The sequence below is a fragment of the Dermacentor albipictus genome, chromosome 1, assembly GCF_038994185.2.
Source record: "Dermacentor albipictus isolate Rhodes 1998 colony chromosome 1, USDA_Dalb.pri_finalv2, whole genome shotgun sequence".
NCBI classification, from domain to species: Eukaryota; Metazoa; Arthropoda; class Arachnida; order Ixodida; family Ixodidae; genus Dermacentor; species Dermacentor albipictus.
In genome coordinates this window covers 380,789,054-381,229,884 of record NC_091821.1, presented here as the reverse complement: position 1 = coordinate 381,229,884, position 440,831 = coordinate 380,789,054, and the positions used below count along the sequence as shown (strand labels likewise).

At 49.9% G+C, this 440,831-nt stretch overlaps 1 protein-coding gene and 2 long non-coding RNA genes across 8 annotated transcripts; 2 read left to right on the top strand and 1 right to left on the bottom strand.

Annotated features, from left to right (window-relative positions):
- Window positions 1-1,371: 1,371 nt before the first annotated feature.
- Window positions 1,372-329,207, bottom strand: LOC135900300 (growth factor receptor-bound protein 14-like). 6 transcript variants are annotated; one of them, XM_070531952.1, is made up of 12 exons: window positions 329,169-329,207; window positions 143,399-143,499; window positions 105,733-105,913; window positions 25,905-26,064; window positions 12,487-12,615; window positions 11,907-12,016; window positions 10,558-10,695; window positions 10,080-10,187; window positions 9,773-9,874; window positions 9,141-9,335; window positions 7,455-7,742; window positions 1,372-6,583 (listed from the first exon to the last, which is right to left on the bottom strand). In XM_070531952.1, exons 1-12 carry the CDS (start codon window positions 329,190-329,192, stop codon window positions 6,386-6,388), a joined length of 1,734 nt encoding a protein of 577 aa, XP_070388053.1. In that variant the 5' UTR covers window positions 329,193-329,207; the 3' UTR covers window positions 1,372-6,385. The 6 variants fall into 6 exon arrangements, with proteins under 6 accessions (XP_070388053.1, XP_065285830.1, XP_065285832.1 ...); XM_065429758.1 differs by lacking the exon at window positions 329,169-329,207 and adding an exon at window positions 220,558-221,142; XM_065429760.1 differs by lacking the exon at window positions 329,169-329,207 and adding an exon at window positions 220,558-221,137 and having other exon boundaries at window positions 11,907-11,996; window positions 12,485-12,615.
- A 70,131-nt stretch (window positions 329,208-399,338) lies between these two features.
- On the top strand, window positions 399,339-401,385 carry LOC135900339 (uncharacterized). The gene is made up of 2 exons (XR_010563844.1): window positions 399,339-399,545; window positions 400,884-401,385. It is a non-coding gene; the product is annotated as an uncharacterized lncRNA (long non-coding RNA).
- Window positions 401,386-409,180: 7,795 nt separating this feature from the next.
- Window positions 409,181-439,741, top strand: LOC139054630 (uncharacterized). Its single transcript, XR_011511374.1, has 2 exons — window positions 409,181-409,263; window positions 439,576-439,741. It is a non-coding gene; the product is annotated as an uncharacterized lncRNA (long non-coding RNA).
- The last annotated feature ends 1,090 nt before the right edge of the window (window positions 439,742-440,831 follow it).

Below are 440,831 nucleotides of genomic sequence, written 5' to 3'. Positions count from 1 at the left end.
TAGAGTGTACTAAAATATGGTAGTGTGCACTATCGGCATATGGTAGTTTACACTAAGTATTGTTGAAGTTCTTGCAGGACACCAAGCTCGACGAGCGGCTCTAGCGAGGCAACTGTCTCATGTATACATAAGCACTCACCACTTCTCTTATCATCATCATCCATCCCAATACTTTCACTCCCCTTCCCTCTTCCCCAGTGCAGAGTAGCAGACTAGAGCGCACTAGCTCAGGTCGACCTCTCTGTCTTTCCAATCAATAAATTCTATTCAGTACACTATCGGCATATCGAGAAAAGTGATCTCTGGATAACACTGGTGCAATGACGTCACTCGCCTTCTCGGTACCTGGTGCGGCTGCTCAGCGTGCCACCCCCATCCCTTTTCTATTTCCACTCTCTACTACTTTTAACGCACATTTTAAAAGGTCAACGCTCCTATTTATTTCCTATAATTCCGCATTTATATCTGTAAAAGTAAGAAAATGACAATACGGTGGGTTCGACATGTGACATTTTAATTGCTAGCATTCTAGAATTTGTGCCGCTAGACACTCCGAATTCTGAGCCTACAGTTATCAGTTAAACTCTTTTGTATTAAAATGACAAACTAAACAATGCCGTGCATGATACAAAGAATTGCTTAACGTGAAATATAATTACTATTCCTTATGACCGCAAACAATTACTTAGTGGCGACCGAAGCGGTCCATCTCCCTCCCCCTGGTGACGTCACTGCACTGGTGGTCTCTGTGATATCACACATCCTCAAGTTGCACGATTTTAAAAGCGAAGTTTTTCTTTGCGAATCTCGCCAGGTTTCGTGACCGTGGCCTAGCTGTTCTCTTGCCGAACAAGCCAGCAATTGCAGCAGAGTATGCGCGCGCGGGATAGTGCCTTGAACCGCCACCAGATGCCGCTCGTCTCCATGGCAGCGCCAGCCACGCGGGGGACAGTGAAAAAAAAAGAACCAGAAAGCTCGCATTAGCCACCCGTGGCTGCATGGTAATAAGCAAACGCCTCTTGTGGATAGAATGGATTTGAATTGCGCTACGTATGCGCATGCTGCCTGATGTTTTCCATGATGTGCTCAAGGTGTCTGTCGTACTCTTTAACAGTCAGTAACGCCGCTTAACAAAAAGGCTCGGTATAACTTGTGTGTACATGTGCGTGCACTCGTTTTTGACTCTTTATGCATTTGCATTATATCGATTTTAACTCCTTATAACTGCTGCATTGTTTAATAAGGTTGTTTTCAACATACCTTCATCAGCGATTCGATTGACTTTATGTGGTAATAGTACCAAGAATGTCACTAAGTTGCACAATTTCTCATTCATGAGTAGCACCCTAAAATGAAATAGACAAATAGGAATGCTGTGAATACTCAAATTTTTTATTGCATAGACTCACAATTCGTTTTTTGGTTTACTGTATTTTTTCATCAAATAGTGACACAAAACGTAATACGAACGACACATGATAATCGCAATAAATAAACACTCGAGACAGTGGGCACATTCCGGAAGAGACACATATGACTCCCAACAGTTGCATATTTGCCTTGTTCTCGCAAAGACATCAGTTACCTGTCTCTATGATAAACCGCTTTGAGAGCAGATTATCTCCCAGCGCAAAGCACAGCATACTGTAGTTACCTGCTCATTCCTTGTAAAAATTATTCTTTAAAAGGTGTGCACGATTGTGCTAGGAAAAAAAAAAACGTAATTTCTTCTTCAAAACAGCAAATTGCGAGTGTGCCATGTTGCTGGCAAGCTACCTTTCTTTCGAGTTAAGCATGCTGGATGCATGTGTTGCTATTGGTAACATATTGTAACCCTGTGATGTCAAGTGAATGAAATTGCCCTGCTCTTCACACAAATCTGTGCACTTTCAGGCTTTCATTCTCCAGGTTTTCTTTGGAACTGTTATTTTTTCAGAGGCCACTGATGCTGGAGTTTTATTACAGTAGACAGTGAAAAGACACATAGTGCACTGTGCGAGGCCCAGCAGTTACAAGCAAACTGGCCTAAGCCACATGTTTTTCCCGACAGGTGTAAATCAAGCAGGCTGAACTGCTTGCATTTGGCATGCAGGTGAACGAGTGTGTCAAGCTGCAGCAGTCAAAGTACTTTTACGGCAGATGAAAAAAGAAAAGCAGCACAGCGGCATGACTTTTGTCAGAACTAGCCTGGTATATATATCATGCTCGCACCACTTATTTGCACGGGTGTAGCTGACATATATGCACCACATCGTGGGTGGCCATAAAATTTTGAATACACCAGGGCCAGTTGGACCTCCAACACCAGTGGAAGTTTCAGTTCAGCTGTAATTAATATGATCCGCTTCATAGATGACTGTCGGATTAAATGCCAGCAACAAGCTGCCTACCCAAAGCATGTGTGAGTACCGACAAAATTCATGTGGGAGCTGTATTTTGCAAGCGTTCTTTTCTTTCGATTCTATTCACTTATCATCCGTCATACAAAGTGATCAACCACGGAGTTAAAGAGGCTGTGGCATCTTGAGAATTGGCTAACGAAGTGGCACAACGAATCGAAAATGGAAAGAATTGCTACAAGATACACCCCCAGGATGCAGTTTGAGCGGAACACATTTTTCAATTCTAGAATTCAGAATCGTAAGCGCAGAGAAGAAACCAGGCAAAGTCAAAGGTACAAAGCAGCCTCATCTGCAGTAAAGAAAGTGCACGCCCGAAGCATAAGACAACCGAGGCTGAGAGTAAATGTGCGTCGAGAAGTTTTTGAGGAAGAGGAGTGTGGCATACGCGCCTGTGAGAACTCACACCAGATGGGAACAGCAAATGAGGCCAGCCTCAACGCTTGCTGAATGGCCACTAGCACACGTACCGCACACGTACCGCACCAGTGCCTCTCGTCAACCTGGTCAAATGGCTACAAACATGTTCCTAATCAAAATCCACAGTAAAGCTGCTGTCTTCATTGGAGCTGCTCAATATACGGATGCCGCACACACAGTGTGCACAATTTTGCCACAAAGGTTACCGAAAACTCACGTGTGAAAACACACTTCATGCAAATAGATTCAAGCAGACTGAAATTATGCACATTCCAGCAAACATACAACATATAGTATGCTACAAGACAGCATTCAACGATTAAACAAAGGAAATGACTGCAGTGATGCATGCTTTGAATATTTGCTTTCATCATGCTTTCATGCTTACAACTAGGGCTTGTGTGGTTTTTCATTCAGGAACGCATTTGAGCGGTGTGGGCAGTACGAGACAGTAGGGCATGAGTCAATTGAGTGTAACTGTACTCAAGAGTGTTACAAGAAAGGCCTCTTGACTTGACACTTTTCATAGTTTCTTTATGTCCAGTAAAGCAGTTAATAGTAACAGAACTGGATAGAACATGATACTATACACAACTAACCAGGTCTATCAAAAGGAAACGCTTTTCAGAAAAAAAAAAATTCGTGATGACCAAATATTCTCGCAAGGATAAATGATACTTTGAAGTGTTGTGACTATGCACATGTTGCCTCCATTCTCTACGCACACAACTTGAATGACAAAGAATGAGCTTGACTGGCAGCAGTGTGAGATCATTCAATCAAGCAATGCCTTTATAAATAAAAGTGCACAAGAATGGCTTGCTACCTGACAAGGTCTCTCTGTAAAAACTGAGGCAGTGCTGGACAGTGAAAAATGCTCCAGCTCCACACAAATCACAATATGTCTTACAATACCATCCTTGCATACCACCCATTATGAGAAAAGAAAGAATGCTACCACTCAAAGTTCAAGGCAGATCCCGGCATTTGCAGCTACCATCTTTGCTCAGTTTGAGTTGGGAAGACATCATGTACTGCTTGTTTCAAACCTTTAGAAGGTCAGCAACATATACCAGTACTTTTAAAATCAAAATTAGCCAAAGCAAGTTCCTGGAAGTGCTAATGATACACAGTGGTTTGCAAAACAGACTGAATTTTTGCAATATGTTAGGAACATTTCTTCAATATCCTGACTCAAGTGAATAGACTGAAATAACTTATCTTTCAACATAGTGAACAGACAGCAATACGAAAAACCAATACAGAAACAATTACTCGAAGGAAATTACAAAATCCTTGAGGGTATATACAACTGCCATTCGCACAATATGCTGTGTGAGCTGGATGTATCTCTGATCATGTGAGTCTTCGCAGCCTTTTACAGGAGTACACACAAAAGAGCGCAGAACCATACACAGACATGTTCGTTTGCGTGCAGACATCAGAGAAATCCAAATGCACGAGGAACAAAGGTTGCATTGGAAGTATTGTCCAACACTTCCTGGGTCACTCAGACAGCAAAGAGTTTTACTGAGGATTACAGAAATGCACATGTAAGCAAACCAAAGTAAAACTGTGCACTATGAGAAATCATAACTTAAGTACACACACACGCACACATACATACATGTTCTCTGGCATCTAGTTTAGTTAAATATTTCACAGTAAAACATGACATATGGGCACCAAATTTACAATGTGTATGTACAAACTTGCATGCCAGTGTGTGTGCACATGATAGGAACACCCAAAGAAGCATCGAAGACACCAGGAAAATGAAGAACCACAAATGGAAGCTAGCTCAAGGATCGCCTTTTACACAACGTAGTTATTTTTGTGCATAGTGAACACTCCTCCTTAGCACACACTAGCAGTAGAGAAGGTAGGGCTTCTGGGACAAAGTATTTTGTGAAAAGAATGACGCAGTACCTTCACTACATATCTGTATCTCTAATTTGGAGAAAAGGCCTTGAGAGAATTAAAAAAAAAAAATGTTTTAGGCACAACAAGACACATCTTTAATTGTAACTTTAGCACAGTTAAATGCATACAAAAAATATATCTACAACAACTATTCCTTAAATTTACTCAACTAGAAGGTGCTCCTAACAGAATTTAAAGAAAATATGTGTCAGCCACTAGCATCAATTACACTGCTGCTCCGTCCAACACCACCAACACATGGACGTCATCCTACAGCAGACGCAGATGTCACTCCAACAAGACCCTAGATAAGGGTTTTCTTCCCAAATGTCACACATGCAGCAGTATTTAGGCAATTCCTGAGAGAACAAATGATCAGTACAATGAGAGACAGCCTGTGTGAAAAGCAATTGTTCCCTGCACCTGCCAAAAGCAGTCTTACTGGTTTTGCACACCAATCTACAGGTGCACACCCGTTAACACAGAAGTTCAGCTACATTTGGGTTTCACTCTTCCCTGCCAGCCCATTTAGGACGCAAATGAAAAACTTTTTGACTGCCATTAAGCAAATAATTATAAAGCCTTTTCCTACGGTTCGATGGTTCTCATTTATTTTGTAAGAAAGTCAAGAAATAAGTATCGGGCACCACACCATGCAGTACTGAGACAACATGCATTGTAGGAGGTAGGATCAAGGATTAAGAGCACCCTACAGACACGTGTACAGTGTGCTGTTCCTAAGTGCCCTCTCACTATGTACACTGCTTAGCATGTAAGTATTACACATGCAAAAAACTGCACAGAATATTACAGTGAACACAACTGTTGTGACACATCTGACAATGAAAGCAGTTCAGGCTCCATTTGGTTTTCCAGTGTCAACTAATTATGAACATATAAAGGCTAGCATCACGCCAATGAAAAAAACAGGTCAGGCTTATTCTCAGGTGCGCAGCTCAAGATGAAGCATAATTAGGTGTACAATTAACAGCTCAAATAGCAAGGCTGAATATTCACATGGCTTCTGCGCAACGTGTGTAAGACACCTCAGACCTTTGTGCAAGCCCAGTGACTCTTTGGACATTGCTCTCATACTCTTCAATGGAGGAGGAGGAGAACAGTGCTGGATGACCAGAAACAAGATGATGAGCAAACAAAAAGTGAGGCGAGGGGAAGCATCAAACTGGCTCTACAGTTCTTTGACAGGGACCCAAGCCAGCCAGCCAGCCAGCAAAGACACAAATAAATAACTACAATACAAGATGAGGCAATAATGGGGCCTCACTTAACCACTGGGGGAAAAAAAAAGCAGAACGAGAGGAAGCATGTGCCACAAAGTCTGTCCTGTCCTGCTGCACACACAAGTACGATGGTTAGAGCGTCCCATGGCGCGCTCGTGAACAAACTTGGTCGGGGGGCGGGGGTTCTGTGCAAATGGCCGCTGCTCCAGTGCGGTTCCAGACACGCTCCGTTACCTTCTTCCACCTCGAGAAAACACGTTGCACAGCACAATGTTGTTGAGCTCACACAAACGTAAGTCACACCAATCCTGAACAGCGCACTACACTGTCCGCTGGGGACATCCATGTTTCAGATGGCAGGGTTGAAGCATATGATGGGCTTGCTAGTGACTGGGCACTTGGTTAATTGAAGGGACTGGGTGCCGACGGTGAGGAGGAAGGTGGCGTGCACTTGCGGCGTGGCTGATGTACCAGGAAGTGCGTTAGCTTGGTGGGAAGGTAGCTCAGGTTTAGCTGATAGAACTCGACCAGCTGCAGGAGGTCGTAGAACTTGGTGCGGCCATTGTCAAGTGAGTAGCACAGCTGGTCCTTCTCTTCCACCTGAGAGAGCAAAAGAGCACAGTACAGAGTATATTTGTTAAGACACTGATTCTGTTAATGCTGCAACTCGTTGCATGGTCAGTTTCTTGGTCAATTACTTTCGGGGACATTCCTTTCAGTGCACACTCATTAGATAAGATTAGATAAGCATTAGATAAGGATACTCATCACTGCAATGAGATGCCACACTGGACGTTACATCACACAAAAGCGATCGATCTAGAATACAGCAACAAATGTTGGTAACCACACATAAAAAAAAGAAAAAGAAACATGATAAGAGAACGAGATCATAATGTCACTTTATTGTCAATATTGCCATTCTTTTCTTGAAAGGATTGCACTGAAACAGCACTTAACCCTTTCAGTGTCGGGTTTCTCAGATATTATACAGCAAATACAATGCTTTATTTTTGGTTGTGCATAAATGAAAAAAAAAAAGACACAGATAATGGCAAACAGTCTCTTGGTGTACTCCTCACATTCTCATTTGACAACAGGAATGTCAAAAGGAACATGGCATGCAGTGACACGGAAACATACTGGTACGTCAGTGACGCTACAAGGGTTAACATCCATTAGAATCTATTAGGCATCAGCAGTAATGAGTTTTGATGAGAAAAAAATCAAGTAGTAATGGCGTGTCTTAGGCAATTGCAAGTATCCATTGTTACGATAGCAATTCTGCAAATACAACAAATGCAGACACACACAATGTGGTGTTGAAAAAGAAATTGTCCACAGTAAATGTACAAATTCAGAAGCCTAAATGCAGTGAGAAAATTAACTTTTGTAATATTTTCATGTTTGAAAAGCTTTACATATTGGGCATGCAATGCGCAGTCATGCTGAACACAGAAGTGAAACTCACGGAGATAATCTGCACATGGTGGACCTTCCCTCTGTACACATAGCAGAGCACGTAGGAGCCGGGCTTAGTGAGGCTTTGCCGGACAAGGAAAACGCCATCGACTGTGCCATGCTTGAGCAACAGCTGGCTGGCTTCCTCACGTGACATGCCACTGTAGAACCAGGGCTGCATATGCTGCAGCCCCAGCTCAGCTGTGGCTGCAGACCCTGCCCATTGGGGAGGAGGCCCGCTTGGCTGTGGCATTGCTGTTGGCGAAGCCTGACCTGACCGGCAGCAGGGCAGCTTCCTCTGCAAGTATTGTGAGAAAGTGAAGGCTCGGTTAAGACGAAGAGAGCAAAGTATCTGGCCTCAGCTCTTAAAACCATTCAGTAACAGGAAGTGTCAATAATGGATGTTCAAAGCAGTATGAACACCACTGAGCACACCGCTGCAGAGAAGACGCCAACTTCCCAAGTATCCTATCAATCAGGACCACATTCTACCAAAAGCTACAGGTGCTGAATGAATACTGGTTTGCAGAACCTTTATCTTGCTGATTTGCATTCAGTGGAACATAACTGATGAGAAGGGATCTAGGCTTTAACTAGCAGTCCCTACACTTTAGTCTTTCTCCCTCAACCTAAGTAAGGGCTAGATCACATTCACAATGAGGCCATCAGATTATTTTTTCCAGCAACAATGTTTGCTCTTCAAATGTATGCGACTCTTAAGCACATGCACACACTAAAACTCAAATATGCGAGTGCTTTAAACATTGCCTGTTGTCTGTGATAGCTTGTAATACCATGTAACTAACCTTTTCTAATCTTTGAGAAATCGCATATGACATCATGATGCTGTTTTAACAACCAGGCTGTGAGAGAAGTTGCAGTTAAGTACCATGAACTAATTCGGGCAGCCCTGTCCTTTTATTAAGACAGTAATTATATGGACACTCCATGTGCATTCCTGCCACCGGCGTTGGCGTTGTCATGAGGTTCCGTATACAGTTCAAGGGCGATGAAATCATCGCAGTGCGCCGTATGCTGTTTGTTCGAGTGAAAGAGTGCTAGGTTGAGCCGGCGATTGCGGCTCAATATTGCGCACGCAAGTAAGGAGAGTGGGGAGCAAGCGCGCCATCTTCTATCGAGTGCAAGGCTCCAGGATGAGGGTAGAGAAAAAGGGGGGCAGGGGTTGACCTGCTCCAGGCCACTGTATCTTGAAAGCCGTCTCTGACAGGGACAGAGTTCGCCCGTGCACTGCGTTTTCACGGCTTAGTTCGCGTTGATGCGGGACGCAGCATGAAGGTCAATTCACTTACTGCTGCTGCTGCGCTTCCTCACTCCAGCATTTTGATATCAAGTTTCCACGGTCATTGAGTGAGATGTGTTCATGTTTGCTTGTGTGCGTGTGACACTGTGCTTGTTAATTTAGTTAGTGTGCCTATGTTTACAAGTTTATACGAAAGATGAAACTACTAACCTCACTTCAAATAGCTGTCCACTATTTTGCTATCGCAATTGATGCTTCGACCTTCAGACGAAACAGGCTTTTCTACTGTGTTCAGCAACATCAAAACATTGAAACACTGCTGCTGAACCCGAGATCGGGCTTATGTTTTCTAACACAAAAGCATGGCATCTGTATACTGCTCTCCTACCGCTGCGAGCCTGAGATATCAGAATGGATCAACAATGGAGGCACTACCTTCCAGACTTGAGCCTCAGCTGCTGCTACAGCTTCTGCTTCCTGGGGGTCCTCGATGACTCGCCCCTTGCTTCCTGTGAAGTCCATTGCAACCCAGGGAGACGACATGGGGTCCCGGTCGGGCTCTGCGGCCCATGCGTGCTCAGAGTAGCGGGACCGTAGCTCTTTGTAGTTTTCACGCAGCTTCTTCCCAAACTGTAAACAGAATGAATTTGTGTGGTCGCATTCCAAGCACCTGGTCAACTGACAGTGCACTTAAGGATAGAAAAAAAGAAAAGGGGGAGGAGGTTTGGGAGCCCTCAGCCCTCAGCCCTGTCAACAGCATGCACCTCGGACTCTGTCACTGTCAACAAGGTATTGGTGCAGAGATTTATAGGAAGATGGAGAAAGAGCTATTAATAAAAATAAGAGCAGGCAAAGAAGTTCCAAAACGGAAAAGTGCACCTTACTGACAAAATAAATCATGCGAGAAAATAAAAGGTTACTCTTAAACAGGCTGTAATTTGTAACACACTGCAACAGTACTAGAACTCGCAAGTACAATGACTGCGACAGTGTAGGGAAGATAAGGCTGAAGTTGATACATAGTGAATTTTCGCAAAAGCCTTCCAAAAATAGCGTAATAAAATTACCTTTGCAAGTCTGAGTGCAATGATCCAGCACTGGCGCTGCTGTTCTGTGCTGCTGCAAAACCACATTAGATCGCTGCTTCCAGTGCTGTTGGATCTCGTGGGCTGCACGACATGCAAAAGAATATATAAGCAGGTAGCAGTATGGAGCAACCCAGTTCAACGAAACAGAAACTGGCTGCTAGTATTACACAAAAGAACTCAAAACGTAAATCGAGCTGCTCCTTGGAGCCACTTCATATTAGGCATATATGTGAGAGTTCAACAAACGCAACTGGTGAACCCTTGTACGCAAGTAGGGAACACTAACCTTCAGACAGAACTGGAACGCTGTTGGTCCGCTCAGGCCTTTGTCGTATGGCACAAAGATATTCCAGTCCTTCAAGCTGGCAATGTGTTGCAGCTGCCACGTTTCGTCCTGGGGAAGTAAGGTGGGAATCAAGCCAATGCCAAGGGAAGGTGCATGTTATCATGACGCCAAGCAAGGACACTGCCCTGCATCTCTTTATGCAATAGCTGGCACACACACACTTCAAAAATTTTTTGGTAGAGACAGGGCCACGTGGAAGTCTAATAGCTTATTCCACAATGCTTTCGTCAACGAGCTATAAACTGCAGGACTAGCACAATGACACATACATCACTGAATATAAAACTTTAATTGCCACCATTGGCACAACTCCACTGAACGAGGCGACCAGACGCACTGCATTCTCCAAATGCTGAGTAGCAGCAGTGAATGTGAATTGAATGTCTATACGGTCCAACAGCAAGCTGTCATGGTTCACCTTGTGTCCTGATGGGAGAACGGAGAGCTCTCCGTCTTCTACTCGGAAGTATGACTGCTTCCAGGACTGTTTCCCGGGCTCCCGGTACCACAGCAGGCTGTGCACCACGGGACAACGCTCGCCTTGGCTTAGGATGTTCTGGAAAAAAGGAAAAAGAAAAGTGAGATAACTTAACCAGCACCCTGAGGTTAGAAAAAGAAGAAAGAAAAAGATAAAAAGAGAAGAAAAGTCATTAAGCAAAATATACCTTAAAACTACAGGGTTAGTAAGATTTGCTAGAACTGCGAAAATACTCCATAGGTTTGTTGAGACGTTCATACCTCAATCTCAGCTTTGACATTAACAGTGTATGAAATAAGTACTAAATAATAAATATGCACTTGTGTACACAAGGGAAAGTGTGGCAGTGGTAATAAATCAAGCAAGTAATAGCAAACAATGTAAAAAGAAAGAGAGAAAGATTGTATGTACATGTATAGTCTACGCTCGTTACAATGGACCTGCGTACAACAGACATTAGGATATAACACACCATATTTCAACCTTGGTTTGGTCTGCCTATTTTATTAATGCAACGAAGTTCGCTTTCAAAAGCCCGCGCTGCAATGGACTATCGGCTACAGCGGACGAAATAGGCGGCAATTTTTGTGAAAATCGGGCGTATAAAACGGACTTTGCCGTGTCGACAGCCGCTGGCCACTGACTTGCGAGAGTCCGCACACGATCGCGGCTCAATATCTTGCGCGCACGCGAGGAAAGCCGGGCGGAAGCGCGCCGTCAATCCCGTGCGAGGCACCGCTTGGAGGGGGGGGGTCTACTCGGTGGCTGCTGACAACGGCGCGGCCACGCAGGCGCCGTTTCTTGAAAGCGATGGGAACAAAGAGCGCCCAGTGCAGTTAGCCTCGTATGTGCTGTGCTTTCAACGATTAGTTCGCGTTGAAGCGAGATACAGCGGTGGTCAATTCGCTCGCTGCTGCTGCTGCGCTTATCTTGCTTAAACTTTTTTTGTTTGTTTTTTACTTCGGACGTTCGTCACTCACTCTTCGCAATGAAGTTTAAGGTTTCGCAAGTGAAGCGTCTCGGAAATTACGGACTTCGGATAAAACGGACGTTTTTGGTCGGATTATCAGGGTCCGTTGTAACGAGGGTCGACTGTGCGTGTGTGTGTTAGTGAAGAAATCCATATCGTTATGAAAGTCTTTTAACATGAATTTCTTCAAATAATTAAAGTTTCCAGGCACCCTTATCTTTCAAGTATGTGCATAAAGCATGCCCATTTCTCTGCCAAACTCCTATGACTACTCTAAAGTTTGTTCAAGTGATGTTCTACAGTAATGTGGCTAGCATACCTGCAGGGTTATCAATTTTGCAAGATCGGTTGACTCTGCCAGGCAGTCAAGCTGAGGCCCTAGATCCACCATGTCCAGAGAGAAGAATTGCTGGGAATTGGAAGGGAGCAACAGAAAGAAAGTGGAAACAGAGATGAAGCAATGCCAGCAAATGCTTACTTAATTTCAGCAACCACAGTAACACATTCAAAGCTGGCACAGTGGTAATGACTGTAGACACCGAAGGGAGTGGAAAATGTTAGGCTGCAAAATAAATTGGCCAACGGAGCACAGCAGGCACCATATACTGAATGCAGAATCTGATTATCTACTGCACAGGTGCAAAGAAAGGTTAACACAAGAGTGGCAGAAACTTTTTTTTTTTTTTTGCTTACATTCCAAAAAGCTGACTGAATTTGTTCAAGTACTACGCGGGGTGCGAAATTAGTTGTCAAGCAGCCTTAGAAGATAACCATGCTTGATGTTGTGACAAAAGTTGCTAACATTATCAGTGGCGCAGTATGCAGTGAAAACGACAATGCAGTGTGTTGCGCAATGCATAGTGCTGAAATATCTGCAACGAGGAGAAAGCAACTCACCAGGGGAGAATTGAAGAACTCATATTTCCTGAAGTCTTGCCGGAAGAAGAAATTGTTCCCACAGTGCTCCTTGTTCTTTCCCCAGGATGCGTACACTTGGAGGACCTCTTCGTGGTCTTCGAGGCTGCGTTCTGTAAAATAAAGAATATGGTATAATAAGTATTAGCAGTCATATTCACGGTGATGGTGGTCAATTTGTGCACCCAAATATATATCTAAACAAACAAACAAAATGAAAGCTGCCGAGAAAATAATAACCAGAGGCAAGCAATTAACTTATTGCCACCATTGGAAAGTTGAACCCATGTGGCACTAACTTGGGAACAGTATGTCCAAATGTGGACCTTACATGTTGCCCCAATAACCAGTTTTACCGTGTTAGACATGTCTATAATGCGGCCATAAGTTGGACACCTATGTGTCGATACAAAAGCAAGACCAAAAATTTCCAATGACTGTTCTATCTTTTTTTCTAACTGTCAATTTCCCCTTCCTTTCCCTCGCATCTCCCGTTGGCTGTCCCGAAGGTCTCGATTCCAAATTCTGTTACGGCCTGCGGAAATGAAATCACGATTTTAATTTTATTTCCGGAGTTTCTAATATTGCGCCTGAACATACGCACAATTAAACAACGCAACTATATCAAAGCATCCATACGGAAAATGTTCAAAGAGGTGGGCATAGAGATAACTTTCCGTCCAAGCGGCGGAAGTTTGCGATTTCAGGCAAGATCGCCGCAGTGGTGTTGGAAGTGTTACACGTTTCGCCTAGATTACCCGAGCACCGATCGCATCAAGCGATGCAAGCTAACGGACAATCAAAAACGCACGTTCCCTTTTTCTCTTTTTTTTTTTTCTTTATCCTCGCTGAATCCCTCCAGACCAAATGAAGTAAATCTACTCACTGCTGCTCGTTAAAACGCCGACAGGAGAATTTCCTGCGAGCCGATAACGATACCGGGCGAAGCATGCGATGTGAGCGCTGAAACCGCTTCGCGCTCGACGGCAAGGTAGGTAGGTACACGCGCGCTCTCCTCCGCAACCAGCTGTCGCCAAGCGCCCGAGCAACGGCGGCGATGTATGCGAGTGAAGAGATGAGAGGTCCCACACGGCGCGCGCGACGCGCGAGATTTGTCGCCCGGTAAATGGCCGCTCGACGCCACCGGGGAAGCAGGAAGAGGGGGGGAGGGAGGGCACCTGGGCTGACGTAATGCGAGCGACACCCCTTCTTGCTCTCGGCCATCTTCGGCAGTCGCGAAGGCGGCAACGGCCGCGGACGCCGCCGCGCAGTCTGCAAGGCTGCGATGATCTTCCCAGCCTCCTTCACGGCGGCGTGCCCCCAGCGCCTCGACGTTGCAGCCTCTCCCCCACTGCTCGCGTTCCTTCGTTTTCGCAGATCTCTCTCTCTCTCTCTCTCTCCCCCCCCACTCCTCCACCGCAGAGCAAGCACACGTGCGTTTTGCTCTCCGCTCGCCACGTCGCAACCGACCGCAGGCGCGAGCCCCGCAGAACACGCCTACGAACGACACAGCGCTGCGCGTCTCGAGACCCGGCCCATGAAAACGCCCTGTGGCGGCGACGGCTGGAATGCGACGTCATTTGTGTGACTGCTGTGACGCAAACGCGGCCCTGGCCGGTGGATCGAGTAGGATGCTTGCCTCGATCTTTGCGCCGAAATATGGATGGGATGGTCCGCCAGTAGACTCAACTAGCCGCAAAAGTGAAAGGAAATCACCTAGGTGATGAAATCTTATGCTTGGCGGCACTCGTCTGGTAGAAGTCGCTATGTACATACCTGTTCGCCGTAAAACGTCGTTCTAAATAGGTGTCTTCTTAACAGAGGCACTCACAGCAGCCGGAATTTGGCATGAAGGCCTAGGCACTAATATAGCGTTAATTAACACGTCTGCTTAACACTACGTCTCGGCTGATCTCTTCCCAGGAAATAAAGGAAGTACTGGCTTTTCTCGGAGTGAATACCGATGAGGTACGCCCCTAACTGTGGACGGCTCTGTAGATATCAATTAAGAGAATGTATATATATATATATGGAAGCTAGCGCGGAAGAAAGCCGCGATCACTTCAAGCCGTGATCGAACAGAACGCCGTCGCATGGAATATTTGCAAGAATGCGATGATTTGCATCAGCTGCGCTGACTTCTCTCTCATGCGTCGCTCATACAGCCAACTTTTACCCCTGTCAGACGTTTACTATTAAATCGCTACTAAATCCTGTATGAAAGCCAGCTAGATACTATGGCCATGTTTTATGTAATAAACGACGAGAAAAAAAGAACGAAAAGTGGAATGGGACGGTGAGGGGGAGCTGCGTTAAAATCTGAAGCAGTGGCCCGGCGTCCCTTATTCGAACGTTAGTATACGGACATTTTGACGCTCCCTTAGATGTGGTAGCTCCGACATGGCATGAGTGAAACTAGTTGCGGCTCGTTACAGGAACAGCAAGGAAATAAACTAATCGCAGTATTGCCAGATTATACCAGTGTCGTTACAACCCGCAACTAATTACAGTGAATACGTGGGACTTTAGGGAGTGCGAGACACGCCGCACAGCGGATTAATTTCGACCACCCGGGGCTCTTTACCGTGCGCCCGAACACCGGTACACGGAAGTTCTTAAGTTTCACCCTGACCCTTGCAAATGCGGCCGTCGCAGCCGGGAGTCGAACTCTCGACCTGGAGCTCAGAAGCGGAGCGCCACAGCAGCCGAGTGTAGACAAGAAAGGAGTCGTTACCACGAAGCACCGAAAAAGGCGAGGGGGAAAGTATAATCGAAGGCGGCAAGGCCGCCAAAGAAAGCGGCGGAGCGCGAGTCAGCACCGTGCACCTCGATGAAGGTGGCCGGCGATAAACTTTTAATGAGTCACGCGTCCTCTGGAGCCTCTCAAGGCTAACTAGCATGCATGGCACCCACGCGCACGGCTATCGCCTTTGGAAAGACGAAGGGGGGGAGAGAGAGTCCCGTGCTCGCCACTTGAAAGGTGGTGTGTCGACACACCCGTGGTTTAGGATTGCCCGCAAAGAGCCACCCGCTCCTAGTAGTATACCACTAATGTCAGGTGGCTGAGTACACACAAAGACGCCTACGTGTAATGTGCATAGCATGACGTAACGTGCAAAAATTTAGACGCCGCGTATAGACAAATTGCATGTGCCACACCGACTACCGAGCCGCTTGGCGGTATCTTTAGCGACAACTGCTTCTTGCCATGAACGCGCTTCCTCGCTTATTTTCCTCGCTTTGTTAGACCGGTAAAAGCACGCCGCCGCTTTAAAATGATCGGAGTTGATATAACGTGGTTGTTAAAACGGTATTAACCTCTTAAAGCACGATTTCTTTCCCTAATGAAAGAAAAAAAGAAGCATTCGAATTTCAGTTGGAAATATCAGTATGCGAGGTAAGAGCATCAAAAATTATCCTCACACCATTTGCTACCCCGGGCTATATTTGTAGAATGGAAAAAAAAAAGAAAAACAAGAGAGGAAAGAAGACTCGCACAGGCATCTAGTACAAAACAATGTCTTTATTTTCAATGTCTTTTTCGCATTGAAAAAAGTCGAGACTTGGCATAATGAACCATCTTGCATCTCACGGCATACTGTAAAACAGCCGGTACTGCAGGGATGGCGACTTCAATTTTATGCGCCTGAATGGATGCATGTTTCTTGGAGTGCTGACCCTAATTGAAAGCACCATGTGCAAAGCGTTGTTTTCTGTTTCAGACATGGTGACATGCTGAAGCGACAGCAGGCTAGAAGAGGTTCAAAGAGAGCACAACGAAGCGCGAAGGACGCTATATGGTACGAGTGGCGCCGAATAACCGCATCCTATACCACGATGCCACGGGGCACTTTTCCGTGTTTTGCGGGCTTTCTTTCAGGCTTGGAGAATGATCTTTTATGTAACACATATTGCGCAACAGAAAGCTGGATCAGGAATTTTTCAGGATGGTCTACGATTTCGCTCTGAATATATTATTTGAGAAGTTGATTAATAATAACTGGCTATGTAATTAGGCGAAATAATAAAAAAAAATAATAGTCTGAATCGCTCCAAGCGACAGCACGCATTACCTTGGTTCTCTCCAGCTACGCAGTATGTACTCATATATATATATATACGTTTACATTTTGGCCCAAGTAACGTGGGACACTCCGTACAGAAACAATGCAGCCGCACGCGGCTATATTCCTGCACAGAACAATTACGTCATTACGACTTCTCCACAGCGCACCAGCTGCAAGCCTATATACGGCAACACACGCTCGATATATATAGAAAACGATTATAAGACAATGCTCCCGTGCAATCGCACAGCCGGGCAAAGAGACGACACAAAGCTTGGAGCAGATCGGCTCGAACAGGCACACCGATTACGTATATGGTTCCAACGGCGACGACGACGACGATAATTGGAGTTTATTGGCGCAAGGGCCAGAAGGGTTCCAGCGACGAACTTGCGTGGGCTTGCGGGTTTCGCGGTATGCGATGAGCCAAGGATAATACCGTACGGAGCTGCTTATAGAAAGAAGGAACGGTTTTGCAGATTGCACGATGAAATAGATTGTGCGGAGGACGCTGTGGATACATGGCTATAACAGCGACAGTGCCCTTGAAATACGGAAGGAACAAACGGGCACGTAACGCAAGTGCAATCGGACGACCGTGCGCAGGAAATCAGAACGCTAAAAAGTGACGTTACAAAATAAACGGAGGTCAGAGGAGCGAAAACAGGGGAACAGCAGGAAACCCGCTTATAACGAACTACTCGATATACAGGACAAGCAAGAATAAAGAGGAGGAGGAAACAGCGAGAGCATACTGTCGCCGCAGATGGCCGTATAAGGGAGTAAAAAATAATAATAATAAGATCACGCTACTACGCACGCCTATATAATCGACCGTGCCGCGGGAATAATTTATAACGCTTAATTCGCAGCTGCAATGCCCAGGCACCGGTAGGAGGCCGTCCTGCATGCAGAGGCGCACGCGGACGTGCCCGCTCGCAAGTGTTGGACCACGATTTTGTAGTGATGTCTTTTCCGATGCCATTCCTTCTATATAGCGCTTCGTCAGTGGTTACTGCAGTAACCACTGACGAAGCGCTATATAGAAGGAATCAACGGGATCAGACGACCGTCAACATGGGATTATAAGAGTGCCATGTAGAATCGATCTTGTGTGATGGGGGATATTATAAGCGCAGGTCAATATGCAAACAGCTTTTACGAACGAAAGTCTTCGTGGATTCAGCCCTGATTCCCCTGGTCACGAATTCGAGCGGAAGGCGTCGCTACATTACACCGACCGTGATTATTCCGTCGAAGGAGCCATTGCATATATCGTCGACATAAATAAATAATGGGAAATCCTCCTCCGATTTTGTCACACTCGGCATTCTGGATTGTCGAGGACCGACTTTATCCGGGAGCCGAATAAACGATATGTACCGAGCCACCATATTTGGCTGCTGTACATAGAGCGCACGTTGTAAGTCTGAACGAGTTGCTGAACGAGCGCGCTTACATATATCGAGCGTGTATAGATACACGGTCCCTAAATCCGGCATTCTGAAATCTCTCTAAAACGCGGCAGCCGCTGGTCGGGAATCGAACCCGCATGCACCGTTGTCAACAGAAGAAGGCCGCTTCTCGAAACGATTTTACTATGAAGACTGCATGTCGCTACAAAGCCCAAAACGTCTCAAGGCCAAAGAGATAACACATTGCACAAGCAGTGCCGCTCTGCGGGAACCGACGCGCAAGCTAGCGTCGACAAACCGGGAGGCCGCTGGTGCAGAAAGAAAGAAAGAGAGAAAGAAAGAAAGAAGAAAAAAGAAATAGCAAACAGGGCGGCGCCTGTCTGTCAAAAGCCTCGCAATCGCTGGCGCGGTGCCGGAAAAGAATTGCACGAGCGTACGCGGCGGAATCTCGGCGGCGCTGACCCACGCAAAGAAAGCCGCACGTCTTTGACCTCCTCGCGATGGATATTACGTGAGTCGGCGCTCGTAGCGCAGGTCTGCTCCCTGTGCGAGCGGCGTTTGTATGCAAGCTAGGCTGGGTCCACCGACAGCGGCATTCGAAGCAAGGCTTTAACTGCACGCAACGAACGGCGCATAACTAAATATGCTGCATATATATATATATATATATATATATATATATATATATATATATATATATATATATATAGAGAGAGAGAGAGAGAGAGAGAGAGAGCACCAATATGCACTGGCAGTCTGAACATTCCTTGCAGCCGTTAAAAAAAAAAGAAAAAGAAAACAGTCATGCGAGGGTGTCCCTTGTCATATACAAGAGACATGCGCGGACAATCCCGGTGTATAATACACGCTACTATAATAATAGCAGCACCTTCCTCAAATCACACGTAAGAAAAAAGCCAGCGTCAAGGCACGCATTTTCCGTATAGTGATGTTTCAGTCGAGGCACTCGCCATACGCATGCCTCGACTGACATGATTCGCTATGACGCCTGAACAGCAGGGTGGCTTTCTGGTGAATTATTCTATTGCGAAAAGGATCGTTACGTGCAAGGTAGATCGAAAGAAGCTCCGCCAGCGCTGCAGAGCACGCGTTGCGGCGCTCGGGCTTTCAATCAGAGTTCTCGCGAAGTATCCACAGGTCGCGGTGCGTCTTCGCTAGACGTGTAACAGATTGATCTTTCTTTATAAACAAACGCACAGGCGTAGGAATCTATATAAATGTCCTCACAGCGCTGCGTAAACCTAAGCAGCCAGAAATTCACCGCCACATGCCATCGACAAGAGCTGCAAAGATCGTTCTACTGACCAGCCCCCTCGACTACCCCTTCTGAAGCAGAAGAAGAACAACTAAAACAAGAAAGACCTTTCGTTGCCACCCTACAATACGTTGCCTAAAACATACCTGCAAATTTACGAAGCTCCGGGGAAAGAAAAAAACGCGCTATTTTGCCCGAACCTCACGCTTCACTCAACACGGAATAAGCACATGTCCTTCGCAAAGTTCAAGCTAACACTTTCCTCACCCCACTAATGCACTACAACTTCGTATGGCGTAGCGCAGCTCACTGCCCCAACTGTCCGGAGATAAGGGCAGGTATAGATCCCATTCTGTAATCATGTAACACTGCCATATCTCCTCATTTCCCTTCCCTTCCTTCCTGGAGTGCTTGGCTTCACTCGGGCTCGGCGGTTCAACAACGGGTCTTAGCGGAGGAAGCGCTCTTCTTTGCTGGGCCTTAGTGCTGGCCTTAAATTAAGGAAACAACAGCACACACTTATTTGCTTCTTTTTCTTTCTTTAGAGTTTTCCCTGGGGACACACATTCTAGGAGATGCACCCGCCTTTGTACGCAGCACTCGACCAGCAGCAACTATGGAATAGCACAAACTGACAAGTAATACACTGTTGTTCGATAACAGTGACTTTCCAGCGATTTTGCTGCTGTGGATTTCACCTCCTTCAGGAACTAGTCTGAATAAATTTGCACCATCCAGGCACCCCTCCGCGGCGTCCTTTAACGGTTATGGAATACTTCCAAAGATATCGCCGGAGACCGACGAGTGATACTTTATCGCGAATAGATTTTTTTTTTTCGGAAAGCTTGACGGAACATTTTTAAAGGGCATAGAACGAGCATGAATCCGTAAACATTAAGGTGAAATCGGAACAGTTAGCAGGTATGCTATAAAGCATACCCGATAGCTGCTTCTTTCGCCAAATGAAGAAAAAGCGAATCCCGTGACGTGGATGTTGTAAAGAAAGCCTTAGTAACAAGAAAGACATTGTGCAAGCTCCGAGTCGAAATAAAATGTCGGCGAAACAACACGAATCCATCCACGGCTCGCAAAGTTCGAGGCAGCCTCCTCGCGCTGCGATCGCGTCGCGCTGCTACACCTGCGGCCTCCTCCGTTCTTTCCAAACAAACTCGTACAAAAGCTGCAAAAGGAAAGAGCAAAATTTCACTACACTTTCGGAAGCTTATTGCCGACATGTTGCCCCTTTTAAAGCGCAGTAAACTTTTGTTAACCTTAAAATGCCGTTTCGCAAAATTTATTAACCTTTACACTACCCCCCCCCCCCCCCGGTCCTTCGCCCCAACTGTGCTTGTTTGCTCCACAAACAAACCTAGCAAGGAAAACAAAAGAAAAAAAAAGAAAGAAAGAGAAGCACGCAAGCAAGCAAGAAAAAACAAACAGAAAGCTCGTTTCGGTTCCGTTCGAGTTGTGTTGTCGCAACGCCCTATGCGGCAGCGAAAACCCATCTTCGGACCCCAATTTCAATGACAGCCTAACGCAGGCACTTTCTGTAAGGTCGTTTTAATTGCTTTACGTTTTCCTTCCACTACAGAGGAGCGTAGGGGGAAGAGGAAGCCAACTTCATCTGTCCACGGACGGCGAGCGCGCAAGAAAATCCTTGGCGTGTTTCCACCTCCCCCCCTTCTTTTCCAATCTCCTTCAAACTGTTTTCCCAACGTCCTTCCGCGTGAAGAAAGCCCTTCAAAGCTCCGACTTCCAAACTTCGACGCGAAGGAAGCTTATACGATGCATAAGCCGGGCTAAAGCATGCAGCATGCGGCACGCAGCAGCAGCAGCAGCTGCAAAGCGGAACGACGGAGCTCTGCGGCTACTGCTGATCGGGCATGTGACTTTGGGAGGAGACGGAACGGGAAGCCGCCGCAGCTGAGTGGCAGGTTCTTCTTCTTCTTTTTTTTTTTTTCGCTCTCTACATGGAAACGGGGAGGAGGACGAGGAGGGAGGGGAAAGTGCTTGCGTGAAGAGCGCGAGCCGCTTCGGCTAGCGTTTGCTGTTTTTAGTGGCAAAAGCAAACCGGGCGGCGCCTCCGCGGGCAGATTATAAACAGAGCGGCTTTTAAGAGGGAACAGACCGCCACCAGTGCAAAACGGAAGAGGCGTTTTCAAGGCTCGACGGCGCTGCAGGAGAGAGGAACGCGGGAAAGCGCGCAAAGCATGACGGATAACACTGCTCGGGCTTTTTTTACTGCTGCGCGTTGTTCTATGCCTATTTTCGCTCAGTGCCCGCGGCGAACGTGGAAGGCAGTCGGTATTCGAAGCTGCATCCTTGCATTGCTCTTTTCTTTTTTTTATTATTTACTTTCTACCCAGCTTCGACTTGTTGCTAAGCGAAAAGCTGGCTTCTTCGCCGGGGCAGTCTGGTGGGACGGCGAGGGAAACATCTGCGCTCATTGAGATCGCAAACACTTAACGACTGGAATAAAATTTTATGGAGGCTGAATGAATGCAACTCACGCGATAATTCAATGCAGAGAGAGAGAGAGAGAGAAGCAAACAAAAACGGTGACGATTGTATAAGATGACTAGTTTTCGAATTTTGCTCGGCGCAACGGTATTACAGAAAATAAAAAATAAAATAAAAAAAGAGGTAGAGTCGTACGCTTACACGAAGTAAAATTATAAATTTCGTCTAGCCAATGCATGCAATCACATGTTGGAGAACGAGATGCACAGACGCTGCAATGTTACACAACGAAGGAATTCGTTTCCCCCACCCCTACCCCATTTTGCTGCCAGTTATATATATTAGCATCCCATTCACTTGGTAAGCGTCGTAATAACTATCGATATGAATACTAAATTAAACGCAACATGCGACAATACACCAACTGTTTGACTCGAGGGACCTGCTCAACCTGGTCAACCGAGCGAGAAGGGCAGCTATATAATACCCCTGTCACACGGGCACCCGAAAACTCCTTTGAACTTCGTCCTTAGTATCTCGAAGGAGATGCACTCGGTGTCACACGGTCGCCCTTCCGCTGAGGCAGTTTAACGGAGATTTTGGCCAAGGGAGATCGGCGATCTCCCTCGGCAGCTGAATTAAGGGAGTAGTACTCTCGTGGCCCATACTTGTTGCTGGTTGCAAAACTGGTAGTTTAATTGTTGTTTGGATTAAAATTATAGTTACGTGTGTTTGGAACGTTTCTATTGAATTAAGTAAAGGTTAAGCCCAATTCGGCAACAGTTTGCTCGCTGCTGCACAGTACTCTCGACGGCCGCTTGTCGCCATGTTTTTCTCGTCTTTCAGGGCGTTTGCCTGAATGCGACAGCCGACTCGACCCGACTCGACCCGATAGTCGGGTCGACCCGACTCGTTGGGCTGGAATATGCCTGCCGAGTTCATGTACGTAAACGCTAGCCGGCCGGACTGAACAAGCGTCGAGTCGGGCTGTGTGTTAAGCCCGGACCACACGTACGCTTGCGGACGCGCGCAAGCTCGCGTTCACGCGCCCACGCATGCGCACACGGTGCGGCATGGCTCGTACGCGTCGAAACGCGGCGTGATCGCGGGGAACAGCTCCTCTCTGATATCACGCGCTTGGGTTGCCTCGCGTCGGCGCGCCTGGCTACGCAGCTACGGCGCGGAGCGTTCAACTCTCAGTGAAGCAGATTTATATCGTGCAAGAATGTGGTTCTTCCTTCCTTTTTGCACTGATCTAACAGCTATAAAAATATAACAATTACGTTTATAAATATCGAAGCATCTTGAAACGCTGTTAGTAACAAAGTACGAAGCGGCGCCTGCCGAGGCGTCCGTGAGTGAGCCCAGTGAGCGCGCGCTGTCGCGCGTCTGTGTGGATGCAAACCACCATTACTTGCGAGGCGCGGCAGGCGCTAGGCGCGCGAACGCGAGCTAGCGCGCGTCCGCAAGCGTACGTGTGGTCTCGGCTTTAGCCCGACTGCATGGGGCATATAGGTTGACCCAGCCCGACCCGTTTGCGGCGTGCACGTAAAAGCGGACGGGTCCGGTCCGCCAGCCCCGAGACTTGCGCGGGAACACTGGGACCTCGTGATTTACGCGCCGGCAGCGGGAATATAATATGGTATCTGGACAAGGGCAACACATGCCACTGTGCGTGCAGTGCAAACTCGTCGTAGCGACGAGACCCACGAAACAGAGCTGTTGCAGACCGCAGCGGGGACCGGAAGCACAGTTCGAACGCGTTCACGTCTCAGCTCGCGACGCTGTGTGCCGTCGTTGTCCAGACTCGTCAGAAGCGAGCTCGTGTAAACGCGGTCGCGTCGGGCTCGGTCAGCACGATTTCCGATTCGACCCGCCGGTCGCGTCGGGTTCATGCAAACGCGGCCTTTGTCGTGCTAATCGCGCAGTGGTCGGTGTGGTCTCCCCACGACTGACACCCGCACAAGAGACCAAACAAAAAGGAAAACTCAACAGACCGCCGCACACGATATGCTGCGTTTTAGTACAGCTTGCAGCAGTTCGGGGTGCAGAAAGCAGAGTCAACTCGGCAGAAAACAGAGATAAGCACCGGGTGGCTGGCGTCGCTGTCACCCCTGCAATGTTTAGCGAGCGCACTTTGACTTTTAACGAGGTGTACCTTTCTTTTTTTGCGTCAAATATATTGAATAATATTTTTATGGAAGGAGCGTTAAGTATAGTAGCTACGAGCGTAATTACAAGTTACATTCTTGTACAGAAAAACAAACACCGCTTAATACGCCTCTGGCGGCCACTTTTAAAAACCCTTTACTGGCGTCGTGGCACAACCACAACTGTGATATACCCGTGTGACGCGGGTATTATAAAGCCCCTGGAATCCTGGACTGAGGGGACCGTGCATCGATCCACTGCAGGGCGGAGGAACTAACTACGCTCGTGTGCTCTTTTGTGTAAAGTTTATTCTCTCTCTCTTTTTTTCTCCTAAAGAGAGTTTCGCAGCCAACACAATTCTAACTGCAAGACGTCCGCCTTCGTATACGTGAGATGCAAAGACACTAACACAAGCCCGCCGATCTTACAATACCTTCGGGCGCGCAGAAATGGACGTTCCAGCAAAAAGCGCCGCCTGTGCTTAAGTATAAGCGCACTTAATCACGATGAATAATGCCTTACGATACATTACGCGGATAAGTTTCAAGGTCACCGCATACGAAGACTTGACGATTTTTTTTTTTTTTTTGCCAGATATGCTGCGTGGCTAGAAGGACAATAATGGACGCACCACCGCAATGCACTTCGCGCCGGTATTCGTTTCGCAGTTAGATACGCCGAAAACTGCTCAAATTCCGCGCCAACGTTGAACCATTTGGAGAGAGGTGCGATTTTATGCAGCTAGAGTCCGTGGAAATGCCCCGCTAAACATGTGTGGTTTGACTTGTCCCTACGGCATTTCCTTGTGGACGTCAACATGCATATAATTAATTTGATTTGTTGATTTTTGTATTACTAGCTTGAGGTTTATCTTTTACAGCATTTGCGTGCGTGTGCATAGGTTTAGCTTTTATTGTGCATTGTGTATATCACTTAACGCGTGCGCATATGGTGGGTGCTTTTGGTCAGCTTTACTTCTTTTTTCTTTTCTTTTTCTTTCTTTTATAACATTTAGGTACAACGCGTCTTGGGAGGCAACGTTTAGTTGGAACGCGCAGCCCGGATCACGACATGCAGATGTCGTTTCGAGACCTCGACCGCACGCCTTTATTCACCGCTTCAAACGACCGGCGAGAAGCGTGACGCTTACGCGAAAGAAAGCAAGCAGACAAGCAAGCAAGCAAGCAAGCAAGCAAGAAAGAAAGAAAGAAAGAAAGAAAGAAAGAACAAGCACCCATGGAGACAGCGAACACATATGGGCGAAATACTGCTGTTGTCTGCTTTAGTTCGTTTATTTCGTTTTGCACGGGCAAGATAAATCGAATAATTGAATGAATGAATGAATGAATGAATGAATGAATGAATGAATGAATGAATGAATGAATGAATGAATGCTGGCGAAAATAAGCATGCTGATGGTCCTCAAGGTCAATTTTCAGAGTGCGTGCGACACGACAACGATGCGAAGGGTTTGCTAAGGCGGCTGCAGAAAGTGTCAGCTTCAAATTTGCCTGAATATTGGAGAGCGACATAGAAGCGAAATGAAGAAGCGGTGAATTTTTCGAGAGAGCAAGGCAGTTTGGAAGACGTAGAGGGGCACCAGAAACAAGGAATGACGCGTAATAAATGGAGCTCGGAGACAGACAATGCCGCAGATATAAGCGCATCTTCTCCATTACTGAGCGAAAGCGAGGACTCACGGTGAAAGGAAATCGTGCGGAAATAGTAGCCCGACGCAATAAAGCGCTGAGAAGCAATCTTCTGTACTCTTCGACACGCCTACACTGAATAAAAAAAAAAGTGAGTCCTCAATCTCAGTACGGAACTAACGGTCCGTGAAATATCGACCACGCTCCTCTCTCGCCCTGTCCAATGCGCGAGCTCTCCTGCGGCGCCCACGTCAACAAGAGTCGCGAGGACAACAACGCACTGATCTCAAGACTTGGACAACTTCTAATACTTCTAATACACGTTTACGAGTAACAGTAGGTTGACTAAGTTTGAGTGGAGCCAATAGAGAGAGTGCTACTCACCGATCCTCGGCTGCGCGATCCTCTCGACGAGCGTCCAGGTGGGCGATCGGGCCACGTTCAGCTTGAGCGTCAGCAGATGACACAGGTCGATGCAGCGGAGGTTCTCCTCGACCACCATGCGCTGGGTGCCCCCGTCCGGCAGGTGGAACGTCAGCGCCGCCTGCGCACAGCCACACGCGCACCGCAGGTAAAGAAAACGCGGTTGCTGCTGCTCTTGCTCTTCCCGCGGCCACCAGGCAACACACACGCACAGCTCACGCCGCGCCCCGTCACACCGCGCTCTCCTCTCTCCCCGAACGCAACAACGGCAACGCGACCAAACTTTCTCCGCAGGGTTTTCTTTTCTTTTTTTTGACCTCTCTCACTCACTCACTGCCCCTCGCCCACGCGCGTCTTTCGCACGGCGCGCTCTCTTTCGCTGCCTCCGGAGGAGAAGGAGCGAACGCAGCAGAGGCGCCCCGTTGGCTGAAGCGCCGGCTGGCTGCTCCTTCGTCGCTGTTGCCGAGGCCTCCCTTCTCCTGCCCTCCTCACTCGATAAGAGAGCGAGGAGAAGCAGGATCGCGCCACCGCCGCAGCGATCGCGCCGGAGTTCCAGTGCGCACCCCACTCGCCTCATCCGGCCTGCCGGCTATTCTTCGACAGGACCTTTCCCCGATTTCTTTACAAGCGTCTCTCACTTACGCCCGTCGATAGAAGCTCAACTGCCCGGTGTAAGTCATTCGAAGAACAATTCAACAACGCTCGAAGTCGCTCACGCACACTCGTTCGCGGAGCGTGCCTGAGCTCAGCCCGAGCGAAGTGCTTGGCTAGCAGACGACATTGCTTTCTCAGAGGGGCGCGCCGCGACTGGTCCAGCGCGAGCACGTGACCTGCCCGGCAGCAGCGTTCGACGAGGCGACGCTCGCGCGCCGCCTGCTGCCCGGCAGCGCGCGCACGCACGCACGCACTCGCACAAGCAACGCAGCACTGCCGCCGCTCGCACTGCGCTTCCCCTTCTCCACGCCTTGCACTCCTAGGGAGCAAGGCAGGGTGCAGGAGTCAATCCTTTGTGTGTGGCCCTCTCTCGCTGCATAGGCGCTCTTAAGATTTTATTGCTCCTCTTCCGACCTTGCAACTGGTTTGACAGTAAACGAACTTTAACCCTGACTGGTCGAACCGAGCGAACCGGCTGAGAGTCGTAAACCAGTGGTTTCTCTCTTTTCGCTCTTTCTCTCTCTCTCCAACTCCACCACGCCTTTCCGCTTTCTCTTTCTCGCTTTGGTTAAGAGACCCCCCCGACGGACGCTGCCATTGGACCGTGTCGTGCGATAGCAACGGCGTGAGCCAATCGTGAGGGGGCTGGCAATAACGACGCCAACGGTGAGAACAACGTCGCGAAAATATACGACTCAATTTAAGTATCCTCAACCACACCGCACAAGCTGAGGCCACACAACGTGCATTGAAAAAGTTGCGGCCAGAGAATAATAAAAATTTACATCTTTAACATACAAGTTTTCGAACGCCAGTATGGTATGGTATGAGGAACTTTATTTGGTCCTGAAGATCAACCATAGGTTGACGCGGGCCGCTCCCACGTTGGGACTGTCAGGCCGAGCCCTTCAGCCACATCGCGGGCCTTCTGGACTGCCCGTAATTGGTCAGAGAGTGATTCGCTGTGTAGCATTTGCCGCCACCATTCTTCTTCCTTGTCACAGTCTGTGAAGACCGCGGGGCACTGCCAAAGCATGTGGTCAAGAGTAATGATGCCATTGCACTTATTACAGTTGATTTGAGTTTCCCTCTCAGGATAGATCCTGTTAATAAAATATGGACTTGGGTATGTTCTAGTCTGTAGCAAACGTAATGTGACCGAACGCCAGTATGGAAAAAAAAAAAAAACGCTGACAGAAGCTAAATTATCGTTGAATTCGCGGCCGTCGTCTCGACAGCCAGGCGGTCAATTTTTTTTTTGTCTTTTTCCACTTAATTTTTTTCCTGTCATTAAGAAGCTGACTCGCGCACTTGCTCAACACACTGCTGACGGGAAGGCGAACGGCGCGTTTAAGTGGCAGAAAAAATTCACCGCAATTATCTTCCCGCTCACGATAGCAGTCTTCGCCGCGGAGCTAAAAAAAAAATCCCGCACATATTCATTAACTTGGACGGGCAGTCCTATTAAGACGAAACAAAGGTCGCCACGACACAAGAGACCGCCGCTTTCTGTGAATCTAAACCGACCGGGAATCGCCAGGCAGATGAAGGTAGACCAAGTCCAGAGACGAGAAGACCGCCACCACCACAAGGCCTACATAAAAGCTCTTTCATTCAAGAGGGGGGCAAACGCTTTTTTTTTACCGAGTTGTTTCAGTGTCTCACACTTCTCCTGCATGTTAGTACGCGCGCGGGCGCGCGTAATCTCGAAGTCTCTCGGTAACAAAAAAGAAAAAAAATGAAGCGAGCTCAGCAAGCAAGCATTCGCCATTCTGCCTTCCATGTTTATTATTCGTCAAGAACCCGCGCTCGGCGGTCATAACACGTCGAGCAGCTGGGTCTGGCAAGTTTCCAATCTAGACGCGAGACCTTTTATATCTCATTTCCTATAGCCGCGGTGCATGTTATATATACTATACACTGAGCACGCGGTTTGCCTCAACGGACGCGTAGGCAACACGATTGCACGTTCAAAGCAAGGGTGTAAGAAACGGGGGTGTAATCGTGCCGCAAGGTCTCCATTCGCAGCGCTCGCTTCCTCTAGTTGAGCTATTTTTGACTCGGGTACGAAAAGAAAAAAACGCAATTTCAGGTGGCCGCGTCCTTTAACGTATACTATAAGCGAGGCTAATGCAAAACGTGCCTGCCACTTCTTCGGAGTCGCGGGATAGTAACTGCTACTATATATGCTATATACTAGGGCGGTAGCTATACTTGGGAGGCCACAAAATAAACAGAATGAAAGCTTATGACAAGGCGATACCGACAGCCTTAGCCAAAAGGAACACGACAACCGCTCACTTCTAAACGAGCCGTAAACGGGGTAGCACGTATACGTGCAAACACAGAATAGTATGTATCGCTAGAGCAGAGGTCGCTGGCCGTAGCATAAAGGTCAGCCATACATAGTGACGAACTGTTCTTGACAAAGACACAAGAAAATTAAAAATAAGAAGAAAATCTCTTTAAACAGGGAAGCTGCCCCAACGGCGGGCTCTCGGGCGGCGACGTGGTTGACATCAAAGGTCAATAAATGAGCAGCCATGCAGCAGCGCAGCTTGCATCGTAGCCTCGAATTTGCTTCGAAACGTAATCATCAATAGTTATCAAATCAATTTTACCGTGTGAATTTATATCATAAATCCAAACTTTAAGGATATTGATCGCTCAAGAGCTCATTTGGCTAAGATGAATTTCAGCACCAGTTCTTATGAGTACGATAGTGCAGTACCGTTTGTTTGTTTGTTTCTTTCTTTCTTTATTAACATAATATTTAAGTAACATGTGAAAAGGCTTGGGTATAGCCAGAGCACCTTAAAAATGTATTAAGAGGCTCTGGTGCATATAGCGAATGAATTGCACCGTATATAGTTTCGCGTTTCCAAAGTCTTGGGTATTGGCAAAACAGAACCCTCGGACTACTGAAAGCTGGCGACAACTCCCTTATACAGCTTCGCTACGTCTCATGTATTAGTTGTTCGGAACAAGAGCCAAGGTTTATTTATTGATTTTTTTTACCATGCGTAAAAAATCCGGGAGATCGATATTTTGTTTCAAACAATATTTTGTTGAAGACAATAAAGAATGGAAGTTCTTATAGCCCATATTGCTAATGTGAAGTGTGCTCACGTGATCACATTCAGCGACACAACCAGCCTTTTCTGTTTACAGTAATGCACTGCAAAAAACACGTCTAATCACAGCACGTATAAAACGACAAACATGCATACGTTTTTACGCACTGTTATTAGATGATCACAAATAACTAGCCATGGCCCTTACAGATCTGTAGCGCAAACGACGTAAGTCGAAAAAAAAAAAGAACGTTGGATGATCAGGACACGCAGGCTGCAAGTACCAATCGCAACAACGGTTAGTGTGCGCATCTAATCGTGCAGCGAAGCCGGCTGGACGCGGTTCGATATAAGCTTCTTCACAGCAGAGTGAACACGGAAAGGCGACGAACGATATACGGTCGCAGGCGGTAAATCGAATGGCGCACTGCGAGGCCAGCTGCATCAGCTAAAATATTTCAACATACAACACGAGACTTGGAATAAAAAAAGATAGGTAGAATCACAGACCGACTTTCTGCGCGGACGTTGCACAAGCACAGCCACCGAGCTTTGAGTATTGAAATAAAGCGGACAGCTCAAACGCACGCGATCGCCTGTCACAGTTATCTCTCCCTCTATTTCTCCGTAACGCACACCTGATGGACGAGTTAGCGATGTCAAACGAAACGAACCAACGGCAACAGCACCCTCGGTTGCGCTAATATGAACGCGATAGATTCTTTATATATGTAACGGTGCACATGCATGGTTTTAAAATCAAACATAAGTTCCCCGAGCCGGGCTTTATACGATGATTAGAACAATCAGAGTCAGCATTAAACGGAACAACAATGAGTCGTATTGATAGACTGCCGTCCAGCACTAGCGCGTCGGCCGCTCCTATCTCGAAATTAGGAATTGGCAAGCCAGAAAAAAGGCTGTTTGATCCGCACCGATGGCACCGGCTGTTGGAATCTCAGCGCTGCCACCAGCTGTTGGAACCTCAGTGCTGACACCCGTTGTTGCAACCGGACCGTTGGCGCCCGTTGTTGCAAATGGGTCGCAAGCCCCAAGGGTAGCGTTGGCCTGGCGGCCTGGGGCACACTGGAAGCATCCGAAGGTCCCAGCAAAGCATGAGGCGACTGCTAACAGAACAACTTGTTTATTGTGGCATCGCAAAGAGCGGGCGGTCAGGTCGACCGAAGTAGAGAGACGGGAGAGCACGTTACTCAACAGAAGAAATCGGAGCCTCTCTCCTGGCGTCCGGGGGCAGCTGCTCTTATACTCTTGGCGTCGCGGGCAAGAAGGAAGGTCACGGGACGACACCACGTGACAGCGGCGACGGACGGACTGATAGACACGTTGGGACAAGGAGGTGACGCATCAGCCGGGCCGGCGCCGGTCAGACCTCCTCGCTTCACACTGGGGGAGCTCCTCTCCCCAGCTGCCGCGCTTTGACAAGCGTGGGCACACACGCACACACACACACGCGCACACACGAAGACACGTGGCACTGAAACATGCCGGGACGCGCTCGGCGGGGATGCGTCGCGGCCGCTCCGAACGGGCCGAAATGTCCGCCGCTTGGAACGAAGCCCCGGCGTCCGTTGAATCCGCGCCGGCTACAGCGCGCGTCATAGGCGAAACGTAACAAGGCGCAAGAAGCAATGACAGGTGGCGACACCGCTACGAAGTTCCCGCACTAGCTTACCGTGACGTCATGGATTTGAATAGCGCCTCTCCCGGTCCAGTCAGTTGATTGTGGATAAGGAAGGACTACATTGCATCCTTAAAGAACCAAATACTCGGCTCGGCAATTGTTTATACGGAACTTCTTTTATGAGCCATGTCGGCGAAAGCAGGAGAGGAAAAAAAAAAGTTTGAAATCCGTGACGTCCCACTGACGTATAACGCCGCCGAATTCAGTAGAAGCGAATTCGAATGGAAGTTCGGTCTTAATTTTCTGCCGCAGTAATAATTTTCTTCTCCCGTCTAGCGATGAAGACAGTTTTAACGGTATTACATACTTCAGCAGTCTAAAAGTGATTTAACGTTCCAATCAAAATTTACAGTGGAATACGCTGACATAGACAGCAGGGAATTGGAAAACACACCGTTCCCTGTACATATGTAAAGTGTTTCCTGCTGAAAACCTTGCTCGCAATGAGCATCCGACTATATACAACTCAGGCAGAAACCGTTCAGGTTTTTGCTCTTTAGCGCCCTTTTAACGAGCTGGCGTTAGCGATTGCAGGAGCCGTTCGGTAAACGGTAGCTCTCACGCGAGTCCGAATGAAAATGCAGGCTTGGCGGAGGAAATGGAGAAAGAGCGGAAGAAGGAGCGGGGGGGGGGGGTAGTTTTTATTAAGCTTGCGTGCGCGAGTCGCCGACAGGACTATCGCACGCGCTGCCCACCAACCGCTCGCACGTGTGCAGTCGGCGCCGATCCGAGGGCGTGTGGTCAGGGCACGTGACACGACTGCGCCAGATCGCAGGCACGACACAAAAGGACACCACGACAATAGAGAGAACAAAAATGATGTCGGCCTGCGCGTATTGCGCGTGAATGGGAAAAGAACAAAGAGGAAGAAGAACTCCGCGTGGCAAGCGGTATTTTATGTACTAGCGGTTGTCAGAGGCAAAAGGAAAAAAAAAAGAAAGATGAGAGAGAGAGAGAGAGAGAGAGATTTTGCCGGCCGCACTTTAACTGCCTCGCCGACGGCTGACACCTATACCTGAAAGATCGACGAGTGAAAATATGGGGTATAAAAATTATGAGACAAAACAGCAGAGAGGGAAAGAACGGCGAGGCTAAGAAACGAGGCGCTATCCACAGTATTTACAACATCTACAAAAGCAGCGGGAAGTTCTGCGCTGTGGGCATAGCGTTCGCTAATATATGTGCAGGTGCGGCAGGTGATCAACTCCTGACTGCTCCAGAAAGGTGCTCAGGCTAGTTTCGGGCGAGCCAGTTCAGAGAAAATGTGCGAGAGAGAGAGAGAGAGAGAGAGCTTACAACGGCACGCACCGTGAAGGCTGGAAAGAAAGAAAGAACGAACGAAAGAGGAGCAGCGCACCTGCGTGGCGAACAAGGTCCCGCAAGCTGGCTCCGCCGAAGAGACGCCAGCAATGATTAAAGAGAGTGAAGGAGAAAAACGCCAGAGCCGACAATTTCGCAAATGCGGAACACACCGAAAGAATATTACCTTCCCGTTTTCGCTGTCCTTTTAACTGTTTAGAACCTGTCTCTCCCTCCGATTCGAGTTGGCATGGGATTACTGGGTCACGATGGCAGGCGAACACGAACGCCTCTGATCGGCTCGTAACGTCGAAGCAAAGAAGAAAAAAGTTGCCTGAGAAACCGCGCAATCGTAGAGACTAAAAGAATAAAGAACAAAATGAAAGGTAGACAGGGACAAAGGGAGGCTATTCTCGAAGAGAAAACAATAATAGGACGATAACTCGGCAGGGAACTGCCCATAAAGTCAGTGAGTCATCGCAAGACACACTCTCCATCGCGGCGAAGTATATATCCAAAGAGAAAGAAAAAGAGGGAGGCGGACAAGGAGAACGAAGCGGGTCCTGTGTTCGCTCAGCTGCAGCGAGCCAGAGGAACAGAACAGCGGGCACGCCGTAACGGGAAACGGTTCCTCGAAAAAAAACAAAAAAAAAAAAAACGGATCGCGCTTTCGAAGTGGCGCGAAAGCACGCGAAAACTGAGCTGACCTCCTCCTCTCCCTCTGGCTGAGGGCTTCCACGCATCACATATACCTTCGATGATTGCCATTTCCGGGCGACACAGATCTCTCGGTCCCACTAGACCGGGCACGTCAGGCGCGACAGGACCCTCCCCCCTCCACGGGGGGAGGGGGGAGGGAAAAGGCCTCTGCCCCACTATATATGTATATATATATAAACAACAGTATAAACAACAATGTAGTAGTACAAGCTGCTGCGAAGATGCAAAACGCCATCTTTCAGCGCCCGTTCAGCACGCGGTATCCGTAGATTCTGATCGATGAATGAACACGTGTCGTACGAAGGAGTCGGAATGAACGACGCCGCGGCACAATCACTCCCGTACACGTGGCGCCTTCACGTACAGATGAGTCATTGCCTACACAGCAGTTAGCTCAACCTCTACAGCCACAAACGGCGTCCAACGTTGAAGGGAACTGCGCACAATAAAGTATCTCCGCGCATCCAAAATTAAAGAAACAGCCGGCGACTGATCCACGTCTATGCGCAGCGCAGGCCTGCGTGAATAACGCGAGGATTCTTTTCGACCGCCCATGGTCGACCGATCCCTTTGACAACGTGTGCGCAGCGGCACTCCAGACCTCTGACGAAGGGAAAAAAAAAAAAAAGGAATAGCATTAGAATACGGAACATTTTCATTTTCATTACCACGGCCTATACGGAACGAGAGATTAGTAATCAAACAACCAAAAAAATGTCAACAAAGCAGTCGCGGTGCGTTCTGGCAAACGGGCGCGATTTGACGCAGTACACGCCCGCGCGTCACTCACCCGGCCGCGGTTGATCGCCCGGAATCGTCGAAAGGCAGCGCACAAACCACCGCGCAGCTTGCGGAGGCAGGCGGGAGGCATGCAGAGTCGTCACGGCTGCCGTTGCAGTGTGTAACGCGCGCACTTGTTAGGAGCCAGGGCGCGATGACCGGCCGCGCATTACAATGCGGGGGAGCAGCGCATCGGCCTTTAACAATGTGCTGCGCGGATTACACGCAGCCGCAGGGTTCATCCGATGACAGGGAGGACGACGAATGAAATCGCGCTACAATGGGCGGCGCGCTCCCATGCAGGAACCTTTGCAAGACGTGTAGTAAGGTGCGGCGGAGACACGTTTATACAGGCACGTCGACCCCGCGCTCAACGCGATATATAGAGAGGGGAAGGGCCCGCGGGCGCCGGACGGCACTGGACGTGCAAGCCCAACTGCACGGCCAACACCTGCTGCAGAAACAGAAGGCCCCGCGGCGAATGGACACAAAGCGAACAATCGCAGTCGCTGCGAGACGACCTGTAACTACGAGTTCTCCAGACCAACGGGTATGTCCACAGGTATCGAGACTAAGAAAAATGAAAAGAAAAATGAAAATGAAAAGAAAGAAAGAACAAGGCTTTAAGCATACAATTCTGACTCGCCCCATTTTAAGGGCAATTTCGAAGCGCAAATCTAAGACAATTCAATCCGTTCGAAATTAGGAGAACTGTCACTCCAATTTCAACATAGAAGTCGTGTACGAAGCTTCAGCGCAGTAAAACAAAGCACGTTGCCGCCGCGAGGTCGACGATGACTTTGGTGCGGGGATAATATAACAATTATATTCCAATTACATTCCCTTTTTTTTTAGTTTTTACAGGGGCCCGAGCGGCGCACCACCTACGTTTACAGAGAGATCGGCCAGTCGTGTATGGTGGACGACGAGAAATACATAAAATCGAGCGAAAGGAATCCTCATATTATAAATTTGCTCACGAGAACATACATGACGATCAGGATACGCCGTAGAAGTCTGCCACGTGCCCGAAGCGCCGCCTCAATACCTCTCCGGCAGACACTGCCCCATGGGTTACATGGTCGAGTAAAAAGAGAAAAAAATGAAGGAAGGGCTGCGCCCACCGTAATTACGTCATCGTTCGAGTGGGCATTTAACCTGCTCCGCAGTGGCGAAGACGCCGAGGTCTCTTAATCGTATACGAGTATAAGATTAACCGACGAACTCACGACTGCCGTTGCTTTCGCCAAGGGCGGATAAGCAGCGGCGATGGCGCGTAGCCTCGAGATCCGCAACCATCCGTCTTTGTAAATGACGCAGGAAGGACGAAGGCTAGTTAGCGCAGCAGAGCTGGTCGATTTTACGTAATGATTACGGAACGGAACTCAGACACCATTGCGACCCATGATGGAATGGGTGATAAAGCTTGAAGGCTTATCAGGCTTGAAGGCCTGACGTGATCGAATTCCGCTAATGGCACGCAAATGCGGATTAATGTAAACTAGACACGCAGCAAGGACGAGTGCTTGTTCTCCTCATACAGCTATACAGCGTTTGGTAATAACGCAGGTCACACGGAACAAGCGTTCGACGGTCCACCTGTTGCCGGGAAGATCTGACGCTGGCCAGCTCAGTGTATAATGGGGAAACTGATCAGCTGCACACAGAATTAACGACAATACGCAGAAGGGGGCCGAAGAGCAGGGAAGAGCGAAAATTTTCCGTATTTCGAAACAACCGGCCATATCGAGAAGTCTCCTATGAGTTAAAAAAAAACGTTGCCACTTGGTTGCAGCACCCTACGCGCAAGCAGTTGGAATTCGACAGCATTCCGCTGCTGTCACATTATTAGGAAATTTCGCTTTGATCGAAAAGCGAAAGACTGAAGCAGGGCCACACCTCTGTACATTCAGTACGTTCAAATAGAAGCTAAATATTCAGCACAAGAAAGCCCCTTGCTCAACCAATTCTTCTTGCACAACTTTCCGGATTTCCCAAGCAATATACGTATAAAAAGCCATCTATCTAGCCCGCGCATTGTGTTATAAGCCGTTGCTGAGCAAGCACAATGGAGATTTTCTTTTCTTCCCTGGGCTCGTCTAGCAAAAGGTTTTTGTACACGCACTCAGTCCACGCGTCTTCTCGACTCTGCATGCACTTTGCATTGACCTATCGACTTTGCATATACTTGCACCTGATACGGTCACTCGTGGAGACGCGGTGACCTTAGTCGTAATCTTTCTACTTTTTCACCACACAAACGATTCCAGCGGCCTTGAACCAAATTCCGATTATAGTATCTCGCAACTCATTGTTGGCAATGCGAGCGCGATTCGATTCTTGAGGAGACTTGTAATTACGAACGATTACGGCAATGTAGAGCAGAGTATAAGTCACGTTAAATAGGGCTAGGTATACGGTTAAGTTGGATCCACGTGGGTATTATTGGAAGCACGCATGCTTTCCAGGGATGCTCTATATTTCACTTGTAGGAAACACACACACACACACACACACACACACACACACACACACACACACACACACACACACACACACACACACACACACACACACACACACACACACACACACACACACGGCAATCTTGACGTTTTCGACTGCCACGATATCGACGTGCCGTCGGAGTCCATCCACCTTTTCCCTCTTGCCGATACAGCGCCTGTTTATGCTTTAGTTGTATGTATACGTGTCCGTACCACCACAGTGTTCGCTCTCGAGCATTTGCCACGACGTCAGCGACAGTGACCGTTTGCCGGACGTTGTCGTTGCAAAATCAATGAGACTTCGGTTCACAGAACAGCCCAATTTATTTTGTTTGCCTGCACACATCATTATTCACTAAAAAAGCAGCCACGAAAGCCCGCTGACATTGGTGGTCTTTAATGAAACATACGGGCAGGCCGAATCAGATAAAGAAAGAAAGACGGAGTAAATGAGAACGCAGTGACTGTTGTTGCTGGTCAAGGGCATTACAACCGGTTTGCGCATGCACCAGGAGCACAATTATCCCGAGCTAAGGGAATAATAAAGACGGGAACCCGCAGAAGAGGTAAGGACCACTGCGTAAGAAAAACCAAAACGGAAACTAGCAGCAGCGCTCGCGAACTGCAGCTGCGGCCCCAATATTTCACCAGGCTTCAATTAGTCCAACTTTACGAACGGTTTAGACTTAACCAAGTCAACGTCATGGTCTTTGAAAAGAAAGAAAGAAAGAAAGAGGAAAAGAAAGAAAGAAAGAAAGAAAGAAAGAAAGAAAGAAAGAAAGAAAGAAAGAAAGAAAGAAAGAAAGAAAGAAAGAAAGAATTTTGCGGTTGACGTGGGCAAGTGAAAAAGGAAGCGCAAGAAAAAAAAAGAAAGGCGTTTCTACGATATGAGAACATTGGGGAGAAAAGGTTCGTGACATAGTGAAAGAGGATGACGCAGAATGGCGATTTTGCAGTAGTTGACGCAATTTGTGGCAGAGGAAAAACGCAAAGACTGCGTTAGCAAATAATTTTTCCCGCACTGAGGTTTCTTCAGGTGAGAAGAACGCACACAACATGTTGACGTTAGGCGGCGGATGTAGAAACAACGTGTGTGCGCGTGTGGAAGGGGGTGAAATCGGGGCAGAACAAGGACATGTAACGTAGAAGGGATGTATACATGGCTATCGTAGATTGCCGCATTGTATGAATACTTGCACACCTAAGTAATAAAAACTCAGTTGAAAGTCGGCGCTTGTCTTTGTCCCGTGCCTCCCGCCTTTTGCGCTGTTCGCTCACAATGAAAAACAAATTGAAGGAATATGTACAGCCTCGTGTTTTAACCACACCTGATTACATGCAGGGATTACATACACGTACGTGTTCGCCAGTTCATTAATCCCCGCTTATTCCTGATTTACTATGCTGGTCGACATTCACTCTGCTATACAGCGCAGAGAGGAAACTGTGGTCTGCGACATATAGGAAACCGTTCGCGTTTGTTGGGTAAGGACGATGACCTTGAAGGCGAAACGCCTGTCCATTTGACATATACGTTGTGTATAGGGTGCTCCGGCTAATGTTAGTCAAGCTGTTTTAATAAAACAAGGTAGAAAAGAATAACACTGTGCACGATAAGGTTAGAAGACGTACGGTGTTCGGTCAACACCGTGGGCTTCATAACTGTATCTTGCACTATGTATTTTTTAATGTTTTTTTTTTCTTTTAACAGCTTGGCTAACATTAGCTGGGACATACGGTATATGTTACGCTAAGCACAGATAATAGTTTTTCGTTGTACATGCCAAGGTTGCACATGTTATGCTATACACCAACCATGACTGCCCACGTTTCACTGCACACTACCTTGAGCTTCGCTATGAGCATCGTAGAGAGAGAGAGAGAGAGAGAGAGAGAGAAACTAAACGAAAAAAAGAAAACACGCTATTACTCTTCACACTATATCCGGGCATTTTGGACTGGTAAAGTTACGGCTCGAAGTGAGTACAGGACATATCGACGTATAAAACAGTACTGCAAGAATATGCACAGTTGTTATAGCGTCATCGTCGACCGCGAACTAAACAGTTTCTTCGACTTCCCAGTATTGCGTTTCCCGGCAGAACCAGATCACTCAGTCTAGGGAAACCATATCCCGCGAAACACAGTCGCTCAATTCGCATTGTCAACACGCGCAACATCCACTTTATAGAGTCAAGTGGATTTAAACTCCTGCCAGCGCGGGCTGTCCACCGCTACAAAGCAGGAAGTATATCGAAGTGCATCGCCAACAGCTGCGCCCGGGAGGCAACTAATTTCGGAGCCAGAGATGTGCACTCGAAAGCGAAAGGAACTGCAGTTGCCACATGCTGCGGTGATTTACGCGGGAGAAGGCAGAGTAAAGAAGAAGAAAGAAAAAAAAGTGAGCACACTACGGCGCAGACTGCATAGAAAGTGGTGCACACTATTTCTTACTCGGCACCGAGTCACAGCAGGCGGTGCAAGGAACGAAAGGAAAAGAAATGCTTCCAGGAAGAACAGAAACGGTAGCATTTCCGCGGCTTCGCTTTGCTCCTTTCATGACCCCGTCATCCCATTTTTTTTTTTAGCCAAATCTTTGGCGCTGCAAAAGCAAATGTAATATAAAAACTGCTAATACGAGTACACATGACGGCGAATGCTTGGGGTCTGGTACACATCGCCACGATTAGCGCTGCGATACGTGTTTGGCACTGGTGTTTCTCCGCGGCATTTCGTGGCAGTTTCATGTACGACACGCCAGCCTGGCTGACCAGATGTCACCGTTCTTACAGGGCTGCGAGACATAAAACCTCCGTATATTTCCTTGCCGCGGACATTAAAGCGCCAGAGTGTGTGCCATCTTCGATGGCTGAATGACTTCGCATCAGCTTTTTTTTTTCTTTTTTTTGTACCACGTGCGCGCATGCGACACAAGGCTCACATCATTCTGTGTTCCGCCAAGAACTTGCAACTAGTGGTCGCATACAGCTAGCGCACGAGAGGCAGCTCGTACTATATAGACACGTCGCGTATATATAGACAGGCAAATTATAGACCGCGAGAGCGCTTCAAAGTCAGAGAGAGAGAGAGAGAGAGAGAGAGAGAGAGAGACTAACCAGGATGTCACAGTTCCAGTAACCTACGTCGGCGAAAAAGGAAAGAAGGAGAACTGAAAAATGGGAAAGCGGATACGCGCGCAATACGTGACAGCGGTCGCTGCGCATTCAGGAGTTGGCGGCTCACTGAATGCATATATACGACTTTTTAATTCGCGACGTGCGCTGTACTAATAGACGAGCTCCAACAAGAAGTTGCTGCACTATGTACCACTTATAAGGCGTGGGCGTGATGATTCTTGCGAAAGGCGCAGTGCGGCTGAAAGAGCATAAGTGGGATTACGCGGATGTGCCTCATATGTGCGGATCCTGACCATGAGATACGAAATGCGCGAAGGAAAAAAAATAGAAAGAAAAGAGACAGAGAGAGAGAGAAAGGTAGGACGCCAAGAAAGGCCGGTCACGCTTGGCGCGGGATTGCGAACACTGAAGCACGAGAAATAACGCAACAACCTGCACGTATTCGGAAAGACGGATGTGAAAGCGCTAATCTCGCTGCAGGCACACAGCCCAAGATGAATTGATTGCCGCTGCGTTAATGACGGGAGCCCGGTATGGCTGACGCACAGCGGCGCTCGGATTTGACAGCGAAAACTTTTTCTTTCTTTCTTTTTTTCCCGCACCAGCGCGCAAGATGAATTACCGGCGGGAAGTGTGAATGAGTTTTGGACTTTCGCAAGACCATCCCTGTTAGAGCAAGTTTCCGAGATTTCATCCATTTGTTGCTGTCTCGCGAACTTGGAGGCAAACTGCGAAACTTACGTGTGCATCGCACTCGTTCCAAGTGTGCATAAGCGCGGTTGCACCAGCCATGGCTTTCGAAAAGAAAAAAAAAAAAGTTGCATGCATGCGATCCGCGGCCCTAATTCACGAAGCATCTTTCCGTTTACAAGCATACGTGGAAATGCATAACTCAAACAGAGCGAGAGAGAAAGAGACTGTCTTAATGACTGATTGCCAGTGAAGAGCGATTGCCAATGCAAATAACATCCGAAGATCAGTGAAAAGTAACTTTTCAAGGGACGCAAGATTTTAAAAAAAAGTAAAGCGGAAAAACTTTCTTGAGCTGCAGCCATGCAGTGTTTATGTAATACATCTAAAAAAACAAAAGGAAATAAAAAAAAGCAAGCACGAACGATCGCGAGCGCGTACTATGCGTCTTTAATTGTACCCCTCTGGCGTCCTTTCACGAGCAGAAAACTTCCAACGGAAGCTACAGACACCGACCAGCGAAAATTTCTCGCGAACATAATTCATTTTCTTCGTAGAACGAGCACGAATTCGTAAATTCGGGAGAGTTGGGCAAGTATGCGTTAAGTGTCCCTCTAACAAAGCTAAATTTAAGACATGTTCATCTGTAACAGAGCTTCGTCGTTGTTTCACACGACCACCAGGGCGCTCTGACCGCCCCACGCGAAGCGATCGATCGAGTACACCATTAGTTGGGAGAGACCATAACGGCGCGGGTTAAGTTATATAGCGTGACTCACAACTGCGCGGCCTCGGGAAAAGGATTAGTCACTGGGAGTAGGTCGCGCGAAGGAAGCGGCAAAACGCAGCGAGCGTTGCTTGCGCAATGTCACCCAGATACTGCGCGCAAGCAGCAACGACGGCGGAACAAAGCGGCTCGGCAGACGCGGCGACGACGACGACAGCCGACGACAGCGCCACCGCGGTGCAGCGCGCGGTGGGTCGCGGCCGAACGAAACGACAGGACGCCGCCGCGTTTCGACGCGGCGTGCCTGCGCGGTCACTTGGGCCGCGACCTTGAACTTCACGCTGTGCCGCGCACGCGGAGGTGTGTTGCTCAAGGCGCGCTGACGCACTGGAAATGAAAAAGGGTGGGGGGCGCGCTCCGTTCCGAGGCGTTGAAGTTCGATGCTCGAATTGTCGGCACTGTTTGATGATAGCATCAACTGTAGAGCAGCTTTTGCGCATGAGCGGATTAAAGGCGTCGTCAGCAATGCCCTTGAGCAGGTGCCCTACCGTCTCAGCTTCTGACATGGCGTGATCGGCTTTACGACAAAGAGCCAGAACGTCCTGGATATACGAAACATAGGACTCTGTGGGGGATTGGGCACGAGAGGGCCAGTTCCTGCTTTGCGGCAATTCTACGGCCGGCCGGTTTGCCAAGCTCTGTTAACTTCTTTTTGCATTGGTCCCAGCTGGTCAGCTCCTCTCCGTGGTTTTCGAACCACACCTTTGCCAGCCTCTTAGGTAGAACAATAGGTTAGCTAGCATACGCGTAGGGTCCGATCTGTTAATTCTACTCACGCGTTCGTACCTAGCCACCCACACTTCAACGTCGGAGCCATCAGTCCCGCAGAAAGTTCCGGGATCCTTGGGTTGCACAACCACAACCGGAGGGGACAGCGACGTAGTTGGCGACGGTGACGTTGGAGGCGGCAACGACGTTGATCTCGAGTGTTCACCGTCATTCATGGTGAGGACGGTGATGCGACGTCCACTGCGGAGCTCCGTTTCCAGCCGTGTTGCTGCTCTTCCCCTCCCCGAACCTCGACCAATATGTTACGGGGATGTTGGGAGTATAAGGCTCTATTTACAATGTGTATACAAGCAGAGTCAATGGGGTTAAAATGGCTGACTAGTAAGAACACGCAGCAGCCCAGCGTCTCGCCGATATTCTTTTTCCTCTCTCTCTCTCTTCTTTCATCCCTCCGTAACAATATTATACGCTGCAATGCATTACCCTATATTGTTTGACGTTGTTGTTGACATGCTACTTAAAGTGAATTAGACGCACGGCATCAGCTTGGCACCAGCTACCAGGTGGCTGTGCGTCTCATTCACTTCAAATGTACGCTGTATGAATACACATTTAATGTAAAAAGCAACGCTTTTTGTAAAAACCTGAGCCCATTTTCTTGTTCCTCTACTGTTTGTTTTCTTTCTTTCTTTCTTTTTGAGCGAGGGGAGGGGGGCGTATTGTTTATGGTTCTCCAGCATTTGTAGGTCGAAATAAATGCCACGTACCGTTGGACACGCGGAAGACCTTTTCGATCGACGACTCATCTTAACGACGTACATGAGAGCCCACAGCCTCAATATGCGCTTCTCGCGCACTTTATATAGCGCGAAAATTCACTTGCCTGGACTATAGTTATAATCCGTAGTCGTTGTAGAAGCACTAGAAGTACTTCAACTGGGAGCATTAAAAAAAGAAAGAAAGTTCACAATGGAAAAGCCTAAAGGGGGGAGAAGGCAGAAGAGGATCTCCCACCTCTTCCCCTTCCCTTGACCCCATACCGGGCGCACAATAAAGTTGCTCTCTCTCTCTCTCTCCTATCTGTTGTTACACTGTTCATTGATTAAAAGCGTTTATGTTATTTTTTTCTTATTCGAGATTAGAGATTGATCTGCTCAATGTCCGCCACTGTGGATCGTTGGACTTGGATGCGTGCGACGGTGCCAACTGAACCAGGCCGTTCGCATCGAGGAGTCGAAACCGAGGCAGCCCGCGATGCCGTCGTATATAGCGCACAAACCGAGATCTCCACCAAGATATTTCTTAACAGACATAAAAACTGCACATGAGAAGAAGACGACGACGAAGACTTCCAAAAAAAAGAAACTCGTTCTACTGGGCGCCGCCCATGCATTCAACCTACAACTCTTTCGCGCCACTGCAGGGGGACAGTGGAATCTTACTATGACCGCGCAAGGCAGTGTTCTCAGGAAAGCGTTATCTCAGCAGGTCGACCGGACGAAATGGCTTTTTACTGCTCGCTCCTGATATACAGCGGCCGGGGAAGTGAGCGTGCACCATAAATCCACGCCACAACGCCATCGCTCATGGACCCCTCCTATATACCCACGCCGCCCGACTTCATTTTCCCTCTCTCTTCTTTCTTGTCTCACCGTCACCTAAGCTTTGACCGCGCATAAAGTTTTATAACCCCTTTCTCACAGGGGGTCAAGTGACAAAGGTGACACATCTGCGCGGCTACGCTCAACAATGTAGCCGAACAATGCGGGCTAAAAAAGTTAACTCTTTCGTTACCTCGCCTATATTCACATCGATCACCACAGAACGACGCTTTAGGTTGCCGATTTCGAGATGTTAGAGCCGTTTTTCATCCACTTAAGGCCATCCAGTAGTTAGCACAGGCACTGCACTTTCAGAATCAGCTTAAATTTTCGCGTTCCGGCGATGTTGTGATTTTTGACGGACCTCTTTGCGAACCAATGTGCGCATGTGGTGGCGAAAAGAGGCGTGGCTGTCACCTTCTGCCGCGCTCGAGAAAGAAAAGCACGCCGCTGACGATTGCGCCGCACTGCAGCATCAAAATTTTGTAATGAGAAGACTCCCAACAAGTTACTAGTTAAATTGTATCGCCGGCGTTGCCGTCCGACAGTGCTGAGCGGTGATAGTTAACCGAAAATGACGCCACCTGTTCAGTTAGGGAGCTTTGGTTTGGAGTCAGAGTCGTTTTATTCTTCTTAAGCGTATATCTGAATATCCGCCGCATGTCCAACATGTGGACCTGGCTTTTGCAACCAGTTTCCAAGAGTTTCGGTAACGCTTCTCTCGTAAAATCCCGGCAAGGGGTGCTGCCGCTGTCACTGGGCAGTTATCGAAAGTCGCTTCCATGGCGTAGTCCCGCGCGGCTGCGTCGCGAGAAAAGCGTCCTGCTCGAAACCATGCTGCACCCGCACTTCAATTTAGTGATGCGAACTTGAGTTATGATTCCGAAGATGATAGCAAAGCAGATTCAAGCTCTGACCGCGACGATGTTTTGAGTCAGTATGGGACATCCGCAGCAGTTCACCGGCGAGTTTTCTTCACGGCATTGAACGGTCTCCTTCCTTGTGCGCGCTTATCTGCCGATCTTCTTGTACGACCTGAGAACTCTACTGATTATCTTCAGAGCGCACACTTCGCTTGGTTACGATGTGCTGCCCATCGGTAGCAAAGAAACTTCCGTTCACACCAAGAAGGCCGCCCGTAGCACATCTCGGCCCAGCACTATACGGATCAGCGCAAGACAGTTTTACAACGGCGTGAGATTTCTTTCTACTGTACTCTTGCTCTCTGTAGAGGTGATAAAGACAAGTTGCAAAAGCGCAAACAGATATGCTTGGATGCACAATCTTGTAGTTGCCCAGCTACGCTGAGAACGATCGGTCCTGGAAGAGGTGCATGGCTCTAGACTAACTGGTGAAGTACATTCCTAGGACTTCTCATCGGACCGTCCTAAGGAGATGCCGAAAAGGCGGAACTGCAAAATGTATTACGAGGACCGCAAAGTTGAAAAAAGAAAAGAAAAGAGAACCAGACGTTTTGTGGGAAAAATACGAAGTGCACCTATGCTTCACAAAATCCGCGAACTGCTTCACCGCACGGCATGAGCGATGAACTGGTCTTAGTTTCTTTCTTGTATCCGAAGAACGGCAGTGTACTGCGCATTTATTTTTTCAGACATTATTTCTGGGCTGTTCATCTTTCAAATGTATATTCTGAATTTCCTTTTATATTATTATTTTTGTAGCAAACATGTTTTTTATTGGTTTGATCAACTGACAGCAAGAATGGCGAATTCTAGAATTTTGATGTTATACCTAATAATTTTTTTTTTGGCAACGTATGTATTTGGAAAGAGAATTTCATTATGGACGATATGTTATGCTGGAATGTGTGCTAGAATATTATTTGTAGTGGTAAATGAGTGAGTGAGTGAGTGACGAAACTTTGTTCTGACCGCCTGCAGAACGGTTAGCCTTCCCCTGTTAGGGAGGCGTTACCGTGACGCGGCCATGACGTCTTCGCGGCGTGTGGCGCCTCTACTTCGGCCGCGGCCGCACTATTCCCTTTGGTCGACCGCGCCTGCCCCTCCTTTGGGGTGGCAGCCTCCCGCCGGTTTCGCTCGGTCGTTGCCTTTCGAGGGCCGCCGAGATCTGCTGGACGGCCTGGGTTTGAACATCTTGGTCATAGCATCTCGTTGCGGCCTCGAGCCGCGGCGGGATCGTTGTTAGTGTTGCAGCTTCATGGGGATTCTTAGCACAGTCCCAAAGGATGTGAGCTGCAGTGGCTCTTTCCTTTCGGCACACACAACACAGATCACTTTCATAAACACTTGGACACACGTGCCTCATCAGCACCGGGGTGAATAACGACCCCGTTTGAAGTTGTCGGTATAAAACCGCCTCCTTACGGGTCAAGCCCGGATGAGGTGGCGGCATAGTCCTTCGCTCTAGTCGGTACCATTTCACAATTTCATTGTACGAAGTCATTTTGTCCTTGGTTTCCCACCACCACGACGGGTCGGCTGTAGTAGCTAAATAATTTTTTTTCCGATACCTATAAAAAGCGACCATTTTCTCGCGGTAACGAAAGAGTTAACGCGGCAAATAACAGCCGAAGGTTAAGAACAGAGACAAAACATCGATCGGTTCCCACATCGAACAAGACCAATCTCGCTATTCACTGTCCCCGAATAGAAATACAACAAAGAGGACTGTCCTATAGGCGCATCCTCCAAGTAGAGCCAGCGGAATAGGGCAAGGAAGAAAAGAAGAAGAAAGAACTCAAGCAGTCCAAGGGGGTAATATACTCAAGTAAAACTCTTGCTTGGGCTAGTTGGTTCGTGCTTGAAATGTGTAAAGAGCAGGGCGCGAAGAACAGGACCGAAGAACAGAAACGACGGGACCGGCGACAGACCGGGAATACGGCAGGTGGACGGAGATTATGCTGCACAATAGACAACGAGCATCCGAAAGGGCGTTTGCACCAGGCCGTACATAGAGTTGTAAAGAAACGGCAAGAATTCACGTGATGCAATGCACTGCTCGTCAGAAGTGGGCCAATACTGCGGGAGAGACGTTCGGGACGCAGAAGGCGGCAGTGTGTTCTCAAACAATGAAAGAAAGACAGAGAAAAACAAAAAAAAAGAAAGTAAGGAAGAAGCTGCGGCAGCAGCAACTATAGTGTTATCGATCACGTGACTGCGCGGGCTTCGTTTCTTCACCGGGTAAAGTGTTTGCACCTGCAGCGCGTCCTTCACGAGCCTACCCTACCTCTTCGCACTCTATAAACCTACAGATGTCGTCGCGACAGGACAGACAAGACAGCTGTATAACACATTCGGAGACCTGCGACGAAACCCGACATCAGTGAAGAAACTAGAGCAAGAAATGTGATTCAGCACTGCCGACGAGAGAGAGAATCTTTTCAATACAGAGAGAAAAGAAGAAAGAAAAAGAAAACTAATGCTTGCTCAATAATGCGCCTTGCATCGAAAATCTGGCGTAATTTCTCTCCACGTCTCGCTCGCCCCACACGCTCTCTCGAATTCAAACTGAAGTGGCCAACTCGCGAAAGTTGCGAAACGGAACAACGGGCGACAAAGAAAATGTCGCCATTCCAACGAGCTGCACGCAAACCTGATTCCGTAATCGAGTTTGTGCATAGGGAGAGAACGACACAATACAGAGAAGGACATAAAAAAAAAATACTGACAATATTCCACTTTCTTTATTTCTTTTTACGGGAGGGTGGCGGAGGCTTCGCTACAGAGGCAAACGTGGAAAGCAGAATGCAACTCCTATTTGTGCTTGCGCTGAACAACCAAAAGCAACGCACGATGCCAAGTGCGAGCACAAATATAAGACAAAAAAAAATGACGAATGCAAGTGCTTGCAAGACATGCGTGCGTGGGTGCGTACCGTGGCACGCAGAGAAGGCCACCTGTTTCACGCACGAAGGCGTACTTATATTTCGGCACACCCGGACCTTGTATACAACGAAGTACAGGAAAAAAACGCACGTGCGATGCGATTTGAAACGCACGGACAGCTGACGATGTCGCAAAACAAGCGTCACGTGGGGGAACGAGGACGTTGCACGATACGCGAGAATGGAGAAATAAATGGTCAGCGAAAAAAGAAAGAAAGAAAAGAAAAGAATGAAGAAAAGAGGAAGGAGGAGAAAAGACACAGAAAAAAAAAGGAGATTGTCTCGAAAGGTGGGGGAGTCAAGTTTCATTAGGCTCCACCCGAAAAAAAAAAAAAAAAAAAACAGGGCCGCGGTGCTCGCGCGGAGAGAGATCCCGAAGATGGGCGGGAAAGGCGCAACGAAGCGTTTCCTGATTTGGCGACCGCATTATCGACTTTGCTTTGCGAAACCCACACGCCGTTTTGCGCCTCACACGAGCTCCGATCGATCCATCGCGCGCACGGTGCCGACCTGGTCTCACGCTCCCCCGCACGCGCGCAAGTTCGCTTCGCGACGTGACTCCGCTGAGCTGCGGTGAAGCCGTTGCACTGGGCACGTCGAAGCGAGTTTCGCCCCGGCAGTGCGTATGCAAAACAGCTGTCCCATATCAAACAACGGTTCTGCCACGGGGTTGTTTCACTTCTTATCTTTCCACGTGTCACGCGTTGCTCATTTGCGTTCTATCTAACGTTTGTCTCTTGCCTTGATCAAATCAAAGAGCGACAAATCCAATCTCGCAAACTGCCAGGTCTGTGAAATCAGAAGAGGAGAAAATGCCGGTCGTCTGTAGCTGAAAGAACCTGCCTGGGACTACGTATTTACAACCTCTGCGATCAAAATGACCCATCTTGTGTCCGTAACATGATATAGCATGAGGGAAAGACGAAACTCGAAAACTCGAATGTGTGTGCCATGCATTGCCTTTCTTTTCGTGCTGTACTTTATCAAGAGCACAATGTCTCGTTGTGTAACTGCACTCCCACTATGCTGTTTTTATATATGTAAGCTATTCCAAGACGGGCTGCAATTAATTACCGTGTCTGCTCCCGTTAACTCAACCATTTTCTTTACTCGAGCACCACAGTCACGCGTTAACGACGCCATCAAAAAAGCCAGTTATATTTCGGGTACGTCCTGCTTTCTCGGGCCCCTGTATAACGAACCGGCGGTGCGGCGCCAACTCATAAGCGCGTAAGAGCGATGCAATCCAGCAGAGATCCCGGCGTACCGCCGATCGTCTAACAAGGACCAACAAGTGTAAATACACACAGAGGGGTGTACTACTCGATGCAAGAACGCGTGGACACTATAAGAGAATGAAAGGGGGAGGGGGGGGGGGGGTCTAGTGTACTCTGGTTCCGGCAATCCAAAAGCGCGCCGCGGACAGTGGGCCGCTATAAACGGGACCCCGGGTCGTAAAAAGCAGACCGCCGCGCACTCGACGGCTATGGAGCTGCGACGTGGGCGCAGCGCGCCGTTCGCACATGCGCTCAGCGCGATTGCCGATGCAATGCTTCCCCCACAAGGCTCGCGAGCAAATATGCGTCGCTGTAGAAGGAGTGCGGTGAAGAAACGACGATGATCGAAGATGCACGCACGCATGCGCGCAATCACGCAAGGGGGAAATATCGCGGGCTTAGTGAGGCCTGTAGTCAAGTCAGACAGGCCAATTACGGCAGTCTCACGTGATGATCCGATTCTGCATGGTGTCATGAAATAGGCTTTAATGCGATGCTGGGAACATGTGAACGACTACCGCGCATATATATATATATATATATATATATATATATATATATATATATATATATATATATATATATATATAAATAAAGAACAAATTTTTATCTCTGGGTTCTTCGTGCGTGTGTGACTGTACAATGCTTGTAACTCTACAATGATCTTAAGTCAATACGCAAGCAGTAACGAGTCGTGCAAAAGCGCATCATTGCACTGCACTTCAGGTGTCCATTGTGACGTCAACGCATAAAGTAAGCTAGGGCATTAATGTCGACGGCAGCAACGATGACTCGGCGACTATGGAGTACTGAACGGGAGGGTAGTAATTTCTGTTTCAGGCGGTATTCCGCGGGGATGCGGAAAAGAGAAACCCTCGCATTGACCGAGATTTGGGCACACGCTGAGTTACGCAAGGTGACCAAAATTAATCCAGAGCTCTCTAACGTGACGTGTCCCTCTAAAGACACCAGACCTCAACGATTGTCGCCAATCGTTTATACTGAACAGGTTACGTTGGTCCGAAGAGCACCCGTGCTATTATTTCATCCATTCCTATGCGATAATGCACTCCGGCAGCTTTTAAGCAGATAAATATCGGATGTAAATAATGGCCACGTGTTGCAGTCTGGGAGTGAAGAAGAACCCGCCTCAATGCTCGTGTCCGAAGAATACAGGCATACCGGGAAAATCGCTAAAGCACGAAGAGAAAACAAGCGAGCAAAATGTGTAGAACCATTTGGCAGTGAACATTTTTACAGCAAGAAAGAGACGAAGCCATTCGTGGGCTTTAACGTCACGAAATCTATGCACAGTACTTCACGCATGAGGGTCACCGCAGTGCAGGCCTGCGAATTAAAAAGTTAGAATAGCGCACACAGAAGGACTGAAAGAACAGGAGACACGAGCGCTTCCTCTATAGCGCTCGTGCATGTGTCTCGTTCTGCTTTCTTTTTATTCAGTTCCAGCGTGAATCGCGCTACGTCAACTTTTCAAAGATGTACCAACTGGCCCAAGCATATTTATACCCTCTGGATTAAGTTTAATACACATTTGGTTCTTTGTAGCGCGCGGGCCTAAATCAAGTACGCAAGCGCCGATGGATTTCGCACCCCATCGAAAAAAAAAAAGGCCGAGAATTCCAACCCGCTCTATATTTATAGTCGACTGTGCTGCCACCACAATGGATAGATTAAATTATGCGAACGCAAAACGTATAGGGTACGATCAAGCAGTTGCGAGCACTTTCAGTGCCTGTATAACCTGAGGGAGCGTGAAAACTAGTTCAAACGTGTGCCAGCGGTGACGATGGTTCTTTTTTACCAATACGCTTAGGTTGTCTCCACTCTTTACGGAGCGGCGGGCGAGGAGGACAACGAAGCACCGCAGCAGCCGCCGGAGAAGAACGGCCCTCCTCCCTCCTCCCTCGCCTGACACCCATTGCCTCGCGCGCCACAGGAGAGGGTACGCATCCGGGCCGCGTTCCTCGCTCGCGCACGCGAGGTTGAACCGCGTTCGCCGGCTCACCCTCACACGCTGTCACTCATACGGAGCCTCACGGCGACGGCAGATATGCGCCCGGAGTGTCCGTATAATTGCTATCGCAATAAGACGCTTCTGCGCCGAGAAACGAAGGCGGTGCTGAGCCAGCCGCAGCGCGCACTCCAGAACCGCGATGTCAGGACAACTGGCACGCGGCCGGGGAGGTGCGCGCGCGCGCGCCTGCACTCGTCGCGGGGCTCTGAACTGTTGCGCCACGCGCCTCAACCTGCAACTCTATAAGCTGCGTCGCGTACGCCGTGTCACGCGGGTGGCACTTTGCTCGCGTTCACCACAGTGATGGAAGCGAAATCGGAGAACTGTGCGAAAAGGAGCCCCGGGCACGCTCGCACGCGCTCAGTGTTGTCTTATTTCTGCGGTCGCTGCTTGTCTAATGCGCGGGCGTTCGCCTGTCACGCGCAGGAGAAAAACAAGAACAACAGCAAGAGAACCGGGCGCTCGATGCAGCCAACTACGACGGCGAGTCAGAAAGCCTTTGCCCCTATTTCTTTTTTTAGCCAAATTACGGCTCTAAATGTGAAGTCAACATATCCATTCCCAGTGGTGGACCCTTCTTGGACAGGCCTGCGGCCTTATCCGCCGGTAGCTCCGCGGCACGGCGCTGCTGTCAGTTGTGGAAGATGGCGTTTGTACTTCACACGTCCACGGTGTACGTGCAACGGAGTGTGATTCGTTTTCTATGGAGAAAGGGACAACCACCCACCGAAATCCACAGGGAAATGCAGCCCACGTATGGGGAAAGGTGTCTCGCTTCGAGAAGTGTGAGGTGATGGTGTTGGCGAGTTCGTAAAAGGCCGTGAAGACTTGCATGACAATGAGCGTTCGGGGAGGCCGCGTGCGTCGCTGGCTGACGACAGTATTTCCCACGTGGATGCAATGGTGAAAGCGGATCACCGTGTGCACATTAAGGACATTACTCGGGAGCTTGACATTTCATATGGGAGTGTTAACGACATCGTTCGCGGGCCCTTAGGGTACAGGAATGTTTTGGGTGCCTAAGCAGTTGGATGACATGATGAAAGGCAAGCGAATGATTGCTTCACTGAATCATCTGCAACGGTATGCCAAGGAGGGTGAAAGTTTCCTGGGTCGCATTGTATCTGGCGATAAAACGTGGATACTGCTCTTCATGCCGGAATCGAAGCAGCAGATCATGGTGTGGAAACATCCGGGTTCGCTGGTGACAAAAAGGTTTCCGTTCAGTCTGGGATCGCCGAGGATCGCTCCTGTTGGATTTCATGCCACAAGGTGCAACCGTCAACGCCGACAGTTATTGTTCCACACTGTCACGTCTGCTGGCTGCCATCAGGCGAACACGCCGAAGGATTCTCGATGTGCACAACGAGGTTACCCTCCAAGACAATGCGAGGCCACAAGTGGCAGACAGAACCGCCGACAAACTCCGGTCTGGGAGAGTCTGGACCACCCACCCAGTTGGACCTTCGCCCTTAGTGATTTACACGCTTTCTGCCCGCTGAAGAAGTTCCTGGCAGGACAGCGTTTCACGTGCAACGATGAAGCCAAGACAGCATTCCGGCGGTGGTTCCACCGTCAGTCGGACCGATTCTACCACAGGGGCATCTGAAGTTTAGTGCTGCGATGGGAGAAATGGTCTGAACCGGTGTGGGGCTATGTGGAAAAATAGTGTAAGGTACGTAGAATAGTACGTTATATTTGTAACTACCTGTATGTACCTTAAGCTAATAAAAAATATGCGCAAAGATTTTCTGATCCGCTCTGATATATATGCTATATAACGGAGCCGCCTCCACGGTGCAAGATATGAGTCGGCGTGTCATCGTATAGTCTGTGCACTGTCAGGATCTCGGTGACATCGACCATTATTTGGTGAAGGTGTTATGAATCTGACAGAGAACGTAAAGTGCTAATAGAAGGGCTCAAGCGTGGAATGACCGCCGCGCATAAGCGCAAGTGACGCTTTGTTTCTACGACGACGATGGACATTATTAGGAGGGAGGTGCTTCGGCTCGCTCTCCTCAAAAAGAACTGCGAGTGTGAAGGGGGAGCCGCATATGTCGGCGCGCAGCACGTTGCGCCGCGCGCCCCCGTTTAACGTCGTCTTCGCAGTTAGGCCTTCTGCGGTGACAGGCCACTGGCTCTGTACCGGTTGGGGCGGCTTGCGCGAACATTTAATAATGAAAATAACATATTTAAGAGCGCGTTATCCTAAATGTTCCACAGACAACGCCTACAGCCCGCACAAGAACGCGTTCTTAAATTTGTTATTACTTTCGTTATTAAATGTTCACGCAAGCAGCCCCTGGAATGAACTGGCTCGGACGTAGCAACTGCCGGCCGCTTTCGTAAGACAACATAGGTCGCCTGGCAGCCAGCAACACACCTCTCCTACAACATCGGCGTGCCGTTTCTAGACATAAAGAATTAGGACGCGGTGCGCGAACTCGTCGTAACTTGCACGCTTTCGTCAATCATACTTAAGGAGCGCTACTTCGCGAAACGTCATCTGTACCTCAGGAGAGGCGTCGAAGAGCTCTGCAGCGTAGCAACGCTGCCAAAAGCTTCGACGAACTTGCGAGATTAGTTGTGCAACAACGTACGAAAGAGGACTCCTTTGTTCCGAGCACAAGCTACTCTGCTTTGCGAAAGAAAAGAGGGAGGCAGTGGGGGAAGTGATGGACAAGAGGCGATCAGTTTAGAGGGAGGCAGAACAAAGAGCTGAATCATAAGAGAAGCTGAAAGAAAAAAAAAATACAGGATCTCAATAGGAGCAATACTTTCACGAGCGCCCGCATTAACTCCTCGAACGCAATGCGCGCGCGACAAGCGTGAAGCGGCAGGCAATAATACCCCTGCCGACAAAAGAGTGTTGCGAAATCATAGACTCGGTCTAGAGAACTTAGCCGGACAATGACCACGCGTTATACGCACGTGGACATGCATAGCACGCTAGCCAAGTACTTCATGAAAACGAGTTTCCACGTCGGCGCGAGATGTTCTTTTTCTTTTCCCTTGCGTGTGAACAATAGGAGAAAGCAGTGCGTCAGCGTTCAACGCGACACAGGCTGTACTGCGTATCGCTGGACCGATTATATGACAGTACTGGTACGTTCCTCGGTGTTGACTGACTTAAGGAACGATATAGGACGAAGACACAGCTCGCAGTTCGCTGCCAGCTTCGTTTGAAAAGGAAACTGTAATGCGTGAACGGGGGAAGCCAGCTTCACAGTCTACGCTTCTAGTGTCGATCCCACGGGAGGCGTAACACGCCGGGCACGCTCGCTCGCATTTGCGCGCCCGCACACGCGCACACAAAGAAATGAGAGAGAGAGAGAGAGAGAGAGAGAGAGAGAGAGAGAGAGAGAGAGAGCAGATCTCATTGCGTAGATTGAAAGAAGCTTCACAAACCACGACACATCGCCCAGCAACAAGTTCTTTTCGACTACATCGACAAATCGCCTCGCCAGCCAGATTCGTGTACAATAGAGGCTAGCGTGAAGCGATCAAACTTGGCACCACAAAGCTCGGGCGTGCTCGCTCGGGAAAAGGCACCAAAAAAAGAACGTGCCTCTTTGGCTCGAAGGGCGGCGGGAAGAAGCAGTCGTCCGGCTCTCACAGTTCGCTTCTTCGTTTCCGTCGCAAAACCCTTTTCGTCGCGCGTGCCCAGTACCCGCAGCCAGGACAGGGCAAGACAGCCGCAGGGCAGGCGGCGCGCACTATAAGCGTGATGGAAGACCTCGGCAAATCCGACAGGCGCGGTGGGGGTCGCTTTGCCAATCGTTCACAATCAAGCTCGCCCAGTAGTTTTCCCTTCTGCGTTATTCGCTTCGTTCATTACCAACCGGTCGCTCTTCTCTTCGCCGGCTCCTTGCGCAGCCGCCTTTGCTCAACGCGGACTTTTCCGGCTGCTAGCCGAACTAAAACCACCGCGATGACACGACGGAGCACCTCACCCGGAAAGATCAGCCTGCGTCTGCAAGCAAGACGTCGATTTGTGCTTTTTTCGGCGTCCGATCCGACAGCCGCGGAAATCTAATCTCGGCGGTGAGGAGCGCTGTTATTGCGTCAGTGACATATATGAAGCCAGCTATAAAGGCCGTTCCAGATAAGGACGCCTTTCTTTTTTCTTTTTTTTTCTTTGTTCGTTCCTCTTTGAGGGTTGCTCAAACGACTGATTATATATCACCACGCTGTGGGCCCCGTCAACACTACTGAGCTTGTGCCGAGAGGCTTAGCGACCCACTAGGCATGAGTGACTTGCAGCGCTTGTCAGTGACTTAAGTGACGGCATATGGACGCCGGGTGCAATTCAGCGAGACTCGCTCTTGCGTCTAAGTCGAGTGCGCCAAACACTCCCTAAATGGCAGCTAAGAATAAATGGCACCATGAATAAACTGTAAGAAAAGAGAGAGAAAAAAAAAAGGAATGCGAGGAGATACAGGGTATTTGACGACAAGTTAGCTCCCGATTTGACATCCTGCACGAAAGGGAGGGCGGAGCCGAAAAGAGCGTGTAGTTTAAGCACAACAATGGTAAACGTCATACTTTATAGAGAGGTGCTTCTGCGTTCGTTAAGCTGATAAAAAAAAGTGGCTAATTAGCTAACGAGGCCAAACATGCAAAATTTTGCGTCCAGACCGCGGTGGTAACGACGTTACCGTGACGTCACGGTTTCAGGGGCATTTTCGCGCACCGGGGCATTCTGCGCGCGAAGAGCCTACAAACCTTGACACGTTGAGTTTGTACATTTTGGAATACTGTCTGCAGCCTCTCGTTAGTAAGAAAAAAAAAGAAAGAAACTATACTCTCGACCACAAGGTTTTAAAGCGTCACACAAGCCCTAAGCGAGAATTTCAAGGTGGTGTTAGGAGCAGTATTTCGCGTTAACAGCCTTTCGTCGGATACCAAACCTTCTCTACTTGCGAAAAGAATAATCTGCTCTATAAGTTTAAGTATGGTTTTCCAACTAGCCCCCACGCAAGCCTTAGTCAAGACTAATTGAGTGTGATCTCATAAGCTAGCAGAACTTGATACCCGCCTTAAATATCCAATTAGAATGATATGTTCTTTCTCTTCCTTTAAACCTGACTAAATGATTTTTTTCTTCGTTTGTTATGCAACCAAAAGAGTTAGTGAAAACAAGGCAGTGAGATTACAATAGCATTTCAGGGATATCGAGAAGAAAACTGTTACCACGTCGGCGATATCCTCAGTGAACTTTTTCTTCTTCACTCTAACCTTTCCCTCCCCTATTCCTTTCCCCCGGTGTAGGGTAGCCAACCGGGCTCAGCCTTGATTAACCTCCCTGCCTTTCATTTATAGTTTCTCTCTCTCTACCTCGCTCATCAAGCGGCGGTCCCAGCTGGGAAGCACGGCAACGCGGGCAATATTCGAAGTGAGATAATTTTCTTTAATAAAAGCGCTGACTCGTTCGATTTCGCTGCCGGGTGCAGCACCTATTGCTGATCCATTCCATGCACGAGCTGCGTCCCTGTAATCTACCAGTTCCCCGAGGAAAACAAGCCGGAACTCGATGCCGCTAATATAATGACCGTGGCTGTGAAAGACCGCCTCCAATTTCTTTGTCAGCGGTAGCTGTATTCCATTCCGATGGGGCCAGAACTCATGACGAACGGCTTCTAACAAAGCGGGTAGCAAATGAACCGGATCTATACATCGAACCGACTGCGAAGCTTCGCATGCGTGAACCATCCGCGACTCGCAATATCCGATTGAATTAATTAAAACGCCATACGGCGGGGGTTTATTGCACAGTACCCTCTCTCTCTCTCTCTCTCTCTCTCCTACGTACAGGGGTGCATTCAGAGGCCCAAATGCAGACGAGATTCGGAGCGCGCTTCGAATGAGGAGGCCCTAGCGACTCACGAGTAAAGCGGGCGCGATTTGCGTCCGTAGCGACATCGCGATTATAACGGATCAATAACTGGTCGACACCCGCCGTGGCGGCCTAGTGGCTTCGGCTTTGCGCTGCTAAGACCGAGGGCGCGGGATAAAATGCGGGCCACGGCGGCCGCATTTCGATGGGGGAGGGGCGAAATACAAGAAACAGCATGTACCGTGCATTTGGGCACATGTTCCCCATGGAATGAAAAAAGAGAATATATATATAATACAAAGAAAAGTTCTGTAGGTCCGGTGCATAGGTAGTGGAAGAACGAAGGAGCACACTTACGAAAATTGCATTTTTAATGGTTTAACGTTTCGGCCGTGGCACGGCCGTCAGAATAAACATTATAACGAAGGCCGTGTCACGGCCGACACGTTAAACCATTAAAATGCAATTTTCGTGGGTGTGCTCCTTCGTTCCTTCCACACACACACACACACACACACACACACACACACACACACACACACACACACACACACATATATATATATATATATATATATATATATATATATATATATATATATATATATATATATATATATATATATATATATATATCAGACAATACTGCGGCACTATGGAGGAAAACTCAACGCCGCGTTGACTTTAAAAAGCTGTTCTGCATTTGCAACAGGTACGGATCTGTACACGGATACCAGGTGCTCGAAGCAGTGGTTCTCGGCCTTAGAGTGAAAAAGTGAGAGAGAGCTTCCTTTAGCATGTGTACGTTCTCTCTCTCTCTCTCTCCTGGCGAGCTCCCGTGCTCGTTGTACAGCTGTTGCTTCATAAGTAGCCAGACGGGAGCTGTATGACGCAACATCGCAAGGCACAGCGCACAGCTATGGACGCACTAGGTGAGGACATATGAAGCGCGGATGCGGAGGGGGGGGGGGGGGGGGGGGACTGCAAAACCCGGGGAAGTGGGAGGGAAAGGTGCAGGCACCTGGGAAGCGACAAACCGGCACTCGACGGACAATCCGCTGAGGGATTCCGAGAATCGGCCTGCGCTCGCGCTCGAGCCCGGCACTCGGCGCATTGTGCTCGCGCCTGTGGCGCACTCCTCACGCGTCCGTTAAGTACGCATACGCGCGCCCAGCAACACAACCCACCAAACAGCCCACTGTTTTCCACACACGCACACATGCAGACACGGCAGTGCCTGCTTCGGGAGGGTCGTGCCGCGCGTGACAGCACGCAACGTGATCCGACGCCCATTTACTGTATACCCTTCCTTCCTTTTTTTTTTTTTCTTGCGACACGGCAGCTATATAGCAAGGCGTGCTCACGCTGCGCGAACGGACGGCCGAAGCAGCCTCTCCCTCCCTCTCTCTCTCCTCATCTCGTGTCGGCTCCCGAGCGTGCGCGTGAGTGCGCGCACGCACACACGCCGGCCTGCAGCTGTGCGTGCCCGCCTGGCAACGAGGCAGCTAGCACACAGCGCGACGTGTCGCGCCACCTGGCACGTTTGCGCGCGCGCGCGCGCGGCTAATTGTGCGAAAGAGGAATATATGCGCAAGCGGCGCACGATGGCTGCCGTCTTACGGGAATAAGTGGCCGAGATTTATTCGATACAGCGCGCGTCGGGGGAAGCCGGAAGGGAGCTTGAGTCACCAGACGGCACAGAACGGAGCTTCGTTGGAACGCAGGGAAACGGGTACCGTCTTGGGAATCGACTGATGCAGAAAAGCGGCGCAAAATGGCGAGGACTAATATGCAGAGAGAGAGAGAGACAGAGAGAGAGAGTTGTGTTGAGATACTTGAGAGAACATAACCGATGAGCCGCTCACTCCAAGACGATTTAACTAGTGTTAACATCTCTCTCTCCCTTCCTACTTAAGTCAATTAAAGTTCGTCAATCGAAGTATTACGCGGACTTCGCACAATGTTACGGGGCGCACGCAGGCAGCATGTGTATAGGTGTATACGCATACATGTGCCATTGGGAGCATTATGCGGTAACTTGCGCCTCGTTGACTGCGTTTGAGTTACTGCAACAGTCACTGTCATGTGGGACTTTCTAAGCGACATCGCGCATAAGGGATATCTTATCTTCAGCCGTACATGTGCATGGATATTCTGTGCAAATGTAATTCTCTCATTGATTCCCTGTGCAATCCCAATCATAATTTATTTGAATCCACAATTCCCTCCTGTAGAAAGCTACAGAATGACATAAAGTTCAAGCCGACGTCTGGCTCTGCCTTCCTGTCAACAAATTACCTATCTCCGTCTCCTTCCTGCCTCGTGACAGGCACCTCTGCATGCGCTTGCGGCTTCGTAGTCGGAACCGCCTCGGAAGACATTCAGCGTATTGATATTATATGATGAGATTCCGACAAGCTGCGCATGCATACCCAGTGTAAGCGAGACGAAATAAATCGTTAAAAATGAAACGAAAGAAAGGCAATCCCTATCGCTAGTACAGGTTGAAAACGACTACGGTGGCCGACTCAAGCGTACCTCCCGCTGCGAAGCCGTCAGTGCATGCACAGCGGCGAGCAGCTGCCGCAATCTTAAAAGATCGCTTTCCTGCCTCCCGCCGTAATTCCTGCGCCACTGCGGAAGGCGGCAGGGGAAGGGGGAACCGGCCCGCAGAACCCGCGTAAGGCACCCGACGATAGCGGGTATGCAAGATTATTTTATACGAGGACAAACTCCCGCGGTAACGAGCTGCATCGGACCGTTCGCAAATTGTCTCGGGACACGCCGCCGAAGAAAGGCCTAATGCAAATCGGCGCGGCGAAGGATACGTCCCACGGCGGTCGTAAATTAAAGGTAGATAAAAAGGACGACAACAGAAGAAAGAGAAAAGGAAACGAGAGCTGACGACGTGCGCGTATGTGTACAACGAACAAAGGGGCAGCCGCGTTATTCAAAAGGAGAGCCACGGCAAAATGGCCAAGCGGAGCACACGGCGAAATGGCCAAGCGCCTGTTATAACGGTCGTTCGGCGAATCCCTTTCCAGCGGCAGCTGCGGGTTTCCAGCCGCGGGACGCAGAGCGGCGAGCCCGCGCCGTGCTCCATTACGAAACTATATAAGCCTCGCTCGGTACACACGTACACGCAATACGGTCGAGACGACGACGGCGTCATCCACGTTGTGTGGGCAGCCGCCCGACAGGAAAGCACGCGCACACAGATCGCTCGGCAGCCAGAGGCGTACAAAAGAGCCAGCCCGCAGGGACACTACATGGGAGAGGAGAACAAAGAACGAAGAAAGAAAGGCGAGAGGAGGGAAAGTAAACGTCGCGCGCGAAAGTAGTCCAGAGCGCCACGCACTCGCGCGCAGACAAACTTGCCCAAGTCCGCCTTATATTGCCCCCTTTCATTGGGCTCATTTCACCGCCCACTTATATCCCGCTCCGTATACAACGTTTATCCCGCGGCTCTCCGCCAGAGCGGGGCACGAACGCACGCGAGCATGCACGAGCACATAAACAAAAGAAGGGGGGGGGGCGGAGAAGGGGGGGAGGGAAAGGGGCAGCACACACACGCAGCGGGCGGTCAACAATGTATTCTGCACTTACGCAACGCGTATGAGCGCACACAGCAGCAGCGGCAGCGCCGCGATGAAATGTGCGCCATCCACCACCGAGCAAAACTATACTCGCGAGGCTTTGTGGTCTTTCGTGCGGCTCGAATTAGGCGCTCGAACAACGAGCGCGCGCGCCACTGAGGGATCGGACGGCGAGCGATGGCTCGGAGCGACGCTTACGTAACGAAGCGCGCGCACAAAGACACACCCACAACGCAACGCGCGCGCACCCCATGTGGTTACGAACGTGCGGTATACCCGCGCGTGGCTGATAGCGAAAAGGTACTGCAGCGCGGAAAAGCGAACGTCGACGACGAGCCATTACGGCGCTGTCACGTTTCCTTATCGCGCTGCTCGCGAGCATGACGACAGCCCGCTGGCGCGGGATGACTATACTATATACACACACACGGGCCCGCGCTAACTACACCATATACCACCACTCCCCGCCGCTCAACTCTCTCAAAGGCATGCATCTCACTTTACTACTCCGTACGCTTAAACCATTGGGCAAGACACGGAACGTCAGGCCTGACGCAAAGGGCTCTCACGAGCTGCCGCCGAGGAGCTGTCCAGGTTAGTCAGCCAAGTGCGCGAAGAGCTTCGTTAGACGAGTAGGCGATGCGTTGAGCGACATATACCGGCGGTATGTACAACGCTCTTCGCACAAACTTCGCGCACGACTCCTATAAATGAGGTGACGTCATAATTTGTCATTCAAGTGAAGCGAGCGAGCTGGCAGAGGAGCGGAACTGCGTTGCCGCGGTGGCGCCGCTTGGAATGCATAAAACAGCTGTTCCCTTAAAAAAAAGAAAAAGTGATTGGAACGCCAATGCTATCGCGTTCCATTCTTAACCCTTTACTGCACAATTTTCTGCTTCCTCAAAATATTATTCATGGAGTTGTAGGGAAGCATAACAGTACCTGTACTCCCATGGAAACCTACTTTAGCGAATGTCTGTGGTTTCAATTTGAAGAAAAAGGGTATGTTGCATATTTGCAACAATGTGCAAATAAAGAAGAAGTTGAAAGTAAAAGATAGATTTAGTGTGATTCATACTCAGATGCTTATTTGCACGAGACAATCATTGGTGCACTTAGGATTTAGTGTGGAACAAAGAGAAGCACTTGTAGAGAGAGAGAGAGAGAAAGGCAAAGGAAAGACAGGGAGGTTAACCAGAGATTATCTCCGGTTGGCTACCCTGTACTGGGGGAGGGGAAGGGGAAGCGATAGGTGAGAAGGAGAAGGATTAAAAAAAAAAACTACACACACACGCACGTACACGCAAACTGTTTCTGTGGGCACTGTCACGCAGTCCGCAAAGGCGATCCTACTGTGATGCAGTGCACCGTACAATCCTGGTCAGTCACACAGTGAAGTCACAATCTGGCAGAAAGTCCAGTGTCTTTTAAATACCGCAGCAGCGCCTTCATAGCCGATCGCGCTGATGTTCGCGTAGGCCAGTGTCCAAGGATCTTGTTTTCTGACAGTGGGCGCTTGTCCAGTTTGTCTAGGGTGGCTGAGAGGACTGCTCTTTGCGGGTTGAAACGAGAGCACTCACAAAGAAGGTGCGCGATTGTTTCATTCCACCCGCAGAAGTCACAAAGTGGGTTGTCGGACATTCCGATAAGAAAAGAGTACGCATTTGAAAACGCTACTCCAAGCCATAGACGAACTAGAAGGGTACAGTCGCGTCGTGGAAGCTCGGGCGGAATACGGAGTTGTAAAGTAGGGTCCAGGGTATGAAGTCGTGCACTTGTGTACATGCCTGTGCAGCACAGGTGGTTCCCCCAATTCGTGCAGTACGTCACGCAGATTCCCGTGCAGCCAGGAAACAATGCAGTGTTTTCGGGTTATTGTCAAAATGTAGAACATCGAAGCACAGACGTAAAGCTGTGGCCGTGACGACGTGACACGGCAATGTGCGGAGGCACAGCGTACTTTTGAAAAGGAAGAAGGAAATTCGACAAGAGAACATCTTGTCCACGTGTTGGATCGAAACGGACTTACACTCGTGGCTGTCATGAGTAATTGAATAGTCACTGCCTTCACTATCAGAAGGAATTGCTGGGCCATACCAGCGTTTCGTAGTCATTTCACTTTTCCGAAGAAAATAAACCATGTACACGTTGTTGCATTTGTGCAACATAGCAACGTTCTGTCGCCAGGAACAAACTATTCTCAAATGACAATGTTTTTTTCAATCTACAGAGTCAGAAGGATGTTTAGCATAGCGTAAGAATTTTTTTTTGCGCTTTGTCTTATGGAGAAATACATTTACAATTTGTAAAACTTACCTATATCACTGCTCGCGGGCGCGCGCAGCCTCCACCACGTTTGTTTTGGTAGAAGATGCGAAGGATTAGCACAGATTGCAGCCCAAGGTGGTGCGTTTTACAGACAAATGTTGCGAATATGCAACAACGTGTACAGGCAGCTCCAAACTGACTTTGCTTCGGTTTTTAACGTCGTTCATCAGAATGTTGCGTAAATGCAACAAGGTGCAGTAAAGGGTTAAAGGCGAAGCTTAAGCGTCCTCCAGATTTTTATTTATTTTTTCTAAATTAAGGTTTTCTTGCTCACCAATATACGAGGTAGCGAAGCTGCATTCCTTTCATCCCGCGTTTCGCTTTCACCTGCCGGCGACCCTAAGACCCGTATGCGCGCATTTATGGGAGCATTTCAACATTTTTTTTTTTTCAATGTTTGTTCAGGGGACGCAATAGACCACGTGCCGAGAGGAGAGGGCCTCGCCTCATTCCATAACTAGCCACCGCGGAAACCATGTGAAGAAGCATGAAGGAAAGACCGGAAGTTTGCTTGCGCAAGGAAACTTCCGGTGGCAGGTTATATAACCGCGGGCATGTCATACTACCACAGCACGAAGCCGGAGGCAGGTCGCCGTTGGTATACGGAGCCGCTCATATATCACAGCGTCGTTTTTTCATCGACCACAGCGCCAGCACTGACGTCGGTGTTACCATGAAAGCCGTCTTTTTTTTTTCTTTTTTAACTGGCCACACCGAAACACATTTCCGGCGACCTGCCCTCAGCACCCTTGCTCCCGACCTACATCTCCGTTCTCCACTCTCACCTCATCGGAAATAACAAAGCAATCTTTCATCTTTCCTTGCCAACGCACGCACAGACGCCGTACAGTGCGCATGGAAAGTCAATGCCAGGTTGCCTCGGTTCTATGGGCCTGGCGGACGTATACGATGGGCCAAGCGAGGGCAAGCTCTTCATTTCCGGCATCTGTTCCACCGGCCCTGTCTCGCCCGTTTACGACTGCGTTGTTCGCAATATGTATACACCATCGCACGTACGTACAGCTCTCCGTCCCGAAAACAAAGGCGGCAAGGGACGCCAGACCACAATTCTGCCCCCTGCGTGCTTCGGCAGTGTCACGCAGGCCATGCGGAGCGGTCCGCACAGGCTTCAGTGAACAGCGCGCGTACGTTTGCCTAGAGACTGCGGCAACATCAGCAGCAACAAACTTTATTGCAAGATCATTGCGCTGAGAGAGAGAGAGAGAGAGAGAGAGAGGGGGGGGTACAGAGAGAAAAATAAGAAATATTAGCGAGCACAAATTTCGCACTTATGTGCGCTATGCGTAAAGATAGAACCCACTGAAGAACCCCTCCACATCTTGCTAATCTCCCAACAGTATATTAATGACTACAAAGTCCGCGTTTATATTTATACAAGCGTGCTCTGGTAAACTAAACCCGCTTAAATTTAATCGCCCGATATAATTGAAGGAAGATATACCGATTTCAGTTGGTGGCCCACACAAGAGATCAAAATATACTTCAAAAGAAAATTTATTCCAAGGTTGTTTCCAAAGTCACCGCCAGCGGGAATGAACGGCACAAAAGTAGCAAACACCCAAACAGCGACACCCCAATATCGAATAAAGGTTTTATCGTTTTCTATTTTTTGTCGGTAATACAATGCACAAATTCAGAGCCACAGAGCTGAATAAATATACAGAACAAGCGGCCGTCGTTAAAAGACGATGCAGTTGATATATGGAACGTGGTATGGAGATAAATGCTTTACAATGGCGACAGCGGAAAGAAAAGAAAAAAAGAAGCAGTATCTGGGACCTTGGTGCCAACTCGTCCTAGGTCGCCTGGAGTTCAGTTCAGCGCGATACAGAAAGACTGGATTAAAGAAGAAATAGAAGGAAAGAAAGAGAGACAGGAAAAAGAATACTAAAGAGAAAAGAAAATACCGCGCGGGTAGCTTAGTATCGAAAAACAAGCACATTCGCAGTAACTAGGTTTTGCTGGCGCCGAGAACCGAAAGCGCAATGTCGGAAATCTGCGACGACGGCAACACGCAATTTCATTTACAGGCGAGAAAAAAAAAGAGAGCAACAGAGTGAAGCACGACGGGAGGAATACGCGGGGAGCTTCGCGAGACGTTCTTCGATCTTTTCGACCGCGCGACATTTCGCTCTTTCTTCTCATCTTATCTCAGCGTCGCGCAAGTTTCCAAAAAGACGCGGCGGGCGACTAGGCGGCAAGCAGCGCATCATTTCGCAATCAGGCGCTCCCCTGTAGCGTGACGCCCATGGGGATGCCACGCGAGAATGCACGGTTGCGTGGACGAAAGAAGCGTGCGTGCGTGCGTGCGTGCGTACCCTCCTCGAGAAAGACAAGGACACACAAAAGAAAGAAGCAAAAAAAAAAGAAAGCCACTTTGGCGGAATGTCCGATCCACTCGTCGCTGTCTGCAGACCGTGAGGCGCCGAAGGGATGCAGTTAGAAGCGCGGGCGACTGGCATCGCAGCCTGCAATTCGCCCACGCCATGCGAAAGGACCGGAGAAGGAGGGAGGAGGTGCGAGCAGCGTGCAGGAGTGAGAGCCATGCGTTGCACCGTCTGTACAGTGCACAGCGATACTCCAGCGGATAGAAAGACCGCACAAGGAGAAAAGAAAAAAGGAAAGAAAAGAAGAGAGAGAGTGAGTGAGTGAGTGAGTAAGAGACAGAGAGAGAGTACGACGACGATGGCGCTCGCCACGGACATTTAGTAGGCCGAGGACAGACTTCCCCTGCGCGTTTACCGAAGCGGGGAAACCTCATCGCTGCCGCTCCCATTTATAGCGGCACTGCACCCCACGCTACAGAAGCGTTACGAGGGTGTGGAGCAGCTAAAGGCGGATCATAAAAGACGTGGGGCATCTGCTGCTGGGTCGGTGAGAGGAAGCTGGGAGAACGGGAGGGGGGGGGGGGGGGGGTCATTGCGAAAGAGCATCCTCTCCCGGTCCGTGGACAGAATTTCCTTTCCAGTCTCCTACCTCCTCCCCTTACCCCACCCATCCCTTCGCTTCTTCAGAGGCGCTGCTCTACCGCTGCATCGCCGAGAGACACCGTTACATAATTCAAGACGCCAGAGCAGATCCCCGCACACACTGGAACGCCGCAGGCTGTGGGCGGAGGGACAAGGGAGGGAAACCGCAATAGTTTTCTACCTCATCTTTTCTCCTCCTCCTCGTCCACATTCTGTTCCTCCCCTTAAGCGCCCACAACGCCAGCCTTTACGCCGCGCGCAGTGTCCTGCATCTCCGTTCTACTTCGATCATTTTTCTTTCCGTCGCCGCATTCCGTTCGTCTCGTGCGTCATCAACGAGAATTACGGTGACCATCGCCACAAGCTAAGGAACAGCATTTCTTCGTCGCTTCGTTAGGTTATCGCGCGATGGCGCAGAACAATCGACCGCTCACCCGTGCAGCCCCAACCCACAGGCGGTAAGCGTATACATGTGGAGGCTGTGGCTAAGACAATTTTTTTCCCAACGTGCGTATGCGTTTCCCAGCCACGCCAAACGTAAGCCTTGACCTCCGATTTTCTGTCCTTGTACTTTCGCCCTTCGCGACCCGCGGTGTGACAGTTGTGCGGACGCACCCCTGCAGCTCGTTTTCTTGGCTCATTTTTGTCCGGCGTCTTTTTTTTTTCTTTCACTCTTTCTTTTCCTGATTTTGTTTGTTCCGTGTTCGACCTTGAATGCAAGCTCGCCATATGTCAAGGAGGAGAAGTGGAGTTGTTGAGCGGACAGAACAAATCACCAAAGTATACCTGCGTCTGAAGTACGACGAACACAGTACCTGCATATCATCATCAAAATATACTCTGTAGGGTTACACATGCCATTCGAGGACAGTTCTCAGAAGAAGCGCATCCCACCCATTCAAGCTGCGTACTCGGCAAGGTCCGTTTATGCCTGCCGCAGTCGCTCTCCACAAAAAGCTGCAACGCTATATTTGCCGTGCACGAAGCAAAGTATGAAATACCTGGGAAACCTCTACGATGCAATTATAAATCCTGCGCGTAATTAAAAAAAAGGAAAAGAAAGAAATAGAAGGATAGACAGAGAGGAAAATTTATTTTGGAAGTAGCGGACCTAAAGTTTGGGTAGGCATGGGCCTTCAATACACAAAATAACGCAAAAAGAGTACACAAGAGCCCCAGCGGGGTTTTCGTACAGGGCTTGCGCATGCGCAATGGAAGCACGTTCGCAATATCCGCTTGGGTTACCAGCAAGGCACAGGCAGCTATATTTCGGGTTCTCAATCCGCGGCTCATGTACCCCAGCTTCGGGCAAGCTAAGGCACTTAAGTACACTATTTCTGAAGGCTCGCTAAATACTGGCAAGTCAAATGCTTTACTTGGCCGCATCCCGGTTAGCACAGAAGATGGCATCACTCCCGCGTTTAAATTCCAAATGTTGCAATTCGCGTCCCTCCTTGATTGATCGCCCGCTGAGCTAGAGGGACAGTCGACGAAATCTTAAGGCTACGCAGGCAAGGTTGGCAGATTGCGCTGCTGGAATTGCAAAAGGGCACCGGCCTCGCCATCACTGGAGGCTTGCGCTGTGCCGGAAAGTACATAAAACAGCAAGCGAAGGACGACTGGCGACGCCGAACTTCTGCGCGAGTTCCCCGTAATTTCATAAAATGCAGAAGCGATAACCGCAGCGTTCGGAAAAAGGACGCAAGAAAGGCGGCAAAACGAACGCTGTCGTCTTTCTGCAGCGTCCGTCAGTAGTTGCCCAAGAAATATACTGCTAAGCCATCATTTATGCTATACTGAATTGTTTAATAACGAGAGACAAAAACAATTACATTTCACTATAAAATACACGAATACTTAACCTGGCAACGCTTACGAACCTTTCCTGCGTTACAAGAAATCAAATATGTCAAAAAGAAAAGAAAAAGAGAACGCGACCGTTCTTATTTTTTTGGGGCACGGAGTTCGTGCGCGAAATTTAATAAGAACCCTATAGACCTCCATTTTTTTTATTTCTCTTTATGAGTAAATTGTTTCTGCGAAGAAACGATTGATATCGTGTTTCACTGTAGTGTAAATTTAATATAGGGTGGTGAAATGCCATAACACCTCTGCAGCTAAGGAGTAAAAGCGCACAGCGTCCTTACACAAAGAAAGAAAAAAAAAAGGAAGGAAAGAGAGAAATCTGAAGTCAACTCAAACTACATCTTTGCTTCTCGGCGATACGGTCAACTTGAGAAGACAGAATACCCACAGCCAGAGGATATTATATACGAGAAAGGAAAATGCGTGAGCCTATTTCGTTCACTCCATTTTCGACTGCCCAGAAAGAAAGAAAAGCAAGCGAAATTGAAGCTCCCGAACAGGAGGCCACCGTAATGGGGTCTTATCACACAGAAAATCTGACAGGCCTTACGAAAGACCACATATACCGTTCGACGGCGGCCATTGTTCTTTATCGAATCCACCCCCTTGCAGTACCTTCGAAGCACCGGCATTGTTCATGCACGGAAGGTAAATGCAAAGTAGTTTCAACAAGCCATGCTTTGTCATCGTGGGGCCTTAGCGAAAGTAACCTTGCACAACAACCCCGTACACCGCCAAAGGTATACTCTCTCTTTTGAAATCGTTCTCCCAGAAAATTAAGATAGATGCCAGAAAGAAAGAACGATATCATCTCCCTGACGTCATCTCCCCTCTTTACGTTTCGCCGCGTAAGTTCGGGTCTCTTGTAAAGCCCGGCATGCTCTTAGCGCGAAACCAGTCGAGCACCTGATCGGCTTTCCTTATTCATTCAGTTTCTTTTGTTCCACAGCACAAGCGGTGGGGTATGGCTATACCCATACCTGAAATAGAAAAGAAGACTGCCGAGTATACGCGAGGAGGTTAGCGACCCCTACTTTCAATTTTCCCGCGATCATTGCGAAAGAAGGAGATTTTTCGATCGACGTGGCAGATAACCGTACCTTCATTATACTTTCGATGCATCACATTAGCTGTACCGCCTTGCCGAACTACACCCTGCAGTCCCTCGACTCTCGTTCTTAGCTAGGAGTTTCTTTACAGCGCGGTCTCTAAATGCAGAAAGGTATCGATCGGGTTATTCCTTTTTCTTTGAATTTTTTCCTGCTATCCCCTTTCGCTCATGCATTAACGGCATACGTGACCGTCGATTACGGCGACCTCGGGAACCGTACACCTGCGGATCGAGCGATTCAGCGCGCGCGCGCGCGCGCGGACTACGCAACCGCAGTTTGACAAATGGATCTTCGACGAGCTTTGGCGTGCGATGTCTAGCAATCCCCCTCCCCCCCTTCCCTTCCTTCTCCCGGCTACAGAACACACCTTTCCCTCTGCACAGCCCTTCTTTACAGTCCTGTCAAGGCAGACAAACACGCTGTTGCCCCCTGAGGCAAGCAATAAGAAAGCGGTGTGCTTTTTTTTTTTTTTTCCAGCGAACGGATCGACGTGCCATTGTGAAAACGGTGACAACTCGTTCGCACTTCGCCGTGTTTGCTGCGACAGTTTGCTTCTCTTTGCTTTTTTGTTCCAACAAGGCACGGCACACATCGGCACGTCGACGGCGAGGCACCGCCAAGCTGGTGCCCCGCGGGGAAGCAGCCCGTTTCTGAGCGACGCCCTATGTGGGCTGTTTACACTCGCACGAGACAATTCCCGCGGTGAACGCAAGGTCGATTCAAATAGGTCGCGAAGCTTCGGGCGAAAAGCGGTTCAGTACAGATTGTCACCGACATCAGCATGGGGGGTTATGGGAGCAGCGATTGAAGCGCGACTATGTTTGGAGGGAACAAGCATTGGGAAAGAAAAACGCGTTTTTTAATTCAAACGAGACACAGTTAGATTCATTCAACAAAAATAAAATTCCTAGTCAATTTTATATATTCGTGATGACTTAAGAAAATACGCTTAATTTTATTATTATTAATAAATGCATTTATTTTCAGCGCCCATCGCTACAGGGGGTGTTGACGCGACTATCACTCGCAGTGCAATGCACGTCTTGAAATGGGCAGAAAGGCGCACTCGTATCACCTGTTGAAATACGCCCCCCTCACAATTTGTGCTTTCTTGCTTGTCGAAATTTGTCTGAATTTGGTGACGCGGGTAGCTTCATTGCTTCTTAATCTGTTCAATCAGACGTAGTGAGATGACGACCGCCAGATAATTGTGTAGTTGTTTTCGTGCGACTGCGCTGACCGACGGGCTTGGCATCCGACAATAGGATCAGCACTCTACACCTAAAGCTTTCGTCGGCCTCCAAAGAAAGTATGTTCTCTGCAGGGATGCGATTTCGACAACCGTACGGCTGGCCTTTTCCTGCATCGCTTTCCACGCTGAAAGCTCGAAACGCCCATCAAGTCGAATGGCGGGGCATTTGAATATATAGCTCCAAAGGAAGAACAACAAAACAAATTTCGCGCCCTCGAAAACAAGATGACGTCACTTCTGCTTTTAACGGACATGGCGTCACGTCATTTTTTCTTCCGCCGGAAGTGTTCCCACCACATACAGATGGCGCTAAGCCCCATGAACCGGCGATGGACCGCCATGTTTTGAACGTATGGGCTCCTATGGAAGCTTCGCTACCAGGTACATTTACCTTGGTGAACGTTTCTGGCGAAGCAGACACGTATAGTCCGCAGAGGCGGCGGTGGTTCGTCGAGCAGCGCCGTGACGCAACGATTCACGGCGCATTCTGTAGACGGCGCAAACGAAAAAAGCGAGTTGAGGCGACAAACGACTGCTGTGTATCTCAGCGACACTTCTTTCGGTGGTGTCGACATTTGGACAACATTTCGCACCGACGTGCGGGATGTTGCTCAGGTGCGCACGAATAAGCGCGATGCGGGTGCATACGCGCTGAGATTTCTTTTTCCTCTTCTAAAGAAGGATAGCGGCATAAAAAAAAATAGAACAAGCGAGGCGGATAGGATAAAGGAGCACCGCCAGATGTTACCCGCCCAACGGGGCCAATTATATAGGGCCGCCTAATCTGTATAAACGAGTGAAGAAGGAACACTGAAAACGTGTGGGTTTTAGGTTTGGAAAGCGACGAGAGTTAAGAACAACGAGAAAGAAAAAGGAGAATGGAGGCACCGTGAAATAGGAACGGGTGGCTGCTGCATGACTAAGGCCACTCTCGGCACTGATGCACGCTTTCTCCTTTACCGGCTTATATGACGTGCATGTTCGTGCCAAGCAAGTCGCTGACAGCGGCATTCGGAGCAGAATCTTCCGTGGAATGCACGTATTAGAAAAGGGATAGCAAATTCGCTTGCGCGAAGAAGAAAGCTTTTGTAAAACTGAACGCTACAGAACTCTACGACACAGCGTTTGAATGTGGCCGCCGCTGGTAAGGACACTCGTAAGGCCGCTCGGCCTTCCCTTACCCGAAAAAATATATTAGCAAAAAAAGGAGCTATGCAGTCAGGTTACAACGAAAGTCGGCACATATATACGCGGCCGCCGTTCATTCCCGCAACCGTGCGCGCCTCCTACTCGTCGAGATGCGGCGCGGCGGGGCGAAAACCTCCGAATGGATCCAATCTGTTTGAATCACGACGGGCGGACGCCTTCTCCGCGTACACCGTAAGGAATCGTGGAGGAGAGAGAGAGAGACGGTATGAAGTAGTGGCGCTGGTGTAAGGAGTGGGCCGCAAACGTCGGCACACATGCGCCACACAGGCTCGCTTGTCTCCCCGCCCATGCAACACCACGTTTATGCACCGCGCGGTTCGCCAGATGACGCTGCAAGCCGCGACAAATCTCCTGGAAACTTGCGGACCAGTCGAGCGCGGAGCCAGCGGCGACTCGGCAAGGCCGCCGCCGCCGACTCTTCGTAAGCCTACACAGATCACGGGACAACCGCATGTTGCAAAGCTAATTGGCGCCCGCCCGCCTTCGAAATATTAGACCTGCGCGTATTTCGAAAGAACGTCTGCGCGTCGCTGCAGCGGCGAGACCTTTCATCTCTCGGCACAGCGTTGCCGTGGTTACCGCCCCCCCCCCTTTTTTTTTTCTCCGGGAAACGCGGTGGCGACATCGAGACGCCAAAGCCACTGGTGCGACGCCAGTGGATTGCCTATCCGCGCACAGCCTCTGCCATATGCGTAATGCTCTTAGCCGTGGGCCGCACTAAACACATGGTACATGGAGGCCGCGCGTCTTATCGCTGCTGCACGCGTTCTCCCTTCCACGGAACTGCTTGGGAGGAGAAAGTGACTGCTGGTAAAAAAAAGGAGAAAGGGGGAGAAGAAAAATGATAGGAGCAAAAGAGAACTGAATGCAATAAAGAAAGGACGCCGAGGAACGGCCTGACTACATACGCCACATGTAGTCGCAAAGTAGGAAACCACAGACCTACGAGCCTTTCGATCTGATCGTCTTCCCATGTCAATGGGACGTGCGTGTCCACTATAGCGTTGCACTCTGTAGCATCAGTCGAAGAAGTTGAAATCACTGCTTTCGGAACGCAAGGTCACATGGACACACACACACACGCACGCACGCACGCACGCACCCACACAAATATATATATATATATATATATATATATATATATATATATATATATATATATATATATATATATATATATATATATATATATATATATATATATATATATCTGCACCCTAGTAGAAGTCTACGCCAGAACTTCTACGCAGAACGTTTCATACGTAGATCACAAAAGACAAATCCAGCGCTTCAGTATCGTACAGACCGTTACAATCATGGGTAGCCCTTTGATTCTACTGCGATTAAGCATGGCTTCTTCGTTGAACACGCGCGCGCATTGCGGCTTCTTCTGCGTCTCCTGGGTGCTTGCCTCATAGCAGTATGCGTTTTAATTTTTTTTTTTTAGATTTATAGCAGTCGAGCTCTTTGCGTTCATCACTTACTCATTTTATCAGATAATTTCCAGAAAATGAACTAACCGCGACACTTTAGCGTACGTGCATCGAGAGATCTTGATGGCATCTGACAGCAACACGGCACCGTGGATAAATAAATTATTATACGAAACTGCTCCTTCTCTGTTAGTGCTCGGAACACAGTAAGACGGTCGAAATCACACGGCCAGATGTCAAACATTGCCATATATGGAACTTTCGATGACATGTTAACTTTAATAATGTTACTACATAGCGAACCTAAAGGTAGTTAGTAGGCCGCAGTTTAGAAAAATCCATGTACCGTAATTCATGAAATGAATTTCCATACCGGCTATATAACAATAAACAACTTGAACCTGGCCTAGTTTGTATTTACTGCATCAGCGACACCTTTATCAAGTTGTTTGATACAAAGATTAGCTTCATTGAAGAGAGGTCGACTCGTCAGGTTTTATGATACGTGAACTCATCGCTGCGCTCTGCACGTGTGTAATCATTGTCTATATATTCCTGCTTATTTGTTGGGAACAACATCATGGCAAGTTAAAGCCTGTGCTGTTCGTGTTTCTTTTCGTTGTTCTCGTCTTTATTTAGCGGTAAATCTGTCTGTCTAGCGGCATTATATCCACCGCATAGTGGGGCCACGCGTAGATGTTAACGTCTACTTTTCCCTCTAGTGACGAACCTTTGCATTTAGGCTGTGCTAAAACGCCAAGTTACCTGCCTATTCGCAGCTTGCCCGACTGCCATGAATAGAGCTCAAACCTACTGTTGCCAACGTGACGGCAACGCTTACTGCATATACGCATGCAAAAGCCACAGGTTCTGTCAAATGGCCGAGTGACCAAGGGCTGACAGCTTGGCCAGCCGTTCTCTAGCCATTACGAGCAAGACGACTACGAAGAAAAAGTGACGAGCAGCGTCAGGTGGCAGATTAGTAGACACAAGATAAGAGAGGGAGAGAGAGAGAAAGAAAAATAAGAAAGAAACGGGACAGGTCCCCCCCCCCCCTTTTTCTCTTGCGCGCAGCGAAACACTGCTCTCTCTCTCTCTCTCTCTCTCTCTCTCTCGTTCTTTTTTTTTTTTTTTTGTCGGATCGCGAAGCCAACTAACCTCACGAAGCAGCTGAAGCATCTCGAGGCACGAAATTACTGAGAAGCTTCTCCTCTCGTGAATTCAGCTGCAAACGAGTTCAGGAACAAAAGAAAAACACAAAAAAATGAAATCCTCACAAATTTGGGAGCAACAAAATTGCCAAGAAGGAGCAGTACGAAAGGAAGCGCAGCCAAGCTGCTCGCGTTCTGAGTGCGCATTAAAAAAAGAAAAAGGAGAGAGCAAGAGGCAAGAAAGCAAGCAAGAAAGCAAGTAGAAGCGAAAACGGCGAACGAGAGGCGGGTGGCGCCGTTATGTGAGAAAAAGCAAAGAAAGAAGTAGAGGGGGAAGAGAAATTGCCCTCCAGTTACGCAACGGTGCGTTTCCCCGAGAGTGCGCGAGCCAGAGGAGAAGCTACCGGCGGCGGCGGCAGCGGACACGTGCACGAACAAGCGCGGGGAATAATTGCGCCCTCCAGCGGAGGAGAATGGAAGCCAAGGGGTTACGAGCGCCGCCGGATGTACTGCGCCCTCCCCCACCCTTTCGGTTCGGCCTCAGCAGCTTCGGCCAGTTGGGGCTCGCCTTCTTTCTCGCTGCTTACGCTATTATTACGCTGTCCCGGATGGCGCCGTGCCACCGAGTTGCCAGGCCAAAAGACGGATGGCTCCGCGCAGACGCGTCGTCCTCGTGCCAGGAATGCCTGCACAACTGATCAGTGAGCCGAGGGCCTTTGTTGCTTTCGCGCAAAGCGCGCCTCTTCGACGGGCGGGCGATGCGAAGGGCAAGAAAAGAGAAATCGCGGACGAGGAAAAGGAAAACGAGACGCTTCGGTTCGCGGCTAAAGTGGGCTCGACGCACGACACGGGAGCTGGAAGGCGAACGCTGGCATAGCTCTACACACAGGGACGAAGGGGTCGAACTGAGGCACCCGATCGGTGACGAGAAAGGACGCGCCTAGATTTAAGGCACGGTGCAATCATCGCAATGCGGGAGGTGTGGCGTCTCTTCACTGGGTGTTGACGGAAGGAGCGAGATAGAAAGAGAGGGGACGTAAAGAAGCGACACAACCGACAAACTATGTCTTAAAGTTGCGATTTGGGCTTGTTGATGTCAAAGTCACCCTTATTTCCAAAAGAACACACACACGACACTGATGTCGACGTGCATGGGCAAAAAGCCACAAAAGGCTTTACTGAAGCCTACACACCTTTGCAAAAACAAAGGCCGCTTGTTGTGGGTGGAAGTAACAGTTATTCACAGAAGCATATATTAACAACCATGCTGACAGAAAAAAAAGTGCACATTAGTACGTGTATTACCCCAACGTCACCATGAAGGCATTTGTGCGGCGCTGTGTGCGCGTGTGCGTCACGTTCTTTCCGTGCGTCGACGCACTGGCTGCGCTGCACCAAACGTCGTACTCACTTCTCCGCTGCTTAATAATCGCTCTCAGTTCTGTAGGACGTGCAGGATGACGCAAGTCCGATCAGTGGGCGATTTCTAGGCGGAGCGCCTCGGTAGTTCGTTTGTGCAGGATGCGATCGCAAGGTCGGTAGAACCGCGCATGCGCGCGTAGCACAGCTTAATCCTCGTAAACCATTAACGCACGCAACGGAAAATGTGCGCGCGCCGAAGGCTGAATGTGCGCTAAGCACGAAACCTACCGAATGAGAGGGGACGCCGCAAGTTGAGAAACAAATGATAGAGAAAGAAAGAGAGTGAGAGAGACAGCAATTGATATCATCAAGCTGGAAATCCTACAGTCCTTAATGCCACTGAAAGCTAAATAGAAAGAAAGAAGAAGCAAAGAGAAGAAGAGAAAACCGCTTTCCCAACTTCTCGAGATTTATTAGGTTAGTAAGGAGCGGTGGTACATTCGATCGGCGAAAGAATTGGTTTCTCATTCGTCGGTTTAGCTCCGGAAGCTTCCCTTGGGGAAATTATCGGACGGGTATCCCTCCCGGGTATCCCGAACCGCAGCGGAAAAATTGAACCGTTCCAGCAATTATTACCGTTTCTACCCACATACGACATCCTTATTCTTCGTGTTCTTCGCACACTCCTTATGGTGTGTGCACCCCGGAATCGAATGAGCCGCTGACTTGACCATACTTAGCATATGTGCGAGATGATGAAACGCCGCACAGAAGGCTCGAACGCACTTTAAAGTTTAGAGATACCATTAGGACAAGATTAAGAAAAAAAAATGGCTGTGGCTTAGGTAAGGTTAAGCCCAGGATGCGAAGCATACTAGCCTTTATTTTAGTTGTTGAACCACTGTTTAGCCTGGTGAACTGCTGTTGCTTGGCTATATTTGGTTCGGCTAGACGAAGAAACAACTCATGCATTACTTCTTCGCCTTCAAGAGTGGAACGCGACAGCGTTCCCGTCGACCCGCCAAGGGGTGTAAGACAATGGGCTACAGGGCAGCGACTACGCGCCCCGCATTGGACGCGGTGAGCGTCGAGCAAAGCAGCGTTCGGCGCGGCAACGAAATGTGCGCCTGAGCAAGAGACGCACGCCTTAGAAACAGCGCGTTTCTAAGGCAACACCGCATTCACTAGAGGCGCTTTTGTACCGCTTTGAAGCGTTGTACTCGTGGCTCAGTGGTAGCGTCTCCGTCCCACACTCCGGAGACCCTGGTTCGATTCCCACCCAGCCCGTCTTGCAAGAGTTGAGCCAAAGCCACTTCTCCTCTGTCGTGACGTCACGGTGTCACGTGATTTCATGGTCACCGCCGCGCCTGAGGAGCTGGGTTGAGCCCTCGTAATATGCTTCGCATAAAAAGAATTATACTGGATTCTCCTCGTCGCGAAGGCAGCCTGGTCGATTGGTGATCACATCATGGCCTGGATTCGCGTTTCCCTGGAAACGGAAAAGACACTGCAGAGGACAACTGAAATGAATCCTTAGGTGTCGCCTAAAACTGCGTCGGATGGCCTGTCGACGGAAACGACGAGTTCAGTGCTGAAGATTCCCTGAATCTACGGTTCCCGATGCCTTCTTTGCTCTCTCTATTTTACCGTTGCCGCGACAATCTTTTGACGCGGACTGTGGACGGACACATCTCGAGCCGAAAGAACTAGCAGCAACTAACGCTTAAAGAAGGAAAGAAAGAAAGCGACGGCAAGTAGCACATGCAACCGCAGATAACTTATCTCTTCCCGCAACAAGCAGACCCCCCCACCAGTGGACGCAACTAACCGGAAGTCAAGTGCCCGGAAGCGGACCGTAAATATTTCCGAGTCGGGAACCTGACGTCGGGCGAAGCACTGTAGCCTATCTGATAACCAAAAGGAGTGCGCTCGTCTAGGGCCATTCGGGGTCGGTATTACGTAAGGGTTATTCTCCTTCGGTTTCTATTAATTCATAGTCGCCCGTCCCAGAGAGCGCAAGGTCGATGCTGGCGATAGCGAAGACCTGGCTTCATGCCAGCCAATGGCCAAGGGTAAAAAAAAAAAAAAGGAACGTATGATAATGAAAAGAATCCTCGCATAATACGGCCCCGAGCTTAGCGCGATACGAGATGCAAAGCGTCAAAGGCTCACACGATCATCGTCAGCCCACGTCGCCTGCGCGGACGCGATAACCGCGAGTCGCCGGCACTGCACGACGGCACACAAAGCGGCGCGCGCTGCGAGCCGCCGCTGCAGAGGCCGCAGGGCAGGAGACGGAACGAGGAGGGGAGGAAAGACGTGGCGCCGCAGGGAAAGCGGCTAGCAGGAAGCGAAGCGTCGAGGTGGCACTCATCGATGGATGACGGTGACGTCAGGGAAAACACCGCCGCCCGCGTCCGACGAGGAAACCCCGCTACACCGAGAGACCCCGACGGGGACCGCACCCACGCTTGCGGCATCGTCGCCCGAGCGGGCAGGAGGAGCGCGCGTACCGAGAACGCGTAGGCTGCTGCCGCCGTCAACGCGATTGCGTCGCGCCGAGGAAAACTCCGGGCTGGCTGACGCACCGCGTGCAAGGCCAGCTAGCTCACTCGGGGCAACCGCCGCGCCGGTCGATGGCTGGCCCCGCGGCGCAGATGATTCCGCGGGACGCCTGGCGAACCTCGCGCGGTTATGCAACGCCACACTTTGGAGGCTGCCTGTCGATGCGTCTCTCGCTGCTCGGGAGACCCGAGAGGCTGCCCCGCAGCTGGCCATTTTTTTTGTAACGGCAGCAAAGGTAGTCGTAAAGTACCGTTGTAGAAAGGCCGTAGCGCAAGGGAGAGGGGCACGGAACGCCTGCCGAAAGCGCGTGTGTCCAGTGTGAACGGACAGTGTCGAACAGAAGCATATGCGGTATTCGCCGAAAGTGTCCAGGCCAGCCGTCGTCGTGCGGCGAGTAGGCCCGTTCGGGTCCTCGTGCTGTATGCCGAGAGTGGCAACACTCACTGACCACACTGATCGCCGGTACTGCTATGTAAGCCCTTCCCCAATATCGTACCCTACTTTTGACAAAGGCTGCATACGGAGAGATTAGTTGGCCGAGCGACTCGGCGATCGGTCTATGTAAATACACTTTACGCTTTATGGTAAATAAAACTGAATTGAAATGGAACTTAGTTGAACTGACTCACTGGACAGAATCGGACCAACTGTCGTTAAGTTTAACGTCCTAGATCAACAAACAAGCTACGACACACGCCGTAGTGGATGGCTCCGGGTAAATTCTGAAGGCCTAGGGCAACCTCTTTAACTTTCACACAAAATTGGATACACGAGCTTTATATTTGTTGTCTTCGTTTTTTTTTCATTATTTCATTGGAATGCGTCCGCCGAGGTGAGAAACGAACGTCCAGGCGACTTAATTCGTGCCAAGCAACAGCGTCCCACGTAGCTTCTCGGTTTCCCCACGACCGGTACAGTCTACATCATTCAAATTCAATGTGCCCCAGTTCAAGCTACATGTAACCGAGCAGGCGGCCGAATTCGTTACTCGGCTATAAATAACCAAAACCAAAACGTGTCACGTGTGTAACTGGGTAAGCAGTACATAAAAACTGCCCGCTGTCTTCAACTAAAGGGAGGTGCAAAGCCTACGTTCAATGCGCCGCTTCTACTTTTCCAGAGGTTTTTACGCTTACCACCTTACCAAGGGAGGGGAAATTGGAATAACGAAACGCAGAAACACCCGACGTGTTCGAGGTCACACGCTAACACCGCAAGGTTCGTAAAATAATAGCTTAGAAACAACCGTCAAGAGTCGGCTGCATTTTCTCCAAGTCGCCTGTCGTTTCTCAACCTCAAATAACCTCTCATCCCTCCGCACCCCCAGCTAGGTGGCATCGTAAATCTCCCTTTTTTTTTTCGCCGTTATTCATATTCTCCATTATCTGACGAGATCACCAAGTCTATAAGGGACACCCGCAGGCAAAGAAGGGCAGCCTAAAAAGGGCAGGTGTACAGCTTGGCGTATCGATCAATTCGCGGCTTCCTCACGCAAAAGATTTCTGCGAAATGGATCTATTCTGAAAAATGAAGAGGAAAAAGAAAGCAACGCTCGAAGTGATCGTCGCTGTAATTACGTCTTTTTTTTTTCGGAACTAAGAAAATGGGAGCTCATGATGATGCTACCGACCTCAAACTGTGGCGCATACCCACTAAGGGGAGGAACTTGTGAGAAATCGAGTGGCGTATAGGGAAGAGTACATTAATTTGAACAGAGATTTAAAGCTTTAAAAAAAATGGGACACAAGGCAGAAATTAAGCGTTATTTAAAAGAAACAGAATATCTTTCGAAAGATAACAGTGAAAAAAAAAAATTCCAGAGCAGCAGGCCAAGCTGGCACTGTGCAATTTCGAATGCCCTCCTCCTTGGGAAGCCGTTCACAGCAACCCATTTTTTTTTTCCCCACTTGGGTCGCGCTAGCAAAATGGCTTCTAGCTCAAGTAGTTAACGTTACGTCACAAGATGTCACACAACCAGCCCTAGCTGCCGCTGCCGTCCATATACTATACACTGAGCTTGAACGTTATAAACGTTAACTAAGCTAAACGTTGTAACGACGAAGTTAGGCGCTAACCTTCCACTGACAATTCTCGTGCGGCTCGCACAGTTTCGTAGGAAACGTTCCAGGAAAGGCAACGAGAAGAGAAGGAAAATTCCGCCAGCAGGCGCGCACGCGGGCTGCGACAATGTAAAACATTCCGCAGTTAGAGGCAATCGCGAGAACTTAATCACTAGTTTCGCAAGCGTAAAAACCTGCCTTTAAGCAAGAGACATTGCGAGAAGGCAAGCAGCCATTATACGGTCCGGCAATCGGTCGTCGCCTGTTACTACGAGCTCCCAATATCGTTTCTCACAGACTACATACAGTATGTGTGGAACGAGATTAAGAACGTAACCCGACCATACTGGTCGCTTTCGAGAGACAGTCAACGGCCTCCGAGATCGGATCGCGCTCGCTGTCATCTCGGAAGCCATGGACAGTTGGATCAGACTGTTCATCTGCCCTCCACAAGGCTCGCGTTTCGTGCAACGCCGTTGTCATTATATATATATATATATATATATATATATATATATATATATATATATATATATATATATATATATATATATATATATATATATATATATATATATGAAAGGTTCTTAGGAGCACGTGGAACACACTAAAGATATCAACTCAATCGAGAATCAACCATCGGCCCTAACGAGCGCTTATTTGAAATAGTTGACATTCGCAGCGTCGTGAGCATAGGCGTCCCGCGCTTGCCAACTCACACCGCCGTCATTTATTACAGGTGTCATGTTGTAAGCGAGCACATTAAGTGAGTAAAGGCATTCAACGACGACGGACTGGGGTGAAAAGGTGCGTGCAGCTGCGGCCACGCAAATGACCATTTTTCGCCTATAAATCTCGGGCGGGAACAGAGAAACGAGACGGCATGGAGGTTAGTCAGAGAAAATGTCGGTTAGCCATAGCTAGCAGGTCTTATTGATAATGCGTGAGAGCGTGAAAGAAAGAAGGAAAGGCCACTGTGCACAGTGGCCTTTCCACGTATGTGAAAACGCGCTACTCATCAGTCTACTGTGACAGCTAACAAGGTGCCGAAAAAGAACAAATAGAAAGCTTTAGCCTGTCCTCAAACGTATTTCAGTTTCTCAAACGCCGGAAACGCAGACGTGCGCAGCAGCGCTGGTAGCGCCATCTCGTGATGCTGAAGGCAACTAGAGTATACACGACCATAATTTAAGTCGAGAGTCTGACGAAATCTCGTCTGGTCGGGATAAAGTCGCAGTTCCATCTCTCCATGGTTTCATGGATGAATCAGGGATTCCTTGTTAAAAAAAAAAAAGGGGGGCTGTTCAGAGGCCGGAACGTCAAGTTCTAGATTAATTTCGAACTTGGTCGGCGTCTGTTTTGTTTTTCAATCACACGTTACAGCGACCATGTTCTCTATTCATATCTCCCAGTGCAATGGCTTTGGCGCAACAATCATTATGTGAAATCGAAATCACCCCCACACCCCTTTTTCTGCGAGGACAAAGACGCGCAACACGAAAACGTTTCTAACGCAGTGTGGTTGAAGAACGTCGCACGATGGCGCCACCAAAGCAGCTGCTGCCATCGAAGTCTCCAGAGTCGCCATATTCCGTAAAAGGTAATGCATTTACCGACAGCCTTTAAAAATTTCTCTAATATTAGTGCTAATGAAAAACTTTTTGTGAATCGGCCTTGACAGTCAGGGTCCCGACTGCAAGAGTTCAAGAAACAGGTTGCTCTCGAAAAAGAAGGAACAGCAGCAACTGATTCTCTGAGCAGGCAGCGCTTTACCAAACGGCGAACCTCTGAAAGTAGTACGCTTCCGAAACAAAAGACGACCGTCACTGCTGTCTCCTACCCGATCGCGTAGAAGTTCACAAGCAAAGGTGATAGGAAACGGGGAAAAAATAACACACACAGAAAAGTGACTCTGACACTAGGATAATCATGGCCAATCGGCACACGTGGAAACGAGCCGCCTAAGAAAACACACATCGGGAAGCAGAAAAGAAAAAGAGAAAAAAAAGAAAAAGGAAAAAAGAAGAAAAGGAAACGTAATCTGAAGGAGCTTTCCCCGGGGACAGGGACGTTCGGAAAGCGGATTTCCTACACAAGTTCAGAGAGAGAGAGAGAGAGAGAGAGAGAGAGAGAGAGGCAAAGCGCTGCAGATACTGCAAGAGGCAGTCCTCCCACAACAACCGAGAGAAGAGAGAGAGACACGTCCTTGGGTTTCAACAAGCATTCCACGCACCCATCTATTACTGTTACCAGGGGGAACGGAATGCGTTTAGGGAAAAGCAAAACCGCAGGGCCCATAGCATAACGAAAACAGAAAAACTAAAATAGAAAAGAACAAGACGCAGTTTCGGAACAAAACTTCTAAAACACCGTTAGAGAGAGAGAGAGAGAGCACACGTCGTGCCCTACGTAAGGCATCGAAGCGCGGGGCACGTCTGAAAAGGAAAACATCAGGTTCGAGATTTCGGAAGGGAGGCGACAGCGGGTCGCGTACAGGAGAAGCCGCTCTCCGCAGGGAAGTCCACTTTTCGAGCCAAGAGCAGAGTTTGCTTTGCTCTTCCGCGGCATGCAGAGGAGGCCTCGACGAAGTTCTCGCTAGCTTTGACTGTCGCAATTCAAGGCGTTCGTACTCTTCAGCATAGGTGTCGTCATGGTTCTTTTGCTTTTTCTCTTTCACTTCTCCAGTGTACACAAGAAAATGATGATGATGATGATGATGAATTGTGTTTTGTGGCACTAGAGCGAAACACAATAAAGAGGCGCGCGGCCGCAAGAGTGAAGAAAGAACATAAGGCGAGGGAGTTAAAATGACGTTCGCTGCTCGGTGGGGGAGTGCGAATGACAAATGTTCACCGCTATATTTGCCAATACCTGCGCCTCGTTGCACTATCGATGCTCCCGAAGGTTGGGGAATTAATTAGTGATTGCAGGATTGCGCGACAAGTGACAGCGCATTCGAAGCGCCGGAGTTGTACGCTTTATATATTTTTTTCCCACAGCCACTGCGGTGAAGCGCTTACACAGGACGGAATTCGTTCATCTAGAAGGCGAGGCCGCCTGCTTTTTGCGTGTTTATACACACGCAGCGTTTTATTTGCAATAGAGGTATCAGTTGCAAACTAACGTGCTTATCTCGTGGCTGCCACCGCGTTCCGCCGTCTATTACATTTAAAACGAACGAGAAATAATTCATTGCTCTTCATACACGACAACTGAGATAAGAGAAAAAATTCGGCAGAAACCCTTAAAGCTGCTTACATGTGGGAATGCGAAAACATAGTCGTTTTCGTAAGTGTTTTGGATTGATGCTTACGACATGCATTAAATTTTTTTTCTGCGTGATTAGGTGTGTCCATTCGTGTATACGTCGGTCACACACATGTTGGTGGTGGATTTAGCTGCATTGAACACCTGCTCTTTGCTCGTCGTGCGGCATTTTTCCGTTCCCTAGCTTCATCTGAGGCGTACTTCCGAGGGCGACACGTTTCACACCTGCTGCTGAGGTAGCCGCTTCGGAGTCCATTGCAGCATGGCGATCGCAGTACAGACATCACCGATAAAATCCGGAGAGCAAGTGACGCGCGGGAAGCAGCGCGCTCATTTTATATGCACTCATGACGCGGCGCCACCTCCTCCCCATTGGCTGCGCCGTCGCGTCTCCACCGACGCACGCACTAGGCCACGCCTTCAGTCATCCAGACGGCTGCGGCGTGACGTGTGCAATGACGCAAGCACTAGGCCACGCCTTTAGTCAGCCAAAACCGTGGAGCCGCCGCGGCGTTGGGGGAGCGTGCTCGTCTCGCACCCCGGAGAGTCTCGCGCCCGGGCTCGAAGCCATTGGCACTTTGTTTACAGGAGCCTCCCTGACAAATATGACGTTAATCCGAGCATTTATGACCGTGTTTTTACTCTTTGCGCCATCGGCCATTTCTTGTACCATCGCTCGGTCACGCTGCCGCCAGATTTACGCGTAATAGGGTATATGACGCTCTCGCTTCATATATATATATATATATATATATATATATATATATATATATATATATATATATATATATATATATATATGTCAAGAAAGAAACGAAACAAGGATAGGGTGGAGCTGCAGAACAGCTTCGAAAACAGAAAAAGAAAAAGCTCGGAGTCGGGATCGTTATGCGTGGTCACGTTCGCGACGATAGCATAGCGCTAATCCGATTACTGCTTCGCGGACAGGCGAGCCGCACCGCTTAGTAACCGTAATGACCCGAGCTCCACGGCGCGCGTTCATCGCGTGCGCGGCTTTAGAAATCTGCCGCTTCGGGGTGGCTTTCTCCAGAGTCGACGCGCATTCATTTCGCATGCTAAGCAGGCCCGCGCTCCCTCGACGGGAGGAATCGTCGGACAAACCAGACATAAGGCGGCCGGCCGGCCCGTCTTTGTCGGTTGCAAATTTCGAGCGAGCGGACTACGCGGGAATTTGCATAACAAAAGAAGGCGATGAACCGCAGTGGAGAAACGGCATCTGCGCACTCTCACTTGCGCATGTGTATGTACTTGCGTGTTCTCGTCAAGCTGGAGCGCGAGAGCTGAATCAATAACGAAAGATGAAGAGATATAAGCGCCGTGCTGAACATCATCGATGGAAAAGCGCCCTTGAATGTCTGATGATTCTACTTGATGGCCATGTAAGGCGACCGCAAGGCATATAGTATACGCATATAAGTACGCTATTCGGACTATGAACTCTTGTTCGAGGAGATTCGTTTAGGCTGAAAAAAAGAAAGCAGCTAGAGTAATCGAAGATTGATTTGTATGCGACAATGCCCGGAACCCGCTAACGACCTTAGAATATAAACATATATTTAACTTCTCCTTTGGTAGTTCCATTCGTGCACGATCCAACACGGACAGGGCTGAAGGGAAACATGAGGTTTTGTATGAGCAAAGTCTAATCAATGAAATGGACGGCATGCATTCCTTATATAAAGCCAGCAATGGCAATGGAGTGTCATTGTTCACCATTCGGCAGTATCGTCATTTTGTCTCACTAGCAGTTCAAGAGAAATTTAATGAGCCATTAAAGTATACCAACTGACGCACTCCCAATGTGAGTGCCACGCGTCGCGTTGATACAGGCAATTTTGGTACAAATTTCGAAACATTTAAAAGGGGAACCCTGCATTGACGCCAGCGCGAGAAGGTAACAAGCGCAGCTCAGGATGCATGAATGAATGAAAACAGGAAAGAGGAAGAATAAACAGGAGACGGGGAGGGGTGTTCGAAAAAGAAAACACGGAGAGGAAATGTCATGTCGTGGAATACCAACTTGCCTAATCCACCATCCTTGTGTCCTCATTTTACATCCTTCTCTCGAGTTCAAGGGCACGCACCGACTGCCCCTGAAGTGCAGTTGAGTGAACCGTTGCGAAAGCGAAGTCGTATGCGCGGCACAGACGCGCGCGGCGCACAGTTCGACGGCAGCGCCGCCACGCGGCGGGCAGCTCTTACGAATTCTGCGTGCTTCCCTTCCCGTCTCATGGGAACTCGGCGGGACGGCGATTCGTTGCAATCCAGAGTCTGATATACACGGCCTGATTTACCGGTTGCCAAGCTATCAAACATGGGCCAAAACTTTTACGCGTTTCGATTAAAAAAATAGATTAGGACCTCAATAAAGTTGTTTACTACTGCTATGGGGTTTTACGAGCCAAAACTACGATCTGATCATGATGCACGCCCTAGTTGGGGGGGGGGGGGGGGGCACTCCGGAAATTTGGACTACCCGAGGTTCTTTAACGTGCACCTAAATTCAAGTACACGGGTGTTTACGCATTTCACCGACATCGAAATTCGGCCGGCGTGGCCGGGATTCGATCCCGCGACCTCGTGCTCAGCAGCTCAACACCATACAGCCACTAAGCAACCATGGCGGGTGCCACGTTTCGATTTTACTATTGAACAGCGTACGTACACGACAGCTGCGTCCGTGTAGGTTGTTTGCACGAGTTCGCTACCGGTCTATGCGCACGGCAAACACTAAGTTTTGAATAATTCCCCCCCCCCCCCCAACTATTCAGGTACTCATTATCGTTGAGACAAAAGCGCAATAGAATGGCAAATGTGACCGGCAATAAACCTTGGTCGGCAACGAGGACTGCGGAGCGCACCTCGCGCCTCTGCTAGCACGGAACAGCCTATAGGAGTCGCCAATATAGCACGGGTCGGACGATTACTTGGGCCAGTAAAAGGACCGGAGAGAAGAGTGTAGCGTAATCCGAGAAGATGTCACACAAATCCTTAGCAGCTTTACGCTCCTTCTGCGACGTCGGTAGAACAAAGAGCAAGTGTTCCGTTGGGAAACCAAACACCACTGCCAGGCAAAGGCATCGGTAAGAAAAAAAAAAAAGAATGGAGACGCCCAAAGTAGCCAGGTCTAGTATAAGCCCCTTACGGTCCACTGTCCACCCAAGAAATCCCCGTGTTTCTCATTAGCCGCCCTTTGCCAGCTGAGCCCAACTGCTTCCAGGAAGGATAGCCAATTGGCACCGGAGCTGCGCGTAACAACTCGAATGCATCTGGAACAGAAGAACGGTCCGATGGAAATCTATAGCTGTGCGCCGTGTTCACCGTGTGGGCGGGCAAGCGACGTAGTATAAACGACGTTCGCGCGCGAGCCGAGTAATCGCCAAGCGCAAGCACATCACGCAGCCGCGCCCATATCACAACGGCCACCCCAACAGAGAAGTTTACGTTTAAAGCTAACAGCACATAACGGTAACAGCCACTCCGGTTTTGACGTGTATAGGCTGTTTATCGCCAGGCCCACGAACGTAACATCCAATGTACGCTAAGAGCTCAGCAAATCCAGAACTACAGTTGTCACACCTGTATCTAACGCACAAATGTGCGCATTTCGATTGTGCTCGCTTGCTAAGGTCATACATATAGACAGATGGGAAAAGAAACCCGCCACTCGCACTCCAAGAGTCTGCCGTCTTTCCTAGCGGACTTAAGTGTCTGGCGTACGCAGTTCGAGAAGACTATAACACAGCGTTTCTGCAGTGCTCAGGCTTCTTCGTCTGGTTGGGTGCAGTTGCACAGTCTCCAGAACAGCGCACGAATGCCGCAGTTCACATGCGACGCAGAGGCCAGCAAGGCGTTCCATCTCTGGCAGCGGCAGTTGGGCACACAACACGAACACGGGGGGAGCAGTCAAGCAGACCAACGCCCGCTTGAAATTGAGTGCACGCTGGTCCGGTGAGAAAAGGAAATGGCTGCCGGCGGACCCATAGCCCCTGGCAGCGAATCGTCGGCAGGCTATATAGCTCGCAAACCGGCGAGAAGCAATTATACGTGGTCAGCTCCCTCGAGGGCTCGTCCTTTACAGAGCACGGCGACAAGAAAGGGATTCCGAGACTGTGCAACGACTGCGAAGAAGCAAAGCCCGTAATGGGTGGGCGAGATAGTTTTTGTTTGTTTGTTTGTTTGTTTGCTTTTTGTTTGTTCTTTGTTTTCTTAGTGCCGACATTTGTGGTGGTTCCCTAATACTCCACAACAGAGGAAATGGGTGCCGGAAACTGGAACAAGGATATTAGAGAAGCGTATATGCACGGGCCTATCAGTGGCGCAAGAGCAGCACAATGAAAAACGCTTCCAAGGAGAACGTTCCGCGCCCTCTAAATTAGACCAACCCCCTTTGAGGCGCGACCGCAGAGGCGGTCATATTGTGCCTGGTGTTTGAGCAAACACTTAAAAAAATGTTTCTTTAAAGATTGCCTCTGGCAGATAGCACAATTGTAGTCCATAAGCTGGTCAACTCGAAGTGGACATTACTTGAAGTGCATTACTAAACGAAATGCACAACCGAGAGGCCGCTGCGAGCATATGCTCGTAGCGGCCTCTGGCGGGGCGGCCGAACGTACTGCTTACTATCTCATTTCAATGGCTCGGTATGGAACGGGCTGTATGTAGCAAAACGACGCCGGAGCATACGCAGACGGTTTTCTATGTAAGTATTCATATCAGATTACTGGATATTGAAGCGAGTGTGCAACTTCGGCAAACGCAGTGTAAGACCGTGCGAGTGCAAAGAGCCTCCACACGAAAGGCTTCGGCCATTCGTCCCGAGTGTGGGTACGTTATTTTTTACTCTTTCCTTTCTTTCATTTTTTTTTTGCGCAATATACTTCTCTATGACGAGCGCACAGCCGCCATGGTGGCTCAGTGAGCACAGAGTTCTGCTACAGAGCACAAGGTCGAGGGTTCGATTCCTGCCCGCGACGGTTACATTCCGGTGGCGGCGGAACGCAAAGATGGCGCACGTTAAGAACCCCGGATGGCCGAACCCGATTAGGATGCTCCACTATGGCGTCCCTATAACCTAATATTAAGTGTAATGACACTGACCTCCAAAAATTATATGCTTAGGAGGAGCGCAGCTAATCGGCATGTATACCACCAAATCACGTATACATTATACCGAGCTAAGTAGAATATAAGGGGCAATTTAGAAGTACCAAAAAATATATATATACAGTGAAGGTTTAGGCGCGCAATGCGGCAACTAAAGAAAACCTTGATATATATATTTTTTTTTCATGTAACCCACGCCCCGTCCAAAACTAGCAAGCAAACAAACAAACAATAAACGCCCCTAACACATTTGGTTAAGGAATGAGTTGGTTCTCGGAGTGGGCAGGGCGTCTGGGGCTCACAGGTGCGCAGGGCCCTTGCATGGCATCGCGGGCCATGCGGCGATCGCAAGCACACAAGAATCCTCCCGACGACGCTATTCTTGGCGCGCGCGCGGAGGGTAGCCACAGAACAAGCCAACGGTCGGCCACGCTGCATTGCGCAACGGATCATCTCGGGCGTGCGCGTATAGGGTATCATCGCGCGAGGGGCACTCGTCAAGGCTCGACGACGCTTCGATCGAGCAGCCTGGCGGCATGCACGGTGTGGGTTTCCGTTCCTCCTTGCGGTCGCGCTTCGCGTTGCGCAGCCTTCACGTGAAGTCGCCCTCAGAAGGCAACGGTAGCTATACTCTCTGGGATCTACGTCCACTGACACTGTTTTCTTTACTATTATTATTATGGCGATAGCAGTTATATGGACACTCCAGGTGCATTTTTGGCGCCGCCGCCGCCGTGATGTTCCGTATAAAGGCCAAGGACGATAACGCCGCCGCCGCGCGTCGTACGCTGTATGTGCGAGTGAAAGCACTTGATGCAAGCCGACGATCGGGCTCAATCTGGTGTGCGCGAGGAAAGCGGAGAGTAAACGCGCCGTGCTCCGTCGCGCGAGAGGTCGTATAGCGGTATGGGAGGAAGGGAGGGGGGGGGGGGGGCATTGTGCGCCGGCAGCAATTGCGCATTTCGCGACCGGGCGCAAGGGGAACTGACGATCGCGATGCAACCTCGCGCGCCATATTTGGTATGATGCACAGCGGGAGGGAGATGGGGGCGGCTTCGACTCCGCCAAGTGTGTACTTTGCAGGGTCGCGCGCGCCGAATCTTGAAAAGGATCTGCAAGCGGCTTATGCCTTTGAGCGCGGTGTGTTCTCGCCGCCCTTGCGTTGAAGGGATAGACCGCACAAAGGTCACTTCGCTCGCTGCTGCTGCCGCGCTTGCTCACACCAGCATTCTGGCAGCGAGTGTCCGCCCTCATCCAGTGCGATGTGTTCATGTTCGCTTGTGCGCGCTGACACCAATGTTTGTTAATTCAGAAGCGAATGTTTCCAAGTTTATAAGGCCGATAAAACAACTATCCTTACATCGTATGGCTGTCTACTAATTTGCTATCGCAATCGATGATTCGTCTTTCGGGCGAAACTGCTACTTTTCTTTCCTTTTCTTTTTATATACCTGCATCCTCACCTTCGCGGCTTGACGCGGCGCTAAAAGAGGTCGCTTATTTTAGGTATAGAATCATCCGTGTATGTCCTTTCTCATGTGTACGTGAACGTGTCAGCTTTAAGTGCGCTACTTCTGTATCATGGCTCACCAACTAGCCCATCAGTATCTATTAAGCTTACTTTAGGCCTAAAAGGAGGCGAGGGAGGACAGAACGAGCCTTTTGTTAACGACAGAGGAGTAATTATACTCTGTCCGCCCCCCCCCCCCTTCAATTACGTGCAGCATAGCGAAACCTATCGGCTCGCGTCAGCCAATCAGAAAAGATAACCCAGAAGAAGGAGCTCCTCCAGTGTCCCCCTCTGATCGCCGATCTGCGCGACACGGAGTCAAGGGATGCTTCGCGCGAGGACCAGCTGCACGCAATGGGCGAGCCCGCACACCAGATACACGCAGCCCCGGCTTTCGATCTTTACTATATACTATAGGGGTTACTTTACTATATACTATATACTCAGGCTCGCGCGTGCGCACCTGACCCTTCTCTGGATCGCACAGCGCCGGCGGAGCGGCAGTCGCTCCCTAGCACTTTCGCAGCAGCCCTAGCAGTCAGAGCTGTGACCCCTAACCCGCGGTTCGCAGTGAGTTGCGACCACGGCGGGTTCAGGCCAGGGGGGACAGGGTGAGTCTCAACCTAAGGTGTTTATTCACCTTAGAGTACAGTGATTCCAACAGACAACAACAGCCACAACACATACAAATACAACACAAAACACAAAACCTCAGCGGCGGAGCATTCCGCACGTCTGGGGCGAAACAAACCGCACAATGTGGGAACCACAAAAGAGGCTGATAAGAGTTCAGCTCACCCAAAAGTGGATCCGCGCTCGGGCCCTGGGGCGGTGAGTCGCACACAAAGGCCGGGCGCAGGGGACGGCGTGCGGCGGTCTCAGCGGCGGATTTGAGATGCGGCCTTTCGCAAGCTCTTCCACTCTGAGACCAAGATGCGTCGGGGGAATCGCGCTTCTGCCCGAGCAGCGGAGAGGAGTCTCCCCGGTTCCAAGAAAGGGAAAGGAGGGAACGGGGTGCCTTGGCTGCGGCGTCGCGGCCAGGCGCGAAGAGCAGCGGGAGCGGCAAAGGTGCCCTCTCCCCAGCTACCCTCCGCGGGCGAGCACGTGATTATCGCGTGGTAACCGCGTGACCGCTCCGGAGATATCGGGACGCGCGTGCAATCCCCACATCACCTACCTATTTTGAAAAAGGATGGATAGGTGGGCTAGTTGGTAACACATATTCACTAACGCATATTTTACTATATAATTCGCTACACTGCACGAAGCTTCTGATCCTGCGACACCAAACCTGGTCACGTCAAACACTTTACGAGCGCGATTACGTCAGCGTCCAATACACGAATGCTACATGCGCGCGCGCGGACGTGCCGCGCAAGCAGCGATTATACAGGTTCGCTCGCGCAGTGAATCGGTGCGCAGGTGCGCGCGTGACCGTTGGACGAACACGACACGGAACGCGTGGCCCGCGCCAAGCCCGTATACACGCGGTTGAGGGAGACCGCAGCCTTCCACGTCGCCGCGCGCGCAAGTATCCAGTGTCGTTGTCTGCGTGGTTTTGCCACGAGCGACACAAGGGCAGCCACGCACGCTAGCTGCTCCCTCACCAACAGCTACATTGCGTTCGCCGCCTGGGCAAGTCACAGACGGGATCACCTGCGACGCCGACGCCACCGAATAGCGCAGACTTTTTGGCTATAGCAGCGTCTTGCGTCACATTAGACAAGAGCTCGGCGAGAATGCCTATATCGCAGCAGCATATATGCGCAGTATAGATGAAGTATGGATACGCTTCCATAAGGCCTCGCTGGCCATGCGCCGAACCCCACCAAAGCTTCCTGTGACTGTTCATGACTTACGATGGCATAACTGCGTTTGCTTCAACGAACCGACCTACGCTACACTGGTAATGAGGGACTTGCGTGTATATAGGTCATCTGAGAACACGTAAATTGATCAACGGTGCAGACTATGGAAGTTTGGTGGCGCAAGGCCGCAAGACGCACGTTATAATTGTCGTGGTGCACAGAAGTTCTTAATGATTCGATGGCTATGTGTTAACATCAACCTCGCATCTAAAGGATCAGGCGACGATGTAGAGGAAAGATAAAGAAAGAAAGAACTTGGGGCAGCTTGCTATATACCACGCCTTTCCAAAGGGGATGCCGATGTCATCAATCCATCTATGCATGCATTACACGCAGTTCTAAAGTTAAAGTCTCCAGTCCTACGCGCAGCCCGCGATAATTTGCGAAGGACGACGCTCGCGCCGAGATTTCGCAACGGTAAAAAGTTCCACGAAAGCCAGCTGCATAATAAATAAATAAATAAATAAATAAATAAATAAATAAATAAATAAAGAAAGACCACGGGCGTCCGGGGGTCTTTCATCGCCTATAAACATAACACAATACCGGCTCGCCTATTATCGAGTGTCCGTTGATCCCTAGTGGGAACTTGCATTTCTCGGTGAAGTAATTCAGCGCACCTTTAAGGTGCCCGCAGACCAGGAGAGATATGGGTTCAGTTGTTGGAATAGTGTGAGCTCCGAAAGTGCGCATACCGGTTATCCCTGAGCTTGCATGCGAAAAACGGAGGGACTTCGATCACGACACGGAGCCGCCACCCACCAGAGAGCTGTGTCAAACAGCATCTTTTATAAAAAAAACTTAAGGACAATAAGCGGGCACTGCCGCTTCACGCGGAGACAGCGACACACCCCATTGAAACGCCATCGATTCGGAGGCCACAAAGGGGACGTGTAACAGAAATGGAAAGCGCCGCGGGTTGCCCATTGCGCGTATAGACGGGAACGAACGAATGTGCCCTCCCGGCAGTCACTGTGGCCCACGCATCATCGCTACGAAGAATCGAAGCTTATATATAGCTACAGCTCCTTGAGACAACACTTTGAAGTGCCCGCGTCGACGAAACTTTCGCGAACTTGGCACTCTGTCCGCGCTGCGCAGTGTGTCGCATATCGGTTCTACGGAGCCCACGTGGCGATAATCTAATCTGTACGAGTGTACCTTCCAATGAAAAAAAAAGAAAAAAAGAATGGAAGCTTTCCAGCGTCTCAAGAGAGTTTCGATGATTAAGATAGTGTAGTACAGCCGCGGCCACGCCTGTGTAGAGCGCGCGAGCAGACGGCTTTGCTCTGCAGGGCGACACCGTGCGGCAGTTGCGGGATCTGACGCACTGTGCCCAGGAGCATGCGCGGCCTAATAGACATGAAGGTCGGCGCACGCTGTTTTAAACCAGAAATTATGTTGGTAAGCGCACGTGTTTTGCCGGTTGTGCGCATTACCCGAGGGCGCCATCTTACTACGCGCGATGACAAGGGAATTGCGCAAGTGAGTGATAGCGTGTGCGATTCTGTCAGGGCACTTGATATGAAAAACTATGTCTTCACCAATCCCAGATAATGTTATCGGCCAGTGAAATGACAACATCGCATGCGTGCTGCCTATATTAGACATAGAAGTCAAACCTTTTCGCAGAATTTATTCGCAATGGCTCCCCGACTCACAGCGGATGAGCGACGCGCAATTGCTATTATGGGGCGCACAATGTCCCAAAGAGCGATAGAGTCGGGCGTGTGTTATCAGCTGAAACGCGGAATCTTTTGGCATGGCTATACCGAGAGCGCCCTGAGGAAGCGTAGACATTCGGTTAAACAACTGCCCGTTTCAACGTTGCCACTCGTGTAATGTAGTTCTGCATGTCTATTAGGCCGCGCATGCTCCTGGGCACAGTGCGTCAGATCCCGCAACTGCCGCACGGTGTCGCCCCGCAGAGCAAGGCCGTCTGCTCGCGCGCTCTACACAGGCGTGGCCGCGGCTGTACATTAGAAATACGTTCTTTTTTTTTTTTCAACCTTCAGCTGAGACATGGACTCGAGAGACCGCTGAAGAAGCGCGCTCTCTCAAGGGCGACATATATATATATGCGGATATATATATCCGCATACGGCAACGAAAGAAAGACTTCAAGACATAGTGAAGAACGTGAATGTTCCCAGTATACCTGCACATAACGCTTAATAAATACAGACGCCGCGATTTGCTGCAACTCTATCATACACTTCAGGCTCTCGATGTTCGCAAATGTGGGCGGACGGGCATCCGTTTTCTCTGCAGCGCACACTTACAGACTTGATTCGAACTGAGAGCTCGGGGACCTCGTTCGCGCATACAGACGCGCTCTTCTTCGCGCCAGTAATTGCAACGACGGGGCTACGTGCACTTTCAGACGTACAACGCGAAGAAAGAAGGACAGTGCAATCACGCGAATTCTGAGGGATCGATAATGCGTATGATGTGCGGACGACGTGCTCGCGGCGGGAGCTTTTCTTTTTCTTCTTCTTTTGCTATATTTTTTTTTAATGGCGAACACGACCAGACGCGTGGCTGGTGTCGTCCATCTAAATAGTTCTTCCGTTAGATCCTCACTTACGAAGCATACACGTCTCGTATCGCGCGCAAGTACCAAAGGCATCCGGAGAACCGCGGCGTCCGCATTGCACCAGCGATTGAAGCTTGCGCAACGTTCGTAATCATATTCCGCTGCGAAGAGTAGCGGTGTAGCTGTTGCGAAAAAAAAAGGAAAAGCAAGGAAAAGGAAATTAGAAAGAAATTAAAAAGAGCTTTGAACCCTGCGCTTCCGCTGTATACTTTTCTCGCAAGCTTCGATATTAAACTTATACAATGGCGTATATACGAGTGCGCGCTGTCGTGTGTGTTTGTGTGTGCGTGTGTGTGCGTGTGTGCATATATATACACACACGCAAAGAACTGCTTATAAAAAGCTGGAGGAGATTGCAAAAACATGCGTGCGACATTGCCAGGCAAACATCGCTCTCCAGCTATATACATGCGAGCGCGCGCATATATATATATATATATATATATATATATATACACGAGAAGAAAGCCGGCAAGGTCTGTGAGTGGGGGCGCTGGCTAACACTCCCAGGGTTCTACTAGTACACATAAATACCCAAGAAAGTGGATGGGGAAACGCCGCCGCGGTAGCTCAATTGGTAGAGCATCGCACGCGACATGCGAAGGTTGTGGGTTCGGTTCCCACCTGCGGCAAGTTGTTTTTTCATCCACTTTAATTTCCATTAATTTATCATTACTTTATTTCATTTATTAAAGCACATGCAATTTCCCCTATGTTATACTTGGTGTCAGTGTTTGTTGGCTTCTCATTATATGACTATATATATATATATATATATATATATATATATATATATATATATATATATATATATATATATATATATAAACGAGAAGAAAGGGGGTTAACCGAGGGGCCCGATCTTTATTAGCCATATCATAAGCCAACGAACACTGACACCAAGGACAACATAGGTGAAATTACTTGTGCTTAATAAATGAAATAAAGAAACGATAAATTAATGGAAATTAAAGTGGATGAAGAAACAGCTGGCCGCAAGTGGGAACCGAACCCACAACCTTGTGGGTTGGTTTGTGAGTGTGTTTGTGAGAGGCCTATAGTGACTCGCCAATATAGGGCCGCGGGGACAACTGTGTTCTGTGCGGGATCGTGTGCAATGCAAGAAATTCTGCTTTAACAATCCAAAATGGCACTGCATCTCTCATTAGTACCTTTATTTACTAAATGCACGCATAAAGGATCATTTACCACGGATGCTTTCGCTCTTCCTTTATCAGAACGCGCGTGCTCTTGCAAGCCATGATGTTCCGTGTCGGCCAGCGTATAGTTATCGAAGCGAAGCATACCTATAGAAAAATGAAAACGAAGGAAAATACAAATAACAAACAGAAAAAAAAGAAAATCTTATTTGTCAACGTCACTTGCGTCGATTTTAGTGTCTCTTCGCAACAGCGCTACTCCCCGCTAACTTCGCGAGACATGGAAGATCATCGCTCTTCACTTTTCCTCCGGCCTTCCGAATGGATTCTTTCTTTCCTTTTTTTCCCGACGGTCGACCTTGCCTGACGGGGACGATAGTTACGGACCGCTGCACGCTAAGTCGTCTCATTCCCCGAACGATAAAAAAAGAATGCTAATAACGCGAGTACAAGCGTGCAGCGTCTGCCAAGACGAGCAATCACCATGGCAACGAGCGATGCATGCGTGCTCTCCCAGTGAAGCAACGCTGCCGCAGGCACAGAGACTTAGCATGCGTCGCCGAAATATGAAGCCCCGCTTTTAGCCTAATCGGTGCACGTGCACAGCGCCAATAATGTGTGCTGAATATCTGCTTTGAACTGCATATACAGCAGAATGCGCGAGCCATAGAGCCGCGCGGCACGAAGTGAAAAGTTACGTAAATAATTAGCTAGGCGCAAGTGCGCAGAAGGGATGCGCTCGTGTGGTATACGCTCGCACGCGCGGTTGCGAGGCTTGCACAATGACAGTGCACACCTAATCCAGTAAAGCCAGAAAGAACTGCCTCAACACCCCCCCATCTCCCTATTCTTTCCCGAGACCGCCTTACTTTTAAATAATTCCCACCTGGCGTGACTCGAAAGCCCCGCTGCGAGGTTATCGCGACCTGTGTATACTATATATATCTGGACGCCATCGCACTTTCGACAGCGCCGCGGGCAACTGTGTCGAAATTCGGCCGCAAGGTTCAACAAGTGGGGTTGCTAACCGCTACATGGCTGTTGCTGCCACCAATGCACGTGCTCACTGGATAATGCCAGGCCCGAACTCTCTCTCTCTCTCTTCTTACACCGCACCTCTTACCCAATGTCGTGGATTCGGGGATAAACAGCGCCCATGGCGAAGCACGCCCAGTGCAAGCCACAGACGGTTTTGCCTCGCGGGAGACTCGAATCGATTGAACTGCCGCGGGAGTGGCTGTGTTCCCCCGCAAGAACACCCGTAATGCCGTAAAGAGCTCCTTTCTCGGGGAACAAAGGGAAGTTGCGTAATCATCGCGCGGCGAGGGAATCGGTTCGACCCCCGTGCCTTCTGTTCTACAGGAAACTTTCAATAAGGCCAGCGCTGGTGGCGAAACTGTTCATCAACGTAAGTACGGTGAACCGCGCAGAGAGCGTGCGAGCCCACAGGTAATGCTCGGCCACTTGCTCTTCTCTATTGCGGTCACGCCTATGCGGCCTTTCGTGAACGAATGAAAGAACGTCCGCTCAATCGAAGACGACGGTTGGCTCTGACGCTGGGTGTTATATACGATAAATATGCGCGGGAGCGGCGGGGTAAATGTTCAGAAGGTAGCCTACATAAGCCTGAAGGGCAGACCAGTCAATCTAAATGGAAAGCTATGTAAGGAGTCCCCGCTAACGATAGCCAAGCTATTCAACAACAACAACAACAACAAGAAAAGTAAATAACACGGTGAAAGATTTTAAGACCTACGGTGTTCGATTGTCAGATCGCTGACGACCGAACGCGCCACAGCGTGGCGGAACACGGAGCTGTGGGCCGTCGTTGCGGTCAACAGCTCCCTTGACAAGGCGCAATAATGTCGTCGCCGCGTTGCATCACACGACAGTTTATGCAGTATACACTGCGGCGACTGTACGGCGCCAAGTCGAGCTCACCGAAAAGCGGCGCGGGAAACGGCGCTGCAGGTCCCAACGCCAGCGACACCTGTTGCTCGAAGAAGAAAAAAAAAAATGTTGGCGGGCAGACGACGATTAACGTAACGGGGACAAAACGGATAATCCCTAATGCCCCCTTTGGGCCGCATCCATCCGGCAGCCACTCAAGCCTGAGAGGGAAAGATTGACAACAGAGAGAGAGAGAGAGAGAGAGCCTCGCTATTTTATTTAGAAAACTCGCTTTTCGACGGGAGGTTCGTCAGCCTACAGCCGGACTGGAGGGGTGACGCGAGCGCGCGTCTTCCCCCTACAGTCCGGCCGCGCCGGCTGGCTGTCTCCGGCACTGCAGCGGCAGGGGTTGCAAAACTCGCGCCGGCAAAGTCGTTACTAAACTATGTACCGCGCCATTATCCAGCGAGAGGAGGGCGCTCCCGCTACAGCCCCAAGTTTCCATAACGGAGAGATGAGCGAGTGGCTTCGGATTTCGCAACGAGAACAGCAGCAGCTCGAAAGCGAGACACACTCTATACGTTACGTACGGCACGCAGCGTTCGCTAAAAGCGCCCACTGCTGCGGGCGGCCACTGCGCGAATGTGAAAAACCGCTGTTGCGAGAAACCAGAGAAAAAAAGAAAAAACCGCACCCGCGGTCGGTTGCCTCGCCACGCATGGAGACTGCGCAAGCCGGAGAGTAAGTAGGGTGGCACCCTACGAGAGAGAGTCCATCGACGCCCCCTTCGAAGACGCATCGCCCCAAGGGAAGCGCGTCTGCTCGAGTGCAGCACTGGCCGCGCAGCAGGCTTGCAGCGCAATAAGGCTGTTCGTGCGCATGCGCGTGAGATGAAAAAAAAAAAGAAAAGCACGGCGAAAGCTTGTTGCGCACGCGCGAAAGATGGAAAGCCTGACGACAATGGCCAGCAAACGCTAATCCAAGAGCAAGATGTCTTTCGGTAATAAAAAAAAAAAGAAATGGAAAGGTAGCGAGACCGACAGGAGTGCAGGGATTGCCGGTAAGCAGAGGATGAGGAGGACGCGTGCGTCATCGGCTGGTAATTTCCACGGTGCTCCCACGCACAGTTGTACGGATCGTCGGTTTCGGTTTAAGGTTATACTCGTACTCCGTTTCACAATCATCTGGCGGTGGATTGAAGGTTCCAGTCGCGCCGTGGCGCTATAGACGAATGTTCGAGACTGAGCAGACGACGCCGCGGAGTGGCGCGCAAAGCGGATGCGCGTCACGCGAGTGCTCTACTCCCCGATTGGCTGACGCCAGTAGCGTGTCCTCCACTCCGGTAGCGCACGTCATGGCGAAACAAAGTGTAATCGTTGTTTGTAAGCTAAATGGGATGGCAACAGTTGCAGCTAATAGAAATGGCGCATAAGAAATGATCAGATAAGAAATGAAACACATATTAGGCGTGTACAAAATTTCTGGTTCCGTGGGTTACCTTAAACATTTTACTCGGATCAATTTCAGAACTTGAGGCAAGTCGCGACAAGCTGAATGCAATTAGACAGTAAATTAACGTTTTTGAAAAGTGACCCCACCAATTAGATGATCGAATCACGTTCGACGAATCGATCGCTCCTTTGACAAGGAACTTCTTCTAGAGACAGGATATAATATTGCTACAGTTGCGCCTCGCAAGATATATTGGGGTCCAGCCCAAACCTCTGGCCCATCGCACAGTTTGGGGGTCATAGTTTCTCTTTACGTTCGCCTGAACTGCGTCCTTATCTCACCCCCCCCCCCCCCCGCCCCACCTTTTTACCGGGGGACAAACGATCCGAACAGCCGAAAGCTTCGATTTAAAGTCGGCACACACCGCGGCCAAATCAACAACCAGAATAACCCGACCCGCAAGCGAAGAGCACGAGCAATTTTCTTACGAGCACACGATTTCAACAGCCTACACACAAAACGACGCGGTTACCAAACGAACTCCAGGTAGAAACGTAACCTGCAGCTGCAGCGAAGCTGCGCATCGATCTCATCTGACGCACAAGCAAAAATGCCGCGGCTTCGCAATACAGGAGAGATGGCAAAGCCTCCGTCGTCTAGGAATACCTCTCAAGTGTAATTGCTCTATCACTTTTTTTCTCTCAAGCGTTATTTCGTCACACAGCGCGCGCGCAGCGCGTCGGGTTGCTACGTAGCGATGTGCAGGACGGCGGATACAAGCCCGAACAAAGCGAGAACTGCGACTCCTCCCCCCCCCCCCCCCCCCCCACGCGCAGGTGTTGCGGCGTAATGTTTTTTTTTTCCCGAGCGCTCACGCGTACGGACAGCCAGCTCGGGAGCAGGTAATCCCCGCGGCACGCCGCCGACTGAAATGCAAGCTCGCGGACTGAGAACCACGACGCGTTGCGAAAAGCCAGCTGCTGCATGCGGCGCGAAGCGCGCCACGGTGAGCTGCTCCGTATACGAAGAGTGCACGCGCGACGACGACCGGCACACACGCGAGAGAAGCACGAGGGAGGAGGAGGAGGTTACCGTCTTGAATTTAGCCGCCCTGCCTTTCCTTTACCGGTGCCGCGATTAATAATCTTCGGCCGCGCGAAAGCGAGCGAGAGCGCGCGTGATCGCCAATCAAGCGACCCCCGCGCGCGATGCGTTCGCAGTTAGCAGCAGACGGTGGCCGAGCACGCGCGCGTATGTATACTATCCACGTGACCCCCTCGCCGCCTTCGAACATCTACCGCAGCGTTATTACGCGCGTATTATGTATACACAGCTCGCAACAGTTTACTCCCAACGAGCGCACGGCTGTTCCTAATGAACAGAAAGAAAGAAAGAAAGAAAGAAAGAAAGAAAGAAAGAAAGAAGCAGACAAAACGAAAGCACGCATCATCTGCATGCCCGACTGGGCTCTCAGGGCGCATGCGCTTAAAGCTGTCGCTGAAAACGTCGGCTATTTGTTGCGAGACCGCGCACGTATACACATGTGATGCTCGGCGCTCACACGCTCTGCTTTATAGTGCTTCACAGTACTGGGAAAGCAAATTGCCTTGTGCACTCTATATACTATGACATAAACCAGCGTAAGCTCTTCAATGACAACGGTGGGTATGCGCCCACGGACAAGCGCACGTGCAAGAAATACACGAGGACGAAGCGCGGGCCCGGATGGATATCCGAAAGAGACGCCGTCGGCGACACCACTTTGGAAGAGGCCCCCCTTCTCGACGACAGCTGTGCCTTACGTAAGACGGGCTCGCTCGAGGGTGCCAAGTTTCGCAAAAAAGGAGCCGCATGACGCTGGGTGTTGCGACACTCTTAATTCGCAACCAATTAACATCAACCGGGGACGACGTCCTCGATGACGGTTCTCGCCGTTCGCGAAGAAGGGCTGTCAAGTCGACGCGCACGACGCCTGCGCACCTTTTTTTTTAGGTTCTCGCACATCACGCCGCACACAGCCGCACATATGAGCAAGCATGTATATCTATCCCTGTACATATGCAACGGGCGCGAGTTCCTCGAGAACAACTTCAGATCGAGTCAACCTTTCGTCGTCGTCTTCGTCGTCTTGAAGTCGTTATTTCGGGGAATCGCGTTGCGATATGCGAGCCGCAAAATCGATGTAAGACTCGCGGCAATGATTCACCACGCGGCGTCGCGACCCGCGCGTCGGATGTCGTCGTGCATGGCGGCTCCTGTTGTGCCATTACCACAAGCCCGGATTCCGAATCTCCAGGATGCGGAATCTATCCTGCGAGCGCCCTAATTCTCCCTTCACAAGTCAAGATGCTGAGCCGTCAGGCAGCGGTGTCCTGCTGCGGGAGAAGCCTCGGCGAGCCGCATGTTTGGACGTGTCCGCGTGTGCCAGACAGCCCGGCGCCGCACCTCCATTTGCCTGGAGGTCACCGCGCGCGCGAACTTTGAACCGGGTGGCCAGCGCGGTCGCTGGTTGGACCCCTCGGACGACCGTCGTGTGCTGACTTTGTATTGGGCCGTTTGAGTGACAATGGTTCCTCGGGGATTATAAAAGCAGCAACGCGCCACCTGAAAAACAGGATCCGCCGACCCACCGGGAGAGAGTGTCGCTCCCGACTGGGGTGAGATGTGTCACGCGTTTTCGCCGGACGTCGTCGTGCGAGAACAGTCGCGTTTGTTGTGAGCACTCGGCCCCAGTGCCGACCCGTTCATGTCCTGTATGATAACCTGTATATAATGTATAAAGTCCCTTTTGTTATTCTCATCGACGCCAGGCTCGGAGTCTTCGCTACCAACGCTCTGTCACGAAACGGGTGACGAGCGCTACGGGACCACAAAGTCGTAATAGTGGTGCAGCGGTGCAAAGTCGTAATACTGGTGGCACCGGTTGGATGTCCGTAACACTGGATGGCAGCTACGGGATTGACCGGCATCAGCTACCTCGGCGCGGTGAGTGCCTGAAGTTTACCTCAAACACCAGACTTTCTCTGACACAGGTTATAGTAGCTTAGGGAAGGATTTGGTGTTGCATTGTGATAACCTTGTGTGTTTCAAGCCTAGTAAGAGTGTTTTGAAAACCAGGGGATGCTGAGGGGGTAAACAGGGCAGTGTGTGAAATACTTGCATATGTCTTACTAGTAGTGTTATAGTAGCGTACGGCAGGTATATTCAAAAAGGGTAAACAGCAGGAGGACAGTGTGAACGATGGAGAAGTACAAGGTGAAGGAACTTCTCGAAATTTGTGAGGAGTTGGGCATTGAGTTGGGCTCAACCAAAAGAAAGAATGCGATCCTTGAGGTCATGAGGACTGGGGACGTAACGGCTGAGGAAGCCGCTGAGGCCTGGGCGGGTATCAATGAACGTCGGGAAAGGGAGGAGAAGGAACGTTGCGAGCAGGAAAGGAGAGAACAGGAACGTCGCGAAGAGGAAAGGAGAGAACAGCAACGTCGCGAGGAGGAAAAGGAGGAAAGGAGAGAGATTCGTGAGCACGAGCTTAAAATGAAAGAGTTGGAGACCCGAAATAGCTCGCCAGCGCCTAGTCTCACTTCTAATGTTCCAAGAATACGCGATCAACTTCCACCCTTTGTCGTCGGAGAGGATATGGCCAAATACCTCGTGAAATTTGAGCACGTGTGCGAACGGAATAGCATTGAGCGATCCCTTTGGGCACAGAATCTGTTAGCCTTGCTTCCTGGGGAGGCATCAGACGTAATAACTTGCTTATCGAAAGAGGCGTTTGAGAGCTACAGTGATGTGAAGGAAGCGCTACTGCGGAAGTACAAATTGTCGCCCGAAGCTTTCCGGCAGAGGTTCCGGTATGCAAAAAAGGGTAAGGAGTCGAATGTGGACTTCGCGTTTCGTCTAAAAGCCGACTTGGTGGAATGGCTGAAGGGCGAAGAGGTTTTCGACGACCGCGACAAAATTGTCGAATGCATCGCGTTGGAGCAGTTCTACCGTTGCATTGATGAGGATGTCCGGCTCTGGCTGCAAGATAGGCTAAAGGAGGTTAAGCTAAACAAGGCAGCAGAGTTAGCGGAAGAGTATTACACACGCCGCAGCTTGCACAGCAAGGCAGTGCGCATAGAAAAAGCAGATAGAAGAGATGGGTTTTACGGGAAGCCCGACGAACGGAAGGAAATCACGCGTCGCGAGTTTCGGGAAGACGAGTCCCTTCCCAAAGAAACTGTAAGGGAAGGACAGAATGCATCTCAGAATGATGACGATGGTCCGAAACAGCGAAACGAAATGACGCGTTCTTTTGAAAAACGGAAACCGTTAACCTGCTACAATTGCAAAAAGCAAGGGCACATCGCTGCAAGCTGCCCAGAGAGAATTGCTTTTGCAACGATACAGGAAACTCACAAGAACATACGTCTATTGGAGCCCTATGTGCAGGAAATTAAGGTAAACGGCAAGAAGTGCCGAGCACTGCGGGACTCTGCAGCAACTATGGACGTTGTTCACCCGTCTTTCGTCTCCTCGAGTGATTTTACGGGAGAGTGCGTTAGGATACGGCAAGTGGCCGAGAAGGAGAGTGTCTGTTTACCGATCGCAACGGTTATCATTGAAGGAGAGTTTGGGAAACTTAACACCGAAGCCGCGGTGTCAGCCGCCCTCCCGGAGCAATTTTCCTACCTCTTCTCAAATAGCTCGGAGCAGCTGCTGAGGGATCAGGGCAAATCATTCTTTGCCGACGTGGCGTACATGGCCCCCACGCGATCCAAAGCGCGCCCGCTGTCGAGGGAACTTGACTTAGCGTCGGTGAGCGAAAGGCGGCGCGGCACACGGACTGATCCAGGTAACTTGAGTGGCGAGCAGTCACGGGAGAGGCAGAGCTCGGAGGCTGGCCTAGACGAGCGGGTCCTGGAAGTGAGTGGGAGTGACGCGTGCAGTGCTAGCCGCGATACAGACGCGACGCCGCAATTAGGCGACGCGGGCTCCACACTCGCTCCGGTTTCCGCCAGCTGGCAGGAGCAGGCTGCAGTTGAAAGGGAGACTCGGATTCGCGAGCAACAGGAAGATTGTTCACTAGCCGATCTGAGGTAATGCGTCAAACGGGGAGTGAAAAAAAAGAGGGTTTCATTTGGCAAGGAATCTGGCTTATTGTACCGCCGCTACACGGATAAGCAGGGTCGCAAATATAAGCAGCTTCGGATTCCGCGAAAATATCGCCGGGAAAAATGAATGACCTCATTTGCTTCCTCAGCAGTATGTTTTCGGTCCAAAGCGATTTCAAGGGGACCATTCTATTTGTCATTATTATTGCTGATTATTAATTGTTTCTATTTTGGTGCGTTGTTAATTTGAAAACTGGTTGTTTGAGCCTTGTGTACTGGATCGTACACCTGCCTCCTGTTGCAGCGGGAGCAAAAGGGGGATAGCTATTTAGTTAGGTTGATTTGGATTATGGCCTTGTCTGGTGTTTGACGGGAGACAGAGGGCACTTGTTCGTGTTGGGTGTTGCCTTTTGCCGGTCGGTTTTGCAAGCTGCAGAACGACCAAGCGGGACCAGTGGCGAGAAGCAAGGTCTTAGGAACGACCCGAGCGGAGCTGGTCAAGGTGCCTTGGCGACGACGCGGTGAGCAGAGCTCCTGTCCTGGCGAGTCGGACCTGGGCACGTGAAGTTACCTGGCATCCCGACACTGGACGTGAACTTGGACGAGCCTGACGAACGTGCGCGCCCGGCATCCGAGCCACGTGGAGGCAGCTCGTCTTCCCGGCGCCTTATCTGAGGGCGGGGATGCTGTTGTGCCATTACCACAAGCCCGGATTCCGAATCTCCAGGATGCGGAATCTATCCTGCGAGCGCCCTAATTCTCCCTTCACAAGTCAAGATGCTGAGCCGTCAGGCAGCGGTGTCCTGCTGCGGGAGAAGCCTCGGCGAGCCGCATGTTTGGACGTGTCCGCGTGTGCCAGACAGCCCGGCGCCGCACCTCCCTTTGCCTGGAGGTCACCGCGCGCGCGAACTTTGAACCGGGTGGCCAGCGCGGTCGCTGGTTGGACCCCTCGGACGACCGTCGTGTGCTGACTTTGTATTGGGCCGTTTGAGTGACAATGGTTCCTCGGGGATTATAAAAGCAGCAATGCGCCACCTGAAAAACAGGATCCGCCGACCCACCGGGAGAGAGTGTCGCTCCCGACTGGGGTGAGATGTGTCACGCGTTTTCGCCGGACGTCGTCGTGCGAGAACAGTCGCGTTTGTTGTGAGCACTCGGCCCCAGTGCCGACCCGTTCATGTCCTGTATGATAACCTGTATATAATGTATAAAGTCCCTTTTGTTATTCTCATCGACGCCAGGCTCGGAGTCTTCGCTACCAACGCTCTGTCACGAAACGGGTGACGAGCGCTACGGGACCACAAAGTCGTAATAGTGGTGCAGCGGTGCAAAGTCGTAACACTCCGTACACGGAGGAGAGGCTCGAACGTTGGGCAATGAGCGCGATTATACGGGCAGTGTCGTACTATGCGCAGACCCATTCGTCAGCCTCGATCGCTATACGGCGGACTGCTTCATTCTAGATCGCGGCATCTCTGCGGGGCGAGATTTTGAGCCCCGCTTTCCGTCACGGCAGCACGAAGGTGGCTCGCGCGAGTAACACTTCGTTGAGCAGAAAACGAGAATATCGATGAAACGACGCTATATATGTAGGTCGGCGTTACCTGCATTATGAAACAGTTGATCGAGTAATCGATTAACTGATCGATTACTCGATCCATTCAGTGAGTATGCTCCTCCATTCTAAAGTAGATATCCGTCGACCGTTTTCTTGCGCCATGCACGCAGGCCGCTCCTTAGACATGTTTTCAACATCAACATTTAGCGGATCTTGCAATCCAGTTCCCACCAACTTCCATTCTCGTTGCCTTCTTACCAATGCAAATTTTAATGATACTTATAACGTCGTCCAAAATGTTTGATTGATTAATTTTCACGTATTTATTTTTTTAATAACACAGAACAGGGCGCGCTTTTTTTTTTTCTATGGATACACTACACCGTCCTGTCCTTGCGCTTCAAAAACTTGCCCGAATCGCCAACTTGGTTCAATTGCTCAAGTGATCGATCGATTGGTTGATTGATTGATTGATTGATTGACTGATCGGCTCATTCGTTACAACGGTGGTTCCAGATTGACTGGACCGTCGGGCCCAGTGACTGCTCTATTTGCCGAGTTACTGACCGACTGATTCGTCGTACTGATGGATCGACCAACCGGTGGGATCGATCGCTCGATCGAAATCGCAGCGAACCAAAAACTGACCTCGGGCGGTGCGGCGGTCTCGGTCGCCTGGTCATCGTCCATGCAGAAGGGCAGCCCATAGCCGCTGTCCGGGGCCGACGACGAGCCGAGGCTGGACGACGACGAGCCGCCGCTCAGCAGCAGCTGGCGCACCGAGGACGCTTCGTCGGAGGCCGCCGACGACGAGCTCGCCTTGCCACACCTGCACGAGTGTAAGGGCGAGAGGGGGGGCCGTCAGCAGGGAGGAGAAACTATATACGCGCACACGGAGCGCTCACGTTACGCGTCGGTATACCGACGGTGTCAAACGCCCAAACGACACTACGGCGAGTGTCTCGACGTGTAATGTATAAGGGCGATACGCGATAGCCGCGGCACCCGTCGGCCGATAGGTACTGTGCCGGAGCCCTCGCGGAGAGGTTTCTTTTATTTATTTTTTAACATCTCTGTTGTCAACTGCGATCAATGCCAAAACGTAAAATACTCGTGAAAAAGGTCGTCTTATAAATTCGAAACAGGACGTCAAACCAAACACTCTTCGGTAATTTAAGCACGCGACCACAATTAGTCGGCATTGTACATATTTTTAAACAATTTCTTTACCGAACCGCAGCAAACGTGCGCGAACTGTTTATTTCCTTTCTTCTAATGCGGACCCATTTTAGCGAGAACAGTCACGCGCGTAAAATCGAATTCAGCGGCTAACTGAATTAACGAAAAAACAAAACGAAGAAAAAAATCGCGGTTTCGCCCGAGAGGCGAAGCATTGATTGCAATAGCAAATCGTTAGACAGCTTTAAGAAGTCAAGAGAGAAGAGAAAGCAAGGACAAGAAAGGCAGGGAGGTCAACCAGAGAAGAGCACCAGTGTAGGGTAGTTTGAGAAGTAAGGTTAATACATTAATGCATAAAGTGCTGTAAACTACCGCTTACTAACTAAATTACCAAGCGAGTTGTCGCGCGCGTACGGGAAAACACGGACACTTCTCGCTCGATGACCGCGGACACTCGCTGTCAGAACGCTAGCGTGATGAAGGACGGCACGCATCAGGGACGAGCGAACCCCCCCCCCCCCCCTCCCTTGGCGCTGTCTCTCGCTTCAACGCGAGTTAGGCGTGCGAGAGCGCAGCGCACACGAAGCCAACCCCGAATTACCTCCACCCTCACCGTCTGTCTATTCCGATTGTTATAACGTTATAAACCACTGTTTAACCTTCTGCAGCAATCAGTTTGTTTGAGGGCATAACTGCGCTTGTCACCGACGCGCACCACGTTGCTTTACAGCTGCTGCGAAACGTCTCAAAGCGAGTTACAGCCGGCACGCTAGCCCGACGCCATGACGACAGCGAGTCTCCGGCGCCTAGCAACTGGCTCCAGTGGAGATGGCTGCTCGGCTTACAATAGAGCATGAAATGGATGAAGGAAAAAGAAAAGGGGGAGGAGGGGGAGGGTGATGCGAAAGAAACACGACGCCCACCGAACGGCGAATAAGCTTGAGAGAGATATCGGGCGAAACAACACCTTCCCAGCGACCGAAAGCTAACGCTCCGATTCTCCTTTCGCAAATGCGCCAACACCGACCGGCGTCCGGCAAGGGAACACCGCAGGAGCAGAACGGGCGACGTCCGAATGGACATGCAGTCACTGCAGTAGTACGGCTATAGAAATGCGCTCGCTCGCTCGGTCTTCTTCTTCTTCTTTCTTATTATTATGTATGCGCTGTCCTCGAACGCTCGTTGGCCCCCGGCATTTATTTCAGCGCCGACATCCTCCTCCCGCACTGTGACCGCGCGTTTAGAAAACGCCGGTCCCCACGGCAGCGACGAATGGGACACTCAATCTGTCTGTCCCCGCTGCTTCAAGGTCCCCGACGTCTTCGTTCGCCTGCAGCGACCGCGAATAACGCGCGACTCGGCGAGGGACGCGCTTGCACACACACCGCGGGCGAGCGGTTTCCGCGTGCCGTTGTTTCCGCGTCAGCGCTGACGCATTTCGCGCATTCGTTCGCGAGACCCACTTCGTCATTTCAACGCGTTTTGACGTGAATAGGGCGGCGACGGCGCGCAACGACATGGCGTGTGCGGGTTACCAAAGGGTTGCGCGTGTGATGCCTTTACGGGGCCGATGGAAGGAGGGAGGGAGGGGGGACGTGCACGGCGACCGAAAGGCGATGACAGATGACGCGTTCCTGGCGTCATTCGCGTTCGTTCACACTCGGATGGAAGCGAAAAGAGCGAGCGAAAGAGACGGCGCCTCGCCCTCCCGATAGGCGCTCCGACTTGGAACGTAAAACGAAGAGGCGCGACGGCGCAAGGCATACAACGAGATCGCGTCGCAGGATCGTGCGACGAAACCCCGGTCACGTTCCATCGGCGATTCCTCTCCGTATGTCTGATTGAGCGTTGAAGTTAAACTCACGGATTGCCTCTTCTTTCTCCCAAGCATATAAGGAGGGCGAGTCTGGCGACCGAGAGGGCAGAGGTTACATCTCAAGATGTCATTAGGCAAGAAAAGCAACCGCTTCTCACCCTGAGTCACCGAACTGTTTCTTACGCGCCATTTAAAAGCTCTCGGTGCCCTTTGTATATTGCCGGTGCGCGTCTCGTATTTTTGCGTACCTTGCATAATATTTAAACGCTAAAGCGCAAAACTAATCAAGTTTAGACAGGCAAAGTATGGCTGCTAAAGTATATTTCAATTCAGCTAGCAGATGCGCGTTGACCGCTAGTGGAGAAAAGAAAGGCCGGGGTGAACCTTTTTCCTTTCTTTCTTTCCTTTTTTTTTTCAGGTCGAAAGATCGGCGCTGTTGCGTCATTGCGACGCCACGATCTTCAAAGTATTCCCTCGCATCCGGCCCATTTTGGCGCTAGAAAGGTTATGGAAACTTGCCAGGATGAATTCTTGGCTCCTTTATAGAGCGCAATACAGTTCTTTTTGGCCGATAACCAATTAATCAGATTAGAGCAGTGGCTGTCAAAGCGCATGACGTCAGGGCGACCTGATCCAACATTAGTTTTCTGCGGCTTTTTTGGATTGTAGCGGAACAGTTGTCGTTTTGCTATTGTACACAATTAGCCTAATATCCCTCTTTAGTGTCTGCCTTCAACCAATCACTATTATTATTTGTTTAATTGATGCGCGCGCCAGAGCTCAGACTCTAGGGTTGTTCCTGAGCAGGGTAAGTAAATAACTGATTGACTGACTGATTGATTGATCGAAATGAATATTAATTAGTATTATTTATTTATTTGTGCGGAATATGCATTGAATTGAACTTTATTGAGCTTACACAGTACAGAGCACGCAGATCCACTTTATGCGGAAGCTCTAGTATGCGCTGCCCGTATAACATCTCCTTGTAGAATAAGCTGACTTGGACAACGAAACGAAAGGCGAGGAAACGTCGTACGCTTGGCAATACGGCTATACACAGGCTCGAAAGTCTGTCGAAAACCGCGAGGGAAGGCAACTCGTCGCAGAGAGCTTACGCAGAGGGACACACGAGTACCGAGTCCAAGGCTGCTTAATAGAGGCGGTTGTGTGTGCGCGCCATCAAACGCAAAGCGGGCCGGGTTCCAATATAAACAAGGGGGACGCGTACGTAATTAATTGGTCGCGCGAGATCGCCCGTGTTTGAATATCACGCCCGCGCATTGCAATAAAAACACACAAACATTGCTCAGATAACAGCGGACATAATCTGTACGCATTCGTAGCAAGATGAGACGGGGAGTGGAGAGTTAAAAAAAACACGCACGTTGCCAGCAGCGCGTGAGGCACGAGATATACGCTGCTATCAGCTGGGTCGGTCCCACTCATCAACGCGCTGCAGATTCTCGCGGCACTTGAGGCACCACGTTTAATTAGCCGCACTGTCCGTCGTGCACACAAGCGTAGAGTTTCCTATACGATAATCATACTAGAGGAAACTCTGCTGGCGCTGCGTTTGTTCAACCGCCACGAGAATGATGGTTGGTATACATGTACTTGTCCGTTCTTCGTGCTTGTATATTCAGACGTTCGTGTGGCTTCGTTTATTACATTTTATCCGCTTTCGTTGGCCTAAACTTGAAAGCAATCCACACTTTTTTTTTTAATGCAGACGGCAATACGATTCTGCAAGCACGCATAATCGCTACTGATTGCAGCTGTTCACCTTGTCCACGGGTCTGTGGCGTAACGGTTTCGATGTCGGGCCTGCCTGTGCTGGAGGATCCCGTGTTCGAATCCTTCCGTCGGCCGACCTTCAATAACGGTTATTAAATTATCCATAACGCAGTGTTTTGTTCAAAATGATCAGTCTGCAATATCACGAAGCCGTTTATAAGGCCAGCAGGGCGAATTTTAGGCAAATACATGTGCTACCCATGATTCGCATGCTGGCCGAACCGCCCTGCTTGCAGCCCCCGTAGACACTATGGCGCCCGAATCTTTTGCATATAGTTAAGGGGCAATGAAAGCGTATCATTGCTCGCTCAAAAGGCACCAGAAGGCGATGGAAAGCCGATGCCGCGAGGCTGCGTTGACCTTTACTTGACTGGCATTGTTTCGCCAGCTATGTACACCGAGAAGGACGAAGAACAATGAGGCGGCATATATCCTGCCACGAATATGTAAACCGCGCGTGCGCGAAAAAATAAATAAATAAATAAACTGGACGCACGTTGTCGACGGAGCGAGCATCTGCGACCGACATCAAGTGCGTTCGCGTTCCTTAAAACTTACGGAGCAATGTTAAATGCGTACATCGGCATTATAGAGATATTGAGCTCGGACGAGCGCTTTCCGCGTGGCGGTAGGCGGCGGGGTGGGTCCCAAAGCGAGTGGTATGCTATATAGTCGTATACACTTCGGACGTCCCGGGATATGTAATGCGATCAAGCGGCTCGCGAGATGCACGGACAGGTTAACATTACGCGCATCATTAAAGCCGCGTTCGCTGCCCTATGCATAGTTTATGACTCAATTCGTTAGCAGCCTGATGAAGAACAGAAGGCCTTAATTAGTGACGCGCGAGCGAGCTATACATAAGATTGGAAGTGCAGGGGGCGCGACTATAACTGAATAACGCGAGCTGCACTTTGCCGTCGCCGACCGTACGTGCGTGCGAGCATCCATGTATAGGTTCGCCGCGCTGGTCGGATCGTCTCCGATTCTAATGAGGCAATCCAGAGCAAGGTTTCGGGTTGCGAAAGGTGCGTGCGTGCGTATACGCGCCAAAGCTATTAAGAAGGCGCGGCCGGGGCGCGCCACCGCTCTTAATTTGCCGACGGGCCGCTCGAAGCAATTAGCGAATAAGCACGTGGAGCAGGAAGAACATATGGAACTAAAAGTAACAGCAACGATTTAAAAAAGAACGTGAGAACGGAAACCGTTCACACGGCTCTGCGCTCACTGGAAGTGCATATTTTGCAGGCTTTTCCTATCACCCCCCTCCCCGTTTCCCTGGTCCACCCCCTAAGTGTCCCTCTTTTTTCCCTTTTTTCCCTCTCGTATATGTCCATCCAATATATCGCCATCCGCTTAAGGATTACGTAACGAACATAGCCGACCATGTCTGAAGCCTCTGGGGGAAAATGAAAAGGATAACTAAAAGGGCGTCTGCGGCGCTCTCCCGTATGGCAATGCATACCCAATCACAGCTCATGCTCTGCGGTGTAGCCCCTCCTCCTTCTTAGACGATGAAGACGAGGCGGGGAATAATGAACACACGAAGCAATTTTAAACCAGCGCTGCCGCCCACTTCATACTGGTTCACCGAAACCAAGCAATGTTGCTTGGAAGAAAGAGAGGAAGAGATCTTTCTACGTAGTTCCTTTTTACGAACCAACCCTTTCGTCATTCAAGCGTTCTGACGTTCCACGCGCGACGAAACGTCGTCGTCGTGAAACACGGGCCAGCTTGGGAAACAGCCTGATACAGTCCTCGTGTATACTCGCCTACACGCCGCCGCTATGGACGCCTACCGTCGTCCTTCTCCGCAGTTCGAGCCCTGCTTGCCGCGAGAGCTTTTACGTAAGCTGCCGAATCTACTCGGCAAGAAGAAGTCCGCAATTACCTGCAGCGAGCAGCTATCTGCAGCTCAAGCAAGCAAGCAAGCAAGCAGAATGACATCATCAGCGGGACACGAAAAGCCACCTAGCAACAGGTCGCCGAGGGAGGAACAAAAAGCAGTGTAAAAAAGAAACAAAGAAGAAGAGCCGAGTGGAAAGAATGGGTCGTGAATCTGCAGTCCTCCATCCAGGCCGAGCTTTATACGACCGCTATACACTACACGCACAGCCTCGCGTGTGCAAGCCATGGCGGCGCGGTGTGACGCAAGCGCGGAGAGCGATGAAAGGGGGCGCAGTGGAGTGAATCTCCGCCGCAGTCTGGGGGACGCCCCCTGAATGGACGCGGTCCGGTACGCGGACGAGACACGCCGCTCGTTTAGGGTGACGCCACGCGGGTGTACGCGACGAGTGCGGCGCCGTTCACCACCGACTGACTGTACATCGCGTCGTACACGCGGTCTGCACGCGCGGGGGCGTGTGTAACAAGCGCGTGATGCGAGCGCTTATTACCACTGTGTGCGTCGAGCGCCGTCACGTGCACGATCGTTATGCATGGAGTCGCGCGGTGCGTAACCAGCGGTGTTGACAAATCCTACAGAGTGTCGAGAACACGTGACGAGGAAGCAAATGAATTTAAAAAAGCGAGCGGAAGAGGGGAGGAGGAATAAACTTTTATTTTGGAAACAGTATTCCGGGGTAAGCCCTGGTTCAACTCTCGGTGGGAGGTCTCCTCATTCCAGGAACCCTCTGGCCTTCGCTGCTTCCTTGGCCCTGGCGACGAGACGTCGTTGTTGTTCCAGGTCCTCGGAGACGAGCTTGGCCTCCCACGTTTCTATGAGGTCCGGGAGTTGTCTAAGTATGCGTAAGCATTGTTCCACTTGCTCATCGCCACGCAGCCCGGCGTCATTATCATCGATGTCATGGAATTTGATCCGACCGGTATACGTACAACCGACAGAGCTGCGGCGACACGAACTGCTACGGGCGGCGGCGCAAGGTGAACTGGTGACGCAAGCAAACTACTGTAGGTGGCGGCGCCCTCCAGGTGCTATGATGACGTTACGATCATCAATGAGCCGTTATCGCTCTTTCAGCGCATTATTCATCCGCGTCGAACCGTTATCAATCGTGATCAGCCGTACTCCGGCGGAGGCTGCGTATATGGAGCGGCCGCACGGGCTCTTATCTTGAAAGTGACCTGCGATGGGGACAGTGTGCGATGGCTGCTGATAGCTTCGTGTGTGCTGTGTTCTTGTCGCTTATAGCGTTGGTACTATCGGTTAACAAATAATCGTTTGGATGTATCCCGTAAGAAGATTAATCTTCATCGATGTCTACGTTTCATTTCAAACACACACACACACACACACACATATATATATATATATATATATATAGATAGATAGATAGATAGATAGATAGATAGATAGATAGATAGATAGATAGATAGATAGATAGATAGATAGATAGATAGATAGATAGATAGATACTGCGCGCGTCCAAGTGCATTCACCACTTCTAATTGAATATAACGTATGCGACCTCTACGCTGGAATGGTCACTGCTCTATAAACGTACAGATGTACAGGGAACCAAAAGAATAATGTCAGCGCAGAGCAGTAACCTTAAAGAGATTCTACCCTGCCCTCAAATTCCTTATATCTTTATTCCAATTTAGAGTGAGTGAAGCCGCTGCAGTTGTTCGACAAATTGTCGCATCGAAAGAGCGAGAGACAGCGATGGAGCGGGGCGTACTACCCGTAATGTCACATCCCTTACTACGGAACAAGCCTTGTTAGCAAATTTCAGGAGAAGAAAGAAATACAGCGCCAAAAGAAAAGAAAAGAAAGAAAGAAAGAGAGAAAGAAAGAAAGAAAGAAAGAAAGAAAGAAAGAAAGAAAGAAAGAAAGAAAGAAAGAAAGAAAGAAAGAAAGAAAGAAAGAAAGAAGCACGGTGTCAAGTACTCTCAAGCACGGAGACATCCCGACCACGCGACAAGTGCCGACAAGAGTGACGAAGAAGATACGAGCCAGAAGTTGCGCCTGCAGACTGTTCAACGTCACCGCGCTCTTCTCCGATTCTTGGGCATGGTGGCGAAAGCAGAGACCTTTAAACAAGCGCAGAGCGCAGCATTTTCTACAATACGGCAACTAAAAGGTTACCCGGCACGAAAGGAATAAAAGAAGGGGGGGGGGGGGGGATCGGCAAGAGGTAGCGACACGTCTGAGGCGCGGCAGGCTAGCGTCTCGCACTGATGTACTAGACTGCAAATACTAGAAGAAAGAAAAAAAAAACGCGATCGCACTCACACAAACACAGACGGAGAATCAAGTGACGAACACGCAGTAAACGGGATACGAGAAATGAAAGGCCGAGTGCCAAGTTGAAAGAGCGCGCTGTCAGCAGAGAAAAAAAGGAAGAGGCACAGAGCCGGGAGAATATATATATAACAAGTGGCACACGTCTCGGATAAAGACGGCTCCGGGGGATTTCGTCGACTCGGCGACAGCTTCGCTCTTTATTTCGCTGGCATCGCAGGCAAGCGCGGGGATGTTCCTCTGACAGACGCAAGGGGCAAGGCTCCGACGACTCGCATTTCGCACGGCGCGGCTCCCCCACAGGGGAGGTGTCTGTCCCGAGAATGGCCGACGCGCGCCGACGGATTTTTTGGGTGCATTCCCACAAAGCTGCAAGCGTGCGCCTGCCACGGCATCGTGAGAGACGGCGTAACACGAATGGGAGCTTTACAACACGCGACGGATCAGAGGGACGTCGATCTCGCGTCAAGGACGCGGTGCTGACGTCGGGTTCACTTGAGCCTGGCTTGCCGAGCTATGCGGTTACAGAGAACGAGGAAACGTAAAAGAAAAAAACGCGTTTCTTACAGGACAGCACACGGGCGCACGTTTCCCGTACGGGGACCAGTTAGGCTTCCCTTCCTAAATTGAGACCATCCCGGCGTTCGCTTTTGCGTTTCTGCCAGCGGTTGAAAGTATAATAACGTTTCTGGGGTACGCCACGCGCGATATAAAAATCGGGTAAAGACGCAGTGGCGTTTAACCTGACGCCTTGTGGTCTCCTGTCCCGCCTCCTATAGCGCTGGTATCGCACAACGTGGCGCATTTTCCGGTGTGTCGTGGACTATGCGAAGAGTCAACAATGAGCACCCATCGTTCGACCACGGTTGATCTCTTCAAGTTTATCCACCTTCTTGCGAACCTCCGCGTCTTGATTGCACGATGCGAAGACTTTCTTGCGAGTCATGTGCGAGGAATTTCGGTTTTGTTCTGCGCTCTTAAGAAACCTCCGACAACCTCGTTCCAGCCTGAGTTTCCTCGTTTCAGTTTTGCGAAAGCTTATACGTGGAAGTGAGTAGTAGTCGCCACAAACGCGTAGAGGGCTTCTTTACTGTTATTTCTATACTCAACAAGTTTCTGCACGAAGTGTAAATGAGAAATTCGAGTGGCATAGACAGAGCTTCATTGCTCCCTTGAAAACAAAGCCTACACGTAAGTGTTCAGAAATTGAAATGTAAAAAAAAAATTCCAGCCTGGACAACACGACGACTGCGTAAATAGACAACTGAAATATGGCGTACGTGTTAAAATACGGTTTCAAATGATAGGAGTATCACGAATATTAGAGTGAATCAATTTATTACAGCATCAGACATCGTAAACTGATAACGTTAAAAAAGCAAGTTCTATTACACTATTTATTTACTATAATTTACTATGATATTACTATTACTATAACGCTAATCTATTGATGTTAGGGAATGTGCGATCCGTACGTTAGTGGCGCAACAGAAAGCTACCTAACTCTTCTCATATATCGCGATACACCAGTGCTTAAATATTACAAACCTATACTGGATAACGAAACTTGAGAAAAAAAATAAAAAAGAGAGCACCTCGACGCGTGAGCGCCACAAGCCTCGCGAGGCACATGTCAGTCGTTCTGTCACATCGTGCAATCGATCGGGCGATTCGCGCAACTCGAAAGTACGAAGTCTGAGAAGGCGGTGACCCGAAAAGAACGACACCCCACTCGGCGCAAGCGGGTAATTTACAAGGGAATCGTCGTAAGAACTTGGTCCCGCAGAAAAGAGGACATAAAAAAAAAAAGAAGAAAGCTGCACGAATAGCGGCACACAGCCCGAGAAAGCAATCGAGCGGCGATCGTTTTGGAGTTTGTCGCTAGCCAGCCTTAAAAAAAAAAAAAGAAATCGAGCCCAATTACATCACAGGCGCAACACGTCTCCGTGGCAATCACTATATAGGACGAATGCTCGAGCGTGCTACGAACCGCGCTGATCGACCGCGCGGCCGCGAGACTTATATCACTTAGGCCGCTTGGCCTCCCTCATTTGAAATTCAAAACTCGCGATGACTGAGATACGGAACGCACTTAAAGGCGCGCGCTCCCTCCCCTCTCTGGAGACTCGCTGAAAGCGAGAAGCACTAGCAGCCACGGTCACCACGTCAACGGGCAACGCGACGACGGTGGTGCTCCGCGCGCCAATATCAGTCACCAAGCAAGCGCGCTGCGGCGGTCCAAGAACCCTCACATGCCGTGGAACCAGTCTCTACTTCAGCTCGTATATCGGCCATTTTTCATTTTTCCGTATATCGAGGACCTCTACAACGAAATGACCTCTACAATGAAATGACCTGTATAACGAAATGACCTGTATAACGAATGAAACCGGGGGCCTCGAGCACTTCGTCATAAGTTCGTTCGACCGTAGGCGGCTGAAGATGGATAAATATGTTGGGTACAGACGACAGGCGAGTAAAATAAAACACGCTGACGACAGCGTCAGCAGTACAGCAGAAAAGGCACAGCAACACTTGTGGTGCGCGGCATTGACCTGCTACTGAGATAACGGCGAAAGAGAAGTATGGCCGCCCAAAAGGAGCTAAGACAATTTAGTTTCGAGATAAGTGAAAGAAAGGTTCAGCGCATGCATAGTAACAAGCTCCGAAGATCCAACTACACAAAGGAAGGCTATACGATGGGAAGCAAGCGTCTGCAATCTCGGGTTTTAAAGGACTCCGAGTAGCTCACTGGGGCCTCGTAGCATGCGAGAACTTGAAAACACGGCTTAGAGAAAATAAAGGTCAGATTTTCGAGAGCGGCGCACAGGGAGGACAACGGCTCGTCGAAATCCAGAAGCTATAGGAGCACTAGCTGCAGCTGCAATGAACGAAGGCCCTTCATGCAAGAAAAGTCGTATACAAGCAAGCACTAACTAGTCTTGCAACGATGTCCTTGTTTTATTTTTGTTGCTTTAAACGACACTCTCTTAAAGAGCGTCGTTCTGTAATGCCGTGTAACGACGCCGTAGCGCTTTTTGTCTTCCCAACTTCATCTCAAAACATACAAAGGAACCGACGTCATTGCAGTCACAAAGGCAGACCCAATAAAAAGACCACAACCGCTGCTATGTTGGAGGCTGAGGCAGACATTCGTCGGTTGCACAGAAATAATTTCAACCGAGCGCTTGCATGAAGGTCCAGAAAACAAATGCCACGCTGCAAAAAGCCAAGTGAGTCCGTCGTGAAAAAGGCCTGTAGAAACGTTTATCCATATCTACGACAACGAAGCGATGGTACAACGAAATACTACGTAAAAAAACAAGGAGGTAAAAGTCACATAAATGTGCGACTGAGAGAGCTTGCGATAGCAAATTCATGTCTCTGCGCCACACGGTGCCGCTGACGTCGCGCTAGCAAGGCGCACATACTGGTGACGTCTCTGTTTGTTACCGCCCGGTATTGCGACGCCATCTGGTATACACTCGGCGAATGACTCATGTCGCCTCCGAGATTTCAGTGTATTGACCTGTGTAATTTTCGCCCTGTTTGGCGTGATAATACATGACAAACAAAGCGGCTTCACAGAAGATTGTTCGGACCAGTGAATACACCAATTCGCTATAGTTTGCAAGTCCTGCGCCATCCTGGATTGCGCCATCCTGTATCTCGGAGGCACACATGACTCAAACGAGGCTACAGAGGTTTTCACGAAGCAGTACACACGTTAAGTATAACTTGTTATCGCGAAATAATAAATCGCAGTTGCGCCAGAAAGCCGAAGAATCGATTCCGAGAGCAAATTAGCAGACATCCATACGAAGTCAGGATTGTAGTTTTATCGGCTTTTAAAGCTTATAATCATTCGCTTAATAACTAAATTAACGAACACGCATATGTGAGAAGAGGGAGCGCAATGCGAAGGGAAGAATTTCAACAACAGAAAGCTGAGGTAGTTGGTAAGGATTCATAACGCAAAGAAGGGGTAAGGCGAGCAGACACGAACACAAGAGATGGGCAACACCGCGTTCGCGTTGTCCACTTCTCTTGATTGTTTCCGTGTCTGCACGCCTTACCCCTTCTTTGCCATTACGAATAATTTCAGTCTACGCGGAGGAAGTGCGAATCGGTCGGCGAACGGAGCGAACACGTGGTCGCACGCGAGCATCCATCAATAATAACGCCCGAAGCCCGTTGGGTGCTGCGGCACAAGGAAGGCGCATGCAATGCAAACGGTCGTGACAGCGAGGGAAGTTGGAAAAAAAAAAGAAAGCGAAAACAAATGTGGAAAGCAGTTCACCATACGCGAGCTGAGCGCCGCGCCTCGACCTGCTGTCAGTAGCACGCGCTATTTTCGCACATGCAGCAGGTTTCGCCGCAGAACGAGTCTGCGCAACGATTGCACCGCTCTCAACGAAGAGGAAGCTTTTCTTTTATTATTATTGTTACAGAGACTGCCGGGCGCAATCTGTGCGGTATAGAATATGCAGGAGCACTGATACAGCTCGCTAATGCATTCGGGGGAAGAAAAAGAAAAACAAAGGAAATGCGTTCGTGCCAGATGCTTTCTGTGTGTTTCGCGCAATTCCAACTGGTAGCGCCGCTGCCCCGCTTGGAGATTGCAAAATCTTACGCACGTTCCCGCACGCGTTGGAGAACTTCCTCCGCGGCCTGTACAACGCGCAGTGCCCTTCCGCTGCAGACCGCGCGCTCTCGTGCTCTGCCTCTGAATAAGACCGCCTGGAACTATGCTTGTAACGGGCGACGATATCTTGGTACACATCTGCGTGTCGAGTTTGGGTCGCATCGAAGTGCGTGCATGTATGTCTGTTGCGTCCGGAAACCGAAGCAGCATCACCGCGGCATCAGAACAACGGAATCGCTATGTTGAACTCCGTCGTAAGACGTTAGAGTCGTAAATATCTGTAATAAAACACGCCTAGCCCGATTAAATTCCAATCAAATAGTGTACCTACCGCCGCTCAAGAAAGCGTGCTTTCTGGAAGCTACCACTCCCCGTACTGGTATTGCAATCGCAAATAGCTGTTGTTGACTGCGCAAAGTGCTTTTAGTTTTTCCAACGGATCATCAATTATAGCCACATAGGCTATGTTTACAGAAGCTGTTTCCTTTTGTTTTTGTATACATGTTGTTGTTGTTGTGGTTTTGTTGTTGAATGTTTGTGTAGCTCCTTAGGGAAAGCCACAGTTTGTTGACCACATTATTTTCTTTACCGTGTTCCTTGTGACGCTTTATCCCATGTAATACTAATTAATTTTATTAACAGCTCATCGTCATACTGCATGGTTATCTAATTATTCGCGTTCTGTTATATACGCAGTAGGTACGTGCTGCATACATCTGCTATATTAAATTCCAATAATCTATAAGGTCTGGGTATAACTGTAATATGTGCAACCTGTGACAAATAAAAAAATATACAGTACACGTACAGAATTCTTTTCAACCAATCATACTAAGTGGCCGAGCTTGAAATGTGCTGCAGGCAAGCTATCCCACTGATTCCACAGTGCATGCCTAAGAAACGACACATATATATGGCACCGTTATCTGCACTGCTCGATCGAGCTCTATATATATACGCATGGGTTTCGTATGGAAATTCACACGAAAATGGAAGTCGCATGGAAATGAGTGGGGAAGCGCGAAATCCACATTTGGAATACCACGTAACACGAACCAACAACGAAAGTAAAACATCCAAGTCATAAATCATTGAAGTCGGGCACCACGCTCACATGCAGGTTTGCATTGCAACGCCTCACGCATTGCATGAGTGATTTTCTTTTGTACCCAGCTGTAGTGGAAGGGCAAGGATGTCTGAGCGGGCATGCTGCACGTGTAAAACAATACGCGGTTCTACAATACAACAATACAAGTAAAACACACGAACGGCCACACGGATACGCAAACACAGGAACAAGAACATGTAGTTCGGGTATATAGGCGACTGCGCGGAGGATACAAAGGCTATGTATTCTCCGACGTCCGATAAACGCCCCTCTTCGTATAGAAGCCAAAGCCCTACGGCGCCTCCGCTAGACGAAACATTCGCATTTTAGCGTATACGAACAGTCCCAATGCCAATTCGCATTTCGTTCGCGCTTTGCTCGCCGACGACAACATGACGGCGTCGGCCAATCGAGCGACTATCAATAATGCGCACCTATCACAGCAAATACAACATACGCATACAATGCGGTCCACTGCTACAGGGAACGGTCTACAGCGTGACCCCATGGTTAACGTGCGCGGCTCTCATTTTGCTGGGGCTCCATGGCAGCAAACGATGGCTGAAGCTACGCAAGTGCACTGCAATGTTGCTAGCGCCACCGACACCCAGCCACATGCTGCAAAGCCGGAAAGGGGGGGGGGGGGGATGCGCACTCGACAGAAGGGACATTCACGCTTGCTGTACACGCTTATGTTTTCCAGTGAAGAATGGACTGCACTGTGTACAGGGAGTCGAGCAAACAAGCTGAAATCGTCGCTACAAGCACGCGTGCACGCACGTATCAGTGCACAAGCACGCACGCATGCGTGAACCGCTCCTCTGGGAAACGAGCACCGCATACATCGCACACTAAGAGCGTCGCCGATCCAATCGCGGGAACTGAAACCGATAGACAAACGCTCCAACTGCAAATCCGCGGATCGCGACAGAGTGGTGACATTTCGAAAGCGCGCCTGCGCAAGACTGCGCGAGCCCGAGTGTTTACCCAACCTTTCTCGAAGTCAGAAAAGACAAACGCGACTTGCAACCAAAAGCAGCGCGCACGCAAACTGTCCCCCGCTTACGGGGAGAAAGCCCTCGCAAGGCGCGCGCATACGCCTACATCAGCCAAAGCGAGCGAAATCCTCGATCGCAACACCATTAATCTTTCGGCGGGCGCAGCGAGAAACTGAGCCACGCAAGCGCGCGATTCAGCGAAATTAGCGTTTGAAAAGACGCATCGCAAACACAAAGGAAAGCGCCCCAGCGCTCAAGTCTGCCTTCTCGAGCAACAAGCTGCGTGGCATGCGTATACATAAAAGAAGCTTAAAGGTACATTCCCCGTTGCGCATTAAATGTTTCGCAACGATGAAATAACAGGGGCCGCTATTTATAAGATAATACTCGTTTGTCTCGGCAAGGTGATTCTTTGAACTCCCGCGCGCCTGAATAGGCGCTGCTGAACGGTCGACGATTCAAGTTCGTTGCACGACTCATGACCCCACGGCTCTCCTGCAAAAGTCATTTCACGGACTTCTGCAGGAGAGAGAGACAGAGAAAGAAAAGAACTTGCGCGCAGCAACGGGATTATATATATACGTGAGGCTGTGCGTGGCATTTCTAGAAGTGAGAGTTCGATAGCCTCGTTAAAGAGATAAAATAAACTGCTCTCACGTTTTGTGACGCACATCATTTCGCAATACCTGCTTACTCGTGACGACGCAGTGGAGCATGTGTGACGGTTGTAACTGAAACAACCGTCAACAGTACTGATGGCATACTGACAATGCGGAGGAGCATCCTGAATGACGGCACATCCATCCATCCATCCATCCATCCATCCGTCCGTCCGTCCGTCCGTCCGTCCGTCCGTCCGTCCGTCCATCCATCCATCCATCCATCCATCCATCCATCCATCTATCTATCTGTTTTTATCTAGAAGAGAAGCGAAGACGCTGACGTGAACGATTTCATTTCGAAAACTTCGGAGACCAGCTTCTCTTATACTTTCAACCAGAAGCAAACCTCGTCCTCTTTTCTTTCCAGTAGATCTTGAATACTCGTGCCGCAAAAGCAAAGCATGACCTCCGGGATCTCCTCATGACCTCCGGGACGATCTCGGAGGAATCTTATGAAAGCTACGAAACGCAGTGGTTACTATAAGGGAGTCCGCAATGGAGGACTCGCGATTAATTTGCGACCACCTGGGGTTCTCCAAGAAGCAGAGAAACCTCGATGAATAAAAGTTTTCTTTCTTTTTTTTCTTCTTTCTGCGCCCAAATCGGAACGCGGGAGCGGCGGCCGCAAGGAGTCGCACCCGCGACTTCGCGCTCAGAGTGAGAGCGTCAACGGCACATGGGCCACGTCGGTGCGTATGTGGAGCTACGAACTCACTAGCCCGGTTAAGACAGACCACAATGAATTTTCATAACAACGAAATGTTATTCTTCGACCGCTAATTTTGACTGCGGCTTTGGCTACCGTATACTTATTCTAATATAGGTCGACTTGTTTTTCTTTTCTTTTTTTGAAACGTTCCGCAAAATGAACTATCGGCCTATATTCGTGAACACTAGGAGAAGTGCCAAGCTAACGGAGTTTCTCCGTCGTGCCCGCCGTAAAGCTAGTCTGGAGATGATCTTATAATTACGGTAGTTTAACGCAGATACATAACGTATAATTATAGCGCAAGACCAACTACCTCAACAGTCAGTCCTCCTGGAGGTTATCTGACTGGCTCTAAGAAGTGCTCAATATCCGACGCACTCGATGGCACCGATGACGACGTCGTTTCGGGTGCCGAGGACGCCTGCGAGGCATCCGACGAGGACAACTTCTCTGGCAGTTCCGACGAGGACGCAACTCGTGGCATTTTTTGACCAGCGAGATTTAGTAGCCGTGACCTAACGGCAAAACAAAGACGCGCTCTGTGTGTCATGTTCAAAGCCCCTCGTTATTTTTATTTCTTTTTCTAAAATGATATCGATCGACCTATATTCGCGTTACGCTATCCTATTTCTCAGAGAGTTGAGTAATATAGGGCGTGGGCCTATTCCGGAGTAAATACGGCAGGTCGTTTGCATCTTGCAGAGTGAGCCGAAATATATATATACGGTATATGGTATATGGTATATGTTTGCAGCCGGTTGTCGATAACGGGCCCCTTTGTGCGAACGTGCAGACTCAAGTCGTCGTGCGCAGCACCGTTCAGCCAGAAAAGGCCGGTCGCTCCCGATTTCCACTTGACGCTCTTTAGAGACTTCCCTTCGGGCTTTCTCACCGAAAGCAGAAGAACACGGCGCTGCATATCAATCAATCGATCGATTACCCTATTGATCGCGGCGGAAAGGTCAATCGAACGGAGACAGCTCGAGAGAGAGAGAGAGAGAGAGAGAGACGCAGTCGAAGTCCTTGAAATACGACCATTTGAGCACGGCCGCGCGTGATGGACTTCGGGTATATAAATATTCATGGCCCAAAAGGCACGGCGGCGCGATTCGCGCGAGCTTTAAGGGTGCGTGATTACGCAACCCACGCCTTTTTTTTTCTTTTTATTCGGAATATCTTGGCCTTCCGCTTTCGCACGCGTCCACGAGAGCGTTCGCTTCATTCCTTGCTGCTCAGCTGTGTCAGCCACATGCGTATTTTCTTTCCTTCTGGTTTTTTTTTTTTTCTCGTGCGCACTAATTGGATTGCGTTCTGTCGGGCTTTCCGCGCAGTCTTACACAACTCTCGCGTTTCACTGCATGCGCGAGCCAGTGACGCACGTACGATTCCAGAGGTCAGCAAATGCTCAGAAAATGATGCAACCTTTCTCGCGTATAGAATACGGAGCTCGCGGTGGCCCGGTTTCGTCCTGCGGCCCCAGATTACACCGGGCGTTATAACGCTGGTGGGATGGAGAATGCGCCGGTGGTTGGTCGAAAAACGTTATTTAGGTCCCTCAAGGTGCACGTAAGCGCGCAGCGGGCGACTCCCAAATAGGGACCGTAGGGCCAAGCCTGTCGGACGCTAGCTCCGCGGGCCTGCTGGACGGCCTGTGCCCACAATAGAAAAGCAGGATGGCAATAAAAGAAAGATACGGTACAACGGTGCGCGCACGCTAACGCGCGTCTGCATGTGACGGAAGCGCACCAGCCCGACCGTGGAAAACCTCGGTTGCCACGTTTCGCCTGGAGCCTCCCGCTCCCACGGTCACGCAGCTGCTTCGCATCGTGTGTACCTGGCCGCCCACTTCCTTCGCAGCGCAAACGGTATACGTCCCGGAACCGAATACGTAAGACGCACACGTAAGACACGCGCACAGAAAAGCGACAATGCGCCTGCTCTCGCCCACAGCGTGCAATCAGGAGCGGCGAATAAAGCTCGGTTGATCGACCAGGTGCACGTAACAAGTACGCTGGCGTACATACGACGCCATTCGCCGGCCGCGACTGACAGCACGCTCCGCGGAGCACCGCCGTATATGTACCGCCGCTGCTTGGAGAAACGTCACGTAACCAGCGTGCGATCTGAATATTGGCGATGCGCGTTATGTGGAAAGAGACACGGAGTAATATTTTCGCGCATGCAGGAGACCCTGACCGCCCGAGTCTGCTTCGGAACCAATCAGCGAAATAATTTCGGAGTTGTGTGCTTAGAGGTTTGCGAAATCGTTAAGGAAGATCCCTCCTCCTCGAGCTGCCTTGGTCAAGTCTTACCGCGCGCGGCATTTTGAAGTAGAACCATAACTCAACAGGGGGTTAAGGAAGCTATATATACACGCGTGCGGTAAAGACGGATAAAGAAAAAACAACGTTCCTTCTCTTTTTATAACACCTCTAGAAAACTACACAATCACCTTCGACCTCTTAGAAGCGCAGGCAAGCGAAGAAAATGACAGAAAGCTCTATCGAAGCATGTCCCCTAAATCGATGCTGAATTGGCACGTCTCCACAACGCTTTCGAGCGTCCCTTAGATATATGGCTAATTGACACGTCTCCGAAGCGCATTTGAGCAGTCTCCTATTACCGCGATGCGATCGTCAACACAACTGGTGTTAACGGTGCCAAAAGGACCCCGCGTCTTTTTATTATGCGAGACCAATGCCATACAGAGCCACCGTGAAGGGTGGCCGCCGCTGCTGCCGCTCACAACAGCGGAGACTCCATAGCCGTGAACGGCCACGGGCGGACATCACGACTCGAAGAGGAGGCGCCGAACGTGGGCGTACGAACGCGCAAGGTTCCGTTAGCTGGAGCCCTTTCCTCAGCCGTCCGACTATTAGCGCCGCAGTCCGCCTTTCCCTATGAAGAATCCACCCCCCCCCCACTTTTTTTTTTTCTTTCGTTATCCCTCGCTCTTTTTCTCGGTCCTCGTTGCAGGTACCGTCGCCACTAGGGTCGGCGCGCGCGGCAGACGGGGAGGAGGAGGAGAAAGCGGGCGCGCAGCAACCGCCGTCCGAGTGAGAAAGAACGAAGGACAAGAAAATAGGACTCGGCTGCACAGACACACGGCTGCAATTAGAAAACGTGCGCGACGACATTCCGCGGCATTAATGAGCGGCGTGCCCGCACCGACACCGGTGCCGTTTTAGCGGCGGCGACGGCGGCGGCCCCAAGGTCACCGTTGCCTACTTGTCCGCCGCACGAACTCGGGGACCGGGCACGAGCACGCCGCCGTTCCAGGAACGTCGGGACGCCCAGGGACGAAGGCACGAACGGGTCGGAGGGGGGAAGACACGCCCGGCACCAGTCAGGAGCGCAAGAGAAAGTTACACGCGCACGCGACCTCCGCCGCCAAGCCGCGTGATGTCTGTCCAAGACTTTTTCGTGTCGAGCACACGACGTCTTTCCGATAAAAAAAGAGGAGGAGGATAGGGAAAGAGGAAGTCGAGGAGCGCCCGTCAGGAGGCGTCCGAAACACTGTCGAGCTTGTCGAGTGCGTACCACGTACTGCGCAAGCACTCGGTGATGAACGACGAATGATTGTTTGGATCTCTCCCCATAGTGCAGACGGGCACGAATCTGCGCTGCCAGCCAGCTGTTGCTGTGGAGTGACCCCAAAAGCAGAAGAGAGAGAGAGAAAAAGAAAGTTAATGACGAGAGAGAAACGAAAGGAAAAACGACGCTACATCTGTATAACCCTTCCGCGCACACGAGCGAGGTCTGATATACACCTGTCAGCACGCGGATAGGGAGGAAAATGCGACATATATGACGCCAGAGCTGGCAGCTGCGACTTGCACAACAGGAGCCGCAAGCAGAGGCTTCCAACGAAGTCAACGGCCTCCGACTAGCAGCGAATCCGGCATGCGGAAAGTGGGAGGTTTCTTAACAGGAACTGGAGTGACGAAATTGCGACGTCATCGTAATAACCGTCAATTTACAGTTTAAACATATTTTTTCTATTAGTTTTCTTCTTTCTGCGTACCATGGACACAACAAACCTACAGCAGGGTCATGCTACTGCCACATACGAGCACGGCTGGCTCGCACCATATTCCGGCGGCACAAGCGATGTGGATGCAAGAAGCGAGAAAACCCTGAAAAATCGGAAACGCCGCAAAATTATCCTCAGTTAGTGCCGTATCCAGTCATAGCCTGCAGACGAGGAGCCACATTGGTGCTTTTCACTGTTCTGAAACCTGACAAAGAGCAAGCATGTGGTCACGCTGCATCATCACAACCCACAAACGTTTCAGCAGATGCATCAAGAGAAAATATAAAGAAAGTGACGCGTGAGAAACGTAAGAAACTGGACAAGTGCTTCGTTTCGTGGAAGTGGAAAGCATAAACCTTCAGTGGTGAAAGATGAATAGTTCTATCAGCATCAACTTTCACTAGCAGACAAAAAAAAAAAGACATTCAGACCTGTGATTCCTTGGGAAAAGAGAAAGCGCAAACGGTATTATTACCTGGCGAAAGAAAAGAATTTGCCCAGTCTCCCGCGATCTAAGAGCTGCATACTACACGCTGGAGAGCAGATCGCACGTTAATTTGGCGAGATAGGACTCGCCGGAAAGGAGTTCTCCAGGTCTCCAAATCCGCTCAGCCTTCCCTTCTCGCTGTCGAATTTTCTCTTTTTGGTTCACGTCGGGGTTCAGCCGCACGCACCCGTTCGCAGAAGCTACTCGCACACACATCCAATCACTCGCTGAGAACATAGAATAACGAAGAAAGAAAGCGAGAGAGAGAGAGAGAGAGAGAGAGAGAGAGAGTTGCGTAGCACTGCTTCGTGTTCAGCGGGCGGTCACGAAGCGCGTTGCTGCCGTCCGGTGACGCAAGGCGCACATTTGCCACGTGTCTTACAAGCGCTGCGGGAAAGCCGCCCTGCTGTCGACGAGGAGATTGTGCGGGGAGAGCGAGCAGCGGTTCTCCCGTCCGGTTCGTTTCTCGTGTACGCCAACCGTGCAGCATCCTTACCGCAGCTCTCTTCTCGGCAGAGACTGCGCAACGTCAGCTGCCATCGCGACTGAAATTGCGACGACCGAGAGACATGTGTGCACAGAGGAAAGGGCGGGGGGCAGAACGGCATCAACAGAGCAGCGCTAGCCTGCCCCACGAATGGAACGAAAATGAGAACGAATTCAGATGGAGCCTTGCCCTGTTTCAGTTTGACATTCTAACCCCCCTCCTAAACTTGCGCTCCAAAAAAAAAAAAAAAAACTCCTACGTTGAGGAATCAATGTTTGACATTCAAGCAGGCTGAATAAATGAAGAAACGCAGAAAGTGATTTCTAGCGCATAAGACACAGCAGTAGCTGAGAATAGAATAAATCGAAGTAGGAGCAGGCAGCTTTGGTCGGATGGGGGATGCGGAGTACGATGAAGGTGACAACGGCAGCTGACGTATGGAAAACCGCTTGTCTCTGAAGAAAACAAGCGTGCGCGCGGAGAATTTGGAGGAGTTTCGCAACCAACGCCGATCACTTGACCCAAGTATTGCAGGTCGCCGGCCCACGAACAAAAAGGGGTGCCTTCTATCGGCGCGCTATAATGTCACGCCGCACGCACGGTGGGGGCCATATAGGTTCGACGGAGGAACTGTCATTTTCGCCGGCGCGATGCTTCCAGCTGGCTGTAATCGATATTCTATCGCACTTATGGTTGCGCAAGAGCAGGGGGGATCGCTTTCTGATGCTTGTCCTGTACCACTACCGCCTTGCGCTTTCTTTTTCTCCACACGCCACGACGAGAAGTCCCGCCTTCCCGCATATAGACGCGCGCGTCATCTCGCCTCACGCGTCAGGTTAGCGAAGCGCTTTAGCAGCGCACAAGAAAAGTTTCGTTTATGCAGCTTGCGCATCTGTTTGTCTTGGGTGTGCTCTCACGCGTGTTCGTATGTTTCGGCCTTCAGTGCTGAGAGCACTGAAAGCCCTTCCATCCCCTCCCCCCCTCCCCTCCCCTCCCCTCCCCTCCCCTACCCTACCCCCCCCCCCCCCCCCCCCTCGAGAAGCGCGGCTGAACTGACAAATTAGCGAAGCCATTACCGGACGTACCATGCATGCGGTTCGCTGTTAAACGAAAACGCCCATGTGATTCCCACACTTTTCTGTAGTACTCTAGCTGCAAGTGGCAACTGACGCTTTGTGAATGTCCGGCAGACGTGCGTATAGAAAGGCGCTTGCGCCACCAACCACAAGTCATCTGCGGACTGCGGAGTTTATTGTACACTTGCCGGAGCTGGAAATACTCATATAGAGCGATATGCGGAACGGTGGGCGCGTGCACATCTAGTGCGCATGCGCCGAGGTTATCTAAGCATTCAAGATTAAATACCCGCTTCTACAATGCCGCACACACGCGCGCGCGCGCACACACACGCGCGCACACACACGCACGCGCGCGCACACACACACACGCACACACACACACACACACACACACACACACACACACACACGCACACACTAATCTCTGCGCACGCACACACACACACACACACACACACGCACACACACACACACGCACACGCACTATAAGAAAGAAAGGCTGGGCGAATCCTCAAGGTTAAATATTAAACTACATCACGTTTTTACGAAACTGCGCAAGACGAACGAGATTGGCCGTAACTAGGACAGGACGTCAAGCAGGCGCTTGTTTCGCAACGACGTGGATTCTGTTACTGCAGTACCGTCATTTTCGTTGATATGACGACGGCGTTTCCAATCGAGATAAAGCCATTACGTTGCGAAAAAGGAAAAAAAAAGTACAACGGATCCTCTCTTCAGAAACGACAACGACGAGACACGTGTCCGTCTACAGCTCGAGGACAATTATAGTGCACGCTGACGAAAGGTCACCGTGATACGCAAGGCGTTTCAGCGAACCGAATTCCGAAAGGTTTCTGACGCGCACGCTATAACGTTTCGAGTTACGTCGTCGGCACACATGCGTATATATTTCAACCGAGTTAATGGCGTAATAATCGAGAGTTAACCACTGGTACAAGCCTTGCTCACGGTTAAGGAGCAATGGTTGCGAGATTGGAGCGGGAATATGACCGTCTCGTCTCGCTGTCGAAACCATCTATCGATTTGTGCCGTTGTCAAGGGACGAACTGTCCAGCTGCAGACGTGTATCAGCGCGTACGAAGCCGCAAATTGCGCGGGGCAGAGGACAAGGTACAACAAAAGCTGATAAATTTTCAAGTCGTGCACACGCTAGAAGTACGTACAGTCGGCTGCAAAAATTTGCGGAGCAGGTGCTCATTGCAACGAAAGATGTGAACTCTAGCGCTATGGGAAACAGGGAGAGTTCAGATGGGAACGGCAGGGGAAATTAATCGGAAGGTGGGCTTCTGGTTCGCTACTCTACCCTGAGGGAAAACTGAGGGGGGGAAATAACGACGGAAAGAGTAGCCTAGCAAAGAAAGAAACGCTAGAAACGATAGAAACTTCAATAGCGCCAAGCACGGAAATAACCAACAAGCTTGGCTAACCATCATTTGAACAGCGCTTTGACCGACTTGCTGTGACGACCGTAAACGCCGACATTCCCGTATTGCCTGCTCCGAAAGCAGCCAGGCAATTTTGCGAAGCGTCGCCAACACCAACGTTGTCTCGCTTCGAGGTAGTCCAGATGGAGGACGGAGTCGGAAAAAAGCTGGGGGTCAATGCTACGTCGACGCATGCGCTGCAAACTAATTAAGCGTGAACGTCCTTGTACATTGACCTAACGGAAGAGCACTAAACGCTCACAGGTAGCTCAGTGGCACTTGCACCGGCATTGCAGAACATCGTACGCGTAATGCGGAAGGTGTGCACGGTTTCGGCTCCGGCCGCAGGCGAGTGCCCTTTGTTCCAAATTAATTGGTACCTTTAACGCGGTAGCTTTAAGGGACCCGTGCCGCAGAAAATACGGCGTCGGACGTCACTTCGGCAAAAAGAATTTCGAAGCAAATTTCGAATCGCGCGTACCCAACCACTCCTCTACCACCAAAGTTGCTCGTACCTTGTGTTTCATTCTTTACAAAGTTAATCCTCGGAATTCCGAGAAGGGCAGCCAAAAACAAATGTAATGTAAAGAAAAAAGAAAAACGCCAACGGTACATATCTTTTACGTCACCTCTTCTCAGATTGGGTTACAAGTCTGAAACAATAACAGGAGAACGACCCACGCAAGAGGCCGCGTTTCTACGAGAAAGCTTGCCTTCGTGAATAGCGTTCGCCGCCAGCGTTTTTTCCTCGTAAGTTCCACATTCCGTTCGAGAAAAAAAAAAACACAACCACTTTCATCTGTGCGTTCCTTGGCTTCATTTCCTGTTACCTCCGTGTAGTCGTTGCAAACAAAATCTAGCTTCTATAGGTTCCATTCATTCTTCTCGAGAAGTTGTGCAAACTGTGAACTTCTTTCTTCCTTCTCCACTCTCAATCCCCTTTCCCCTTTCCTCAGTGCAGGGCGAGAGAGAGAGAGAGATTCATTGCATACAGCGAAGGTCTCGAGTCTGGCAGCCTTGTTATCTGGGTCAGCGTACGAGCGTTAATGGGCCAGTCGCCTGCTCTTTGAGACCACGCACTAGACGTGACGCCAAGTGGTTTAAGCATGGGCTCAAAGGACGGGCCACATACGCCGCAATGACCGTGAGTGGGGCTGGATAACACTCCCAGCGCTGATTCAGCGACGAGGGTGATTAAGGAACTCTCGCTAATTGCATTTCGGTAGCACGACGATATATACAAGCGGAAAGGCAGAACGGATCATGCAATCGCACAAGGCATAGCAGGACCGGAAGACACCTCGACATAATATTCGATAAACCGGACAATGCGCGCCAAATTACACTGGCGTGAGCCCAGCGCTGATCGGTGATCATATACGCCGGGCTCCATAAAAAACAGAAGAGCGAGAGAGAGAGAGAGAGAGAGTTTAAAAAAGCAAACACAAATCGCTCTGTCTGTGTGATCAGTTGACAGTTTCTGAGAAAGAGCGCACACGCCGAGTAAGTGAGTTTCGCAATCGCTTCGATCTGTGGTAATTACGCTTCCATCAGGCACAAATGACAAAATCACAGCTGCTGTCGCGTGGATACAGGTGAACACGACAGCCGGGCGTTCACTCCTAACTGCGCAGAATAGCTGAGGATTCGTGGAGGAGGGGGAAGTCGCGTCGAGAGTACTACCCGCGCAACCCCACCTGATGTAGCGCGAGTGCTGTGACCTACTTCGAACGGACGTTGCGAAGCGGAAATTCTAAACCACGAAAAACGCAACAGGTGTGGGAACGACTGCCAATGATGGGGCTTTAAGCTGTTTCGAATTCACTATACCAAAAAGAGCAAACTATATGGCCTGCAGGACGCGGTTAAGTGTATGCGGCCGAATCATCTGAAGCCAGGCTACTTGCTAGACCGTTAGCAACAACATTTACCATCGCCTCTGAAGCCAGACTGCTCCCTAAACCATTAACAACATTTACGATCGCCCTGTTCGTCTATCATCATTATCCTCATCAATAGCAGCAGCAGCAGCAGCAGGAGCAGCCTATTTTATGTCCACTGCAGAACGAATACTTTTCCCAGTGATCTCTAATTGCCTCTGTCTTGCGTCACTGACGTCATCTTACGCCTGCAAATTTCCAAATTTCATCACACCATCTAGCGTCCTCGACTGCGCTTCTCTTGGCACCATTTCTAGCACCCATCGATTATCTGCCCTACGCAATACATGGCCTGCTCAACTTCATTTCTTCATCCTAATGTCAAACAGAATACCGGCTGCGTCCGTTTGCGCACTAATCCACACCGCTATGGACGCCTATATTTTATTTTCGTTTACAGTTTGCAGCTCCTTTCGTTTATATGGCCCATTAGCGCGCTCAGACAAGAGACTCCGTAATCGCGACGCCGGAATAAATCAAAAGTGCGGCCGTGCGACCGATAAGCGTCCACCAAACGCCTTTCCGCAACATTATAGGATTTAAGCTATACGCGCATTTCAGCAACACTAGGAAAAGGCGGCAAAACGTTATCTATATCTCTCGCTTCGTCCTCCAACGTCAGCCACAAAGCGCCAGCAACAGTGTCGAGCACGCGCTACTCACACCACATGTGGAAGTGAAACCACTACGGTATATAACTAATTATGTCACCCGCACAAGCGCCCGTCACTCGTTTGCCGATAAAGATATTCAAACCTATCCGCTGATCGTTAAAGCCCCTGCTCGTACACCAGCAACGCCACCTACACTGCAGTGTTAGAGCTTTGGCGGTGAAAGGGGAGCGCCAAGAAACTAGCACAGGAAGAATTGGAAACGGCCGATCGGGCGCAGCGCCACTTTTGGCAGATACCGTTACCACCGCCACCAGAGGCCACATGCACGCGCACGCTGCATGCGCCTGGCCCCAAGCTTGGTGTTAACGCTAGAATCACAAACGCTAGCTACATCCCAAGACTGATTCTGCAAGATTCAGGATTCATAGCCAGCTCATTCGGAGGACTCCCTTTCATTCCGTAGAAACTGCGCCACTAACATCGGGAGCACCCTCACGTCTGAAGTATGATTCCCGTACGTGGGCACCACTAAAAATATAGCGGGCGATAAAGGCGATGGAAGGCGCTCGATCGGCCTTATTTTCTCCCGATTTCCTCGTGAAGTGCGCGGATGTGACTTCACCTCCGGAAGTTGCTCGCGAAAGTGACAGTGAGTGCGTACGTGCAGGTCTTGGCGATAACGTGCGCAAGCAGTAAGTAACACTCCGTTGGCGCGTCGTCGCCAAAGCGTCACAGTACGAAAGCAGTAGGGCGACATATTTTTGGTTTTGGATCAAATGCTATTTTTGACCACACTTTCAAGCTTCAGTCTTAACCAGCGCACGCCCAAAAAGCGTCAATGACGTTACTAACATCGCGAAGCCCTATTCAACCAAACGACAACAGCAAAGTGTTAATAAAACACGAAATATGCTTCAAAACGGGTCGCTAATAGCGGAAAACGACAGCTCTTGCGCTTGCAGTTCAGCTAGGGAGGGCAGAGAGTTCGCATCGCGACAAAAAGCTAGCTAACGCAAAGGTACAGTAGCCGTTACACTGTACGTAACCACGTACTACGTACAAAGATCGACGTCATTCAAATGCAAGTCATTTAGCACCCGGGAACAGCCGGCCTGGTAACCGAACGGGTGACAACACTGAGTTGTTCGCTGTATTAACATATATTTCGGGACACTAGTGGGCCCTAACGGCTGCGATGGGGTAACGGGCACTTTCGTGGAACCGATCGCCTTCTGAATCAACCCAATAAAGAGCGATAAAACAAAAAAGATTTTCACACTCACAAATTGGCGAGAACTCGGCTGCAGACTGAATGGGCCCCCGCGTCCATAGCAGCCGAAGCCGCGCGGCGTTACCGGCGTTTCCACAGGTGCGCCCCGTTTGAGACAGATGGCAGCACCGACCAGACGTCGCACCACCGCGCCCTCCCAGTCGCGCGCGCGTCACTGGAATTCCCCGCGAGCGCAGTGATTCGACTCGCTACCAGATGGCTGGGGGAGTCCGGCGATAAAGGCATCGCAGTCGTGGCTTTGACAACGCGCGAAATTTGACGCGGGGCATGCGAGTTCTGAAGCAGCTGCCATCATCAGACGCTAGCAAAAGCTGTTATCAACGAAAGTTAAAGTTCGGTATCAAAGCGAATTGGTTCTGTCTCGTACGGCTTTCCGCGAACTGTTTTCGGGACAGCGCCGTCCGCTACGGCTCCGTTACGACAACAAAGCGCGAAAGTTTACACAACCGGCCGCGGTGACTCGGTGATTATAGCATCCTTCTGCCGAACACGAGGGTTCGACTACCAGTGATGGCGACCGCATTCCTATGGAGGAAGAATGCAATATCACATCTGCACCAGGGGGTTAGGTGGCGCATTAACATGAGTGTCACGTGGTCAAATTCTACTCAAGAGCTCGAAATGGCTAAACCCTTGAGACGACCAAATGTTTGTATGCTGCTGGAAGGAATGGAGCAGATCAACGAAATGTAATTCACGCCGCACTGACTACTACGGTGCTATGAGGAGCTCTATATCGTCATGACTGCTTCACAGGGCGTTATACATGGAGAAGATGGAGAACAAACAAACGGCGGGAATGAAATCAGTTCTTGTCACGATTATCTAATGTAATCGTGACGCCGTACCTTGGGTTACAAGTGATCCTCAGATACGGCTATATTCGGCTTTTCGTCTACCTTTTCGTCTACCGCAACTCTTCCTAAAACATAGCCATGCACCAAGTAGACCAGCAACAAAGTTCTAAATTATGGAATAATAATTACAGAAAAATATCGCTGCTCTCAGATTATGTGGGAAGGCCGTTACTGAATCCGCGCGTATAATTTCCTCTGAAGGACAATACTGGAACCAGAAAAAGAACCGCAAGGGGCATGGCGACGTTCCCCCCTAGCGGTCAGCGATAGTTAAAAAGATCTGGGTCACGCACAGCCGTCCCTTCTTCTGCGTTACACGAGCGTTACACTTGCAAACCCTAGACTATACACATGCGTTTTTCGTGGCTCTGTAAGATTACACGGTCTTTGTTTGTAAGTCAACCACATAGAGTACATAGGTCAAGTGGAAAACTCGCGAGCTAAAATTCGTGCGCTTCGCGGTGCGTTTTTACGCGTCACTTCTTTGACCTCGTGAATGTAAGCAGTATGTGGCATTTAGGTAGCCGATATTTTGGGAACAAGAAGGAAAATAAGATAAAACGCAGCCGACATGAAAACGCGCACACATGCCTGTCAGAACTCTCCTACAGAAAAAGTCGAAGACTCCCTCTCTATATGTATATATATATACGTTGCAACCAAACGACCCGGTAATCAAACCACGAGCACCATTAAGCTCGCCAAGCGCGCGTATACAGAGTCCGTGTGATTGTGGCTACACAATTTATTGATCGATTGGCCGATTGACTGGTCGGTAGTGACGTCTCATGCATATTGCGCTTTTCCAGTAGACGAACAGCCGTTTAGAGTGCCACTCTTCGATCACTAGAAAGCGCCATATAAGCTGCTTTTTCAAGCGTCAATCTTATATGTCTGCGGAAGGCGACCGCCGCACGCTTTGTAGCACTCGTCTGGAGAGAGAGAGAAAGGGAGAGGAGTGATAACGGAAACTGCAAAACACACAGTTAGATGCATGCGTACAGTTCAACAATCTTCCAGCAAAGGCGCGTCTGCGGTGTGCAGTAGAAAGCAAGAACATGGCATATGCGCCAAATTCGGCTCCGCACACTGCGTCCAAATCCACTCCCTCCTCCCTTTCCGATTGAGCCAATTACGCCAAGTGGGAATAAGACTCGTCCCTCTATATCCACCCGGTCCGGAGTATCAATCCACCAGGGCATCGCATAGAGCGCTATCGCCGCCGATATGCGGGCGGCGCGACGCTGTCGCGTCCACGTTTACATGCGGGCCATGTACTTCGCCTAATAAAATAACGCCACAGTGGAGTTGAAGCGCGTGCTCCAGCGCTTCCATACTGTGCGGACGACGGACACGGAAACGAGTGCAGCCACCATGCATAAGCATTCCACAGCCAGGTTACCGCCAGATTACTGTATAGGACCCCGTATAGGATTACGGTGTACACGCGGGCACGAGTTGTCCTCCAGAATGAGCACGACCGCGAGACAGAGCGAGAAAAGTGCGGGCCCGAGCAAACACGGCGCGCGCACGAACCGTGCCTCGGCAGTTCCGCGGCCGGGTGAGGGTGAGCGACGGGCGTGAGGGGAGTCACCCTGGCCCGAGCCCTACCCCGGCGGGTCGCCCTTGGACCTCATGCGGAGCAGGTGTCTAAATCGGAGCCAGCCAGCCAGCGAGCGAAAGAAAAGCTGCATGCTGTCGCGGCGGCGGCGCGACGCAGTATAGTCCCACCAAGGACGCCCGACTCGACGCGACCGGCTCCCGTGGCAGCACACTACAACACCGAGGAGGGAGAGGGATGTGCGGGACCGCAGGCGCGGGGTTGGAACGGGACGCCGGGACCGCGAGGCGGCGATAGCGGGGCTCGACGTCGTGCGCGGTCTCGCACGGTACCCGGAACGGCAATGGTTATCTCGCGCTCGCTTTATGTCACCAAGGTCAACTCGGCTTTAGACAGAAGGGCGCCACCGGCGCTGTGCCCCGTTTCCGCGTTCAGCAATCAGCGTACAGACACTGTGGAAGCGCCGCTGGTTGAAGAGCAGAGTGAAGAAGAAAAAAAAAAAAGAGGAAACAAAAGAGAGCACAAGAAAAGACACGCGCCTACGGCGATGTGTGTGCTTTGCATGTACGAAGTTCGCAGGAGGTCTCGTTATTCTTTGTGATGCAGCATCGGCCCTGGTGCGAACTGAATCTGTGGTGAGTCCACGTATATGTGTCCACAGTTTGACGTGTCCTTGTATGCATGCTGCAATGAGTGCGTTCGCTACCAGGAAAGCATTACGAGCACTGCAAACGTGGCAGCGTTGCGCTGTACCGCACAATCGGGTTCTATTTCCATAGCTGTCACCTATTTACTTTGGTATTGTTCAATAGCAATACGCCGAGTGTAGCTCCTGCTTCTTACTTTCGTTGGTTTGATTTGCTGTAAGTGGCTAACCCTTTCGCCGTCATCGCGGTTCGAACAATAACGCTTTCTTCCTGTCGAAAATACGAAAACACCACATGTCAGTGTGCACACTCACGAATCCAAACTTAAGCTCATATGGGAACTGACAGTGTTAGTTCTGTTGCCTGCGATCAACTGACAAGTGTAGTGAATCAGGAAGGATCACTTGACAGCGGCTAGTCCTCAAAACCGGTAGTTCACTAGGCATAGCCGCTTTGCCTCAAGGACACTGTGCTAGCGGTGAAGCACGCTGCCGCCGTGGGAAGCATAACTCCATAAACTGACTTTTAAAGGGCCCCTCTCCAGGTCTGGCCATTTTGAGCTGACAAGCACGGAGCATACAATGCGCGATGACGATCGTGTCTGCAGACACGATGCATTACGCGCCGTGGAAAGATCTGAAATTTCAAACCGAACGCATTTTCCCCTTCTCCTCGCGGCCGTCACGCTCCAAGCCTGAGGATGACGTACACGTGCTAGTGCCCTACGTACACGTGTACGCGCTGTGCCGTCGCTCGTGGTGAAACGTGACTTCGAGAATTATTCAAGGCAACATCTGTTATTTGTGTAATGTGCTGCTAGAATAGACGAATCAAAACTTACGAGAAATAATAAAACACACAAACCAAATGTCTGCATGCTTTTGTTTTATTTCGCACCGCAGCAAGAGGGATGTACTTCCGTTTTGACTGCTTGTTATCACGTCGTGCAGACGCACGCGCCGAAACCGAAACTATGTCATTTTCTACCGTGTTCTAGCGCGGGATCATGCTCTGTGATCCGCTGGTGTCTGCCTCAGTATTCGCGCAGCACTGACTTACACCGCTAGTCAGGTGTCCTCGTGCACAGCGCGCAAAAACCTGCGGTGCACGAAACGAGACAATCGCAACAGCTCGCGCGCTACGCCGTCAGCGGAAGTGCGCCGTGCCGCAAAAAAGTGAGGGGGAAAAATGAAGGCGGGGCCTGTGACGTATGCGCCAAACAATCCTCCAAGTCCTGTGTGGGAGAACGCAAGACAAGAATTTCGCTTGCGCCTAGACAGAGCAAGTGGAGAGAGCGTACACGTTTGCGGTGAAGCTCGCCTCCTGAAATCATGAGTTCGCGGAACTGAAATATTTCTATCTCGGCTGTTAATGAGCCGATTTGAACCATTTTTGCGGCAGAACGCTCCCCAGAGAACACGTAACAACTTCCAGTGCACAAACCGAAGTTTGCTGTGTGGACTGGTGAGGAGAGGGGCCCTTTGAGGCAAGAGCCTTAAAGGGACACAAAAGGCAAATACTAAGTCGAGGTGGACTGCTTAAATACCATTCCAGAAACCTCGAGACGCTTGTTTCGGGCCAAGAAAAGACTGAGTTTGCGAGAAAACTGAATCTGAAGGGTCCAAATGCCTTTGTCGCTATTCAAATCCGCCACCCAATCGGAGAGTGGTGACGTTTCATACGCCATCACCGCCTTTTGCAGCCGTCAGTAAATAAGCGGCGCCCGACAGACGGCGGTACGGTTTTTTGTTGAATATGCAACCGAGCGGCCATGGTGAAATCAAGCCAAGACAGAGCGGTGGATTCGCTGCTGCAACTGCTTTTGGTCAAGTGGCGTGGACCGTTCGGCCATCCCGCGACAACGCACAGAAGTGGACTTCTCTGCTACTTGCAGTTTGTGCGAGTTCCGCGAGCCAGCAAAACCAGCGCAGCACTACGAAAAAACGTAACTACTGAAACGTGAAAGCGCGGGCGGCGCGGAGTCGAGCGAAAACGAAACCGTCCGACCGCCCGCGTCGTTGTCAAGGGCAATGTCAATGAATTCTTTTTTCTCAGAATGAAATAAAGCTGGGAAAATTGCATTTTCTTTCGTCTTAGCGCAATACAGTTCAGCTCTTATAACGAGTGGTTGAGTACCAGTGACAGTTTAAATGAGGAGTGCCTTCGTCATCGGGCAAGTACATGAATGTCCTGCGGAAGTCTCTAATCGTGCCCCGCATTTACTTCAATTTCTCGATTACTAAGGCTCTGTGTGCGATAATATTGACGCCTACGAGATTCTCGAGCACTAATCTATCACTTTAGCTTTACTTAATAACTTGCCTTTAGTGTCCATTTAAGTGGCTCGTTCCGCGCTGACAATGAGCGAAACACGGCAGACGCAAAAAGTAGTACGAAACCCCACGTGACCTTCTCCGAGCGAGAGGCGGGCGGAGAGGGGAACGCACGCAGACAGAAAAACAGGCGTTACGTCGCTGACGTCATGCGGCGGCGGCAGCGGCAGCGGTTGCGGCAACAGTCGACAGCAAAGCAACAGAGACGGCGATGGAGGACGCTCGCCCGGGGACTAGCGGATTGCGCTTTAGGCCTCGGAAGCACGCTACCGCCGAGGATGTTCGACAGGCTAGAAACGAGCTGCGACGTGCGAAGCGGCGGAAGCAAGGCGTTCGACAGCGATTGCTGTTCTCCCCTGCTGAGAGGATGCAACATAATTGTGTTCGGCTTGTGTTAAACATTTGTAACACTTACTGGCGACAAGCATGCTGCACCTTTATTTAGGTAGTGCATTAAGCGCTCACATGTGTCGTTGAGGACGTCGACCTGAAAGCGTCAAACGTGTACTTCACACTGAGGCTAGCTATGTTTTGCAAGAAGTCTGGTCCCCGACTGTATAACTTAACGCATTACCATGTGTGCAGGAGGCTTCTACATTCAAGCATTACAGAGAGCGTAACATGCTGCCGAACATTTTTTTTTTATTGAACACACGAAAGAAGAAAGAAAACGAAAGCGTGCGCGATAAAAGGGCAAGAACAAGCGAATAATCAAATAGTTTGGCGTTACATTTCGGTTTGGGCTAGTTGGTACGTCATCAAAAAGAAAAAAAATCCGCAACAACATTTAAGAGTGCTTACGTGTGGGAATACAAAAGAATTGTAGTCCCTTTAGTTCAGTGTTTTCGAATGATTTTTTCGACATGCATTAAAGTTCTTTCTGCTAATTCGGCGTGTGTGTTTGCGTATACGTTGGCCACAGACCGGAAACGTTCGGACGACTTTCGTGGAGACGACCACGCGGGTGAAGCAGCGCTGCTCATTTCATACACTCATCACATGGCGCCGACACTTCGTCGCACTAGACACAGCACCGATGAAATCCGACGAGCAAGTGAGGCGCGAGAGGGTAGCGCGCTCATTTTATGTTGTTGACGTGGCGCCACCTCCTCGCTATTGGCTGCGCCGTCACGTGCGCAATGACGCACGCACTAGGCACACACCTTTAGTCTGCAATAACCACGGAGCAGCCGTGGTGCCAGGGAAGCGTGCTCGTTTCACACCCCGGAGGCCCGGGCTCGATTCCCACTCAGACCGCAATGTAGCAAATTTCATTATCAAAGCCATTAATTTACTTTGTTTACAGAAGCCTATCTAAAAATTATGACGTCAATCCGAGCATTTTTAACGTTTTTATTTCTCTTCGCGCCGTCGGCCAGTTTTGGTGCCATCGCTAGGCCACGCCGCCGCCGATGACGCCGTATTTTCGCGTAATGTGGAAAATAATGCTTTCACATTGAAGGAAAAAAACTAGCAGCGCGACGACAAGTGACAAAAAGCAAGCGTGTCAGCGCCAGAATTGTACAGCTGCGTATGTTTTATTTCAGACAGGTCAAACGACAGCTGGCAGCCCTGGTACATTCAATGAATGTTCCAAACACCTCCAAGGTGCTTTGAATGTCACCTGCTGTCGGCATCGTGATCAGTCACTGAACAATACACTCACGGTACCCAAGTGCCAGTCGCGGGCTAAATCGCCTTTGTCGAAACAGCAGGAACGCGCTGATCACGTCGCATCCCGTCGTTTTGACCCAAGTCGACGCGAATCAATCACGAGCGCAAGAGCATCCCCAGTCGCAATACAAGACCTACTGTTCGCGCGGAATGGGACAACTTCCGCTGCGAAGAAAGGAGCCAACGCGCCAACCAACCTACTCTTCGCTAAAAAAAATCGGCCGGCCAATTCCGGCCCGAGAAAGCCTACAAAGAGCGAGGAATTTCTGGCATTACGCGGCCAATATCTATCGGTCTCATCAACGCATACAGCCCCACGCACGAGCTTTTGGTGCCCACGCTAGGAGCGTAAACAACCGCGCGCGTCGGCGGAGGGGGGAATGAGCCGAGTATCGAAGCCGCTTGCTGCGTCCAGCGTATCATCGCCAAAGCGAAGGTGGGCGTTCGCGTTTCCAACCGCCCCTGGGGGCGAACCATAACTTCGGGCCACCGCAAATGACGACGACCTCGCGCACGGTCCGGGCTGAGCAAGCGAGCGCGCGCACGCGCAATTAGGAAAACGAATCAAGTAGAAAAAAGACAAAATATCCGCGCTCTCCCCCCCCATCCAAAAAAAGAAAAAACGCGCCGCAGAGTAACGAAGAGACGGCCATCGGCGGCTGGCTGTTCCAAACAACGTAAGAGTCGAGGGCACGCACACGCCGTCCGAGGATGATGCTCGGCGCGGGAGGCGTGCGTACGCGCGTCTCGCTAGGTCTCGCGCGTCCTCGCCGCCGCCGTTCACGCTCCGTCCATCTCGCCCTCTCCGCTTTTACGTTTTCCCGCGCTCCGCGGCCAGTCTCCTCCGCGGCGAGAGCTCGCCATATCGAATTCCCTTTCTCCCGCACCTCCTCCGTCGACGACGAACCATTTGGCCTCGGGAAGAGGAGGCGCGCGGCAGAGACACAAAAGGACCAGGCGCCAAGCGCCCGCGGGGCAGAGCGCAAAATAAAACCTGCGTCAACAGGAAATGCCAGACTGCACCCGAGACGCTGCTCGCCCGTGATGCCTCGACTGGCCTCTCTGCTGCCGAGTGTTTTACTTTGCGGTGTAATGCCACTCGGTCTGGTGGTGCCCGCCCGCCCGCGTTCGCCTCGGCCGGGCTTCGAGGGGGCAGCGCGGCTGCGACATAGAGAAAAAAAAAAATCTAAGGCTGCGAGTCAGCGGTGGGAGAGAGAATGGGTAGCAGCGAAGTGCGGTGTGGGCATCGCGCGCGCAGCGGGCCCAGCGGATTCGTGAGCCGCGCGAGGGACTTCGTCCTCCTCTTTCGACACGGCCTCGAAGCAGCGCTCGCTGGAACAGTTTGTTTTTGTTTCCCACCTCGTATAATCTTTGCCAGCCCGCCCGCCTTCTCACCTCGGTCGCGACGACCGCCGGTGTTCATCATCGGGGGCGCGGGCGGAACAGAGGGAGCGCGCGCGATGGCGAGTTTCGGTGGAAGCACGACTGCCGACGCCGACGAGGCTTTCGAAGCGCCGCATAAAAACGCGTGCCAAATCTTCCCCGGCCATAATGGTCCGGCCGGCCGACGAGAATCCGCGGCGGTAGCGCGCCGTACGGACGCGCCGAAAGTTTTGGAGGCGTTCGCTCGTGACCGCGGCGCGTCACGCGTTTTTTTGCCCGCGCGCGTCTGGGTCGAAGTGATGACCCGAAGGAAAGGCCCGGCAGCGTTGTTTACAGCTTTGTCCTTCTGGCTTTCGAACGCATTTGTGCACGGAAAAAAATGTACAACTTTTCAGCGATACTGCGTTATAAATGCAACTATTCTCGATGATTACGCATGCGCGCAGAAACTTATCGTCCTTTGAGAAAAACGTGACCTCCCGGAAATTTATAAAGTTGAAGCATAATCAACGAGGCCACAGGAACACATGAAACCACAAGCACCAAGATCAAGACAAATCCATGAGCCGACTGTCCGCGCTTAATATGGCATAGCTGAACGAGCTAGTAGTCGAATCAAGCGGCGATTCAGCCGCAGCGCAATGGGACGCCCACATCTGGCTCGAATGCGCGGCGCCAGCGCGTATGATAGTGATTTAAAGGAAGGAAAAACGCTTGATTCTGCAACCCGCGAGGGGGCACGACGAATTGCACCACGCCAGCTGCGCTGAAAACCACCGGCCGCCTTTATGGCAATGCACGCGACCTCTTGACGTCACGCGCTTTATGCGCGCCACAGCCATATATCGTCCTCCGTGGTCACCAGACTCGGGTGACGCGGCGATGGATGAGTTATAAGCACACAGTGCTTCCGCATATAGCTGGAATATTTCCTGAGGAGGTATGCGCATCTGCGCTATCGGCATATATGCCGATAGCGCTCACGATTGCACCGATGCCTCACGAAGGCTTGCCAAACACGTGGTGCCAGAGAACTCTACACATCATAAATTATGATTATATTGCAACTTGCATGTATATAGCGCCTGCCACAATGTGCGCCGACACGAAATGGAGCGCCAGATTTGCGATTAAAGCAGCAGCTGATTGTTCTTTCTTTCATTTCTTTTTTTTCTTTCGCAGCTTTATCACCTCCCTGAAAAGGGGGCATCGGAGCCTCTCAGGACCATCGATAAAGCTCCTTGGAATCCTAAAAACGAATACCGTACTACATCCAACTACATTACGCAGCAAAGAGGGAAACAGGAACGCTGGCAAAGAAATGCTGATGACACTGCAGAGTTTCATCGTGCGTTATGTACTCACGAGCTGGCGGTCATCTGGAGGATGGAGTTGGAGAGCTGCAGGCAACTCATGCTGTTGAACGCGGCACCCCAGCCCACACCTCGGGCGGCCAAGTAGTGTTCCTGCGAAAAAAGAGAGAAAGAAAATGATCACCACGCGTTCTTCCGTCTCGGACGCGTGCGCCGCTACCCACGCTGCCCTCGCTCCTATACATTTAACTCTCTCTCTCTCTCTCTCTCTCTCTCTCTCTCTCTCTCTCAGGGCGGATGCAATGAATGCCCTGCAAAGGAACAAGAAAGCAGAATCACGTCAGGCTGTGTTAAGCATGCGTCGAACACCCCGACCTTATACTACAGCGAGTGGGAAAATAGAACCGAGAGTCTTGGTTCTTCTCAGCGTGCCTTTGTGCGCGCGTACACTCGCCCTGTTGGTAAGCAAATGCTGCACGACCGAGTACAGTAATCTAATAAGATCTCATTACTTTCTTTCTTTCTCCTCCTAAATATTTTTTCCGTTTCTTTGTGCGTTACTTGGAGACTGGTGCCATAAGTAGAGACCAGGCGCGTAGAAACACGAGTAGAGCTTATTAAATAGTTCGCAGGTTGATGTAACACTCAACTAAAGGGTGCTCTAGTGTGCATCTCAAGCACCCTGACGTCAGGCTTCCCCATTGCAGATCACACGAAGAAACCAGCGCACGACCTGTGCAAAGCGCACTTCGTCAAACACATACAAGGCGTTCGCCCATTCCAGTAAACGCCGAGGCGTTTCGACCGTGTCACTACTGATTCGTATCCAGTTTCCTTATTTGCATCGTTCAGTTTTATTTGCGTAATGTCGCTCTTAAAACTTGCTCCTCGCAAAAGAGAGAGAGAGAAAACAAGGGTAGGAAAGGCAGGGAGGTCAACCAGAACAGCATCCGGTTTGCTACCCTACACTGGGGGAGGGGAAAGGGGAATAGAAAGCGGTAGAAAGGGAGAGAGTAAACACTGAGTTCGTGTGGGAGGGACACCAAACACAAGGACACTATAAACGGTCTGTTAAGCCCGTGCACTTCAAGTACTGCACTAGTGCACGAATCGCTTTTCGAGCCAGCGACGGGTGTGGCCACGGTCCGAGTATCTTTGACTCGGTGAAAGGTCTCGAGTCCAGTCTGCGTAAAGTTGCCCGCAGAGAGAGGCGTTGGACATCGTAGCGAGGGCAGGTACACAATAGGTGCTCGATGGTCTCCTCGCACCCACAGGAGTCGCACATCGGGCTCTCGGCCATTCCCATACGGTAGGAATATGCGTTCGTAAACGCGACTCCCAGCCACAAGCGACACAACAAGGTTGCTTCGCCGCGGGAAAGGCTAGATGGCAGTTGTAGCCGTAGCGTGGGGTCCAGTTTACGCAATCTGCAATTGAAGCCACTTGAAATCCAGAGATCTTGGGACTTCTTGCGCGCAAGTCGGCGAAGTTCTCTGGCAGCGTCTGACCTCGCCAAAGGTGTTGGACGCGTCTTGGTATCCTCGTGGGCACACCGGGCAGCCTTGTCAGCTAGGTTGTTGCCGACGATGCCACAGTGAGCAGGGATCCACTGAAATATAATCTGGTGTCCTCTTTCCAGAGCATGATGGTGCAGTTCCCTGATTTCAGATGTCATTTGCTCGTAAGTTCTGGGACGTAATGCGGACTTGATGCTGTGAAGGGCTGCCTTAGAGTCACAAAATACGACCCATTTCTCTGTTGGCTCTTCGGTGATGTACATCATAGCGGCATGGAGAGCTGCAAGTTCTGCCGATGTAGATGTAGTCGTGTGCGACAATTTGAATTTAGCTGTAACGTTCTTGGCTGGAACGACGAATGCGGCAGTTGAGCTGGTAGGTGAGGTCGAACCATCAGTATATATATGTATGCGGTCATCATACGTCTGGTGCATTAATAGGAGCGTAAGTTGCTTCAGAGCTGGCGATGGATGATTGGACTTTTTTGTAAGTCCAGGAATAGCAAAATTCACTTGAGGTGGTCGCAGGCACCACAGGGGAGAGGAAGGCTTCGCCGCCGGTGTAAAAGATACCGGTATGTACTCTTGATGAGCGCTAATCACTCGTGAAAAGGTCGCTTGACGTCTATCTGCTGGTAGGGAGGCCAAACGATGGTCGGGGATCCTTGACAGATGGCGAATGTGCGCTCTGAGAGAGTCGACAGCTACATGAGTCTGGATTGTATGGTCTCCTGCGATGGCGATTGTTGCTGCGGTTGAAGTGCACCGAGGCAGCCCTAAACACGTGCGTAGGGCTTGACCTTGTACGCTCTCCAAGGCGCGAAAGTTCGTCTTGCATGCACTTGACAATACTGGTAGGCTGTAACGTAGGAGTCCGAGAAACAAAACCCTGTACAGTTGCAACATAGAATGGACTGGTGTACCCCAGTTTTTCCCGCATAGAAATTTGAAGACCTGAGCAATGGCGACGAGCTTCTTCTTCAGATAGACGCAGTGAGGGCTCCACGAGAGGTTGCGGTCAATGATGACGCCCAGAAAGCGATGCGTCTTAACATAGGATACAGCTTGACCATCGATGGTAACAGGATACGATGACATTTGTTTCCGCGTAAAACCAAGTAATGCGCACTTTTCAGTAGACACACTGAGGCCTTGTTCTTGGAGGTAAGAAGCCGTCATGGTTGCCGCCCGCTGAAGCCTGGCTCTTAGCTGAGGGCGAGTCACCGCAGAGGCCCAGATGCAAATGTCGTCGGCGTATATTGAGAGATGTACTGTCTGCGGTAGGTAATCCGCTAGTCCTACCAGGACGAGGTTGAACAAAATAGGGTTCAACACTCCACCCTGCGACACACCACGGCAGATGTAATGGTCTGAAGTTGGGCCGTCTTCGGTCTGTAAGAAAAAACGCCTCTCAGTCAAATAGTCCCGAATCCATTGATACATCCGGCCACCAACTCCAACAGCCTCTAGTGAGTTTAGTATGGCCTCATGGGCGACGTTGTCGTATGGTGCTTTTATATCCAGAAAAAGTGCCGCAGAAAGGCGCTTGAGGCTTTTTTGATTTTGGACCCATGTTATGATGTCAATGACGTTGTCGATGGACGTGCGACCTCGACGAAAGCCTGTCATGGCGTCCGGATAGATGGTGAATCGTTCTAGGTACCATTCCAATCGAGCAAGAATCATTCTTTCCATCACTTTGCCGACGCAGCTCGAAAGCGCAATCGGACGATATGATGAGATCTCAAGCGGAGACTTTCCAGGTTTCAAAATGGGGATCAAGCGGCTCGATTTCCATTCTTTAGGAACGGCGCCATTCTGCCAAGACTGATTGTAGTATTTGAGCAGCTCATCACGTGCGTCATGTCCAAGGTGGCATAGGGCAGCATACGTACCATCAGGTCCTGGTGACGAAGAACGCCTGCAGGTCGCCAACGCAGCATCGAGCTCTTCGAGGGAAAATAGCACGTTTATTTCTGGTACACGTGCCTCAGGGATGTCATTCAATGCTGCGTCAGTAATGATGGCCATGGACCCAGCAACCCGTGCACAGAACTCTTCAGCCACTTGAAGTTCCGAGCGGAGTTGGTAGAGGGCCAGAGCAGCGAAGGGCTTCCTTTGATGCGGAGATGCATGAGCGAAGACCCCTAACCGTCCTCCATATGTGCGAGAGCGATTTTCGGGGATCAAGTGACTGACAGAATGTTTTCCATCGCTTATCTTCCAATTTATCCATGCGACGCTGGACTTTCTTTTGTATGCGTCGTGAAGCCCTCAGATCCAAGACGGACTTCGTGCGCCGATACCTCCTCTCCGCCTGTCGGCGTGCCGCACGCAGCCTCTCAAGTTCCACGTCCAAGTCTGTTCGCCTTGTTGACTTTGTAAGCGAGCAGATGGATGTTTTCAATGCCTCTGCGATTGCTTCTTCGATGGTGTGCGAGAGGCCTTCCCGACATGTGTCATCCATATCCCTCTTAAATTTTGACCAATCAACTGTACGCAAGACGGTAGAGGAGCGTTGCTCAACTCCTCTAATCTTTATGTATGTTGGAATATGGTCGCTTCCATGTGTTTCTATGTCCGTAAACCATTGGACGCTTGAGGCAAAGCGCCGTGACACCCAAGTTAAGTCCAAGCAGCTACTGTAGGTCGTGCCTCGCAGAAATGTAGGGCTGCCGTCATTCACACAGCACAAATCATGGTCAGCAGCAAAGGAGGCAAGGCGCCTGCCTTTGGAGTCAATTTTAGTGCTTCCCCATAGCTGGTGATGCGCGTTGAAGTCACCTGTGATAATCCAGGGGCCATTGTTCATTAGTAATATTTTCTTTAGTCGTTCGCCGTCAAAGTGACCCGCTGGGGATATGTAGGCTCCAATTAGTGTAAATGACACATTCTTCTTTTGGACATTTAGGCAGACATATTGGTTGTCGTCATGAGGCTCTATCGCGTTAGCGACGTATGTTAAGTCCGTGCGGATGTAGATGATCACCTTCGTGCTCGCACCGCATGTGGACGAGACGAAAGATTCATAACCGGACAGTCTGAGTGGAGTTGACGTATTTGGTTCGCAAATAACCAGTATGGGGAAGCGATGTGTAAAAATGAATTGGCGAAAGTCTGATATACGGGTCCTTAGACCCCTGGCATTCCACTGAAAGATCGACGCACTTTTGAGTTCAGTGCGGAAGGGGACTGTTGATCGAGCCATGATGCTTAAACGATGCTAGCAAGCACTGGATTTAGTGCATCCAGTATTTGCAGAGCGCTTCGAGCTGCTGGTGTTTGCAGCTTGTTCAGTATAATGCGCATTGTATTAATTAGCGATTGCAGCATATCAGCCACTTGCCTGTCTTGGTCGCACAAATCGCCGGCAGTAGATGTCGGGAGTTGTCCAGCGAAAGTTTGCTGTGTTTCTGTAGGTGAATGTTGTCGTTTCGGTAGAGCCGGCCAAGATTCGGCAGATGTGGTCTTCTCAGTAGACTGGCTCTTCGCGGTCCTTTCCACATTGTCTGGCCTAGGTGGTGGAAGAGGAGGTGGTGTTGTAGGAAGTGGCATGCGCCTTCCTTGAGGAGCCTTCCTTGAGGAGCGCCGGCGACGTGAACGTCGCTTCCTGATTTTATCGGCGGCTTCGCGATGAGATGAATGATCTCTCGCCATCTCTTTCAAGATCGCCATTTCCTTCTTAATATGTGGGCATGCCTTCGATGAAGCTTCATGTGATCCTCCGCAGTTTGCACACTTCACTACAGTCGCGCCACATTTATCTGCAGCGTGGGGCTCTCCGCAGCGGGGGCATGCTGCCTGATTTTCGCAGACGCTGCTCACGTGTCCCAGTTTCATGCATTTGCGGCACTGAAGAGGTTTCGCAATGAAAGGCCGCACTGCATGTCTGAAGTGTCCCACCTTAACATGCGAGGGTATATATTTGCCCTTGAATGCTATTTTCACGCAGCGTGAACTGCCTAGCCGCCTAACATCAACGATGACCTCATCATTGGCTGGCTTGATAAGAATCGGCAAGTCGTTGTTAAGGATGGCGACGTCTACGTCGTAGATAACGCCGGTGACTACGTCAGATCCCAGAGGGATGTAAGAGCGCACCTGAATGCCATCGAGGTCCGTTACGCTGCGTAGAGTGGTCAAAGCAGCCGCATGCTGGACATCAACCGCCAGAAGATTTTTTCGGGTGTTCACTCGAATGTCCGATATTTCATTTGGCACCAGGGCTTCCAGTGACATCGACACAGATTGCCTGTTAAGTAGCTTCATGTTGACGTTGGGAAGCAGGGGCACGAATATGATGGTATTGGCGTCCGGCCTCTGCGTCTGTCTCACTGTTTGCGTGCTTGACGATGAGGACGTCCTGGTGTTCCTTCTCTTCGCTCTGCGACTCTGCACAAGCTGGAAGTCGTCATCGGAAGTGTCCTCACTGCTGAGAGAGTAGACATGGGTGTCCTCGCTGTCGGTGTCGCTCTGCTGACCGATCCGCTTCCTGGAGGCGGCCGCCGCTGACGCCGTCGTCGCCGGCAGACGTACGGGGTCGTCCACTTCCATTACGACCGAGCAGGGAGCGAGGACCAGCGGATGAACTGAGGTTTTCACAGAAATAAACCGGAGCTAGAAAGAACAGCTCTGTATCAAAAGACACTTCGTCGTCTTCTTCTCCTCGCAAAATATATTCATTTATCCACTGCTGATAATGCAGGAATGCAGTTATTCAACGGCGCTGGCTTCCAAGGGAAAAAAAAGAAAATCGTTGCCGCCATGGCAGTGTAGTTAATTCTCAAGGGGCGTGCGAATAACGAATCGAATAGTGTTCTATTCGATTCGGCCATCGAATCGAATAGACACTATTCGTAAATGCGAATATCTTTCGAACACTTCTTCAAACATTCGTAAGCGTCAACTGCGCCCAAATAAATATAAAACTGTAGCAAAAGTATGGCAAATTTTCGCTCCCGTGGGCATAGTATAGACGTAAAACACGAGAGCTTGCATATGGTGGGGCCGGCTACGCGTCATATTGGTACAGCCATACTTCGCAGGTTGTACAGTGGTCATTCTCACTCTCCGACGATCCCTGTGCTCGCGAATGAACTACTCGTTTGCTCCTCCTAATGCTCCATTTATGTTGTTAACAAACAACGCTTCGTAACATGTAATGACAGAAACTTGATAACGTCAAGTATACTACAGGACGTGACGAACGTCTTATAGTTACTGGACAGCGGCTATTCACTATTCGAATATTATTCGATTAGTTTCTGGCACTGTTCAATTCGTATTCGATTCGGCCTCAAAATTAATATTCGCACACCCATATATAGTTAAATCCAAGCAGTACGACGTAGGGAGCAAAAGTACTGCGACGGGTTGTAACGCGAAACCCCTTCTCCACATTCACCTGCTGCAATCGCGCATTTTCTGCCAATGGCCCCTCATATTCTGGAATATATAGCATGCTATAGGCGTGTACGTGATCAGGCAAACATCTAAAGCTTTCATTAACGAATGCCCAAAAGTAATCTATTTAGCTCACGAGGGGAAGTGGTTTAGAAACCCCAAGAACACCTGATCTTTAAACGTCGAACCTAGGTCTTGCACGGTGAACTTGACTCGGCCCATTTCCGTTCCTCTGACGTACACCCTATAACAACAACAACAAAAAAAAGCAAAGGCAAGCCGGCCGTTGCACTCAACGGCCGGCAGGGCCTTTAGCTTATTCCTTTCTTTTGCGCCTCGCTCCTTCTCTCCCCAATTCTCTTCCCCACGCAGAGTAGCATGTCAGCGATGTCTATACGTCGGCTAAAATCACTGCCTTTCATGAAACGGTTCTCTCTTCTTTATGGCCTTTACTTTCCCCCTAAATGTAGTGCATTATAACTTTACTACTATACTTTCTTGGCGTATTTGACGTCAAATTCACGGCGTGTCGTCGTCGCCGAAAGGAAACGCGCACGCTCGATCGTCCAGATACCGCGAGCCTATTATTTATTGTTTTTTTTATTCGCGCGTGGGCTCCGCGCACGTTCCCACTCGCTGACGTCACGCGTGCATACGTCAACCCGCACCGACCAGATGCGCGAAGAATTATGCTTTCTGTATAGTTCCAAAGGGCAGTGTTCTAAAGAGTGCTTATTATATTTTTACTATTCACAGAATTGTACCTCACTCGGGTATTCCTTTTGCAGTTTCATTTATTCTTTTTTCGTGACCTTCTCTTCTTTTGCACACATTTTGACAAGTGTAATATCGCACCTTGCGTGTTTATTGACCTTGGCAAACAAGAACGCGTCTGTCGCCACGCACAATCGCTTTCGTTCTGCTACTGCATCGACTGGTTTGAAAATAGCGCTGGTTTGATTGATTGATTGATTGATTGATTGATTGATTGATTGATTGATTGATTGATTGATTGATTGATTGAAATGTCATAAAGCAACACAGCGATACAGCGATAATGAGACGCCGCGATAATGAGACGTCGTAGAGTGGAAGGCTCCAGATTTTCATTCTGACCACCTAGGGCTCTTAAACGTGAACCGAAAGTACGAATCGCGAACCATGTCCGTGTTAAGGGGACGGGATTTTTCGAATCTTCGACAGCGTGTGCTTAGAGCTCGAACCAGTCTGGTTGACCATCGGAGAGGTTCAGCAGGGAAGACGAAGTGAGGTAAAAACAAATAACAGAAGTATATCGTTACAGGTGAGCGGTGCGCTTTAAAGAACATATATATAACGTTCAGCGCGCGTTCACCTGCACGCGAGGGCAGAGGAAATGCGACCAGCGGCGGCTCGCTGGCTTTCCCTCCACCATCCGGGCATCCTCCGTCTCCGCTGTCCCCACTGCACAGGGCCTCCTTGTCAGGACGCATCGGTGCAACCCGGACGGGGTGGCGCGCGGGCGAGTGCGCCCCTGCGCGGAGAGGGGTTGAGCGTCCGAAGGAGGAGAGTGGGATTCGCGCATTCCGCGCATACTCCCCTCTATTAGAAGAGCAAGGAAATGGGCTAGTTGGTGCGTATTCCTTTTTTTGCTTGCGCTAAGTACCGTAAGACGCAACGGGGACGAAACGAACACTCGATATGCCCCTCGCACACACACACACACACACGACGACGGCCAAGTCTGTTCACGTCGATGAGCGTCACGGTCCGGCACACCGCGTCCTATGCGTTTGGCATTCACTGCCATTTGCGCGGCATTCATTGCCGCGCAAATGGCAACCATAAACGTCGGGAATCGAATCCGCGGCCTTGCGCCCGGCAGCGCAACGCTGCAGCCACCGCGAGAACGAAGAGTTAAAAGGCGCGCAAGGGCAAACGTGGCTAGCGGAGATCACATGGCGCCACGGTATATCACAGGTTTCTTCGACCGCAAGCCGATCAAAGTGAGCCAACGAACTAATGCCTCGATTTGCTTCCGTCCCCTTGGCGCTACCCCGTTGAGTCGCTTTATTACGACGTTTTCTTTTTTCTTTTTTTCCCGTACGCCTACGTATATAATAGCAGTTGCATGGTAGTGTGGTGCTAGTTGATCACAACGTACGCCTGTGTTATTTTTTTTGCGTCTATAATAAGGCACAGAGAAAAGCAACGTCTCCGCGCTTGCATTAGACGACCTCGCGCGGTGGTCCACAGACAGCTCTTCCGGGAGGAGACGTTAGACGTAGACGCTTGGGACTCGAAGGCAAAGGCTGCGCTACACGTTTGGTTACTCACGATACCGCCATAACAACGACGGCTCTGACGGCGTCACTCGCCATTGTTTGCCACTAATCGACCTTGCCGCCAAGGCCTACACGGAGAAGGTAAAGAGAGTAGGAGCTAGCCTAACCCGCGCGAACTAAACGGCTTCTGGCAACGGGCTGCAGGCGGAGGCAGAGAGACCGGAGGAGGACGCAACGAGAACGAACCCGATCATTAGTGGCTTTATAAGGCCGCGCGCTCTGTACACCGTGCTGCGAGCCAAGGTACACACACAGCTGCGCGAAAAAACTTACGCCTACCCCCGCGAAAGCCGAAAACAAGGTTGTTTTGAGGTTGAGGTTTTCCAACCATCAGAGACTGGTTAACAGGCGCGAAAAAAAGATTTGACGACAGTAAAATCGAGGTTAGCTCTACGCAGTCGCATACTGCGACATATAACGAAGAAAGCGAGCGAGAAACAGGTTAGGCTGACGTTTGATGTAAGTCGAAGGAAGGAAGGAAGGAAAACAAGAGATCAAAGGCAGAGAGGTTCACCAGATTAAGTGTCCGATTGGCTACTCTGCACAGGGGGACGGGGCAAGGGGTAGAGAAAAGATGAGTAAACAAGAGAAGATTTAAAAAAAAAAGAAGATGAAGGAACGCAGCATTTCGCACATTTTATAGTTTTTAAAGTAAGTGGATAAATGGATACGACTGCGTACTGTGCTGTCAATGCTCAAACGCGGACAAAATAACGTAACTACTTTTCGCGGTGAAACTAATCAGACGCATGGACGTAGCTTGTGTAAAATGATTGTGAAAAATATACGGGAATGTGCGCGCATGGTCCGCGCACACTTTTCGCAATTTCCTTTTAACGATCGTGATGAGTCATAGCGTCATCATTTAGCCTATTGTTCCTGCTCGCTGTTCCTATTCCCTTCTGGTTTCCTTTGGCACTTATCTAGCGCAATTTCTTCACGCTATAGTTCCATTACAGCGTTGTATCGGAGACCAGCTTACTTTTGGTACCACGCACTGATCACGTTGTTTGAACGTTACTATCGTATATATTCCTGTAAATTGTTTTTTGTACTTCTGTATGTCGTTCTTGCAATCGATGTTGTATTTTCTGGCATGAACTTTTTGTTTAATGCTACCTATATTAGTTTTTCTTTAGTCGCATGTCGCTCTTGCCTGTGGGCGCAATGTTTTTCGCACTCGCCGCCGAACTGTATGGGGCCGGATCTCTGTCAAGCTGCAATGTGCAGCTTTTATACTCCGCATTCCCCCGTTTCTCTTTGATAAATTCATTCATTCATTCATTCGAGAACACCCGGCGCAGTGGATAACATGCGAGTTCGACTCAAATGCGAAGGAATCGTCTTCAACGGTTCGAGCCGTACTTATCGTAGGCTCTTTTCAGTAACAACGCCAAAGCACTGTGTCTCTCGAAACGTATTCTGCAAATGCTTGTCAAGGAAAGAAAGAGACGCAATCGCTGTAAGGATAAGAGTGGGGTGGTGTCGGTCGACTACCTCAACGTGGATTGAGTGGGAAACTGTGACGGATAGGGAAAAAAATACAGTAAATTGGACATACAATAAATGATCACACTGTGCACGCACGTGAGATGACGTTACAGACTCGAGTGCAAGCCCACAGTCCCAAACACCGCCAGCTTCCACACCAACGCTATATATAGTCGGGTACTACTTCCCGTGCAATGTTTCGGAATATTCCGAGGCCCACTGACAACAGACAGAAGCGGAACACTTGGGGTCAACGCTAGTGAACAGCCAGTCACAATGCATACTCTTGAATGCGGATTCAATGCGCAATTTCACAACAGGAAACCTACACACAAACGCAAAAATTGCGTACGTCGCAGTGCGACTGAAAGAGAGCAATGAACGAAGGCCTGAAGAATGAGGGTCGAAGAGAGAGAGAGAGAGAGAGATCGGAGGAATACGAAGGACAACCCGAATCCCCACTGGCGCCACGAACGCGATAAAGCGAAACAGACGGCGGAAGCCATGCGATGGAACACCAGACGCACGCGCGCCATTCGCGTTTTCTGTCTCGTTTCATTCATTCCTTCGGCACTCTTCTTAGCGGTGTATCAACGCTTCATCCCCTGGAGCCCAGACGGAGCTCACTGGCCGCCAAGCAAACGAAAAGCGAAGACTGCGACTCCCCCCACTCTCTCTCTCTCTCTCTCTCTCTCTCTCCAGCATCGCACCACCTCAGCAGCCGCGACGGCGCTGAAAGCGAGAGGACGCGGTGCAAGGAAGGCTCACGCCCGGGCCTGCGACGGAGGAGTGTGGGGAACGTGTGGCGCGCGGTCGTAACTACGTCTCTGTCTGCTCCTTGAGCTCCCCCGGCCGGAAACAGACGATTCGGCCGCATTCCGGCCACCCACTCTGTGACAGCCGCCGCGGCACGGGGACGCCCTCGAGAACAGCCCCGGAAAGCAGCAGCAGCGGCTGCGGCATGGATATAAGTATACACACGCATAGAAAAGGCCGGCATAGAAAAGGCCGGCAACAGGGCGGATACGAGAAACAGACAGGCCTCGTCCTCTGCCTCTTCGGGGTGCGAAGAAGGCAATGCACCGAACTCTGCGAAAGAACACCGGCAAGAAGAAGCAAAACGGGGAGCGCGTGACAGCCGCCGAGAAACGACCCTTGACGCACCGACATCATTTCGGGTGTCAGCAAAGTTTGCTTTCTGGCGAAGCAACGCGTGCTGCTCTAAAGAGCTCCACGCGCGCGTTCCAAAAACGTCATCGCTCTACTTTCCTGTGCTCACGAGAGAAGCGGCAAACGGTCGCGTGTGCAGAAAATCCGCGACGTCCGTGTATCGTATTCCCGCAGGCCCCCCATTGCAGAACTATGTGCCCGTCGGCTCCGCCCAAGGCGCGCGCGTTGCATGCCTGCGCGACGACAAACAGCGCCTGAACATTCTGGGTGTACAGGGACATCCTCAGCGGAAACGCCACTTCGGTATTCATAACTGCCGGTGTAACCCAATGTCACTCGTAATTAATGGTAGGGCAATGGCGGTGTGGGGGTGAAGTGGCCATTCTCTAATGAGAAAAGATTAATCAGAGGGATTTCATTCAAATAAGTTTAAGACGCAGTGTATGCGCTTGAATACTAATGAAGGTGTCTCCCTCAAGAGTGGGCAGCCCTGCGTATTTGTTCTGGGCCAAGATAGCACAAAACGTATACACACAGAACCCCTGTACACTTGATACACGTAACCATGCTTAATAATCCTGTATGAGCTTATTCACTCATATACAATCATTAACTTGCAGGAATGGGTCGCGCCGCACCAGAAGCTCGTCGAACATACGATGACGTTTCCGGAAAGTACATCTGATACTCTCGCACCCGGAATGCTGGACCTGACGCTACGATGTTCGAATTGGCCATAACGCCATGGGACGGCTCGCGGAAAATATTTTACCCGTGAGTAACAGTACTAGTCGTTAATACGAACTTCGTGGCAGTTGTGCCGTGAGAAAGGACCGACACGTGCACGAAACGGCTCTTTCTTACTTTCCTGTTAGCAAGCACTGTCACCTGCGCACTGTCACAATGTACCGCCCCTTTCGAACTGCGAGCCACTTACGCGGGTACGGAAAAAAAAAAGAAAGAACACTAGCTGCAAGCTGCGCAAACATTTCGCAACGCCGGCATTTGCTCTCTCGCCGCAAATTCTGGCGAAGTACACCTGCCGTTTCTTGTAAACAAACCCACTCTATACCTGGGAACGTCGCATCAGAAGAATACACTGTCATCGCGCCTCACACATCGCCGCGCGCCAAGCTTTGTTTGCTTTCTTTCATGGCATGACGGCAACGCTCGACTTCGTCCCTCCGCTATCTCTCTCCCCGCCGGTCTAAGCCGTAACCGGAGAGACGTAGCCACTGGCTGACGCGACTTCGCGGGAGTTGAACGAGAAGGCCCGAAAGATCGGGGAGAAGGAGGGGGGGGGGGGGGGGGACGACGCTCGGAGACGTGATGAATGGAAGCATTCGCGTGGCGACTGTCATCGCGGCTCACACATCGCCGCGCGCGCGGCTTTGTTTGCTTTCTTTTTTGGCACGACGGCAACGCTGGACTTCGTCCCTCCTACACCGCGGTCCCTCCACTGTCTCTGTCGCCATACGTCTAAGCCGGAACCGGGGAGACCCGAGCCGCTTCACCGTTTAACCCCTTCCCAGAGCCAGCGAGAGCGACGAACCTCGCAGTACGAACAAGAAAAAAATATATATATACAACTGAAAAGAAGACAAAAAGAAAACGCGCGGATGAGAAATTGGCCGCAGCGTCTCTCTTCCGCGTGCCTGCGGCTCGGCGCGCAAATTGCGTCTAACTCCATGCAGTGCGGCGAAGGCTATAAGGGTCCCAAACGGCCAAACAGAAAGACGAGAATCGGCTCCGTATCCCCCAGAAATACCAAAGGGCTCGCCCCACTGTGCGCCGCTAATCCTTCTGTGAAGCCGCCGTATCAGCGGCGGATTACGGACAGGTCATTTGCGAACTTCACAGGGTCAGTCAGGGCAGGTTATAGATCCGAGAGAAGGGTCGTAGGACTCGAATTCCGTCGACGTCTTCATACCGGCGAGATCACGCGAAACCAACTCTCGCGCCAGTGTCGCGAAAACTACACGGGTGACGGCCCTGCAGCCACTCGGGAGCGAGAAACAAAAGAGCTGGCTCGCCTAGAGTCCGTCACTAATGATCCAAAATGAACACAGAACAGAATCATCTCGGCAGTATTAACGGCGCACTCTACGACGATGCCTTTCTGGTTTCCGACACAAGCGAAACGATGTCTCCCCCCCCCCCCCCCCCCCTCCGCAATAGCTTTTCGCGCACACTGCGCGGTAAGGTTGAGCGATACGGATAGTTGGGTGGACTATACGCACTCCATATGACCGACTCCGTGGAGGAGACGCCAGACATGGATCTCGCCAGACAAACACAAAAGAACTGTTGGACACTGATAGACCTGCGCGTGACGCCGACTGAATGAAAGCATCACGGAAGCATTAGTGGCACAAAAATGGGCGATGTAGGGAACACGATACCTGCTGCTCTAAGTTACTGATTGGATGACGCGAGCCGCAGGCTTCGCTGCACATCACTGAGTTGGTGAGGCAAAGTATCAAGATTCCAGCGCCACCTCCGCTCCGATCCTCGCGCACGCGCGCGCATTCTTACGACGACTCATCATGAGGCCACCGCCACGACGACGGCTCGAGAATTCAATCATCACCGGAAAGCTAGCGCCGCGGCTTTAAACAACGATTACGGGAGAGCGGAACAAAGCGGGAGGGGGGGGGGGGGGTGAGAAGAAGAAGACTGCGCGAGAGAAGAAGGGAAAGCCGCGTTCCAAGTCATTATTTTTCTCTCTCTCTCTGCTCCCTCGTTCTTATTTTTCCTCGGTTATTACTTTCATCTTTTTCTTCGCGCTATCTTCATGTACTCTTTACTCGACAATGACCAGGGCGGCTACGTCCATTGTACGTCTTATCGCGCCCATCTCTCTCCTCCACAGCCGTTTGATCTTCCAGTTTTTGGCAGTGCTTCCCCCCTCAAGCTCCCCCTTTTACAATCTTCTCCGTTTAACTTTGTGAATTTAGTTTCTCTTCCTTCCTAGTCACATCTTGTTTCTTTTCCAAAACCAAACGAACGCTGAGGCGTACCGTCATAGATTAATCTGGCGCTGGTTTGTGCAATATGCGTGTGTTTCAGCGGGCAGTGAAAACATCGCGTGGACGCACACACACATTGCCGATGATGTTCCACCCTCCTTTGCGGACAGGAACGGCGGAGGTGCGCGATTGGCAGGGATTTATCTCATTAGCGCGGGGCCTGGCGGCTTCAATAAATGGCCTCAGTTTTTTTTCGCTCCCCCTTTTGACGCTATAATGCGACCCGGAGACGAGCAATTTCCGACCGCGAGTGTGACGGTTCACGTAATAATTTGATTTGAACGCGCGACAGCGGTTTGTTCCCATGATTGCAACCTAAGAGCGGGAAGGAGATGGATGGATCGCGTTCGAAGGGCCGTTACCAGGACGAGCTCAAGTGACTGATCATCAATGCACGCTTGTATCCTCGATTCTCCAACATCGTCCCGGCGGTAAACGATCCCGCACCGTTTCTCAAGCGTCCTGCACCAAAACACAGCGAGCGCGCGTTGAGTTTCACCCTGCGCTGACGGCCTCGAGTCACCGTTTGTTTCCTCCGCTTGGTGTTCCTTTCGCCTCTCTTCCGCCTCTTCTTTCTCCCACCCGTGCACAGCGCCGGGCGTATAAAGTATACGGAAACACACTATATGAGCCGTTCCGAGCAGCAACAGGAGTAGCGAACAGAGATAGCAGGTCCTCCGCGCATCTGTGGATCACGCAAACAAACGGCCCAACCGCTGACGGCGGTTGCAGGGAGCCATGGCAGACGCCGGCCAATCCCACGCGGAACTCGTAAATCTCTCGAGAGATCAGCGTTGCGCGCCGCCGACGACAACCCGGCCCTTCCCCCGTAGCAGCCTCTGGAGTGCACCTTTTTACGGCTCATTCGCAACCCTCCGTGCGTGCACTTGTGTGTGTGTGTGTGTGTGTGTGTGTGTGTGTGTGTGTGTGTGTGTGTGTGTGTGTGTGTGTGTGTGTGTGTGTGTGCGTGTGCGTGTGTGTAAACGTGAGTGTGTGTAAACGTGAGTGTGTGTAAACGTGAGTGTGCGTGCGCGTTCTCGCCGCTCAAACGCCGCAACGTTCAGGGAACGTTTCCAGTCGGGCGGGTTTCAGTAAAAGTTGCGCATTAGACGACTTCTTTGAAGGCCATGGGTGCTAAGTCCAGCGCACACAGCACGTGCGGTAATACTTTCACTTCTTGCCGACCGGACTGTCTTCAATGATCCGAGTCCACGCCGCACCTTCTCAAACTTTTTTTTTATATCCACATTTAGGAGGAACGCAAACTTGCGCGCAATATAATAAGAAAGCAACCGTGAACTTCTACAATGCCTTTTATTTTTTTTAAGAAATATGCTACAAAAATGTAGTATAAAAAATCTGGGGGACGCTTAGGCTTCGCATGTAAGAGTGGAACGCGATAGCATTCAAAGATCCCCGACTGCTTCTCACGATTCCCGGCAACTGCAGCTTATGTAACCGTAACGTTTTCCTGGAAACGCTGGCGGCGAACGCTATACGCACGAAGGCGAGCTTTCTGGAAGAAACTAGACCTCCTGCGTGGGCCGATACCGGAAGCAATCCACAGCCGGGCAAAAGAAAAGAAAGAAAAGAAGACATTTTTAGGTCTCTTTTTGCTTCGCACTGTTTAAGTCTGAGAAGATTTAACATAAAAGACACGCGCTGTCGGTGTTCTGTTTCATGACATTTGTTTGTCAACTGTCATTCTCAATATTCCGAGAAATAACGATGTCAAGAATGTAAGACAAGGCACGATCACCTTTAGTGATAGAATGGTGTGGCAATATAACCCGGATATACCGCATGTAGCACAGCAAGGCGTGGCACACACATACCCCTTATAAATAAATACAAAAATTTTAGCTCACGGCCAACTCCGCCCACGCCGACACCGCGTTTTCTGCGACATCGGACCCTTAACGCTGTTGCGTATAACGCAAGCGGGTATACCTTTCGGAAATGCCCGCCATATGTTCCATACATAACGATTCGAAAACGTCTGACAACTGGCACTTCTCAATATATATATATATATATATATATATATATATATATATATATATATATATATATATATATATATATATATATATAGAACCCGTATACGTTTTAGCCGCACGATCAATTCGTGTGCCTATATTCAATGTATGGTGATGGTATATGTTATCGAGGAGGGGAAGCAATTATTAAGATGAAGTCAAAGCAGCGAGTGGTCTAGAAAAAGCGGGAAAGAGATGCAAGGAGTAAATCAGCGAGACAGCTGAACGATATCATTTCGCTGCAGCGCTTTTATCGGGAGCGTTTTTCTCACCATACAGTATACACGTGTCGCGACGTCTAAAACACGCGTACAATATACGCCACGCGCAATAAGGTATAAACATACGGTCGAGAAACGCGGAATCATGCACGCCGCGATATAACGTGTACTACTCGCAACGGAAAGCTATAGCATCAAAGTGCCTGATCGACTACGACGGCAGCGATACGAGGAGGAGATCTTTATTAATGCATTCTGGCGAGATGAAATGACGCATTAGTTTTTTTCACGCACGTCTGATAAAAGCGTGCACAGAGGATAAGAATCAGTACTTCGACGATTGCTTCCCCATTAGACATGTACACGAAATCACGTGCGCCTCTTACAACTGTCGATAAGAAAAACTTAGATAAGCTACGCGATGGAAGTCACGGGGCTCACCTCAATTGTGACGGCCGACGGACCCAGGGGGCGACAGCGAGCCTTATAGGAGTGGCAGACACACTCAAGCACTTCGCAAGGAGAGAAGGTTGGGAGAGGAGTTGGCCGATATCGGCAAACGATCGCGTGATTGGGGACGCCCGTCGGAATGCGTCAGTAGCACGTGTACTGCAATCATCGTCAGCTTTCGAGCTCTTTTGCGGCCACTGCCGCTGTCGTTGACGCACGAGAGAGCGTTGAGCGGAACAGGGGCAACTCCCGTCCGATAACGGTTTCCGCCTCACCCCTGCAAGGCGCGCGCACATTCCGGCCACACACAAGGCCACGCGCTACTGCGAAGGCGATGATGCCTCTATACAGTGCTATAGTACACACGCGCTCGCGTCGCAAGTAAGAACCGTACACGGCCCGCCCTATAAAACGTGGTCCTAGGTTCGATTACTGACCGCAATGGGCATATACCGTTGGAAGTGGAATGCGGAGACGCTATAGTGTACTTAAAGTGCGCATTAAGTAACACACTAGGCAAACTCATTAACCTGGAGCCTTCGGCTGCGGCGTCTCTCGCAAGCCTACAGGTGCTGCCTCTCGACGCAAATCAATCAATCAATCAATCAATCAATCAATCAATCAATCAATCAATCAAACGCTGCGTCCGAATTTCGGGCTCCTTTCTGTTTTCGCGTGAAGAACGGGAGAGCGCTAGGCAGCACTGAACGTTATATATGCGCAATTTGCGAGCATGCAGTACCCAGAAACTCACTGAGCCCGGACATAAGGTATACATACAAACATTGAAACCATACTGTGAATAGGAGAAACACCTGCAAGCTTACATTACCATATACCGCCAAACACCAGAAACTTGTATATAGGGGCAAATGGGCGCAGTATGGAGGCAACAACGCAAATACACGCTCCGTATGCAGGCACAACCGAAAGCAGCTACAAAACTTACGCATGAATAACAGACGCTCCACCCAGCGCACCAACGACCGAGGCGTATATACGGGGCCGTTCGGGTGAAGAGTGCTTTGCTGGGGCGATCGACCGCCGTGATGACCGTGCATGTATATACCGAATATAACGCGAAGCGAGCAAGGAAGGGGCGAAGGAAGGAAGCGCTTAGGCGCGAGGAGCTTTGGCGGCGCGCAGAAACAAGTTCGGAGCGCAGGGCTATCAGCGCCTTCTGTACACACAACGAGATCGCACGCACAATGGGCTTGCGTGATCCGAGCGGCCATACATTATTCGCGTGACAGCGTTGCGCAAGGGCAGCGCCTTACCGGCCGTAAATACGACAGACAAACGACCGCAGTCAATCATCGCTTCGAGAAAAGCCATTTCATCACTGCAGCCGCACGCACGAGAGCTGCGATGCATCGTCGTCGGTGCATAAGGATGCCCCGTATTGCCCCTGCGCGCGTAAAAGAGAGAAAGAGGGAAATGCGCGAGCTTAGCGATCAACCAGTGAACGACGCTGAAGTATACGCCTCGGACTGAACGATGTATATGCGAACGTATGTGCTCTTTCTCTCCTCCGATCGTAATCCAGGCCCGGCTCGACAAGGAGCACTGGCAAAGAACAAACAAGGCATACCAGCACAGAGGGAATGGGGGCGCGGGCACTGAGATGAAGAGATCACACCGCTGGACTACTATGGCCCGCGGCTACGTACGCGGTTGCAAAGAAAGTGTTTTAGCGGTGGTAGGTTAGAAACGAAAGAATACTCGCAATAGAAGTTTTGTTGCTATGCTTTCTTGCCTTTGTTGCTAACGTTTGGGGGAAAATTAAGACAGCCTATAAATTATTACGTCTCAACACCACAAGAGGCCACCCCAACCCACCATTACCTGACAGCCTGAACTAAGGATATGAACGGGGGGCCCCCGTCCAATGCTGCTGTGAATAACGAATGCGGCCTGGGATTCGCAGTTAATTAGAGGTTCGCCACGAGGCAAACCACTACCCAACCTGCAGCGCCTATCCAGAGGTGAACGCAGCGTGGACACCAACTTTTGATAGGTCCACCAGAAACCACCAACCCCAGCATTACCTGACAGCCTGAACTGAGGATGAAGGGCGGGGGGGGGGGGGGGGTTGCATGCTGGCATGCCCCCCCCCCCCCCGTACACCACAGAGTTCTGTGGTGTATGCTGGCATACACCACAGAACTCTAAGTGTCGTTTACACAACCTCGACCCATCACTGAAACTTACATTACCAGCGAACCTTCCACGACGTGACGCAACACTGCTGTGTCGGCTGTGGGTAGGAGTAGTATTCACCAACTCCTACAGCTATCGTATTGGAATGGCGGATTCACCAATGTGCGCTAAGTGCAAGTGTGAAGAGACCATCAGTCACCTTCTGTGCCACTGTTCTCGCTTCGATAATAAACGTGAGACTCTCCAGTGTGCCTTAAATAGACTGGATGACAGGCCATTTACGGAAGCGAAGATCTTGGGAGCCTGGCCTCACAGTTCATTGGCCCAGAAAGCAGTTCGAGCGCTTTTTCGCTACCTGAGGGCAACAGACTTGAGTGCCCGACTATAGACATCCTACACCTAAGTTCTCTCTCTTCCTCTTTCACTCCCCATTCCCCTCCCCACGTGTAGGGTAGCAAACTGGACTCAGTCTGGTTAACAACCCTGCCTTTCCGTCTTTTCTCTCTCTCTCTCTCTCTCTCTCTCTCTCTCTCTCTCTCTCTATGGCGACCTTGCATTCGCTGGTTGCTGCCACGGCCGCACATTCCATACCATCGGGCTTCGAAAGCGGGGTCACTGCGGAGTGTTGTGAGCATGGGCGTGGTATCGCAACGGAGTCGACGAGGGTGATTTGCTGCTGGACAGTTTTCAGACTCCCTAGTCGACTCGCCAAAGGAATACGACGGTACTAAATGCGGAGAGGAGACTTTTCGAGCAGTCGGGTAGATCTAGGGTCATGATATGATCTCGGACGTTCAACATGCTTCCGCATGGTGTGGGCTTCCTAGCTGGAGCCGCGTAACTAAGCTAAGAAACTCTTTTTGCTTCATTCCTACAACGTGACGTAGCAGTCAATCGGCTTGGTGGATTCCTCGCCATAATGCCAACCCTAGTCGCAACAACATGCAGGTAAACAATGGAATTACAGCGGAGTTTGTGTAATGCAGCTATAGTATTATGGGTTGGATGTACGCGTACTCATCAAGAGCTGAAACAACAAATAAGAACCGCAGTAAATTTTGCGTCCTGACTGGCATGCAGGCTCCTTACACGCGCAAGCTTTCAGTCACTGCGCGAGTGGGACACGGGGTCCGGCGGAAAAAAGCCACGCCGCATTGCATTCTTCCTGATGATCCCCCCCCCCCCCCCCCCCGATCCCTCCCGATTTATGTTGGGTGCGCCGCGCGGCTTCGAAAATAGATGCTGACGGGGAAACCGCACGTTTCACACTCATAGATATACTTCAGGCACATACGCAGCAATTTATTTATTTACTTATTTAGACCTCGACGAGCACGCGTTACCACTCGCATTCCGATATGCGCGTGGCAAAGACACGCGTACATCGGCGATCGTGCGAGACCGCGGGCGGCCGGCGACGCCCGCATTGCGGTGTGCCTATGTAGCTCGAGCGCGTGCCACGACCTTGACTTAATTATGATGGGGCGGCCGTCATTAGCCTCAGGCCACGACCTTCGCCGAGTCGTGTTTGTCGGCTCAGATCACTAATTGCGTGCGCCCCCCCCCCCCCCCCCTCCCGTCCCCTCTCACTTTTCACCGGGACGACCAACAACGACGAACCGCAAAAACCCCGAGCGGAAGTAAACCCGCCGGCAAAGCAAAGGCAGCTCCGCACGAAGTTTCGCGAGGGGAGGTTGACGCTGCTTCAGTGGTTGTGTATATATCCCGGCCAGAAGAAGAAACGCGCCCAATCAGCCCCGCCAACCCGCTGCCGCAGCTCCGTTATACTGTATCTATAGGAAATGTTGGGTGAGCGCCTGTTCTTTCTAGGGTCGTTCGCTCCTGTCATAAAAACGAAGCAACGCGCCACTTCACGCTCGCGGTGACAGAAAGCGCAAGACACCGAGCGGTGACAAATTAATTTCATTTCGTGGCCAGTTTGGTTGCCGACTGCTTTCGCTCATGCAGATGCATACGGTGTCTACACAGTCATCGCGTGTCTTCCTGTTTCAAAAAAAAGGTTAAGTCGAACATTCAGTAATGCCCGCTGATTGAATCTAGGCTACAGTACAGCGCCTTCCATTGAGAAAGAGGACGCCGTTTCCGAGCACATGAGACTGTCTCTGGCGACAGACCAGAGGGCAGTTCCTCTTCCGGGCACAAAAAACCGAAGGCATACTTGTATAACAGGGTGGCAGTTTGTAGTAATCACCGAGTCAACTCGTACGGCGCTCAACGCTTGGCAGGCATACAGCGATGCCAAACGAAACAAAGTGGCGTACACACACCATAACCAGATATGTGCGCACGCACGTCAAGGGCAAGGCCAGAAACGCGCATGGTCGCGTAACGTTTCATGCGACCGAACAAAGAAAAATGACTTCTACGAGGAAGCCAGAGAGAGAGAGAGAGAAGGCTCAATGTCGGAGCAGTGAGTCAAGTTATGCAACGCCAATTGTTCCGCCGGGTAGACAGGCCAGTCGGCAAGGTCCCTGTACCGGTTATGGTGCGTTGTAATAAATGTGCGTGTTCCTTATCCTGTGTCACGCCAAATCTCCCTACTGGTCAGGCCATGTAATAATATTTGCTAACTATCTCTGCGTCGTGTATCAGTGGCTGCCGAGTCACCACGGTATCTCCGGCAACGACCTCGCCAATGAAGGAAAGCACACGAAGGAGCAAGCCTTGTTTCTGTATACCTTTATCGAGGACTGGCGCAGCCCAACACTTAAGCAAGCTAGCGCACCGTATGACACTGGAGAAGTGCCACACACCTGAATTTATGCAGCATCGATTGCATTCTCCCTGCCCATCTATGCAACTGCGGCTGTTTACCTTGGGCTTCCGCGAAATAAGGAAACACTACTGTGGCGCTCGCGCTCGGGCGTCGAATTCACCAATACATATGTGTGTTTGATTGGAATGGCTGATAGCGCTGAGTACAACGCTTACGGTGTCGAGGAGATTACAGAACATCTACTGTGCTGCTTTCCATGTTTCGAAAATGAAAGACACGACCTCAGCTCTGGTCTAAATCAGTTAGACAAAAAAAAAACGTTCACCTTGAACAAGGTCTTAGGACCATGGCCTGATTGGCCTCGCACATCGCCGCTACAAAAGGCAACAAAAGCGCTGCTGCGATTTTTGAAAGCTACCGGATTGAGCGACCGCCAGTGACAAACAGCAGAAAACTGTTACCACGTCGGCGACATTCACAGTGGACTTTCTCGTCTTCTCTTAATACTTCCCTCCCCTTTACCCTTCCCCAAGTGTAGGGTAGCCAACCGGGCTCAGTCCTGGTTCACTTCTCTGCCTTTCATTTATCCTTCTCTCTCTCTGCCGGCTACGCCATGTCGTATGCTATATATTGTTAGATATGGAGCTGTTTCCTGCGATTACTTCAAGTTCCCCAGACCACATCGGATTGCAGCACAGCTAATTGAGGAATGCAGAAGCAGGAAAGCGCATTCCAGAGGAGCGGCCGAGCAAACAAGTTTAAGGCAACAAGTTCACGTGCCAACAAGTTCGTGCGCCGCCGGGATTAGCAGGTGGGCATCCGACAATGGAGCATGAGCAGCCCTCCCCTTCTCCTCGTTAGAAGTGTATTGCCAGTCTGCGAGGCAACACCACAGAGAGCCGCCAGGTGTGACACCGCGACACGGGCGCCTACCATTGGCAGAAAGTGGCGTCATCGGAGCGGACTCTCCCATTGGTCAAACATGACGTGACTTACTGTGCGCGAAGTGTTTATAAGAAGCCTTCCAGAGAGACCTGAGCATTCTGGGACATGCCCTGATTCCCTGATTCACCTCTCTCGAACTTCTTGCCGCGGGCCGCAGCGTTCGAGTTGCTGCCGGCCCGTAATGACTGTACGAATGTTCATTGACGTCTCACCTCCTGTACATAATGTAGAATAAATCCTCCCAAGTTTGTGGTTTTTCATCCCGAAGTCCGTTCCCCAACCCCTACAATATGCGCAACCCTTTACCGGCCGTCTTCGGCTCGGGAAGCGGATGCTGGTTGCTGTTCGCGACGCGAAGGCGCGGCCCGGCAGCGTGCCAGGAGCTGCAGGCTCGCGACAGTGACGAGCGAGTGAGGGACGGGCAGCCGCCGCCGCTGCTGCCAAGGCACGCGGGCGACGATGCGATGCATCTTTGATGTGCGCGCGTGGAGCGAGGCAGCCCAGACGCGCGCCGCCTCTTCCTCCGTCTGGCGGCCTCGGCGACCACCCGAATTCAACAGCCCGTGAACAAGTGCCATCCCCTGCCAGTCCGCGCGCGCGCCTGTGTCTGCACGCCGGCGTGTTTACCGGCGATATATATTCCGCCGGCGGAAAGGAGGCGACTTCGCCTGCGATTCACGGCTAAGCTGCCACGATGAATGGGCGCTACACGGGGGCTTCGCGAGTCTTTCGTGGATACGTGTTGCATTATACACGAGAAGGTGTACGCGGGCGCCGCGTGCCTTATCTGCGCGGGACGTACACGTACGGAATACACTCGTGGTGGTGGTGGGGGAGGAAATGTACCCTTCGAGAACCCAATGGGGCAGTGTATAGAAACTGGCTTTTACGAATCCGTCGTCGGAATCCATGTACTGTTTTCTCTTTCTCCGAGAAACAGACTTGTCTGAGGAACGCGAATGTTTATGGATAACAACGCGAAGCGGGATTATCCCAATTAAGATTTTTATGAAGGCCTCATTCAGACCTTTTGGCACAACGGGAAGTTATTTGTTATATATTTAACTTCGGTCTGACCTCACGCCACGTTGCAACTGCAAGCGAATAAAAAAATAATAGTAGTAATAATGCGCCGTCCGATTTCCCGACGGCCCACTACAAGAAGAACATACTGAAAACGTGCAATTGGAGAAGCATGCCCCCATAGTTTACTGTCGAATGAACTATCAAGGCCACAAGTATAGCTCAATGGCAGGAAGCCACTTGTTGGTCGCGTGCTGCACGTCGAAATCGCTGTGAGAGCGTTGAGGCCGCATACACAGTTGTGACGACGACATATTGGCGACAGCTTCCCTGCTGCGCCCGACGGTCAACACCGTTTCAAGCGGTAAGCGCGCGTATCAAACGTCTTATACCGGTGGAACGCGTCTCAAGCACGCCGAGCCTCGATCTAGAAAGACAAGCCGCGCATCAGACACAGCACTTGATTTGCTATAGAAGCAGCTGCGGCGCTACGGCACGATCGCGTCTTAGCAGGAAGAGCGAAGGCGCGCCGCGGCGCCGTAAACCGAGCAAACACACGCAGCGCCCTTCATGACGTCGTTCGGCGAGCGTCAGCTTAGCCAACACCACCTAGATAGCACAAGGCCTGTTCACTACGCTCCATGACGTCATGCTACTTGGCCCGAAATTTCCATTGCCAAGGCTGGCGTGACGAAAGCGGCGACGTCAAAGTCACTGTTGCTTACTCGGGAGCATCCCCATTAGATTCTATGGCAGTCGGGCCAGGTAGCATGACGTCATGGATAGGAGTGCACAGGCCTTGTGCTATCTAGGTGGTGTTGGCTTAGCACGGACGGGTAATAAAGTTCTACATAGGGGGCGAGGATTGGGGCTTCCCTCACATTCGTTTCGGCAGAGAAAAAAGATGGCACAAAGTGGCACCCAACTATCACAGAAAAGCAAAGACGACGCGTGTCGGCTTGCGGTGAGAAAGTGTGCGCATTGACCGGATAACGAATCCCCCAGTGGTTCGCGCATGGTCGACGGCCTATCATACAGATGATGCTACGGCATCACGATGTCATAGCATTATCGCACGATGCAGGGCTTTCCAGGATTGAACAGCAATTAACGGGCTATCGAACCACAACAGATGACCAGACTACAACAGAATACAGATGACCAACGCTCTTTGAGCCATGACGTCAAGCAAGGAGGTGGAAAGCCCGCATATCTCAATGGCGGACGTGCGCCCCGCAAAGGGAGCGTCGGCCTTCCGAGACAACGTCACAGTGAGAGGCGCAACTTGCCTAAACACGGCGCCACGATTGCAGTTCTAAGCTCCAATGCCGTATCTCGCTCGCTACCTCTGGACAGCGTAAGGATATCTTACAAAAGATATTCACCTTTCCGGTTTAGGCAAACTGACGCCGGTTACGGGTAAGCGAAACAATTACCGCGGTTATCCTAACCCATCGTCCCTCAAGAGCATTCGGCCCTAAAGACTAACGAAATACAGTGGCTACACCACTACATGCCGTCAGCCCTCGCAGATAGTAACCCAAAAGAAAGAGAAAGGTACCTACGTTTGCAGCCAGGCCTGTGGCGAGGCAAGAACTGCGCACTACGCGGCGTTGTTTTCCCGCCACCAGCGCGGGCCGCGCGGAGCGATGCCCGCATACACACTCGCAGCGCACTTCCCGGACGTCGCCGGCGCGCGCGCGAGCCCGGTAGAACCAAAACACCTCTTTCCACCGTCCTCCCCGCGCGGCGGCGCGGAAGCAGGGAGGCGGCGAGCGGGAGAAGACACCCAGCGAAGGAAGGGCGCGCTAGAGGACACTGACACGCCCGACGGCGCGGGCCCTTCCGCGTTTCCCCAATATCCCCAGCTTCCGGAAAGCCCCGAGTTCCTCCCCAGGTCCCCAGATCGAACCGCTGGCGCATTCCCTAGGACCCCGCACGTACGATGTTCCCCTCGAAATCCTCGCCGTCTGGCCCGAGTTCCTTCTTTCCCAGACGGGAGAAAGGAGAGAGAGAGAAAGCGCTGGCGCTCTTCCCGCCACTCCTGAAGGGCCGCTGTTACTCGCGCGCGTTGCACTTCCCAAAGCCGATTCCGCAAAGAGGAACATTCTTACGCGCTGAAACATAGTCCCGAACACCGGCGCTCAGCGACGCGCGCTGCCCCCGACGTCGAAACTGCACTGTAAACAAAAACAAAGCAGAGTCAGTCCCATGGAGACGTGGAATGCAGCATCGCAGCAGCAGCGTGTTCTAGCCCCGTCGCCTTCGGAGCGCGCGCTTGATAGCTAGCCACGCCAGCAGTGCAGGAACTAGGGCAATTCGTAACAAGGTCACGCAGCGACGGAGGCGTGCTACAATGTTTCAAGTCTTCGCGGCAGCCCAATTGGAGCACAACCGCGGGTTCCAACTCGCTGTTCGGAACTAAGGCGACGCTGCATCGAGTAGGGCGAGCGAGCAGCAGCCACGCACGGGTCGATAACGCTGGCGCACCGAGACGTGGTGGTCCCCTTGGCCCGTGAGGAAGGAGGGCGGGGGCGAGGGGGTGCAGGACGCGCCAGAAGGCCGGCTGCTGGCTGCCGGGGGTCGAGCGACGGGGACCACATTCGATCCTGGCGCCACACGCCCTCCAGCATCCGCCCCCCGAAAGCGTCCTGCGCTCCGCTCGACAGTTAGGTGCAGTGGAGCGGCAACGCCCTTGCAGCTCGACCGCTAGAAGAAAACCAACTCAGTCGATAAGGGCCCGATTTTTACCGTGCCACTGGCTATCAGCTGAGCTTATGGCAGCGTGAGCTGCCATAATTGTGTCCATAATTTACAAAAATACGCGTTCGGGGGCCGTCATGACCGCTGAAACGTGCCACTGCTCCGCCGCGCCAATGAAACGGCGTTTCTCCGTACGACTGCCTCACCCGCTGGTGCAAAGCTGCACAAAACTATGAGGTTTTGCGAGACGCACGAGATGGCACGGTTTGCAAACGGTAACACCAACGTCTAGAAGCCAAGCGTTACCTTGTTAGGTACTGACGTCATCCGGAGAAACACCATAAAGCTACAATTCACTAACCAAGATCGGACAAAAGAGGATAGACTGCAGATATAATATAAAGATATTCGCACGTGCACGAGCACCACTTATGAGTCGTCGTAACCGTCGAAACAATGTCGCAAAAGTTTGAATCTGGCTAATCCTGTTAAGCACGCTCTCATATTAACGTGATAGGTAGTACATTAGCCTGGTGTGTCATACAACTAAATAAAAACTTTTTTGTTTAATGCGAGGCAACTGCTCCTACAAAGAAAACAGTACTACATGGGCTTCGCTCTAACATTTTTTTTTTTGCTTGTCTCAAGCTTTTTACCAGTTCTACTGCTAATGAACTCATTTTTAACACAGAACCGTTATTGCTTTCCCTTATACGATAACGCGTACCGTTATCGAAAGGAAAGCAACACGTGGCTTCGCGTTAATGGAAGTACTTTCGCTCGGACACCAGAGTATCTTGGTTGAGCGTCTTTACGGTACGCTCCACTCCGAGTTGCCCCGCTAAGGCACAGCGGAGCGGCGAGCGATTTTCACGATTTAGTTATGCGTTTAGACCTTTCGTAGCAGCAGCGCCGTCTGGCTAAATTCAGGGCAATGAAAGAAAAGCACCCATTGATCACTATTATAAAATAAAACGATCACACACACACACACACACACACACACACACACAAATATATATATATATATATATATATATATATATATATATATATATATATATATAAAGCACCCCCCGGCTGCCCCGGAAGGGCGGTGGTCCCCGGGTTCGAGCCCCGGACAATGATGAATTTTTCAACTGTGAGGCTTTTCTTTCAAGGAACCCGTATGTGTTTTCTTTGTGGCAATTGCTACAATTGGGTGGGTGTCTGATTTTCCCTTTATTAATTACTTCGCTCCAACTTGCGGGTTCCCGCAAGACTATCACGCCGCATTCTCAGCAGCAGTGCGGCAGATTCACAACAGCAGCTTTTCCGTGTTACGTTCTGACATACGATTAAGAAGCGAACGACGCCCCACCCGAGCAAACGAGGTGATATCGAATGGAGTTCCACAAATTACGTGCTTATTCTGTCGAGCGCTGCTTTTCACCCGCGCGCGAGCTCCGCTAGGCATGGCTCTTCATCCTTCCCACGCTACACTGCCGCACGCGCGATAACATGGCGCCGCCCCCTTCGGAGAGGTAAATCCAGCTTCGGAGCTACCCTATAGCCAGTGCACAGAACCGGTATAAGGCGGATCTCACGGCGCGCTCACTGAACAAGAACAGTGCGGCGCTAATTAGCGACTCTGCGAAAATCGAGGAGGAAGCCGTGGCCGAGAGGTCGGAGGTGCGTGTATATACGTCGCGGCCACTGGATGTTAAAACAAAAAGGCGCTCGCTTCGCCTCTTAGCTGGGCTGAGAACGAAGCGGAAAGAGATGTGGACGAGCATTCGGCACGCAAGCAAGAGGAGTGAGTGACAAAGCCGGCGCCGGTCGGCGAGATGCAGTGATCGACGCGACGCCCACAGCGCGCTGAACGAGGTCGCGGCCGGGCTGCAGCGAGAACAACGACAACAGCGCATATACTTACAACGCGAGCTGGCAGGCGCCCCCCGTCTGCACTAAACGACAGCCACTCTCTCGAGCAGCGAAAGGCCGCGCGGCGAGAGGGCCCGAGCACTGAGCGCGCAAAACACGACAACAATATGCGCGCGGCTGCAGCAGCAGCAGCAGCAGCGAGATCGCGGCCTTCGTCGACAAGGTGATGTAAACAAGCCGGTAGGCAGGACGTAACTATAACGTCCTACTTAGGAGAGGGGTACGGGCGAGCTGGTTTCGAAACACGTTCTTTGCGGCGGGGCAACATCGCAGCGCAAATCGGAGCCCCCGTTACCGTCTATCTCTGTATGTTTAACTAGCTACGGAACCGCTAACTGACCCTGCTCTCCAAACGCTAAACGAGCTCAATAAGGGCGCTACGCCTGCCGTGTCTTGTGCATCGTGGCGCCAGGCTGTAATGCACCTCAAAATACCCACGAACGTTATTGCACCTCGCGTAAGGGGACGATTTTTCGTCAATGGCGCAGCACGTGCGTGCCTGCGCACATGTGGCATATCGCGCGCTCGAGTTGTCGCCGCGCGCGAGCGCAAAACCCGTGGCGCAATGCGAATAACGAAGTATAACGGCCCGCCCTTCCTTCCTCGTTCGCTGCTCATCCTTCGCCAGCGGCGGCGGCAGCTAGAGGCGCAGGGACAAGCGCGCCCAGAATAGCGAGTCGCCGCCGCAGCGAGACGCAGATTCCGCTCGTGGCCGTCCATCGTGCACGCTGCGACGGAGCGCTTCTCTTCCTCCGCTTCTTGCTTTCTCGCCGACGCCCTTCGCGCTTGACAGCGGCTGCAGAGTTCGGCGCGGGCAGGGGACGACGATGATAAGGCGAACCCGGATGGACGGGAGCGCTGAGAGTGCGCGCGCCTCTCGCGGCAAGCGCCGAAACTACCCGCGGGGTGAGGGCACCCGAGGTGGCAGCCGCGCGGTGGTGGTGGGCGGTTTGTCTTGCCGCAGCTTCCGTACAGTTTACGTACGCTCCGAAGGCCACCGTCTCCGCTGACCCGCGCGAAGTAACGTGAGAGTAAGGTTAATTGAAGAAAGTCGTTTTTTTTTTTTTTAAATCAGCCGACGCATGCATCGACGCCTTTGTGCGTACGGGGAGTTATGATGCACGGATATAGAGCGCAGTTCTGGCCATGTCGGCATAATACAACGCGCTAAAGGATAAAAGGACACCGCAGTTTGGATCAACGAATGCTTAAGATCGATGTTTGTTCTGTTGGAGAAGGAAGAGGAAATACAAAGGCTGTAAAGAAAAGAGCAGTATAACACACGAGTGAACAAGGAGGCGAAGAGCTAAGAGCGTTCACAGACACCGGTGGTCTGTTTAATTAAGGCAACGGTATGACGCCCTTACAAGGACGGGGACCGTAGTCGAAGGCGGCAGGGAACCACAGGGAACGATGGGATGAGATAAAGGTGGGGGGGGAGGGCAACTGTACACTTTCTCATCAAAAGTTCTCGTCAGGACATGGCCTGGATGACGCCCGCCAGAACAGTTGTGCGCACACATGGAGAACGGTGGTAGGTGCATCTTACGACAGCACGGGACAGCCAAAAGACATCCGCCGCGGTAGCTTAGTGGCCAAGGCGTTGCGCTGCTAATCTCGAGGTAGCGCGTTTGATACCGGTCGCGCGGTGGCCGCATTTCGATGTCTCGAAGGTTCCAATGTAATCGCTGGTGCCGCTTGGCTTCCAGAAAGCACCACACAATTCGCGTTGCGCACGCAATCAGATTACAAAACAATCGCAAGCCATGACCATCGAAACAAGCGCGAACCAGACCAAAACAAGCCATCCAAACAAGCGCGAGCGGCAGCTGACGCGGGCAGACGATAGCACGAAACGAGCGGTCCGGCGGAGACCTGATACGAGTACGCATCGTGCGATCGGGCGGGTCCGCACGCACGTCACTGAAGAGGCCACTCTCATTGGTCTCCGCCGTTCGCGGCTCCCATCTTTCATCTGCCGTTCCGCGTTCGCGCTTTCATTTTTCGCTGTTGCGCTCGTTAGCACGGTTACGCCGCCGCCGCCGCCACAGGAACGGGCCATTAAGAAAGAGGGAGAGGGCTTGACAGAGAAAATGGTTCTCGGCAGTAGGGCTCTGCTTTACGCAGAGCAAAAGCTTCCTGAAACCACAGCACCCTCTCGCCTTCCCTATGAACATGCAAATGGCAGCGCAGACGATGAAGAAGGATAACGGCGGAGAAGAAAGCGCTGACACCACGTCGCGGTCTTTTAGTCGGATTACTCGGAGTTGTCGTGAGGATAAAGCAAATTGCATAGCGGATGCACGCTCTTCAAAGTGGCTTGTTTACTTGGCACGAGTCAGTACGATAATAAAAAAGGCGTGCGACGTTCGACCATGCACAGGAGTAACGTCAAGCTTGGTTTTACATTACATAGTCCGTAAACACTGACTTGAAGTTGTCCGCGCGGGCTCTAATTCCACGTTGTGATTTACAGCGTCCACATATGTCTGCACACATTAAATTGTTTGAACTGAGAGAAAACCGCAACGTGCCATTGTTCCGCTTTGTGCGACGTCTAGTCAAGCCGCCGCCAAACGTTTACTTAGTAAATCAGTGAGACCAAAGGGGAAAATAGCATGAATGCTGCGATGAGCAGCAATGTTAAACCGGCGCCTTGGGACTCGCTTCAGTAGTATTTCGGTATACATACGAACGCGAACGTTACCAATACTAAGTGCGAAGCACAATCAAAATTCCAACCCGACAAGCAGATTTAGAATTGCTGCAGCAGCAGTCGGTCTCCTTGGTATGCCGGCGTTCTGTAGGCTCGCGCATGCCACCCCGAGCCGGCCTCCGAAGGAGCACGTGCGCAACACCGGGCACGCGCTGCGTGCAACGCGTGCTGCCCTCGAGGACCGAGATACACGTCTTGCGCAACCGGAGTATGGCAACGGCGGAGGGAAAGACACGGCGCAACAAAGCTCGCTGGCGGCGCGACGCATTCCATATCACGTCGTCCAGCGATAAGGCGCTCGCGCTACACGGCAGCAGCAGTGGCGGCACCCAGCACCACTGGGGGAAGGAAGCGGTCGAGCGAGGGGGGCGGTGGGGGGGGGGAGGGGGGGGGGGCAGCGCGTCGGGGCCGCGGCCTTGCCACAATTGGAGTCGCGCTGGGATCGCGCACACACGTCGCGCCGCCTCGGGGCCATTCCAGCGGCGGCGACCGTCTGCCAGTCCGTGCGCGCACGGGCGAGCGAAGCCGGCTGAACTTGGCACGCATACCCACGGGCTGTGGGCGACGGAGCTCGCGCAAATGGCGCGTACGAACGCGGAACGAGTTAAATACCACCCCCACGGGACGTGCACGCGCTTCCGGCGCATTTGCGGCGTCGACGACGCGTCCCTTATTCCGCACCGCGCCGTTGTGAAGCACGACCGAAATGCAATTCGCGGAGGTAACACGCCTTGATCAGCAACCGCGTGAAGGACCTTTTTCGGCCGCAGACATACAGCTCGATCCTATCGCTCAAGCAGCGCAAAAGTGACGCGTTGTCGCACGACACGTCGCAAGCGTGTTCTGTGTGGTTGCATATGCTTAACGGCACGAATGATGCCACGAAACGTGCGTGTACACAAAACGCCGTAATTCTGACAAAAATACATCAGAAGGTGGCTTCACAGTGCATGTACGTTATAGAGGGCTTACTCGTCAATGGCACAACCAAACCCGGAAGTCGAGCTGAAAATGTTCACGTCTTTGTTTACGTCCTCCCGCCCTATCTCTGTGCATAGCACATCGAAGGAAAGCGCGACAGCGCTAATGCAGACCAGCAATGGATGTTACGCGTACAGAGGGTAAAAAAAAGAAAATGTCAAAGGGCGTTTTGCGCATCCGATCGTGCACGGTCGTCAGCCAGCATGGTCGAACGAAACGCGTGCTTGCGCTGCCCGCAGCGACCGGTCCCAGGGCAACGCGCGGGCCTCGGCTGCTGGTCCGGCACGAAAATGACGTGACTCGAGGACGCGTCGGGATCGGTGTGTACGACGCATGCACGTTCGGGCACGGCCCAGACAGCCGTTGACGCACGTCCGTCGCGTGTCCGCGTGTGTGTGTCGTCCTCCCGATCAATTTGGCCGATTGGCCGCGGCGCCAAAGCGCAGCAGCCAGCTCCGATGGTGCGCGCTCGCTCCCGCGCCTGCCTCAACTGCAGGAAAGAGTGGCGCCGCACAGATGGTGGAGCGCCTCCGCGCGTACGGTTCAGCCAGTGGGTGCGCAGCGGTACCGCCAATTTAGGCACGCAGCCGTGTCACATACTAGGGGGCGGGCATACGTGCAGCTGCCACGGAAGTGCGAGAGTTGCTCCTCGGCCGATCAGTCATTGCAAATAGTCGACAGATTGATTCCCCACAAAGATATCTCGATAATCAAATGCTCTTTCGGAGGATTCCCGTGGAATTAGTATACACTGTGGCGTAGCAAATACCAATTACACTGGCGCGGTTAGCCAAAGTTACGAATTCTATCTGGAACGTGGGATGTGCGTCCGTGCGAGTGAGTGCATGAGTGAATGAATACGTGAGTGTACGTTTGATATCAAAACAAAATCACTCTCCCGAAACGATACACGGCCTGTGCACTTTCCTCTACAAACTTGCAGCGTTACCGCAAGGCGCCTGAACTTTGTGAAAACACCGCGCTGTTTACGCAGTAAAAGCGCTGAAGGAGCTGCGAAAGATGGACGATCGAGGTCACATCGCATAACTCGCAATACATTTTCGCCACCACCGTCGGCACAGGTAGTCGTGCTTTCATAAATCCGCGTATGGAGACGAGGGTCCGCCCGCATCATGGCGCCGCCAGAAGCGACGCGCACACGCCCGCGACCTTGTGGCTTTTTTGGGAAAGCGTTGCTTGCGGTCCAGGCGCTCTTTGAGGCGCGGGTACGCATCCAAGCAGTACAGCTAGGGTAACCACGCTGGTCCGGTGTTCTCGGCCATCGAGAAAACATACACTTTTTCACGACCTGGATAGCGCCAAGCGCGACGCCACAGTGAAGCAAATCAAGATGTTGTCAATGTCCTAGCCGTTCGACGCTCGAGTCAATAGTCGTGTCACGGTGAAACTGATCAATGAATGGAAAAATACGACTGTCACACTAGGTGCTGAACGACAAAGCCAAACCTAACACAGCCAAGAACTCCAAGCCAGCTTTCCCGCATAGCGAGCATTCCTTCCGAGGCAGCTGCAGTCGAAGTGTCTTTGCCGTGCGGAAAAGCTACCTGTAGGTGGTTCTGCAAGCCGACACTGGGAACGCGGACTTGCGGAAACACGTCTACGCTGTTCGCATAGACGTGTTTATATTGTCATCGTTTGGTTAATACAAGAGAGCTGTACAAGTACGTTTGCTTTCACTTTTTGTGCGTAGTTACGTAGCATTCCGAGCTTCCACGCAGGGGCGCCGGTTGTGGGCGGAGCTATACGGGCGCCGCGCGCTCATTCGTACCGCGTGTCCCCGCATCGTCGCATGCGGCAAGTCGCACACGACGCGTCGTGCGGCGGATCGCACGCAGAATCGCACCACGTGTCTCGCGCGCGCCGTCAATCCGCTCTTTCCACCGACACGGGCAAACTCTCACTCGCGAAGCGGTCGAGAGGGGTCGACGACAGTGGAAAACGGCGCCGAATGCGCAGGTGCTCCGAGCGAGAGCCAGTGACCCACAGAAGCGGCGCGGCCGGTGGGGGCGGCGTGAACGAAGGGACGGGTAGAGGGGGGGACTTAGATGGGGGCCAGCTGCAAGTATGGGCACGCGCCAGTCGCATGCAGCTGTTCTGTTTCTCGAAGCCACGCGAAGAAAAAGTGAAACGCGCCACGCGGCATCGCACACCTGTCCGGCCGGCCGGCGCACGCATTGTTGTTTCTTTGTCTCCGCCGACGCCGAAGGACGCGCGTCCCGCGCGGGCCAAGCGTTTGTGCGCGTCGTGCATTAGACAGTTTTAGTTTAGCGTACGCAACTATAACGTGCGCTATACGCTATATATAGCGTATGCTAAGCAGCGCATGTTTTCTACAATTTTAGTTGGCCGGCGACATCTTCCGATCTCAGAAGCCATATGCCGTCGTTGCAGCTATTTCGCGCCTGTAGCGATAGGTGGCGCTGACATCTCGAACGTTCGTTAGGCTTCGACTCGTTCGAAACGAGAAGCGTTATCGAAAACACCACGAGCTTATCCATAATACTCTGTCATCGAAGCGGCCTGAGACTAAGCGAAAGCCGTTTACACAGTCATTTGCTAGAACGAAGTGCATTTTACAAACGCAACGCCAAATTCAATTCGAAGCGGGCAGCCGGGACCGCCGCAATGTTTCCCGCAAACTCCGCAAACCCCGCAAAAACGCAAACGCTAAAGCTATGTTCACACTACGGTCGTAACGCGCGTAACAGCTCTTCCGGCGTATCGAACGTAACGGCTTTAAAAAGCGTTACGGCAGTTAAGCCGGCACCTTTGTTCACATTTACTGCTGCTTAAATTACGGCTTCTACAACAGGCCAATCAAATTTGGAGCTGCAGAATCGACGTCACCAGCGGTCCAATATGGCTCCTGTCAACATGCGAGCGCTGGCCGAGATCAAAGAAATTCACGCTCAAAACAAACTTATAGTCACGTATTCAATCGCCCAAAGACGACGAAGGCGACGCAGAAGGGTTTGGGTGCGGCAAGTATTTCTCAACAGGGCCGTGGACGGCGATTTTCATAACCTTTTCGCCATGCTCCGAGTTGGTGACGTTGCGATGTTTCATAACTTCATGCGCATGTCGCCCCAGCAGTTCCGCTTCCTTGAAAACCTAATGAGACCACTCATCGAAGTTCGGAGCACGCATCTGCGGCCATCGATTTCCTCGGCGGATAAACCGGATGAACTGAAAACAGTCTCGCAAGGCGCACTGCAAAAATTTTCACGAACACAGCCAATCGTGCGCACGGAATGGCGGAATGGCACTTCCCGCGCCCGGAGCTGTCTGCAGACGGGAGGACGGAAGTGTCGTCACCGGTTGTTGAAAACCGAAAGCTTATCGGTCATTGGCTGTGTCGCAACGGTCGTAATATCGCAGTCGTAAATGTTGCCGACCCTTTAACACTCTCACCCACGATTTTCCCGTGAATTGCGCACGTTGGTACCTTTACGTTCACAGTCTGAACTAGACGCATACGCTTGTTGCGCTTCCGCTTACGTATGTTACGAAAAATCGGCGCCTTACGAACGTAGTCTGAACATAGCATAACTCGTTTGCGTTTCGTACGGCCGCTATACCCGCTATTCCGTTTAGCGTTCAGCGCATGCGCAGTGACGACCCGCGATTTTTTAGCGTACGCTATACTTAAACTGTCTATTGTGATCTTTGCGCGGAGATTGGAAGCGCGAAACTTATTCCAGGTACGCGTGTGTGTTTACGCGTCTGATGGCATGAAAAGGCAACGGCGCCCCACTATATTCACCGTTGCTCCTATAATGAAAAAATAAAGCATAATAACAAAAGAAATCTGTCGTATATTGTCTCACTTATCCTTCGTGCCCTGTCCCCGTAAACTAAAGGCTGCACGCACAATAAAACACATGCACAATTCATTCGAAGACATGTCCACGCATTATTGCGCGGTAGTCTTGAGAGTGTATACATTAACAATGGTAGGAGGTAGAGAAGAAAACGATATATATATTGTAGTGGATCCGATTCCGCCGCCGCCGCCGCCATGAGCGTCTGCACAACGAGCGGATGTTTATGTTCGCGGCGCCGGCCTCCCCGGCGTGGAAGTCACGTACAATAAAGTTTCAGTTTTCACCGCCGCTCGGCTGCTCGCCGGTCGCTCTCAAAGTTCGTTCTCTTCTCTCTGCGCGCGTCTGTCTATAGCGGACGCATTTCGCGCCCCTATATATATATATATATATCACATGAACTTAACGGCGCACCATGAGAAAAGTGTTTTGAAACATTTCCATGGAAAACAATCATAGTGGCCTGCCGTTTCACCCGACATTAAACGGGCTCACGTATTGTAAAACCCTGATGGGTTTTGCAAGAGCGGCGCAATGGCCAAAACGTGAGCTAAACAGTAGCCTAAACACGCAAATTAGGCGGTCGAACGTTTTGAACGGCAGGGGGGGGAAATAATATTCTGAACACGCACTCGAACACATCGTATGAAGGAAGAGCAGGAATTAATGACCGTCTGAGCGGGCCCTGAATGTCTGCGCGACACTTTTCGCACACCTCGACACTCGTGGTCGGTATAGAAGTAAACTCCGCGTCTACCCACGGAGTGCTCGTGCGGTGCCGCTGAATCTCTCTCTTATGGTTCACATATAGCGAAACGCCGTATAACTACGTCCCGTTGGCGATTGCCCCGAACAAGCTTGAACAGACGGTCGAAATGTGGGCGCACTGTAGCTACTAAATGCGGCGCGATAGCCTTCGCGGTTACAATCCGCGGGGCAATATCGAGCCGCGCGTTTCTGTTCAAAGGCGATTACGCCTAGAAATAGCCAAGAAAAACCCCCCAGCCTGCTCTGCGCGCGTACACACGGAACTGTGCGCTCTGAAGCGGCGCTCCCGTCGTAGGAGGTAAAAATACAACGCGAGAGTCCCGTTACGGACGTGTGTTGACACACGGTGCAGACGGCCGCGTGTGCTGCGCGCGTGCGCGATCCCTTAGGACACGGAAGCGAGCGACCTTCCAGGTGCTCACGCCGTCAGGGCGGCCTTCCGAGCGCGAGGGCGAGGAGGGTAATGTGCCCGCGGTAGAGTGGGAAGAAGGGAGGGTGGGGGGGAGAGAGAGAGAGAGAGAGCAATAGAAAGGGACTTTACGAAGAGAGAAAAAACTAAAGGGTAGAGGAGACATCGATCTTAGGCGCGGAGGCGTGCACGACGCGTCCCTGACGAACGCTACGCTTACGCAACGCTTACACTTTCTCTCCCTCCCCCCCCCCCACATTACGTGGGGGGTGGGGGGGGGCGGGAACTGTTGCCTTCATCCTCCCGCTACGCGAAGATCGCCGCATTCCACTTTCCTCGCTAAACGCGCACCGTTTCTGTTTTCTTCTTGAAGAGGAATGAGGTCACGTATAGAGTGTGCGCTATAAAGCGTAACCTTGACACGCTGCACCGCTGCCAATACGAAACGCGAGTCATGCATGCAAGCTCGGGCCTACGACGTCACACGAGGGAGTCGAGGCATGGGATTCCAGCAGCCGAGTGAGCAAGAAAGAATGAAAGAAGGAAAGAACGCCTGCCCCGTTTGTGTGCGGTTGCCCACGGCCCGAGCTCGTCACTAGAAAACGGCGACCTTTTGCATGACGTCACTCCATGGAGTACACACGCTTCGATACGCGCGCCAAACGTAAAAGTGACGTCAGCCCGTCGCTGTCTTACGCAATTAACGCCTCCGTCAAAAAGAAAGAAAAGTCGCTCCACCGAAAAAAAAAAAAAAAACCTCATGCCATTCCAGTAATCGTGCCACTTCATGCGTTCTGCATCTTCCAGTTTCTGGCTGCAGGCCCTGCAACAAAGCGCTCAAGTCACAAATCCGAAAACTTTACTTCCCGAGCCCGCATATAGGCTATACGGGACGCAGCGTTACAGCTTGACAATATGTACGCTACACGGAAAAGCCCTTGACCCACATGAACAGTTCACTCTTTGCGCAGCGACATATAGACAAATACGCGACAGCGTTTTCCTCATTTCCTCTTCCTTCTCTTTTTTCGACTTTCGAACGGACTAAAGCTTCTCCACGCGTGCTCGACAGTCTATTCAATACCATCTTCGGCGCGAACAACAGAAGAGGCTACGAAGGCGCTCTTTCACGCGAGACACTGCATGCATGGTCTCAACAAGACACTATAATTTCTGCATGCCGCGTGTAGCCTATTTTATGTGTGTTCAGTGTCTGCCGTATCTGTGTGTGTCATTTTGTCTATGCTATAGTAGCATAGACACAAATAGCAAGTAGCATGCTATATCCACGGCGCCTGGCGAACCTCCACAGTTTTCACTAAACAGTCTCTCTCTCTCTCTCTCTCCAGCCCCAAAAGCACACATCTTTTATAGCCCCGTCGACCAAGAAAATGATAACCTCGATCACCCTTTGCCAACGATACATTAGCGCGCGCACCGCGGACTGCAATAACTAGTGAAAGCCACAGGCGAGGCTGAAAACGCGCGTCGTGGTCCGCGTAAGAAAGAAACGACGGAGAAGGAAACAGGGGGCCCGCGGTACGTATCCGTCCGCTCGCCGTAATAGCGGGTCGCCGAATACTCGGTCAGGGCCGCCCGCGCATGCCACGACGTCCGGCCCGCCGGGGGAAACCGAGCCTCGCTATACACGACTTCCCCGGACGACGCCGCGTGCCATGCCCGCGGTATCTGTGATACACCTGCGAGAAAGAGAGAAAACGTTCCGAACCAAGGCTTATACGGCCGTTCGTCTCCGAACCGAGCTGCCGAAATGGCGCGCATGCGTTTCTGCGTCACTCGCGATTGCGCGCGTGCAATCGATGCCGCGCGGCGATTAAAACGCGGGGAAAACAAGCCCACCTGCTGGCCTCTTAGCGAAAACAGGCTCCTCGGGAGTGGAATAACGCGGGCTTAACTCTAGATCGCTTCTGAGCGTTCAGCCGATGAGAACGGGATATGACCTTAGCCTCAACTGCTGCTCTTGCATGCATATTTTCCAACTCGCAGCGTATGGGCAGCCCTGTGCCATACACGGGGCTCTTATAGGTCGGACAGCGCGTGTTATATCATCGCTACAGAGCCCCCTCCCCCGCAATAAGGTATAATCACCAAGTGTGTGCTTGCGCGCGCGTGTGTGTGTGGGCGTGCGTGCGTATGGGCGCGCGCTGTTGCAATCGCAGCCTACGACTCATAATGCGAATCAGTTTCATAACGTGAAACTGACCCTGCTCTATGTTCGCTGTGTTGTGGGTGTCCTTACTGCTTTCTGTCAAATGATACGACTGTTTGTAGGGAGATGGGCCTCGTCAGGCATTTTTCCTTTTGCCCTTCTCTTAAAGTATTTACTGTACAAGTGCTACACTTTGAATAAATTTCACTTCAGAGATACGACGTGCGAGCCGCCGCCGAGACATATGAGATACGCATCTCGGAGACGCCAGTGCAAACCGATGCAAAAAGCATTAAATTGAAGTCCAATACGGCCGAGTTCAGGAAATGGAAAGCAAATGCGCTTAAGAGAGTAGCCTCCGTTTATAGCATGAATATTGAATCGGAGGAAAAGCGCCATTGAAGCTTTCTTCACGTACCACACCCCGATTCCAATATTTCCTCTGGCAAACGACGTAGTTCGAAGGTGAGGCGAACTCTTCTGGTCAGTCATACACCTTGCGGCAGCGTTACCGACGCAGGAGCATATTATATAGAGCTGTGATAGAAAAGAACCATGACATCAAAGGGATTAAGTATCTCAAAGTAGCATAGGGACTACGAGATGCTTGTCGCAGCGAAAGGTTCCGGATTCATTTTGACCACTTAGCGAGTCTGTCACCATGTCTTATACGGTACTCTCAGTTTGCCTGATATACAAGCACAGTGTACTTACTGCCTGTAAGGTTTTTTTGTTCCTCACATATCGCGTGATATGACCGAATAGCACGGTGTCACGGCGACCGTCTGTCTATTCTCGCTCGCGCTCATACCTGCATCGTTTCAGCGCATGGGTGGCGCGACGGACTAGCACAACGCGGTATATAACGAAATGTCCGAAACAGCGAAGCCGGGTCAGTATGTGCAGTGGAAGAGCCGGACATGCCCCGTATACATGCTACGGATACATACTACGCGCGCGAGCTTCGTCTCCTGAGCGAGGCGTGGGCTCGGGCGGTGCAGAAACCCTGCGGGCGAGACACGCTCGCGACCTCGGCGGGAAGAACACGAGCGCCGCGGACGATGGACCGCGTCCGATAAACAGGCAAGCGCGAGACAATGGGAGTGACAGACAGCGCGAGGCCAAGCTAGGTACACACAGCTGCGTGAGCTACGCACGAGCACAAAGTACACGACGAAGACATGCGCCGTGTGGCGTAATAATCCACGCGCCGCGAGTAAGGCTCGCGTGAACGCACACATTCACACGCCCCCCACCCCCTCAACACTGACGCGCGCACAGATACACGCGCATGCAAGTGCACGCACGCCGGTCCTCAAAACAGTGCCAGGCCAAACAAACACTGCATGTATACCTCTATACTCACTCTCTCTGCCGCGCTGGTGGCTTTCCCCGCGAGTCCTTGCCGACATCGATACGGCGCGATCGAAACGTTGTTTTCCTCTCCCGTTCCGCACTCTGTGGCCACGCAGTTTTTCTACGCACGCAGCGCACGCGGACAACGCGAGCGAAACCAAAACTCCGCCGTCGAAGGAAAAATGGCTGTGGCTTAGGTAAGGTTAAGCCCAGGATGCGAAGCATACTAGCCTTTATTTTAGTTGTTGAACCACTGTTTAGACTGGTGAACTGCTGTTGCTTGGCTATATTTGGTTCGGCTAGACGAAGAAACAACTCATGCATTACTGCTTGGCCTTCAAGAGTGGAACGCGACGGCGTTCCCGTCGACCCGCCAAGGGGTGTAAGACAATGGGCTACAGGGCAGCGACTACGCGCCCCGCATTGGACGCGGTGAGCGTCGAGCAAAGCAGCGTTCGGCGCGGCAACGAAATGTGCGCCTGAGCAAGAGACGCACGCCTTAGAAACAGCTCGTTTCTAAGGCAACACCGCATTCACTAGAGGCGCTTTTGTACCGCTTTGAAGCATCGTACTCGCGGCTCAGTGGTAGCGTCTCCGTCCCACACTCCGGAGACCCTGGTTCGATTCCCACCCAGCCCGTCTTGCAAGAGTTGAGCCAAAGCCACTTCTCCTCTGTCGTGACGTCACGGTGTCACGTGGTTTCATGGCGACACCGCCGCGCCTGAGGAGCTGGGTTGAGCTCTCGTAATATGCTTCGCATAAAAAATAAATGATGCAGAGAGCGCAGCACAGCGCGCACGACGCGAAACAAAACAACGCGTCGCGTGGCACGCAGCAGGCAAGGCACGAGGTCACCCGACGCTGCCGCCGCCGTTCCTGCGTCGGCGCTGCGGCCGAAGCGGAAAACCGAAACCTCGCGTGGCCGAAAGCCGCACGAGGGTTCTCCGCTTTCACGCCGCCGATCCCCCACTCGCCAGCAGCAAGCCTGCAGGCCCACGCTGTTTATCCCGCCGGCTCGCTCCAGTTGGGAAGGCCGATGCGCGTGTTGTGCTTTGATCTCGCGGCAGCATATCCACACCCCACCCCGCCCACATTTCCTCTTTGCAGCGGCGTCGTCCTCCTCCGAAGGCGAGCTGAAAAGCGAGACACCCAACTAAGTCCCCGGCATACACCGCAGGAATGAAAGACAGGCGGCGATTTCGTAAACAGCCCCCCGAAAAGGGCCTCCCGGCCCGCGTAGCCTCAGGCCGATCGACGCCTCTCTGCCCGGCAGCTCGCTCTATCATCGGCGACTCCTGGCTCTACTCAGAAATCGAGACGTAACACAGGCCACAGCGATCTCTGCTGTTCTTCCTTTCAGTCGTGCTATCCCGGTCACACTTCTTCGTCTATCCGTTCATTTCTGCTATGCGGTGCGTGTTTAACACCACGTGTGTGATACACCAATACGTTGGATGCTTAACTGCCGATAACCAACCTTAAAACACAACTACAGGGTAGATTGCTTCGTATGAATCAAATTGTCACTCTCTAATCAAAACATGGAGTGCGAATTTGGGCGGGAGGCAGTTTGGTGCGGATCGAAACAACAAAAGACAAGTGCTGAAAATGGTGAACAGCAGCAGTAGTCCTTACAAACAGTCGTATAATGATTGGAAGTTCAGCACAACCGTCCCTCCTTACCAGTGGCGTAGCCAGAAATTTTGTTCGGGGGGGGCTACGCCACTGGCCCCATATATATATATATATATATATATATATATATATATATATATATATATATATATATATATATATATATATGGGGCCAGTGGCGTAGCCAGAAATTTTGTTCGAGGAAGCTTTAGCTCCGGTGCTCCTATTTAAATACATGTAGAAGGGCAATTCGTTTTTCCCTGCAACCACTTCACCAAATTTGAGGAGGTTTGTTGCATTTAAAAGAAAAAGTTTAATTCGAGTGACTACTGGTTTCGAATTTTTCATTTAGGTGGTCAATCATTTATTAAAAATTGGCCAAATCGAAAATTTTCAGAAAACGAAACTATCAAGTTTAAAACTCCGTGACTCAACAATGAAAAATGATATCACAATTCTGTGAATTGCATCTAATAGTACATCTACAGCGGACAAAATGGATATGTTACACATGAATCTCAAAAAAATTTAGTATTGTGGAAATACGGCTTGTGCAGAACCCTTGTACACAACGTAACCAATTCACGTAAGATACAAATTGACATAGCAAACTTGTCCGCTTTGACTGTTATAACAGATGCCGTTTACAGAACCACAATGTCTGTTCTTCATGCATAGCTATTAGTTTGTAAACGTCGTGCTTCTATTTTTTCAAACTTTCGAATTTTTCAACATATTTTAAACAAAATTCAGGCCCTAAATCGAAGTTGTGTTTCCAACAGAACTAGGATTTAACTTTCTCTCTCAAATGCAACGAATTTCAACAAAAGCGATTACCAGGATTATCTAAGAAAAGCGTTTCTGCGTTTTACAAGTATTTGAATAGGCGGCGTCGGATTGGGCCCGAGCTAAAGTTTCCTCTTAAACAATTTGTCAAGGGGTCAAATCCATGAATAATAACTGCATTGTCATTGCCAAAGATGCTGCAAACGAATTCTTGAACGCTACGCACAGTCAAAACAATAAAATATGTATTTTTTCATAAAAGAATATACTCGTATGTGCCAAAAATTTTGCCCATAATCACTGATATCAATGCTTCCATATTTTTGTCTATTTAAGTAAAGAAAATATCACACGAACTTTAGCACTATATCAGTTCGAAACCAGGAAAGCAGTGCATGCCACTGATATGAAAAATTAAAAGGCAATGAACTGAACAAGTTGAGGACAAATATGATAACGAAACTTTGTCATTTAAGAACCGTGCTTACATTCTTGTATATATGCAATGGTCAGTGAAAAATCTCAATGACGCTGTAATTTGTTTTAATGTATTACGCAGGAGCAGCTGTCACCGGTCGTGTATCGTGAGTAATTGCACCGAAATCATAGTCGCAACAGAAGGCACGTATAAAAAGCAGGAATTCTGCAAGGTATACGAGGGCAAGTCAAATGAATGTGAGCCAACAACCGGGTACTATATTTAAAAGTAGTCTTCATGAGAATTTAGACATTTGTCCCATTGACTAACGAGTCACGTGATTCCCGTCTTATAAAACTCCTTGGGTTGCTGCTTCAAAAAGTCTGTATCTGGTTCCCTTGAGCTCTTTTTTCGGTTGCCCCAAAATGTAGAAGTCGCAAGGTGACAGGTCTGAGCTGTATGGCGGATGCTGCAGCGTTTCCCACTTGAACTTTGCCAGTTTTGTATTAACCACATAAGCGACGTGGGGACAGGCATTGTCGTGGAACAAGATGACCCCATTCGTCAATTTTCCACGTTAATTGTTCGTTCTTGATTGCGACACACTGCCGTTCTGGCATTTCACAATATCGGAAACAATTGATAGCCTCTCAAGATTTAGCAAATTCTATCAGTCATGGACCCTTACGACCGAAAAAAAAGTCAACAACACCATTCCAGCGGGAATGATGGCCTTTGCGTTCTTTGGGCGTGGTAAATTCGAATGTTTCCACTGTAAGCTTTGCCGTCGTGTTTCAGGCTCGTAGTAGTGGCACCAGGGTTCGTCCCCGATCACAAATGCAAACAAGAAGTCGTCATCCTCATTGTGATACCCGATCAGATGAGTCAAGGCAGCGCGAAACTTCTCCGTCTTCTCGCGATGGATCAAAATCATGGGAATCCATTGCGCACCAAAGAGCCGATAACCGAGAAGCTCATGAATTATGGCGTTCCGCTCAAGGAACGCGGTGCAATCCTTCGAGTCCCCACAGTGATGGCGGCGAGCGACCATTGTTTTTTTTTTTCTCGTCTACTAGCCAGAAAGCTTCCAAAACTCTGTCAGGTGAAAATCCACTCGGCCAGAGCAAACCGAACGCCCACCGAAGTGCACCGCGCGGTGGTCGGGGCCATACGAGAAAAACATATGCGCTCTGGCTTGCTCTGGCAGCCCGCGGGTAGGGTAGCGAGAACAAAAAAAAAATTGAAGGGGCTCAATGTGTCCTCGGCGAATAAAAGTCAAAGTAGAAAAAATAAATAAGAACGTAGTTACTTTGGCTGGCTTTAGTGTCTTGACATGGATGTTCTGGCGTAGGTTAAAAAAGAATGTTGATATTTTTTATGTGACATGACGGCACAAATGAACCACCCCAACGCATCGTCTCATTGGACCTCGCTGCGTGCTTTGTCAACTCGTCTGCTAGTGTGTTGATTTGGCTTGTCTCGTTGTATGTTCCGATGTAAGACTTTAGAAAAGTCAATGGACCTTTGGCGTCAAATGTTTAAAACAACATTAAACCCACAAAGTTCCGCAATTGAAAATTTAAAGCACAACTTTGGAAATGTCAATGCACGTTTCACATCAAGAGCTTATTAGATTTATACCCATAAAGTATCGCAATTGATATCCATGCGCTCCATAGATTCCGTGGCCTCAGTGAGATGCCGCGGCGAGCCCGCTCACAGTCAAAGCGCCCTTGAAACTTTGTGCTCGGATGGGACTGCTTGGCGTTATGTGACTGCCGGTGTATGGGCGTTGCCACGAAATCCAGCCCGAGTTCGCAATCTTTACTGTTAAATGTCTTTTCGAGCGTCAAAAAGACATTCTATAGACAAAATCCAGAGTGATTTCCGGCCCCGGCGGTCGCTTTGGTCGGCGGTGCGTGGACAGCACGAAAAAATTTCGGGGGGGGCTGAAGCCCCATAAGCCCCCCCCCTGGCTACGCCCCTGCTCCTTACCCCCTACTCCCCCCACCCCCGCAAAAAAAGAAGCGTTCAAGTTTTAAAGTACTAATTTTAGATGACGGAGACATGATTAATAGCCAACAAGACGATCAGCATTTAAAACAAGCACAATACACGCGCGCGGTCGCGCAGACACACACACACACACACACACACACACACACACACACACACACACACACACACACAACACACACACCTTTCCTCCATCGGCACGCACTAAAGTGAACTAAACGCAGCTGCTTTTCAGTCCATATAATGAAGACGTTGTTCTCCGCAGTCGTACGTCAGTTTTCCCGCGAGAGCACTCATCAACGACGCGCACATCTGACCAGGGCAGTTACAATGCGCGCGGTGTTGTCTCCGGCGAAGCATGATACATCGCGTTTCTCCATAGCTCTCGGCGGCGGTAGAAGTTGGCCAGAAATAACCTTTATTACGACTTGCTGAAGTCTCGCTGATGCGGCTGCGACGCGCCTGGCAAGACGCCACGCGGAAGAGGCGGAGCAGAGCACATAGCGACGACAGGAGTTTCGCGCATTCGATCGCAGCAACACGCTGGTCCGCTTGCTGATGCGTGTAACTCGCGGCCGACCATGAGCAGGATAAACTTAGGAAAGAGCGAATGAGCGAGAAGGAGGAGGAGGAGGAAACAGCTTCTTCTCCGACAGAAAAACAAAGACGCCGTCAGCACGTCACTACCGAGGCGCGATGATGAGATGCCTAAAGTGACGTGCATACATGGCTTACGATTTATACCTTGGATTAATCTGCCCGCAAAGAGATTACTCTCAAGAAAGCCGAGAACCTCGTGGCCATCGGCCATGATGTACAATCACGCTTGTGCAGTATTTCGGAGGTCACGAACCTATGCAAACACCACGGGCGATGGTGACTCGCTCTTCTAAAGCGGAATTGTTCAGGCGTCGGCCCTTCCCACCGCCTTTCTGTGGCGGTGCGTAAAACCACAAGTTTAATCAATGAAATGACACTGATTAAATTTGTGGTTTTACGAGCCAAAACCACTTTCTCATGTAAGGCACGCCGTAGTGGGGCACTCCGGAAATTCCGACCGCCTGGGGTTCTTTAACGTGCACCTAAATCTAAGTACACGCGTGTTTTTCGCCCCATCGAAATGCGACCGCCGTGGCCGGGATTCGATCCCGCAACCTCGTGCTTAGCAGCCTAACAGCACAGCCACTAAGCAACCACGGCGGGTGTTTCTGCGGCTTTAAGCATTGCGCCTTGCAACTTTCGACGTCTAGAGGCGCGTTTTTTTTTATCTTTCTTTTTTTTTGCGTGCACGCACTGCAAATCGCAAGAAAACTGTCGAGCGCTTATTACGAGCTACACTTAAGCGTGCGAAAGGAGAAAAAGAAGGAATGAAAGAAAGCGGCAGCTTTAATTGCCACACAATTCAGTGATATAGCGGGGCGCACCAAACAGGGACGCACGGCATGTATACCCGAAGTCTCTCGGGCGTCGCAATCACGTGATCATATCTCCCGATGGAGACAAGCGCTGTCAAGCGCTTTCAACAAATGACGTGGTGGTAATGCACTGCTTTCACTAACACGACCACCGTTTTGGTTAAGCACGAGCATAAGCATATACCGTGAACTTACGGAAGCATACGACACTGCGCGAGATGTGAAGACGGATGGCTGAGTAAAGCCATCGGCTGCTCTGACACTTTTTTTTTTTACAGCGAAGCTGTATATATGGCTAACAGGTTCGTCCGTCCGTCCGTCTGTTAGCCTATACGCCGACAACTCCTCTGGCGAACACCCATACGTATGCGCGAAAAAAAAAAAAGAGCGAGAGGTGCGCGATTGGCTGCGCCAGTAGTGACGCCGTTGCTCTCCGTCACAGCTGAGCCCGCGCGCAGCAGTTTCTCTCCGGCTCCGAAATGGGTAGGCCACGTGTCGTACGTACCCCCGAGGAGCAGGCAGCTTTCGATCAGCAACGCAGCGAACAGAACCGGGAACAAACTCGTCTACGCCGAGCTGATGCTGCAACCCGGGCGCAAGAACAGGCGCGTGCAGCCGAGCGCAAGCAGCAACTTTGCGCCGAGAATCCAGCAGCCTACCAAGCCGTCGTTTAATCAACCGTCGGGATTACCTCAGTGATAAACGCCGGCGCCGCAAGTTTCAGCTTCCCTGGGTAGCCATCTGTACGGAGTGCTTGAGCGGTATTTCTTTTAAGTGGTTGTCAGAGATTTCAATTGTGTCATCGTCGTCTGTGATTAACACCCAAGGAGGTTATAAAGAAAAAGAAATTATAACCTTCTTGTTATCAGCATCCTCTCTTGTATATGACCATGTATATCATCTACCCGAGTTTCCAGTAAACGCTCAGTTGTTCGACGGCGCTGGTCCGTGCTTTCCCTTTCTTCTACTCTATATACTTGCACGCTGGTCCTCACGAATACCTTACAGCCCAATTCGCAAATCTATTTTTTGCTATATATGACGACCATACCTACGACAAACGCCACATATGCTGACTTACGCATACACGCTCCACGGCAGTAACACAGCGAACGAGCGCAAGTATTAATCGCACGAGAAGTACAAACGACAACATGAAACGTTTACACGGAAGTATACGTGTCCGCATCGGTTGCGCAGACAGTCAGGAAAAAGAAAGGAAAAGGCAAGGAGATGCAAAGATGGGCCGACGTGCAAAAAGAAAGAAAAGAAAAAAGCCACTGGCGGCGGCGGTGTATGCAAGAACGCGTATTATACTTATATATATAACCGTGCACGCGTGTTTGCCGCACTGGCGTTAGCCACGCATACATATGCATGTCGGCGCACATTTATCCAAGCTCGTCGTGCACTGCAGGCACACAACCGCACTAGAGAGAGACTAATTGGCGTGCACGAGCAGTATACGTACGCCAGACGACTCGTTTTCGCCCCCCGTCTCCGTTTGCACACAGCGCTTGCACTCGTTGAATTACGAACAGCGCAGCACGCATATAGAAGACGTTTACTTGCCCCATCAGGAAGGAGAAACGTGCGCACTGCAATAGCTTACGCTTTTTTCTCCGTTCGTGGCTGCATGGTTCCAGAAGTGCTTCTTTCCTGATAAAATCAAAATTACAATTACACTAAACCCTGAAACTAAACTGCGCCGTCTCGCGCCGCGAAAATTAATGTCGCCGTTATCAAAAAAAGCCTGCTGTGACTGCAGAGAACTTTGGTTAGGGTCGATATCAAATGCAGACAGCCTAGCCTGTTTCAAAGAGCGTTAGGCTAGAGTAATCGGTACGAATTCTTTCTTATCGGAATTCCAAGCAAGACAGGCGTTTATATACGTACGTATATATATATAGACGTATCGGTGGATACTTGCGGTGATGAGCGCTGGTCGAACAAGAGACGTCGCCAGAGCTGCGACGTTTCGACAAGGAGAATCATCTTCCTCAGGCCAACGCTGGCTCCCAGCGATATTTTTCGGTCGACCATTCTTGACTGCATCTTATTGCAACGTATAAGGCGATCTCACACTCGAAGTACTAATGCTCTATCATGGTTAAGTCATGGTACTAAGTCTCTATCATGGCTAAGAATGTTTACACGTAAGGAATGCACGCCCGCGTGGTTATGAAGTCAATACGTTGACGGTTGAAAAAACAAAACAAAAAGTCGTTCCGCCATGAGCTGCTGCTCTTTTCTTTTTCTCCATAAAGGTCGAGTTGCCGCAAATACGCTATGTTTTCAGAGCGTAAAGAGTTCGCGTAATGAGTTCGCGTAAAGAGTTCGCGTAAAAGAGTTGCGTAAAGAGCTGCGTAAAGAGTTCGAAAAACGCGATGTTTTCAGAAAGTAGTGCGTAAAGAGTTCGAAAAACAAAAACAACCTGACCACAACAATTATTTCGATTTCGTTCTTTTTCGCTTTAACGAATATCCACGGCGCTTCGTTACATATGCAAGGAAATATAAGGTGGGTATCTTAAGTTATGGGGTTTTACATGCCGAAACCACGATCTGATTAAGAGGCACACGGGTGCTTTCGCATTTCGCCCCCAAAGCGGGTATACCTTAGCAAGTTCGATCGCGACGCTGACAGTGATATACTGCATGCAACTCGGGAAGGAATGCAACTGGTTCCCTCGTCGCCAGACACTGCTTCGCGCAGCCACATTTAATTAAGCAGGCGGCGCGGCGGGCAAAGGGGCCTCCTCCTTTCATTGCACGATTCTCAAACACGCCATGCACGTCGGGAGGGTACAGCAGCACCAGCAGCAACAGCGGATACACCCAGTACGCGGAAATCCTTTCACAGAAACACAAACACGGCAACCGCTACATCGAAGAGATTTATGGCTCGCGATATTTACTTTTCTCCCTTATTTCTCGACCGGCCTCTCGTTTTCAGCCGTGTATCTTTTCAATCGTGATCACCGAGTGGCGGACGGCTGGAAAGAAGAGAAAGAACCGAGGAAAGACGTCATGGCGGGAGCATACCAACAAAAAAACAAAAAAAAGAAAGAATTAAACGAAAGATTCCAGACGGGCCGTAACAGCGCGGCGAAACCAGAGGCAGCGACACGCAGATTACCGCGCATCGCACAAATATTTGAGGACGATGAAGGGTGTAACGAAAGGGATAATTCTGTAAGGAAAAAAATATTTCTGGAGGCTCGTTATACGAGCCGACAGAATTAGTCGGAAGAAGGAAATAAATCAAGAGGAGCTCGCGGCGTAAAAGCGGGCATTCGTTCCCGCGGGGCGAGCGGCAGTCACGTAACGGCGCAAATTTATGCGACATCACGAGGGTTGCCGCCCATCACGCCATCGAGGCCTCGTCTTTTGAGACGCGGGCTCCCGAACGGATGCACGACAGCCACGCACGTCACATGCACGCCGCTTTTTTTTTTTTTTTCCACGTCGGTAAGGTGAGCGACCGGTCTAGTTGGTGTTGATCCGTGACGTTTGATTAATGGCGCGAACTTCGGCAAAAGACGGCGAAAGGGAGAGAGTGTTACGATCGGCCAGAGGGGGTAGTGACCTTCTGGCCTCTACGTCCCCGCTGCGATGACGCTTCGTGAAGCCAACAATGCGCCCCTTCGCACAGCCCTACGGCACCAGAAAGGCCAGACACATTTAGCGCAAAGAGTATGGTTAGCTGGTTCGCTATTGCCTTCACGGACCATTTGGAGCATGCAAACTCCTGGGAAAGGGTGTTCTACGGCGTTCCCCCACGCACTCCGGTAATCGTGACGGTCGTCTGACAGACGCGGCGGCTAACTGCGGTGTCAGCTCAGGAACCAAGGCGTGCCAGCTTGAGTCAAGCGTGACAACTCCCTGTCCACTCCTTTCCGTGTGTTAAGTGAAACAAAACTGCGGGAGTGAGTGCGTGAACCCTCGCCCTCAAAGGCGGGTCCATCGACGACTTTGAATGCTGCCATTGGACGAAGGTTCGACGGCAGGCGGGACAGATCGACGGGGGTTTTAAAGGGACCCTGAAACGATTTTGGCGATTTTCTACAAACGTACTGAGTCGTTAGAGTAGGTTCTTCTGATCATTAATTGATGCATCTAAGTGCTCTGCGTAAAGCGTGTAATTTATTATAAGGTTTTAAAAATACACATCGCTGCCGATCGCAGCGCACTGCTCGGCGGAATTTTAAGCCGCCCCTACCCATATGATGCAAATAACCCATATTACGTCACATGGGCGAGCTATCTGATTGGCTGACCAGGGCGCGTGGTTGATAATTTTTCCAACTTTATGGTGAACAAATGATGCTCGTAATGGCTGGAATGTTAGTTACTTTGTTTTTGTAAAAAGAAAATAACTTAAAGAGAATACACAAGAATTGTTTTTTAGTACACTTCAGCACTTCCGGCACACAGCAAGTGTCGTCTGCTTGTGTTACAACGTACTCCATTTTGACGAGAGCTCCGCGGTCAGAGTCGGTCTCAGTCTTTTCGCGAGCACTATGATTCGACTTTGTTGCCTTGTGGACTGCAAACCTAGCGACCTGCAAACCGCGAGTCCAGTATTAGGGCAAACGCAAGCGCAAGGGGACAGGGTCTGGCCGTTGGACAGTGCCGGGATGAGCCACAAGATGAGCAGAAGGGCAAATGTGAACGGTCTGCACGGTGCAGCCACCTGGTGGCACAGAGCTCAACCATACACAGTAGCAGCAACGAAGTGTATTCTTTGCTGCTGGAGTGTATTTTTCGCAGGAGTGTAATCATCAACACGTTGATTTATAAATGTTTAAAATGCTTTACACTTGGTTAGAGCAATATTAGCGCTTTGTTTGACTGGTTAAGCGCTGCGCCAGCAAGTGTCTGGACCGTGCAGACCGATCAGGCTGCTCACGTACGTCTACGCTAAAGTTCCTTCATCAGCTTGAGTTTATGCCTCCAGTCATTTGCCGAAATGACCAGCTTGCCTGTTTTTAGCGGAGTACCGGACACGTTCGGCGCTACGACAGAATGCTCGCAACGCACGCTGCTTCGATAGCTATCGGTCGACGGCCAAGCGGCTAGCGGAGAGGTCTCGCGCGGGAGGGGGCGTGCTCATAAACAACCGGAAGTGAGCGATGTGACGTCGCATCGTGACGCTGAACCAGTGAAGGCGGAGCTTAGCGCCGCTCGCTCGGCGAGCGAGTTGAGGAGGAAAAGCATAGCTAGGGAGGAGGGTAACTTCTAATCGCTTGCAGCTCCATCAATACGTAACGCTTCACTTAAATTGTGGTGTGAATGTTCTACTTAAAGGGAAGCTGAAGAGTCTGTCGAATTCAATAAGACGTTCATATATGGATAAGGGGAACCTTATAAACCATGTAGGTCAAATTTAGGTTTTTTTTTTTTTCAAATAGGAGCGACGTAATCGTCGGTTGAAATTGCGCTGTAGCTCCGCCCCCCGTCGAATGCCGCGCGCTGCTGCTGACGCTGACGATGCGAGCGGAGACCGGAAACCGCGGTGTTGTGACGTCAACTTTAGTGTTTTGCTCCTTCGCAGCCTGCGCGACCGTGCCTGACCGTGCTTGTTTCTGCGTGCGTGCCGTCGTAATCTGCTTCGATCGACCCTGCATTTCTTTGTTGGTGCGTCTGCGTGTATGTAGAGTGGTGGCCAACGTGCGCAGCATCAACTGATGTGGTGGGCCGATCATGCCGTCTTTCTGTGCAGCCTACGGTTGCACGAACACCAGCGGCCGCGACGATGTTGTCTTCCATTGCTTCCCACAAGACAAGACGCTTTTAAGGAAGTGGTAGGCTGCTGTAAAGCGAAAGAATTTCAAGCCCTCAAGAACAACACTGCTGTGCTCCAACCACTTCCGTGACGACGATTATCACCAGAATTTCGACTAGCAGGCTTTCTAAACGCAGCGCGAAAAGATCGGAGCAACGAAAACAAAGACGGCACGTTGCGGACTGACTGATGATAACTGGTGTTGGAAGGCCTTATGAATACACGAACTCGCACAAACCTGGATTTTGATTTACTGCGAGCTCCTTCATGTTAGCACGCTGAACGGAAGGTGCATGTTTATTTCCCGCCCTCGACGCAGGTTTCGTCGCAAAGCGCCGCGAATTTTCCATTTGCACGTGTGGTGTAAAACAGCCTGCACGCAGCTACCATAACGCAGTGCAAATGTAGAGTTTGCATGTGCTGGAAAGCCGGCGCACGCCAGGACGCTACGCTCCCCCCGTCTCTCGCGCACAGCGAGAAACCGACCGTCTCACCTAGTCGACGGAATTCGCCGCCTTTACGACTTCGGTTACGAGTAGTGTGCGGATGGCGCACAGATGAAGGTCACTACACGTACTGCATGAACCGGGAAGCTTTTAACGTGTTTGAACCGTCTTTGTAGGTTGCCGACAGCTTTGGACAGCGCACAAATGCCGACGATCGCATCCCCGCTTACGTTCCACGAGGAGGCATGCAGGAACACAACACTGCAGTTGCTTGACCGGAAACGAGCTCACTAGATCGGCGAAAGATCGGCGAGATCACTAGATCGCTTTGCAAAAAACTTACTCACCAAAGAGCATTTCCAACACGAGGAGATCCCAAGACTTTCGTTCGCTTTCGCTTTCGTTCTCGTCGAAACCACTGCTCGCACCATCATCGTTTGCTTCTTCGAGAGGCCGGCTCTTTGCAATCGGCTCGTACATGTAGGGAGCAACGCCGAACTCTTCAGAAAAACGTAGTCTCTCTAAATTTTCTATTACCTCTTAATTTTCCATTACGGCACCAAACTACCTGGCACCGCGCTTCATGTGGAGCGGCAGCGGTCGGTCGCTAAAGTTGACGTCACGGGTCGCCCGACCAATCACAGGCGGAAACGAGACGCGCGAGCTGGGCGTGTCCGCTGCTGCACTTTTCGTCGAAATAAAATATATTTGCGCTTTCTTTCGCTCAATTTCGATACGATATTCAAATTCGGAGGGTCTAAAACCATTAAGTACACATGTTCACTCATTTTTTCTGGAAAACCTTTCAGCTTCCCTTTAAGCTGTACCCTACGCGCCTACAAAATTTGTCCGAACCGTTTCAGGGGCCCTTTAAGCAGCCGTTTTCGGCTCTTCGGTGTGCTTCGTTTCAGTCATGCTAGACTGATGAAATGTAACGTTCTCCACCCTTCGTGTAGATATTGTAAATAAATCCCGTACTCCTCGTTCTCGATGAGAAGAGGTTCCTTCAACAACGTCCTTGGCGTGGATGAGAAGACAGGGGGTTAACCGGGGGGGGGGGGGGCGGATTTTTTACTAATCATATCATGAGAAGCCAACAAACAAAGACGCCAAGGACAACATAGGGAAATTTACTTGTACTTACTAATTGAATTAAATAAATTATAAATTAATGGCAATGAAAGTGTATGAAAAAACAACTCGCCGCTGGTGGGGAACGATCCCACGTCTTCGCATTACGTGCGCGATGCTCGCAGTGAATCTGTGCGGCCAACCGGGGCTGCGAACGGTTTACCGTTAACCGTGCAACGATTGTGCCTTTTTCCGCGAACGAAGGCGGCACACGTACGCATGAATCAGCGCCGCCGCCGTACACTCGACAGGTTGAGGCCGCAGCAGTGGAAGCAAACGTAAACAGTCGCGGGTCGCGTATAATCGCTTCAGTCAGTGGCACGCAGCGGGTGTGTTATACGCGGCCGTGCGCAGGCGGCATTAGGGGGCGGCACGAGCCCAGGAAAGAAAGAAAAAAAAAGATATTGTAATAAAGACAGGAACGAACTGTGTCACGGAGACGTCCCGCATGCACGCATCCATGACACGGCAGCTGCGACCGCGGTTATGTGTGTCACGCGGTCGGTAAACAAAGACAGCCAGGCGGGCACGGAAAGCCTTGGGGAGGAGAAACTGGACGGAAGTATGTGCACGAGTGCAAACTGTCGCCCAAAGAACGAAAACAAGAACGAGCTCGCGCGCTAGGGCATATTGCAGCGGTGCTTCGCAAGGTGCGGTTAACCTGGCAGTGTGGGTACGGCTGTATACGGGTATAATACAGTAACGCATTAGAGCAACAAAAAGAAGAGAAAAGTCAGTTGAACTGTATCACTAACTGTTAGTTACTAGCTCGTCGTGACGGACTTTGGCAGCGTCCGCTTGGACCTCCTTAATTGTTTATCGCGGTAAAACTGAACTACACTGCATTGCGGAGAAGTCAGAGAATAAACTAAAAAAAAATTAGAGAACTTTCTCAGCGTCAAAACGGTCCCATATGCCAGAAAACGTATTGAAATAGGTGACGTCGCAGTGGCCCACCCGAACTTGGGTTTCGGTACCAAATTGAGGAAAAATAAAGAAGTTTTGCATCCGTTTTCTTCAATAGCTAGTAAGCAAAACTTTACCCACCAAACGATTGAAAATAATTTTGGGATAACGCCTTAGTGTACATTTAACATGGCTGTCAGGATGGGAAAATGAGGCTTGGCATATTTCATTCCACTATACGTGCGGTATATAATTCGGTCAGCAGCGAATTTGAGCCACTTATGCAAATGTCCCCTGAAACTATGTATACACTAGGTGGGCAACGTCTATGGGGGAAAATTTCCACAGCTTCTGCGGCGCTGACAAGCGCGGGACAAAAAGAAGGAAAAAAAAAAGAAACGTAATTGCGCAGCAGGCTAACGTTTGAAGTGAGACTCGCTCGAAAGTGGGAGCACATCTTTGTTCGAGCGCTAATGTCATTTTCCTCAATGACACGAGAAAAAGAGTGACCGTCGCCACCATAAGGTGACTAAAACCTTTCGCCGTCATTTTAAAACGAAAAAAAAAGAAGCGTACAAAATAAGCCAGCGTGTGTGTGTGTCTTCTATGTTCCGGCATAAGTCAACGCTGCCGTAAGGCGTAATGAAAGTAGACGTGATTTCCCACGTGCTCGTGACAGAGCTCCGGCGCGTGTGCTGCTCCTCTTCTGCTCTTCCTTCCCTCTTTCCCAAGAAGAGGAAAGAGGCACCGCCCTGAAGCCTATGCGCAGCCACCCCAAACATGTAATACTAGTCTCCCCGTGTACACATTGCACTACCTTTCCCGCGCAAGGCAAACGCTGCCCAGCCTGTGCAACCGTGACAGTACATACGACCATGTATAAGGTCCCTCTCATTGCAAGGCGCTCCACACCTCGTACGTCGCTGCCGCTCTACCTAAACCCGCCGGGTGCAGTCGCAGCCAACAATTACCTTCCCCGACTCAAATCCCGCGGGAGAACGCGGAGACCCCTTTGTTTATACGCCTGCAAACACATCAACGCAGGACCCGCGAATTCCGAAGCGCCCGGAACCTAACAAAAAGAAAAGGAGAGTGGGGGAGTTGGTTCCCTTATATAACGCCCGCGCGAGGAACGCGATTCGAATATGCCGCAGGATAGCAGCACTTTCCGAACGCAGTGGAAGAGAAGCCACGGGAACGACAAGAAATTCGCGCGCGCCACCATCCGCGCGGTCTTCTATCGCGGGTTCAGGCACGCCAGGCCGTTTCCAACTTTGGCGCGGAGGCGCCCGCGTCGCGACAGCGGCGATTTTTCACCGGCGATTTATTATTCGCTCCCCAGTGCTCGGCGAGAAAGCGCCACCACGACGGCTCGTCGTTTTCGGCAGCGCGCGCGTTTCGGGCGGCCGCTGTGCGGTGGTGGTGGGAACCTCGTGTGTATCGCGCAAAGGCGACGTGTGCCACGGCGAGTGCCGTTCACACTGTCTATGCTAGCAAGGCGAGTTGTGCGTGCCGGCATGTCTGGTATGAGTGTTTTCGTTGCTTGCTTTCTTTTGTGCGTGTGCGTGTGTGTGCGTGTTTTAAACCTATATATACGCAGACTTGCCGGACGTCAAGTACTACAGAAAACACTGTACCTGTGCGCGCGCGTATCCAGGTATTTACGTGATGGACACATCGGTAACAACATAAGAATTCCGTTCAAGCTCCTCCCACAAAACCGCACTGCAGCTGTTCTCTGTGCATCCGCACTTCGAAACATAGTTCTTACGAGACAGCAGTATCGAAAAAAAAAAAAAAATGTTCGTCTTCACGGTGACATCAACGAAGTGAACGCATCCATACGAATTGCCCTTTCGGTTGGACAGAGGTGTATAAGACACTGCATTTTTGTTGCCCGCGTCGGCTCTGTTTTATAGTAATAATTCCAATTATATCGGCAAACACGCAAAACGTGCAATTCGCCACATTCGTTGCACGAGCAGATGCCGCGGCGCTCCCCCACCGTGTACCGTGACAGGGCTAGAAATTGGCGCTGGTGTATATGCGGAGTATACACGTGTCTGCACCCTGCGGACTGATATTCAAATCGCGTTGTATTGACAGGACACATCCTTTATTTTGTCTAATCTCACTCTCCATAAAGTTCACTAAAAATGTGGGGATAAGTATCCAGAGACGTCTACGTAGACTTCCAGGCGTCGTGTGAAGGCCTCTTGGACCAAGCTGGGCAGGTCGCGATGGCCACTGGAGTCTTGGAATAGGGACCCACCCTGCACCGCTCCCTTCCGCCATTTTTTTTTTGCCTCATCAATAAATGTTTATTCCTCCTCCTCACATAAGACTAAAAGAAAAGCACGAATCCAGCTGCTCTATTAACAACCGCCGCCAGCTCATCTGGAACAAGAGCACAGGTACAGACATTGAAATGCTCCAGTGTTTCAAGCCTGTATTACGAGTTAGTGTTCCTTTTAGGAATGGGGACAATACTGGAGATGCGCTGCTGGAAAATAGCGAGGAAGAAAAGAAGTACTCAGTTAAGCCGCCTACTTCGCGAGCTTTCAGCCGTAAACCAGAAAGTTAGCTCACGGCCGGGGTATTTAGACTCCGCACGCGCGCGCCAGCTTAATACGGCCCGGCTGTGATTAGCTAGGATTAGGTTAAGGTACTCCGATGTCGTATTGGCGTTGCTGGAAGTCTGTATAAGTAGTCCCCGACATTGCTTTTTTCGTGCACTCTCATCGAATAAGCGCTGCGGATCGGTGCTGAAAAGCGGAGGAGTGAGTGAGCGGAAACTTTAGTGAGGATCTCCGGCGATTTGGGCGGGGTGGGGCCACCAGCATCTCAACCTAGATGGAGGAAAAAAAAAAGAAAGGGAATGATAAAGGGGCGAGAAGAATGTATACGACAGAGGTAGACGGCTTCCACTTGTAGCTGGCGCGCCGATTGATCATTTATGTAATACGACGACGAGATGGAGAACCTGGTCACTAATACTGAGTGGTTGACTGGACTGAATCGATTGATCCACACGGCCAATTAAAGGCGCCTCCAAGTGTCTCCTATATATAGGAGACGTTCACGCTCGATTTTCTTTGACAAACTGAGGTTCTTTGACATGCGCCCGAAATTGAGTGCCAGGAGTGTTTTCTTCTTATTCCGACCCCTTTCGGGATGCGGAGGCCCTGCAGAGGCAGAGGATTCGAACACACGACTTGCTCTCTAAGGCAGAACTGACAGAGCTACCGAGGCTGGTGTGAGGTCGTGCTAAGAGTCTTCCAAGCTAACGAAGCAACTATGTTTTTTTTTTTTTAAGAAGGAAGCGAGAGAAAAAAAAAAGGGAAGAAACGTGCGAGCACATCGCCTCTCCAGACTGCATATCGCAGACGCCGCAGCTTCAGCGTACGATACGGCCGGGTCGCGGCGCGGTCGGTCCTTCACATGCACAAATCGCGCGGCACCTCTCCCCGCAGACCCCACCGAACCCCTCTCCTCGCTTCTTCCGTTTTTCTTATACAGCGATAAAAATAACGGGAAACGAGAATCCATCTTTCTAACGCATGTCCTGCCTTTCCTCTCCCTCACCTCCTCGCATCTTCTTTTTTTTTTTTTTTCGTCATCCTGCAGTCTGCCAGCAAAGAAAGCAACGAGGAAACGTCGAGCGCGCACGCTTGCAAAACGCATTCCAGCCGGCGTTCGCGCTCTCTCGCTCGTTTCCCGAAAGGTCGACGGCACGCTCTTCAAAAACATCCTGGACAGCAGGATGTCCGAGCGACGAAAAACAACCGTAAACAGCGGCACGTTCGACGCCAGCGCTAATGAAGGAAGGAGCATACACTATATAGAAGCGCCAAAGCGCAGCGTATTTCCTGTACGTCCTCTTTTTTTTTTTTTTTTCTCCCCTGTGTGTTTCAACCCTTCCTTCCGGCAGTGGAATAGAGAGAGAAAAGAAAAAGTCACACGCTGAAATGCTATTCGTTTCTCTGGCGGTCAACAAGGTTTGTCCGGAAATAAAACGCATCACGTCGTATAATCACCGCTCACGCGCACTGCATGTCTGCGCTCGAGAGCTCGCCTTTCTCCAGTACACAAGGCCGTCCAGCAAGTTTCCGCTCGCCTATACGTTTTTTTGTTTTTTTTTTTCGTTCCCGCCCACTCCAGGCGAAGTAAACAGCCGGTTACAGATAACCCATCCTCTTGTCAAAGTGACAGTGCCGTTTGCCGACAAAAAAAAGAAATCCCTCTTCGTTCTGCTTCGGTTGCCATCAATATCTTTTTTGGCTTTCCTGCTATATCAGCTATATCGTGTTTCATGTTGTTCACAGAAAAAAAGAAACTCGTCTCAACGAACTTTCGTTCGGTGAACTTCGAATAGTGTGAGAGGAAATGCAGGTGTACGTTAACCATGCAGGGTCTCACTCGCGGTTGGCTATGCCACCTCCGACGCAGGGATTTATAACTAAAGTGTATACAAACATAAAAAGCAGAAACTTCGACTGTCCTTCCATATGAAATTCAGCGCAATCAAAACAGCGCACGCCTTCTTCGTTTATACACGTAGAGAAGAGTACACTTGCATCCTTAAGTCACCAGTTATATCGGAAGGAACACCACCAAGTCTCAGTGCTGTAGTACGGAACATTCGATAAGCCGTTATATAAAGGACAAGCGTCTCTGTGCGCGCTTTTCTATCGCCAACAGCTGCGCAATCCACACGAACAAGAAACGCGGTGAATCGCTTAAAGAACCACGCAGGCAGCGTGACCTTCTCAACAGTGTCACGGCAACTGCGGAAAATACCGCGAACACTCCCACGACAGTCGGTCAATCGCCCTGTGCGTTGGAAGAGACAGCGGGCTCGTAAAGGTTGCGCAAGCCCGCGCGGAAGGCCACGGGAGTTGCGTGCGCATGCGCCGATGCCGTTCCCGGTATTACGCGCCACTGCACAACAGACCGCGAGCTCGCATCGACCTGCGATGTCAGACGGGCGCCTTGGTCGTCTTTCTGCAGCAACACGTGTATAGGGCACAATGCATCTAGAAAGAAGCGAGGCGGGAGGAGTCGTCAATTACTTTACGCAACAGTGCCATCTAAATGGGGTTTCACGTCCCTTGAGGATACGCATATATAAAGCCGCGTCATGTTTTGTAACGGTTCTTTGTCCACTCTGTTTGCTGTTAGCCGTTGGCTATACACGAAAGTGCGCACCCACTATATCGTCGACGTCAATCACACGGCGCGGCGGATTAATAAAAGAAACAAACTCGGAAGGAGAAGAAAAACAGTTTCTTAGAAAATACGGTCCCTGCGGAATGCAAGAGGCATTGCAATATACGGGAGGCCCCGGGTAAATTTTGACTGCGCGGGCTTCTGCGTATAATATGTATGATGCGTGCCGACATATCGCATAGCACACGAGCGTCCATTTCAGACGCACACATGTTGACGTATAGTGAGCGGGGAGCGATTGAACCCGCGAAACCATGTGACCGCAGCAGGAAACCGCCACGGCCAATATCATCGCGTTTCCGCGCAGCCCATCCAGTGTGTAGCCGAACCGCCGACCGCATGCAGGCGTCCATCTGATTCCTACATCGCCTCCATTATTTTTTCCCGGGAGAACACGTGTAACGACTCGAGAATACGGGCCCCCACAAGAGGCGACACGTGGGTGTCGCGCTGAGACTGACAGAGCACGTCTCGTAGGAAGTGAAGCGACTGATGCACAGCGAGCACAATGCGTTGACGGCAGGTGCTGTCTACGCGCCCTTGCGACGATAACATCTTGTACGAGTGGGCGTTCAAGAACACAGCTCTCGGCACGCGATAGAGGAGAGCCACTCAGCAGCGACAACTAAGCTGCCGAATGGTTCCGCGATGACTCAACACCACGTGAGCAGAGAAGAAACTGCCTCTCCGCGTCAGTTACTGGAGCGTTAGCGAATCCCTCCACGTCACCTCTTCGTACACGAGTACACAATTGCCGCTACAAACAGACCGAAAGCTGCTAAATAACTCGGGGCGCCCTCTACTGCGTTAGAATTTTGGAATCCTAAGATTTTCCCTTGTTTCCCCGAACTGGGTCGTACGATAATTCCCTGGCAGTCTATAACTTGATCTCACTAGCAAAAACTTCCTAGCAAAAACTAAGGAGGGCTCTGAACGATTGTTTCTGAACCCCAAATGTTAAGCCAAATACTCCAATCGAGTTGTTCTTGAACACTCTTTGCAGTTGGATCTGATGGGCCGCGACCGACATAATTAACGCGCGGGCGTTGTTCTAGATGAGAAACGATAACATGTTCATGTGTTCTAGACGATAAACGATAACAGAAAGACGTTTATGGGCCGTTCGCGACTACAGCAACCACCTGAAGAACCGCTGCCAACTCGCCGCTGTAACAGGCGCAACAGAAACAAGAATGCGCACCTACGTCGAAAATAAAACAAATGGAGGTACAAAAGAACGAAAATAATACTAACGTAAAGGCAAGATTTGATGATCTCGACGCAGCGACTGCAGTTAAGTCATGCATTTGGTAATGTCTATACAGGCCGCAGAAGAAGCATCTTCCTCCCGGGCAGAGCTATCTCCCGCTAACGTCGTCCCGCACAGACCACTTGCGGCACGCAAAAACGCTTCTGGGCAACGCATGGCCTCGCAGAGGAATGTTAACGAAAGGCGACGGTTGTACGTACACGACAGACGGGAAAGTCTGAGAGCGCGCGTTGGCTCACAACAACGTCCTGCGCGAGCGGGTAAACAAGCCACTCGTCAAGGAAACGCGCTTCCTTCTCGTCGAAGGAGGCGAACTACACGCCGACAGCACGCATCGCCCCGAGGCGGCAGGCAGCAGCGATGAGGGACGACGGGCGGGCCGCGAATGGCACTAATGCATGCACGCGGAGATGGCGGCGCGATAGACGATAGCCGCCGGTGGGCTTGCAGGCGAGGCAGCTGCCGTGCGCCGAGCAGCTGTGCTACCCCTGCTCCGGCGGGCTTTGAGCACAAACAACAACACTGCCGCCACCATACGCCCGTTTGAAAAAGAAAGGAAAAAAATGAGGGGAAAAGAACAAAACAAGACAGTTGGCCGCGCGGCAGGCCCTTGAAACGGAGAAGCGCTGGCGGGAGGCGAGACTGCAACCGGATCGAGAAGTCGCGCGGGGGAGGCTTGCGGGGCGACTAGGAGGAGCGGACGTCCGAGACTTTTCACACCGTTCAAGTGGGGCGTGCCTTCTTGTGCGTGCGTGTGCAAGAGAACGAGATAGAGGGGGGGGGGAACAGGGGGATATGGGCTGTCTTGTGAGGGCGCAACTACAAAAATGGCGCGCCTCCCGCACGCAAAGCTTCAATGAGAGCTCAACCAGTGACACATCCTGTAGCAGGCGCATCCAGTGAGTCGTCGTTCAAGTGAGTCAGTCCAAGAACACACACAGGATATATATATGGAATGCAGGGATACGTGCAACACTTCCGAGGTGAACGTTCCAGCTAAACACCAGTTGCAAGGACAACAGGCAGTCATGTATGAGCAAGCCTCCTTTCGATATGCAGCTGTGGCGCCGAATGGTGTCCGCTCCTGACGCGTCTCCTATCCGCCAGCCATGTATCATTTTCCTCGAATTCAGCTCTTCTGTTTGCTGGGAAAATGCGTAGAACAATGAGTAACGTTAAAGAATCGCTGGTCTTTCGCTCGTAACAGCCCCCTTTATTTTTTTTTTCTTTGTCCGTCGCGCGTGGACGGCGCTTCCGTCTTTTGCGAACCGTTCGTGCGAACTAACGACTTCGAGAAATTTTAGCGCCGGATTCTACTATAACGGGAGGTTAAGAGGTACTCGACGCCGCCTTGCCGCGCTCGTAAAGAGGCGCAACCCCCCCAACGACGCAAAAACTGCATTTTTACAGCGCGTTCAATCGCCGCGGGCCGCTGACACAGCTGTCGCATATCCCGCAAGCGGGGTCAGGGCTGCGCCCCCCCCCTCCCCCACCACTGTAATCGGACAGCGTTTCAGTGCACGTATTCGGCGAGGTCCCGACGGGGCCACAGCACGCGCAACGCCACCCCGTGTGCGCCGGGGACGGCTGCGCGGGTCTCCGCCGGGCGACTGCATACCCTCCCTCTGAGCGCCCGCTCGCTGGCGCAAAGGCAGCGGAGAGGTTGTTGTTGCCGCGATGTGTGTGTTTGTGTGTGTGTGCTGTTTGGCCGGCCGATATTAGAGTGTTTTAGCAGAACGTTTTTGACGGTCCGGTCCGCTCTCGCGTACCCGCTCACAGTTAGCGGAGCGGCGGACGAAGAATCAATTTTAGCGGAGCGCCCGGCTGCGTCCGAAAGGCATGTGCTCGCCTGACGCGCCACCTTGCCGCAGAAGGTAAAACCGCTATGAACACAATATTCAAGTTGTAAGAATTGCCGCAATAAAATAATATATTTGGAATTGCTCAAGTGTCTGAAGGCATTTCACGCAATACATTGAATTTTCATTTCTTATATATATATATATATATATATATATATATATATATATATATATATATATATATATATATATATATATAATCCTTACATTAACAAAGCCGTTACGCTGTGTTGTAGCCAAGACAAGGTTTTTTGCTCTTTCAGTACACCTAAAACGTGGTCCGCATAAACAAACGTGCACACATGGCATGGTTCTGAAACGGGTTCATGGCCTAAACCTCCTCAATAGAAGAAGATCTTCGTGTCTCCTAAAGTGTACTCTAGGTTTGCGCTTTACAAATCCCGATTCAAACGACCTCGTGGACGGGCCATCAGCACTGGGGGCAGCCATTTTGCTTCGCTAGACCCGCTTGACGCGCTCGCCGCGCTCCGCTGAGAAAGCTTTCTAGCGGAGAGGGGGCTCCCGTCCGCTCGCCCGCTCACTGCTGAACGGGTCGCGCATGCGCACTTGCGCTTCCGCTAGCCCGCTGAGCGGAGCGGACCGTCAAAAACGCTCTGCTAAAACAGCCTATTAGCGAGGACGTCGGTGGCGCCCGGTCGTTGTTTACACGCTCCGCGAGGTCCGCCGCCGGCGCGCACGACAGCACAAAAGCAGCAGCCGCATCGCGAGCGCCTTCCCTTCTTTAAAGCTGCGAAGCACCCCAGCAGTGGCGGATTGTTGCCACTAAAATGCTGCCGCCGCCCCAGGCTTTTCCGGAGCAAGGGCGGCCGTCTCGCCGCCGGCGGGGTCAGACGCGCCGTCAAAACAGGGCCGCTTCGCGGAATGCCGCGGGAGCAGGACCTCGAGCACGGCGGCGTCGTCGTGCGGGCTAATCGCCGGCCTCGAGACGGCTGTACGGGCGCAGCACTGCAGCCACCTTCGTGCTAACCCTGTGCCCTGCCAATACGCGGCCGCTGCGCGGATTGAAGCACGCGATATCTCTCGACGTCAAGGAGAAAAGAGTATTAAGTTAGATCGGTCGATTACGGCAGAAAAACGAGATGGCAAAGATGGGGTGGTTAACCAGAAAAGACCGTCCGGTTGCCTGACCCGTACTTGGTGGAAATGGAAGGAGCCGAGAAAAGATGAACAGGACAGAAAGGGAGGTGAGGGCGCTGGAAGGCTTTCTTATCTGGGCTGCCTCGATGCGAAACTCGCGGCCTTCATTTAACACACGCACACACACACTGAACGCTAGAAAATGTCACGTAAGTACCGCTTCAAGACAGTGGAATGTAATGTACAGCCTTGTCTAAATTATACGGACTACACTGCGCACTTACGACATGTGCGTCGTTCGGCTGTGGGGTGCAGTTCCCGACACTGCCGGATGGTGAGTACATATGAGCGTGCTTCCCATTTCCGAGGCAGTTGGGACTTGTTGCGTGCCGCGGGAATTTCTTAAACAGCCTTACAAACATTCTTGCGGTCGCAAGCAACGTAGCCGGTATATTTTTGACGAATAGTGTGTATCCCTCTCCTCTGCATAGTTCCAAGGGCCCAAAAGACGTAGCGACATACTAGGCAGGTCGCTCCTAAGTTCGGATTGATAATGCTCAGAACAGGAGTTAACCGTGTCGCGTCGGAGATGCGGCGGCGCCCATTGGGAAAAGACTCTGAAAAGAAATAAACAGGGTGAAATACACGAAGGGCGAAATGTGCAGCAGCCTGGGGCGCTCATAATTCGTTTCTCGAGTGCCTGGCACGGGCAACGCGGTGCATCTAATCGGTGCCACAGAGTGTGTTGCCTGCATACGAGGAAATAAATAAAGAGAAAAGGTTTGAGGTAGGAAGGCGAGAGGGGGGGGGGGGGGGTGATGGCGCGCGCGTGTAGCGGTAAACAACACGCCCCGTGCAGCACGCAAGCACGTCAGTGCTGAAAAAGGGCTAAAGACGCGCATACTGCAGAAAAGAGAAGAACAGAGAAACACTCCCGAGAGAAATCGGAGCGAAAAACAACCTGCACGGAAGGAGGCGCTCGCAAACGTCCCGCGCAGAGTGATCGCTAAAGGCGGCGGAAAGACCCAAAGCGTCTGCAGCGAAACTCGGGCGCATACCGGAATACGAGCGGTGGCTGTGTACGCGGATGTCGCGCGACGTAACGGTGCTGGAGAGAGATTCGGCGTGACGTGGAAAACGAAAAAGCTTCGACCAAGCAGAGCACGCAAAATCGCGCTCAAATCATGCGCGAGAGGCAGTTAATTTTCCGCGGGTTTTTCCCGCCTAGCGAGGCAGGCGCCACGTCACACGGCGAGCGTCGAAAAAAAGTGCGTTTGAAACTTCATCTTTTATTTCCGGAATCTCGAACACTCTCCTCCGGAGACCACAGACGTGGCCGAAGAATGCAGTACACGTCATTGCGCGACGCGCGATGAAAGACGGGCGTTGCCAATGACGCGCAAAGTGGATGACGCTATTTGTGCACTCTGCTATAAACGCGTCGACTCTTCCAGGAATCCAGGACGCGTGCAAGCACGTAGAGCAAAGCCAAGCTCGCCAGCGCGCTTTGCGCGACGACGCCCGGCGTGTTGTTTTAGCGGGAGATTACTACCAAAGCGCGGCGACTTCCCGTTTCTCCTTCACGGTGTTTCACAGGGGGCAGGGAAAGCGACAAATGTAGGCTCTGTTCAGAAACAGGAACACTCACACACATAATGTGGGAATGCACCTCGCTCCCGTTCTCTCATCCCCCCGTCAGCAGCGAGACTGACTGGACAGCCTGGCTCAGTTCCGGGGACGTCGACCAACAATTGGAACTGGTGGACTGGGCGGAAAAGGCCAAGCAGGCCCAGGGCCTTACTTGAGCCCTAACGCTCAGTCACGTCCCTCTTTACCCTTCCCCCTTTCAATAAAGTTTATCACCACCACCTCACGGTGTTTCGCCGACGAGCCGCAGTTCAGCGGACACGGTCGGCTGGCGTCGCATTAGCGCAGCACCAGAGGGCGACGTTCTCGGAAAGGTAGCGAACGCGCGGAGAGATGTCGGACGCGTGTGTGTGTGGACACCGCGAACGGCGATCCCCGAAGTTCTCGGAGGGACACCTGCGTTGCCGTGGCTACGCTGTTCTGCTTTCTGAGCGCGGATTAATTAGGCGGAGGCGGGACGCGAAAACGGACCTGTACTTGCATTCGTGTGCTTCGAGTGGTCTAATTGGCCCTAATCCTCCCGCTCGCGCAAAGCACAGCGGCGCTTCTTCTGGATGACAAGGACAATCAATCGATCAATCCTAGGCAGCAAACTAGCGCTCTGCGCTCGAGGACACCTGAAAGGAAGCCATTCTCGAAACAACGGACACAAAAAAGTTCGGCAGAGACACTTACGACTGGTGGGAATGCGACAGCATTTGGGGAAATGTTTTCGCTTAGGTATTCATCGGTATGTCGTCGTTCACGTTGTAAATTTGCACGGCATTCCTTTTTGTGTTCCCTTGCTTCGTCTTCGTTCCCTTGACGACCACGTTACACAGACGTCGCGGAGGTACACACTTCGAAGTGCAACCCAGTAGACACAGCACTAATAAAATCCGAAGGGCCCTATAACGTAAAATTATTCCAATATGTTTTTATTCCAATCTCCTGGCGTCAGATTTTCGTAACCGCCGACGCAAGCATCGCGCGCTGGCCCGCAGGGTTGTCTAAACAGACCAATCAAACGCTCTCCTAGTTTATAGGAGGTCACTTTCGTTTGCTTTAAACACGAATATCATCATTGCCTACACTGAGCGGCTTGTCTTATCTAATTGGCTGATAAGAGCCGAGGAGCACGCTCAAGTGGAGAGGGATTCCATGGCGCCGAGCCAGTCCAATGAAAATTGATAACCGGATGAAGAGGGTGCTGCCGGCGTCTGCGATTGGTCCGTTTTAGCTTAGCTTAGCTTGCGTTTAGCTTAGCTTGAGGTGGCTGGTAGAAAATCGCGGCGGCATGCAATGTAAGGTGAAGAACGCCGCTAAAAAGGATCCCCAGCGATGAAAAGCTGGCTGCGCGAGGCCGTAAACGTGCTCGAAAACGTTGCACGGCCACGCAAAAAGTTTTATTGTACGCAAATAAGCGCATGCTCTCCGGCAGGTGCGAGTAGCCAGTGCCTCAGCGATCGGCGGCAGCCATCTTTTATTCCTTTCGGAACAGGGCAGCCTGCAGCTATAAAGAGAAAAATTCAGTCTGTTCGGCATATTAATGTGTCTTTAACGCGTACACGCCACTTTGACGCAGCTAGCTCTCGCGGTTTTGTGACGTCGCGTGACAGGCAGGTGAAGTGCGTGCAGCCCAAAAACTGTTGACCAAAAGCAGAGGGCTAATGGCGAAAAGGCGCCCAATCGGAAATAACATTTTTTTTTTCTCGGCCGGTCCACTGATGCATAATCAGTGTGTACGCGTCATATATCAGATGGTGAGCTGTCGCTGTTTGCGTGACGTCGTGTGACTGACAGGCGAAGTGGAGGGCGGCCCCAAAAAGTATTTGACCAATCGCGGAGGGCTGATCGCAGAATTGGAATAGAAAAGTTCGGAATAGCTTTACGTTATAGCGCCGCAAACGCGCCGCGCGGGAGGCAGCGACGTGACGTGTGGAATGACGCGCGCACTAGGCACACTTCACTTTATACACTCATGATTCGACATCGAGAGTGCATCGCAGTAGACAGAGCGGCCACGAAATCCGAAGAGCAAGTGACACGTGGGTGGCAGTGACGGAGGCAGGAGGGACGCGACGTGTGCTGTGACGCGCGCACTATAAGGTAAAGCTTAAATCAACCGTAACCGTGTAGAGCCACCGTGGCGTTATGGAAGCGTGCTCGCCGCGCACGCCAGAGGACCGGGCTCGATTCCTATCCAGACCGAAATGTACCAAACATTCTTTTCGATTCCATTAATGGATTCCGTTTACAGAAACCTGCCCGACGAATTTGACGTGAATCCGAGCCCTTTTGACGTGTTTTTACTCATCTCGCCGTCGGCCATTTTTCGGGTAGCATCTTTCGGTCGAGCCGCCGCCGACGACGACGCCGGATTTTCGCGTATTGGGTTATATAATACTTTCGCATTAGAACTAGCTAGGTTCTGTGGGGCCCAGTCGCGCGTGTAACCGTCCTCAAATAATTAACGTTCGAGAAGTGCCCGTACCTTTTACGTGCTCTGTTTCACACTAATGCAGCGTTATACACTGTGGAGGCTATTGCTGGTGCGCCAGGCTATCAGGGGCGCCATCACGTGAACACGTGCCCGCGTCCTCCTGCGCAGCGCGTACCATGTGACCAAATCATCGTCTGCCCAGCCTCGAGGACCTACAGTGTATATATTCGCCATGTATGGCTTCCAATTCAGTGCAACATTATTTTAAGGCAAAAGCCTTAAATCTTTGTTTCAAGGTTGCGTTGTGAGGTACAGAAAATATCGCGTCACCCAAGGAAGGCCAGAAGCAATCCAAAGTATGTGCAGCCGTGTATGATTACTAATAATAAGTAAAGTTAATTAATGATTTATTCATGATTGAATTAAGGTGGACTAGCGTTGATGAAGGTGAATTAAGGCCGGTTAAGGCGGATGAAGCAACATTAAGGAGGATTAATGTAGATTAAGGCGGAATTAGGAGAGTTAATGCGGATTAAGGTGAATTACAGCAGGCTTTACAAGGCCTTCGCCTTGGAGTTTCTTAGGCGACAGATGAGGACGCCTGGAAATTTTGGGGGGAAACTATACAAGGAACTGTAACAATACTTTAGTAACAAGACTGACCGGGACACGATTGCTTCCGAGTCGGCGCGTCCTCTTCCTGTTCCGCTTCCTTCGGTGCATGTTTTACACCAAGCCGCCCAATTTTTCGGTGCCTCTGATCGAACAGGTTGGGCTGACCCGGTTAAAACCGAAACGTGAGCAGCGCACGCAAAAAAGGCCGCCGACTGAATTACGAGTCTCGTCTTTCTACTCTGCACAAATAAAAAATAACGCAACTTTTTTATTATTATTATTGTTGCTATAAGACACATACGAGAGCAGTTCTAGACAGGACAGTGAGGTGCTCTACATAGATTACCAACGCACCGCGCATATACGCGCCACAGACCCGTCCTCTCGTGAGAACTCGTGCGCGCAGGCGCACACCGTGCACGCTCCAATAAGCACGGCTTACACACCGCGCACATACGTTTATTCTTAAACGATTACATATGCATCTGCAAACGCGCGTCGTTCGCCGCGGGCTGCGATGCGCTTTCGAGGGGAAAGACTGCGCGCCGATAATCTTTCGCGCCCTTATCTCTTCGTCGTCATCTCTAACGCAGTTCCTCGTTTGCATCCGAACCACGAGGATGCTATAATCGCTCCCAGATCGGCACACACCGCAACAGCAAGCGTGGCGTATAAGACAAAATGTGATGCAGGGTCGGTGGCGAGGAACGGGTTCAGCGAGGATGAAAAATGTGCCAAAATACTAAGCTGTGTGTGCGTGTTTGTGCGCGCTGGCAACTACGAGAGTGTGATGATTATTATGAGTGAATTGCCCTTCCAAACGGAGCGTAGGAACACGCCCACCACGTTTGTACTATTTAGGTTCATACGGTACTTTACCTATCGTTAAATACGTATTTTAATTACAACTTCTTTCTTCGGTAATTACACCATGATCATCTGTGACACAGAATTCTGAGGCTATGTGCAAATTCTTATTCCAATTCGGGCTGGTTCTTCCCTACATAAACCAAGCGTCTCTCGCTTATGTTTATTTCGCCAATACTTACACGTTCATGACTTGCCTTTGAAACTCAAGGCTTCACTGACCACATTTTTGACCACTCTTTTGTATGTTTTGACGTTCCTACAAGAGATGCGCAATTCCCTCCGCAGTATGTTTGCGTCCTAGACGTCATTCGAACAGCGGGCTCTACACGCCATGGCGCTATAGTGCAACTCTCGTCATGCAACGTTGATGTTATCAGCCTTGTATCGCAGTCAATAATTAAATCGTCCAGTCTGCCACAGAAGAAGACCCGAGGCCACCTGAACATTTCGTACCAGTTGTGAATGCGAAAGCCTTAAGGTCCAATTGAACGCCGCTGAGCGGTCCATCCAGTTAGCCAACTCCTCGCGGGCAATTGCGAGCGCGTTGAGACGCTAGGCGCAGTTTGATTCGGTCTTTCATTCAGAACGCAGATTCAGAACGCAGGCGATAGCTTGCGCGGACAAGGAACGCGCACGCAACACAGGCTTCCGAGAGCGACGGTGACGTGGCGTCGCGGTGACGTGGCGTCGCGGCGACGCCCTCTCCACTCACGCGAAACACTTGACGCGCTATAACGTGGCAATAGCATAGTTCCCTTTCCCCCGCTCTGCTCCTTCGGGGCGCGCTCGCGACGCGGCGTCGCAGCCAATGGCGAGTTTAATTACCTGCCATATCGCTAATACGGACGACAGGAGGCCTGCTTTCTTTCGCTCAATGAGCCATTTGACGCTTTCGCATCGAAAGGAACTCCGCGAGAAGGGGCCATCGGGCGTGCGGGGGACGCGGAGACGGCAGCAGCGGGGCAACGGCCGAGCAAAAAATTACCGACGATTACGTTACTTCCTAATGCGAAATTTGAGCGCAGCAAATAAGCTGTTTCACCTTTTCGATAGATTGAGGCAAAGAAATCGAGCAACACATGTATGCGCTATCACAGAATTTTTTTTTTATTTTTCACACGTATTCCTTTAACAAAGACTCCACTAACAGTTCTTGACAGTCATGAAGGAAGCTTTGTGGTCGGAGAAATAGACTGATATATGTTCGACTTGGTACACCAATGCTTGATTCTCAAAGACGAGATCTATACAAGTGCCTCGCGAGGTTGTCACAGCCGTGGGACGCGTTACGAGCGAGAGGAACGGGATGTTCTCCCGCATAAGTGTTAGGAAATTGCTGTTTGTCTTTATGTCAACATTAAAGTCCCCCACTACTAACATCGGTGTGGATCGATGGACGGTTAATGCGAGTTGCAGGAAGTGCACGACGTCTTTCGTGAGTGCGGTAGGGGCGAAGTAGGCAGCTACTACCAGCAAGCCGTTGGGCAACTTTGCGGCGCACAGTTCGCCAACTTCAAAGTTCGAGCCGGCGCTTTGACAACCGGAGACTCGCAGGAAGGGGTGGGAGGGGGGCGCGTGTACACCCAGCGGCAAACGATGGGGGCAGAAGCGCGTGCAGCAAGCGGACAACACGATAAAGGGAGGAGGGAAGAGATAGCAGCGACTGACTGATGCCGCTGACGCCGATAGTGAGTCAACCCCAGCTGCGGAGTTGGTTTCAGGGACAACGCCGCCGATGCCGACACAAACAATATGATACCCTCGCTTCCGCAGCGCTAAGAACCAGGGGGGGGGGGGGACCCTTTCCTCCTCTTTCTGCATGGCGGCGACGGTGTTCTATGCAGTCACGTTATCTTGACTCTCTAGCGGCGTCAGCGGCATCCAGCGGTATCAGTCGGTCGCTGCTAGCGCTGGGGGGATGAAAGGGGGGCGGAGCTGGTTACGAGGCCGACGACAACGCCGACGCGAAACCCAGGAACGGACGCCAAAGAGCTGCGCTCTAAAACGGGCGTCGCTGTATACGCGCAGTGCGCAAAACCCTTGCCTCCGGTCCGACGGGGAACGCGAGATACATGCGACGACGCGCGCACAAACGGCCCAGCGGGAGCAGTAAACGCCAGTTAACGGTCAATACGTGCCCCGCAGCCCGCGCACCGCAGCAGACATGGATACTACGTAGCACACGCGGATGGGCGAACGGCTATAAAGCGCCTTGATGCGACGGAGGGGGACGGCGCTCGGCCGTCCGTCGCTCCGAACATAACTATATACTATAAGCAGAAAGGCGGAGACGGAAAATGAGCTCGGGTTGGGCGAGGCGATGCGACGACGTCCGAAAAAGAAAGGGGTGCAGGCTTTTAGGATAGTCCAATGCGACAGCGTGTTGCACGTGCAAAGACTGCGGCGTTGCGATCCGAGGCCCCCGAGCGCGGACGCGACGCGGCGAGGCGGGGTTACACGGTCGAATGTGGCTAGGGAGCAACGGAATGCCTGGAGGCGCTGCAGTCGCGCGGGCACGGTATATATATATATATATATATATATATATATATATATATATATATATATATATATATATATATATATATATATATATATCACCGTGGCACGGCCACGACATACGCACTTCTCACTCGTTAAAAGAAAGAAGAAAAAGAAATGACGCTTAGCAAGAGGGAAGGTTGAGAAACACTGGATATTCTCACTTCATACTAACATCGGTCTCGAAATGGCTGCCGTGGCGTCATCGACACTCTTCGCGGATCATGCGAAAGCACGCGCTGCGGGGGGGCCTCAACGTCAGACCTTATTGGTTAAAGTTTGTAAAGCTTTTTTCGTTTCAATGCAGCTAGCGCACTTGTTAAGACGTGGACCAACGGTGGTAAATCGCACAAACACGAGAGCGCTGGATGAACCAAATATATATAGCGATTCTGCACGAGTCGGCACTGGCTCCGCACCCCGAACATAGTGGACCAGAATTTAAGACGCGCTTCACACGTTAGCTCGGTTCGAATTTCTCGCGGTACTAAGTGCGTGGTGGAGCCAGTGGTGACTCGTCCCATACTGCTGTCTTTGATTCAGTATCCATGTTTGAGCGATATAGTGTTCGTCCATGTCTTAACGGGCGCGTTGCCTCTTAAACGATAATGGCCAAGCAACTACACTCATCAATAGCTCCTGAGCAAGTTCGCTTCTAAAGCTACCTAGAGCGTCTAGATTTCACTTCGTACGCGCTCCCGCCCGATAATCTTACCATGTACACAGTTTTGACTCGGTGATAGGGTATCCAAAAAATTTCAACAGCCTAGCTCGCATGTGAGTAGCTTCCGGCAATCGAAATTCGCAGCCTTTCCGACACCGAGACAAAACTGCGTGCAATACTCCGAGACCCGAGCCTGGAAATTCAATTTCGGCCCATCGAAAGAGCCGAGGAGGTGCCTGTAATGCATTGCCTAGTAGCCACCCCTCCCTAAACCAAATTGACGAAATAAAGCTCTTTCCTCTTCCTCCTCTGTCAGAAGTTTTTGCGTAAGAGCGGTGTCTTCGTGATGTTCAAAAAAGAAAGAAAACAACGATGTATACTGAACGACAGACAGCTGAGGAGAAGGTGCAGGGCAGGTATGTTAACCAGCAATGCATATGGTTGGATACCCTACTGTGAGGATCGGGATAGAGGGAATAGGAAGATGAGATAGCAAGTTGCTATAGAGATTCATGGTATATAAGAAAGTGAAGGCGTACGAATCACGGAGAGGTTAGGAAAATGGACAACACCCTTTTTCGATAACTGTTCCTTCATTTGTGTCCTTCGTGTGTCCTTCATTTTGTACGCCTGCCCTTCCTTACCATCAGTATACTGTATAGCTTTCGTACAATCCTTACTTTCTGTGGTGCACAATCTATAGCGGCGCTGCGGCGAGGTCTTTCTGCCGCACATCTCCTTGCCTTCTTTTCTGAGTTTTCAATTTCTCTTGTCACCGAGAGTAGCATTTTTTTTAACCCGATCACGTACGCAAATGATTCATAAGGAAGTCCCCTACAGTCGGCGACTGAATTGGGAACCGCTTGGTGTCTCGTTCTTCATTCGGTAGTAGTTTGGAGGCCAGCCGTTACAGTTGCATGTGAGCTCGGTGACTGTATAGCCGCCCGTATACTATATAGTACTTCAACGCGGGGCAGTCGAGGGATGGAAACATGAAAGAGGACCGTGGACCTCTCTATAAGTGCCCACGCATTTATTTTGTAAGTTTTGCAAATTCCACCATGCGCGTTTCTATCCTTCATAGGCGCGAAGATAAGGGAGGCTCTCACGATAGGAAATCAAGCAGTGTTTATACGTTGCGTTCGATTAAGATTTAAAATTCGTTCTGTTCGTAGACATTTAAGCAAACTCCTATACACGCATTGTTGCGCACAGCTTATGAAAGAATAAAGGAACAACAAGAAAGCGTAAGACATGCTCGGTGCTATACTGTTCGGCACATCTGGATCTTTTTTTTCCCTTATATTTCTATATATTTTTCCCTATATTTTCAATATAACACCTTAAACACGACTGCTTACGAAGTTCAGCATCTGGAACAGATATTGGGAAATCATTCCACGGACCAGCGCAGTTTTTGAAACCATTCCCACTTGGACTTTCTTTACGAGCACCCAACAGGCAAGAACACTTCGCGTTGTGTCCCTGTTCGCACACTGTGAATAATTAGTGCCAATAATGCAAAAGTGCTACGAATAACTGCCGTATAAATGAAACGGCAGCTCAATGCCTAGCTGACATAGGTTTTTTTTTTTTTTTTCTCGTCGTACCGATGTCAGTTACCGGTGAAAATCGCATCAATGCCTCAAGCGTTCTTGCGGACATGCGCTGGTGCAATTCCAAGTTCGTACGAGAAGCGCACTGACAGTCAATATCGGCATCACTTACACTTCTTAAATACCAGAATTCAGACAGCGCGACACGGGATAAACACGAGAACCACAGGACACAGCGCTGTCCTGTGGTTCTTGTCTGTGTCGCGGTGTTTAAACTGTGTCATTTAACAAGATATAGCAACGAGCGCAATGGAACCCGCTGTAAATTTAGACTTTGTTTACGCCATACCGGCAGAAGATTCGCAAGTGATGCCGTATTCGTATCTTCTTTTTTTTTCGGTTACATTGGGATAAGTCCACAAGCGCGTGCTTCAGCAGCTGGTCGGATTATGATAAAATTGCCAGAGGCAAGCACGACAGACAGCGGCACAGACATCTGACGACAAAGCGGCGCACTGGCGTCGTTAAAAAAGAAAGCAAGAAATTCAAAGAAATAGCGAAAAAAACGTGGGTAAAGGCGGGAAATGACGACCTGGGAAATGCGTAGAAGACGCGAAAGAAATGAGAAAACAGAAACAGCGCGCGCTTGTCTCAAGACCCTCTGGCTTCGGGCGGGGACGCCGCAAGCGATGATGATGTAGCTTCCTCTTTGCGTTCAAGGATAATCACTACGAAATGAAAAGGCAAAAAAGGAAAAAGAAAAACGCTAATGCCTAAAATTTGTGATGCGGCGGCAAACTCCGACGGGGAGTCCTTGTTTTCTTCCAGTCCGTATACAGTATTTTTAACTGCAGCGCATCACTCCCTGGAGAAATAGAGAAAAGTGAATGGTGACGAGAGTTGCGGCTAATGAATTCTATTCCTTAATAACGTCCGTCTCAGTAATCGCGGAAAGAACACGTGTGTTAACGAATTTTCAGCGAAATTCGCAAATGATGCGGATTATTAAAATTTAAGACCATTTTCCACGGACTGCGCCAACATGATTACATACACAAATGCCGACAGTTAAATAAATTTAAGCGATCTCGCAACTAACTGCGGATATATTGCCAAACAGCGACTGAACGGTACTGCAAATCGTGTTGTATCTCCATAAAAACAGTCGTACGATTATCTTCGGCGAGAAGGCGGATGAACAGCCCAGCTCACTGTCCTTATGGGAGGTAACACGGTCAGGCCACGGTTCTCTATTCAGTCTTGCCCATGTACAACTACTTTTTCCCTCTCTTTTTCAGCGTCTACTCCCTGCTTACCAGACTGGCTGTGGATTGAGAGAACAGAGAGCTTCGCCGACGACCGCGGTAAACGGACCGAAGCAAACCGCCCGATCTCGTTCCTTTTTTCTCTCCTGTTTCCCACGCGTCTGCGCCGCCGCGGCCGACGGAGAGGGGCCAAGAGACGCGCGCGCGCGCGAAAACAAGTCCGCCAAAAGAAAGAGCCACCAAGAAGAAGGCTAACCTCCTCTAGCCAACGGTTATCGGGCGATGCCTGGTGCGGCGGCGCTTGCTCCGCTTGCTGCAGGGCGTTCAACGAGTCTTTCAAATCCTTGGTGAGGCTCAACGGGTACCCCTGAAGTTTGGGCGGCGGCGGAGGCTGCTGAATGGGGCAGCTACACAGGCGGCAGTTCGGGGGCACTGACGACGAACAGGGTGGGGCGATCCGAGCACGACGGGTGGTGGTGGGCCAGCAGCCGAACACCTCCATCTACGCGGCCACACGGCGGGTCGTTGTGGACGCTGCGACGGCGCAGCGGAGCCAACGCGCGGCATGCAGCGAGGGGCTGCTGCTGCTGCTGCTACCGGCGGCGGTCGGGCGTTGGTGCTGATGCTCACGGTCCGCCGTGCTTACGAGCGCCTAGGATAAACGCGCGCACACGGCAAGTAGTACGCACACCGTCACAACACACGGCACGGGTACGTTGCACAGCACAGCACACGGTGCGACGGCCGGGCGGCGAGCTCAATGCGCGTCTGCCAAAGCGGGCGTCCCACTAAACAACACAACGCGCGCGCCACGGCGTCGTACGGCAGGAGAGTACACTGGCCCGGCGGTGACGCTTGGCGCTTCGGGCTCCCGCCACCAGGGGTTTGTTTACGTCCTCGGGAAATGACCTTCTGCGTACTCGCGTCCCTAGGCGAGTCGCTAGCAGTCCCTAGCGAATTCCCCGACGGTACCTAGGCTTATCCCCAGGACGCTCTCCTCTCTACGGCGTCCTACGCCCGCCCGGACGGCCCCTCCGTCCGCGGCGCGACGCCGGCGATCGACGCGCCATTTTGGCCCCTCTCCGCTCTCCCGCTGCGGTGCCTCGCCCTCACCGTCATGGAGCGCGCCACCCTCAACCCGCTCGCGTACCAGGGCACCGTTTTCGCAGTGGCGAGCTCTTTCCGGAAGGGTACGCGCACAATAGCGTAGATGAGGCCCAGGTTATTTTTGTGCCCTGGCGACCTTCGTCACTGCGCTGCTCTTTTGCTTCTCGTGGGCCGCGCAGCATTGCAAAGCTCTCGAGTTTCCCAAGTCGCATTGCCGAGAAGCCGGGCAAGAACGTTGCTTCCTGTGCGAAAAATCAGCACATTCGTTTGAAAATCGTCATACGTTTACGTGACGGTTGTGCATCGTGCCATACCTCAAGCTTTCGACTTGGCTCTCTGAAGTTAAAAGCGATTCATGATCCTTATGGCGGGATTTCTTAGATCCGGTTCCGCCCACACGTGTAATGTATAATGTGTTGTGTGATGTGTAACATGTGCAACATGTGTAACGTACAGCATAAGTCAGGCCCAAAATTTCGGCTTGCAAGACAATGCAGACGCTAAGGTTTCTAAAACGCGCAGTTAACCTGCGCCCGCTTGCACAAACGCCAGCCTCTAAGTCTAGACTTAAATCCGAATCTTGTCTTATTGTAATCTAAAATAAGACTGGACTTTCCGGCCATCATGTTTCGCTTGCACGAACCGACGAGACTGAACTATAGTCCGGACTTATTGAAGACGGTAGGTACTTTTAGTACCTAGGTGGGAAATTTCGCCGTCGACAGGGAATGAGATGGGGAATGGGCCGGAAGTTCGTTGCGGCGGCGACAGGCGTTCCCGCTGTCCAATAGTTGACCGCGATTCGATGTCAACATCCGGCCGCACTCCCGCGCTTGTCACCCCTGCAGAAGCAGCCGAACCAGCTGCAAACGTTGACGGTACGCGCGTGTTTTCAAGCATGTCTTCGCAACCGCCCGCCAAGCGACTCAAGAGCCATCACTGGAGCGAAGACGAAAAAATAGATTTGGTCCATATCATAAGCGAGAAAACCACTGCTTTATTTAGTAAGTTCAACGTTTATGGAGTGATAAAAGTGGCGGTTGACGTAGGCTTCTTCATGCTCTCCAGGAGCCTGTATCCGCACATGCGTGCCGTCAATTGCACCCACGACGCGCGGAAAGCCAGCGACAGCGTAGAAGCAGCCTTGGACTCCCCGCACCTCTCTAGGCGACGACCAACTGGAAAGAAAACGAGGGGGGTCACCTTTAGATTCACGCCGATGTCATGCGCGGTCTTGCACACAATGACACACGCACATATTCAGGGAAGCACACGTATATAGTGTTAAGCTCGTGCTGACCATCACACAGCTACGCACGACGTCGGCTTGAAAGAACAAAATGACGAACTGCTCACTTGAGGCTGGAAACGTTATTCACGGAGAGCGACACCTTCGCGGTACGTGCAATCAGTTAGCTTCGTTGCAGTCGAGTAGGTGCAAACATTCGAGACATCGTCAGCTGATGTTCTGGCAGCGCAGCTTGTTCAAATTTAAAGTTCGACGAAGCGGGAACGCGGCCACACGTTACATCACATTAGCGAGATCAACAGAGCCTAGTTCCACCGATGACTCGACGTACTGCATGCCGGACGCGGCCAACGCGCTCCGACGCGCCCGGCGTCTAACGCTCGCCCTCTACGCACGTAGGCATTTCGCAGCACTAAATTCCTAACGCGACACGCGCTCCTACGTTCCGCAAAGCACTTGCGTGCGGCTTATTTATCGTTATGACGCAGTACTAAAGCTGTCTACTAAAACAGGCAGTAGAAAATAAATGGTTGGAGAGAGGCTTACCTGATGAGGCAACCCGGCGTACCGTGCGGCTTGCGGTCGATTCGTGGGCGCCGATCACATCTCCGGCAGTAATCAAGAAGCATCCGGAGGCAAAAAATTTCAGTGCCAGCATCACCTGCAGCTCGGCACTCAAAGCACCACTCCGACACGTCGGGTGCTCGATCTCGGAGCGAAGGAACTCGGCAAGAAATACTATGACGTCCCGCCCGAAGCGTACGCGCCGCTGCAGCTCCTCCTCGCTGAAGGCGTCCAACCGATTTGTCCTGTCGCGAAACACGCGTTCGCGGCACAGCAAGTGCTCGGCGAGCACCTCGAGGCGGGCCAACCGCAGGGCAGCCATGTTGGAAAATACTGAATAAGTTTTGGATAAGCCAGCTCGAAGGCAGGCTAGATTCCGGTCTCATTTCAGTCTTAATTTGGTGTCTTGTTTCCGTCTAGTCCCTTTCGTGCAAGCGACTTATCGGCTAGGGAAGATTAAGCCTCCAATAAGATTCGAATGAGCCTGAAGATCAGAATAAGACGGGACTAAAGAGTTTTGTGCAATATACTGTCGAATGATTACGGAGTCCGTTTGCGTAAGCAGAGAAACGTGATAAGCTAAAGAAACAGTGCAATCTCGGACAGAAATTTCCAGCAAGCAGTATACGAACTTTCGCGCGTTGGCATGGGAAAAAATAAAAGCAGGAACTGTAAACGTACTGGCGCACAATTGTCACGTTTCATCGCACCCCGCCTGCGGCCGGTTGTTTCTTCATCAATTTTCATTTTCCAATAATTTATGATTTATTTAATTCAATTATTAATAAGTAGAAGTAATTTCCCCTATGCTGTCCTCGTTGTCTTTGTTTGTTAGCTTCCCTACGATATGACTAAGGGCTCCTCTATTTCCTTCTCCTTCACACACACACACGAATACATAAACACCTTCTGGAAGTCCCAGGGGTCTGTTTTACCACTGCCTCAAACTACCCAAGACTTTGCATACGCGGCACATTTCATATGCTTTACTATACGCGAACTTCGGAAGTCCACGTTTTCCCGCATATATGCAACGCATGTTCCTGCGCCGGCCCTATACCGGCGCCGACGTCTAGCTGCGCGTTGCGACGGCCTGGTATGACTGCGTCACTGGCTGTTCTGGACGCCGTATCCTAGAACCTTCCGCCACTCAAGGTTGCAGCACCGCCTGCCGATGGACGTAATCACTGCGCTTGAATAACACATTCTCGGCAGTTCGTGAGAAGTGGAGCGCCTTCTTTGTCGAGGGGGCGGTGCTGTAGTGAAATCCGTTGGTCAAATCGATGGAGTGATCGCTCATCAACCGCCGCCCTCCGACTCCGCGTTCTGCCCACTGGCCTGGTCAGATGGCCGCCTCGGGACTCCGATTCGTGCAGCTCTGATGGCTGTTCTTTGATTAATGTCGAATTCCAATGACGGATCGAGTCGGAGTGGGCGACCGACTTCGAGAGCGGGCGACTGATTACGTCGTAGAGCGACGCCTCCAAATCCGCAATTGGCGACACGAGCCCTGTCGCAACCAGATACACAGGTATACACCGCGTCATTTGCGTGCCGGTTCGTTTGCACCACCGGCGCATTCTCGGTAATGCATGGTGTAGTGAGCCCGACGCTGCAGAGACGTAGGGAAAGGCGGCAATACAAGCACCGGCCGGCAATGGAAGATGTATTTCCTTTATTGGTCGTTATTATTGGCCTCATTGGCTTTGTCGGTCGTTTGACTGCTCCCAAGTGCACACTCCTATAGGGCTATACATCTAATGCACATACGTGCAAATGCTCAAGAAAACGGCCGGCAAGACAGCCGCTGCAGTAGCTGAGGCTCTCGCTTGCGGCAAGTGCACGATCTTTCAGTTCCCATTCGTGTCCCTTTTCCCTAGCGTATCCACAGTTCAATGAATAATGCTAAATTAGAAAACAGTTGTTTAGCCCCATGCTTCTACTCGCTTCATTGTCTGCGGGCGTAATCCGGCTGTAAGTAACAAAAAAAAAATCGAACCCCGCTCTGTTTTGCTTGCCTTCTCGTCGCTATCTCGACAAGCAAATTCGACCAAATCTGCATTCTCTCCAGCAATCCTAGCAGCCACCGCCTTGCGTTTCGCCAACACATTCCTGGGCAGCCGAAGCCACGAAATAGAGATGTGGTTCTTGAAGGGGGTAAGGAAAGGTTGACGCTGTTTTCTGCAGCCCTTGCGGGAGCACGGCTCAGCGTCAACGGGGGTGGGGGGGGGATAGTGGGAGCAAAGGAGATAGGAGAGTAGAAGCCGAGCACTAGGCATATTCCCCTCTCCCCCACCACAAAGCACGAGACAGGAATGCACCTTTCGCTGAGAAAATATTCGCCGGCCTTTCGAAGTACTTGGAGGCGGCGTTCTCGGCGCCCCCATCTTGAAAACCGAGGTGAAGGACAAAGACGCCGGCGGAGAGGTAAAGCGCGTGCCCCGTGACAGCGCAGTCGGGGCGAAGCTCAACCCTCGCCGACCAAGTGGCTTCCCGGACTCCTAGAGGTTGACCCACGCCTGACCACCCCGCCGAGTAAATGGACTTGGTTTTGGTTCACGGACCCGCCAAGTCGCTGTGAAGAGCATTGGGAATCGCTTTTTAAGGGGGCGCCGCGCAAAAGTGTTTTTAGGGGCTGTCGCTGATTTGCCGCTAGGCGTAAAAAGTGAAAACGAAAGCTAAACCGATTTGGATAGCCCAAAACCTCGTTCTCCGCGCTCCTCTAGGAAGTACGTCCCTAGAGTGTGCGGTGTGTTTGTATGAACGACCCGTTTATTCGACATCTGCGAAGGAGTAAAAGAAAAGCCAATTTTATCTTGTAATTCAACGTGAATTATATTATCATGTCGAGCGCTGTGCCTGGCATGCCAATTGCATTTCTCTGCATTGTCCGGAGTAGCACGTCAGGCGAACAACCAGGCTAACATCTCCAGCATATCATTAAAACTTGTTTTTCTATCTCTGAGCAGTCTTTGCAAGTTGTATTATTTTGTTTCCAATGCATTGTAAAACCATTGTAATCCCATTCTGTAAAACCGACTCCTGCTTAAGGCCTAAAATACAGACTAGCAGTACCAAATAAATAAATAAATCGAAGGAAGAAGACCTTCAGAAGAACGCTTCTCCACACTGCACATTTTTCTTTTTACATTGACTGATCGCTGACGTCGTTTGCACATCACGGCAGACATTCTCATTACAATTGCACACAGGTTGAGTACGGTAGCTCCTCTGAGGCTGCATCGGAATTTCGGGTTACGGACGGTCGTCGTAATGCAGCTGCAGTGCAAAGGAGTTTGCTTCTGAGCCTCCGTGAGCAAACACCCTGGGTTCCAGTTGCACTCGCGGAGCCGTCGCACGTCGCCAACAAAGGTCGCCGTTGTAGTGGGTCTCTGGTAATTGCTATCATCACGTCGTCATACCAACGGAAAAATAATATTGCTTCAGAACATTAACGAAAAAGAGGGACTTTCACAATTGTCACCGAGTCTGGATGTTGACGCTGCACCAAACTGAGCCACCACGGCACCGATGAAGTGTGACCGCTGAGGACATAACAAGTACAGGCGCTGTGCGCGTTGGTAGTATTTCTTCAAGAACTGGAACCCTGAGATCGTTATTTAACATTTAAAAATAATTTAGGTTACGTCGGACGCTCTCGTTCCTTCTTTCCTAACAGTCATTCAAACACACTCATCTATGTTTGCCCCACCTGTAGCATAGTATATCGTACTGTATAGCGTAGTATACACAAAGCCCATTGTCGCACATTATTGCAAGATGTGCTCCTGCGCATTCACTGCGCATACGGTATTTGGCATACTGAGAGCACGACGCGTGGCGTCATTGCGCACCTGTTTGTCGAACCAAGCTGGCTCCTTGCGTTGCTTTTTTCTTACAGTACATACGTTCGCAGCTGTGCGTCTATTCGTTTTGTGAACGTAAGAGTTTGTTCTCGCGCACTCTTAAGTGGTTTTTTCTTCTTCGTTAAGACGTAAAACGTCTTTCAAGGGACACTAAACCGAAATAATAAATCAGTTTATACTAATGAAGCATTGGTTAAGAACCCTGCAGGCAGCCATTTAAAAAAAAGTGGTGACGCCCGACCCTAGCCAGGTGGTGACGCCCGACCCTAGCCGGGGCCTCTAAATTCCAGAGCGGACCTCGCACAGTGGCCTCCGCCGCAGCCCTTCAAAGGCCCGTGAAAAGACACCCCAAGGCATCTCCTTCAAGGAAATCCCCCTGCTTCAGTCGAACCGTAAAGGCGTTGGCGATTTCACTAACAATAGCTGATCGCGTTTAGTCATGCGGCGCCGAGGGGTTGTTGACGCGGCACCTTGCGGCCCCTACGAAACGAGTCACCGCGGCAGGTGTTGAAGGCTTCCATGTTCTCTTCGGGGAAACTCGCAACGCTCGCAGGTGCAGCTGGCTGAGAAAATATTGCCACCTCGGCAGGCCATTCCTAACAGCGTTCTTTAACCCAAAGCGGACCAAGTATGCAACTACTTCGGCTTCCGCACGTATATTGAAAATTATTTTCCTGGTTTAGCCTTTGGAACATGGTACACAACATACTACTAACGCCTTTACACGAGTTATAATTCGTGTGTAAGGTTCACTCCTAACATGTTTCCGTCTGGCAGAGCCATCCCTGTACACATGACACCAGGCAAAAAGCAAGGATTAACTAGCAATCTGTCTTACGTACCAGTAACAAAGAAAAGCATAGCACCCATCCTCGAGGCTGAAATCACGCCAGTAATGTCGTTGTAAATGGTCGTGCGTGTGTCTCATGCGGACGCTTACATCACTGGACGGGACTCAGCTTGGGCAAGTTGGCAGCGCGAACGTAAACAATATATATCTCCGTTATTTTTTTTTTTATATGGACAATCCAAGCGCATTTCTGCCGTCGACATCGCTGCGAGGTTCCGTATGAGTGAAAGCTTGTGAGGGTGAGCCGGCGAACGCGGTTCAATCTCGCGTGCGTGAGCGAGGAACGCGGCCCGGATGCGTGCCCTGTCCTGTGGCGCGCTAGGCAAGGGGGTGAGGCGAGGGAAGAGGGGTGTTCTTCTCTGGCGGCGGCTGCTACGATGTTTAGTTGTCCTCCTCGCACACGGCTCCATACAGAGTGGAGACAACCGCGGCGTCTACTACGGCGTTGGCCACGCGAATCGCGGACGCCGTAGTAGACGGTTGTTTCACATGGCGCGATTTTCAGTCAGCAACACAGTGAATTCCGTCGCTAAGCGACCGCCGCGACGTTGTGAGCTCTCCGCGACTGGATTCGAACAAGTGGGTCGCGCCGTCGCCGAGTCGCAGCGATCGGCGCGACGTGGGAGGGGCAATGTGCGACGAAACAAAGCGCCGTCAAAATAGGCACTTTCCTGTTGTACCACGCGTTGGTAGCTCTATGTGGAGCAATGTCGCGCGCCAGTTTTAGCTATGTTTTAATAGGGCGTACCCACCAGCCCGTGCGGCTTAGGAGCTTCATAAACATTTTTCTTTTCTTCGGCTTACACAATTGGTTTAAAAGGAGAAGCTGCATGCTATCCAGGGGAGAAGGACGCCGTTTCAACATAAGGCACGTACCCACTCGATCGCCACCGTCGTCAGCCTCTTCATCGCTACAAATTGCGCCAGCTGCTTACACATGCACACTCAATAGTAGTTTGTTCTTCTGCAAAAGCAAACACTCATCCAGGCAAAAAAGTTGTGGCTTCCGTAGTAACAGCGAAACTATAGAGCGCTAAACGGAACCACCCAACCGACGCCGCACAAGCCGCACGCTCATACTTGCGGTTTTGTGCAGCGCCTCACTAACCGTATCTGCAAACTGTCGCAAAGACTCAAAGCTTTTATACGTTAAAAAATAGTGTACGTATTTTATTGTAGAATAACAATAGGAAAATTCTAATATTTCACTAGTTTCCATGTTGTTTTTATTTGCCGATGCAGGCATGGATACCTCGTGAGCAGGAGGCAACCTCGCGCATCGCTGCGATGGAAATCGCGCTGCCGCAAACGCATGTGAAAGCCGCCAGCGAAAATCGCCCTTTGACGTCCGCGGCAGAACGATTTTTTTTTTTTTTCGCCCCAATCGCGCCATGTGAAACATCCTTTTGGCGGACGGCGTAGGGACGCGTCGCCGGCGCTCGTTTATCTTGAAAGCGGTGGGTAAAGCGGTAAATTGTTTCAGGAAAGAAACAATTTATGATAACTCAAAGGGAAGCTCATTACTTTTCGAAGCGAGGTCGGGATGCCTTAGAACACGCACCTATAAAGCGAGGTAAAAGAAGGAAGAAGAAGCATGTGCTTGCTGCGGTAAAGCTAGGGAAAGTATGGGGCATGTTTTATTAGAATGTGAAGACGTCTGCCCAGCGGTCGATTTAGGCACCATGGTTTCAGCGAGAGCAGTGGAAAAGTATACGTGTCCGCAATAGGGATTAGTAAGAGGCGATTGGAGGATTGGTGGAAGAAAAGTAGCGAAATGACAAAAAAAACGGAGACGTACAACAGCAAAGTTCGCAATAGGGGACCAGAAAATTTGGTAGTGGGAGTCCATACAGTGTTTTTTTTTTTCTTGTTCAACCTAGGTAGGACATTAGGCAGTATAGTAGCAAGAGCTTGGTGGCGCAACCCATCGCCCCGTTCCGAAGGGGACGCTCATAACATCCATTCATCCAGCGGTCTGCGACGTGGTTAAAGTGCGCGCCCGCGCGGGCCTCATCTTCAAAGCGATCTGCGATGTTTGCAGAGTGCGCGTAGTGCCGGTAGCTTCGTATGCGCTGTGCTTTCGACGTTTCGTTCGCGCTGAAGCGAGATATGCATGAAGGTCAATTCGCTTGCTGCTGCCGCGATTCCTCACTCCAGAATTTTAACGGCCAGTTTCCGCGCTCATCGAGCGAGACGTGTTCATGTTTACCTGTGCGCGCGTGACACGGTGCTGGTTAATTTAGTTAAAACATGTTGACGGGCCAGTTGGTTTGAATCCATAATAGAATGTGCAAGCGCGACTGAACAAGGACGTATTTCTTTTCCACCACATCTTGAGACGCTTACAGGTCAAACGAAAATGTCCAAGGCCAGCTGCAGCCATATATGGAAGTGTCATCACGAGACTCAAGTGCACGCTGACACGACAACAAGAGCAAGGTTGTCCGAAAAGACGTCACCTGCTCTTTCGGCTTGCAGACGACAAGCGTCGAAAGCACTCGATGAGGCACGCACTTGCACTGTATACAGCGAGAACCGATATTTCTTGCTACGCTGTTGCTTCACCTGTGCTTCCGATCATCGCCGGGAGAATAGCGTTCGTTTGTTTCCCGCATACTTAATGTGGCCCCGCGCGCGTTTACACTATTGGATGGCTGACATACACTGCGTTGATAGCGTTGGAACAACGAGGGAATTAATGGGACGCTAAAGAGAAACACTCAATCAATTTAGGGCGATAAAGTATGCTTCCAAGAGTCTGATTTCGTCAACTTCCTGGTAACAGGTTGATCACTATAGAAGAAAAAAATGAAGGTCAAGGTTATTCTTGGAATTTCGTGCCGATACAACAGCTCCGGCACGTCAATAATGACGTCGCATTTCAGAGAGGGAGTGTGCGTGTTCAAATGTTCTTGAAACTTTCTAAGTATAATCCTCTGCTCTTTTAGAATACAATGGAGTCCGTCTTTACCGACAACTAATCAACTATGCCGTCAGAATCCACGACGTCATGGTGACCAACGTACCCTCTCTCCTTCCTTCCCTCTGTTCCACCACACCGGAGCTGGACGATCGCGTGACGCAAACGTCACGAGCTCGGCATTCTTTCTTTTGTTTTTTCTCGCTTTCTTTGCTGCGCGACGCACTTCTGTTGACAGCCTCGCGCATGAGCGGTTGCGTTTGTCTCGTTTGGTGCAGCGCATGATTTTGCGCGCTGTGCACGAAGACACCTCACTAGCGGTACAACTCGGTGCTACACTAACTAAGGCAGACGCAAGAGGACCATAGAGCATGATCGCGCGCAGTAACACGGTATAAAATGACATAGTTTCGCTCTCTCCGAGCGCGACTGCACGACGTGGGAACATGCAGACGAAACAGAAGTGCGTCTCTCTTACGAAGTAAAACAAGGACACGCAGACATTCGGTTTCTAGGTTTTATTATTTCTCTAAACTTAAAGGCGTCTATTGAAGCAACAGATCAAACAAATAAATTATTGTGACTTGAATAATTCTGAAGATCACGTGCCGCTGCGAGTGACGTCACAGCACGGTGACCTATGTAGGCACACTTGTGCGATTGACGTTGACCTTCCGGCTGGGAGAGCGGTGCCCACGAGGAGAAGGGTGCAGGGCGTTTGGTTTGAAATTTCAGCTGTTTTCGCGGCGCGTAGCGGCGTAATACCTTACAGGCACGATCGCGCGCTTTGTACAGTGTACGTTGCGCTTGTCAGTTCGAAATGGCCAGACCTGGGGAAGCACCCTTTAATGCCCCTTTTACAAACGACCACGATATTGCTGTACAACCATGGTTGCGGCTGGGTAAGAGCACCAGTAGGCCAGCTGGACCTGGCAAGCTAAGACGGCAACGGTCCTGCCCGACCGAAATTGGCACGGGGACACCGCTGCCCCTTTTCTCGGGCGCAATTCAGCGGATATCCGGCAGTTCAGTGTTACACAATTATGTCAGCATGCCGCCTTACGCTGACATTTTTGGCCCAGTAACACTATCTGCTGAGAGTTCGTTCGAGCCTCTCCTATATCTGAAAACTGCCTAGCATGACTTTTTTTTTTCTTTATTGTGAGAAAAATTGGTTGGGTCGGGAAAAACCGGTGGTCCATGGAGTAACAGCGTGAGGGTATCGGATTAGAGTGACACATTGACGCAGTAATGAGATCTAGAAATGTGCGAGTATAAGCTGTGTTTGTTTGACAAAGAAAAAAAAGAAAGAGGGAGACGGGGAAGAGTGACGCCTCTTCCCCGCAGTTAACTTGGTTAGTCTTTAACGATGATGAGAATGAGTTAACGGTAATGACGGCGGTGGTGGTGTTGATGCTGAATTATGCTTGCCCGCGGGTTCATCTCAGCATAGTGGCGATGATCCCGGCAGTCAGCGAGGCCAACATTTTCTGCGACCTCACCGCGTTCTTTCCTGCGAGTTACCAAACAGCAACCTTGCCAACAGTTGGACACACATAAGGCTGTTGCCCGCCACGCACTGAACCAACGCGGTGGTCCTAAACAGGCCGCCGTGGTGCAGTGCAGCCAAACTGGCGCTGAATGAAGGACCATAGCCTCGGGCGGAGGAGCTAACAGCGAGCTGTTTGTTGCTGTTACGCCTCGCGCGTTCTCAATGACACGTGCCCAAAAGGCCGCTACTCGCTGTGGAGGCAAAAATAGAGAACCCCTGCGCGCATCGTTCGCTTCAGCCGGCCATACTTCCTTGTTTCTCGCTGCGCTTGGCACACGGGCTCGAGTCATCGACCATCCCGTTTGCCCATTGTCAGACACTTTCTGCAGAAACACAAGGGCCTCTGAGAAAGATCCTTGTGAAGAAAAGACGAGTTGTGAAGCCGGCTATCAGCGGTAAATTCATTAAGCAAGGAGCAACACAAACACGAAATATAAAGAATTAATGATGCGAGCTATATGTCATTTGACCGGCGACTTTCTTGATTTTGTTCTGTACTTTAAGTAATTGCGCCATCGCTATATGAATGAATGAAGTTTTATTTTGTAAGGTGAAAGCCTTAAGTGGCTCGTTGCAATGGTTCATACACTCTTAAAAAGTTTGCGCCCTGTGGTAACCCGCCGTGGTTGCTCAGTGGCTATGGTGCCGGGCTACCGCGCACGAGGTCGCGGGATCGAATCCCGACCACGGCGGCCGCGTTTCGATGGGGGCGAAATGCGAAAACACCCACGTACTTAGATTTAGGTGCACGTTAAAGAACCCCAGGTGGTCTAAATTTCCGGAGTCCTCCACTACGGCCTGCCTCATAATCCGGAAGTGGTTTTGGCACGTAAAACCTCAATATCATCACCCTGTGGTGCGTATCTTGCCCCACAACAATAATCAACATCTAGCTGTCTTGCCCGCATTTCCTTAACGCTGCGAGCCCGGCACTTCCAAGTCACGAATGGCATGCTCTTTATCAGCGTGACATAATGTTCTCGACAGGAAAGTAGCGATCACAAGTTTTTTAATAAAGAAACCGAAGCAAGGCAGACGACGAATATTGTTCTGGGAGAAATGCACGCTCCAATGGGTGCAAATGTTTTAAGAGTGTACACTCTTAAGCAAAATTACAGCCTTTGGATCGTATCTTGCCACACAACGATAATCGTCATCTATCTTGTCCGCGTATCCTTTCTTTAACGCTACGATCCCAGTACATCTAAGTCACGAACGGCATGCGCGTTATCAGCTTGACACAGCCTTCTCGACAGGAAAGTAGCGAGCGCCGAGTTTTCAAGAGAGGAAACGCAAGCAAGGAAGATGACGATTATTGTTTGGGGACAAGATAGGCCGCAAAGGGTGTAAACATTTTTTAGAGTGTAGTCCAGTGGTGCAAAAAAATCAGTGAGCTTAAAATAGCATCATCAGGAATGGCTCATACCCACGTAAGCAAGCAAAGATGCAATGGCTGAATATGAATGAAAATAGGAAATAAAGAAGGAACAAAAGAAAGAAAGAACAAACAAAAGAACAAAGAAAACAGTACAAACAAAGAAAGAACCAAAACAAGATGGAAAGAATGAGAGAACGAAAGAAAGAATGAAATAACATTTAGCTAGCGCATCAGAAGCTCGCATGTGTTGTTGAAAAGATCGACCTACAGCGCCATAGGTTTACTTCGCACTGTGGCTCATTATGTCTTGCAAGAGGAATGACCCTTCCGATCGTATAACTTAATGCATTACCACGTGTGCAGCTGGGCTTTTGCCTTCATGTGTTGCATGAGTGTAACATGCTGCCGAAGTCATCAGAACAGAAGCGGCTCACTTGACGTAGTCGGCAAGAGAGACAGCGGGAGAGAGAGAGAGAGAGAGAAATAAAAGATAGGAAAGTCTGGGAGCAGGTAAAGCCTGAGTAATTAACCTGGCTAATTGACATTTAGTCTCCCGTCTGGTCTGTTCCTGCCTTTTTCCTACCCTTTGCACAATTTTAGACAAACGATGGCATGGTTTCGCTCTCGGCCGCCCAACTGATAGCACAAAACAACCGTTGTGTCCGCGCCTGTTTGAGGTGGTCGGGACATCTGCTTGACACGCACACACACACGGACGCACGGACGCACGCACTAGATGCGCACTCGGTGCTTCAAATGACAAAATTCATCTATCTGCCATGAATACAAATCCATACCATATCTACCATGAATACAATAGTGCACTTTATCATTACGAACGCACTATATGCCGCCGGTCGAATAGCATCACGGGCACCACCGAAGCGCTGACACACGTGCGTTTTACAGTCTTCTCATGCTTTCTCGATAAGCGAGCATTAAAAGTTGCCATATAAGAGGGTCTGCGCACATGGAAAAGCCAGCGCAGCGGCACGCAATTGAGGCTAAATGCGCGCGAGAGCCTACGCTTCTGGTAACGTACTCATACATATGACTAGCCTTCCGTCGACCAGCTCGTTCTATAGCCACTCACGCACGAGGCCATTGTGCCGGTCCACGGCTGCGGAAAATGTTCCGGTATATAGAATTCAAGCGATAACAGCCTCTTAACGGCGTCATGAAAGTCTACAAGTTATAACCTTTCATTAGCAGAAAATTGCTTTGGGCATCATATATACTATACGCCGTCCGTCCGTCCGTCCGTTCATCCATCCGAAACGTCATCCCATTGTCGCCATGCCTTCGTCTACCGCCATCTTTCTTCCATCGACGTCATTCTTTCTTCGTCTGTTGACCGTAATCGCGCTTTCATCATTAAATCGTGATTATGCCGCCACTGTGACGTCAACGTCGTCTTTTCAACGTCGTCAGACAATCGCTGTCGTCGGCATCCATTTTCATGTGGTCAACGTGCATGCCGTCGTGCTCGCGCGGTCGTCGCCATTCCAGCTTCGGTATTCGCTTTTCGTCGTGCCGTCGTCATACGCTCGTCGTACTCTCGTTGACCTCATGGCGTCGTCGTAAGCTCACCATAGTTTCAGAATCGTCGTCTGATTAAATGTCGCCATGCCGTCGCCGTAATACCGCCTTTGTCGTTTCGTCGACGTCACTCCTCCTTGGCCATTCTATCGTTGTCACCGCGTCGTTATCGTGCCGCCGTGCCCATGGCCGGGAAACCCTGGTAAACGAGTACCGTAGCAAATTAGGCGGGTATCTTCGGTAGCAGTATATTCCGCATATTGCCGAAGCATCGGCATTCTCAGAATGATCACTACAGAGGTTTTAAGTAAATGTGACTTCCACAATACGTTGTGTCGCTACAGTGCTTGAATGCTAAGCGCATTATACCGTCGACAGTCATCGGGAGATGGGTTCTGCCAAAATTTTTTTTCAACACATGCACACAACAGGGTAGCAGTGCTAAAGGTGAAGCACATGAAGGCCTTTCGGCATGTGCGCCTTGATTTCCACAATTTTCGCAGCAACACAAATTGACGTCCTGTTTACAGCCTGCATCACACTTCAAAACTGACGAAATAACACTAAGAAGCGCACAACAAATTACATATTAGACACTGTGGACATGCATAAAAGAAAGAAATGAAAGCAACAACAGTATAAACAGGAACAAAGCGAGGTATTATACATTACTCATGTCAGCAACAGTCCGTGCCTTGTAGGCCCATCCTCGTCTCTCTGCTGAGTCACCCGTCTGCCAGACAGGCTGATTTCAATCAAAGAACGAATTCTCCATAGTTCACTCCGAGGTTCAGCACCACTGAAGTACTTAAGGAAGAGCCTGCGCTCCTTTTAAATGCGTAAGCATTTCTATGGTTATTTAACGAGAAAGCTGTCCGTCCGTCCCTCCTTCGCGTAATACGATCGCTTTCAGCCAGCCAGCGGTGGAAGAAGACGACGACGATCACGCGAGCAGTGACACGAGCGCGTCTCTGTGACCACGAGTGCAATCACGCACGAACCAGAACTGTGGAGCAGCAGTGGCTGTTCGCCTCGGTGGCCATGCAGTCCTGTGCGGTGACTTCAACGCACACCACACGGATTGGGGTAGCCGCAGCTGCACCCGCCGAGGCAAGGACCTCACAGACGCCATCAGCCGAGCTGGCCTGCTGATGTTGAACACTGGGGAGCCTACCTACGTCCGCCGCGGAGCTCGCACGGCCATCGACCTCTCCCTCACCACCGAGCAGTGCTCCTACTCCTGGGCCACAACTCCGGACACATGGGGGTCTGACCACTTCCCTATCGTGATCAGCCCCGTGTCTGGGAGAAGGCCTAGGACAAGAACTTACCACGTCACAGACTGGTCCCTGTTCCGGAAGCACTGCAGCAATTTGGACGATGGCCGTGACTTCCTCAGCGCCATTGCGGATTGTGCTCAGGCTACCACCGTACAGTGCTCTGCCCAACCAGATACCCCCGCTCCGGACCTCCACCTGCTCAACCTCCGCGCCTCCAGGCGCCGTATGGAGCGCAGAGCAATCCGGACGGGCAAGGCAGAGCATTGGACCGAGTACAGACGCGCGGATGCCCGCTGCAGGCGCCAGGCCCGGCGCAGGAGGAGCCAGAGCTGGAGGAGCCTCTGCTCTGCCATCGAGGACAGATCCAGGGGACCCCTGGCTTGGAGACTCCTCAAATCTCTCACCGGCAGGAGAACAAACCTACAACCTGTCCTCGCCGCTGCCATCACGCTGGGCATCAGCGAAGAGGCCCTTGCGGAGCTCCTCGCCGACCAGTTCGCGCCGGCTGTACCACGCACTGCAGCCATCCTGCCGGTAGGACAGCCTTCCCTCAGCCTGCCTAGCTGCTTGCATAACCATCACCCGGGGTGGACATCGAGCCAGATCACTGCTATCTGCCAGGACCCCCTGACGCTGCACGAGCTCCAAGTGGCCCTGAAGAGGGGGAAGCGCCGCAGCGCACCAGGAGCCGACGGAGTGACGACCCAAATGCTCCGCAACCTGGCCGCCAGCGAGCAGCAGCGCCTGCTCGACTGCTATAACGACATCTGGAGGTCAGGGCAGGTGCCGGAGCAACGGCGCACAGCCATCGTGGCCCCCATCCTGAAGGCCGGAAAGCCGGTTGGAAACGTGAGCTCCTACCGGCCGGTCTCCCTCACTTCCGCCTCCTGTAAGGTGATGGAGGCCATTGCTTTGGTCCGACTGGACTGGGTGGCCCGTGCCCGTGGCTTCCTGGCCGATGAGCAGACGGGGTTCCGGCGGCGCCGATGCACCGCGGACTCCATCGCGGATGTGGTCTCCACGCTGGAAGAGGCCAAGGCCTGCGGTGACGCCGTGCTCCTGGTGCTTATCGACATCAAGGGGGCCTTCGACGGCCTGCCCCACCCAGTCGTTCAGCAGGCCCTGGACCTACTTGGCATCAACGGGAATCTGCGGCGGTTCATCTCGTCGTTCCTAGAGGAACGCACCCTCAGGGTACGAGTGGGCCGATCGAAGAGCTCCCCTCGGCCGGTGGCAGCGGGCGTGCCACAAGGGTCAGTGGTGAGCCCTTTCCTGTTCAACCTGGCCCTGGCCCGGCTTCCTGCTGCCCTGCCGATCGACCCCGACTATCCGGTGAGTGCCTCCATCTACGCGGACGACATCGCCCTGTGGGTGCGAAGCCCACCACACAACCACCGCAGCGCGCGCTCAGCCCTGCAAAGAGCTCTTGACACCGCCGCTGCTTACCTGAGCAGCATTGGCCTTGCCATCTCGGCAAGGAAGACGGAGGCCATGCTGCTCCACCCAAGAGCAGCCGCCCGCCGCACAGCACCCCGGCTCCACCTGGAAGGTGTCCAGTTACCCTGGAGCACTGCAGTGACGTACCTGGGGCTGCGCATTGATCACCGACTGTCCTGGCTGCCTGCTGTCAAGACCCTACATGTTCAGGTCCTCCGTGTCCGCAAGGCAGTCTCCCAGCTTCTTTCCCGAGGACAGGGCTGTACCACTGGGTGGGCACTACGGCTGTACGATGCAGCAGCCACCTCACGCCTGCGGTACGCCCTCCCACTCGTGGCACTACCACCAGCCCGTCTCAAGAAGCTGGAGCTGCAGCATCGGGCCGCGATTAGACTCTGCCTGGGCGCTCCCCGCAGCTCCCAAGTCGCTGCAACCTTGGCCGAGGCGGGAGCATGGCCCCTGTCACTCCTCCTCCTACAGCAGGGGCTACGCCATGTTGACCGCCTCCACCATGGACCAGACGGCAGTGCCCTGCTCTCCCGACTGCGCTCGCGGCCCCATTCACAGATGGGCAGACTCTGTGGGCTGTACGAAGAGGTGATTGGGAGGCCTCCAGCGAACAACGCACAACTGCCTCCTCCCCAGAGACCACCCATACCCATCACCACAGAGCTGCCCGGCGTTTCCAAACGGCGCTCCCCAACTTGTGCCCTTCAACAGACGGCTGCTTCCCTCCTGCATGAGGACCACGGTGGAAACCTGCAGATCTACGTTGACGGCTCGGTAATGCCGGACACAGGCTCGTCGACTGCGGCCTGCGTGGTGCCCGCTTTGGGGAAGAGCAAGCAGTGTCGCCTCCCCAACCATGCGACGTCAACAGCGGCAGAGGTTGCAGGCCTTCACCTGGCTGTGGACTTACTCGCAGAGGAGCTGCCAGTGACCCCAGTGACCATCTACTGCGACTCCAAGGCGGCACTCCTCAGCCTGCAGAGGCCAGAAAGGGCCAGCCTCGGGGTTGCCCTGCTCTCGTCGAGGCTGATGGCGCTCCAGGAGGCGGGCTGCTCAGTATCCCTGCACTGGCTTCCAGCCCACGTAGGGATACCGGGCAACGAGGAAGCAGATGCACTGGCAAAGCGTGCCCACCACTGCGTGGTCCCGCCCAGCCTGGCAGTGACAGCCAGTGATTTCACATGCCACAGGCTTCGGCGCCATCTGCTGGCCTGCCATCCGGACAAGCGGATGTCCTTGGGCCGCCCTCCGCGACCACTTCCACAGCGCGGCCTCGCACGCAGGGAGACCTCCCTCCTTCTGCGACTGAGGATTGGCTGCTGTTGGACGGGTGCTCGCCGCCACCGGCACGGCCTCATCGCCTCTCCAGCCTGTGCCTCCTGTGGGGAGCCCGAGACCCTGGAGCACCTCCTGCTGGCCTGCCCTGCCTACCTGCAGCAGCGTGACCGTCTCCTGCAGGAGTTCCGACGACTGGGGCTTCCTTCTACACGACAGGAAGACATCCTCTTCCCTGGTCGTAGCGAGCTACCAGCCCTCCTGAGTGTCGTTGAGTACCTCGACTCGTCGGGGCTCTCGGCGAGACTCTAGGATTTTCTGCAAAGACGGATAGCCTCACGGCTACCCAAACCACTCTAGGCTACTCGAACTGCCCCAATCATCTGGCTCCTGCTGGATCACCGCTCCCTGGCCTTTCACCAGATCACCAATCCTACCGGACCCACTGGGCCCTTCCTGCCGGACTGCTCATCCGCTGCCATGGCGACCCTTTAACCCTCTACTCTCCTATCTCCTTTGCTCCCACTATCCCCCCCCACCCCCGTTGACGCTGAGCCGTGCTCCCGCAAGGGCTGCAGAAAACAGCGTCAACCTTTCCTTACCCCTTCAAGAACCACTTCTCTCTCTGTCACATTTACCGCAATAGCGCCAGGACGACCGCTGCCACTCGGTGAAGAAGAACGGAAACTCAGGAATGCAGCGTATCAGCGTGAATACAGATTACGCCAGAAACAAATGAATGACGCTGCGCAGAACGACGAACTAAAGCAACACGCTGCCGAACGCAACAAACAATAGGAACGACGCATTCCGGTGCGATTGCGGTACATTTTCCCCGCTCAATACTCGAGTGCTCTTTGCAAGATATGTCAGGCAAATAGAGCGACGCTCTCACGCATGTTGTGGGAGTGTCGTGTTATATCAGCTGCAGTGGCAGTAGCTCCGAAGGCTCTTGCGTCGAAGTGGGCCGCCGCTCTGCGCAGCTTCAACCTCAAGACGCAAGAGTGGGCAGTCAAGCAGGCCCGAGAAGCGGCGACGAGGCAAGGCCTCGAAGTCCCCTCATGGGAGGCCCGAGTCCGGGTTGTTAAAATATGCCGGATTTAAAATAAGGTTGTTTCCATCCATCCAACGACGCCTTGCCGACGCCGCCCGATACCGACGTTCCAGGGAAAGGTGCATACGTTTTCTTCATTTCCTACATCTCCCTCGTCATTTCACCCCACGTACACATCCGCTGCGGACTCTCTATAACACGAGTGAACATTGCTTCTACCCGCCTCTTCTACGTCGCCTCGTGCAGGTCTTACTTAATAGTTCGGTGCTGAAACCACGCGTCTCCGTTTCGGGATTCTTTCATGGTCGTTCTCGCCATAATACCAAACACACCAGCGCACGACCACTCCACGCCACGTGTTTACTACGAAATACTTGCTCGTCATTGAGACCTGAGGAGCTTCTACGTACAATTTTTTTCGTTCTGAAGGACCAGCGGACTTTCGCGGAAACGCCAAATCCTGTATGTTAGTGGCCCTTAACATCTCTTCGCGCTTTTCAGCAACACTACTGCTACTAGACAAGAGAGAGAGAGAGCACAGAGAGCACAGAGAGGAAAGGACTAGACAAAATATGAAGAGTACCTGGTATGCTATTCCTCTGCGCGATCTTATAACGGTTCGGAAAGCGAACAGTTCGCTTGCCCTAGCGTGATTGGCCTGAATCGCCTTTTTCCTGATGAAAAGATTATGAACAATCACGCGAGCGCATATTTCTTGTTGGCTATCATTGGCTAACAGCTAGGCCGGCTACGCAGTTTTTCACTGGCTCAAAACGTCAACATGGCGGAATTTAGCAGCCTCTATAATAGCAACCCCTGTACGATCGAGCCCTTAATCTGCGCTATAGGCCAGTTTCTGGACCTCATGTTCCTTTTTTGCTCGGATATCTGAAGCCTCTCTGGCGTGCAAGCGGTGCATACGTTCCGACACCAAAGCTCAGAAGCAGTCTTACACCAACGTCGAAGAGTAGTTGGAAACAGGAAAGTTACCTGGCGTCGTACATACAAGGTGTGGTGCGTAGACAGTGAACAAGCACGTACAAGTCAGCGATACCGCAAGAAGGCTGCATATAACGTCACCGCACAGCATGACGTATCCACAGGCCACACGAGCAACAGACAAAATTGATCACGTGTCCGTATATCTAGAATGTATTTCTACACTATACTGTGCGTACGATGAAGAGGGGCACAGGCAAACTTCCCGCACTCTTCTTCAGGCATGTGCGATGCCTGCAGCATGTCACAAGGTGTATATAGTTAACCGCGTGTTTTTGGACACTTGCTTTCGTTGTTAAGAAGGCTTCATAGGAGCAGCTAAAACGCCTGCATCTTAAATGCTTTAACTTGTTCGGTGTTTTGTTTTGATCCGCTATCACGTACCTGACCAGACGGGATTCCGCCCGACCATATTGAAGTATGTGATTCACAGGAACATCGAAATATGTGGAAGGTTAAACAGGCGGTTTATCAAAATAGTGTATTAGCGCTTTTCTTTCATGACCATCAACTATATATTTAACGTACGCTGCAGAACGAAGGCCTATCCCAGAGATCTCTCATTACCCGTGTCCTGCGCCTGCTGACTCTTATGCCGGCATAGATCCTCATTTGATCACATAACCTAATCATTTCATACACAATCGACTGCGTTTTCCCATACCTGGCGCCCACTCTGCTGCCTCCAACAGAACACCACTTACTTTCTCTACGCTTCCTTGTGGTGACCATTTAATGTCATCGCCGCTATAACGTGCAGACGGGTGCACCGTATGATATACACCATAATGCGATTTGCGGAAGACCGCCACAACGGGGCTGCGAGCTTCTGTGTGCACAGTTTCCAGAGCTTGTGGTCCCATCCTTTCAAAGCTCGGCCCGACGGTGAAGCCTCGCCTCGCTGACCTTCCTGCGTCTGCGGCGATGGCGTCTTGAGCACACAAAGGCTCTGCTCGCGAAAGGTCACCACGAAAAACAGGTGCAAGCGCAGCGAACGCCGAAGAAACGAGGCTCCACCTTTCTTACGATACGGACAGGCGCGTCCTTGGGGGGAAAAAGAAAAGAAAGACAAAACACGGTATGAATGCGGCCGCAGTGGCCGCAGGTGCGTATGCACGAAGCACACAAACATACGCAAACGCGGACGCCAAAGGTGCGCAAGCACGTTAATAATAATAATATATGGGGTTTTACGTGCCAAAACCACTTTCTGATTATGAGGCACGCCGTAGTGGGGGACTCCGGAAATTTTGACCACCTGGGGTTCTTTAACGTGCACCTAAATCTAAGTACACGGGTGTTTTCGCATTTCGCCCCCATCGAAATGCGGCCGCCGTGGCCGGGATTCGATCCCGCGACCTCGTGCTCAGCAGCCTAACACCATAGCCACTGAGCAACCACGGCGGGTTGTCGCAAGCACGTTGAGACACGTGACACTCGAAGCACAGCGAAGACGACGCCGACGACTGTGCTTATAGTGTACTATAATAATGTCCATCATTATAGTACACTATGTCTGTGCTCCTACTACTGCATGCTTCTGCTTCTACTAGCGGACAGCTTTCTGTGGCGATGAAGGGAAAGATACGAAGGCAAAGCGCGCACAAGTGAGAGCGCTTCTGAAAAGAGTCCCGTGTTTTCATCCACGTGAGTTTAAGCTGGGGAAGAGAAAACACCTTATTAGCAACAGTTAAATAAGATAAAACAGACCACTGAGTGTAAAAGTTTGCTTATCTTGCGGCTTTTCTCTTCCGCGTCTGGGCAAACGCGAAACCGTCGCACGTGAAGTTGCGTCGATTCAGCGTCTGTTCCACGCAACTAAAAATACTGTCAAACGCTGGCGGACTACTTGGCGCCGTGACACATGTGCAGCAGCCACTCGCCCGCAGCTTTCCCTTCGTTGCCACAGAAAGTTGTTCGCGAGTATAGTGTTACTGCTGCTGCAAGTGGCTCCACAAAGCAAGAGTCCATAAGTTGTAGTCGTTATATCATAATCATCATCATTATTATCACCACCACCATCTTTATGCCCACTGTAGGACGGAGGCCTCTTCCAGCGATCTCCCATTGCCCCCATGTCTTTTGCCAGCTGACATCAGCTTATGCGGGCAAATTTTCTCATTCAAACCCACCACCTAGAACACACATATGAAGTATTTATATACCAGGTGTTTCTTTCTGTGCAGAATTGTCTTTCTTTTAAAATTTTCTTGTAAAAGAAGTGCTGTGGCTCTTATATGTTATATTTACCGTACTTACCCGAGTCTAAGCGCCCCTCTTTTTTTTCACGATTGCGATGCCCAAAGTGAGGGGGTGTGCTTATAGATTCGAAAAATCTAGAATGAACCCCCTCCCTTTTTTCGCTGCGACATCACGACGATACGGTTGCGTATCGTCGTGATGTGTGTTTCTAATGCGTTCACAAGTAGATGGAGAATTGCACAAGCTGAAAGGCATGACTTTGAACTGGTAAGGCCATCGGGCGTTATAAAGGCAGTCTTCGCGTAGCTGATGTTGTCGACAGCAATCTACCAGTAGCCGGAACGAAGGTCGATGGAAGTACTTCGCACCGTGGAGGCAGTCGAGGACGTCATCAATGCGTGGTAAAAGATAAACGTCTTTCTTGATGATCTTGTTGAGGTGCCGGTAATTCACGTGGAAGCACTAGGTGTCGTCCTTTTACAGCGAAGCTGTATATGGCTAATATTTTGCGCATTTTTGTTCTCCATGAACAAAAACTATCATCATAAACGGCTCACCCCCTTAAGCAAGGAAAAATGCAAAGGCTCATAGCCCCATAAGGCAGAGGCTACAAAGCAAAATGAGGCGAACAGTGCATAAATTATTTCTAATCACGCACACAACATACAGAACAGCACCTCACGGGAGTATGAGCCATTGACGATGACAGTTTTCGACAGTTCCTTTCGGCATCTCACTGACGGCCAACAGGTTTGCCGAACGATTCGTGGAGTTTTTGCTTGCATATTGCTCCCAGCTCGTCAGTTTTTTTTTTCTTGTGATTTCGAAACCAGACACGTGCCGCGCCTTTCAGGTAGAAAATTGTGTTTGCCAGCATAACGGTTTGGTCCCACCTGTTATGTGCACTGACGCGTTCGTACATTTGGAGCCACTCATCGACATCAAGATTCTGCAAGTGGCGGGGCTGCGACAGGATGACTGTCGGTGTCATGGTAACGGTTGCTTCTGTCGGCACGGCGGCTGTCCCTGCACCGGCTCCGTCGGTCGTCATGTTGTCAGTGGCCAGCCTACGTCTTCGGAGCTCCGTCGTGCACAGCAGTACCCAGCACTTACACCAAGTATGTTGCGGAGGAAAGAAGCAAGACGGGAAAAGTATTTACAGTATGTACACGATTGACAAGTTGTTGTTCTTAGTGGCTGTGGCTCATACCCACAGCGGGGGATCGGCCATGAATCCGGTGTTTAAATTAGGTGTATTAAAACAAGAAAGTTAACAATTCGAATGTTGGAGCTTGAAAAGTAAAATTGTTGTGTGTGGGGGGGAAAGCAATCTGAAGAAAGCCATGCATAAAAAATCATATAAATAAATAAATAAATAAAAGCTATGGTGGGGAGGTTGGACGGTCAATCTAACATGGTACTCGATTGGTTTCAATTAGTTAATTTTGGGTTGCCAAGCAAACATTTCTGTGACTGAACCCAATAACGGAGACTGCAAAAGATAGGGTCACAGGCATTGGTAAATTTAGGGCAATATCACGAAGCGGGATTTCCAGTAGTTGTTTTCTTACGACAGACAAACGCCTGCAAGACAACAAGAAATGGTCTATTGTCTCCGATTCGCCACACTATGAGCATAATGGTGAGGGGACCAGACTAGACCTGTGTAGATAGAAGTTCAATGTAGCTATACGGCAGCACAGCCTTGTGATAGACACTTCAATTTTTCGTGTTTGGCAATAATGTATGTGCTAAGGGCACATACGATGTTGGTAATGCACAGAGTTGGTAATTGCGGAGCCTGATACTGCCTGCATAATGACATTCCTGCAAAATTTAGCAGCAGTGACAAGCCCATAGCAGGCCAGTCACTGGAGCGTCGTCTTCTTCAGCCCCAAAGCTCGTGCTCCCCTTCTTCGCTGTTGTGCAGATCAGTGCAACAATATGAGAACTACATATGCGTGGATGCAAAAGTGGTCTATCGTGTTTGTGCAGCTGAAAACATGGAGAGGCGGAAAGGTTCTGCCTTACACGAAAGCTTGCCTCGCGTCACCAGGAACACCGCGTGTAAAAGTGCCGCGTGATGTGGATCTGCAATTTTAACTCCGAACGAAATTTACCTCCTACCTCGTGCAAGTTTCGTCGCAGTGCCGCGGCCCACGCGGACCTTGTGCGTGTACAAGCGTCGAGCGAGCATATTTACCTACAAACACTCGCAACGCGAGCGGTGTTTTAGGAAAGCCATCATCATGACGCTCGTAATACCGGGAAACCCCGTGCGCGAACACGTAATCGAGTCAGAGACGCGGCGCGACAGGCGCGACCGCAGCGTTTTCTCCGTCTTGTCTGCAGCGCGGGCGGCTTGGGCGAAGTCGTGCCGCATAGCGCGCGGAAGCCACGTAAGCGCGCCCACGACCCCCGTTCGTCTCCCTTCCCATTGTTCCTTCACCCGTTTACGTCTCTCTTTCCGCATTAGCGGAAGAAAAGCAACGGCGTGCCCACGCACGCGGGGCACCCTTAATACCCTTGGACAGACGCCGCCAACACTACGCGAAAGAACGCGCCTGTGTACGCGGCTACGGTAATTGCGGACACAAGCACGCGCGCGCGCGCACACACGCAGCCGACGCCGGCCGCAACGGCGTGTGTGTACGTGCGCATACCGTTGGCCGTGAATAAATCCTGCGCACAAAAGAGAGAAGTGGGACGGACACGTGCGCGCCATGCTCTCGGTCGAAACGAGGAGCTGGGGAAGAAACGCGGGCCGCGGTGCGAGAAAGGAGCCCCACGGAAGGCAGGGGCGCGCATGGAGACAGGGGAGGCCGAAAGGGAGGCGCGAACGGGCCGCCACTTTGACGCCGCCTGAGGAGTTTTTTTTTTTTTCTGGAGTTTGGAGGTGGGGCGCGGGGGGGGGGGGGGGGGGGGGGGCTCGTTACCAAGTGGCGCCGTCTCTTGCAGCGCGCAGCAACGATATTACCACCATTGTTGTGGACGTGCCAGCGAATAAATGAATGCGACGACGCACTGCGACCGGGACGAAAACCAATCGTCAGGTTCGTGTTAACGCAAGCGGGCCGAGGCGAGTTCAGTCAAGCCGCCAGCAAGGGGCGGATTGACTCGCCCAATCCGCTAGGCGAGATGAACGCAAACGTACGTGGTCGGAGCCAGCTTGAGGTTAGGGAGTTGACCTTGCTGTCGTTTTGTGGCCCAGTTTAGGCGACTACAGCAAAGCGCAGGACGAGTTGTCACCTGCAGTATCGGCCAATAACCCGAAACGAAGCACGCAGGTAGGTCCCGCGAAGAGGGGACGCGCGAAACATCCACGCGTGGAGAGAAAACGGATTAGTGGCTGCTCGGAACAAAAAGGTAGATGGCCCGAACTGAAGGGGAGCGTTCGGGGAGACGGGCACGAAGATCAAAGGTAGCGGGTGCTTGAGGTCACGGCCACCGCTAAAGCCCATGCGCCTTCAAATTGTCCCGTCGACCGTCTCGGTCGCGGAAATTGGGCGACGTGACACTGCCCAGCCGGCTTCATGTTTGGCATCCGCGTGCGCCTTCTGAGAATGCCAGTGAAAACGGCGGTAGCTTTACCACCATTGAGCCGGCTGCGATCGAGGGATGCGTTTGTGTGCGATCGCCATCGGGTCCCAGTTATGGTGTATGGATTTCAAGCGAACCGGCCCACGGCTGCTCGGGAGGCAGAGTTTTCTCAGTACTGGCATGGCAGCCCGCTGTCCGGCAGATATGCAGTCAATAAGCCGCGGTTTCATGGAAACATTCTAGGATCTTGCATGGTGGCCGCTTGGAGGTGAAAAGGGGAGGACATCAGGGGCCGATACTCGCAGCCAAACGTAGGGGAGAGGGAAATGACACGTGTCTTTGAGAAATCCTATCCCCTGGCGTGTTGTAAAGAGTGTTACTGTTTACAGCAATGCCGTGTGCGGCACGGAGGTGGTTGTGCTATTGGTTACAATGATGTGAAATCATATGTGTGATTGGCCGGTTTACGACTCCTTTGTGCAACCGAGGGCTGAAAAAGTCTACTACTTTCTTCCCTTCCTTACTTCTCTTTTCTTGTCCCTCTCTTCCCCTCCCCCCTTATGCTAAGCCGTGCTCCCTCACGGGTAGCAGAAAATAGCGTCATTTTCTCCTTCCTCCGAATCACTATATATAGAGAGCGGAGCTTCGGGCTTGGACTCGGGCAGACGCCTCGGCGTTTGAATAAAGCGTCACTTTATCCGACAACGGCTCTTCCTTCGCGCTGCCACCGTGCACTCGAATCATCGAGGGCTGCCGAATTCGGACCTTCAACACTTTCCCTCCTAAACTAGTGCTGAAGCTACTAGAGGACAAAGGGAAAGGAAATTAACTGTCGGGTCGGACTCGATCACCTCGACTTCTAACTCGACCTCCTCTCGTCGAGTTCACGTGAAGGAAACTTATGTAACGGTCCATCTCGAGATGGCGTTGACGTAAATATCTACAGCTGGCGTGGGGAGCGAAGGTCACGGGTCCTCCTCAGCGAGTAACAAGTGTGGTGTGTCTGAACCGAGACTATCAGAACAAGCGCTGGAAGGGATAACGGTTCTCCAAAGATACGTACTCCGACGATATCGACCGCCCCTTAGTGCGTGAACTTGCATGTTTGTATAAAGAGCGCGCACTGTGTTTACAGTGCAGCGACTTTCGAAGGATCTGGCTCGAGGCAAACTCGGCATAAGGCCGTCCTTCGAGTTAAACAGCCGCGTGCGCTCCGCATCGTTGCTGCACGTGACCACGGGGAAGGGTGAAATGAGCGTGCGCGTTTATGCGACCATAAACAAACGGCGTGTGCGTGAATTGCCTGCGAGATGAGAACACAGCGCTGAGTGCAGCTATAACAGCGCAGAGAACTACAGTATCGGTTGTCGCGACTGCGATTACATATACTTCCTAAGGCTTTCCCTTGAATCCGTTATTCTGAATGTCATGTGGCCGCTATACAGTTTGTCGTCTCTGAGAAAGGTCGCACGAGCATCAGTCCAACGGGATTTGTGTTAGCACTGCAGCGTAATTGAGACGGGCGTTGTAACCTTTGTATACCGAGGCGGTTAAGGAGAAAACTCGTGACAGAGGGCCCTATTCTAGACAGCGTCTAGTTCCTCCATGCTTCATCGTTCGAGGCAATCAGGGAGGCCCGTGCCAGGTTCCATTCCTTACCGATACGACCGCATCCGAGACTCAAGCATGATGGTTATTTCGGTAGCGGCGATATGTCCGTGATATAGCACCCAGAGAAAATTGTAAGGTCCAAGTATCTATAGCATTGTGGAAGTCAGAGGGGGACAAATGCGTGAGAACAATTCAGTACAGTCGGTTGTTATCTCTCAGTACGGTGATGAGCATTCCTTAGACGTTTACCACGAGGCAGTCCTGTGCCCAGCGCGCGCCCAGACGACGCCGAGACCCGAAATAGACTGCGACGCGCGAACAAAGGAGCTCACCTCGAGGGACAACTACTGCGCAGATCACTCTACCTGACCTTGGCAAGCTGAATTAATTGATGAAAGGGGCCAACGTCGAAAGCTACCGTGGGTATTCTAAAAATGCAACGGCTCATATATAGCCCGTAAGGCAGAGGCTACAAAGCAAAGTGAGGCGAACAGTGCGTAAATTATTTCTAATCACGCACACAACATACAGAACAGCATTTCGAACATTGCTCTCGGGAGTATGAGCCATTGCTCATCGGAGTACGAGCCATTGACGATGACAGTTTTCGACAGTTCCCTTTGGCAGCTCGCTCACGGCCAACAGGTTTGCCGAACGATTCGTGGAGTTTTTCCTTGCATATTGCTCCCAGCTCGGCAGTTTTTTTTTCTCATGATTTCGAAACCAGCCACGTGCCGCGCCTTTCAGGTAGAAAACTGTGTTTGCCATCACAACGGTTTGGTCCCACCTGTTACGGGCGCTGACGCGCTCGTGCATTTGGAGCCATTCATCGACGTGTGCTGACGTGTCCTGATAGGAACTCGGACATTTAATAGGCTCCTACATGGAGTGGGCTTCTGTATCTGGTGCCAGTGTAAATACAATGTAAAATAAACTCTGTTTGCTTCATTCCTACTACCAGACGTACTCGTCAATGGCGGATTCCTGGCCCAAACGCCACCTCGAGCCGCAAGACGGTTTAACATGCAAGGGAAGTTCGTTGGACGTGACTGGAGCAGTGCATGCATCACAGGCAGACAATGGCCACGAAAAACGACACCACGACGCCGGAATGGCTTCGCGAAATCGTCTTTCACATCTCTGGGAACACTCACTTTAACGCGACATTGTTAAGGAGCTCGTGTCGCAGAAAAGCCGGTGTCTTCCGCGTCGGCGTCGTTGGCCTCGAGCGAAAATTCCTGGAAGGCAATTCATAAATAAAAACTACTTGCAAGATGGGCTGGATGGGAATCGAGCCAGGGTCTTCGGAGTGTGAGACGGAGACGCTGCCATCCAGCCATGAGTTCGATGGTTCAAAGCGAGACAAAAGCGCATCTAGTGAATGCGGTGTTGCCTTAGAAACGTGCCGTAGAAAGTTATACTGCGGCGTATATCGGTAATTATGAGCATGCAAATTACAGAAGTCGCAGTTAAACGACTAGCGAAGTACGTTTCCGCTACATTTCTTCTGCGCTTGGCGCACACGCAGAGCCATCTTGCAGCAAACACAGCAGACCCCCTCCTCGCAATGTACGGTGCTGCCCCGACATGTGGCGCGCCACTCGCCCGCTTCACCCCTTCGTCTCGTTTGAGCGCATTGGGGCCGCGCGGGGACCGGTGCGACGATGCCCCAATACCCTTGCGTTTAATAAGTTTTCTCGCTCTTTCACCTTCCAACTTCCAGCATGCGTCACTCGAACCCTCGTGTTTAGGAGACGCGGCTCCTCTTTCCGCTCACAGCGCGATTCCTAGGTGCAGCGTCCGATGCGTGACGCCTCTGACGTGATCGCTGCGCCTTAGCGCGTCTGGTGGGAAAGCGTCCCCTGCGATGTGTGCCGTGCTGCTGGCGAGGAATCATGCATCTGCGTGGTGCTCTTGGAACAAATAATTAGAAAAAAGTTGTGCTGTGGACATAGAAGTGTTGTATATGAAAACTATGTCTTTGTGTGACTCAAGAGCATGCCGAGCGAATGAGTGGGCCGTGCGAACGGGGTACGATAACGCTATCGCGTTCCACTCTTGAAGGCGAAGCTTAAGCGTCCTCTATTTTTTTCGTGGTGCAAACTATGTAACGTTCATCTGGACGCCCGCTTGAGCGACGGGAATTCAGCAAATTCAAAACTACGTGTGACGTGAGAATGGCGCTTAAGGAGGTGGGCCATTCCTATCGTCACCTCCGCTTTCGCCATTTCGCCGGCAATTACTTCATCTAAGTGCCGCTGTCGAAAACACAAAGTGCGCCACCAGTCGTCCGTTATTTCACAGTATCGCGTAAAAAAAAAGCAAAAGAAACCCCGACACGCCATTTAGCACTATGCAGGGAAATTTCTGTGGATCACCAGACTTCGCACATGAGCGCGAGGAATTCATCTGTTCTCCAGTTCATCATCGAACACCTGAACATCGAACACCTGAAGTGTACACTATTTCAAATGTGAAGTTATACGCGCCTCTCACTCTATTTGAGACGGTGCGGCGGTGAGAATTATAGAACGTCAAATCTTTCGTTTAAAAAGCTTAGTGTTCACTCTCTCCCTGTTTTCCTCTTTCTATTCCCATTTCCCGTACCCCCAGTGTGGGGCAGTGTGGACCGGACACTCATTTGGTTCACCTTCCTTCCTCTCCTTGCTTCCTCTTCTCTTCTTCCCACTGTATGGGGTGAAAGCCGATGTCGTGTAGATTCTATATGCTTCACGGCTCAACCGCAGTGGAGTTATATGTGCTTCTATCGTATTATGTCATTTCTTTCTATAACAAAACTGCCGAAGAATTCTGCCTCGGGAACACGAACTATTAGATATACACTCGTCTCAAGGTTTTCGTACATAACCATATAGCTGTAAGCAGAGTTCGATTGCAAATATCACTTATGCGTGTTGCGCGTAGTTTACAGTAGCATTGCATAAACAACGGTTCATTACTTACGTACATTAATGATCCGCAGATACACAGTAACAAAGCAGCAGTATACACGTATAGGGGATCCCTACTCATGGCCACCGAGTGGTTAACGCTGGTTTGCTGCGCCAAGGAGCATAACCAGCTTTACTCTGCGTGAACAAACGGTATATACACGACGAGGACTGCCCACAGCGAAGCTGTGCGAGGGAACGCGGGGCACGGATATTAAGGCGGTCGCCTTGTATATATGATAGCTCGTGTTTTCTTACGCCGAAGCTAGTTGCGGGTATCACGTGTAATGCTTCTCATGCACGTTTGGACAAATGTAGCACGGAATACATGAATAAGTCGCCTCATGCGTGGCCTGACTACAAGAAGGTCACGGGAATTGTTTTTTCTTGGTTATATCAACCTACGCTATATAGATTTATTGCCGAGAGTGATAAAGGAAGAAAAGCAAGGCGAATGCTCCACTTATTCCGTGCACTGTACTTTCCTGACGTGTTATGCTAAACGGACACTAAAGAGACTCACATTAAATATGTAAAGTTCAGGTATAGATTATCCTTGGAAGACTGCATCTGTTTGCGTTTCTCTGGCTAAAAAGAAGGGTTGGTTGTTAGTGGAGCAAGTGAAAGCAGAACTCTTTCTTTTATCGCATGGTTTGCATACGGCACGTTATTTAAACAAACGGGCGCAATCCTCCTTTGTGGATCATAAGTTGCTTGTGGAACTTGCTGTCCATAAGTAACCGTTCGTAGTCTGTGGGGTTGTCCGTCCTTAACCCGGCACCTCTAGGCAGGTTCTCTCTTGTAGCCTCTGTCCCTGGACACGGCCTAAGTAGATGGCGAGCTTCCACTGCAGACGCTGGGGCACATCACTTCGGGCCCTTCACTGGGTCTTCAGAGGCTGCAGGCCAGCAGACCCAAGTTAGGGGAGGCGTAAGTGCCGCCCCTGTTCGAAGTTTGCGAAGAGAGATAGAGTTAGGTTACGAAGAAGGAAACCAGACGCACGGGGAGATTAGAGCACGCGTCTCTCGTCAGGGAAGATACTTTCGGGTCTATACCAAGATGAAGCGGGGTGTCGGAGGGAAGTAGGGGAGCTGTGCCGTAAAGAAGATGAAGCAGAACTTTATTTTCTTGAATTTCTCGCCAGAATGGCAGCACCAACAACACCACCCCCACGTCACGGATTCAGCGGCCCGTTTCCGCGTATTTGGGTCGTTACTATGCGAGAAAAGGTGAAGCTGCCAGGCACATAAAGTCCTCTTTCTCTCTCTCTCTCTCTCTCTGACTGCTTTGGAAACGAGAACGTAGTTTTCATTTACTAACAAGCTATTGACGCAGCGCCCATAGTAACGTTCTTGATGCGCTCGTGCAGGGAGTTTTCAGTTCTGGGAAGCAAATGCCTAATTAGTTAATCACTATATACTAAACATCACTAAAATTTCGCTTCCTTTTCTTCTTTCTTTTTTCTTGTACAAATGCACTCTCTATGACCGGAAATAAATGTGAACAAATATTCTTCTTTGATGTGCAATGGTTTCCGGGCTTTGTGAAGATAAACAGCGAACTCATAGTCAAATTTTGCCCGGCGTAGAAAACTATCTGTATAGATAGTGTGGCTGCATAGAACGGTCAGCGCACAATTTTCTGTGCGATGTGCGAAAAGGTGCCTCAGAAACAGCTCATAGAATTCCCCGTTTTCCATGTCGTCCGAAACTGGAAAAAAGCGCCGCCATTAAGTCTCACCGGAAGCGACGCAGAAACCCAGACCCCGCTGCATTTTTACAATTGCTATTAAGTACAGCGGGGCGCGGCACTTCCGGAGGCGCTCGACGTTTCTGCGCAGGCGCGAGTAAGAGCGAGTGCGAGAGAGAAAATGTGGGGGCTTTTGCTCCTTGAATATCTTAAGCCTAGGCACTACGGAGAAGTTTCTTTGCTCGTGTTGTATGCGTTTGTCCCCTAAGCGTGCCGGCATCGCGGAGTGGAGTCGAGTTTGTTTACGCTGCGACTCTGGCTGCCCGCGCGATGAGGCAGTGGGCACAGACGCCCCATTTGGTGATCGTTGTGTCTGAAGGTTCGCCGGACTGACTTTCTCGCGCCTGCGGCGCTGGTGCTGAGTCAGTCATGCCGGATAAAACCTTTCTTGCCCCAACCTTTCTTGCCTCAAAAAAAAAAAAGAAGAAACATCACTGATTTTTCCAAGGGAGCGATAGGGGCCGTAGTAGAGGCCGGGCCTGCTGTCCTGGTGCAGAACCTTCGCCCTTGGCAGGCTTTCCGTATGCTGCTGTCTGCGACCTTTCAGGAGCATTTTTGAGCGGTCCCCTTTGAGTGAAATAAACGCACAGCGCCTTAGAAACCGCGGTTGAACACCCCTGCCTGATGACACGCTGTGATGATTATTGGCTTTGCGTCTCGCGCATGTTAGGTTAGCTTACCTTAGGTTTAGGCTATAGGTTAGGTTAGCGTAAAAGGCGTTAGGGTAGCGCGACGTATTCTCATAGCGGCTGCAGGGGCGTCGATCGTCACCAGCAGCCTTTCAGCCACTTACGTTCGACCACAGTTGCTAAGGCGCTCGGCCTTCTAAATTTTGAATATATGCGACCCGGCCTCTACTACGGTCTTTGCTGCTCCCACGGAAACATCTGTGATGTTATTTTCAAAATACATCACCGTAAGGCGCGAGAAAGCTATAATCTGGCACGACTGACTTAGCACGAGAGCCGCAGATGCGAGACAGTCTGTCTGACACAGCGATCGCCAAATGGGGCGTCAGTGTCGGCTGCTTCACCTATTTCACCGCGCCGGCAGCCAGTGTCAGAGCGTAAACAATCTCGACCCCACTACGCAATGCCGGCACGCCTAGGGACAAACGCATACAACACGCGCTGAGAAACTTTTCCTTCGTAGTGCCTACGCAGAGTCATATATTCAAGGAGCGAAAACCCGCAAATTTTCTCTCTCGCACCCGCACTTACTTGCGCATGCGCACAAACGCCCGGTGCCTCCAGAAGTGCCACGTCTCGCTGTACTTACTAGCAATTGCAAAGTTGCGACCCGGCCTTATTCAGAACGACTAGCAGTTCGCTAGTTCACATACATAGTGTACATACTTCGCGTACTTTGAAGGCTGAAAATAGCATAGGCACCATAGAGTTTCATATGAAACTCTTATGATTGGCACAACTTCCAGCGCGCCATGTGCAATTCTGGGAGTGACGTCATATCTGCCCTTACCGTGTAGCTGCGCAGCAAAACGTCAGGTCCGCCTGTCGTCTGCTGCGGGGCATTCTGAACGCTGCTAACTAAAAAAAAAAATATTAGTGGGGCTGTTAGACTTGCGGCTTTGCCGTATTTTACTTTGCCGCAATTACAAATTGGGCTCATGTGGGATATCGTTGCGCTTGGCTTTTAACTATCTCCGGGCAGACCGGTTCAAAATCAATCGCACGTAACGGAGAAGTGGGCAGACGACATTACCTTAAGCTCCTTCGCCTCGCCTCCGCAGTAATGGCCTCTCCTACTAGTACAGGGCTACCGCCGCGTTTGTCTCTCTATAGTTATGTTCAATCTAGCCTAACGCCTGCGTGGGACGCCAAGTAAACGTGCAAGCTGTTCACTTCAACACTCCCCATTGCTTTCGAGGGCGTGCAAATGCGCGAGTGCGGCCGCTCCTACAAACTACAGCGGACGCTGTTCCCAATTACCGCGCGGAGAGCAAATACTGAAAGACGTGGTCGCCGGAGGCCGTTTGTGCGTGTCGTCCACATTTACGAGCACGCGCGCGCATGCAAGTGTTCGTGGCTCTGCGTAAATGCGTGCGCCTGTGCGTGTAAGTGTGCTCGTATGTACTTCCATGGTTGTGTGCGCACGTGTGCGTGAGTGAAGTATTGCGTGTGTACGTACATACGAAGGTTTCACGCGCAGACGTGTGTGTGTGTGTGTGTCTGTGTGTGTGTGTTTGTGTGTGTGCGTGGCCACCGCGTAAGTAAGCAGCAAGAAGCAGCCATAGACGCGGTGCCCTCACACCAAGACGACGAGGGCCCGTAAAGAAAGCGCCAAAGCCCGTTTCGGCGGCGGCGAACGACCGGGCACGCAGTTCGAGCCGAGCAGGGCCAAACGACCCATGCATTACGCGCAGCAAACCCCGTGGGCGACGGCGAGGGTTGTGTGCGGGCGCCGTCTCGCAATCCATTCATGCAGACCACGCGCGCACGTCGTCGGCGTACATATGCGTACGCACACAAAAGGCGAGTTAATCCCACGGAGCCTGCAGCCACGGCTAGCCAGCCGGCTCTCTCTCTCTCCTTCGACGTGTAGTAAATGGTCCCCGTCAGTATATATGACAAGAAACTAATTGCGTCGGGAGCTGTTTTCTCCCGCGAGTTATGCGCCCGCTTTTCGAATTAATGGTGCCCAACACCGACGCTGACGCCGCGTCGTACAAATGGCGGGCGCACGCGGTGCGCGGCGCCACGTCGGCTCGCTGCAGTTCTCGGTGTCCGCGCATGCGCGGATGAGCGCTTCGGGACCACGGCGAGCGGGTTCGTTCAGACTTCGGCGAGAGACCGAGTTCGCGCTCGCGACTCTCACTCACTTTCGCCCACCCTTTGTCGTCCTGGCAACCAGCTAAGCTACCACACTGGCGCTTAAAAGCTTAAACCAGGAATTGTTAATAATGTGGCTGTTGCTCTATTCTTTTCTTCTTTTTTTTTTAATGAGTGGGGTGCCAAGTGGGTGGGTGAGTCGGCAATTCGCTGAATGAGTCGTGAAACGACCGGCCCCGTGAATGAGAAGGTAATTCTCTGAGAGGATGTCAGCGAGTGAGAGGGAGAGGGAAAGCGACGGAAATAATTTTGTCATTAGCCAGACACGTGTCGAGGAGCAGCTGGCGGCACACAAAGGAGCCAGGATCTTCCCGAATGCAAACAAACAAACAAATAAACAATAAAAAAACGCATGAGGTGCCTTAAAGGAAATCAGGGGCAGAATTCGCACAGCTTTTCGTTCGTAAGTGCTGTTTTTCATTGGCTGATCACCTTCGCTAATAATATGTCCTAAATCACTAATGGCTGGTGCGAACGCTTTCAGCATATAAGAACTTCATGTTAATACGGGCCCAGATTCGCAAATATTGAAAGCTTTAGAGAAGCGTGAAGCCCCTGGTGTCCCTTGAGGAGCACGACGATTTCGAAAGAGTGGCAAAATTAAGTGCGGTTAAACTTTCATAATCGTCGTCATCATCGGACAAAAATTGTCGCAAAGTCAGCAGTCACTACACCTATTCTATCGCACTCGCTGTGCCCCATTGGCACTCATTCTGTTTCTCATTATAGTACACCACGGGCTATCTGTTCTACGCATTACACGATCTGTCTCAACTTCCATTTACACTTTAGAATACCACATTGCAACATCACACGTCGTTCCATTACCGCTGGATCAACAAAACGCCCTATATTTACTGTCAATGGCCAACTTTCTTCTTGGTTGCTTTTGCTCCCGCTGCTTCTGGTGTCTTATATGTGTCGGCTTCAGGACTGCCCTCTGTCGCCGACCGGGACCCACGCTGGGGGTTCCGCCAACCTACAAACCTAGTCACAATTGATCACATGCCCTGCGGTATCTCTTTCTGCTTCGCACCCGCACAGCCCCTATAGAGTATAATAAATGCACGTCTGCCAGCCGTGATAGGGCCACTGTAAATTAGATTGTCGATCAGGTGGTGCTTCGAGGCACCAAGCAAAGCTCACGAAGGGAGAACAAGACTCCACGTCTACGTTAACAAGTCCCGCCAGAGAACGTCGCTTTGTCCCGCGGACAGCAACATTCCCGGGTTGTAGGCCCACACATCTTTCGGCGAATGCCTCCGAGATCGCGTGCTGCGCGCCTCTCGATCGAACTCGGAGGCTAGGCAACCCATTACGCTCCCTACGTGTGCTTTACAGGCAAACTCTTAGCACATGTGGAAAAGAGGGCGCCATCGGAGCCCTGGTACGCTTTGCGGTGGACCCACCAACTACACACACACTACGCCTGCCGTTGAAATTAATTTTGTGAGTATTCACATTTTTGATGATGCGATGAAGTGACTGGCGTAATCCAGACAGATTCTGGATGTATTTTGTTTCCTCTGTTAACTTTTTTGGCATTTCACGCCCACGTATCGTACAGACGCAGCCAGATAGTGACGTTGATAGTTCACAGTATAGAAGTGGCAGGCAGGCTGGTATAGGCTGACGTAATCATTACGTCAGCCTACCACAGGCTGCCACCGGAATGAAGCTTAGTCTCTATACGCTCTCCTCACTCCTCTTCCCCTTCCTTAGCACCCTCTCGAACACATTATTCGGAAGTTGACTGACAACCCAAGCTGCGTCGTTGGTGAAAGCACTCGGCCGCCAAGCGACCACTGCAGGTGTGACATTTTTTGCGCATGCGCGTGATCGACTGCGTGCCGGCAGCCACGGCTCGTTGAAACTATACGAAACTGCGAGCAAACACAACTAAGTGTGCTTGTCTGTCCACTTCGAGAAGCGATTTCTCTCGCGCAGCGACGGTTCATATATAAATAAACGGGGCCACGCGAACTGCCACCCAGCTGACCCGAGAGAAACCGGCCGAAGTCGTTTATACACCACTTGCACACGCGCGCACACACGCTCCTTCGCGAGTATTTGCGCTTGTTTGCTGCGCTGTAGCGCGCGCGACCATCTCGCCTATATCCATATGCACATTGCCGTGCCGTGCACGAGTGTGCACGGCAGTGCCAAGCCCTGCGAGCGGTCGAAGGCCCGCACCGCACCGTAGTGCAGCCATGCATATAGGGGGCGCCCTGGGGACGGGACGTGCACGGTTCGCGCAGGTGCCTGTTTACATCGCCGCGTGCCAAGGACGACCATCGGGGAGAGACTTTGTACGCAAATTACACGGCCGTCGGGGCGACGCGCGGCGCCGAGGTCGGCGTCGTTCCGCGACCCCGGCGACGAGAACGCACACGCTCGGCGCAGCTGCGGGGTCCCGGCGGAATGGCTGATGTCGGCGGAGGCGTGGAGGAGCGCGAACGCCAGGTTCCGAACGCGGTCTACCATTCGGCCGTCACGGTTGCCCTTGCAGGGCGGAGAGAGAGAGAGAGAGAGAGAGAGGTATTAATTATGAGAGGAAAGGTGAGAGGTCAGCCTGAATCAATGTTCTGACCTGCTACTCGGCGTTGGGGGAAGGGGAAAGGGTGCAGAAAGAAAGGATAGAGAAGACATCGATTATGAGAATGAAGTTGGTGGTGAAAATCTTGCACGCTCGAAATCTCTCCCAAGTCTCTTGTCCAGTGCGCTCTCATGCAAACTTTTTATGCGAAGCATATTACGAGGGCTCAACCCAGCTCCTCAGGCGCGGCGGTGACCATGAAATCACGTGACACCGTGACGTCACGACAGAGGAGAAGTGGCTTTGGCTCAACTCTTGCAAGACGGGCTGGGTGGGAATCGAACCAGGGTCTCCGGAGTGTGGGACGGAGACGCTACCACTGAGCCACGAGTACAACGCTTCAAAGCGGTACAAAAGCGCCTCTAGTGAATGCGGTGTTGCCTTAGAAACGCGCTGTTTCTAAGGCGTGCGTCTCTTGCTCAGGCGCACATTTCGTTGCCGCGCCGAACGCTGCTTTGCTCGACGCTCACCGCGTCCAATGCGGGGCGCGTAGTCGCTGCCCTGTAGCCCATTGTCTTACACCCCTTGGCGGGTCGACGGGAACGCTGTCGCGTTCCACTCTTGAAGGCGAAGAAGTAATGCATGAGTTGTTTCTTCGTCTAGCCGAACCAAATATAGCCAAGCAACAGCAGTTCACCAGGCTAAACAGTGGTTCAACAACTAAAATAAAGGCTAGTATGCTTCGCATCCTGGGCTTAACCTTACCTAAGCCACAGCCATTTTTTTTCAAGAGCCTTCAGACTATCAGGCTGATGTCGAGGATCAGGCGAAGGTCCCAACAGAACCACAACTCTACATTGAACTTACCCGGCGAAGTGGGCGGAGTGCCGAGGTCGTTTACGTGTATAAATTTGTCCTGTCTGTGAAACATGCAACCCGCGGACAACTTTCTGTAGCGGCGAAGGGTAAGCTACAGCGGGGGAGCTTCTGTGCATGTGGTACTGTGAAATGTAGTCCGGCGGACTTTCTCAGCCATTTCTATCATACTGAATCAGCGTAGCTTGCTACTTGCGAGTGCTTTGTATTTACCAAAGCGAGAAAAGCTATAGGGAAGACAACAGCATTCCAACAAACACTGAGTGGTGTGCTTTACATCTTAATATAAGTGCTGCAGTATATGTAAGATGCTTATGTTTACTTTTCACTAGCCTAACCAAAAGATAATGAAACTATTGCTCCATTTCTAGGAGTGCTGTTACGCGTACACGTTCGTCTCCGTTGCTTTCTCTTCGCTGCCACAGAAAGTTGTCCGCGAGTAGAGCTTCCCTGCAAGAAAGATTGCCAAGCTAATGGCGGTTAGCCAATTTTGTTTTTTATCCGCCCAGACGCGATCAGTTCGAGCAATTCATGAAATTGAATACGTAGACGTGGCTCCTCGCCACGAGATCATGCGTCATTGCCACAGCTAAGTGTTATACAGTATGCGCATATCGTACACGTGTGTCTTACATTTCAATGAAGACCGGAATTGGCGAAAGTGCAATGCGGCGAAGTGCACTTGCGAATTCGGGGTACGGTCGGCTATTCCAAAAGAGCCATGATTCTTTCGCTATAGCGTAAGGATAAAAACACAGGGCCACGAACACAAAGAAACAATACTATACGAGTGAAGCGCAAACAAGAGTCGAACAAGGGTTGTCGATTCCAAAAGACAACGTGTTCTTGTCATAAGTTCCGTGTTATCGCTGTCATACGCTTCGTGTGAGCATATAATGTGTGTGCAGAAAGTACGAGATATACTGCACGTTCCGTTTCGACATCCGTTTCGGTCGAAACTGTAGAAAATGAACTCTTAACCTATTTGTTTATTCCGAATATTATGCATCACGGGCACTGCGGTACAAGTATAGCAAAGAGCGACAATGCAGCTTTCACACTGCGAACAGCCTCAGATAAAAAGAAAAGCATGGGTTGTGGGAGATGGGGGGGGGGGGGGGGAGGGGGTAGCTCTTACTTATATGCACGACTGCGCAAATACGAATCAAATGAGGTATCACGAACTTCTCTCCTTCGGACGATAAGTGACCCCATTTTTACGCCAGATGAAGCTTCTCCGTGCGCTCGTAACGGTCACCCCCGCCTCCCCCTTTGCAGACACTCTGCGTGCGAATAAGCCCACGACATTTGGTGAACGATCTCTACGCTATAGTCTGCTGCGCGGTGCAGGCGGGAATCGCGGCACATCGTAAAAGAGGTTGCTATACCGCGAGGAGGGAGGGATGCGTTCTTCGTTTCTTTGCAGCGAGGTCGTGGAAATCGCCGGCGCGGTGCTTTCCCCCTCTCACGGGAAAGCGGTAAACATGGAAAGGCGCTCGACCGTTTCCGTCACGCGAGGGTTTCTATCTGTTCATATTCGATTGGGAATCGATTGCGCTTTGCGCGGAGGCAAATATGCATCGTGCACGCCGTACCCGCTTTATTTGAGTATCCCCACCTGCCTATGTGCACTGTAGCCCATAGGTACTTTGCAGCCACCAGTGGGCGGCACAGCGATTTCACTACCCCCCCCCCCCCCCTTCCTAACGTAAAGCTTTACCACATCGTCACCGACAACGACTTCTAGGGATGCGAATAAAATGAGATGACATTCCAAATGACATTGGATTGGATTGGATTGGAGGCAACATTATTTATGCCTGCAGTTGGGCGCTCGCGCGCCGCGACGAGGGCCTACGTCATCCTCGAAGTCGCCGTTACTCGGCGCGGGTCTCCACTCGCAGTTGCCGGCTCGCTGGGTCCGTGCCTTTCGAGCGCCTCGAGGACCTGCTGGAGGGCCCTGAGCTGATCGTCTTGGTCGTAGCTCTTCGCGGCTGCCTCGAGCCGCGGTGGGAGCATTCTTGATTTTGCTTCTTCTGGACATTTAACGCAGTTCCACAAGATGCGCGTGTAGTCCGCGGTCTCCTTCCTTCACACTCTGCACATATCTGTCGGATATGTCTCGGGGTACATGCGATTCATCAGTCTCGGGCTCGGTAGCGATCTGGTCTGGAGCTGTCTCAGTACAACGACCCATGCTTTGTCGCACGTCCGAGTGTTGCACACCGAGCTTTGCCGAGCTCACGTCCAGCGATGTTGGCGCTTACCAGCTGCGATAGCTTATACATAGTTACTACATTGCTGCGCCGCTGAGCTCGAGGTCATGGGTTCAATCCTGGCCGCGGCGACCGCATTTCGATGGAAAGAAATGGGAGCAAACGCGTGTACTTAAAATTAGGCGCATGTTAAAGAACCACAGATGGTCAAAATTAATCCCCACCATATACGGCGTGCCTCGTAATCAGATCGTGGTTCCGGCAGGTAAAACGTACACCAGAATGTAATGTCTAATATGGCCATGTTCACGTTTCTGATCTCGTCCGCAAATACGCACAACACACGAAGAGCATGCGCACTCAGACATTTTCAGATCTCGGACACTTGTATGCTCGTGTCAGGCGATCGATGTCACGGCGAATGTGCATCGCATCCCTACTTTGCTTCCACCGTTCTTTATGAGCTATGCCATGTGTTCTGGCCCTTTTCTCTCGAGCATGCCCGGAAAACTTCATCCTGAGGTGCCTATATATGGTGACTGTGCGACCAGTCAACAGATCAATTGCCAAGGATGTACGATACGATAGAAGAGGAGACGGCGAATAACACAGCTCTGACGAGCGGATAACATCTCTAGTTGCATCCGGCTCTTGCTAAATGAAGCTAGGTGCAGTTTACAGAACGCTTCGAGGTGTTGCTTAAGGGGAGTCTATTGCCTTTCATTGCGATATGAGTTGTATGGATGCTCGAGGCACGTTTCCGCTGTCGACGTCGGTGCCGCAGTGAGGTTCCGTATGAAGCCCAAAAGCGACAAAATCGTCGCCGTCCGCCGTATTCTGTATGTGCGAGTGAAAGTGTGCGATGGTTAGCCGGCGACCGCTGCTCAATGTCGCGCACGCAACGGCGGAAAGCTAGGAGGAAGCGCGCCGCTTTCCGTCGCGCGCAAGGCTTCGGAGGTAGGATAGAGATGGAGGGGGAGCGGAAAGGGTATCGTTCTACTCGGGCCGGCCGAGCCGCTGCATCTTGAAAGCCATCTCCGACGGGTAGACTACAGAGTCCGTGCTGAGCTGCTTTCGCGGCGTAGTTCGCATTGATGCTTTCCGTCGCGCGCAAGGTTTCGGAGTTAGGGTAGGGATCGGGAGAGGGGGGGGGAGGGTATCGTTCTACTCGGGCCGGCCGAGCCGCTGTATCTTGAAAGCCATCTCCGACGGGTACACTACAGGGTCCGCGCTGAGCTGCTTTCGCGGCGTAGTTCGCATTGATGCCAGCGGCTGCACGAAGGTACATTCGCTCGCTGCTGCTGCCGCGGTTCCTCACTGCAGCGTTTTGAAAGCGAGTTTCCGCTGTCATCGAGTAAGATAAGGGTTCATGTTGGCTTGCGCGCGCGTGACACGATGCTTGCTACTGTAGTTAGTATGCCTATGTCTACAAGTTTATACGGCCGGTAAAACTAGTACCCTTCGTACAGCTGTCCGCTAATTTGCAATCGCAATCGATGCTGCGCCTTTCGGGCGAAACTGCCGACTTTTTCTTTCTATGGTTCTGGCCCACGATTCAGCGGTGTGCCCGGCCGCGAACCAGTAACTACTACCTACCGTGTTCTTCGTTGTATACAGTACATTTCAAGCGCATTGCAATAATTTCATTGCGGCGGCGCGCCAACACACACGCGCGCGCACGCACACACACACGCTGCCTCGAACGGGTCAACCCTTTCGATCCACGCGTGCCTGCTTATACACGTACTGGAACGGCAGCAGAGCGCCGGCTGCAGAGATTCGTGCGCCGAACTGGAACGTGACCGGGTTAAAATAGAAGCAGCGCGGGCTCTGTGGAGCACATCGATCTGCAGCGATCCGATCGATATTCCCCTGTAATGACTGCCCCGTATAGGCCGATGCTCGCGCTTTTTTGCAGCAGCGGGTGCACGTCTCGTCTGGACGCTGCGGTGCACCGCGTCTGCACGCCAGAGGAGGACGCGTGCCTGTGCTTCCGCATATGCGGTGACCACGCCGCGAGGCGCGGCTATGCGTACACGTGCGCGTGTGCGAGCTCGTGGCGCCGTTCGCGCAGTTTTTTTCAGACGAGCGGTAATGTGGCACGCCGTCCTGTAGATGGTGGCGCGCTTTTAATGAGACGCGGACCAGTGGCCGGACACCGAGCTCGTGCACACTTGTGTTCGGAACGTCGTAAGATACGCCGCCTCGGCCTGACGATGCTGGATATAAATGGCTTTCGCCCTGTAAAGCAGGACGAAATTTGTTGGCTGTGGGGTTACCGACGGAGATGCGATGGGTCTTACCGATCGGACGGTAATGGCACTTATATGCATGGTTACTAAGCGGAGTTGTGATGGCCTCGCGCAAGCACGGGCATGATACCTCCATCAGCAGTGAAATGAACACTCAATTCAAAACTACAAAATTTACACGTCTTTGTCCGGAAAATGTTATTAGTGTAAAAATAGAAATCGAGCATGTTTTTCATATTTATTTTTTTTATACGATAAACACGATACGGATAGACGCACTTTATTTCTCAGGCACTGCTTCGCTAAGCGATGCGGCTCCGTCAAGCAAAACTTCTACAAAATGTGGATGAAATAAATTGGCTCACAGTATAGCTTGACGTGCAGCTCTGTATAATTGCGCCCGCCCGCGGCACCTCGATGCGCGTCCGTGTGGTGAAAGAGAAAAAAAAATTATTATATAATAATTCAGATCCCTACATGGTCCAGAAGAGCTTGCAGACATAGGAAAGAGCCGTATTTTGCCAGGGTGTGCTGGTAGTGGCGGATAGAACGAAAGAACAACCGTCATAACGGTCAGTTATCGCATGCATGGCGTCAGCGGTCACTCGCCTTGGATTTGCCGTCAGCTGCCCCGTCATCCAACCCGCAGCCCTGTGCGGGCTGTGCCGACAGCTCGAGACGTGGGCTGAGATTAAGTCCGCTTGCTCTAAACGGATGAGCAACAGTAAAATATATTTGCCTATACACTCTACACTCTTAGAGAAATTTACACCCTTTGGGGGGTATCTTGTCGCACAACAATAATCGTCATCCGTGCTGCCCGCGTTTCCTTTCTTTAACGCTGCGAGCACGGTACTTTCCAGTCACAAACGGCATGCGCCTTATCAGTGTGACGCAGCATTCTCGACAGGAAAGTAGCGAGCGCCGAGTTTTCAGGAAAGGAAACGCAAGCAAGGCAGATGACGATTATTGTTGTGGGACAAATATACACCCCAAAGGGTGCAACCGTTTTAAGAATGTAAAACAAGATTACACCCTTTGGGTTGTACCTTGCCACACAACAATAAACGTCATCTGTCTTGTCCGCATTTCCTTTCTTTAACGCTGAGAACCAGGTTTTTCCCAGTAACGAACGGCATGCGCGTTATCAGCATGACATAGCATTCCCGACAGGAAAGTAGCGGGCGCGGCGTTTTCAAGAAGGCAGATGACGATTACCGTTGTGTGGCAGATATACACCCCGAGGGGTGTACCTTTGTCTAAGAGTGTAGTCCGAATCTGTTGGCCTTGAGATACTCAATGTATACGCCATACAGGAGTCGACCGGCCCATCACGTTATGGGCCGATCCGCGGCTGCTCCGTGAAAATACGTTTCCGTCGAGTGGCCCTGGCCGACCAAGAGCCTGAACAGACACTTATTTAGTTGATGGAGTGAACTATAATAGGTGCTCAGTGAGGCCGGATGCAATGTTGGGTGAATCGCGTTGAACTGGTATACAGCCGGGACTCGGGCTACGACGTTGTTCCCATGAGATGTGCGTTATTGTGTGACGAGCACCACGCTTCACGGTCGTGCTTATGCAGTCGGCACAACAAACGCACCGATAGTTTACACGTTACACCATTTTTGGTGTATTTTGGAAAAGGGCGCGACACTGGGCCATATAGTTGGTGCCGCACCTTGTACTTCACGATAGACTTTAAGAATGCCGCCCCTACTGCTATACAGTGTACGCGCTTTGTACGTGCTCGTTTATCTTTCTCTCCATCTCCCGCTTCCACCCTCTTTCTCTTTTTATCCACCTTAACCCTTCCCCCGTGCAGGGTAGCCAACCAGAACTACCTCTGGTTAACCTCCCTGCCTTCCTCTGCATTCTTTTCTCTCTCGTTGTACATAGCGCGAAACAGCGAGAGGAACGGGGACATGATAAACACAGCACTAGCGCTGACTCGCAACCGGGGTTTTATTGGACGAACGGAAATGCACACATGATCTTTTTCTGGGGACCGTTTGTCACCCTCTGAAATCTGTTACCACTACATCGTGACAACGTATACACTTTAGACACCGGGCCCCAAGGCAATCAGAATCTTGCATTTCACTGAGTAAGACTAGGAACGCCTTTGCGGGCTGCGTGACAGTGCCCACAGAAATAGTTCGTGTGTACGTGCCTGTGTGTGTTTAGGTTTTTTTTTTCCTTTTTTCTTATCCTCCTTTCTTTCTCACCTATTGCATCCCCTTACCCCTCCCCCAGTACAGGGTAGCCAACCGGAGATAGTCTCTGGTTAACCTGTCTGTCTCCCCCTTCTCTCTCTCTCTCTCTCTCTCTCTCATTGTTTGCATTTGTGAATGCGTTGCATTCCTTCATTTTTACCATTAGGCAGGCGGTGGACCTGAGAACATATATTATATATATCGCCACGTATAGGAAGAGAGACGGCGACAGCGGGGCAGCTCGGAACGGAAAAAAATAGGAAATGCAACGGGAAACAAGCTCGCGGCCTGCAAGGACATAAACAATTCAGAGTCACCGCAGCGTTCTGACGGCGCGCATGCTCTGGTTTAAGTGAACGCCAGGCTTGAGATGAGCGAGGCGCTCCCGATTCCTCGTGACGCAAAGCTCCGCGCGTCGTTTGTTTGAGGTGAAACGAGATCTCGGGTGTATATACCGCGGTTATTGAAAGAACACTGCGGCGCCTGCGAGTCCGTTACGAGGACGTCTAGGTGATCGAGCATCCTTTTTTCATAGCATGCAGCCGGAGAGGGTAATAAATTGTCCTAGATTAAGACACGAAAACGGCTTATGTTCGATTGCGTGTGCCGAGGTATGCGGGGCCGGCAGGAACTCTGGACCCCGTGCAGTTCACCAAGGTTCAGGGACGAGGAGAGCTTTCTCGGCGAAGAATTATTCATACAATGTTTACGTGTTGTAGCGGTTACAAGGAGATAACGACACAGCGGCTGCAAGCTGCTTGAATAACGCATTTTAGTCCCCAGACTCTCCCTGTAGGGACGAAACAAGGTTGAGGAAGAGACGGTTCGGGCAGCCTCCCTGGCCCTAACGCCACTTCCGGTGACCGGCGCTTCCTGGAACCTTGCTGCGGCGTCGGGACGATCTGGCGGTCCGTCAGAGTGGTGCGCCGGGCGAGGTTTATGGTCCGGCCACGCTGGGTCCAGCACAGGCCAAAGGGAACGGCCAGGCACGGGGTCGAAACACAGCATTTCTTTGGGAACCGTCCCAAACGCAGCGGGAGTCGGCCGTGGTGCGGGCGCCGCCAGACGCTGGCGGGAGCTGCATTGCTGCCAGCACGGGAAGGGGCCTCCGAATAGCAGTCCGTGGCCGCCTTCCATTGTGGACGCCGTGCTGACGCGAACAAACCCGAGCCGTGCACGTAGTCGCTGTATGCTTGAAGCAGGCACCATGCGGGGATTGATGCGACTTCCACAGTCGCCACACCATATAGCTCTATAGCCTCCAGTCAAGCGAATCTCTGGGCACAAACATAACAGCTCGGCTTGGGTCGCCTGCCGAACCAAGCCACCTGGTTCGCTGGGAAGGATCACGGAAGAGTTTACGTTCTTCGGTAGTATGCGTTAGGGTACCTTGGCACCTTGAGTACCAAGGTGTCCAAATTACCTTGGTTTGGCTACAGCCGCTTGTCCAACTGCGTTGTCCTTAAAAACTGTAACAGAGCCCTCGTCGCCCTCCGCTGCGATTGCTTGTGATGTCGGCGATTTAAGATAATTTCCTCCGTTAAAGCATCTCCACGCTATCACAGTCATCACACGAGGCGTCGTTGGCCCATCCGATTCGGAATGCAAAAGACTTCGATTCGGAATGCAAAAGACAAAGCAGGGTCGGCAGAGCCCAGCTGGGATCCGAAGGCGGAGAGAAGAGTCTATATGGTGCGGCCGGTTGATTGGAAAACTTTGTGGGAAACGTGATATTCCGGTTGAGCATTCGAAGTTTTCTAGCGGCATCTGTCCTTGATAACGCTATCGACTCCTCTTTGTCGCCCTGAAGAGCCGACCGAGCAGCGTTATCGGCGTCCTCGTCACCTATGACGCTGCGTAACAATTATGCAAAGGCAATAACCCCGAAATACGCCGTACACAATGGGGCAGAATCGTGCATTTAATTTCTGTCCACCCGCGGTATACTTCGAGGCTGCTAAAATCACAGCACGAAGCTGGGTGTTCTCGCAATTTCGACTGCACGCCGCTTTCTGGAAATCGAACCTTCCGCGTCTTGCTCCGTAGAACTCGCTGAGACGCCGTAACGAAATGAGTACAACGACGCGCCCATTGGAAGAGCCATATAGCTCTTCAATCACGGCAAATGGAACGGCGTTCGCTCATCGGCGTGTGCGTGACGAACGTGTTCGGCTTCTGTGTGCCATTTAGTGCTTCGTGTCTTGCTTCGACTGCTCGAATTCGGCGTGGCACCGGACGGACGAAAGCAAGGATCAGCGACAGGACTACGCCCTTTCAAGAAAAAAAAAGGGGGGGGGGATAAATACATAGCTAAATAAACAAACAAATAAGGCTAATTGTTTATTATTGACAAAGCGGACAGCATAACGAATTTCATCATGTCAGAAAGCTTAGTACCTATACAGAGTCCTACTTGGAACATCTCCTCTTCTCCTCATCTTTCATCCCCACATCCCGCTCCTATGTGTAGGGTAGCAAACCGGTTAGGCTAAACTGGTTAACCTCCCTGCCTTCCTTCTCCACTTTTTCCTTCCTTCCTTCCTTCCTTCCTTCCTTCCTTCCTTCCTTACTTGGAACATGCGATGAGAAAAGAGAATACGGGATCGCACAGGTATGACGCCGAGATCTCACTCATTCAAAACGCACGCGACACGTCAAACTGTGTGCGTCACTTTACCTTCTGGGGAAAAAAAATGAAGAAAACAACACGCTCGTGCCAATGATCGCCTTGCGTAACGACGAAGCGCCGTTCGCCTCAGCACACCCCGATCTTGGTGACGTAACGTCGGCATGCTTGAACGGCGAACAATAACGCGTTCCGACGTCAACAACGTCAGAAACAGGCGGTCCTTCCGCAACGACGTTATAGAGGGGGCGTATACCTGACCGTACAGCCTAATAATGACCCCTCTCCCAAACCCACGCAATACATGAGCAGGGCACCTGCTGTCCATTGTTTAATTGATCGCTGCTCCCCGTATAACTACCAATATAATTGTGGCTAACCTAGCCTAACCTAACATAACCGAGACCACTACTCTGGCACTCGTTGGGCATAGTAGCCTCTTGTACTACAAAACAACATTAATAATAATAATAATAATAATAATAATAATAATAATAATAATAATAATAATAATAATAATAATAATAATCACCATAAACCTATTCTAACCCGTTAACCGAAGTTCGCTTTGTGGAAAAGCCAGTGGTACGAGGCTCATATCGAGGCCCTGACGCCTTGGGCTACGTCGCATACTTTTAAGTGCAACCAATCGCCTTCGACTTTTTTTTCCCCTTTCTCTCTTTCATTCACGATTCGCAGCAGTGCTCGGTTTTGGTATTCGTTTGCTGGTATACGCGAGCGGAGACGTACAACTAACCGGACGTCACGAAGAGGAGCATGCGTAAACGCAGAGGGGAGCGCAAAAGCAGCGCTTCACAGCCTCCCTAGCTTTTAAGTAACGCCTGGTGCCGCGAGTTCGACGAGCCGCTGAAAAATTTGGAGGACGCTCTTCCTCCAAGAGTGGAACGCGATGGCATTCACAGATCTCACGCGTCCCGGCAACTGCAGCTTATGCAACCGTAATGTTTACCGGGAAGCGCTGGCTGCGAACGCTATGCTATGCACGAAGGTGAGCTTTCTGGAAGAAACGCGGCCTCTTGCGTGGGCCGATCTCGTGTTATTGTTTTGTTTCGCATTTTTAATATTTCAGTCTGAGAAGGAGGAGGAGGAAATAAAGAGAAAAGGCAGGCAAAGATCTAACATAAAGGTATGCGCTGTCGGTGTTTCTTTTATGCGAAGCATATTACGAGGGCTCAACCCAGCTCCTCAGGCGCGGCGGTGACCATGAAATCACGTGACACCGTGACGTCACGACAGAGGAGAAGTGGCTTTGGCTCAACTCTTGCAAGACGGGCTGGGTGGGAATCGAACCAGGGTCTCCGGAGTGTGGGACGGAGACGCTACCACTGAGCCACGAGTACAACGCTTCAAAGCGGTACAAAAGCGCCTCTAGTGAATGCGGTGTTGCCTTAGAAACGCGCTGTTTCTAAGGCGTGCGTCTCTTGCTCAGGCGCACATTTCGTTGCCGCGCCGAACGCTGCTTTGCTCGACGCTCACCGCGTCCAATGCGGGGCGCGTAGTCGCTGCCCTGTAGCCCATTGTCTTACACCCCTTGGCGGGTCGACGGGAACGCTGTCGCGTTCCACTCTTGAAGGCGAAGAAGTAATGCATGAGTTGTTTCTTCGTCTAGCCGAACCAAATATAGCCAAGCAACAGCAGTTCACCAGGCTAAACAGTGGTTCAACAACTAAAATAAAGGCTAGTATGCTTCGCATCCTGGGCTTAACCTTACCTAAGCCACAGCCATTTTTTTTTTCTTTCTTTATAACATTTGTTTGTGGGCTGTCATTCTCAAAATTCCGAAGGATGACTTTGTAAACAATGAAAGACAAGGCACGAGCAACTTTGGTGATACAAGAGTGGCAGAGTATGCGTGGTTCGGAACGATTTTTCGCGGAAAGACGTTCGACGCTGGACGCCGACGCCGGATTTTCTGCGACACGGGAATCTTAAAACGCTCTCGCGTTAAAAATGGGACCGCATGTCGCGGAGTGGCCCCGCAGCCTCAGCTCCTCTCCGAGCGCGAACAGGCCAAAAAAACCTTCCACAATGGCGCTGTATCGCACTAATACAATATGTGCACGTACCCGGATGGGCCCCGAGAGAGTGATCGCCAAGACGAAGTAGGCACGGGGGAGACAGGTACAAGCTTTCCCACTTGCCCGCACGCAGAGTATCGACCACAGAGCTGGGGCATTCGGCCACGCTGCGCAAGGCGTGCGTATACGCACACGGAAGCTCACCATAACAGCGCCCGCGAGTACGCTGCTTTATTTTCTTTCTCTTCATGTCCTTTATGAATCGTTTTAGTGTCTTGCTATATACGAACATCGCGAAGGAGACAAAGACCGCACTCACCGTTACAGTTCGTGTATCGCAGGCGTTCTGCCCTGCATTTGTTGTTACTGAGCGCATATATTCTTGAAGCTTATGCATGCGATTCAATGTTACTCGTATACACGAGAAAGCTTCTGCGCTGTGGAACTATAAATCGAGACGTATGGTACGCAACGTTCACTGACAAGGCCCTCATTTCCTTGTTTTTATAATCTCGGTAGCATGGTCTTCGACTCTTCTTCATAAGCGGTTAAGGACACGCACAAAGGAATACAGCAGGGAGCTATAACTACTACAGCACACACAGAAAGACAAGGAGGTCAATAAGGATCCCGGCACGTTTGCTACACACTGTAGGAAAGGAACTAGTAGACGTAAACATTGTAAAAGAAGTAAGCGTGCGCATATGCATAGTACGTGGTGAGGTACCGCGTAACTGACGGCCAAATGGCGATCTTGTACTCAGTATGTGACTTCTGCTATATGCATTATAGCGAGCGAAGTTCAAGTTATGTTTGTTTGCATCATTCACGATGCGAGCATGCTCGGGCGAACTGTGAAAACATTCCACTTGAGAGCGCCCGTGAACTTCTTGTATACGTCATACAACATGGATTATAACAAGGTTACAAAAGGAAACGAAATCATTAAATGATGAAAGTTCTAAAGCAACTTTACTTGGTCGTACAATGTATAGTATAAACGAAACAACTTCATTATGTAGTACAATAAGAGAGAGAGAGAGAGCAAGGAAGGGCAGGGGTGTTAACGAGACACAGATTCGGTTTGCTAGCCTTCACTGGGCGAAGGAAATAAAGGGGTGAAAAGAGGGAAAGAAGGGAAGAGCTGGGGAGCACTAATTGCGCGCGCACGTGAAGGTGCCACACCAAGTTTATAAACAAATACAGTGAAAGCTCGTTAATTCGAACTTCAATAATTCGAATTTATGGATAATTCGAACTGCACGATTTGGTACGGCCAAGCTCCACAGAAGTGTATGTATAAAAAAGTCCCTTAATTCGAACGCGAGAAGGTTCCCTCACGGATAATTCGAACTACGCTCGCCTGGCACACGGCCAGAGAAACGCGCCTACTGCCTACATACAAGGCTGTATTGCCTCCGAAACGGAGAGAACGGCGAGAGAAGGCAAAATCGGAAAAAAATCTAACCGAGGCGGGGTCAGCCAAAAGGCAGCGGCGGCTGCCGCCTCTCCGTTCTACATAACCTCCGAGACTTCATGCCCGTTGCGAATCTCGGAGGCTTTGCAAATCTTTCACAGCTGCTAATGTTGTGCGGAGATGACATGGCAAGCGCCATCGTAACACAGTGAATCAAGTACGTCGCAGCTGCGCTTGCAATCAAGAACTAACGAATAAGGGCCTTCGCCACCTCCACATATTCAGCGTCTTTGTCTCGGCAGTCTTCATCGGTTGTGCACGTCTGTTTTCAGCTTAGGAGGTATCGGCCATCGCGATTCATTGCGATGGTGTTAAGCCTCGGCTAACGTTCGTTTCGGTGGACATCGGTAGTGTGGCACAGTCGGACCCAGAGCTTCGACTTCAAGATGGCGTGTGCCCGCGGCACACGCCATCACTTTCTGACATGCCCTACTGCTTCTAAATCGCAGTGTACTGTTGCTCTCCTTCACTTTCGTTAGTTCGAACTTTCGTTAATTCGAACTGAAGCGGCTTCCCCTTGCGGTTCGAATTAACGAGCTTTTACTGTATGTGGAAAAGTACGCAGTAATAAGTTACATTAAGAAATGTTCTCGATTATACCACGTATGCGCTTCATTTCTCAGACGAAATATTTTGGAGGATAAGCTGGTTCAGTAACCTCTTACGCCGCATACGAACTACGACAAAGCGAAGACTTCCTCTTAAGAGGCGTTACGATGCCGATGCCTTCGCGTAGACATTGCGCAGTCGCTGGAGTCCCTTGTAGGCGTTTCGCCGCGTACTGCGGTTCCCCCGTGCGAGCGAGAGACGGGTGCTGCGCGGTGAGTTAGCGGTGATCTCATTTCAAGGCTCATCTCGTCAAGCGTCCTGCTCGGGCGGAGCCGCATGGGCGGCAGAAGCGCGCGTGGTGCCTTCACCCCTCGGACCCCTTCTGGCGCCACCGACCAACACCCTCTAGAGAACTTAAGGCCTTCTGGCTGACCCTCTCCCCTTGAGCGACGTCACGCACAAGAGGCCAACATAGAAGTTCCGTGCAGCGTGCTACGAAGCTACGAGCGGCGCACCAGTTTTGAAAATGAAGCGCGGAAGATATACAATGGTTAACCCCGGCTATTCGGAGAAGACCGAGGGGACGAAAGCGGCGACAACAATTCAATTAGTTCCAGGAGCCCTGCCGTTCCTTGAATAGCTGCGGGTTCGGCATGCTCGGCAATGCTCTTGCATGCTTCCGAACGCACATTTTTTTTCTAGACGTGACCAGTGCATGTAGTCTCAACACTTGTGCTGTGCTTGCGATTGTGTGTACCGCGAGTCTTCATTGCCCCGGAATGTAGAGTGCCATGCCAAGATATGCCTATTAAGTGCTGCGTGCCCAATTGCCGGAGCAATTACATGTACAAATAAAGGCAGAAAAATAATGTCTTCAAGTTTCCGCAAGATGAAGAAGCCCAGAGTGCCTGGATTAGGGCGCTACCACGTGCAGACTTCATTGTATTAGCGCACTCCCGGGTAAGATGTTCAGAACTTCTTTAAATAGTTACTTTCGAAAAATACGGAAAGTTAATTGCTCAATTACAGCAAGTGCATTTACAGAAAGTTATGATTCCTCAGAGTTCGACGCCTGCGAGGATAGACATAAATCTGAATTTGTGTTAAGGCACCTTTTGTGGTGTAGCAGGAATATTTTATTGAAGAACTACGGCTGCAAGATGAATGACAAAATATTGGATGCCAATGCTAAGGCAAGGAAGAGAAAAGCTGAAACTCTGCGCAATAAGGCAGCTGTTTTCGTGTAAATAGCTGCACAAATGTTTTATATCCCATTTCTAAACTCATTTGAGTTGTTGTAAATTAGTGGACTGCGGTAATTAGTGCGTCGAAAGCGAAATAATTCGTTTGACCATAATCTAGATTGTAATAAATACATGTGTCCCCAATAAGATTGTTCATACGCAATTGTGAAGCTAATCGAGTGCATTACATTCGTCATTGCCGTGCCGTAAAAACCACAAGTACAAAATACGGAAGGAGTTTTTTTTATGGATTCAATTTACTTGAAGTAATAGGTATGAAATATGGGGTATAATAAATAATAATTCGCAAAAAACGTACATTACAAAGAAGACAAAGCGCGATGCTACAAAAGCTTCTGGCATCAATACATGCACAAGCTTTACAAAGCTGTTTTGTATCTGTGCCTCTAAATAAATGCTTTGCAAGGTGCCTGCTGCTCATTCCGCAGTTTCGACTGAAGAAAACGTGTGGAGTGGTCAATAAAAGCATACGGCTGCTAGGTGAACCAAGCCGCGATCCCTTCACTGAACCCGTATGCCCGAGCGTACCGATGGCCTCTTGCCCGTGACGTCACTCGCCGAGCACTCCGGCCTTCTAGTCTAGGAGGTGTTGCACCGACGCGCCTTCCCCTCCTCTTGCCATCCGGTTGGAGAAAGAGAGCGACGAAAGCCGCACCACGAGGGAAGCGCCATCGGGCCGACACAGCGCGCGCACAATTGGATTTGCGTGCGGCGGCAGTAAACAGATCGAAACTTCCCCCGGCGGCCTCAAGCAAGAAGAAGAAAAACAGCAATAAGAGAGAAAGAGAGTAAGTGAACGTTCGTCGTGCGTGCAATGTTCTAAAGACGAGCTATGCAAAGTGTTGGCCGGAGGGACGGGCTTCGAACTCAACAACAGGACAATCAATGCCGATAAAAACGTAGTACGGATCACCCGCATTGTTCCTCTGATTCAGAGCTGGTTTTATTCTTCGCAGGGGCGCGCACCGTCTGTGCTCAAAAGGATATGTATCGGCCACTGCGAGCGGGTTGAGCGCGAGGACTTGTGGCGGAGCTGCAGTAGATAGCTTATCCATTGCTGGCCATTCCCGCTACACTGTGAAGTAGAAGTTCCAGTTGGCACGGTCGTTGGCCAGGGGCTTACTTAAAGGGACGCTAAAGGCAAATGCTAAGTAGTCGTGGACTGTTCAGATATCATTACAGAAACCTCGCAACGCTTGTTTCGCGCTAAGAAGATACTTAGTTTGAGAGAAAATTGCACCTGAAGGATCCAAATTCAAATCTCCCGCCAAGCAATCGGGCAGTGGTGACGTTGCATACGCCATCACCGCCCTTGGCTGCCATCGGAGAGTAAGTGGCGCCGACAGACGGCGGTACCGTTTTTTGCTCAAAATGGAAACGCGCGGCCATGGAGAAAGCAAGCCAAGACAGAGCGGCGGATTTGCCGCTGCAGCTGCTTTTAGTCAAGTGACGTGGACCGTTCGGCCATCCCGCGACAACACGTAGAAGTGGAGTTCTCTGCTACTTGCAGTTTGTGCGAGTTGCGCGAGCCAACAACACCAGCGCAGCATTATACGAGATGACGAAACTACTAAAACGCGAAAGCGCGGGCGGCGCAGAGTCGCGCGAAAACGAAACATTTCGACCGCCTGCGTCGTTGTCAAAGTAATGTCAATGCATTCTTTTTTCTAAATATGAAACGGAACGGGACAAATAGCACTTCTTTTTTTCGTCTTATAATGCAATACAATGAAATCTTATAACGAGTGGTTGAGTACTAGAGTGACAGGATTTAAATGAGGAGTGGCTTCGACATCGGGCAAACAATTGAATGTCCTGGGGGAGTCTCTAATCGCGTCCTGCATTTACCGCGATTTCTCGGTTACTAAGGCTCCGTGTGCGATAATGTTGACGCCTTAGAGATTCTCGAGCTCTAATCTATCACTTCATCCTGACCCAATACTTGCCTTCAGTGTCCTGTTTCTATAAGATCACGCCGAAAGCTGCAGCACCGCCAATTGCGGCCATGGTACCAATGGGCTGCACCTTGCTAGGTCTCACAGCACGCCGCTGCCCATGAGTCAGAAAACTCAGTGCCCAATTTTTTTTTTTTCATTTTTTTTGCGCCTTTCTCCTTCTCTCTTTCTCTCCCCAATTCCCTTCGCCACGCGGAGTAGCATGTCAGCGATGTCTAAACGCAGGCTAGAATCTCTCCCTTTCAATAGAAGGTTCTCTCTCTCTCTCTCTCTCTAATAGTACATTCATCAGTTATGCTTCTGTGTGTTCTGTTTGAAACCACCAGTTATTGTCGCCCACAAAGCCACCTGTGTCCTTTGGTCTGTATTAAACCTTGCTGCGGAAAATCAAGGAGAGGGGATTAGGCAGGTCGGGGAGGGAGGGGGGCACTATCTTCATCGGAAGTCCCATGGCCGTGCCGTCTCCTCGGCGAAGAATCGGCCACTCCCCTCTTTTCCCCTGAAACAATGCAGAAAGTCCTGCCAAGACCGCTGTACGTCCGAAGGTCTATGGTCTAGGGAGAATCGGTCTTGTCTCGTAGTGTCCGAGGTCGTTGTGCACTGAGGAAACGAAGCGTCCTCTCCCGAACGGCTGCAAATTCCGGGACGACCATAGATCATGGTCATGAGTTCTATAGGTTAATGACAGTGTTATCAATAGAACGCTTTGTTTCTCCTTCCTCGTTTTCGCTTTTCACACTTCCTTCCCTCCCTGCCCGTCAGGATTTGAAACCCTAATAGAACGGAGACAGCGATGCATTCCCCCCTCGCCAGTACTTGCAATTCCACACTTCTTTCTCATGCTGCTCCCCGCTCCTTTATAGACATCGCGAATAAATTAACGCTGTTTCCCGGGGACTTCCACAATTCGTGCAGTGAAAAGTAACAAAGAAGGAAGCCAGGAGCGTGCGTGTCTATGACGTTGCACGGCAATGTCTACGGCACGTGGCGCCCTCGTTTTGTGGAAAAAGCTGTCATGCCTCCCCCCTCCCCATATAGATCACGCAGAACACTCTCGCACAGGCGTAGCGGCGCTGACCTCCACTGGAATCTGCGTCTAAACGTTTGTTGAGGCTCTCTATTTCCCTTTGCAAGGTTGCCGGTACATGAAGATGTGCTACAGCCCCATTGGTCCCGTTCGCTGATCACCTTCAAGTTGATGACGCAAAACTGTGGACTGGTGGACGTATTTCGATCGTATGGGGCTAAATCACATATGATATTTAAGATTTAGAGAAAATGATAACATTGAGGATTAAGAGATTGCTGTGCATTTCGATTTTTTTTTCTACAATATTGGTCAGCCCTTTCAATGCATTGCGTACTTTAGTGGATGGAAATTCAGCTGTCTGTTACGATGTGTCACTTGTACACTCTAGTATCACATGCTTTTTTTTTTCTTACAAGTGCCACAGTCCTTGTTTCAACCAAGACGAGAGAGTCTGCGAGTAACATTAGCCTTCAGCGCTTGTCCTTGTCGCCTTTTTAAAAAAAGTGTCCCGTGCACCCACTCTTGCGCAGGTCATTTCAGCATGGAATACCAACTAGCCCGGTCTCACACCCCACACCCTGCTTTATCCCCTCAATTACGGGACGTCGACGAGAAAGGTGTACAGCGCCGACGTGAGAAGAATCCGAAGAATAAGACGTTCGAGTCAACCCTTTCTCCCTACTTCCTTTCTATTCCTCCCGACAACGACAAAAGCGCAGAACACGAAGGAAAAACGAAAAGAACAAGTAAGCTCATCCAAGTTGTTTCCAGTTGACTCACCGCGCAGAAGGAAATCTGAGATTATCGTTCGAAGACCAGCTGCTTGAGCGTATATATACTAGAAAAGGTGAAATAGCTTGATCTATCTATCTATCTATCTATCTATCTATCTATCTATCTATCTATCTATCTATCTATCTATCTATCTATCTATCTATCTATCTATCTATCTATCTATCTATCTATCTATCTATCTATCTCTGTCTGTCTGTCTGTCTGTCTGTCGGTCGGTCGGTCGGTCGGTCGGTCGGTCGGTCGGTCGGTCGGTCGGTCCGTCCGTCCGTCCGTCCATCCACCTATCTAAACGTGCTTACTGGCCACACGCCGCACCCGGCCCGTGCTGGACTGTCCATATCCGGCGGACATCCTGCCTGCTTACCTGCCTGCTTGCCTGCCTGCCCGTGAAAATGTTTCATGAATAAACCGATTGAGTCAATGCTTGCAGCGTCCAGGGCGTCCTTTACAGTTAGCTGCAAGACCGAACTATTTTCTCACGAACCTCTCGCCACCCTGAGGATTTTCGTGGAATTCGTTCGGTGAACGAGAGGTCGATGGATCTCGCTATCCTGCATGAGCATTACTGATCACGCGGCCAAAAAACGAGGCTAAAAAAAAAAAAGCGACGTCCAAAGATTGCCGCAGCTGTTCCGCACCGCCGAAGTTAGACCGTATATAGTAACTCGCCCCAGATATGTCTGCCAAGTTTCGACGTATTCCCGTGGTCGCGCGGCCGCTTACCGTGTGTCATGCGCGTGGACGGTAAACAGACTCGTTCCCATGCGCAGCTTCCAAGGCCTACCGAGTCACGACCGGCCAGCGCCCGTGCGCCGTACGTACGAGTATAGGCATACGTGCGCGCGGTTCAACCTCGTGCAAAAATAATTGATCTCGTATGTGCTCCCAACCTTCCATCCCCTTCCCTCCCGCGCCGTCACCTTGGATGTCTATATGCCCCAGTGAGCAATTAACAGATGGGCCGCGCCGATTTCCACAGGAAATGCGGAAGTGACCCTCGGGTCGACTGCATGGATATATGCAGTTAACGTATATAGATCCGTGTGGATAATCTCGATCAACATTATCTCCGTTACACCGCTTTTCCTGCGGTGAAAATGGCAACGCGTACCAAAAATAAGATTAGCAGAAATCGACGAAACGATACGTTGCTGGGTAAACGCGCTGACATGCCTGCAAGAAAAGAAAGACAGAATCGTTCAAGCGAAAAGAGAGAGAGAGAGAGAGAGAGAGAGAGAGAGAGAGAGAGAGAGAGAGAGAGAGAGAGAGAGAGAGAGAGAAAAAATAAATAAAGAGAAGGCGGTGCAGCCACCATATATGGCTGTGTCGTTGAAGGCGGGGCCCCAGGACTGTAATACCGGAAGACACCGTGGGTAATTAATTAAACTATTTCATTAATATTTAGTTTGCTTTCGACTACCTATCGTAAGGAGCGAAAAGCTGAAGACTCGAAATGCCATGAAATCCTTGTGCTTTTTTTTTCTTTCCCAGCCTAGCATTCAGTCCAAAATCAAATGGACGCTCAATATATGGGGCGTATAGGAATGATGATATGTGGTGTTTTATGGCGCAAGGGCAATAGGAACGGATCATATTGAATTAGCAGACGTAACACATAGGACAAACAGGACAAACAGCTCAGTATGGATGGATGGATACAACTTTCTTGTACGTCCGGCAAGGTTTAACGCGACCCGGGCTCAGGTCTCCCATGGAGGAACAGCTCAGTAGAACGCAAAAAAAAGAAAACTCACATTTAGAAACCCCATTTTCGTTAGGTCTTTTGTGCAAGATTCAGTAACGAGAACTTTATAAATTTCGTATTGCCACCGAGCCCCAAGGACTTCAACTAAGTAGCATAAACGGGTCAAAACACACACACACACACACACACACACACACACACACACACACACACACACACACACACACACACACACACACACACACACACACACACACGCACACACACACACGCACACACACACACACACACACAAGCGCGCGCGCGCGATTGGCTAAGGTCCAAGTAAATGTGACTATACGGTATTACTATATTAAAACGCCCCAAAAGACAATAACCTGAACATGTTTCCCCTATACCTGTAGACTATGGCAGCCAAACAGAGGGCGCTAGATTGACATACGCGGATGACACGTAAATGTAACAAAGTGTTTACGGCGACAGACAAGGCTTAAGGAACGCACGATCGATATCCCACTTATAGAATGAGCTTTTACTGACCCCGGTTTCATGTTGCATGTATTGACCAAGTCAAGCCCGAGGGAAACACGGCGAAATGTATATAACATTATTCATCTCTGACAGTCGCAAATATATGAGTCTACCAAGGCTCTGTTGGCTCTGTGAAACAAATATTGCGGCCTTCATTAAGAGGGAGCTTTAGCATATCGTCACGTAGCATCCCTCGCGCGCCTCACGTAAATAAGTTTCGGCTGCGCTGGCTTGGGCTGGAGCTGGCTGCATGGCTGGCAGACAGAGATGGATGGATACATGACAACTCAATCATAGTTTTTTTTCTCCTAAAGGTAAGCTTTCCTAGCGTGCACCACTGGGTTTTGCGTGGCTTCTGCAGCTGGGTTGGTCGGCATCTCCGCAGGTACATTTATGGATGGATATTCCGAATGCAAGTGACAGCCAGTGCTGGCAAGCTCTCAAGCCAGTTTTCCTCTAAATCAGATTAATAAATTCCCGAGACTTCCCTAGTTTCTTTCTTCTTTAGGGTACAGTTGTTCACTTTCACTTTCACTTTCATTTTCACTTTATTATTCTTTAAATACAATGAATGGGTAAGAGACATTATACAGACGAGGGTCCCACAGTCAAAGACTGCAACGGGACCCAATATATTTTTCGTAAGGTGAACTTGTTTGTTATGCCGTTCGCAGTTTTTACCATTCCGTGTTTTTTCGACACTTTCTTTTCATTGGCAACTGCCTCAGACAGACGATTGGTCCGTTGTTTTCCGCTGCTACAGGAGTTCGGCAAACATGTTCTTTGCCTGTCTTCGCGCTCCACCGAAGAGGCACGTGGCGCAGAATTTTTTCTGTCTCAGCTGGAAGACGAATGCGCCCCGGCAAAAGGTAAGCGCTGTATACCTAGCATGCAGGCCTCGTTTGCGAACCGGCCATGTAGAGCAAAACAATCGAGAGGAAATCCGTCTACCCTCGAAAACAAGTGCGCAGGTGGTTTGTCCGGCCTCCTTGCAGGGAGGAAACACGACGGCTAAATCCGCGAGGCATCTGGTGGCAAGCAAACGCAGTTCCTATCGGTTAAGGCAGCCCGTTATACCCGCGGCGCTTTCGATTCGTTACTCTGTGTCTCTCTTTCTTTGTTTCCTTTGTTTTTTTTTTCCTTGTTGCTCCGCGCTATTCCGTTTTGGCACCACCAGTCAGCGGATGCTTCGCTGTAGCAGCTCAACAGCTTCGCTGTAAAACGACGCCGTTACTGATCGCAAGAAATGGCGCAGAACTTGGAACCTGTGCTAGCTTCTCGGCACGGCCTCCGAGACCAGGTGGCGCCTGCGGCGCGTTGAAAATCCCTGAGGCGACGTGACTCGGATTCGCGCCACACCCGCTAACCACGGGTGCACGTGTCCTCTGTTAAAGTGCCAATTCAAGGCTGTTAATGAGAAAATTAGATAAGTGTCAGCCCTGCAGTTTGTGCCAAGATTGTCCGAACGGTATGTACTGCTCAGTCATAACCATTGTAGCCGAAGTGAAATACCGCTTCAATTGGGCGTTTAAAGCGGCGTGTCCAGTGCAATATATTCGACGACTATAAAGTTAAGTTATGGGGTTTAACGTGCCAAAACCACTTTCTGATTATGAGGCACCCCGTAGTGGAGGCCTCCGGAAATTTCGACCACCTGGGGTTCTTTAACGTGCACCTAACTCTAAGTACACGAGTGTTTTCGCATTTCGCCCCCACCGAAATGCGGCCGCCGGGATTCGATCTCGCGACCTCGTGCTCAGCCGCCCAACACCATAGCAACTGAGCAACCACGGCGGGTGCGACGACTATCAGTATAGTAGATGTGTGTTTACGACCCACAAAGAAAAAAATGATAACTCCGCGCCCGCATCAGAGCCGAGAGTTTCTCGGAATTTGTCCCTCCCTCTCTCTCTCTCTCTCTCTCTCTCTCTCTCTCTCTCTCTCTCTCTTGCCGTTTTTCCCTTTTTTCCGGGGCAAGACGCATTGAACTTTCCAGAAGCTGGGCGCGCGCCTCCATTCCCTTCAACCCGAGTTCTCGTTCCTGTCTCTGCAGCCGCGGTGCCACGAACGGGCAGCCGGAAGGCGGGTGTCGCATTGTGGTTTTTCCCGCCACTCGCCTAATTCCGGAAAAGAAAAGGTCGCGCCGAAAGGGACCTGGGTCGAGAGAACTGCGCGAAGTGCACGCCTCCCGTCCATTAGGGAGAGAGGACGGGGAACTAAGGAGAAATGAGAGCGGGCGCTGAAACTGGGGCAAACAGCAGACGACAACGACAGGCTTGGGGCCGGCCCGCGCGTGCACTTAGTGAAGCGGCGCTTCCTTTTTTTTTTTTCTTTTTGGCGAGCTCGCGCTCGCACGTGTGTGTCGTCGAAACGGCGTAGCTAACGCTCAATCGCTTTTAGATGGGGAGCCAGTGTTCCTTTTCTTTTCTTTCTTCTTAATTGTACGAAGCCCGTATCTTCAGTAAATTAGATGAGGATACATATACCAGGTGCCTCCCTCTATGTGAAACGCTTTTGTTTTAATATAAGCTGTCATACCCAAACCACTACCGTTATTGCGGTTAGCTATGCGGTCATACGCAGCAAGAAAAGCTTCAGCGACATTTTCGCTTATTAACTAAAATGACCAAATAAATTTTCTCATTATTAACTTTATGGCGCATGTTGTAATTGCGAAATCGAAGCCGACGTGTTGTGAAGTCATGTCTGCTTAGCAAAAGATCTGAAGGCTAGCACACATTCCGGGATATGTGTGCTACGAAATACGTTGGCGTTTCAAGCTAGCGGTTTCCCAAAAGTGTGCCGCTAGCAGTTCGGGGCGAACTTAACTGGAACCCCGAGGCAGGCCTTTTAGCAGATTTTGGGTACAGATATCTCAGAAGTGGCGCTAGCCTTATGATTTCTAGTATGGAGACATGACTTCACTACTCCTCGGCTTCAATTGAGCAGTTACAGCAGGTGACTTAAGGTTAGTAATTAGAAGATTGATTAGCTCGTTTTAGTTATCAGAAAAAAACATCGTTTTTTTTTTTTTTCACGGCCAATGTCTGTCTAGCCACGTAGCCTATCTACAAGAATGGCTCGGGCCTAAATATGGCAGTTGTTGCGCGTCAAGAACGCGATACGATGCCGAGGTCATACGACAGGACTTTCTGGATTAATGTTCATACCCCGGAGTTCTTTAACGTGCATACAACGCCCGATAACGTAACCCTCTTCTATTCTACCTCCATCGGAAGCTTCGTACTATCTATCTATCTATCTATCTATCTATCTATCTATCTATCTATCTATCTATCTATCTATCTATCTATCTATCTATCTATCTACAAACTGGTGAGGGCAATTTCTGTTTTGTTGTTGTTTTCAAAACGACCACCTTTACTGCATAGCTCGGCCTCACTCGCGCAGTTCGATAGCGATCAACGAACGCGGCACGGCACGGGCAACGGGCCATGGCGACAGCCCCGCGCAAGCGATGCCCACCGCGGGGTGCGTGCGTGCAGTCGAGCGCGCCACCGCTGTTCGGCCAAACGGGCGGCCAGCGAGCGTCCGCATCCTCACTTCGAAAACATGTTTACCACGAACGCGATGGCGGGCCGCCGACCACGCGCTAGAGTGGAGTGGGTCCAACGGAGGCCCCGACAAGCGGCGAGGGTGAAGCAAAAAACATTGAAATTTGCGGCGGCGCTGCAGTCGCCTTCTTCTGATGTTCCGGCCAATCCGGTGCCTCGGCGGCCCGGCGGAACCACGCCTACCGACGGAGGTACGGCGGCGCCCAGCTGTCGTCTGCTCGACGCGCCGCCGTCTCCTGAACACGCCGTCGTGCTTGTGTTTATTGTTTATTTCGGCATTTTCTCCATAGTTGATTTTTGTACTTAGTATGTAAAAAAAAGAGAGAATTCAATAAAATTACTGCTTCGTCATGACTGGAGGTTCGTCGCTTCTGTCAAACGATGCCGTCTGCACGATGTACACGCGCGCAAGTCTATGGTTTGTCTGGTAACTCGGCAGAGTGTTTGAAATATGAGAGGATGACCACACCTAGTACATCCCGGCGAAAGAACTACTGTTGCGTAGCGGGTTGTGAATCCGCATACAGTAGGTTGAAAGGTGAGGCCAAGCTCTCGCTCTTCGGCGTCCCGAAAGATGAAGAAAGGCGCCGAGTGTGGGAGCGCAATCTTCACCGCACCGATCAGCTCTTGGAAGCTACCGACGCAATTTGTGAGCGGCACTTTGAGGCAGAGTACATACTGAGACATTATGTTCATATCATTGACGGCCAAGAAGTATCTGTGAAGCGTGGAAAGCCTGCACTGCGGCCTGATGCCGTACCCACAATCTTGCCGTCTCTTTCAGAGTGTCACAACGAGCAGCCCCCACACAAACAGGCCACGCGAAAGAGACCGGCCTCACAAACAATAGATGAAGGCCTACCACCAAAGAGAACGCCCCAGCTAAGAGCTCAACCATCACGTACATTGGAGTCATATGAAAATGGAAATCCGCGCGAGCTCAAAGACAAGGCATTTGAGCTCGGGGATGTCCTCCCGCCAACCGAGCACAGGGCAATCCACAAGTTTTGTAATTACGATGGAATTGCTTATGTTTTGGCCTCCCTCAGCCGTGATACTGAAGTCGTCAGCGTTGAAAAGACCGTGCTCATGAATTACGGGCCTGATCCAAGTGTGGTCATTTGGCGGACATATGTTCGGAAGAAACAAGTGTCCGAAACAATATGCGACAATGTTGATGATGCAAAGAAGGTCCTGTACGCCGCAGACTCCCTCCATCCTTGTAGAGGTGCAGGGAAACCGAACGATTTCACAAAGGTAGCCCTTACGAAGACACTCCAGCAGCAAATCTCCCATTCAGATGACCTTGTCTTCAGTACCAAGTGCACAGGAGCAGTAAATCAAGCAGGTGAATATATACAAAAATTGTTTGAGGTGTTGCTTGCACGTACATTTTGAAATTAGCTAATCGTCGGCAAGATCTAGCCAAAGAACGAATTCGTATGACCCTCAATGCGACTATTCACGAACAGTACATGGCTATGTTCGGGACAGTTGCGCGTGTAAGAGGACGAACAGAGGGAAGGAACGAGGTAGATGGAAAGAGCGCAATTATCAACTGGTGTTATTGGTTTGGAAGCGGTATATATATATATATATATATATATATATATATATATATATATATATATATATATATATATATATATATATATGTGTGTGTGTGTGTGTGTGTGTGTGTGTGTGTGTGTGTGTGTGTGTGTGTGTGTGTGTGTGTGTGTGTGTGTGTGTGGTCATATCCTGTGTTCGTCCTTTCATACACGCAGCTCTTCCTAACACAGCCATGCACCAACTCTCTCAGAAACGCCTACCGACGCCTTCACGGCTTAGCACCGATCCAGTGGAGCACTTGTTCGGCATCGTTCGCCAGTCAAGTGGCTGCAACGCCCACCCTCCTCCAGATGAGTTCCTAATTACGGTCAATTGTCTGTCCTTCTATAACTTGGCCCGCAGTGTCGATAGTTGCAATGCAGATCCTGACATATTAAGCGCTCTTGTGACCGTCCATGACAAACAAGGTTCTGATTCAATGACCAAGAGGATCGACGCACTTCTTTCCCAGGGTAAGCTAGACGAGGTTGAAAGCTCGATTGCCGCAATGCCAGCTGAACCTGTGGAGCACGCTGGTGTGATTGTGGAGAAAAGCGACTCGAGGCTTATTTATTACACTGCAGGGTATGTGGCGAGGAAGTGTGTCTTAAAGCTAGCATGCTCGGAATGCAAAGATGTACTTCTCTTTGAGAAATCTGTCGCCACAGCTGAGCGGCTACCCTCACAATTTACGGAACAGTGCGACTGGGATGGACTTCTATACCCCTCCCGGGAGCTCTACAAGTTCATTGCCGCCCTTGAAAACTTGTTTACTGAATGTTTCAGCCTTTCAGAGCTGCACACAGAGAGTATCTCCGATATCCTCTCTCTGGTAAAAACAAATTTTCTGAACTCGAATGCTGTCGGCTGTCCAGACCACAAAGAAGAAGTAAGCATTAAGCTTGTTTCTTTCTACGTGCTCACTCGCCTTCACTTTTTAGTTAAGGGAATCAACAGTGAAAACACATCAAGGAGAGAGAGGGCGAAGCACCTAAAGCTAAGCAGGATTAAATAGAGGCTCATGTTTCCGCACATGCGCCTATGCGTTCTGTTAGATTTGTTCAGTCTGATTCCAGTGCGTCAGTGTATAAAGCATCGGTGAGTACAGTGTCTCGCGAAGACGTGGCTACTCGACAAATGATTTTCCTCATGAGGAATATGCTCGTCTGTTCATGTTCTTTCTTTCAGATTTTATTGTTTCACGGTAGACGGATCGTATATAGATCAAGATACTCCCGCCTTATAGTTTGTTTTATGCCCTGCACATTTTTAAAGGACGATTTCGAAGCTATCTGAAGGCTTTTAGTTTTTCGAAGAGTTTAATATGGTTTTAGTGCATCCTTGTAAATAGCAGAACTTGTAAATAAAGTATCATACCTCGTCTTTGATTTCAGCGCTTTTGTCAATGTCTCTTTGTGCTGGATCTGTGAGAACATTTTCGTGTTTCCAGGAAATGGTCGAATTGCATGGCTTATTATAGAACCTCTTATACCAAAATTATGTCAATAATTATAATAGTGATAACTGCATATTTTGATATAATAATTGTATATATGACCGTATTAGTTCCCGAAAAAATCATGCTCACCGCGTGGCACGATTGCTGGTGAGAATGAGCGCGTTGCAGGACGCGTAATAAGAGAAAAAAATACAAAAAGAAAAACAGACTTACTCTACAAGATCAGAAATAAAAAAGGAATAGCAAACTTACTCGACCTTGCATAAAAACAGCCCAGCTTTCATCAGAGCGGCTACTTTCAAGCTGTTGCATTAGTAATATCAGTTGCCTGCATTTAAACCAGATAGTTTAATTGAAACATCGCCTGTATGATTGACCCTTTGAAACGTGGCCTTCTCGAACACGCCTTGAAGCCCTTGATTATGCAAGATTTAGCTAAGGCCGCACGTCACCGAGACACATCTAATTTCATATGCGTACCCGCCATAATGTTCCCCTATTTTTACCGCATTTGATATTTCAATCTAGTATAAACAATGCGTTTTGCATTATTTACCGAGGGGACCTCGAAAAGCAAGTGCGTCTCGGGTGCAGGTGGCATAAAAATACGGAAAAAATGGCTATTGCGTAAATATTTTCCAAACACACAGTCATCCTACACACGCAAAAAAAAAAAGTGCTGCACGTAACAAATAATGTACGTGACCCACATTCTCCCTAAATGTCAAATTGGTGCCGTTATTAGGGCATCGGGGAAATTGTTAGCATTCAATATATCGGCCTTACGAAGGAAGAAAACAAAGGTTTACCAATTCTTATTTGACCCCTTATTATGCCACACAGTTCATTTTAATTCCTGTACCTCATCCACCGCACATGATCCCCATTTCATCGGAATATGAGCTCTGCATTTCGTTATCTCTTGACAGTGAAACACGCACATAAGGTTTAAAGAGGAAAGCAGACTGAAAACGCCATCCATCTGACTTCGTGGCTCCGGCTAATCCAGGCACGGTCATCCTCGAACGCAACTGCAACGCGGCGCTCGACCGCGGCCGTGCTTTTTTTTTTTTTTTGGGCACGCTCTCCGGCCGGCGCCGCCGCGGCCTCCGCCGCGCGTGGGGGCGTGGCCTCCAGAAGAAGGCGATGGTGGCGCCCTCTGGATTTTCAATAAAAAATGCCTCAGCGCGGAGCCCTCGTTGGACCCACTCTCCGAATCTAGTACACTCTACACGCGCCCAGCGACTGCTCGTCTGTTTGTTTCCATCGAGCGCCCCGTTCCTTGTTTTTTTTTGCTTCTTTTTTAGCACTTTCGCCGTGGCCGCCGATTGTGTTTCATTTGCCCTCTTCTTCTACGGCTCCTTTTTTTTTTTTTTCGGAGCATTTCAACTAGCCCCTCGCAAAAAAAGGAACTGCAATTTGTAAAACGCGTGGCGCTTTTACTTTTCTTTCATTCTTCCTTTCTTTTTCAGCGCGTAATTCAAACTGAATAGTGAGAAGGTTACGTACGCAGCATATTTCGAGGCAAACCAAATAAGAACACGGGCTTTGCACATCGCGGCAACCGAACCTAGCTCCTGGGTGTTCGCGTATCTTGTGTGTCTCCGTGTTTCGTCATTTAGGCACTAAAACCACGACCATCGAATTGCTTCAGGGCTATAGCCCCCTCCGAAGTGCAGAGGGGATTGCAGAGAACCTCCGGCCGATGCTGAAGCCAACCTAACCCCCACCCCCACCTATGTGTCATTACCACAGTTCTGCCACCCACATCATTTAAGGTTTTTATTTTTAGTGGCTTCTACCTTTTAACTTAAATTTTATTTTGGCTAAAAGCTTACCTCATCATTACTGGCGAGGGCGCGCACGGCTTTTAATTCATACTTTCGCTTTATTTCTGCAGATCCTGACAACAGATGGGCAAGCGCATGACAAGCAGTAGCAGCGGTTTCTTCATCCGTATTTTCTCACTTCAACATTTTTTACGGCGAAACTGTTATCCTCCTGGTCTTCGGTATTTCTGTGTCCGTCCGTGAACAAAAATGATCATCATCAGCAATGGCTCATACCCTCTCATAAGCAAGCAAAAATTCAATGGTTCATCCCCCTCGTAATGCAGGGGCTACAAGCACTGAGCAAAGTGAAGGGAACAGTGCATACATTCATTGGAGTCACGCATACAACGTACAAAACAACGCACGTTTTAATAAAGAACAAGCCGAAAACAAGCATCCGAACCACCAATAAAGTATTGCATACCCCAGACCGAGGATGCTCCTTACTGCACTCCTGTGCAGTCTCTCGAGCTGTAGCCAGGAAGCAAAAGTTAGAGAGACTGCACAGGAGTGAAGTAAGGAGCATCCTCAGTCTCCCCAAGCACTTCCGAATTGCTGCCACACTGGCTGAGGCTGGCGAATGGCCATTGTCGCTGCACATGCTCCAGCGTGCCCTTGGGCACATTGACCGTCTGCACCGTGCTCCAGATGGTGGGGCTCTGCTCTGCCGACTGCGGAGCCAGCCGCTATCTCGCATGGGGGGCCTCTGTCAGCTCTACGAGGAGCTGATTGTGCAGCGACCAGTGCCCATGGTCACATCTCCGCCAGACGAGCAACCTCCAGTGGTACATCTGTCCCTGAATGGAGCATCAAAGCGCCGGACGCCAGCAGCAGCAGCACTACAACAGGCTGCTACTGGCAAACTCCTGGAAGAGCTGGACGGCAGGCTGCTCGTGTACACGGATGGCTCCGTGCTCTCCGATGGCTCCGCAGCGGCGGCATGTACCATACCATCTGAGGGCAGGAGCAGGCAGTTCCGACTTCCTTTTCGCGCAAGCTCTACAGCAGCTGAGCTGGCGGGACTCCACCTGGCTGCAGACCTCCTGGATGAGGACCTCCCGACTAAATCAGCGGCGATGCAAAGTGACTCGCGACCGGCTCTCCAGGCACTCTCCAATCACCATCGGCACGGAGTCACTGAGACCCTCCTGAGAGCAAAAATCTCGGCCCTCTCTGCAGTGGGGTAGCCATCTCCTTCCCCTGGCTGCCTTCCCACGTAGGGATCGCAGGAAACGAGGACGCGGATGTCCTTGCTAAGGCCGCCCACCACCCGACCGTTCCACTCACCAGAGCAGTCGCAGCATCGGACTTCTCCAGGCAGCGACTAAAACAGCTGCTCACTTCCAGCCATCCGGATAACAGGGTAGCTACCAACCGAGCCCCAAAACTCCTTCCTGAGAACGGTCTCTCACGACGGGACCGTTCCACACTCCTTCGTCTGCGCACGGGCTCCGTGTGGACGGCAGCTAGGCTTCATGCCAAGGGACGCATCGCCTCGCCGGCCTGCAGAAGGTGCGGTGACGCCGAGACCCTCGAGCGCCTATAGCTACTCTGCACCTGTCCTGCATCAGCCCAGGAGCGCGCTCCAGTCTCTGCCACCTATTGACGGTATGGACTCCCGGCTACCTCAGAAACTCACCTACTCTTCCCAGCCCCCTACCACCTGCCAGCACTGGCAAGCCTGCTTGAATGTGCGTACCCAAACGGGCTCCTATACTTCGGCCTCCAATGGGCCTCTGCCTCGCGCGCCGGCCATCGCCCCTGGATGATGCTGACGTATGCTGCCTGAAACCTACTCGTCCTTTCCCCCTCTATCCCCTCATCTTTCATCTCTCGCCCCCATCCCAATTACGCTGCGCCGTGCTCCCATATGGGCTGCAGATTTGATCGTATTTTCCCTCTCCTAAATCACGAAGAAGAAGGATCAGCAGTTGTAATGGTGGCTGCTTTTTGCAACAGTTTCTCTGTACATCCGCTTTCACAGGGTCGGGATGAAGAGTCAATTTTTATTTATCCTTGAGGACACAATTTTTTCCACACGCTACATATGCAATCCTACGTACGCCTCTTTATCCAGTGAGAGGATTGCCCGAACAAGAGTATTTCGGAATTCGCAAGGAATATTTGATAATTGCAGATCAGCTCTGCGAACTCCTGCAAGGGGGAGGAACTGTCATGAAAGAAAAAATTGTCATCCAGACGATGGCAATCACGCACCAGAACGAATGTTCCCTCAACTTCGACGCTTCCTTTCTTAGAAACGCGTACGGATTTTGTGAGTTCGCAAAAGGCCGTGAAAACTTGCATGACAAAAATAATGAGCGTTCGGGGAGGCCGCGTACATCGCTGACTGACGACATTTCTCAAACTTAGTGCTGCGATGAGACAAATGTCTGAACCGGTGTGGGGACTATGTGGAAGAATAGTGCAAGGTACGTAGAATAGAACGTATATGTGTAATTGCCTGTATGTGCCATACTTTTACTAATAAAAAATAGGAGCAACGACTTTCTGATTCGCTCTCATATAATTGTAGTAAACCCGTAAAGTATGTATTCGTCCATAGTAGACCCCCTTCGTAGTCATCAAAGATCAAATCGTTGACAGAAACACTTCCGGTGTTTCTGCCATCAAGTAATACCTGGAAAATTTCTAGTTTTAAATGAACTTGTAAATTATACTAACTCGGGGTAGGAATCGACAAAAATTCTTCCCAGTTGCTTTGAATCAGAGAATTTCTTTACTTATAATGGTTATGGCGACGCTGTAGTTGTATTCCAGAACGAAACAAGGTTTTCAACTAAACCTGCGCAATTGCAAATAATTATGTCTTTTGCTGGGTATGACTCCGTCCGAGAAAATGGCTAGAAATCACCAAACGCATGATGCAGTCAAATCTGATATTGCATCCCACTTGATTTACATAATACTGGTACTATATCTAGTCGCTGAAACTTATGCGCGTGTCATATATTCTGCGATTCTATTGTTTTGTTTTTTTCTGACGATCCATCGCAACGAGTGACGGATACCGGCGATAACTTATACGCGTGGACAGCCAATGAAAAAGGACAAACAGAATGGACAGTTAATAGAATCATTACATGTAATAATGCGACCTAGCTTTGTAGTAACGTGAGCACATCTCGTCCAGAATTGCAGCGCACCATCGTGCCGTGGTATAAAAGTTGCGGCAGAACCCATCTCACGATGACTGACGACGGTATTGCGTTGGCATTGTTGAGAACGGCCAGCTGAAGTGCAAGTTTTGCCAGCCAGTTGCGACAACGGCGGCAACTTTTCTTGGAACGCCACCGTTACGCTCTAGCCTCGTCGCCGTTGTGACTGAATGCGATCGGCGAACCAACTATTGTTACTGAGCACGCCACCGCCGCCCTGGTCTGCCGCAAGCGGGAGAGTGCTCGCGGGAACGTAGTTCGAGGCTCCTTCCCACGCGTCGTTCAAGAGGCAAGACAATGGGCACCTGGAGGCGCGCTGCGGGGGTCATCTCGGGGAATAAAAGGCGCCTTTCCTGACGTAAGCCCCGAGTTCTACGAAGTCCGTCTGGCCTCGGTGTTCCGGACCCTGAACCTGTGCGGAAGTGTATGTGTGTGTGTGTAAGCCATCCCGCAGAGAGGCGGCTTGTTTACGATGACAGGACGTACGTTTCCCTCACCTTGGGATCGAGGGAGGACCGAGTGTTTATAAACCGCTGTTGTGCGGCTGCTCAGGGCTCTTTCTCAAGCAGTCATGCTAGACTAATGAACTGCATGTAGATACTGTAAATAAACCCATATACCTCGTTCTCGGTGAGAAGCAGTCCTTCCCTTCAACAACATCCTTAGCGTGGATAAGTTGGACGACGGCATGGGCCAGCTACCATCTAATTCATGCCCGACTCCAATCTTGACAACTGTTAACGAGCGATGGGATTGAGCCCCAATCCTGACAGCATTGAATCAATAACACGACACTACGTATTGCCACCATCGAAAAGAGGTATGAATGAGGCGAGTACTGCAGCGAAACTCCTCTTTCGCGCTTCGCTAAGAACACTCGGCGCCATCTAGCGCTGCCACCGCGAAGCTTGCGCGTGGCTTCCGATATGCATGACGTCTGTGAAACGCGCCATGTAGCAGCCGGACTCTACCTCGCGCTTCTTTCTGGACACGCTGCGCCATCTATAGTGGCACTAGCGCGAAGTCCGCGCGCGGCCTCCGAGACTAGAGGCGTGGCGTGCCGGTGCCTGCGAACTACGAGAACTGTTCCCTCGCTTGCCGCCCATCCAGTGGCATACACTAAGTAGCCAAAGTTGGCGAGAGGTTCACTGAATAGCGGCACACGCCTAGCCCATTCTTGGCGCAGCTTGCTAAAGCGTTGACGTGATGAAAGGCGTTCTTTTAAAAGCGGCCCATAACCCGTGAATTTGTGTCGCAGCCAGCTAAAGTGTCGGGCTGCTAGGAATCCTTGAGACGTTGGTTCGATTCTTCTCAGGATCGGATAAATTTACCGGATCTTATTCATGATTGTAGAGCGGCCCAGTTCCAGTGACACATACCTATAATTACCTTATAGCACATACCTTATAGTTACCTCCCGTTTTCTCATCCCCACGTCAGCAGCGAGACTGACTGGACAGCCTGCATGGCTCAGGTCCGAGGACGTCGACCGACAGCTTGAACTGGTGTACTGGGCGGAAAAGGCCAAGCAGGCCCAGGACATTACTTGAGCCCGATCCCTCAGCCACATCCCCCTTTCGCCTTCCGCCTTTCAATAATGTTTACCACCACCACCACCACCACCACCACCACCTAAGTTGGCATCAAAGACGTTCATTGAAGAGCGGCATACACCTACTGGCACGTACCCTGTAACCCAAGTTGGCATCAAAGAGGCTCACGGTATACTACCCCAGACCGAGTGGCACATAACCAGTATGCTGAGTCGGCGTCGAATAGTTTCTTCGAGCAGCGGTACCTACCTTGTCCCGCGTCTATACAGTGACCCATGTCGGAGTGAAAGAGGTTCATAAAAGAGCGGCATGTATGTGCACATTTCCACATAGTCAGTGACCCAAGTTAGGCCGACGGTTGGCTTCGAACTCTACTACCTTAGTACAGCTGTCCGGTGTGCTAGCCATTCCATCATTGACTGCTCAGTGATTCAGGTAGGCGGGAAAACTGTTAGATACAAACAGGCATATATAGATAGCCCCGGAAATTGCGCGAAGTACCCTAATACTAACGCATTAAAAGCTCGCGCCGGCGCCAGGCAACGGAGACGCCCGAAATTCACTGCAAGCGCGGCTCCGTCATGGCTGTACAGGTTGCAACTGGAAAGTTCCTACGTGACGGCGGTCGCTGCAAAAGGCCCTGCGCAGAGTGTCGTGCCAATAGTTTGACATAACGCTTTGCACTACGCGACGCAACATCCGAACCAAGCTAGAAATTAGAGAAGAAACGACGCAATACAGAGCCTGCCTCTCTTCCTGAGGATGCCTCGCAAATGGGTGAGCAATGACAGAGCTATCTTCTGCCTGCCCCCCCCCCCCCTTCTTTATTCGGCCCCCATCGGCGCAGAGTAAAGAGGGGAGGAGGGGTATCCGTTGGCTCGATACGGAGGCGGCGGGAGGCGATCGCCCTGAGACAGTCCTCCTGGCGCGGTTACGGTGCGACGCGCTCCTAGCGAGCGCGCCTACGGCCGTCGCCAAGCGGTGCGAAGGAGTCTTGCCAAGAACAGATCGCGCGCTGCGATTGCCGCGGCCGCGCGGAGGCCCGCGCTAGCGTGCCGTTGTGCGTGCGTAAACTGAAATGACGCTGTATCATATTTCGGGCCTTTAGCTAGCAACGGGGGCTCGACAGGAAGGACGACAACACCGAGGTGGCGCCGGTGCCGTTGTTGTCTCCTACCTCGCAGGTCGCCTTTGTTCCGCGCGCTCGCGCAGTTATTTCCCGCTTACGCCGACGTGCCCAAACGGGAACTCGTGCCCGTCTCGCCGTGTTTTGCTCCTGTGGTCTACAGTGGCCTTTAAAACGCAAGCACGCTGTAAGGTCGCGGGGGAAAAAGAAAATAAAACTAAATATAGAAATGCGTCGTGCGGCGGTTTGAAGGCGTCCTTTCTCGCATTTTTTTTTTTAATTTCTTGCTCGGGGCATTTGCCGCGAGGCATATGTATAGTAAAAAAATAACCAAATAGGGATCGGGTAAACGCACGTGGCCCTGTGTGACGCGGGTACTGCAGTAATGAGATAGCGCGCTTGTTGTCCGTTACCCAACGGGTAAATACGGGGTGTCCCAGCTAACTTTAGCCAGAGTATGCGAATGCCACGTAGCTGGAAAGAACCAAGGTAATCTTGTCTGCCGTCGCTTGCAGACACTCAGATTATTTTTTTTCTCGAATTCCGCCTAACTCCATAATTAGCCTTATAATTAATCAATCAACTTCTAAAATATTATAATTAGATTAAAAGCGTTATTGAGAAAATTGTAGAGCAACATGAAAGACTCCCGATACAGCTTTTTGTTGCTCAATACGCGCTACATAAAAGTGTTCATAAAGGTGTTCTTCCGAGCGTGAAAGAAGCCCGCGAATACACGCAGACTGCCTCAAGCGGTCTATAGTCGCGCGGCAAGATCGCCCGCCACTATTACTCACGGCTATATAAGGTATGTGTTTCCAGAATTATAATATCGCCATTTGTAAGAGCGCCCCGTCACATGAGCAAACTTCTGCAATGAATTCTAGATGCGTAAACAAGCAACTGGCGCAAGGACTAGCGCGTCGAAGGTATATATGTACATATACAGATACCACCAGAGCATACGAAATTAGGCTCATGTCAGGCGGCAATTAATTGCTACATTAAGGACTGCGAATATTGCGAGTTAAACTGTGCGACGAGCCATTTGGAATTCGCCCGCATCGATACAATGTACATCGAGCTTATTGCTAAGACAGACAGATCTGCATTGCAGATGAGCGCACAACCGACCTGAGTGAAATTGTGAAAGTATCAGACAGCGTTACACTCGGCCCGGCGAATACGCGACTTGTGAGGTAATTACGCGGCCGTATACCACAGAATTCGATCGGTATGGCATCGAATTCGAGGGAAGACTGAATCACCGATGACAAGCGCATTTCTCGTACTTGCGCGCTGTTCAGATGTAAACACGTTTTTTTTTTTTTTTTTTTACTCTGCGGAATTCACCGGTATTGAACTCGAGGGCTGCAAACTGCCCCGCAGATTAACAGCGCCATCGTCTTAGGAAAATTATACTCGTATTGGTGGTTTCTCTTTGCGGGAGTCGTGAGTTATCAGCGTAGTCCGCAATTGTAGAATGGCACTTCGATGCGGTAATGGAGAGGCAGTGACTGACGTGGCTGGCGAACATCGACGATATTACACGACACTTGAAAGTCGACTTGAAGAAGGGGAAAAAAAAAGAATTCTACTTGGCCACTTCGACGCCGCTGAACGCCGATGAAAGCACGAAAACCTCCATATGCACAAACAAAAAACGTATAGGATATATATACAGCACTATAGCGCTGAAATTCCGGCTGGTCAATTATTCATGATCGTTAAATACCGATGCGTAAAAAACAAGCGACGAGCGTAAAGAGACACACACAGCGCAGTTTACGTCTCCTTTCGTTCACCCCCTTTTTGTTGTTGTTGTTGTTGTTGTTGTTGTTGTTGTAGTTGTTTACGCGCTGCTATTTGACGATCATTCGCTAGCAATTCTCTCTTGAAAGGAACGTTATACGCCCACCCCCTTGAAACAGAGAGAACAAGAAACGAAAAGAGGTGGGCGCACCACAACACATCACGTGACACGCAGTGAACGAGCATTACGTACGAACGGTGCTGTACACTCGACCACAAAATATTGCGGGGCACGCTAGCGCGTGGCGAAATAATGGCGAAAAGGCCCTCCGCGCCTTCTGGCGGCGCACCCCTGCTGTCGAGGCCGATGCTTGCGCGCATGCGCGTAGCTCCGCGACTGCAAACGTGGTGCATGTTTCCGCGCTTCCTCTTTGCGCGCCGCCGGCGATAAACCGTGTGTAGCCGCGAGGTGCCCCTATTACGACTGGCACAGTGGCGGCAATATATATATATATATATATATTGCAGTTTAAAAAACTTTGTGTGACCTCGAAGAATGGTCATGTCAAAAAATAAAAGTGAAATAAACTGACCGGGAAGCGACCAACGTTTAGAGAAAAGGCAAAACCGATGTGCGTTCAAGAAAGTAAGTATACCACTTCTAAACGAGCCGAATTGACAATCAGGATGTCTGCACAAAAAAAGAAGAAAAAGAAATAGAAGAATAAGATAGAAAAAAAAAGAGAGAAAAAACATCAGATTTCAGTGTACCCTTATTATCCCATGAATTCGTAAGCTTCGTTGAACACCAGCCTGGAGGACGTGTTCAAATAGATCTCGATCCTTTTCCAGCTACGCAGTACTGTGTCCATTTTATCATATATTCAGTGGCTTCTTGATGACCGATGCCGAAATTCTACGGCAGACATGCGTTTTCCTTGCCTTGAACTAATCTGACGTTCGTCTCGATCACGTAAGCACGATCTTTCACAGAACCCCAAAGAAAGAACTCGAGCGGCGAGAGGTAAGGTGACCTAGCCGGCCAATTTACAGGCCCGTGCCTTCCAATCAATTGATCATGAAAAGTCGTGTCCAGCCAGTTTTGTGCTCGGCTGCTGCTGTGTGCTGGCGCCCCATCTCGCTGATACCACAGGAGGGGAAGACGTGACAGCGGAACTTCGCTGAGAAACTCATCCACCACTCCTTCAAAGATTTCGTCCACGAGACGCTGTCCAGTCAGTGTGTGATCGAAGAAGATGGTACCGATTATAGTACCAGCGTAAATTCGGAACCGCAGATTGAGCGACCACTGGTATACTGGTGCCGATTACACTTTATCCAGTGTAGACTGGAGTCCCTCTAACAGTGTGCATTATGCAAAGTTACCTAGGCGTTTCTGCGAAAATGGGCTTCATCTGTGCACATCATGTTGCTCAAAAAGTCCGGTGACTCATCGATTTTTTGTAAGGGCCCAATGCGAGAAATCTAGACGATTCTGCAGGTCCCTATATATATATACTCCAAGCATTGGTGCTGGTTAAGGTGGTACGGGTTAAAGGCCGTCATTTAGAATCCTCCAAACTTATGACTTGGAAATTGGTACCTGGGCGGCCACGTCCCGCAAGCTAGCATGAGTGTTTGAGGTCATAAATAATAGAACATCCATTCGTACGCTAGGACTCAAAAATGGAGTACCACGCCGCTGTTTCTTGAAGCTGCCGATTTGTCTCAGGTTTTCCTAATTTCTGATGCATGATAGTCGATCAGTTTGGCCTACCACCACACTCCCATGACTGATGTATATATTAGCGGCCTTCCCCTTGCTGCCATTTGCAGATCCCAAGGCAAGGATCATGTTTAACTCCTGCTTATTAGAGAAAGACATGGCGACTGGGACGAAGTAAAACGCACCTTTAAACCTTTGCACTGACGTTGTCAATTCGCTTTGCTGGTGATAGGTTTTGCGGCAAAAGAGAAAAGGAAAAAAACACATCCATGCACTTCATCTACGCTAAGACAACAGCTATCACAGCTTGTTTCCAGCTAACACCAAACGCGACGAGTTACTTCGGCCGGGGCGCGGAAGGCACTATCTCGATCACGATGGTTTTTTTTTTTTTTCGTTCTGGATAACTCAGAGGAAGCCTGTTCGAGGGCGCTCTCTTATGATGTGGGTCCATGGGAGAGCGGTCACGTGGTATTCTCCATATCTCGCGTGGTTTATTTATCAGTCTGAAAAAAATTAGTACGCAATTAGTACATCGCTGAATATACGGCAGTAAGATGTCCCTTGGCTGTGCCTTGAAATGCCTCATTGCCACTTTGATAATTAGGTTAGTACGCATCGAGTTAGAGAATTGATTACAATCACCCAATTAAATCTGGCCCCGGAGGGCTGGCAGTCCTGAACCGGGGCGGTTCAAAAAAGCACACACCGGAGCATCGGGGCATCGTGGTCAAAATGCACACAAAGCTCGTGAACATAAAGCAACATAATCATTCTCTAGGCATACCTTGTCCATACCTCTAGAAATAATTTTTAATTGGATACCTCCATCTCTTTCAAAATGTAATAAAGTTCGTCCTGTCTGTATATTTAAATATATTGTGCATCCGCATGGTGTTTACAGTGGAAATCTAAAACTGTGTTGAAGTGAGAAAATACGGATGAGGCAGCCGCCGCTAGTGCTTCTAATGCGCATGCCCTTCTATTGTCAAGATTTGCAAAAATAAAGCGAAAGTATGAATTAAAACCCGTGCGAGTCCGCGCCAACAATGATGCAGAAAGGCTCAGTAAAATTTCAAGTGAGAAGGTCGAGGAAAGTCAAAAGCAACCTCAGATGATGTGGCTGACAAATCTCTGGTAATGAACGAGAAGAAAAAACCGAGGGGCCCGTTAACCGAGGGGCCCGATTTTTATTAGTCGTATCATAAGAAGCGAAAAAACACTGACACCAAGGACAACATAGGGGAAATTACTTGTGCTTAAAGAAAGGGAAGCTGAAGAGTTTTCCAGAAAAAATGAGTGAAGAGCTGTATGTAATGGTTTTCAACCCTCTGAATCCGAATATTGCATCGAAATTGAGCGAAAGAAAGCGCAAACAGGTTTTATTTCGACGAAAAGTGCAGCAGCAGACTCGGGCAGCCCTCGCGCCTCGTCCGGGGCGGGCATCGCCCGGGACCGGCCGGCGCGGAACGCAAGAACGCTCGTGTATTGTACATTGGGTGCGTGCTAAGGAACCCTAGGTGTTCGAAATTCAGACGGACAGCCCCGCTGCGGCGTGCCTCATATTCAAATCATGTTTTTGGCCCGTAAAACTGCATTTTCGCTTTCTTTTCTTCTTCCTTTCTTTCTTTCTTGAATGAGCTTGGCGCACGTCCTCGCCGGTGAAGGCGATGTGCTACATCAATGCATGCCCGATGCGTAACTTGAGCAATAGTAACCTTGCGCGGTAGGTGAAAGCACAGCTGGAGATTGTTACTGGGTGCGATCCCTTCGCGACACGTTCATCCGGTTATACGAAGCGGCGTCATCGAATTTTAGTCAGGCGTCGTCGAATTTGCGTGCGTGGCCAGGTATTCTGGACATTGCCCCTTCGGCTACATCTCGAACATCACCGCAGTACGCCAGCGCGACTCGAAAGAAAGCGTATTGAGAAGAAAGTGATACCTCCAAGGGTTAGCTAAAGTTCAGCGACTCCCAGTCGGCAACGACGAGGCGAAGTAACGATCGCCGCTCATGTCGCTTTCTCGCCTCTTTCTATTCACACCTGTCGCCTCGCCTTAGCCGCTGTCCTTTCTTCTGTCCCACACGGCGGCGACACCTTCACTCGTCGTGGAGACAACGCATCGTAGGAGACCGCTGCCGCCCTTGCTCACCACGAGCGAGCCGAGCTGCCACGACGGAAGTAGTACCGCGAGCAGACAAGTGCTGTAACTCGACGTAAAAGGCCAAGTCCATTGTTTCGCACGACGGCGGCGAACAAAAGGGGGAACAGAAGCACCGAGAGAAAATAAAAAGGGTTTCTGCGCGCACTGGCACAGCGTGCAGCAAGGTGACAGCAGCAGTGTGTGTGCGCGCGCAGAGCGGTTGTAAACAACCTTCCCTCCTCTTCTCCCTCCCTCGCTCTCTCTCTCTCTCTCTCTCGAGTCTTCCTTCGGCCGTGCTCTCAAACTGCAACTAGCTCCTCATCCATCGCATACTCCCTCTTTCGCATATCCCTCCTCTCACCCGCTCCGCCATCTCTTTCGCCGCTTCCGCGTGAAGCGGAGAGCTGTGCAAAACAACTGGCTCTCTCCCGAACCATTCGTCCATGTCGAAGGTGGAAAGGAGAAGTATTCGGGGGAAGGAGGTCGAAACGAGGTTATCGACGTCGTTGTTTTGTTGGCTCGTCGTCGTTGCCATCGCTGACGGTACGGAGCGCCCAGGAAAGGAAGCACACCGCGAGAAAATGTGCGGCCGCGAGGGGGTTGGTCGAAAGGGGGAGGGGGGGGGGGTCGCCCGGTGCTTTGTTTTCGGCGCCGTCGGCGCGTGTTATTGGGGCAATAGCAGCGACTGCAGCATCATCAAAGGCGGCGTGCCGTGGCGGTAATTAGCCGGGCGCGACCCTGCAGTGCGCCAGCAGAACAACGCAGGGAAACATGCCTGTCGACGGCGCATCCGTCGTCGCGGTTCGTATCTCTCCCTCTCTCTCCGTCGTCCCGTTAACCGCCGCCGCCGGCTACTGCTGTAGATCGAAAAACGGCACCGCTCCCGTAGCACTCTTTTTTCGCTTGCGACGCCGTCCGTTCCCTCCTGCCAGCGCGGCTCCACTCGCGTGCGCTTAATGCAGTCGGACAAAAAGAAACTGTGACCCCGGCCGACCAGCCTCGTCTTTTTCGGGCCAAGATTAAGCAAATAAGATCAACATTAAGATTGAGGTTTATTTGAAATTAAGCAAAATAAGTTTTCTCGGAAAGCTATAGATACACTTGCTATAGCTTCACGAATGTAGCCAGAATACCTAAACTACAGCATAGCTTATAGGCAGACGACGTAACACTCTGGGTAACCGGATGAAGTGACGGAGAAATCCAAGAAACTTTTCAAACCGCGATCGAAGTAGTCACGCAATACGTAACACCTAAAGGACTTTCCTGCTCCTCGCAAAAGTCAGAGTTACTACTGTACAAATCCACGCACAGAAGCATGAAGAATGCCACCACAACACCTAGAATCAAGCACAGAGCTAAAGGCCAGAACACCCCTATGGTACCGAGCATCAGGATCCTTGGACTTAGAATACAGATCAAGGGACACAACAACGAAGTTATAAAGGCACTAGACTCACACGTGAATCAAACGACAGGACTCATTTTGCGTATCACCAACAGACGCCACAGCATGAAACAAACTACTATACTCAGGTTAGCACAGGCTTTTGTCGAAGCAGAATAGTCTATGCTACCCCATTCTTGCAACTAAAGAGTGATGAACGCACCAAAATTATCTTCATGATCAAGAGAGCCTACAAGCAGGCTCTACACCTCCCAATTACGACCACAAGCGAAAAGTTTGAGGATATAGGAATGCACAGTAGCTATTGACGAGCTCATAGAAGCACGAAGAATTTCCCTCTGGGGAAACTCTCGGAGCGCCAGACGAGGCAACGTATTCTCCTATCAGTCGGGATTACATATAACAACCAATTATGACCAAAGCGGGACATTCCCACATAGTTCAGAAAACACATACAAATGCCACCATCACCTAAGAACACCCACCCTTTACACAACCAAGAGAGTGAAGGCAGGAAAGAGCCAAGTCCTTACAGAAACGCCTTGCAAGCTATAAGGACGTGGCTTATATATAGATGCGGCCGAGTATCGTGATCGAGAAGCCATGACAGCGGCCGTACTAGATCAACAAAATCAAACCGTCGCTGCAAGCTCAGTGATTACAACCTGGCCGGAGGTGGGGGAAGAAGTCGCAATCGCCTTGGCGTACGTACGCTTCCTCCGCAGCCAAATTCATAGTTAGCGACTCAAAGACAGCCATACGAAATTTCGCGAAAGGGCGCGTTTCATCCGAAGCCCTCAAAGTTCTGGCCAGGGCGGTACCCGAAACCCGGCGCAGAACGACGCAACTCTTTTGGGCACCGGCGCCCTCCGGTCTTCCGGGAAACGAAGCTGCTCTCCGAGAACTCGCCATCCGCGGCCGGACGACAACATTCTGCGATGAGCAGTTCGAATTCTTCCGCCGTTCAGGCAGCGATCGGTTGGCATCCTACAAGGAAATTCTGCAATTCTACCGCCAGGGCAGGAGATATTACCCCGCCACTCACAAAAACTTAGACAAATAGCAATCGGTAACCTGGCGCATCTTACAGACGCACTTTCCCAAACCCAGTGATGTGCAGTCACCTCTATCCCGGGCTATATAAAGCAGACTGTAAATAATGCGCAGGTAAAGCCGATCTTCACCGCATAATGTGGGCGTACGTGTCTCCTGATAAGGACCAAAAAATGCACCAGCTCATTACCTCCCCTCCCCATCACCACCCTATAGAGCAGTGAGAAACTGCTCTTCTCAGCTCAGACCCGGATCTCCAATTCTGGGTCGTCCATATGACCGAAGACGCTGCGATATCGCAAGGCCTGGCCACCGTCTGAGGAAGAAAAGGACGGGCCTTCCCACTCCCCTCCTCCCTGAACCCCATCTCGGACAAAATAATGTTTACTACTATTACTACACGCCCATGCCAAAGTCTTGTCCATCCTCTCCATCTATGGGGCAAGAACAGCCCCCCAACAGAAAGAAATCGAGAGAAATGTCGAAGGAAGTAACGACGATAAGAAACGAGACGGGGAAAGGCAAACACGCTCATTTACTCAGATGTAGGTGCACATTAAAGGGATCCAATAGGCGGTAAAAATAATCCGGAGTCCTCCACGTACGATGGCGTCTCTCACAGTTCCAGAGTTGCTTTCGGATTTAAAAATCAATCAATCAATCAATCAATCAATCAATCAATCAATCAATCAATCAATCAATCAATCAATCAATCAATCAATCAATCAATCAATCGGGCATTTTACATAAGAGAAGATCAGGGGACAGCGGTTCCGTGCGTCTGTGATATACAAAGTGTTGCGATTCTTGAGATATACCGTATACCAGCCTATGTGACCGCTTGTAACTGACTGGTGCGCGCATGCTTGCCGAATTTTCTTCTTTCCCCATTTTCCCCTTTGCCGAGTTCTGGGTAGGCAACCCAGCTCAGCCTGGCTAGACTCCGTACCTTTCCCTCAACACTCCTCTAGCTCTCTTGGGCGGCGAAGAGATAGCACCCGCTTTCGGTGGTGCTTGCAGCCTTATGTTTAGACGTCCCAACCCCGAGCCGAAAAGACATGTTGGAAAAATATGCGCGTCCGGCATGGCTGGCTTGCAGCGTGCACGTGACGATCACCCGTTGAGGAAACCATATTCACCCTCGCACCAACGCGGCTCAACCATTTTTTCACGAGCAAGCAATTCTGCTTAGCCAGTGTATACGTTTCCGAGCGAGATGAGGTGCGCGCTACTATTGCTGCAATGTCTCGACACAGCGAGTGGTGTTCCGGGAAACAACCAGCCCCAGCGTTGCAGCAGGTGCGCAATGGGCACGGAAGAGCCTTCAGTGGATGCTTTTGGAAAGAAGGAAAGAAAGAACGAGCACTTGTTTTTTTCCCCCCTCGTTCCACGGCGGTTGAGACAGCAGGAGTGTCAAAATCATATACTCCCAAACGTTGCACATAGTTTTTCCGTTTTCCGTGGTGTGCGCGCCAGAACTTGGCAACAACTGCACACCACTGAGGCCGGACCCACGGCTGAAACGTCAGTTTATTCAAGAAAATTATCTTCACTTGTGCGTCAACACCAGTTTTATATATATAGACACGGGCTGCTATAGAAATCGGCTCACGTGATGGAAAAGTATATGACACCATGCAGTCACCATCTGGAAGCACGTGCTTGAGGGACTACAGCGCACGAGAGGGCTAATTTTGTCCCCGAAGAGTGGAGCGAGGCTTCACGCGGTGCGCAAACATATATTGCACGCAAACTGTTCCGCCGCATACTCGGAACGCTTCTTTCCCACCGGTTAAGTCCGTGTGCGTTTGTGAGCGCACGCTTATGCGCTTTGCATGCAAACGTCGACAGTTTCTTTTTCTTCTTCTTTCGGGAGCCTGTCTGCAGCCTACTTACACGCCAGCTGTTTATACCTTCTTCATTCCCCTGCAGTGCTACGTGACTACAGGTCACATGCACGTGCGTTTACGTCCCTGAGAAGGAAACACGTGTCCCTTGCCAAAAACAGCTTTAGCGTCCGAGAAAAGAAAGAAGTAACGAAAAGAAAGAAAGAAAGAAAGAAAGAAGGAAAGAAAGAAAGAAAGAAAGAAAGAAAGAAAGAAAGAAAGAAAGAAAGAAAGAAAGAAAGAAAGAAAGAAAGAAAGACGCTTCCCTCACAGGCGGTCTTTATGGCTACGCCTTAGACCTAAATTAGACCAGTAACAGTTTAGTCAGCCGAATGACTATGCATGAACGTCCCTACATACAGTCCCTTTATTTACAGCAACAGAAGGGCTATTTTAGGCTGTTGCCTGGGCCTGTTGTAGACGGTTCAAAAGCGTGCGTGCGCGCACACGCGCTTATTGTTGAGTAAGCTACTTGCCGCCTAAATACCGACAAAAATCGGCGGGCGTCATTAAAAGTACTGTCACGATAAGGAAACGGCTCCAGCGAGCAATGCACGTACAAGTTAACGGAAAGAAATGAAACAGAGGCGGTCGGCACTGAAAAAAAAAGAAAAAAAAAATCTCAGTGCCCTTTCACTCTGTGAAGAAGGATGACCAGCGAAGCTGTGTATGTGGACCCCTTAATGGCGAACTGCACCTCCGCCGCGGGTCGGCGCGGCATTGCACTATCTGCGGGATCGGCCCGCGTATGAGGAGTGCTTCACGCCTGCATCACCTCCGCCGCGGGTCGGGCCGGTATTGCATTATCTTCGGGATCGGCCCACGTATGGGGAGTACTTAACACCTGCTTCACCTCCGCCGCGGATCGGCCCGGCCTTTCACTATCTCCGGGATCGGCCCACGTACGGGGAGTTTTTTGTTTACCACGCTAAAGACACGAAAATTTCCTTGGACGGTAGAGGTACACAGCTTCTCTATAATACATACTGCGGCGCATTGTCGCACGTAACGATGTCCATATACACTGACGCCATACCGACACATATAATAAGTTCCTTGTTGCTTATACAAAACGTACCAATCTTGTTTACGAATACGAAGAATCACCTGCAATCTATATGATATCGATGTAGGGACATGTCTTGTCATCTTTTTATTAGTTCTATCACTTATGCAAGAACACCTGCTGTGTTTACATGTATATACCCTTTTGGTGCAGCAAACAAGGCCGACTGTGAGCTTTGTAACTTGTGGCAGAGCGCACATATTCGGTTTCACAATGTTTTCGCTCGCCCTTTTGGCTCCGCTCATATTGAAAAACATCGTTATACGTGCTTTGCTCGTAACTTTAATGCGAAGCACTCTTGCCGAGTTCAACCAAGTTTTATGTAACAGGTATCTGGTATCTGGCCTCTTTCGGTAAACACGAAAACGCTCCACGCTAGTAAAAAAGCAAAGGGCGAACCCGAGCCTTCGACTTGAAGTCAAAACAGACGGAAATATAATTCCAGAGAAATCCACCATTCGAGTCTTGGGAATGTGGCAACAATCCAATCAACGATGCCTCTACACACTAAGCATGATTAAAAGAGCAGCTCAGCTAATTGTTGGCGTGATAGTCCGAGTAACGAACAATCGAAGAGGAATGAAAGTGCTCCATTTGGTAAAGAGCTTGGTCATCAGCAGAATAACATACTCCCTACCCAACTATACAACATGAATAGGGGGGAGAAAAAAAAAAGCGCACGAAATGATAAGGATGACGTATAAAGAAGCTCTACGGCTACCACGAAACACTTCAAATGAGAAGGTAGTAACGCTTGTCCTTCACAACACGTTTGAAGAGTTGGCTGAAGAACAACTGACTACACAAAGGAACCTTCGCCTGCTACAAACACCAACAGGCAGACAAGTTCTCCGCAGAATCGGCCTCGGCGAACAAGTAAGTGCAGGCACATAAAAGAATCAAGGCACTCTCTTGGCTAATCAGAGACTGGTACACGGTATCCCTGCTATACCAAAGAACATGGATCCAATAATTACGGACTCGCAGACGGCATGTAGAAATTACCAGATGGGTAGAACAGGTGTGAAGGCATACCGAATTCTGACCAAAGCTAATAAAGACCCCAATTGGGTACACCCAAACTATAATCGGGGCTCAAGGGCATGGGTACCTATTTGCGGACGAGGCAGCTGAAGGTTTCACAGATCACCGAGCCGCCACGGACGCTGCAGTAGAGGACCCAACAGCCACAGACCCTAATTACACAACAATTCTGACATATTACAAGTAGAATAGAAGAAGGTATACACCATCACATAAGAATCTTTCAGCAGTTGAGTCTGTAGTGCTACGCAGACTCCAAACAAATACATACACAAACTTACACAGGCTGCATGTATTCTACCCCACAGCATACAGTGATATATGCCCGTTGTGTGGCGCCACACCGACTGTGTTCCACCTCACGTGGTAGTGTACTGCAGGGCATTACACAATGAAGAGCATCACAACATGAACAATACAAACGAACAAATGGGAGGCAGTGCTGTCCAGCATGGCCGTCGAAGACCAGCTTAGGCTCGTCTAAAGGCCAGAGAGGATGGCAAGGGCCAGCGGGGCCCTGGAATAGGGGCCTCGACCATTTGCGACGCCCAGGTGTTGGGCCGACACGCTTGGCTTCAGCCGCGCTGCGCGATGCTCCTTCCTAACGTTTTGTTTGTCTTCCTCCATGCCGATATATCCACGCGCTGGCATCTTGCTTTCGAATAAACACGAACCGCTTCTGTCAGTCGGCTGAAGTAGCAGTATTAATTTCAGCATACGTAATATGATTGATTTATGGCAAAAAAGAAGAAAAGAAAAGCTAACCTTATAATAGTGCAAGGGTCCGCTCGGGTGCCATCCCGCTCTGCTCGGGTTGCTCCCACAACGCTCTAGAGATGCACTCTGCGAATTGAGAGAGAGAGAGAGAGAGAGAGAGAGAGATCATAACGGAAAGACATGAGGGGTTAACCAGGCTGAGCCATGGTAGGCTATCCTGCACTGTGGAACGGGGACAGTGGATTGAATGGGGAGAAGGAAGAAAGACGTTCACAGCTTGCACTGTTGCACACACAATTAAACGTTCATCGCAGCGTCAGTTACAGTGGGTCATACAGGATGGTGCATTTCAAGAGAGACGCACATAGCCAGTGCCATTGGGCATGTGGCACTGCCTATATATCGCAGCCAGTGCAGCCCGCGCAAGAGGCTGCGCCTCATTAGGGTGGCCTAGCCGAACTTCCAGCAGAAAGCTCGCATTCGTGCATATAGCGTTCGCCGCGAGCGTTTCCCGGTAAACATTATGGTTACACAAGCTGCAGTTGCCGGGAAGCCTGAGAAGCAGTGAAGGATCTTTTAATGTTATCACGCTCCACTCTTAAACGCGAAGCTTAAGCGTCCTCCAAATTTTCGATTCGTATTAGATTTCAGAATTCACCATTAGAAGTCACCGAATATTTGTTTCTGCTGGGATATGCATAAAAATAACAACGCTGATTGGAGTTTCACGCGGAGGATCAAGACCAACGCAAGCGGAGACTACTTCGAACGATTCTCCTGCCGAAGAGCCAGTTAACTCGTGCCGAGTTAGACAATCCATCCTCGTTTTTTTTTTTTTTGACAGTCTCATTCTCGTTGCACCTCTTTAAACCGATGCACAGCACTGCAGTATTTTACTTGGCTCATTTGACAAACATAGCAGTCTAACGCACGTGGGGAAGTGCTGTTCTCTTGTTTCATCCCTGTGGTTGTCATGGTGCAGTTGATCAAAAAAAAAAAACTGTTTCTCCTTTGCGAGCTCATAAACTGACCTGCCGTGCAGTTGTGACTGACATTGCATGTATCAAACAATGTAAGTACGCCGTTTTCTTACCTAACGGACTGCGCGCGAAAGTTCATATTTCACTTCGTCCGGAAATGCAAAAAAAAAGAAAAAATCAGGATTCGATATTCTTAGGTTGCTTTTTCTTTATCTGCAATCCCTTGACACAGCTGCAGGCTTTAAGCTTGTCGTTTGCTCATCTTCATGATATTATTATTATCGTGGCAATCTTTAGAAAATATGGTATATACACATCAAACTGTCCAAACTTCCTTTTCGCATAGACTTCGTTTTGAATGCAACATAGAGAACACATGCAAATACCCAGTCCATATTTTTCACATCTTGCCTTTCTTTATCATTATTATTCCGCCTTCTATCTCTTAGGCCTATAAATTCGTCATCCGTTCTCCCATACAGAGTAGCACGTTTAGACACGCCGGCAGAATTCTCAGCTTTCAATAGAGAACTCTCTCTCTCTCTCTCTCTCTCTCTCTCTCTCGTCATTTCTCCTCGTTCTCCTCAGCGCCCGTGTGTCTGTGCGTTTTAATGTTCGTTTACGTCTCAGTAATGGCGAGTTCACGAAGAGAAACTTCCTATCGAGCGAGGAGCCGCGCGATAGTCGGCGACGAAACGCTCGTTGTTGCATGCCGCCTGCAACTCTGACGAGATACGCCGAAGCTTGCCAGGTCAGTTCTCGCCAGGTCAGGTTTGTTCTGAAGGAACGGCGAGCGCGGAAGCGCAGACCACCAGGGGATCATCTTAACGTGCCCCCAATGCACGGGCATGGCAAAGAAATGGGCATGGGCAGGACATGTAATGAGGAGGGAAGATAACCGATGGTCATTAAGGGTTACGGACTGGATCCCAAGGGAAGGGAAGCGTAGCAGGGGGCGGCAGAAAGTTAGGTGGGCGGATGAGATTAAGAAGTTTGCAGGGACGGCATGGCCACAATTAGTACATGACCGGGGTTGTTGGAGAAGTATGGGAGAGGCCTTTGCCCTGCAATGGGCGTAACCAGGCTGCTGCTGCTGCTGCTGCTGCTGCTGCTGCTGCTGCTGCTGCTGCTGCTGCTGCTGCTGCTGCTGCTGCTGATGATGATGATGATGAATGCACGGGCGGCTTTGCATTTCGCCTCCTATCGATACGCGGCCGCCACGGCCGTTAGTTCGCCCATCCTTGGTGTGCTCGGATTAAGAACAGAAGAGAACCGAACGGCCTTATATTGTGTGTACTGAATAGTACAGGAAATTACTGCTACAGCGTCGCGAATATTCTAATCAGGCGTCTACATGTTCCCCATTTGCCTATTTTTATTCCGAAATAGTATAAAAAAACACACTGTTTTTTTTCTCTCACTGGTATAGAGTCCGTCATCAATACTGGGCACTTTTTGGTCTGACCCCCCCCCCCCTCCTCTCTCTCTCTCTCTCTCTCTCTGTGTCTCTCTGTTGTTCGTTTGTTTGTTCTTGCGTGTGGCGTCCACGCACGTGGCCAGGCCCTCACGGTGCAATCGAGAAAAAAAGAAAAAAAAGTAAATATCGTGTTCTTAAATAGAAGCAACCTGCGGGAGATTATCTTGACTCATTCTGGACGAACTGCATATTTTCCTTCCTAAAAACGCTGCACGCTTCGCGTCCGCACCAACGACAAACAGGGCACGATTTCCTCCTTCTTGTTTTTGTGCGCGTTTGTTCTTTGTTCTTTTTTCCTTCTCCCTCCGACCGTGTACATGTCTTCTCCCTCACTATGCGGCTTTGTGTGTGAACCTGATTGATGGGAGACTCTTTCGCGCCAACTCCTTTTTTTCCCTTTTTTCTTCATTCAGTTTCTTTCTTTTTCCGTAGTTTCCTTCCTTCCTTACCGAGAAGAGATCAGGGAAGGTATCAAAACTGGCGCTGGCGATCCGATGCGGAAGTTCTTTCGCACGCATATCAGCTGACGCGCGGATTTCGTCTGTTTATTTTCTTTTTTTTTCTTTTTTTGTACGCGATACTTGGCGTATCAGACGCGTACCTAGTACCCGCTATAATGCCTCTGCAGCTGACTACGTACCCTCCCCATCCCCTGCCTCGTTTGCTTGTTTTTGAGCGCGTACATTTTCGTGCGCACGGGGTGATACTCAACGCAGACGTTCGCAGCCTCAAACACCCAGACGATGTGATCGTTGCTGCGGACGCGGTTATTGCCTCGTGTTTTTGAGTGTTCGGTGGGCCTGTACTTTATTTGTGGAATGGGCTTTTGAGGGCACCACTTGGAGAGCGGTTAGCGAATCGCGCAATAATTTTCCAGTCTTGCGATGCTCAAAAACTACCAATAGCGTCAGCATTGCTTGGTAAGGAACTACCATATATGTTTCCTGCCTGTGTATATATATATATATATATATATATATATATATATATGAAATCACTTATGGAATAACTGGATTGATAGCTTTTGTACACTAGGTGCTTGCGTAACCCATGACGTATACGACAAACTGCAGGATTTGCATGGCTGCTTTGGAATCGCAAAATATGGCCCAACAATTTGGAGGCTGGGCACGCAATTTAGTGCACCTTGAAGAACAGAGAGAGTGAGAGAGTAAAGGTAGGGAGGTTCACCAGAGGCGAGTTTGCGGTTTGCTACCCTGCCATAGGAGTGCAACAAGTTCTGCTGCTGTAGACGTGCTATTGTGTGAATATATAAATTGCAAGGAGACGCCATGCGATGGAATAACTACTGCTGCGGTAGAGCTGTTGGAATTTGTGGAAGCGTCCGTGTAAATGTGTATATGCTGTAAAAATAAGACACGTTGAGGAGAAGCAGAGACAGCTGCTTCAGGACTATAGCAGTGGGAATCCCAGGGACTGAGAGGCACACGTCAATTTTCCGGAGACACCATAACGCGGATGTTGGGCGTTTCGCAGGCTTACTGAAGCCAGGTGGTATCGAGTTATGGTGTCTCGTCACAATACCAGATAATGTAACCTGTGGTGTTCACATCGTTCGACACCGTGAAAGGTGTCGAATGTGCGCTGTTAGCGTAACGACGATATCAGTGGTGATCGGATGCTCCTGCGCAATGGCAATCGTTGCAGCTATCGAAGAACATCTCGGGAGGCCAAGACATGTCCGAAGTGCTTGGGCTTGTAAGATCTGCAGTGCAAATAGATTAGTCTTGCATGTGTTGGACAAGTCAGGAAGACTGTATCGCGAAAATCCGAGAAAAGGTGCCGTGTATATATCTGTAACCTGGAGCGCACGGATGGTCCCCACGATTTTCCAGCTACGAATTTAAGCATATTCTCAATACAAGTGAGTTTTTTTTTCTTCATGTAGCAGACATGGGGACTCCAGGTGAGGTCACTATCCACAATAACGCCTAAGAATCTATGAGTTTTCTTGTACGCAATTGACTGGCCCTCGATACACACCCGGTAGACAGATCGGTTTTCGTGTAAATGCCAGTATAGTGCTCATTTTTCTGTGGATATCATCAAACCTTGCCGGCAAAGATATTCCGCGCTGTCAGGGTTGCAGCTTTCTGTGTTCTGACACGCACTTTTTGTGGACTTGTCCCGCCAGACGCCCTGATGCAAATATCGTCAGCGTAGAGAGAGACACTAGTCGTCAGTGGTTGCGTTTCGGCAAGCCCCACAATATCGAGATTGAAGGGAGTTGGGCTCAGCACTTTTCCCCGTGGGACACCACGATTATAAAGATATATCTATTTGTCGGGCCATCTTCTTTCTATACAGACAAGTACATATCTCCGTGAGATATAGCTCCTAATCCACTTAAAGACGTGGCCTCCGAGTTCTGTAGCCTCAAGAGCTTGGAGAATGGCTTCGTGGCTTATGTTGTCGTAGAAACAACTTACGTCTAAGAACAGTGCTACAGAGAGACGCTGAAGCGCCTCTCTGTGGAACTCTTTTTAGACGTGAAGCTTTTTGTTGCTGCACGGAGCTCACAAGATTAACGACGCTGTCAATTGAAGACCGTCGATGTGGAAAACCAGCCATAGCATCCGGGTAAACGGTATAGTATTCGAGGCACCATTCTATACGCGTCAGCAACATCCTCTCCATGACCTTACAGATGCAACTCGCAAGTGCAATCAGCCGGTACCATGTAAGGTCCAACGGCGATTTCCCCAGGCTTCAGTAGAGGCATCAGTCGGCTACACTTCCAATCAATGAGGTCTATGCCGTCATGATTTATTGAAGATATCCCGAAGACAGCATTGCGCTGTTGAACCTAGGTGCTTTAAGGCAGCGTAGGTCACCCCATTGGATACCGCCTGCACGCAGCCAAGCCTGCTTGCAGTTCTCATAGAGAAAGGCACACTCCCTTGCCTTGATCTCTCGCGACGGGAACGTCATGAAGCGAGAATTGAGCCAGCAGAAAGAAGCCGCCAGTACCTTTCGCACAAAATTCTCCCGCGACATCCAGCTCTGGATGACTTTAATGTTGAGTCAGCGCTGCGAAGCGAGGACGTCGTTGTGGAAGTGAGCGAAGACCCTCCTCCCCACGGGGGATAACAGCTCGCGAGGGTCCAGCGATTCGCATGCAGAAGCTCTTCTATCGTTGGTCCTGAAGTTCGTTCATCTGACGCTGAACTTTCGTCTGAACGCGTCGGGCTTCCCTCAGGTCACATATGCACTTAGTGCGCATATGCCGTCTCTTGGCCCACCGGCGGATCGCCCGAAGCCTCTCCAATTCTTGTTCGAAATCTGTGCGCCTCGTAGATGTTGCACACGACCGCTTAAAAGCCTACATAGCTTGTATGATCATGTCTTCGAGGGGCTCGGGATGTTCCCGTCTGCACTTGTCTTCGATCGAAATTCTGTACGCTTGCCAGTCTGTCTGTCTTTGAGCACGGCGGAGAGACAACTCTCAAAGCCTCTGATGGTCGTGTACATATAGCAATATGGCCGCTTTTGGGAGTTTCGTCGTCTGTGAACCACTGAACCTTGGAACTTAAACTATACGACAATAATGTCAAGTCCAAACAGCTGCATGCTGTGAGTCACTCCTCGGAGGTAAGTAGGGCTGCCATCGTTCAAAAAACTCTCACGCACCATTTTGAGAGGGCGCGTGTCTTGGTAGAGCCGCGAAACTCAAGCTAACGGCGAGACGCGTTTGAGATGCACGACCAGTTCGCCGCGTGTTTGGGAGCAGCACATAATAAAAGAAGTTAGTTAATTAATCATGACGAAATAACAATTAGAAGAAATCGAATACGAGAAATGATGGGCGCTTTCTCCGATGGCTTATAACAACGTACATACGACTATTCCGAAAAAAAAAAGAGAGAGAGAGAGAAAGTTGTATGTTTTCTTTTTTCTTTCGTTCTTCTTTATTTCATTTATTTTAAATTTTTCTCGGTGTACGATTGCTTTGGAGCACCCTGTTACAGTGTCGCGCGCGTCGGTGACAACCAACCTCGACTTCGTCCGCATGCCCTACACCCTACCTTCCACCCGTCGCGCTTGTCACTCCGAAGATGACAAAAAGCAGGGATCCGGCTCGAAGACGCAACAAACTTTGTCAGCCGCCCTTCCGCAAGTGCCACGGGCCCCCCGAAAGTTGCTTCGACTCGTCGCGGGGAGGGAGAACTTTTTGGCGGCCCGTCCTGCACCACGAGCGCTGACAGACAGCGGCCGTGGTCCTTGGCGAAGGGCGGCTGACGGCGGGACCGATGATAGCGAAGCGAGATACGAGGAAGCGCGAAGGGCACACCACGGCGTGTCGTGCTGTCGCATGGAAACGAAGCGCGCACTGCGCCCTCGCGAAGGGGATCGCGTCAGCGTCGAAGAAGACGGAGGAGTCGCGCGCTCCAGAGGACGGGTTTACGTCGCGACGCTGCAGTCTTTGGTCCGCCGCATGCACCTTGGTCACGAGACCCGTGCAAGCCGTCCCAGAAGGCTCGAACATGGATATAAGATTATTATTATTATTATTATTATTATTATTATTATTATTATTATTATTATTATTATTATTATTATTATTATTATTATTATTATTATTATTTAAACATATATGTGAACACTAAACAGAGAGAAAGAGAAGAGCGGACTAGTCATTGTTTCCCGATATAAGCACCATGTACGCTCACCCGATAGAGCAGCTAGCAGAGGAAAAACAAACAAACGCTGAGGATTTAATAATAAATTCCGAGCTTAGGAGCGCGACGCCATAGCCACCGCGGCAGGTGAAAGAGCGGAAGGAGAAAACGGAGGAGGAAGACGAGATGAAGGAAGGGCACACCCCTACACATCGCATCACGCCCCAGAGTGACAGCACTGCAAGCGATTTAAAGTAATGCTATTGACTTTTTTTTTTCTTTTTTTAAGAAGGGCATGTTGAACGTCATTTTCGACGAACATAGCCAGAGTGACACATAAGACAACAACATAGACACTTGTGTGCCGCCTCTCGGAGTCGTTGTGTGTGCCACCCCTGTTCTTCGTTTTTTGACTGCTGTAAAACTCAAGAATATGTACCAAATGACCCAGATCGCAACTCCTCTGCAATGTCTCTCACATGTGTTCGCCCTAATTTTCGCTCGTCCCGCCCTTCGTTCACAAGGCCGACCAACGAGCCCAAGTTCACGTCCTTATGGATGACACTTTACGGGCAGTCTAAGAGAGAGATAGAAAATGATGGACAGAAAGGCAGGGAAGTTAACCAGAAGTAGTTCCGGTTGGCTACCCTGCACGGGGGAAGAGCAGGGCGATAAAAAGAGAAGGAAAGTGAAAAGGATATATATATATATATATATATATATATATATATATATATATATATATATATATATATATATATATATATATATATATATATATATATATATATATATATATATACATATATATATATAGAGAGAGGGGGTGGGAGAGAGGGAGGGAGGGGGAGAGAGAGAGAGAGAGAGAGAGAGAGAGAGAGAGAAGGGGGGGGCACAAACAAACCGCGCACACTATGGAGCGGTAGGGGGCGGCGTTCTTAATGTCTATCGTGAAGCCCCGTAGACCGCAGGAACCTTAATAAGGCGCTACCCCTGACACACGGGCACACTAAAGTCCTTTAGGTAAGGGGACATCTACCGGAAAGGCGTTCAAGTGCAGTGACACACGACTAAGGAGTATCTCCTTTACGGCAAAGTTCCTTTTCGGGAAAGGAGATCGTGCAACTACTTTTCGAGCGGAAAAGGAGTTACTCTCGCACACAGCGTGCACAACTCGTCAATAGATGGAAACCTGCCACACAACTATGGTGCCCATAGGTACTTTTTTATCTTGCGAAAATGTTTTAATTGTTAGCGGTAATATAATTTGTGAAGATTTCCTCTAGCTATACTCTCAAACGCTCGCATAACGTCGCTACTGCCGCCATGTTGAATTCCGGCAGTGTCGTCGTCGTTTGCTGCGCGTATGTGGTGTGTTCACGTCGCGAGATGGAGACTGCACAATCAGCGCCCGCAGGAAATACCCAGAAGAAACCACAGTTGTTGGAATAACATATTGAATAGAACGCGTTACGCCTGCGCGCACAAAGGAAGGGACGACATAGACGAGAAAAAGGACGACAGAAACGGGGGCATCACCAGAATGAACAGCACGCACAGCAAAACACCGGCTGCTCATAGTTGCTGGACCAAGTTAAATGGCTGCTAACAACGCATAAACGCGAATAATATAAACGACCATAAGCATTACTAACCATCAACAATGAAAAAAAATGTATTTTTAGGTTCTACAGTAGCTAAGTGTAATTAAATGCTCAGCTATTTAAGAATGTTTTCTCTCTTGTGGCTTTAACAGCCAGCGCTATTTTTCTTGCGGCGTTCATCTGAGGAACTGCCTAAAGAAGTACAGTGCGGTGCCGTGTGTCATCGACGCAACTCCTTTCTGCAAAGGGTCCTTCAGAGTAGCAAAAGGAGTTTACTGGAAAGGACTTTAGTTGTGCCCGTGTGTCAGGGGTATTCACATAAACACCCGTGTATTCCGATATATCCCGTAGAGCAAGTGTCACATGGTTATATGAACGTGTGAGAATCCCATATAAAACCCATATGTTCCCTTATGTCACGAGCTCACCTGAATACCGCAAAGTGAAATCGACAGCCTGCTGCTCTATCTGTTCAGGAGCGAAACAATTCACCTAACGTATATAGGCGCCTCGCCGGAAAAACTACTGGGGTTTCTTTTTAATATACGTAAATTTTCTTTTTTATTTCAATTAATAAACATCTTTCTGCCTCTTTCTCGCTTCCTTGTACCATGTAGGGGCATCCACCTTAAGATATAGGGATCCCATATGAAAACCCGTATGTTCCCATATATTATACGAGGGATGCCGCCATATGATATATGGAAACACAAGGGGTTTTATTGAAAATCCGGTAACCACACGGTCACATAATCCTATGGAACTTGTCCCGTGCGACATACGGGAACATACGGGCTCCCCATACTTTCGCGCGCTGGCCACATGGCGTTACGGCTGTTTCAGCTTACTGCAAGTGCAGCCGAAGCCAGCCGCTTGGACCAACGAAGCTAGTCTAGTAAAGTTGGCTTAAACTGCGACGGAACTTAGCCAATACTCTGAACAGCAGAGGACGCGCGCACGCTTCATGACGTGAACACGCGGAGGAAGGGGGAAAAAAAAGGAGAGCATGACGTCGAGCAGCTTGCCTCGGGAAACCGACCTCCTCTGCCAACGCCCCTATTTCTCTCCGGGGTTGATACGGGCGCCGACTCTTGGGAAGTAGGCCCTCAGTGCTTGCCTGATACACACAATAATAACTTTGAATAAATATTTTGGTTCGCGGCTTAGCTTTTCTGACCGGCCCTCGCCACCCGCCCTTTCCGCTGTACTTTCTCACGCCCTCATCTCGCGCGCTCGGCGGCTAGAATTTTTATTACCGCTTGCGTATCACATGGCGAACTATTTCCCATTAGTTTTTCCTTTAAGTTTCTTATGCCCAGGCTTTATGACTAGGCTTCAAGATTGCCGCGGACGCTCCCTCCTACTGTTTCTTCCTGCACGATTGAACTTGATAAGCAATGTCTCGCACGACGTGCGGCAGTGTTGGAAGGTACATTTTATGAGCCTTCGCTACCGTGCCCTATATCCATGCACCTCGCGATAAACGAATGGCACCACGAACGCATAACTATTTCCTACGAGATATGTTTCCGGCCGCTCGCTGTAGGCTGTGCGTACTGGCACCGCTGTCAGTACGGGTAGCTTGAGCGCGCCGTGTCAATATGCAGACTTGCTGTGGAGACACGCACTGCAAAAGGGCGGCATTCGATCAGCAGGAGACGCACCGGCGACTCTCTTTCCGCGTCTGTAGCGACGAACCGAGCTTCGGTAAGCGCAAGCTCAATCCATTTGCGACACCGATTTTGTCGCTTCGTTTTCGCAGCGTCGAGCGAGCGCTCTTGTTTGCGCCGCTGGAGCAGCGGGCACGCAAACAGCTGGCTAGGAAGAGAGGGAAGAGGAGGAGGGGCGCACTCGAAAAGGAGAGAGCAGCGGTCAGCAGGCGCGGTGGACCTACCGCCTGTAGCAACCGAAGCAAGGGGAAAAAGAGGAGTGTGGCAAGCCAAGCAGCTGCGACTGTGCTTGCTACACAGTTGCTGCTGCTCACGTCAGGAGATTCTCGTGACGTCAAGCGCTGACGTCTTGTTGTCCGCGCGCGCGGAACCGAGAAAAACAGGGTGAAACTTCGCCGCGAGCCGAACTGGGACTATCTGGGGAAAACAGAAAGAACAAGGTTGAGGCGCCACTGCCAGTGCTGGCCGGGTACAGCACTCGCGTGTGGTCAGCGGCTTCTTGCAGCAGTTCGTTTCACCTGCCATCGACTTCTGGCATGGTGCGAGGGCACAAGAGGGGCGACAGCATCGCGCGATGACACGAAACTCTGACGCGGCCCTGGCAAGTTGCACCGAGTTGTGTGCCCGCACTGAAAAAAGAGGGAGAACAATAATAATAAGGGAGGGCTCTTTTCGGGTATAGCCAACTATGTATTGCTGCCACTAGGAACTAATGATTAATTAACAAAGTTGCAAAGTTCTTGATTCCTCGAACAAAAAGTAGCAGATTGTGCTTTAAAACACTCGGTTCGGTAGTTTGCGATTATCACTTTGGCATTTTAACGCAATGCGCTTTTTTCCTCTCTTATTCGGAAGGTTGCCCTCAGGCATATACAATGTATATAGGGAGAAAACGAAATGGCGTCACACGTATACGAGCAAGTTTGTTTTTTTGCGTGCATAAGGACAAGCGAGGACCGGCATAAGGACCCGTGTATCCAACGTCGCAAGTCAGGAGCGCGACCCGGACGATGACTGGTCGTTCTGAGGTTCCATGTGCTGTAGCCCTGAGCGCGACCACAGCAAGCGTGTCTCGTTCACTGCAATATTACAGATGGCACAAAACGGGCATGAGGATCCATGCGTGGTGCGGTGCTGCTGTGGCCAGTGGGCGACCACTGACGGTGTGAGCGCAGAAGCCTCCGAAGCACGGTGTAAGCGTCACCTCCTTTCGGCGAGTGAGCTCAGCAGGGATGTGTCACACGGAGGTATGGCGTGGTGCGTTGGTGACTTTACATTTGGCGTAGAAGTTGTCCGCAGGCATCTTCAGGAAATCGCGACACTGGGTGAGATCTGGCGGTTGGGCGTGTGGCAGAATCTTCGTCTAACTGGCCAGGATATACAGAGCCGCACGTGGGACCCACTGGAGACGGATCGAAACGGGGTCATTTTCTTGCCAGCTGGTGGATGGCTTCTGATAGCGATGTGGATCGGGCTACGCGACGGATGTCGCTAATAGCTTGCGTGGAGTCTGTGCGGACGACCAAGCTTCGAATACTGCGCAACTTCAAAGAAACGCGACTACGACTTACCATCCACCTCGTATATGGCGGCGATTTCAGCGAGGTATATACGCTGTTGGTTCGGGATCGGCTACATGCGCGCATGTCTAGCTGTCCTTCCCCCTGGTAGCTCTGGACACACCTGCGCGGTTTGCACCGTGCCAGTATTGATGCTCGCATCGACACGTCCTACAAGAATGTCCTTTGTGTAAACGGTATGACTGAGGCGAGCCACCAGTGGCGCTGCTCGGGGAGGGATCGGGCGATGGAGACGGTCCGGTTCCAACGGCTTGTTGTTCGTATAAGCTGCCTTCGATGCCACGGGAAAACAAGCGTTGAGGGGATAGTAGGGTTAAGAGCTTTATATCCCGTGTATCGGGCTAACGCCGCTTGACTGCGTTACTCGCAGTCACGAAGTGACGTCACACCCAATCCAGAAGGCCGCGAATACACGCCAAATTCCGCGTGCGACTGACCGCTCGAAGCACTTTGCGCGTGTTCTCGGCCTTCTGTCACGCTCGGAAAAACACTATTGTGTAGCACGTTTTGAGCAACAGAAAGCTCTGTCGGGAGTTCTTCGTGTTGCTCTAAAAGTTTCTCACCGACATTTCTCATGTAATTATAATATTAGAGAAGTTGATTAGTTATTTCGGTGTAATTAGGCGGAATTAAAAAAGAAATAATGAATAATAATAATAATATAATATTTGGGGTTTTACGTGCCAAAACCACTTTCTGATTATGAGGCACGCCGTAGTGGAGGGCTCCGGAAATTTTGACCACCTGGGGTTCTTTAACGTGCACCTAAATCTAAGCACACGGGTGTTTTCGCATTTCGCCTCCATCGAAATGCGGCCGCCGTGGCCGGGATTCGATCCCGCGACCTCGTGCTCAGCAGCCCAACACCATAGCAAGAAATAATGATCTGAGCATCTCCTTGCGACGGCAAACAACGTTACCTTGGTATTGTCCAGCTACGTAGCCTTTGCACTTTTTTTGAAAGTTGGGCTCAAGTTAAGTGAAACACCCCGTATAGGTCTTGTAGCCAAAATCCTGGCACGAAACCTGCATATTGCAGGCAGGTCTGATCGGTTCGATAGCGGTTAATGGGTTTCTTGTATTTCTGCAAGTTAAGCGTACCTTGCTGCGAAAGTTAAACGGCCAGAAGGGGAAAAAAATTTAAGCGAAACTCAATATAACGCTCGCACGCTATGGTCCAGCTTACTTCACTCCCCTCCCCCCCCCCCCCTTATTGCAGAAAATCAACCCCGCAAATTTCCGCAAAAAAGGCGGATGTTTTCTGGGCATATATGCACGGCAATAGCATATTAAGCGGTGATTGTGTTTTCTTTTTCTTTTTTGTGTGTGTGTGTCCCGCGCTGCACAGAAGGGCAATGAGTACCGCCGTGGCACAGTATAGTGTTGTATACAGCCATACACTATAACGTCTGCCTCAGTGTAAGCCCGCGGACGCTCTTATACCGCGCAAGTTGCTGCCTGATGGGAACGCGGCTTCGATCCGCAGCCGGGAATCGGACCTCTCGCCTCGTGCTCAGCATCAGAAATACAGCCACCCAGCCACCGTGGCATGCAGCAAACAGTCCATACGGCGCTCATTAAGCACTCAAAGAAAAGAAGTAAAAAAAAAGTTTTACAGTTATTAGCATTATCTAAATGCAATCTTAAAGATGTGCAGTAGACGCATCATGCTAGAAAACTCGTGTACGGGTTCGCGGCACTGAAATATTTCTATCTCGGCTATCAGAGAGCCGATTTGAAAAAAAAAAGAAAATGCGTCAGAACGCTCCATAGAGAACACGTAACAACTTCCAGCGTATAACTGAATTTTTTTATACGGGGCCTGGTGAGGGGCCCTTTTAAATCACGTACAGACGTAGGTCTCGGACGACGCATATAGCACGGATTTAGAAAAATCATTCGACGGATCGTCGAAGCCCTCTGACCTCTCCCACGGGTCGAATCTCACTTGCTTATTTCCTTTATTTTGTTTATAACCGTTTGCGACAGTTGTTTTGATGTTTCCCGAAGCGAACGCTTTCGTGTAGTTCTTTTGTCGGGCTGTGTATACGCGCGTGTATCGCGCGCACGCACGCACCACTCGAGCGCTTTGTTTATTGCTCGTCACACCCCTCTTTACGCCCGCGATGCATGCGTGGGTGGCTTTTGCGCGAACACCCTTCCGACTCGTTGCTTTCGCCGTAAAGCCGTATATATAGCGCGCATCGTACATAGAACGGGCGAACGACCTCGTCTCTCTTTCTTTTCTTTTTCTTTCTTTTTTTTTCTCGTTTGTATAGCTCGCTTTCCGTATACCCCGTGTCTATAGTTTGCGACTTCGCTCCATTATCACCAGAGGCTCGGCATCGCCTTTTGATATCACTCATCGCCCCCGACTCCCTGTATCCCTTCTGTTTTTCTTCCGAACGTCTTGTAAAAATAGTCGGCCTTCAACAATCTTGACCTTCCCTCTCCTATAGCAGCTGAATCTATTCTTTCTTTCTTTCTTCGAGTAGCCGAGTTATTTGCCACTCTCCCCCCCAAAATCTCGCACGGGCAGTACAGATAATTACGGTTTTATCGAGTCATGGACGCGCCAACGCGGCTTACAGCGCGACGCGTCGGACGTAAACCGTGGGTGTCGGAGATAATGAGTCCGATCAAATTGTTTACTCAGTATATAACACATCGGTTGGCAACGGGCGCTGTGCCAGCGTCACTCGTTCCTTCCAGCTTCTGACGCACTTGCTTTTTCGCCGGGTCAGCGTGAATTTTGTTGTGTAGTTACTGCTGCTTAAGACCGAAAAAAAAAAATAGCTTCGAGGAATTAATACTCACTGCCTCGGTCGTCTCTTGGCCTTGCGCGTGCTATCTATATAAGCGGCCCCAGGTGGATGCGGGGCACAGGTAACCTACAGCACTATCTTTAGCTCATGCTTGATCCGTAACTTCAGTTGCAATTACCATCTGCCCTCTTCCGGTACGACAGTACACTGCTTCGCCGCCTGTACGACTTGGGCTAAATAGCCTTCGCAATTTCTCGTTCCTTCCCCACTGTAAGTGCTGACCGACTCCCCCATGCATGTACTACGGCCACTGCAACTGTGAAGACACCATCCGTCACAGATCTCATATATGTTCATGACATTCCGTCTGTTCTACGTAGCGTGCTTATCTTCACATGTAATTATCTGCTACCACCATATCCTAGCATTTGACTATTCCGTACAGCACGAAAGCTGCAGTCATGAGGAGAGCAAAAGTTATTTCCTTAATGGAATAAACTTTTTTTTTTTATCTGTAAGATCACGGAAAAACAAGCTGGTTACTTTGACGAATCACAGTAAAACAAGCTAATAAACAGACGCAAACAGAAAATTATATGTTAAAAAAGTTGCCGTACTTTACCTGTTTCGTTCCTTTCTTTCTTTTTCACAAGAAATATTTTGCAGTGTAGTCGTTGTGCTTAGTGAACGGTACATAGCCGTTGAACTTGTCGATGTGCAGAGTGCGGGCATAGCCACATGAGATGTTCGATGTCACCGACATCCCCACAGAAGGCACAAAGCGGCGAAGCGCATCGTCCAGTCTTGAATAACCAAGCATGGGTGTACGCCGAGTCCGTTCTGAAGGGGTACAACAGCGTTGCTTCTTCGCGATTAAGTCCATGTGTCGCACGGGCTAGGTGTGGAGTCTGGTGGATCGCCCTAAAGTGAATGCGGATTGCGTCCTTAGAGTTATGAAAGAACTTTGGCGCTCTCACTTTTGGGACGCATGTCATCGCTAGGCGTGTACGTACAGGCGCCCAAATCTTTAATTGGTGTGCGGGAGCGGCGACTTTTCCGTGCGTCAGCGCCGTTTGACGGGGCGAGGCTGGAAACAGTCTGAGGCTAAGCGCATGCGGACAAAGCGCGCTCAGCTGGGCCCATCGTCTACTAGGCTGTTTCCAGCCTCGCCGCGTCATACGGCGCTGACGCCCGGAAAAATCGCCGCTCCCGCACACCAGTTAAAGATTTGGGCGCCTGTACGTGGGGTGGGATCAACTAAAATTTGACCTTAAATCTTTTGCTCATTAGATATTCAATCAGTGCCAGAGATTGCCTTGGAAACTTCTCTCGAGGTAGGCCATAATCGTTGTAACGCTGGCTTTGAGGTCGTCAGCACCACAACGTCTCGTGCAGAATAGGCGCGTATATAGTTTTCGCGAAGCCGAAGCAATTGCGGTGCTTTGTGCTGTGTAAGACGAAACTACGCGATTCAGGCGGCCAGGCCATGACACATCAAGGGGGGGGGGGGGGGGGGAGGGACGCGGAATGCCGCTGCGCAGCTACCTGTGCACACACCGACCCGTTTGTGTATACTTGTAGCTGTCTTTTGAACGCTGTGCTCAAGTGGTCCAGCCCGAGAAACATTGCTTCGGCAGTTGAAATGGTGCGTTTCGCCCGTAGGTGGGGTACACTAAGGCTGCAGGTGACATCCGAAAAAGCCCATGACGTGTTGCAGCGACTCCGTTTAGACCATTCCAATCCTAAACATCGGAAGTTGTTCAGCGCCGCACGTAAATGGGAACGAGTTCTTGCTCTTAGCCGCCGTGAAAGCACCGTGCCTGCATAAAAATACCTTTATGTAGCGCCTATTGAGCAACAGAAAGTTATATCGGGAGTTTTTCAAGTTGCTCTACAACTTCCTCACTGACGCTTTTCATCTGATTATAATATTTGAGAAGCTGATTAGTTCATGGCGAAATGAAAAAAATAATAATAATCTGAGTACCGTCAAAGAGGCGGCACGCAACATTACCTTGATTCTGTACAGCTACGTGACATTTGCATATATCTAAAATTTGGCTAAAGTTACGTGGGACACCCTGATGCAGTACTGGAAACAGGACCGGCATTGATCATTGCAGGGCTTGTATATTTAATACATACGTGTTACTGCTGTAGTTTATATATGGGTGTTTCTAGCCTCCCAAAAGCATTTTTCTTTAGTAGGGGAGGGGGTGCGTAGGAGATGCGTTTGCTTCCCCCAAGGCCCTTTCAAGGAAACAAAGACGTTCGGTGACATATAAAGCCTCTTGTTGTCGCTTTCTCTTTCGCAATGTTTGTTCCCAGCCAATACAAGCCAAGTTTGCAGTTTTGGTTAGTGTTCCTGCGCAGTTATCTATGTACAGCCTCAGGTTCCTGGGAATTCTGCGTCTCCAGAGCGTACGACTGGCGCCGATTCAACGACACGCACGCAATGAGTACTGAGGCCGCCGCTCCCAGCGAAAAGCATTGCCGTGCTTTGCCGACGCTTCATCTAACGACTCCACGCGACACGTCGGCACACGGGCACGTCAAGACAGGCCGGTGGCGACCGGGCACCTGCCTCCACCGACCCGCAGTAGACGAGCCGTTCTGGCAGCGGGGGAAGGTGTGTTGGGTTGGGGGCACAACATCAAAAGGAAAACCGGGCCAACTGGCGGCGGCGACGGCCACATCGCGATCGCAGCCAAAGTAAACAGCCACACGCCGTCGTCTCTGCGATGCGCCTCGGTAGTTTCGTGCAGTAGATGCCCTCATCAAGGGGTCCAATCGAGAAATGAAGGCGCGGAGTGGTGCGGGGTGAGAGCGCGCTCCCAGACCTTGCACACGACGGCGCTTTGCTCCGAGTCGTCTCCGCCATCTATTTCGAGCAAAAGAGGCCGCGCAGCGGTAGCCTTCGAAAGGACGACACGTGTGTGACTTATGGCGAGGCCACGAAGTGACGGTAATTGATGCTGTCGTCTGTCCGAATGGCTGGGAAAGGGTGGGATCTACTTTCCGTCGCGTAAGCACTGTGTGTGCGTCTGGAGTGCCGAAATGCGGACAAAAGCGTTTTGGAGGGTATTTTGGTAAATGGCGCAGGCCGACAGAAAGATTACTTTATGATGGTGTTGCCCTTAAATTTAGTGGCACAGCTCAGAGTCATGGAGCAACAACACCTAGCGACAGGTGCGCGGGAAGTATTCGCCTTGCGAAACAAAACAACGCGCGCGCGAGCAGAAGACGCAGAGCAAAGCAAGTAGATCCACACGTGTCCACGTATTTCGGCACTGCACAGAATTACGGAGAGATGCTGTGGGTATAAAGGGAATGTGTAGCAGAGCTGCGCGAGCCGCACGAGTTTGCGGTGCTTCTTTCGCGGTCCGCGGCGGCGGGAGAAGAAAGGGGCAGACGAGACGGAGAGAGGGCGGGAGGGAGCGCCGAGTGGCTTGGCCAAAGAAGAATGCAAGAGAGTGGCGGGTCGCTCGCATATCTGATTCCACGACTGCAGCCCTTCCCGGCAACCCTTTGCTTCGCACCAGGAGCGAGCGGCGGCCGTGGAGAGAGAGAGAAAGAACGTGAAGCGGAAAGGCTCGCACTCACTCACACACGCACGCACGCACATCAGGCATCGCACGGCGCCAAGAACAGCCAAGCTACTAAATTAGACGGCGGCGGCTGTTACCTCGGCCCCCAAGAGAATAAACAACCCGGTCCGCCGCCGCCGCCATGCACCGAGGCTTCACCGCGACACCGTTGTCTTGCTCGGTGCCTCGCAAGACAGGCCGAGGAAAGAGAGTTCTGCGGTGCGGCACCTTCGAGCGACGACGGCACGGGTGCAGCGACCGCGGAGGAGCGGCTCGCGTTTCCGTTTCGTTGCCCGTGGTCTCCCTGAATTCTGGGCCGGTCGCTGCAGTTTTGTTTTTAACCTTGAAAAGAAAAAGAGTCTGAACGGGCGTAGAGCAATGCAAGGGCGAAGAGAGGTATTGGGTAAACACGGACTCGGCTGACAGTCCATTCCAGTTAAACTGCGGAGCAGTAAGCAATGAACGTGACACATGCTTCTCGGAGCTGTGTCCGGAGTTGTGTCCGTCTGCCCTGCAGGAGCACAAGTACATGAGGAGAGAGAGGATGTCGTGTAGTCATATTAGCAACTGAGAGTAATTTAAGAGCAGTATAATTTAGAAAAAAAAATCAAAAGTAACACGGCCATCATAGAGCGACTGGGCAGACGCTCGAACAAAGCTGAAATTTCTTTTTTCCTTTTTTAAAGGGCGCCGCTCAACGAACAGCCTGCGCCTGCAGCGGATGTCTAAAGTGGGTTCTGCACAGGCACAGTATCGTATCTGCTTTGAGTGTGTGTGTGTTCGCCGGATTGCGCTTTCATTTGGCATGCACCAGCATGGGCCATCCAGCTACTCACTCAATACAGTCAGACGCCTCATTGCTATGGAACCGCTTATAGACCATAGTATATTATGTCCATACAGCTTCGCACGCGTCTCAAAGCGATACAAAGATCAAAGCTTCGCTCTGAGCAAGTTAACGTCGCATTGGCCCACACTCTACATATTGGCCTACTACCTTGCTGTCACCGCTGTGAAAGGTGATGCAGCTGTATGCTGCAAATAGCAAGCTAGCAGATGCAACAATGTGAGGGAAAAATATTCGGTTGGTATTCTTCTCGCGGTTCTTTGGATACTTTAAGATGTACTCATGCTAAGGTTTCGCACTAAATATAGCACACGTGTAGTAATCATTTGAAGGCCCGTTTAGGACAAGATGCAAATAATCTCCTCGATTTATGGGCATACCGCAGGTACGTGTCAAGTGTGGCCCAGATGTCACGACAATAGCGTTGGTATAAACGTAGGAGGCCGATGTCATCTGGTTCCATCGCATAAGCTGCGATATAACGGCGATTTGCTACCAGAACTTCTCTTATACATGACCTTCAGTGCCACGGCGCCATTATGAGCGACACCGCCGATAGATGAGATGTGAGATGACCTTTCAGAATTTTGCAGTCGGAAATGCGGCAATGGCTGCAGCGCAATCGCTAGAGCTACCTGCACCGATCGAAGGCGTTCATATAAACGAGAAAGCCGTGTAGACCAAAACAAATAAAGCCCACTTGGCATCTAATAAACTGACTCCCTTACTTCACAAGTGGAGACGATTGCATATTTTGTGTACAAAGACGGGCGAAACGAACGTTGGCTGATGTATTTTTCCAGCCCCTCTATCCATTCACGCGCCTGTCGCAGCAAGCTGCAACACACCTCTTACCAACCTCCATAGTCCGTGTTGAGGAAGGAGGTTGTTTATCTGCGCGGCAACGTACGTCGCGAGAGGGTTTTCTCAGATATACGACCTTGGAGGCAAGCAGAGACGTCACGATATCTCCAAATATTTCTTAATTGCGTAATTACTGTAACTGAAATTCCAGCACGTGACCTAAAGCGCACGCGCGGTCGTCTACAGACCGCATATCGTGGAGAGCTACGCCGAAGCAGGAAGCTCGCGAGCAAGGGTGATTTTGACGCAAGCGCTATTAAAGTAAATACTTCACACGCGCGCCTCGGAGTCCGCGTTAAATCTGCGCTTTAATCGCTTCAGACGACTCGAGCGAAGGAGCTGCACGGCTCGTATGCGACAGCATAATGTCGAAGTACAAGCAAGAACAAGGCACGGGCGATTATCATTGTGTCGCACGTCGTCGTGAAGTTTCGTTCTGCGTAATGTGTCTTATGGCAATTAAACCGTGCCCGCACGCGAAAGGTACAGACACTACGCACACACACGCAAACGCAAGCACGGAAACACACACAAAAACACGTGCAAACGCAAGCACGCGTACAAACATATACAAATATACAGATGCAAACACACAAGCAAAAAGGCAGCGTGGGTACGCTTCGCTGCCATTTCATTTCCTTACCCTTTCTCTATATTTATTGTTGTTTACCTTAATAAATAACCTTATACTACCGCGATTTGGCCAGTCTATATTGTTAGGTTATTTTATTTTGCGAACGTATAAATCCCGGCAACCATATGCGACCTTGATGAATCACAACCGAAATTCCTGAGAAACAGAGCGCTCCGACACAGAGACCATAGCACCCGACCTGCTTAATGTTTTCTCGACAGAGAACTAACTATAGGTGCTTCTGGTTTCCCAGTTTCCAGTTAAAGTTCTTTTTTTTTTTTTCAATGCCCTCGTGCACCCTTCTTTCCGCCTGCCACTCGAGGCCATGCTTGCACCGGCGGATATACTTAAGATCCGTTTACAATAGTCATTCTCAAATGAACTCTAGTGATGCTAGAAAGATGCCACCAATGGTTGAGAATAGACCAGGACGGTATCCCGTATTAGTGAATACAAAGTTGCAAGCAAAGTTGTTGCGACGTTCGCTTACAGCAACTACTGCATAGTTGCTCTGAGGTACCGAAGGCATGCTGAACATTTCATACGGCGCCCCAAAGTGCCCATAGCTTTGAAATTACTTCGAATATTTCTCCAACGCACGCCTCGCTTGTGCGAAGTTCAATCTTGATGCTCAGAGTAGTTTGCAAACGGCACCTGCAGCGTCCGCAATAACCCCGATTAGCGCGAACTTGAGAAATTCATTTGATTGGGCGCACGCACACACACACGCGCGCGCACGCACATACACACACGTGCAAACGCAAACACGACGGTGCATTTTTTGCGTGTTCATGTCGACATGCTCTTTATATTATCGATGATCGCCTATAATGGCGCCCTGCTGTCACCTCTGTGCGGCGCAAATCGCAGTCCCTGCTCACACATGTGGTCGCCTTGAGTGCTAGGGGCGACGGCGGTGAGACGACAGCATTACAGCTATATCAATGATCTGTGCCTTCTGGCGTGATGTATGCCTTGCCAGTGTTGAACGTGCCGCCTAGTTTGATGTCTCAATTGGAACGGGACCATCGTGTTGCCCTCCGAGTCATTTTTGGCTTACCTCTTGAGGCGCAGTCTGTTCCATTGCTCACTGACGCACACCAGCTGCCCCTGCGGCTGCAAGCAAACCAGAGGGCGTTATATCACGTAGAGCGTCTGCACCGAGCATCAGATGGACAACAACTTATTAACCGGCTTATTCAGCGGCCGTTCTCCCGCATGGGGAAAATGGCGGCATTGTTCGTTGCCACTGCTCGTAGTTCAGAAGGTTACTACCTCACTGCCAACACCGAAGGAAGACAACAAATGTCCCTTCCCTATTCGTCTTTCGATTCCCGAAATACACAAGAAGTCTGTCCATCCTATTTTGGCGCTATTCCAGTTGGCCCAACTGCGCTTATGTGAAAAATATGGAGACCATCTTAAAGCATTTACGGACGCATCGGTATATGCAGCGACGCTCAAGGCGCTGCAGCAGCTTTCTTCTGCCCTTTGACGGACATAAGAAGGGTGTTTCCACTACCTCATCCATCCTCATCAACAGCTGCGGAGCTGGCAGCGATTTATGTTGCTCTGAAGTACGTACAGTAAGAAATAAGCGCATCGAAGGTCGTCATCCTTACAGACTATTCCGTGCTGCCCTTAGCAGGCAGTTCAGAAAGGATGCCAATAGCCGGATTCTAGGCAGTATAGAGTCCGCCGACAAAATTACTTCTCGTGGGGTGTCCCTCATTGCCCAGTGGATACCTTCGCACGTGGGCACTGCTAAAAATGAGGAGGCTGATCGCCTCACTTCAACTTGTGCTCACAATGGGAGTGACTGCCCAGAAATTTCTTGTATGATTGACAACGCCCGTGTGCTAATCCGCCGATACCTCATAAAGCAGCCACCCAGACCACCATGTTGCGAACGGTTCGTTCCCTTCCCGTGTTCGTCGTCGTGGCTTGCCTCGTAGTGCTAGAGCACACAGAGCAATTAAGAGTTGGCTCTGTGTTTGTGCGCGAACGCTTGCATATCGTCAAGGACGCGTGGACAGTCCGTCGCGTACGTCCTGTGGCTCCTGTGAGACACCTGAATACCTTATGTTGGAGTGTCCCGCATTCGTCACACAACGTGCACTGTTAATTAAGGAATATGGACTGATTGGACTCAAATGTACGACCCTTCACGATTGCCTGTTTCCGAGAGGGAGTGCTGCTCAAGGCGACGCCCATAGAGCCTTGCTAACTTTCATGCAGAAAACTGATTTGGCCTCCCGTTTATAGACATGTTTTTCCGTGTTCCTACTTTCTTTTGTCCGTGTCTCTGCCATTTGTTTATTTCCTATTTTCTTTCCTATTTCTTTGTTTCCTATCTTCTTCTCCACTTCTCCGCTTTTGATTCCCTCCTCTCGAAAGAGTAGGCAGGCGGTAGTGCCCCTCTCGGTGGCAGTTGTCCGCTTGCTCCCTTCCTGTTTTCTTTGTGTGCTTGTATGTTTCCATAACTACTACTACTACTACTACTACTACTACTACTACTACTACTACTACTACTACTACTACTACTACTACTACTACTACTACTACTAATAATAATAATAATAATAATAATAATAATCTTTGTACTGCCACCGAACTCCGTACCGGTACATGTCCAGGTTGTTCTGAAACGACGCACTACTGAAATCTCAGCATAGCTCCAAAATGCAGTCCAATCAACATTGGCAATTTTTCAGAACGCCCCTCATTATACTCCGCGCATTTCGAACCTAGCACGTCCACGCATTATCTTCGACTTGGCGACAATGATCTTCGTCGACGCTTAGAGAGGAACGGCATGGGATGTTAACCAGAATCTATTCGCTACCTCGCACGTGAGCGTCGACGTTTAGAGCGGACCATCGGCATCTATAGTCGCATTACCCGCCTCACTGTAAAATGACAACGATGTACCGTTTTATTATTCCAAAGTACACTCGGAGGAAGTCCAGCAACTATACACAAAGCGTCACGACAGTTCGCGACAAAGCGAAATCAGAGCTGTTGCAATCAGTGTTTCTCTCAACTTGCCACATCAGGGAGAAAAGAAGAGAGAGAGAGAATGCCGGCTTCCTGTTTTGCCGGTATAGTCTGCAGAGAGAGGCGATTTAACGAGCAATTATCACGCTTGTAGCCTCATAGGGCAGTGACCCTCCTCGTCAACAACAACAACAACAACAACAAATAGTGTCTGTTATCTCACCTGACTAGACTATGGCACGCTGCCTTTTATATTGCGAGCATTCGGTCGACCGGCGAGCGAGCGTCATCGCTTATCGCGGTCTCGAAAGCCATCGCGGGTTCCGGTCTGACGCACCGCGTCGCGATGCCAAGGGCGCGGCGCGGAAAGGCGCCGCTTTCTGGCCAGTCAACCGCTGGCGCCTTGTTTTTCGGCCTCCCGCTACGCAGAGCCGCGCTTCTAAGTAGGCACAGTACCGCGCGCCGTTGCGAATGAATCAGATGGCACTCATCAGCGGTGGGACAACAGGATGAAGGCTAAATGCGGACTCTGCGAGAGACGCGAACGCAAATAGCCTGCCGCGAGAGGCAAGAAAGAACGCTCACCCGTAGCCTTGTAACTTATGCGTCTAAGATGAGCGTGCGTTAGACGCGGGGAGGTCTAAGAAAAAAAAAAAAATGCTTCCTGCTGTGGATGATGATGATGATGAAAAACGTTTATTTCCTCTATTTTGCAGCGATTTTTGCGGCATCAGATGGAGTCTTCCATCTTCTCTCCAGGGTCGGTTCCCCTAGTCCAGGGCTCCGCTGAGGGTAGCTGCCCTGCGTGCACGCCCTACTAGTCCTTGTTGGACTTTCAGGATGTCGCTGGATAGCATCCTCTCCCACTGTTCCGCACACAGGTTTTTTATTATGGCTAGCCCTTCTGTTTTCTGGCAAGCCCATGTGGTATGGTATAGGGTTGGTTTGTCTCCACACCATGGGCACCATTTCCTGCTGTGGAAATAACTCGCCGAGAACGAAGCCGTACCGCCGCCATGTCAGGGGAGGGGGCACCATTAATTACGAAGGTGAAGCGCTTTCCTCACACTTCCAACGATTGTAAAACGTAAACTATTTCCGTACAGGTGTTGGTCGACGTTAGCCGAGCATTTCAATTACCAAAGCAAAAGCACGTGGATCTGTGTACGGACTTTATTCGGCAAGGTTCTGTTTAAGAGGCGAAGTCAAGGACAAGCGCTGGCTTCATCTCTTCACTTTGCACGCCATTGAAAGGGACACTAAAGGAAAGTGTTGAACGATGCTGTCACGTGTTTTCGAAGTCTCTACCCGCACGCTTTCTCAACCGCAAAATATGACGCTAAAGTTGCCTGGAAACGCTGGAGACTTTTCGTTATTTACGCCCACCTTCCTGACCACACATACACCTCCAATAAATACTGAAGCTGTTTCGTCGCAATAGGTGTTATGGTGAATGATTTAAGCCATTGTAGTGCTTGCCAGTGTTTTATTCTATATATATAGCCAGCCGCGAGCGCCAAAGGCACGAAAGAACGCTCACCCGTAGCCGTATATATATATATATATATATAGTGAACATTTATTTAGCAGAAAAGGAGAGAGAGAGAGAGAACAGGATATTATTGTCAGTAGCGTTGTGTCGTCTCGCGCGCTTAATTTGCGATGCGCGTCAGGTAATGCAATAACAACTAGGCCATCAGTCTGTTTTTTCGCAGTCGACATTGCAACGTCAGTACTACTTTTAAGCTAAATTAGACGCCAAATTGAGAGAGGTGTGTGGCGACGCAGTTTTAAGTTCACGCACCACTATACTTCTTCGTGATATCATGGACGTTCACATCGTCTGCTCAGAATTAGGGAAAAATTAATCGATAAGCAAGGATTACACTGAGTCAGAAAGCAAACGACGATGCATCCTGACGAGTTCGAAAAACCCTTCCCGCACAGAAGCGACCCAAACGCACGAAGGTGCCTTAAAATCCGCTATGTCAGATTGGCGTTGTATTCACCAGGTGCCTCATTGAAGAGGGTTAAATGTGATCTTCATTTTCCCCACCAGTGATCAGCCTTTTATCGAAATATATATTTCAGAGCATCGCAGGGCGCCTGCTCTTTATTATATTGTTACTGTTTTCATATATTCGCGCTTGAGTGCAAGGAAACCCGTTCGTTGAATTATACGCAATTCTTCAAGTTCCACAAAGCAAGCTATCTCTAATTGAACTGGAGAAGGGCTGTGAGTCCCAGACAGCGGAGGCCTGTTTTTCAACAAGGAAGAAGGAAATGACACCCATTCGCTAGTTTTTCGTTGCCATGTTACTATACGAAGTTTGCAGACGAGGTGCGAAACAAGAGTACGATGGAACGGGAACTGACTGATCGCGACAGTCAACAAATATGTCAATCTCGATATCCAATGTGCCCGGAAAGGGCAATCAGATTGTGCAAAGAAAAGGGTTTCTCACTATAGGGCTCTCAAATACAAAAAGCTCAAGTGCCGGCGGTTGAAAGCGAGTAGCGCATTACCAGGATATTGGATGACGCAGAGAAGCCTTCGTTTTGGTAATGCAGTTCTTGAAAGCGGTAACCTTCTTACTCCGACTTTTGTGAACTACGTTCAGGTCCACAATCGCCTCAGGGACAACATTCCCAGTACAGACATGCATCGCTACCTCTTGCGGGCGCAGGTCTCAAAGAACTCTCACACAGGGTGTAAGTGAGGAGGTTTGATACACTTCTTGCATCATAGCAGAGCCGTTTAACCCGTGTGAACTCTTTATGTCGTGCGTGAACGGGCTATAATTAGCCACGGCCTTGTGTAAAAGCACTCCTTGGCGAACAACGCCGCCGGCGCGCAGGGCAGACGAGGTCGTGCGGTGCGCGCGCTTCCAGCAACGTCGCGTCGCATGCAGTGCGGAAGAGCGAATTTAGCGCGGCGGCTCCGACGCGTCACAACAAGTCGACGAGAAACTCAATGCCATTCCCAGACGCGGCACGCCGTAGAGCGCGCACGGCCGCCTGGCTGCCCGAGCTCGCATCAAAACAGACCCGCCGATCTAGGTTACCTCATTCCTGGGGCGGAAGGCGGAGAGACACAGGAGAGGGGAGGCCATCCACCGCCATCTTGACTTCTTTTCGCTGTCGCCAACGGCTGCATTCTTTCTTCATTTGTTGTTATTATTTTTTCTTTCTCCCTGCTTCGCCGCCATGCTTTCGCGCGAGCGTGCTTTCTGCTTCCGTCAGGTGCCTAGCAGTCCTCGTTATTCCCTAGGCTTTGAAGCGCATAGCCGCCGCGGGGATTTGCAGCGTAATTGTCCCCAGCTGGCGCGCTCCCTAGGAAGCTCACGTGACTCCCGGGTTCAACCCCCTCTGAAAGCGCTGTCGGTCGGCCCGCGTGCCGCCGCCTGCAAGCGCGACGACGGAAAAGCGAGAGAGGAGGAAAAAAAAAAGCGACCGAAGAGCTTGGCGGGAAAGGAGGGCGCCCCGACGAAAACAACCCCTAAAGATGGGAAAGGGGACGAGAGAGGACCTTGTTTACGTTCGGCGCCGAGAGCACGTGACGCGGCGTGCGTACGTCTCTCTTTCTTCTTGCCCTCCTCCAACTTTAGATTTTTCGTTCTCTTTCTGTCCCTGCAGTGTGCGACTTGCGGAGTGCAGCTCCATCCGTCGTCGTCCTGCTCTGCGAACGGCGGCCGTATTCAGGCGCTCCTTTCGTGTCATTTGCTTACTTGTATTTTTTTTTTCACGCGAGGTGGAGTGAAAGGGCACCTCATTTCGCCGGCGGCGCGCAGGTTACCGCTGCCAGCAGCTTCGCTTGCTTCCTCGCTTCGCCATCTTGCTTGCCATTGCTTCATGCGCTTATTCTACTTCGGAGTTCTTATCTGAACGAGAGCGCGCATTCCTCTTTGGAAAGAAAACTATAGAACACGTACTGACTATAGTTCAGTGTTTACGGCAAGCTCGAGCTTCCTAACGTTGAAGGGGGCACCTCCAAGAGCTCACAAGTGCCGCAGCAGCGCACTGGACACTTGAACGCGGCGTGCGGTCATTACGAGTTCAGGAAGCGAGAAAACGAAAACAACTTTATCCGGGTCGCTTGTTGACAGGCTAGCGAACGTGCTACGCAGTGGCACACTTCTCTCACTTCTTTAAGCACCATGTTCGTGAAAGGTCATTATCTCCGCATGTTTGGCGCATCGGCTTCAAAAAGCACAAATCAAATAAAACGCGCGCTCCGCTTTTTATGTTTTCGTTACAAAACTACTTCTATTCGCTTTCTCGCGAAACGTATGTTAACCACGCAACGCAAATGCCATAAGCGAGGCCGCGTTTTTTAGTCTTTCTCAAGTCCCGCCAATGCCAGAAAAGGCGTACGCAGGCAAGCCGCCAACACGTAGCATGGCCCAAAGCCTCACGACCGACCCAGTGCAGAGAGCGAACCGCCTCGGCTTCCAAACAAAATAATAATAGACAGGTGCGGGCGCTCCTGCGCGACGATACATTGTTCCGCTGCGAAGAAAAACAACCCCCTTCTTTCCACGTACCGTCTCCCTTCTCTCCTGCGCGCGGCGTCTCTCGCCCCGGTCTTCCGCGACGCGCGTTCCCGCCTTTTTTTCTCGCCGGACAGTTCGCCCCAAGACGCCCGCTCGGGTGACGGCGGCTGTCCAACGGGTGGGCGAGTGGCCGCCGCGCCCAGCTGTCACGCACGCACGGCGCGCCGTCGCGGTGGCCCAGTCGCGAGGTTTTCAATCTCCTATCCTGGGACGACCGACACTGCCGCAGTTCTTCGCGTGTGCCGATTTCTTTCTGGCCCTGTGTCGTTCCTTCTCCTCCAAAACAGGAAGACGCGGCGAGGGGTGCGGTTGGGGGGGTCACGGGAGCAGGGTGGCTAAGCTTTCTTCTCGTCGGAACACAGCCCCCGTCCCGTTCCCCTTGCGGTTGCCATCCCTACTCCCATTTCCGCTCTCCCTTTCACCGCGACCTCGAGCGCCAGCGTGTGGCCCCGTATGCTTTTTGACGCATTGCGGACGGCGAGTGAGCCCCCCTCTTTCTCGAGCGGAGGAGAAAGCTGAATCGCGCCGCGGGAACCGGGGTACGCTTGTTTACGCTTGCCGTTAGCTTTGGAGGCGCGGTTCCTTCTGCGTGTTGGGTGTTTACGGGGCCGCCCACGCGTGCACGCGCGCGCACTGCCTGGCGTGCCGCATTCCGCTTCCGATTCGGCCGTCGACGGGAGTCGATTACCGCGAGATTGGCAGCGAACGAAACGGGAACAACACGAGGCCGATCTCGGGTCGCAACAAATGGTAATCAGTCTGCGTGTAATGGTGAAAACATGGCAGTTTTTTTGCCGACAGTTCGAGACTGCGCTTTGCTTTTCCTTAGGTTTTTAATGCGATGAAGATGACGGTTCAATGTTGAGTTGCTGCAGGAGGGATTCAGACAAGGTCATCAGGGCTGAGTAGGAAGCAGAAGTGGACGTCTGCATTATTTGCTTGAGATTACATAACGCAGGTATAACATATGTCCATACACAGGTGGAAACGGAGAGAACGAAGGAGACGATAGAGAGAGAAATGGCGGTGCTGTTGTGCGCATCTGTGACATTAACAAACAGCGGCGGTGAATTTCTCGCGCTTAAAAATGAGTTCCGTAGCACGGGTTAGGCATTCGTTGATAGTGCGCAGGCTCACGATTCAGTTTCGCGACTGCGTCAATAGCAGGCACGTATCCAGCGGCAGCGCCCCCACGCCACCACCCCACACACAGATTCCTAAAGCGCCGCCAAATCGATGTTGAGACTTGACAGCTATTCGGCGGTCAACAATTTGCTGCCTTTTTCGCTCCTTTTGGATGACGGTAGTTATCGGCATCTCCTGGGGTGTGAAGGCCAGTTTTCTCATCGATTCGGTGCCCGCACGATTAACTCGAGATGCGCTCAGTTGTCAGAATCTATTGAACGGTCACGCGCATTGCTGCTGCTTCGTTAATTCAACCTTCCTTGTTTACACTGATCCAGCGACCAGGAAATGGATTCGGTTCGTGGTCAGCTGGCCCCTATGCTCATAGAACGAGTTGCGGCCGGAGAAAACGTCAGCTACGTTCAACTGTTCCCTTTGCTTCATTATTTCCTCGAGTGACGGCTCGCCGCGACGCTCGCAGATCCTCGTAACCATATACCCGCGATATGGGTTATATAATGTGGAAAATATTATAATGCGAGACAGCGTCTATCATCAAACCATGTAATAACCGTTAAGCCCATCAGCAATATGACTGTCACCGGTTACCTCGTCTGGATTTTCTCTAATTGTACAGCACTTGACGCACACTTCGTCAGAAGGCGAGGACATTATACTATCTCACAGTTCACCGAACGATTTCGTTCCTCACGCACTCGTAGATCTCGCTCGCACCAACGCCACTCGCCGAGGTATTTGCTACCGCGCAGGTGCGCGCGCGTTCGCCGCTCGCGCGATAGTATCCGCTCGTTGTGCGGGAAAGCCCAACGAGCGCGCACGGCTATTTGCTCCACGTTTGCTCGGCCGCGCTCCCGCGATTCATTCGCTGGTCTGGTCATACTTGCGGCGCACTCCATCCTCTCGGCTCGCTTCATCCGCCACCACTCTTTACTCGCGGCAACCCCCTGCAGAGAATAACACCGACAGACCAGAGTGAGAGAGAGAGAGAGGCGTCCGTCTATTTAGGCATGCACAAAACGCAAACAGACCGACGACGCGTTTCTTCCACGGTGACCGGTCGATTTTCCATTCCGGTCTTTTTCCGCGCCGAGGAAAAACCGCGCGCCGCCTCGCTTATCGCCCTCATTCCAGTCAAGATAACGGAACGAGCGAGAAAGCGCGGGTTCGGTGAAGGGTAAGTGGGCGGCGGAGGGCGTCGTTCGGAGCGGCGTTTGCGGTGTATGTTCGAGCAAAACCTCCTTTCGCGCGAAAGAGACGAACAAGAAGAGAAAGGAAAAAATAACGCTTTCTCGTTCATTCACTTTTCTATCGCAGAGTGTGGGTTGTAGCGAGCAAAACAGATTGTTGGCGGTCGCTGCAGCGCTTCCCTCCCCTCCACGCGCCTTGTTCTTCCATCGCCTCTTCTTTCAGCTCGCTCTGATTTGTTGACGGCAGCGGCGTTTAGGAAGTATGTTATCTTTCGCGCTTCCGCCACTTCTGCGGGAGCGATGGGCCGTAATTCGATGATGCCCATCCGTGAAAGTGCCCCCGCGCGCCGTGTTATGATCGGCAGGACACGCGGAAGCGATGAGCCAGAAAATGAGAAACTCCGGTGTATGGTATGTATACGGCCTTGTACGTAGGGCACTAAGTAAACACAATGTATGGCCTTGTATACTACGCGGTGGATTGAAAAGTAAGTAAGCAAAAGGGGCGTGGCGGGGGGGGGGGGGCAGTATAAAATTACTACCGATATTACCTGCCCTCGCTCTACCGGCCGGAATGACGTATATCTAATATCTATGTTAACATTAGAAACCCGGCGCCGCGACAGCTAAACTCCCTAACGTATACACGTGATAGCGCACTCGAGTATTTTAGCATAGAGTTACTCGCGGTTCTAACGTTGTTGCTACGGCTTCGCATACCGCCTGTCGAGCACCGTCGATCGCCGTCGCTATGGCGACATTCGGCTCTTCAACTGCATGCGGCAAAGTAGGACGCGCGAGCACCCAATTTCTTGCTATATTTCGGCACATTCGAGGCAGCGGAAGAGAACATCAGTTTACGATAGGTAGTGGGGCACTGGAAGTGGTAAGGGAATACATCTACTTAGGACAGGTAGTGACTGCGGATCTGAATCATCAGACTGAAATAATCAGAAGAATAATAATGGGCTGGGGTGCGTTTGGCAGGCATTCTCAAATCATGAACAGCAGGCTGCCATTATCCCTCAAGAAAAAAATATATAACAGCTCTGTCTTACCAGTACTCACGTACGGGGCAGAAACCTGGAGGCTCACGAAAAGGGTTCTACTTAAATTGAGGACGACGCAACGAGCTATGGAAAGAAGAATGATAGGTGTAACGTTAAGGGATAAGAAAAGAGCAGATTGGGTGAGGGAACATACGCGAGTTAATGACATCTTAGTTGAAGTCAAGAAAAAGAAATGGGCATGGGCAGGACAAGTAATGAGGAGGGAAGATGACCGATGGTCATTAAGGGTTGCGGACTGGATTCCAAGGGAAGGGAAGCGTAGCAGAGGGCGGCAGAAAGTTAGGTGGGCAGATGAGATTAAGAAGTTTGCAGGGACAACATGGCCACAGTTAGTACATGACCGGGGTAGTTGGAGAAGTATGGGAGAGGCCTTTGCCCTGCAGTGGGCGTAACCAGGCAGATGATGATGGTGAGGCAGCGGTGAAAACACGGCAGTTTTTTTCGCCGACTGTTCTCGACCACGCTTCGCTTTTCCTTAGGTTATTTAATGCGACACAGATGAGTCCAAAATGTTGCGTTGTTGCAGGATGGATTCAGACATCGTTGCCAGGGATGAGTAGGAACCAGAAGCGGTCCTCTGCATTAGTTATTTGAGATTGCGTAATGTAGGTAGACATGCGTAGGCATCATACGGAAATGGGCATAACAAAGGAGACGATAGGGATATATTTGACGGTGGTGTGCGTATCAGCGTCATTAAGAAACCGCGACGGTAAATTTATCACGTACGAAATGGAGTTCCGTAGCATCAGTTACTCTCTCTCCTCACACACACACACAATCTCTTTCTCTCCATGTATGCGTGTGTGTATATATATATATATATATATATATATATATATATATATATATATATATATATATATATATATATATATATATATATATATATATATATATATATATATATATATATATATATATATATATATATATATATATATATATATATATATACATACACGTACACGCTATGACGCACTTACTCAATAACTTTATATGAGTACATGTTTTTTACAAATGTTTTGCACGGGCCTCGAGCGCTGCAGAAACTGAGTTCCATTATTGTGTTTACCCGCTAGATCGTTAGGCTCTGCTACCTGACCCGTTTCATAAGAAAATTTATTACCACACTCAGTCACTCATTATTTCATTCATTTGTCCGCTCATATATTCCGTATGCTCTACGCGACGCCTCACGTCGGCGAAACGTTTCCAGATAGCACGAGGGTTGAGCGCGTGGCAGGGTTCATGAACCACACGTCGACTGAAAGGTCAGCGTTGACGTCCGCTCGCGGAAAATTATGCTGCGACCACTTGAATGACAAGAATGACGTCATCATGTTCATTAAGTTGTTATAATTTATTCATTTACTTACAGGATACTGCAGGCCCGAAAGAGGGCCCAAGCAGGATGGGCAAAGATACATAAAAATATATCCAAGCAACGCTTACAAGTATTAGCATATAAAGCGATCATGTACCTAGCAACAAAGAGGAGTAATAATTGTAAAAGCAGAAACACGAAATAACAAGGCACGAACCGTACAAATATTAGCAAATAGCCGCACCAAGTGCAGGGAAATGAAGCGTAGCAACACAATGATATAAAGTTTTTTACGCACTTGAAACACAGCCAAATTGTCAAAAACCTGCCACACACGCCGATACACACATAAAAAAAAATTACGAGGCCGTCACTGCAGCCAACGAGACATAGAATAACCGAACACAAGAAAACAGATAAGTGTAGGTATGAATGCGCAGTACATTAATGCCAGTGGTGTTAAAGACTTATATGTTCTAAAAAATCTGCATTAGATAACTGTGAAAAAGGTAGGTTGTTCCAATCTGTTATGGTGCGTGGAAGGAAAGAATATTTGAAAAGGTTAGTTCGGGTGTTATGTGTTAAAGAGTCAGCATGACGATGCCGTGTTAGACGTGCTGTTAGTGGTTTTAAATAAGGATCTGGGTTTATACACAAGAGATTATTCTTGAGCGAAAGCAGAAATTTTAGCCTTTGTATCTTTCTTCGTAACTGTAGAGTCTGAATGTTATGCTGCGTCATTAGACTAGAGGGAGAGTCACTTGTACGATATTTAGAATAAATGAACCTGACAGCTTTACGCTGTATCATTTCAAGAGCATCGATGTTAGTTTTTGTTTAGGGATCCCAGACAATGCTGGCGCATTCGAGTTTAGGCCGAATTGGATATGTATAAGCCGTTAACCTAGTTCTAGGAGGCGCATGTTCTGGCTTATGTCTGAGAAAGCAAAGCTTCCTGAATGAAGAGCTACATATGTTAGAGATATGAGCCCTCCAGCTGAGGTTGTTGGCTATTGTGATTGCCAAGGATTTGTACTCGCTGACTTCCGCAAGCAGTTCGGAACCTAGTTTGTAGACAAACGACATTTTTTTTCATTTTCTTTTTAGTTATTGACATGTATACTGTTTTACATGTATTTAATTCCATACTCCATTGACGACACCACGAAAGAATGCTTTGGAGATTAGAGTTTAGTACTAATTGATCTTCCCGGCAGTTAATTTCATTATACAGTACACAAACGTCCGCAAATAATCTAATCTGAACCGGCGATTTAATTTCATTTGTAATGTCATTAATGTATATCAAGAAAAGTAAACGGTCCAGTACGCTGCCCTGGGGCACTCCAGATGATACTGGAAGTTCGTTCGATGAGTGATCATTAATAGAAACAAACTGCATGCGGTTAGTCAGATAAGCAGCCATCCAATTCACTATGTAGGTTGGAAGGTTAATTGATTCTAGTTTATTAATAAGTTTGCTATGTGATACGAGGTCGAACGCCTTTCTAAAATCTAAAAATATTACATCAGTTTGACCGGTCCTATCAAGAACACTAGCAAAACTGTGGATAACTGTTGTTAATTGTGTCACAGTAGAATAACCCTTGAGGAAACCATGTAGGCAAAAAGAAAGTATGTTGTTATTCCCTACAAACTTATTAATTTCCTTAGCTATGATATGTTCAAGTAGTTTGCAACATTATGAAGTTAGCGATATAGGATGATAACTTGTTACTAGTGTGGCGTCACCTTTCTTCAGTACAGGTACAACACGTGCCAAGAGCCAATCTCTAGGCAGGGTAGCTGAAGACAAGGACACTTGATATATAGTAACTATAAAAGGTGCTAATGCTTCGGCAAACCTTCCCCCCCCCCCTAAAAAAAAAAAGAGAACGTTGGGTATGTCATCTGAACCTAAGGAGGATTTAGTTTTAAGGTTGAGTAGCATTGAAACAACACCTGGTAATAACACAATATCAGGTGCAGAGTTGCGTGGCGTACAGTTATGAAGTGTAGTAGTATCAGAGTTAGAAAAGACACTGTGGAAGTATTCATAAAAATATTGCGCAATATTGTGATTTTCATTGAAGATAATCCCCTCGTGTACAATATGGCTAATTTCCTTGTTCTTTTTTCTTAGAAAGGCCCAAAATTTGTTCGGTGCGAAGCGAATAAAATTTGGCAGTGTATGCTTGAAGTACCGACGCTTAGCATGCCCCAACTTGTGGGTTAACTTATTTTAAATTTCTTGGATTGCGTCACGTGAACCACATCACCGTCTTATGTGCTTAGCTTTTCTTTTAAGGTGTAAGGTTTCTCTTGCAATCCAGGGAGTAACATTATATGTTCGTTTAGTTCTGCTCGGAATAAAATTGTTGAGGAAGTGATTAACATTTTTTTTTTAATCTGTCTCAAAGTACAGTAATATCATGCCCTCGGAAATTGTCGAGGCATATTTCAAGGTAATCTAGAATGCTTTCATCATTGGCTCGAGAGAAGTCTTTAATAGTAATTGTGTTGTTTTTACTGAATTGACACGAGTTCAACGAGCATGTGAAATACACGAGTTTATGGCCAGAAATACCAGGTTCAACGGAGACAGAAAAATTTTCAATGGATCGACTTACAAAAACAAGATCAAGACCATTGCGGACGTGACGTGAACGCGTGTCGGATGTTTGACAACCTGTTGCAAGTTATGACAAAGCATAATATTGCGTAGGTAGTTCACGTGCAAGCTAGACTCGGTGAAGGAAGATGCATTCTCCCAATCAATGTGTGGGAGATCAAAATCGCCTATAAGCGGCACATTGTCGCTTGTAAACGATGCAATATGCTCCCAAAGATCGCCAAGAAATTGCGCAGGTGAGTCAGGGGCTCTATAAACGGCAAACAATAATGTTTTACCCCAGCAAGAAAGTTTCAATGTAACAGCTTCTAGGTTTGACGAAAAGGAACAGCAGTTATATTTTTGTTTACCAGAATTGCTACCCCGCCACCCCTCGATGACCTATTACGACGATAGGCCTGATAAGACGGGGGAAGAAAAAGAACTGTGTCATCAATAGCGTCATGCAGCCACGTTTCGGTTAACACAACTACATGGGGATTGTAACTCAAGATAATCGATTCAAGTTCCTGAGTTTTGTTAACAATGCTTTTGACTTTTGACGATTAGTGCGGACAGCTAAAAAAAAATGTTAACGAGACAGACAGACAGACATATTGCAAGTGTCTAAACAGAAGCACCGCTGCGACCTCCGTCACCCTGGTGTCCATTTTTTGCCAGGCACACTCATGTTGCTTTGGTCATCATCTCTTAAGTAGGTCTTTGCGAAAAACTATATTCCATATCGCATGCTCCGCCAGGTGACCAATGTCACCTATAAAATCATTCTAGCTACGACCACTACGTCCTCCACTGTGACAACCAGTGACATCGCCCACACCGCCGGGCTCGAGCCCTACAACTCCCTCCACGCGCCTTAGATATTTAACAGCACTGGGACGGAGCTTTTGCCGCCGGCGAGTAGTATTACGATACCATCGACAGATGCTGAGGAGGCGAGCCTCCACGAGAAAGACGATCAAGTGTCCGGGATCTTGGCGCGAACGAGTGCCTATCTTGAGGTCTGGCTGCAGTGTAAATACAACGTAAATCACCTCGTTTGTCTCTGTCTTTCCACACGTAACAATATTAATTCGAAGCGCTCCCGCTACGGCGCCTAGCTCTCACAACTAGATTGTGTTTGGATGGGTAAAGCCGCATAACTTATTAAAATAAGCTTTCTTAAAATAAATATGTCCATGGAAAGAAACGTTTCGTTTGCTTGCTTTCCGAGTTGGCGCGTAGTCAATATAGGTCGTCCTTAGCAAGAGTCGGATGGTATTGGAAACTGACTTCAGGTGCGGTAATCTTCAATACAAGGAAAATTCGTGGCAAGGACATCAAATGAACTAGAATAGAATAGAACAGAGCAAATGATTCAGCAGAGAAACTACCTTTGCTCAACCATGAACTCCTCAATGCTGAACATATAAAGGCTTAAGAATTAGGTGGCTCAAGCGCATCGGCGTCTAGTGCGCCCCCGACACGCACTTTGCAGAAGCTACGCCATCGCCTGCTGGAAGAAGGTGCCAGCGTCGCCTGCTGGAAAAATGTGCCAGCAGTGGTAGCGCTACCTTCAATGGACGGAAAAGACTCTGGTTCAAATCGCATAGTCTTGTTTTTACTTTCTTAGCTTGCATTACCGTGGCAAACCGGCTTAACCCATGAGACGAGGACATAAGGGGGCAATAAGGAGGTTAGCAGATGACAGGAAAATTGGTCGTACAGAGTGAGAGAATAGTTTAATAACAAATGCAGAGAGGTCGGCCTAAGATAGATTCCTCTAACCACGTGCTCTGCGCTGGGGGAATGGGTAGAGGGAAAGAAAGAGGAACAAAATGGGTGCCAATGACGACAGAGGCGGAGTGCATGTCTGATATGTCTACTGGTAACCTACACAGTCTAGGTCCGTTATATTTAAAAATGTCAAGTAAGGCCTGGATGGCTCGAAAAAATAGGTTTACAGTCGTGGCAGGGATCCGTCCTCTGACAATGGCTGTCTGGCGAGACGGACACGAGTCTGAGTCTCCCACGTATCAAGGGCTATCACACGTATCATACGCTTTATAATAGATTCGTGCACGCGGCACACGCACTCGCAGTCTGGAGACTCGGTGCGCGTCGCACCAACTGTAGCGTTGAGGCTTCATATCTGCATCAAAATACTCACACACGAAGAAGTAAACACTCTCTTGTTCTGCAACATTTTGCGAGGAGGTTGCATTCCGTCACTTCGCTTATAAATTCGTTTCTTTTGTATTTTCATTTATATTTTTGTTGTAATACCACACCATTCTTGGTCTATATGCCAAATAATGGGTTTGTGTCAATTTTTGGAGTATATCATCATCATCATCATCATCATCATCATCATCGTCGTCGTCGTCGTCATCATTCGTGGTAATAAGCACCACGAAAAAGCGACCAGGACCACCGGGACATCATGTCGCCGGTAGGACAGGAACACAATCGCTCCGAGTTAGGTGCCTGATGCTTATGTGTCTGATGCCTGAAACCCGATGCCAGCCCGTTCCGGTTACGGTAACAAGCTTGAGCTAAATACGAAACACGCGGGAACGTTTAATAGAAATTTAGTTGAGCGAAAGCAACAGCTTATTCACTGTTATAGGGAGCATTTACATGACGTTACACAAACCACGTTGCTGTCCCCTTCACATCACCCACTGCGCTGCTGGATATAGGCGAATCGAGATACCACTATGGTGGCTATAATACCACGTCGATTTGTGCCGTGCTGGCTGTACAACGATATGGCGACCTTTACGACGTCAGTGCTCACCCCCTATTTCCGGTTTCCCCTGTTGTACAGCAATCCGGAAGCGCGCCCTGATTGCCCTTCCTAACTTTCTCTCTCTCATTCAGTCCCTCGGCGATTTTATTAAGTTTCGTTAAGCGTGCCCAGATTCACGTAAAATATCATGCTATCGCGTGATTAACGGTACGGAGATTTCCTCCTGCGTACCACACGTCCAACCCGCTCACTCCGACGCAGTTACCAAACGGTGAGGGGGGAGAGACACGTATGCCTCCACGTGCGGTTTCCTGAATCACTGCAGCAAAACAGCGCGTGCGTTCCAAGCACTCCATATAAGAGGGTTGCAAACAGGGCGGAGTGCGTCATGGTTGGAGGGGGAGGGGGAGGGAGTGGATGGGCGAGGCGCGAGCGCACCCGTGCGCGGATGCGACGACGACGTCGTCGTTGTTTGTGCGGCCAGCCCGCTCTGCTTTCCGCCCAGCGCCGCGCCGCATTCACCTCCCGCCCTCCTCCTCCCGTCCCACGCGCCGCACAGCGAAAATTCGCGGAGCTGCTGCTGCAGCACTTGCCTGTCGCTTTCCGGGAGCCGCCGGCCGCAGAGAAAGGGAGACGCAAACAAGTGCGCCGTCATCAGCTCCTATTTTCAGGAGCCACGGGATATCAACTTCCATGGGGCCCGTGTAAACGGGGCGGGGAACGAACATACTGGGGCATGCCTGCTCGGATACAGCGGAGTCCGAGCGGGGATAGACGGGAGGTGCGGGAGGAAAGGATGGACTGGGACTGAGAGACACTGCTGGAATGTGCGCCTCGCCCACGGAAGCTGCGTCACATTTTCCCGAGAATCCGCGGCATTGCTTTACACCGAACCCCACCGCCCACGCGTGCACCTCCTCCCCCCCGCCAAACCCTCCACCCCCGACCCTAAACAAGTGTCGCCGTATGCACTCCCTGTGGCGGGCTTTTATACTATTATACGAGCGAGGCGAGAGGAGAAAAAGAGCTGGGCCGTGAATGGATTACTTGACAGCACTACTAGTTCTCTGTACACGAAAAAAAAAGAAAGAAAGAAAAAGAAGAAAAGCTTTCTTTTTTTATTGGGCTGGCTAAGCTTTTATCCGAGCTCTGTGCCGCCCACGTATAATGTACTGCACTATCGTATGGAAGCTAGCCCGTAATCTGTATTCAGTTAGGGATTGCTAATGCGTATGCGTTCAGAACCTCGCTCACTACTATATTCGCTCTTAGTCCAGGTCCGGTGTCACCTCATGTTGACTCCCGGCCGAAAACTCATCGTTCATACCACATCGAAAAAATAAAAGAAAGCTAATCACAAGGACCAGAGAGGAGCCCCGCCCTCTCGCTTTGTTTTCTATACAGAAGCTAGCCAACTAGCCCGAGTGAACACGTCACTCCTGCGGCTATGAGAGAAGCAGTGCTCGGGGGTTCCGGATGTTTTTTGAACTCATAGGAGCACCAACAGGCATTATGAGCGTTTTTATTAGGGGCAGCCGAATACTCGAATAGGAATCGAATATTCACAATGTTACAACTACTCGGTATTTTCGAATACTAGGAACTAACCAGATATTTCGCCACGAACGGCTGTTAAAACCTCGTTAATGTTCTCCGTCTGTTAAACAAAGTACCGTGTTATCAGAAGTAAAACAACGACAAATGTTTTCAAAGGAATGTAGAAACAAAAAGCATAATGCAAGTTTTGATTTCTGTTGCGCGGAGGAACCTTACATGACAACCTGCAAGTTTTACTTACAGTCTGTCATTGAGTGTCTTCGGGCGCCTAGTCATGTCGCATTTGTATTTTTTTTTTCACTACGACCATTGTTACGAACTTCAACCGCTGCACCACGATAACGGCTTTGTGGTCCCGTAGCGCTCGTCACCCGTTTCGTGACAGAGCGTTGGTAGCGAAGACTCCGAGCCTGGCGTCGATGAGAATAACAAAAGGGACTTTATACATTATATACAGGTTATCATACAGGACATGAACGGGTCGGCACTGGGGCCGAGTGCTCACAACAAACGCGACTGTTCTCGCACGACGACGTCCGGCGAAAACGCGTTTCACATCTCACCCCAGTCGGGAGCGATACTCTCTCCCGGTGGGGTCGGCAGATCCTGTTTTCGAGCGGCGTGTCTCTGCTTTTATAATCCCCGAGGCCCATTGTCACTCAACCGGCCCAATACAAAGTCAGCACACGACGGTCGTCCGAGGGGTCCAACCAGCGACCGCGCTGGCCACCCGGTTCAAAGTTCGCGCGCGCGGTGACCTCCAGGCAAGGGAGGTGCGGCGCCGGGCCGTCGGGCACACGCGGACACGTCAAAACACGCTGCTCCGCCGAGGCTTCTCCCGCACGAAGGCGCAGCATCTTGACTTGTGAAGGGAGAGTTATGGCGCTCGCAGGATAGATTCTGCATCTTGCAGATTCGGGATCCGGGCTTGTGGTAATGGCACAACAGCATCCCCGCCCTCAGATAAGGCGCCGGGAAGACGAGCTGCCTCCACGTGGCTCGGATGCCAGGCGCGCACGTTCGTCAGGCTCGTCCAAGTTCACGTCCAGTGTCGGGACGCCAGGTAACCTCACGTGCCCAGGTCCGACTCGCCAGGACAGGAGCTCTGCTCACCACGTCGTCGCCAAGGCACCTTGACCAGCTCCGCTCGGGTCGTTCCTAAGACCTTGCTTCTCGCCACTGGTCCCGCTTGGTCGTTCTGCAGCTTGCAAAACCGACCGGCAAAAGGCAACACCCAACACGAACAAGTGCCCTCTGTCTCCCGTCAAACACCAGACAAGGCCATAATTCAAATCAACCTAACTAAATTGTTTTCCCCTTTTTTTCTCCCGCTGCAACAAGAGGCAGGTGTACGATCTAGCACACAAGGCTTAAACAATCAGTTTTCAAATCAACAACACATCAAAATAGAAACAATTATTAATCAGCAATAATAATTACAAATAGAATGGTCCCCTTGAAATCGCTTTGGACCGAAAACATACTTCTGAGGAAGCAAATGAGGTCATTCATTTTTCCCGGCGATATTTTCGCGGAATCTGAAGCTGCTTATATTTGCGACCCTGCTTATCCGTGTAGCGGCGGTACAATAAGCCAGATTCCTTGCCAAATGAAACCTCCTTTTTTTTCACTCCCCGTTTGACGCTCTTCCTCAGATCGGCTAGTGAACAATCTTCCTGTTGTTCGCGAATCCGAGTTTCCCTTTCAACTGCAGCCTGCTCCTGCCAGCTGGCGGAAACCGGAGCGAGTGTGGAGCCCGCGTCGCCTAATTGCGGCGTCGCGTCTCTATCGCGGCTAGCACTGCACGCGTCACTCCCACTCACCTCCAGGACCCGCTCGCCTAGGCCAGCCTCCGAGCTCTGCCTCTCCCGTGACTGCTCGCCACTCAAGTTACCGTGATCGGTCCGTGTGCCACACCGCCTTTCGCTAACCGACGCTAAGCCAAGTTCCCTCGACAGCGGGCGCGCTTTGGATCGCGTGGGGGCCATGTACGCCACGTCGTCAAAGAATGATTTGCCCTGATCCCTCAGCAGCTGCTCCGAGCTATTTGAGAAGAGGTAGGAAAATTGCTCCGGGAGGGCGGCTGACACAGCGGCTTCGGTGTTAAGTTTCCCAAATTCTCCTTCAATGCTAACCGTTGCGATCGGTAAACAGACACTCTCCTTCTCGGCCACTTGCCGTATCCTAACGCACTCTCCCGTAAAATCACTCGAGGAGACGAAAGACGGGTGAACAACGTCCATAGTTGCTGCAGAGTCCCGCAGTGCTCGGCACTTCTTGCCGTTTACCTTAATTTCCTGCACATAGGGCTCCAATAGACGTATGTTCTTGTGAGTTTCCCGTATCGTTGCAAAAGCAATTCTCTCTGGGCAGCTTGCAGCGATGTGCCCTTGCTTTTTGCAATTGTAGCAGGTTAACGGTCTCCGTTTTTCAAAAGAACGCGTCATTTCGTTTCGCTGTTTCGGACCATCGTCATCATTCTGAGATGCATTCTGTCCATCCCTTACAGTTTCTTTGGGAAGGGACTCGTCGTCCCGAAACTCGCGACGCGTGATTTCCTTCCGTTCGTCGGGCTTCCCGTAAAACCCATCTCTTCTATCTGCTTTTTCTATGCGCACTGCCTTGCTGTGCAAGCTGCGGCGTGTGTAATACTCTTCCGCTAACTCTGCTGCCTTGTTTAGCTTAACCTCCTTTAGCCTATCTTGCAGCCAGAGCCGGACATCCTCATCAATGCAACGGTAGAACTGCTCCAACGCGATGCATTCGACAATTTTGTCGCGGTCGTCGTAAACCTCTTCGCCCTTCAGCCATTCCACCAAGTCGGCTTTTAGACGAAACGCGAAGTCAACATTCGACTCCTTACCCTTTTTTGCATACCGGAACCTCTGCCGGAAAGCTTCGGGCGACAATTTGTACTTCCGCAGTAGCGCTTCCTTCACATCACTGTAGCTCTCAAACGCCTCCTTCGATAAGCAAGTTATTACGTCTGATGCCTCCCCAGGAAGCAAGGCTAACAGATTCTGTGCCCAAAGGGATCGCTCAATGCTATTCCGTTCGCAGACGTGCTCAAATTTCACGAGGTATTTGGCCATATCCTCTCCGACGACAAAGGGTGGAAGTTGATCGCGTATTCTTGGAACATTAGAAGTGAGACTAGGCGCCGGCGAGTTATTTCGGATCTCCAACTCTTTCATTTTAAGCTCGTGCTCACGTCGCTCCCTCTCTCTCCTTTCCTCCTTTTCCTCCTCGCGAAGTTCCTTTTCTCTCCTTTCCTGCTTTTCCTCCTCGCGGCGTTCCTGTTCTCTCCTTTCCTCCCTTTCCCGTCGTTCATTTTCCTTCCTTTCCTGCTCGCAACGTTCCTTCTCCTCCCTTTCCCGACGTTCATTGATATCCGCCCAGGCCTCTGCGGCTTCCTCAGCCGTTACGTCCCCGGTCCTCATGACCTCAAGGATCGCATTCTTTCTTTTGGTTGAGCCCAACTCAATGCCCAACTCCTCACAAATTTCGAGAAGTTCCTTCACCTTGTACTTCTCCATCGTTCACACTGTCCTCCTGCTGTTTACCCTTTTTGAATATACCTGCCGTACGCTACTATAACACTACTAGTAAGACATATGCAAGTATTTCACACACTGCCCTGTTTACCCCCTCAGCATCCCCTGGTTTTCAAAACACTCTTACTAGGCTTGAAACACACAAGGTTATCACAATGCAACACCAAATCCTTCCCTAAGCTACTATAACCTGTGTCAGAGAAAGTCTGGTGTTTGAGGTAAACTTCAGGCACTCACCGCGCCGAGGTAGCTGATGCCGGTCAATCCCGTAGCTGCCATCCAGTGTTACGAACTTCAACCGCTGCACCACGATAACGGCTTTGTGGTCCCGTAGCGCTCGTCACCCGTTTCGTGACAGAGCGTTGGTAGCGAAGACTCCGAGCCTGGCGTCGATGAGAATAACAAAAGGGACTTTATACATTATATACAGGTTATCATACAGGACATGAACGGGTCGGCACTGGGGCCGAGTGCTCACAACAAACGCGACTGTTCTCGCACGACGACGTCCGGCGAAAACGCGTTTCACATCTCACCCCAGTCGGGAGCGATACTCTCTCCCGGTGGGGTCGGCAGATCCTGTTTTCGAGCGGCGTGTCTCTGCTTTTATAATCCCCGAGGCCCATTGTCACTCAACCGGCCCAATACAAAGTCAGCACACGACGGTCGTCCGAGGGGTCCAACCAGCGACCGCGCTGGCCACCCGGTTCAAAGTTCGCGCGCGCGGTGACCTCCAGGCAAGGGAGGTGCGGCGCCGGGCCGTCGGGCACACGCGGACACGTCAAAACACGCTGCTCCGCCGAGGCTTCTCCCGCACGAAGGCGCAGCATCTTGACTTGTGAAGGGAGAGTTATGGCGCTCGCAGGATAGATTCTGCATCTTGCAGATTCGGGATCCGGGCTTGTGGTAATGGCACAACACCATGTGGTGCATTCCGTGCAACGAGCTAGCCTTTTTACATGCGTTAACGGCCCGCAAATACTTCAGCAGCTTCTTTCTTTTCCCCCCCCCGACAACTGTAAGGTCGCATGATTGTTTTGTACACTTCCTAAGTGTCACGAGTTTCCCACGTGTTTTCTGTGTCAGGTCCGGACGCGTCCACTCCCATACGCGTCCGGGGGCAACCGTTTGTGTTGTTGAGATGTCTGAAGGCCCGCGTGTTGTCTGTTGACGGATGAAGGTGCGCTGCCAAGGGGGGTGGGGAGGGGGGGGCGGTTTCGGAGAACGGATTCGGAGAACGCGGTCTTGTGCGCACCGAGTTGGCATTCCGCCGACGCTCATAACAGGTCCACGCAGACAAACCTTGAGAGGGACTGCTGTACGCGGTGTCGCGGCGCGGGCTCCCGAGTCCCTTGCTGGCTTGAGACGCCGCCGAGGTTTAGAGTGGCTTAGCAATGTTGACCACGTGTTACGTGTACTACAGCGCGGAGGGTCCACTCCCCTACGCGCCCGGGCGGAAACCGTCGCGATATTAGAGAGCTTTAGATTAGGGGACGCAAGCGGCTCGCGTACGCAAGTACTAGGGGCGACGGTACTGCGCATGCGCGGACGTCAGACGTAGAGGTCTGCGCATGCGCAGTACCGTCGCCCCTAGTACTTGCGTACGCGAGCCGCTTGCGGTCTTAAAGCTCTCTATTAGAGAGTGTTAGATAAGGGACCGCAAGCGTCGCCCCTAGTTCTTGCGTACGCAAGCCGCTTGTGGTCTTAAAGCTCTCTATTAGAGAGTGTTAGATAAGGGACCGCAAGCTTCGCCCCTAGTTCTTGCGTACGCAAGCCGCTTGCGGTCCCTTATCTAACACTCTCTAATAGAGAGCTTTAAGACCGCAAGCGGCTTGCGTACGCAAGAACTAGGGGCGACGCTTGCGGTCCCTTATCTAACACTCTCTAATAGAGAGCTTTAAGACCGCAAGCGGCTTGCGTACGCAAGAACTAGGGGCGACGGTACTGCGCATGCGCAGACCTTTACGTCTGACGTCTGCGCATGCGCAGTACCATCGGCCATAGTTCGTGCGTGCGCAAGCCGCTTGCTTACCCTAACCTAAAGCTCTCCATTGTTGAGCGCTGAGAAAAGCCCGCGTGGTGTCGAGTGACGAGTTACGGTGCGCGCCGTGGAGGCGCAGTACGCACGCGATGAATGCGTTCGGAAAACGTCGTCGTCTTGTAAACACAGAGTCCGGATGCCACCGAGGGTCATAATTCTTCCACGCGGACAAACCTCGAGTGGGACTGCGGTGCGCGGTGTTGTGGCACCGGCTCCCGACTCCCTTGCTGGCTAGAGACACCGCACGGGTTTGAGGTGCTCTAGCAATAAATTCTGGGTGCCTGGCGCTTTTCGCCGAAGCCTGACTACGTGGAAATGGCAGACGGAAACAGAGTTGTAGGAAGAAGGAAAACGGTTAAGTTTTCAAATACGTTTACTTTCAAGAGTAAGCCCATCCCTTTGAGTTGTGGCTTAAGAAACGTTTAGCTACCGCCTTTTTTCTTTCTGTGTTTAAGCTATAATAATCGAGACGATAGGCCGAACCTCAGACTGGGCTGAAATCAGGATTGCTGATAGATCAGTGAGGCTTCGTACAGTGTACGTTCAAGTGAGTCAGGCCTCTAACAGTCATTGAGACACTCTAAGAGTGAGACATTGTTTCCCAATTGTTCAAGTTGTAATGCATTTGTTTTATCTGCCATGTATATAGGAATGTTTACCTATAAATTTTTATCGTACATCTCATCTTCATCGCTTCCTATGTGCGTTTGAACATCGCTGCCGATCATCACACGAGATACTTCGCATTCCAACGGAGAAGCAAGAAGAACAGCCGAAGAAACAAACTTTAATTACGAGAACTACTGATCGTTTCTCGGCAACCACTTATTTAGTATTGTTGTAAAGCTCCATTCCAAAAAGCAGCCATTCATTGTCGGAATGCTTGTTTGTAAACGGGCTCCAAAGATGTTGAGAGGCTATTCGTGCCGTTTTTCGTTGAGAATTACTGATCTTATGTTTGAAACAGAGTCTTCGTTCTCCATAGTTAGCTGTTTTTCTTATATATATATATATATATATATATATATATATATATATATATATATAGCGGCAGAGCGCCACCATCCGAATATGTAGACAATACGGTGGGGGCTCGTCGCATTCCAGACTTCATGCTCAAAGATGAAGCGAATGAAGATTTGTAATCTTAGGGTCTAACGCCAGGAAACTGCCCGTTCGCTTATGAGAGACGTCGTACCGGACGCATCCACGTAAATTTCGACGACCTGCGGTTCTTAAACGTGCATACAAGGCACGCTTAAACCAGCGCTTTTGCATCGAGACCACATTGCAATGTGGCTGGCGCTACCGGGAATCGAATCCGGGACCTCGCGCTCAGAAGCGCAACGCCGTAGCCATAGAAGTCCTTTTTGTGGCTCAGGTTGCGTTTTACACTGTTGTATGTTATCAAAACGTAGTGTGGGGCTCAAGTGCCTGTTTAACAATTTATCTCCTATAGTGTAACGTAAGTACACCCTGCGGGCAAGGCGACCAGCCGGGTCACTAGTGACTTAGCATTAAGGTTGTGATCACCATCTATAGGTCGGCTCAATAAACAGAACTCACTTACAGTCACTCAGAAATTGAATTTCTAGCTTAGAGCCTCACACGGGCTCTAAGCCTGAGTGACAGACTACAGACTGACCGAAATTCTACTCAGCCGGGCTCTCAGCCTGAGTGAGTCGACCCGTGGGTGAGTTTGCCGACCTATATATGGTCATCGGCGCGAACATCTCTCAAAACCACGTAATGACTTTTACATGTCTTAGCACAAAGTCACGCGGTATCTTTAAGAGATTACATATCAGTACGCGAACGCATGGGTCACGCGCATTCTGATGCAATCAGAACGACTCATTTTGACCGCGCCTTTCAAGGCTCGTGGTTGGTGACATCAGCTATACGCGCATACGATCGATAAAAATAAGACGCATCGCTTGTAACTCTTCTACACATGTTAGCTCTAATAGAATTTGCATCACTGCGACCTCACTTGGCGAACGGTATCGATCACTTTTCGAAAAAGCCCCCAGGATTAGCTGGGAGAGCTGCCGACTTGTAGGGATCTTGTCGCGATGGCGTATAAGTCGTGAGGACGACCGCGTGCATTTGAAGACATCGCCTGCTACGGTCTCGCGATTAGCGGAAAGTACCACAAGTAGAGAGAGAGAGAGAATAAACATTTTTATTAGGTGAAGCAGCTAGGGAGAGGCGTCCTCAGTCCAGAATGCCTTGAGCTCGGGCCGCGTCCTGGGCCCTCGCAATCAGCCGTTGCTGATCCTCGAGGTCGGAGCTGGCCAAGGCTCTCTCCCAAAGCTCGTTAGTGGGGTAAGGGTTCGGATGATTTAATGGTGCCGCTCTGCAACCTCCTACTATGTGCCTGAGGGACCCGGGCTCTGCGCAGAAGCGGCATTGCGGAGAGAATTTTGTAGGGTCTATGAGGTGATTCCTGGTTGGGTGGGGGAATGTATTGACCTGTAGAGCCCGGAGGAATCGCTCCTGCTCTCTAGGTAGTGACTTGTGTGGGGGTGCATATGTTCTGCGGGTTAGCTTGTAGTGTTGTGTGATGTCTTGGTAAGAGACTAGAGGGTGCATGCGCTCGGGTTCAGATTCCTCGGCGTCGGCTCGGTGGGTCAGATCTCGAGCCACGTGGTTGGCGACCTCGTTGCCAGGAATGCCTTGATGAGCTGGCGCCCAGATGATCATGACTGATCTCGTTGGCGGCTTTTGATTGATGATCCGGAGTGTAGTGGCATGAATTCTGCCGCTAGCAAAGTTGCGGCACGCCTGTTGGGAGTCGGTCACTATGACTTCAACCTCTGTTTGGGAGAGAGCGAGGGCTATGGCCGCTTCCTCGGCTTGGAGGGGATTGTTTCGTGTGAGCGAAATGCTGCTCCGATGTTCTGTGTTGACGACTACGGTGGCTGTTGTGGCTGCGCGTCTGGAGTAAGAAGCCGCGTCAGTGTAGGCTGTAGAGGGTAAAGTTCCGTATCGCTTGTGTATGGCCAGGGCGCGGGCCTCCCTTCGCTCTGCGTGGTGCACTTACATAGAGCGCTCTGCACGGCCACTGTGCTGGCCGATTAAACGCACGAAAGCTTCAAGCACCGACATCTCACGTGCTGCGTCTCAGGTTGATGCTAATCACGTTTCACATATATACTTCAAACTCATGTTCAAGGAGGACCTCCTATTCGTACCTGCGTTCAGTAAGCGGCTCGCGGTATGAGTGGATTTACGGTGACCGGCAGGAGGAAGAAAGCAAAAAGTGAGGACAACAAAATTATAATAAATAAGTAAGTAAATAAAAAGGGCCAGAGACCTAAAAGCAGCGGGTATTGGCACTATGGAGCAACGACTCGATTTTCATTCATTCAATTTCGAGAGTCCTACAGCTGAAACCGAGGCTAATTATCGATAATTGTCAGTGAGCAATTAAAGCGCATGCCATTCGTTCTTTCTCGGGAAATATAGAGGCCGTTCGTTTTCGCATACGATGCTTAAGAGCACCGTCACTTGCCCGAATTCCTGCAAGATTGATTGTTGTGAGAGAGAGAGAGAGAGAGAGAGAGCATGCTGCCTCTCACGTTTGCTCTTCCCCAATACGAGCACCTTCCCAGAGGGCTCTTTCATTTTACTTAATTATGTATTGTATAACTTCTTTTTCACTCTCTTCTAAGCACTTAGGAGCTTTGCCTGGTTGGATTAACGACGTGAAAATCCAATAACTTTCGTGCCCTCGTTGCTAGCCAGCGCCCTGGAAGTAAGCGCATTGCTCATCGCAGATATATGAAGGTCCTTAGAACTAATTCATTGGACAAGACAGTGCGGTCATGCACAAAGTCGTTTTCAATTTCGGGTGGTCTTGAAAGCCTCCCAGGTTGCGCAAATCTACTTATATATTTGTTGAGGACGTTGTAATCAGAATAATTACATTTGCAGGGTCTCCTGACATTTCACCTAGCTATGGCCCTTTCCGTCCTTATTCATTCTTTTCTTTTTTCATTCATTCACCCCTTGCTTCATTCATTTCATAATTCCTTCATTCATCCATCCCTTCCTTCATTACTACTTCTGTCTTACTATTTGAGTAAGACTATTTTATTACTACTTCAGTCCTTATACTTCCTTCAGTCTGTAAAATGACTTACGTGATCTGTGCCGTTACTCTTACTCTAACAATAAATTCTGAAATTCTGAGAATTCCTTCAATTATCCATTCATTAATTCCTCGATTCCTCCCTTCATTCATTCATCTATCCCTTTCTTGCTTCCTTCCTCCATTCCTTCCATTATTATTTCATTCATTATTTCATTCCTTAATTAATGAATTCATTCATCCCGTCATTGCTTTCTTCTTTCATTCCTCCTATCAAACTGCTGTCACCGACCGAGCGACCGACCGAGTGACTGACTGAGTGGCGGGGTTTAACATCCGAAGGCGACACAGGTTCTATGACTCGGAGACGTCGTAGCGGTGGGATGCAGACTAATCTACACAATTCTGAGAATCCTCAACGTGATCCTAAATTTCGGCAGAGGGGCGGCAACCGAACCCGCGCGACCTCGTGCCCAGCAGGAAATGTAGCCACGGATATGAGGCGGGTCGATGCTGCGGTCAATAAGCGTCCAAGCGCGTTTCTGTGCTTTCCTTCATATACGAGTGGTATCGACGCCCAGCTTAGCGCAGACTCCCGATCAGTACTGTAGGTCAACGTGGGCCAAAACTCCCAGCTTGAACCTGTGCTTTCCTTACCCTGTTCTCTCCCTTTGGCGAGGTCGGACGCTGTCAGGGAATTTCGCCTACTTGCACGCAAAAAGTCACAAGATCTCTGGTGTTCAAGTGTCTTCAGTTGCAGATTACAAGACTACATAAACTGGACCCCACGCTACGGCTACAACTGCCATCTAGCCTTTCCCGCGACGAAACAACCTTGCTGTGCCGCTTGTGGCTGGCAGTGGCGTTCACGAACGCATACTCAAATCGTTTGGGAATGGCCGAGACGACGATGTGCGACACCTGCGGGTGCGAGGAAACCATCGAGCACCTATTGTGTACCTGCCCTCGCTACGATGTACAACGCCTCTCTCTGCGGGCAACTTTACGCCGACTGGCCTCAAGACCGTTCACCGAGGGAAAGATACTCGGACCGTGGCCACAACCGTCGCTGGCGCGGAAAGCGATTCGTGCACTTGTGCAATGCTTGAAGTGCACCTGCTTAAGAGACCGTTTATAGTGTCTCTGTGTATAGTGTCCCTACCACACGCACTCAGTGCTTACTCTCTTCCTTTTCCCCTCTTTCTATACCCCTTTCCCCCACCCCCAGGGGTAGCAAACCGGGTGCTCTTCTGGTTGGCCTCCCTGACTTTCCTGTCCTTGCTTTCTCTCTCTCTCTCTCTCTCTCTCTCTGTCAAACTTTAGCAACAGTGCCACCTTTATATTTAATACAGGGAACTATTTCAAATCATTTCAACGGACAAGTGCACGATTATTTCCAGATGCCGTCATACATTCAAGTACACGGTGACAGGTCAGCGGTTCCTGCAAATTATGAGGCTTAACGGGCAGCACCGATTGCATGCATGGTCTGCTTGCTTGATGACAACATTTCCGCGGGCTCACCAGGTCTATAATTACCTCGGGAAGGATACAAGTGTATACCTCGATTAGATGGGACTTCTCTGTTAGGTCAATCAAATTCGCTCTGTGGCCTCTCTGCAATCGGATCCGAACTTATGTGGTATGTATTTTGAGCTGCACCGGGTACTTGGACCTTGCGGCAACGCCTGCCTCGCGCGCAACAAAGCCGCTCCTGACATTTGATTCAATCAAATAATCCAAGTAATCGCCACTGTGTCTATTTGCGGTCGAAGTGCACCGAGGTTCTGAGAACATATTTGTGATTTCATGTTTCGCTTATACCACGAGGGATAGCATGATAAGCAGGTGACCAGGCAAGCATAATTCCAGCATACGCCAAAGAATGTTTGTCTCTTCGATGTGGGGCAGACAAAACACAGCACAGGAAATGAATCTTTGCATCGTGTGATTGGCGCTCTTTGGCCGGAACTGGTCCTTGCGGCATAAAACCCAATCATCACCTTCAAATAAATATTTACCATGAAACAAGAGGCAGGGAGAAGGTGTTCTTTTTCTTTCTTCACGCCTCCTATCACCCCCCCCCCCACACACACACACACACCTCACCATCGCCAGCGTAAATTTATTCTGTCAATATCCGAAATTTCAAATAGTAGCTGTTTGATTTGTGGGCCCAATCCCAATTAAGTGACAACCGATAATTCGAGTCGAGGACCGAATCGAAAAGCAACGTATGTATACCTCGGGACGTTCGAGTGTTGGAATCAAATTCGTTTGAATGCGAGCTTTTCAATTGAATCGTATAGCAAAATATTGGAGTCCATACCAAGGTACGTACTCGAGCGAAATAGATTCGGATGCGACTATTACAAACGAATCAAATAGCAGAACACTCTATTCGCTAATTCGTCATTTTCGAGTGTTCGAATCAAATCAATTAGAATTCCAGTAGATGAGTATAGAAGCGTGTGGCAGGAAATTCCATTCGATAACTCTGCTTCTTAGAGTATATTCAAATAAAACCGAATCGAATAGCGAGATCGACACTCGGTCCGATACTTCCGAGACGTTCTAGCACTCGCGCCCTCCTAGTTTATAATTGGGCTCCGCTGCGAGAGGAACCGTTAACAATGTTGCGGAAGAGCGATGGAGAACGATGCGCGCCGTCCTCGGATCGCTTATATACAGTGTTGCCGCTCCAGCAAGGCCGGCGACGAACGATCGATGGCCGTTCCGGGCCGGCCCCGGTCGACCCAAGGTTTTCCCGCTCTCGTTCCACCGCGGCAGCCGCGGTGCAGGCGTTGTGCTCGTTCCGCGCGTCCGCCCGCGCCCATGACGAATGCAGCGCGAACAAATAAAAGGCAGGAAACTCCGGACGGGATGCATGGAGGCGAGTAATCAAACGCGCTGTCTTTCCCGGTCGACTTGCGGGCGATGACGAAAGTCCGGCCGTCTATTGCGTCATGTCGAATGCCGCGGCGAAATGGTCGGTGTGCCTCGCGTGGAATGTGGGGCCCTCCTCGGACCGTAAAGTACTTGCGACGATGACCTCGGGCGAGAGAAAGCGGCGCTTTCAGTGTGCGAGCGGTTGTGCTTGCATCGCGGAGCACATCACGCGTAACGCGTTTTCCGCTTAGTCCTTCGACTGCTCTCCCACAGCCCTGCGGCGTATATCCCCGGACAAGAAGCCGATATACAATCTCTCTCTCTCTCTCTCTCGTTTGGTACCAACGCAGTTTTTTCATTTAGCAAAGTATAATTAAAAGAAGAACAGCGGTATCTGACAGGACGATACAAGGACGAACACAGACACAGACTGCAGTCTGTGTGCTTCTTAGTCGAGATATCATACTATCAGGTAACGCTTAATCATGAAGTAACCCGCCCGTCAGTCCTGCTACTTAACCCAAATGTGCTTTGTGCTAATAATATTTTACCGTAATACGCAGGTGCGTCATGTCACTGGCCTTCCAACAACCTGCTGTCGAAACCTGTCGCAAGAATTGCGTCAACCATAGCGCGCGAGTACATTTGAACCGCTCTGCTCGCTTTCAGTCGCTGACGCTTGAATTGCCTCGAGCTGTCGTGAACAGGCTCGCTTGACACCACAAAGTCTACGCTAACCACGTTGCTATAGCGAAACTTAGCTGTCCTCGGCCGGGGTCATGTACAACGACGCCATTCTACCGTTACTTATTTCTTTAGGCGCATCGTCCTTTGCCTGAACGGTGTTTTGCGTATACGTTATCATTGCTATCGGCAGTTAGATAGGATGCGGTTGTTTGCGGAGGCAATCATTACTGATAGGATTACCCCCCCCCCCCCCCTTGACCCTGTCACCACCCTATCAGGTTCCAACACTGCTGCTTCGGAATGCCGCTAAAGCGGCAACCGCAGGGATACTATTTCTTGCATATTTCTTGACGCTGTCTCCCCCGCCTGGGGTATGATGCCTGGCGTGTTGAGTTTCTTGGCGTATACTGCGGTCGCGTCTCGCTGTAATCACGCCTGAAATATTTTCAGTGCGTATATACTGAGTGCGACACCTGCAGAGGCAACGCCCTATCAGCCCTCATTACGGAACACGATTCATCGTGTTGGAAAATCAGTCCGCAAGAGGGACTTACGTTGCGCAGTGCCACAACTGTCTAATAAAGGAGCAATTACGCCGAGACGCAAATGCGTAGCAAGTACGCGTCACTGTTTAAGAGAATCGTGAACGGGGCAAGTTGACAACGGTTCATAATTAGAACAGCTCAGAAAAGAAAATGAGTACGAAAGAAAGAGGCAGGTATACAACAGAAACGCTGTATCAATCGACGTTTATTTTTTAAACGTATCAAGTTTAAACACATATTCAAATGCTTTAGACGTTCAATAATTGTGGTCCTGTTGTTCTGTTCTGTTTTCTGTGTCTTCGTTTTTGGCACTGTTCTAAGTTCGTGTTCGACATCGCACTTATAGTGCCCAGAATATCGCAGTGACGAAAGGAATCAAGGTTGCCAGCAGCGGCACCGTGACCGAGCGCTCGCCTCCCGCAACGCGCGTCTCGGCGTTCGTACACAATACACAGGCGCTACGTCAAGACGCGCTCACGCGCGCGTCTGCACGTGTTACAAAGGCTGACGAAACAGGCAGGAAGGGCAAGCTAATTTCGGAGCACGAAGAGTTCGCTCACGTGCAAAAGAGATAGAGAGACAAAAGAAGCAATAGAGCGCGGGACTTGAGCTTCGTGTTAAAACGCCTCATCTTGGAACTGTGCCCGAGTGGAACGACCATTCAGTCAGATGCTCGAGGACGCGGGCAGCCATCGAGAGAGAGAGAGAGAGAGAGAGAGAGAGAGAGAGAGAGAGACGGCGGGCGAGCTCGCAAACAAACGAAGGAAAGCGCAACGCGAGAGAAGTTACAGAAATAAGGAATCAAGAGGAAGCGGTGGGGGGGAGGGGGGGGACGTATCTGAGGGGGCGGGAATCGCCACTTCCGCGTTGTGCCACGTATACACACACTATGTATACGCTCCTCTTACCCCCAACCGCCTGCGGCAGCACCAGCGATAAGCCGAGAATCGTTCAGCAGCTCGTCCAGCGAGGACCAGCGCAAGCTTGCGTCATCAGCAGAACGAATTTTCTGAGCGTTAGCGACCGCAACGAAAGCACATTCCGCGCGCTTGCCTCTACCGGTGAGAGCACTGAAAGAGAGAGAGAGAGAGAGACCGTGAAGGCCCGTCGTTTCCGTCCCGCTGAAAGAGAGTCAAGACTGAAGACGAGCCTTGGCGAAGAGTCGCCCGAGGGTGTACGCAGGAGTCGACGTCGACACCGAATGCATCCTTTCGTGTATGAATATACGAGACTGCAGTTATACTTCGTCGCGTCCTCTGTGCTTAGAGCTTCGCACAGAAAACTAGTCAGAGCGCATCTGCAATTTTAAAGTGAAGCTTTCTTTGTCTCTTCCTTCGGCATTGCCACTGCTGCTGCTGCTGCTGCTGCTGCTGCTGCTGTAACGCCGACCACGGTAGGAAGTAGTTGAGACATACGCCACTAACGGTGGCCGTGTCGGGACGTGGTCGAGACGTGGCCATGGCGCAAAAGCACAAAATGCATGCGCTGTCGGTATTATTTTGTTTCATGACATTTTTTTACGAGCTGTCATTCTCAAAATTCCGAGGAATAACTTTGTAGAGAATCTAAGAATGCGCCACGTGGAAGGCCTGCGCGGTTGTGGTTCAGAATGATTATTGCGACGCCCGTCGACGCCGGATTTTCTGCGACGCGGGGCCCTTAACGCTATCGCGTTAGTGCACTACAGGAGTGTGGCACAAATGAAAGACGACGGGATAAGCTCGTGTCACGAGACATAGAGAGAATAAATATTCATTTGGAAAAACAAGTATAGGAAATTTTCCTCGATGAGTGGGGCCCTCAGTCCAGTGCTCCATTGCCACGCGCGACTTCGCGAGCCCGCCGAATCAGCCGTTGCTGTTCCTGCCGGCTTGTGCTGAGCAGCGCAGACGCCCAAGAAAAAAGGGTAAGGTTGGGTATAGGAAGAACACGCGACGGGTTATAGGCATTCCCACGTGGAGTGGACCACTGTGGGTTTGGCCCAAAAGTAGGGACAATAGGAAGGGTGTACGGTGGGATGGAAGATATGTAGCATGTGGAGAGAAGGAAAGGAATTGGTCTGCAGTTGCCGCCTGACAGCGGCGTCTGCCCTATTAAGAGAAGGATGAGGAGGGGGATAGTTATGTCGGCTTTGTTGGTAGTACTCGATCGTCTCGGTGTAGTGTAGGGGCTCTGGTGGTGCGTCGTCTGGGTTGGACAGCTCTTCCAGTGGTGCCCTGCCAGTCAGAGCTCGGGCTATTGCACTAACGCGTTCATTACCATGGATAGAGGCGTGTCCAGGAGTCCAGACGATGCGCACCCTACGAAACGCGGAAGAGGCGACAGAGGAGAGAATTCGATGTGTGTGTCCAGTCACGAGTCCTTGCGCGAAGGTCCGGCAGGCAGCCTGGGAGTCCTTCTCTATGGTGATGGGGGTGTCATGTGCGGGAAGGGTCGAGGCATGGACAATGGCCAGGGCGATAGCTACTTCCCCTGCTGAGCAGCTGTACGTTGTGAAAAATGTGGCACACACCCTAAGCGCGTCCGTGTTGTCAGTTACAGCTAAACACATGGCCCGCCTCCCTGGGTAGCGGGCCGGGTCAGTGTACAAAACGGGCGTCATTATGGTGCCATCTCCAAAAATGCGTGCCAGGGCCTGAGTTCGAGCGTGTTTAAGGCCGGCGCGTCGCTCGGGATGCATATTACGGGGAATCGGAGCTACTTACATGCTAGCGCGTAGAGCAGGAGCGAGGCGATATTGTGGGACGTGTGTGGGTGTCTCAGGGACAAGGTAGCCAAGGCGATAGAGTATAGCGCAGTCCTAACGGCTGCGCCTGAGACGTTGGAGCTGACCGTTGCGAGATTTACGCCGCGTCGTAACTAACCGTGACCCCTCACAAATGCTGTGCAGGTGCTGCCGCACTTGTCTCTGTGCCCACCCGCAACAGCAACGACAGTGGAGGGAGGAGGTGTGGAGTATATTTGCGAGGAAAGAGAGAGAGAGAGAGAGAGAAGGGCAGTTTCGCGAGCTACAAAGCTGCAACCCAGAATTGCGCCGAAGCGTGCACTTAGTGCCGACAAGACGAAGGCTCGCATGAAGCGTCGACCTGAGCAGGCAAGGTAACATTTCACATCCCGTCACTGTCGTATGCCGTCCATATATTACCGCCAAATAACGTCACTAAACGCAAGCAGCAGACAAAGCTTCGCTTACATCGATTCCCACAGTGCGTGGGATCTGCATAATTTTTCATTTCTTACTTTTTTTTCGTCTTGGTTTCAGAGCGCATCTCTTTGGCGCCCGTTCCCGCGTTTCGCGTCGCCGTCGGCCTCGCCGTTGTGCCTAAAACCAGCTCCGTAGCCGGGGCCAACGCTCTGCTCTATAGCTGCGCGCGCTCCTGGCGCCATCTCTCGCGCACGGCGCGAGTCTTGCAGTCGCCTTGTCCTCCAAAGCCGGATCACGTATTCTCGACTATCCTCTCGCCCCCTTTCCCCGCACAGCGCCGTTGCAGTAACTCTCGCCGCTACCGGCCGCTCCGCCCTCGCCGTCCCTAAAGCCCCTCAATTTTCCAAAAGTAGCGCCATTCTTAGATCTTTCCGCCACCCCGCTCACCCAGGCGCTTCCTCCACTCCTCCTGTCGCCCCAGCCTCCTCCGCTCCCCCATTGGCCAATCTGTGTCACGTGAAAGCGGGCCCCGCGCTTTTGTATATTTTTTTCTTTCCGGCGCAGAGCAGGCGCCGCGCTTTTGTATATCTTTTCTTTCCAGCGCGCTGCGACCCCCAATCTTGGGCCTGCGACCCCCATTTTTGGGCCTCCGCGACGAAGTACGGCAGGCGGTTTGAAGGAGCGCGGTAGTTTTATACAATGTGTTAGGGCCGAGTGCTTAATTGCGATGCCGTGCTGCTGCGCCTACGGTTGCCACAACAGACCCAGTGACGGCAAAAAGCTTTTTGTTTTACCATCCGCCGGGCGCAACGCAAAACGAAGAAAAGTGTGGATTCACAAGATCGGGCGGGCTGACTTCGAGCAAGTGGCAAAGAACGCGCGGCTTTGTTAAGTGACACGGCTCCTCCAACCTCTTCTTTTGACGCCCGTGTCAAAACGGGCCCGTGTCCAGTGCATTGGGGGTGCGTTAAAGAACCCCAGCTGCAAAAAAAATTAATCCAGAGCCCCCATTATGGCGTGCCTTATGAGATCGTGGTGTTGGGATGTAAAACGCAAGAATCAACTTTTCTTCTGTCTTGTGTGCCTTGACTGTTCCAGTTAACGCAACACTGCTTCCTTGTGAAAACTTACAACGCAAAAGAATACAGACGCACGTAGTATACAGAGATAAAATTAGCACTACAACAAAAGTGTTGCTGGTGCCAATGAGGGAGGGGGATAATTATTTTCTGAACCTCTTTCCAGTTGTCCCATCAAGTTCCTTCTTTCTTTTCTATCAAATTCTAACCATTTGCACTGTAATAAATAAATAACGATTTCATATGCTGGTAAGTTGTTAAAATTATCTATACCGCCTATGCGTGAAAACGTTGCTCATGGCCACCACAACCTGTGCATGAGCTACGTACATCTGTAAAAGGCGCGGAACAGAAACGGCCCTGCTGCCAGGCATTGCTGACCGCAGACAGTCGGAATCTCTCACGCGCCGGCCGAACAAAAGCATCCTGCAGGTACGTAAATTAACCTACGAAACCACGTGCACATACTTTCGCGCTGTCAAAACCTGAAACTCTGGTAATTACTCGCGTGTCTGAGCACACCGCGTGCTTGTGTCGTGTTTCAGCAACACGAACTTTCAACGTGCGCGCGCTTTACGCCTTAAATACGCCTTGAATAATGGTGCTTTTCTCTATTTCTTCCGCAAATCCGACACGACATTCTTAAGGCCAGTTACCGACTGAGAAAGCAAGATCTAGATTGAAAAAACTGCTCCGCAGGACTCGAACGAACTTTTCCGCAGATTTCCTCCCGTAGCGTGTTAGCCGTCGTCTGCTACGGCAGGCCCACTGCCGGCGGCGCCACCGTCGAGGCCGCGCCGAGCGGAGGAGGAGAGAAGTAAATGGCGCTACTTTGGGAGATTGAGGGGCTTTAGCCGTCCCTACTCCCGCTGTCGCGGCACTGCCGCGATGCCGGCAGCGGGTGCTCCTTGCCGCCTCGCGCGTGATCCACGGCTCTCCGCTCCACCGTCTCCGCGTCGCGTGGCTGTAGGGCTCTCAGCCGTGTCTCTCGCTTCCCCGTTTGCGGATTGCGTTCCTCAGTGGTATTTGGCGCCTCTGGCAGTACGTACGTCTGGCTGTCCTCCCGCCTCCACTCTTGCCCTATACCTCCCCTTACCTGGCGCTGCCGTTATGGTGACTCGAAAGACAGTTATGGCATTTCGTCCCCTTACTTCCCACCCAACCTTGTGCGTCCACATTAAAGTCTGTCTGTGAGTGAATGAGTGTATGACCTCTACTCAGTACCCCTGTTCTCCACCCGTTTCCTCGTCCCACCTCAGAAGAAACATTAAATAATAATTGCTAATCTCCCCCACCCCTCTCTGCGGCGGTGACCCACCAACGCCGGAGCGCTGGCTCGATAGCGGCGGATCGCGGTGTGTGCTGCCCAATCCGAAACCCAGAACCGCCTCCGTTCGGCACTGCATGTTCTGTATGCGGTTGCCTGTTGTTGAAATAAGGCAGCAGCTGCACTCATAGATCGCATTACCAAAAAGCGCTATCGTCGGCCACTTTTTCTCCTTTCTTTCTTTCCTTCCTTTTTCTTTCGTGATGTCGCCCGGCCCGCGTGGCACGATAAGAGCGCTTTCATCGTTGTCATATACAGAACATATTTCGCGGCCGTGATAGATGATGCGTGGTTCTCGCACATTAGGCTGTTTTCGAATTGTACGGGGCCTTGCGTATACTTCAAGAGCAAGCACGTTTCGAAACGCTATAGAGGCGCACGTGCGTCGAAGAAGAATTTAAACGTATACGAGAACGCTTACGTAATGAAAGCATATATGCGGACGCGTGGCCCCATCTCGACGCATGGTGTGCAGGCCACGACAAACAGCACACACTATACGTGTTTTTTCCCTGCGCGTCTCGTCGTGATACCCGTACTGCCGGGAAAACCGATGCCCGATACTGCCTAAATAAAATACGCGAGTACAGGCAGAACAAGCGTAGCCAGGCTTCAGTAAACAGCTGCGCGTTGCGAGAGGAATCCCATGTTCGATACGAGTCGCAGCTCGAGGAACGTATCCGTGTTCCCGTGGGAATGCGTGTTCGGAACACCGCGGCAGCGTTAGCCGGACTGAAGTGTCTACGTCGACACCTTGTAAGTTATGAACAGCCGTGCGGAAGTCAAGGACCAGAGGACACGGGAGGTAACGGCGGCGGCTGTTTACACGGCTAGCGGCGGAGGTTCCCGTTTAGGAGGGCTTGGTGAGTGCACCGCGGCGCACTGCGGTTCTGTATATATACCGACGTTGGTGGCCCAGAGACTCCCGTGGCGTTTACGTCGCGACGGCTGGGGACTATTCCCTGCCGCGCCCGGGCCGTGGGAACCTATTTCCGCCCAGCCATGCGCGGACTACTAAATGAACCGTGCAAAGAGGGCTTTTAAGCAGGCCTAAGGGGACGGCCTGGGGAGACTCAATTCGGAACGCACCGAGTGCGCCATCTCGGAATAAATCAGTCGCATTTATTCTCCGTGTCAGAGCCGGCTTTATTTGTCTATATACAGCAGTCTGCGATTGGGAAACGGGCTCCCAACTATGCGGACACCATAGTCGCCGAACAGTCTACAAATTGGACGGTCTCTGGCAACTGATAACTCGCGGTTCAAAATTCAACATCTATGTTTGCAGTCGACGATAGCGGGAGCCCGCAGACGTCCCGAGAACTCGCACTAAAGTGGGCTCCACGGCTACCGCGTCATGGTTTGCCAACGCTTCTGCGCAAAAGCTGCGTGCTCGCAAAATAACGTATCGAGTGCGCAAGCCTGCGAAACCGTCATCACTTGCGGAGCACGCACAGCGAAGAGGACGCCATTTCTTTACGCACGCTGTCTGTATACACGTTTGCTTGACATTCGCCGAGCGAGGTGCACGACGACAAGTACCTTCTGTGAGGTTGGACGCTTTCGGTATACAGTGTGCCCGAAAGTTCGGTCGGTTTGCGCTTATGCGTCACCCAATGACGCCTTCGACGGCGACGCGTACGCGCCCGACTATAGAGCATACGTCACGCTCGCACGCGCCCCGATGTTTGCGTGCGTGCGAGCGTCGGTTGGGCGACGCGACATTTGCGGTTACGTATAACCTTTCGGCCCTGTCTCAATTCAACAACAACATGTCATTTTAGTAATAAGCCTGTGCGCAGAGCAGTGCAATGAAGAACGAATTACTCTCGTTTACCTGCCGCAGCGTGTTCCGTCATAAGATGGAGCGCGGTGCTGATTTAAAAAAAAGAAAACCTATTTTCTCTTGGCTCACTTTACGTAAAGATGCGACACACAAAAAAGAAAAAGCCAGCAATTTTACGTCATCGTCCACCGCGTCTCGTCATCCGTCGAAAGGCTGAGGACATCGATTTGCAACATGACGTTGAGGCAAGTGGACGGACCATTCTGCCGCAGCCACCTTGCAGCAGGCACGTACGCAGGATTTCTTTTTCGGGATGGGGGGGGGGGGGGGGCAACCCAAGGTAACTTTTCTATGCAAATGAGGTGGAGGGTACTTTTACTAGTACAAATGTGAATAATGCCAACCATTTGCCACAAAGACGAATAAAGCCGCAAAGGGAATTGAAATAACGTGTATCTCACAAGTACGCATGTGGAGATACACTTATTCTTTACTTGGCAAACAACGAACCACATCAAATGAATTCGCGTATGAAAGGTACGCAGGAAGAACCTTGCCAAGAACAAGTTAACAAGCGAAAGGGCAAAATAAAGATTTCTAGTAACGTTTTTGGAATTAGTAGCTCTGGAAGAATTTTAAAGAAATGTTTATTTGCGGAACAGTGACAGTTATTTTGCATCCCTCGTTCACTGCTCTACCAAGTAGCAACAGCGACTCGTGCTGCTATTTGGGAAGTTGCGTAACGATGCGTGGTCACCAATCCCGTACAACCGCGCAGAGCGCAGGACGCTGCGTTTCTAGACGTACTGCGCCCACCGTAGAAGGTTATAAACTCCCCCCCTTCCCCCTCTTAGCACAGCAGGGAAGCGGCTACATCAGGCGGCTCGAGTGATAACTGTAGAAGCGTCATTCAAGACACACGGAATTATTCTCCAGTTCCTGGCGGCATTTTCTCTACTTCCTTTTTAAATAAAAGGACGTTGATCTATAAATATTTTCACAAACAACTTTCGCGTTTCCTCCTTGTTTGGCTGTTGCCTTGGCCTTCTCGCTTACTAGATCGCTTAATTTGTCATCTCCTTGCGACTCTTGTTTCCAGTTGCCAATTTTACACGAAATGTGCTGTACAATAAGGGAAAAACCAGACGAGGTAACAGGTGACAGTCATATTGCTTATATGTTTAAGGGTTATTGCAGGGTCTGATGATAATATAATATAATGATTTATTTCCATCACCATTACATTGATGGAGGGGATGGGAATAAAAGCGATTGACGCTTGACTAAGTTCCCACCCCCCGTACAGCAGGTGAGCAGTGGTTCGACGCTGTTTCGCAATATCTTATTTTCCACCTTAACTAACCCATATCGCGGATATATGGTTCCGAGGATCTGCCACCGTCGCAGCGAGCTGTCACTCGAGGAAATAATGAAGCAAAAGGAAAAGTTAAACCCAACAGGCGTTTTCTCCGGCCGCAACTCGTTCCACGAGCATACAGACCAGCCGACCACGAACCGAATCCCTTTCCTGGCCCCTGGATCAGTCTAAACAAAGAAAGTTGAAGTAACGAAGCAACAGGGATGCCCGTGATCGTTGAATAGATGGTGGCATAAAACTTGTGTTGGGGTGATTATAAATAAAATAAAATATTATAATTGAAAGAATAAACTACGCCCTGCCTGCTGCAATAAGTGGTGATAACTGAATTCATCTTCAGTTAATCACGCGGGCACCGAATCGATGACAAAACTGGCGTCCACACCCCAGGAGATGCCGATAACTATACAGCCATCAAAAAGGAGTGATAAAATTGACAACTATTCCATTCCGTGAAAATGGGATGGCAGCGAAGGCTGACGATCGACAATCAAAGCTCTCAAACGAAAAGCAAAGTCTTTCACATCCGCTGCGGGTCGGCCTGAAGATAGTGCAATATCGGGCCGACCAGCGGCGAAGGTGAAGCAGGCGTTAAGCACCCCCCATATTGGGGCTAATTCAGAAAGTATTGCAATGCCGGGCCGACCCGCGGTGGAGGTGAAGCAGGCATTAACTCGCCATACGTCGGTCGATCCCGAAGATATTGCAATACCAGGCCCACTTGCGGCGGGGGTGAAGCAGGCGTTAAACGCTCCCCACACGTGGGTCCATACCGAAGGTAGTACAATGCTGGGCCGACCCGCGGTGGAGGTGAAGCAGGCATTAGGAACTCCCCATATGTAGGCCGATCCCGACCGTATTCCAATATCGGGGCGACCAGCGGCGAAGGTGAAGCAGGCGTTAAGCACCCCCCATATGGGGGCTAATTCAGAAAGTATTGCAATGCCGGGCCGACCCGCGGTGGAGGTGAAGCAGGCATTAACTCGGCATACGTCGGTCGATCCCGAAGATATTGCAATACCAGGCCCACTTGCGGCGGGGGTGAAGCAGGCGTTAAACGCTCCCCACACGTGGGTCCATACCGAAGGTAGTACAATGCTGGGCCGACCCGCGGTGGAGGTGAAGCAGGCATTAGGAACTCCCCATATGTAGGCCGATCCCGACCGTATTCCAATACCGGTCCGACCTGTGGCGAGGGTGAAGCAGGCGTTAAGCTCTGCCCTCACTTGGGGTCCATATGTAGGGCAATGCCGGGCCGACCCGCGGTGGAGGTGAAGCAGGAATTAGGAACTCCCCATACATAGGCCGATCCCGTAGATATTCCCATACAGGGCCCACTTGTGGCGGGGATGAAGCAGGCGTTAAGCGCTCCCCAAACATGGGTCCATCCCGAAGGTAGTGCAATGCTGGGCCGACCCCCGTTGGAGGTGAAGCAGGCGTTAAGCACTCCGCATACGTGGGACCATCCCGAAGATTCCGAAGGGCGCGTTATAGGTTCCCGAGTCCACAGGGGTATGTGCTATTGATCTTGGACCCTTCTTGTACCGTCACCAGGATCGGCCCACATGATGATGTTCTCTGTTAACGGACGCTGAAAAAAACTACTGAAGTTAGTCATGCACGGTTTTCGCTTTAAAAGGCAGCAAAATGTTGACCGCCGAGTAGATTGATTTGTCGACGCTTTAGAAATGTGTGTGAGGAGTGGTGCCTTGGGCAGATGGGGGGGGGGGGGGCGGCATGCCGCTTAATTTCGGAAGGGGGGCCTGGGCCCCTCCGGGTCCCCTCTTGTGTACGTGCCTGTCTTGTAGTATATAGAGCGGCGAGCAATATATACGAGGGCCATTTTGCGGGGTTTTCCGGCGATGTGATGCCGCGGCCAGGCGTAACGCGTCGGTCGTCACGTGACCTGATTCTGAAAAAAAAATTTAGGAAGACGAAGAATAAAGAACATGGAACGAATGCATTTTTTTTTAAAATTTAGATCGCGGAACTCGAGCACCAGTATCGCAGGTCACGATAGCGACATACCTTATATGCGCAATAAGCACACGAGGCCACGCCGACAACGCACAACTCTCTCCACACGTGCAATTAAATATACTGCGGCTCTGTTCCTTTCTTGAGTGCCATGTAACGAAACAGGCGCGGCCACACGCCTAGGTTAAATCAAACAAGTTGTAATAAATAAATGAATAAATAAAAGGCCGTTCGCATTTATTCTTTCTCGAGCAATGTGGACTGGCGCTCTTTGGCCAGACGTGGCCCTTGCGCCGTTAAACGCCACGTATCACCGTCAACAACGCGGAACGGAATTTTCAGACAGTGAAAAGAAGAGCGGGAATGTGACTACATAGCGCAAATAGAGTGCGCACCCATTTGTTTCTGCAACGGAATGTGCAACACAAAGCGGGGTCTAATTCGTATTGTTGGTATCATGCCTGAGAACCTAAGTACAGCCCGGTATTCCGGGAGGGACTCGTCCGTCTGCGCCAAACCTGGGTACTCTCTTTAATATCCAGGTCTTATGGTCTAGATAAAAGAGCAAGGTCTGATCAAAAAAGGACAGGCTTCGTTTCAACACACGTACGTTCCCGCTTGAGATGGTCTTTCTTTCAGGGAAATGCTGAAGTACGGTCTCTTAGATCACTCACAAAAGGTGAAGTTGACAAAAGGCAACCTCTCAACAAACGCGAGAGGCCCTTGGTACAGCTGTTCCACGAAGCAAAGTTATATAGGTGGGTCGGGGGGCACTACAACAGAGGTTGGCCCCTCCTATCGCACTCCTATGTATACAGGTTCCAAAGGGCGTGATAACTGAAAAAATGACTGCTGATTTCTTCAAATAAGGTTTACTTGGCAGTCAGCGCTATTGCGACGCTACGTGCGTTTTTCTCTCTTTTTTGTCCTCGTCCCATATCGCGATGCTTCAATTTGCCGTCTTCAAGATGGACTAACTCACTCTCCCAGATCAAGTTGCAGGTATGCACTGACAACTCCCCGTATACAGTTATGAGTTACTCGGATTCGCATACATCCGCAGAGTTTTCATCATTTGTTTCGCGTTCCACGCAGGCGAGTCGTCAAAGGGGACCGTCCACATCGCCACTCGGTTGCCACCTGGAACCTGGCCGCGACGCTGCATGCAGGACCGCGCGCGCCCGCCTAATTATATACACGCAACCGTGCGAGTCTCTCCGAGCGCGCACTATATATATATATATATATATATATATATATATATATATATATATATATATATATATATATATATATATAGTCATATGATAAGAAGCCAACAAACACTGACACAAAGGACAACATAGGGGAAATTACTTGTGCTTAATGAATGAAATAATGAGACGATAAATTAATGGAAATTAAAGTGGATGAAATGCGAAAGTTGTGGGTTCGGTTCCCACCTGCGGCAAGTTGTTTTTCCATCCACTTTAATTTCCATTAATTTATCGTCTCATTATTTCATTCATTAAGCACAAGTAATTTCCCCTATGTTGTCCTTGGTGTCAGTGTTTGTTGGCTTCTTATCATATGACTAATTTTTGACTAATGACAGTTTTTTTTGAACTGCGGGAAACAAGTAAGCACTGTGCATATCGCGAAGCCCAAAATCCGAGGGGGGGTGGGCGGGGGCTGGAGCCAATTGACCAATGGCGAATGCGCACGAGATACTGGAACGAAAAAAAAAATGAGTGAGCGAATATTAATAACAATAGTAATAAAAACAATTTAAAAAAATAGAAAGAACACAAACGCGACAGGCCTAGGTACAATGTGTGTGTGAGTGCGATGGTAACCACAAACACGTATACACCGACAGTGGAGGTGCCGGGGGACGGCAACGGCGGCAGCGGCGGCGGGGAAACGTGTTTGTTGCCCTATAAGGTTGTCAACCTTCGCGGGAAACAAACGGGGCGTGATTAACGGGCCGCCCGCCTGCGCCTGCCAACGCGCCATGCGGCCGACCGACGCACGCAGCGGCGCTCTAGCTGTTCCCGCTGGTTTTAAGACTTCCATATCCCCTTGTGCGTGTGCGTTGTCTTCTCCTTTCCTATTGCTTCTTTCTTTTTATGCTCTTTACGCTTTCCTTCCGCCATGCCTGTCTTTCCGGTGCGCGGCCGTAACTTGTGCGGGCGTGAGTGTGTGCCCTGCGGGTCTTCGCGAACGCTGTTGGGCATATCATCATGCCCGCCGAGAAAAACTAAAAACAGTGGCGCGTCTGGACTTGAGTCTCTGTGTAAATGAATTTAGACAGTCTATATGGGTGGTCTGTAGCCCGTCTGCCAGACCGCTTTGCTCTGGAATATATTTCCCTTTTTGTCTGTAGGTATATAAAAAGTCTGCGTACTGCCGGACTTCCTCTGTATAACAGACAAACGTAGTTAGGAAGTCTATCCCTTCAGTGTCCTATAGACAACCGCTGACTTCACATGACAACGTCTATAAACATTCTGCCAACTGTGCATAAATTTTTGCCGGGTGTGTGGGGTCGTGGGGAAGGCTTACGCACACGCACAACTTCTGCGTGCGATCCACGTGACCTGGGCTCCTCCCCTCAGTTAAAGATTGTCTATACAGAGAGGGGAAGAGAGAAAGGAAAGGCCAGGTGCGCGTCCAGTTTGCCATTACGCAGGGATTTAAGGAATGAAATAATTCCGGCAAAACCCACCTCACGACGAATATCCACACTAATGCAATTAGCATTAGAGTAATGTACATAGCGGCACATCGCATATTGAAACCACAGACACACGAAGCGGCGCAATCTCGCTGCCAACCACAGTGCCGTAACAGCACGACGCAGTGTAATTAACTACTACACGCCAGTTGAAACACCGAAGTATATCGTCCTAGAACCACCGCTGCAACTTCGGTGAAATGGCTCTCCATCAAGCGGTAGACGGGGCGCTGTCGCTTCAATACATCTGAGGGTATGCGCATACCCATTTTGTCGAATGGGCACTTATATCAATATCCCGTACGCAGTGCCGAATGTTGTCTGTTTGGGCACACATCCGGCGACCCACTGTTGTATACCTGGGTCGGACAGCAGCAAGTTAGTCTATTCGGGCGCATACGCACAGCGGTCCACGCTGTCTTCTCGGCAATAGAGCAGCCAGCACAAACCTAGTGGCCTTAACTATAGTATAAACAACTGGGGACACTGGGTATGCGAAAGACGTTGGATACATACCGCAAGGAGGGTTAAGTACCCAAAAGAATGCTAACCGCGTTGAATACGAAAGAAAGGAGAGAGCACACTGAGTGTGTTGCTTCAGACGGAGTTACGCGAAAAATACTACACCATTCCTTACCAAAATTTCTTTCTCGGTTGCTAGATACCGCTCGTCCTGTCCACTCCTTCGTCACGTCCCATCTGAAGTCGCGGTTCTTTTCCTCTTTAAACATGGCCAAACATGTCCAAACCAACTGGCCCAAAATACCCCCCCCCCCCCCCCCCCCTCTTGAATCTGGTCTTCGGGGCACGCGCAGCAACGACACAAGTCACACAAAACGGGTTGCTGCGACATGCGCATAATTCACGCTCTGACTAGCTTAAAATAGAGCCCCGCAAACACAGGAACTAAGCGCATGATCTTCTATTTTTCTTTTCTTCATTTCGTTTCTTTTTGCTTCATTTTTTAAAGACCACGTAATTAATGCTACTCCCGTGTCATTCTGTGGTTGTGACATCACGCGTGCATTTGCATCCGAAAAACAGAAAACGCTAGAAAGCTACAGCTTGAAAATTAGAAGCGGAAAAAAATATTAAAAAAAAGCTGCGTTTTATGTAAGCCCGCGTTGCAAATTACGCCCATCTAATACATTTCAGGTATCATTTCGACAACAACAAAAAAAAAAGTTAGAAAAGAGAGGGCAATAAAGGAGAAATTTGATTGAGAACACAAAGACGTCAAGAAATAGAAAATGACTTTTATTCGTACAAGTGCGGTGACCCAGGCCCGTCGTTTCCATGGCAGTTGGCAGATGCGAAACCTAAACTGATAGTTCGAGGACGCGGAGACAGGAAACGGCGGCCAGAAAACAAGGAAGAAGGCGTATACCCATTCGGAGGGAAAAAAATAGGTCTGCATCACGAAGGTACGCGATCACAAGCATTTTCGCAGTATATATACGTATACATACGAACAGCAGAAGAAACAAAACAGAGGAAAAAGAAAAGAAAGTGAAAGAAAACGACGAAAGAGACGGAGGGAGGAGGGGCGGAAACCAACGCGTCGACGACAGAGGACCCTCGATAGGGCAGACTTCTGTACAAAAAGTACTCAAGGGAACCGTCTGCTCAGCTTGTTGTGTACACAGAAGCTGCAAGTATGGCAGTTCAGAGAGCATGTGAATTATGGGTAGTGCACGCGTGGATTTGCCCTTCGAGGCTTCAAACAGTTTCGCGACTCTTCGTGCCGGATATACCCAACCAACGTACTGGCTTATAAATGCAACAGTTCCCAATAATTACACATGCGCGCCAGCCCTATACTGTCTCGATGCGTGTGGAAACTCGCAATGAGAGAGCGTAACAAATAACGCCGCAAGAACGTCTGCAGCTCGAAGCCCGAAGACGAGACAAATCCGTGTACATACTAAATATACCGGTCTTCTATTATGGCACCTGAACGATCGCCGCAGTGCTAGAGTTCCCTCGAGTAATTTTTGCAAGAAACTCCACGCTCGAAGGAGGAAGAAGGATAGCAACGTCACCGACGACAAGAACATAAGAAAGAAAAAAAAACGAGGAGGAGGAGGAGGAGGAGCAGGGTGGGCGGATGCGACGAGCCACGGCAGGGTCCGCAGCAGCCGCGGCCGCGACTCCGCGTGTGTGTGTGTACGCGTCGTTTATCTCTCGCCAAAGCGGCGACCAACGACCGCGTCGCCAGCGTGCGAGGCCCCTGCGGAAGCGCGCCGCCGCTCGCCGCCGCGACCGGGGGCACCAGCGCCGGGTCGCGGTGGTTTCCGCTGATGAGTGACTTTCTCCCCTCCGGAGACACACGCACGCCCGGGGGTAAACAGCGCGCGACTATCGGACGCCCGGCGAGAGAGAGAGATTTAAGCGACGCGAGTGAGCGAAAACAGAAACCGCAGGCGCGGCGAAGAGGGAACGCACCGGATGGGCGAAGGCAAAACAAAAGAGGAGGCAGCGAAAGGAAACCAGCGCGCACGCGGTGCCTGGGCGGCGGCAGAGGTTAAGGGCAGCAGCAGCGGCTGAAGAGGAAACAACAGCAGCAGCCGCCGGGAAAGCTTATAAATATAGACTTGTCGTAGACACCGCGAGCCTGTAAAGCAGACTCTAAACACGGAAACTAGACGCTGTACCTCCCTCTCTTCCCCAACAACGTCTACAGCAGGTACTTACTTTTTGCTGTCCAGCCAGCAAAATTGAATGTCAGGCGCCAGCATGTGACCTTTCGGCACAGTGAAACTTGTAGATAGTTCCACCCCTGATGTTCTCTGTAAACGAGAGAGAGAGAGGAGAAAGCGATAATTAGCAGACTTTAGTGGTTACTGCGATACTGAATGCATTTCCTGATATAGCAGCTAACCTTCACCGCAGGCACCAACGTCTTTTCAAGGCGACCTTTCATTATTTTTTTATATGGACATGTACACCTACATGTCCATATCGTCTCCTGCTGAACTGTTGATTGGCTGGGGGCGCATGTCTCCGCGCATACGCCAGCGCAGCCAATCAGAACTTCAGCAGCACACGAAATGGACACGTCTACTTGGTAGACGCTTACAAAATACCACCTCCCCCCATCCATATCCCCAGGATTGCTAATTTGGCAAGTTGGTAACGATCCGCCTTCAACAGCACCACTTCAGACAGGGACAAGCGAAAGAACGCCTGTGTTGACCACCAAGTGAGTTTATTGCATGGAAACAGCAGGTTATATAAGCCAAAGAACGTCACTCCTGCAGCCCGCGTTTCTTCAGTACCAAAACAGGACATCACATCTACGGGACCGAAACACGCGTAGCGTTACACCTGCTTTCCAAAAAAAGGCCACTTCGCGATCACGTATGAAGCAATCAAGGGGCGGCACATAGCAGACGCGTCGCCTTTTTATTATTCTAATCGCATCGGCTACTTCACGCGTTATCCTTTCGCTGTGTCTTTAGATGACATTTGCGCCTTCGAAAAATTGTTCTTGTTTTTTCTAAGACGCAGAAAGGGAAGTCTCCTATTTTTCTTCGCCATAAAGTGAGGGTGAAGCTGAGGGCGACGATAGCCTAACAAGAGAAGAAGGACTTACGCACGGCAAACCCCCCTTTCGATCGCGCTTGTAACTCTTGTCTCAGCAAAAGGATACTTGACGAACAAAAGGCTACAAAACATCGAAATTTTCACTACAGTGCATTCACAGGTCTTAATTTTTACGGTATTGCGAACGGGAATTCTTTTCGTCCTCCTCTTTCGAGGATGGTGGGACCCTCTTTCGAGGGTCCCACCATCTTGTGCCGTCGTGGGAACATGTCCATGCATGCGGCGCGCATATCGGCCGCTGCTTATACTCGCTTCCCGCGGAGCTCCAGGGGTGGTCGGCACCGTCATCGCCGAAGAAAATACGTCGGCTTAAACCGACACATAAATAAAGCACTCCGTTCCCTATAGATTGGTTCAGATTTCACTCCTGGAAGGGGGAGACGACGACGAAGTGTCTTTTGATACAGCGCTGTTCTTTCTAGCTCCGGGTTATTTCTGTGAAAACCTAAGTTCATCCGCTGGTCCTCGCTCCCTGCTCAGTCGCAATGGAAGTGGACGACCCCGCACGTCTGCCGGCGACGGCGGCGTCAGCGGCGGCCGCCTCCAGGAAGCGGATCGGTCAGCAGAGCGACACCGACAGCGAGGACACCCATGTCTACTCTCTCAGCAGTGAGGACACTTCCGATGACGACTTCCAGCTTGTACAGAGCCGCAGAGCGAAGCGACGGAACACCAGGACGTCCTCATCGTCAAGCACGGAAACAGTGAGACAGACACAGAGGCCGGACGCCAATACCATCATCTTTGTGCCCCTGCTTCCCAACGTCAACATGAAGCTACTTAACAGGCAATCTGTGTCGATGTCACTGGAAGCCTTGGTGCCAAATGAAATATCGGACATTCGAGTGAACACCCGAAAAAATCTTCTGGCGGTTGATGTCCAGCATGCGGCTGCTTTGACCACTCTACGCAGCGTAACGGACCTCGATGGCATTCAGGTGCGCTCTTACATCCCTCTGGGATCTGACGTAGTCACCGGCGTTATCTACGACGTAGACGTCGCCATCCTTAATAACGACTTGCCGATTCTTATCAAGCCAGCCAATGATGAGGTCATCGTTGATGTTAAGCGGCTAGGCAGTTCACGCTGCGTGAAAATAGCATTCAAGGGCAAACATATACCCTCGCATGTCAAGGTTGGACACTTCAGACATGCAGTGCGGCCTTTCATTGCGAAACCTCTCCAGTGCCGCAAATGCATGAAACTGGGACACGTGAGCAGCGTCTGCGAAAATCAGGCAGCATGCCCCCGCTGCGGAGAGCCCCACACTGCAGATAAATGTGGCGCGACTGTGGTGAAGTGTTCAAACTGCGGAGGATCGCATGAAGCTTCATCGAAGAAGTGCCCACATATTAAGAAGGAAATGGCCATCTTGAAAGAGATGGCGAGAGATCATTCATCTCATCGCGAAGCCGCCGAAAAAATCAGGAAGCGACGTTCACGTCACCGGCGCTCCTCAAGACAGGCTTCTCAAGGAAGGCGCATGCCACTTCCTACAACACCACCTCCTCCTCCACCGCCTAGGCCAGACAATGTGGAAAGGACCGCGAAGAGCAAGTCCACTGAGAAGGCCACATCTGCCGAATCTTGGCCGGCTCTACCAAAACGACAACATTCACCAACAGAATCACAGCAAACTTTCGCTGGACAACCCCCGACGTCTACTGTCGGCGATGTGTGCGACCAAGACAGGCAGGTGGCTGATATGCTGCAATCGCTAATTAATACAATGCGCATTATACTGAACAAGCTGCAAACACCAGCAGCTCGAAGCGCTCTGCAAATACTGGATGCACTAAATCCAGTGCTTGCTAGCATCGTTTAAGCACCATGGCTCGACCAATAGTCCCCTTCCGCACTGAACTTAAAAGTGCGTCGATCTTTCAATGGAATGCCAGGGGTCTAAGGACCCGTATATCAGACTTTCGCCAATTCATTTTCACAAATCGCTTCCCCATACTGGTCATTTGCGAACCAAATACATCAACTCCACTCAGACTGTCCGGTTATGAATCTTTCGTCTCGTCCACACGCGGTGCGAGCACGAAAGTGATCATCTACATCCGCACGGACTTCACATATGTCGCTAACGCAATAGAGCCTCATGACGACAACCAATATGTCTGCCTAAATGTCCAAAAGAAGAATGTGTCATTTACACTAATTGGTGCCTACATATCCCCAGCGGGTCACTTTGACGGCGAACGACTCAAGAAAATATTACTAATGAACAATGGTCCCTGGGTTATCACAGGTGACTTCAACGCGCATCACCAGCTATGGGGAAGCACTAAAATGGACTCCAAAGGCAGGAGCCTTGCCTCCTTTGCTGCCGACCATGATTTGTGCTGTGTAAATGACGGCAGCCCTACATTTCTGCGAGGCACGACCTACAGTAGCTGCTTGGACTTGACTTTGGTGTCACGGCGCTTTGCCTCGAGCGTCCAATGGTTTACAGACGTAGAAACACATGGAAGCGACCATATTCCAACATACATAACGATTAGAGGAATTGACCAACGCTCCTCTACTGTGTTGCGTACAGTTGATTGGACAAAATTTAAGAAGGATATGGATGACACTTGTCGGGAAGGCCTCTCACACACTTTCGAAGAAACAATCGCAGAGGCATTGAAAACGTCCATGTGCTCGCTTACAAGGTCAACAAGGCGAACAGACTTGGACGTGGAACTGGATAGGCTGCGTGCGACACGCCGACAGGCGGAGAGGAGGTATCGGCGCACGAAGTCCGTCTTGGATCTGAGGGCTTCACGGCGCATACAAAAGAAAATCCAGCGTCGCATGGATAAATTGGAAGATAAGCGATGGAAAACATTCTGTCAGTCGCTTGATCCCCGAAAATCGCTCTCGCACATATGGAGAACGGTTAGGGGTCTTCGCTCATCTCCGCATCAAAGGAAGCCCTTCGCTGCTCTGGCCCTCTACCAACTTCGCTCGGAACTTCAATTGGCTGAAGAGTTCTGCGCACGGATTGCTGGGTCCGTGGCCATCATTACTGACGCAGCATTGAATGACATCCCTGAGGCACGTGTACCAGAAATCAACGTGCTATTTTCACTCGAAGAGCTCGATGCTGCGTTGGTGACTTGCAGGCGTTCTTCGTCACCAGGACCTGATGGCATCACGTATGCTGCCCTATGCCACCTTGGACATGAGGCACGTGATGAGCTTCTCAACTACTACAATGAGTCTTGGCAGAACGGCGCCGTTCCTAAACAATGGAAATCGAGCCGCTTGATCCCCATTCTGAAACCTGGAAAGTCACCGCTTGAGATCTCATCATATCGTCCGATTGCGCTTTCGAGCTGCGTCGGCAAAGTGATGGAAAGAATGATTCTTGCCCGATTGGAATGGTACCTAGAACGATTCAACATCTATCCGAACGCCATGACAGGCTTCCGTCGGGGTTGCACGTCCATAGACAACGTCATTGACATCGTAACATGGGTCCAAAATCAAAAAAGCCTCAAGCGCCTGTCTGCGGCACTTTTTCTGGATATAAAAGGAGCCTATGATAACGTCACCCATGAGGCCATACTAAACTCACTTGAGGCTGTTGGAGTTGGTGGCCGGATGTATCAATGGCTTCAAGACTATTTGACTGAAAGGCGTTTTTTCTTACAGACCGAAGACGGCCCAACTTCAGACCATTACATCTGCCGTGGTGTGCCGCAAGGTGGAGTGTTGAGCCCTATTTTGTTCAACCTCGTCCTGGTAGGACTAGTGGATTACCTACCGCAGACAGTACATGTCTCAATATACGCCGACGACATTTGCATCTGGGCCTCTGCGGTGACTCGCCCTCAGCTAAGAGCCAGGCTTCAGCGGGCGGCAACCATGACGGCTTCTTATCTCCGAGAACAAGGCCTCAGTGTGTCTACTGAGAAGTGCGCATTACTTGGTTTTACGCGGAAACAAATGTCATCGTATCCTGTTACCATCAATGGTCAAGCTGTATTCTATGTTAAGACACATCGGTTTCTGGGCGTCATCATTGACCGCAACCTCTCGTGGAGCCCTCACTGCGTCTATCTGAAGAAGAAGCTAGTCGCCATTGCTCAAGTCTTCAAATTTCTATGCGGGAAAAACTGGGGTACACCAGTCCATTCTATGTTGCAGCTGTACAGGGTTCTGTTTCTCGGACTCCTACGTTACAGCCTACCAGTGTTGTCCAATGCATGCAAGACGAACTTTCGCACCTTGGAGAGCATACAAGGTCAAGCCCTACGCACGTGTTTGGGGCTGCCTCGGTGCACGTCAACAGCAGCAACAATTGCCATCGCAGGAGACCATACAATCCAGACACATGTAGCTGTCGACTCTCTCAGAGCGCACATTCGCCATCTGTCAAGGATCCCCGACCACCATTTGGCCTCCCTACCAGCCGAGAGACCTCAAGCGACCTTTTCACGAATGATTAACGCTCATCAAGAGTACATACCAGCAAGTTTTACACCGGCGGCGAAGCCTTCCTCCCCCCTGTGGTGCCTGCGACAGCCTCAAGTGATTTTTGATATTCCTGGAATTACAAAAAAGTCCAATCATCCATCGCCGGCTCTGAAGCAACTTACACTCCTATTACTGCACCAGACGTATCATGACCGCATACACATATATACCGATGGTTCAACCTCACCTACCAGCTCAACTGCCGCATTCGTCGTTCCAGCCAAGAACGTTACAGTTAAATTCAAACTGTCGCACACGACTACATCTACATCGGCAGAACTTGCAGCTCTCCATGCCGCTATGATGTACATCACCGAAGAGCCAACAGAGAAGTGGGTCGTATTTTGTGATTCCAAGGCAGCCCTTCATAGCATCAAGTCCGCGTTACGTCACAGAACTTACGAGCAAATGACATCTGAAATCAGGGAACTGCACCACCATGCTCTGGAAAGAGGACACCACATTGTATTTCAGTGGATTCCTGCTCACTGTGGCATCGTCGGCAACAACCTAGCTGACAAGGCTGCCCGGTGTGCCCACGAAGATACAAAGACGCGTCCAACACCTTTGGCGAGGTCGGACGCTGCCAGAGAACTTCGCCTACTTGCGCGCAAGAAGTCCCAAGATCTCTGGACATCAAGTGGCTTCAATTGCAGATTACGTCAACTGGACCCCACGCTACGGCTACAACTGCCACCTAGCCTTTCCCGCGGCGAAGCAACCTTGTTGTGTCGCTTGTGGTTGGGAGTGGCGTTCACGAACGCATACTCCTACCGTATGGGAATGGCCGAGAGCCCGATGTGCGACTCCTGTGGGTGCGAGGAGTCCATCGAGCACGTATTGTGTACCTGCCCTCGCTACGATGTCCACCGCCTCCCTCTGCGGGCAACTTTACACAGACTAGACTCGAGACCATTCACCGAGTCAAAGATACTCGGACCGTGGCCACAACCGTCACTGGCTCGAAAAGCGATTCGTGCACTAGTGCGGTACTTAAAGTGCACGGGCTTAAGAGACCGCTTATAGTGTCATTGTGTAAGGTGTCCCTCCCACATGTACTCAGTGCTGACTCTCTCCCTTTCTTCCTCTTTCTATTCCCCTTTCCCCCACCCCCAGTGTAGGGTAGCAAACCGGATGCTGTTCTGGTTGACCTCCCTGCCTTCCCTACCCTTGCTTTCTCTCTCTCTCTCACTCCTGGAATGTCAAGCTGACGCGTTTTGCCGAGACAGGAGGTGGCACCTGTGATGATCGAAAACGACGTAAAAGCGAGCAAAGGACAGGTGGCGACCTGACCACATGATTTCTGGAACAGCGTTTCCTTAACGTCACAGAGTGTGACGATATCCTTCCAGGGCTATTTAACTGTTTGTTTATATAACAAACGATCGCGTTACAATCGCAGCAAAGTGGGTAACTCCGGTAAGCTTCAGACAACTTTCATATACGTCGCGCGGGACTTTCTCTTTTCAATTTGCTATTGTCAGAGTTTAACACATTAAATCACTGTAAAGTTCGTGACATAGAACAGACCCAATCGACGCGGCAAATTAGCTGCGAAGCTCAAAAATCAGTCTGGCCTTCTCCTATTTCTTCTTTCGAAATGCTTGAAAGCATTTCGTTCCTTGTGGATAAATACATGGAGAATTCCAGTGCGAATATTCGAAATTTTGGTAATGAACAGAGTTCTTCCTTGAATTGAAGTATTAGGTTCTAGAATTTGATATTCCAAATCATCGTAAATTCGACTACAGTCAAATATACAGGGGACTACAATTATTGCAGCCTGCTTGTAAAGAAAAATCAACCATGCCACTGTTTCACAGGTTTCCTCAACAGCTCCCTGTAAGCCAACGGGAAACGGCGATATCTCCTTAGCCCACGATGCTTAGCCCACGATGCCCAGTTGACCTAACTTCCAAATAACGATGCGTGTACAGATGAAAAAATAAAAAATAAAAGAATCAGATTTTTTTTGTCGCATTTCCTCAGCGTCTCTCTCTCTCTCTCTCTCTCTCTCTCTCTCTCTCTCTCTCTCTCTCTCTCTCTCTCTCTCTCTACATTTCATCATCATCATCATCAGCCTGGTGATGACTACATCTAGAAGCAGGAAAAGTGTTCGGTGTTTGATTACATGTTCCCAGCCCATAATTTTCGAATGCTCATTCGATTCCACTCGAAGAGGTCACTATGCTAAGAGTAACACAGAGACAGAGAAACAAGCCGTAATTGTATGCTGGAGATCTGTTAGCCTGGCTGTTCGCCTGACATGCCACACCAGGTGCTGGGTGATGATTATGATATATACAGTGATAAACTCTTTACAGCACATACAGTGACACACACACTAACAAAGTTTACAACCTCTAATCACCATACAGCCGTCGTGATTTCAGCGGACAGCAGGCTTGAAGCAAGATCAGCTAGCTGGGTCTCTTGCATAGGATCAACACCACCTAGATTAGCTTAAAATCTAGGTGGTGTTGATAGGATGAAGTTACACGAGCAGCCGTGAGTGCAAGGGAAAGGGCGGAGCTAGCGCTCCTCCTCGCCTCGCTTTACAGCGGACCACAGACAACGTGGCATTCGCTTGGATGCAACGTTCTATGCAAATTGGATTCTGTTTTGTATTTTCATTCATTCCCACTCGTGTTCCTTTGTAGCAATTGCTACGAACGGGTGGATGTCCGATTTTCCCTTTATTCATTACTTCTCTCTACCTTGCGGGTTTCCGCAGAACTACTACGTCAAACTCTTGCCTTTGCTTCGTGCTGTCGACAAATTCGACTTCGCCGTGCCATCTGCTAGCCGCCTGGTTAGCTCAGATGGTAGAGCGGCTGCCCCGGAAAGGCGGTGGTCCCGCGTTCGAGTCCCGGACCAGGACGAATTATTCTTCAACTCTGAGGCTTTTCTTTCGAGGAACCCGTATGGGTTTCCTTTGTAGCAATTGCTACGAACGGGTGGATGGCCGATTTTCCCTTTATTCATTCCCACTCGTGGTATGACTGTTCACCGGAACAATAAACTGATGCCCGGAAACATACGCGCTAAACATTTCCAGCGCAATTACTAATGTCTCACAACGCGATGTCGAAGATTTTCAATGGTGAACGTAAGTTTGGTGCCAGAGTAGAGAGGGGCGCAAGAATCTAACTTTGCCCGGGGCTGCAAAATAACTTGAAACGTTGCTGCTTGTAGGTTGTCGGAAACTGCTGCCGCGCCAGTATATATGGCGGTGCGTACAGTCTTCTGCTGTCATCGCCAGAAAAGCAAAACCACCCGGAAGGAATATCCGGAAAACAACACGCGTTGGCGCATATCCTATTCCCACGAGACTTCACTGCAGCGCCTGCTCGTGGCGGGCCTGCATGCCCTTTGCTTCATCGCTACGCGTCTCTAACGAGGCACTAAGAATAGCCCTAATGTGTGGGCTTGTTCACCGTGCGTGTCATCTGATCCTTCGCCAAAGACCTGCAGTATAGCATGCTGCGCCGTCATCCAGGTTATAATAGCGCCAGTCTGTCTTTCAGCCATATTTCTCTCTTAAGCTCGAGGCATAGGGGGAAAAAAAAGAAAGAAACGAGGGCGTAAATGACAGCGAAAAGTGCGATCGCGTGGCAGCAGAGTAACGCGGCGAGCTGCCCCGGAGGCACGAAACCGGCGCGTGCGTATAATTAAGCGAAGTACCGCCGCCATTCACTCGACGGGCGCGCTCATTCACTCGGGCCCCGGAGCGAAACTCCGGAGTCGACGCGCTGGTTCAGCGAGCCCTCGTTATCCTGCTCGCGCATACGCGCGCGTTGTTTGGCGAGCCCGCAGCTTCGGCGCGGCGGCGACCGAAGTCACGGCCCGTGGTCGCGCGGTGTCGCGTTGCGACGGGACCTGACAGCGGCTGGCACGGGCACGCCGCCCGGAGACAAGGGGGCGCTGCTGTCACCCGACTGCGCCATAAAGACCGCGTCACGCGACCTGTCGCAGGCGTCACGCGAGCGCCGCGTCGTTGGCACGCCTTCGCTCCCTGGTGGCGAAGAAAAGGCCGCAGCTCTCGCGTGGGCTTCTCTTCGATACAAGCTATCGTTTTCTTCTTTCATGGCTTAGAGGTTGCGGCGCTGCTTCCCGTGGGCGCTCACGTGCCGTAACTCTTTGAGAAGAAATCGATGCGCGCGGATCTCCACACAGTTTCTAATTGGCAGCAAAGACGTCGTTAATTGAGAAAGACAACTAGGTCGGCGAAAAGGCGCTGCGTGTCAGCCGACAGGCCTTGATTTGTGCGTGCGTGACCTTATACGTCGTATGTGGATCGGTTAACGGTAAGGCTAGAGTAAAAAGAGACTTGTCATTCACTTCATTTAATTAATACATTCAACAATGAATACTTCTACAAATGTAGTAGTAGTAGTAGTAGTAGTAGTAGTAGTAGTAGTAGTAGTAGTAGTAGTAGTGTCCTCTATTGTAAACCCTAACAAGCGGGATATAATTTAACGCGTTTCGAGGGCACGCACAATAACAACGAACATGAACAACTTTTGAATCAACTTCCCTTTATAATGTACCTAATAATACCAAACATTAAAGGGCCCTGCAACGATATTTGAGCACGACATTATATACTTGCGTATTCGCTACGCTCAATGTCAGGAAGATCTAAGCCGGCCTCGAACAAAGCGTTTGTACCTTGAAAGCCAGAGCTGGCGCCCACACCACCGGGAAATCCGGCTTTCTCGGGATTCTGCCGCAGGAACTCCTCGCTTATGACAGTATTGGGATAACTCTTAATATTTGCTGGGAGAGCCCTATTTCGCTCAAATTTCGCTTGCGCCACTTTTTATCTGACTCTTAGGAAAGAGTGTACTCGGTGGCTACTAGCTGGGCATATTTTGTTTAAACGTCGCGACTTGACCGCATACGTCTAGCAAAAGAAAAGCGGGAAACATAGAGTTTCTCACTACATTGCCTAGAGGGAAATCTGGCGCTGCTACGCTGTGGTATGCATGGGAATGCCGGTATATTGTGGATTCGGATTGGCATCGTTCTCGTAGAGACAGGACACCTTGAAGACGCGCTTGGCAAATACCGTTCCGTCTGTCACAATGATTCATTTTCTACTAAAACAGCACGTAAAAAGCTGTTTTGGCTTTATTATTACGCGTAAACATGTTTTGTTTAACTATGAGAACTTTTTATTGTGTGTACGACTACATGTTACGTAAAAAGTATCAGCGGGCCGCTAAAGTTGGAGGACAGACGACAAGGTTCGCGCTCACTTTGAAACAGTTGGTCGTCTGTTATTGCTTTTCTTCGCTTGGTCATGCATCGTGGGTGAGTAAAGATGTAATATGCGTGAATGGAAACATTTTATGAAGATTTTACTTTGAAAACGCGTTATTTGCGTAGCCATATCCACGTTTTAGACGAAGCCTCTTACAACACCAGCCAACACGAGCCTCGCAGACACATATACCGTCATTCCCATGAAGGCACGGTGCCCCCTTAAGAAACTCCCATAGACGGTGGCGCCAGATTACCCTCTAGGTGTTATAGTGAGAAACTCTATGGCGGGAAATGTCATGGATGGATGGATGGATGGATGGATGGATGGATGGATGGATGGATGGATGGATGGATGTTATGAGCGTCCCCTTTGGAACGGGGCGGTGGGTTGCGCCACCAAGCTCTTGCTATTATACCGCCTAATGTCCTACCTTGGTTAAACAATTAAATAATAATAATAAAAAAAACACTATGAACTCCCACACCCAAATTTTCTGATCCCCTATTGCTAACTTTGCTTTTGTACGTCTGCGTTTTTTGCAGTTTCCCTACTTTTCATCCACCAATCCTCCGATCGCCTCTTACTAATGCCTATTGCGCACATGTTTACTTTTCCACTGCTCCCCCTGAACCCAAGGGCTTCAAGGAGGCCAGTGGTGCCTAAATCGACCACTGGGTAGACGTCTTCACATTCTAATAAAACATATAGTTTCCCTAGCTTTACCGCAGCAAGCACATGCTTCTTGTTCCTTCTTATATCTCGCTTTATATAGGTGCGTGTTCTAAGGCATCCCGATCGCGCTTCGAAAAGTAATGAGCTTCCCTTTGGGTTATCATAAATTGTTTCTTTCCAGATTTCATTTTTTCCTCTTAAGTTGTTACTCATGGCAGGTTTCCTTTCCATTGCCGCCACCCATGAGATTATTTCAGCCTCTCTGACTTTCCGCTTGACCGTCTTTGTTGCTGTGTTGCCCACCCTACAGGCCACATACTTGCTGGTGAGCTTCCTAGTTCTTTTCCTCCACTGTGAATCAGTGTTTTTCCTGTCATCAGTGATGAGATCACGCCACCTGGTGGCGGAGCTCTGCCACTGCGTCGATAATGGCCTCCGAGACGGATGATGCAAGCGAGAATCGCGCCACGCGATCTTGAGGTCACGTCCATACAAAAGTCTCATCGCGACTATGAACGTGGCGTGGTGGTCCTTGTTCCGCGTGTAAGCGGCACACAGATTTAAGCGCACTAGCATTGACAAGAATGAACAGAAAGCTGAGAAGGCGTGGCAGCCTTTGATAGCCGGTCGCAGGTACGCACCGTTAACACAAGTCTCATTTAGAAACTTCCCGTCGGAAAGCGTTCGCGCGCAGATGCCCTCTGAATTCTAATACCAGACACGTTCCCCAACTTTCACAAAAGGCGTTGCAGGCCTGTTTCGAGTCGAAATAAGCTACGAAAGCGGCAGTGGTCACATTCGGAGAGAAGAAAAAAAAATAAAAGCGAGGGTCACGAAGAAGTGCCAAAACGATTTCGCATATCACGAGCGTTGGAACATTTCCCAACTGCATCCAACCGACAACGAAAAGGTATGCGCTATCACGTGGGAGATCGCTCCACGTTTTACGACCGTTGTTATACAGTGCGCCCAACGATCTCTTGTTGATTTCACGCGATACCCCGCTCTCACGCATATGCATATAAAGCAGTCGTTCGGCCTAACGCGTCTAACAGAAGCTCGTGCGCTCGGCCGACCCGGCTATGCCACCATAACCCGGCTGGAAACAGCGGCTAAAAATGTGTCGCCCGCTGCGCTGGCTAGTCGACATTCGAGAGGGCGCGCGTATCCGCTTTGGCGGCGTTTACATCCTCCTGTAACACGAGGCCATGCACAGACGCGCACGTGCGAACACGCTGTTGGCGCTCTGCTGACGGTGCCGGATTAATGTAGGGAAATGTATCGTTGCTTTTCGCGCGCACGCCGCGGTGACACACTGTATTTTTAATTCAGACGGGAGTGGTATAAGCACCATCGGGTTGATGTATTTTTCTGGGGCGGGCAGTTTGCCCGAGACGGCGGCGACGATTAACGAAGCAAGCAGGCCTCCTTAACTTTACAAAAAGCGAAAGGGAGGTTTACCTCTGGTTAACCTCTGGTTAACATCCCTGCCTTCTTACGCATGCTTGCTCTCTCTCTCTCTCTCTGTCTGGGAAAGAAAACCGTTCTTGAATCCTGGCCAAACCACGGGCCGAAGCGTAGCTCGACATCAAGGAAACTTATAACAAAAAATAATAAAGATAGAAAGAAAGGAAGGAAAAAGGAAAGAGTAAAATGAAAAGCATCTGAGCTATGACTTAATTAGTGCAGTACTTAAATGATTAGTAAATGGTCTGCTCAACCGTCGACAACTGAAAACTCTCCAGCGTTTCAAGAACGCTACTTCTTAGGATATGCATTATAGGTTTCTTGTGATTAAATCAACATTTTTAGGTATCAAGACAGCGTGTCATATATGATACGCTGGGCATTACGTTGCGATGGAGCGTCAGCCACACACGTGAGCGACACACAGTGCTTTAGCTACGACGGAAGCAGTGTTGATTCACTTCGCTAACGCTTGCGATTATTATTATTATTATTATTATTATTATTATTATTATTATTATTATTATTATTATTATTATTATTATTATTATTATTATTATTATTTATTTATTTATTTATTTATTTATTGGCATCCTCCTTGAAAAGCGGCGGTGACAAATAGTCACCTAGCCTGCTTGAGTTAATCAGGTATGCTATACATGGTTTTTCATTCCATAGCATTTTCGTATACATCTTAATCTCTTTTTTTCTCTCCCTCAAAACTTCTCACACGCAAGAACGAGAGCCACCTATCGCAAGTCAAGTTTGTCAACTGCTGCAAGTTGAGCGTTACTAGAGTGCACTAGCGGTATACGGCGCGACGTTGGCGCTGTAGATAACAGTTGAAAGCAGACACGAACGATTGTCGCTACACGCAGCTGCAAGCACGTGCAGTGTACTGAATAGTGAGTGGGGCGACGTGAACATTCCATCTGGTTGCGCTTCCGCTTGCATTCGTGTGACACAAATGCTTATATATATATATATATATATATATATATATATATATATATATATATATATATATATATATATATATATATATATATATATATATATATATATGTATCTGAGCCTTGATTACGGTATAGGCATTGCGCAACGTGTGAGCGCGGCACTCACACAGTAAACATTTTCGGGTATCAAGACAGCGTGTCACTGTCACTGAGCAGGACGAAGCGAAACCCGCCCCCCGCTGCTGCAGCTGTAAAGCACACCACTGCATGGGTCAATCCTGGAATCATGCAATACAGCGGTGACCAGTCGCGATTATCGCTGCTTTGTATTGCGATAGAAATCGTTTTTAGTGTTTATGATTTCTTTCTGCGGGTATTTAGTACTGATGTCTTAAACAGCCTCTGCCTCATAGCGGTGTTTTTTTCGGGTTACACATAGGTCCACACCATGATCCTGCCATAAACATCGCCTATATAGTGGCTACGTCAATAGTACTTCCATCTGACTGATTCCTGTACGAAGTGGCGGTTGAAGGTTCTGAGCAGTTCTGAGCAGTTGCCCTATTTCGTTCCAGAAAAACCGAGTAAGCACAGATGGCTTAGTCACGAGCACGTCGTAGTGTGCAAGCATTGAAGCGCACGTTGAAGTATCGTGCGGTTGTATCCACCGATCTCGAAACGTCATTCATATACGTCGAGAAGTTTAAGCGAAGCTGACTCGCACTGACTCACAAATATCTCAGTCAGGTACGTCCACTCACACTCTGAGGCACTCAATTACCTTTACACTGTGGCGTTAACTATTTACTCAACTAAAATTGGCTTAATATACTCTTACGTTTCTTCCGCCCCACCACCATCACCACCACCACCACCACCACCATCGCCTTTTCTTTTCTAAAATTGACATGTTTAAGTCAGAGGCGTGCAGTCTGGCACTCTGCGCATGGAAAGTTCATCTCGAGCAGTTATGCCCCTCCCCGACAAGGGGGATCGAGAGTTACAAGCTCGGTTTGAAGATTCTGCATGTAGGCGGCACTTGTCCGAATCACTGGATGCATTCCTTTAGGCGTTCGTTTTAGAGGACGCAGTGCATGTGCGCATGCAGATACGTATACGTATCCAAATTCTGTGTTTGCGTTAGAAATTGCAGGCGTGACTCCCTCGCACCTTCGCGTGGTTTTGTATACTCCCGTAATCATCTCACGTGCTTTGCCATATCGCAGTCCCCGTAATGATAACGTGATCGCGGAGTAGCTATAGCGTTCACGTTTGCCACGCCAACCTCTCCCGACCTTCGCTCTCAAAACTAAACGTCTAAACCATTGCGGCAATTTCCGACCCAACATTATTGTGTGCCTACTTTCCACGATGAAAACAAAAAGTTTAAAGAAAAGCAGCAGCCATCGTGAGAAAGCCAGTAAATTAACAGAGGCTTCAGAGGCAATATACTGGGCGTGAATTTTTGTACGGCAAGCAAATATAAAAATTAAATTAGGGGTTTTACGTGCCAAAACCACTTTCTGATTATGAGGCACGCCGTAGCGGAGGACTCCGGAAATTTCGACCACCTGGGGCTCTTTAACGTGCACCTAAATCTACGGGTGTTTTCGCATCTCGCCCCCACCGAAATGCGGCCGCCGCGGCCGGGATTCGATCCCGCGACCTCGTGCTCAGCAGCACAACACCGTAGCCACTGAGCAACCACGGCGGGTGGCAAGCAAATATAGGAGCTCAAGCGTGCGTAAAAAAAAAAAATGCATTTGTTTTTGCAGTCCAGGCGAGGAGACTGGTATGACGCGGGCCACCTAGGCACCGCGCGAACGTCGGTTGTGCAGCTGCATATATAGCGTGCGACCTGTTTGATGAAGCGAATAAATGGAGGAGAGAAAACAAGAATAAACGAAAGGAGAAACAAATGAAAAACACGCAAGGCTTCTCAGATTCCGCGAATGCTCTGGGTTATTGTACGCTGATGGAAGGCGAGGAGGCCCATCCCCTGTAGCATTTTGCGACGAGCAGTTATTTATTTATTTATTTATTTATTTATTTATTTATTTATTTATTTGGTACATACTGCTAGCCTTAACGAAGGCTTTGGCAGGAAAGGGTACATTCATAAAGGGAAGATACATCATTCACACAGGGTTCAACGATAATCATTTACAAGAGGCCTTGGCTTTGGTTTAAAAACAATTGTATACATACTCATGTACAGCGATATAGGTAATGCACATTCATGGTGACAATAGAACATAATGTAAAAAAACACATTTCATCATGTAGCAACAAAGATATGGTTAGACAGCTTAGACAAAAAAGGATCGAGGCTTGTACAATCGACAACTTCTTGTGGTAACATATTCCATTCTCTGATAGCTTGTGGGAAGTATGAATATCTGAAGGTGTCATTGTGAAACCTATACTCAGAAAATTGTTTATTGTGTCTCGTTCTTGAAAGTCTAGCGTTAGAGTGTACTAAAAACTTATTTTTGTCTATTTTTAGGCCATTGCTCTGGAGGATAAACAGGAATTTTAGTCGGTGATATCTAGCACGGTCGCTAATTGTTGGGAGTCCGGCTAAGCGTAGAAGTTCTGTTGGGGAATCATGACGACGGTATTTATTATAAATGAATCTTACTGCTTTTCTTTGTACGTTCTCCAACTTCGCTATGGCACAGTTAGTGTATGGAAACCAGCATATGGCGCCGTATTCTATAATGGAGCGAATGAGTGACGTGTACGCGAGTAGTTTGGTGTTGGGTGAAGCGTATCTGAGGGACCGTTTGAGGGAAAAAAGCGCCGAGAGTGATTTTGTTGCCACGTATGACACGTGTCTGTTCCATTTTAGATCGGAGGAAATAATTATACCTAAATGCTTGTATTCTTCTACCCCCCTTCTACCCTTCTACCCTACCCTCTTTGCTGAATTTCGTATAGAAAGGTTAGTGGTTCTTCCTTTCTTGTTACTGTCATGCAGACAGTTTTTTCTGCATTTAGCGTCATCTGCCAGTCTTGACACCATTTTTCTATATTTTTAAGTGCGTCATTCAGAACAACTTGATCATCCTTGGTCTGTATTGGTTTATAAATAATGCAGTCATCTGCGAACATGCGTACCGTTGCGTCAATGCCATTTGCGATGTCGTTAATAAAAAGAAGGAAGAGAATGGGAGCTAAGACTGTGCCCTGAGGCACACCGGATAAAACTTCAACGCAGTCTGAGGATTGGCCTTCGAAATGAACGAATTGTTGACGTCCTGACAAATATTCTTTTAACCATTTTGTAAGAATACCGTGTCCCAGAATTCCTTGCAGCTTATGGATTAGTTTTGGATGCGATACCCGATCAAAAGCTTTTGATAGGTCTAGAAAAATTATGTCTACCTGTCCTCGCTTATCAATTGTTAATGCTAGGTCATGAATAGTCTCTATTAATTGAGTTGTTGTAGACAAACCACTCCTAAATCCATGTTGGTTAGGGTTAATTACAGAATGACTTTCAACAAAAGTTACGATGTGTTTTAATATTAAATGCTCAAAAATTTTCCCTGCTGTACAAGTGAGTGAAATAGGACGGAAGTTGGAAGGATTTGTAGCGTCACCTGATTTATGTATCGGAATAATTTTTGCAATTTTCCATTCATGAGGAACCTCGGAAGTTTTCAACGATTTTGTAAAAATTAGCAATAAGTATTTGGAAACCCATTCAGCGTACCTTCTGAGAAAAGTATTTGGAATGTTATCTGGGCCGCTGGATGTTTTTATATCAAGATTAAGTAATAAAGAAAGAATACCCGCTTCCGTTATATTTAGCTCACATGGTACTTCACCTGTGTCACTTGTCTGTGCGATTTTGTCTGGGATGGTGTTATTGTCTACCGTGAAAACTGATTGGAAAAATTGATTAAATTGGGTAGCCTTGGTTAAGGCTTCTGTTGGCAATAAGTTGCTCTTCTTCGGAACCCTGGATTTGAGATAGTGCCAAAATTTATGAGGGGATTTTTTAATGAAGTTATTTAAGGTTTCATCTAAGTACTTTTGTTTAGCAGTTTTCGCTGCTATCTTCAACGCGTGAGAAAGTTCGCTAATCTTTCTTGTACAATTGATGAAAGAAGTTCCTTTGTTTCTAAGTTTTCTGAGCCTTGCAATTCTGCGTTTTAAATGTATAATCTCTCTTGATATCCATGGGTTCGTTTTGCGTACGGTTTTTATTTTCTTAGGAATGAATTTTCTGAGACAGTGATCAACATTGGCCCTGAAAAGCACCCATAGGTTATCAGTTGGCATGCTTCCATCGTGGAAACACCGAAGGAATTCTGGGTAAGAGTCTTCTAGGAAGTCAAGAACGCTAACGTCATCGGCATTTGTCCAGTCGTATATTTGAGTCTTTTTCTTTCGCGCTCGCGGCCGGTTATGTAATGTTAATGAACATATGGTTGCTTTGTGATCTGCAATGCCATTGACTGTTTCCCAAGATATTGCGTTATCGGGAATATTGTCGCTTAAGAAGGTGAGGTCTAATATATTGCTGGTTTTCGTGGTTACGCGTGTTGGTGCATGTATAATCTGCTTGAGGCTAAAGTTAAAGGCAATTTCCAGTAGTGCTTCTGCGCAGGACGGATCGGCAGTCCCACCGTCGAGCGTTGCCCAGTCTATTGAGGGTAGGTTATAGTCGCCCGTGAGTATAATTTTATGAGTATCCTGAAGATGACGTTGCATGTAATCAGCCAGTGCATGAAGTACACTGCAATCAGCGTTTGGGGGCCGGTACATAGTTCCTACGAAGAATACAGATTGACCTACAGTAATCTTACACCACAGTGCTTCAATACCATGTACGTCAGGCATGGGCATCGTTGGAATGTCGTCTCTCACCAACCTTGACAGAACGATTTGTTCTCGGAGCATGCATACGAACTGCGTAAAAGGAAGACGCTCTTATTGTGACCCGTGTTATTCGAATAATTTAGACACACTATCGAACATTACACCTGCTGCTGTAAAAGCCAGGATGTTTATAAGATATTGGGCTACATGACAAGCGCGTCTTGCGTATTCGTATAAGGTGCACGCGCACAACACGTTCAATATTTTGTTAAATTGCTATTTTCCATAAGCAAGTGTGCAGCTGTGCTTGAAATCGCATTGCTGTTCCCGTAGCCGACCTTTCTTTCCGTTTTGTTGCTTTAATTTTCTTGCTTGTCTCGCTTGTGTGCGATTTATTTGTCGAGGCAGATTCTATATTCCACTTTTGAGCGTGAACGTTTCCCCTTCAGGCAGCGCACCCTCCAGGCTGGCTGTTACCCTTGACGTATATTGCGTGGCAATAAATTCTCAACAACGACAGCAACGACAATGTTCAGCAATTGCGCAAGATTTCTGTCCGATGCGCCGAAACAAAACGCCACGAAACTGTGTCTATAATTAAAGGAACACCAATATGACTTTCTTTTTCGTTAAGTCAAGGTCCTGAACCTCCAAACGCAAAAAAATAAAAATAAATGCTGGCAAGCGTCAGAGCCCTGAGCGATTCACTATTATGGCTTTTCCACGAACCAGTCTAGCCTTCGTTTGCGAGGGGGAAAAAAAGGTGGGGTGGGGGGTGGTATGTGTTACGACGTCATAACCCAAGAGTTGGTCAGGTGGAAGCAGGACATCACGACGTCCTGGCAATCGCTCCGGGGCATCTGTTATGTCGCTTCTTATTGTGAGTTCCTTCTTACAGCTAGCCCTGGATTGTCAAGGACGCGGTCCCGACTGAAACATTGCAAGCGCGATTCACGCGTTTTGATGCATCTCTTGAGCATTATGATGGCGAACTCTGCAAGCTCTCGATTTCTTCGAGTGTCCTACCCCTCTCCAACCCTCTTCTCCCCGTGGCTGTAATGAGATACCTGGAAGGGCTCGCACCTCAAAGAGCGACAACAGGCCTGCATTGCAAGGTCCCGTTAGGCCGACGCGTAGTAGTCCCGCGAGATGAAAGTTTTTGATAAGCGGCGGCGATGCATAAACAACTCGCCTCCGCGCGCGCGTTTTGAGAGGGAAACGAGCGCAGTCGGCCGCAAGCGCTTTTGAGGGCGCGAGCACGACAACGACGCTGCCAGCGACCTTTTCCTCTTCCTGCGAGGAGGCGCATTCACCGCCGCCGACTCCACCTGGTGCGACGAGGGCGGGAGGCGAGTGCTATGTTTGGCAACACCGGTGCGACGTACCACGTATATACATGTCGCGTTGTCAGAGCCACGCGCACCACACGAGTTTTTCTGTTTTCTTCAACTCCTTTCTTCGTCTTTTGCTAGCGGTGGCAACCCCTCGGGGCGGAGTGGCGCGTTGCCTCCCGGATACGTTATAGGGGACCGTTACCGCGCCGCGCCGTCATCAAGGAGAAGAAAAGTGGAAAGCGTCGGAGCGCAAAGCAAAAGAGGCCGGAATCAAGCCGAAGGAAAGAGGTGGCGGAATGCGCTTGGTATTTCAATGTCGTCTTTCTTTCTTTCTTTCTTTCTTTCTTTCTTAATTTTCGGTGACCCCGCAGACTTTTTCGCTGCCAATACGTGACTTTCCTCGCAACACACTTACCGCGACAACGTTAAGTCGCGGTAAAGAAGAAGAAGAAGAAAAGAAACTTAAGAACAGTGTCTTTCCTCTTCCGCTCCCGAGCAGGAGTTGAGCAAGCGCGGTCCTGCTGGTCAAGGACGCGCTGCTGGCTTGCGATGGCGGAAACAACAGAGGCTGGGCTGCCGCCCCACCGCTGTCGCGGACGACATCGTCAACGCGAAGGAGGTAGAGTTCCTGTATGTGGCTAGCCACATACAGCAAACTCTAGAAGAAGGGACCCTGCAGCGCTTGAACACGACGAGCGATCTCGAAGAGGCGAACGCGACGCCGTCCGACAGTGGACCAGTGGACCCATGTATTATTATTATCACGACGTAGTTGTTAGCGTGCGACGTGGGGAGTGACGTCACTATCATTTCTTATGTAATAGAACCAGCCTAGCAGCTGATTTCGTTGTTGTTTCAGACCCGCGAAGGCGAATATATCCGGTAGCGTTCAAAACATGGCGATTCATCGGCGGTTGATGGGGTTAGCCCAATCTGTGTGACCAGGGAACATTTACAGCGGAAGAAAAAATAGTGTGACGCCATATCCGTAAAAAGCAGAAGTTACGTCATTTTTTATTTCAAGGGTGCGAAAGTTTTTTTGGTGGCCTCTCATTAGAACTGTATTCTTATATGCCCAGCAATACGACTCGATGGTTGTTTCGTGCTTTCAGCGCGGAAAGCGACGCTGCAAAAGGTCAGCCGTACGGGTCTCGCAATTGCACTCTTGCACGGAACATACTTTCTTCGGAAGCCGACGAAAGCTTTCGGGTGTACAGAGCACTTGTGCCATTGTCGGACGACAAGTCCGTTGGCCAGCGCAGCCGCACGAAAACAACTAAAGCAAAACAACACGAGCGCGCCTTTCTACACGCTTGATGATGATGAAGCCTCAATTAATGTCACAAACCCACTACGGGGGACAGGCCACGAATCGGGCGGTAATTTCAAGAGCAGCATTTCATTGCAAGTGATAGCGGCGTCTTATAGTGGGTGCTGAAGAAAAAGGTATTTATTGATAATTAAAAAGTAAAGTAGAGTTGCCTTTTATTTCCTCGCCACACGCATATAAAATTGGTTAGGTGTTTTGTTTTCGTTGAAAGAATCAAACTGTTTCGTTTTAATTAAAACGCTTTTTTTTTTCTTTCCGAGAGTTTGCTCCTTCCTCACATAGTCGCGCTTCAATTGCTGCTCCGATAACCATCCTTGCGGACGCTGGTGACAATTTGTTCTGAACCGCTTTACACCCTAATCTTCGCGACCTATTTGGATCGGGCTTGCCACCGGTATGGGTAGGCAAGGCAAAGTTCAGCATGAATACGAGGAGCAGCAAAGGGGAAAAGACCAGGGGCGGCATGCTTGTTTGATGATTGATTGATTACTGCAACATATTTAACTGATAACTGTAGCGTTAATGTTTCCTGTTTCTCAATTGCGCGTTATTGCTGCAGTGTTATTCACTATGAAGTTGTTTATCCAGCTCTTTTCTTTTCTTTCTTTTTCTTCATTCCAGTTTTTTATCCCGATTACTTTTAGTCGCGGTTGTTTAAAATTTTTGCCGTTTCTTTTCGTTTTTTTTTTGTTTTTCTGTGCACCAGCACCCAGACCTACGCGTTGTTCCTGGAAACAATAAAAAAAAAAAGATTCATTGATCGATCGATAGATGCAGAATTGGACTAAATATGGCCCCAAGCTCGGCTCGCGCCAAGCGACTGAAATGGCCATACATTTTCTTTTTTCTTTTTCTTTCACTGAATTCAGGAGCGACGACCCGTAATGCTTCTTGTCTGCCTCCAGAACCGAGGTTAAGCAGGGACCGGAAGCAGCGCCGAATCATATTCTGAATTCTGGCCTGTTTTTGTTGGACCACAACAGCTGACGTAACCCTGTGGCGATCGTGGATGCGAGCCTGCAATTCGATCGGCCACAGGCACACTTCTGCGCAACAGCCGCGTAGGAGCATGGCTGTCGCAGGTGCGACGCTTTCATTCATTAGAGACTTGACTTGCTTGACTTGGCACCGAGAAGCACGAGACAATTTCGTGCCCTTTTTACGTATTACTAGCTCCAGGTTACAGAACTGTGATATCGGTTTTATTGCCTTAGTTAATGGTTACAGTTACAGAGTTGTAAACTTGATACTTAAATTTTTTGTCAGAACCGCGCCAGCGCTTGGCACAACGCTATAGAGCACCCGACGCGCTATACAGATACGCGACCTCACAGTGACAGGCGCGTATATTTTTGGCCAGCAGCGGCGAGATGCGCAGGAACGCTGCCGCCGCCGTCACATCCGTTGTCACGGAGGGGTGTTTGTCAGAGGCTGCATGTTGCCAACGCCGCACGTGACTCGAATACATAGACTCCGGCCGGCTTCACGGGGTTTGTTGCCTTGAAAGACACCGTCGGAGCGCCTCCCTTAAGGTAATAAATACTAAAGAGGAACATTGTAAGTTAAGCCTCATTAGTAAAAGCAGCCTCCTACAGCAAAACGGAGAAAGCTTGGTATACATAAGTGACCAAAGACGCGAAAACGATGGATATGGGTGGCGACGCCGCTCTGACGTTTCCGTGATATTATTGTGCATACTGAAGATGCAACCTGCATAGGTGGCGAAACGTCGGTACTCCTTTGTTGTTAATTTGTTCAGGCGGAGTAAACCTCTTTTCAATCATGAATTCAACCGTCTTTTGGAAAATTTTTGCGTTTCCTCGCCAGCTCGCCTTGACGTCATGGATTTTGACATGGTGTCTATGCACAAATATAACGCGTCTCTCTCTCTCTCTCTCTCTCTCTCTCTCTCTCTCTCTATATATATATATATATATATATATATATATATATATATATATATATATATATATATATATATATATATATAGTAGGCAAAGAGGGATTCTTCAGGCTACTTTTCAAACGTAAAGAACTTGAGTGGTGCTACAAGGTAAACAGAACAATATTTAATTTCGACAGTTTCGATCGGTGGACCGATCTTCATCAGGGTTTACAATGTATATATATATATATATATATATATATATATATATATATATATATATATATATATATATATATATATATATATATATATATATTCTATCTCAATTCATGGTGGTTCCTTCTTTGGGAAATTTATCATATATACTAGCATGCCTCTCATGTTCGCAGGCTCTAGCACCTACAATTTCAATTACAGTGCCTATATCTCCAAACAAAATTTACATAGCAAAGAGAATCAGCAGCCAACACCGTATCGTTACCGCGTAAATAGCATAAGCTTGTCTATGTTCTCTCTTTTCTCTCTATGGCAGCTGACAACAACGCACCTTCTCCTGCTTTGTTCCGTTGGCTGCGTAGAGTATGGAAGCAGCCAGCTGCCTGTGACTCACACAGTCGACGCCATTCCATTGAGTGCTGCTTTCTGCTCCTGCGCATTCATGCAGCCGAAACGATTGCAGACGCGATGTCTTCAGGAGGCGGCAAGACTGTTGCAGTCACCGATGCCAAGTGCGGCCAAGAGCACGGTGTCGCGTCTTCTAACACGAATACGTGAGGACGTGAAATTCACTCACAAGATATGTCAGTGGATCTGTGCGAAACTCGTGTACTAAACTCTCGCGTGTTCCCACAAGTGCATTAGATTAGACGGCACGTATGTTAATCACACTGCGTGTTGCCTTCGTATTGCCATGTTCGCCTTCCTCTTTCTTTCTTTCTTTTCCTACGTTGATGCTGATGCTTTTGTTCAATGTCGTGCCGTTTTCTTTTCTGCCAACACCTACTAGCATTTAATAAAGGAATCCTGTAATGATGTTCCATGCTTATTTTACTTTTGCTCCTGGATTTGTTGCCTGTTCCGTTAATTCAGTTCCTCGCCCTGTAACTTCGTTTTGTAATAATCCCTCTCATTCAATGTCCCCCTAGGGGCCTGAGAAGTACGTTAAGTAAATAAATAAATAAATAAATAAATAAATAAATAAATAAATAAATAAATAAATATTTGCGACAGCTGGAGTAATGGCCGCAGCTGACTCCTCCTTCGACATATCCTGAAGGCACTGTTCGGCTATATTGAAGTTGACATCTCAAAGGCTGGCCGGCGACTCAGCCTTTACTTCTCTCGGCGGGCACGAACAGGGGTTTCGAATTCAATATTATTGCGCTTCAACGTTTATGTATTGGTTTGCAGAGCCGGTATAACGTAAGGATTTCTTTCATTCGATTCCATTCCCTTCTTGTCACCCACAATCGACGGCAGGGCGATCCCAGCGGTAGCGTGAGCGGAGCGCAGCTGCTCGGCTAGACCACTGACGAAGCACAGAAAGGAAAGGGCATAGGGATGCACAATCGTTACATTATATGCCGGCCCAGATCTGCCGCATCTGTGGAAACGACGATGTTAATTTCATTACGACTAAAATAGGCGCAGTGACGTTCTCATTTCACTTAGGCAGAATTCGCCACTATTTCATTCCCATTCAATCCTAGTGGCCGGTCTTTGTAAAATCCGGAATAAATCTGGAATCGCTCTGATTCCGGGACGGCCACCCCGCAACCCATGACGGTATAGATGAGGCGACGTGTTTGCTAGATGCGAGAGGTATACGGCCCGTCATCGCGCCTCTCGCACTTATACTTTCACTTGCCGCGGGCTTCGACCCCCAACCTATACGAGCGATGGGGTGAATGGTGGGGGGTGGGGGGAAGGGGGGGAGGGCGTAGTGCAAGAATACGCGTGTCCCGTGCATCGGGGCCACGTGAAATTAAGATCTCCCCAGGTGGTCAAAATTAACCCGGACTCCCCCACTGCATACGGCGCGCCTCGTGATCAAAATCGCGGTTTCGGCACACAAAACTCCGGCACCACTCAATTCAACCTGCCAAACTGCGTGGCAAAGTGTTTTCGAGGACTCGCGTACACAGACCAGACCGTTTTGCAAGCAAGTCGCGCGTACGTCGTCGCCCCGGCGGCGTCGGCGATGAATATTCGCGACATTTGTGGCACAATGCACGCGCGCGCGCGGCCGGACGCAAAAGAACCTCGGCGCCGCAGCGCGCGACAAACAGCTGCTGCTGCTGCTGCAGCGGCCTCGAGCGTCGTCGTCGCCAGCGACGTTGTTTACGCGGGCACGCGACGGGGCGCATGTCCGGTCCCCGCTATAGCGGTCATGACGCGCGGCCTGCACGTGAAAGGTCGCCTCCCGACGAGTGCAACATGTGCTCGTTCGAACTGTTTACGGCGGACCGCTTGCTGGGTCGTTGAATAGAGAGCCTAGCTGCGCGAGCGAGTCGGCGCCGTGCTTGGTCCGACGAAAGCGCTCGTCGCGGACGATGTATACACACACGCGCACCGCCGTCGGAGAAGGCCAGGCCGCCGAACTGATTATGCCAAACGTGAGGGGGGTGGGGTCGACAGCGAGACTGGGAAGTAACCGAAGTCGCAGTTATGTCCGTCCTTGTTCGCCTATTGTCCGTTCTGTTATGTTGTAGATGGTTTTGCTGTGGAAAGATAGAGTATCTCGGGTCCAGACACCCCGAGCTTGTAAGTTTGGACCTACCGTCTAATAATAAGACGACGCACAATACACTTGCAACAACGGTTCAAGACCACAAAGTGTACAAATCGTTCGGCTAGCGCCATGGGCAGACGTTAGATGTGGAGCGATCTCTCTCTTCTGACATTATTATCGACGATTCTCTTTGCATATCTTTATCGCCTCCGTTATGCCGGTGATCGAGACGCATGCCGTTCGACATTCGTGTCCTCGGAATAGGCAAACGGCTGTTCCGAAACGAGAACTCCGAAGTGACAAATCCGGAAAACGATTCAGATGGCGAGGCAAAACGCTCGAATAGTTTTCGGCGCAAAAATCTGCCTTGGCGCACGTTTCGAGGTCTTACTTAGCGACCGCCTATAAATATGCAATACTGAATACTCAAGAGCGTGCGTGACGCGTGGCATCAGTTTATTATTTCTTTTTTCGAAGAGAGGCGCTCGAAAAGTTATATGCCTGTTTTGACGGTTTAAGAAAGAAAAAAAGAAACATTCACTTCACTCTGAGGTGGATGACCAGCGAAGCTGTGTAGCACATGACAAAGAGGTGACACAGAATTTGGAACAAAGGCGCGAGCACTTTTATTGTTTTGATCGTTGGTCATCGTGACGAAAGGTACGCACACCCATTTATTTTTATTCATTCGCGTTCATACGTGTGATACATTCCTTATATACATTCGCGATATATACTGAGGCAACGAATTTGATACCGAAATCACCGTACCGACTGGCAGTGGGCCAGTGCCGTCAGCGCCTTCGCAGAGGGAGGGGCACTGTGGGAACGCTGGCACGATGAGCGGCAACGGAGCCAGCTGTGGTAGAAGACGACGAACGCGCGAGCAGTGAGTGGCACGAGCCATTGCTGACGATTGTAGCCAGGTACAGCATTGCTCAGGTTCAGCCAGAACCAACTATAACCTGGCCTTTCGTTCTTACAGATCTCACGGAAGTATCCGCATGAAAGCTGTTGTTCGGAATGTTGTCGCAAGCGGAATCGAACGATATGAGGGAAAAAAACTGTAATAAATTGTAAGGGAACAAGCACGGCGCCCACACGAATAACTGAAAGGTATATGAACAAGCGTTCACGGAGGCGCACGCGCATAACCGCACCGATTCCCACTGCTGAAGCATCGTGTAGAGAGGCAGAGTCCGTAAGTAATTAGGGCCTTTCTTGGCTTGTGTGGCATACCGAACGTTTGACGGCTAGCTGAAAGACGCGTCCCGACATGTTTCTCTCTCTCTCTTTCTCTCGATCTTTCGGTTAAGCAGCGCCTGGCGAATCGTTCGCTATGAGCGGCATACCAGACGGGCGGCTATCTTTTGTTTGAGCGGGAAAACGGGGCCGACATCGGGCCGCGGAGTAAGTGTGCCATCACCGCGGGAACAATGCTCGCCCCGCGCCAGCTCGACCAAGGAGAACAAGCACCGCGGCGAGGAAGGACCGGAGGCGCTTCCGTGCGCCACGCGGAGAGAAAGGAGGGCCGATTGATTGGCTCCCGTTGTGTTGCGCGGAGCAGCATGCGACTGCTGGCGGCGGCGGCGGCAGTTGTCATCGCCTCGCGGAATTGGCCGACGGGCCTTTTTTTGTTTGTCTGTGTGTGCGTTCTCCGGACAAGTGGGCGGCGGACCCCTTAACTATACGGCGCTGCACGGCGCGCCGAACGACGTCGCTTCTTCTGCGAGGGATGTCGTGTCGGGAAGCACTCAAAACATTCCAGTGGTTGTGTCGTCATGAGAGAGTTTCAGCCTCTTCGGGGGCTGCGGAAGTGTACATTGAGTGAGGGCACAGAAGCCGGGACTCGTATCACGGACATAAGCCTGTTTTTTTTTTTTCCTTTCCTTTCTTGGACAAAGATATTTAGCGCAGAAAATAAACACGGACTATATAGTGTGCAAGTCAAGAACACACGCATTAGAGCTACAACACAGACGACAACGCATCACCTGTGTTGTCGTTTTGTACAATAGTCTATGTTGTTTCTTTTCTGCGCTAAAATTCTTTGTTCATGGAATACCAACTCACCCAAAGATACGCCCTACTAAGAGTTGGTTTTCTTATATTCCTATTAAGTTGCCAAGACTTAAATTACTAGATTAGAGGGGGTTAGCGGCGGCAGTTATCTCCGGTTCAGTTATCTGCGGTTCAGTTATCTGTATACTCTAAACTAGGGAGGGTTACAGAAGCCCCCTGCAATGAAACTTGTGGGGGCGCTGACTACCCCCCCCCCCTTCTCCCCGTTTTCCGTCGGCACCCACGCGCCTAAATTCCCTCGCGTGTCTGTTCCTTTCCCCGTGCACTTTCTCGGCAGGAAGTAGGTCAGGTCGCCTCACTCGGTTGCGATCTCGGAGGCCACGTACTTGGCGTAAACATTCAGTAGCCTGCCGCTTTTTTCGGTCGCAGCGAGAGCTTCCAGTCCGCTCGGTCTCACAACGCGCACAACTAAACAAATACGACCAGAGCTTGGACCAGAGGTCGTCATTCTGCAGTGGCAGTTATGCCCTCCTTTTTTTTTTTAATTCGGAAGACGAATTTCTGCCAACTATGTTAAAAACATTTTGTCGAGGAGGTTACAGTAGCCTTTCAAACAATTTACAATAGGCGTGCACGCTCTGTCGAGAAACGTCACTTCGATGCAGCGTTTAAGCCTGGAAGACTCCACGCATCTCGGTTTGCAAACCGCAGCAGCAGCATGCGCAGAGTTTCGCTGCACCGCACCGCGTTCGAGTACCGCGGTGCGGAGGGGGGGGGGGGGGGGGGGGGTGTAGGGCACGGTTTCGGCACCAGGGAATCGTGAGGGGGGGGGCTGTGGTGCGGCACACCGTGAAATGCAGGAGGTGCCGGCGAGAACGCGTAGATCCGCGTATTGTCGCTTCGCATGATGCGTAAGGTCACGCGGTGACACGGAAGGGGAGACGCGTCTCGTACAAAAGAAGTGGGTCACAGCGGTCGCTTCCTTCTTTTCGCGGCCAGCCGCATAGAGCACCAGAGAATCGACCAATAATGCTGCCACCATGAGGGAGCCTGCCGCGGCGTTAGGGAAGTAGCGAAGTACACGTGCGTGCGCTCATCCACGTTGCTCGCGAATGAGCTAGGTCTTGGCGGGTGTAGGTCGCGGACTCTGGCAGCGAGCAGCGTTGCGTGTCCGAGCCTATCTGGCGCGCCATACGAGCGAGAGCCCCCCTCCCTCTCTCTCTCTCTCTTTCTTTTTTTTTTCATTCTCTGCGCTCTCGATTCGCTCGTCCTTGGCCCCCCTCGGGCAGTGTGTTTGTTGTGCTACTTACGGCCGATGATGCACTGCCACTCGGAGCTTGCCCAATTCCGCGGCCGTCTCGATTCCGTTCAGGTGGTGCTTTTGTTATTTAAAGAGAAAGAACAGAACGGGATAGGTTTCGAGCTTCGTCAATAGAGAGCTTTAGTTTAGGGGACGCAAGCGGCTTGCGTACGCAAGTACTAGAGGCGATGGTACTGCGCATGCGCTGACCCAGACGTAGTGGTCTGCGCACGCGTAGTACTGTCACCCCTAGTTCTAGGGGTTAGCGCATGCGCAGTACCGTCGCCCCTAGTTATTGCGTACGCAAACCGCTTGCGTCACCTAAACTAAAACTCTCTATTGTCTCAACTGTCGGTGGACAGCTGAGCTGCCTCGCTGCCAAGGAAAGGGGGGAGAAAGAGAACTGATTCAAGGCGAGAGGTAAGGACAGAAGGGCGCATAAGAATTATATATATATATATATATATATATATATATATATATATATATATATATATATATATATAAAAGCTCTTCTGTGCTATGAGGAAGAAGATGCGTTCTTGTTAATTAATGTACTATTTCACTGGTGCTATATGGAAAAATTCTATGCCTCGAGTTGGATTAACCTAAGACGCGATTTTTTTTCTTTTTTGCACGTGAAATAGAGGTGCATAATCGACCAATTACGAAAAATTTGCTAATTAACTCATTGCTTTACGGCACATATTGCAATTCGCGTATTGAAGACGGTGAGTTCGCAAGGTTCATCTCGACTTGGGGCGGATTCTGAGGATGACACCAGTTTCGTGATATGCGTTCCTAAAAAGTGCGACAGAATACGTTGGCGTTCGAGATAATTTTTGTGCTTCGGTGCATGAAAAAGGCGTTTCGTTAATTAAGTAAGCAGTACAACAGCGCATGTCTACCGCAGCTAGGTTTGACAGCGCGTATCTTCAAACTGGTACTATAGTTTCAAAACTCGTTCCAAGTGGACGCGCCTTGAGGACTCATAAGCGTCAATTCGTAAATTGTAATATGCATCCTAAAGGTTTATTAGAGAACTCGAGTTAATTATTCCCTTATGTATCTTGATATATCGCGCAATCGATGTCCGCCTCTTTGAGTAGTCCAGCTCAAAGAGATTTGTGCTGTATATGCCTATACCACAGGAGATGAGAGAGAAAAGAATGCTTGGTTAGAGTACCAGAATTGGTGCGAAGGAGTGGGAAACACAGTCGAACATGGCGGTGAATTTAGCGGTGCAATAAAATTAGTAAATTCGCAGGCTTAGGATGGGAGTCAGCCGACGTGAGATAAGGTAACTGGACACCGCTAGAGGGAGGTCTTCGACCTGCTGCGGAAGATGAATCAGGCTAGCGATGACCCGGATGATTAGTGTCCAGCGCTGCGTTTCCCGCAATGTCCGGACCTCGCGATGTACGTGCATACCGTCCCAGCGGTGGCCAATGAGAATATAATGCATGCGCAGAAAGCGCGCGCCGTGCACTCTTGACGAGTTGTTCGGCACGCACGGTCGCGCACTCCTCGGAGAAGCCTCGTCGGAATCGAAAACATCCTTCTACGGCGCCACGTATAGTTAACCTTCGTGTCTCAACCAAACTGCCCGAACAGACGTCCTTCTTTCCAATCGGGACGTTCGAAGAGGCGTGGTGCTGCAGTCTTCGACGCTACAGAGATAGTAACACGGGACAATAACAGGATATGCTGTATATACCACGCCACCGCAGCTTCGTCTGTTTGCCTTCCTGGCTAGCTCGAGCACGCACCAGACGCCTTTCGAACGCTATGTGTGTTACCCCACGTGAACAGAACGTGCTTCTCGTGCAGAGATTTGCGTAAACGTGCTTTATAGCACCCATGAAAATGCCTCGCAAAAAAGAGCCTGGTGTTTCGGTCGGCTCTTGAGTTCCGATAGTGTTTCCTCTCCCCCCCCCCCCCCTCTCTTTTCATTGCAACAACGTGTCTAAAAATCTCAGACGTGGGTTTGCTATATCCGTCCGTGCGCCCTTACCGTTACGCCAACGTCGTGGTGTCGTGTCATGTATATCGTGTCAGGCCACCTACTCATCACCCTCATTTGGGAGCCTATATAACGCGCAATCCACTGAGCTATCGCGCAACATTCGCGTTGACAATCAGCGCAGGGTTTTCGTATAGCCGTGCATATCTACTCGAAGAGTGGTGCTCGATGGTCTCAGCGAGAAATACTGTGGCGGACAAAGACGGCGAACGTTGTGCACATCACAAATTAATTGTTTTTTAGAAGTCATATGCTATAGCCACATTGTTTGAAGAGCAATCAATCAGCGAAGATACCGGCGTACGTTGTGAGAGCCTACTGCTGTCCCGCTATTTGCACTTACCGCCGCCGAAAGGAACGATTCAGTCCTCTTCTTCTCTCACTCTCTATTCTTTTAACAGGTGCCGATAATTAACGCGCCCGGGGTTAGATGACGTTCCTGCTTGCGCATATACTAGAAAAATAGAGCGCATACATGCTGAAGTCCAGCATTGTGCTGCATTCAGAACGAAGCGGTCGTTCATCTACTCTTTTCCCTGTGTGCCACGCCTATATACTGCATCTGTACTATACGTGTTCACGAGTTTCCGTGCGCATTCAAACTTGTAATTCTGCGATTATATTTTCGCGTGCTTTTTTCGCTAGAACAACAGTTCCACACTTCCACGCGGATTCCGAGCTTCTTGGAAGTTTGCTGTTTGCTTCTTGTTTACCGTCTTCGTTCTAAAGATCTCTCTCTCTCTCTCTCTTTACAGGACAAGAAGCAAAGCTCGAAAGGCACAGAAAGATCACCATTCTGTTCAGTTAAATCTAACCATTCAAAAGAAAGAAATACAGTAAGTAAGCCCGCAGCGGTGTCTGCGTCAGCAGGCGTTTGGTGTGTGCGACACCACGTAACACGAGCACACGAGTCTTGGACCCTCCCGCGTGTAGCCGGGCGCGGTTTAGCCGCCCGGGAAAACGGGGATCCTGGGGGGTTTCCTTGGCGGCGGCAAACACGCCTCTTTGGCCTCGGCTTCGACCCATCCGGGGGAAATTGGTAGTTGCCCTTTCCTATATTCCTTTCCAATCTTTGTTGTTCTCTCTCACTTGGGATCTGTCCTGTCTCCTCCTCTCTTCCAGTTACTTCCGACTTTCCAAGCAGCGAGGGTTAACCTTGTGTCGGTGGCCAACATTGGGTACACACTATTCGGTTATAGTAGCACCGTACAACTGGCGAGGGCTGGCCTTGCTCCGTCCTGAGTTTGGGCTCGGTGGTGTGCGGTTGACGCCGCTGCAGAGCTCACGATCCCCTATGTTACGGCTTCCCGTACCCCGCTTTCTCTTGATTGTCCTCTGAGGAGAGGGCGCACCGAAGCTACTTTTCAGTTCTTTTTGAAAAACAATGAAAACATCTTCTCTAAGTACCATGTGATCCACAGCGAAGGCAACAGGAGTGTGCAGAAATTTTCCGCTTTCTTGGTGCCGAATCGACTCGTGAACACAATCGGACCTGGCTACAAAGTCACAATTGTTGCCTCGAACATGCAGTGTTCCCTAAACGAATGCAGATTGCTAAAGTAACCGTTGTTCATAAAGGTGGAGACAAAAACGACTTATCAAACTATCGCCCAATTTCTATTCTTCCAATTTTCTCAAAGTGTTTTGAAAAGATACTGTATACACGAATGTCTAGTTTCTGTGGGAAATTATACTAACACCAAGCCAGCACGGTTTTAGGAAGAACTTTTCGACAGAGACTGCACTTCTAACCCAAAAAGAACTAATCTTGGAATCCTTTGAGCAAAAGCTTTTCACTCTTCGTATTTTCATCGATTTCTCGAAAGCGTTTGACCGCATCAATCACCAAACAATGTTAGCCAAACTCGAACACTATGGTTTTCTTTGTCTTGACATAATTAGATCCTACCTCAGTTCTCGCGTCCAACAAGTAACAGTAAACAACGCACTATCAGATGTTAAACATATTTCTTCTGGCGTTCCCCAGGGAAGTGTTCTGGGACCTCTGCTTTTCCTCCTTTATGTCAACGACATAGTCTGCTTAAGTAAGATCCCAACATTTGTGATCTACGCAGATGATACCACTCTGTTCTTTCGAGCAGCACATGTACGAGATCTTGAACAGCAAGCTACAGAGTGTCTGCGCCGACTTCATGAATGCTCTGAATCGAACTCGCTAATCATAAACACAGAAAAAAATAAAGCTGTATTATTTAGGCCTCGTAACAAGATTGCTTCTACTCCACAAATCTGCTTAGAAATGGGTTCGTCGTCCATTCAAATAGTTCCCGTGGTCAAAAGTCTGGGTGTTTTCTTTAACGAAAATTTATCGTGGGACGATCACGTTGAAATGGTCAGGGGCAAGTTGTCAAAGGTTGTTGGTATCGTGTCCCGACTGCGATGTTTCCTACCGAAGCATGTTAAGCAAATGCTGTACAATGCACTGTTTTCTTCAGTCGTTAATTACTGTATCTTGGTCTGGGGCACCACGCCATTTACCAATATCAGACGGCTGCACATGCTTCAGAAGAGAATTGTTCGAAATATTGTTAATGCTTCGAGATTTGAACATACCGCACCGATCTTTGCGTCACTTGGCATCACCCCCCTTCCCCAACTGCATGAAAATTTGCTGTTAAGGCGGTATAAAACAAGTATAAGACAGAATAATACATTCATGTTAGACCTGGCAATCTTGAAATGCAAGGAACTTAAGTATGCTACCCGCACTGGCTTCACGTGGTTTGTGCCTAAAACGCGAACGAATTATGGTCGCCAAATGCTTAGATACATTCTTCCACAGACGTTAAATAACGCGGTGTGAATTGATGTTAATTTATGTACTGCTGACACTTATGTCATAGTGCTTTGTGCTTGCTTTTGTTTTTGCCTGTAATGTTCAAATACCGTTTCATTTGTGTCAATGTTGTTATTGCGAATGCTTTACACATGCTGTATGATACACTGCGATACTGTTGCCAAGTCATTGTAGGGTGCGTCGACCTCTGTCAAGCCTTTCTTCTGGCTTTTTGTCGATGCACCCAACATCCTCATGATGTTGAATAAAGAATTGAATTGAAGATGACCAACAGAGACCTGCTCTTTGAACTAAAGGACATAACACAATTCCAGTAAATGAATGATTTGAAATGCATTGGCGATGTAGCATTTACTGTGTCGGTACATCGAACCGTGAACACGAGCAGTGGAGTGACCTCAGAAGACGACTTGTTGGACCTTAGTGAGGGCGAGCTGCCCGAAGGTGTTCGAGACCAAAATATCATCAAAGTAGAAAGAATCCTAGTCCGCAGGAATGATGAACAATTCCGAACAAAGCACACTGTACTGATCTTCGGTGCTAGTCTGCTCCCTAGTACATTAGATGCAGGTTACATCAAAGTTCGTGTGAGGCTGTACATCCCAAATCCTCTACGGTGCTTCAAAAGCCAGAGGTACGGCCACTGATCTCAGACATGCCGAGGAAGGCAGACTTGCGACTCGTCTCCGCACATTGTGTGAACTGTGATGGAAGCCATCCAACCTACTCCAGGAAATGCCCTAAATGGAAGAAAGAAAAATGAAATTATTGCACTAAAGGTCAAAGAAAACAACATTTCACGAAGCAAGGAAACACCTTTCATACTTAACACCAGCATTTCCGAGGTGGCGCGACGGGGGGGTAGAGCCACAAATGCCCCTGGAGTCTACCGCGGTCACTAACAGTGTGCCGCTCACCGCTCTGCCCAGCCCCACGATGACAGCAGTTAGTGCTGCTCCATCATTATCGAAGGCGGGCCTGCATGCAGGCCTCGGTTCCGGAGGTACAAAAGCTAAACCGAACTGCAAGGCCTGAGACGCGAGTCTCAGCACCTAGTTCTTGATCTTCCAGCGCCTCAGAGAAGGCTATGGATATCGATGCAAGAACGCCAGCTTCATCGACGCCAAAAGATCAGCGCTCTCCGCGGAGCGCGCTAAGAAGGATAAGAAAGGGGCCGGTAACCTACACAGTTATCATCCTTGTATACATAGTTACCTATCCTCAGCATGTTCTTTCGAACACAGACAACGTAACTGTTCCTCAATATGTCTACACAAATAATTCAGTGGAATGTCAGCGGCCTAATTCACAATCCTGATGATGTCAAAAATTAACTAAACGAATATCAGCCAAGACTGTTCTGTATTCAAGAAACACGTTTAAAGTCAACACACAAGAAATTTTTAAAGCAATAAATAGTTTTTCGTAAAGGTAGAAATAATGGTAATTGCTCTACAGGCGGCGTGGCATATAAAGACCAACAATGAGTTGCATGCCAGCATGTATTGCTCCAGACTTCCTGTTGCTCTCCTTTCCTTTTTCCTTTTTCCTCCTTCCTATCTTCCATTTCTGTGTTGCTGTCGCCTCCCTTCAGAAGAGTAGGCAGGCGTTGTGCCCCTTCCGGTGGCAGTTGCCAGCCTGCTCCTCGCTTTCCCTTTCCTGTTACCTGTGTATATGTGTATATGTGTGCAAAACAAATAATAATAATAATAATAATAATTCGAGGCAGTGGCTGTTCGGGCTATAATGTTCAATCGACTTGTCGCTATTTGCTCCATATATATATATATATATATATATATATATATATATATATATATATATATATATATATATATATATATATATATATATATATATATATATATATATATATATATATATATATATATATATATATATATATATATATATATATATATTAGTCATATAATGAGAAGCCAACAAACACGTTCAACATCACGTTCACGTTCAACAAAGATCACGTTCTCGTGACGCCTGTGGCAAAAAAGACGTTCCACGTCCGCCGCCAAGGTCTGTGAGTGGGGGCGCTGGCTAACACTCCCAGGGTTCTACTAGTACACATAAATACCCAAGAAAGTGGATGGGGAAACGCCGCCGCGGTAGTTCAATTGGTAGAGCATCGCACGCGAGATGCGAAGGTTGTGGGTTCGGTTCCCACCTGCGGCAAGTTGTTTTTTCATCCACTTTAATTTCCATTAATTTATCATTACTTCATTTCATTTATTAAGCACATGCAATTTCCCCTATGTTGTACTTGGTGTCAGTGTTTGTTGGCTTCTCATTATTGGCCTCGAGCTCCACCACTGGAAAAAGGCTATATATATATATATATATATATATATATATATATATATATATATATATATATATATATATATATAGTAATCGGAGATTTTAAGGCTCACAGAACATTCTGGGATGATTCATGATGTGGCGCGAGAGGTCGGGCATTAGAAAAATTTCTTCTGTCATATGTAGCCTGTCTGTTTAACAAAGCAGAGCCAACATTTTACCGTGCCACAAACAACCCGTATTCATGTATAGGTTTATCCGGACCATAGGGTCAGCGTCACTCCTTCCATGACTGTAGAGGATGGAGAATTATTAATAATCCGTATGGGGGCGATCATTTCCCAACGCTTCAAGAAACAACAAAATGGCACGATGGATCGGCTTACCCCCAAAGAATGGAGGCTTCACAGCGCGAACTGGTCGAAATTTAGAAAGCTGTGTACACTGTGCCTGGAAGATGTGAACCATGTAGGCTAGAAGGAAGTGGCCAGCTATATAACTGCTAACTCTGCTATGCTCAAAACTGCATACCCGAGTCATGCATAAACAAAATCAATACAAAACGGTCGTGGAACAAAAAAAAAATGTGAAGTTGCAAAGAAATGCCAGAACGAGGCATGGATCATTTTCTACTCGCTACCCAAGAGCAGAAAATCGAATGTTTAAAACGGTGCAAAGCAAATGGCCGGCGTATCCACCGAATATCCAAAGAGAAAGCTGAAGGCGTTACTTATCTTCAATAAACTCGTACGAGGATGCGAGAAAGTATATAATAGGCATACGTAAACTAAGAGGACAACGCCCAATTTTTTTCCCTCTTGTCACTGTCTCTGGTGATACAATAGATGATCAAACGAACAATCTTGGTGAGCCCTTAGAGAGTGTATCAAGCTCAGAACGTTATGCTAAAGGGTGCCCCCCCCCCCCCCCCCCGCACCATAAAAGAATAGCTGAAAAAATATCTCTGCGTCCAAACAAGTGTTCATCAGATGGGTACAACCAACCATTAACATTCCATGAACTCAAGCTTATATACCTTATAAGCTCTTGTGGCAGCTCGGCCGCAGCTTCTCACAATTTAACATGAAATAATAATGAATCTGCCTGATGAGACCACCCTAAACTGCCTTTTCGGCCTTTACAATAAGATTTTTACAATTGCCCACATACCTTCGGCTTGGAAAGAGGCAATAATCCTACCAATACTCAAACACGGCAAAAACCCCTCCATTGTTAACCGTTACAGACCTATTGCACTCACTTGCTGTTTACTTAAGGTCCTTGCAAAAATGATTAACCGTCGCCTTATCTATGTTTTGGAGTATAACGGTATATTGGTCCCACGCCAGCCTGGCTTCCGAAGAGCGAGGTCTACAACCGATAACCTTGTCCTCATCTAGTCGTATATACATGACGCATTTGTACACAGCCAATATTGTCTATCTATATTCTTTGACCTTGAGAAGGCATATGATGCCGCATGGCTATACGGCACTCTGCAAGACCTGTCGTCGTGTGGAATTTGTGGTGGCGTTCTGAACATTTTGCAAAATTACTCATCTGAAAGGAAGTTCGGCGCATGAATTGCCAGTGTATTATCGCGTACTTTTGTCCCCCCCAAAAAAACGGTGTACCACAAGGAGGAGTGCTCCAGGTGCACACTTTTCATAATTAAAATGAACTCTCTTCGTTCTGTTGTACCACCTACAGTATCTTATTCTGTATATGTGGACGACATCCAAATCAGCTTCAAATCTTGCGCGCTTTCTATGCGTGAACGCCAGATACAGTTAAGTGTTAATCGGCTCGCCAAACGGGCAGACGAAAACGGGTTCAGATTCGATCAATGCAGAAAATACCACTTGCCTGCTGTTTTCCGGACGAAGAGGGGTACATGTCCTGACTCTCGCTTCGCGGTGAGTGGGCAAATTCTGGTAATTACAAAATAACACATTCTTTTTGGTTGCAATCTCCGATGCTAAGCTAACATTCATCTATCATATAAACCAGTTAGAACTGAAATGTCTCAAAACTATGAACCTTTTAAAGATTCTATCTCGCCAATTGTGGGGAACAGATAGGTTTTTTTCTCCTGTATCTGTTTAAAAGCCTTGTGTTGTCACGCATGGATGTAGAGTTTACAAGTCAGCTTGAAAGAAAACACTTAAGCTACTTGATCCTGTCTAACACTTAGGTATCCGCCTTGCACTCGGTGCCTTTCATATCAGCCCTGTTGCAAGCCTTTATGCAGAATTAGATCAGTGGACACTGGATCACCAGCGTACATATCTTGGAGTCACCTATGCGATAGCGATGTGAGCTATGTCCCTAAAACAACCATCCATGTAAATCACTTATAAATAATCTGCCCACAAATCTTCCGTACTTAAACCGGCCGTCACACGCCCCACCGTTCCCGTTATGAGTAAAATCGGTTGCGGAAAATTTTGGAATAGTATTCACAGACCTGCAGGAAAGTGACTACTATGAACGCATCCCGCCTTGGGAGCAACGTCCAATCGCTTGTGACTTGTCCTTTAAGAAACATAAGAAGAAGAGTTGTCCAAGTGCCCTCATCCAGCAACATTTCTTGGCCCTTGAAGACAAGTATGGATCTATGGCCTTTTTCACTGATGCTTCAAATTCTGCAACTTCGGTATCATACGCAGCCCATGGCCCAAGCTTCTCCAATTCTAAAACCCCGCACAGCCATAGCAGTACCTTTACAGCGGAAGCATATATATACGGTATCCTGATCACTGTGGAGCACATAGCGGAATACAAGATACAAAAGCCTATAGCATACGTTGATTCTCTAAGCGCTGTCACACCCCTGTCCTGTGACAAAGCTAGCCGAAATCCTGTTTTCATCAAGCTCCTGAAACAGATTCATGCAGCATATAAGCTCAACCTTGCTCTAGCTGTATTATGTGTGCAAGGCCACTGTGGGATCGCAGGCAATGAAATGGTGGGCGAAAATTCTGGAGAAGGGACTCATCGGGACACCATTGATGTAAGCTGGGTACCTAGTGTGGACATGAAACCTCTTGTACGCAAGGCACTCCGTAATCACTGGCAAACTGAATGGAACTAGGAAGTTCAAAATAAGGTGCATCTGCTTATACCGTAACTAACCAAATCTTTCCCACTGAAACTTGATAGACTCACTCTGGCAGGTCTCAGAATAGGACACTCTTATGGGACATATAAATACCTCTTGACTGCAACTGATCCACCGACGTGCACACACTTAGGAAAGAACCTAACCGTTCTCCATGTCCACATTGAATGTCCTGAACTTCACCGAGAACGAGTGGCTCATTTTAAGAAACATTGCTCACATCATATACACCCCCCTCTTCCCTCCCTCGTTGTTCTTATCAGAGGATCCACTTTTTTAACTTCAAAGGAGTGCTTAATAATTTTGCACAAGTTAATTTCTTGAAATTGTGTCATTCCATCCTAACCGTCAGGTTCTACCTCAAAAGGTGAAGTACAATCTGATGCATAAATGTACCTCTGAGTCCACGCACTTCTTGCGCAAGCAATAATTGTACAGTGAGGGACTCGGACTATCCACAATAATTTAACATCTATGCCTGTAGCCAATGTACTTAAGGCCCTACATTTATTTTAGTATTTATCTTATAATCGATGCAGCAATACGCATAGGTCTATTTTACGCGTTGGCCTCTGTACAGCCTCTATTTTAAACCATTGTTTTAAGCTCACAATTCTGCAAAACCAGAACACTGGTCGTGGCGCTCTTTGTATTTAGATGGCCTTGCACCAATAAAATGCAATCATCATCATCAGCATCATCATCATCATCACCACCACCACCACCACCACCACCACCAGGAAAGTAGGTAAAAAAGAAACAGAGAATTATCGAGCTGCATATTTACGACTCACTCCTCCCGACAAAGCAAACAGCGACGATAGCGACTTCACAAGTTCAGCTTCCTGCCTCAGTGGAAACCAGCGGAAAGCGACAGTGCGTGATAACGACGTTACTAAAGCGAGCGCTCTCGTCACATCGTCCGGTGCACGAGAATAGCCCGTGCCTGCATGCGACATATCAACACGCTGCGAAGCTTATCTCATATCCCGACTTTTCCAACCGCTTCGCCTCGTAAACACGCAAACATCCGTTAAAAATCACCTTATCCGCAAACGGAGTGACGATCGCCCCTTTCTTCACATCGGCAGCCCACATAGCACTCACTGCCTCGCTTCAACGTGGCTGGTTGTACGTTTCTCTGTTTAAAGCTGCATGAGGTTCTCAGCTACTATATATATAGTAGGAAAGTGGTATTCTTTAGGGCAACCTATCCGAAAATCACAAGTATACTACTGCTTGAGTAAAGGCGAGAATAAAATTTCAACAGGCACTACACACACAACAACAACACAAGCGCACAAGTAGTCATATTACAGGCACCAGCAACAGGAGCACGTATATAGGTGGCAGTGTCACATGCACTCATCCAAGGGCGAGTCCACACACATGTCCTTTCACGTATACATATATTGCAGCGTTCATATTTGCACACAGACTTAGCCGCGTAAAACACAACGCGGCTGCGACATTATTAAAGACGTGCAAGAAAAGAAAAAAAAAGGAAAGGAAGGCACGCCTCCTGCTTAATAGGGCATGACGAACTCCCCCCACACTGTCACAGCTGTACGTAACAACAACAAAGAAGACGACCGGCGCAGCCTTGTGTTGAGGCAATAAAAACAACAAGGAGGAACGGTTTCTTGCAAGTGATTTTTTGGGTACTCTCGGGACATATACTGGGCGCAGGCCATGAGTAACCCCTTACCTCACTTGTAGTGCGTGTCAAAAACTGCAAATTTTCGTTGTCCACGGCTGATATATACATACTGCGACGCGTGTTTCTTTAATACAATTGTGCGCTCGATCGCTTCCGCAACGCCCTCTGAAAGAAGAGAAGCGGTCTCAGCGAAATCTTCGAGTGCGCTACATAGAGGCTACACAGTACACCAGACGCTTCTCGGAAACCATCGGCCTTCCATCGGCAGCAGAATTCGGCCGTTCTGCGGTAACAACTCTTTCTCGGAGAACACGGGACCCAGTTCCTCGTATCGGCGGTGTATAGGTTTGCATCGATCGCAGCAAAATCGATGAAGCCACGTCTTCGCCGAAATCCGCGAGCTGAGCGTCGCCTAAAGCGTTTTTATAAGAACTTCCTCGATTCCGTGTTATGTGGGCGACAATGAACGTCGCTATACGGTCGAGACATGCCGTTTCTATATCACAATCGGCTATCTTGACATAGCCAGTTCGGTGGTGGCGCGCGCATACCTTCACGTCCTTGTATATGCTATAGGGCAGCTCCAGCGCGACGCGCATGCACATGCACGGATTTGTCACAGATGCGCTCAAAACACCGCCTCGTTTTGCGCACTCTTGCTTTGCCACGCATGCATATGTCCTTTTGCCGCGCGTTATTGTAGTTCTGGCACGCGGTGTGCTTTTGTATGCTGCTGCTTCGTAGCCGCACCTTCGAAACAATCGCTCTCTGCCGTGAATATTCTGACTGCTGATGTGTCACTGAGTCGCGTCGTCCTTTGAAAGAAAGAAAAAAGAAATAGGCTTGCTGCGACGCTTTTACATGCGGAAAGCTTAAGGAAACAAAACTTTCAAACTTGGAGACACGCTCGTACATAAAGGTCGCGTTTCGTTTATTCCTATAGGCAGAGGTCACAAGCTACGCAAGTTCAACATTTGCATAGCGTATATTATACTCTCTGAAGGTACAAGCATCGCGTGGCGTGTTGATCTAAAATGCAGCAGAGCGACTAGGAGCAAGGACAACATATATCAGATTCCACAGAGCCAAGATAGCACGATCTCCGACGCCTTGATCACCTCAAAGATTGACGGCTAATTGGCTTATTTACATTGGTTAACATCTAATACGTGAAGTTATCACCTTGTAGACGTAAACGCGCATTAAAGGCGTTTGATTCCTGGCATTCTGATGACGAGCATCAAGTCGAGTCGTGACAGTTCCCTGTCATGGCGGCTGTAGTCCGACGAGGGAGCTGCATGCAGTGCTTCTTTCCTAGTGCTTAGATAAGTGTTAACAAGAACATCAATGCCTTTGGCTGAAAATTTTGAGGAAACTCGGGCTAAATTCAGAACTTCTGCTAAATATACATAGATGTGAATTAGGCAGAAGATAGGAGGAAGAGGACAGCCCACACGCAAGCAGCATCGCCAATGCAATGCGCGAGATAAGCGCTCGACCTGAAGTATAGCGCCTCTTCACCGCCGACTTTTTTTAATCTATACAGCCCTCGTAACCGTCAGCCCCTTTCACAACACCACTCCCGTCGGCGTTCTGTTTGTTTGTTTTTCCTTTCTTATATAATACAGATTTCCTTCCAGAACACACTCGATGCTGTCGAATTATCAATTTTATAAAAGAAAACTCGAAATCAAGGCCATTCCACCCTGTTTTGTGATCGCTATGATATACACTGATCGGCATACTTGCAACCGTAAACATCTTTGATAACGTCAAATCGATGCACGTACGCCGCTGGATGGTCGGGTGGGCCGGATCGGCATGTCATCGCAAGCAATATGCCTGCGACACGAAACGCGTTAACCAATCCCTTTTCGGTCCCGACACATCCACATTTAAATCACCATTGATGATGGCAGTTTTCGACATGCTGTTCTGTATGTGGTATATATATATTGTTAAGAATGGCGAGCCGCTAAGCAAGATTGCCACCTTGCCACCCGATTACGACAAGGGGTGCAAGACGCGCACCTCTCCCTCTCCGTCGCTGCAGCTGGGAGGCGTTCAAAGAAGCGGCCTTTGCGTTGGAATCCGCCGCCTTCCTCCAGCCCCTTCGACATTGTGACGGAACTAGTTCGGTGCGTGAACAATGATTCCGGAGTTCCCCAACGCGGAGCTGATTTGACACGCATGGACAAGCTGTCGCGGGAACGACGTATTTTTGTGCTTCTCACGGTTCGGAGTGGCACGGAACAACGAGCGACCCTCGAGCGGCAACGATAGTTCCCGGAACGGCACCCGCCAACGCCGTCGTCGGGCATCAGAGCGCGGTTGCCTTTGTGTACGTAAACTGTTCTGCAGAACAGCGGCGGGCGCGTTGGTGATGAGTAAACGAACAGTCGCCGCGTCGTAGGACCGGCGGATCGAGTGTATAAAAACTGTGGTTGTGCGAATGCTGAACACACTTCTCTTGAGCAGTCATGTTAGACTGAGTCACTTCTCTCATGCAGTCATGTTGGACTGTTACTCTTTTTCTCAAGCAGTCATGTTAGACTGATTTAATTTCTGTAAATAAACCCTTTTTCCTCGTTCTCGATGAGAAGCAGTTCTTCAGTTCATCAACGATCTCAGCGTAAATAAGTTGGACGACGGCATGGGCCAGCTACCTTCGAATTCATGCCGTACTCCAATCTTGGCAAAGGACCACGGACGATGGGATTGAGCCCCCAATCCTGACAATATGTGCGTGATTAGAAAGAATGTAAGCACTGTTCGCTTCACTTTACTGAGTGCTTGTAGCCGCTGTAATAGATAAATTTGTTGTATGTAGTTGTGCTTTGTTTCTGTCTGTCTGTCTTACCTGCCGCGTTAGCTCAGTGGTTATGGCATAGCACTGAGCACGAGGTCGCAGGTTCGATTCCGGCCGCTGCGGCCGCATTGTAACGAGGGCGTAATGCAAAAACGCTCGTGCATACCGTGCATCGGGCGCACGTTAAAGAACTGCAGGTAGTCAACACGAATATGGCGTTTCCCGCTTGCCTCATAATCAATTCGTGATCTTGGCACTTATAACACCAGAAAAATCAACTTTCTTTCTTCCTTTCCTTTATACATCCCACCCTACATATGATACCTGTATTTTATTTCTCTCCGCCACAGGATTCCCCATTTTTGGCGTGCCCCATCCCCTGAAGATGTCATTGCTTCCGTTCCTTCCACGCGACGTTCGAAAATTTCTCTACCTCCTTTGGCACGACACCCGCGCGGTCCTCCGGAAACGGTCGACATTCGCGAACCGGATTTCCGGGCAAGTATAAAGCGGCGGTCTGGAAGCGTTCGCGAGTATGCGGCAACTTTTCTTTCCGACGCTTGCGGCGTCATTTCCGTTAATGGAGGATCCTCGGTCCCTTCCATCAGACACGTCCGAAAAGAAAAGAAAGAAAGAAAAAAACAAAACGGAAGAAAATGAGAGAGAAAAGAATTTAAACATAAAATATCACATGCGGCCGTATAACGAGGGCGATACACTCTCCGATTTCACGTCCAAAGGTTTCTGGGGGCCTGCACCTCTTGCGTCTTGTCCGAGTGTTGTCGGGAGAAGCAAAATCCGCCGATTTCACATATTTCTGACATGCTGTCGTGTGTAGGCCCGCTACGCGTCGCTTCGTGACACATTCCTTTCTTCCCTTCACGCGACCATTCCCTCTCCGAAACGATATTAAGGGGGCCGACAGATGCAGTATAGCACACTGTGGTACAGAAGTTATATAAACAGAAATAAAGTGCCTCAGAAGGCTGGTCAACCTTTCGACGGGTGGACCTATCTTCTGTCTTCGACAAAGATATGTCCACGTACACTGTAATATAATTTACACCCTAAAAAGTGAAAAAAGGGTGTAAATGTGTCTATAACTCATACCTTTCGGGTGTTATCTATATAACGGACACCCTAAGGGTGTGAGTTATAGATATATTTACACCCTTTTTCACTTTTTAGGGCGTAACTTATTTTACAGTGTATAGGAACGTCGGCCAGCCTTCCGAGGCACTTTATCCCTGTTTAAATTTATGTAACTTCTATCTCTCAGAAGCAATGTGTGAAAGGTACAGAAGATATCGCCTCGGCCAGCTAGTTTACTCTGGGCTATATACCACTGCTGATGTACTATGTACCTTTCATCGCTTCTTACATGCCGTCTTATTCTTGTCTGTTTCAGTCCGGATGCTGGTGTACCGCACAGAAGCAGGCGCACGCTCTAAATTAACTTCGAAGCTCGTTTTGCGGAGATGTAGTACGTTGTGGAACAGTCTAGATGGAAGACGTTTTTCGCTATATCGAGATTTTTCTACTCGAGCATGCCGGGCTCCCAAAGCAACGGGTAATATAAAACGAATAGAAAAAAGGTGTAGGCAGTGAAATAAATAAATAAATAAATAAATAAATAAATAAATAAATAAATAAATAAATAAATAAATAAAAACAGTAAGTTACAAAGCAACCTAGTTAGAGCGGTGCTTTAAACACGACGCGATTCCACTTACGAGGATGGCAGGGATATTGCTAAGAGAAATATATACATATATATATAAAGAAGGACAACGCGGAAGACGGACGCGTTGCAGACTCAAGCAGTAAAAGCGACAAAAAAAAATAAAGAAAAAGCAACCGAACGGAAAGGGAAGCGCGCACGGCACCGCGAGAAAGATAAGGAACGTTTAATTAAAATTGTCCACCTCTACGTCGGACGCTCCGAGGCGGTTCGTGTCGCTCGTCCAGATTGGAAAGGAGAGAGAGAGAGAGAGGGGGGGAGGGAGGGAGAGGAGTGTACACGCAAAGAAAGAGGACGTTGCCTTATTTGTCGCACATACGTTCTCGCGCACTCACGGCGACCACATCCCATAAAGTGCACCGCGCCCGCACTTGTGGGCGTTTGCGTGCGTGCGCGCAGCGACGAAGCAACGAGCTGTGAGCCTGATTAAACACTCGAGGTGCGTGCGAGAGCGATTGACTCTAGCGTCCTTATCTCTCACGCGCCTGCTGGCGGGTGCGTGTTATACATGGCACACACGCTGTCGCTTTTCCTCACATTGCCGCCTATATTACACACAATGCGCTGCGGAGAAGAAGAGGGCGGAGGGAATTCGCGACGGGAGCGGTAATGTAATGTCGCGCTTATCAGGCGCGTGCGCTCCAACAAAGGGGAATGTAAGGCTCGACGTATTGTGAGGACGAAAAATAAAAAAAAGTGAGACAGAGAGAGAAAGAGATTGAATAAAAAAAAGAGAAAAGAAGGAAAGAAAAAAGAAGCCTCTTAGCGCCCTCTCGCGTACTCGTTTAAGCACTTGGAGGCGACGGGGCAACCAACCGTGCAAGCACGGCGTGTTTTGAGTGCATGTACATGAGCGTCGCGCTATATAGAGCGTGATTTAGTGCGCATTATACGCCTCTCTCTCTCTATTATACACACACACACACACACACACACACACATATATATATATATATATATATATATATATATATATATATATATATATATATATATATATATATATATATATATATATATATATATATATATATATATATATATATATATATATATATATATATATATATATATATATATATGTCGCACTTTTGTACGCTGCTTCCGTGTCCAATTACAGCCGCGGCGCGAGGAGGGTGTTTCCCGTTCAGAGAGCGTCTCGTCGAGACACGGTGCATGGGGCACGCGCGCTGGGTGTACACGCGTTATAAAAAAGAGGAAGCGGAGAGATGAGCGAGTGCGAAGGCGGACAAGCTTTCGTTTTGTTCTTTTTCTCTCCCTCCTCGCACGTAGGCGTGTGTGTACGCGTGTAGCGGACCCATGCGGTTCCTGGGTGCACTCTATTTGCAACGAGCATGTTGGCCGTGCCTAGCTTTCAGAGTGTAGAAAGTCCTGGCGCCCGCGGAGTGACGTGCAGTGAGAGTGCGTGAGAAAGAGCACTCCTGACAGTTTACGGTGACAGTTACCTTGACTCCACAGAGGCTCTGGCGCTGCGCTTGCCAGGTTTCCTTTAAAACTGTATGGGAGAAGCGAAAGCGCAGGTATATCGCGAAAGTAGGTGTATATTGCATGGTAAATGTGTGTCCAAAAAGAAAAAAAAAAGCCTCGACGATTTTTTTAACCATACATAGCCTCTTCATTTATTGTATTTTTCTGTAAAAAAGTGTTAGCAAACTTCAGCGGTTTCTCCGGCTCCAAACGCACTTACTTGGACAGCAGTATGTTCTTTCATCGGACTTCATTTAAAGAACAACTTTTTTTTTTTGCGATGCGCACAATGTAGTCTAAGCGCGCAACACTGTGGCATTTTTGTGGCCATCGAAATATGTGTACGGAGGGCGCCTCTCAAAGACTGCGTTGTCGCACAAAATACAAGTTGGCAAGCCCTATAACGCTGCAAGCTGGCCTAGCGCGTCCATGGTTTCCAACTGCACATTGCAGCAAGGGCACGAGATTCAATCCCCAGTAGCCGTGGTGGTCAAACTGTGGTTTTAGCGCGCTAGTGCTTCCAAACCGGCGAAAAGCCGTTGTGTGTCTGCCAATGCGCTACGCGACCATGAAGGGTCAGGGGCTTTACGGGTCAAACGCATGCAGCGCCGCGCAGTGGAGAGGAGTAGGCACGTCACGCGTTGGAGGAGAGTAACCTAGAGTAATCACCTGCAGCCAATCAGAGCGGGCGCGCCACGACAGTTGCAGCCAATAGGAAACCGCGCTCGGTTCTCCTCGTCTCACAGTCGTAGATAGTTTAGCACCGCGTCTGAACAAGTCGTTCTGCAGTTATTCGGAGATGGGCCATGGATGAGTCGGGGGGTCCATCTGGGTTAGTCGACGCGGTAAGATCTGGAGTCGGGCATGTCAAAAGGGACAGCTGGCCCATGTCGTCGTACGACTCATCTACGCTAAGGACGTTGTTGAAGGGAGGAACATGCTCTCATCAAGAACGAGGAGTGCTGAGTTTATTTACATTATCTACATGAAGAGTGAAGGAAGTTACGTCTCATCAGTCCAGCATGACTGAATTGAAGCACACTAGGGAGCCCAAAACCGTTCGTTGAAACCCGCTCTGTCCTCCCTAGATCCCTAGGTCAGGGAAATCTGCCACCCCACCTTAGTCCAACTGTACCGTCCGAATTCGTCGAAGGACTCGCGTTGAGGGCGAGGGTTTACACAATCACTCCCGCACCTTTGTTCAGTGAACACACAGAAAAGAGGAGAGCTTCGTAGACAGGGATTGTCACGCTTGACTCAAGCTGGCAAGACTTGGTTCCTGGGACCAACAGTTAGATGGAGCGTCTGTCAAACCATCATGGCAGTTACCGGAGTCCGTGAGGAAACGCCGTAGGACACCCTTTTCCACGAGTTTCTTACTCCTATAGTCCGTGACAGCGACAGTGAACCAACAAACAACACTCGGTCCGCCAAACGTGTCTCACGAAGCGATTCGTCGCAGTGGTGCAGGAGAGGCTAGAAGGTCACTAACCCCGCTGGCCGGTCGTAACAACGCGGAGCACCGGGCTCGACGGAACGCACAACTACGGCTGAAAGGACAATGTGTCTTCGAGAGAGCCAGGGTCTCCGGAGTGTGAGACGGAGACGCTACCACTCAGCCACGAGTTCGTGTCTTCGACTGATCCGGACATCGTAGCTAAACGAGAGAAGAAGTTGGAAGCCGACAGGTTGAGGAAATGTCGTGAACGTGCAAATGAAACTCCTGCACAACGGGAACGCCGTTTCGACGCTGATGCCGAAGCCACCAGAAACGCGCGGGCTAACGTAACTCCCGAACAGCGACAACGTTACGTAGACGCCGACGCTCAAGCTATATATGAGGACTCGACGGGCGAAGGAGACTATACCGAAAAATGTGCCGCGCGCTTTGTAATACGTTCATTGAAGAGCGCCACACGCCTGCTGGCACATACCCGAAAACCCAAGTTGGAATCGGAGGTTCATTGGAGACTAGTACAGACCGAGTAGCACATACCCATAATGAGCCAGGACAAGCTATGCAAAACAAGGGCTAACAGTGCTAGCGCACAATAGTTGGTGCTTAGCCAGAGCTACACCGTTAGACATTTTTTTTTTCTTCTTTGTCGTTTAGGGTAAAAGTAAAGCTGAGGATGAAAAAGAAGCCTGACCACGTCCGAACAATAAAGATGACGGCAGCATGATGGCATGATAGAGACGACGGCGTAACGGGAAGGACGGGACTGACGAACGGATGCAATGGACCATGTATTTGCCTAGCCTTCAAGTGCTCTTATAGGTAAAGCACACAACAGGAATGTCTATGACTGAAAGACAACTCCTCCAGTCACCGTTCTAAATTGAAGCTGCTACACGCGCTTCGATATATAAAGCCCTGTTGTCATCATCACATCCTCGTTTTCCCTTGTTCTCTATTTTTTTTTCTTGCCGGTATAGCACACATCCGGTTAGCACCCCAGGTCGAACTCACCGCTTTTCTTCTGTAAAACTTCTGACTTATCCCCTTCCGCGAAAACATACCTGCTCGCGTGTTTCAATCCATCGCAATCTTTCCGCTCTGTAACGATGCGTCAGGATCTTACTCCTGCATCAAGGAGAAATGAAACACCCCAATGGCTGGCTTCCATGTCCACATGAGAGGGAAGCACTTTCACGGGCGCACCACTGCATTTACCTAAACAGGCATACTTGACTACCTGCAGACACCACTGACACTACATTCTGCCCTTCGTAAAGGATGTTTTTTTTTAATTTTTACTTTGAGGCCGAACCTACAGACATCCCATATGCAAGTGTCGATTACGAGGGCCAAACCATGACTCCGTAGACTATATGTGCATGGAGAGTATGTTGATAAACACGTCTACAGAAGTTCTCGATAAATTGGTTAGAGACCGTAAACAAATGTCTGCGGATTTTTCATCGAACTTGACGATAGAAATAATCGAAAGGACGGCGAACGAATATAGATGAGAAAGTTGCGGCGCGATTCACGGCCCCCAAGATCGGAAGCCGTGCGTGGTTGCATGTCTTTCGTCGTACGTCGCGTGGAGGTCGCAAGTGGCGCATCATGTGCTAGATTAAAGGGCGCGCTTGCATAAGATAGTTTCAGAGACAAAGATATTGATGCTTCGACGAGAGGAGCCCTTTCAGGCCCTTTTAATGACGGAGCTCCGCTCAAACTGCTGTCACACATTGTCCACAATTTACTCCGTTTCAGCCCTCGGCAATATCACCGCGAGTACATTGTTTTACTCTTTGCCGGTGGCCGCATTCTTTTCTTCTTTTTTTTGCCGGGTTATCGCTGTTATCGAGTTGACACTCGGCCGAAGACAGACCTACTGTATCCAAGATATCTTTAACGTTGTCGACAACTTTATCGCGAAATAGTAATGTCTATAACCAAAGTTAGCGCGCGACGCGTATAGTGTTGTGCATTCTGGAATGCACGCGAGTACCAGCGATTACACTGGAATGTATAAGTGAGTACGCATATAAATAGCGGACAGACTTAGTCCGTGAGGTAAGATTCAAGCACCGTGCTCGCCGTTATTGACGTAACTTGAGTGTTCCTTTTCTTTCTGATCGCGAGTTCGCGCAATAAAAAAAAGTCCCACTTGCGGCAGTGTTTGCTTCCTCGCCTTCGCTATACACAGCGTGACAACATCTCGTTCCTCTTACTCCGTCGCAGAAGTTGCTCTACTGTCCCTGAATAAAACACGCTCAGTGGCTCGCCGACGACAGCGCCGTTGCTTCGTGATGGTGATTAGCCGATTATCGCCGTGCACCGCGTGCGCTGCGCAATATATATATATATATATATATATATATATATATATATATATATATATATATATATATATATATATTCTTCTGCGTCTGGGGCCGTTCGCACACTCTCTGGCCTCGGAGATCTAGCCACCGTCTTCCTTTAAATCCGCTTTTTCTGCGCTGTAACCAAGTAATGCAAGAAAGTCTAGCTCCGCACGTGCAAGTTTAGTACAATGTCGTTGGGCTGTTGGCAAGCAGTTTTCGTGCGCGAACGAAAGAAATGAATAAAGAGAAATGAACGCTTTAAGTGCGCATATTCAGAGAAAAAAAGTCATAGTATCGCCATAAGTGCGAAGCAATTAATGCGATAGCAATATGTTAGATTATTACACGAAGTGTAAGACTCGTAGCTGTAGTGGCAGTATGAACTGAAGTAAACGTAAGCTAAGTAAAAAAAACGAGCTGTCCTCTGTTTGAATCCTGCCACCGGACAATTTCATTTATGCTAGTTAATTAAAGCTAACGCCTTTCTTAGCGACTTTGCCGCCACTTTTCAGCATCGGGTATGTTTCGAACCTATTTCCTGTGCCGATCGCGGAGGTTCCGTATCGGGTATGTGTCAAGCCTATTTTCTGTGCCCATCCCGGAGGTAGTACATAGCTGCATCAATAAAATCGTGTTATTTTCAGGTTTTAGGTCTGTTACAGTTTCGCACTTTAATATTTGAGTATGAGAAGATTTAAGATAAAAGGCACGCGCTGTCGGTGTTTTGTTTCATGACAGCTGTTTGGGAGCTGCCATTCTCAAAATTCTGAGGAATAATTTTGTCTTAATGTAAGGCCTGGTACGAGCAACTGTAGTGATAGTATAGTCTGGCAATATAACCCGCATATATACCCCATGTCATATAGCATGGCGTGGCATACAGATGCCTAAATATATACGAAACCTCCCGGCGACGGCGAAAATTCGCTTGGTGTGTCCATGTAATTGCTATCGCAATGAAAAGAAATATAAGACAAGAAACTGCACAGAACTGCAAGACACACAAAGGCAGGCGCAGAGCTTTGTTCTGCGTTATGTCCACTAATTGAAGGGGTAAATCAAGTGTGGCACGGATAGTTTTAGTACGCTCTACCTGGCGCTTCGTTTTATGCATATGCTGATGTCCGCATTCGCTGTTTTTCACGACTTTCAAGGAATACCGTTGCGCGCGAGTATAATCAGTGTCCGTTTTAGGATACTTTTTCCTATCAGAGCTACAAGCACAACATAGTATATTTCTTGAAGTGACCTTCCCCTCATGTACGGTTGCTACTATGTAAAGACACCTCTCTAAACTGCTTAGAGCACATGTAAGCCCTGAGGGTAAATAAATAAATAAATAAATAAATAAATAAATAAATAAATAGTTCATTTTAGCTCGTGCGCGCCTGATCTAAGCTGCGATTTATTCATGATTATGTAAGCCTAATACACCAATATTGGCGCCAGCAGCGTCGCTGAGAGAGTTGGCGTCTTATGACCCAATACACACCAAAAAAATAGCAAGAGGGACCGATGCCACAACAGTGCAATAACATGCATGTGAACGGGAATTTTCACGCCCGGCGCGGCGCGATTGAAGTACAACGCCCAGATACCGCGAGAAGGTCGCGACAACATTAAAAAAAAAGAAAAAAAAGTGATGTGGATAAGGTTGCCAGTTGGGAACATTCGCACTTTCCCAAACGCGAGAAGAGCGTACACTTGCTGCGGCTGTGCGGATCAGACGTCGCGGTACGAACAGGCAAAGACGGCTTCGCTGAACACACACACACACAAAAAAAACGTTGAGCCGCCTGTATCCCCCCTCCTTTTGTCTGGTTCTTTTTCTCTCTCTCTCTTCCCGCCCTTCGCGGTCGGGAATCCCGTGGGATGCTTTGCCCTTTCCACGGAGAAAGCTCAGACACGCACTTTTTCTTCTCGTTCTCTTTCGTTTTTATTCTCTCGTTCTTTCTTTCCTTCGTTCGGGACGGGATCAGTGAGCGTACGTATGAATGCGCGCGCACAGCAATAAAACTAATAAAACCGCACAAGCGCGCAGCTCGCCGCCATTTATTCCCTTCTGTGGCGCCCTCTTCCCGTGGGAAAGGAGAGTGCCTCGTTTTCCCGGTCGATGCGCAATGCGTCTTCCGCGTTGCTCGAGGGGTGGGGGGGGGGGGTGGGGGAGTGCATGCAGAGCGCGCAAGGTGGGCCGTACGCGCATAGTGGTGCGGGGCAAGACCCCGAAACAAGAATCGACTGCCGTATAAGGAAGAACCCGCTCGATCCCCCGACCTATACCGCGCGCCCGTCGCTACCATTATTTCTCATCTTACTCTGTATGGCTCTGTTGTGGAGTGCGCTCCGATTTTCAATGGTGGCACAGCTCAGCGAGTGACCTCCAGCTCCGCACCACAACGAAGCGACGAGTCGGCCCCCCGTTCGTACGACGTTCTCGCTGCCGGCTGTGAATGGCTGCTTGCTTCAGCCTCCCCGTGACAAACTCTCAGAGCGGCACGCACTGCACGCTATTAAGCGAGCTAGGGTGCGAGTCCTCGCTCCCTCGTGCCCTGTTTCTACCAGGTTCATATCGATGGCTTCTTAGTTAATTCGGCGCATGGCGCTCGGATCTGCGCTGAGAAGGAACTGGGCGCGGGACAAGGTGCGCCATCCTTCTACGGCGACAAGAGAGGCTTCCTGGTAGTTCATTACTGTTTTCTACAGCGCGATGGCTTAATTCAAATATCCGCTTACCTTCTTTGCCTTACGCGGGGTCTAGTGCACCAAAACTCACTTACATTACTTTTCCTTCCTCCATGAAACACAGCGTAGAAACATTGCCTCGTTAGGCGTTACATCGATCGACCATGCGTTCTGGTGGCGCAGATGGTTTGAAGGCCATATCGCCGTCTCAATGCCTGCTGAGGCGACGTCTACAAACATTGTTCTACGTTGGGAGCTCTACAAGAACGTTCCTTTAAACGCTACCGCCGTAAACGAAAAAGAAATAAGAAGAGCAAGCCGGTTACAAGTGCAGGCTATTTATTATACAGGCGAACGTTGGCCATTGCGAAAGTGCAATTCTGCAATGCAGTTTTACTCATAATTCTGTTTGGCGTCGCATTTAGGAAAATAACGATAATACTAAAAAATATAAAAAAATCACAGTTCCACCAGAAAGGCGAAGCACCGATTGCGATAGCAAATTAGTATGTAGCTGTGCGAAGTAAGGATAGTAGTTTTACCAGGCGTATAAACTTGTAAACATTCGCTTACTAACTAAATTAACAATGATAGAATGTGTAAGCTTGACTCAACGAGGACGTAGAAAGTAACAGACACACAAAGACAGGGCTCTTTGTGTGTCTGGTTCTTTCTACGTCCTTGTTCAGTCGCGTTTACACATTCTATTATGGATTCAAACAAACCAGCCCGTGAACGTGTTTTAACTAAATTAACCAGCACGGTGTCACGCGCACACAGGTAAACATCTCGCTCGATGAGCGTGGAAACGCTGCGAAAATTCTGTAGTGAGGAATCGCGGCAGCAGCAAGCGAATTGACCTGCTGCCGGCACTACGCGCACTGTGCAAACCATAGAGTTTCATATTATTATGTCTAGAGGCAAATCTGGCGCTGCGATCGTTCAACCATCATGGGAATGATGGGAAGTACAGGCTTCGGATTGGCATTCTATTGATTGGCGAACTAGCCTACAAGTATTTTTTTGGCAGTTTTGGTTTCGCTTCAAGCGCAATTGCTATAACCTGCAGTGGGACAGTGCAACGAAAAGCTCTCTGCCTTTGTTATGTTGCTCGGAGAAGCAATAGCGCGCTGGGCCAGCGACTGGGACGATGCTTGTGTCGCGGTGTGGCGTCGAAGCCGTGACGAGAAAGCGGCGGCATCGTAAACGTTGAAAGAACATGTTTTGAGCGTTTGGACCTTTGTTTGTTAAGTATGTTAGGTTGGCACTGTAGCGTTACGTGCTTTTTGAAACTTCAGAATAGGACAAAGAAGGCACTACTGATACAAGACATATACAGTTGTACTTCTCGTGGCTTGACAATGAAATTTTATTGAGGGCTTCAGTATGTGCTCGTTTATGTGCTCATCGAAATGTGTGTTTTAGGACTTCGAGAACACAAACTTACTTGTGGTAGAAAAGATAGCTGCTTCCTAGCTGTAGTCTAGTGTCGCACAATGGGTACCCGCAAAGCCATGCTGTAACGCTTCGGAAGCGGTACGCCAATATAAAATATGATGAAGCATACTTGTAGGAGGCCACTAGCGTCCTAGCTAGCACTGCAGCAGATGTGCTTAAAAGTACTTGAAGACGTTCAGCAATCGTGACAGCCGACGCAGCCTTTCGAAAGAGCGAGAGAGTTCGCAAGTGCCTGCCGTCTGCGAGAAAAGTCTCGCGTTTGCAGCGAGCAGGTGTCGTAGCAGACGACACTTGTAGCATTCCGATCAAGGGCGCAACGCTTTGTCACAATACAACATTTTTATTTCCAGAAATACTTGATGAGTATTTTTATATAAGTACATGCACGGTTGTTTTGCTGTTGCAAAAATGAATAAATAATTCTTCTTTGGCGTTAAATTGGGAACAGAATCACACAAGTATGCATACCCTGGTGTGTCCTGGTGACAAACCATAGTAAACCATGCTTCCATCTCAAAGTCTTCAAAGTTTATCTAGCGTGTTGTACATTATATAACATACTGCAGAAATAGAATTAGATTTTACGCGATAATATTTCAGTATAGCTTTGTTTACTGCGCCAGAAGCAAACGCCATTACTATAAAGACCGAAGTCAATCCGAAGCATGTACTTCCCATCATTCCCATGTAGGTTGAGGCAACGCTCATGAGAACCCCCGTAGACACTAGCGCCACATTTCCCTCTAGGGTATTTATTTAGAAACTCTATGGTGCAAACATCGCAGATCGCTTAGAAGATGAGGCCCGCGCGGACGCGCACTTTAGCCACGTCGTAGATCGCTTTCAAGACACACAGCGCCGGCAACGCGCTCGTACGGCGTCCGCCAAAGCGTTTACGACGGCGTCTGCAATTCGCGTGGCGAACGCCGTAGTAGATGCCGCGGTTGTCTCCGCTCTGTATGGAGCGGCGGGCGAGGACGACATCGAGGCACCCAAGCAGCCGCCGGAGAAGAACGCCCCTCCTCCCTCGCCTAACCCCCCTGCCTCGCGCGCCACAGTAGAGAGCACGCATCCGGGCGGCGCTTCCTCGCTCGCGCACGCCAGATTGAACCGCGTTTGCCCGCTAACCCTGACACGATTTCACTCATACGGAACCTCACGGCGACGGCGACGGCAGATATGTGCGTGGAGTGTCCATACAATTGCCATCGCAATAAAAGAAGTGCAGCTTTACGTGCTGTCAGAGACAACCGAGTTCCTCCCGGCGTATATACTGGAAGACACGGGAAGCGGGCTAGCGTCGGAACAGCCTGGACAATGTTGGCCGCGTGCTGGTTCGCGGACCGGCGGGAAGGCCCCCGGGCGCAGGCCCCTCACGTCGAGCCGTAAATGCTGTCGCATCCGCCGCAGTGAGCGTCCCCCCATTGCGATCGCCGTTCAACCGTCAACGTGCCCTTACAAAAATGACTTTAGACTGTCTATAGAAAGTCTATAGACTTCTTCTAGACGACCTTTCCTTTCTATAGATTTGGACTTTTGTTGATACAAAGTCTGTAGACTGTCTATAGACGAAAGTCGATAAAGTTTCTATTTCTTTTTGTCTATACGCAGTCTATAGACGGTCTATAGAAAAAAGTCGATAAGGTGTTTGCTCTTTTTTGCCTACTTCCCCTCTATGGACTACCTATAGACGAAAGTCGATACAGCTTCTATCTATTTTTGTCCATACTTTGTCTATAGACTTTCTATAGACGAAAGTCGATAAGGTTTCTATTTCTTTTGTCTACTCGCAGTCTATAGACAGTTTATAGAAAAAAGTCGATAAGGAGTTTGTTTCTTTATTGTATCCTTCCCCTCTATGGACTACCTATAGACAAAAGTGGATTACGGTCTCTATCTATTTTTGTTCATACTTTGTCTATAAAATTAAATTAAATTATGGGGTTTTACGTGCCAAAACCACTTTCTGATTATGAGGCACGCCGTAGTGGAGGATTCCGGAAATTTCGACCACCTGGGGTTCTTTAACGTGCACCTAAATCTAAGTACACCGGTGTTTTCGCATTTCGCCCCCATCGAAATGCGGCCGCCGTGGCCGGGATTCGATCCCGCGACCTCGTGCTCAGCAGCCTAACACCATAGCCACTGAGCAACCACGACGGCTATACCTTGTCTATAGACTTTCTATAGACGAAAGTCGATAAGGTTTCTATTTCTTTTTGTCTACTCGCAGTCTATAGACAGTCTATAGAAAAAAGTCGATAAGGTGTTTTTTTTTTTAATCCTTCCCCTCTATGGCCTACCTATAGACGAAAGTGGATACGGTCTCTATCTATTTTTGTCCATACTTTGTCTACAGACTTTCTAAAGACAAAAGTCGATAAGGTTTCTATTTGTTTTCATCTACTCGTAGATTATGGACGGTCTGTAGAAAAAAGTTGATAAGGTGTTTGTTTCTTTTTTGTCTGCTTCCCCTCTATATGGACTACCTATAGACGAAAGCAGATACAGTCTCTATTTATTTTTGTCCATACTCTGTCTATAGACTCTCTATATTAGACAGTTAATAATAATAGTCGGCTAAGGTTTCTATTTCTTTTTCTCTCCTGGTGTATTGAATGTCTATATAAGAAAGTCGATAATATGTAATGCCGAGTTCCCATACTCCCCGCCCTCTGCGAAGGCGATGATATGGCACTGGTTCATGCGCGACCGGCACCGCGTGCAACCCCGGCGCGGCGGGCAAACCGTGCAGACTGCTAGTCGTCATTCGGTGCAGTTGCACCGAACGAGGATCGCGGCGGAACAGGCAACGTCCGAGTCACAAAGGTCTTCCAGGCACCCGAAGGCCCTAATCCTGGCTGCTTCCCGGACGTACACTTCGCGAGACCAGCTGGTGAAGGTCAGATAGTGATGATGTGGCAAAGGTGGTGAATAAGTCGCGAAAGCCGGCAGACCAGGTGGTGAATTCACCACCTGGTCTGCCTCTGAGTTGTCGTGGTATTGCATGTCTATAGATTAACAATAGACAAACATCGTTAATCTGGGCCCAACCCGTGTACGCTGTAACCAAGCGCAGGTACCGGTGGATAATACGTAGCTGCGTTTGATATAAGCCACTGAAGTTGTATACTGCTGAGATTGCTGTAGAGCCTATTTGTAGACATTAATATACACATAGTGTATACCTCCGCATTTGTTGACCACATGATATGATCTACGTAGTCGGTCTCGGCAATCCCAAGACAGTCTTCACAGTTGTCGCATCACTTTTGCGGCAGTAGAATAAAGAAAGCAAAACGCCGATCCAATTGTTATAATAGTTGTTATGAACGCCAGCTTCAGCTACAAGTGGATTCCAAACAGGCATCGAGCTAACAGCAAGGACACTCGTAATGTTTGTAGCTGACAACGCGGACTTTGTGAATGTGCGATGAACCGGTGTCGCGCATGTGGTGTTCGCGTTGTGTGTCGTCCGATTCTCGGATACTTTTCACATTTTCTTCATACCTCGGCTGCGTCACTAACATAGGGCGGTTTTTTGTTGACTGATATCCTGCACCATAAACCCATCAAAGTTTCTCATTCACTTAAAATAGGTGCCAAATTATCAGAGCCCACCCAGTATTTCGCCGGCGGTATGCCTGGGCAGCCACACATATGAGTACCTCAATGCTGTACTGATTGCTTTGACCTATCACCGGAACAGAAAATTAGCACTAACATACGTGCGGGCATCACATTTGGTGGTACGCTGGAAGATATGCTACAAGTACGCTGTATTAATAATCGACGCTGGCAATAATGCGTCTGAAACCTTTGAAGGGCCCTGTAATGGCTTTTACAAACAGCGCATTCAAGTTAGCGTTCCAGTCTCATACGATAGCCCACAGCGTTTGTCATACAACCTGCCAGCGCATTTCCTTCGTCCACGAAAAAAGATGAATAATGGTGATAAAGATGAATAAGCCACCCGTTCCGGCGCGCATGGCGCGCAGAGAGAGAGCGAAAAAAAAAATGAAGGAGGAAAAGGCGATCACACTCCTCCGAGCGCGCGGAGCTCCTGCGCATGCGCGGAGATCTTGCGCATGCGCGGCGGTGCGCCATCTCAACGAGTGCGCCGGGCACGTATACGGTTGTACCGGTGTCCGGTGTCCGCCTGAACGTTGGTGTCTGTGTATGCGTGTCATCTTTGTGGCATCACACGTCAACCACACTGAACGGTAAGCTTTAGCAAAGATGTTTTGCGTCAATAGCTCATGATTATGTGAGCGCATTTCGTAGCGCGAAGCGGCTGCGTGTAGCGCAGGCGACTCGGGTATAGTGTCGGTTTGTCGTTGACATGGTTTCATAACGCGCTCTTGTTCTCGCTTCTACTATACGGAATGTTTTACGGCGAGCGATCGCTCGGGCTTGTTGATTTTCGCATAATAGTTTAGGTGCGTAAAGAAGGAAGCTACACCATGTTTTAACTTGATATTGAGCTACCACTAAGTGGATTGTGTATGTTGGGCAGCCAGTGTGGTAGATCTCATTTCGTGGCGCTTGATCCGGCCGCGATGAATGCTGCGCCGCATGTGTAGTGAAATTCTCGTGACACGCTTTACGTATATATCTCGAAATTGTGTTAGCATCAAGAATGTTCTGACAGACACGTATAGTTAAATAACTGCTAACGTACTCGGATGAAAGGCCGTGTTTGCGGGGCATGCATCAGCAGTGTGTGCACTGCCGTTTTCGCATTGTTTAAAGGTAGCAGTATTTTTAAGGTTTCTGGCAACCAATCTAAATAATTTTGGGAAGTTACCGCAAGCAAAACACGAGACTTGAAGAAATGTCAAGCGAAAATCTCTAGATTCACCCAATCTATTTATATGCAACCACAAACGCTTTTGGAGCATGAAACCTGCGATAAGCTCAGTCACTCGCAGCTTCGCAACTTAGCCGAAAAAATTCGAGCACAATAAATTAGTCGCTCCGGGAAGCACCTTTACACGTTTCAGACTGAAGGCATTGCGTTTGACGGTAGTCGGAAGATTTGTTTTTTGTCTCTTTTTTAAACAGTTTAGCAGCAGAAGTTATCTTTCGAGCTATATGAAAAGCGTTAAGCGCCTTTCGATGCTTCGGGGTTATGCAGTTTACGTGCTCTTAATCTCTAGACAGCTGCTGGCGCAGATTCGCATTGTGCCAGTCGTGCACGGTATGAAGCCCTTGTCGTGCGCAATAAGTGTTCCGGTTTTCATTACTGTTGCATGTAGTGCCGTCGTCTTGGACAGACTGCATACTATATGCGCTGTACAAAAGAAAAAAGAGCCAGATTATCAATTTGGTGGTCTTTTCTTAGTAGATAACGCACAGATTATTCAAATAATTCAGTGGACATTGCATTTGTTCTACCCTTATTAACACACCTAAGAGATCGTAACATGTTTTTGTTGATAAGTAACCTGATCAGTACGCCCCCATTCATGTGCATTCTACTGAAAGTGTGGCAAATGTATTCATCTCGAAGTATGAGAAAAGAGACAATGCAGACTGTTCTAAGCGGAAATAAATTGCAAATGTTAACGTGATTGTTCAAAACTGCAGTCAGTATGCTGAGCATGTTCGATCGGCACGGGCACATTGCATTAACACCTGAAAAATGTGCACAGTCCAGCAGGGTATCTTTGTTTCAACAATTATTATTATAGGAATCGTTTGGGATTCTCACATTTCTTTTATTTTTATAAGTACACTGTGTGTCACATGAACCTGTCTTGAAACGAAACGTACCGTTGCTAACACCGGCGACCATTATGGTTGTCTAACTGCTTATCATACTGTAATATAACGAAACATCATAATGGTACTGATTAATATTGCCATGTAGTCTTTAGTCATAGGTAAACAAAGTTAACTACAGGCATAAGTGGTGAGAGCAAATTATATAGAAAACTACTATTGAACCGTAAAAATAACTCATTGTATAGTTTTCTCTCACATTGTTGCATTTGTTTTACGCGTGTCTCTGTGTCTTCCGTGCTGTACTCGTGTGGCCATCAATTACGAACTTGCCGAAGCCCTTGTCAGCTTTATTAAACAAGGGATTCAAGTCAGTTGCATCTAATACTACATGTTAAGTGACTGACGTGTTATTCGTTTTATCTAAATATTATGGACTGGCACTACTTGGCAAGCATTAAACCATAGTATTTTTTATTGCACTTAAGCTGCAGGCGTCATAGATTGCCAGAAAATTTTCATGAAAACAGCCAGGAAAGGCTTGGAAAAAGATCGGGAAACTTTAAATTGGCCACATAGGTATGCTGTCTTGTTACATGTCAAAGTTTCCAGAGAGTCTCTGTGTTAAATATATTTTTAAAACGTTTCACTTCATAAAAATTGAGGGAAATTGGTTCTATTTATTGAAAAAAAAAGAAAGTCAAGCAGACTGACAAGGCATTTCTTACTCAATATGTTTTTTTTTGCGTTAACTAAACGTCCTGAACCTCGATAGCCTAGAAAAAGTTTTCATCTTTCAAAACACCTTAAATAATTTACTGTGATAGAATTCATTCGAACTATACTATCAGTTCTGTTTCCTAGGAGGTGCATATCTGTCGTGCCATGACACAAAGTGCTCGTGTGGTATTTCGGGTGCTCATGTGGTATACCTAACTTGGAAACCTGTTAGCATGCCCAAGAGGCCTCATTACCTGCAAGAAATTAAGGTACCATATCAATACAATCAACCCATCTGTTGAAGTTATGGCCAATGACCCATTCATTTAAAAGTATGAGAAATACATTTCAATGTGTACTAAGCAAAATAAATTACAATCTTAGGCATGATACTGGGAATATTCCAGTCACGTCTTCTGAAAACATCCCTCTGCACGGGCATACTTAACTACCAGCCAAAAAAACTGTACAGGCAGCCCAACTGGGTAACGTTTCCGCAATAAATATAGGGACCATTTGGGATAAGTACATTTCATATATGAACTTGTCATAAAAGGGAACGTACTGTTGCTGACACGAGCAGCAGTTGTGACTGTTTAATTGTTCACCATACCATGCAATAGAACATTGCATAAAGGTACTGAATTGTATTGACAAGCAGCCATTAGTCATAGTTAAACCGCATTAAGTATTGACTTAGATGGTTTGAGTAAATATATTCAGCTGCTTAATGAACATACAAAGAATACACATCTGTTATTTTTGCCTCATATTGCTGCATGTACTTATTTGCAGCATACACCTGCAGCACCTTTGGGACTAATGACACAAAGGTCAAGGCCAGCCTGGCGACCATGCTTGCCAAGGAGTCGTGTAAATATTTAATCTGTTTCCATAATAGCATAAGACAAGAATTTAAGGAATTCATGTATTATATCGAGCAATAAAAACGGTTAATGCATTGCCGGTGCATTTGTTTTATTTTTTGCATTGCATGATTCAGCACTATATAAATTCTTTCTGTTTATGCAACATATATGAAAGTACAGCTGGTTCAGGAGCTTTATTAATCTACTAACGGTAATGCATAAGTGCAGATGAAAAGGAACAGGTGCACATGCATAATATCTGCATTCCATGCATTTCCATGCATTTCATATCTATAAAATGAAATGAAATACATTCAAAACGTTTTGCTACCGCATGTAATGAAAAATGTAAACTAACTTGTAGATAGCCGCTATGGAGTTATGGCCTTATACACTCTTTGTAGACTTGTCTATAAAATGTCTGTGTCTATAGAGTGTCTATAAATTAATGAAAATGCATGTTTGTTGGCAAGTGTATGCAGAATGTCATAGAAAAAGGTGTATTGGATTATAAAGTTCTGTTTTTGTAGACTGAAGTCTATAGAATGTCTGTAGTATATATACATTTGTCTGTAGACATTCCATAGACTACAGTCTACAAAAGTAGAACTGTAAGCCTATACACTTGCCCATAGACATTATGCAGACAACTGTCTACAAACATGAATTTTAATTAATCCATAGACATTCTAGACTCAGACTTTTTATAGACTAGTCCATAAAAAGTTTATGGCCATAAGTCTATAGACGTTCTATAGACAGTCTATAGACTCAGACTTCTTATAGACTAGTCTATAAAAATGTATGGCCATAAGTCTATCGAAAGTCTATAGACAATCTATAGACTCAGACTTTTTATAGACTAGTCTATAAAAAGTATGGCCATAAGTCTACAGACAGTCTATAGACAGTGTATAGACAGTCTATAGACTCAGACTTTTTATAGACTAGTCTATAAAAAGTGTGCGGCCATAAGTCTATAGACTGTCTATAGACTAGTCTAAAGAAATGTCTATAGACAGTCTATAAACTCAGACTTTTTATAGACCAGTCTATAAAAAGTGTGCGGCCATAAATCTATAGACTGTCTATAGACCAGTCTAAAGAAATGTCTACAGACAGTCTATAGACGTCATAGACAAATGTCTATGGACTGTCTATTGACTTTCTATAAAAATTTTT

Bases quoted from the DNA above. Each gene is read 5' to 3' on its own strand.
- LOC135900300 (XM_065429758.1), bottom strand. From the start codon at position 220,803: ATGGAGGTGTTCGGCTGCTGGCCCACCACCACCCGTCGTGCTCGGATC. The intron at 26,065-105,732 runs GTCAGTTTTTGG...GGCTGTGCGCAG, and splicing joins AGACCGCCGCACCGCCCGAG to GCGGCGCTGACGTTCCACCT. The intron at 6,584-7,454 runs GTGAGTTTCACT...TTGCTCTCTCAG, and splicing joins ACCATGTGCAGATTATCTCC to GTGGAAGAGAAGGACCAGCT.